Source organism: Oreochromis aureus, linkage group 22 (genome assembly GCF_013358895.1).
Source record: "Oreochromis aureus strain Israel breed Guangdong linkage group 22, ZZ_aureus, whole genome shotgun sequence".
In the NCBI taxonomy this organism is placed as follows: domain Eukaryota; kingdom Metazoa; phylum Chordata; class Actinopteri; order Cichliformes; family Cichlidae; genus Oreochromis; species Oreochromis aureus.
In genome coordinates, this window is record NC_052962.1 from 5,751,790 (window position 1) to 6,328,505 (window position 576,716).

General features: G+C 39.9%; 4 protein-coding genes, 1 long non-coding RNA gene and 4 other non-coding genes across 14 annotated transcripts; 5 read left to right on the forward strand and 4 right to left on the reverse strand.

Moving 5' to 3' along the window:
- The first annotated feature begins 119,042 nt into the window (after window positions 1-119,042).
- ctps1a (CTP synthase 1a) lies at window positions 119,043-129,031 on the forward strand. 3 transcript variants are annotated; one of them, XM_031740902.2, is made up of 18 exons: window positions 119,043-119,219; window positions 121,364-121,546; window positions 121,625-121,795; window positions 121,887-121,987; window positions 123,550-123,666; window positions 123,825-123,908; window positions 124,890-124,970; window positions 125,054-125,205; window positions 125,305-125,437; window positions 125,782-125,870; window positions 125,974-126,068; window positions 126,181-126,243; window positions 127,268-127,311; window positions 127,397-127,493; window positions 127,573-127,628; window positions 127,857-127,953; window positions 128,054-128,198; window positions 128,277-129,031. In XM_031740902.2, exons 2-18 carry the CDS (start codon window positions 121,378-121,380, stop codon window positions 128,359-128,361), a joined length of 1,779 nt encoding a protein of 592 aa, XP_031596762.1. In that variant the 5' UTR covers window positions 119,043-119,219; window positions 121,364-121,377; the 3' UTR covers window positions 128,362-129,031. The 3 variants fall into 3 exon arrangements, with proteins under 3 accessions (XP_031596762.1, XP_039461804.1, XP_039461803.1); XM_039605870.1 differs by lacking the exon at window positions 119,043-119,219 and adding an exon at window positions 119,287-119,305 and having other exon boundaries at window positions 128,277-128,361; XM_039605869.1 differs by lacking the exon at window positions 119,043-119,219 and adding an exon at window positions 121,132-121,278 and having other exon boundaries at window positions 128,277-128,361.
- Window positions 129,032-129,069: 38 nt separating this feature from the next.
- On the reverse strand, window positions 129,070-131,250 carry LOC116321132. Its single transcript, XR_004199511.2, has 6 exons — window positions 131,113-131,250; window positions 130,325-130,375; window positions 130,019-130,077; window positions 129,800-129,846; window positions 129,463-129,533; window positions 129,070-129,293 (listed from the first exon to the last, which is right to left on the reverse strand). It is a non-coding gene; the product is annotated as an uncharacterized LOC116321132 (long non-coding RNA).
- On the reverse strand, window positions 129,356-129,425 carry LOC116321139. The gene has a single exon (XR_004199515.1). It is a non-coding gene; the product is annotated as a small nucleolar RNA SNORD99 (small nucleolar RNA).
- LOC116321137 lies at window positions 129,603-129,733 on the reverse strand. Its single transcript, XR_004199513.1, has one exon. It is a non-coding gene; the product is annotated as a small nucleolar RNA SNORA44 (small nucleolar RNA).
- LOC116321136 lies at window positions 130,150-130,287 on the reverse strand. Its single transcript, XR_004199512.1, has one exon. It is a non-coding gene; the product is annotated as a small nucleolar RNA SNORA16B/SNORA16A family (small nucleolar RNA).
- Window positions 131,251-131,390: 140 nt separating the features above from the next.
- rab42a (RAB42, member RAS oncogene family a) lies at window positions 131,391-137,462 on the forward strand. The gene is made up of 2 exons (XM_031740906.2): window positions 131,391-132,110; window positions 133,897-137,462. Exons 1-2 carry the CDS (start codon window positions 131,752-131,754, stop codon window positions 134,336-134,338), a joined length of 801 nt encoding a protein of 266 aa, XP_031596766.2. The 5' UTR covers window positions 131,391-131,751; the 3' UTR covers window positions 134,339-137,462.
- Window positions 137,463-140,093: 2,631 nt separating this feature from the next.
- LOC116321138 lies at window positions 140,094-140,227 on the forward strand. Its single transcript, XR_004199514.1, has one exon. It is a non-coding gene; the product is annotated as a U11 spliceosomal RNA (small nuclear RNA).
- A 285-nt stretch (window positions 140,228-140,512) lies between these two features.
- Window positions 140,513-155,926, forward strand: gmeb1 (glucocorticoid modulatory element binding protein 1). 2 transcript variants are annotated; one of them, XM_031740904.2, is made up of 10 exons: window positions 140,513-140,624; window positions 142,874-143,073; window positions 143,213-143,265; window positions 143,381-143,496; window positions 144,235-144,338; window positions 147,162-147,310; window positions 148,405-148,530; window positions 148,636-148,773; window positions 149,036-149,158; window positions 153,640-155,926. In XM_031740904.2, exons 2-10 carry the CDS (start codon window positions 142,934-142,936, stop codon window positions 154,494-154,496), a joined length of 1,806 nt encoding a protein of 601 aa, XP_031596764.1. In that variant the 5' UTR covers window positions 140,513-140,624; window positions 142,874-142,933; the 3' UTR covers window positions 154,497-155,926. The 2 variants fall into 2 exon arrangements, with proteins under 2 accessions (XP_031596764.1, XP_031596763.1); XM_031740903.2 differs by having other exon boundaries at window positions 140,517-140,624; window positions 149,021-149,158.
- Window positions 155,927-196,888: 40,962 nt separating this feature from the next.
- On the forward strand, window positions 196,889-457,969 carry LOC116321133 (receptor-type tyrosine-protein phosphatase U-like). Of its 3 annotated transcripts, none has more exons than XM_039605707.1 (30): window positions 196,889-197,207; window positions 275,044-275,172; window positions 330,338-330,609; window positions 343,115-343,196; window positions 348,646-348,761; window positions 354,011-354,182; window positions 357,718-358,011; window positions 370,816-371,136; window positions 375,447-375,556; window positions 379,689-379,890; window positions 384,044-384,146; window positions 387,564-387,843; window positions 392,405-392,441; window positions 400,802-400,940; window positions 403,129-403,158; window positions 403,615-403,775; window positions 404,110-404,297; window positions 408,759-408,831; window positions 410,812-410,888; window positions 416,531-416,567; window positions 436,060-436,157; window positions 438,494-438,610; window positions 438,771-438,925; window positions 441,934-442,069; window positions 444,102-444,251; window positions 445,448-445,762; window positions 448,750-448,875; window positions 454,382-454,539; window positions 455,750-455,891; window positions 456,893-457,969. In XM_039605707.1, the coding sequence occupies exons 1-30, from the start codon at window positions 197,138-197,140 to the stop codon at window positions 456,953-456,955; spliced, it is 4,353 nt and encodes a 1,450-aa protein (XP_039461641.1). In that variant the 5' UTR covers window positions 196,889-197,137; the 3' UTR covers window positions 456,956-457,969. The 3 variants fall into 3 exon arrangements, with proteins under 3 accessions (XP_039461641.1, XP_039461642.1, XP_039461643.1); XM_039605708.1 differs by having other exon boundaries at window positions 403,618-403,775; XM_039605709.1 differs by having other exon boundaries at window positions 196,890-197,207; window positions 455,756-455,891; window positions 456,893-457,968.
- Window positions 457,970-576,716: the final 118,747 nt, after the last annotated feature.

Genomic DNA, 576,716 nt, shown 5'->3' on the forward strand with positions numbered 1-576,716 from the left:
GGACGTAGCTTTTTGTGGGAGAAACGTTTCATCACTCATCCAAGTGACTTCTTCAGTCTCAGCTGACTGCAGGTTTCCCCAAATCTTATAAACAGTACATTTGCATAATGACTGAAACCAGCCCACTGAAGGAACAATGGGCTGTGAGGTCAGTTCCTTAATCATAATTATGCAAATTACCATGCCCATTGATCAACAATCGCTGACCAAAACCACTGATCAAAGACCACTGATCAATGGCCATGAGTACCATTCACAGAGAGTTGGGGAATGGCTGCAATCACAGCATTGTAAGATGGCGAAAGATGTACCCTTAGGCCCCCTCCTCGATTCAGAGATGGTCTTTCCCTTTTCACGTAAATGGCCTCCTTGACTCCATGCTCAAACCAGCGTTCCTCCCTGTCCAGGATGTGCACATCCTCATCCTTGAAAGAGTGTCCACTGGCCTGTAGGTGTAAATAGACTGCAGAGTCCTGGCCTGACAAGGTAGCTCTTCTGTGCTGTGCCATCCTTTTCACCAGAGGTTGTTTGGTTTCTCCGATGTATAAATCCTGGCAATCCTCCTGGCACTTAACAGTGTACACTATGTTACTCTGTTTGTGTCGGGGGATCCTTGGGGTGGACCAGTTTTTGGCGCAGTGTATTTTGGGGTTTAAAAGCCAAAGAGACCCGGTGTTTAGAAAAAATGCATCTCAACTGTTCCGATACTCCTGACACATAAAATCAGAAGATGATTCCAGCATTTGATGTTCCTATTGACCTTATCTAAAAGTGGATTGAAGTTTAAGTGAAGTCTGAATATTTGAAGGAGACATTTATACCTAGGTACTTGATATTGCCAGTTGGGAAAGAAAGGTGTGGATTGCGGGCTGATTCCATAGTTTCTCCATTATCAAAACATTTGATTCTTTACCAGTTTATTAGTAAAGTCTAGTCTGATATTTGTGAGAAAGTTTTTTATGAGATTAAATACTTCCTGTGCTGAGTTCTTGTAGATACAGTAATATATCATCAGTGTATAAATTAATTTTGTGTTCTTATACAGAGGACCAAATGTTGTCAACATGTTTGATGTTGAAATTCCAATGTATTTCAGTGGCTAGTTGTTTGTGAAAAAGTACGGTGGGCACCGTTGTCTTGCCCCTTTTTCAAGGGTAAAACATTGTGGGATCATCCCATAATGCCCTTTGGTGAGTTATATTTTGATATAACTTTTTGATTTTGATCTCTGTCACAATTCTGAAAAATAGAAATGTTTAAGAAATTTGGGTCCAATGGCACGGCACCATAGTTGTAGTTGTAATTTAATAATTTGGAGTTCTTTCCATGTTTGTTCATTTGGGTTTGTTTCATGTCTATTAGTTTTAACTTTTATCTTAATATTGCTCCAAGTTGTGTTCCTGCTTTTTTTTTTTTTTTTTTTAAGTATGATATAACTTCTGCTTTCCCCTGTTCCCTACAAATCTTTTAAATACCTTCATTAAAATGGAGGTATTAAACACTCATGTAGAGGGCATTATAGTTGTTTTTTTTTAAAAATAGACTCCTAAGAAAAAAATCTATTTGAGAAAATGACTGACATACTGGAGAGAAAAACCTATGATCCCTGTTTATTACATTTATGATTCTTGAGATATCATCAAACTGAAATCCTTCACATATTGCTTTATTGTTGGCAAATGCATTACATTTGCTGATTTAGTGGAGCAAGCTATTAAAAGGTTAATACAGTATTCAAATCTCCTCAAATAATGATTGTTGAATTGGCAGTAAGGTCAGATATTTGAGCAAAAACTGTATGAAAGAATCTGGGTGATTATTATTAAGAGAATATTGACCGAGAAATGTAAAATGTTACTGCAAAAGCATTTTGGCGTATCAACTTTCTGGATCTATTATTGCAGTCTTCAGTAAAAATCATGGCCTCTTATATACCAAGATAGAAACTCCTCTTTTTCTTTAAGACCAGGGTAACATTAGAAACTATGAGATGATTTACTTTAGATTTTTGTAGATGAGTTTCTTTTAGCAGGAGAATATCTGCCTTTAATTTTGTTATGTACTCCACAATTTTTATTCTTTTTGCTTGTGACTGAATACCACATGGATTCTATGAAACCAAACTTAAAGACAACATAAGAAATTTTGTTGTGTGAATATACAGCATGAGATCTGGATGTGTGTCTGTTTAACCTATAGTTTATGAATACCTATGAAAGTGTTACTTGCATGTGGGGAGCTGCTATGCATCTATAGTGGCTGTCATGCGGGTGTACTGTGGTGAGACATTGCGTTATAAATATAGGGGTGCTGATGAGGCATATGAGCAACAAAACAATTAACCATAACAAAGAGATACAAGAAGACAAAGCAGATGGAGACGAAATAGTGTTTGTGTGAGTGTGAAGGAGTGAAAAAGAGAGATAAGAAATAAAGAAAAGAAAAGAATAAGTTTGAGTTTCATGAACCTATTTTCTTTTACCCAGTGAGATTTTTTAAATTTAATTTGTCTATTTATTTATCCTTTCAGAGGAGCCATGAGGTAGTGGTGAGAACCCCTATGTAGAGTCATGTAAGCTCGACATAGCTGTCCATCAGTGCAGAGCTTATCCACGATGAGGAAGGAATGTTTATCCTTATGTCTGAGGGGATTGCATGAATTTTTTAATCAGTGTTTTCAGTTTCTTTTTATTCTCAGTTTTTGAATTTCTAACCGCATCACTTTTGTTGACACTGAAGACCTATTTTCTGGTATATGAATTCTAAGCTTGAGTTTAAGTTTAAGTGTTTTATCTTCTGATAGACCATGCCCAGAAGATCCAGCTTCTTGAGGATTTGAGTCCCTGGTGTCAGTTGACAAATATTCTTCCTCTTCTTGTTGCTCTGCGGTTGTCTGGTTGTTCCTTCCATGATGCACTAATAAAAATATTGTCAATAAAGTCTTCAAGTTCTCTAGATTACACTGTGACCCTTAAACGCCAGTTTATCTTTTGCTGTTTGTTTAAATTTAAATAAACATTGAACCAAAAAAAGTAACTAGTTTAGTTTAGAATCTAATCTACCAACCAGGGCTGCAATTTTATATCTCAAATATACACAGGAAGAATGGGGATGACAGATTTCCTTTTTTCAAATAGTTTCTTTTTTCATATAGTTTGTCATCTAACATCATAGCTGATCTAGTACAAGCTGGAGAGATTAAGTCTCTCACCTGGACTGGGAATCTCTAGGTGTTCCCACAGATCAGCCAGAAGAGGTGGCTGGGGAGAGGGAGGTCTCTGTTTAGGCTGCCCTCACAACCTGCATGGTAGAAAATGGCAGGGATAGATGGATGAATCCAAACTGTTACTGGGTGAAAGGCCGTGTAGGTCTGGATTGGTTGCCAGTCTATTGCAGGGACAACACAAATAGACAGACAACCATTTACAGTCACAATCCCACCTATGGTCAATTTAGAATGACCAATTAACCTAACATGCATGTATTTGAATTGTGGGAGGAAGCCTGAGTAATTGGTAAAAATCCACACAGGAAAGGTGAGAATATGCAAGTTCCACATAGAGGTTTTTTTTTTAGCTGCCTCTGGGTTCTAACTAAAAACCCTCTTTGCTGTAAGGTGACAGTAACCACTGCATCACCCTGCAGCCCAGCTTACTGTATATGATTAAATATTATTCCACGTTATAGAGTAACGTGAAATAGTATAGCATAAAAACCTAATGTTGTATACTGTACAAAAGTGAAAAATACAGTACATTTGTTCTTTTTTGTTCATTTTTGTGTTCTTTTTTTGCCACCCAACATCATTTCCATGGTGTAGTATCTAGTATACAGTTATATTATACATTTACACAATGATTAAGCATAGTTATACATTACAGTATTTGAAACTCTCGATGTATACAAATAATTATATACATTATATTAAGATACATATTATATAGCAAATAGGGATGTTCGCAACTAGTTGATTAGACAAGTAATTGCCACTGTTGTCACTAATTGTTATCAGATGTACTAGTCGCTTAATTGTTTTACATTTCAATTGATGCTCAATGCCATTACATTGTTCTGTCCTAAATGTTATGCAGCCATCTGCCACTAGATGAAGCTTCATTGTTGAGAAGTTCTTTTAAAGAATGAGTTTACTGATACAAGCGATGGAAATGAGCTTTCTCCAAAAGGTCGATGGGCTCTCCCTTAGTGATATGGTGAGGCCTGGGCTTCCCTGCCCCTGCGACCCAACTTCAGATAAGCAGAAGATGGATGGATGCTTCTTGGTTCTGTTATTTTAGATTTAAAATTCATGATGTTGGTTACCATTAATTTTCAAACATTGTGCATGCACCACACTTTTCAGTTACACACCATTCATTTTTCAGATGGCAATTTGTCTGATTTTAATCATAGATTTTAATAACATCTTTTTTAGTAATATAAATTTATATCACATTCTTCTTCGTTGTGTGTTTGAAGTAATATTGTATATTACATAAGTGGCATGATTCATGTGTTCATGTGATTTTGTGTTCGTGTGGATTCAATGTGTTTATATGGTTTTAAATGCCTTTGTTTGTTCATTAAATGGTTTTTAAATTTAACTTGATTTCTAAGTGTTTCTTAGTGTTAGACTAGTTGCTTAGTCTAATTTGCTTTCCTCGTTTAGTTCACTAAAAATTAGTCACCAGGAACATCCCAAATTGTAGAGAAATACAAGGCATAACTACATTTTATTATGTGCACTGTATGTATACTATATATACAATAATAGAGTATTGTGCAATGAATACATAGTACAGCATAGTTATATGTTACATTTTTTTTACTATAGTGCTCGAATGCCTGCAGAATTGGTCAGTGTGTGGTTTAAAGTGAGTAGGTGGTTGCTCTTTGCATTCCACTCAGCCACTGTTGACCTGAAGTCTTTGCCCCGTCTCTGTGACTGATCAGCAATTTATCAGCTCTAGATCTTGTGACTGGAGGCTGCTGTCACTGCCTTCTTCACTCTGAGTTGCTTAGAGACTGTTGCTCCCCAATACACTTCAGGTACAAGGACAAACGGGATGATGCACTAATCCACTGTGGAATACTGTGGCACAGAACAGTGATTTTTTTTCCTTTTCCTTTTTTGTGGAATGCCTGGATAATGTGACAGAGGAAATGGGTAGTGTGGTGAGCAACAAATAGGACTGCTTATATCAATATGGCAACATATGATATGGAAATAATTAAGAGTCACAGTTGTGTAGACTATTAATCAGTCTGTATGGTATCAGTGTTGTTTTTTCTAATGCAAGGGGATTAAGGAAAGCTTGATAGTCTTTATTTAATAATTTTTTACGAGTTTTAGTCAATTATGATCATGAGCATTACATTAAATGTTGTAGAATTTTTAGCCCAACTTAATGTATGTAAGTGTATATTTTTTAACCGTTGTATGTCATGCTTTGTGGGCTTTGTTGATTTTTTTGGAGAGTTATTATTTTATTATATTTATTATTTGCAGTCCTGTATCAAACTATTCTTGTATTTTAGTTTTTTAAAATTACACTGTAAAATCTAATTAGTTCCCAGAACTCAAAAAAATTATGGAAACTCGTTGCCTCAAAAAAATTGAGTAAAGCTTAGCTAAAAATGACTAAGTTAGGTCAACTTATTTACTTTGAGTACTCTGTACAAGCTCATTTGTTCACAGAACTCAAAAAAATTGGATCAAGTTTACGTAAGATGACCAAGTTAGTGCAACTTACTCATTTTGAGTACACTGTACAGCCTTGTTAGTTCCCAGAACTCAAAAAAATTATGGAAACTCGTTGCCTCAAAAAAACTAAGTAAAGCTTACTTAAGATGACTGTTAGGACAACTTATTCATTGCAAGTCTGCAGTATTAACAATAACTTGATATTTCTGACTGTACAATACTAATTGTTTACCTACTGACAAACATGTTAAGTTCAACTAAATGAAAAAACAATTTGTGGTAACATGAATATGATTAAAAATAATTAACAACACTTTTTGTAATGATGTTAAATGAGCCCAACTTTTATTTTCAAACACAACAAAGTATAACAGCCAACATACTGGACACTGTTCTGCTGAACAACAAACAATTATATTGCCATCACTGTTATAACCTTACAATGAAACAAAGTCTCAGATTTAATTATTCTGAAAATAAGTTTAGGTCTACCACAAGTTTGTTTTGCACTTACATTACTTATATAATCAAAATAAAATATTTATTGTTCTGTCACAAGTGCAGTCTCTAATTTAAACAACACATTTGTTTTCCATTCCAACACATGAGCTGGAATGTTGTATTATTTTAAGGATGCTTGTTTCCAGTCCAGGCATTACTGCCTGAATGACTGTCATGGATCGAGGTGATCCAAATGTAGGTGCAGAAGAAAGTCTTTAACTTCCCTTAAGTACAGTGGCAGTGGATGTGGGTTGGCGATGCAATGAGCTTGAACCTGCAGGCGACCATCTTCACTGACCACACCATCTGTGATGGAGGACTCATCTCTCCTGGTGTCCTGCAAGCAAACAATCATATTTTTGGAACATGAACTTAATTGCTTTCTTAAAACATTTTTTCTGCATTTGGTATAAAACAGACTCCAATTTAGACGATCTCAGCTCCCTCCCCACCGGAGAGGTGACATTCAATGTCCCAATTGTCAGTCTGCATAGCCCTGACCACCACCCAACACACAATAATGTCATGAAAGCATCATTTTAAAAGGGCTATGCAAACATGGCCAATAACTTTCATTCTAATGATGTGCAAAATGATTTTGGGCACAAAACAGATTTTGCTGTTAGAAAACTTGCAGACTTCACTATATACAGTGTAGACCCTCTAAACTAAGTTTGGGGATGTGATCTTTCAAGAAATGCAGACCAAACTGTTGTTGTTTGTTTACTTACACAGCATGTCTTGTAGAGTTAACTGTGGTCACCAGCAACAGCATAGTGCAGTCACATCTCAAGTCTAATAACAGAAGACAGGAAAAGATCAGTAAAGAAACAACTTCCCAAAGCAAAGCACAAATAAAACAATAAGTAAAACAGGCTGATCTAAAGTATGATTAAAGTTCAGCCTGATTAATATAAATGTCACTGACAGTTGCTAATATATTGGAAAACCAAAACACTTACTGATGTCTTTCTGTCCAACAGCAGGAGTGCTGGTCCCGAGCCTCAAACACAGTAAGAAGCAAGCAGAGGAGAAAAAACAGAATTTTTTCAGAAACTGATTTGATCCTTAATGGCTGTGCAATCATTGTAACATAGAGTTTGCTTATGTTGTTAAATAAAGGCTAGATTTGACATTAATAGATGCCACAGATGTTCAAAAGCTGCCACAAAGCATGAAAAAAAAATAGACGTCTCCGAAAACGTCGGAACATTTTTGCAAATATGTGATGTCTTGATAAATCGAGCAGATATTTGAAATTTACACAGCTACATTCTCGCCTGAAAATATCTTAAAAGTTTATTTTGTGACCCAGAAAAAGTAATAAGTTTTTCAGCTGCGCTCCTCCGCCATTGCCGCTTACACAAATGCGCACAGGCTCCGACAACCCGCGGCGACAAATGCGATCCTCCTTTTCCCCAGACTACCCTTTCTGGGTCACAAAATAACCTTTTAAGATATTTTCAGGCGACAATGTAGCTATGTAATGCTCAAATATCTACTTAATTTATCAAAATATCACATATTTGCAAAAAGTGCTTCACGTTTTCGGAGAGCTCTGTTATCCACCCCCACACTCCACACCTACCCCACCCCTAAAGGCTGCACCTCCCAAGAATTTTGTCTGGGCTCTTATCTCACTTATTTATTTCAAACAATCAACAGAAAATTTCACCACATAGTTTTATGTAAGGTTTTTAAGGCTGTGGTGTTAATTTTAAGTAACATGAGCCCAGCGGCAGCAGCAACACTAGGCTAACACTAACTAGCTAGCAAGATTTTAAACCTGGTGCTAAACTAAGAGAAGCCACAAAATCAGTTTGAATAAGAGTAAACATTTACTCACCAAGTCAGTGTATCAGGTAAAGATCCACAGCAATGACAACAATAATATCTTGAGCTGAGCTTCTCCAGGTTTGCTCAACATATTCCATAAAAAATGCACGTGAACATGCGGACTGATCCGAGAGGGAGGAGGACGGTAGTGACGTGGCATTTTCAAAACACATCTTTCATCCTTCCGCACTGAGAAGCAAAACTTCCAGCTTACTTAGTTTTTCTAAGTTAAGACAACTCAAATAAATGGAGTTTATCAGCGTTTTTGCATAAAAAGTACTGGTAACTTATTTAAATTGAGTTCTAATAACAAATTGATAAAAATTGAGTTCAGCCTATTTAATATTTTTAATTAAACACAATATTACATTTTACAGTGTACTTGGGTAATTTAGGAGTCTAAGCGTAAACACTAAGAGTTTAATTCTCTTAGTGTTTACTGACTTTTGTTATAGATATTTGATTCCTTGTGCTTTAGTTATTGTAGTCTTCCCTTCTTGTTTAGTCTTTGTCTTTGTAATGTGATTTCCCATTTAGTTACCTTCTATTTTATTTTGTTATTCCTTGTTAATCCTTGTTAGTTCTCTGTCTGTAGTGCCTTGTCATTAATTTGATCTCCTTTGGTATTACCCTAATTAAGTTTAGCTGTACCCTGATAAACTTGTGTTTCCACTCTCCCTGATTATCTCCTGTGTTTATTTTGGACTTAGTTATTATTGCCTAATTGGATTTTGCTTTAAAGAGTTTGTTTTTTGTTTTTCAAGTTAAACTCAGTAGTCTGTATTTCGGTCGCTTTCATGCAAAATTTTAATGGCATATGTACTTTTGATCATGTATGGATTAGAGAAAATTCAAAACAAAAGTTGTGCACCCAATTGTCTAATTTGCAGTGCAAACATTCCACCCTGGAAAAGGAACAGTCCAAAGAAGTTATTAAAAATTCATGCATGTGCTGAATGTATGAGTGTACTTCTGATCACAACTATAGCACAAGCCTATCAATTTAGAATTATTCTGATTCCCCAATCTGCACATAGTGATGAGAACAAATTGGCCAGTCCACACATTTCATGAATCTGATCCTTATTTTGAATAAGCCTTTATTTTATACATAAGGTAAGGTCATTTCTACACACATATGGCACATCTTCCACACCAGCTTCCATTTTTAGTTTAGGGAGAATATAATTTTACTGCCAAATTGATGCTGCAGTTTTGATTTATTGGAGGGTTTACCCATCTTTTATCAAGTGAATAGTTAAATTCAACAAATCAATATCTACCTAAATATCAACCACTGGCTCTGGGAACAAGCCACTAAACAGCCCTCTGAGTTTTTTTCTGGCTCTACAAACCTGACAGGGACAGATATGCTTGTTTCTATCTCCCTTTGATTTCTCTGTTCATTTCTCTTCCCATTTGTCTGCCTTGTCAATTTCAGCCTCCCCAGGCAGTATGAGAGCATGTAGGCAGGCTCATTGTTTCACTGAACCAACTATTTCCTCCTCATTTCTAGCCTCTGAATACATGAACCAAGCGCCATTTGACACACACACATATGTGTGTACACACACACACACACACACACACACACACACACACACACACACACACACACACACACACAGGCAAAAAAAGCAACAGGAAATCCAGAGAGAGCAAACTGATAGAGATGGGAAGGGGAGAGGTAAGACAGCTATGACTTGAGGCCATGTTTCCAATCTAATTCTCTGTTTGTCTTCCAGGATCTCTGCTCTTAAAGGGCTTGACATCAAATTCAATAACAAGATCTCAGCCTGGCATACCATGCAGCTCACTGGCTTTCAGTCACTGTTCTTTTACTCTCTTTGCTTCATCCCACCTGTCTGCACAAGCTGCTACAGCTCAATACTCCATGGTTTTTTAAGGTTACAGTGATGAAGGTCCAGCTGTGATCTAAGTATATTTCAACAAAAAGTTAACCATTAAAATTGTCTTGTTATAACAGCATGTGTTACTGAATTTTTGACACTTTGCTTCAACAGAAATTTGATACTTGACTTTTTTTCTCAAGAGAACGTCTATTAATTATGGGTGGTTTCGTCTACACTTATGAAGAAACTTCTTTTTCCACATTTGCTGATATGAACAACCCTCCTATGCAATGTCCTTCCCCATGGTTTCATTTCAAAATATTAAAGAGCTGGGGTGATGGGGTTTTGGGGGTGCAGGAGAGGTAAAGGAGAAAAGGAAACTGTGAACGATATAGGCGGTATAAGCAATGGTAGACTACTGTTTGACTTATTAGAAGAGAACCATGGTCTACATACTCTGTAAATAGTGACAGTGAACACCTGGCTGCATATATTTATGTATACCCTGGGATATAAGTGTACCAGCAAGGCTACAGTTGAATCACAAAGATTTAATTTTGAAGCTCAAAGAAGAAAGAATTGGGTGAAAGCTGCACAAATACTAGAGAGTGACAGATATGTAAATTATAGGCTAATCTGTTTGAAAAGGCTACTGAGTAAAATGTAATTTTAAATTTAATGGGCATTTTGTGATATCTGGCAAGAAGTTCAGTGGAGGGAAAAAGTAAAAGTTGACACAAATATACATACTGGCTGGTATAAAATCTAGATGCTTCGTTTTCTGTGTGTTTTTTTTCTCGGGGTGTATGGAAAGATTGCTTTAATAGCACTTTGTTAACTACACCTTAAGTGAAGAGATGGGGTGTGGCTACACATAAATTCAGTGTGTTAGATGCATCTGAATTTGTTGATTTTCTTAAATATAAAAAGGTTGCGTTGAAAGGCATTTTGTCTACAAAAGAAAAACCTGTTTTATGTTGAAAGTGTGGAGGTTTACACAAAATTTAACAATTAAGTACATTATGAATAAATGTATAGCTATGCATTTTAAACTTATAACTCATACGGTAGAAAAAATTATTTACAGCTTTATTCTCTGAGCCTTTGGTACTTCTCAAGCTTCTCGTGTTCCTTCTTCCTGATGTTGCTGTCATTTGGTATCGCTACATCTATCACTACAGCCGTCTTCTTTTTCTTGTCTACCACCACTATGTCTGGTTGGTTAGCCACCACCATTTTCTCCGTCTGTATCTGGAAGTATCAAGGAATGAAATAAGTGGCTAGCTGATCCCTGCTATTGCCTATTCTGAAGAAGGTATGGCTATCCACACAGTTTGTTCCAGTTCGGGCTGAATCCAAAAAGCGCTCCCCCAACTCTTATTGGACCCTTTGAAATCGAGGCCCTGGTAAATCCAGTCTTGGTTCACCTCAAGCTCCCTCACATTGTGGGTATTCATAACGTGTTTCATGTGTCTCGGATCAAGCCTTTCCACTCCAGTCCTTTGTGCCCAGGTCATGGACGGCCAGCTGGCCTTCTCCATCTCGCGGATTATGGGCTTAATAAAATGTTCTCCCTGTTTCCTTAGTGGTTCCTGTTTTCACCATTGTTCTATAAACCTGACATTGACTTAAAATGATTTTAGCCAAATTATACTTGACTTTGACAATAACAACTCAGAAGTAGTAACACTTCTTTTTAGATAACAGCTTCATCTTTAATGGATACAAAATAGTGTGTTCTTCAAAATAAAAGCTCATGACTATAGAAACCACAGGGCATTGTAAAGGTGATGGCGTTTCTGTATATAATGAACTATGCCTTTGCCACTATAGTAGTTCCTGTTATGACTATTTTTGTACAAAGAGGATATGTTTAAATGTTCTGCCCTTTAAAATAGCAATGTCTTTATGTTGGTTCACCTTTAAAATTATTTTGGTAATTATACTCTTAAAAACAATCTAATTAATTATGTTTTTAACCCTTGTTTTTAAAGACCATTCAGCACCCTTTTAGCTGCCTCTTTTGTGCCATTTTTTAAAATTAATTAATTATTTTTTTATAATACCTACCTCTGGGGGAGTATACCTACATTGTACTCCCCAGATTTCTCGTAACCCTCAGAAAGCAATTCTTAGCTTCTGATAGTTCTTCACTTATCCTGTGAGCTCCTGTTGGCATCTCACTGATAGAACTTTTCTTCCAAAAATTATTAGTTATATTGGTTTGGGTTTTTTTTTTTTTTTTTTTTTTTTTGCTTCCTATAAACCAGTGGTTCCCAAACTTTTTTGCCAGGCCCCCTTTGTTTTACAAGAAAAATGTTCGCGCGCCCCCGCACAAACGCATCCTCCAAACACACACACCCATATTTTGGGGGTGTGAGGCGTCACTCCATTGCGGTTTATTTCACACCTCAAACATTTAGTAAACAATTAAGCAAATACAAGTAAACGGCAATAAATTACAGGTAGTAATAAAATATACTAATAACTCTTTTACGCTACGTCCACACCTATACGGGTATTTTTGAAAACGCAGCTATGCGTTTGGGCCTTTCGTCAACACGTAAACGGTGTTGCGATCAACAAAAAAAGAGATTATTTAAAACTCCTTTTTTAAATTTATGTGTGTACGAGGATTACAGAGTTCGTCACGCAACGACAAAAGTATGTGCCTCTTTTCACGTCACGCTGTGCGCCACGTTATTGTTTACATGAGATGAATTGCAGAATGGCAGATAGAGACAAAATACTGTTACTGTTAATCTGCAGTTTTTACAGGCTTACATATACACACGCAGTTACTGTCCCTGCATTTAGAAAGGCAGAGGCGTCACGGTGTAATTATTTTACGTGTAGTTCTTTTTTTCCTGTGTAATAATATTCAACATTGCTATCAATACATTTTTCAAAAAATGCCTCTCTGTGCAAAATGGGTTCAAAAACAAAAACAGCTGTGGGATACTGTTTGTCCGTGATTTGAACCGGGGGAACAAATCGTGGCAGGATCAGGCTGAAATTATTTGTATCCCGCTGTAACTTAACTGCATAATGAGTTAACATGTCCAAAATTTCAGGAGTAGTTATTACAAGAAGTGTTTGTCAACTAAAAATCAACATTGTTGGATACTGTTTGTCCGTGATTTGGAGAGCCCAGCGCTGCTCCCGACGCAGGGAAAACTATTTGCAGGGGAGACCTACCTTGGCACTTGTGCAGGTGAAGCCAAAGGGAAGACATGCTTCACCATATTTTCTAGTCTTGGAAGGAAGTTGGTTTGGAAACATATTTGGCGATGCTTCATCTCCTGCTTTGCGTTTGTGTGGGAGCCCCGTCAAAAACCTGTCCATTATGCTAGCAGTGTCCAAGCATTCTTTTTTTTTTTTTTCTTTTCATACCGCGCCCCCCCTGCAATGGCTCTGCGCCCCCCCTAGGGGGCGGGCCCCACACTTTGGGAATCTCTGCTATAAACTAACCTCTTAAAACTTAGCCTGCCTGCTTCTTAATATTCCCTAAGCTTCTGCAGTAACATGACACACCATTTATTCTAGAAATGTGAAGTTATCATGTCATACCCTACAAAGTCACAGCACTCAAATCAAGTCATTGCCATTTGAACAAGTTTATTGACTAAACCATAATGGAAGGGTTTGTTTTCTTGCCAGCCAATTGAATCTGGCTGGAAACAGACAGAAAGGATAGAGCAGATGCTGCTGAATAAAAGCCCTGTCAAGAACAGAAGTCTCAGACAGTCTCTCCTTTCTTATGGAGTCTCTGTGTTTCTTTGAGAGCCCTTCAGCCACACACAGTCTCTTCCACATCATCTGTCGGTAGCAGGCGCCAGGTCAGGCAGCAGGTGGTCTTTAGTGATCAACCTCAACTCTTCTGACTGCAAGAGTTGGCTTGACCCAAATTTTAAAAATCTGTGTATTGCAGTTAGCCTTTACCTGTACTGCCACTCTAACAATAGTTAATCTAATTTGACAGCAGAAAGTAAATTGTCTTCAGTTAAACCAGCAAAAATGTTTTTAGTCATTAGAAACTATAGCTGAGAGTTTGCACTGTTTCATCACTCACAAAATGTTCTGGGTTTTTTTTGTTTTTTTTTGGTCCTATTGTGTAATTGGGCATTCAACGCAATTTCAACTGCAGATCGATTTCCTTTAAATTATCTTTTCTGAACAAGAAGAAAAAACATCTATAGCTTGAGATTCACACAGAACCTATGGGAGAAGCCCGAAATTTAAAATGACAAGATCTGCTACATCCAAGAAACAGCATTTATGGTCATAACCTTAAAGCTATTGCCTAACAGTCCAATCTCGGAGAATGAAACACTGATTCAGCAGGAAGAACTGTAATCTATTATTCTCTGTAGACCCCATTGTTTATTCACCTTGGCACACTGTACTACTATTAACCTCTAAACTCTGTCCAGCCATTGCCATTCATTTTCTGGCCTGTGTTGTTGATGAAGCCTTTGTCAGACACCATATTTATCGATCGATCCATCCATCCATCATCTTCCACATATCCAAGGCCAGGTCGTGGGGGCAGCAGCCTAAGCAGAGAAGCCCAGACCTCCCTCTCCCCAGCCACCTCCTCCAGCTTATCTGGGGGAGCACCAAGTCATTCCCAGGCCAGCCAAGAGATATAATCTCTCCAGTGTGTCCTGGGTCTGCCCCAGGGCCTCCTTCTAGTGGGACATGCCCAGAACACTTCATCCAGGAGGTGCCCAGCAGGCATCCTTGTCAGATGCCCGAACCACCTCAACTGGCTCCTTTCGATGTGGAGGAGCAGCGGCTCTACTCTGAGCCCCTCTCGGATGACTGAACTTCTCACCCTATCTCTAAGGGAGAGGCCAGCCACCCTTCAGAGGAAGCCCATTTCCGCCGCTTGTATCCGCGATCTTGTTCTTGCGGTCACAACCCACAGCTCGTGACCATAGGTGAGGATAGGGACGTAGATCGGCCGGTAAATTGAGAGCTTCGCTTTTACACCCAGCTCTCTCTTCACCACAAGAGATTGGTGCTGGGGCTGCAGCACCAATCTGTCTGTCAATCTTGTGCTCCCTTCTCCATTCACTCGGAGTGACAGCACATTTATTACCTTTATTTAATTGAACTTGTTCTTATTGGGATTTAAAAAGTTGTTCTTAATATGTCTGCTATCAAACAGCAAAGTTTGAGGTTTGCTCAATACTCAAGTAAGAATCAAGTAAGAATAGCTTAAAAGTGAGCCAATATCCACAAACTCCAATCTCCCTAACTCTCTGCAAGCTAAAATAAATCTTCCTCTATTTCCTCTGGCTGGTCACCTTAGGTGCTGCCACAGCAGATCAAGTCCTTCAATCTCACCCTATCCCTAGCATCTTCTGTCAAACCAACCATCTACTTTCCTACTTCCAACTACTACTTCTTACTTCCTCCTGTCTTTATCAATGCCACTGTCTCCAAACCATAGATCATCGCAGCTCTCAAGACCAACTTGTAAACCTTCCTTTTACTCTTGCTGCTATCCTTCTGTCACAAATAACCCCTGACACTTTCAATTCAATTCATTTCAATTCAATTTTATTTATATAGCGCCAAATCACAACAAAAGTCGCCTCAAGGCGCTTTATATTGTACAGTAGATCGCACAATAATAAATACAGAAAAAAACCCAACAATCATATGACCCCCTATGAGCAAGCACTTTGGCGACAGTGGGAAGGAAAAACTCCCTTTTAACAGGAAGAAACCTCCGGCAGAACCAGGCTCAGGGAGGGGCGGGGCCATCTGCTGCGACTGGTTGGGGTGAGAGAAGGAAAACAGGATGAAAGACATGCTGTGGAAGAGAGACAGAGATTAATAACAGATATGATTCGATGCAGAGAGGTCTATTAACACATAGTGAGTGAGAAAGGTGACTGGAAAGGAAAAACTCAATGCATCATGGGAATCCCTGGCAGCCTACGTCTATTGCAGCATAACCCTTAGTTATGCTGCAATAGACGTAGGCTGCCGGGGATTCTCTCATCCACCTGCTGGCCTCCACCACTTGTTAATTTTACTGAATCTGAGGAAGCGCCGCCATAGCCACCACCACACAACTGAGTTATTTTTACACACCGACCAGCATCTGGACAAACCACCACCTTTCATTGTTTATACCGTTACAAAGGGGAAAAAAAGTCACTGGGCCACCGAGCAAATGCCCGATGGCCAGTCCAGCATTGGTCGTGCCATCAGTTAACCCTTCGGCACGCGAGCCGAGGGTTGCCGACCCCTGGTCTAGATTATTATGAAATGTTTAAAAAGGATGTGCAGTGTAAATGCAAAATGATACCTGTTCAGATTAAATGAAAATGTATGCTTCAGCCATGGAAGGGATGGAGCGATCTGTGGTTCTGAAAGCATACAGAAAAAAAAGAATAATGTTACTTCTCTATAAAACACATAACATAGAAAAACCAAGAAATACGTAACATGACATACACATCCTTATAAAAAGCTAGTACTATAATTTGATTTAGGTTTACCAAACAGTCTACAGACCAGCCATTAGTGACTAAGTTTGGCATAGGGTAAATTTTTTGCTGTTAAAATTAAAATTTCTTCAGAAAATGCACATTTTTCTGAGCCGCGCCTGAAAGTCAATTGAAGGAATTAGTCTTATGTCATTGATCTTATATGCTGGCGTTTTATTTCTGTCTCTAAATCATGCACATTAATAATTATCTTTTGCGCTCGGTGTACACACACATAACACACAGATATTTATATGAAGAGAGACAGAGACAAACGTGCGCGCACAAACACAAGCTTGTGTCTAGAAACCGCGAGCTCACCAGAAAAATTCAAACGAAGCGGAGCACGGAGTTATACTATGAATGTTATGAACTATGAACTTATGCTAGCTAGCTGTATCCACCACCGATGCATCGTGGTAACGCTAGCTAGTTAGTATACTGGTAAAAAACGGCTTTTTGCCTAACTTGCATTCCCGACTGTGATGGTCGGTTGCTGGTAACCAGTTCTAACGTCGCGCCGGATAGCTAGCTAGCTTGTAGCTAGCAGCTACAATCATGCAAAAATTGGGGGTGGCTGTCGACCCAGCTTAAATGGGGTTATTTTCTGCAATTTTGGCAATACAAATTATAAAAGCTTTTGTAACACACTTGGCTTTACTTACGTTTATTTTCAGATGAAATTAATCAAAGATGTGACACGATGTTTCCAGCAGCCATGCAGAATAAGAATGGGTCCCGGTCTATTTCTGGTGGGTGTGTTCAAGTGCAAATCACTTTGACTCAAATTAAAGATATTATCTGTTCAACATGAAAAGAAATATATGTTTTGAGAGAAATCAAAAACTTTGCGTTGTGTCCTTTGTACAGATATTTAGTTTCATCCAAATCAAAAGTGGTATTTTAAAATGCAAAAAGAAAGGGTTTCACAATCAAATCAATGATTTTATTCTGTTTTGAATGGCACTTATTAGATTGAATGAATGACTGCATGTTAGACTTTTTTCAGTGTAATAGACGTTCCAGCCATGTATTCCAGCCCTAAACCTAACCTTATCCCTAACCCAACCCTATTCCTAACCTTAACCATCACAGAAATGACGTGAAATAGTGTTTTTGAAAGCAATTTTATATAATGAACGAAAATGTGTAGATTGAGTCCAAACGGTTCTCATGTTTTGTCATTTTTCCGATCTCGTCATTTAGGAACGTGTTGGGTACCCGAAAGCGTAAAATGTTGACGATTTGTCACCTAGCGTAAAATATTACGCTTAAGGAGTGAGAACGTGTTGCAATAGCACGTGCATTCAGTCTATGAATCATTAACCATATTCTTGTTGGGTGGAGAGGGAGGATGGATGGCAGTAAGAAAGATGGAACACAGAACAAAGTCTGCTTTATTTTATTGCATCTTGAAGACACTAATCAAATAATCTGTTTTGTTGCAGCACCACAAGAATATCGAAGGGCATGAGTATATATATCTTTTTTTAACACCCTTTTACACCCTCCAGAAAAAGAAAATACGAGATGTCTTTAGTGACTAGCTGGATATAATTTAATATGCCAGGAGGAGAAGCTGTTGCATAAGACAGAGGGTTGGTGTGTAAACATGTAGTTTGGAAATGTTTAATTTAACACAAATCCTTAGAAAGAGAAAGAGAACACTTAAAATGTGGCATGCAAGTATTGGTGCATGGGATACAGCCATCACATGGACCAATGGAAATGGAAATGGAAACCTTAAATTCATGAACCCTTAATAAACATGTCAAGCTCTGGGATATAGTAAGTAAAGAGTCTGTTATTACGGTCAGGATATTCTGTAGTAATGGCTTATAGGATGCTCCCAGACAGCAGTAGTGATTGCACTGGGAACACGATGCTAGACATGCAGCAGACGACATTCTGGAGGAAGAAGGATAAATCTATCATCATAGCAGACTTAGAAATGTTCTTCAGTGGATTGAGGTGTTGATTTGGCTTCTAAATTTCACAAATCTCAAGCCAGTCAAACATCTGTGGGATAATAATGTTGTGCCTAAGATCATTGACAAGTTCCTCCCGAGTAGTTCTGCTTCCACACTATTCTCATTATGATTGAAACTCCACGAGGTCAGATCTTGCGTGGACCTCCAGACCACGGGAGATTGCCAGATATTTTATGGTTCTTCCATTTGCAAATATTCGCACCAACTCTTGTCACCTTCAAATCCAGCTGCTTGCAGATGGTCTTGTAGCCCATTCCAGCCTTGTGTAGGTCCACAATGTCATCCCGGTTATCCTTGGAAAGCTCACTGGTCTTGGCCACGGTGCAGAGTGTGGAATCTGAATATTTTGATTGCTTCTATAGACAGCTCTCTTTTATGCAGGTAAAAAGTTGAGAAGGCTCCCAATATCTGCTGGTTACATGTATAAAAGACACACGGAGCCAGAAATCTTGCTGATTGATAGGGGATCAAATACATATTTTCTTCATGAAAATGCAAATTAATTTCTAACTTTTTTGAAATGTATTTTTCTGAAATTTTTGGTTATTTTTCTGTCTCTCACTGTTCAAATAAACCTACCACTGAAATTATAGACGGAACATTTTTCTGTTAGTGGGCAAACTTACAAAATTCACAGGGGTTGAAATACATTTTTCCCTGACTGTACAACTGTGTAGAATTATTTAAGTGTTGTGTAGTATTTATATGGTGACATTAAATAATTACATATGCAGCAGTAAAGATGTTATTGAGTTCATGATGGGGCTTTGTAATTAAACGAGTTATCTGTGTTAAAATACTTATCTGACAGCATCAATAAAAATGTCAAAGCAATTATATTCCAGGCGGAAATTGATTGTTGATGATTGAAATCCATTGTAATTTAAACAATTTAAACAAAGTTTTAAGTATTGTAGTCCCATAGCCTTGAAGCCAGAGTTTTAAGCAGATCACAGACTACATTTATTTGATTTAGCCTGTATTGGGCAGGCTAAACGACTGTGTGAAAAGATTTTGTTTATTCTTCAAATATGCTTTGCTTGTAATTGTGTAAACTCTGAATGACGATTCACCCTGATAAACATGAAGCCTTGTCTATTCTTTATCAAATGCCTGTGAAGACAAGTTCCTGTGTAAAGAAGAACGGAAAGCTCCTCTTAAGCAGACGTTTAGTATAGTATGGACAGAATGTTTTAGCAAGATATGCATTTGTCTGTTAAGCAATCTATATTCTGAGAATAAGCGGAGACTGCCTCCGCCCTGTTGTGTAACCTACATGCCTATATAACCTGCAATAAAGAAGTGTACTGTGTGACTGTCTCTCGACACGTTCACCCATGTACATGTAATTTTTTATATTGTCTCACTGTGTCTCTGTTTTACTTTGGCAGCTTTCTATTTGGGAAATTTTCCCTTAACATTTCTTGGTCCTTCGAAGCCGGATGGGACGGCCTATTTAAAGCAGCTCCCATAAGAAGCGCCTCACCAGGTCCCGTCGGTGCGAGAAGCCCACGTTGAAGTCTGCCGGCAGCTCACACACTAGGTGTGTGATAAAATCCAAGAGCGTGAATTCGGGTCTTGGTCAACGTTTTAGAAAGCGGTCCGCACCGTCGGGGGCTGATCAGGTGCATCTGAAGAAACCAGCGCCAAGGTAGGACAGACTACTTTGAGATAATAAAGGTTTGCGCAAAAAAAAACGAAAACGAAACTTAAGACTCGTCCAAGACAGACTGGAAGCATTAAGCTCGTCCTGAGGACTGGTAGTCAGCTCGCCCGCAGAGGGTTGGAAGCAGTAAAATAAAGATTGAGCTCGTCATAAGTGATTGGTAGCTCCCCGAAAGGGTAAAATAGGCCTAGCTCGCCCACAGTGGCTGGAAGCAGTACGCTCGCCTTAAGAGGCTGGTAGCGTGAACGCGCGTTGAAACTGTCTGTCTTTTATTGTCTATTTTTTTGGTGGAATAAGTTGATTTTTACAGCACAATAAGGAGGCTGAACTATTCCACTAATTTGTTTACTGTTGGTCGCTGAAGTACTGGTGAACTGAGAGGAAGGTCGTGTTTTATCACATAAAGGTGACACCGCTTTCAAGAATAGCTTGAAAGTAGAAGGGCGTGTCAGCCACCTCTCTCTGTTCTCGTGCCAGTGAAAGCGCCGCAGGTGTGTGTGTGTGTATTACTAAGCGCTAAATACATAAAGAAATAAATAAAATAAGTAGAAATAAACATATAAAACAAATAAGAAAATGGGAAATAAAGCAACAAAACTCACTGCTGACGAGCAGTGGCTAGAAAAGAAATGTCCAGGCGCCCGGACAAATTAGTGCATATAGATGGAGAAATCCAAAGAAAACTAAATGTCCCGTGGGAGGGAAAATGCATTAACTAAATTATAAGAAACCCTCCAAGCAGAAATAAATACTGAAAAGGAAGCTAAAAAGAAATCAAAGCATACACAAGAGTTGTAATATTTTAAAGCATGGAAAGAGGAATGAAGTGGAATAAACAAAAGGTTAAATTAAGGTTAACTTAAATTAAAGCAATGAAACAAAATTGGGAAGACAACCAGGCTGAATGAATAGAATGCGTGAAACCAGATAATTCACACAAAATATATCAAATAAAAAAGAGAGATGCATAAGACATATTAAGGCTGTGTCATTGTTCAGCCAAGGAAAATGTCTCCAGCTTGGGAAGGTGTGAAGCTGCAGGTTCACACAGACCCGTGATGGATACATAATAAAATATAAACTAATATACTATTGTATATTAGTAGTAAAGTAGTGTATTGTGATATACTATTGCTGTTATAAAAAAGGAAAAACAATACAATGATAACATTAATAATGACATACTATTAATAGGAAAAGGCACCTCAGTCAGTTATGATGCGAGGTGGAAGATTGTTAAAAGTAGTCTGATTCAAGCTTAAGGTTTGCTCAAACTCAGTACAATGATATAGGAGATGAAGAAAATAAGGAAATAACTACACTAATCAGGTGCATAGAGACACTTGACCTGCTTGTAAACCTGTCATCTTAAATGAGACTTTGTTAAGATGAAGAGCAACCTATACTAACAACTAATAAGCCAAACCCTGTATACAACAGCTAAAGCTACAGGTTTGAGAAGCTGAATAAAATGAATTAAATATGTGGACACTACCAAGCTGATGAGCAAGTTACACATAATGATTAGGCATATGATTTACTAATGCAGATGTAATAACTTTATTCTAAAATTCAAGGAGAACAAACAAGAACAACATCTTCAGTTATGTCTTGTTGTTGTTCTCTGTGCAGTGTGCTGAGTTTTGTTTTTTGTTTCTTTTGTTTTTTTGAAATGTTGCTTGAGTGATGAGTACTGTAACTTCTGAAGTAGCTCTCACCATGTGTCCTTGATGATGATAAGTCCAGAGCCAGCTGAGAGCTGGGTTATCTGTTTTGTTTTATGTGATAAGGCTGAGAAATTAAAACTTAGTTTCTTGTTTTGAAAAAAAAAAAGGAAAAAAAAAAAAAAGAGAGAGGCCCCTACTCTCTGAATACAATATTCTCTTCATAACTCGGCAGTATGAAATGTCATGAAACAGTGTAACTCACTCACAGTAAATCAGCAGTATAGGATAATACAAACCTATCTAATAAATCTAATGATTTTCACATTCTTTTAACTAAGAAGTGTGATGCAAACTAAAACTACATACTGATTACACAAGAAGTATGATGTGGCCTACAGCAGTATCATGATTCACTCATTTTGATTACAGGTATAATGTAATATATGACAGCATAATAATCTCACAACTGCTACAAGCACATTTGCCTTTCTTAACACACGCGAGTGAAAGGCAACTGTTGAGAAAATGCCCTTTGGGTGAGACAGGCCCAGAGGCCCTGCATGCAAGCGTACTAACACACATACATGCAATGAAGAGCAGCTTACACTAGAGCACACACTATATGTGCGCCTCTATATTGGTGTTAAAACAGGAAAAACTTAATAGTTTTGTTATCAACTGCTGAATTTACCCACTACTGACGTTTAACTCTCCAGCTTGCAGGACAATAGGTGAAACGTTTGTGAAAACAGAGAAGGAAAAATAAAGACACAGAGAGAGTCTGGTATGACCAAGCAGTGACCAGACAATAAATTTAGTTGGTAATACAATAAATTGTGAGATGCTTTCTCCTTGATTGATGCAACACAAGTAATTTACTGTATGGAGGAAATTCTCTTTTGTGATAATCTTTTGAACGTGCATTTCTGTTGACCTGTCAATTTAGCGCATTATAAGCTGATGTGCAAATTAGTTGATTGATATTAGATTTGAAAAAATAACTGTATTATAAAATAAGTGAATAAGATGTAACAACGGTTGAAATTAGTTTTTTGTTTCTAGTGTGTGGAGAAGGTTTTATCATGGCACACATCTGTTGACATGGGAGGAAACTCCTCATGTGATGCGACATTTAGCAGTTTGCAAGTGTGCAGCACATCAGAAGAATGACTATGAAATTACAAAGGGAAACAATTTTACTGACAAAGGATGAACAAAAAGCAGCTCCCACAGCTGAGCAAAAGAAATGGCTGAAATGCGGAGCGCAACTAAGAGATGACTTGATGATTTGTGAAGGAAAACCAATACTTCCAAAATCTTTACACAAAACAGCAGCCTTAGTGACACATGGAGTTACTCTCCATGTGTCAACAGGAGGGATAGGAGATATAATCTCCAAAACACTTTTACACTCTAAATTTTGAAACTTCAGCAAAAGAAATTTGTCGGAACATGCATGATTTGCCAAAAACATAATGCACACCACCTCATCCTTTTCATACAATCCACATGGATTTTATTGAACTAAATGAATGCCAAGGCTCACAATACGCTCTAGTGATCTCAAAATGGCCAGAAATCTATCCAGTAAAAAAAGCAGATGCCAGTAGCAAAATGTTTGTGCAACCATTTTATTTCAATATATGGCATCCCCACTCTGATAAGATCAGACAATGGGACACATTTTGTTAATGAAGTAATCAGTAAGGTCTCTGAAGCACTAGGAAATAGAACAGAGACTGAGAAAATGCATGGAAGAAACAGGGAGACCATGGCCTGAGTGTATAGGCCTGGTAAAAATGTGGATGAGACTGACACAAAGTTCTCAGAAACTCACAACTTGAAATTACTTGAAAATAAAGAGATTGTTCTAAACAACTCTCCAGTATCTTGCAGGTTGAAACCAGATGATTGGATCCTGATCAAAGTACCCCAGAGAAAGAATTCGAGCTCGCCCCGCTGGGAAGGTCCCTACCAAGTGCTTATCACCACACCAACTGCCTGTAAGATAGCAGAAAGACCACCTTGGATTCACCAAAGCCACTGCAAAAAAGTGAGTGACAGCCCAGACTCATAGACTCCGGCACCCCTACCCTCAGGTGATCTGACTGGTGAAGGGAGGGCTGATTGGGTATATCCCGCCCTCTGCTTCTTGCCAGTACTCTACTCACCTGAGGACCTAGGTGTGTTTGGTTGTCATGAAGACACTCGCCGTCCTAGCAGCTGTCCTCCTGCTCCTAGCAGGACTCCTCGCGCTTTTCGAGGACAATAAAGAAGACAAACAGCACCACCTACGGACGAGGTGGACGCATGACAATTCACACCTCCGTGACATGACACAAGACCACATTCACCCATGGATGAATAACGCATGGTACCGCTACGTACATGACAGAACTAAGGGAGAGCCTAATAACACTGCATGTTACGTCTGCTCCCACATGCCATGCACCTCGACATTTCCACCTTTTATGGAAACTACATGAATAAAACACAAGCCAAGTGTGCTGCCAGCTTTTCGGGCGTTGGCTATCAACATAAGAAAATCATCATTAATGAGACAAGCTCTATCATCTATTCGCTTAACCTTTTTAGTATCTTCCAGGGACCACCCCAATACGAGGTAATCACTGTCGAAAACGCTTGACTTGACAACGGAACGTGTGACCGGCTCTTCTGGATCAACTTCAACGTGACGAATCATTCACTTCCCAGTGTTCTTGGACCAAACCCCAGGGAAGAACCACTCCATGTGCTACCGACAAGACAACGGTAACAGACCCCTAGGCAACACCACCAACTGTAACCAAACCGCAGCCAACGGAGAGGGCGCACCTGTAAACACGTCCGCGCCCAGCAACAGCACCTATCGGGTGCAAGGAATGGCCTGGCTGTGTGGACAACGTGCCTACTTCATACTGCCACCCGGATGGACGGGCACCTGTGCCCCAATCTTCATTTCAGACCACACCTTCAGGATGTCAGCTGTAAATAGCTCTCAGACTACAAGACGACGACAAGACGTCTCCGCAGTGCAACCACATGACCCCATCTATGGCAGTGATGTGCCAGAGGAATTTAAGCTTTGGACCACCGGACAAAAGGTCCTCCACTCACTGTTTCCATGGGTGGGCACCGGAAAGAACATGTTAAGAATTGAAACTTTGGACTACCGCTTTGGACTGTTCCTGAATGCCTCGTGCAAAATCAACAATCAACAAAATGAAGAGATTGATGCCCTGCGCATAACTGTGATGCAACACCGAGTCGCACTGGACATGATTCTGGCTGAAAAAGGAGGACTCTGTATACTCTTTAACAACACATGCTGTACGTACATTCCAGATAATGTTCACTCTTCCAACATGACCAACGCCTTACGCACGCTGAAACAACTCAGGGACGCTCAGCAACAGGACTATGTCACGAACACTGAAGATTGGCTTACCTGGCTGTTGAGTGGTTCCTGGAAATCTCTTTTAATAAAAGGACTGGTTTTTGTAGGAGTTCTTCTACTCCTACTCTGTTGTTTTACTTCTTGTATCTTGCCATGTGTACAATCAATGATTAATAAAGTTGTTGCAGTTCATGTGCAGGCATACCCGACACTGCCCATGGACGAAGATGATGATGATCCCCCTGACACTGAAATGCTGTGATACACCAATGTATGACGTGCTGATTAAAAATGCGCTGCGAGAAATCATGCACAGATAATAAACCAATGGTGTTTTAACTAGTGTGAAAGTTAAACAACAGGAGGGAAATGTGAAAAGATTTTGTTTATTCTTCAAATATGCTTTGCTTGTAATTGTGTAAACTCTGAATGACGATTCACTCTGATAAACATGAAGCCTTGTCTATTCTTTATCAAATGCCTGTGAAGACAAGTTCCTGTGTAAAGAAGAACGGAAAGCTCCTCTTAAGCAGACGTTTAGTATAGTATGGACAGAATGTTTTAGCAAGATATGCATTTGTCTGTTAAGCAATCTATATTCTGAGAATAAGCGGAGACTGCCTCCGCCCTGTTGTGTAACCTACATGCCTATATAACCTGCAATAAAGAAGTGTACTGTGTGACTGTCTCTCGACACGTTCACCCATGTACATGTAATTTTTTATATTGTCTCACTGTGTCTCTGTTTTACTTTGGCAGCTTTCTATTTGGGAAATTTTCCCTTAACAGACTGTTAAGCTCTATGGTTAAATGTAAAAAACTATCATTTTTTCCAGGCAGTCATGCAGCTACCACATACTGAAAACTGTGGAAACTGCAAAAAAAATTTTTTTTTACAAAGCCACTAAAAATATGTTAATAACAAATGTAAAACACTCTTGGTGGGCTGGTTTTGTTTGTCTGTGTGTCATTGTGCATGAGACATGGCATTCAAACTGTGTGTGTGTGTGTGTGTGTGTGTGTGTGTGTGTGTGTGTGTGTGTGTGTGTGTTACAACAAACAGCACTGTGTGGACGTAATGGCAGGGGGCAAGGATCGAGCATAGCTGCAAGCTGTCGCACTCTTGACTTAAAGAGACAGTGTGCTAATTCCGCAATAACACATAGACAGCCAGTCGAAGACCTGCTACTATATCTGGGCAGCAAGTCTGAAGGAAATAAAGCATCATTGTTATATGCAAGCATACACGCAAATCACAGATTTAAGTCTTTTCTTTTGAGGAATAGGACGACAAAAGAGAATGGAACAATGAGAGGAGGTGATGGCTACCTTGGAGAAAACAAATGAATGAAAGGAGTAGAGAAGGAGAAAAAGAACAGAGGTAGTGTTAATGTGATGGACAGGTGAAGGCAGGCAGGGAACTGGAGCACTGGATGAGCAAACGCTGTAAACATATGGCATTTTTCCACTGGCTTTTATGTTAGTGTTGTTGTGTAGGGAATATTAAAGGAATACAAAATTTGGATATGCATAAGGCTACTTGCATGAAAGTAGCAGATGGCCGTTCAATAACCTTGTCTTTTTTTCTAATCTCTTATTATTTTTTTTTAAGTTAACATCATTCAAATAAAGCCAGAGACAGAATCTGTGCCACAACAGCCGTATTTCTTGGCTTTATCACAACACAAGGTCATTAATGTGTCCTTCACTTTTAAGTCCCAGCGTCCCCACTGAGATAGACTAAACATTCACGTCACACCAACATCTTTTAACCACCTGACGCACACAGCTGTGTGTGTCCAGATATTGCTCCCCACCCACACGCCATAGAAGAGCAGAGAGTATCTGTGGATGCCTGATACCTCACTGTGCTCGGTCAGAGACCCCGTGGCAGGAAAGTGGCTGATTGCATGTGTAAGGATGGGGGGTGGGATTAGAGCTATTTAAAACTGTACGTGCCTGTCTCTCTAGTCTTCAGCACTGCCTGAACCCGCACCACTACCACCTTCTGATTTTCCTTTTTTCCACAGAAAGCATCCCATTCCCTACTGTGGCTCGGTAAAGCAGATGAACAGGCCTCTGTTCTTGGGCTCAAACATATTATGTAACATCACCATTGGTGGAGAAGGAGCTCTATCTGGGCTTGAGGCTACTGTACTCACCTTGATCTGTATTCATGACTTGGTGAGTTTGTGTAAAGTTGAGAGAAAATGTATTGCTTCTAATAATCTGGTTTTCCAGACCTTAAAAGTCAAATAATAAACAATGAAATATATCAATGTAATGCTACTTGTTTGTGCGAGTGGCATGACAGGAGACAGTCAAGATGAATAGTGTTTCAATAGAAGAACAACTTAACAACAACTTTAGCAACTTTAACAACCACAACACTCCACATACCTGTACAGAATGTGAAGTTGTTGGTGATCAGTATGTATTTTTGTGATGGACTGCCAGCCTGTACAGCATGTACTTGGGAACTGGAATAGCCTTCAGCCCTGAAAATGTATTATAGTGCTAAATAGTATATGATATAAAATAATGTAAAAATATAAAAATAATATATAAACAATAATATAATATTTATTATAGTATTTCAGGGCTCCTTTCTTACATTATACCAAGTTTCAGTTTGTTTTTAATGCTGTGTATCAGCATGACATTTTTACCCTCAAAAATTATATAAATTGCATGACAATTTTTTAATAACTAAATTGCAAAAATAAGGCTTATGTAGCAAATCTGATACAAATTAAAACTCATATACGCAGATTAAAATTTGATATATTTTTATGTATTTTGTCTAATGGTTCAACAAACACTCCATTATCAAAAAATGTAAGATTTCTGGCAGTTATTTAATGGCTCCAGTTTTAAAGGGTTAATGTTGATTGTGGAATATTTAGGAGGGAAGTGATTTCCCACATGACTTGTTGCAATGGTGCTTGATTTTAAAAACCTGTTGCAATGGGCTTGAAAAGCCTGAACTTAAACATAGCTGTGGCCCAATATCTTTTTAACACAATACCTTCTTCATATAGTGTGTTTTTTGATTTTCAAAAAAATATATGTGGGAGGGGGTCACCTCACAAAGTGAACAAATACACTGGGGAGGCCACAATACAAAGAAAATCCAAAAATGTAATAAACCCCCAAAATCTAAACTTAAAAACTTTGGAATAAACAGTACAAAACACAAATTACAAACTTAAAATGTGACCAGTTCCAGGGATCATGACAAAATCTACCCCCTCTACCAGAATGTTCCTTCCAGCATCTTCATTGAAGATGAAACCAGAATAACAACTTAATAAACACCATGGAAAACCATATAAAAAAATGTGTATGTTCTATTGCAAAATAATATAAAAAGTCTTTTTATCACTTACACATTTTATTATTAGATTATTTTGGTCTGATCTAACATCCCATGTATAGGATTGATGTCGCCTTGATGTGCCATTGATCACTCAAGGGACCTGGTCTATAGTTGTCAATATATGAAGTCTGAGAGAGGTTATGCAGAAGCAAAAATATTCTTAAAATATACACAATGATCAGACATAACATTATGGCCACTGGCAGATGTAGTGAATAAAATTTGCTGTTGCTTCATCATGGTACCTGTTAGTGAGAGGGATATATTCAGGAGCAAGTGAAAATTTTGTCCTGAAATTTTATGTGTCAGAAGTAAGAAAAATGAGGAAGGATTTGAGTGAATTTGATAAGGGCCAAATATGCAGCTTATGTGGGATGTATCTGATTTGTAGTGCTCAGTATCTAATAAAAGTGATCCAAGGAAAAAACAGTGGCAAATGAGTGGGCCACCAAGGCTCACTGATGCATAGGGAGCAAAGGCTGGCCTGTGTGGACTGAGCCAACAGACGAGCTACTGTAGCTCAAATTGCTCTTGGTCCTGATAGAAAGATGCCAGAATACACTGTGCATCACAGTTTGTTCCATATGGGGCTGCATAGCAGTCAGGGTGCCTCTGTGGGATATGCTATCCTGTCCACCTCACAACTTGCAGGACCTAAAGCAGGGGTGGGGGCCTCAAGGGCTGGTGTCCTGCAGGTTTTAGTTGCGTCCTTCATCCAGTACAGCTGATTCGAATGGCTAAATTACCTCCTCAACATGTTTTGAAGTTCTCCAGAGGGCTGGTAATGAACTAAGCATTTGATTCAGGTCTGTAGACCCAGGGTGAGATCTAAAACCTGCAGGACACCGGCCCTTGTGGCCGGGAGCTCTCCACTGCTGACCTAAAGGATTTGTTGCTAATGTGCTGGTGCCAAATATTACAATACATTGTCTGTGGTCTGCTGTATAGAGTCAGGGCTGTTATGGCACCAACACTATATTAGATAGGTGATGATAATGTTACGTGTGATCGGTGTAAACGTCTTGAGACACCACTCAATTTTTGCTTCGAAAATGGAAAATGAGAAATAGCTGGTGATTTATTGGAAAACATACAAAATTCCTATAAGATGATATTTGGTATGATCACCTTTATTCTTTAACACAGTGTAAAGTCTCTTAGGCAATTCTCTCTCCTGATCTTCCTCCCACGACTATGATTTGAAACGAAAATTTCAAATTTGGATCCATCAGTCATTAAGAGCTGTCGCTGCTCATTTTCAGTCCAGTTCTGTGTAATTTGGCATATCGTAGCATTTCTTCTTGTATTGCTTCCTAAGCAGGGCTTCTTGAGATCCATCCTTAAACTGTCCTTAAACAGTCTTTGCTGGATTTTTTCTTTTTCTTATATAAAGAATCAAATAAATGAGTTACCACAATGATCATATGAACACGCCAACACTGAAACCCTATAATTCCCTCTGCAGCTCGCCTGGGATTACAGATCTCATACCAGGCAGTAGAACTATCAGTGCTGATGAAGATTCTCCAATATCAAGAGAAAGATAACCACTGCTGATGAAAAACTACTAGCTGATTTGTAAAACATGTCCTTATAAGATTTACACAACAAAAAGTAATCGATTCTGTCTTCACATTAATCACAGTGAGCAAGAAAAGTCAGAGTAATCAGATGGCCATTACAATTAAAACAAATCAAAAACAACTGTAAATAGCTGCCACTCAACATAGTGCCAAGGAACATATAAAGGATGGACCTGATGAACTTGTAGGAGAGATAATGCTTCATTTAGTGATCTGAAATGTGTGTTTTACTTTCTGAGTGTGAGACAAACTACATAACCACATTAAATGTCCTGAAAGCACCACTCATTACCATTTATCCTGTAGTTGAAAGTTTTCCTTATGGAGAGAGGAAATGTGGCTTGTTCTTAAATATTACCATCTTTTAAACTTTATAATGTCTGATGCTGGGAAGACTTAGAGGCAGTGGACCATGTCCTGCTGGGCTGCCACTAGACTGCAGCTGTGGCTCTAGTGACAAGAAAAAAAAGTTTTTTAATTAAACTCAGAGTCATTTAAACATAGGTTTGAGAGAAAAATTCTCAACTGAAGACAAATAGTCCCTGTGGTTGTTTTTCTTTCTTTTGCTCTGACTGCTGGACTATCAGTGTTAAATTCAAACACATTAAAATATACTGGTGAGAACACACTTACATATATGGATGAGCTGCAGTATAATTAGAGAAACTTTTAAACTTACAACAACTAAAATGCAATTATTGAGTATTTTTAGTATTTACATTTACAAGTATTCCAACAATCAATCAGCTTCAAGTTCCTGGGAGTCCACATCTCCGAGGATCTCATCTGGACGACCAACTGCTCCAAGCTGGTCAAGAAGGCTCACCAGCGCCTCTTCTTCTTGAGGACTCTGAGGAAGAACCACCTGTCCTCAGACATCCTGGTGAACTTCTATCGCTGCACCATCGAGAGCATCCTGACCAACTGTATAACAGTCTGGTATGGGAACTGCTCTGCCTCGGACCGGAAGGCGTTGCAGAGGGTCGTGAAAACTGCCCAGCGCATCACCGGAGCACCACTTCCTGCCATAAAGGACATCTACAGGAAGCGGTGTCTGAAAAGGGCTGGGAAAATCATCAAAGACCCCAGTCACCCATCACATGGACTCTTCACCCTCCTGCCCTCTGGGAGGCGCTACAGGAGCCTCCGGACTAAGACCACCAGGTACCGGAACAGCTTCTTCCCCACAGCTGTCAGACTCCTGAACTCTGCCTCCTGACATCTGACCCACGTTAAACTCATGGACTGAACATACACACACCCACAACCACCTACACACACACAATGGACAACTGTACCCTCAAACACACAATAATAACATGGACTGAACCACCACTCACAACCACTAGCACTTTATATAGCCTCTGTAGAAATTATCCACATATCTCACTTATCTTAACTGCACTACTGTATAGTTCTGTGTAAATAATCATTCTGTACATACAATAATTTTTAATCCTACAACTGTTTATAACTTGCATAGTTCACATTTCTGTATAACTGTATATCTCATATTTCTGTATAGTTTTTTTATTTCATATTCTGTATAGTTTTTTTCAGATTTATATCCTGTTCATAGCCTGTACATAGCTTGTACTCACTACAGCCTGTACATACTTATAGTTATAGCATATTTATAACATACTTCATACCGTGTACATTATAACATACCCATTCCTGTAATATACTTACATATCTATATTACTGCTAATATATATTGTAATATATCTATATCATGGCTAAAGCACTTCTGGATGGATGCAAACTGCATTTCGTTGCCCTGTACCTGTGACATGTGCAATGACAATAAAGTTGAATTCTATTCTATTCTAAACCTTGCCAGACTGCGAAGTGAAATATCAGCTAGCAATGACTGGTCATTGTATCCCTGTCCTTTTTATTTGTTACATTTCTAGTTCTTATTCTGTTCTCTTTCCTTAGACTGTGACCTACTCCCTTTAGCTCTCTGGATTTGTTCGTGTATTTGACCTACTTTTACACTGTTTTTTTGTTTTTTTTTACCAGGGCCTTTTTTGATGAGAAGATCACTAATCCAATGTCACATCTGCAGCTTTTAAAATGAGTGTCATCATTCTTTGCTTATATGCAGATCAATTTAGATGGATGCAACAGCAGGAACTACTTCAAAGGTTTTTGTTTTTTTGTTTCGTTATTGCTTTGTTTTTACCTGAGACAGGAGGCCAGAGTACCCAAAGAGAATCCACACAGACATATGGAGAACATGCAAACTCCACACTGTTAACATGAAAGTGGAAATCCAAAAAAAGAAAGAAAACAGAAAGTAAATATTAATGAAATCTCTAGGCCAGTAACAGTTTGATAGTTAGATTTACTAGTGTGCTTGTGATCATTGATCAACAGGATGATCATTAATCAAGCTAAGGTTTGACCCAGTTTCAGTCAAGCTTTAGCTGTCAGACAGATGGCCTCACAATTTACAATACTTTAGTATACAGAGGAATTCACGGCTGACTCAGTGACTGCAAGGTACCAAGGTCTTCTCCACCTTAACAGCTTGTATGAGGTATTTGTAAGTTGTGTTTGTTTTTTTGGTTTGGTGAAATGTAGCACTCTGCAACTGTGCAAATCTAAGCCATAGTACCATGTTCTTGTTAGAGAGAAAAACCTTCTCTTGGCAACCCTTCTGAACAAACCATCTTTTGTGTCCTTTTTAAACTGTACAGTGTTCACAATGTGCAATAATAATAAAGCCCCACTTGTAACTGTAATTTGGCCTCCAAAACCCCAAAGCTCACATTAAAAATCTAAACATTATCCTGTGGACTCTTCACTGATAAATATAGTAGAAATAGCAAGATACTTCGTTTATTGTAGTAAAGCATACACACACAGTGGTCCCGCATAGGATCTGCATTAGCGTATTTCATTTGCAATCTTTCAGAAGCATTTAGAGCACAGGTCAAGCTGGTCATCTTCTCTCCAGTTTGCAAATATTTCCCCCTTGAGTTTTCTGTGTATGTTATTTTATGCCTCAGCAACTAAATGGCCTCACAGTTGATCTGCTGCAGGTTAAAAAAAAAACTCTCAATAAGTGTTTTTAACAGAGGAAAGGGGCTACCAGAGAAGAAGAAGAAGTAGTAGTGTGTGAAGCCCCTGCAGCCTCTATGCCCCGGCCCACCACTCACACTATGATTCCTCCTCCTATGCAGCTCAGCAGTAATGACCTCCCCCACCTTCAGCCTGTCCATGGGCTGAGGCAATCTGTCGCTTGTTTGTGCTGGTGACATCTGCTCCCACAGGGACCCAGGAATATGCTTCTGTTCTCTTGTGAAGCTCGTGAATGTGAACTGTGTGGGTTTTTTTTTATTATATGCGGGGGTGTGATGGGTGAGACTGTGAGAAGAGCACTTACACATATATTGCTGTTGTTGAGTGGAAATTATAGTTGGACCAGCTTTACTGATTTATTGCTTTACTGAATACTGATACTTTCACACTCATTTGAACAGATAAATATCTGTTAGCAAATTATGATGCCATGCATAATTTGATTTCTTGACATGTGGAAAATTACAATTGCAGTTGCACTGCCCAAAAGTGGCAAGTTAATTTTTGTTGTTACTGTATAATGATAGTAAAGACATCCTTAAACTGTAAGAGATTGTCTGATGTGCATCTTGTTGACTGCATTAGTTTAAAGATTAATGTGTTGATACACAATATATTCTTTAAACTACAAACCAAGTTTTACATACCATTTCAGTAGGAACGTTTGCATACATTCTTATGAGTTGAATAGGCTACAATAGCAGAAGTCAAGTCAGGCAAGTCCAGATATGAGCCAGTGGGCACAGGCTTAATACAAATGAAAAATAGACACCTGTAAAACATAGGCTGGTCAGATAATTCTCTATTATTGCTGAGGTGGCAGATTAGTTGTTAATGGATTCTTGTGTTTATTGACTTATGGTTCCTGCTTTGGTTGTATTTTATTTGTGTGTGTTGTGTTTCTTTGCTTTTCTTCCCCTTCTTTTTATCTCTGTCTTATTTAAGCCTTTGTCCTCTTGTTCTTGCTGCCCCGTTTTCGTGTTTAGTGTGGTCTCCATGTCTCAGTTTTATTTGTCTTTCAGTCCCTTTTTTGAAGGCAGCTTCTCTTGTGTCTTACGCAGTGATGGGCAAGTTACTTTGAAAAAGTAATTAATTATAGTTACTAGTTACTTCTTCAAAAAAGTAACAGAGTTAGTAACTGAGTTACAAGATTCTTAAAGTAATTAATTACTTGAAAAGTAACTATTGCGTTACTTTAAAAAAAAAATGTTTAACCCTCTGGGGTCCAGGTTTTAATTGGCCATTTTTAACTACTTTTGATTTTACCTCTACATTTCACCTTTAAAAACTATTTACTTTGTCTTGTTTGGTATAATCCTTTTCAGCACAACCTCACGTGTCTGAATTTACAGTTATGTTTTCATTTTGACATACTGTATTAACACAATTGATCTAAAATCAGACAAAAAACATAAAATCCGAGTAGAAAAAGTTATATTTTTTACTGTAACAACCACAAACATGTTTAATTCAAATCATATTTCATACCTTTAAATGCAAATATAAGTTGTCAATTTTAAAATCATATGCACTGTCACGGACCCAGCTCTGGAGGACTCGGGGTCCGTGAGAAGTGTGGACTGTTATCGTTGTTATTGTTATTGTTATTAGTTGGTGTGTGCATGTGTCTGTAGCTGTTTTCTGTGGCCAAGTTACAGGCACCTTCAGACCTGGTGGGTGTGGCCCTGCTAGTGGACTGGCCACACCCGAAGCTCCTGCCACACACCTGCTGCTGATCAGGGCTCGTCGGGGGAGCTACTTAGGAGTCTTGGAGCTCCCACCGACGCGGGATCATTTCGTGAGACTTCCCGTCAGTTCTCCAGCTGGTCTGTTTGTGAGTATGAGCTTACCAGTGTAATTGAGGGTACTAACGACTGCCTCTGTTTTCCCAGGAGGATTGCTGGAACTAGAGGGCAGCAGGCATAGAGTACACGGGCACGAAGGAGCGGACACACGGAGCACTAACACTGGGAGAAGACATGGAGTGGAAGTCGGGGGCACACGGGGATGTATTGTTGTGTATTAGTTGTGTCACTGTAAATAAACTCACTGCTTATACACGGAGCACAGTGCCTGGGTCCTCCTTCCCTACACCCCCCACGGTTTGCCCTGCCAAACCGTGACATGCACAAGTTATGCAAACAACAAAGTTATTTGCAGCCATTTACCTTTTACCCCCTTTTTAAAATAACCATTTCAAACTATTTACATAACAATCAGGTGTTCTGCATTAAATAAGATGCCACACAAATTATTTGTGCCACTACAAAAAATAATTTCTGTCCACTATAAAGGAGAACATCACAGCCTGATACCTGCAGGCCTGACAGCAGGAGGTGTATCACTCCAGTTTTCTACCTGGAGAGTGGAGACAGCAGTCAGTTCATTGTTCTGACACACAACACAAAACTATCCACAACACTACTCACTAACTACACAAGACAACACATTAACTACACACTCCAAACATGCTAAATGTCACAAATTTCTCACATCTCAAAACTCGCTCTCTCTCTTTTATTGCTCTCTCTCTCTCTCTCTCTCCCGCCGTCACTCCTAAAACTTCCCCCTCAACCAAATGTCATGTTGCCATATCATTTTTGATTGGTCGACATGGTGCATTTTTCCACCAACACGAACGTTTTTTTTATTTTTTTGGTCATAAGCTTGCGCTTGCTAGCGCTGTCCGTAGACAGTAAAGATGAAACTATTGAGCAAAAAACACCACGTATATATTGTTTATCATGACTCTGGTTTTACGTGGCCTATCAACACAATTTAAAAACTGGTATATATCACCTTGTTGATTTGTCATCTTGAAGTGGTCATGTGATTGGCTTACCACGACTACTTTATTCTTCCTCAGTCAAACAGCAGCACTCATGCGATTGTTTTGCCCCCTAGCTCCAGGGGTTGTGCCAAAAAGTGATCGTCTGCCAGAAAGTGATTGCTGCCCGCGGGAGCGCGCGCAGCTGCTTAAAGCTGTAGCACCCAGATTACTTACAGCTACTTCCGTGCAACTGATATAAGATGCGGTAAACTGAAGACAGCTTCAACCGTCTGTTTGTTGAAAAATAGTAACGCGACCGCACTGCATTTTCTTGTTAGTAACGGTAACTGCGTTGTAACGATAGAAATAGTAATTAGTTAGGTTACTCGTTACTGAAAAAAGTTACACCGTTACTTGTAACGCTGTTATTCCCATCACTGGTCTTATGTGATTTTCTTTACCTGTCGTTCACCTTTCATGGATTTTCTTTTGCATGATTTTCAATGCTGCAGCAAGGGTACTGACAGGGACTAGAAAGAGCATATTTCTCCTGTTTTGGCTTCCCTTCATTGGCTCCCTGTTAAATCCAGAATTGAATTCAAAATCCTGCTCCTCACATACAAGGTCTTAAATAATCAGGCCCCATCTTATCTTAATGACCTTATAGTACCATATCACCCTATTAGAGCACTTCGCTCTCGCTCTGCAGGCCTCCTTGCTGTCCTTAGAGTATTTAAAAGTAGAATGGGAGGGAGAGCCTTCAGTTTTCAGGCCCCTCTTCTGTGGAGCCAGCTTCCAGTTTGGATTCGGGAGACAGACACTATCTCTACTTTTAAAATTAGGCTTAAAACTTTCCCTTTTGCTAAAGCATATAGTTAGGGCTGGAACAGGTGACCCTGAATCCTCCCTTAGTTATGCTGCAATAGACGTAGGCTGCCGGGGATTCCCATGATGCATTGAGTTTTTCCTTTCCAGTCACCTTTCTCACTCACTATGTGTTAATAGACCTCTCTGCATCGAATCATATCTGTTATTAATCTCTGTCTCTCTTCCACAGCATGTCTTTCATCCTGTTTTCCTTCTTTCACCCCAACCGGTCGCAGCAGATGGCCCCGCTCCTCCCTGAGCCTGGTTCTGCCGGAGGTTTCTTCCTGTTAAAAGGGAGTTTTTCCTTCCCACTGTCGCCAAAGTGCTTGCTCATAGGGGTCATATGATTGTTGGGTTTTCTCTGTATTTATTATTGTGCGATCTACTGTACAATATAAAGCACCTTGAGGCGACTTTTGTTGTGATTTGGCGCTATATAAATAAAATTGAATTGAATTGAATTGAATTTTCCAGCCATGTCACATGTGGCCTGTTATTTGATTAGCTCACCTTTGTCCTTTTTCTTTATTCACTTATTTCACTTTTTCTGATTTCCATATTTGGTAAATGTTCAGTCACCTACTGTTTATTTACATTTTTTTTTAATTTGTTATACAAATGGATCCTCTCATAATACTTTATGACAGACAAAGGAAACAGGCTTCTTTTACAAAATTCATAGTTAACAAGCACTGAATTTTGATCACTTTGGTTACACTTTGGTTTAAATTTCTGTCTTCTGTTCATTTTCTTTTTGGACAAAAGCAGTAGCTACATAGGAATGACTTGTAACTGTGACTGGGTTTATTGAACACTCTATTTAGAGCTTCAGGCTTTACTACTAAAATTACGCTTTTAATCCCTACATACGGAGGAGACGCTGCAGCATTACATTTACACTATAATCAATGGTATCAGTGTTGATGCCAAGTGTGAGAGCAGCATATGTAGCGCATATGTAACTTTATTAACTGGGCTGGTTCTTATATAGTGATTTTCTGCTGTACTTGAGCACTCAAAGCGCTTTATACAAAATACCTCATCCACCCATTCATTCAAGCACTTTTTTCTACACCTAAGTGCTTTCTGTCTAACATTCCAACACATTCACACACATTTATACTCCAATAAAAGCATCGGAGAGCAACTTGGGGTTCAGTATCTTCCCCAAGAATATTTGGCATGCTGACTGGAGCAGCCAGGGATCAAACTACCAAACTACATCTTTATTTCATCTCTTTAGTCTCTATTCTTAAAATTGTGATAATAGTGACTGAGCTCATAAATTCATCAGGAGATTCTACTGAGTTCATAGAGAATGAAGACTACTTTTCCATAGGTTTCTAAATAACCAAAGGTCTTTTTGTATCCACAGAAAACACAATCAAGTATCACGGGTGTCTGTCCGTGCATTACAGTAGCCCTAAACTGGTTCTGACTGATATTTTTATGACCACAATAAAAACCTCCTAATTTATCACTAAAAACAATATCAACTAAAGCAAACACAGTGAGGAGGGGGAAGACACTGAGTTACAATGTTACAACATTTGTCAGGGTGGGAAGGATAAATGTGTGAGTATGTATTGAAGTGTTTTGTATTCTTTGCAGAAATAAACAGCAGCGTTCTGGACCTGAGAGCAACTCTTTCTTAGTCAGCATTCCAACAACTCAACTGCTCCCTGCACAGCACATTCAAGCCGTTGGCTTATTGTGAATCAGAACCAATCATGTCTGATCACTGACGCAAATGGGAACCGAGAGAGAGAGGGGAAATTGGGAGGAAAAGAGCATTTTAAAGGATCATTTAAGATTGTGACATTAAGCAATGATGCACTGTTAAGTCAAAGGTGGGTAAACCATTATCTCCAGTCAGTATTTATCTTGAATCCTAGACATTTATCAACCCAGGCTTTTCTCAGCAGGTGCATCATTACACCCAAAAGTGGGTCACAAATTGGAAAACAATCAAAAACAAAGTCCCACAGTTCTGCAGAGTGCAGCCAGGTGCAGATGCAAATTATTGCTTCGACATGCTGGGCCAGTCATTCTCCAGAAAGAAATAATACTATTTTTTTGTAATACTTTTATTTTTGAATGGCCTTGTTTATAACATACTACATTAAAAAAAAACAAAAAAAACTCTTACCCTGTAATGGTAATCTCATCCAAATGTAGCAGTCACGCTGGCAGCTCTCAGCATTATTTGCAAAACCTAAGGTCACCATCTCAACAAGTGCAAAATGATAATGGTTGAGCAATTTTTCTTTGTCAGTTACTATCTTCTAGCTCCTTAGACTACGATGACCTGGATGACTGAGAACCTTCACAGACATCTTCTAGCATGTTAGCTTGCTAACATTTGTTAATTAGCACAGAACTCAAATACAGCTGAGGGTGATTGGAACATCACTGGATCTGCAGGTATTTAGTCAGGAACGTTAGGTGTGTCCAGGAGGCATTTAACCAGATACCTAAAAGACCTCAGCTGGCTCACAGAAGAAAGAGTCTCTACTTCAAGATCATTCCAGATGTCTGAGCTTCACACCATGTGTCTCTTGGGCTGAGCCCATCAACCCTACACAGGAAACTCATTTTGACTGCTTGCATTCAAAGGTTACTCTTTCATATGTTACTCTTGACCATAGATGAGCGTTGGGATGTTGAAGGACTAGTGGTCCATGGTGGGAGTTACCTCAAGTATTCAGGCTTTGTCGTCTTCACATAGGATGCTTTGGTCAGGTTTAGGGATTCCAAAGTGCTCCTTCCCCAAAAAGTATCCCGACTCTAAATCAGTATTTCTCCTCCCAAACTGAACACAAGCTGAGCAATACCCTGCTTTTCCTTTTTGAGTTGCTGGATGCCTTGCCAGAATGTCTTTGATGCCTTCCCAAACCACAGCCCTTTTGGTCCTTTTTCATCCAAGCCTACCAAGCCTGGAAAGTATCCTTCTTCAGTTTGAGAGCCTCCTTCAGTGATGATGACTGGAGGGTCATGATCATTTACCACGGTTTTACCAGGCCTTTTTGCATTGTAATCTGTGTTTGGTGTTCGTTGTTTTGTTTATTGATATTTGTTTTAGTCAGCATTTTAGTGACTTCAGTTATTGATATAACCCAATCCTAGTTTTAGTGCTTGTTTTGTTCCCTTAGTGTTTCCTGTCAGTTCCCCTAGCTTAAGTTCATTTATATGTCTACATTTAGATATGGTCTCACTACCTATGTCATTATGATAGTTTCTCTGTAGTTTTATTTTTCTTCTTGTCTCACTGTATCATACAGCAGGCAGGACTGGGTCCAGATACAGGACTTGGGGGACAGAACGTGAACTCAAAACTCAGCTTTTATTTCTGGTAACTCACAGTAGAAAACAAAATATAATGCAGAGGAGGGCAGAAGCCAATTGGAAACACAGGAAACAGAGCAAAGGAGCACACAGCATTGTGGTAGGATGCAGCAAAGGACAACTGGAGAAAAATACGGATAATAGAAGATAATAATGGAAGAGTAAACAGGTGAGAGATAAAGTGGGAACAAAGTAAGACAGGAAGTAGCTAAACAGAAGACAGACTCACACATGCAAACTTGACACAGAAAGACAGAAACACAAGCAGGGAGATAGGAATAGGTCAAGATCAAGGTGACAACCCCATGTGAGACTGTCCAAATGTTTTATTAAAGCAACAGGAAGCTATTTTGAGGCATTCAAATTAAACCATGTAATTCTTTTTTCCCCTTTTTTGTTCATAATATATTTACATATGTTTTATTTATTTTATTTTTTTATGTGTTCTGTATTGTTCTATTGTAAAAAAAAAAACAAAAAAAACAAAGAGAGAAAAAGAAAAGACTAGGCTTTTTATTTAAAAAAACCCCAAGCTTAAATATTACATTTCACAACTCACTTATGAAACTCTCCTCAGGCGGAGCCATGTGAGTGTGTTTTTCTTTGTTGCGCTCATGCTGTGTATTTGTTTTCCCCTATTCTGATGACACAAGATTTACAGGAATTTGTATTGGAAGTAGAAAAGGAACACAACAGCGTAATGAGTGTTTTAAATGCAAACCCAAAGCTTTATCAGGAGGCTCTGTGTGTTCCAAGTTAGTGAAACATTTTGTTCTACAGAGTCATGTTGGGAGAAACAACTTGTCATTGTTTGGTACACAAAGTAGATTTGGAACCAATAGATCTGTCTGCCCATATCAAGCTAATGCTGGCCTTTTAATAATTCACATGTGGCATGCCAGAAGCAGTCTTGACCAGTTTTTGTTTGTGCTTTAGTTACTGAGCCTTTGATAAGTCCTCATTGTCCTTATTTGAACTTAAAATGATTGTGTTAAACAAGCAGAGTCAGACATGCCCCAAGGAAAGCCAGTGATGAGTCAGTTCAGCTCCCCACTTAGTTTACTGTAAACTATTATCTCATTCATATTCAGTTACAGAGATGTCAGGGCTTTTGCTTGTAACTACTGGCCAATCAGAAGCTAGTTCCATTGATAAGATGTACTATAAGGCATCAGACAACTCTGTTTATCAACAACACAAAGCAAAGGTGAAAACCAGTGCAAAGAGACTTTAATGTGGTGATTCTGCTTGAAATGGTAGAAACGGAGGGTGCGGTCTGACTGCTCATCGGTTTGTTACCTGTTGAAGTTCAGCAGCGGCTGGCTCCACCACAAATGAGGGCTCTTTATTACGATGCTTGGCTGGTGTCAGCATTTATTCGGGTTTAACATAACTCTGGGTTCTTGGCTTGCTTAGCGTTAGCATGCTGTCTGTGCTTGCGAAGAGCTGAGTTGTGTTAACAGTATGATGCAGTTGTTTCTGTCCCCAAGCAGTCTTGACTTTATCATCATGCTCTTGTCCTTTTGTGCAATAGCGTCCATATCCACGCTGCAGACTGTGCCAGTATTTTCCTCCTCCAACATATATGCCATATATGCCAAATATTTGGTTCTCTTCATCTGGACGTAGCGTTTTCAATGGGAGAAACGTTTCATCACTCATCAAGTGATGAAACGATATCAAGTGACTCCTTCAGTCTCAGCTAAAAGCAGATTTCCCCAACCTTATAAACAGTACATTTGCATAAAAACTTAAACTAGCACCAAAACAGATAATGATGGTAGAGGAAACAGGTGAAAGATATAGTGGGAACAAATCAGGGATAACAAGACAAGAGAAGTTATACTAAACACAAAGCACAAATGACCACCAAAGTAACACAGGAAGTAACTAAACAGGAAACAGGACAGGAAATAAATAAATTCCTGGGATGCGAACTTGACGCAGAAAGACAACCAAGGAGACAGGACTATAGGGAAACAGAGTTGGATCATAAAAGGGAACTAACAAACCTAAACTCATCAATAACCTAGCAAAAAAAACTACAGGCCACATGAAACGCCATTAAGATTAATGTGTAAAATCTATGCAAATATTTTGTGCATTAAAAATGTTTTTCAGACTCAATAGCTGTGTCCAAATTCAGGGACTGCATCCTTCGGAGGACCCAGCCTTTGCGGTCTCCACATGGGCTGGGTCCTCCAAAGACCAAGAACGCCAGAAGTGCAAGGCTGTGAAATGAGACGGTCTAGCCTTCAGATTTGCGTCACCAGCTGTCTCAGTGGAGTTTAATAAACTCAGCCGTCTGCTCCATGCTATCTAAAATATAAAGGACACTGGAGTAAATTCTCTACCATCTTACACTTCTGTTTAATCAGTTTTCTGTTTGACGTTTATTCAGCTGTAATCTCAGCCAAACCGATTTACTCAGGAACAAATAAAACACTGAGAAAAGCCAAACAATAACATTTTTAAGTTATCTAAGAGACTTATTTATCGTGTTTAACCTGAGTAGCGAAGGACTGTGGGGGGTTTGAAAACAACGTGCTGGGAGTTTGCTGTTCTCGCCGGCTCTAGTGAGCCTTGATCTCCCAGTCAGCTATTGAGCTGGTGGGAGATGTGTCCAAAAACGTAAAAGCACTTTTGCAAACGTGGTGATGTCTTGATAAATCGAGCATATATTTCAAGTTTACACAGCTACAATCTCGCTTGAAAATATCTCACAAGTTTATTTTGTGACCCACAAAGAGTAATATTAAAACTAGGTAGCTGCTGCCATAGTTGGAAACTGGAATTGGCTGGGCCGCGTTATGAATTCTGGGATAGGTTGGGCCACAAAGGATACACCCGATCCATCCATCAACTCTGGGGAAAAGGAAGACGCATTTATCGGCCGCATTTGGAGGAGTCTTTGAATTTGGACAGGCTTCGCTGTGACATAATCAGCCTACAAATGCGGCCTCAGGAGGATGCGGCCCCTGAATTTGGACACAGCTAATGACTAAAAATGGGCTGTGAGGTCAGTTTAACCAGCTTAACCAGAACAAAAGATATTTGTGACATCAGCAAATAATATAAATATTATAAGTAATATGAAATTGATGCCTGTTTCTTAATTAGCTCGTCAGCCAATTCAGTTCACCCCTCTGATATGATACCTTTCCAAATTGTTAAATAATGATTTATGATCAACAATGTCAAAAGTTTTTTGGATGTATAAATAGCTTTGCTTCATACCTTTTTTGCCTCAACAGTGTTAGATTTCTGCAATTAATTCCAGTAATGCTGAAGGTTAACCATGTTTTCTAAATCCTTCCTGGCTGACAGTGAGCAGTTTGTTTTTCTTAATTAAGTCATCTTATATGACTGTTTTCCAGTATCTTGGAGTATTGAGAGCGTGACCGTGGTTCAGGGGGGTTGGGAAGCTCATCTTGCAACCGGAAGGTTGCTGGTTCGATCCTCAGCTCTGTCTGTCTTGGTTGTTGTGTCCTTGGGCAAGACACTTCACCTACTGGTGATGGCCAGAGGGGCCGATAGCATAATATGGCAGCCTCGCTTCTGTCAGTCTGCCCCAGGGTAGCTGTGGCTATAACTGTAGCTTCCCTCCACCAGTGTGTGAATGAATAGTGGAATTGTAAAGTGCTTTGAGGGTCTTGAAAAGCGCTATATAAATGCAATCCATTATTATTTATATAAAAGTGTTACTTTTGCTATTTCAACTTTTGTTTGGAAATGTTCCCGGGTATAACGATTTGGTATTTGAGCTACTGGCCTTTTCTGTCATTTCAAACCAGTGTGGTCAGTCTTCTCTAACTTCTGGAATTAACAAAGCATTTTCACCTAGCGAACTGCCACTCACTAGATATTTTCACTTTTCTGAACCATTCTCTCCCAAGATATGGTTGTGTGGGAAAATCCCAGTAGATCAGCAATTACTCATATACTCATCAGCAGTTTCTGAAATACTCAAGCCTGTCTGGCATTGATCTTCCCCATTTTGATGCATGGTTTGATATTTCCATTAATGAGCTGCTAAACAAATGTACCTAATAATAAGTGGCTGGTGCGTGTGTGTGTGTGTGTGTGTGTGTGTGTGTGTGTGTGTGTGTGTGTGTGTGTTTCACTGGCTAAAAAACAGGTGGATGCAACTGTTTTTGTGAATCTGCACTATATAAATGAAACTGAATTAAAGAAATTGCTTTAAAATGTGAAAATAGTTTGAAAATATAGATTTCAGGGGGTTTTTTTCGTATAAGTGTAAATATTTTCGATTATTTTCAGTCCTTAAATACAAAAGTGATCAACAATAGCTTGAATTATATCAGCAGACATAAGAAATCATTTTTCTATGAGAATTATACAATCAATTAAAGTTTTCTATGACGGAAATCTTCTCTTCCTTCGGTTTATGTATGCATTCAGTTCTGCTGGGGAAATTAAACATTCTGGGTTCATTTACAACAACTATTAGCCACAGCATCATCATCATTATTATTCCCCCAATGAGACAGCCAGAAGTAGAACAGATGAGTCAACAGGACACTCACACATCTGGTGATAGGGTTATGTCACCACACTGCATCATTTGCTCTTTAGTACAATCTAAAGGGGCTTGCTGATTTCAGAAATAATACCCATTTTGCTGTACCAGCTGTTAACATGATGTGTCCAGATGTTTTTTGCTATACCCGTGAATGCTTTTCTACATCAAAACAGCAGCAAAAACAAAACAAATTTGCTCATTTTGTTATGAAATTGGGCAACCAAGATAACCCATAAGTTTCCTTGAATTTATCTAAAGCATGGACTAAGGGAAAGAGAAAGAGCTTGGGCTGGGTATTTCAGTGGCATTGAGGGAGCCACAGAATAACATTGATGACACTTCATGTCACTATTTAGGCAATATTTCTGGATACAGTTCCAGAACTAAATTATCTATTAATTACCCTAACCTGACATTAGTAATGATACCTGCATCACAACATGCATCAGATGAAATACTACCTCCACCTTTTCCCGGCTTAGCTGATGATAGCGAACAGTCTGATGATGTTATCTCCAGATGCACAATGTTTTAGTGATCAGGACTTTGAAGAGCCATCTTCAAGTAGTTGTCTGTCCCCCAATAATTCACTCAGTCAGAGTTAAAAGACTTAGTAATAGATTTGGGTCTGCCAAACGAAGCAGCTGAGTTGCGCCAGTCTAGGCTCAGTAAGAAAACCCTCCTGCCTTCAGGCCATACTACGCTCATTCCAACCCGGTGACAAAGTTGTATTGGTGCCTAACCCTGGTCCAGCCCTCTCAGCAAAGTTTACAGGCCAATATGTTGTGAAAAGCAAAGTAATTGACACAGATTACATTATTAAAATGCCTGACCGAAGGCACCAGAAATGTCTGTGACATGTGAATATGCTAAAGCAGTTTAATTGCAGCAAAGATGCTAAAAAGAACTCAACTAAAGAAAAGTCTCCTGAACCTACCACTGACGTTTCCCAGTTTGTTATCTAGCCTTAGGTGTTCTGTTATCATTTCCCCCTCTGTGTCCTGTCCTCTTGTGCGTAGTTTCCTGTGTTAGTATCTCTTTGTGAAGTCAGTCTTGTGTCCATGGTCATTTGTCTGTTCCCCCGGTTATGTCTCTGTGTAGTCTATCATGTCTGGTAAATTCTGACCCTCATTCTGTGTCGTTCAAGTCTTGTCTCTGTCCCCATGTTTATTTCCATATTCCCCAGTTGTGTCTATGTGTTTTTCTCGCTCCCTGTATTTAGTCGGTAAGTATCTCAGTGTGGGTTTCTTGTGTTTCCTGTTTTATTCTGATAGTCTCTTGTCTTGTGTGCATCTTGTTCAGTTTTGCTTCCCGGTCTCGTTAGTTAGATTATGGTCAGCTATGTTCCCACCTGTGGTCTATTCCGTCATTTGCCCTTCTGTGTATTTATTGTCTGCATTTCCTTGTGTTCCTTGTCGCAATCTTCCTCATCCTCAGGCTGTGTGTCCTGTCTGTAATTTGTTTCAGTTTAAATTTCTTGTGTCTTTCTCAGTTCATGTACTTTGTAATTCCAGCATTAAAGCTGAGTTTTGAGTTCAGTCCTGCTTGAGAGGCTTGCATTCTGGTTACAATCCTGCCTTGCATCTTACAGCGGTACATGACAGTCACAGTACCTGACTCTTTTCCTTTACCCTGTATAGAAGACAGCATTAACAGCATTGGAGCCGCTAAATATATAGCAAAATTAGATCTACTGAAAGGCTACTGGCAGGTTCCTCTCACTTCAGGAGCCTCTGAGATTTCAGCTTTTGTCACCCCAGTTCACTTTTTTGCAGTATACTGTGATGGCTTTCAGAATGTGCAATGCACTAGGTATTTTCCAGTGGCTGATAAACTGATGATGTTGTAGTATATTCATCATGCTGGTCTGACCACGTGAATACACTCTACCTTACTTCTTGTTAAATTTAGAGTCAAAGAGGCTTGGGCTAAACAAGTAAACACAGTTTTTAAAGGCTGTTGTGACATACCTGGGTATACCCTGGGCCGGCCACCAGACATGACCTCCGGCAGTTTTTAGGATGTGAAAAATTCACATTTTGTGACAAAGCTTTGCATGATTAAATATTTTTTTTATTATTTTTTGCAACTCAGCATCTTTGAATCAGGTAATGTCAACTATTTTCTGGAAAACACCAGTGGGGCAGGGTGTGGTTGGTGGCTCGGCTGCAGGGAGGAGTGGAGCAGTGGGTTCAGGGTGTGGTGTCAGGAAATGCTGGGTTTCGCAGCCGGTGAACATCATCTAATCTGATCATCGAACCCCTATTTCAGTAGTGGCCAGGCCGGAGAGGAGGACAGAGTGGCTGCAGCAGAGAACGGGAGCAGTAAGCACTGCAAAGTGTCAATGAGAAGAGTGAAACGAAAAACTGACAACACAGTCATTGTGAATAAAATAAAGAGCCAAAAGTGAGCATTCTGAGCTGTGTCAGGTCCTTCAAGGTTACAAGCAGAAATTGTGTGTTTGAAGTGCAATCTTCCAGCAGTCTGAAAGAGTTCCTTTACTCATTAGATGTACCCCTCTATTAAGATAAGTTGTATGACAAAACCCATGCTTAGTCCTGATTAGACCATGAAGAGCACTTACTGATTTTCTCCTATGACTTTGCAATCAGTATACAATCAGGATGAAGCATCCCAACCTCACTGAGAGGTCTCAAATTAGTAAGTGGCAACTAAAATCCTCACATTGCTTTATGACTTCTGACAAGTGTTACTTTTATCTGCTGCCATAACCATGGTTCCAATAACCACTTGCATGGTTTATGGAACACCTGCAGTCACAATTAAAAAAAACAATGTTCTCTATTTGTAAGGAAAACAGTTTGAATCTGTATGTTGAATTGTCTAAAAAACATGCTTAGGGAAAGGCTGTAATCATTATATATACCATATTCAAATATCCTTGCATCCCAAATAGACTCCTCTCATCTGGACATGCCTCTGATGATGTGTCTGGAATATGCTAGGCCCATTCTTTCAGTTTTGAGGTTACAGCTTCTAATGCTCCTTTCACCAGTGGGACCACTTTGGACTTTACTTTCCACATCTGTTTCATCTTAAGTCTCTGTTACTTCCTTTGTCTTGTGCTCCTTCTTATTTATGTTGCTGTCCGCTGGGATTACCACATCTATCACAACTGCAATTTTCTGCCCCTTATCAAACATGACTATGTCTGGTTGGTAGGCAAGTAACCCTGTTGTTCACCTTTAGTGGTGTCTCCTTTTGGGACTTGGGGACTTCAAGTGTATATGGTGGACAGATGGTCCTGTACTTAATCCTAGCCACTTGGTTGTGCCTCTCACTGTATACAGTCCCAGCTTGCATCTGACATCATTGTACTCTGTGTTGGACAGTCTCTGGGTCACCTTTGCACAGTCTCTAACTTGGGTCCTGTTGGTAGACTCCTCTATGTTTGGACTTAGAGCCTGGTCTTGTGCTACCATGACCAGAGCCTCTCTGCTGTTCTTTAGGCCTGCCTTTTCTAGATACGGGGAGGATTTCATGATGCCACTTCCTCTATCTTTCTTTATCTTGTCCATCCCATACAGGGGGGTGGTCATCCATGACAGTTCCTCTTCCTAGGCGCCTTAAGGTTGTTGCAGGAACTCAGCGTAATTGGCAATCCACAAATATAATCAAACAGTATATGAGCGACTTTGGTCTTTGCGATGCATGGCGCTCCCTTCACCCCACCAGTAAGGAATATACTTTTTTCTCACATGTCCATCACTCCTACTCTCGTCTGGATTATTTTTTGGTCAGCAGCTCACTGCTGAGCGACATTTCAGACACTGAGATTCACCCTATAGCTGTCAGCGATCCTCCTCCTGTATCTTTAACACTAATGCACAAGAATAATACTCCGCCAAGTAAAAACTGGAGATTTAATACATCACTACTTAAAGATGAAGACTTTATTAAATATTTTAAAAAAGAGTGGACTTCATATTTAGACTATAATGACATTCCCGGAACATCAGCTATGGGAAGCAGGGAAAGCTGTGATGAGAGGTCAAAGGAGTTTGCAAAGAAAAGCGTCTGGACTTCTTTGAGTTGCTAGAAGACGTTTCACCTCTCATCCGAGAAGCTTCTTCAGTTCTAAGGTCAAATGGCCGAGAGTCCCAGATTTAAACCCAGTGGGAGTATCCCCCCAAAGAGGGACAAAGGACCCCCTGGTGATCCTCTAATCACATGAGCCAAGGTGTGAAAGCGGGTGTGGGACCTAATCAGCCAGGGTTTCAGGTGAGCTCATTGTGAAACCTGGCCCCACCTTGTCATGTGAATTCCTGAGGTTAGATGGCCCAGGATGTGAGTGGACGTTAAGGCGTCTGGGGAGGGAACTCAAAACTGGATTATAGATGGCAGACAGTTGGTGTCGTAAACCACCGCCTCTGTTCAAAGATGGTCGCTCACAGTGGACATAGATGGCCTCTTTCACTCCTCTTTCAAACCATCTGTCCTCTCTGTCCAGAATGTGAACATTGGCATCCTCGAAAGAGTGACCTTTGTCCTTAATGTAACCCATGTGAAATACACGGCTGCAAAATCCCTTTTTGTTATCTAAGGCCTGTTATTGTCACAAGGGGGTGCTGTGATGCAGTCTTGTGTTCTGACGACCTTGCGTCTAGTGCGCAGGAAGCATTGCTTGTCTCTTCCTGTGAGATCTTCCCTCTGATGGCGGTCAAGTGCGTGCCGGAGCGCATGGAAAATAATATCTTGGTATGCAATGCTGCAACTCGGTTAATGAGACCAGATTGTTTTATGTATAAATGCTAATAAGCTACTGTTTTATTAGGCCCCGAACTCTGACCACAAAGGGAATAACGTCTGTCAAGTTATTTGTGTTGGAAAATCCCGGTGAGTCACGTGCTTTTCTTAGCTACCTGTTAAGTTAGATAATGTATTTCACTAGCCGATTCAGCTCAGAAACCTTTTAACAAAAACCAATCGGGAGCTATGAGAATCTGGTATAGAGCTGGGCGATATGACCCAAAATTCATATCTCGATATTTTTTAGCTGGATGGCGATATAAGATATATATCTCGATATTTTTTTAAAGCCATAAAGTAAGAACAAAAACAGAGTTCTTAGTCAAAGCTGTGTCTCAGATGTCACACGGGCACTTTTGTTAACATACAGCATAGATGTACATGAAAAAAACTACTCAAAAATAAATTATGAGCATTTATTAAATAATGATGCTCTATAAATAAAAGAAAACTATGTCGTTTTGTGCATAACAAAGAGCTCACAATTGTGCAGTCAAAATGTAAACTAAAAGACGCTGAGCATAATAACACAGACAGATTTCACAGCTGCTCTGTTCCCAACTTCTACTGCGTGACTGACAGCTTTGAGTTTGAAATCCGCTTCGTAACCATGTCTCTGAACAGGTGCCATTTATGGTCCTTATACACACACAATACGGTAATATTACGTTGAAGCACAGTACATATTACTCCGCGAGGCTCCTCGGTAGCCGTAATGCTCCGACAACCCATCAAGCGGTGCAGCTCCGTAGCTTACCAAAGTCAAACTAAAACATTTTTTGACAGATTGCTGAGCGCTGTGTATCACATAAAATCGGTTCACGGTCATCAAGCACAACCAGAATTCATACAAAAGGCGCGCAGTCAACTTTTGAGAAAATGAAAGGATTTCAGGCCGTGCATGGCGTTAGCGTGGCTAGCTCGTTAGCGTGGTTAGCTCGTTAACACGTTGACGCCGTCCAGCCCCACGCACGGGGCGATGCGCAGTAACTCATTAACGGAGATTTGGCGTCTCCATCTTGTCGCTGCCTGCAGGTGAAGCGATGGGGGAGGAGGGGGAGTTGTGTTCAGTGAAGGAGAGGCGAGGTCGAGTAACGTTGCGTAAAGACAAAAGTGGACGAAAGAGAGGCAAACTTGCGGCTTCGCAGCTATAATTATAACGTAACATAGACTATATCGATATAAAGGATATTGTCACATCTTATATCTCGTATAAAAATATATCAATATTTTTTTAAAAATCAATATATTGCCCAGCTCTAATCTGGTGTGTTGTTTTGCTTCTCTTGTTGTTCTTTACAGTGTGTTTATAAGTGTTGAATGCTTTGAGCTAACGATGTTTTACTGGCGATGCTAGCTGCTAATAGCTGTTAGCCGCCCCACCGCCCGAAGCCATATTCCGATCGGGGAGGTATTCAGATAGAAGCACTAGCTCTGTATATATTAGAATGGTTATGTCTTAATAGATATAAGCATATTACAAGTTTAATAGTATTTGCATTTTGAATTAAGTCACATTTGCTTGTAAGCCTTAAGGATCAATGTCACTTTCATTGCTATGTCTGTCTATGTTACTGTTTAAGCTGCTGATGTTCTTTATTGTGATATAATTTTGATAAAATAGTTGATACTGGTACAAACAAGTTACTGTAACTTGGTAAAGCTAAAGGGATTGCCATTTGTTATTAATACATTTGGAAAAGAAGTTAATGAGCTCATGTTAAGAACACAAGATGGGAAAGAAATTCATTGTTCTGCACTGTTTGTGTAGATTGGTTTTTTTGACTACCAGAAAGGATTCTGGAGAACCACTGACGGCGAGAACAGCCCAAATGAGATCCTGGATGATCGTGAAATGGTGTGGCCAGCCATGCGATCGGATTGTGGGATTTGCCTGAGAAACTCATTCAAGCAACCCTGGATTTCAGATAAGCCCTATGCACTACTTTTCCTACCCGGATAATAGGGTCTGCACACTGACAATTCCCCTACAGTGCACCTGTTGGGTTTCAACGACTTTAAAGGACAATTCAGACTGGACAATTCAAACTTCTCAAGAGGAACACTTTAATCTGTTTCATTCATTCAAAAGAGCTCTGATACAATTCAGTATAAGTCTTCCATTTAAGTGTCTTTATTTTATTTTATTTTGTTCTGTTTTACATCTATTCACCTTTAAAATGCACTATTAGTGTGCAATTTGGTTTATTGTGTTGTACATGTTTATGAATGGTACTGAGGCAATAAAGGTCCCAGTTATTCACTTCCAAGCCAACTCTTTTTGTGAGTCTCCAAAACAAAACCTCCTTCTGAACCTAGTAATATGTCTAGGGTCTCTATTTGAAGTGAAAGTGTACTGGTCCTGAGTAGAGGCGCTACATTAAGATGCAGATGGACTGCTGAGTCTTGTCCCGTGGAGGTGGCTCTTCTATGTTGTGCCATGCGCTTGTGAAGTGGCTGTTTGGTCTCTCCAATGTAGAGGTCTGGGCATTCCTCGCTGCACTGTACAGCATACACCACGTTCACAGACTTAACAACGTGGTGTATGCTGTACAGTGCTGACACAATCACTGTCAGATCCCAGCACACCTGTTCACCCCGCCCCTGAGCTCACTGCGTCACCCCTCCTCTGCAGCTGGCCAGAGACCACACCCACGCCACACACGTATGTCCAAATTCCTTTGGAAAAATAAGCCCCCACGTATAAGCTTAAAAACACTACAAAAGACCAAGGATAAAGGAGGATTAGAACTACCTAACTTTCAGCACTACTTCTTAGCCAACAGGCTTCAGTTTATCTCAGGATGGCTAAAATATACCCTCTTAGATGAACCTTGGCTAGATGTAGAACAAGCACTTTGCAATAATCTAGAGATTTCAGATCTACCATTTATCAGCTCAAACATCCAACGAAATGAATGCTTCAAAAGCATCAGCATCAGCTCTTCTCTGACAGCATGGTGGGAGTTTCTAAAATTGACGGAGTCAATCCCATGCACATGTACACCTATCTGGAACAACCCTGACATATTACAAAACAATAATATGATAAACTTTTCAGATTGGAGTGGTAAAGGAATCAAATATTTAGAACATATACTAGAAGGAACAGAATTTATTTCATTTGACAGACTAGTTACACAATATGGGATCAACAAGAAAAGATTTTTAGAATATCAACAAATTAAATCCATAGTAAAAAAGAAATTTAAACCGGGTCAAGTTGAACTACAAACACCACCAAGTGTGGTTCAATTTCTTACTCTTAAAACCCCCAAATTGCTATCCAAAATATACAGAATGCTTTCTAAAACAGATGAATCAATATCACTTCGTATTGCAAAATGGGAAACGGATTTATCAGTTAACTTAGACCAAAACTTCTGGTCTCAGATTTGCTTAAAAACCTTTCATCTAATTAGAAATCCCAGTCTTCAATTAATTCAATACAAAATACTACATAGAGTGCACTATACAGGTCATCGGATGTTCAAGATGGGCTTTACGTCTACCAACAACTGCTCACACTGCCAAACCAATTCACCGGACAATTATATCCACGCTCTTTGGTTCTGTCCACCAGTTCAGAAGTTTTGGCGCGAGATATGTGAGGACTTATTAAAGTGTCTGAAATGTAACATTCCAACTTCCCCTTTAGTGTGTTTGTTGGGCAGCTTAGATAATGTCACTTCAGAAAAGAATATAGCCCATATGGTTTTCACTGCCCTATGCATAGCCAAGAAAATAGTCCTCATGAACTGGAAAAATAAAAATAATCTTAATTCTAACCAATATAGAAATTATCTATTAGATTACATTAGTCTTGATACAGCCTCTGCCACCACATCAGATCAATTGCTCTGGGCTCCTTTGATCAGCTCCATCACCTAGTCGGGGTGGGGGGTCATAGTTTGGTCCCACCTTCGCTGTTGTGATTGGTGTGGGGGTAGGGACAGGCTTAGGGCGTCGGGGGGTTCCCCAGGAGCATCTTCCTTGGGGGCTCAACCCGGGGTAGCAGTCAAGGCCTATTAAGGGCTCTGTTGGCTCTTAGGTGACGGTTTCTTTGTGGCTGCGTGCAGCGGGGCTAGGGGAGGGTCTGTGCTGACGGACGTGGGTTACTGACCTGGTAGCCTGGCTGCCCCTGGGTGGGTCCGGGACAGGCGTGAGGTTCTGGGGGCGCTCCGTCTCTGGGCTAGGGCCCTGGCCGGGCCTCGGGGGCTTGGGTCCTGGTTGGTGTGTTGCCGGGGTTGTGGGCGGGTGGGTGTATGGGGGCCCAGCCCTGGCGCAGGGTGCCGCCAGTGCATCGAGCCACCTGGGGGGCTCTTCAACTGGTGGGGGAGGTTGTTACATCTTGCAGGAGCTCTCCTCTCTTCAGGAACTCACTCTGCAGGAGGGGGAGATACAGGAGAGATGGAGGAAGATCTCAGCCTGGGCGTCTATTGTCTTGTGTAATCTGGAAGATGAGTGGATGACGGGGTGGGTGCAGTTTTCTCCTTGGTGGGGTCGGGTGGGCTGTCCCGGCCTCTGTGGGGCCGGGCGGCGCTGCTGCACTGGGCCCAGGTCCGGATGGGCCTGGGCCCCCTTTCCCTGGCGGGTTGCAGAGTATGGGGGTGCCTACTGGGGTCAGCGGGGGAGCTGGCCCCAGGGAGGGGTCACGTACCCCTCCCTTCCTTCCCTCCCCATCTCCAGCTGCCTCCCTCTTTCCGCTCCACCACAATCACCCACACATGCAGGGCCTTGGGGTAAAGGTGTGTAACCAGGGTGCAGAGGAGGCATCCCCCCCCTCTGTCCCCTTATGGCTGCCTGTGGCTCAATTTTTATCTCACAACTTAGACATTCACATTACTCACACTCTCATAACACATACATATAGGATCTTGGGGGTGGGCACGCTACACGGACTCCAAAAGACCATCAGGGTGTACACCTGACCCCTGGGGTCGTTGCCCACCTCTCAATTTTAAATACACGTAGACATTGAGGGCTAGCAGGAGGGGCTATGCGCTTACCTGCTGCTCTCTGGCAGGTAGCTCCATGCCCTCCTGGGTTTTAAATGCACCTTAGAACACACATGCATCAACACTACATATGAGCGGGTGGAGGGAGGTTTGGAGTCTTCACACACACCCGTTCTCTGCGGCCTGCTGGAGTGGGGGGGCTAGGAGGAGGAGTTGACCGTCCGACTGGGGTCTGGAAAGTGGGGCCTCCCTGCTGCTGCGGAGTCGGGGCGCTCTGCTTCTCCCCACTGCAGGGAAAAGGGTAACACCACCTGGGTCTGGGTGCAGTTTCCCTCTCCAGGGGCAAGGGTACCTAGACCCGGTTCTTAGAGTACGCTTGGGGAGTGTGATTGTGTGTACAGTGTCTCTCTATGTCTGTCTCCACGTTGGTTGAGTGTTGAGTAATTGCATATGAGAGCATGAGGGAGGGAATGGATGTTTGTATCTGTGTGTGCCTGTATGCCTGTGTCTATATGTCAGGTTGGGTATCAGACGCCACCTCTCTGGGGACATCTCAGGCCCTCCAAGGTATGGAGGCCTATCTCCCCCGACCACTTCCCCTGCCAGTGGCAGACGCCCTCAGACATCAGTGCGTTGGTGGTTCTTTGTGTCCGGGGATGGGCGTCCGGGTACACACCGGCTCACTCCTTGGTGGCTGCTTATCGGGGCCTGGAGCCTGGGGCTCGCTCGGGCCACTTCGGGGGTGGGGTGCCCTCGGCCTCTCGGCCTGGGGCTCGGTCACTCTGGCATAGCTGGCTGCCGGCGGAGCTCACGGGCACGTCACTGCAACCCCCCCTGGCTTCTGCTCCGCGGCTGCTGAGTGACCCCTCATCTGGGACTCTCCTCAGCTCTTTCTGGGATAGTGGCGTGGCTGCCCCTCTGTTGGTCTTCCTTGGTCTCTTGTATTCGGGGGCCTCTGGATGTCTGGAGTTTTGATCTCCTCCATACCTGCTTCATGCCCTGGAGGACGGGGCTGTGGCTCCCCACACCCTCCTCTACCAGATCATTACATGAAGGAACCTTTTAAAAACAAGCGCGTCCATGCTCACAGGTGTACAGACGGGTGCTCACACACACAAACTACACCCTTTTTGGCTCCTACCTCAAAGCACACTGTGCGCTGTCGATCTTACGTGCTGCACAATAATGTTTAATATTTAGTATTTACTGTTATTGTTATAGCGGTCATAAACATGTTATAGCGACATAAAAACATCTCTTAATACAAATAAGAAATAACATAAACATCTCTCTTGCTTGTCTAGCATTTCTCATACTTCAGTATTACAGAGAACACCATACCAGATTACAAAGGGGCAGATCCCGATACCAGAAACAGAGCTTAGAGTAATAACATAACAGGATGGCGTAAACACAGAATCATAATCAATTTAGGCCAATTCCTTCATTTGTGAGTCAACAACACCCTCTAGTGGACACAATTGCTCACTCAAAGGCCGCCATGTTTATGCAGGCTTTATAAACAAGAACGGATTCGTATGCTAACTTAGTAACTCCAACAGGTAAAATCTTTGGGAACATTAACTCTCCACAATAACTGAAACAACTTAGAACCGAGGAATATCCTGTGGAGCCAGGCTACTACTTACTTATTCCCACAGCATAGCTGCTAACTCAAGGCAATAGTAACAGATGTCTACATTGGTACATTAACAGTAACAGAAATAAAATACGTTCCCAACGTGACTTACTGGTTCTATGAACGCACACTTGCCCGCCTTAGTCCGATTCAACTCAAGTCCACAACTTGCCTGCAGCAGCGTTACTCTCCGACTACACTTTTAATTGCCACAGCAAGGAGAGAACGGGTGAGCACTGTGATTGGCTGTTGGCCTCTGGGGGAACCATGCTCCTCCCATGTCGGTAACGCATGCCCTGGCCGGAGGACTTTTTAACAGCCGCCCCCAGATTTCCTGTGGAAATCTGTTGAGCTCCGGTGGCCATCGGGCAGTAATCGTCCATTAGTCTGGTAACGCAGGAAGACAAACAAGCCGTGTGAGAGGGCGGGTGTATGCACGCCCTCTCACTTCCACCTTCACAGTTCTGACCCATCCATCTGGTCCTGGGCAGGTCTCTGTGATCCGTCCTGTAGGCCACAGTGAGTTGGGAAGCTGGGGATCTGCAATCATAACGGCTTCACCCACAAGAATGTCCGGACTCTCGAATTGCCACTTCTGTCTGGTCTGCAGGCTTGGAAGATAATATTTAATGAAATGCTTCCAGAAGTGTTCGGCTAAGACTTGGCTGTGGCGCCATCTCCGTTTACTCAATATCTGCGATTCAGGGTAGACAACCTGAGGGAGAGATGCATCTGGCCGCCCCATCAACAGGGTATTTGGAGTAACAGGAGCTACATCAGCTACATCTGAGGAAACATAGCCCAGGGGCTTTGAATTCAGAATACCCTCAACTTCGGCGAGGAGGGTCTGCAGAACCTCCTCAGTTACAGTCTGTGCCCCTAAGGTTGTTTGTAGAGCCTGCTTCAAGGAGCGGATCTCTCTCTCCCAGCAACCACCAAAGTGGGGGGAATATGGTGGGTTGAAATGGAATCTCACCTGCTGAGCAGCTAGGTGTGTCTGCAGTTCAGGCTGTAAAGCATCGAAAACCTGCTTCAGCTCCGTCTCCCCACCTCTGAAGTTTGTTCCTTGGTCAGAAAGCAGTTCAAACGGCTTCCCCTTGCGTGCTACGAATCGCCGGAATGCCATTAGGAATGAATCTGTGCCAATGGTGGGCAGGAGGTCAAGGTGGACAGCTCTAGTGGTGAGGCATTTGAAAATGATGCCCCATCGTTTCTCATGTCTTCGGCCCACTTGAATAGTATATGGACCAAAACAGTCCACACCTGTTGAATAGAAGGGGGGGCTGATGAAGCTGAAGCCTCGAAGGAGGCAAGTCCGCCATCTTAGGTGCCTCCGGCTTGCCTCTCCATTTCCTGCAATCAAGACAGCCTCGCTGGTGCCGCTTTACTGCTTCTCTCCCTCGTAGTATCCTCCTAGCTTCTGCAAAAACTCTCTCTGCTCCAGGATGGCATAAGGCTTCATCCATGTCTTTGATAATTAACTGGGTGATCCTATGTTTAGGATCAAGCATGACAGGGTGGATGGTGAATTGGTCCTGGTAAGGACTGTGGTGAAGACGTCCCCCTACGCAAATGAGGCCTTTATTGGTATCCAACTCGGGGGCCAGAGCGAGCAGACGGCTGGATCTTGGGAGTTGCTTGCCCTCTTGTAAGTGGACCAACTCAGACAGGAAAAACTCTTGCTGAACTTGTTGCAGCAGCATGGTTTCTGCTCTTTGGTAGTCCTCCGCAGTCAGAGGGACATCTGCTGGCCCACGCAGAACTTGCGCTGTAGCCTTAAGGAGGTCCTTGAATGTCTGAAATTGATCGGCTTCGGGTAAAGGTGGGCTGCATGGTGTGATGACGTGTAGACAGGTGAATGGCTTCCGTAGTTCCTCATCATTCACAGGTAGGAGGCGTGGTTTCACGGGCCACCGATCTGGAGGCTCCTGGAGGAATGGAGGACCTCGGTACCATCGGCTCCACTCACTTAAGTCTGACAGATGCCTCCCCCGTGTAATGTCATCAGCTGGGTTGCTGGCTGTGTCAACATATCTCCAGGCTGCCCGGTCTGTCAGCTCCTGTATCTCTGCCACCGTGTCCCGACAAAAACTTTGAATCGACACGTGTCTGACTGTAGCCATGTTAGTACTGTGGTAGAGTCGGTCCATAAAGTGACATGGCGAAGCGAGACTGTTAGTTCAGTAGTGAGCACCTGTGCCAGCTGTGCCCCTGTTAATGCTGCACATAATTCCAAGCGGGGTATGGTCTGTTGCTTCCGGGGTGCTACTCTGGAACGTGCTGTCAGGAAGGCAACGTGAAGGATGTCACGTTGGCAGGTGCTCGAATCAATGCTGGAGCTGGTGTAGCAACGAGCTAGAGAAATGGTTTGCAGCTGGGGCAGTTCCTGCTCCCATTCATTCCAGGCCTGGAGAAGGTCCTTAGGAAGGTTGGGGTCATCCCAGTCAGTCCGTGAAGCCCACATCTGCTGAACGATAATCTTAGCTCTTGTGGTGTATGGCACAATGTAGCCCAGTGGGTCGTACTGACTCACTAGCACCTTGTAGACTGTGCGCAGGGTCACTTGAGGATGGTCAACAGTGCGGAGCTTGTAGTACAGCCTGTCTGATGAGCAGTGCCAATTGAGCCCCAGTGCAGCTTCTTTATGATCAGGTTTGCCATGTTTGATCCAGAGCTCAGCGCTGTCTGATCGAAGCTCTGGCGGGAGGTGGCTGATGATTGAGGGCTGGTTACTGGCCCATTGTCTTAACTCAAAACCTCCATCAGTCAGAAGCTTCTGTAGTTTGTCCACAAGTACTTTAGCTTCTACCTCTGTCACCGAGCTCCGGAGGCAGTTGTCAACATAGAATGACTGCATCACAGTCTCACGGACGTCTTCCCCGGGGTTGCTGTGATCCTCTCCTCTCGGAAACGCTGCTCTCTTCGAGCTGAACCGTGCTATGTCGACTTGCACCTGCAGCTCATATTCAAGCCAGTGTGAGAAGTCAGTCAGTGTAGGAATGGGAATGTTTTGAGGATGAATATATCAACGGAAGCTGTACCTCAAATCATGCGGCAGTTTTTCAAGCAACCTTGACACGTGGGATCCACATTCCAGCTCCACAGTTCCTTTCCTTCCTAATTGTGCAAGCATGCTGACCAGGGAGCGTACCTTTAGTGCAAACATCCTGAAGGTCTTGGTATCCCCTGACATAACAGGTGGCCCGTCCATTAACTCTGCAATCCGCTGGAGTGTCAGTTGATGCGGCTGTCCATACTCCTGGTTGAGGGCATCCATTGTGTTGGTGTAGGGGTGCCTAGAATGGCTATAGGAGTCAGCAATAAGCAGGGCCTCCTCCAGCTTAAGATGGTCTACCAGTATCTGGAACTTGAACCGTTCTGTTGCGTCTGCTGGGAGGATATTTTCCAATGTGATCCTCAGCCTTGCAAACTCTCGTGGGTTTGGGTGTACAAAATCTGGGATCGTAGGTGCTGGCCCCCTATAGTAGCGCTCCTGACCCCCCACCGGGCTCGGCTGTCGGGATCTAGAGTACGAATAGTACTCCGAGTGCGCAGATCTTGGAGGGGGCTGGTAATGGGACCCATAATCACAATGGGGGCCATCCCAACCTTCAGCTGGTGGCTCTGGGAAACGGTAATAATCCCTGTCCAAACTGCGAGGGTGACACAATGATGCTGCATGCTGTTTTCTCTCTGACAAGGTGAAACCCTCAGGTGAGTAATCACAACTTCTACGTCGAGAGTGCTGGGTGTCCGATACCGATGCTGCCATCCTCTCTGAGGGACGGGTAAGGTGTCTGGGGCGAACAGCATACCTTTCGGGAGAATGCCGACGTGTTGCTGTATGTTCTAAAGGGTGCTGACAACCTGAATCTGGCTGTCTAACAGGTTCCCGCAGAGCCCCCTCATATGGCATTGTCATATCAAGTCCTGGGAGAATGTGTCCCTTAACTCCTCGGATTGAAGCTGCATGCAGTTTCTTGCCACCATCAGACTCCGCTCCACTGTGATGGCCCGGACTGCCGGGCCGATCCAGCTTATCAGACTGGTCCTTCTGCTCTAACTGTTGAGGAGGTCGTGTGTCATATGCACTCTGCAATTGAGTAATAACACTGCTGAGATGGCTGAGTTGCTCACGTAACTGCTCTGTCTCATTTGTAGCCTGGGGGTGAAGCTGGCCCATTCTCTGGTCACTTTTTTTAGCCAGCTCTGCATCCTGCAGTCGCAACTGGTCCAATGCCTCCAGCAAGGCTTCCTGCTCGCTTCTCAATCTTTTATTCTCCTGCTGCAACATTTCGGTGTCCTCTTCCCATCGATCTCTGATGTCCCATCCAGACTGGAAACTATCCTGAGTGACAGGAGATTCAGATCAAGGAGATCCATGAGCCCCGCCGGGCTCCTCCTCGTCTCTCAGACGTGGCGGGGGAGTGTGAGCTGATCTGGGAAGTGATGATCTACTCTGGGGGAGATAGTCACTTAAGTCATATCCTCGAAGATGGGCAGGAAGAGCCTGGTGTCTCCTGGTGCGCTGTTCTTCCATGCTTTCATTACAGGGATCAAATCCAGCTCGAAGGACCACTTGTTATAGCGGACGCCCTGGACCACTATCTCTGAAACGTGATTCGATACTGTTCCCTGGTAATAACGTCCGGTCAGAGACGGGGAATGATGTCAGAGTGGAAGAACTTTATTTGCCACGAGCCCATATCGAACACACACTCTCGCTGGCAAGTAAGGATGTGGTTCTGTAATTAATACAAATAAGAAATAACATAAACATCTCTCTTGCTTGTCTAGCATTTCTCATACTTCAGTATTACAGAGAACACCATACCAGATTACAAAGGGGCAGATCCCGATACCAGAAACAGAGCTTAGAGTAATAACATAACAGGATGGCGTAAACACAGAATCATAATCAATTTAGGCCAATTCCTTCATTTGTGAGTCAACAACATCCTCTAGTGGACACAATTGCTCACTCAAAGGCCGCCATGTTTATGCAGGCTTTATAAACAAGAACGGATTCGTATGCTAACTTAGTAACTCCAACAGGTAAAATCTTTGGGAACATTAACTCTCCACAATAACTGAAACAACTTAGAACCGAGGAATATCCTGTGGAGCCAGGCTACTACTTACTTATTCCCACAGCATAGCTGCTAACTCAAGGCAATAGTAACAGATGTCTACATTGGTACATTAACAGTAACAGAAATAAAATACGTTCCCAACGTGACTTACTGGTTCTATGAACGCACACTTGCCCGCCTTAGTCCGATTCAACTCAAGTCCACAACTTGCCTGCAGCAGCGTTACTCTCCGACTACACTTTTAATTGCCACAGCAAGGAGAGAACGGGTGAGCACTGTGATTGGCTGTTGGCCTCTGGGGGAACCATGCTCCTCCCATGTAGGTAACGCATGCCCTGACTTTTTAACAGTTATATTCCCATATATCATCGTGATGTTGTTTATTCTATTGCTCTCGTTTTCTTCTGCTTGTTTTCTTTTTTCTTTCTCAACAGGTGATCCAGGTGATTGATATATGTATTTTTTGTCTGCCCTATTTTGTTGGTTTTTGTTTTTTGCCCTTTATCCCCGTCCCTCTTCTCCGCTGTTTTTTCCCCCTCTTTCTTTCTCCCTTTTCTTTTCCTCATTCAATTCTTTCCCGTATCTAGCAAGTGAAAATAAAAAAAAAATAAAATAAAATAAACAATAAAAGGTGAATCAAATAGACCATTACGGCAAGGCTGGGATGGTCCATTTGGTAAAGTAAATCCGTTGGGCATCTTTCTTCGCCTTTAGACAATAATTCTGATGGCAAAAGAACCAAACGGGACAGGCAAAAAAAAAGAAAAAAAAAAGGTTGTTGTAATTTGGCGCTATATAAACTTATACTTATTGACTTGAAAATTCCTATTCATTATGACCATTTGTCTTCAGCATAGGCTTGGAAAATGTTGTCTGAGAGTGGCATTTATCTCTTCCTATGACCAGTTTACTCTTCTGAGTATCTGATGACTGCTAGGGTGTATGTATTGATGGTTGGAGCTTACCCTTACCACTCAGCACCTGTCTTACCTTCTGGAGGTATTTGACTGTGGCTGACCTTCATGCATCTTTATCAGGGTTCCGATTACCCTTTGTATATTTTTGCACAGTTTCATTTAATACACAGAAACACAATCTTTTCCGAGAAGCACATACATTTACAGTTTAAAAATGGCAATAACCCCTTAAATTATAACTTCTCTCAAAAAAAAGAAAAGAAATCATGTGTCCTGATACATCTTTTTTTTTCTCTGAACAAAATTTGTACGGTTTAGAATGTTTGAACATTGAATGTTCATTGAATGTTCAAATTTCAGTATTTCAAGCTGGAAGAACAGTAAGATTGTATGATTCTTATAACCTGCATTGAGTGATGTGAACTGCTTTCTTATTTAGAATAAAAAATGAATTGTCAAGAGATTTATTCTAAAGACACTTCTTCAGCTAAGAGTCTAAGGGTAGAAACACACAGACGCTGCAGCATTTACTTGTATACAAGGGCGATCACAGAACGCTCACACCAGAGTGGGGGCCCTGTGATGCGCGCCCTGTTACCGCTCTGGTCTTTATTTATATACAAAGCAATACAACAGTGAATACGTCTATTCATAGGCAGAGGAAAGAAGTTGCGCGGGGAGTGAAGATAAGAGTGGTTTAGGTGTATGCATGTGTGTTGTGGGATACAGAAAGACGCGGCCTCTCTTCTTGTTAGGGAGCGTCAGATAAGAGTGTCCAGCTCTCCTCTCCCTGCTTGTTCAGCTATTATCGCTGTGAGAAAGAATTTATAAAACAGTCTTGTAGTGGACAACAGTCTTTGTCATCAAAAGGTCAACATACAGTATTCTATCATATGCAAACTTACATCACTAAAAGCTTATACTGACTACTAAGTACAATTTTCCATTGACATTCCCTCCTGTTGTCAGTATAACTTTCAAGTGAGATATCAGTATGTAACATCTTGTTGTACAGTTTCTATCACACCATCATTAATCACACAAAGTTTTCATGTTTCAACAGGTCGGGGTCATCATCATCATCATTTGTCATGGCTATGTATGCAGCAACAGTGGAAACAATTATATGGTTAATCATGAGTTTTAGACATGGCAGTATACATGTTACAAAGACACAAAATAAAAGTAAGAATAAAAAAAGGAATAAATAGAATAAATAAGAATAAGAATACAAAGGAATTGCAAGTATTTCAAGTATTGAAGTCTATTGCACCGTTGGTTTTTAACAAAAAGTATTGCACAGTGAAAAGGCAGTAGTAGTGTTTTTAGCAGTCACTTGTATTATTTACATAGTCCTGATTTTGGGCCTGCTGGATCTGTCTCAAGGCGTTCAGGGCATCAGTCATGTTTGATGAGTGTACATTGTCTGATGTGTGTGTGTGTCATTTCTCACTCAATCAACAAGTGCACGTCTGTTCAGGTGTGTGTTTCTCTTCATTCTGAGTCAATGTGTGTAGATGTGAATGTTTGTGTATGTTGGCGTGTTTATCACTTTCCTGTTCTGGTGTTTTGGGTAAACCACGGCCTGAAGCGTGCCCTGGGGTCCTGCCCTCCTCCTTTTCAGTCCGGTTGCGACCATTGCTGCTGCTGCTCATAGTTCAGTCTGTCCTGGTCCTGGCCCCAATTGGGGCAGTCCTTTCTCCAGTGTCCATGCTCACCGCAGGTGAAACCTGCATCTTCTTCTGTGTTTTGTCCATTCTGAGGTGCCTTTTGACCTCAGTTGCTCCTCCTGTCTCTGGCACGCCCTTTCTTCTGCTGCCCGATCATCCGTGTTGGTCCGTCACTGTCCTGTACAGTGTTAATGCAGAGTTATCAAGGTCAGCATTCTTTTGCTCAGCCTTACTTTTCATTCGGGCTTAATGGGCGTCTCGTCACAGCTCTGTCAGCTGAAGCTGTCTGGAAATCTCCCCCGTGTAGTGAAACGGGCCTTGGATTTAACGCTCTCCATCTCTGCTGCATGAGATCGCTTTCCTGTAGCACTGTTGACATTTTTAGATTGTTGTTATGGGTCCAGCTGCTGCAGCATTTGGTCAGGGTCAAGGTCAGAGATGGTAGAGGGGAGAGCAGGAGTCCAGGTCAGCTTCGGCTTTCAGGACCGGCAAAGCAGCCTGTAATTAAACATAAAGAGAAAAAACAAAAACAAAACAAAAACAGACGAACAGGAAAATGATGTTGTATTGGCTGTGTTATTCAGAGAGGGGAGAAACACCGGGCCAGGCCCTGTGTCAGCCTTCTCTCCCCCTTTTTTGTTTTTCCTCACAATATAATTAACTCATAACCCACCAAGTTGACAGGAAAACACAGGTAGATATTAAAATTCGTAAGATCACGTTTAAAAGCACAAAAAAGGAATTTTCCTTCCTTCAGTAATCACTTGTGTGATTCAATCAGCAGAAAACATCTCACAATTTGACTCTTAACCACTAAATTTGTTGTTTCATCGCTGGTTGGTCATACCAGTCTCATTCTTTTTGAAGTTGTTGTCCTGCAATCCAGAGAGTTTATTTGTTAGTAGTGGATAAACTTCAGCATTTGATAACAAAACTATTAAGTTTTCCCTGTTTTAACACTAATGAGAGATATAGGCGCATGTATAGTGTGTGCTGTAGTGTAAGCTGTTCTTCATTGCATGTATGTGTGTTAGTAGCTTGCATGCAAGGCCTCTGGGCCTGTCTCACCCAAAAGAGCATTTTCTCAACAGTTGCCTTTCTCTCGCGTGTGTTCAGAAAGGCAAATGTGCTTGTAGTAGTTGTGAGATTATTATGCTGTCATATATTACATTATACCTGTAATCAAAATGAGTGAATCATGATACTGCTGTAGGCCACATCATACTTCTTGTGTAATCAGTATGTAGTTTTAGTTTGCATCACACTTCTGAGTTAAAAGAATGTGAAAATCATTAGATTTACTAGATAGGTTTGTATTATCCTATGCTGCTGATTTATTGTGAGTGAGTTACACTGTTTCATGACATTTCATACTCCCGAGTTATGAAAAGAATATTGTATTCAGAGAGTAGGGGCTCTCTCTTTTTTTTCTTTGTGATAGTAAAAGAACAGAGCACATGCCACGGGGCGTCACCCCACCTTTGGTGGAAGCAGAAAAACAGGGAGCCAAGGTCATAACTCAGGCTCACTAAGAGTTAGAAAGAATATGAATGCTTAGTTTGTGGCTGTGGCGCATTTTGTATGGCTTCTTTTCTTTGTTTAGTAGCTTTCTGCCTTCACCTGAGAGGATGTGCCCTAAGCATGTGACTTCAGGTCTCCATAATTGGAGTTTATTTAAAGATAAATAAGATGATTTCATATATTGCTCGCAGATCATGCACTAAACGGTATATTGCAGTATTAGCCTGCTTCAACACTTAAGCAAAACATCACTCTTTGTTTTATTATTATTATTATTATTATTATTATTATTATTATTATTATAAATTCTCCTTTCTCAAAAACAGAAAATGAAATTGTAGTTGTTCTTGGTTGAGAAACACAAAACCTCCCTTTCCCCCCTTTTTTTTTCTAAACAAGAAACTAAGTTTTAACTTTTCTGGCTTGTCACCTAAAACAAAACAGACAACCCAGCTCTCAGCTGGCTCTGGACTTGTCATCATCAAGGACACATGGTGAGAGCCACTTCAGAAGTTACAGCACTCATCACTCAAGCAACAGTTCAAAAAACAAAAGAAACAAAAAACAAAACTCAGCACACTACACAGAGAACAACAACAAGACACAACTGAAGATGGTGTTCTTGTTTGTTCTCCTTGAATTTTAGAATAAAGTTATTACATCTGCATTAGTAAATCATATGCCTAATCATTATGTGCCACTATGATCCACAAGTATGATCACAGATTTATTCATTTTTCAACCCAACAAAACAAAAAACAAAACAAAACAAAAACAAGTTACTGATGGCTTGATCGCTTTACACACATAAGTCAGGGTGCAAAAAGGCTGCTGCCAAAAACAAATCAGAAGCATGAGGGAAAAAAACTGAGCCCACAGACAGCTGCATGTTTGAGCTTTAATAGCTGTTTCCCTCCCTCTGATGTGTTCTTATGCAGCTCCTGCTCTAAAAAATGTGTAACCTGCTCATCAGCTTAGCAGTGACCATATATTTAATTCAGCTTCTCAATTGTGTAGCTTTTGCTGTTGTATAGAGGGTTTAGCTTGTTAGTTGTTAGTATAGGTGTGCTCTATATTTCAGCAATGTCTCATCTAGGATGACAGGTTTTCAAGCAGGTCAAGTGTCTCTATGCACCTGATTAGTTTAGATATTTTCTTTATTTTCTTCATCTCATATGTCATTATACTGAATTTGAGCAAACCTTAAGCTTGATGCAGACTACTTTTAACAATTATACACCTCACATCATAACTGACTGAGGTGCCTCTTCATATTAATATTATGTTAATGTTATTATCTTTTTATATAACAGCAATAGTATATTACAATATTTTATTTATATTTTATTTTGCATCCATCGAGGGATGGGGGTGATCTGCAGTTTCACCCTTTCCCAAGCTGGAGACATTTTCCTTTTCACACACTTTCCTTGGCTGAACAATGACAAAACCTTAATATACCTTATGCATCTCTCTATTTCATTTAATATGTGTTTGTGTGAGTTATGTATTTTCTTTCGTTCTATTCAGTCTGGGCACGGTCTTCATCCCAACTATGTTTCATTGTTCATACCAGTTTACAGGTTGTTATCCTTGCTTTTATCAATTTGAATACATTACAGTTGTTTTATTTAACTTTATTCCTCTTGCATTTATATGTATTCAGTTGGGTCTGTTTCCAGCCCTTTTTAAACTTATACTTGGATCTCTAATTTTTACTTGGTGAGGGATTATTATGTTCTTCCTAATCTGAACTGTTTCTTTGTTTCTTACAGTCACGTACAAAATGTCCCTCTTTTCCACACCTCCAGCATGCAGTATTAAAGTCACTGTTTGGTGTGTGTCTCTGTGTCTTACAGTCACGTACAAAATGTCCCTCTTTTCCACACCTCCAGCATGTAGTACTAAAACCACTGCTTGGTGTGTGTCTAGGCCTGCCTCCACCCCCTGCTCCTGCCCTATGCATTCCTCTCCCTTTCTTTTGGATTATTCCTGCTCCGGCTTGTTGTTTTTCTAAACATTCCTCATCAGGTGTTAATTTTGCTTGTTTATTCTCCATGTTCAAAGATTTTGCTGGGCCGTCACTGGCACGCTTGACTTCAGAGTGGTTTCTGATACGGCCTTCGACTTCACTTCTAACAGTGAAGCGGTATCAGTTTTATGAGACGAAGCTCAACCGTTCTCTTTTGTCACCAGTACGTGAGCCTCAAGCAAAGAAAAACAAAATAAAACAAAATAAAATAAAATAAAATGGAAGTAGTTCAGCAGCGTATTGTGCTGTAAAATCAACTTACTTCCAAACACATACACACATACACACAGACATTTGCGCGCTAATTTGTCACGAAGTAATTACGGCTACCTCTAAAACCTAGGTCTAATTCAGTTCCTTACGGCGAATCCTAACCTATTTGTATGCGTTTCTATTTTGTTTGTTATTCGGTTCATTACGGCGATTCCTAACCTATTTCATTTGTCGGTTCATTACGGCGATTCCTAACCTATTTTATTTGTCGGTTCATTACGGCGATTCCTAACCTATTTTATTTGTCGGTTCATTACGGCGATTCCTAACCAAAATAGTGTTTCTCACCCTCAGACGTCTCACTGGTGATTCGGATCGCCAGACTGAATCCCACCGCCGTGGACCAGACTAAAAACACCGCCCTGGACCCGAATTCACACGTCCCAGGGCTTTCGGCCTCGTCTAAGAGGGCTGTGCACAGACTTCGGTGCTGGCTTCCCACGGCGTCAGGAATCAGTACTGGATCCTGGAACAGAGTCACAGATAACAGTTCTGATGTTTCTATCCGGCTCGAAGGACCAAAATAAATGTCAAGAGATTTATTCTAAAGACACTTCTTCAGCTAAGAGTCTAAGGGTAGAAACACACAGACGCTGCAGCATTTACTTGTATACAAGGGCGATCACAGAACGCTCACACCAGAGTGGGGGCCCTGTGATGCGCGCCCTGTTACCGCTCTGGTCTTTATTTATATACAAAGCAATACAACAGTGAATACGTCTATTCATAGGCAGAGGAAAGTTAGTGCGCAGGGAGTGAAGATAAGAGTGGTTTAGGTGTATGCATGTGTGTTGTGGGATACAGAAAGACGCGGCCTCTCTTCTTGTTAGGGAGCGTCAGATAAGAGTGTCCAGCTCTCCTCTTCCTGCTTGTTCAGCTATTATCGCTGTGAGAAAGAATTTATAAAACAGTCTTGTAGTGGACAACAGTCTTTGTCATCAAAAGGTCAACATACAGTATTCTATCATATGCAAACTTACATCACTAAAAGCTTATACTGACTACTAAGTACAATTTTCCATTGACATGAATGTATTAGTATTGTACTTTTAAAATCATTGTCTGAGACCTCTGCACAATAGCTTATGGTGAAACCTGCAAAAAAAAGAGAATGTAGAGTGCTGAATGGTTTAATGCCTGCTATTCCTTGTTTAGTAGTGCTTCTTGATACTTTTGAATGAAAGCCGTTCCAATCAGCACCATTTATTTTAATCTTTATATTTGGATTTATTTTATTTGTATCAGTTTTATTCAAAAGCCAAAACTTACATTTAATTTTAGAATAGTGCAAAAACAATTTAAATATTCTTCCATCTTTTTTCCCCTACTATAAATATTCACAATATTCACTAGGGAAACATCAGGGAATAACATGATCACAGATGTTCAAGAGCCTTGTTTTGGCTCTGATTTAATTCTTTCAGGCAGACCATTTTTCTATAGTACTAATCATTCATCTTGTTAATTGATGTTGTTAATTGATTTAACATTAAAAAATGAAAGTGAAAATACTGAATGAAAAAGCAAGTTAAAACTACCTTAAAAATATGGGATTCAGTTCTTAATTCCAAAGATCCAGGTGTTGAATATAATATATATATATATATATATATATATATATATATATATATATATATATATATATATATATATATATATAATATATTTAACTGAATAAACCCCACAATACCTGAAATTATTTTAAAATGTGATGAGGGAAATCATCAAAGATTACATCAAATATTTTGTTAATTCCTCTGATACTTTGTATAAAGTAATGTTTGCTGGTGATACCAATCTTTTTCTTTTCACATAAAAATCTAGATCTCCAGCATATCAATAAGGAATTGATAAAGGTGGATATCTGGCTTAAACGTAATGAATAATCATTAAATGTCAGAATTTCATCTCTGCTTTTTGCAGATGATGTGGTTCTGTTGGCTTCATCAGCTGGTGGTCTCCAGCTTGCACTAGAGCAGTTCTCAACTGAGTGTGAAGAGGTGAGAATGAGAATCAGCACCTCAAAGTCTGAGGCCATGGTCCTCAGCCAGAAAATGGTGGAGTGCCCTGACCCAGAGTGGAGGAATTTAAGTATCTTGGGGTCTTGTTCGTGAGAGAAGAGGGAGGGGACCGGGGGATCGACAGATGGAGTGGTCTTTCAGGTGCAATAATGCAGACACTGTACCGGTCCATTTTGGTGAAGATAAAGCAAAGCATGTAAGCAAAGCTCTTAATTTACTGGTCAATCTACATCCCTACCCTCACCTATAGTGACAGTCTTTGGTTCGTGACCGAAAGAACGAGATTGTGGATACAAGTGTTGGAAGTGACGGTAGCTGCTGGTTGAGGAGTTGGGTCATCCGGGAGTGGCTCAGAGTAGAGCCGCTACTCCACATCAAAAGGAGCCAGTTGAGGTGGTTCGGGCATCTGACAAGGATACGTCCTGGCTGAGGTGTTCCATGCATGTCCTACCAGGACAAGGCCCCGAGGCAGGACATGCTGGAGGACGTGGCTGGGAGGAGAGAGGTCTGGGCTTCTCTGCTTAGGCTGCTTCCCCCACGACCTAGCCCCAGACAAGCGGAGCAAAATGGATGGATGTTAGAAAAACAGATTTAATTATATTTCCCTCCAACAGAAACTAGAAAAACGATGCACATGTAAGTATCCACATAACTGTTTAGGTTATTGAGTAAAATTTGCAAAAAAAATTTCTGGGGTTCACATGAATGAATTTCTGAATTTTGAGAGGCATATTGAAACTAAAGCAGCAATTATCTAAATATATTGGTTTATTTTTTAAATACAGACATTTTCTTCCATGAGAAGCAATACCAACCTTATACTGGTCGCGCTTTGAACTTTATTTAAATTATTGTAATGTTAAATTGTGTAATACTTTTCCTGCTTACCGTCAGAGATTACAGACTTTACAAATGGAAGATTTATGAGCCATATCATGGTTCAGGGTAGATGCTCCATCTGATCCTCTTTTTCATGTTTACAAATGTGTGAAGTTAACTGAATGTAACATTTTTCATAACGTCTGTGTGCCTGGAGCTTCCATCAGAATGTGAATATGTGAACGTTAGAATAAAAATGCTCATATGAATTTGTGTGTGAATGGGTGAATGAGGCTTGTATTAAAAAGTGCTTTGAGTGCTCAAATTGAGTAGAAATGTGCTACATAAGTACTAATCCAGTTACCATTTAGACCTGAATCTAATATTAGAAGCCAGAATCAGGTGGGAAACAGACAGTCAAGAGTCAATGCTGGAAATAGGAAATAGGAAAAAAGGAAATAGGAAAAAAGAAAATAGAAATAGGAAAAATGACAACGGAAATAGGAAAAAAGAAATAGGAAAAAAACAGAATTCCAAAAGCGGAAATAGGAAAAAAGAAAACAGAAATAGGAAAAAACAGAATTCCAAAAGCACAAAGGAAGTGTTTCTGGGGAGAGAATAACCCGACGGACCAGTTGCAGGAACCCAAAACATCGTAGTTGTGTTTTAGCATGATTCATATAACACTGATGACGGATTTTTAGGCTAATAGTTAGGCTAACACACTTACCTCTCATCTTTTCTTTCCTCACAAAACCAATAGATCCTCCACTTCTTTTAAGTGTCTCCCAGCGCAATTCTTGGCCGTTTCTCAATTCTCAAGTATGCGAGTACGTACTCGCGTTCTCGGTGAGTACGTACTCGCCGAGAACGCACGGGAGATACGCACCGCGCCCGAACGTGAGCACGGACTCGCGATTTGTACAATTGGAACACCTGCGTACGTGATGATGTCACAGGTCTGGAGTTTTTACTGCCGTCCCCTCCTAATTTAACTGTGAGTAACATGTTATGAAGCTTAACTTTAATCACAGCCAAACCGGTTTACTCAGGAACAAATAAAACACTGAAATAAACCAAACATTAACATTTAGAAGTGATCTAAGTGACTTATATATCATTTTTAACCTCAGTAGTGAAACCTCTATTAATAAAAATAGTGTACATGTCCTACTTAATACCTTAATAAAAACAAGCAGGTGAGATGTTAGAACACTTTTATTTCTATTTTAGTGGACACTCAATACTATAGACAGCTGCTGGGGTTTCTTTAACCTGAGTAGTGAGAAGACCGCGAGCGGGGGGGCTGTTGAGTTTTGGACGAAATGCATTCTGGGATATTTAGCTGTACCAAGTCCACACCGATGCATGCTCGATAAAACGGGCGGAGCGAGAACACATCCGGGACTTTTTCGCGTTCTCGGCTTGATGCGTACTTCGAATTGGAACAGTACTTGGTCTCCGACTGATGACGTATCAAGAGTACACGAGAACGCAAGTACGCACAAGTACGCATATTGGTCGTGTCCAAATTCATGGGCTGCATGCTCCTGAGGACGCATTTGTAGACCGATTACATCACAGCGACGCGCCGAAGGCTGTCCAAATTCGTAGACTCTAGCTGTGTCCCAAAACGTCGGCTGCATCCTTCGGAGGACCCGGCCTTCGCGGTCTACGTGGGCCGGGTCCTTCGAAGACCGAGAAGGCCGGAAGTGCGAGGCTGTGAAATGGGACGGTCTAGCCTTCAGATTTGCGTCACCGCTGTGTCGGTGGAGTTTAATAAACTCGGCCGTCTGCTCCTTGCTATCTAAAATATAACAGGACACTGGCGTAAATTCTCGACCGTCTCACACTTCGGTTTAATCAGTTTTCTGTTTGACGTTTATTCAGCTGTGTGAAAATCCCGGAGGAACCCACCCGATGGATTAATAAAGTTTTATATAATCTAATAATCTAATAACTTTGATCTCAGCCAACCCGATTTACTCACAAATAGAACACCGAAATAAGGCAAACAATTACATTTTTAAGTTATCCGAGTGACTTATATATCATGTTTAACCTGAATAGCGAAAGAGCGGGGGTCTGAAAACGATGAAGCCGGGAGTCCGCTGCTCTCGCCGGCTCGAGCGACCATTGAATGCCCCGGTTTGCTATCGAGCGGGTGGGTAACAGACGTCTCCGAAAACGTCAGCGCACTTTTGCAAATATGCGATGTTTTGATAAACCAAGCAGATATTTGAAATTTACACCGCCACTTTCTCGCCTGAAAATATGTTAAAAGTTTATTTTGTGACCCAGAAAGATTAATAAGACTAATTTTAAAACTTAGTAGCGGCCGCCATTGTTGGCAGCTGAAATTTGGCTGGACCGCGCTATGAATTCTGGGATATGGTGGGCCACGAAGGACACACCCAACCCATCCTTCAAATTCGGGGAAATGAAGGACGCATTTGTCGGCTGCATTTGAAGGAGTCGACGAATTGGGACAGCCTTCGTCGCTGGGCTGTGACGTAATCGGCCTTCAAATGCGGCCTCCGGAGGATGCAGCCGACGTTTTGGGACACAGCTAACGTCGCTACCCGATCCGTACCGGAAACCCGATCGGTACCCTGCATGCGCGAATGTTACGTCACTTCCTCTCTTTGCCAACATTGCAACATTCAATATATTTGAATGATACGGTTAGCGCCCAGTTAGCTCCTAGCATTTCTCAACAGCTGTGCCTCCTTTTCGACTACCGGGACATTTAAACAGTGGATAATCCATTTACAAACAAATTCATGCTTTTCTCCTTATCCCCCGATTGAACAACAGCGCCGTAAAATAAGAAGAATGGTGCCACGGGGCGACCGTGGCTCAGGGGGTTGGGAAGGGCACCTGTAACCGGAAGGTCGCCGGTTCGATTCCCGGCCTCTCTGTCCTGGTCGTTGTATCCTTGGGCAAGACACTTTACCCTACCGCCTACTGGTGTTGGCCAGAGGGGCCGATGGCGCGATATGGCAGCCTCGCTTCTGTCAGTCTGCCCCAGGGCAGCTGTGGCTACAACCGTAGCTTGCCTCCACCAGTGTGTGAATGTGAGCGTGAATGAATAATGTCATTGTAAAGCGCTTTGGGTGCCTTGAAAAGCGCTATATAAATCCAATGCATTATTATTAAATTACAGAGTTAATAATACAGACTTTGTAATGTGTCACGTGAAGATTCATCAGCCAGATGAAGTGTTTACTGACAATTGACAGTGATGGCAGACATCATCATCACTATTCCAATCAATCCTCTCCACACAGACAAGCATAAACACACTCGACTATCACTAAATCAAATTTAACACACGTTGGTAATGACGCTAATTCAGTTTACAATACGGTTCGTTCACTCGGTCAGCAGGGGGCGGTATCCTCGAACACTGGGGAGTAAACTGCCATTAAACGAACAGAAGAAGAAGAAAACCCCTGCACATGCGCGGTACGGATCGGGTAGACCCGATTTGTACGGTCCGACTTTGCACATGCGCAGTAAGTATCGGGGAGTCCCGATCCGTCACTATCTTTTTATTTTTTTGTTTTTGTCTACATTATATTAAATGTTTCATTATCGGAAACATTTTAAGAGACACTTATTAATCTTAACATCTTAACAGATACTCTGACCGTAACTATCATAAAATGCTTCGACCGGAAGTAGACACCTTTCGCGCATGCGGGGTACCGATCGGGTTTCCGGTACGGATCGGGTAGTGACAGACTCCTCCGAATGCAGCCGACAAATGCGTCCTCCTTTTCCCCGAATTTGAAGGATGGGTCGGGTGTGTCCTTCGTGGCCCACCATATCCCAGAATTCAGAGCGCCCAGCCAAACTCCAGTTTCCGCAATGGCGGCCGCTACTAAGTTTTAAAGTTACTCTTATTACTCTTTCTCGGTCACAAAATAAACTTTTAACATATTTTCAGGCGAGAATGTGGGTGTGTAAACTTCAAATATCTGCTCGGTTTATCAAGATATTGCATATTTGCAAAAGTGGTTCGACGTTTTCGGAGACGTCTGTTACCCACCAGCTCGATAGCTAAGCCCGAGCTCGAGGGTCACTGAAGCCGCCGAGAACGGCACAACTCCCGCACATCATTTTCAGATCACCGCGGACTTTCGCTACTCAGGTTAAACGTAATATATAAGTCACTTAGACAACCCCAAAATGCTATTGTTTGGCTTTTTTCGTGTTTTATTTGTTTGTGAGTAAATCGGTTTGGCTGAGATTAAAGTTATTAGATTAGATTAGATAAAATAAAACTTTATTAATCCCCCGGGTGGTTTTCACACAGCTGAATAAACGTCAAACAGAAAACTGATTAAACAGAAGTGTGAGATGGTCGAGAATTTACGCCAGTGTCCTGTTATATTTTAGATAGCAAGGAGCAGACGGACGAGTTTATTAAACTCCACCGAGACAGCGGTGACGTTAATCTGAAGGCTAGACCGTCCAATTCCACGGCTGTTTACTTCCGGCCTACCCGACCTTCTGAGGACCCGGCCCACATAGACCGCGAAGGCCGGGTCCTCAGTGTCGCTACCCAATCCGTACCGGAAACCCGATCGGTACCCCGCATGCGCAAATCTTACGTCACTTCCTCTCTTTGCCAACATTGCGACATTCAATATATTTGAATGATACAGTTAGCGCCCAGTTAACTCCTAGCATTTCTCAACAGCTCTGCCTCCTTTCGACTGCCCGGGACATTTAAACAATGGATAATCCATATACAAACAAATTCATGCTTTTCTCCTCAACAGAGAGCATCCCCCGATTGAACAAAAGCTCCGTAAAACAATAAGAATGGCGCCTAATTACAGACTTAATAATATTGACTTAGCAATGTGTCACGTGAAGGTTCATCAGCCAGATTAAGTGTTTACTGACAATTGACAGTGATAGCGGACATCATCATCACTATTCCAACAATCCTCTCCACACAGACAAGCATAAACACACTTGACTATCGCTAAATCAAATTTAACACGCATTTGAAATGACGCTAATTCAGTTTATAACAGGGTTAATTCGCTCGGTCAGCAGGTGGCGGTATCCTCGTACACTGGGGAGTAAACTGCCATTAAACGAACAGAAGAAGAAGAAAACATCTGCACATGCGCGGTACGGATCGGGTAGACCCGATTTGTACGGTCCGACTTTACACATGCGCAGTAAGGATCGGGGAGTCCTGATCCGTAACTATCTTTTTATTTTTCGTTTTTGTCTACATTGTACTGAAATGCTTCATTATTGCAAACATTTTAAGATATACTTATTATTCTTAACATCTTAACAGATACTCTGACCCGTAACTATCGTAAAACGCTTCGACCGGAAGTAGAAGCCTTTCGCGCATGCGGGGTACCGATCGGGTTTCCGGTACGGATCGGGTAGTGACACTCAGGAGGATGCAGCCCATGAAATTGGACACGACCATTGAGAAACGCCCCTTAGCATATTTTGGTTCCTGCAACTGGTCCGTCGGGTTATTGTCTCCCCAGAAACACTTCCCTTGTGCTTTTGGAAATCTGTTTTTTCCTATTTCTGTTTTCGTTTTTCCTATTTCTGTTTTGTTTTTTCCTATTTCCGTTGTCGTTTTTCCTATTTCCATTGTGTTTTGTGTGCTTTTGCAGCGTTTTTCTTATTGCTGGTGTTTTCTTAAGTTGCAGTCCGTTTGGCCTCTCAGGGCCACCGTAAGAAACCCCCGGATCCCCCCACTGACATGACCGCTGCAGCACCAGGCAAACCTCCCCCCCCCCGACTCCTGCTAAACAGGTGAAAATAGACTTAAGAGCGACTTAGTGCTGATGAATCTTTGATTTTATTTATTTATTGCTGTGTTTTACTTGCATCTATTCAAAAGAGAGAGTGTAAACACAAAAAAATATTTTATTTAAAATATTTTATCACCGTAGTTTCTCTATGAATTTCACATTCCTGTGGCAGAAGACAAAACAAAGAAGCTTTCTTCCCACACAGAGTGTACAGCGGACGCTAATGTTTTTGTCACTTTTTACGGAATCAAACTCAAAGTAATGTCAGTACTTCCATGCTTTAAACGCTGCATGGTCGTACTCTCTCCCGCACTCCATATTACCCATTGTTGATCTACACACGTCTGGTGCTGCCACAGATGTCACACACTTATACGTCATTGTCATGAGACACTCTCACAAACAAAATCACGGTTTAGTAACGCAGTAGCGCAGCGTGCTTACGGGAAAGTAACAGTAATCTAATTACTTTTTTTGCAATAGTAATACCTTACTTTACTCGTTACTTGAAAAAAGTAATCGGATTAAGAAGTTTGCTTTAGCAAGCAGTTGAAGAGGTTTGATGATGATGATTAATCTCTGTTGTTCTAATTTGGCACTTTATAAATAAAATTGAATTGAATTGAATGTGGAATAGGAAATTTGAGGAACAGCTCATTTAACATACAGTCTTTTCGAGCCACTGTGCTTCATGAACATACACTAAATTACAGCATGAGTAATAAAAACTCCAGTATGCAGTATACAATCCTACAGCTACTTTGACTGACAAGTGATCTTTAAGGATTAAAAAAAATCTGGGATTACCACTTTAAACAGTTTAACAGTAAAAGGTTCAGATACGCAGTAGGTTTGAGGGAGAGGGGCCTCTTCAGATTCAGGCCACACGTCCATCAGCTAAGTTGTGATGACTCATGCTGTTACACCATGCCTACGCATCTTTGCCTCTGTTGCACACCAGCTTTATCTGTTTCTGCCTTTCCCTCCCCATCCTTCTCTGCTATTGTCTCTCTCACGCACACCCACATTGACAGTCAAACACAAACACATACACACACATTTATGGACTAACCTTCCACCCCCTTTATACTGTGAGGCAAAAAGCTAGAACACAGTATTCTTCACTGCCACCAATCCATGCCCTCATTTTAAACATATCTCCTGCCTAATTCACCCAGTTACATAACAGACAATTACACAACCAATTCAGCACTTCTCAAAGACTAGCCTCACAAGGGCACTCCAAGCACAGCAGTAAGCAGAGTGCTGGTGATATGGGGAAGAGGAGAAAATGTGTAAGTAATTTTAATAAAGAGATGGAACACAGTTAAGACCTATCAAGCACTAATGATAGTAAATGAAAAATGGGGGAGGGAATGAACCAGTGTGAAATTGTCAATTAGGATTTTCTTCCTGTTGTGACTAGAGGGAATTTGATAAGCCAGAGGCAATAGCAAACTTCTTGTATATATGAAGATCATGGAGGCCCTTTTCTCATTCTGTATATGAGCTGAAACTCTACAAGCTGAAGATTAGACAATCTTTTTCAGCGAATACAATAAAGTTATCACGGTAGAGGAAATGTCAATGTATAGGTAATTATCACCCAGGTGATGTCATCCACCTGTGCAGATTAAATGATAATATACTTATTTTTTTATTAATCTTTTGCGTCTTTATTAGGGCTGTCGGTCAATTAAAATATTTAGTCGCGATTAATCACATACTTTTCAATAGTTAACTCAAGATTAATCGCAATCAAGATTAATCGCAAATTGCATGTTTCTTATACCCTTAACTGTATGGGAGTGAACAAATATACTTGCTTTATGCAAATATGTTTATTTTTATTGCAACAATTCAAAACAATGAAAAGTCCAAAATACTCTTCAGAAAAACCTCAAAGGTACTGAATGCTCAAAAATATGCTGAAAGGAAACTTGAGCATATACTCCCACAAAATGTAACTGTTTAATTTACCATTAGACAGTTAAGGGTCACAAAACATATTCCCATCTAAGTGGGATCAAAACAGGGAGACACAATACACATACAGTGTCTTTGACTAAAACAGTTTGGCTATACTTCTTGTTGCTCTCCAGTTGTATTTAGCAGAGGCTGAGCAACGCAAGCTTCTTCATTTTTCTGTTTTCCTAACAAAACATGAACATGGAAACACCACAAAGGAGATAGAAAAAAAGAACTAAAAACATACAGTTTTTAGTTCTATAAGTAAATAAGTAATGTCCCTATTACTTTTGTTTCTTTGCACTAAACCGGTTGCTCAAACAGACAAGCATTTTGACATTTTCAGATGACAGGGCAGCCCGCTTCTTCTGAACAACATGCCCAGAAAGTGAAAATAACCTCTCACATGGTATGGATGTGGCAGGTGTTGCCAAGTACTTGCGTGCAAGGTAGGCCATCTCACTGTGTGCCCCTTCATTTCTGGGGACAGTCCTCTATGTCAATAGTTGGCTCCGCCCTGTATCGCTCCACACATTTCTCAATACAGTCCTCCTCTTCATCAGATGAAGACTCTGAGGCAAGCATGAGAGCTGATCTTTTCTTAGATGGCTCATATGTTGCTGGTTGTTCAGGCTGTGCAGGCCTCTGCCTCTCCCTCTCCCTCAGCAAAGCACTGATCAAGCGCCACACCTCAGCCCTGTCAGGCCTTCTCAGACACTTAAGATCCTTAAACCTAGGATCCAGTGCTGTTGCAACCCTGAGCCATATGATGTTAGTTTTTTCCTTGCGCTTCTCCATTTCTGCTTTGAAGGTCTCCTTGAACTTAACCATGTAAGCTGGGTCATCCTCAGAGACCTCCATCACTCACGACTGGTGACACAAAGCTGGCAGCACCACTGAGCAGGAAACAAACTTCTCCCCTCCCAAAAGTTCAGTTATATACCTGCAGTTATAGAGAAATACATTTCATTAAGAATTTGTTACATTCACTCACATTAGGTTAAAATACTTTATACAGACACAAACACACACACTTTCCTATGTCAAAAGTGGTAAGAGTAAGTATTAATAAATTACCTGCAGTGTTCCAGCACAGTATACAGCTTCTTCAGTTTCTCCAGTTCAGCTGTTGTTGGCATTGTGACATTGGTTGGATGTAGTGCCAGTGCATCTCTCAGTGGTTCTTGATTTCTTAGAACACGCTGGATCATCTCCAGGGTACTGCTCCATCTTGTTGATACGTCCTGTGTAAGTTCAATTCAATTCAATTCAATTCAGTTCAGTTCAATTCAATTTTATTTATATAGCGCCAAATCACAACAGCAGTCGCCTCAAGGCGCTTTATATTGCACAGTAGATCGTACAATAATGGATTCAGAGAAAAACCCAACAATCATATGACCCCCTATGAGCAAGCACTTTGGCGACAGTGGGAAGGAAAAACTCCCTTTTAACAGGAAGAAACCTCCGGCAGAACCAGGCTCAGGGAGGGGCGGCCATCTGCTGCGACCGGTTGGGGTGAGAGAAGGAAAACAGGATAAAGACATGCTGTGGAAGAGAGACAGAGATTAATAACAGGTATGATTCAATGCAGAGAGGTCTATTAACACATAGAGAGTGAAAAAGGTGACTGAAAGGAAAAACTCTATGCATCATGGGAATCCCCCCGGCAGCCTACGTCTATTGCAGCATAACTAAGGCCCTAACTATATGCTTTACCAAAAAGGAAAGTTTTAAGACTAATCTTAAGTTAGGATTAGTGTCTGTCTCCTGAATCCAAACTGGAAGCTGGTTCCACAGAAGAGGGGCCTGAAAACTGAAGGCTCTGCCTCCAGTTTTACTTTTAAATACTCTAGGAACAACAAGTAAGCCTGCAGTGCGAGAGCGAAGTGCTCTAATAGGGTGATATGGTACTACAAGGTCATTAAGATAAGATGGGGCCTGATTATTTAAGACCTTGTATGTGAGGAGCAGGATTTTGAATTCAATTCTGGATTTAACAGGAAGCCAAAGAAGGGAAGCCAATACTGGAGAAATATGCTCTCTCTTTCTAGTCCCTGTCAGGACTCTTGCTGCAGCATTTTGGATTAACTGAGGTTTCAGGGAGGTTTCAGGACAGCCTGATAATAAAGAATTACAGTCGTCCAGCCTGGAAGTAATAAATGCATGAACTAGTTTTTCAGCATAACTCTAAGACAGGATATTTCTAATTTTAGAGATGTTGCGCAAATGGAAGAAAGCAGTCTTACATATTTGTTTAATATGTGCATTGAAGGACATGTCCTGGTCAAAAATGACTCCAAGGTTCCTCACAGTGTTACTTGAGGCCAGTGACTCTTTCTTATGAAAATGTGCAATTTGCTGTTGTTCGAGTTCCAGTGCGTTTGGTGGGCTATGCTTGAAATGGCCTATGACCTTAATGCATTTTGCCAATGCGCTGTTAAATGGACTGTTCTGTAGAGAAACTGTGATGGCTCGATGGAGGCTGTGTGCGACGCAAGGCATGTGCTCAAACGGCAGCTGCCTGGCCACTGCAACCATGTTGTGTGCACTGTCAGTAGTCAGCGTGCTGACTTTATGTTCAATTCCCCACTGTCTAGCTACCTGCATAAAGTGCTTGGCGCATGTGTCAGCGAAGTGCTGCTCCTCCGTCTTCATAACAGTCAAAGCATGCGACTTAAATTCCCACTGAAAATAATGCGCTGTTACCCCAAGGTAGCTGTGATTACTTAGAGAAGTCCAATAGTCTCCGGTGAGTGCAACCGTGTTGATCTGCCCCAAAGCGTCCTCGACTTTGGCTTTCTCATCTTCATACAAGTTGTGTATCTTTGTTACAGTGGTGGCTCTCGAAGGCAATTCATACTTGCAGTCGTTGGATGCTATGCGAATTATTTCAAGTAGCTCCTCATCCTCCACAATGTTAATCGGCCTGCAAGTTGTAGCCACCCATTTTGCTATGGCTGTTGAAAGTTTGTTGGTTGTAGAATTGTCCAGACGTCTCCTTGAAAGCTATCCAACGTGGTCTGCCTTTGGCATGACGGAGGAGGGCTCTTTGCGTTACCCGTGTGCTTGGCTAGCAAGTGGTATTTGGGACTGGACGTACTACGGTGATAACTCAGTTCACATTGACAGTAAATACAAATTACTTTAGTCTTGTCAAGAGAACCATCTGGCATTGCTTTAAAATGGAACTTGCCGCTCAAAAGACCGTTTTCTTTATCCATTTCTACTCACATCTACAACTGCTGCGTTGCTTCCTGATTTCTGAAAAAACGGGGTGGGCCAAAGGTCACAGCCCAGGAGTGTGTGAGTGCGTTACTTCCGCGTCAAAAAAATTAAAGGTGTTAAAAAAAAAATTGCATTAACGCATTGTCATCGCGTTAACTTTGACAGCCCTAGTCTTTATACATATAAATTGACTCTAAAAAGAGTTTACATGTGATTATATTTTATAAAATGTAGCAGTTTTAGGTTACTCCATGTACATAAGAACCTAACCCTGAGAGTGAAAAGCTCTTTTGTGCTTTATTGAAATAAAGTATAGGTCAAAACATAAAAGCTTTGTTCTTATTGCAGGGGAATTTGCCTTACCACCCTTGACCACAGTTTCTGCACTCGTGTGGTTGCTGTACAGGTCTTTTGTGATGAAGAGAAAACCAACTGATGGTGAAGCTGACTAATTTATATTCCTAGCCGTACATATGATCAAGAGATGTGTAGTGACCAGAATAATAAGATCACAAATTGCTTCTTGTATCTTGTAAAGAGGTCCTGGCTCACCTTAGTGATAGAGTGAGGAACTCAGTCATTCCGGAGGGACGATAAGAATGAAAATGAAAATAAGCTAGTTAAGGTGGTTCAGGCATCTGACCAAGATGCCTCTTGAATGCCTTGAATGTCTTAAGGTAAGGAGTTGGTACGGACCCTTGACACAGGAGCGTTTATGTGTCTTAGCTGACTTGGGAATGCTTCAGTATTCCCCCAGAGGAGAGTTGGCTCTCTCTGCTTAGGGTGTAGGAAGCAGGCAATGGTGAAGGAGGCTGATTCCTACCTGAGGGTTGGTAGGAGGCCAGTAACAAAGGACATTGACCCCTTCTGGGGGCCAGAGAGGTGGCAGCTAATAGAAGATTGGATCCTTCCAGAGGCTTACCTTAAGGCCAGTAGTGGATGCTTACAAGGTGGCCAGTGGCAAAGGAGGCCGAGTTTCTCCGAAGACTTGGTTGGCAGCCAGCATTGACAGAGGAGATGGGATCCCTCAAGAGGCTTCGCTAGAGGCCAGCAACAACAAAACTTTTCAAAAGGGTAGAAGTGTAGCACTGGAGAGGAATCTTAGGATTAGCATCTTGCCCAAAGGATACTTTGGCATGCAGACTGAAATAGCCAGGGATCGAACCACCAAACCTTCCAATTAGTGGATGACCTGCTCTACCCCTGAGGTACAGCCGGAAATGGTCACTGTGATGTTCAAGCAGGATAGAGTAGCGATGTTGGAAGTGGAGGCCATCTGACTCAGAAGACAAGGGACTGTCAGAAGGTCTTGTATACGGACCCTCTGTATATATTTTTTAACGTGTGGAATGATCAGTTTGCTTGATAAAAAAAGATTATTTCTCCCACTCGTTACAACCTTCAAGTTCATTCAACCAATTGCCCTTGACAGTGGCACAACTTACATTTTCAAATAATATTAAATCATAATTTTGATATTTTGATTTACCATTTAGGCAGTGGTTATCTGTAAAAAGATTTTTATTAAATGCATTGCTGTTTGTGATTCATATTGCTTGCCAGAAGCTCGTCCTTGGACGGCCTGCTGGACGGGAGAGCACGCCTGTGTAACATGTCTTGATAAAAGAGGAACGGAATGTTCCAGTAAGATAGCCACATACTGTTGTATAGTCATTTTTCTGAGAAGAGCGAAAATACGCCGCCCTGTTGTATGGGCACCAGTGACTATAAATGCACGAATAAAGAAGTACACTGTGTGACTCTCTCTCGAGACGTTCACCCATGTACATGTGATTGATTATATTGTCTCACTGTGTCTCTGTTTTACTTTGGCAGCCTTCTATTTGGGAAATTTCCCCCAACATTTCTTGGTCCTTCGAGCCGGATGAGACAGCCTATTTAAAGCAGCTCTCACAGAAGGCGCCTCACCAGGTCCCGTCGGTGCGAGAAGCCTACGTTGAAGTCTGCCGGCAGCTCACGCACTAGGTGCGTGATAAAACCCAAGAGCGTGAATTCGGGTCTTGGTCAACGTTTTACAAGCGGTCCGCACCGTCGGGGGCTGATCAGGTGCATCTGAAGAAACCAGCGCCAAGGTAAGACAGACTACTTTGAGATAATAAAGGTTTGAAAATAGACTCGTCCAAGAGAGACTGGAAGCATTAAGCTCGTCTTGAGGACTGGTAGTCAGCTCGCCCTAAGAGGGTTGGAAGCAGTAAAATAAATATTGAGCTCGTCTAAGAATGATTGGTAGCTCCCCGAAAGGGTAAAAAATAGGCCTATAAGCTCGCCTAAGAGAGGCTGGAAGCACTCACGCCGCTTTAAGGAAGCTGGTAGCGTGAACGCAGCGTTGAAACTGTCTGTCTCTTTTATTGTCTATTTTGTGGTGGAATAAGTTGATTTCTACAGCACAATAAGGAGGCTGAACTATTCCACTGATTTGTTTACTGTTGGTCGCTGAAGTACTGGTGAACTGAGAGGAAGGTCGTGTTTTATCACATAAAGTCGACACCGCTTTTGAGAATAGCTTGAAAGTAGAAGGGCGTGTCAGCTACCTCTCTCTGTTCTCGTGCCAGTGAAGGCGCCGCAGGTGTGTGTGTATTACTAAGCGCTAAAAGAAGCATAAACTAATAATGGGTAATAAAACAACAAAACTCACTGCTGACGAGCAGTGGTTAGAAAAGAAATGTCCAGGTGCCGGACAAATTAGTGCATGTAGATGGAGAAATCCTAAGAAAACAAAATGCCCGACATGGGAGGGAAAGTGTAGCCCCTCCGCTTTAACAAAACTAAAAGAAACCTTACAGGCAGAAATAAATACTGAAAAAGATCCAAAAAAGAAAATAAAACGGCTCTCAAGAGCTACAATATTTTAAAGCATGGAAAGAGGAGAAAGGCAATAAAAGAAGGAGAAATGTAGGTTTTAAGGAAGAAAGAAGGGACAGGAATGATAGAGATAACCATTGTTATAACTGCGGAAAAGAAGGGCATTTTGCAAGAGAATGCAGGAATAGAAGTGAAGACCAGAGTAAGTGACTAGAACGGGAAGGGGAGGGAGAAACTGAAATCTTCAATATAGAACAGTTACTCCTAGGATCTGAGCATAAGCCCACAGTAACCATCCATGTCAACGGTCAACCAATGACCATGCTTTGTGATACTGGAGCATGCAAAACAGTATTAAACCAAAAGCCCAAAAGCTTAAAGTACTCAAGTGATACCTTGATAGTTAAATCTGCATCAGGGCACACCAGTGTGAAATCATTAACAGAAGGTTTAACAATGAAACATAGTTAGGATGAAGACCATGCCCAGAATGAATAGAATGAAAGAAAATACATAACTCACACAAACACATATTAAATGAAATAGAGAGATGTATAAGGTATATTAAGGTTTTGTCATTGTTCAGCCAAGGAAAGTGTGTGAGAAGGAAAATGTCTCCAGCTTGGGAGGGGGTGAAACTGCAGATCACCCCCATCCCTCGATGGATGCAAAATAAAATATAAATAAAATATTGTAATATACTATTGCTGTTATATAAAAAGATAATAACATTAATAATGACATACTATTAATATGAAGAGGCACCTCAGTCAGTTATGATGCGAGGTGGAAGATTGTTAAAAGTAGTCTGATTCAAGCTTAAGGTTTGCTCAAACTCAGTACAATGATATAGGAGATGAAGAAAATAAGGAAATAACTACACTAATCAGGTGCATAGAGACACTTGACCTGCTTGTAAACCTGTCATTTTAGATGAGACTTTGTTAAGATGAAGAGCAAACCTATACTAACAACTAATGAGCCAAACCCTGTATACAACAGCTAAAGCTACAAGATTGAGAAGCTGAATTAAATATGTGGACACTACCAAGCTAATGAGGAGCGGTGCGCATGGAGATGCTGGTTTTGCTCACTACAATTGTATAAATAGAGTTTGAATTCATTGCTGTGGATGTACAGTGAGTGACCTCTATATATCTTGAAAAGCATGTCTGAAATACTCGTATGAAGCATATTTTGAGTGATTTTAACTGTGTGAATGCTGTGAGTAGTAGGTTTTGAGTGATTGGGTGTGATTTGTACAAAAATAATAAAACATAAGTAATAATAACACTACAAAGGTTCATAGTAGAGTGTGTGAACAAGTGGAAGTTTGAGAGAAAAGGCAGTGTGTGTGATGATTCCTGATGTCTGAAAGAGCTCAATTTAAAAGTGTGTGTGAAATAAAGGTGTATCGTTTTTAGATCAAGGGATTTAGATTGTTTTTAGTAGAATTAAAGAGGGTTTTTAGACTATAAATACAATGAAAGACAGAGTCTGCAGAAACAGGAAATGTGTGCCTGTCGGCGACAGGAAACTGTGTGTGTGTGAGGAGATAGGTTGAATTTAGAACTCTGTGATAAGATGCATGAATTAAACCGTATTGTAATAAATACTTGCAATGAAGAAAGCAGCTTACACTCAATTAATATGAATGCAAAGCCTTGATGATGCCATAGGCAATTTGTTTTATTTTTGTTTGTTTGCTTAGTAAGTTTGGAAAATAAATTTGTGATCATACTTGTGGATCACAGTGGCACATAATGATTAGGCATACGAATTACTAATGGAGATGTAATAACTTTATTCTAAAATTCAAGGAGAACAAACAAGAACAACATCTTCAGTTGTGTCTTGTTGTTGTTCTCTGTGTAGTGTGCTGAGTTTTGTTTTTTGTTCCTTTTTTTTAAAAAATGTTGCTTGAGTGATGAGCACTGTAACTTCTGAAGTAGCTCTCACCATGCGTCCTTGATGATGATAAGTCCAGAGCCAGCCGAGAGCTGGGTTGTCTGTTTTGTTTTATGTGACAAGGCTGAAAAATTAAAACTTAGTTTCTTGTTTTGAAAAATAAAGAAAAACAAAAGAGAGGTTTTGTGTTTCTCAGCCAAGAACAACTACAATTTCATTTTCTGTTTTGAGACAGGATAATAACAATAATAATAATAATAATAATAATAATAATAATAATAATAAAACAAAGAGTGATGTTTTGCTTAAGTGTTGAAGCAGGCTAATACTGCAACATACCGTCTAGTGCAGGGGTCTGCAACCTTTTACACCCAAAGAGCCACTTGGACCCGGTTTCCACGCAAAAGAAAACACTGGGAGCCGCAAATACTTTTTGACATCTAAAATGAAGATAACACTGTATATATATTGTTTTTTGTACCTTTGTGTGAACAACTAAGGTGTGCTGCTTATGAAATCCATGAAGTGCTACAGAGAAAATTACATTTTATTTATGTAATCAACACATTTTGAACTCTTAAAGAAATATAACAAAAGCAAAGACACCCAGCTGAACTAAAATGATCCATGTAGCAAACAAAAACTGTTGTGAGCCGCCTCCCTTATATCTCCTTTGGGCTTTTGGAGCCTTGACCTGACTTTTAAAAAATAATTGGTAAAAAAAAAAGCTCTATGCTGCTGAAAAATTGAAAATAGATATTTGCAAAATTCTGCCTAAATATGTATTTTACCTGGTTAATGCGCGCGGCGGGCGTGGTCTGCAGCGCCGCTGCAGGAAGGCGGACGCACCTGAGCGGCACCCGCAATCACGCCCGCGCCGCCTTAAAGTCTGCGCTATCTGTGCTGTTGTGTTGGTGGTGTGTGTCGGGCTGTATGCGTACAGCAACCGCGTGTGAAAAGCGTTCATGCAAACATCATCGGGTCTGCCGTGGTATGTTTACAATGGGACTTCTGCTCCTGAACCTCTGCGCACAGCGTCTGCTAATCGGTGCTGTGCGAAGTCAGTTTACGCAGGACTGTAAGCTGTCATCTGTCGTCTGTGAGGCGTGAGCAGTGTTTGTCTTTAACATAGTTCACCCTACTCTCTGAATACAATATTCTCTTCATAACTCGGCAGTATGAAATGTCATGAAACAGTGTAACTCACTCACAGTAAATCAGCAGTATAGGATAATACAAACCTATCTAATAAATCTAATGATTTTCAAATTCTTTTAACTAAGAAGTGTGATGCAAACTAAAACTACATACTGATTACACAAGAAGTATGATGTGGCCTACAGCAGTATCATGATTCACTCATTTTGATTACAGGTATAATGTAATATATGACAGCATAATAATCTCACAACTGCTACAAGCACATTTGCCTTTCTTAACACACGCGAGTGAAAGGCAACTGTTAAGAAAATGCCCTTTTGGGTGAGACAGGCCCAGAGGCCCTGCATGCAAGCGTACTAACACACATACATGCAATAAAGAGCAGCTTACACTAGAGCACACACTATATGTGCGCCTCTATATCTCACATTGGTGTTAAAACAGGAAAAACTTAATAGTTTTGTTATCAACTGCTGAATTTACCCACTACTGACATTTAACTCTCCAGCTTGCAGGACAATAGGTGAAACGTTTGTGAAAACAGAGAAGGAAAAATAAAGACACAGAGAGAGTCTGGTATGACCAAGAAGTGATCAGACAATAAATTTAGTTGGTAATACAATAAATTGTGAGATGCTTTCTCCTTGATTGATGCAACACAAGTAATTTACTGTATGGAGGAAATTCTCTTTTGTGATAATCTTTTGAACGTGCATTTCTGTTGACCTATCAACTTAGCGCATTATGAGCTGATATGCAAATTAGTTGATTGATACTAGATTTGAAAAATGACTGGATTATAAAATAAGTATATAAGTATAAGTATAAAATAATAATAATAAAACGTAACAGAGGGTTGAAATTAGTTTCTTGTTTCTAGTGTGTGGAGGAAGATTTTATCATGGCACACATCTGTTTACATGGGAGAAAACTCATCATGTGATACGACATTTAGCAATATGCTTCTGATGTTCAGCACATCAGAAGGATGACTATGAAATTACAAAGGATGAACAAAAAGCAGCTCCCACAGCTGAGCAAAAGAAATGGCTGAAATGCGGAGCGCAACTAAGAGATGACTCGATGATTTGTGAAGGAAAACCAATACTTCCAAAATCTCTACACAAAACAGCAGCCTTAGTGACACATGGAGTTACTCTCCATGCGTCAACAGGAGGGATAGGAGATATAATCTCCAAAACACTTTTACACTCTAAATTTCGAAACTTCAGCAAAAGAATTTGTAAGAACATGCATGATTTGCCAAAAACACAATGTACAAGGGAATCTTAGACCAAAGAGAGGTCATTTTCCCACACCACCTCATCCTTTTCATACAATCCACATGGGTTTTATTGAGCTAAATGAATGCCAAGGCTCAGAATACGCTCTAGTGATCATAGACGTGATCTCAAAATGGCCAGAAATCTATCCAGTAAAAAAAGCAGATGCCAGTAGCAAAATGTTTGTGCAACCATTTCATTTCAATATATGGCATCCCCACTCTGATAAGATCAGACAATGGGACACATTTTGTTAATGAAGTAATCAGTAAGGTCTCTGAAGCACTAGGAAATAAAACAGAGACTGAGAAAATGCATGGAAGAAACAGGGAGACCGTGGCCAGAGTGTATAGGCCTGGTAAAAATGTGCATGAGACTGACACAAAGTTCTCAGAAACTCACAACTTGAAATTACTTGAAAATAAAGAGATTGTTCTAAACAACTCTCCAGTATCTTGCAGGTTGAAACCAGGTGATTGGGTCCTGATTCGAGTTCTCCATAGAAAGAATTGGAGCTCGCCCCGCTGGGAAGGCCCATACCAAGTGCTTATCACCACACCAACTGCCTGTAAGATAGCAGAGAGACCATCTTGGATTCACCAAAGCCACTGCAAAAAAGTGAGTGACAGCCCAGACTCATAGACTCCGGCACCCCTACCCTCAGGTGATCTGACTGGTGAAGGGAGGGCTGATTGGGTATATCCCGCCCTCTGCTTCTTGCCAGTAGTCTACTCACCTGAGGACCTAGGTGTGTTTGGTTGTCATGAAGACACTCGCCGTCCTAGCAGCTGTCCTCCTGCTCCTAGCAGGACTCCTCGTGCTTTTCGAGGACAATAAAGAAGACAAACAGCACCACCTACAGACGAGATGGACACACGACAACTCACACCTCCGTGACATGACGCAAGACCATATCCATCCATGGATGAACAATGCCTGGTACCGCTACGTAGACGACAGAACTAAGGGAGAGCCTAATAACACTGCATGTTACGTCTGCTCCCACATGCCATGCACCTCGACATTTCCACCTTTTATGGAAACTACATGAATAAAACGCAAGCCAAGTGCGCTGCCAGCTTCGCGGGCATTGGCTATCATCATTAATGAGACAAGCTCTATCATCTATTCGCTTAACCTTTTTAGTATCTTCCAGGGACCACCCCGATACGAGGTAACCACCATCGAAAACGCTGGACTTGACAACGGAACGTGTGACCGGCTCTTCTGGATCAACTTCAACGTGACGAATCGGAACACGTCCATTCACTTCCCAGTGTTCTTGGACCAAACCCCAGGGAAGAACCACTCCATGTGCTACCGACAAGACAACGGTAACAGACCCCTAGGCAACACCACCAACTGTAACCAAACCGCTGCCAACGGAGAGGGCGCAGCTGTAAACACGTCCGCGCCCAGCAACGGCACCTATTGGGTGCAAGGAATGGCCTGGCTGTGTGGACAACGTGCCTACTTCATACTGCCACCCGGATGGACGGGCACCTGTGCCCCAATCTTCATTTCAGACCACACCTTCAGGATGTCAGCTGTAAATAGCTCTCAGACTACAAGACGACGACGAGACGTCTCCGCAGTGCAACCACATGACCCCATCTATGGCAGTGATGTGCCAGAGGAATTTAAGCTTTGGACCACCGGACAAAAGGTCCTCCACTCACTGTTTCCATGGGTGGGCACTGGAAAGAACATGTTAAGAATTGAAACTTTGGATTACCGCTTTGGACTGTTCCTGAATGCCTCGTGCAAAATCAACAATCAACAAAATGAAGAGATTGATGCCCTGCGCATAACTGTGATGCAACACCGAGTCGCACTGGACATGATTCTGGCTGAAAAAGGAGGACTCTGTATACTCTTTAACAATACCTGCTGTACGTACATTCCAGATAATGTTCACTCTTCCAACATGACCGACGCCTTACGCACGCTGAAACAACTCAGGGACGCTCAGCAACAGGACTATGTCACGAACACTGAAGATTGGCTTACCTGGCTGTTGAGTGGTTCCTGGAAATCTCTTTTAATAAAAGGACTGGTTTTTGTAGGAGTTCTTCTACTCCTACTCTGTTGTTTTACTTCTTGTATTTTGCCATGTGTACAATCAATGATTAATAAAGTTGTTGCAGTTCATGTGCAGGCATACCTGACACTGCCCATGGACGAAGATGATGATAATCCACCTGACACTGAAATGCTGTGATACACCAATGTATGACGTGCTGATTAAAAATGCGCTGCAAGAAATCATGCACAGATGATAAACCAATGGTGTTTTAACTAGTGTGAAAGTTAAACAACAGGAGGGAAATGTGAAAAGATTTTGTTTATTCTTCAAATATGCTTTGCTTGTAATTGTGTAAACTCTGAATGACGATTCACCCTGATAAACATGAAGCCTTGTCTATGCTTTATCAAATGCCTGTGAAGACAAGTTCCTGTGTAAAGAAGAACGGAAAGCTCCTCTTAAGCAGACGTTTAGTATAGTATGGACAGAATGTTTTAGCAAGATATGCATTTGTCTGTTAAGCAATCTATATTCTGAGAATAAGCGGAGACTGCCTCCGCTCTGTTGTGATAACCGCATGCCTATATAACCTGCAATAAAGAAGAGTACTGTGTGACTGTCTCTCGACACGTTCACCCATGTACATGTAATTGATTACATTGTCTCACTGTGTTTCTGTTTACCTTGGCAGACTTCTGTTTGGGATTTTCCCTTAACATAGGGAAATCGTGATATCGACTGAAAACATTCTTAAAAACTAACTGGAGACTTTAAATGAGCTAATTAAACATCATACTGGCTCTTTAATCGATGGAGTCATTTCTGAAGCCCCCATAAAAAAGAATAGAAAAGAAGATCAGGATGTTTCACCTCTTATTGCAAGAGGCTCCTTTGGAACTGAAGAAGCCTACCATTGATGATTTAAATCTACACAGACCATTCAGTTAAATATTAGGCAGAAACACTGTAACAAGCAACAGGCTGCAATGAAATTTAATCATGAGACAATTAAATTAAAAGTGTTTGTTCCTGTCAAGCACAAATTATTATTCTTACACTGTAAAATGTGTAAATTATAATAATTTACACTGTAAATTATGTTGTTTCAATATAAAAATATGATGTAAAGTAATATTCTTCATCTTGTCTTCTCATATTAACTTTACCCTCACCCACCACCGGCCGCGGCAGATGGCCGTCCCTTCCTGAGCCCGGTTCTGCCGGAGGTTTCTTCCTGTTAAAGGTAGTTTTTCCTCCCCACTGTCGCCCAGTGCTTGCTCATAAGGGATTAATAATTTATGAGGGTTTTCTTGCTGCTACTGTAGGGTCTTTATCTTACAGTATAAAGCAACTTGAGGAGATTGTTTGATGCTATATTAAAATTCTTAAATTCTGTCACAGCGGGACAGAACGGACTCACGCGCAGGCCCTAAGTCTCGAAAACACAAGAGTCTTTATCACAGTACACCAGGTGATCTATTTACAAAGGTGAGGGGAAGGCCAGACTCCGGGGGTCCACACACGAAAGGGAAAGACGCTGAAAGTCCACGCACACACTCCGTCCACTCCACACGCTCCCGGACGGGAGGCGGGGGCCTGGAAGGAGGGCACAAAGGGCTGGAGAGCACGGGCTTAATCTGGGAGACATTGTGGACACGCATGTTTCGAGGAAGTTTCAACTGAACAGACACAGGGTTCACAAGGGCACCGATTTCGAATGGCCCAATAAAAGCTGGTGTGAGCTTCTTTGACTCAGCCCGGATGGGCACATAGCGTGTGGACAGCCATACCTTTTGTCCGACCGTATAGTTAGGAGCTGGTGTCCGATGGCGGTCTGCGAGCTGTTTGTTACGTTCCTTCGTCCGGAGAAGGGCAGCTCGGGTGGCTCTCCACACCCGGCGACATCTGCGTGGGTGGTGTTGGACGGACGGCACCGAGAGGTCACCCTCAACGGCTGGAAAGAGCGGAGGCTGGAAACCTAATGACGCCTCAAAAGGTGAAACTCCAGTGGCTGAGGAAGTCAGGCAATTGTGGGCGTACTCAATCCATGGTAGATGCTCACTCCAGGTCGTTTGATTTGTGGACACCACACACCGCAGAGCAGCCTCCAGCTCTTGGTTTGCCCGCTCAACTTGCCCGTTAGTCTGCGGGTGGAAACCAGAGGACAGACTAACCTTTGCGCCAAGGGCGGAGCAAAACTCCCTCCAGACCCGTGAAGTGAACTGGGGCCACGGTCTGACACAATGTCCTCTGGAATCCCATGGAGGCGGAATACATGCGTGGTGAGGAGGTGAGCAGTTTCCAGGGCCGTAGGCAGCTTGGGCAAGGCAACGAAATGGGCAGCTTTAGAAAACCTGTCAACAATGGTTAGAATGACTGTGTTACCTCTTGAAGCCGGTAATCCGGTGACAAAGTCCAAGGCTATGTGGGACCACGGCCGTCCCGGAGTGGGTAGCGGTTGTAGCAATCCAGAGGGGGTCCGGTTAGACAACTTGTTACAGGCGCAGGTCGTGCAGGCGGTGACGTATTCCCGTGCATCCCGAGCCAAGGTGGGCCACCAGAAGTAACGCTGGAGGAATTGTATGGTTCGGTGTACCCCTGGGTGACAGGTGAGCCGGGTGGCGTGTGCCCATTGCAGTACCTGAGAACGAACAGAGGAGGGCACAAACAACTGACCTGGGGGCCCGGTCCCGGGATCTGGTTCTGTTTTCTGGGCTTCCTTAATCTGAGATTCGATTTCCCAGGTCACCGTGCCGATGGAGCAGGAGGCTGGAAGAATCGGGCCTGGCTCAGGTTCTGCTTCGGAGGAGTCATACAGACGGGAGAGTGCGTCTGGCTTTACATTGCGGCTCCCGGGCCTGTAAGTAATCGAAAAGTTGAATCTCGTGAAAAAGAGGGCCAAGAGGATGGCCGGATTATGCCTGCTGCCAGTGAGTCCGTGATGTACTTTTCCATGGCTTCTCTCTCGGGCTGGGAGAGACTATAAAGGCGACTGGTGGGAAGTGTGGCGCCCGGGAGAAGATCTGTGGCGCAGTCATACGGCCGATGAGGTGGTAACGATTGTGCGCGATCTTTACGAAAAACCTCAGCTAAGTCGTGATACACGGGTGGAACGGAGGTGAGATCCGGAGGATCAGACAGGTTATGTGGAGGAGACGCGGAGGGCGGGGTGGCAGCCCGGAGGCAATTCATGTGACAATCCACTCCCCAGCCCACCACGCGCTCTGATTTCCAGTCGATATGAGGGTTATGCTGTCGCAACCAGGGATGACCTAATACAAGCGGTGTTTGAGGGGCTTTAAACACAAATAGGCTTAGAATCTCGGTGTGGTTGCCGGAGAGCGTGAGTGACACGGGCTCTGAAACAAGCAACAGGCTGCAATGAAATTTAATCATGAGACAATTAAATTAAAAGTGTTTGTTCCTGTCAAGCACAAATTATTATTCTTACACTGTAAAATGTGTAAATTATAATAATTTACACTGTAAATTATGTTGTTTCAATATAAAAATATGATGTAAAGTAATATTCTTCATCTTGTCTTCTCATATTATCTTTACCCTCACCCACCACCGCGCATGGCAGAGACGCGTCCCTTCCTGAGCCCGGTTCTGCCGGAGGTTTCTTCCTGTTAAAGGTAGTTTTTCCTCCCCACTGTCGCCCAGTGCTTGCTCATAAGGGATTAATAATTTATGAGGGTTTTCTTGCTGCTACTGTAGGGTCTTTATCTTACAGTATAAAGCAACTTGAGGAGATTGTTTGATGCTATATTAAAATTCTTAAATTCTGTCACAGCGGGACAGAACGGACTCACGCGCAGGCCCTAAGTCTCGAAAACACAAGAGTCTTTATCACAGTACACCAGGTGATCTATTTACAAAGGTGAGGGGAAGGCCAGACTCCGGGGGTCCACACACGAAAGGGAAAGACGCTGAAAGTCCACGCACACACTCCGTCCACTCCACACGCTCCTCTTCACACTCCACAGAAAGCACGATGGCTTACTGTGAAAAGATTTTGTTTATTATTCAAATATGCTTTGCTTGTAACTGCGTAAACTCTGAATGACGATTCACCCTGATAAAACATGAAACCTTGCCTATGCTTTATCAAATGCCTGTGAAGACAAGTTCCTGTGCAAAGAGCAACGGAAAATACCACTTAAGCAGACGTTTAGTATAGTACGGACAGAATGTTTAGTAAGATATGCATTTGTCAGTTAAGCAATATATTCTGAGAACAGGCGGAGACTGCCTCCGTCTGCTGTGTAACCTACATGCCTATATAACCTGCAATAAAGAAGAGTACTGGGTGACTCTCTGACTCTTTAGAGAGTTCACCCATGTACATATGATTTTTTATATTGTCTCACTGTGTCTCTGCACTCAAGTCTGTTATACTTGAGACAAAGACGTGATGCAGAGCGTACATTTTTTGGGGGCATATATATAAAGCATACATCAAATAGAAGACTCCGTAATTTAATTGCACATATACTGTTAAAAGATATGCCAAAGGAAGACAAGTCCTGAGAATCATCAATTCTCATCTGCAGCTCACCTTTAAATACACTCATATTAAGGTGCAGCTCAAACCAGGAGTGTAAACCAGGTGGACACACTGAAGATCCCACCACCAAGGCACCCAGCCACCTCCACTTTTGGCCTTTAGCTGCTGAATAAAGTAAACGTATGTTATTAATAGATCCAAACCATGTAAACAATCAAATGCAGCCTCTGTAGTTACACTATAAAAAACACATTGGTGATCTGCAGCTAATTTTGGAGTCTATCCAAGCTGCCATAAGATGAAAGGTCACCAGTCTGGTCAGCAATCTGACACAGGATTAACAAGAGAAACACAGACAAGCATTCACACTTATGGTCAATTTAGAGTCACTAATTAACCTGACTCCACTAACTGCACTACTTTGGATTGTGGGAGGAAGCTGAAGTACCTGGAGAGAATACACGCAAACACAGGAAGAAAATGTAGAACTGTTCCTTTTAAAAACTGTTCCTGTTCCTCCATCCCAGATGGTGGAGTTGCACTCAGGACCTTCTTGCTGTGATGTAACAGTGCTAACCACTATATCACTGTGCTGCCCTATATTGGACTTGTATGTCTAACCATGAAAAATCATGTTCAGAGTACCCAGCCTTCTTGAAGTCACTCAGTGTGGTTCTTAAGGGTGCTCCATTTAGTGACTTCATCCTCCTACTGGAACACTTCAGTGCTCGTGCAGGCAACAACAGGAAGACCTGGAGAGACATGATTGGGAACAACGGCCTGCCTGATCTGAAGCAAAGTGGTGTTCTGTTATTGGACTTCTGTGCAAAACAGCTTGTCAATAGCAGTGAGATCTTTATCTCTCACCATGGCAGAGCTTCAACAGCATTCCAAGGGAGGCTTGGGACATTGAGCCCAAATGGACTATGTTTTCACATCTCCATCGCTAAAGCTGCTGCAAGAAGCTGCGGCTGCAAGGTGGTTGGTGCCTGTTATGGTGTTAATCCTTGAACCAGAAGGTGGAGACTGGAGTTGAAGGCGATATCAAGCTGAAGAAGGTATCCTTTCCAGCTTCTTTGGCCTGTTGTACTTTGAAAGCAGGTGATGTGTACCACGAGGCCAAGCACTATGCAGCCCTGGTGGTAGTTAAAGCAAAAACTCAGGTCTGGGAGCAGATAGGTGACATAGTTATTCAGTGTAAGGAATACTTCAAGAACCTCTGTTGGATGCCAGGGCGATCTGGCTGTCCTAGTTGACACGCCTCTACACTGTGATGTGGAGATTTGGGGCAGTGGCTCTGGACTAGCAGACTGTGGTGGTGGTCTCTGTCTTTAAGAAGAGGGGCTGGAGGTTTATTCCAACTACAGGGCGATCGCACTTCACAGGCCAGGTAGGCAGGTGGAAGAAGGCTTCCACTTCAGGGAAAATGTGGAGTGCCTACTCCGGGTCAGGCACGAGTTGACGAAGTTTATATATCTTGAAGTCTGTACATGAGTGAGGAGAGAAGGAAGGAGCTGCATCAGTCCATTGTGGTAAAAGGAGAGCTGAGCATTAAAGCAAAGCTTTCAATTTACTGGTTGATCTATGTTCCTACCCTGACCTATGGTCACAAGATCTGGAATAACCTTGTGTTTTTAACTGATGTGAAGTTACAGTCGGTTGTATAATGGTAAGATTTGATATGTTATAATCAGTATCATTATTCTATTCATCTTGCTGTGGATAAACAAGTACAATATTTCAATTAATATTAGCATTTTGCTATTTTTATATCATTTCCACATTGTTTCAATATTAACCAAGGGTTAACAAATAATTAAGACTCAATGTCAGGGTTTATCACTGATTCATTGATGTTCTACAAACAGTTGAAAGTATAAGTAAAATCCTGTTGATCATCACTTGCACTTGGTGTAAAAGAGACTAAAATGAGTGTCATAATTCAATGTTTTAACATTCATTAATCCACTGTCTTCTGCTTATCACAGGTCAAGAGGCAGGATACATACAGGACACCAATATCTTAAAGGCTAACACATGGAGTCAGATAATCTCTAATTCAGCTATCCATTCACATTGACAGCTAGATTTTATTTCAGTTTTGAGCATAAACGCTGTTTATTTTGCAATATGTATGAATCTCACAAAAGAACAACAACACTAATAACATATGATCTTAGAGAATATAATTGTAGATTAAACATAATATATAGTATTTTAAATGAGCTCAACCTTAAACACCTACAGCAGTAATATTAATCCTTTTAACAATGGCAGAGAACATTTTTTTCATAATAATTACTTTTCATTTTATTGATTTATGTAAAATTAGTGGGGTCTTTTCAAAATGACTTACTGGCACTTTTGCTAAAGCATTATTTTAAAAAATCCTCTACTACTCATCATAGTCAGGAAGGAGTAGGGATGGGTACCGGTGTCCGGTGCCATGATGGCACCGGTTCTGACATAAACGGTAGTAACCAGACCGAAAAGCAGCGCACATTTCGGTGCTTTAGTTCGGTGCTTTTTTTTTCCTGAGCCAATTCTAGCCAATCATTTTACGTTTCCGAGGATAGTAGGCGGGGCCAGGTACGTACGTTCTTTTAGAACAGAGCTACAGATTAAAAATGCCCAAGGCGAAGCGGTCAAAAGTCTGGCTGTACTTCACAGCAAAAGATGCAAACTCAGCAGCCTGCAACAAGTGCTTTAAGCTGATACTGTGATACTGTCAAAGGAGGTAACACCTCAAATCTGATGAAACACCTGGCGGACGCATAGCGTTTTTTAAAGCCGAGAAATGCGCCGTGTTTGATAGCTTGCTGCGAGACCTCACACCGCACATCTACTGCGGGTGTGGTGCCTGTTATCGGACCCGGAGTTAGCAACATCCCCAAAACCCGAAGAGGAGAGTCCTGGCCCCTAGCCCTGTCAGCGTAGCAGAAATGATGACGGATGATGATGGCAGCAGCAGTCGTTCTCCTCTGCGTGAGTAGCTTCATGTTGTTCGTGTGTAATTAACGTTGAGTACGCTAACCACATTATTACATTAATGCATGTAAGGTGAACTAGCAAACACCGTCGTAGTTACATGCGGCTGTCTTCTTGTTTGATGGCAGATACTCCCTTCACCCTGGCCAAAAAGGCTAAAATGACCAAAGAAAAAGTGGAAAACAGTTAAACATGAAAGGTTTTTGGACAAAGTTTGTGTTTTTTCCATTGATTAAGCACTGCTTCCAGCCAAGAGTGATACCATATATGCCCTATAGCTGCAGAAAAGGCTAACATTGTTATCTTTTACAAAAAACAGCTGAACATGAGAGGTTTTGGACCAATTTTGTGTTCTCCATTCTTTAAGCACCGGTTTGAGCACCGTTTAAGCACCGGCACCGTTTCAAAAGTACTGGTTTGGCACCGGTATCGGATAAAACCTAAACGATACCCATCCCTAGGAAGGAGTTTAGAAAGGTGTAGAAGATATATATAAAAGACTAACACACAAGCAGCACAAAATGGTATGTTTTAATCTGGTCCAAACTGTCTTGAACACATCTAAGATTATTTTTAGGATGGCTTTAGATTGGAACAGGTAGTTTTGCATTTATCAGCCCTGATTCCTGTTATTACACTGGAACCACAACTTGTGTTTCCAGATAATCATCACATTACTTGAAGTTTGCTGTAATAGGTTATTAGCATCGAGCATGACTTTGATGTAGTTTTCACTTGTATATTTCTAAAGTAATATGGTCTCAAATTATATATATTTTAATCAATTTCTTAGCCACCCCCAAAACCCCATAACTCAGAGTATGAGTGTAAAATTTTGCATGACTTTGCATGACTTCATTAACTATGCTAAACTCTGTTCATTCTTAGCAGACAGTAAACACATCATCAGTAAGTCAAAGACAATACAGTATATTAGCAAGACACATATCCATATTAAATGTTGCTGCATTGGCGGCTTATTTTTAAGCATAGTGAGAAGTTCAGCAACATTATCCATTTCTTTTCAGGCCCAATTATACCTGCAGCATTGGTCACTTGTGATGTCAGCAGGAACCTGCTGCACTTTTCTCCTGAATGATAGGAGTTGGCACCCAGACAAAACCTCCACATCAGCCGTGGTGCAGGAGGAAAAGAAGAAGTCCAGAAGCAAAGAATTTTATTCAACAAAGTCTTTGTAAACTGTTGTAACGTCTCTCTGTCTGTATGATCTGTGAATTTCTGAGCTTCTGTATTGATACACAGCGATCAGACATTTATAACCACTTAGAGGTGATGTGAATGATTATGTCTTCATCATGGCACCTGTTAGTGGGTGCAGTATATTAGAGAGCAAGTAAACATTTTTTTCTCAAAGTTGATGTGTTAGAAGCAGGAAAAATGGGTGCGTGTGCATCACTTACCTGGAGAACACACTGTTAAAAAAAAACATCCTAAAAAAACAGTAATATTCCGGCAGCTGGGGCGCCAAAATAATACCGTAAAATAACAGAAAATAACTTTCCCATAAAAATACGGTTATTTTCAGTAATGAAAATACAGTTTGTTGCCCTAATGGATTTTGCCTTTTACAAATGCTTTTAAACATTAACATTTTAATGCAATTTAGCAATATGAATAATAACACTTAAATTTACAGAAATATACAGTTAGTTATTTACACCAACTGTTGTTTGATGTAAAAAAGTTGTTTATCCAATTATATTTGATGTAATACTACAGTATACAGCAATAAATAATTTGATTTCTCTTTCAAAACGTGTCAATAACTTGCCAAAAACTAGATATTGGATTTAAAATTACAATTTACTGTTGATTCTAGAAAATATCACATATAAATTTAGTTTCTAAGTGTAATCTAACATAGATTTCGTGAATATGTACTGGACTTCCAATTTGAATTAAGTGTGCTCCCTGTAAGATTGTTGGTTTTATCTGTAACAAAACATCCAAAGAACCCCTATTAAACAAAACCCCTGATTATAATTACATCAAGATTATGTTAATTCTTGATCATATGTTGTGTATGAACAGTTTTTACATGTTTATTTTACTTATAAGACATAAGACATGGTTTCAATCATTAACATGGATTTTATTGACAAAAAGATAACCCTTCCTGGAACAATCCAAGAACAACTAACACTTATGCATGAACAAAGGCACATAGAAAAAAAAAATCCAATTCAAACGCACATTTGAGCACAAAAGAAGGGGACACTGCCACCTCAAATGTTCATCTGCCTCACCACATCTGGAACAACGAAAAGGGGAATATTTGAGGCACATAACCTGCAGGTTTAGAAGTAGCTCTAGCTTTCTGAAAGTCTCACATTTAGGGCTGCTGCTGGCCATTTGCGTTCCCTTGGAGAAATTTGCAATGTAATTATATGCAAAGAACAACTAGAGTAAAACAAAAGCCTCATTGTTATGCTGATTATACTTAACTGACAAGTTAAGTCAGTCTATTACAATGAACTGAGATGAAGATAATACTTAAGACAATGCTACACCTATCGCAGGACAGAGTGACAGAGAAGCCTGTCAGCAGACAGTAACATACTAACTGGCTAGCACTAATGCTAGCTAAATGTGAATAGGATTTGCAGCCTATATTTCACTTTTCCCATATCAAGTGGGCCACCAGTGCTACTGAACAGCAGATTATGTTATCCTCTGGATAAAAATAAGAACTTTTTATGCTCTCCACTCGTAGTCTGCAATTTTGGTGATCAATGTCAGAACCTTTGGATTGACTGCAAGGTTTTTCTTAGATGTGTTCCGCTCCACTTTGGGTTTATCTTAAGGCATCTGTCGAATGAAAAACAACAACTTCATTAAGAAACTGAGGACTGGACTGTATGTTTTTTTTACATTTGCAATGAATCTAAGTGTAGATTGAGCTTGCTTTTGAGTGCATGTTTGGACATACAGGTCATTGTGGAACAGAGAGGTGATGCAAAGATGTTTGGTTAACCTGTGAGTCTTGCAAATACTGTTTCAGGGTAGTGAAACATCTGTGAACACCTACTTCTCAAAGGTCTCTTTCTATAACTTGACATGAGCATGAATCAAGGATATTTCAGAGACAGCCATCTGAAACTCAAATATTAATTATTTGTTGATTTATCAATCTACAAATCATCTCAACACTCAAGCATTGCTCAGTCTTATGCGTTTTAGCTGCAAATGAAAGGAGATCTGATGATTTGATTTGGATTGCATTACTTTAGATTTCACTGTCTCATCATTCTTATGTTTCAATGCATAAAATTGACTGGTGCCACCTTACTGTTGCAAGAATTCCAAAGTTGCTGCTTGGGTTACTGGATAAGAAATGTTCATGCAGTAGTAAGAGCCAAACATCAGGATAAGTGCGTTGTTGAAGATAGTGATATGGCCATTCACAATGGCCTGATCCACAGATAACATGAAGTGCTCGGCTGTCAAAGTAGAGTTTCCTGTTGTGTACATGAACAAGAGACAAGGGGACAAAAAAACAAGTCCACACATGACTCAAACAACTAACTGCAATGTTACTAACTTTTGCTGTGGGCCCTTTCCTTTTCTGTTTAAAAAAAATTTAAAAATATGAAAATGATTTTGTTTAAAATTAAATGTCATCTGTAGCTTTATGCCCTTTGGAAATTATTTCATCTTCCACTTGCTTAACTGTTCATATGAACTAAAATCTTGACCATGGGTGCCCAAACATTTACATTAAAGCACCACAACTGCGATAGCCGTAATCTTTTGACATCCTCAAATGCAGCACAATACTCACCTTTACAGCTTACTGAATAAATTTAAGAACTCACGCCACTAATCTGCAGAGGAAGAAAAAAAACCTTATAAATCATGAAACCTGCCAAAATCCAAATACATGTCTGCAATGTACGTTTATATGTAGTCAAATAATTCGCCTCAGCTGCTTTAGTCTACTTCCACTCCACAAAATAAAATACTTTGCTTAGCCTTTACATGTCCGTTACATTTTACAGGGCAAAGCTAGCACAGTGGGCTCCTTCCATTTCCCTCACTTCATCACGCAGCACATCTTGGTGCACACGAACACAGATCGCCTATTAGCAGGGGCGGATCTAGAGAAATTTTCTTAGGGTGGCATGAGGGTGGCAAAGAAATCAAATGGGGTGGCAAAATCAAAGCCTTTTTTTTTTCAAACACATATGCAGGTGGTTACATATAGTTATAATGATTCAAATGCAGTAAGTATACACGTTTTTCATATGAATATAGTCTATAACTTAATTATCGTCTGTAGCCCACATAATTACACACTTTAGCTACATAAAACATGTGAGTTTTGATTTTGTGTACTGTATAGCCTGTATAATAAATAAATATGTAGCCCAATAAGTATAAAATCCAGAAAGCTACACAACATGGGGCGGTACATTTACAAACACAAGTCTAATTTAAGTTTCACACTGTTTTTTGTTAGAAAACAATTACGTTGTTACAGCTTAAATTACACAAAATGTCAGAAATCTGCACTGTCATGAACAAAAATTTAAACCTAATTTTTCATGATTTGTTGGATTAACCCACTGAGGTCCAAAATACAACCGGCCATTTTTGACTCCTTTTGAGTTTACGTTTGTATTTCACCCTCAAATTGTTTCATTTTATTTTTTTCCACCTTGCCTTGTTTGGTGTCATTCTTTTCAGCTCAACTGAATTTAGTTGTTTTTTTCACTGACGTACTGCATTAGTATTACTGATCTGAAGTCACACAAAGAACTTAAAATCCTAGTAGTATTTTTTTACTGTAAAAAAAAACCACAGACATGTTGAGTAAATTTTTATAACTTGAAATGCAAATATAAAATGTACATTTTGTAAACATATACAACTATTTATCTAAAAATGCAGCCAATACACCTGCCATTTTTTTTTCATTTTGTACAACCATTTAAAAATATTACTAAAACTAAAATGAGAGAACAATCAGGTGTTGCAATAAGATGCCCCACAAATGATGTGTGCCAGTAAAAAAAAAAAGTTTGTCCACCAAAAGACAGAGGAGAACAGCACAGGGATAAACCTGCAGGCCTGACAACAGGAGGTGTATCACTCCGCTGGTTTTCTACTTAGTGACAGTGTTTACGTTGCAAATGTGCTTTTGTGACATTCATTAGTGCCCTCACTGACACACAAAACAAAACGACTACACAACAGAACAACTACACAAGACAACACAACACACTAAGTATACACTCCACACTAAACGTCACAAATCTCCCACATCTAAAAACTCTCTCTCTCTCCCTCTGTCACTCACTCGCTCGCTCTGTCTTGCTGCCGTTACCGTCGCTCCCAAAACTTTCCCTCTTCCTAAACAACCAAATCCCACGTGTTGACTTTTTTTTTTTTAAATTGGTCGACATGGTACATTTTTCCACCAATAGGAAAGAGGTGGCTTTCTTTCCTTTCTTTACTGTTTTCGCGCTTTCCTTAGAAAACGCTTAAAACACACACACACAAAAACATGACGACAGTATTTAGAAAAAAGCATGGCTTATATATATTATCATAACTCTGGATTTACTGGCCTGTAATTAAAATCTAAAAACTTTTAAGTCCGAACTTTCAATGTGGGCTCAAATAGAGACTCAGCGTGGCTGTAGCTTGTTGTTATGTCAGCTTACGTCAGTCATGTGGTTTGGAGGTGCAGCGTGTCCGTGGACCACAGAGGGTTAGTAACACTCACCTTCCTTCCATTTCCAGAGTGTAACATCCAACCACCTGTGTAAAATCCGAAATTCCCATGGTGTTGTTCAAAATGTGCTCTGGCACAATCATAGGCATTGCTTGTTACTGAAAACAAGAAAAAAGCCCTATGGGCTGAACCATTTGTTAATGGTGGAGGGGGGGAACACTATGCAGCATTTATATTCAGTGTTCACTGTAGCTGGTCTCAAAGTGTTAATGCTATCTTATTTTAATAAACAACACTGTCATATGCAAAACTAGGGTGGCAAGGGATCATTTTAGGGTGGCACTTGCCACCCCATGCCACCCTTCTAGATCCGCCCCTGCCTATTAGCTCTTAAGTTGCATACTTAATTTCACATTAAGACAAATGCATCAGTGGCCGCTGTCGTCGCGGGCCCCCTAACGGGTATTAGCGGTGTAGAAACTATCCGCGTTGCAACTGCTGTGTTTACACGGTCACAGAAAGCTGGCAGCTAACAAATTAGCAAACAACAACTCTGCTAGCCAGCGAGCTAGCGGCTGGTCTAACTACACCTTATACTGACAGAGGACGTGCTTTGCCTGCATAGCTAGGGATTCCATGCCTTTTACCTTCTCAGTAAACTACAAGCCATAGTGGTCAAGCAATGCCAAGTTAATTCTACTAAGCTGAGTTTGATATACTTGCCTTGCACTAGTGTATGGATGATCTTTCACCAACCTCTCTCTTCCACCGCGCTTTCCACAGCCACACGCGACCTTGTGGTTGTTAGTTCAAATTCCTCATGTCGTTATGTGTCCCAACATCCAATGGCATGTCACATTGTTTTCATGACCGCGCCCTCACCCAAGGTGCAGAGGCCTATTTCTGTTCAGGAATGTTGTGAATACTTTGAGATTTATATTAATTGCAATTCCTACCTTTACATTTATTTTTTTAAATATATAATTAGCACAGCGTGGCCGACATTTGACATTTTCAGCAAAATTAATTAATTAATTAATTATTAATTGTTCTCATTAATTTTTAGATCATTTTATATATTTTTCCATAGTTTTACATTTGAATTTAACAGTTCAATCTTTCAAATAACGGACAAATATTTGTGAAAGTATGATACATTTGTGAATGTATTTTCTAAATATCTATCATTTAAATATGCATATGTACAGAAAAATATATTTAAAAAACAAGAATTTTTATTCTTTTTATTCTTTATTTGATTTTATGTTATTTTACATTTGACATGTAAAATCACATTCTATTTATGTAAATTTAATGATATTGTAGAAAAACATGTAAAATACACAGTAAAATACTTTGATATTACAATTTTTTTTACAGTGCACCTGACACCTGGATCACTTTATAGACTCCGGGCTTACTCATGTGCAAGTTTATGCTCTGAAGTGTAAATATTTTCTCAACATCCAGAGTCCCAAGTGAAGTTTGACTTTGCCAAGAAGAAAGTGTTTCCTTTAAAACAATACAGTTTATTCTGAACCAGTAAAAAAACTCAACACCTTCTCCAACTTGCCTTTTTATTACATGGAAGACCTGTGTGTGCTGCTACATACATGAAAGCTCTGTTTTTCCGTAAATGACTTGGGTTGCGTTAATAAACAGTGGTTTATGGAATATGGCTTCATAATTTCTGGCTGTTGCTTTTTAATGGTCAATAATGCTGACACTGAACACTACACTGAGTATCTTCCCGTTGCTTTCTCAGCACGCTATGATGCTATCAAGTGGGAACATAGCTCAACAGCTCAAATGGTAATGATTGTATTCTCATTGGCATGCCATGGTCATCCTCATTCCTGTCCTCATAACTATAATACTTGAGGACAAAATTCCTAAACTTTCCTTTTGTCGGTTATGTATAAGCCATGTGTACGAGTGTGTACATGCTCAATTCATGCACTGGCCACTAAAAAAGTCATAAGGGTAGTTCATAGAATAAAGACTCTGCTGGTTTTCTGGCCAAGCACTGTGTAGAAAGATATAAATGGCACGATTTATACCACAAAACTTTATTGTAATTGATGAACAGGACTGATCCAATTTTGTGAGACAAATGAATAAGTCCGCATTCATAAGTAAATAACTGTTCTTGTCAGGTGTTGTCAGGGCTGGACTAGGACAAACAATCCACCAAACAGACAAGCAAACAGGTTTTAATCAGGTTGGTAGTTGCTGTTGGGTTAATCCTTAGTTGCACTGTAGCATGTGACAAATATTAAAAGCTAAACTTTTGCTATTAGCACTGGCTCATAGTCAAAGCAGCGATTCATTTAACCTGAATCCTTGAATTTCTGCCTTCCTGATTACTTCCCCCTATCTATTTTCTTACCAAGTGAATTTCCCCTTCCTAGTTTCTTCCTCTCTTCTCCGGAGCTGGTGCCAGCAGCAACAGCCTCCTGTGACTGGGAGGCCCAAAATGAAGTTGATTAATAGACACTAACCCTTCTCTAAGCCAAGTTCAAAAAAGTAATAACACAATCAAGAACAGCATGTATGATATTTTAATTCTTCTCCCAGTTTCTTTGATGTCCTAAAATATAAGAAAAGATAACAAGAGAAGTGCTCACTCTTCCCTTCCCTCGATCTAAGTTGATGGCAGCAGGAGAGGTTTTGATTTATAATTCCTAGGATTGGTACTCTAGGAACAACCCCAGCTGTTTCATTGACACAGCTGAGGCCAGGAGAGAGATGAGTAATGTAATTAACAAGTGAATGAACGGAGGAAGATGGAGAAAGATCAGTCTGAATGAGAGGGGGGTATCGCTGCCCACTGATGTTCCCACACGACAGAACTATATCTCAGTGTGTACTAATGTCCCACTCTGATGTCATCCTCTCAGCATAATTAAATGAGATAAATGTGAAAGAGGAGCAATAAGCCTTAAAGGGCAACAACTACATTAGTGTGGTGCTGCTCTGCCTGGGCTTGTGTTTCGTGGTACAAATATATTCTGTTACATCTCTGCTAGAGCAGCTCCACAGATTATGCGCATACTAAAGACAGGGATGGAGGAAGAAGAACGTCTATATCTCCTTTTACCATGACTCTGGGTCACCATTTCATTCACAGTACTTTTATAAATTAAAGCTGACACAAACATGAAGGTGCTAGCTATAAACATTTGAGATGGACACTGCAAGCCCACGTGTAGCTACACCAGAAAATATCATAAATTAATCTAGTGGAATGACTGAATTTTATTCTCATACTCAGTATAGAATTATTGTGTCTTTAAAGCTCGACGTGTCTAGGTTTAATTTTCACACTAGTTTAGATATAACAGTGGATTGTCTTCCAATTTGAAATAACCAGAATGAATAAACTCTGAGAACTTTAACAGCTGATAAATGTAATCACAACTGTTTCTTTACATAGCAATGAAACACTGATTTGCGAATTTATATATATATATGTATATATACATATATATACATATATATATATATATATATATATATATGTATTTATTTTATTTTTTTTTTCAATTCAGTTTAGTTTCATTTCCAGAGTGGGTTTCATCAGAGTGTTTAGCTCTTCTCTTTCAGTCTACGTATGACAGCTACTGAACAAACAAAAACGTACTGAGCATGTGAGAAAGACTGAGCCTTTAAGCCTCAGCTCAAGGTAAATGAACCCTTGACTTACAGACAAATCTCCCCACACAAGTACAAATCACTGCATGAATCTGGTGAGAGAGAAATGCAGGAAAAGTCACATGTTTAAAAAACAACAACAACAAAAACAGCCAAATGAAAATCTGGGTGACTTGTAACTGATGAAATGGGTGTGTCAACTTAAGGAAAACAGTGGTTGTTGAGCTTCTTGCCTTTGAAATTTTTACCTTAAAGACTTGGACCAGGTCTACAACCACTTGCACTAAGTTGCCTTCGAAGTAACTTTGGTATGCCAGGATGGTGATGAATTGGCAATAAAACGGACTCGGTCACTTCTATCAGTTTGTGATTGAACAGGAGCAAGTATCAATTCCATGCAGTTGTGATAATAATCACCATATTACAGGTATCTCACAAAAATGAATACACCCCTAACGTTTTTGTATCATGTTGGAATACTGCCTTGCAGCCCAGTTTCCAAAGGGAGGGGATCATGCTCTGCTACAGTATGTCACAGTGCATGTTGCCATTCATGGTTCCCTCCATGAACTGTAGTTCCCCAGTTGGTCCCCATGACACTCCCACCACCATGCTTGATTGTAGGCAAGACACATCTGTCTTTGTACTCCTCACCTGGTTGCCAACACACAGGCTTGACACCATCTGAACCAAATAAGTTTATCTTGGTCTCATCAGACCACAGGATGTGGTTCCAGTAATCCATGTCCTTAGTCTGCTTGTGTTAAGCAAACTGTTTGCAGACTTTCTTGTGCACCATCTTTAGAAGAGCCTTTCTTCTGGAATGAAAGCGATAAAGACCAAGTTCATGCAATGTGTGGTCTGAGCACTGACAGGCTGACCCCTCAACCCTTCAACTTCTGCAGCAATGCTGGCACTCACATGTCTTTTTTTCAGAAAACAACCTCTGGACATGACACTGAGCACTTGCACTCAACGTCTTTGGTCCACCATGGCGAGGTTTGTTCTGAGTGGAACCTGTCCTGTTAAACTGCTGCTGTCTTGGCCATGCTGCAGCTCAGTTTCAGGGTGTTGGAAATCTTCTTATAGCCTAGGCCATCTTTATGTTAGACCAACAATTCTTTTTTCAGATTTCTTTGCCACGAGGTGCCGTGTTGAACTTTTAGCGACCATTATGAGAGTGTGAGAGCAATAACACTAAATTTAACACACCTGCTCCCCATTGACACCTGAGACCATGTAAAACAAATGGGTCACATGACAACGGGGAGGAAAAATGGCTAATTGGGCACAATTTGGACATTTTCCCTTAGGGGTGTACTCACTTTTGTTGCCAACGGTTCAGACATTAATGGCTGTCTATTGAATTATTTTGGGGGGACATCAAATTTACACCGTTATAGCTTATAGCCACGGATTACTTTACATTGTACCAGAGTGTCATAGCTTCAGTGTTGTCCCTTGAAAATATATAACAAAATATTTACAAAAATGTGAGGGGTGTACTAATTTTTGTGAGATACTGTATCAGATTGATTGTACATATATAAATTAGAAATCAGTTATGTGCAAACCCTAATAATCGAAGAGAAAAGTGTAGGACCAACAAGGAAAATTATTGATAGTATGTTAAAATCTACACAATGAGTATTAAAAAATATGCAGACAAAATGTTGTACATCAAAGTCTTTGTTAAATTGACTTACAGTAACTGGGTAATAGCTAAATATCATGAATTAACTGGTCTGAAATTACAAGCTGTAAATGCAACCAAGACAGAACAACCACAGAAAACTGCTTAACCACTGCAAATAGCAGAATAGAAAGGTTGGTCTCCATAGATAATTCAGAGACACTCTACAATATAACAAAGTACAACACACAAAAACATGTGATCAGTATTTTAAATTGGCTGTAAATATCTGATTAAATGTTATTGATTTTAGTATGAAAAAAATGTTATGTTATTTGTGCCTCAGTGGACAATGCCTGGGAAACAAGTCAGCAATCAATATACAGTTTAAAATTCAGTGTATTCTAATTGGCAACATGTCTTTGCAACCAATTCAAAACAGTACAATGCAACATCGATCTCTGCAGTGTACACAAACTGGCTTGAAAACAGCTTCCACAGCAAGTCTCTGCTGCACATAAAGCAGTAAATTATTTCGATAATTAATGTTTACTCAATGTGATGCTGATAAATCGCATTAAATAAGTAAAGACTGCAAATTTACTAACAATCTTGTTAACCTTAATAAATCACTTTTTAAGTATACACTCACTTCATGGGCACACGTTGCTAGTGCTGCATTGGCCCCTATTTTGCCTTGAGAACTCACTTAATTCCTCATGGCATAGTTTTGACAAGGTGCTGGAAAGATTCCTCAGAGACGCAGGTCCATATTGATATCATAGCAAATTGCTGTAGTTATGTTGGCTGCAAATGATGTGACTCTACTGTTCCACCATAAACTCAAAGGTGTTCTGATGGATTGAGAACTGGTGATTTCAGAGGCCATTTAAATGCAATGAAGTTATTTTTGTTATGTTCAAGAAGCCAGTTTAAGATGACTGGAACTTTGTGACAAGGTACATTATTACCCTGGAAGCACCCATCAGAAGATGTGTACGCTGTAATCACAAAGGGATGGACATGGTCAGCAACAATACTGAGGTAGGTTGTGGTATTTAAAAGATGCTTAAAGCCTCGATTATACTAAAGCTTTGATTATACTCCACTGCAGACATAGAAAGCTGGACTTACCTGATGACCAAATAATCATTCCTGTTAGACTGCCATCTGGAATGAATGCTTAGTTAGTACACTGCAATGTAAATTCTTGGTGGACAAGTCTGGTCTGTGCAGTCAAAAAATAAATGGCCAGGTACATGGACATCCGCACAGATCGTCACACTCACTGTCTGACGACAAAATTTAAGCCACTCGAACATGAGCATATCCAAGCAGAGTTATGGATGCTGAAAGTATAGTTGAGTCTTAAGAGGTTCAAAATGTCCCAAGAAAATATTTCCCACGCCATTACACCATCACTACCAGCTTGAACCATTGATACAAGGCGGGATCAATCCATGTTTTCATGTTACCAAATTCTAACCCAACCATCCGAATGTTGCAGCAGAAATTTATCAGGACTGGCAACATTTTACAATTTCCTGTTATCTAATTTGATGAGGATGTGTGAATTATGGCCAATGTTTCCTGTTGTAGATGACTGTTGCTGTAGCCCATATGGTTTAATGTTCAATGTGTTTTGCATCATTAAATACTTTTCTACATACTTTGTAACAAGTAGTTATTGGAGTTATTGTTGTCATTCTATCAGGTTGAAGTAGTTTGACCATTCTCCTCTGACTGCTGACATCAACAATGTATTTTTTCCCAATTAACTGCTGTTCACTGGATATTTTCACTTTTTTGAACCACTCTCTGTAAACCCTAAAGATGGTTGTGCAGGAAAAACCCAATAGATCAGCAGTTTCTCAAATATTCAATCCAGTCCATCTGACATCAAAAAACAAGTCACTTAAATAACCATTTTCCATCATTCTGAGGCTTGGTTTGAACTTCAGCAGCTCATCTTGACCATGTCTATATGTCTAAATGCTTGGAGTTGCTGCCATGTGACTGGCTGATCAGATATTTGCATTAACACGCAAATGATCTGGTGTACCCAATAAAGTGACCTGTAATTGGATATATTTGAGGTAATAATCTATTACACACAAGTGTTTTTTATCTGTTATATCAGATTTTTTCCCCATTGTTAAACTAGTCTTAGAATGTTTTTTTAATTAGCATTTTAACTAATGATTCTTCTTTACTGAAGCAAAACTGGTTGGAAGGCTCTTAAGATGCTCATGAGTTTCTTAAGCAAAGCAGAGCAGCAGGAAGATATGAAGTAGGAGAAATATTCTTGTGTGCCGAAAAGCAGTAAGTTAATAAAACATGACAGATTTTGAAAGGATAACGATTACAGCTGACCTTATTTGAGACACCCGGTAATATTGCTATATGGAAGAAATGAAAGTGGACATGGAAAAATTCAGCAGTGCAGCAAAAATGAAGGTGTGTCAACCTTCTATGAAACAAAGTAGTAGAGATCTTTATTTTTTTTTCACCACAGACCCTAGTTTTACAGCAGATTCAGTATGACTGAATACTTTTGGTGAAGAAATTTTGTCTAATATTCCCACACTCAAACTTACTCAAACACACAGCTGAAGTAATACCCCTCTGAGGTATAAATACACAGTTCTAGGAATCACAACTTTAAAATTAAAGGTCATACATAGCCACATAGTTTTGATTAGACATCTGTTTAGGTTACACATGAAAGTTAAGCAAAGAAAACACACGGTAATTAGTGATCTTCAGTGTGATATACATTTTCACTTTGCACAGAGCAAGGTTGCTTGCCCCTTCTTCTACTCTTTATGTTATGTAATTACTGCTTGCATAACATAAAAATATATATCGCTCCAAGAACGGATGGAAGTCACAAAAATAGCAAACTAAACCTTGATATCCACCATCACAGAATAAGTGTGACTATATACATGGAGCACTAAAGAGAGTACAGAGTTGGAGTTTGCGTTGAGGCTAGCCTAGAGAAATGTGAACAGCTAGTCTGACTATGTTGGACTACAAAATACAACTGAAAACACATTTTAAATGCGATGCTTTTAGCTATGTTTTAAAACCCTCTGGACATTTGAAATGCAGAATTGCTAAATAAGCTAACTGGTTGGTTGAAGACATGTTAATAAAATAAATAAGAGATTGATGAGATATTAAATCAATAATTCCAATAAATAATAAATTTAAACAATAAAAACAATAAATTTACAATGTTTTCACTTTGGGCAAATCAGAGTAGCTGTTAGACATTAAGAATGTGATACAAGAAGACACAGGTCAGCTCTCTTTCAGTAGAAACATGACCTCCTGGTCTTGGAGAAAAAAATCTAAATGGTTTTAAAATCTATGTATCTGTTCTTCTCTATTATGGTACTGGTTGTATTTACTTTATTTCAACCACATTTAATTGTACCTGAGAGCAATAACATGACAATGAAGCTAATTCTGGTTAAGCTAACCTGGGCTAACCTGGGCAATATATTGACTGAAGTTCAGTGATACGTGTGGGGGGAACTAAATATTACAGCACTGTGCAAAACTCTTTGGCTCTCATTTTGAGGTCTGGAGTCTTGAGGAGGCCAGTACATGACTGATAGTCTCCCATTGTGTGTTATGCTAGCTAGGTGTGGTTTTACTACATTTTTTTTCTCTTTATTGGACAAATATATCATGTATAGCAAATATGGCAATCTTAACAAAGATTTTTTTTTCCCAACTTGAAATAGTACCAGAACAGGCTGGATTTCAACATATAGAAGATAGATAATGAACAGGAAGTACAAACAACAAAACAAAAACAAAAAAACGACAAAAAATAAATAAATAAATATAAGTAAAACAAAGAAACCCAAAACAAAAGCAAAAAAACCCCAAACAAACAAAAAACCAAAAGATAATTAAGAGACAAAAAAAGTTATACCTTAGGGTTTTTTTTTTTAACAGATTTAGTTCATTAATCATATGATACAGATCCACAGCCTGTTTTTTGTCCATAAAGTTTATAGATGAGAAGCAGAGGCATAGTTCTTTGTGAAGAGTGAAAAAGGACGGCTTTGTTTTCAGAAAACGACATTTGTGAATGAAGAATTTGCCCATAATAATTATTACATTTAAAACATTTTCAAGCTTCTTTTCTTTTCTTAGAGAAGAAAATCTCTAAGAAGAAAATATTTTCTAATTTTCTAAAAATGAAGAAAGTATCATTTTTAGAAAATCTGAAAAGTTTGGAATCTTTGGGAAAAGCCAGTAGTGCACATCGTTCCAGAGGGCTTTACAGAATATACAATCATAAAATAAATGTTCTGTCGATTCAATATGCCCATCACAAAAAGAGCAAGAATTATTATCAATAGCAAAGCGACGTCTGAGAAATTCTTTGGAAGGGTAAACACCAGAGAGGATTTTGTACTGGACCTCCTTAGGAATGGGAAGTTTTAGGCAATTTTTTCTGATCTCTTTCTTTTGATCACCGGAGAACAGATGTGAGATGGAGTTTGGATTGGATCTATATGGGAAAAAAGCAGTAGTAAATAATTCCCTAATTTGGGAGGTTTTTTAGACTGTTAGCTGTAATGTAGTGCCCATTTACTAAGAGTTCAGGGAGGTCAGGGGATCTATAGTCAGGGTTTTGAAAAAGATTATATGCTGTACATAAAATGTTTTGAGGGATAGCCTTAGTTTATATTAGATTATAATAGATTATAATTGGCAGTGAAATCATCAAATAAAATTTTACCTCTATCATTTAACAAATGCATCACTGACCAGATGCCCTTTTCGTACCAGTTTTGCATAAAGATTGATTTGTTTCTAACTTTTATGTAACGACAGTTCCATAGGGGAGTATTGTGTGGGCTATAATTATGTTTGTATATTAATTTCCAGTATAATAAAACTTGCTGGTGAAAGGAAGAGAGCTTCATGGGGAGTTTTTTATGTCAAAATCACATCTAAGAAAAAGATTAATTCCGCCAAGAACTGAGAATATTTTGCTTGGAATGTGAAACCAAAGGCTATTTTGATTTCTTAAAAATGAGCTAAGCCAATTTATTTTTAGGGTGTCATTTAAGCTGTCAAATTCAATAGCTTGCAAACCTCCATCTTCAAATTGTTTGACTAAATTACCTTGCCTAATATAGTGGGTTTTACGCTTCCATATAAAATTAAAGTTTAGCTGGTTAATAGATTTGATTGCTGATTTAGGTACTCCTACCGTATATGCAGGGTATACTAGCCTGGAAATACTTTCCATTTTGGTGAGAAATATTCTACCCAGAATCGGTAAGTCTCTCTGTGCCCAATTATTTAAATGAGCTCTACAGTTTTGGATTTTCTCCCAAATATTAAGGTTATCTAAATCAGTCTTATTTTTGGTCATATACTTGACATTGGATAATTGACATTGGTAATTGACACAAATAATTGACATTGGATTTTACAGGAATATTAAAGGTGTTAGAAACAGTACAATCTTTTAAGGGTAAGATCTCACATTGGTTTAAATTCAGATTTAACCCCGAAGCTTTTGAGAAATTTTCAATAATCTTTAGAATTTGGGGGATTTCATTCAGGTCATTTAGGAAAATGGTTGTGTCATCGGCTAATTGGCTGATAGAGAGCTCTTTACCCACAACAGATAACTTACCAAAGTCAGCATTTTTAATCAATATGGAAAGCATTTCTGTTGCTGCGATAAACAGCAATGGCGAGATTGGACATTGTTTTATTCCTTTGCAGATCCCAAATCTTTGTGAGGTGCCATGTGGAAGACACACTGAACTGTTTGTATCTCTATACAGTAATTTGATTACATTAATGAAGTTTTTTCCAAAACCGAACAGATCTAGGGCTTGGAACATAAATTCATCCTCTATCATGTCGAAAGCTTTGTAAAAATCTAAAAATAGTACAAAACCTTTGTTTTCAATTAGGTAGTTGTAGTCAATCAAGTCCAAAATAAGGCGGATATTATTATGGATTGAGCGGCCTTTTATAAAACCAGACTGAGTGTCAGAAATAATCTGAGTTATGCCTGATTTTAACCTGTTTGCAAAAATATGTGTTAGAAGTTTATAATCATTATTTAAGAGTGCTATTGGTCTTAAATTATCAAGAAGAGTCGGATCTTTCCCAGTTTTTGGTATGAGTGTAATTACCATGTTTCATAGTGTGTGTGAGAGAACCATTTTCTAATATTTCTATGAGCATTCCAAACACAAGGGTTCTAATATGAACCCCCCAAAATTTGTAAAAGTTACTTGTCAGACCATCACAACCTGGGGATTTATCTTTGGGTAGAGCACCTAATGCTTTATCTAACTCTTCAATGGTAATTTTGGCCTCACAAGTCTTCTTAAAATGTCCATCAATTTTAGGAATCAGGTGTTTAATAGATTGAAAAAATGCCTCAGCCAATGGTCTAGAGTATGAAGAGTACAGATTACTGTAAAAGGTAAAGATTTCTTTAGATATTAATTGAGGGTCAGTGCATAGCCGATTATCAATTTGTAGACTATTTATGGCATTTCTCTCTTGTCTTATCTTTTCTAATCTACAGAAATATGCTGTACTTTTTTCACCATCCTCAGATTCAGGTGCGCGACAGCTTTCAGTCAGTTGTGATTAGTGCACGACAGCTTAAAAGAGGTTGCCTGTCCGGACAGCCATCTTGCCGGCCCCTCCGGATCCCCCCCTTTTATTACATTTCCAGTGAGTTTTGGATCATTTTCATGCTGACAACATAAGTTGTTGCCCCATCACATTCTTTCCAGATGGTTTTGCGTGGTGAATCAAACTCTGATGGTACTTCTCTGTGCTCATAATTCCATCAGTTTTGGAAAGATGTTTGGAAAGGCACAACTGACTGAAATACACCTCCAAACCATGCTAAGACATGCCAGGTTTTCGGCTAATAGTGTCACGGCCGGCGGGCCAAGCCGTTTGTAAATTATTAAAGCACCCAAATGCAAGCACTGCTTCTGATGAGACTGAGCTTTATTGAAGAGGATGACAAACAACGAAAAAAGGCGAGGGTGGCGAGAACAGAACTGACAAACCTAAACTGGGAAAACTAACAAAACTAACCTGAAACCAGAACAGAGATGCGGGGAGACGCCACAGACCAGAGAACAAAACACCATATAACGCAGACAAACTGTTACGTTCCCCCCGAAGGTCTAGGCATGCGAGTGAGGGGGACCAGTAACAAATGAGTCCGGAAACAGAATGAAAAGGAAAACAGACAGAGTTGTTCTGTATTAATATAGTTTTATTACAAATGATATAGGTTTATTACAAACGACATTAACTTAAAGAGCCGGCAACACCGTTTTACCTTTAATGCCAAAGAAACAAAGGAAACACTCGCAGCAACAAAAGACAAGAAAACTACTAAACAATAAAGGGAGGCACTTCCCACACTTCCTACTTTACTCCTCACCACGGGGAGACAGTCTCAGGGCCCACAAGCCCATCTACTCACTAGTCAGAAGGAGGCTGTCTGTCCAAGACCTAGCACAAAACCATGAGGGAAAAACCACCCTGCTCACAGCTCATCCCCAGCTTAAATAGCCTCAGAAGTGATTGCTGACAGGAGTCAGGTGGCAAACGAGGCTAATCAAGAGCAGCTGTGTCCTGGGGAGAGAGGAGAGTGAGAGAGACAGAGGGGGTAGGAGTGGCAAGAGAGGAGGAGGCGGGGAGAACGGGCAAACACCCCACCCACAGCTGGGAGTAATTAGACATGACGGGACAGGGGAAACAAAAACTGAACACACTGACATCAGACACGGATCTTCAAAGTAAAACAGGAAACACACACACGCAAAGACACAGACTCAGAGACGCGGGCTTAACACAGAGACCTGACTACACTAGAAGGGATATACAGGCAGGGATGACACAAAACAGAGCGAGCACAGAATAAACACTGGGAAACCAAAACACAAACAGTCATAATTCATAATAACATCAAAAGTAAAAGTTCAAAACCAAAAACACTGGGTCACCGACCCAGAACTGTGACAAATAGCTCTTTGACAGTAACCTTGTTGGTACAAAAATATTATTTTATGCCTGTAAAAGAGTATAATGCTTGGCATTTTTGTGATTTGAAATAAAAATTTAAAGGCATATTGAGAAAATAGTAAAGGCTCAAAAAAGAGGGAAAAAATTAAAATATTTAATCTTTAAAAATTACAAGATTAAAGATTAAAAGACCTTTAGAAAGCCCAGAGAACTATTGCTATTGCCAAACATAAAGACATGAGAGGTGGATTTAGACTTTTGGACAGTACTGTAGTACAGTGTTTTTAGCTAATATTTGTGATGAAAACATTGGTCATTTCTTTTCCCGCATAATGAAAAGGTTCTTTAAAGACGTACAACAGAACACCATGCAGCTGCATCAACACATTAGTAGACCACAAGGTGCAGCTAGCAGCCGACACGTAAACCCTGTTATATGTTTCCATAAAACATCACCCCCCAAAAAATACAGTCATATCAGACTGACCTGCCTCCCCGCCTGCTGCTTCTGTTACATCTCTAATAGGAGGAAATGGCTTGTGGTGAGGAGAGGATCCAGCCCTTCTGTGGGAGTTTAATTCAATCACAGCGCTGGTCAAAAATGAATTAAAACTCTCATTAAGCCCCCCTCCTGTGTTCCAGAGACTAAGCTGGCTGCTAAGGCTCACAAGTATGATTTGGGCGTTACACAGAAGCATCAGTCAGCTCTGGAGCTATCTGTCTGTGAGTCAGCCATCAGTCACTAAATCCATCATTTTTGTTATTTTAATTTGCAGCACTCACCCACACAGTGCACCCAATGAACCTAGTTGTGGATGATCCAAACAAGCTATGGACATCTGTTGTTCAACCTGAGTGAGTCACAGTGTGGCAAAATTGAGACTTCATATCTCACTGAGCACAATGAAGATTATACACCACGATTCACACCACAAGATCGTTGACCTTTCCGCAACACACTGTAACTAACCACTTTGCACTCTGGTCATTTACTGTATAAAGTCTCGTTGTGCTCGTGTGCTGTAACCTCAACTCTGCCTCGAGCCATTTATGTGTTTCTGCTCCAGGACCAATTGAGCTTTGCCTTGTTGCTTCTGTGAAACATCCATTATCACTGGATTCACACTGATACACTGTTACATCTATTGTCAGGACACTATAGCTTATTCTATTATTGAACAATGATTGTGCTGTACTTATTCTGGTGCAGTGTGCACTTAAAAAAATTAATGCGGTGTGAACAAATTTGTTTTCACATAAATTGTGCAAGACATTGAGATTCTCAGCCACTTAAAATATGCACAATGCAAGGGGGCTCCAAGCAAGATGATATAAGGCAGATAGATGCCTGGTGTGTGTGAGGGGGGTGGGGGGTGCCATCTTTTCCCTCTCCGCCCCTTAACCATGAAACATGGGCTCCCCCTGCTGATCCAAAAATACAAACGGTGTTGCCTTCAAGGGCCAATGATTTAAAACAACAACAGAAAGAACAAAAAGGTCTTTGTAAATCTGAGGAATTGGACTTAATAAACATAAATACATTTTTTTAAACGCACAAAAAACGACAAAAAAGTGGTTCTAGAGACAAAGTGATTAAAAATTATTCTGACTGGCCTCTCAGAAATAAAGTCTCCATTTTATTAATTAATTTGCATCAGGTAGGTTTTTTTTGCTTATTTTTCTTTTTTATTTAAGTATCAGCATTTTTCTATGATAATACGTGTTTGTCTTTTGTCAGCTACTCAGATTCCTCTGTGCTAAACTGCATACAGGGATGCATACAGGCTTTTACTTGATCAACCTCGCGGAAACCAAACATTCCCCCGAAGGCCGCAGTAGTTTCCGAGGCGTACCTGAAGGTAACATATCATTGTCGTAAGTGTGTTGAATGACGTAGAACAGCCCTCAGTCGTGCTTCATACACGTGTGGGGCTAGTTTGTGGATAGATGGGATTTTAGGGAATCACAGTACCAAAAAGAGTCAATATTTGGATCGAAATTTCGAAAGGTCCTGCTAACTGTTTGCGTCGTTGACGTTCCTTTTAAAGAGGAGTCTTTGGTTGCGGAACATTTCGGTGAGTTGAAATCTGATAGAGATACAGAGGTTGTTGTTGGCTAGGTAGAAAATTATGTCAAGGTAAACGAATACGTCTCGCTTCCGGTAAGAATAAAACAAAATAAAATTCTACTCGGAATATCTTCTTAATATTATTGTAGAAATGATTTGTTATATTACGGCTCACATACTCTCGCTCACATTTAGACTTGGATGGCAACGTTTAGAAATTTGAGTGTATAAACTGTTATGTGCGCGTTTTTAAATACCCAACTTCGCTTTTATTTTGAAAGCCGTGTTGGGGATCGTAACAATTTGGCAGGCTTGATAGAAATGGAACATTAGCCACCCTTTGTAGTTAAAGAAACTAATGAAATTGGTACCTTGTTTAGCAAATCTTAAGCATCCCCTTTGTGTGTTGTAGATACTAATGACCGCCTTGGTCTGGTGTAGCTGAAAATAACTCCCGTAACGATGTTGACCATTAGCTAAAAGCTAGCTGTGCCGGCTGGTTTTGTTCACTTTGCAACTGTGGCGCGCGGTGTACTCGTGCTTCCCGAGAGCCATGCTTCATGTATAAAAACCCCCCCAAGTTTTTCAGGGTCGTAATACGACACAGTATGTTTTTAGACGTACTTTGAAACACATTTAGTTGTCGACCTTCGAGCCTATGTAACGTTACTTTTATTTTTATTTAAGTTCTATTTACCTGAAAACAACAAAATTAATGTGGGGGTCCATTGTTTTTGTACAAGGAGGAGGACATACGTGGTCTGGTCTGTTAACTTTACTGAGTCTTTCTTTGCTGAATACTGATCTGTTCATATTTAGCTTTCCTGTTAAACATCTGAACATCATATGTATATTGCAATGTAACCCAGCTCAATAGGCAGCATGATAATGTACTTAATCATCATAAGGAGGGGGGGGCAAAACTTTCTAACGCGAGGTTCACCAAATTCCAAAGCTTTTAACTACTTCATTCTTTAGCAAGTTGGTCTTTTCTTCATTCCAGTATTATTTTAATACACAATCAAGTTGAGTCTGCTATGAAAATGAAGAAAATGTTTTAAAAAAAGTTCTTATTTTTAGTAATGTATCTTGTTTTGACCAGCCACATGTCCCACGTGGTTAAAGTTGACCTAAAAAGACAAAAGCTTTTTTTCCACTCAATTATTAGAACACAGACACACAACTGGTCTTTTACATCAAAAACATTAAAATGGTGCCATTAGACTATTCACTGTCATATATCCCACTGTATTAAGACTCAAGTTGAGGCCATTAACTTGCAATATGGAAGTAACATCAGTTATTTCCATCCATTTTGCTCTGCATGTGGTATGTAATGTAACAAGTGCTCCAGCGACTCCCAGTGGAGTCATTTGTTTACAATGGGGTTACAATTATAATACTCCAGCTACTAGCATCCCAGACTTTGCTGCCTGGTTGCACTCTGTGTGTGATTGATGATTTTGCTATACCAATAATTTTTCAATACAACATTGTTATATAGCATAAACATTTGTACTGGTGTCATCGCCGACAATATGATACAACACAGCCCTAGGATGACGGTAGCAATTTGCTTCACTTTATTTGATGTGCTGAAGTTATTCTACAAAGAAGCCACACAGACATGCGCGCACACAAGTGAAGACACTCAGTGATTATTTTTTGTTGTTTTTGGTCATAGACTGAACAAAGTGGAGTTTGGCCTGGTCACATGATAACTGTTTGAGGGAAACAAGATTGTAGTCACTCATGCTCAAAAGTAATGGCTAACCACAACTAGAGGTTGAAGCCAATATATGCTAATACACTACATTGTTATAATCATATCTTATCTTTGTTTTTGTCCGGCAATTCTGGTATTTCATCTTATCGCATGATATTATAATAGCCTATCTAGGAACCTTTACTTTGATAAGGTCTTAAGAGGAAAAATGGTCAGTGAATGCATCAGTAAGACCAAAGTGCCTGGAGAAAATTGAACAGCAACAACAACTGAACAAAGATGTTATCACAAACAAAGAATTATTAATTCACATGTAATGTGGGCCAATAAGTTACTGCGGGTAAGCTTCTGAAAATGACTATTTTAAATGTCTAACTAGTTATTAGTGGTTTACTGTTGCTTTCTAATCACTCATTTACCTCCAGGTACCAGAGCAACAATGATGAAGTACATCCTAGTAACTGGAGGAGTCATCTCAGGTATCGGCAAGGGCATCATTGCAAGCAGTGTGGGCACGATCCTCAAGTCATGTGGCCTGCATGTGACTGCAATCAAGATTGACCCTTACATCAACATAGATGCGGGCACTTTTTCGCCCTACGAGCACGGTACGTCAGTGGAGATATTCAGTATAAATGAACATGTGCAGGCATGTCATCTAATTGTTTACCCCTCATTCTGTCCAGGTGAAGTATTTGTGCTGGATGATGGGGGTGAGGTTGATTTGGATCTGGGGAACTATGAACGCTTCCTCGACATCCGGCTGACAAGAGACAACAACCTAACCACGGGCAAGATCTACCAGTCAGTCATCAACAAGGAGAGGAGGGGAGACTACTTGGGCAAGACTGTGCAGGGTATGCAACGGTCGGGTCATTTAGAGAAGGATGGTAATGTCAAAGATGAGTCATTAACCGAACACGCATTTTATGCTTTGCTCTTTTCCAGTGGTGCCACACATCACAGATGCAATCCAGGAATGGGTTATGAAACAGGCACAAGTGCCAGTTGATGATGACGATATAGAACCTCAAGTGTGTGTGATTGAGGTAGGCTGGCTGCTTGAATGAAGTAAGATTACATGAAAAAAGCATTTTTTTTTATGCTGATTTGATTTCTCAATCCTAAAAACTGGTTTCTTTTCAATAACATGTATTATTACATTTGCATAATTACACATTAGATTGGCGTGGTGGGTAATGCTAGCTAGCCAGGTAAGATAACCCATGAAATATGCACAATCTGATATCTCCATGTTACAAGAAGTTACCTGACATTGCTATTATAAAAATCACAATCAGACCAACATGAGTAACCTAAATTTGGCTAGCAGCAAATCTGACGTCTTAATATATTTGTTATATTGCATAAATTTGTTCTAGAAGAGTTTTATATAAACAAAGGCTTTTTTCCCCCACCACATTCCAAAGGTATGACCTCACTGCAACATGATTGGTCAGTTGCAGTGTTGTTCCTGGACCAACATCATTGTCATAATGCAGGAACAACACCTAAATGAGGGTATCAGATACACCCTGAAATACACTGGCTGTATTTCTGCAACATCATGTCTCCAGCACAGTTGCGTTCTTTCCTCGGTCTGGCTTTAAAATGACTCCCAAGAATCTTTCAGAAGAAGCTCTGTCTTACTCTGCATGTGGTCTTTTATTTTAAAAATGACTGGATTTTCTGTACTGTTGTGCCTGACTTCCTGCCCTATTTACTTGCTCCGTGCAGCTTGAGGTGGCATCTGTTTAAAAAGACAAAACAAGAAAACCTATTTTAAATTATGCTGAGTGGAAAGCCTCTTCTGGGACGCCGCTGTAGATCTGGTGGAGTCACAACCGCTGTTTTGAGTGTGTGCGCAATCATTTCTGGACCACTTCTGAGTAGAAAACCACCACAACAACATCCAGTGTATTTTAGGGTTAACAGTTGGGAAGACCTCGTCTGCTACAGAACGTCCAAGAAGAGAAAATGGTAGCCGTGATGCATCAATCAGACTTTATGGTGCTTCATGTTTGTTTACATAACTGTTTGGCTACACAGAGGGATGGATTGTGGGAATAGGACTTGCTCGGATGGTTGGGGGTTTTTCCACAAAGTTTTTCAAATAGTTACGCAATCTCCCTCCGTATATCTCTGAGCTTCTGTGCTGGAATGCCATTAAAATAGCAGTAAAAACCGACATGATAATACATCCGTGTCTTCAGCCCAGCTACGACAGCTCCAGCCAAATGTGCCAGGTTTCAAAAATCAAGAGGTGCATGACATGTGCGTCAGGGGGCACTCTGTGAGCATAAAAAAACACCCTTACTATTCAGTATTGAAAGCCAATTATAGTCAACACCATCGGTCTGCAGGAGGGAAAACTCATAGTTGAACCTGTGGTAGGATAATCTGCTCTGTTATAGTGACTCACTTGGTACATTTTCAGCAGTGTGGTATGCCATAAAGCGTAATATCAATAGGCTGTTAAGGGCTGGAAAACTGTCATAGATTACCAAAGATTCCCTGTATTTTGATCAAATGTCATTAGGATCTACCTTTAATATTGTGTAAAACCCCCCCTGCCTTGATGGTCACTGCCAGTGTTTGTGTGTGTTTGTAGCTGGGAGGGACTGTCGGAGACATAGAGAGCATGCCATTCATCGAGGCCTTCAGGCAGTTCCAGTTTAAAGTGAAGAGGGAGAATTTCTGTAACATTCATGTCAGTTTGATACCACAGGTAAGACAGCCATAATTAAAAAGTTGTGCCCAGATTTTTGTTCTGCTTTAATGAGGTGTTGCTTAGATACCTCTAGGAAATGAAACTAGCTTCTAGAAGGTGATTGTTGTAGACTGTCTCATTATGTACCGGTTTGTTGTTTGCATGGTTGTGTCCAGCCCAGCGCAACAGGAGAGCAAAAGACCAAACCGACACAGAACAGTGTGAGAGAGCTGAGAGGCCTGGGCTTGTCTCCTGATCTGGTGAGTGAGTTGCTATTACATAAACATGTTTGATGCCTCATTTGCATTTAAATTACATTTCTGAATTAAAATGTATTTTTGAGTGGCACATTTTACATGTTGAAACCCAGATGTTTTATGTGCAAAACATTCTTTGATTCTTAATCCATAATTTCACTGTAGGCAACCAGGGATTGCAGTGCCATGAAAGTACTTGCCCTCTTTCCTGATTAAATATTTGTTTTGTTTTGTTTTTTGCATATTTGACACACTTAAACGTTTAAGATCATGGATATATCCTATAACCCCATTAATCATTTTCTGTATGCATATATGTTGTCACACGAGGTGCCTGAACTGTAAATGCTGCTCCATTCTGCTTCTTCAAATGAAAAATGGATTAACCATTTGTTACCGCTGTATGGAAAAATTGTGCAAACTCTTTGTACAGTCACCATCAACCAACCACGGACCCTTAACTGTGATTAGTAATTAGTGTGCTAACATTCTGATAATATTGCAAGCAGTTTTGTATTCATACATGATGTAATTGTACTAAAGCATGACCCCTTTAAATTTTAAAGCAAGACTTTATTAGATCACTGGTATAGTGGGGTGATGCGTTCATGCTGATGCTCTGCATTGTTGATATGATGGTTTTAACCTTCTGGGAAGCTTTTCTAAAACTGAATGGACATGATCCTGCTGAAAAATTAAATCAAGGAAAAATTAAAGCCTCCTCATCACAGTACAAAAAAAAGAGAAATTTAGTCAGAATGGAGTTGGAGGCCTTTGCCAGTTTGCACATAATCAGGACTGTAAGATGAAGAAAGGTGCTCACACAGATTTCTATAAAGTTAAAAAGACAAGTCATGCAAGAGGACACACATTTTCTTACTTGAACCCAGCCTCATGTGTGCGACATGTGGCAAAGTTCAACTTTGGACAAACTTGGAATCTGATCTTTAAAGGTTTTTCTGTTTGTTTGTTTTTCACTGGCAGATCATGTGCCGCTGTACAACTGCTCTGGAGAACTCTGTCAAGGAAAAGATCTCAATGTTCTGCCACGTGGAGCCTCAGCAGGTAGGTGAAGCACCTGACAGGCTTGATGAAGCCATAACGCTCTCTCCGTACACATCTAAAATGGATGACCTGTCTTCTTCCAGGTCATCTGTGTGCACGATGTGTCATCTATCTACAGAGTGCCATTACTGCTGGAAGATCAGGGTGTGGTGAGCTACTTGAGCAGGAGATTGAATATGCCAATAGAGACCAGACCAAGGAAGATGCTGACTAAATGGAAGGAGATGTCTGACAGGTGAGTGAGCACCTTTGTGGGTTGAACGTTTCCCATGAGAAGTCATTGTCCTCCAGAGAAGACAGAGTAATAAATGGATGCCCATATTTTTCCTCACAGGTCGGACAGACTGCTAGAACACTGCTCTATCGCACTGGTGGGGAAGTACACAAAGTTCTCAGACTCCTATGCTTCTGTTATAAAGGCTCTCGAACACTCTGCACTTGCCATCAGCCACAAGTTGGAGGTTAAGGTATGTACACAGTCATAGTCTTAGCTCAAATGATCTAGACATGGTTCAAAGTGAAGCCAGCTCCTCCTAGATTTGGTGCTTCCTTATTGTATTACATGGATTAAATATGACAGTCTTTACAGTACCCTGAAGTTTAAAGGTATTACTGCTCTAGGGTAGGGGAAAGTGTTGATAGTTATATTTTTAGTTATGATTAGTGGTTAAATAGTTGATTTTAGTTTGGGGTTTTTTTTGTTTTTTGTTTTTGTCTGTTTGTTTGTTTTGGGAGGGGGACTTTTGTTTTAAACAACTTGACTTGTGCCTCTAGACCAACCATGTAAACTGTGTACATCTCTTCATCTCAGTATATAGACTCTGCTAATTTGGAGCCAAGCACTCTGCAGGAGGACCCAGTGAAATACCATGAGGCATGGCAAAAACTCTGCAGCTCTGAGTGAGTGCCCTGTAGGAGCACAGTGTCTTGTCTCACTAGATAATCCAGCCTGAATATTAAAATGGAACTTTTATCAACATGACAATGTTTCCACTGTCCTCAGTGGCATCCTGGTTCCTGGAGGTTTTGGTGTGAGGGGAACTGAAGGAAAGATTCATGCCATCAACTGGGCCAGGAAACAGAAAAAACCCTTCCTCGGTACAAGAGTTTCTGTGGATCACATTACATGTTTTATTATCTTACTCCATATTTAATGTCAGTAAGTAGCAGCATCAGAAACACTACTTGACTGGTGTTCATATTTCTGCAGGTGTGTGTCTTGGAATGCAGCTGGCTGTATGTGAGTTTGCCAGGAACGTGCTCGGGTGGACAGGTAATGTTTTTGATATTATTTTTACAGTAAAGAAGAAACAAAGCAGGAAGACATTGCATTGTACTAAATGTTATTCACATTACCTTAAAATTTTGATGTTGAGTGATGTAGGTAATTAATAAATGATTGAAATTTCATAGATGAAAAGTGTATATTGTTCCATGTATACAATAATTTGGGATGGATAGGTAATGAACATAGGATCTATATCTATGTCAAGTTTAATCATTGAGAATGTTTGTGGGTACATAAAGGTAGATCCAAAGAGGACCATCATAATCTGATTGTGTGTCCTTGTGTGTAGAGGAATAAAAAAAAGAACCACATTGCCTACTTCGTATTTCAGTCAAAAGTCCAGATTTTCCCACAATATCCTCGATCTCAATTGTTAAGGTTCGACTGGAGAGGAGCAAATTTTTTTCTTATGGCGTACTATTTTTGTGGGAAATTGCAGCGTCAGTTGTGACTGAAAATGTATTTGGGGGGGGACAAGTACTTGTTTCTTTAGCAACTTAACTAGCAAAGGTTCAGATGTCTGTTCCTGCTGTGCATCAGTCAAGTTCTTGTACTTTTCTGCGTGTTTAGTTTTGTAAAGGCGGTTCCTATAATACTTAAACGTAGCCTTCTGATCTTCAAAAACTTAGAAATTTTTAAAAGTTTTTTTTTTTTTTTTTGAACTTCAATAAATTAATACTGGCTTTATTTTTCTTTTTTGGGTCAGCCGATGTCTTTCAGAGCTAGCAAACTCAGGCCAAAAACACTGGTTCCAGCCAGTGTCTGCCCTCTTGTCAACTTGGCAGCTGCCGTAATGCTAACATTGAACCCTGAAACTACAGAAGATAGTCCGTCAAAATAACGTGTTTGTTACAGCACAGTTATTTGAGAGAGGTGTGGGAATGGGAGCTTTCTTCAAAGAATAGTCAGTTTTCAGCTTGAAATGCTTCTCCTACTTACAAAAGGTGGGCACTGGTGGCTGACTGTTGATTGAAATAACTAATGGCATGTTGTTCTGTTTCATTCTTAGATGCCAACTCAACTGAATTCGATCCAGAAACGAAGCATCCTGTGGTAAGTTTTATGCATTGCACAAACAACCTGACTCCTGCATGCACTGTAACTGTATATTAAAATCCTTTCATTTTAATCTTTGCAGGTGATTGATATGCCAGAACACAACCCCGGACAGATGGGTGGCACCATGCGGCTTGGGAAGAGACGGACCATTTTCAAAACCACCAACAGCACACTGCGTAAGAAAAGCTTTTAGTTTAACCTAGACCAGCCGGTGAAGCACTGTTGCTCTGTGCTTATAGCTCTTCTGTGTTCCAGGAAAGCTCTATGGAGATGCAGAATATGTGGATGAAAGGCACAGACATCGATTTGAGGTAATGCTGAACTCATAGTTCATCATCATTAAAAAAAGAAAAAAAGCTGCAGACAGCTTTTTTAAAGTTATTTTTGTCTTTATTAAAAAGTGCAGTGAAGAAACAGGAAAGCAGGAGAGAGAGTGAGTGGGGGACAGACGTATAAGCATCCGGGGTCGAACCCAAGGAGCTGCAAATGGTCAACTGCTCAACTTGTGATCCAAATGTATACCTTGTTTTTGTGAACAGGTCAACCCTGAGCTTAAGAGCCACTTTGATGAGAAGGGTTTCCGCTTCGTAGGTCAGGATGTGGAAGGAGAGAGGATGGAGGTCATTGAGCTTGACGGTACAGAAAAGCAAACAGAATTATTTTCAGTTTTAATATATCAACCTTTTCTGTCAAACCTTCAACAGACTCTGTTTAAAATAGTTTTCTCCACTTCCAGATCACCCATATTTTGTTGGTGTGCAGTATCATCCCGAGTTCACTTCACGCCCCATCAAGCCGTCACCCCCCTACCTTGGTTTGTTGCTCGCTGCTGCTGGGAAGCTGCAGAGTTACTTACAGAAAGGCTGTCGTCTATCTCCACGGTAAATAGATTGCATGTCTCAGTTTACTCATGTTCTAAAGGTATGCATACTAATTGAGACTGCTTCTGTGCCACACAGGGACACATACAGCGATCGGAGCGGCAGCAGCACACCAGACTCTGAGATATCAGAACTGAAACTTCCTTCACTCTCCAATGAATGACCCATCTGTGGAAGATATTTTAACACATTTCTTAATTAAGTGTCCTACCATCAGTTGTCTCAAGTGTTGGAAAAAAAACTGTACTGTTCACACAGATAGGGCTGGGATTTCCTACAGTACAGAAGTGACTACAGGCAGCTGCAGATTAAGTTATGGGACTTTCAGCTCTAGAGTAAACTATGCTCATGAAACTTAAACACCAGTTTTTAAATAAAATTTAAACTGTTAATATTCCTTTTTTCCTCTTCCTATAAATGTTACAGAACACACTGAAAACAAATTGGAGTGGTTAACTTCAGTTGTCACTCATTTCTACAACAGCACTTTAGAAACAGGTTAAGCATGGGAGTTATGGGTTTCCAGATTACCCATCTTGTAAGTTTAATTCATCATATTTGAAGTTTAACTTAACCTCTTGATATATATTGCAACAGGTAGGCAATACAATTGTGACTAGATATTCAAGTCTTGAGCTCTAGGTCATCTACTGCAGGCATACAACATGGTGTGTGATTAGTTTTCCACTCCCCTACCTTCCTCTGACTTCCACAGGGTTTATTTCACCCATGTCATACTGTTGTAAAGAAACTGTCACTTTTGTTTCTGATGCCAATCTACCACTACAGTACTGTTGTGGCCTTAATGTAAATAAATGTGCTACAAACTTCAATGTCTCCATTCTTTAGATCATGTTACAGACAAGTTTCCAGAGGTAGTCAAGTCAGTTTTATTACAATCTGCAATTGTCACACATACAAGGTTAATTTTCTTAGGTTCAGCCTTCTTAAAAGAGCCAGGTCAACAGGTGCATGCATTTCACAGCTGCAAGAAAGCTCCGTTCCAAGTTTCTCTTCAGTAGTGTTTGTACCTGGCCGGAAAGTCGGCACCAATTCTCATGGAATTGTCACGTCACTCCCAACGTAGCACCATACCTGAAAAATAAACACCTCGGTTTAACCAAATTCAGAAGCTTTTTGTAAACATATTCGTTATGCACTGATCTCAGTCCCATATCCGCAAGCTTCATCCAGAAGTCAACAATGTATTAAGGTCATCATAGATCTTTAATAGCCATTGTGACCAATTTCAGCATCAATATACCTGTAAATTACAGATGTGAATGCACTTCGTTACACCTCTGCAACACCAGGAGGTCACAAGCGGATAGATGCCTAAAATAAATAAGGAAGAAAAGTGAGATCACAAGTTGCATGTTAGCTTTGTCTATTTTTCAAGCAGATGTCTGTAGGACAGCTGAGTGGCTGCTGATGGCACAGAGTGGCCACAGCAGTCAAAGACCACCCTGTTTTCTTGCATGCACTTGGAGAGCCAGGAGCTACAAACAAGCACCGACCCTTAGGATAGCATGCCGGAACAGGGACACAAGTGGTCTTTTTGAAAAAAAGAAAAAAAAAAAAATTAAAAGTCAATTCCTTACCTGAATGAGCAGCAGTTTTCATTCACAAATGACAGGTCTCCATTCACCTAACAAGAAAATTTGGTTAGTCGTTTTGCCCCAACAAACATTGATTAAAGTCAGTCAATACTATCAATTTGTAATAAATGTGGCTCAGGTAGAATAAGTCTCAATCAAGACTAGATCAGTGAGGGCAAGTTTGTCATCACAGCCAGGATTGTCTGAAATATTTTGAGTTACCTGCATGTTTTCTTCTCATTTGATGGTTTTGGCCTTGCACCTTTGGTGTCACCCAGTACCTGTTGGAAGACAAGGCAAATCACTTACATTTCTTTGAAAGTGTGCATTTAATCCTGGGATAAGTCACTGATCAATGTCCTTCCCCTAAATGTTGCTGTAACAGTTATTTTCAAAACTGAACAGCGACCGTCGGTGAAAGTCTTCATGTCGGCTTCCTTTTGACCGTTCACTGCTACATGGGAGCATGAACGGCTTCGATAGGAGCCTTTTCACGATGGGACAACTAATTTTAGTTTAAAGACTCACCTGCATTCTGCATGGTGGGAAGCAAGGTTGAACTGCCATTTCAAATAGACCCTAGAGTCAAAATAAAGAAGATTAAAGATTAGTTATGTTGAAAAAATGTTGCCTGTGCCACCATCTTTAATAACAAACTGCATCTAGTCTAATTTTGATTCTAAAGGTAGTTGTTACAATGACATCAATGCTATTAACGTCAGAGGCCTTAAAGGCCTTAATGTTTATTAAAATGAGCTAGCATTCACATGTTGAGCCAAGCTACAATTATTAAACAAATCCCTAAAACAATATACTGCATAATGACATATATAATACATATTTAAGTATGTAACAACTGCATGTGTTTAAAGAAATGGCTTTGATTTTACCACCTAATCTGATTTCCATGCCACTCTAAGAAAATTTCTCCAGATCCGCCCCTGGCCACGTGGTACAAACCCATTAGCATCCAAGCTAAGCTATCACCAAGCTAAGCTATAGCTAACCCTTAGCATGGTCACTAAAGCTTAGGTATATCTACTGTCGAGTTGCCAGGTCTATGACAAGTCAGCAAGAAGTGTTGATTATAAAAACAGCACTATACTACATATCCCAAAGTGTTAACTAGTCAAGCATTATGGCTGTAGACACAAGCTAACGTAAAGTCGTTCACTCACTTACGCTAAAAGCGGTACATTAATGTTATAACTAAATGAGTTCAGTGTCGAGATGGGCTGATTTAAAAGTTACGCACAATTAATGTAAATACCTGGAGACATGACCTTACTAATCGACAACACCAGCATAAAACTTACCATAGATCTTTCTTGGGGACTTGCACTCGCACGGAAGACTACACGAGGAAGAGAGCAAGCAGCAGGGCCCGCTGTTCTTATATACTCACGCTGATGTCCAGCGGCTGTGCGCTGATTGGCGCGCATTACTCACGCGGACTGGTTGAATAGTGGGATATGTAGTATCACACTCCTTTTCTTTCTTTCTTTCTTTCTTTTTTTTGTAAGCAACGCCTGCTGTATTTTTTGAAGTTTACTGACACTCAGGCAACAGAGTTTTACACTTAACTAGCCACGCGTTTTTCACAGAGTACGGCGGCACAGATAAGAATAAACTGTGTGCAATTAGAGAAATATGCTGTTAATTCCAGACCATCGTCGGAATTGAATATAGGCTACTTCAGAACCACGGACAGCAACACACTGTGTGTTTTAGGTTTTGTGATCTCAATAGTGCACGATATATTAAATAAATGGGGGTGATTAAGGAAACTAGGTGCAAAACATACCCAAGACAGACCTCATATACATATATTGTTCTGTTTTTGCTGCTTTTAACCCCCCCTGTAAGATTCTTTTACAACACACACAGGCCAGATGAGGTTGTAACGGGTTTATTGGAGTGATATTCGACTAGTAGAGCATAGGTAAATCTATCACATGATTGCTGCGGCCGCTCTGTGCTCCGTGTCTCTTCCTGAACAGAAGGCAGTAGCAGCAGCTGGGGCTCCATGTAAACACGCCGCGCGCAGGGCTTTGTTTCACACACACTCACTCCGCAGGTATCTTCCCTCTAGTCATGCCATGGATATTTTGTGGCAATACCAGTTCCGAATCATTCTACTCGGGGATTCCACAGTGGGCAAGTCCTCGCTGTTGAAGCGTTTCACGGATGGAATTTACAGCGATGTGGCGGACCCGACGGTCGGGGTTGATTTTTATGCCCGCTCGCTTGACATCGAACCCGGGGTGAAAATAAAGCTCCAGCTCTGGGACACGGCTGGCCAGGAACGATTCAGGTATAGTGAGGTGAAATGTATCTTAAATAGAATATATCTGAGCTGAATATGTATACAGCCATCGTCCTTCAAAGAGATTTTTAAATAAATAATTGTGAGGCCTCGGTTTAATGTCGTCTTTGGCTACTATTCTCAGACCCTTTAAATTGAATATGGGCCATTTTCCGGTCTCGTTAGCATGTAATGAAATGAGTTTAGACAGCGGAGAAAGGAGGCCAATAGAAGATATTACGATGTCCTGACCTGTATAACAACAGGACACGGCGACTTACATCATGCTTTCATGGATGATGGGCAGCCTCCTCATATTTAGGCCCCAGTATGATTCCCTCATATACAATTTCCAGGCCATCGCGGGGATGTCCCGAAGTCCCGATCCAAATCTAGTTGTTGTTTTCATTCATCTATCCTGTTGCTTGCTCTGCTTTTCATGCCCACTGTCATGGATCATTTCCTTTAAAGAACTCCTGTGTCTGGAGAAGCTCTTAGATCTGCTTTCCCTTTTGAAGCCTCTGAGGGTGTTTTCCTCCAGGCTTCACTTCACTTGTCTTTCACTTCTGCCTATCTGGCTGTAGAATCTGTGGTTTTTAAAGCATCAAATGCAGAGATCAGAGTCTGTATGTGCATATATTTTCATAAATAGGATAGTATCATGCACCTGCTGTTATGACCCAAAGGATCCTTTGTGTTTTTGTTTTTTATTTTACTTGTTTAGTTTCCATTTAATTAGGCACTTTAATGTATGAAACTTAAAAAAAACATTCACATTGCAAGTTTTGACTTCATAAAATTACAGAAATTGTTTTAAGAGGCCAAGAGAGACAAACCTTCCATAGCAATATGACTTGGGTATATTTATTAGACCTCTACGTTTCACGGACTTGACCACAAAAAAGTCCCAAATGTTGGGTGAGGTCCAAATTTATTGTCAAATTATGTATTATGCCATTCAGTGCCATTCACATTATTTATTAAGTATGTTTCAGTTTTAACATATTTAACTCCCCTCATATTGTGCCCACTGTCTCAATAAGTAGTTTCATCTGAATGGCAAGGCCAGTTAAAGCACACATTTAACTCCAGGAGTCTTACTAATGTAAAACACTAGTAACACAGCTTTGAAAGGAAATTCTTGTGTCATTTAAGTGGTTAGCTTGCAAATAAGTTGAAATACTTAAAAGACAGCATGCAAACACATTCCTTGACTGACTTGGAAAACAGTGTGTGAGAACTGATTTGGGATTGTATCGAATGGGACTTGATCTTATCTTAGTTTCCGCTGTCCTGACATTTGAGCTCCACTTTGGCCAGAATATTTAAGTTTGTTTTCTATAAACTGAGTAACTGGTACTATGACTCCTTTTCTATTGTAACTGAGCACTCAAAGTGCTTTTTTCTACATGTCTGATTCACCTACACACACTGAAAAACGCATCAGGCAAGTTGGGTACAGTATCTTGCTCATCGATACTTTGACATGGAGACTGGAAGACCTGCTCTACCTCCTGAGCCACAGCCACCCCTTTTCTTCAAAGACTTGATTTGACTCAGGATTTGACTTGACTTGCTTTGGCGATTCTTAAGAGAGGACTTGGACTTACCTCAAGTGATATGAATTTTCCACCACAAAAATTAAACTCATATTATGATGTTACACACAGCAGTATAAGGGTAGTAAACTGGTAGGAACCATCAGAGTTCATAGAGCTGTCCAAGACATTTAGAAGTTATAAGTCTAGAGATGTTTGTCTTATTTTCTAACACCAGTAATGTGTCTTTCCACCAGGTCTATCACAACATCATATTACCGCAACTCTGTAGGTGGCCTGCTTGTCTTTGATCTCACCAATCGTAAAACCTTCGACCATGTGAGGGAATGGCACAAGGAGGTGAGTGAGCACATCCTGCCTCACCACATGGTCTACATCCTCATCGGCCATAAGAGTGACCTCAACAAGGACCGGAAGGTGAGCAGGGATGAGGCAGAGCAGCTGGCCGCTGAGCTGGGCATTCGCTATGTGGAGACATCGGCCAAATGCAACAGCAATGTGGACCGGGCCTTTGAGCTGCTGACCAGGGACATCTACGAGCTGATGAAGATGGGGGAGATCGTCACCCGTGATGGGTGGGATGGCGTGAAGAGTGGCCTCACTGCCAAGGTTCTCTACTCTGCAGAGGATGAAGAGGAGCTGGCCCCTCCATCAGCTGAAAAAAGCTGCCACTGCTGACTGAGAAGTCTTTGTGTTCCAACACTATCCTGTCACACCAAGAGCTCACTTTGTCTCACAGCCGATCATCAAAACCAAATCACTGAGGCTTAGCACCCTGTGATATCACCATCCATCACTTCCTCACCTTGTGCTTTGTGCCCTCTCTGTGTTGATTTTTCGGACCACTGGGATTATTTTCAATCAGGATGCTAGAGTAAATACCGATGTGTACCTGTTGGGAAAGTATTGTATTGTTAATTTGATATGATGTAGCATGAGTCGAGCTGTTTTGAGCCTCATCTTGCTCAAGAAAAAAAAACAAAACAGAAAGCATGCCAATGTGATCAGGTCTTGTTGCTTAAAGTGTAGCCAGTACTCCTTTTTTATAACAATGGAGCTAAATGACTACTGAGCATAAGAAAGTACATGTGGACTATTATGGTCTGGTATCATCCACATTTCATATGGTATTATTATGGGTTTCTACTTGTCAAAAGTTTGTGCAATGCTTTGCCTGCAGTCTTAAGTGGCTGTAACATTGTAAATAATAGTTAAATCTATAAAGATGAGAGCTAAAGGTGACTGAAAGCTATTTAATTCATAGTGTGAACAGACACAGTGCACTCTGCAATAAGTGTCACTATATTAAATCAATGTGCTCCTCCTGCTACTGTAAGCTGTGTGTGCACTTATGCCAAATTGACCTTTGACCATTCTGTGAATAGATTAATAATGTTTTTTTTGTAAAAAGGTAGAGATTATTTGTAGTAAAAGTGTATACATAAACATAGATTATTGTAATTAGACTAAGTGTAATATACGACATCCACAATAGCAGTAAGTGGCAATGCGAGAAAAGGGAGTTTAAGGTCTAAATATGCCCCATTGATATAGACATAGACGATATACACAGCAAAAGCTAATGAGCTTTGATATGTTTATTGCAGGCCTCTTAACTGGCTTTAATTCAGCTTATCTAGGCCATCAGCTCAGCAAATGTCATATCATGAAACCATGACATACTGTCATTTTGCGTCTTTTTTTTTTTCATTTTCTTTTTGCTGTACAAATGAACCTGATAAAATTCTTTGTAGGGCCTTAAAAGTGCGTAGAGAATTAGAGAAAAGCTCTAGCCTAGCTTAGCATAAAGAATTGAGAGTAATAACATGTTTAAGCAAATTAATTTTATGTTTAAATTCATGGTTGCCAAAGTGTGGCCTGTGGGACAGTGGTGGCCGCTGGTAACGTTCTGTGGCTGGGTCAAAACAGAATGAAACAAAGCGACCATTTGTTGTTGATTTTTGTTCTGGACAGCTATATAAAACAAAGTTACAGTTGTTGTCAAGACATGTAACAGCCACAATTTCAATTACCAACTTATAACTCCTCCCTCTGAACACCAACTTAAAGGGTTTGTGTGCATTTTTCCTGTACCTGTATCACTTGTCTGCTGGTTCCCTAAATTGGCACTTTCTTGTTTAAACCATGTCTGAAAAGCCACTAAAACCTGTAGTTACCAAGTTTATCTATTACTCTTCAACAGCTGGAGGCACTCAACCAGTTAAGTTGTTAATACACAACTGTTTTCCAAACACTTTCCGAATATAAGTGTTTTGTTTTTATTGTTTTTATGATGTTTTTAGACCTGTTATGTAAATGTGACAAAGGAATTTTTCATTATCAATTTTCAAAAGATAATTTTAGGCACATAAATATAATTCTAAACAACAGTTCAGAGCTGCACTACACCTACACCCAAAGTCATTGAAATTCCTTGTTAGCTAACAAATGTCATCAAATTTTTGTTGTGACTTTAGTTTCTCTTTGCTGGCTGGAAACACTCAACAACTCCCTCCAGAATCACTGCTGAATTATTAATAAGAAAAATGAGTTAGATTTTTTTAAAGCACAAATTTAACAAGGAAGATAAGCTGTGCACTTTAGAGGTGCTAGTATTGCTAGCTATTGCAATAGCTGTCACTCCTGCTTCCAGTCTTCATGCTGAGTTTGCCTAGTTTGCCTCTTTGGTCTCCACATATCAGAATCCATCTTTTCAGGAAAATCCTAAAAGAAAGTTAAATGTATTTTTTTTAAAGGGCTACAGTAGTAGGCTATTTTATTTTAGACCTGTTATGTGAGTATAACAAAGGAAATCCCTTTTATCAATGTTCAAAAGCAGAATTTTTACCAAACTAAATATAATTAAAAAGTGCAACGCTATGCCCTGCAGTTAATCTTTTGCAGTTAAGCTCACATTCTTTGTTAACTAACTAATGTATTGTAGATTTTATTCAGCTGTATTGGAGAGTGAGTGGGTGTCTGCACACATGACTTCCAAAACCTGCAGTGAATACCTTTAACAAAGAGGATCACAAATTCCTTTAAGGCTCTAGAGGCTAATAATTTGCTGCTTGCAAGCCTGGACCTTGTTGCCAGTTACAGTTTGCTTTCCCTGGGACTTCTACAACACACACTACACTGTAAACGGCAAGAAAATATGCATTCTAATGTTTTTACTTAGCATTCATGTGACCAGTCTGACACTTCTTTTTCATTTGTCTGAACCAGTTAATAAAGTGTACATCACGTGGTTGCAGCTTAGTATTTGACAAGGAATGTATTCTAAAGCATTTTTACTCCCTTTTCATTTTTTATTTATTGTTTTGCACTAATTCAAACTGCATTTTTTTTTCCTGGTGAAAGTCTGCGTTTGTTTGACAATCAAATGTTATCATTTTGAGTTCTTGGTATAAGTGAGGAATACAGTGTTGGGGTGGCAAGCCTTAAAATCGTGCTGAATGAAAACCAACCAGTCTGTACAACTACCTGTCTCACTTTTGCCTCTAATCTAAACAGGGTTACATTGCATTGTATAATACTGTGTGTTAGCACTGTGGTGTAAGCATTACTGACAACTGCAGGCTCATGTAGGCGGGAGGAAAACACTGGAAAGACAGGAAGAAGTATTATTTTGAAAGATTGACTCTATGGGACAAAAAGACCAATTGAAAACTATATACCCAACAGCACAAAAAATATGAAACATTTCCATCTTATTTGTAATCTTATAAGCTATACCAATACATCTGCAGTGACTGTAAGTTGTAATATTACTACAATGAAGGTGAATAACTAACTTTCAGTCCAACTCTAGCTTCTCTCTGTGTTCTTTGAAGACAATTTGTGGAAACATTCTTATTTGTTTTCTTTCCAATCTCTTTTTTCCAGTGAGATGACAAGACTGATACAACACTATCTTCTAGTGTTCTAAGCTATGCTAACGGCAGTTAGCATAATGGCTGTCTGCATCTGACTTATTTCAACAAATGAACTGCAAAAACACCAAGCAGCGAACACTTCTGAGCAAACAGTGCTCATAGTTTGAAGGCTTTTAGGTGAATCGTGTAACAGACACGCACTTAGTTTACAAAATCTTAATTTTTGTCACTAACTTTTTCCAAACCCCCCAAAAATGATTTAAATATTGGACTTTTGGTGCCAACCTAACGTGTTGCAGGGGATACACATAGAGACAAATAATTTTTACTTATTCTATCTTCAAATAGATATATTTCATTCTGCCATTTTAGTTGAAAGTATGATTTAGATGTAGCTTTGCTAAAAAAAAAAAAAAAAAAACTTCCTATCATTCTTTAAGCATCACTAGTTTATTGGTTTAGTATCACATTTTACTATATTACACTTGGATTCAGCTTCAGCATTATTTGTATGGTATAATAAACTAATAAACCAAAGCTATTCTAGCATCTTTTTTAATGCAAAAAGGAAAACGGCAGCTCCATTCAGTTTATCAAAGCCTGTGTTACTAGTTTGTCTTGCTTTACAAACTGTGTAATACCCTTGGCTGTGCTGTTTAACTCTTGATTACTTTTCACAAGTTATGTTTATGTTTTAAACATATCACCAAAATTCTATTTAATTTTTCTAGATAGGAACATAAATAGTAAAAGATCAGATTGATTTTTTTTTCAATCCTGGCCCAACAATTTGACTTCATAAAGTTCACCAATATGTAAATGTTTCACTTTGTATATGTAGGTGGAGTTCTCATTTTTTGCTCAATTAAGCCAAAACCTAGCATTTTTATATTTTAGTTTGTGAGCAGTTATATGGAATAAAATATACAGAGTAACTTTTTGAGCTAACAGCATGGCGGTTCTATCTCTGTACTGACCACAGAGGATGTGTATATCTGTGCTTTAGACTTTAACACCTGTAGAAAGAAAAGGAGAAAGAAAATAAATGTTTTTTTTCCTCCAGTACACATTTTTCTTCTAACTGAACTTAGAATCAGTAACCAACTATTTATGTGGAACATATTAAACAAACATCTATTGCCAGGAGGAGCCAGAGGTAACTAACAGCGTGAAATGCTCCAAATATTCTATTTGACCAATCAGAAATGTCCTGCTCTAAAAGCCCCACCCCCTAGTAGCCCACTGAAACTTTGAAAAGTACCACCAAAGCTTTTTACATACCTCTGTAAATGGACTTTTTGGTGGGTAAAACAATTCTTCCCTTTTCCTTACTTTGACAACATAGTGAGTCCATCCAAAGGTCATAGTCACTGTTGTTCCTATTGTGGAAAAGCAGCTATTGATACCAATCACCTCTTGTCAGTCTTAGAAAGAAAACAGATAAGAACGTTTAAAAAAAAAAAGAAAAGAAACAAGAAACAAATCACCCATGTAATTAATAGTGTCATATCCAGTGAACTGATCAAAATAATCACAGCTAGGGTTTCTCTACCATGTAACATCAACAGTACAGCTTCTGATCCCCCGATGTTCATGTTCCACAGTATTACTGAATAAATGTTATTTATTTTTATGTTGTGTATAAGGGATATTGGTTATTAAATGAATAAATAGATGTCCGTTGAATAATGTTTGGACTGGATGGTCTTCTTAACAAAGATTTGGCGCCCTCTTCTGACAGATTTAAGAACCATCATCATTGTCTGGATTGGTTATTTTGCTCATTTATGGTAGTTAGGGTAGAAATTTGGACAAATGTTGTTAGTGAGGTCGATCCAAACCAAGTATTAGAATATTACTGATCCCTCAGCAGATGTATTTTCTTCAGCTATGAGAACATCATAAAAGATCATTGCAATACTTAAATGTGTATAATCGTATAAGCTACTATTCAGATAACTTAATGTCCTCAATGTTGTGCCTGGGAATCTAGGCAACAGAGAACACGAACACCGCACACACACACACACACCACATAATTAGGATCTTTCTATTCCCGTGTAATTCACTTTTAATTCAGTGTAAACGGTATATAATAAAATTATATATAAAAAAGTGTTATTTTTCAATTAAATTCGATAATGTATGTAAGGCTCAGGGAGAGGTGGAAAAACTGTCGAGATTTTGTAATCGATTTTGAAAGAATCTCACATATTACGATTGTAATCATGCGATCGACTTTCCCACATTGCCTGTATGCAACATTAATTCCAGTGCATGTAGCGCCCAATGGCAGCATTCAATGTTAAATTGCCCCGCCCTCTTTACCCATCATGCTTTTCGGTGTCCAAAACTAAATAGCTAAATACGGTCAAGTTTTGATTCCCGTCGGCTATATAAATATATAAATGAAAGATAAAGGGCTGATTTTCCGTGTTTTTCTATACAAAGTATTGTGAAATCTTTCTGCGCCGACTTGAGGTTTATACATTATGAACCCTGAATGAGGAACAGGTTACCTGTGGTCAAGTCGCAGGATGCCCGACGTGGTTGTTAAAAAGGGCTTCTGCTATGTTTGGCACAGTAGAGGTGGGGTGTCTATCTCTCTTGCGGAATCGCCATCAAGAGATTTCGGAAGCATAATTTTTACCTTCTGGGGCTGCCGATGATCACATATCTTGGCGCCCCTATGTTTTCTATTGTTAACGAAAAATTCAATGTTTACCTTCCGTTGCTAGCTGCACATGACATTACTCCCGTGTTGCAGAAATAAGCACTTGACTTCTAAAGTTTAATGCAAATGTTAAGTATGATCTATGTAGAGAACACTATTATAAATGAACATACAAGTCTTTGAGCTATGACCAGATAAAACCTATCAAGGTATTACCCACTTATTCTCGCCTGCATATATAGATTCGCTAATAATGAGTCACAGTGGTGGTAAAAACCCGCGGTTTACACAGGGTTTACAAGAGAGTGAAAACAGGGCGAGCGCTGTTCAGCAGGAAGTCGAACTATATCTACTGTGTGCGCATGCTCCACAGCTCTCCTCTATCTAGGGATGCGTTTGTCTTCTTAAAACGGTAAGAACGAGCTATTTTTTTACTGTGTGTTTTTAAATATATATGACTGTAAAGTAGCGATCGCTCTCACCACACAAGCTGTAGTTTTAGCGGGGTGGTTTGGGTACATTGCGGAGGGGGTTCAGTGAGCCAGGCTCGTACTGAATGGAGGGGCAACGCCGTCGCCGTGCCGTTGTTTGCTGTACGTGCCGCCGCACAGGGAGACGTCATTTTGAGGGGGAGCGGAGAGTTAAAATGCAGAGTTACGAAGGGACGTACGGTTCATAGACAAGCGGCACGTAACCGTCACACTGTAAATGCAAAGCTTTACCCGTCTCGGACAGTGGAGTTGACGCTATTGTTTGGATTCCCACACATCAAGTTACGCCCTTGTGTTAGCAGTAATGGCTACCGCCGAGCCCTAGTCTGAGGAGCTCCGACAGTGAAAAGTAGTCAGCTGGCTACGGCGGTAGCGATAACCAAGCCAACTTAATAAAAGTAATTTATTTGCAGCAAAAGGGTGTAGTTTTAACTGAGCTGTGAATGGTTTAGTAACCACTTGTTGGTTAGTAGCCCCCAAAACACGTAAAACTGTGGTTTCTAATGCCCACTGCGCGTGGGAAAAACCCACACTTGCTGTATTCTACTAAGAAAATGTGTCAGTTTAAAAAAGTAGCTTGCTTTTCTGGCTATCGTGGTTTCACATTTCGACAAAACACAGCTTCTGAAAATTTCATAGCCTATTACAATATCGCGTGTAAACCTTACGTGCACACTAGCAAACCGTTACGTAAAAATGTATTATATTAATCCAGTTAATATTAGTCTCAAACAAGTGGACCAGTCAGGCCATTTACAAAACTCTGCATGCTTTGGTTTGAATTAGCTAAGTTCACCTTACTTGGAAACAGAAGGTCAACATTTCAATCCACGTTAAAGTAACATGAGTTTAACTAATGTCAATAGCAGCGTTTCCCAAAGTGTGGGCCATGAAGCGAGGAGCTTTATTTCAGCGAGTGGTCTCTAAGAAGTCACTAATTATAAAGTAAAAGGAAACTAGTAGTTTTGTGTAAATTAGTTTTTAAATTGCACCAAATATTTACATTTAAACAAAGAATTAGTAATAGTAATAATAACAGGATTTGAAAATTTCACATTCTTCATCTTATGAGTTATTATTGGGGCACAATTGTTAGGTTTTGAAGCAGGCTACAACTGTCTGAATAATATATACAGGGTGAAATAATTAGTGTTAGGTTGTTTTTGTTGTTGTTTTTAAATCAGCTTGTATATAGCTGCATAAATATTTGAAACTTACCAGGATTTCTTTTATCTAAGCCACTATAATACACAAACACAGATGAAAGTGATGACTCACAAAAGTTTATTAGGATCTGGCCTTGTACAGTAGTCAGTAAAGAAGTCGATTGTACTAACTAAGAAAAATTCTTTTAGTAGGGTCAAACTTCATCAGGCACTTCCTCTTCTCCAAGCACAGTGGTAACATTTTATGGAAAGAACAATGAAGGCCCCACAGTTCCTGTCAAAATAAATAAAGGTAGACCAAATGAACATTTCTCTCGAGGTCCAACTTCTGCTGTTTTAGCCAATACAGCTGATTAAATCTGAGCAAATACAGCTGATGCCGATAAATGTCACATAACTAGTCTTTATTTGTAGGCATGTGCGCACTTACGTTCTCACCTTAGCATTAATGCCTCAATGAATTGAAGACAAAGGAGGAGCCTGAATATTTAGTGAGCCTCTGCACTAATTACAGTGCAGAGGCTCACTAAATATTCAGGCTCCTCCTTTGTCCTTTGAGGATTAAGTTCCCTAACTCATCAGTCATCTTGGCGTTCCTGGAGATGCTTCAAGATGGGTCATCAAAGCTTTCTGACTTTAGTTCAAAAAGGCTTTAAAAATATTTTCTCCCCCTGAGGTTATTCTGCTCCCACCCTCTTTGAGCTTGTTTGGAATTCTGCTATAAATTACATCTTAGTATTTTTGGAGTGTCATGTCTCTTTCTTATAATGTTATACAAGTCAGTTAGCCGACCCGATGTTAGCTAGCAGAAGTTAACTAACAATACCTATGGTGGGCTTTTAAAGATGAGTTAAGGGCTTGGATATTCAGCTTTTTGTGGGTAGGTAGGTGAAGCATCTTTTTCTTAATTTCAGTTTTGAACTGAAATGCAAAAAATCAGAAAAATGTACAGCCTTTTATTACCATCATCTGCTTTTCTTTTTAATATATTTATGGCTTTTCAGATGAACAAACCCCTAGGTAGCTGTTGCACAGAAGTGGTCCCCTCCCTCTAGTCTACTCCAATGAGTGTGATGGCGACCACTGATGAGGTCACTGTATCTATGGGGGAAGTGGTGATGGTAAAGGATGACAGTGGTGAAGGTGACCCCGATGACCCCAGTAAGACTCAGGTCATCCTCCAGCTCCAGCCAATCACCGCTGGGTATGTACTGAGATACTACAATTCACTTCAAAATTGTATAACACCACAATCAGAGATACTGGGATTCCAGATGGTCAGTCATTTTCCATGTTTACTCTGTGGTACCAAGAAAAAATGTACCAACTATCTATCTTTTCAGAGACGAATCTGCAGAAACAGATGCGGCTGTCATGGCTGTTGAATCTCATCCAGGTAAGAGGTTGTCACAATGATTCAGACAACTTGAGGGATGTAATGATCCATGAGTTTTGCAGATTCCATTACATAAAGCTTGTTGGTAAATGTTGCATACATTTATTCCCTGTAGAGCAAACTGAGGGAGACGACGTTGAAATTGGCTGTCCTATAACGTGTGGTGACTGTAAAGCTGTGTTGCTAGTGAAAAAGTTTGTGTGCCCAGGAATCAATGTGAAATGTGTGAAGGTTAGTATCCTTTTTTTCTTTTGGCTCACATGGAGTACAATGACAAATCATTAAAACATCGCCAAATATAGCAACGTGACAACTAGGTCATTCAATAGTCTCTGAGCAGGAAATAAACATGTAGAGCTGACAAGTGTCCCACTATATCTACAGAGTCATCCAGTTCATTTCTTCTCACTGCAAGTAGCAGGTTTCAAATAACCATGCTCCATGCTCTAAATGTGAGCGAAGAAACTGCAGTGATAATGAAACAATGAGCAAGGCCAGAGGCTGGGGTTTGGGTGCCAATCTCACTGAGATCCCAGGCCTGGGAGAGCTCTCTGGTATATTTGAGAGAGGATGACAAACAGAAAAAAGGAAGCAAATGTGGGCCATGTTGCATTAATGTGATACATTGTTTAAGTAGGAAGTGTAGCACTGAAAAAACAGAATTCAGTACACCACAGTAATGTATTATTTAAAGTTGAGAAAACTTAAGCATATCTTATATTTTTTCCTCCTGATATAAAACAGTGAAAACATTATTTCGCTACTCCAGCTGCCACAATTGCTCATACTTTGCAGTGTCATAAGTCTACCATCATTCTAGAACCACAGCATATCTATTACATTTTCATATTAAAGGCCAAAATCAAAGAGAAGACGTCTGATATTGTAATGTGTTGCTTTTAGTTATTTCTGTTGTTTCATCATTGCACTTATTGAACATATTTACTAAAATGGCAATCTCTCCACTAGTATGAAGACCAGTTGATCAGTCCCAAGCAGTTTGTGCACATTTCTGGAAAAGCTACTCTGAAAGACTGGAAGAGAGCCATCAGGATGGGGGGAGTCATGCTGAGGTGAGGGGATTTATTTTTGAGACAGAACACTGACATACTATGGCCTTTAGATGAGCAAGTGCTGGTTGGTTGCACTGCACCACATGGTAATGAGTTGAGCTGTGACTCATCCATCTAGAATAAATATTCAAATGTTCTTCTGTGGCTTTGTGACAGGAAACTAACAAGCCACTATTGCCTCATTTCTGAGTGTGAGTGAGATGATAACGTTAACCCACGGGCCTTCCTGTCTCTTTGACTGTTCGAAATAGATTTTTCTATATCACGTTTAAGCTGCGCTAATCAGTGTTACAATGAAATAATTGTGTAAGATGTTGCCTGTAGTGGAAAACCTGACTGTGATTCTGCAGTTCCCCTCTACAGATTTGCCTCAATGATCTACGGCATTGTGTCTTGTAGATAAATTAATGGATAATTATTTAGTTTTAGGGTTACACTACTACCCTATAGTTTGGATGAGTAAAGTAGACTTATTTTATTAATTTAAAAACCCCTCTGTGTGTGCTGTGACTTAGCCGTATATTGCTTCAGTGATCACATAGCTTTTGGAAGACTGCACTGCAAGTAATACAGCTTACTTTATTATACAGTCTTTTCAGTTTCTTGGATTTCTTTGAGATCATTTGACAACAATAGTTGACTATGCTTTACATCTTGTGTAGAGATCAACTCAGTTTCACAGATATTGGATAGTTTTCATGCCTTTGAAATTTGTGTCTGGACTTAAAATAAAAATTAGGCTTTTGGTTTCTAGCAGTGAAATGATAAGCAAATAATTTTTTCTTTCACATAAAGTTTTCCATTTCAAATTGATGAATTGTGTCACAGTTATTATCAATCTCTGTTGCAGTCTAAAGGTTATTAGTCTGTCACCAACAAAGTGCAGGGTTAATATCTTCTTTACTGTGTAGAACATTTGTATTTGCCCCTCTGATTAAAAGCACAGGAGAAGCAGAGGATTTTGACTATGAAAGAAACTGTACAGCTTTACATAGATGCAACAGTGTCTCCTTCTGACCAGTGACTCTTATATGGTTACTGACAACGGCACAGCATCTCCTGTCATGTGGAGCCATGCGCTGCAGGCAGCCAGAGCCAGAAGGTAGTAGCACAGGGTGATCCTGAGTCTCAAAAGCAAGAAAGCAGTGAGCAAACAAATTCTTTTTTTTCTAGCTTCAAAGTGTTTGAGAAGTAATATAGCTTCTATAATATAGTTAATAATAAATTGTTTACTAAAAATAATCCCAAAATAGACATTTGTAAAGAAATTACTCTTACTTAAAGCCCTGTACACATCTCAGGGGACCTGTTGTTTTCTGATCCAAATGAACTATTCGTCTCAACCTTGTTTCCAGAAATAGCAGATGTAGATGTTCGAAGCTAAAGCTCTACATGATCTGCTGTATGTGAGAAGGCTAACTCTGAAGAACGTCTTGAACATTTAGGAGTGAAGATATTTTTCCTCGTGTACGGGAGGAGAGCAGAAACAGATAAATGTTTCTACCTACATCACAACAACAGCTTAGGCTAAAGTAACACATGCCAGACGCTGAAGTGTATATGTACTTTATAAGGATTTTACATTTGACCTTTCACCTCTGCTTCAAGAGCAAAATATTAATCTGAAGGTCAAAGTGATAGTTACACTACATAGAGCTATTTAAAATCATTCTTACTGCCATTGTGTGTACTGACAAGATATATGTATATAGGAAATATAGATATATGATATATAAATCCCACATTATTTTATTATGAACATTACAGTAACAGGTTATATAACCATTGAAACATAGAAGACGTGTATAATATTCCTTATTGAGTATTGTTTTTTGGGAAAACCAAAATAAACTTGTGATCAAAAGCTTTTTTTATTTGGGTTTGGGTTTTTTTATTTACTAAACAATGAAATTAATGCTACACATTCAAAATAATGCTAAACAAGATTTCATTAGTAAATACTGGCCAGAGAGTGAGCTGCCTTGGTAGAGGGTTGTGCTCTCAGAGCACTTGGTGTTTTACAACTGTTTTGGCTGTAGATCAGTGGTATAATGCAGTCTAGCAAATTGGCAATAAGCAACACTAAAACACAGCATTAAATTAACATGTGGAATAGCCCTACAACAGTGTTAAAATAAGAAAGTGGAAATAAATGCAGGAATATGCGCATACTTAAACCAAGACCAACATTTTTCATGTTCTTATCTCATGTCAAGGACATGAGACAAAATAGTTGAGACAGATTTTATGAAGTGTCTTAAAGCAGTGGACATAGAACTGTTGTAGTTCAACCTGGAAATACTTTTGAGAGATACACAAAGACAGAGAGACTGTCCCACTAAAAATAGCAGCAGCTTTCAAACATGGACCTTCTAAAGCTTCGTATAAGCTTCACAGTAACTCTAGAGTACAGATTTGCACAGACCTCCAACTGTGGATTTTGTCCTGCCAGTATGGAAAGGACTGCTGCAAGCAAAACTTGATTTAAATGCATACAGATATTGCATGTATTGCAGATGCACCGCTTGAGTCTGTTGCACATTTTATGTAAACGTCTAATATTCTCTCCAGGATATCTGTGTGGGCAACTCTCAGACACCACTTAGTTGTTGCACTTTACACAGTTGCTCCTGTTGTTAATAGTTCCAAACAGAATAAGTGTACTGAAATATAGGCACTGAACTGTCAATCAGAAAATGCTGGTCTGTAATGGATCTTCACTTCTAAAAGATGCAAATGTTTTTGACAACACTGGCCACACATTTCTGGTCAAACAAACGTTTTTTCCCCTTTTTTATATATTTCCTAATTTCTACTCTCCAGAAAAATGATGGATTCCGGTCAGCTGGACTTCTACCAGCATAGTACTCTGTGCACTAACACATGTCGCAGCACCAAGTTTGACCTTTTAATAAACAACACACGCTTCCCTCCAGATGGCACTGGACTTACCACACCTACATCCTCTCAAGGTAAAAATCAGAATATAGAGTATTATTGTGCCTTACAATATAAAGCGCCTTGAGGCAACTGTTGTTGTGATTTCGTGCTGTATAAATAAAATTGAATTGAACTGAATAGAAGGTGCAATGAATCCAGATTTGCTCATTTAAACAGCAGTGATGTTATAATCCATAAGTGAGTATTTTGTTATTTTTGTTGTGTTTTTCAATCAAAAGATAGGGTTAACATAACCCTGACTGTTTCTACTAGGCACAGTTATGAATTTACTTCTAAACCCTTATTTAAAAGTCTTTTACGCGGTCAGTGTTTTTACAGAAAAGAAACATATGAGCCTGCTGAAAGAATGTGGAGGTTTGTTCGTGTCATGGAAAACACAGCAGATGGGTGATGCTGGTGGTGGAGCTCTCCACAATACAAGCGTTCCTCTAGTCTGAAAATAAATGTGTGCAAACTGCAAAATGTGTTTAGGTGCACTTGTGCGCATGGAAACTATTATATGAGCCAACCCAAGCAGCTTCTGTTTTTCTAAACAAAAGTTTGATAACACAACAACAGTGACAGCAACGGGGCTCATTGCTGTTACCTTCATGGCTACAGAGCCAACAGGAGTATTATCAAACCACCTGTTCAACAAGCTTAGCGGCGAAGAAAAGCAATCTTTTCACCTGCTCTCATCCAACACTTATATGTTTTATAGTGACAGCGTAGCTGAATGAAGTAATAATCTAAAACAAAAACTGTCTGTGTGCAGACAAATTGCTTGTTGATCTTTAAAGTTTTTGTAATTTCCTGCAAACTACTGTTGGGTGTGAACTCTGTGATCAGTTTTTAATACACTGCATATCATTTAATGCTTAAGTGATAATTATTTAGCCCAGATAGAGAAATTATACGATATAGAAAAATGCTAATTAAGTGTGAGATATGATGAAAGCTGCCCAGCAGGATATAAGGTAAAATTGACAACAACAACAAAAAGATCACTAAAGATAAAGAAGTGTGGTGGGGGAAAGTGACACTGAAGTTTGGCTCCCTCTTAAATCCAGAATTGCATTTAAAATCTTTCTCCTCAGTCATGTCTGTTGTCTTGTACAAATTACAGCTCAGGTGGTCCTGGGTAATGGTGGGGCAGCCGCAGAAGACCGAGCAAAGGTCCTGAGTGGGAAGTCGGACTGGAGTTCAAGTTCATTGGAGTCTGCAGACAAAAAGGGATCAGCTGAGATCTCAGGTAACACTGAGCACACATCCAAACACAGATCATTAAGAGTATAAAAGAGTATAAAAACAGCACACTAGTGAGTAAGATTGCTCTTTGTTGTCTGTTTGTCTCCAGAGGACACACTGAACTTTTGGAAGGGCATTGCAGATGTGGGTTTGTTGGGTGAAGTGGTGACCAACATCAACACGGAGCTTGTGGAGCTGTTAAACAGCGTGCAGCAGCGCATGGATCCGGCCAGCCTACAGGACACAGGTACAGAACGAGGCCAACATGCACTGGGAAACTGCACCTGACCTATGTGAATAAGAAATGCATTGAAAGAAAGAGTAAATTGAGCTGCTGTTGGAAACCGAAAATGACTGTCCAACAGCAGAAAGCTTTTTAGAATAGTTTATGTTAGAGTAATGCCAAACTGATTTACTGTGCAAACAGCTGAATCTGTTCCTCCTTTCTGACTGACCAAGTAATTTTTTTTGATTGATTGCCACACTGATCCCAGATTCCTGTCTGGTAGAGGTGGCCGTGCTCAGTAACCTCGCCCAGGTCTTCGATCTGCTTGACGTGGTCAAGAAGATTGTGGAGAGAAGGAAGCAGCAGACGGATCCTGGTCAGGAGCAGGTGCTCAGCATGCTTAACAGTGAGTACAGAACACAAACAAGGCTCTACTTTAGGAGCTGCCACACAGAGCCGCTAAATTCAGAAGATTTTTATTTAAAAACAATATTTCTTAAAAAGAATCATGGCTTTACGTAATAAAGTAAAGGTAAATTGAATTAAACTGCAATAATCAGGTGAGACTCAGTTACCAAGCACTTTTGCAAGAGTGGGGAGGAAGAGTTCTCTTTTAATAGGAAAGGAGGGGCAACCTTCTGCTGATGGGGTTTGAGGAGATGAACAAGGCAAAAAATAAATAAATAAATAAAAAGAGCACAGAGAGAGACCCTGAATAGGTTATAGAAGACATGCTTAGTGGATTCTAGGAAATCCCCTAGCAGCCTGAGCCCAAAGTAACATAACTAAGTGATGGTTAAGTGACAGTTGAGATTTGAGGGTAAATTCAAAACTATCAAAAGATTTGAATTGAATTTATCTCCTGAATCCAAACTGGGAGCTGGTTTCACAGGGAGGGGCTTAACAGCTGAAGGCTCTGCCTTTCTTTATACTTTTGGAAATTAGGAAGTGTAAGTGTGGTACTGGGATAAATTGGTACTGTGAGGTCTTCTGGATATTTAGGGACAATCTTTTTGGACTTTGCATGTGCCAATGAGAATGATCTTGAATTAATTTCTGGTAGGAAGACATGTGGTCATATGGTACACTGGCGCTGGTGTCCTGAGTGAATTGCAGCCTTTTCAGGGACCTTTTAGAACACCCTGATAATCAGTAGTTACAGTAGTCCAACTTCTATGTAACAACTGTATGAAGTAGCATCACTCTGAGTCAGGATGTTGTCATATTGCAGAGATAAGTGAAGGTAATCCTAGATGTCTGTTTAATGTGCGAGTTAAAGAAAAACCCAGTCAAAGATGACTCCAAGGCACCTGATAGTGCTATTGAAGGTCAAGATAATGCCACTCATACAGGGAGTGCAGAATTATTAGGCAAATGAGTATTTTGTCCACATCATCCTCTTCATGCATGTTGTCTTACTCCAAGCTGTATAGGCTCGAAAGCCTACTACCAATTAAGCATATTAGGTGATGTGCATCTCTGTAATGAGAAGGAGTGTGGTCTAATGACATCAACACCCTATATCAGGTGTGCATAATTATTAGGCAACTTCCTTTCTTTTGGCAAAATGGGTCAAAAGAAGGACTTGACAGGCTCAGAAAAGTCAAAAATAGTGAGATATCTTGCAGAGGGATGCAGCAATCTTAAAATTGCAAAGCTTCTGAAGCGTGATCATCGAACAATCAAGCGTTTCATTCAAAATAGTCAACAGGGTCGCAAGAAGCGTGTGGAAAAACCAAGGCACAAAATAACTGCCCATGAACTGAGAGAAGTCAAGCGTGCAGCTGCCAAGATGCCACTTGCCACCAGTTTGGCCATATTTCAGAGCTGCAACATCACTGGAGTGCCCAAAAGCACAAGGTGTGCAATACTCAGAGACATGGCCAAGGTAAGAAAGGCTGAAAGACGACCACCACTGAACAAGACACACAAGCTGAAACGTCAAGACTGGGCCAAGAAATATCTCAAGACTGATTTTTCTAAGGTTTTATGGACTGATGAAATGAGAGTGAGTCTTGATGGGCCAGATGGATGGGCCCGTGGCTGGATTGGTAAAGGGCAGAGAGCTCCAGTCCGACTCAGACGCCAGCAAGGTGGAGTACTGGTTTGGGCTGGTATCATCAAAGATGAGCTTGTGGGGCCTTTTCGGGTTGAGGATGGAGTCAAGCTCAACTCCCAGTCCTACTGCCAGTTTCTGGAAGACACCTTCTTCAAGCAGTGGTACAGGAAGAAGTCTGCGTCCTTGGTAAATGGTAAATGGCCTGTATTTGTATAGCGCTTTTACTAGCCCCACCTAAGGACCCCAAAGCGCTACATACCCAGTCATCCACCCATTCACACACTGGTGGAGGCAAGCTACAGTTGTAGCCACAGCTGCCCTGGGGCAGGCTGACAGAAGTGAGGCTGCCATATCGCGCCATTGGCCCTTCTGGCCAACACCAGTAGGCGGTAGGTGAAGTGTCTTGCCCAAGGACACAACGACCAAGACTGTCCGAGCTGGGGCTCGAACCGGCAACCTTCCGATTGCAAGGCGGACTCCAAACTCTTGAGCCACGATCGCCCCACCTTCAAGAAAAACATGATTTTCATGCAGGACAATGCTCCATCACACGCGTCCAAGTACTCCACAGCGTGGCTGGCAAGAAAGGGTATAAAAGAAGAAAAACTAATGACATGGCCTCCTTGTTCACCTGATCTGAACCCCATTGAGAACCTGTGGTCCATCATCAAATGTGAGATTTACAAGGAGGAAAACAGTACACCTCTCTGAACAGTGTCTGGGAGGCTGTGGTTGCTGCTGCATAATGTTGATGGTGAACAGATCAAAACACTGACAGAATCCATGGATGGCAGGCTTTTGAGTGTCCTTGCAAAGAAAGGTGGCTATATTGGTCGCTGATTTGTTTTTGTTTTGTTTTTGAATGTCAGAAATGTATATTTGTGAATGTGGAGATGTTATATTGGTTTCACTGGTAAAATAAATAATTGAAATGGGTATATATTTGTTTTTGTTAAGTTGCCTAATAATTATGCACAGTAATAGTCACCTGCACACACAGATATCCCCTAAAATAGCTCAAACTAAAACAAACTAAAAACTACTTCCAAAAACATTCAGCTTTGATATTAATGAGTTTTTTGGGTTCATTGAGAACATGGTTGTTGTTCAATAATAAAATTATTCCTCAAAAATACAACTTGCCTAATAATTCTGCACTCCCTGTAGTAAATAGTTGTTAGGCATCATGTTTCATGTTTCAAATTTAGCAGCTCAGGTTTGAGTCTGACCTGCAGCCCCTTGCTGCATGTCTTCGCGTGCTCACTCTCTCCATTTTTTCTGTCTACTCCTCAAAAAGGCAAAAAGCCCAAAGTCAATGGCTTTATTGTTACACATATGCGGGAAAAAAGTTATTTTTGTTTGTTATTAGTGAGAGACATGAGGTTTAAAAGAAAAAGGCTAAAATTGAGAAGCAAAATTTGGTTTCAGTCCATCTTGAGTTCCACTCTTTGATTAAGCAAAATTCTTTAGACAGTTGTTCTAATTTGCAATCAGTTCCTGATTGTGAGGCTGTTGCTCCCAAATGCACTACGCCATTACCCAGCAATAATTAAAAGGTCATGTGCTGCAGATCATTATCATCACTACATCATTTTAAAAAATAAAATGCAGCCACATTCACACTATAACTGTTCTCTTTATACATTTTTCTGATAAAATGAGCAGTGACACAGGTCAGTGGCAGCAGCTGTGCTGTGAGTCTGACTATATTGATAATGAAGAAGAGTGATGACTCCCACTGCTCCCATCCGAGGTAATAACAGTCAAGATCATTTTCCCAGATGGTGTACAGTCTTGCTTCCTCCATGACTGGATATCATTTTTGGGTTCTTATTTTTTATTTATTTACCTCTGTGTCCAACCTCCCTCCAAGTCATTTCTTATTTGTCATTTATGGACTAAGTTTAGGGAGAAATTAGGGGTATTTGTTTTAGTATGTTTTTTTACAAACAAGGTAGGATCATCGCTGTATAGAAATTAAATTAGATTTATCATTTGCCTGAACCAAGACAGCGATGGTCTCGGTTGGCCCTCCTTGAACCCAGAGGGAAGCAAATGGAAGCTTTGCTTTTATGCTGAACACTGATGGAGAGTTAACTGGCTACATAGCAAATAAGGAAAAAATAATTAAGTGAATGCAGAAAGACGCAGACGCAGTTTGCATAAAGGATCCAGAGAACACATAAGAAGTTTGGATATCTGGTTAACATGAGTCACTTTAGAATCACCAGTTAACCCAACCCCATGTGTTCTCTTTGGACTGCTTGAGGAAGCCAAAGTCCCAGGAGAGAGCCCAGCAGACACGGAGGGAACATGCACACAGAAACTCTGCGACTAGCTGGTGAATTAGAACCCAGTACCTTCATGCTGTGAGGCAACAGTGTTAACCACTACACCACTGTTCAGTTCACGTTCACACTAAATACTTTCTGTTCCCAGTCAAAGTTAACAAATAACAGCTCTGGTGGGTAACATCATGAATCAATTCAGAATCCTAACAGATAGTTCATGACTTTTGACTCCTAACAGAGTCAAAATTCCTGTGTGAATATATTTTTTTATCTCACTCACATCTGTCATGTTACTCAAAACTGTTTTTGAATACTTAAAATGAAGAATGACGTTTTTATTGAGTTAGGGTTTATGTTGTGAAATTAGATTTGACATTTGCTGGATTATACATGCCTAGCGTGTCTGATGAATATTGATATTAGAGATCAATATAAGAACGTGCACGTTGTAATCTTGTAAAAATCTGCCTGGCTGAAAATAAATGTGTTCTTGTGGTTGACTCAGCCCTCACTGTCAGTCCTGTCATGTCTCTGCAGACCTGGAGGTGCAGCTGGAAGAACAGAAGAAGCAGCAGCAAGTACGAGCTCTTCTCACCTGCCCCCAGCCTGCCAAAAACAAAACTCCCACTAAACGCCCGACCAAGCGGCCTCGACTCCAGAGACCTGCCTCCACCACCACCCTCCTGACCACCCCTATAAACCAGCAAGCCACTCTGCAGCCTCAGCAGTTCACTGTTCTTTCACCCATCTCGCTGTCCTCAGTGGGGCAGCCATTCACCGTGGCAGGCCTGCCTATTGCCTCGCTGTCCCAGTCCTCCAACACAGTCACATTACTCCCTGCCGGCTCGCAGGTCTTCACTCGCTACATGGTGGCTGGAGATGGCAAGACAGAAACCATCACCCTGCATCCGTCCTCAGGTTTGACACTGGTTGGCACGACTGCTTTGCAGGACTCCAGCCAACTGGGCACAGTAATGAGCCCCATGGAACTGGTGCAGCTAAGCCAGCAGGCCAGCGGTGCAGAGGTGGTGCCCATAGAAGGCCAAGTGGTAGACGGCACCATGCTAGTGCAACAGGAGGTGATGCAGGGGGAGGTGGAGGGCAGCCAGGAACACACGGTCATTGAGATCAATCCAACTCCTGTGGAGCAGGCAGTGGGAGTGATGGAGCTCCAGCTGACCGGGGAGTCAGGCAGAGAAGGGGCCACCATGGTGGTCCAGAGTGGAGTGGAGATGACCATGTCAGCGGAGACAGAGGAGGAGACTCAGCACCAGCTGCAGGAGGCACACACTGAAAGGGTTCAGGAGGTGCAACTGGATGCTAGCGGGCAGCTGTCGCACGTACAGATAGTGGTGATAGGAGAAAACACTCAGGAAGAAAACAAGGTCAAATAAGACACAACCATCTTTATCCAGCACAGCAGGTATGAACTCATGGACTGAGTCATCACGGACTCGACAAACTGTAAATACACAGGATTTCCAAATCCACGAATTGCCTTGGCCTAAGACCAAGCTCTAGGGTAGCCATTTTTCCTTTTTGTGTCTTTGTACATGCGCCGCTCAGCTTGTTCATTTTTATTGAAGCAAAGAGGGATCTGCAATATATGAAATGCTTCTGTTTGTTTTCCAGTTGAAGGTTCGAACATATAATGACTTGGCTCTAAAATTTGTAGTTTTGGCCATTATTTCTGTTCTTTTTTTATTTCAACCCTGTACTCACCAAAGTAACTGCTACTGAAATCTGGGAACACTGGGACTGTGACTTCAAAGAAACTCGTACGCTTTAAAATCCACATATTTTTGATGTGATAATTATGAAGTTAAAGATAAATGTATTTAAAGGCTTAACACACAGTAAAACATGACGCCTGCATGTGTTAGACGATGTTGAAGTGAAGCAAATGCTGTGCCAAATTCCCGCTTTTACTTTGATTACAGTGTCTACATAGAGTTTGGGACAGCACATACTTTGATGTGAACTGGGCTGATGGTGTGGAACAGCTCATAAACAAAATATGTGCACCGTTTTAAGATCAAACTGTTTCACACAATTTCTTTATGTCTCTTTTTTCCCGATTAACCAGGCAGACACAGTCAAATATCCATCAAACATTGTTTTTCCTCAGTGAAAAAAAAAGTTAAATATTTCATATCCTGCCAGATAAGAGAATACTTGGATGTTTTACTTGAAAATGACCTGAATTATAAATATATTTATTCCATTTTCTGCTGATGGACTGGTGGTCCCTGGGGGTCTAATAATAAGGAAAATAATGGCCAAAAGTATAAAAATGGGATCATGTCTTTATGAACTGTAATTTTACTTTAAGCCTCTATGAACAACCTGAGGTCAGGAGAAAGCACTGTAACAGTAAAGTCAGCATGCAGGGCTTTAGAAAAGGTGCTGATGATCAGTCAGACTGGGCAGCGGCAGGCTGCAAGTCCCTTCTGTTCATCAGACTCGTTACCAGTAACAGTGTTGGTGTTACCTGAGGCTAGGAGGAATTGCACTCTGTTTTGCGTGGTAGTTTTGCAAACTGTTTTTGTTTTTGCACTGTGTAACGTCCTCGTGGGACTATAGGAGGATGTTGGCAGTGATGCCTGCTCTCGCTCTCAACACTTCAGTGGAAACAGACTGAACTCCTTACCGGAGCGGTATCATTTATCCACATACTGTATTCTCACCAGTTTCATACTGCCTGATAAATCTTCTCCACTCTTCATTTATTGTGAACACCTGTTGCTTTTTCTCCGTATCTTGAATAGTGTGAGCTACTGGACTGATTGTTCAACTGAGGATATAAAGAACATAATATACTCAATGTCAGACTTGCCTGTATTTTACACTTGTCAAGTAGTATTTTATTTATTAGCTTTCAAAACTGAAGTTTAAGGAGCAGATATGGGTTCATTTGAGCTCTTGGTTAAAGCTCACATCAACAAAGACCTGTTCATGACTTGTGGTTTTTCCAGTAATTTAATTTAAAAAGGTGAGAGTGTTTGCATACTGACTTTGTAATGTGTTTTAATATCAGATTAAAACAAGCCAAAAAAAAGATAAGTAGTATTTATTTTTTAATTTCACCACCAGAGAGCGCTGTTTGATCATCCCACTACGGGCTTTAGACGGTCTGCATTAGTAGATGGTGGAAATGGTCTGCTGCTGTAATCTCCGACTGCTCCATGTGTCAGACTTATTGTGGAGCATGACTTAATCTGGGCTGCTGTGGACTGATGTGCAGGCCTTTCTGGAGGATGAGTCGTGCTGACAGGGCACAGGGCTTCACTGGTTATTACATTTCGCTGCTCTTGTAGCCCTTAACGCTCTCCGACAGGCTACATAAGGGGAAGGCGTGAGGGTTTTGGTTGAGTGGAAAGACAGACAAATACACAACCACAAGGCTGAGAAAGACATAGACGAACTTATTATATGTGGAGTACAAAAAGGGAAAAGGCATCAGGCATCAGTGGTTTAATTGTCGAGCAGCTGGGGGGCCCAGTTAATGCTAAAAGGCTGAGAAACTGAAACAGAATAAACACTGTGTGGTGTGGAAAAGGAATAATCATGAAGTGTTCAACAGACTGTGTCGCATGTTTTGCACAAGACAAAGAAATCAGGCTGAGCGCAGGCATCAGTTGCATGTCTGAAATGTCTTAAAGTCTCTGGAGGCGATAAAAGGTTGTTAAAAGAGAGGTTACCACGGCTGACATGTTGTCGGTATCACCTCGGCCTTAACAGCTTTAGGTGAGAATAAATCCTTGAACTTAACATCTGGTAGTCAGTGTGCCATACAGGCAAGGTGGCTTCAAGCTATATCTATAACACCAGGGGAGGAAAAAAACTGCCAGAATTAACATATCGGACTTGGAATTTTTAAAAAATGTATTTATATGTGTTCTTAGTCATGAACAGGAATTTGTAACAAATATGTAACTGATGTATTTCTAGCAACATATTTCACACCATCAGCACATATTTTGACCAGAAAAGGGGAAAGATGTCTCTCTACACTTGAAATAAAAATACATTAATTGGTAAAGTATTGAAAAAGTGACTGAACTAAAGTGTGACATGTATGATTCAAAGCTGGGTCTCTGGGTTGAGTGGCAAATTGAATATCTCCACCACTAAACCATCCTTCAGACCTCCAAATGTCAGCTTTCTTGCCCTGTAAAAGAAAAATCTGAAGTACATGGACAAAAATCAGTACGCATGAGACCAGAGAGATGAAAAATCATGTTCCAGGATATGAATCAGTAGATCAGAGGTCATTACTGCCTTGTATGAAAATGAAAATGAGAATCAGTTATTCTGGAAAAGTACACTAAAGCCATAATAGCCCCTCAAAATCTGTAAGATTCTCACCAGAAAGCCTGTTTAAAAAAAGCATTTTAAATGATTTTTTAGGAGAGTCCACAGAGTCAACAAAGTGCTAGTACTGTTTTGTAAGAAGCTAAAGCCTGTCCATTTAGTGTTCCGTATGTTAATACAACAATTTTAAAACTAAAATCTATTGGGAAAAATTGTAAAAAGTATAGAATAGAAGTGATTTGAGCTCACTTGCTAGAATGTTTTAATTGTCTGGCTGCAGCGTTTTCTATAGCTTAGAGGCATGAAAGAGATGATTTGTCCAACACAGTAAATACAGCACTGCAATAATCTAGACAAAATGACAAATGCATGAGTAATTTTTTTCCAGTTCAGTTGAGGAGACAATATGTCACAATTTAGAAATGTTCCTTTAATAAAAGTAACACAAGTGAGACCCAGAGAAATATCAAATATTACACCAAGTAACAATAGGTATTGCTAGAGAGCCAGTTGCTAACTTGGGTGAAAATAGTGGGTTAGGGCAGATAACCTATCCACCTGAGGCTTAAAAGACATATACAGCTGAATGTCATAGAAATGATAAAAAAAAAAATGCCATTCAAAGAATGAATGATGCCAACTAAAGGAAGCATATAGAAAGAAAATAATAATGAACCCAAGACTGAACCTTGTGGAAGCCCACAGGTTAAAGGGGTAACTTGCTTGTTCTAACAGATAAAATCCTACCAGATAAGTAAGAAGAAAGCCAATCTAATGTAGAGCCAGCGATACCAGCTAAAACCTTAAGACTGTTAAGCACAATGTTATGTTCAATGGTATCAAAGGCTCCACTGAGATCAAGTATTTACCTTTTTATTTACAGGTGTGAAACAAGTTTAATAGGCTGTAATTGTATCTAAACTTCTCTGTCTTCTAGATCTTTCTCCATTTCTGAGTGGACAGGACAGAAGGATAGCAGATTCTTTTCCAACGAGAGTTATTTTGTTCCACAAGCAAAACTTGACAAACTAGAAATTTAAAGCTTATAGGAAGTGTTTCCATTTCTCTTTCCACTGAATCTTTTCATAGTGTTGAAGTTATCTGGTCATTTTTGAAAAGCATCTATCCATCCATCCATTTTCTTCTGCTTATCTGGGGCCGGGTCACGGGGGCAGCCACCCAAGCAGAGAAGCTCAGACCTCCCTCTCCCCAGCCACCTCCTCCAGCTTATCCGGGGGAACACCAAGGCATTCCCAGGCCAGCTGAGAGAGATAATCTCTCCAGCGTGTCCTGGGTCTGCCCCAGGCCTCCTCCCGGTGGCACATGCCCAGAAAACCTCGCCCAGGAGGCGCCCAGGGGGCATCCTTGTCAGATGCCCGAACCACCTCAACTGGCTCCTTTCGATGTGGAGGAGCAGTGGCTCTACTCTGAGCCCCTCCCGAATGGCCGAATTTCTCACCCTATCTCTAAGGGAGAGGCCAGCCACCCTTTAGAAGAAGCCCATTTCCACCACTTGTATTTGCAATCTCGTTCTTTTGGTCACTACCCACAGCTCGTGACCATAGGTGAGGGTAGGTACGTAGATCGACCGGTAAATTGAGAGCTTCTCTTTTACACACAGCTCTCTCTTCACCACAACAGACCGGTACAGCGTCAGCATCACTGCAGCCGCTGCACCAATCCGTCTGTCGATCTCCCGCTCCCTTCTCCCGTCACTCATGAACAAGACCCCGAGATACTTAAACTCCTCCACTTGGGGCAGGGTCTCGTCCGAGACCCGGAGTGGGCACTCCACCCTTTTCCGGCTGAGGACCATGGCCTCACATTTGGAGGTGCTGATTCTCATTCCCACCGCTTCACACTTGGCTGCTAACCGTTCCAAGGAAAACTGGAGGCCATCACCTGATGAAGCCAACAGGACCACATCATCTGCAAAAAGCAGAGATGAGATCCTGAGACCACCGAAGTGAAAGCCTTCTGCCACTAGGCTACGCCTAGAAATTCTGTCCATAAAAATTATCAACAGAATTGGTGACAAAGGGAAGCCCTGGCAGAGCCCATCACCCACCAGGAACAAGTCCAACTTATTGCTGGATATGCGGACCATTCGGACTCAATGTCCCCAGTCTCCCTTTTGAAAAGCAAATTTCTGTTATTCCAAGGTTATGTGGGATTACTGGACAGCAAGTACAGGCTAAACTGTGTTGCTAGCAGTACTGTAGTAAAGTTCACAGCAATGGGGTCTGCTGTACTGGTGTAGGACAAGCTGCAGTGATAATGGTCTCTAGTCTCACTTGCTATATTTATCATTGTACTAGCTTACTAGCTACAGCAGGTTAACATACAGTAGAATGTAGTTGGCTAAACCCACAAAGAGAAGTCAACCTCAGAGCCAGCAACAGCAAATCTCAACAAAATATCTAACAGACAATCATTTGTCATTATTTTCAAAAGTATATTGTGACTTATTTCTATATTAGTAATTTTCCCACACTGCATTGCTAGACAGGATCTTAGAACCACCAAATTAGTAATTACCACTTTAACTATTGCTTACAAGTGACAAACATTTGTAGTCAATCCAGATCTGAACCAGAAATATTTGTTCATTACCTTAATGAGATATGTTATATCTTGATTAAAACAAAACACATCACATTGGAAAAAGAACAAATGGGAGGCACTTGCTTGAATAATCCAAATGCAAATATTGTTTTGCATTCAGGCACTAATTTCATGTCTGAAACCAATTTTCAGCATTTACAGAGGTATTCTGAGCCTTGTACTATCCCTGAGTGTCAAGATCCTCTGTTGGGTTGCTGTGATTTATATTTTATTGAATGCTATTTTATTTATCATACTTTATTGATTATTGTTTATTTAGACAAAGAAGAAATAAGAAGACATCACCTAGATCTGTGCGAACTTTCTGTGGGTATTTTTGCAGTTTCCTAATGTTTTAAAGAAAAACATTTAAATGATTAATTGAAAACTAATCTTCAAACTGAGAATTTAACAAAAATAATTAGTTGCAGCTCTCATTTAAAGCCTACAAAATGAGCATTGTGGCTTGCTGCCTCGGCCTTCTTAAGCAGCACTTTAAAGCTTAACTAAGCAGGATTTAAACCTCCCTTATCAGCCTCAAGTGGCAATTATGCAGAGGAAGTGATGGCTGTTGCTGCTGCCAAAAGACTTGACAGAGCATCTTCACCCCTACTTTTGGTGCTTGTAGTATACAATTTAATAATGTCACATTAGCTCTATGTTTTCTGAGTGACATATTAAAAAAAAAAAAATCCTCATGAGGATCGGCCTTTCGGGACAGCCAGGTACAGCTCTAGAGATAAGGTGAGGCGAGTGTCACAAGAATCTCAAGAGTTAAAAATTCATATCTGAACCCAGCTTTAGATGATGAAATGCTCTGTATTCTAAAATGAATCCTGATCAAGCATGCTGTACCCAAAATCTCCTTGCTATTGTCTTGGTTGATGCAAATTGCTGCAGTGTCTTGTAAATGCATTGCTTACACCAACCTGTTTTTGCAAACGCTCATCATTTACTTTTCAAGCTGTCATGAAACCTGAAAAATACGGTGCAAACCAGAAATGGACATTGACATGAACATTCACCATCAATGTAACAGTTGCACCTTACTGATGTGGCTACAACCAACTCTTTTCAAAAGGTGCAACTTTTATTTGAAGGTAAACAGTCTCCATTTCCGGTTTGTGTCACACTTTTTGTAGTACTATTGAGCAAGTCGTCTGGTTTCTCTGGTTTTCTCTGGTTTCTGTAGTTTTCTCTGGTCCCCTCCCCAATCAGACCAGGAGTGACATGTTTAGCCGCATGTTCTCCTTAAATTGCTGGCTGTCTGAGTGGTGTCCCAGAAACGATGTGGGCTTCATAGATAATTGGCAAACCTTCTGGAGGAAACCTGGTCTTGTTAGGAGAGACGGCATCCATCCCACTTTGGATGGAGCAGCTCTCATTTCTAGAAATATGGACCAATTTATTAAACCCCCCAAAATATGACTATCCAGAGTTGGGACCAGGAAGCAGAGTTGCAGTCTTACACGCCTCTCTGCAGCTTCTCTCCTCCTGCTACCCCCAAAACCCATCTCCATTGAGACTGTGTCAGCTCCCAAAAGACAAAAAACAAACTAAAACCAGCAATAAACAACTTAAACATAAAAATCACAAAGAAAGAACAATACAGTATCCACATCTGAACCAAAGAGTAAAACAGTGAAATGTGGATTATTAAATATTAGGTCTCTCTCCTCCAAGTCTCTGTTAGTACATGACTTAATAATTGATCAACAAATCGATTTACTCTGCCTTACAGAAACCTGGTTGCAGCAGGATGAGTATGTTAGTTTAAATGAATCAACACCCCGAGTCATTCTAACTACCAGAAACCAAGCACAGGCCGAGGGGCGGTGTGGCAGCAATTTTTCACACCAGTCTATTAATTAATGAAAGACCAAGACAGACTTTTAATTCATTTGAAAGCCTGATGCTTAGCCTCGTCCACCCCAGCTGTAAAACTCAGAAACCAGTCTTACTTGTTATTATCTATCGTCCACCTGGGCCTTACACAGAGTTTCTCTCTGATTTCTCAGACTTTTATCTGATTTAGTGCTCAGCTCAGATAAAATAATTATTGTGGGTGATTTTAACATCCATGTAGATGCTAAAAATGACAGCCTCAACATCGCATTTAATCTGTTATTAGACTCAGTTGGCTTCTCTCAAAATGTAAAAGAACCCACCCACCACTTTAATCACACTCTAGATCTTGTTTTAACATATGGCATAGAAACTGAACATTTAACAGTGTTTCCTGAAAACCCTCTGCTGTCTGATCATTTCCTGATAACATTTACATTTACAATAATTGATTACACAGCAGCGGAGAGTAGACTTTATCAAAGTAGATGTCTTTCTGAAAGTGCTGTAACTAAGTTTAAGAATATAATCCACCCACTGTTATCATCTTCAATGCCCTGTACCAACACAGAGCAGAGCAGCTATCTGAACGCTACTCCAACAGAGGCCGATTATCTTGTTAATAATTTTACCTCCTCACTACGTGCGACTCTGGATACTGTAGCTCCTGTGAAAACTAAGGCCTCAAATCCAAGTACCTGACTCCGTGGTATAATTCTCAAACACGTAGCCTAAAGCAGATAACTCGTAAGCTGGAGAGGAAATGGCGTGTTACAAATTTAGAGGATCATCATTTAGCCTGGAGAAATAGTTTGCTACTTTATAAGAAAGCCCTCCCATAAAGCCAGAACATCTTACTATTCGTCACTGATTGAAGAAAATAAGAACAACCCCAGGTTTCTCTTCAGCACTGTAGCCAGGCTGACAAAAGTCAGAGCTCTACTGAGCCAACAATCCCTTTAACGTTAACTAGTAATGACTTCATGAACTTCTTCACAAATAAAATTTTTATCATTAGAGAAAAAATTACCAATAATCATCCCACAGATGTAATATTATCTACAGCTACTTTTAGTACCATCGATGTTAAGTTAAACTCTTTTTCTCCAATTGATCTTTCTGAGTTAACTTCAGTAATTACTTCCTCCAAACCATCAACGTGTCTTTTAGACCCCATTCCTACAAAACTGCTCAAAGAAGTCCTGCCATTAATTAATTCTTCGATCTTAAATATGATCAACCTATCTCTAATAATCGGCTATGTACCACAGGCCTTCAAGGTGGCTGTAGTTAAACCTTTACTTTAAAAAGCTATCTCTAGACCCAGCTGTCTTAGCTAATTATAGGCCAATCTCCAACCTTCCTTTCATATCAAAAATCCTTGAAAGAGTAGTTGTCAAACAGCTAACAGATCATCTGCAGAGGAATGGCTTATTTGAAGAGTTTCAGTCAGGTTTCAGAGCTCATCACAGCACAGAAACCGCTTTAGTGAAGGTTACAAATGATCTTCTTATGGCCTCTGACAGTGGACTCATCTCTGTGCTTGTCCTGCTAGACCTCAGTGCTGCGTTCGATACTGTTGACCATAATATCCTATTAGAGCGATTAGAACATGCTGTAGGTATTACAGGTACTGCACTGCAGTGGTTTGTATCATATCTATCTAATAGACTCTAATTTGTTCAAGTAAATGGAGAGTCCTCTTCAGACACTAAGGTCAATTATGGTGTTCCACAGGGTTCAGTGCTAGGACCAATTCTGTTTACATTATACATGCTTCCCTTAGGCAGCATCATTAGAAGACATAGCATAAATTTTCACTGCTATGCAGATGACACGCAGCTCTATCTATCCATGAAGCCTGGTAACACACACCAATTAGTTAAACTGCAGGAATGTCTTAAAGACATAAAGACCTGGATGGCCGCTAACTTTCTGCTTCTTAATTCAGATAAAACTGAGGTCATTGTACTCGGCCCTGAAAATCTTAGAAATATGGTATCTAAGCAGATTCTTACTCTGGATGGCATTACCTTGGCCTCCAGTAATGCTGTGAGGAACCTTGAGTCATTTTTGACCAGGACATGTCCTTCAACGCACATATTAAACAAATATGTAAGACTGCTTTCTTCCATTTTGCGCAACATCTCTAAAATTAGAAATATCCTGTCTCAGAGTGACGCTGAAAAACTAGTTCATGCATTTATTACTTCCAGGCTGGACTACTGTAATTCTTTATTATCAGGATGTCCTAAAACTCACTGAAAAGCCTTCAGCTGATCCAAAATGCTGCAGCAAGGGTACTGACAGGGACTAGAAAGAGAGCAGCATATTTCTCCTGTTTTGGCTTCCCTTCATTGGCTTCCTGTTAAATCCAGAATTGAATTCAAAATCCTGCTCCTCACATACAAGGTCTTAAATAATCAGGCCCCATCTTATCTTAATGACCTTGTAGTGCCATATCACCCCATTAGAGCACTTCGCTCTCGCTCTGCAGGCTTACTTGTTGTTCCTAGAGTATTTAAAAGTAGAATGGGAGGCAGAGCCTTCAGTTTTCAGGCCCCTCTTCTGTGGAACCAACTTCCAGTTTGGATTGGGAGACAGACACTATCTCTACTTTCAAGATTAGGCTTAAAACTTTCCTTTTGCTAAAGCATATAGTTAGGGCTGGACGAGGTGACCCTGAATCCTCCCTTAGTTATGCTGCAATAGACGTGAGGCTGCCGGGATTCCCATGATGCATTGAGTTTTTCCCTTCCAGTCACCTTTCTCACTCACTATGTGTTAATAGACCTCTCTGCATCGAATCATATCTGTTATTAATCTCTGTCTCTCTTCCACAGCATGTCTTTATCCTGTTTTTCTTCTTTCACCCCAACCGGTCGCAGCAGATGGCCGCCTCCCTGAGCCTGGTTCTGCCGGAGGTTTCTTCCTGTTAAAGGGAGTTTTCCTTCCCACTGTCGCCAAAGTGCTTGCTCATAGGGGGTCATATGATTGTTGGGTTTTTCTCTGTATTTATTATTGTGCTATCTACTGTACAATATAAAGCGCCTTGAGGCGACTTTTGTTGTGATTTGGCGCTATATAAATAAAATTGAATTGAATTGAATTGAATTGAATTGAATATTTGCAAACAGATCTGTGTCTTCCAAGCCAGCCTAGTGATTCTGGCAACCTGCTACCGACCAAAGCAGCAAAAATCAAAGAGCATCAAAGTGTATGTCTTTGTAACCAATTTCATGGTAGCAACTACCAGCAAGCTCCAGCAACCAATTGCTAACTTGTCGCAGAATGCAATAAAAGATGATGTGTCTTTTATTGCTAAAGTCCACTGCTCTGCTAAAATTAGCCCATAGGCAACACAGCAGACTCCCTCTATCCATTTCCATTTGCTTATCCAATTCAGGGCAGTGGAGCCTATCCCAGCTGTCATAGGGCAAGAGACAGGCTGGACAGTCTGGTGTGAATCAGATTGGAGATGTAAATGTGAGTGAATGGTTGTCTGTGTGTATGTGCTGGCCCAGTGACCAGATTGGTAACCTGTCCAGGGTTTGAGTCTTGAATCTCCAGTCTAGTCCAGCAAATACAGCCAGACAACCATTCACACTCATGATCAAGTTATAATCACCAATTAACCTAACCCATGCACGTTTTTGAACTGTGGGAAGAAACCAGAGTACCCAGAGAGAACCCACATGTAGACACAGGAGGAACCCAGACTAGATTCAAACCTAAAGCCTTCTTGTTTTGAGGCATGAGTGCCAACATTCATTAGAAACATTCCTGATGAATACTAATTAATATGCCTGACTGAATAAGCCCTATGCAATGATATCTAACGTATCATCAGTTAAACATGAAATTAAATAATGTTTGAAACTTTATTGGCTACTTTGCAGTAAGTGCTGTGGCAACTAACATAGATAAAATTAGCATCACAAGAATGTAACCTGCCTTAGGAGAAAACAAAAGTAGCTTAAAGGTACAGTCAGTCAGTTTTTGTTGTACTCACAAATATACATTGATTAGTGTGTAATTATGTCGTCCAAGAAACTGATGCATTCTCATAAACTTAGATTAAATTTTTTAGAAATACATAGGAGTGGGTGCGGGTTTGTGAAACCTGCCATCATAAATATATTGTGGCCAAGATGGACATCATCGCTCCGCCGAATTGCGTTTTATGTATATGACCAGTGACCAGTCTAGCTAGTGTTTACATGCCATAGAGGCAAATTTAATCGAGTGTTCTAAAAATCTGATAAACAGTTTGATTAGTCTCACATCTTATGAAAGTTTATTTACTAAGCGTCCAAGTCCTCCACTTCAAAGAAAATTTCACTAACAGTGACTAACAGCAGCAAAAATAGCAGCACTTACTGAAGGTTTAAGGCATCCACAACCACCTAACCCCCCCCCAAAAAAATATCCAAGTCCTGACTTTGGTCTTAAGCAGGTTTTTTACAGCTGGGATTTAAGTTTCAGCTGCGTTTCAGCTGTAGCTGCTCTGCCATGAATAAAATTGAAAAGTGTGAGAGGTTTTTTTTGTTGTTTTTTTTAAAATTGAGTAGGTTCTTTGCTCCCATTGTCACTCGACTGTCTTTGGCTACAGTGTTAACATCATCAGCGTTGGATAACTGAAGATACTGAAATAGACATTTTTAGTGTATTACTTTGGAAGGTAAGTTGAAAATACTGTAATACCATGTATTCACAATATTGTAAAACATTGTTCATTCTTTTCATCTGATAAGACTTCAGACTCAGAATTCTCTTTATGTGTTACTGGAACATAAGAAACCTCGTCTGAATCTTTTTTTGGAGTCGGGGGGAACTAATAAAACTGTGGCAGCCTGTTCTGCCACATCGTTTCACTCTGGTTGGCACACGCCTTGAGCACAGGGTGTGACTTCTCTTCTCTCGACGAGCAGACGGGTGAGACGGGAGGGCCCCGGTGAGCGATGATGGGTGCCCGGCTGATGGACAGAGGTGTTAACCCCGTGGTCAGGCAGGGAGAGATAGTGGCGTTCTTGTTTACACAAACTGAGGCCGGATTGTCACTTTGTCTGTCAGTGAAAGAGCCTATCTGCCTCTTCTTATCTCGCTGTGAGACAGCCAGCAACTCAGCTGCAGAGACCTGATGTAGCTTCATCACCATAAATTATTTCCCTTAGCCATACCATTGCTGTTTTTCCTGTTATTTTTCTGTCCAGTCCGCTCAGCTTCCTTCAACTCATGGGTTGTTTTCACATGTGGTTCACTACCACATGTTTTAGCCGACCATGACCCTTTGTTCCCGTGCGCCCATAAAAACTGCAATGTGAGATTACAAAAATAATCAACAGCAACGACATGAACGACAAAACTTGTGGGATCGCAGATATTTGTCTGATTCAAAAATTTTATGGAGAATTTATTTCAATGTTGAACAGCGCTAAACATCAGCAAAAGTGAAAGGACATTGACTGTATGATTTTCTTGTCCAATTAACACATACAGCTATTTGTCAGATTCAACATGGCCACTCAGGGAGCGGGATATCAGCTGCAAGAAGTACGCTGGGCAGGTTAAAACGAATGACAAATAAAGCTCTACAGGAAAGAAGCACACAAGAGTAATGAAGCGCACACTGCATGAGAAGAAATCAAAAAGCCTGAGGACATGAAGAGGCTGTGCGGATGTGCCGTTTTAGTGATGGACAGCTACTCTGGATATAAATTTCAAGGACTGAGGGGGCGAGAGCAGCAGAGAGAGGAGAGAAGAGTAGTCCCAGGAGGTGAACATTTTCATAAATTGATGACTGCTATTGTAGGAAGCAAAACGTAGAGGAGGAAAGTGATGAGTAGAGAAAGATGAGGATTTTGCAAAATTTCAGAGGATTTTCTCTCTTATTTTTCCATTAAAAGAAACACAAGAAAAAATGTTGTCAACCACAGAGTGGGACTTCCCATTTGAAATTGAAAAGCTGTGTGTGTGTTTGTGTGCACATAGTGTCAAAAAATAAGACAGCAACACAATGCAGAAAGCAGAGAACAAGAAGAGTGTGCATGAGAGCTTTTTGTTTGTTTGTTCAGTTTTGTTTGCATTTCACAGGTGCTGGTTAGTCACTATGAAACTACTCAAACAAACATCGGAGCACGCTTGTATATCACTAACAGCATACACCTGTTATTTCGCTGTCACTTAAAAAGAATTAAAAAAATACAGAAGCAAAGACTGAGTTAGATACATACCGTCGTATGTCTCGCCAAATGACTAAAACTCAGTAAAAAAAAAAAAAAATCAATTTTATGTCTTTTTCAAACTATGAAGAGAAGCTGTATTGATTCTTGTTAGGAAAGCGGGACACGAAGAGCAAATCGTTCAGCATGCTGCATTCTGACAGATTCAGCAAAGCAGACAAATGTAATGTGCCAAACTCCAGGTGTTCAAACTCTAGAGACACCAACGCTTGCACCTCTGAGATTGTACATGTGGCTTGGATCTAATGCAAACAACAGCATGGTAAAACAAATTTGTTAAAAATGCTAACATGTGATTTCTGGAGCCACATTAATGTTCAGTTGTGTAGATCTTTGAGAGGGAAAATGTGGGAATTTAACCAATGCAGAGGTTATGGAGACATGTGCAGGCCTCAAAGGAGGGTAATAGAATTTTCTCTCAGTTTCATCTCAATGCAAAGAAATTCTTTGTTTATTATAACTCCCATCATATCCATGGATACGACGCTAAGCACAGACATATACAGTAGATAAAACCAAATACTGGTTTTTGACTCATTTTTGAACCCTCAATCCGTATTTTGCCAGAGCTAATAATTTTTTTAACCCAGAAGTTACAATATTTGGATGATAGGATAGAGTGACAGGCTAAAGCTAGCAAGCAAACTGGCTATTGGAGCAAAAGAGGCCAAAAAAGGAATTGCAGTTTTTGGCACTACAATTGTGTCATTTTACTGCCCCAGAGGTTCCTGCTTGGGGCTAAGCTAAAGGAGAGAGGAAAGAGAACAAAGCAGACAGACGGGACAAAAAGCGAACTGTGGAAGAGAGAGCCAGAGATGAGTCAAGAGGAAATCCTCAATGCATCATTTAGAAGTCACTAAGCCTATTTCGGTATGACTAGGGGATCATTCAGGGTCACCTGATCCGGGTCTACTATGGGTCAACTATGAGCTTTATCAGAAAGTAGAGAAAGTATCTATCTTCCAAATCCAAACTTGGAACTGGTTCCATAGTAGTGGGGCCTGATAGCTAAAGGCTATTCCTCCTATTTTACTTACAGAAACTCAAAGAACCAGAGTCTACAAGCTTTTAAGGAATATCTCAATTCTAAACTGAAACAATACAGTACAGGCAGTAGAGGCACGCAGTTTCAGATGTGAGGGTAAATGAGAAACAGTTACTAAAGAACAGTCTGTCACTGTTTCTACAAAAACTGAAATAGAAAGAAACAAATGTTTACATTAGCTATCATAGCAGCTAGTCAGCTATTAAGAAGATAAAGCGTTTGTATGTCTAAGAAAGAAATGATGTGAGACGGTCACTTATGTATCAGTTTCTGACAAAACTGTTCTAATGAAATTCAGTATTGTCTAAGGCTTGTAAAAGGGACAGACATAGTTGTTTACTGCGTAATCAAAAAACAGTATTATGCTGTTTTGTGCATGAACTTATCTCCTTTCTTATAGCCGCTTAAAAAATTGTTAGAAAACATGTTATGTGAAAGACCGGTTGTTTGAAGTTTGTTAATTTGTCCACAGTGGCGGTCCTAGCCTGTTTGGTGCCCTGGGCGAACACTCCCTCTGGCTACATAATTTATTTCTACTGGACATGGATTTAGAGTCTGAGTCAGCAAAAAAGATGTATGCCTTTACTACTTGTACTCATTTACTAATAGAGTTTTCATTATGCCCTCCTACTAATATTTGGTGTTTCACAAACGACGCTGTAACAGGAATGGAACAAAAGGAAAGTTGATTTTGAGAAGGGAAACTGAGATTGTGAAGAACAATGGTCACACGGGTTGGATGCTTCTCTACCGCTCATCCATGTTTCCAAAAACTTCCACAGTGACTTTGAGCATGTCAGGTCTAAACCAGGTGCATCCATCAAAACCAACGTCAATGTCAGTCATTTGTCAGATACGTGAAATATAAAATGATGTGCTGTTTCAAGTGGAAAAGATATGATTTACTGCCTGACACCCTGATGTGCTGCCTGATGTTTGAGCACAATGAATGTAGTTGGGCCTGAAATAGAAAATCCCATCCACTTTCATTTAGTGAAACTTTGGTGTATGGTGATCAGTGGGAAATGCTGTCCTCACACAGAACATGACAGTATAAAACTTGAATGGAATTCCAGCTGTGGCTGACAATACACACTACGAACCAGCTTCCTACTGCTAAAGTAAAGAAGTCTACCTTCCCAAACAATTAAAGTCAAAACAGTGCCACTAGCTTAGAGGTAGGTATAATGTTAAAAGTCTGCCCCCACCCCCCACAGATATAAACCTGTGCTGGTGGTAGTTTAAAATCTTCAAAGTGCAAGTGGATACCATAATTTCAGTATGGCATTTCAAAGCATGAATTGATCTAGCCTCAACTCAAGATTGAACTTTGACATATAAAATATAAAAAACTGTTAATGTCTGGCTGACTTTAGAACAAGGATGTGACCTGTTGTTCAAGAACTATTGATTGTTGAGAATGTAGGGAAGTTACAGGGAGTTAACAATATGCTTGTATAGGAGAAGAAAAACGCTATAGTGGAGCTTACCAGGTACAGTATTGTCTGTATCAGCTTCTTTTCACAACTAGTAGAAGTAGAATTCACATTGCCAATTTCTCCCTAAAGGTGCTTTCAGTTACTATTACATTTGCCACCTGGTCAGTCAGTGTTCTCAATTTAAAATGGGTCTATAAAAATCCAGTCATGTGATCACGTTTTAAATGTGACATTTAGAATATTTTTGCTCAGAATGATACAAAATGCTATGTGGGAGTAAACAGCACAATAGACTGCAGACTACGCAAAATGTGATGGTGGTAAAAAGCTTGATTGGCCTCTAGTAGTCACTATAAATGCTGTAATTTGGCTCTTTTACAAACTAATTTACAAATACGTATAAAGTTGCTTTCGATGTTCCCAAGGCCCTCAGAATGTAGCAACTCTGCTTTTTAACTCTGCAGCCTGAGTCTTGCTACATAACTGAATACAGTAGGCCTAATATAGGAATTAGCTAATGGTTTAGCTAATTCAAATATTATGTAATTATATGGCCAGATCATATAGATCCGAGTTTGTAAAGATGTGAAAAGTTTTGATCTGAAATATTGCGTGAGCAGAAAGTAACCTATCAAATAAGTAGGCATTACAGTTTGAGATGAATATAAATTATAGAAGTACAAGCTTAAACCTTACATTAGTTTGATAAAAAAAAAAAAAACAAGATAGGGATAATCAAAGTTATGAGAAATTAAATGGAAGGCATTCTAAATAAAAAATAGAATGTGTTAGAATAGTGTGTCATATTAGAAAGGAGTAAAGCATCATAGGTCTGAAACCAAACATAGGATTCAAATGCAAACCTCACTCAGTTAAGTGCTTTTATTTACAGTGCAAAACACTTCAAACAGAAGATCAACACTAGTGAAGGTCCTGGGATTTCTGCATGATAGGGTCATCCACAAATCCACACAGATCCAAAGGTTCACTCCCAAGAACACAAAACAACTCAGTGTTCTTTGGTCAGGGTCTCTTCAGCAGAATCTGCTCACAAGGAAACAACATGTAAGGCAAGAAGCACATACACAGAGATAAAAGAGCCACGCTTCACTGTTTTTAACCACAATGATCCAGGGAAGAATGAAGCTCTGCCTGTAGTTACCACAAACAAGAATATCAGGAACAGGTGTGTGATTACACAAAGTGCGTGGAAGCAGAAGATGGGAACCAGTGGAAGGCCCTGCTTCTGAACCAAAACCAACACACACACACAAACACACACACACATGGTAGAGGAGAGAGAGAGAGTGCTAAGAGGAGTGAAACAAACAGAAAATGGTGAGCCAGCATGCCGAGGACAGAGGGATGATGACAGGCTGCCTGAATGACTGGAGAACCAATTAGTTAGAAGAGAGGTTTTTGAGGGGAAACTAAAATGAGTGTTTTTGCACATTGTCTTCCAGAAAGTTTTTTTTGGTCCATGGCTATGTCAAAATAAACCTCTCTCCTCTTGACCACTGCCCTGTCTCTCTACAGCCTAGATGTGAACAGTCCAACACTCCAAAACACACACAGATACTGTTTTTACCTGTGAGCCAATGTGCATCATATTTTAGCTGAGATGGCATTTACCCAGGTCCAGAGGGTACTTGTGTTCTTGTTGCATGCTTCATGCCATCTCCATCGCAAAACACAAATGGGAGTTCTTCCCTGCTGCACACCTGGGGCCCGTTCTTCGTACCTCGCTAAGTAAGTTAGCCGGATTTGAATGTTGACGATTTCGCGTGATCTTGGATCGTTCGGTTCTCCGAAGCTCATCTGGGACTTGCTGTCATAGCAACAGATCCGTAAGCGTAAACCTGCTCGGGAGCAGGTTTACTTTATGTAAACAGGATTAGATCGCGGCCACTCAGGTATGTCCGCTGCAGTTATATGAAAGCAAGAGCGATATTTCGCCACTGTTTTACCATAAATAAATATTATCAATGTAACTAAAGATAATGCAGCATTTGATTCTTTTATTGATTCCATACAGATACATACAGGTCATTTCCGAAAAAAGGGAAATGTACTATTAATCATTCTATTACATGTAGTAGATCATGTCAGATGTAATTCATATTTTAGAGTAGTAATAGTAAATTACTACGTGCAATCAAGATGAGAGACCACGACTATAAAAGCGAAGGTGGATTTGGGAAGTCTGTCGCAGCCATGTCCTGTCCGTTTGTACGCGAGCAAGGAAGGTGCAAGATTGATAAGGAGAGTTTACAGAATTTAGCGTATATTGCGGGATAGACAGGATCCTTTAGCTCAGCGCGACGGTGTGCTCATAGAGATATCGATTCTCCCGTGAGGGTATTATTTACTTTCTTCCTCTCTCTCTCTCTCTCTCTCTCTCTCTCTCTCTCTCTCTCTCTCTATATATATATATATATATATATATACTTACTGTACTGTATATACTTACTCCCGACTTACTGTGCATGCTTCAGTCACCCCTTGCATGGGAACAGGTAAAAGTGATGGAGTGTTATGTCAAACTACACACAAAAAACCCCACAATGTCAATAAATGTCACAGTACAAAAAAGGGGTGTGATGAGGGGTGCAGGACCACCACCTGTCTTTATTTGCTCTGCCCTTTTCTTGGTTGCTGTTATAAACAAACAAACAGATTATTCCAGGGTCTCTTGTCATAGACTAAAAGCAATATAAGTGATAAATATTACCATTCTGTGGAATATTCTTATATTTCACTTTTACTTTTTCCCATGTTCTAGTGGGTCCTGTTGTGGCTCTAATGTGAAAGAGGATATGATGTAATATAATATAATGTGGTATAATATAATATCACATGATATAATGTAATATCATGGATCACTTACGAGTTTGATTTGTCAGCAACTTTCTGCCAGCCCTCTCTCCTTGCTTTTGCAGCCTTTGCAGTGTTCCCCTGCGTTTTAATTAAACTCTGAAACTCCTGATATCCCTCAATCAAGAGTTCTTGGTCTGCTGCCGTGAGATACTGCGCGCGCTCCTTCGACATCTTCGCCGACCAATCACAGGGTTGCCGATCAATGTTTCTACTATCGATGCGTAGCCCCTTTTAAGCCACCCAGTGATCTCAGATTACTTCATCCAGCTATACTAATCGTCAACAACAGGTGTGTTCGGAGAACCGGATTAGCGAGCTCAAAGTTAGCGCGATGATTTGATCTTGGATGTGTCATTTGATCTTGGATGTAGTAAGCGAGGTACGAAGAACGGGCCCCTGGACACAACACTGGCCAACAAATACTTTCTGTCTTCGTCGACACTGCCTAACTTGCCCACTAGATGCCCAGTTAGACTCACCTTTTCCCAGCTGAGTGTTATAGTTTTAATATTCCTGGAATAATGAAGGATAGGCTTACAAATACAAATACCCGAAACTCTGAAAGAAATTTTCTGCATCAACTTCAGTTCTAAGCTGAATTAAGCTCAAAATGGCACTCTTCAGTGTGAGAGTGATCTTTAATAAGACTTTTATACTAAATAACTTATTGTGGATAAAATGTTTTGTTCTCAACCAAATCTTAAAATGGACCAGTGGTTGAGGTGGCTGTTTATACATATGCCTCAAATGCCACCTAGTATTTGATGTATTATAGCTCTTACTTTTAATCTTCACAGTGTCCATCCAGTCCTTCTTTTGTTATTGTTTATTGCCCACAAACTTCCTGGCAGTTTAATACCAGCATTTTTATCTACTCTTCTTTAAAATTACGACAGAATTATACTTTGTGATTTTAGCATTCAAACTGTGATTTACCCTTTAAAAACACTGTCAAAGTCAGCCCAAAATGTCTCAAAATTCCATGCAATATATGACAGGAAATATCATATGTATCTGATTTTTATCAGATCATTTTATCATTTCAATAACCTGGCCAATTATTTCAACAAAGTCTGCTTTTCTGCACTGAATATTATTGCTCTGCCAACAGAAGGGAGCTGCAGATAACTCATGATATTATCCACCCATGCTATTTTAAAAGTCAATACATTACATCCCCATAAAATAGTTTTTGTTTGAATACAGCAATATGATAATTAATGCCAGATCACAGTATTTTTCTCCCATCTTATTTTATCTCAAAAGCATAACCTTACATTTTTATTTATGAATTATTTCTATCATCGATGCCTCAGTTAAAACTCTAAGTGTGACACATTTCAGTGTTTCTCATTCATTACTGGGTAGTGTGAAACAGTTTCACCTGGTTACATTGGTTACTTAGAAACTGTTTGACATAAGTCAGTTTCCTTTAGCCTCTTGATGTACTACCTATAGATTTTTAGTTATGAATTGGGCTCAGCCAACTTCATATCTTTAACGGTTATATGTTACGTCAGTGTGTTCTTGATTATTTCAGAAATTCCTATATGAGTCCACCTCCAAAAAACCTTCAGACTCTCCTGACAGACTTTTCAACATTGCTTTGTGATGATCACATTGTTACATATATGTATATTTATATATTGTAATTTCTAAATTTCCTTTTATATGAAACATTTTAGAACTTTTTTTCTGGCAAGATAACTACTGTGTGCGCTTGAAAGGATCAACATTTTTGAGAAATTCTAATCAGGGTTCTATAAGTTCTACAGCTCTGAGACTTGCAGAAAGTCACCAATGACCTTCTAATGGCTGTTGAAGATGGCACGTGCTCAGTCTTGGTGCTGTTTGGACCTTAGCGCTGCCTTTGGTTTAGTCAAGCAGAAGATATTCCAGATATTTCCACCAAGATTTTCAGGTGGAAATATCTGGTATAGCTTTATCATGGTTTCAGTAATATTTGGCAAATTTGATCTGACCCTGGTACGCTGAGTTCTTTATCAATTCAAGACTCTCCACTGTGGAAAGATGGTCTCTTACTCAGAGAACCAAGGTTACAAAGTAACCACATGTTTGTCCCTCTTTCATGACCAAATAGATTAGGTGATCAGCTAGTTGATAGTAATGTAAGGACCATATCACTAAAGTACCACAACTATATTTTTTATCATTAAAGATAGATCTATCTTAACATTTAAAGACACAGACTTTTTCACATGCTTTTGTTTCTTCACCATAGATTATTATAACAGGCTTTTTATTTGCTTAGGCAAAAAAACTGATTACACAGAACTCATCTGTGAGCTCGTTAGTTCAAATGGCCTGGTTTAGAACTAAAAGGGACAGAGCATTTGTTCTCAGGACCCCAAGGCTCTGGATTGACCTGACAGAGGAGTCGTTGACTTCCTGTACATCACGCCATAAATCATGCTTTTAAGAGAAAGCGTTCTCTAATTGTATTTGAGATATTAATTTGATTTGAAATGTATTTTATTTCTTATATTTGCTTGTTATATGTTTTATTTTGTTGTGCTTATAGAGCACGTTGTAACACAGATTTTGAAAAATGCTGTGTGAATAAAAAGTTATCATCACAGTGCTGTGTACAGTCATTTTGGGGCAGCACAGTGATGCAGCAGTAAGCACTGTCACCTCACAGCAAGAAGGTTGTCTCTCTCCATGTGTTAGCTGTATTTCTTATCCTGTGACAGCTGGGATAGGCTCCAGCAACCCCCTACAATCCTGAATTGAGTAAGTGGAAAGAAGATGGATGGATGGATACACTCATTTTAGCTGGCATTACATGAAAGGATATAATTACAGCAGGTGCTGTAATTTAAGTTGATTTGAGATTTGTAGATTGCAGCTGTATAAGTTGCAAATGTGAAACTCTGAACCTGCTTAAACAAGATTTTTTACATACAGCATCTGTTACAAAGTGAATGTACACCACAAGATAAAAGAGAACATTTTTTATCAGTAAGGCACTTGATGCTCTTGAACTGAGATGTGTTTCCCACAGACTAAAAGTTAGCTCTTTGATTCAGAAAATGAATCCAAGCTGTTAGATGAAGAAATCGTACAGGGTATTAATTTGGTTGCCGCCTACCTTTTCAGGACTGCTTTCACTGTGTCATCGTGTGTACATTAGAAATATCTGCCAGTACCTTGAAACATTAACTCTGGGATTACACCAGACACAGAGCAGGAGATCTTTTGTATTGAAAATATCGGTGAATCGGTGTGTAACTTTGCCAAAACAATGTCGGACTCTGTAGTTTTCTCTGGTCCCCTCCCCAGTCAGACCAGGAGTGACATGTTTAGCTGCATGTTCTCCTTAAATTGCTGGCTGTCTGAGTGGTGTCCCAGAAACGATGTGGGCTTCATAGATAATTGGCAAATCTTCTGGAGGAAACCTGGTCTTGTTAGGAGAGACGGCATCCATCCCACTTTGGATGGAGCAGCTCTCATTTCTAGAAATATGGACCAATTTATTAAACCCCCCAACATATGACTATCCAGAGTTGGGACCAGGAAGCAGAGTTGCAGTCTTACACGCCTCTCTGCAGCTTCTCTCCTCCTGCTACCCCCAAAAACCCATCTCCATAGAGACTGTGTCAGCTCCCAAAAGACAAAAACAAACTAAAAACCAGCAATAAACAACTTAAACATAAAAATCACAAAGAAAGAACAATACAGTATCCACATCTGAACCAAAGAGTAAAACAGTGAAATGTGGATTATTAAATATTAGGTCTCTCTCCTCCAAGTCTCTGTTAGTACATGACTTAATAATTGATCAACAAATCGATTTACTCTGCCTTACAGAAACCTGGTTGCAGCAGGATGATTATGTTAGTTTAAATGAATCAACACCCCCGAGTCATTCTAACTACCAGAAATCCCGAAGCACAGGCCGAGGGGGCGGTGTGGCAGCAATTTTTCACACCAGCCTATTAATTAATGAAAGACCAAGACAGACTTTTAATTCATTTGAAAGCCTGATGCTTAGCTTTGTCTACCCCAGGTGTAAAACTCAGAAACCAGTCTTATTCGTTATTATCTATCGTCCACCTGGGCCTTACACAGAGTTTCTCTCTGATTTCTCAGACTTTTTATCTGATTTAGTGCTCAGCTCAGATAAAATAATTATTGTGGGTGATTTTAACATCCATGTAGATGCTAAAAATGACAGCCTCAACATGGCATTTAATCTGTTATTAGACTCAATTGGCTACTCTCAAAATGTAAAAGAACCCACCCACCACTTTAACCACACTCTAGATCTTGTTTTAACATATGGCATAGAAACTGAACATTTAACAGTGTTTCCTGAAAACCCTCTGCTGTCTGATCATTTCCTGATAACATTTACATTTACAATAATTGATTACACAGCAGTGGAGAGTAGACTTTATCACAGTAGATGTCTTTCCGAAAGTGCTGTAACTAAGTTTAAGAATATAATCCACCCACTGTTATCATCTTCAATGGCCTGTACCAACATAGAGCAGAGCAGCTATCTGAACGCTACTCCAACAGAGGTCGATTATCTTGTTAATAATTTTACCTCCTCACTACGTACGACTCTGGATACTGTAGCTCCTGTGAAAACTAAGGCCTCAAATCCGAAGTACCTGACTCCATGGTATAATTCTCAAACACGTAGCCTAAAACAGATAACTCGTAAGCTGGAGAGGAAATGGCGTGTCACAAATTTAGAGGATCATCATCTAGCCTGGAGAAATAGTTTGCAACCATCCCTTTAACATTAACTAGTAATGACTTCATGAACTTCTTCACAAATAAAATTCTTATCATTAGAGAAAAAATTACCAATAATCATCCCACAGATGTAACATCGTCTACAGCTACTCTTAGTACCATCGATGTTAAGTTAGACTCTTTTTCTCCAATTGATCTTTCTGAGTTAACTTCAGTAATTACTTCCTCCAAACCATCAACGTGTCTTTTAGACCCCATTCCTACAAAACTGCTCAAAGAAGTCCTGCCATTAATTAATGCTTCAATCTTAAATATGATCAACCTATCTCTAATAATCGGCTATGTACCACAGGCCTTCAAGGTGGCTGTAGTTAAACCTTTACTCAAAAAGCCATCTCTAGACCCAGCTGTCTTAGCTAATTATAGGCCAATCTCCAACCTTCCTTTCATATCAAAAATCCTTGAAAGAGTAGTTGTCAAACAGCTAACAGATCATCTGCAGAGGAATAGCTTCTTTGAAGAGTTTCAGTCAGATTTCAGAGCTCATCACAGCACAGAAACAGCTTTAGTGAAGGTTACAAATGATCTTCTTATGGCCTCTGACAGTGGACTCATCTCTGTGCTTGTCCTGCTAGACCTCAGCGCTGCGTTCGATACTGTTGACCATAATATCCTATTAGAGCGATTAGAACATGCTGTAGGTATTACAGGTACTGCACTGCAGTGGTTTGTATCATATCTATCTAATAGACTCTAATTTGTTCAAGTAAATGGAGAGTCCTCTTCAGACACTAAGGTCAATTATGGTGTTCCACAGGGTTCAGTGCTAGGACCAATTCTGTTTACATTATACATGCTTCCCTTAGGCAGTTTCATTAGAAGACATAGCATAAATTTTCACTGCTATGCAGATGACACGCAGCTCTATCTATCCATGAAGCCAGGTAACACACACCAATTAGTTAAACTGCAGGAATGTCTTAAAGACATAAAGACCTGGATGGCCGCTAACTTTCTGCTTCTTAATTCAGATAAAACTGAGGTTATTGTACTCGGCCCTGAAAATCTTAGAAATATGGTATCTAACCAGATTCTTACTCTGGATGGCATTACCTTGGCCTCCAGTAACACTGTGAGGAACCTTGGAGTCATTTTTGACCAGGACATGTCAACGCACATATTAAACAAATATGTAAGACTGCTTTCTTCCATTTGCGCAACATCTCTAAAGTTAGAAATATCTTGTCTCTTAGTGACGCTGAAAAACTAGTTCATGCATTTATTACTTCCAGGCTGGACTACTGTAATTCATTATTATCAGGATGTCCTAAAAACTCGCTGAAAAGTCTTCAGCTAATCCAAAATGCTGCAGCAAGAGTACTGACAGGGACTAGAAAGAGAGAGGATATTTCTCCTGTTTTGGCTTCCCTTCATTGGCTTCCTGTTAAATCCAGAATTGAATTCAAAATCCTGCTCCTCACATACAAGGTCTTAAATAATCAGGCCCCATCTTATCTTAATAACCTTGTAGTACCATATCACCCTATTAGAGCACTTCGCTTTCGCACTGCAGGCTTACTTGTTGTTCCTAGAGTATTTAAAAGTAGAATGGGAGGGAGAGCCTTCAGTTTTCAGGCCCCTCTTCTGTGGAACCAGCTTCCAGTTTGGATTCAGGAGACAGACACTATCTCTACTCTTAAGATTAGGCTTAAAACTTTCCTTTTTGCTAAAGCATATAGTTAGGGCTGGACCAGGTGACCCTGAATCCTCCCTTAGTTATGCTGCAATAGACATAGGCTGCCGGGGATTCCCACGATGCATTGAGTTTTTCCTTTCCAGTCACCTTTCTCACTCAGTATGTGTTAATAGACCTCTCTGCATTGAATCATATGTTTTACTAATCTCTGTCTCTCTTCCACAGCATGTCTTTCATCCTGTCTTCCATCTCTCACCCCAACCAGTCACAGCAGATGGCCCCGCCCCTCCCTGAGCCTGATTCTGCTGGAGGTTTCTTCCTGTTAAAAGGGAGTTTTTCCTTCCCACTGTCGCCAAAGTGCTTGCTCTCTGTACCTATGAAGCGCCTTGAGGCAACTTTTGTTGTGATTTGGCGCTATATAAATAAAATTGAATTGAATTGAAAATCGACCTGATTCTCAATAGTGCCCCTTTTCGTTTGCTCTATAAAATCTGGTGTGGCTTCCACAAAAATTTAACCCTGAGACATTTTAACAACATGAAATGCACAGACAATTCTGTGATGTATCTGTAAAAACCATGTGATGCATGCAGTTTTATGCCAGCTCCAGTTCTGCACTGGCATCTGAGGACAGCACAGCTATGTTTGGTGTATTCCTAAGAGAAGCATATTTAAGTCACATTATATGATTTGTGGGTATTGAAGTCCGTGACTGACACATGGACCACAAGCTGCAGCTTTAATAGTACTGCAGACTTAAAGGGTCTGCAGTAATTGTGATCTTGTTTTATATTTACCCGGAAAGTGTCAAACACTTAATCTTAACATGAAAAATTGACAGAGATTTAAGGTAGAGGTGAAATTAAACAAATCACTTCAACTCCACAATATAATCCACACCTGTGTATTATGAATGATTAATCGTGTACTATGTGAGAAAGACATACACTTGGTGTTCCCTCCACACACATACATACACGTACACTGCCACAAGGAAATGATATTTTTAGTCATGCTATTCGATCAGCTTGGCTGGCCAGTATAATGAGGCGAGGGAGATGGAGACTGATTCCTTTCATAGGTCAGCAGACTGACAAAACCCAGTGTCCCGGTCTGGAACTGGGGAACTGTCTGCTTGCTGTGGCTTGTGTGGGCTGCCTCTGCCTGTCTGGAAGTGATCTGTATTCACCTCGACATTGCTGTGGCCGCTTCTGTTTAATATGGGCCTGCTGTAGTCTCCCCACCATCACCTGGCATTGTAGAGTTCATTCTCAGCGTGTGTTTTTATCAGCACCCCTAGGGGCACACGTAATTGCTCAGTGCTGATGAGAACAGCCCCCGCTCAGAGAACCATCTCATACCACAATTATGCCCATGGAAGTACAGCTAAAAAAAACAAAAAACAGTGAATATAAAGAAACTACCAGTGCGACATGGTGGGAGAAAGACTATTGCCTTACCTCCTCCTGCTGAGCTGAGCCATGGCTGAAAGACGACAAAGTCAGCCATCTCCTTGGGGATAAAGAGTTTTTAAGCTGTTAATCCTCTGTCTGTGGATGACTGAGGTGAATATCTGACATTTGAAGCCTTTTATGTTAAAGTTACCAAAGCTTACAGTTGTATGTGCATGTGTTCTGTGGCAGTGTAGCATTACCAAGACAATAAAGGTAGCAAACTTTCAAAGTGGAACTTCCTGTGTCCCGTGTGTTTGTGTGAGAGCTTTACACACATAAGGAGAAATGTCAGTGGCGCTCTCGCCAGGACGGTGACAGCTTGCCGCTCCTCCGCTTATGAAAATAAATGCTGACGAGTGTTGAACTGGCTGAGGCACTGGGGTGTCGGGCAGGGAAGAGAGATAGCTCTCTGGGCTGACAGGCCGATGCGTCTGGTTTGCATTGAGATGCATGACACAGCCCTTTGTCTCAGCCCTCCTATTCAGCTTCAGTGTCCCCCCCCAAAGTTGCTCCCTCCTGGGGGGAGGTGACTGGTTCTTGGATCAGAGCTGAGGCCAGGGCAGCCGAGGCTCAGAGCCAAGGCAACATGTCCCCAGTATTCCACTTTGACAACTGCTGATTTTCGCCCTCACAGTGGCTTTGCCTCCCTGTGAAGCTCCAGTCCATCTTTGTTTTGGTCAGTAATAGCACTTTCATCTGACATCTGTCGCTTTTGCTTTAAGGCTGTCTTTGCATGAGAGTGATGTTTCTTTCTATGTGACCTCAGCATTTGAATATTGTGGAATATTTTAAGTGGCACACTGTCTGCTAGCTTCCTTAACATTTCCTTGAAATTTTGTTGACCTATGGTAGTATTTATGTAAAACATAAAGTTATGCTACTAATTCATAATCAAATTCTGCTGTTAACCAGTGATACAGTAAATATCACATTTAAAAACAAGAATACATGCAGGACTGTTTAGCCTTTGTATCAGCAGAAACTGAACTATTTTAACAAAATGCATTCTCTTATGAAGTCAGATACAGAGAAGCACTATACTTTACTTTTGATTTGTATTTTGCTTGTATTTATTTATGGTTTATCAAGTTTGTTTCATCGAAAGTACGCTGACTTAGTTATTTGCAGTTTATGTTAGTACATACACATGGGTGAATGAATATGTAGGTCAGTGGATTGCTTTAACAGTATCATTATGATTATTATGATTATTGATGATTATTTTTATTACTACTTGCCAATTAATTTCCGATCAAAAGACACAGTTTCATAGTTTGCTTTTTTTTAGACTTCTTTAAAGTAGATGTTTTATCACGATTGTGTTTATGTGGTTAATCATTCAAAGAGAGATCAAATTGACTTAGGTAGAGAAAATAGTGGGTTTAAAGTTACTGGTCACTACAAGATCCTTTTCTTTGACACCACTGCACTTCTGCCAGGACTCATGCTATCTTTGGATTGCTACCTGGTGCATTCCAGTATCTGTAATGAGTGCTGAATGTCAAAAAACTCCCAAACAAAATTTCCAGTATCTAAAATTGTGACGTAGGCATAACAAAAATGTATGTTTTATCATGTCTCATTATGAATCCTGGTTGGAAAATTTGCATTCTTCTTTGCAGTCTCTCCTGCTCATTGCTAATGCAGTTAAATTGGACTGCTGAAGGGTATTATGCTGATTTTACTGCATATTGTGCTTAAATGTATCCTGACAATTGTTGCCAATTCCTCACTGCAATATGGTAAAACTTTTATCATACTTTAGTGCATGTATGATTGTATCTTTTTCCAATACCCCTGGTTTAACCTTTGCTTTTCTGTTACTGGTTTTGTTGGTTTAGCATCTAGAAATATTTGTTCGGGGTTTAAATGTCATAATTACTAGAAGAAGAAGACTGAAAATCAGGAAAATAGAGCCTGGGATTTAGGTAAGTATAAGCTGTAAGGTTTTTCAGCAAAGACACTGAGCACTGGGGCACCAGAGGACTGGTTGGTGCAGTTTCACTTATGTACTTGGCCACATATAAGGCACCTAATTACCACCACGAGGGTGACAACAACCTGCCAAAGAATGGGGCTTTTAAATCCTGAGAGGTGTTGAGCTAATGGAAAACAGGTGAGCTGGCTGGACCAGGAGGCAAGAGCGACGCCACCTGTGGGCGGGCCAGAGAGCCAGAGTCCTGCCTAGACTCCATCTGACAGCAAAGGTAAATTAGAGAGACAGGGGAAGAAGACAAAGGAGACAATCACATTAAATGGTTTGTGCCAAACTACATGCTTTCAAGATATTAACCACATGCATCCCACAACAGTGAAAACATCAAACATCAATTTTTAATTGTGGTCTTGTGAAATATTTCAGATGTTGGACTCTGCCAGCTGTGCTCATTGAAAAATGGCCTCACATATGTTTGGACGTGGCAGTGAGTGTTTCTTTACAAATTTATGATTTTGTTTTTATCATTAAAATCTAACACTTTATTCATAGATTTGCTAAAGAAACTAGTTAACCCATCCTCCCTACTGTGGGAGTGTACAAATGCAGCCAACAGAAAACCATGTGGGAACAGGGAAAAGCTTCTTAGTGTGATGCAACAGTGCACCACATTTTTCACCACTGATTCAGCAACATTTAGAAACCAGGATAGCGCACCCATGAGCTAACTGCAGAGATTAGGATAACAATTGTGCATGCAGTAAATATTTTATTCACTGGTTTTGTTTATTCTTTCAAAATGTGTCACTCAAATCACCCCTATACAGCCTGATATGTGCAACGTCTGCTGCCTGCTTTACTTAAGCACCAATAAGCATCAGTACTCTTCTCACAGTCACGGCCTTTAAAGCGTCATACCCACCCACGTTTGTTTCCCTAGCACACCAGTTCCATTTTTTTTCTTGACACAGAATAAATTCCCCCTCAAATCTCTGTCAGGTTAATTGGAAAATTGATGTGTGGGAATAAAAACGTTGTCCACCAAATGCTGCATAATTACAGTGTTGGATCAATACAACAGAGTAATGAGAGGGGTTTTTTTTATTTCTCACTAACTGAACTACACTACAAAAGGTTGGAATTGTGCCACACTCAAAAAAACCTCTACTACTTACTTTTTAAATGTACTCTTGACTTGGCCGTGATCTGAACTGAAGGCTGAGGGAAAGGTCAGCTCAGAGATGTCAGTTGTGTTTGGAACTTTAAGAGCTTTGCTGGAGAAAAATCAAACTTTACATTTTCGGTGTAAAAGATCAAACTACAGCATGTATTCTGAGGGCTACAGTAGACTATGTTGAGTATGATAACACAGCTTTAGTGCAACAGCTTTTGAAAATACTCACTCTGCTACTATAAAAACATAAAAAACCAAAAATTATCTATATAACATATTTCAGATTCTAACCAATGGATGTGACTTTGACTTGTATAGAGTTTATGTAGGCCCGTTTACATCCGGACTCATGTGGTCATTTGCTATGACTTATATACACAATGAGGCTTGACAGTTCACCAGACTGTTTATCCATAGTGACTTTGTACTGTTTAAAGAGTTTTGAGTCACCACATCCATTTGTAATATGTAATTTGTGTATTTGTACTACCTGTATTCAAACATATAGTGAGTGCAATCACTGTCATACAGATTGACTAATGTTTGTAGGTAATTAGCATCTAATTTATAAATGCGGAGAGATTGCCAATACGTTGCAATCGATGCCACTATGCGCAGATGATCCCAACTCATCGGCAGGGCCTCTGTTTGCCATCACTAATTGTGTAAGTAGTAACTGTAAGTAGTTGCAGACCTTGTCCTGCAAAGCAACCATTTCAGAGGCAATGAGACTGAGACTGCTACTTTTTTGCACATAGCTGCAATAATTTTGGTCTTGCCAAAATCTGCAACCATTGTTTTTCCGTAGTGTGACTGTTGCAAAGCTAGCAAGGCAAAAGAGTATGATAGCAAAGCGCAGAATTTTTTTCTTAAATCAATACTAACTTGGATTTATTCATCTGAATTATTTTATCAGCAAACAAGCCTTTGACAACAAAAGAAAACCAAAGAACAAGCTGACTACCTTTAAAATGTAGCAGGTAAATCACTTTAAGCATGTTATGTTTTACTGTATCATTAGGATGATAATAGCATATAGTATATAGATACATGTATCTATGACATGTATGAGACATTTTGCAATTGGGTTCCATGGAAAATTCAACACATAAGAAACACTTTCACTGTTGTCTTTTTCAGGCACTGCAGGCTGATGCTGATGTAGCTGAAGGCCATGCTGCACAACATGACAAAGAAATAAGCTGTTTATATGCAGGAAATCATGTGGGTCTTTTGACTGGTCGCTGTTGTGCAGCTGGAGAAATGGAGGAACCAGGTGACGCAGTGGCCATGAAAATGGAAAAAAGATTATACTGTTTAATATCAAGCGCTAAACTCTATCACCCCTTATTATTTATTTTTGGGTAAGTGCTACATGCAAAATAAATAAGTGGACCACTGTATTTTAAGGTTTTTTTGTTTTGTTTTGTTTTTTTACTGCAGGGAATATTAGGATTTTAAAGGAATGTAAATTTGGCCTTGGAAACTGCTGCTTTTATTACAAAAGATAAATTGTGTCTGTCTGACACTAACTTGATGAAATTGTCAGAATGCTTGATGAAAATGAATTCACTAGGACCAGTTTGTGGTTATTGACCTGCCTGAAGTGGGAAATTGTGAAACAGCTTTTGAAACTGTTTTGGCATTTTTATGTTTTGTTTTGTTTTTAATTCTTATTTTTATGTTTTACTTCTTTACCGTTGCCTTTTGATAGGCTCAACAAGTATTGTCATTGTGTTTATAGGTTTGTCTGCTGCCTTCATGTGGCCAAAGCTAATACTGCAAAACTAAGACTACACCTTTGAGGTTTCCTTTTCTTTTCCTTAAGAAAAAAAGATTTTGGAAACTGTTTTCAAAACTCAGTTTTTAAACCACCTCAGTTTTTACAGCATGGAACTCTCTTCCCAACCTCTCTTTCTTTCTCTCCCCTGTCGGTTCTGACTGAAAAATAAAAAATAAAATTGGGGAAAATAATAATTGGGGAAACTAAATTGCCCATAAGTGTGAATGTGAGTGTGAATGGTTGTCTGTGTCTGTGTTAGCCCTGCGATACACTGGTGACCTGTCCAGCTATACTCTGCCTCTCGCCCTAAGACAGTGCCCCCCCACACACACACACACACTCCCCACTCCCCCCCACTCCCCCACACTCCCCACTCTCCTCTGCAGCCACTCACGCTTCCACACACTCGTTTGCGGGGTTTTCAGGTTTGCAGGGACAGATCAAGGAAAGATGCAAATTGCTCAACGATCCAGCGATGAGTAGCGTAGGACCGCTGTCTTAAGTAGGACTCAGGAGCACTGGGGATCATGGGCAGGTGTAGTGACTGAACACAGGGGCTTGGGCCATGTAATGAGCACCGCCCCGGCAGAGGAGAGAGAAAGAGGGAGCAGAAAACAAAACATGTCGCCTAGCGTGGGGTCAGCCGGCGAGGCACAGGGACCATGACACTCTTTCTCTTTCTCTCTCTCTCTTTTTTTTATTGAGCACATTAACCAATGCGTAGAGAGTATTGCATACATGTTTTGTAACAGCTGCAGGTGTTGCTTACATTCCATTAGCAGAACAGCGGTTAAAATGTCACACCACTATAGACACTGTGATGTGACTGCAGTTAACGCTCCAAACTTTACTTCCCTGCATACGACCCCAGGTATTTGCATTGGTATTTCCCGCCCACCCACATTACTCGCTAAAAACAGGTGCATGCACAACTGTGCTGAATACCCAGTGCTTACATAACTGAGCCTATAATTTGTCACCATGCACTATAATAAGTGTAAAAAAAATAAGTGGTCAAACTTTTTAAATGCATGAAACTAAGTACTGTTTTTGTGGTGTGCTCTGTACCAATTCAGAATTGTCAAGCAGGCCCCTCTAAATAAAAAATCTGTTGGATGTGGAGGAAAGCACAATCTGGTGTGAATATTTGACCACATGGCTGATTAAAAACAGGCCACCCTAACATTAAAAACAGGCTGTTTATACTAAAATGTTAGATGCGATTTATTCAAGGCTATTCATCAGTAACAAGGGGAAACACAGGCTATCTGCTCTGCTGCCCAGATAAATTATGAAACAGCCGAGACCTTATGTTGACCAGTGACTTATATCTACTGAGCTACTTGTATACAGAACATATTGTGAATAATAAGACCTCAACTAAAGGTCTGACTCAGGAAGCGTGTGATAAAAAGTGCTACCGCAGCAGCTTGGCATCCGCTTGCTCAAAAGCTTCCTCTGCAACCCTTCGTTTACCTTTCCACTCATATTAAATCACTTCAAATGTAACACAAACACCACAACAACAGCAGCAGTGCATTCCTGGTAGGCTGTCCTTAGCTTTGTGCACCCAAACTAGAACACCATACACCAGGAGTGCACTGGTCTCAATGTATGATAGGATTAAATCTGTGTAATATAGTCCAGTGTTTAAGTAAAATTGTAGGAAAATTGGCCAAGAATTCAGTATATACAGATGATCCTTGGTGTTTGTTTTGATTACTTATTATTTAGAACTAATTGATATAAAACAGGATTTTAAAAGAATATTTTGTTCTGGCATATGTAAGTGTTCTCCTGGCAGAATTTTCTATATCAACTTAAAAAAAATATTGCCATGATAACCAAAGTAGTAAATTCACATGCACACATGTTGCTTTGTGGTATTAAAGTCACCTTCCTTTTATCTCACAAATTCTTAGAGTAGTCACAAAACAACTGCATGATCATCTGCAGAGAAATGGCTTATCTGAAGAGTTTCTGACAGGTTTCAGAGCTCGTCACAGAACAAAACCAGCACTAATGAAGGTTAGAAATGATCTTCTTATGGCCCCTGACAGTAGACTTATCTCTGTGCTTGTCCGTCTTAATCTCAGTGCAGCCTTCAGTACTGTTGACCACCTGTGATCAGTGCATGTTGTAGGTGTTAGGTCTAATTGTTGAATGTTGCCATTGTGTTTCTTAAATTTGTACAGTCTTAGTTCAAGCAGTATTACCAAAGCCATTCCTTTGATCCTGAGCACCTCTAACCACCTTGTGTTGAGGGAGGTTTTATTGTAGATACATCCTATCTGAAAGATCTGTTTCTTGTGTTGTAAGCTTCCTGCTTTTACGACCCTTTGGTCAGCAGGAGGTCTCACACACACACACACACACACACACACACACACACACACACACACACACACACACACACACACACACACACACACACACACACACACACACACACACACACACACACACATTCCTACTTACATACAAAGGTTCACACACATATACATACAATGCCTTAGAACCATGTGGGCGTTGCTTTGCTGTGTTTTGTGTGAACTGTCTCTCAATAAAAGGCAGCGAGAGGAGGCCGGATTTGGGGTCATTTCCATGCTGGACATAGATGAGGCCTCCCTTGCGCAAGTAATCGATCGATCGCTGACTGTCTTGTTTTCTTTCATGATGAATAAGTCTCTAGAATTAGCGGGGTTTGTGGGAACAGACCCAACAGTAGGTATTAAAGGTACTGCGCTGCAGTGGTTTGGATCATATCTATCTGGTAGACTCCAATTTGTTCATGTAAATGGAGAGTTCCACATATGGAGTTCCACAGGGTTCCATGCCAGGACCAATTCTTTTTACATTATACATGCTTGCCTTAGTATCATTAGAAGGCATGGCATACATTTTCACTTCTTTACAGATGACACCCAACTTTATCTATCCATGAAGCCAGTTATCTTAGTTATGCTGCAATAGGCCTAGGCTTCTGGGGGCTTCTCATGACGGACTGAGTGTTTCTTCCTTATTCACCATTTTTCACTCACTATTTGTTCATTCACCACTCTGCATTTAATCATTGGTTATTATTAATTTCTGGCTCTCTTCCACAGCAGGTCTTTGTCCTGTCACCCCCCCTCCTCCACAAGCCTGGTCCTGCCAGAGGTTTCCGTCCTGTTTAAAGAGAGTATTTCTTTCCCACTATTGCCACAGCGCTTGCTCATATTGGATCATCTGATTGTTAGGGTTTTCTCTGTATTACTGGTGGGTCTTTACCTAACAATATAAAGCACCTTGAGGTAACTGATGCTGTGATTTGGTGCAAGAGAAATAAAATTGTATTATTAAATACTTTATTTATTAAATAATGAAATTGTAAAATGTAATTGAATTGAAATTAAAGTTTCCCTTCACCAACTAACCCATTAAAGCTTGCACCTGTAAGAGTGTATATATACCTAAAAAGAAACTCCTGAAATGTGTAGCCTGAACATGTCAGGTAGAAACAGTGTTCCTAGCTGTCCCTAATGGCTCTCCATAAAAAATTAAAATGAATATCTTACGTGGACCAACCCATAGTTACATTGCATTAAGTGACCTCTACTGGTCTTAGGAGACATCATCAGTTATTTCACAAATTGCCTCAAAAATATGTTTGCCTTCAAGAAGGTCAGGGTCAGTGGATAGGTCAATAAAATGTTGATGTAGAGGAAGAAAAATGTTCATGTTGATCATTAGTTTTATGTCTTAATTATGACTTATGATTATTAGTCCACCACCTCTGAAAATGTTCTTCTGTATTGAAAGCATCCCTCTGAGGTTTTCAAATGATCTAATGATGATTTAATGCCTTCTGATTCTGGTGTTCAGTCAGGTCTGCTTTTGGCACAGATGATCATCACAGTAAAATATTTAAATGTTATATAACAGATGCTTTCCATCTCTACTGAAGACATTCTCACTGTTTTGGTTCTCGAACCAAACCTTTATCCCTTTTATATTTGCCATGACAGCCAGCTATATTTTTCCTAATGAGGCCTATAGGCTAAGCTTGACTGCCTTAGTGCTATTAGAAGAATTTCTCATTGCTCATTGCGGGTAAAACAGTGGTTTTGATTGAAAAAAAAAACAGAAAATGTCACCCCTTTGATCAGGAATATCTTTTGGCAATGTCTTCTTCTGCTTATATCAGCACGGTTCCTTTTTTATCCATCCTGATCTGCTGTTACTCAGCTGTGTTCCTCGGCTGATAACCATTTAACGTCCTCACTCAGGACACAGAACTTAAACTGTGTGTCTGTCCCACACTCCTGCCTGAAGACCTTTGGAGACTGAGGACTTGAAGCCACCTTTACTTTTGAAATGCTCCACCTACACCTGTGAGATGAGTCTATGACAAACCTATTCCAATGACATGCAGCCCACAAGTAACTTCCATGAGTCCCTGCACATGGTCATGCCAAACAGAGTAAAATAAAGTTAAACAGATTTCACAAGCCTTCAGATTCCAACAGAATTTTCTACAGTATAGTGTAAACAGTGAACGGAACACTCCTGGTAGCTCAGCAATATTTAAGCCACAGTGTAGCATGTTGTTGTAAACAAAAAGTGACACAAGTAGTCTATGATGCAACAATATTACCTTATAAACCATAAAGTGTAAAACTGAAAGTGAAAACCGTCAGTTTGACACTGCCCAGACTCACTATGGCAAAGCTTTGCACTAACCGACCTGCTGACTTGTTTTGGACCAATGCCAACATACACCAGTTCTCAAACATCAAGAAAGTAGCTAAAGCAAGCACAGGCCCACCGCTGGAACGAGACAATTTAACTACACCGCAAAAGCACTGAACACCAAGTAGGCAAAGTTCGGTGGGCTACTCATGCATGAGGGAAGCCTGCCCAGAGCCAAGTGCCGTTCCACCCACTTGACCTCCGTCAGACTCTCAGCCAGGTTCCCCATAGCACTCCTTTTATTGTGGTTACATAAATATGCATAGGTTCATTAACATATGACGTATACATACACACAAAGAGTACCTTGCCTGTGCTTTTGTAACTCTGTGTGTGTGTGTGTGTGTGTGTGTGTGTGTGTGTGTGTGTGTGTGTGTGTGTGTGTGTGTGTGTGAGAATGTGAACCTGTGAAGACTCCTCAAAGCTGGTGCCAGGAGTCTAGCGGTCCATCTAAACAAAAGGCTCTTATACTTAACCAGATACAGAGTGGGTGTCCTCCCATACCATAAATCAGTAAGAGCAAGATATAACCTCTCTCCTGACCTTAAGTTGTGTGTGCATGCCAGGTAGATATTTCGTAGATATTTCTAAGCATAAATGACAATCACAAATCCAACAGTTCTCTTTTGATTTACGCTTTAGTTGACTTGAAAACTGCAAAAATAATATCAAAAGCACAAAATATTCCCCTTCCAAACTCTATTCAGAGGTTTAGTAAAAAACAGTAATAAACTAAACCAAAGTGTAGGTAAGGACTGGAAACATATTATGTACTTATATGTAAAACCTTAGAATTAAGAGAAGGTGTAGTCAAGCACCAACTCAAGGTGTTCATGCATATTCAAAGATGTCTTGATGCATTCTCAATCATCCAGGAAAGTAAATCTCCAAAAGTTGAATCTGTTCATCTGGACGTAGCGTTTTGTGGGAGAAACGTTTCGTCAGTGATTGCAGCCATTCCCCAACTCTCTGTGAATGGTACTCATGGCCATTGATCAGTGTTCTTTGATCGGTGGGTTTTGGTCAGTGATTGTTGATCAATGGTCATGGGAATTTGCATAATTATGATTAAGGAACTGACCTCACAGCCCATTGTTCCTTCAGTGGGCTGGTTTCAGTCATTATGCAAATGTACAGTTTATAAGGTTTGGGGAAACCTGCAGTCAGCTGAGACTGAAGAAGTCACTTGGATGAGTGACGAAACGTTTCTCCCACAAAACGCTACGTCCAGATGAACAGATTCAACTTTTGGAGATATTCAAAGATGGTTTTACCCACTCTTTGAAAATCAAATATTATGCACAAAAATGCTGCAGAGTCACAGAAACTGTTTTCAAAAATCGGCCCTTAGAATCCATCTACTTTACTGAGTTAAATAGTTTGTCTAAAAACAATACCCAAGTCCAGCGAGTACTGTAGGAAGACAAACAATTAGCCAGTCAACACCATGTTTGGGACCAACAGTGTCATCAAGTTGTTTACAAGCTTTAGTCACTGGTTAGGGGAAATCACATACTCTTCCCCACAGAAATTAAGGCAGAGACAATGTCTGGGAATGACTGGGAATACTCTGTAACAAGTAGACAATTCTCTCTGATAGAAGAAAAGTTCAAATTAAAATCAATTCATGTTTAATCCCGACATGAGACTGCAACAGGCCGGAAGAAAGAAACTGATGTAAATCCTAAAAATAGGTACTTTGGGCCATGTAAGAAGAATAACTCTGTGCTTCTCTGCAGATGTAACAGATTGCTATTTCTGCTGGTGGGTGTTTGCCTAATCATGATCACCAGCTGGGGCTCTGAGCTTACCGCCTTTATAGTTTCCAAGCTACAATACAGGTGACACAGCTGACATGAAATATAGCAGAATTACTGTGAGCAAATTAACTGGTTATATAACATGTAATATAAGCACTTTATTGGCGAGCTGTTAACATGAACATGGAGGAAGTTATTAGACTTGAAGGGCATGTGGACCACTATATCACTCACACCAATATATCAATCTCTCCCAATAGTATAAAAAATTGCATTGAATTATTACAGCCTAGCAAATGAAGCAGCTCCCCCGTCCTCCCTTCTCCTACTCTCGTCTTAAAATAAATATCTCCCAGACACAAGTTAAAAGCCTTGAGGCCACAAAATCAATTTTTCATAGGCAGGGGGTAATAAAGAGTCTTGATCCTGCTTTTCCTGTCTTTGGAGCAGCCAGTAGTCCAGCAGTGAGCAGCAACATGGCTCGCTACCATCTGAAGCTACAGCCAAGTGGATATGGGCCAGTGCACAAATCTAACAGGTATAGGGAAGAGTTGGCTGCACTTTGCCCTGCAGTTGGTTGATAATTTTTCAAAATAAAAGGCTGAGTGACCATCACAGAGTGTACATGGCTATTTATCCACCGACTCCCAAACTATGGCCCTGTCACTTTGGAATGGTCCTGCAGAGAATCAAAGACCAGAGGATAAAAGTACCTTTCACAGTCTGGGTCATTGCATTACTACTCAGCCTTTCTAGCTGCAAGGGCTTAGGACTAATTTACCTGAGCTCAAATCAATAACAGGACCAACAGTCCATTCCACTTTCAGACCAAAAGATGTGAAGACAAGCAGGTACTATCTTGTATGCTGTATATATTGGGATCATTTTCTTGATGTTGCTACAAGGGTGGTACAACACCAGGTAATGCGAGTGTTTTTTCTAACTCATTTGTGTGGTTCTACTTAACACTGTTGGTAAATCTCCATGCTGGCTTTATTGGCAATCCACAATGCTCCCGTGAGCAGGTTTTCAGAGTTTGTCTCAGAGACTTATGGACTGTGATGTGCTGAATTAAAATAGCAAGTTGTGGTTTCCAAGCTATTATATTATTCACATTTTACACCTATGTATACACTTTAGATTTTTTAATCATAGTTTGTGTTCTATTTTTTAAACAATTTATAAAGCAGAAAAGTTCTATATAGAAAAACTTAATATTAAACATTATTTTGGAAATCATAGTGGGATTATGCACAATAACATAACTGTAGTGAACTGATTTTGAGAGCAGCCTTCAGAGCCATGTGTCTGTTTTTAGCTTTGTGGCCTCTAAATGCTAGCTTCAGCTTGTAGACCTCTAGGGCTGCAAGAAAGTTCTACAAACGCTTCCAGTACACCTGTTGGTCTTTCCTCCTGAACTACAGTGAAAAAAGGGAGAAGTTTTCATGTACAGTACTTGGTAACTAAATGACAGGATTATGGTCTGACACACTTCAGGAACTGAATCCTCCGTGTACATCAAAAAAGAAAAGGAAAAAAAACCCCAAACAACCTATAGGCTAAAACAGCATGTCAGCTATCACCATTGGGTCTTAAGGCAGCATTTTTTTTCCCCAGGTGCATCTAAAGCTCCATCTCACAGAGTGACCCTGCCTCAAAATCTGATTTTAATCTGGGTATTATTTCAGCTGATATTACGTCTACTTCAGTAGTTTTCACCTGTTTTGTTCTGTTGGTTTACAGAGCATAAACGCCTGTCTGATTTTTTCCCCACCCAATGGAAAGGATCACAGGCAGTTCAGCAGTTAGATAAATTACTTATCTTGACGTGAATTCCTGTTTTAAATCTGATTGTACAAATCGTATATCAAGCTTTTGCATGTTGCTTGCTGAAAGCTATATGCACTAAATATTGGAATGAGTGTCCCCCCTCTGCCACTGGATACTTGTAAAAACATGAATTCTTGAACTTGGAAAACTAAAATCAATAAAAATACAGAGAAAATCTCATCAGTTTTAGCCTTTGTTAGTTTTGTTAAATTTATATCACAACTTGCATGATGGACATGTTCGCTGAGACTTTTGATGTCTATAAAGTTTTGAGTCACTGCTTTCAATAAAGTTCTTCAGTGCATTTTCATTGCCATACCTCTACTTCTTCTTCTTTTTCTGACAGGCCCCTTTAAGTAGCTGATCATCCATCTACCTAGCATCCTCCTCTGTCACATCAAGCCCCCACACGTCCTCATTCACTACATCCATTCACCTTCTAAGTGGTCTTCCTCTTTTCCTCCCTCCTGGCAGCTTCATAGTCACCATTTTTTCACCTCTGCACACAAATCATCTCAACTTTTCCTGAAAACTGCTCAACCTGAGCTGCCCACCTGATATACTTGTTTCTAATCCTGGTCATTCCGAGTGAAAATCATACCTTCTTTAAATCTGTACCTCCAGCTCTTCCTATCTTGAAAGTCATAATGTAGATGAATGACAGTTTCAAGAAAAAAGGTGTCAGAACATTTTCAGTACACATCTTTCTACAAGACTCTAAAATGCTGCTGAAGGCGATAATCATTTGCTCTCCAAAAGACAATCCCTCATTTAGTGTTTTGCTGATGGCAGTGGTTTAAATCTCACTTGTCAACACTGTCAAGATCTGATTACTGTGAGAGCACTATCATCCTCCAATGGTTCATTCCAAACTGGGTAGAAATGTTGCTTTATAGGACAAACCTCATAACTCCTGGCCTAATTTCCAGTGACCCTTGCCATCAAATGGCACAAGTGGACCAAAACCATACCACAAAAATGCTTCTCAAAAACAGAGGAACAATTTGGTGAAACTCTTAGAGTTAAGAGTTGTTGTTTCTGACTTAAACTGACTTAAATCTGAAAAGTGAGATTGGATCAAATCATCAAGACCAAAAACACAAGAAACAGAATGCATTCATAAAGAATGATCATTTATTTGTATGTAATATTTCAAAAAATATTTCAAACAAGAAGCCGGTGATATCTGCTAAGCACACATTAATTAAAACAAACCCAAGAGGCAAAGTCAGAGATCACCTGCAGAATGGCACTGCTGGAGCTGGAAAATGAGAATCAGCAGCTGACTTTGCCACCGGCTTTTCATCTGTGGCTTGAACCCAAGCTGTCCAGGTACAACACACTCTCACTTCATCACATCGCCACCCTGCTGCCACAAAGCAGCATGCTAGATATTGACAGAGAGAGCAGCTACTTCCACATCATATTAATACACAATATATACAACCGCAGAGAGCGGACAGAGCTCGGGCAGCCTTTGGCAAGGTGTTAGTGCTTAAATATCTCACCACAAGTGAGTCAGAATTTAATCTGTTGCTTTTTAGCATAATAATGGAGAGCAAGGGCCAAGGTGGAATAAAGCTGCTTGGAAGCCAAAAATGCACTTAAAGGGAAGACCGAGGAAAAATATCCCCCTGAAATGTATGTTTAATATTGTGCTGATACAGCTCGCCCCCGCAAACTTTGGAGGCTATGCTTTAAAAAAAAGAAAAGAAAGTCATATTCAAAACTGCAGTAGGAGCTGGAATTATGAGAATTATTATTTAATATTTTGTATAATATAAAACTGTTTTTATATTTTTAAACTTGGACACCTGGACCTGGACCTGGACCAACCCTGACTCATACTGAGCTATCCCTTGACCAGCTGTTCTCTCCTGTTTGACTAAATGGCCATTATAGCTTCAGATTTCATTTCACTTTTTAATCTCAAATAACAGTTTTCACTTACCTGAATATGTTTCTTACTCAGAATTCAGATTTAATCGAAAATTGAAGTTTATTTTCATTTACACTAGCTCATGACTTTGACTTTTAAATCTGGTATTTCTAATATTTATCTTATAATTTCATCAGCTGGAATTCCTAAAAGTGAATTCTGCCTTTTATAATAAATATATATGTAAACATTATGACTTTATTTTGTTTGTTTTCTTCATGGCTTATCTCCTCATTTTTGCATCCTTTTATTGGGTTAAACGTGTTTCTTGAAGAAACTGGCTCCGCGCAATTAAAACCAAGCGCTTGGCTTCGTGTGGCTCTCCGACCGTGAGCTCCCCTTCCTCGCCACATGGAGGCGCCGCAGACCCGCATTCCTGCGTCCCGCTTGCTCACAGTGCACACAGAAAAAAAAGAAAAAGTAGCGGAGCCGTTACAGGAAAGGGGGGCTCTTTTGAACGCTTTAGCTTGAAATCAGATGCTCCCTGTGCGGGATGTGGAGGGATCAGTGCAGGCGGCGATGAATGGAGCTGAGCGCGCAACTTCTCTCCAGTCCTGCCGCTGTTGTTGCTCCTGCTGCTGGAGTTTCCTCTAGGATTTGCTTCTTGTGACGAGCTGGACTTTACTTCTTCTGCCAACATGTATTCAGCAGCATTGCTACTGATGCTGGCCATCAGGATCTACGCAGATAGCATGGAGGGACCAACAGGTAAAAGAAGAGAAAAGAGAAATACTTAGTTTGGGTATGGAGAGGCATAGTCCAAAAGCAAGAGTTACAGTCTTAAAGTTGACTGTGAGGGGTTAAAACCGCCATGTCCCTGCAATTTACAGATTTATGCTGAAGTCAAATTGTCTTCTGCTCCGATTGTGGTTCCCTAACTTGAAAAAAAGTTGCCTCTGAGTGCGCGTTCAACTGTTTAAATGCGCTCCTGGCTCGCTTTCGGTGCTGTGAACTTTCTCCTTTGTGCAAACAGTGGCACGTTAATATTTCACTGGACATTAAACGTGACATTGCCTGCATCATTTTATGACAGTGCTCAGTGGTGTGTGTAGCCTATGTGTGTTTGTGTGTGTGTGTGTGTGTGGGGGGGGGTGTTTCAGAGGATGTTCCCGGTTTTCAATATCAGATATAAAAAGTCAAAAAGCTCGAAAACGAAAGAGGATTCAGCATTGTCTGCCTGCGTTCACTCCTCTCAGCATCTTTTTTTCTAAACCAATATGTCATCTCACAGAAAGTAAATCTCCTCTCAGTAATAAGTCATCCCTCATTGGATCTTCTATTGCAGATGTATAACTTGCTTGTGTGTTAATAGCTCTGATGGAACATCTTGCATGATTATGTTGCGGATGCATCGGATGATTTGTTCACTTTGTAACACAGTCAGCCCTCAGAGCTGTTTTGGAGTGTGTTGCCTGCTGCTACAAAGCAGCAACCATGGAGATGAATTAGTAATGTCAGTGTTTGTGCTCGGAATAACCGCACTGACAGCTGGTCCAGATATTCTCTGTGTGGATCAGTCAAACTCTTGATAGACAGTTTTGAAGTGTTCTCAGAGAGGAAAACTGATTTTGAAGCTATATTACCTGAAAACCACAGAGCCTGTCTGAGCTGGGAGTTCAAATCCTTTTCATTTTGCCTGTGGCTAGTTTAACATTTAAATGGCTGAAGTAGTGTGTGAAGACTCCGAAAGGCCGTGGGACGTTATCTTCTAAAGAATTTTGTGGAATACGATTAGAAAGAGGAAAAAAAAAAAACAGCCCCCAGTCACACCCTTATCAAGTTTGTCTCATGAGAAAGTGCAAGTTGACTTTTCTCAAATGCTTTTCAGCTTGTGTGAATGTTGGCAGTGCGATATAAATACTTTGGTACGTAGGTATCAGTTACACGATCACCAGAGCCAGTTGCTGAACAGCCGTGCACCGAGCCACTCCCTGCTCTCTAGGATCAAGTGGATTCTGTGGGAAAGATTTATTGTAACAAGCCACCTGTCTTCTGATCTCGCATGAAATAACAGACAAAATGTTTCAACACCACTGAATCACATTCTTTTTTATTTATATCACCAAGAATAGACGAACTGAAGGCTGTTGTCACACAGTAGGAGTGAAAAAGTATGTAAAGTCACATTTAAATCATATTCTGCTAAGTGCATTTTCACCTGCTGCGCCTCTTTTAAGTATATCCGTCAAAGAACATTGTCATTGCAAAACTGCAATGCAGTATAGATGAATTTGTGAATTTTTATGGTGTGACTTCGTCATAAAATTGCAAAAAATGTCCAACGTGATTTTCTAAAGCTCAAGACATTTTCTTCAAATGTCAGTTCAGTTCCAAACCCCAAAGATAATTGGACCCATATATCGAACAATATCAGTTATTTGCCGATCTATCGGCTTTAATAACAGTTGATAAATGAAAAATGTAAAAAGTGATACGTTATGAGTAGTGGTTTGTCCACCAGAGGGCACTGTGCCGATTCTCTGTCGACAACGTTCGTATTTTGAATGCTATCACCAAATGTCAATAAATCTTTAAAAAAAAATCCAACATTTTGTATATCTATATATGGATATATATCAGAAAGAGTACCTACTTCTTGCTGCTGTGCAGATTGTTTGCAAATCCTTGATGTCCCTGTTTCAGTCATTCTCATGCACTCTTCTTCTGATTGGGTGCTGGAATTTTAAATCTTATCATTATTTGCCAACATCTTTTTCCATGTATTTATAACCTCGTTAAAGCATTTTTACATCATCGTAGTCAAAGCATTTTGCACTTCTGCATCATAACTTGAGATACTGCTCATGTTGTTTCACGCTGTGGTTTCACTGTTAAAGACAACTCAGCACCCATGATAGTCACCGATTAGTTATCTTTGGATCAGATAATCAAATGATTGTTGCAAATTTTGCTGGTTTTTTCTATTGATACAAAAATCACGGTAGCAGTAACCATAGCATGTTGAATAGCATCAGAAATAAAGACCTCTACATGTTGTTTAAAGTTGTCAGCAATATTATTAGAAAACACTGCATACATTTTCATTGCAGTGCAGATGAGACACAACTTTATGTATCCATGAAGCCAGATAACTGCACCAATTAGTTAAACTGCAGAAAAGTAATAAAGACATAAAGACCTGGATGACCTCTACTTTTCCAATTCTAGATTCACACTAAACTAAGGTTACTCTACTGCTGGCCTCCAGTAACACTGTGAAGAATTCAGAAGTCATTTTTGTCCAGGATATGTCCTTCAGTGTGCTCATTAAACAAATATGTTGGACTGTTTTCATTCATTCGTGCAATAACTCAAAAATTAGCAACATCCCATGTCAGAGTGATGCTGAAAAGTTAGACTGGGACTGGCTTGAGAGACCATTTTTTTTTCCATATTAGCTTCTTCTCCTCATTGGCTTTAAAATCTTTATCCTTAAGTAGAAAATCTTGAATAATCAGGCTCTGTCATAACTTAACGACTTCATAGTATCTAATCATCCTGAAAGAGGGCTTCAGTCAGACTGCAGGCTTATTTTTGGTTCCTAGAATTTTCAAAAGTAGAACAGGTGTCAGGGCCCTCTACTCTGGAAACAGCTCCAAGTTTGTATTCAGGAGACAGACTCTGTCTCTGCTTTCAAGATGGGGCTTAAAACTTTCCTTTTGATAAAGCGTATAGTTAGGGCTGGATCAGGTGACCCTGACCTTAGTTATGCTGCAATAGGCTTAGGGTGTAGGGGGACTTGCCATGATACACTGAGCATTCATTTTTTCCCTGATCTCTTTTTACTCTCTGTGTGTTTATACACCACTACTGCATTTAATCATTAGGAATTCTTAAATGCAGACTCTCTCTTCCACAGTTTGCCTTTTGTCCCGTCTTTCTTTGCTCTCTTCTCTTTCCCTTCATTCCCAACTAGTCGTGGCAGATTTCTTCCTGTTAAAAGGGAGTTGTTCCTCCAACTGTCACCGAGTGATTGCTCATAGTGGGTCATGTTATTGTTGAATTTTCTTTCTAATATTGTAAAGTATATTGAGGTAGAAAGCTGAATTGAACTGAATGAAATGCAAGCAGAAGTGAAGTGAACTTGGTAACATGCCTTTTCATTTTGAAATGTATTTTGGAGTATTTTATGCTTAAGACTTGAGGGGAGTGAAAGACTGTGAATTAATTCCCCAGCTGGATTCAAGTTAAGAGCCGTTATAGTTTGGGGTCAGCAACTTAATCTCTCAGTGACAACAGTGACCTAAAGATTAGGTGTCTACGCGACAGGCTGCCTATGTGTTGCTAAGACACTAATGCTTTAACGTTTGGAAATAGGACTGTAATACATCATCACGGTTACCACTTGTGGGTACACATTGAGATTTACATATAAATCAGATCGTTTCTATTTATGCCCCCTTGATATTCACAACTAGGCTTTGCAATCTACAGTAGATTCACATGAGGAAAAATGATTCGAGAAAATCCTTTAAGGTGGAAGGAAAATGATTCGAGTTGTGTTTTACAGAGTTCGTTTGTTATTCATCTGACCAAGCTGTCACTGCAGACTTTTGGCAATTGTAGTTATGTGATGCTAAGAACACTTTTGGTTGGTACTTAAGGTTCCCCACACAGCTCTTGGAATAAATCATCAAAGACCGAGCCTGGCAGTTTGTTGTCGGATTTGCAGGTACTGAAGTTTTAACATATCCCTTTTGCTGCCTTTTGAGGCTGCCAAGAAGTTGTGTCATGCAGCTTTAATGTTGATCGGAGCAAAAACACAAGAAGGTGCAGTGGCAGCCCCACTTTATAATTCTGCCGAGTGTGGCTGTGTTTGCGCCTCAGCTCCAAAGTCTGGCCTAGAAAACATGTGATCGCTGAGGTGACACCTGGCGTGTTGTTTAAAGGTGCCCGGCCCCCTGTTAGCGGGGGCTCTGAGGAGTAAAAGCAAGAATGTAATTTAATCTTGAAACGAAACCACGTGAGTGAGCTCCGACACTAAGCAGCGTTGACATGCGGCTCCAAGGATTCTGATATTGGAGGAAGTAAGCTGGAAAAGATCGCAACGGAAATGAGCGCTGACACAAGAAGGTGCGCTTTCATGGTCTGTTGGAAGGATGTAAAGAGGGGAGTTCTTGGTGTGTAGTGGCATGGATCCAGCTCAGTGCTAAAATAGTCCAACACACACAGCTCTCTTGGGGCAAACCTGTAAATGGAGAAAATGGCGTGTGTGTTCACACAAAAAGCAATAATGAGATGTATTTTTTTTCTGGGGGAAATAACAAAAGATTTTTTAATATAAAAATTGTGAATTGCATAATAGCTGCATGTTTTTAAAGAAAATGAGTACAGCATAATTGCAGCTCGCAATAATGAGATGACAAAAGAGCAAGTGCTGTTTCAAACTGAAGAAGAAAAACCCAATGAATGTAGGGTATAGATTTAGTATAACCCATCCGCATATTCTACTAGACATTTAGAAGCCCTGAAAGAGCAAAAATTTCAGTTATGGCCATTAGATAGTTTGGCTTTAATTATGTGTTTGGCTGAATAAAATGGATACAATGGCAAAAGAGATCAATTTTGAAATGATAAAGCACAGCCGATGTTTCACTCTTAACCTTTCTGATGAGCACTATAGCATTAAGTGGGATAAATATTACAGAACACACAAGGGCTTCTTTTCCATTCAAATGGATAGGTCAAGCATCAAATGCGTAGACATATTCAGACAGTCAGTAGCAGGCTGACAGACAAATGAGTGCTAGCTAAGGAGCCCTGAATGAGGTGGAAGTCAGTGCAATCCTCCACTTTGATGGCTTTTGAGAAATTTTAATTGCCTTGGCTGTTAGTTGTCACTCATTCTGTTCATCTCTCAGACTTTCATTGGCAGCGTGGCGAAAGCAAACTTGTAAAGGTGTTTCACCAAATTAAAATTTTACTTTTAATCATTACAGTGTGAAGACTTCATGGGCTTTTTGGAAGTTCTCAGACCTGCGAATGGCAGACAGAGTTCGCAAACTTCAGTGGTTTTTATACATATATAACTGCAGCATGATTACTTCAGTTTATCTCAAAATGATTTCCTTTTATCATGAAGGGGGAAGTCAGGCCTGCCGCTGTGGTACTGAAGGCAATTTTCTCTATGGAATTGGAATTGATGAAATGCAGTTTCGCCGTCAACAGACTTCATTGTGCCCGTCTCGGTTGAACTCCGGGTTCTTGTGCTCCATCTATCTCTCAGTATGATGTATCTTCAGTAGTCATCAGTTGTATACAGTATTTTAGTCTTTTGCCACTTTGCTTTCTGTTTTAACACCAGACTACTCTTGGTGAATGTTTGAGCTGTAAGACATGAACTAAGTTGGATAAAGTGTTCACATCACCCTCCAAGTTGAAACTCCATTAAAATTGCTATTAGTTGGCAGAATTGCTGCAGACTCACTATGCAGATGAATCTAAATCCAATGTTGATTCCTATGCAATGAATTTAGCATTATTAAAACAAATTTCATATTTCTCAGCCCAGTTGTTTAGCAATTTTTTAAATAATGAGTTTTTTCTACTGTCCTAAATTTTGTATTTTTAAAAGTTTTTTTTTTTTTATAAATGTTTTCACTCTCTAGCAGAAATGCATGAAAAATGGATGTACTTTTCAAGTTTGGAAAAATTATTCTGGAATTATTCTGGAATTAAACTTTCCTGCTGTACTTTTGGTTTAAATTGCTGCTTTCTGGTCACGCAAAGTTCCTTTTGGAAATGATGGTCATCATTAGACTCAGAGAAAAGGATTATCCAGGGTTAGTGCACTGTTTTTGTAGCTATCAATCACAAGTCAAGCTTGACAATCAGTGTGGAGTGTCCATACTGTGTGGTAGTCAGTCACCTGAGCTCATCATGTCCACTTTTAGGACACCCAGATTGCAGTGGTGAAAATGCTAGTTTAAGCTTTCATAATAGAACTTCACAATTATGTGACATCATGCTGGCAATAGTTGCCTTTTTATACTGTCTGTGGTTTGAACACAGAACACCATCTTTTTTATTTTAATTAGTTTTGGTGCTTAAACCAAACCAAAGAGTTAAAAACAAAACACAATGACTGAATACAAAGTGTAAAAAATAATGTGTAATCACAGGGTCATGTAACACTTTTCATAAACATGATTGACGTAAGTATGTAACTGCCCACAGTTCAAGATGACTTATTTTACAAAGAAATAATTATTTATAAAACAAAAGAGAAATTAAAAAAGACGAAAGTAAAGCCAACTAAAATATAAATGTTAGAGAATCAAGGTTAAATCAATGATGTCAACAGTGGAAAAAGTTTGTAACTCATGTTAATGAGTGCAAACTCATGGTAAATAAATACGCAATACAAACAGTTATCTGGCAGCAGCATGTTTGAATTTTTGTGGATGTTGTTTGGGTCAGGTTTCATTTACCTTCATGTTAGGTTAGCACAGCTGTGACTCCATGAAGCAGTGAGTTGACAGATAGATGATCTCCACTTACACATACCTTACTTTACAGTGATCATCGCACACATACCTTATTTTACATTACATATAAATAGCCTCAAAATTAGATTAAAATATTTCAAGAAATTTGAAATAATTGTATTTATGACAATATGACAATATTGAAAAATATGGGGATGACATTTTATCAATGATTGCACCTTGCAGGCAGCAGTATGTATTTATTAGTGCAAGCAAAATGAAGTGTCTTTTCATTTCTTCTTTTCCAATGAACTACTGTCAGTGATGACAGACTACCTAATTCAAAGTGTGAATCTATTGCATCAAAGTGCCAGCAGCAGCAGCATTATAGTGCAATAGTAGTGACTCCGCAATATATCCAGTGACACCCCATAAATCAAATGTAAGCACCAAGGTATCCTAGAAATCTTAAGTAAAAGTAAAATAGAATTCCCTAAAAGTTTAAAAATAACAACAACAACAACAACAACAACAACAATGATAATAATAATAATAATGATAATAATAATAATGATAGTAGTCTGGGCTTGTCTTGTTGTTGTGTGCGCTAAGTCCTAGTGTAAGTCCTATATCTGTGTTGTGGACATGTGATGTGGCTGAGCTGTAATTTACATTTAATTTACTAAAACAGAAATCTGTGAATCTTGATTGTGATCTGTTGATCTCTGTCACCAATAATGTGGATCTTTACAGTTTTCTCATGCAAGTCAAAGGTAATCTAAAGCCATCTAATTTGTGAGATCAGTAATTGTGCATACATCTAACGACCAGCATTTGGATTTCACTTAATGGAATGCTAAAAACGTTAACCCTATAAAACCCAACCCTTAAAAAAAATAGCCAGAAAATTCTGATTTTTTTGGAACTGAGATGTTTATTAACCCTTATAACAAAATCCACACTTTTTTGCTATATCATGTTGTGTATGATATATTTTTTATTATATATTTATTAAATATTTTTTGTATCACATTTGATACATTTGGAACTTTTTGTTAACAACAGTGTCAATTTTAGACAAAAAAAGAGTTTTGTCCATGACATTTTGCCATTATGGCAAATATTGATCATGTTGATGAGATAAAGGTCTCAGAAACTCATGTATCAAATATGATACAAAGGGCATTACAGGGTTAAGTAGGCTTGAGTTTTTACTGAAGATACACACTTGAAATTCTTAATGTAAATCTCCAAAAAATGAGCAGAAAAATGCTAGAATTATGTTTGCCTTTATTTATTACAGAGTACCAGTGCGGTCTCATACCAAAAATGAACCCTAGCATTTTTAAAAAATGTAATCAAGCAGGGTTGTTTTATGTCAATGTAATGGGCAATTGCTTTTGCTAGTAACTAATCTGTACAGTAACCTGGTAGATTTTCAAACACACTTTTAAGTACATTTCACAACACAGGGTATCGTTTTTGTTAAATATGGTTCATTGGTGGTTGTGGTATGTAGACCATGGAAATATTATTGGCTTTTGCAGAAACCTCAAGACAACAACCTACAATAAGCTGGCTCATGCCGGTAACTCCAGCACATTATTATTGAAGCTGATAGTGCTACCAACCGCCCTTGGACTGGACCTGTGAGGCTTCATTGCGGAGAGATACGAGGCCAACTTCGATTCTCCAGGTGTTACAATTGTGTTGAGTTTTTTCCCCATCTACAACAAATCATTATTGAGCAGATGGAGGAATGCCAGCAGGCACCATGCTGTCTGTCAAGTTGATCTCTAAACATGTTTAGACGCTAAAGTTAATTTGCTTACTTTTCTACATCAGTAATGAATGCCTGCATTGGTGTTCACTTTAGATGACTTCAAAGGAAGCTGCTGGGTTTCTGATTGCTGTTGCTCAGTCTTTCCTCAGTGACTCATTTTACTGCATACACAGTTCTGCCTTTTATTTCGACATCTATATAATGATGCGCTAGATGAAATGTTTCATGAAATCAGTAAAACGTTGAGGATAAGAAATCCGCATAGCATGAAAACCTCAGCTGTGGGTGGAATTTGGATATTAGAGGCTGTTGTGTGTCGCAGGTATCTAAAGTGATGTTAATTGTACAATTATGGAGTCTCAGGTGACTGAACTGTTGCCTGGGGCAACAAAAGCAAAGAAGCATAAAGCATCCTGACTTTCTTACCTTCAGATGATAGTCGTCAGTTTGTTTCTTTGCCAAATTTTTGAAAAGTTCCAAACACTGAGGATAATTTCTCTGCACTCCTCCAACCCCTTTTTTCTCCTGAGAGGCTGAGAGCTCGTCGTTTGCCACAGATCATGTCTCAAATTGTCCACTGAGCATTGAGAGTGTGGCACTGATGGTTTGAAAGCAGTTGCAGAGGCAGCTTACCAGATCACGGTGCAGGAATTGAACTGACAACAATATCTTTCTCTGAAAACTTGACTACATTTTATGTCAGCAAAAGTGTCTCGTAATTCCTCAAACAGCCTTCAGAAAGGAAATATCATCACGCCAGGCAGCAACACTTACCTCGTCAAAACTGACGGAGTGAGCCTCGAACACTTGAAACCTTTTAAACACTGTTAGGTATCCCTTGATAGTGAGTCTTTTTTATATTATTGCTTTTTTGATACGAATTGGGATTGGGCCATGCAAGTTAACTATAATCAAAAAGTCTGCATAGACACTGCTCGAAATTGAATGATTATATATACTGAACTGTGGTCCCACAGTTTATTCTTTGTGAAGTTCATGCTCATCACTGGGCTGGCTGTGGCTCAGGAGGAACTGTGGGTAATAGCATTGTCTGCATTGTTTTGATCACCAGCTACTCTTGTTTGTATGTTAAAAATGTCCTTGGGCAAATATTTCCAGGATGGTTAAAAAATGCAGAGAAAAAGGTATAAAATGTGGGCTGTACCATAACAAGTGTTTAAAGTGTTCAGTGAAGAGTAGCGAAGTGCATAAGTGGTGTATAAGCACCAGAAGATTTACCAATGAATGACAACTTGGTTTGAACCTCAGCAGTGAAAGGACCAAAGCAGTTGTGAGGAAAATTATAGAGATAAGTGAAAAAGAGAAAAGGTTTGATATCAGGTAATCTGATGAATTTATTAGTGGTGTAAGTAACTGACATTTAAAAATATATGTTTTGTTATATGAATCTGCAGTACCTGCTTTTATTTGTTAAGTTGAAATATGTCAAATAAAGGTGGGTTGCCATTTTAAGGTTATTATTTTGACATCTTTCCAGTACTAGAGCACTTTTTTGGTTATGTAAAAGAAGATACTGTAACTCACTGTAGTAAGAAATTGTAATGTTTAATAATTTATTTTATTCTGAAAATGAAGTTTAGCACTGAAGAAAAGTTCAGTTTTGTTTTTATACGCTGTCAGAAAAGAAAATTGGAATTAGAAAACATCTGTATCGTCAGGTCACACTTAATAATTGTAAATTGGAATCACCCAAGAGTCGTGCAATTGGTGGATCTCTAAAAAAAAAATCTAAATTATAAAAGCTACAGATGATAATTGACTCAATAAAAACACAAAGTGAGAAGTAACCATAACCGTATATTTTCAGGGAAAAAATATTTTAAATAGCTCTACAATTATTTTTTTTATTGGTCAGTTATAATATTTCTGGTCTGTTGAGTGTCAATACTTGAGAAGAAGATTCTTAAAAGTCAAAAGTTTATATATTATGATATTATAGAAGGTGAGCGTAGGTTTTAAAGCATCTCAATCTACTCAGCAGACCTGGATGAAAATTATAAACCGGAGTATAATTGGTTTTTTTTTTTTCATTTCAGCTGAATGGGTTGTTTTTTTTAAACTTTGATATTCGTCCCAGAATTCCAAGCAATACTTAGCCCTACAAAGAGGAAGTAGATAAAACAGTTTGAGGGAACGTGGGTATAGTAGAAAAGTAAATTAGAGCACTTCATCAAAATTTAAACCCTAGAATGCTCTCACCATCACAGATTGATGGTGATAACATTGTGGAGTATTTGAGGGAGGATTTTTTTTCCTTTCAAGGCTAATTTACCCCCTGGTTCTGGAAGCATTTGCTCTCAGCACACAGACGTGGCCAACTTGTTAGGAATGGCAGTTGAGACTGATGGTGCAGAATCCCGTCGGTTGTCGCTACGACTGGGCACATGTATTAGGGATGAGGTGCACACAGAGAAGAGATATGCAGGAGAATGACTGTTCTGCAGTGATGGCTGCCTGTCCATTTAGTCCAGTCCTGCTCTCCGTCAGATTTGGCTGCTGCTGCCATTACCTCCCAGATTTGTCAGCGCTGCTGACAGCCAGCCATGAATAATCTTTATGAATATTCCTCTGTCGCTTGTTCTGCCTAGCTGACAGTGTGTTTACTCTCTGTGGCTGAACCAATTGTCCAAGCTATTCCCCGGCCATGAAACCTCTGGTTGGAACTGTCAAGTCTGATGACAGGTCGATGCCAGCGGTGGCGCTGGCAGCAGAGTGGAAACTGTCGCTCAGTTATCGCTGCAGCGCGAGATGACCGGACAGCAGATTCAGCAGACGGGGTCAGAATTCGGCTGCAGAATGATTTTGTATTGGTGCTGTCAGCAAATGTCACTTTAGATTGAAATGACATCTGAGGGCAAACTGCAGGAATGGCATTCCTCATGCTTCCTTTCCTTTCTGAAGCTTCTGGAGAAAAATAACCGCATGATGCCAAAAGCTATTTCTTTTCAGCTCGGCTACCTTCTCCTCCAGCTCCTTATCTCCCAGAGTTTTCCCTCTCGGGCTCACATGTTTAGTCCTCCGTGTCGTTAATGTAGTAAACCACAGTGCTGATAAACTCAAGTTAGATTAACTGCCAAACCACAAACTCACTTCTTCTTATATCTTTCCCTCACTTTTTGTAAGATAGCAAAAAAAGAAAAAAAGAAAATCACTGATATGGAGCAAGGTCCCAAGGTAGCTGTAGATATTACACTTTAAAAAGTAGGCATTTAAAGTTATCAAACTGGTGGGCCTCCCAGTGTCCCTGTGGCACATGAGAGATATTAAAAGTTGAAAGGAAACGTGTAAGGAAAAAAAAAAGTCAAATTATTAAATAAATAATATGACATGCCCCTCACTGAAGCGAACAAGGGCATTGTGGCAATGCCTGCTCACCCCTGTCAGGGTTCCTGTGCACAGCATGGGAGGTTATGCAGTATGAGCAGCAACACCTGTGCACCTGCTATCACTGCGGGACATCTTGGTCACCAGCTTCTTATTCCGTCCTCTCTCAGTAAAGCTTTAGCGTTGCCACTTTGTGTCTCAGTGTTGCTGTTTTCCATACATCTTTCCTCCTGTTGCACATGAAGCGTGAGACCCTCAAAGTGCAGGTCAAGGTAATACTTTACCCTTCAACTCCAGGTACGCCTCACATGCTTCATAAAACCAAACTTTTCTGCACAGCTGCTATATGGATGCTAGTTTGTATGTCATCTTATGAGACCAGAGTCTCAAAGTGTCTAAATCCCTACGTGGGAAGCATTCATGGCTGCAATATGAATTTCAAGCCACCTGCTCCGTGTGCGGTCAAGTAATATATGACTTGCAGTGTGCGTGGCAGAGAAAACAGTGAGTTTATCATGTTTTTGAAATGAAATTGTGGATCATGAACTGGCCAAGACGCTTGATGCATATTACTGAGGTCAGTTTCAGATTGGATTAGGTTATTGCACCAGAAATCAAAAGTAGTAGTTCAGTCTGAAAGCATGCATATATTATATTTTAACACTTTGGTTGCTGTTTTAGAGAGTTCATATCAGGCATTTCATTGTGAAGCAGCTACCACTGTGATTTGCTGGAACCGCGTAGGAACTGAGTTTTCAGCGTGATGTGTGACAAAGCTGAATTTTCCTGGATAAACAAGTTTCAAAGAGAAAGGAATAAACACTTCCAGTGTAGGCGTCCCCACTGATAATCAGCCCTGTGAACCTGGCAGTATTAATGCATCTTGGCCTTCTCGTCTCCCAACCCATCTGTCCTACTCCTAACTCCATGATAAACAACTTGGCATGCATATTTCTTTAAAAAGTCTGGCTCTTTTGTTTCTATTGTCCCTTTGACACTTTGGGACACCTTGGCAATGATTCAGGCAACAGCCGTAGTTTGGCAGTTATAAGAAGTAATAACACCTGGGCCAGCATCTGCTGCTTGTGCCTTTCAAATGGCGTATGCATCAGTAGCGAATACAGTGGGCTGCAGCCCCCCGTGGCCTCTGAACTCAGAGCGATAAACATAAAGGATTACATTCATGCTCTGCATGGAAATGAGCAAGCTAAAGCATCTTTACATTCACAGAAGAACATGTTAGTAAAGCCAAGGATGATTGGAGGCATATACCTCTAAAATCCTCATTCTGTTTTATGAGGATGTTTCGCTGCCAGCACACAGAGTGCAGTGTTGTGGGTTTTATAAGCTTGCCATTCCAGGAGGCCCTGAATCATCGATTCAGTAAGCAAGGCCGTCAAGTGTTGGTACTGCATCTCAGGTGGAGTTGGTGGAAAATGAGCCAGACAGTGAAGTGAAGGAAGTGGGAGAAGAGAGGAGCATGTGGAGTACAGGAAGGGGGTATTGATTACACTGGTAGAAGCTGTATGGGGGAAAACAGCACGGAAATCAGCTGGTGGTTGGATTTCTGTCTGTGTCAAAACTTTGTGTATTAGCTTTCATCTTCCTACCACCTGATCTAACAGAGCAGCGCCTAGAGGAGGCATCTCAGCAACTAAACATGTGTGTCCCCTTACCCTCCTCTGGCCTACACCCCTAATCTGAGCATCAGTAGACTCTGAGCAGATGGCTCCGTAGCTGGGGTCACCAAGCCCATACACAATAATAATGGGGCATTTGAGGATGATAGCGCTGGCCCAGACACTAGAGGGATGATTCAGGGATGACCCGAGTAGACATTAAAAACAGATCTACTTTGTTTGCCCTTGCATAAGGCAGCAGTTGACATATGTTGTTTGTGAGTTGGTTTAAACACAGCCTCCTGTATGCTGACCTAGAAAAGTGATGAGAGTAGCAGAAAGCTTGCCTTCAAAAAGCTTCACTGGGTGATTTTTTTCTGTTTCATGTGGAGGTTCTGTGCTAGTGTTAATATATTATGAAACTAAAGAAGAATCTCTGCCAAGGGTGGAGCACTGGCTCTGTGTAGGAAATAGATTACTCGTAAAGCTTAACTGATATGGGTTGTTTGAAGATGACTCCCTCATTTAGGACAGATTGTTACTGGTCCATTCAGCTACAATTCCAAATCCTAAGTTCAGCCTTGAGTAATTCCCTTTAAGGTAAATAAATTTTTTCTTAATTTAGAGACCAAAGAAAAGGTTAACCACAGTTAATTCTTTAAGGTGGGATGCTAATATGTTGCTAAAACTGATGATTTATGTCAAAAGTATTCACATACTATTAGGGTCCTTTTTCCAAAATGAAACTCACTGATATAGAAACTGGCCATGTTTTTTCTTAAAAGTTGTACAGTAAGTTACCCTAAGTTACGTTCTGTGTAGTTCAAGATAGTAATGTTTTTGCAGTCACAGAGCTAGTAAATAAAGCTTGGTGCTTTACTGTTGATCAAATGGGTTAAGTATCTAGCTGTGTTATACATGGAATGCAAAAGCTTTGCTTTAACCGTGAAGCAGGAGATTAGTAGATTGTTCAGATACAGCTACCAGAAAAAATTATCTTTTCAATTAAAAAAAATGTTTTTACAATTCTTTACATACCGTATACTGTGGTGTCTATAATTTTAACTTGTTACTGAAGTGCAGGGAAGAGCTACAGAGACCCCAGTGTGGTTAGCTGAGTGGAGGAACACTTATGTAGAACAATGTGTGACATGTTCATTGTTCATTGTCATTCCTAAGAGATGATTTGGACATAATTTGCTCCTGCTTGAGTCTGTACCACGCCCACTGGGTTCTACAGCAAGCCCCAGACATCTCTAATTATATGCACACAAAAGTAGGCTATGCATTGTTTTCATATTTTCACCCCCCCTCCCCAAACTCTGTCACCCACTTTCAGCGAGGACACTAGACTCGTTGTTAATTAAGGCTGCCAATCATAGTGACAGAAGGTGAGAACTGTAGAGGAAGAGGAAATGGAGAGTCCCTCACTTTTCCTGAGATTGTTTTATACCGCTGACTACTTTTAGAGGTCGTGGTCAAGGATGGTAACAGTTGACTTAAAAAGTGATTGGGTATGAAGGCATGAGTGTGTTTTGGGAGGGTGGAGCAATTAAAAGAGGGTGCAGATCAGGACTCCTGTCAGAAGTGACGTCTCATTTTTAGCCCGTTTAAAGAGAAAGGCATACATTTTGGCTGATGAGCTCTGTTTACTTTGACACAGGTACAAGCCTCCTTTTGCCTCTATGTCCTTGCCTGGCAGCTGTCTTTGACCCACATGTGTTGTCTGTGTTTAATTAAAAATCAGCCGGAGAGGGATTACAGTACAAGGCAGGGTGAATCTGTGAAGGCGAAGAAATGAGAGCCTTAAGTCGATTCACTAATAGAAGGTTTAGTATGGCTGGTTGGCTGGGCACAGAATTGATGGTGTTGGGTTTGGTTTGGGTTAGTATTGCAGACATCCTTTCCTGTGTGACTGAAGCCTAACAAGTTTGTGCTTTACGTGGGTAGACCAGCATGCAAGTAAATCCTTACTGAAGTCCCTGGTCTAATTATGTTGATTTGTTTGTATTCAACTAGGTTAGAGGCATGCTTGAATAGCTCACCTACTGGACTGCTTAATGTAGCACAGATGTGAGAATGGCCTGCAACAATACTTCCCTCTCAGGAACAAATGGGGATAGACATGCTTAAAATGTGTCCTTTTGACATGTCACACAATAAAAAATTTTTTCTCACTTTTCACTTTTTAGGCATTGGCCTAAATGCAAAATCTATTACTACTCCTGCTACATACGTGCACTGTGACTATTACTACTATTGACAAGCAGAAGGAATAAGTGCTTTTAGTAATAGTTATTGTAATGCTGCTGCTGCTGCTAATGGCTTAATTGCACTTATTTGCTTTATTACTGCTGACACAAAGCATTAACACTATTGCTACTGCTCCAACAAATATATGTTACCTAATGCTACTACTGCTCAGCATTAAAGCTACTTTCAATGCTGCTAAATAGTCTAGGAACTCAGCTTTAACTAATGTTTCAGCTATTGCTTACAACTAATCTGTCAAGGGATGTAATGGATCAGTGTAAAAAGAGGAAGAAATTCCCATCACAGCTTTGCTGAACCAAAGCAGGCATCAACTAAACGTGCACAATCCAGCATTTCAGTTTATACAACATTTAGTTTTTAGTTTTATATGAAAGCCATAAACAGCAGCCAATTGTCTTAGTTTTGCTTTCTTGTTTTTGTGAGATTGGGCAGTGCTCTGTCTTTGTTGACGTGCAGTCTAAAAGGGACTGTGCTGTCTCCATTCCTGCTCACCTGGTACACCTGAGAATTTCAGTATAGCCCATGATCCTGACACCTACATAAACAATTCTGCTGTGTTTGGGTAGAAGGAGGGGAAAAGAGCACTAAAGTGTGATTTTGTTGAGTGGTCTGGGGAAAATATTCTGTTTCTGAATGTAAGTAAGACTAAACGGATGGTCATGGACTTCAGAATAACATGGCCCGTGTCTATCTTGGAATAGTACAGATAGCCGGGTCCCCACATTGACAGGAGGCTGAACAGGAAGACCAACACACAGGCTGTATCTAAGAAAGGGATAAGCAGGCTTTGTTTTCTTTGTGTGCAAAAATCTTGGAGATTTTCTACAGTCTGTTGGGGCAAATGCAGTGTGCTTTGCAGTGGTCTGCTCGGTGTGCAGCATTGGGGTCAGCTCCTCAACTTGTAATGGACAGTCAGGTGAGCCCCTTCTCTAACAGACTGATTCTGCTCTGTTCCCTTAAAGACAAATCCAGAAAATCTTCCCTACCACTTCCACTACCTCTTTATGACACTTTTATCATTATTTCGGCTTCAGAAATTATTTCATTGGCAAGCAATTTCTTCCGCACTGAAACTGAAAGTAATTCAAAAGAAGAATCAAAAAATAGTGTTTACAATTTCTTATTTATGAAAAAGTAAAAAAAAAGGTTCAGGTTGGTATAACTATGCTTAGGCTGCAGCTGATAATGCTGCTGACAGTGCTACTCATGTTTACTATCAGTAATCAGTCAATGACAGGGGGACTTTTGTGTTATTAAGTCTTCAGTTAATTTAAAACACTGTTTCATTTTTTTGCCATAAACAGAGTAAGATGGAAAATTTTGGGTGCCTGTGATTGAAATTCCTGTTAGTGAAGTGATCAGAATAAAAGAAGGGAAAGAAAAGCTCTGACACCAGGTTTCATTGTGGCAAATAAGGACCAGAGCCTCCATTTTAATCCAGTGGACCGAGGAATATGAGCATGTCTCACTGCTGAACATGATATTTAATGTAGAAAAAAAGGAGCGGGGGAAGATGAGTCATTTTAATTAGCTGGGCCACCCTGCCATCATCACAGGCTGAACACATTTTGATAGAAAATATATAATTGTTTTTAATAATGTCTATGTGCGCAGGAACAAACAGGGAACTGATCGAGGAATTCCAAAATGCTAGAAATGACCAGGAAGTGGATTAACAGGTAAACTGGGAGCAGGATATGGTTTTCATATCTAAGTATTCGGCTGTAACCTGAAAGGAACAAAAATGTAGGCAACACGAGCTGAAGATGAAATTGTAGAGACATTAGACACAGTTTACCGATGGACCCGTGATATCAGTCACCCAGACAGCAATAAACCCGGGGCAGATCTGCCCTCAAGAGAGTTTTTTATTAAATAAAATGTGTTTTTGCTACAGTTTATGATCATTTCATTGCTTGAATAATTATTCACTTAAAATGTAATCTAATGATGTGGAATGTAACAATCTTATTTTTTATAGAGCTTATTACTCCCATTACTGAATAAAAATCCTTAATGACATTTACAGAAAAACTCTGCTTTAATATTTCACTTTAACCATTTTAATCTGATTAATCTCAGCCTTTACTGATACATGATTGCTCTCTTACAGCCATAGCAGGGATGTTTTACTCGGCTTCACTCAAACATCTGCAAAATGTCAGCTGTGACAGACATTCTTTCATCTTTGTGATTGATTACAGAACGACAACTGACTGGTCACTGTTTTCTGTGTCTAAAGCTCCACACAGATCATTTTTATTTAAATAGTAATTAAAATAATTTTTGTCTTTATTTAAACTGTGATATCTAGTAAATGTTTGCAGTGTAGCTTTCAGCTGACAGGCTGACAGATGCATCACTGTCCACAGAATCACAGAGTTAGAAAGATGATGGAGAATATAGGTTTTATTCTGAGCTCATTTTAAGTCTGTTACATAATCTCCATCTTTCCCATGTAAAGTACACAAAATAGGAAACCAATATTTAACTGGCATTTCAGTGTTTGTAAAAATGTAACTGAATGAATGAGGAAACTAGTGGCAGGAGAGGAGGAGTCATAGAGAAACTGTTGCCAGTCTAGTTCACTGAGTCGGTTACCCTGGTTACTGCTGAGAAAAGAAGTTAACTCTCTTTTGGGAACAGAAAATCCAGGGTTAACAAACTCAGAGATGTTAGCTAAACCTGGCAACCTACCGAGGTCCTTCCGGAATAGGTCCTTTGTAGACAACCTATTCAACATCAACACTCATGGTTCAACATGGTTGAAGGGTGTTTCTTCCATCTCTGCTTTACTTGCTTATTTTTATTTTCATTTGTTGGATGATAAATGAAAATTATTTGCCGATACTGATGTATCTAATGTTGGCTGATAATATTGGTCGGGCTCTAGCTGCTACAAGCAATACGGGAATCATTTCACTGATTGAGCCAAGAATTAGCTTAATTACAGCATCTGTAAAAATGCTGTAAAGAGGATGACTTCACCTCAAAATCCACAGGAGGTGTAGGCTTTCGTAGTCCCAGAATATACATATCTTTGAAAATATGAAACCTCAAACGAAAGAGTGCCTAAAATATTGCAGAACTAAAGGAACGGGCAAAAAACCTTTAAGGACTGAAACGTACCAAAGGGTGTTACTGCCTAACCTGACATTGCAGTGAGCCTAATGTTAAATCTGTAAGAAATGGAACAATTGCAAAGAAGCGTGGTCCTTTCTGAAAATCAGGCCATATTTGTAGTAGCAGAAATTTTGAACAAAAAACCCCAAACTTTTGCATGCCACTATACCTTTCTAACCATAGTTTGAGGCCACAACTTTATATAAAAGTGTGTGCTGCTGTGTTAACACCCCTGTGGCTTCCCTCAGCTTTGACCCAAGCTATAAAGTCCTGTCAACTCGGTGGAGTTGACAGGGGTACTGAACACCTGAGTCAGGCCTGACCTCTAAGTTTTGCTGGCACAACACAAGACTGCTGGGCTCAGGGGGATTTTGGCGATTGGGTTTGCTTAGGGCACCGCGGCTGTACACCCTGCCCAAAACCTCGTATCTCCTGCTGAAAAGAAAAGGGAATCTGCGAACGTGTGGGTGTATGTGCGTGTGTGAGTCCTGACCTAGCCAGGGGCGTGAATAAAATTGTCCAGTAATTGCCTGATTCTGTCACCGAGATCATTACCACAGGTGTTTGAGCCCTTGCAGGTGGAGGCGGGGATGTAAGCCTGCAGAGCTTTGACAGAAAAAAAAACAACCTTTTTCTCCAGATTTTTTTTAAAAGACTTGGCATAAGGTTGTAGTGATTGGGTAGGTAGAGGCCCTTTCACTGTCACTGACTTTGACAGTTGGTCTTAATGATGTTGACATTTCAAATATGCTTGGGAGAAAATGTTGTTCAGAGCAATCGCCCTCTCCTTTCATGTAATGAAAAACAAAATCACTGGCATGTGAAATTTGCGTGGTAAAGGAGGAAGGGAGGGGAAGACAGGGGAAGTGGGTGTAGCAGGAACTGGGAAGAGGGCACAAGTTTTTTTCTAGTTGATTAGGCAGCTGAAATCATCCTTTGTGAAAGCATGGTAGGGAAGTGAGGGAGGGAAGCTAAACCTCCCAAAGGAAGGCCTTTTGGGTTCATTGCTGTCGGATTGATGCGGGTAGATGTTTTGTTCTGGGCTCGGTTTCAGGGGTGTGGACCCATTCAGAGGCGAGACTGGAGGCTCCTGGATTTATTCCGGTCCAGTGGGCAGCTGCAGCAGCGCTGGCGGGCTCTGCCGGAGGATTTAAACCACTATTGCGATGGCATAGCAGCATGCAACTCACAGAGAAAATGAGAGCAGGGAAGCAAAACCATACACTCATTATCAGAGTCTACAGGAAACTGCAACATTGGGGATGCATGAAGAGAAAAGGCTCCGGAATAAAAACTGAAAGAACAAGGAGTCGAAATGATAGAAAAAGACTGAGAGCAGAATGTCAGGAAAGAGTAAAACAGGTTAAGAAAGGAGGAATGTGAGAGGGCTACTTAGTGTCAGTGGAAAGGATAGAGAGCCTGTTGTCCACTGTTTGAACACAGCAGAGCCCCTGTTTGCAGCTGCATGGGCCCTGTGGTGGAGCTCCATTTCTAGGACGCTGTGTATCCAAACAAACAAGCTCACACACACAAGCACACACACACACACACACACACACACACACACACACACACACAGAAAGGGGTTTCTCATTAATGTGCACAATGGCACAAGGCTCATTTTGGAGACCATTACGTCCTGCTAAGAACTGCTCGTTTGTCAAGATAGTGCAGGGATTACGCCTTATTCGTCTTCTCTGTTGCGCTACACTTGATGCAAAGTCAGTCCACTGATAGTTTAAAACTGGGACTGGGACAATTTCCCTTGTGGAAAATAGTCACACTGAGTGCATTTACATAGACACACAGAACATAGAACTTGGTATATTTGTTCTCCTGGCCTTCTTTCAAAAGTGCGAAAAACCCAAGGGAGAATCTTCATTTTTGTAAAGCAGGTGTAAGAGACAGGGAGCAGTTCATGTGGTGTAACAGACTCTATCTGTAGCTAAAAATGCAGTTAACAACACTCCTACTTGGGGATGAGCTCAGCAGCTTTCTGGGGCATCTTCACTAAAGTATTGTCCTTCAAATAGCAGTGTGTCAAAAGTCAGTTTTAACTAGTTTTAACTGTGGAAATGATGCAACTGTTGGTCTGTTTCATGGGGCTGTCTGCCTGCCTGTTCCAGGGTTGGAGATGATGAATGTACAAACTCGAGGAGTGTGTCCTCAAGTGGAGAATTTACCAGGACTGTACATCCTGACCTTGGGTCGAACGTGAAGAAGCTACCTAACTCCAGACTGATTGATGGTCTGTGGATGTGATCTCTTGCTTCCACTCTCACTAGATGCAATGAAGGGTGACATGAAGCAACTATTAGGGTGATGAATTGGCTCGCTTATACATACCTGTTATTAAAAGTGTATTAGACAGCTAGTGTCAAATGTCTTTTAGGTCAGCATCCTTTCAAAGTCCCTTTTTAACCTAATTTATTTCATAACAAGGTGTATCTTAAATTCTGCTGTTGTTTGTTTTGAAGAGAAAAGCCATACTTAAAGAATTTTACAGTACTAACAAAATAGTTGTACTGTAGTTTCACTGTAGTTTGTTTAAATCTCATTTTTTGTGAGATACTTTATTATATTTCCATCTTAGTAGCTTGACTTGAACCTTCTCATGAAAGAAATAAGTGTGGTCAGGTAGCTGTGGTGAGCTCATTGAGCTTAGTTAGCCAATTAAACCACAGTCTAGTCACAGCTATAGATTGGTCTTTTTATCTAACTCTTAAACTCCCCTTAGACTTACTACCCAGTAGTGTTTTTAATTTGTTTAGCCATTGTAATTAACAGATTGCACTTATAACAACAGATATAATCAGATCTAGTAGCAGCTGCTCTAGTCAGTGGTTAATAGATGGTGACATTGTGAAATGATGAACAGCAGTGAATAGATGCAGAGTTGTTTCAGGGTTTGAATACTCTGATAATTTAGCGGAAGTGGAAACCCATGCCATACCAGTGATGTAGCTACCATTCCATACCACTCAATGACTGCTTCCATTGTGTCTTTGATGCCAGTCAGTGTGCACATGGAATAAATGTGAACTGTCACAACTGACAGCCTCGTGCATTATATATGAGCAGGAGGCTGAAAATATATCAGACAGGTTTATGTTGCATACGTGTCAGATTGGATTTACCGTAAATATAGACAAAAAGGTTGCTGGCAGTTCCATGGCAACGTCTGCTACACAAATGCTTCTAAATCAGAGCGCTGATGTCTCAGGTTCCCATTTTTTTGAATCAACCAAACCTTCTATAGTTTTGTTCATTTTCACAGGTTTTGCTGTTTCATTTGGCCAGCACAGGACTTTTTTTTCAGTAGATTTTCCATCATACCTGCTGCTGTGTCACTAACCAGACTCTGCTGATCACAGTGCAATAGGCTTGATTGCTGAAGCCAGTTACCACAAGCAGCGCTGATTGCAAAGACCCTCGGCCATGAAGAAGAGTTATTACTGAAAACTTGTAAAACTGCATTTGTTGGAGAACACCAGACTATATAATGCTTGGCTGTGATGTTTCATGTCCTGTGATGCTGATTGCCAAGTTTCTAGATTCGTGTTGAAATGGATCATAATGCTGATAACGCTTTGATGGAATATAGACTTTGCTTTATTGAGTGGCAAGTACAAAATAAGAAAATTGATGGTGTTTTGTTCCTAACAGCAGATTTTATTCCCCTAAAAACCATCAAATTTGCACTAGCAATCATTGATGCCTCATTAACAAACCAATGATCAAGGCTTCTGTCAGAAGAGGTTACAGGAAAAGTTAGCATATCATCTGTCTTACAAATAAATTACCCACTTTCCTGATGACTCATATACAATAGACTATGATTACAATCATTCTCCAGGGTTCAGAGGAATGTGTTATATGGCTAAGTGGGTTGGCTTTGCTGAGAAATGTCCTAAGACTCTTCATCAGTGAATATTGCCTGTTGCTCTAGGGGCACTATGCATTATTCGGTTTATTCGGTTTATTCTAGCCAGTACTTTAAAGTAAAGACAGGTTTATGTGGGGGGGTTACTGCCCCACCCCAACCGTTTCCATTCCCTCTGATCTTCAAGTAAATTCAGCTGAATATCTTTAGAGCAGCTCCTCCTCTGAGGAACGCGCTCCTCCACAGGGAGACTGGTGTATTTGTAGAAGCAATCTGTCTACTTGAAGAATGTGTCTCCAGAGTGTCTTAACTCTCATTTCTTCTTACTGCCAACGTGAAAGAAGACACACAGCACTGTCTGCCCATTATCCTCAGGGTTTAGACTCTCCTGTCTTTTTAGATGAGACTTAGGATGTGAGCGTACACGTCTGTATCTTTTTGTCTGTAAGCAGCGCATGTTCCTGGCACTGAGATGGCATTCACACTCCTTGGATATCTCAAAAAATCCCATTTCAAAACATTAATAAATAAAATAAAAGAAGATTCATCCCTTTGGTGGAAATACCATGATATTGGATGATATAAGTTAGAACCTGATGGGTACACTGACCTGCCCACTAGGTCAGCTTCATCACAGATATATTGGTATATAACAAGGAATTAAAATATGTTGGTTTATTCTGTAATTTTTTTTTTAATCTGTGAAAATCTTGTTAACTACTAATTAACAAGCAATATGAAACAAATTTTGAAACATGAAGAATGTGGAAAGAATGAAACTAATGCTGTAAAATATTACTTCCTGTTTATTATAAATGTAAATGGGCCATTTAAAAAATAATCAAGCATCTATTTTCCATCTATAGATGAAAAGCCATTCATCGGGGAGCTGTCACAGCTGTCGTAGGTTGAGAGGCGGGTAACACTCTGAAGAGGTCAAGACAGAGACAGATTACAGTTCATCCTCACAATCACGGCCATTGTAGAATCACCAGTTAACGTAATACACGGCTTCGAGCTGTGGGATGACGCTGGAGTAACTGAAGAGAAGACACGTGCACTCAAGGAAAACATGTGGACAGATGAAGTTCAAACCAGAGAGCAAGGAATGTTTGGAAATAATACAAACAAAAATAATCAAACAATCAAATAGTAAATGAAACAGGTTGCTTCAGGAGATACATTTACTTAAAAATTTAAGTGATCTATAGTTTCATGAAAAAGGAAAGAAATTCAAACTGACAACTGTTTTTCTGCCTGTGAATAAACGTCGTTGAGCATGAGATACATGAGATTAAAAAGGATGACTCTCCAGTGGATATACCACTGACACTGAGTGACATATCCGTCATACAGTGCAAGCTGCTGCTATGATACATCATATTTCATTTTATAAACTGTTTAATACTTGTCAGGTAGGGATCATAGTGTAACATTTAGCTACATTTTAAATGTGCTGTTTACAAAATATATATCCTTGACGTGTCTTAACCTCATTGTAAAGGTCTGCAAAATGTTATTGAATGTGATACGCAAAAAAACCCACCAAAAACATACATGCTGTCAGGGCTAGCGAAGCAGACTCAGGCGCACACCACAAGTTCCTTCAAACCAAAAGTGAATTTATTTACAGTGTCCTCCACAGTGAAATATATATACACAACGTTGTCTGGGGAAAAGGGGTCGGGGTTCCAGGGTCCGAGAGTGAAAGGGGCAGGAGTCCAGGGAGGGAAGATTTCCACACAGCTCTCGCGAACACAAACAACTCCTCTTCTTCCCACTACCACTCTTGCTCACGCTTAGTCACAGTGCACAGGGAACGGGTCCGGAGGAAGTCTATACACAGACAGAGAAACAGTTAGTCTCCAGGTGCAGGCGTACTCACGAACACAAATTGCAGAGAGCAGGACGACTGACGCTGATGGCTCAACGATCCAGCGACGAGTAGAGCAGATCCACCATCTTAAGTAGGACTCGTAATTAGCGGCTGGTGTGCTGATTATCCCCAGGTGCGTGGGCCAGGGGCGGGAGCCCATACTGAGCTCCGCCCCGGCAGGAGAAAGAGAGAGTGGGAGAGGACGAGAGAGAAAGAGAGAGCAGAGGCGAGAGAGGAGAATAAACAAAACAAAACATAGCGCCTGACATGATGTCAGCTGGCGAGGTGCAGGGACCATGACACATGCACTGAATCCAACCCCAGGAGCCTGGAAGTCCCAGGTTTGATTTGTGTCACATGGTCTGCACAGGTATCGATTGCTTTGTTGGAAATTTGTACCACAGAAGGAAAATCCTAACCATGTCTGGTCCTACATTTCCACTTGTAAATGGTCTCAGTGTCAAAATCTAACCTTCTTTTAGGTCATTTATTGTAAAGTTTGTATTACTATATTGTGTTTCTGTGTTTCAAGTGATTCAAAGGTAAACTTCATGTTGTCATATTGTGTCGAACAAATATTTTCTCTGTTGCCAATTTAGAATTCCGTGTGCTAGTTGGGTTCAAGTGTTTAGGGAAATGATAAAAGTAATAAAAATGGTAAAATTCAGGGGCCCAGCAATAGTAGTTGAGTTTAGTAGCAGTAGTATTTTATTCTGAACTGAGCTTTGATTTACTCCTTTTTGGCAAACAAAGAAAAACCTTAACGGATACATCCACGGATAATTGCATTAGTTTCTGCTCAACATTTAATTATAATAACAATGTTATAGGAAAATATAAATGAAATAACGTAAAAGGCTTACATAGTCTCTAGCCTCATAGTTCACAAGTGAGAAAGGGGGCATGCTTATATCCAAATTAGCTACAGTAAGGTGTATAAGATAACACATACAAGCCAAAAAAACCCTCAACATTTTTCAGCTCTATTGTACATAGTTGAATTTGTATATATTTGTAAAAGCTAGATGAAGACACAAGTGCTCTGGTTTAGGGTCTCCGGGTTACCTGACCTGCCTGGTTACACACTGCAAGAGGAAACTGCAACACCCACAATGGCTTGAGAGCTTCAGTTCAACTGACTGAAAATAATACTGTTAACAACTGAAGTGGCACAGTAAAGTATTAAAGTACAAAATGTCTGCACAAAGTTTTAAGTAAGTTTTCTTGATTCCTGTTTATTTTACTCAAACAGGATTACGGTGCCACAAACTCTCTTAATAACAGTGACTTATTTTGAACATGTAAGCAGTATTCATAAACTCATTTAGGCGCGATGAAAAAATATATAACATGAAGTATACTACAATATTCCTGCACATTTGTTGATGTAGTTTCCATACCTGAAAAGGAGTGGGAAGAAGCACTTATTTTTTCTCACCCTTTCTCCATAAGTCATAAACTCCATATCTTTACATCCACTCATCAAAGACAAGTACCTCCAATTGTAGAATGTGGGTTGCAGAATCTTAATATACATAAAATAACAAATAAAGAGAGAAATTCATCAAAATTTAATATCTTCCTTTCTTCTTTATCCATCTTTTTGAATTGCTTTACGTTTGTACTTCAGCCCCACTCTTAAACTATTCCACAATTTCACTCACACCACACACTAAACCTGTTCTTCTGAATATGCACATTATTAACAGTTTTGAAGTTGCAAAAATCCATTAAATTATAATTTCCCCTCTTACAAAAAACATGCTTTGAATATGTCCCATAGTTTATTCGTGCTGTTTGGAAATTCCCTGGATGTCTAAATTTCTATATTTCAAGATTTAGGCATAGTCAGTATGTACTGTATGATCCCTGTAACCCTCACTGTAAATTAACCAATCTGATTTTTTGTTAAGAATTAACAATGTAGCACTGACAATGTCCAGGATACTTTTCTGCTGTAGCATGATAGCAGAAATTTCTTCTGCTGGGAATTCCAGTGACTTTTCAATGCCTTCAACTTCCTCAGCCATTGGAATCCTCTTTGGCTCCATGCATGTCATTTGTTTTCACTGGTAAGCAAATTGAGTCAGCTGTTAACTGGTCAGCTGTCTTTTCTGCCAACTGTTAACTGCTTTTTGGCTAGTGGGCAGGGAGCTCCACTACTGTTTTTAGTCCAGTGTCCGATGTCAGTCGTAATCCAGGCGGGATCATATCAAAGGTTTTCAGCAATTAATCCAATGCCTTTTTTTTTAATAATTTCAGAAAAAGCAGGAAAAAAAAAACAAAGTAGCCAAGCTTAACTCTTCACTGCTCCTCCAGCATTGATTGTGTTATGTGTGAGATTCAGCCATGAAGGTTAAATTCCTTGTTCTTAAGCTCAGAATTGTATCACAGTATTTATCCCAGTATTTTCAATATATACTCTTAAATGAGATGATTTCTTTTTATTAAATCTCAGCCAAAACTAGTTAGGGAGCATATTGTTACATTGTTACTGGACTAATAGTGCGTAGAGACATACTTTCGATCAGTATGACCTCAGGCTTGACTTGGCTTGACTCCTCAGAGCAGCTATAAAACCTAATGTATAAGCGCTTTATAAGTTTTGAAAAGTGCAATATATTCTTTTTCACACATACAAATCCGGCAACTATGAAGTGCTAGTGCCCTTTCTGTATGAAAAACACATGAACTCAATGCTGGCTGTGCTGTATCCCACACACAGCCCTCTGCTGCCAGTTTCCTCAAGGTTCAGCTGCTCATTAGAAGTGTGTTACTGCTAATTGTTCAGGGGCCTGGATGACCATGTACCCCTGAAACCATATCCGTGTTTTGTTTTTTGTTTTTTTGGAAATCTGGCTGAAGCTGCAACATGATTCAAATCTCATGAAGTCTCAGAACTATGAGCCACAGAAGCAGACAAACAGGAATAGCTAAAGGCATCTCTTTCTTCCTCCCTTACATGCACAATCGCTGTGCTTCTACAAAGACTCTGCTTTTTTCTTTCCTCTCTATGCTTTCTAATGCACACATTGACAAATACGTGGGATTTTTTTCCTGCTCAGCTTTGCTTCTTACCCACTCACCAGCCCACACCTCTTACCTGTTTTGGCCATCAGTCAGCCTTCCCGCCGTGCTGCCGATGTGACAGAGGAGCCGTCACAGCATCTCAGTCAGAGGCTCTGATGCTGAATCAGAGTGACAGAGCGACAGGGAGAAATGCGCCAAACAAACAGCAAGTAAGATTGCCCTGTCCTTTCACTTGCAGCGCTGTCATACCAGAGTGCTGACAGAGTGGGAAAAAGTACAAATACCCTTAAACATACAGACACCCAAGCAATATGTACCCTCCCACACACACGTATACATATAAGAGCAGCAAACACACAAACGTTTGCATTATAAATGGATCATTTCAAAACGCTTTCTCACTGATGCATATTGAGTGACTTTCAATAGCTTTTTTCTGCAAAGCCTAACACAAGGATTCATGAATGCCAAAACTGTATCCCCCTCACTCAGTATGTGACTTTGCCGTCGTAGCCCCCCTCTGAGCCGAGCTGAGTTATTTACACAGCTTCGGGTAAGGATTATGTCCACGGGCCCTGATTGATTCCCATGCATGACTGGCATTAATGCGTCTGGGTAGCTAAACAGGATGGGCGATGCACAGAGACACGGCTGGCTCTTACCTCAATCAGGGCCTGGATGATCCGGGATTACGGAGATCGCATCCATTCATTCCCTATGGACTGCGGTTTGGTGTGTCTCCAAGTTGCCCGCCTAGTGCTACATGCTAATCACTGCTGAGACACAGCATCTGCAAAAGACTGTGTCTAGAGATTGTAGTAAAGCTTACAAATGTACAGTATTCTCACAGCGCTGTGTAAAAGCCTTGAGCCACCCCTCATTTCTTTATATTTTGCAAGGAAAATATTTTGTAGCGATTAATTAAAACATGCCCTAAAAATATATGAGGCTAAATTCTAACATCCTTGAAGGTCAATATTTGGTAAGATCACCATTGTTCTTCAACACAGTCTTAACCTCTTAGGCAAGCTGTCTGTTAATTTCTTGAAGCAGTCTCCGGGCTTCTTGGAGAATATTCCAAAGGTTGTCATTGGAATTTTCTTCCCTTTTTTTCCATTTTCTTTCAATAATCCCACACTGCTACAAAAATGTCCAATAACGGTCTGGGCTCTGGGGATGCCAATCCATGACTGATTGTGTTCCATTGTTACACAATCAAGTGTGTGTAGCATCATTGTCATACTTAAAAATGAAGCCATGCCAATTAGATGCTTTCTAGATGGAACAGCAGGGACGATCAGAGGTTGATACTCTTTCCTACATTTAAAATTCCATCAATTTTGATAAGATCCCCAACACTGCTGGCTGAAATGCAGCCTCCACTGTTCATACTGACAGTGATTTTAAGATGAAAATTTACATTAGGATTCATCACCCCATGAAAGCCGTTGCTGCAGATGTACCTCAGCCTTTTCTTCCAGTTTCCCTGCCTTAAGAACTGATTTTTGACAGCCACCCTTCCACTGAAACCATTTTTGATGAGGCTTCAGTGAACAGTAGATGGATCAACCAAAGGGCCAAATACATCTCTCAGGTCTTTTGTTGGATTTTTTCCTATTTCTTCAGAAAGTTATTTTCAGATACTTTTCATCTGCTGTAGGTAGTTTTTTCTCTCAGCCTTCCATTTTTCTTTTGTCCTCCACTTCTCCAGTTACCTCAACTTCTTTTTTAAGGACACGCTGGACAGATGTGCCAAGATTTCCTCTAATAGCTCTTTGGGAATCACATTGTTGGTGCAAAAATACTATTTTATGCCTGTCAGACTCTGTTATCTTTGGTATTTTTCACAGATTCAGCTAAAGAAATGGAAACAAATTGTGTGATTTTTGTGACAGGCTGCTTGTGCCTAAAGATACAATGTAAAAATGAGTCTTTGCTAAGTTGTCTATTATGTGTAAACACAAACTGGTTCATACCTGAAGTTGGCTGCCTTTTTTTTGCTTAAATGATTCATAGGTCAGTGTTAAGTGGCTTCACAAAAAAATTCCTCTGAAAATCATCAGGTACAAGAATTAGACTGGAAGTGAGGGAAAATGAAGCCAGTATCTAAAGAAATACACCTGGAGACATATTGCTGAAGAACACTTTAAAAAAGTCTGGCTCTTTGGAAGCAAAAATACAAGCCTATGAGGGGTGGCTCAAAACTTTTGCACACTATTGTGTATCGGCAATAAAAGTTTAAAAAAGGATTCAATTCGGTGCTTTTACATTCCCTCCTGATTTTACCACAGAATGAATCTAAAAGCTTTGGTCATGTTTTCTAAATGGTAGATTAAATGACAGATCTGCCCACTTACATTCAAACGTACCCTTTAATAAGCATATACTGCAGGATATGTGAGAACATTTTATCCTGTGTCCTCTTTGCCAGCTTTGACACTGGTTCATTTTTCTATCATTTAGGGCCCAAAATAATCAAACCATGGAGTGCCATTATTGTATTTAATGTGGAAAATCAGTCCCTTTTCTCTCTGAAATAGTCATTGTCTCTTGGCTGAGTTCAGTGGAACAGTGACAAAAGAGATTAAGAGGCCCTAATTCTCCCTACTAGAGAATCTAGCCTGAGGGCTGCAGAAGGCTTTATAGCCCCTATCACCAAACTGGGCTCTTCTTAGCTTTATGTGTCCCTGGTCTTACTTTTGTTCAGCAATGACAGACGCACCTGACAGTGTTCACCTGTGGCAAATAAGTGGCATTACCTCCTGGATTCTTAAGACCTTTTGACCTTCAGTTGGACCCAGTGGGTTCTCGCTCATGAACAACACTTTTTTAAATTTATATATATGTATAAGTGTGTGGTGTAACTGGACCACATTCTTCTCGGCCCATTGTGGGGTGACCTTTAACCTGCACACCCAAGCAGATCGGGCAGCCAAAAGTTCAGCTAATAAACTCTGACGACACACTCCCAACCCGTCTTTGAAGAATTGTGCTTGTGTAAGTGAAAGTGTGCCTAATGCTAATGTCTTGCTCTCCAGAAAGTGACTCCCATGTTCATTGAGTTAGAAATGAATTATTCTCCACTTAGCCTGGACAGAAAAGATGCTGCCCGTCTTCAAATGGGATGCATGGCTTGTGTCAACAGCGTTGGGGAGTGTCATAAATCACCTCTCAGATTTAGCTGCAAGTATGAATCATGCATGTGGGGGCTCACATAATGCACAGCTCCTTGGATCTTGCTGCTCTTTGGGGCTTTTGGCCAGATGGAGCAGTTAACAGGTAGTTAATTTAGTCTGTGGCTACAGACCCTTGCTTGAGGTGAAGCAGCTGCTGGACATCCTGCAGCTAAAGTCATCTCCTTTTATTTCCTCCTCATCCTTGAACCTATGGATTTCAACACTGTGACCAATCTTTTCAGAGCCGTGGTTGGTCAAGATGTACTTATGTGTTCCACCTCTCTGAGAATGAATGATTCATTTTGTTGTGTCAGTGCTCTCTGCCTGAATAAAGCATTAGCTGGCAGGTTAGCCTAATTCAGTGCTCCCTACTGGAACTTCACTCTGTGATAGCCTAAGGGTGCAAACATAAGTGGATTAGAAAACTCACACATACAGAATCGACTGTCTGTTTTACAAAAACTGCACGTCCCTGCTTCTCTTTCCTTTCCTTAACGCACACCAAACATGAGCTGTGAGTACATGCATAAGCATGAAGGGACCCACATGCTGGAACATTATTCTGCAGTATTGCATCGATGATGGCTTTGCCCAGCTCGGCCTCTTGTTTAAATGTTGCTGTGATGGTAACGCGAGGTGAAGTGTGGCTTGCCCTCTGCAGGGTGGCGCAGCACCAACTGTGCAAACATGGACAGTGGGCGCAACCTCGAGCAAGGCACCAGGAGAGAACACAATCCAGAGACAGGATGAGCGTTGTGTGTTGCCTCCATTTTTTAAATATATAATTATTATTTTTTTCTTTGCCATAGTTATGCTGCCTGCCTTGTGGCCTTTTGTACAGGCTGACCATTAGTGGGATGTGATGCTGTCCAAAGCATTCCTCAAGTCACAAACATGACTAAATTCTACTTTGTGTTGTATTTCCATTTGAAGAAAGGACTTTGTATTGATATGTCGCTACATTGCTGAAATGTGTGAGTGAAATGTCCTCTGTTTGTCCTTGGCTGAGTTTCCACTGAGCTCCCAAGGGTCTATGTGATGTGTGAATTAGTTAAGAGCTGTAGTATACCTTCCATACACAAGGAAAGGAATATTCATTACTTAATAATTGCCAATGTGTACCATAAAACATGCAAAATATTTTAAAAGGTAGGCTGTCTTATTTTTGTTAAAGCATGGGCTGAGCTGAAGATATTTAGACGGCATTAGAAAATGTAAGAACAACATGGGCTTCCTTTAATTCAGTGACCTCGTGTCTTGAGCTTGTTTATTTGTGTTTTTCCGGCTGTTTATAAGGCCACTTTAACAATGGCGGGGTGGTAGTATCGCACTGCATCTCGTGCTAATGTCTCTCAGAGGGTGGACGTGCCTGCTTTGAGGCTCAGGGAGATGAAGAGAAGAAAAAATGTTGGGTTATTAAATTATTTCAAACATTATTTCAGCTCTCCTTTTCATCCTTGGCAGAGAAGAGACAGTAAAGCAGCAGAGTAATAGACTTTTAAACTAATTCTGTGAATGGCTGATGTAATGCCTGTATTTCAGAAGGCTAAATCAATACTTTGCTCCACCTTCAGGCTCAGCACTGCAGCCTGCTATAGGATATCCATAAATTGAGTGGATGATGGCAACCACAGCAAAGCCACCTACACCCATTAAACTCCATCATGAGGTGGGACAGGTATAGGTCACATTGTCCAAGGACTGACAGAGATTAATTGAGGTCGTGTGACTTTGTGCACTCGCGGAGCCTCGATGGGGGGCCTCTGCCTCCACCCTCAAATAACCTGGCAATGCCCAGCCACCTTCCCAATAGTAACAGGTTAATATTTTATGAACCGCAGGGATTTAAGAGAAACTGCTGCGGTTCTGCTGTATGGTCTGAAATGTGGTATAGGGCAAGGATTGGTGTTTACCTTCACTCAAGTTGATTTGAAGATTTGACAGTCTTTTCCGCAGACGGGGGCAGCCTTTATTGCACGGGCACTGTCATGTTTTTTTCCTGGGCGCTTTTCATTTTTGTTTTTAAAACAAAGGCCAAAACTGCGTTAGGACATCTAGACGACACTTTGCAGGGAAGTGTTGAATTTAAGAATGGAACAGATGGCTATGCTGGAAGGAGAAGTAACGACACATTGCATTGAAGACTCTAGCTGTCATTTGTTTTTCAAATCTTCAGCTGCTTTCGACTGTCCCCATCTGCTAATGTTAACCTCTCTGGCTGGTACAAATGCATGATTTAAACCACTTTTCATATATTGGGACTGTTTTGTTGTTTGTGGGCACAAAGCATGCAGGACACTCATGACTGGACCAGTGATTTTCAGTCACTAGCTCATTTCTGAATACCTTCTTTCCCTTGTGCACACACTGTGTGGTTTTAGTCTTGAAGATTCACAGTACTCCTCTTACAGCAATAATGCTCAAGATTTTTTCTTCTTCTTCTTTTTTTTCGATTTACATTATTTTTGACTGCAGTTCCCTGAGATCAGTGTTCAGTTGTGTAATCGTTTATTTACTCTTCCTTTGATTTTCTCTTGTAGGTGGTTTTATATTTAGTACAACTTAGGTTTTGACTTGTGCCTTATGCATTGCCAAAGCAAAAATGAAGAAAGAGAATCAGTCTGAATTTTGCCAATGTGATGCAGAAATGCAAAAGAAAAAACTATCTTTATTAGTGGTAAAGATTTCTTCAAATGTCTTACTTAATACCACCACACAATTTCAGGTTGCAAACATGGGACTACTAAAATTAAGTTAATGATTATTTGCATTCTGTATTTACTTCCAAGAAAATTCCTTCAAGAAAATTCCTTCCATGTTCTCACATCCTTCCTAACACATCCTTCTCAGACCTCTCAAACTTGTGGGCAGGTTTAGTCACACTAAAGTAAAAATAGGCCAGCAACCTCCTGGTGATTAGGAAAACTTGATTGTAGTGATTTTTTTTATCAGGTAGTTGTGGAGACCAACTAGTTGCCCTGTGGTTTAGCATGCAAAACCCTCAATTTCACGAGGAGCAATAACTGTCTCAAAGCAATCACCTGCAATTGTTCCATGTGCAATCACCAATTTCACAGATAAATCACTGATAATCAGAGATTTTTCAGTTAAGCACTCTGATTTATAAAAATTGCTTCAACCCATTGCAGACTAACTCCAAACACTCTTGGAGAAAGTTAGCAAATAATTGCCTTTTATTGTAGCACACTGACAGCAGGTTGATTTTAGCATTTTACCATTTTTACGTCTCGATGGACCAAAGTTGCTTTGAAGTTGGCAGCTGACCCGGTCGTTGTCTTACGAGCAGCTATTTCAAAGACAATGACATTCTAAGTCTCCAGCCACTCTTCCCTAGTGTGACTGTGGCATAAGGCAGAACAGGCTCTGCACTGGCACCACCACCAACATCTGTGGAAAAAAAGGTACTAGAGATCTTGCCACAGCCTGTGTCATTTCCCTTTTCATGTAATGCCAGGCTGAATTAAGGCTATGTGGGGGCCAGAGCCTCTGTTGTCGGGGTCCTAGATGTTTTCTTGATCTTATTACATGTCTGATGAAAAACTAAACCTTCTGCACTTCTGTAGCTTTAATTACTAGTTAAATATGTTTAGCAAGTTGGACAGAAATGCATAAATGTTTGGTATGCCACACAAACAATGCTCCAAAGTGTAACAATAATACTGTCCACTGCAGTAATGTCACTTAACTTGGTCATGTGTTCAGGATTTAAAGCACAACACATTTGTATTGTAGACCCTGCAGATCTGGATGTTAGCCTTTACTATTGCCTTGTCCTGGGACTTGATGATTTGATGACCTTGATGCTTGGGAATTGCTTATTTGTATTCTACGCTCTGTGGTTTTGCACAATAGCTCACATTATCATTCCCGATTAACATCTACAGCTAAACTGAACAAACATGCACACATGTAGCTGCAGCTGTAGCAAAAGCCAAGTCAGCATACTGCATGTGATAGTAATCAGTAATCATGTAACAGTAAAGGTGATTAAATAGGCGTAGTACATGTTTCAAGTGGAACACATGCTATATATTAGGCACAAAGCAGCAAATGCAAGAATTTACTGCATAGTGGGAAAGCTCATAATGTTTTTGTAATGTAGTCGTATTTGTGTTCCCAAAACAAAACAAAACAAAACAAAACAAAAAACCCTTTACATTATGTCCTGTAAGGTCATCTCTGATCCCATCTCCATCTGAGCCTTAATTAATGCTTGAATATTAAAGTGACAGTCTCAACTTTGTGTATAGGATTGCGCTTTTGTTTTGTCTAAACTTGATGAGCAACTGAGAAGACATATGATGATGACTTGCAAACTGCAAGAGAGCAATGCTGTAAATCATGCCCTGCTTTACTGTCTGTTTTACTGTAAATATGCCCGTAACTTACAAAATGAACATAATGCTATAATCAGTGAGAAGTGAAACTACTACTGAGACAATAAACTCATCAGAAAAGTGATTACTGAGGAACAGGGTCATTTTTTTGTCACCGGAGTGCTGCCTCTTTAGAAAAATGGCTACATCTGTCTATTATATGGATGATATGTATTCAAATCACAACCCAGATTTTGATATATTTTGCATGAAACTTAATAAAATTAGGAGAGCCACGTGAGTATCTGCTGGAGTGCACAAAGAAAACTATGTCACGTTTTCCAATTATCCCCAAACTGTTATGTGCATTGTGCTGTGAAAATGAGATGTGAGTAAATGTAAGTTTTAAATCTGGTAACATCCTAGATGTCATTAGCAGGTAGTGATAAATTAGGCATGAGTTGGCTAACTCACTGGGTACCGCATATCATGTCCAAGAGCTGGGATTGGCACAACAATGACTTCCTCCTATCTCTGGATAAGAACACGAGCAGAATTATAAATGGAGCAGAATCCTCCTTAAATCTCTGTGCCCAGGGTATTTACGGAGATCTATTTATTTTAAACATGAACTAAAATATACCACTTCCTTTGGAACAGAGAATTTTCCCAGGAAAAAGCAGCCAGAAGCCAAGTTTTTCTTTTTGTTTTTTACAGAGCAGCATTGTTACCTTAATGAACCCGCTGTGAGCAATCTAAACCCGTCTTGATGTGGCTCACGCAGGTTTTTATTGAGCTCCATTAATGTTTGGACAGAGGCTGCTCTTTTAGTTTGTTTTTTTTCCCTCCGTGCTTTCTGGAAATGGCATGACACAGTAACTACAGCTATGGATTGTTTGCTTCATTTGGAAGCCTTTTCAAAGTATCATCAGATCAATAGTTGCACAGTTTGAACATCCTCTTGCCATCTGAGGCTGCCAGACACAGTTGTATAATTTTGTCTGTTACCGCGACACAGTTATGCACACATAAAATACTGTGGATTACTGCTTGTATTTATGTGTCAGTGCGCATATTAGCTGCCGAGTATTTTCAGTCTCTCCATGAAGGTGTATGAACACTCTTGCCTAGGTGATGATGTGCACATATGTGCCAATAAACAGCGCGTGCTCTCACATTTTTGCTGTGCAGAAGTGTTGCTGTGTGATTCCATCTGTCTCTGCGTTTGAATAAATGCATGCTTTTTCAAATTGCTCTCCATAAACGTCAAAGCAGAGTACATCAAAAGCCCCATTGCCTCCCCTCGCGGCCCTACCTGCTGAAATTGCGTACCCTCCAAATCTCAGCGCCCGCTGCTCCATTCAGGCTAAATTGCCTTTTGTACACAAAGATGCGGCGCGCCATTGCATGAAAAACATCTCAGGTTTCATCACCCTTTCCGACATCTCTGGTGCTCATCCTCACTCCTATCTTTTCCTGTTTTTTTTTTTTTTTTTAATCTTCCCTTGTTCTGCTGAGATGCAGGGTGACGAAATCCGGAAGAAGAAAGTGGGTGGCTGGGTGTTGTCTAGATGTGCTGTTTTACAGTTGGGATGGGAGATGGCGGGGTTTGGATAATTCCTCCACTGTGGGGGGTACAAGGGAAAGGAAGCCTCTGCTAGGCCTACAGGGATTTGTGGGGGGTAAATGGAGATAATTAGAGACTTTTGGAGGCGCAGAGGGGGTGCTGAATCATCAGAGGCTGCTCCTCCCCTTCATCCTTCCATTCCCTCACACATGTGATGAAATGTGGTGTTCGCCACCGAGAATTGTAACTTAAATGATAGCAATGCAAATGCAAATAAGCCTGTGAAGCAAACACCTGCATCCTTGTGGGGCTGCTTTTTCCACTTATCGTATGACTAATTACCACTCGTGACTTAGACGAATGCTGCAGTGACGATAAGGAGTAAGTAAGGACGCGTCTCCTCCAGCAGGGGCAGTGCGAACTCCTGCGAGAGCAAAAAAACAGGGAAGAACAGAAAACCTCAGAAGAACGAATGATGCTGTGTTTAGAGGACGCAGGAAATGGCAGCTTCTAAAACATAAGCATAGTGTTTTGTTGAGGCAAATTACTAATACTCTTTAATTTTCTGCTCGATGTCACCAACAGGAAGTGTGTTGAGCTAGTTTCTAATTAAAAGAATTGCCAGCTTAGCAATGAGTGCAGTTTGTCTTTCCAATCCAATGCATAAATATAACTTACCCCAAAAGTAGGCCTGCAGCTGATGTGTATCAATTTATCTGCTGAAGAAAAGCAAACTATTACAGTCGTCCAGATCCCAAAGTGATGCCTCCAGATTTCCTGCTTTTTCCCCAACCAACAGTCCAATATCCTGACAAATAATTCAATTTTCAGTCAGGCAGGAAACAGAAAAGCTTCATGTTCTTCAGTATTTATGTTCATTTTTTTTTACCAGGATAATAATTTATAATATTCAGAGTTAATAAATTGTAAATTGAGAAATAATTAGTTAGTATTTAGTTAGTGAATTGAAATTTTACTGATGTTTACAAGTCATTAGAATTTATTTATATTTTTAAGTTCTGTAATAGATTACTAGTTTGTGATGGTGTTATGGGAAACACATCATTACTTAATGTCTGATTACATGTTTGACACATGATAACAATTGTTACTCTGATTTTTACTAATTGATGAGAACATTCTCATTCCGATGGGCTCAAATAACATTGTTCATTTCCAAAAGTTGAATCTGTTCATCTGGACGTAGCGTTTTGTGGGAGAAACGTTTCGTCACTCATCCAAGTGACTTCTTCAGTCTCAGCTGACTGCAGGTTTCCCCAAACCTTATAAACAGTACATTTGCATAATGACTGAAACCAGCCCACTGAAGGAACAATGGGCTGTGAGGTCAGTTCCTTAATCATAATTATGCAAATTCCCATGACCATTGATCAACAATCACTGACTAAAACCCACTGATCAAAGAACACTGATCAATGGCCATGAGTACCATTCACAGAGAGTTGGGGAATGGCTGCAATCACAGCATTGTAAGATGGCGAAAGATGTACCCTTAGGCCCCCTCCTCGATTCAGAGATGGTCTTTCCCTTTTCACGTAAATGGCCTCCTTGACTCCGCGCTTTGTTGAACATTGTTCATTAAAAGCAAATTAAGTTAAACTAAACATTTGTTAGTGATTCTACCACACCACCTCCCTTATGTGAATCTAATGAGAATTTATTATCCAGATTAATCCAAATGTGTTAAAAATATATCAAAAATATCAGTTTTCATGAGTTGCAGCTCACACAAATATGGTAGAAATATAATAGGTTGCTATATTAGTCAAACTCAGACATAATGTAATATAATATACAATATAAACAGATTGTTTCACCGATCTGATCAGTTGCTGCTTCTTCACTCCTCATGGTGGCTCTTGTTGAATGAAGGTGAAAGAGAAGACACTTACAAAGGGTAAAAGGCACTAAACATATTATTTAAATCACATTAAGCACTGTTAATACAGCAGCACATCAACACCTCAGTTTATGTTCCTGCAGTTTTCATGCTGGTATGTTTTGACTTTGCATGCATATTGTGATATATTGTGCAGAACTGTCTTGCAGTGAATCACAGTTTTTTTTTATTGTCATACCATTGTTCTATATGTTATATATAAAATTTCTGGAGTGAGAAATCTTGAGCATATTTGGTGGAAAATTACCCCAACACCTAATCAGTACTGATTTGTATCTCTGTATTTTTAAACCAGGATGTTTCACCCATTCCCTGTTATTAAACTGAACTGACTAATTATTGTAGTTTCACCTATTTGACAATCTGTAATTTTTTAATAGCCTTCAAATAAGCTTTGAATCTCAGCATCTGCAGAGCTATAAAAACTGCTGGGAACAAAGGATAAAAGAGAAAAATGAGAGAAATGTGACCACCAGGTGTTTTTTTTTTTTTTTTTTGCTGAGAGTTTTACTTTATAGCATCTAAAAAACCACCAGGTGTTTTCACTTTTCCTGCTGAACGAGGTGTTTAAATGTGCATAAGCACCGTGGTGCATTATATTGCCACCTACTCTGCTCACAGAGTGTTGTGTTTTATGTGACAGAGCTGCTCTAAAAGCTGAACTAGAACTTGCATGTGCCACTTCAGAAGTGAAATGTTAAAAAACTGGGCAAGCGAGCTCTAGAGAACCCTTCACTCGGTGGCTTTGGAGCACTACAAACACACTTAAACACTTTTGTGGTGTTGTTTTTAACAATCAGGCCTTTCCAACAGAGATTCCCACATGAATGCAGCTTAGCTATGTTTCTTTCTTCACTTCCCCTCTTCTCCCCCTGTCTCATTTCTCACTTCAGACATTCTCGCCTCTTAAGCTCACTCGAGCCTTCCTGTCGCAGCTCTCTTGAGCACCTATCTAGCCTGTCATACATTTGCACTCCCCTCTCCCTGTGTGTGAGTGTGTATGCATGTATGATGGTGTGAGAGTGTTTTTATCATCTGCACAAATAATAAATCCAGTCGTCCTTCAAGGTGTTTTAAATCATACGTCATCATATATTGACAGACCTGCATCTTGTTTATTTCCTACATGAGCGAATCTGTCTTGGGTTTGGCTCACAGAAACAGTTTCTTCTTCTTATGTACAAATTCTCCTGTACATGATATCAGCGTGCTCTCAAGTGATTGACTGAAGTAGCATTTTGACCGATCAGACTACATATGTTGGAGTAAGTTGAAGTCTGACTGTGGTCTGAACACCTTTCTGTACGGTTCAGATTGATCGTACAGACTTTATGCCACTATATTGCCAAATATTTCTGCAGATAAGTGGGATGATTTGCCTTGTTATACAGCAAAAAATTTACAGGACTGGCCCAAAGAATAGGATGATGATTTCAGGGAAATGACAAAACCTCCATATTCCCTGGATCTCGTGTTTTGCATCAGGAGAAGCCCAATCCACACAACACATGTCCAATGTGAATGTTGTGATGGATGAGAAATTTTTTACTGCAAAAGCTATGGCTGATTAACCAATAGAAATATAATAAGTATATAATAATTACATATATCTGACTACATTTACTATATAATCATGGATTATAGCCTTTCCTTAGTAACACTTTAATATTCAGGTGTCTATCTGTTTAGTAAGTGACTGCATGTATGCAACATGCATACTGGAAGACAAAATGTCATTTGGGCATAAAAAGGAGATCTTCTCATGGAGGAAGAACACTGTGCGCACTGTACATGTATATGGCATTACCTCTGCACTACAGCCACTACAGTATTTTTAATAATCTGTATCAATTTATTCCACACTTTTTCATAAATATATACTTTGTTTATTTTATTTTCAAAGTAATACTTATGTGCATTTTTCTTTCTTTTACATGCGATATTTAGGGGAGCTCAGAGCCTAAGAATGTCATTGCTGGGAGTGATGTGCCATTGTTACCTGTATATGACAGTTTTAAAAACTTGAAAGTGATATACAATAGCACAGCTGGCTCGATCAGAAAAATACATATAACAGGAATATAGGATCATTTAAATACACTATCCACTCTGAAAACCATACAGAAATACATTCCTTTCTATGCCAGCAGTGTCACCAGAAGTGATACTTACTGTACCTTTCAATACTACAATTCTGAATTCATGACAGTGCAGGTTTTACCCAGAGGACCTCTGTACGTCCAGACAGATGCTGAGTCATTGCAGTCTCTGCAGATGTATGCTACAGCAATGAGGTCTCACTGTTGAGTGAGTCTTGTAAGTGACCTTACCTAAAGATCTATTCATGGACTCTGGTGATATATACAATTTTATTATGTCTTATAGCCCAAACAGTCAGTTAAAATAATGGGCAGATTTAAGGGCCTAATGCTTAATGGAATGGGGACGACATGTCCATTTACCTCAACCATAATTATTCAGGTAAGAAGCAAGTAGCTGATAAAATATAGCATCCTTTTAGTGATTCCTGCACTGATAGCAATTATGTAATTTGAACAATTTTCTTGACCTGTGTTTCACCTTTCAGACTACAGGGTGGTTACTTTGCTGTTTGTTTTTATCTGCACAGTTTCAAACAGCTGGACGTCGTATTAGAAGTTAAAAATTAAAAGAAACGCTGAATGTACAATTATAGTCAATTTTCGTGTGGAAAAACAGTTAAATTGAACTTTAAAAAATACAATCGTAAAGGATAAAGCTTTCCTTGTGCTTTTAATGAGCGACAACAATTAAGCAGAGTATCTTAGAATATCTTCGTTAAAGAAAAACTAATAGGATTTTAATTATTGTTAGTATTTTAATTACAGTGCTTCGATTGTAGCATTTGCACTGTTTATAACACTGTTTGCATATGAAACACCATCTGATAGTTTCAGTTTTTCTCGGCACAGCTCCTGATGTGATGCCATACACTTCATCATAACGTAACACAGCCAGACTGTTGGCTCCAGGATGATTAAATCTTCCCTGTTTACCCCATGCTCAACCATACATCAATTCCCCATCATTCTTTTCTGTTTTTTGTTTCATTCCTTTGGTATTTTGTTACTGCAACAATTCAGTTTCCTCAGGGCAATAATGAATGTTTCATTTGATCTCATCCTCCTTTCTTTATTTTCCCCCAAAGTGTCTGCTGCATTCTTTTACTCTCCAAAGAGCTGCGCCGCATTATAGTGCTGCTGCTACAGAGTCAGCACCTGCTGTGTTCTTAGATCATTGCACGGGTTGCTGCCTGGCAGAGCAAGGCTTTGGCCTGGTAGACCCTAATGATTGTCTGGGGAAAATACTTCTAGTCCTGTGCAGTTGTATAGAGCAAACTAAAACACGTAGCATTGCATCATATAAGACTAAAGCAATGATTGGAAAAACATTGTGACAAAATGTTTAAATAGGAGACCTTAATAAGACAGAGACTACATATACATATATACACACACACACATATATATATACATATATATATATATATATATGTATGTATATGTAGTCTCTGTCTTATTATATATATATATATATGTGTGTGTGTATATTTATACATATATATATATATATATATATATATATATATATATATATATATATATATATATATATATATATATATATATATATGTATGTATATGTAGTCTCTGTCTTATTATATATGTATATATATATATGTGTGTGTGTATATATATATATATATATATATATATATATATATATATATATATATATATATATATATATATATATATATATATATATATATATATATATATGTATGTATATGTAGTCTCTGTCTTATTATATATATATATATATATGTGTGTGTGTATATTTATACATATATATATATATATATATATATATATATATATATATATATATACATATACATCCTCTCTTGAGGACATATCCTGAGCATAATCATGTATAATATCCACAAAACTTAAAAAGAGGTTATACACACACAATACGGTAATATTATGTCGAAGCACAGTACGTATCACTCAGCGAGGCTCCTGCCTTACTTTTTCTCCTATTGTAAATCAAGTTATTAAACAAAATACTATAGATATAAGGAAGAGCGAATGAAATCACTGTATAAACTGGTAAAAGATTAATTTCTTACTTATATACCATATTGTTAAATAAACTGTGTGCAACAGAAGAACTCCAGTACTCTGTTGACTAAATAATGAGGCCGTAATGCTCCGACAATCCATCAAGCGGTGCGGATTCGTAGCTTAGCAAAGTCGTACTAACACATTTGACAGATTTTCGAGCGCTGTGTACCACATAAAATTGTCTCGAGGTCAGTAAACACAACCAGAATTCATACACACAGGATCATAAGGGACACTGTCGATTTTTAGAAAAATCAAAGGATTGATTTTAAGTGTGCCGTATTTTCCAAAAAACACGGTAATAATGACGGCCCGCTAGCATGCTCTACCAAAAATAGTGCTTTGTTGTGTATCTGACGGACGAAAGCTAAACCAGTTCCACACCACTGAAGTTGCAGCATTTTTACAAACCAATTCTGGTTCATCTGTTTCATTCAACGATCCGCTTTCGCCCTTCGCATTCTCCATCGCCAGCACGCTTTTTCCGCCATGTGCGTATGAGAACAAAGGCACTGCGCATGCGCGTTTTACCCATATTCTATCGCGATATTTCATTTTCTTATCGTTGCCCAACATTATACCGGTATTACCGTGAACGGTATAATATGGCCCAGCCCTAATACATGTGTATATATATGTATATATATATATCTATCTATATATATGTATTTAAACAGGAGAGCTTAAGGTGAACATGAAACATCACCTGTATTAAGCCTAATTTACACTATGGAGCCTGGGTTCTCTGGATTTATTTTTTTCCATAACATCTATTTTAATATGATATAATACAGAATATGACATGACCAGATTGGTTGGTTGATGCTAACCGTCCTACACTGGTTTATGGTATTAAAAGAAGTCCATTATTTCATTTATCAAAATATGTAATGAGCAGAAAATTTTAGAAAGATTTGGAAATAAAAAAAAAACCCTCTTCACTCTACTAAACTCTGTGCTGTAATGAAAACACCGAGTTTATGTTATCCCCAAGACTAAATCTTTGATCTTTCTCTATTAAGAAGTGTTGAAATTAAGAGACTAATCTACTTCGATACCAGTATGTCGGTCGGCGTGAATTATCCACAGGGGACGACAGGTTCTATATCAATTACATGACTGGTAGAAAAGTAAATGGCAATTCCCCCTACACTTCCCAGTCAAAACATTTCATTTTGTCTTTGGAGAGCAGAGAGCTTCGCTCTGTAAATCTCATCACAGGACATTTTATCCTGAAATGAGAAATGCCTTTAAAAGAGCCTGCTCATGCAAAATGGCTGTGATCAGACAGGAGTGCATTATGATTTTAAAATCACAAGTATTTTGTCTTTAATGGGATCAAGTGACAGACATATGTACTGAGACCATCACCAATATGATATGGAGAAATTGAGTTAAATGAATTATTCCAAAGTATTGCTCTTTTGCTCTTGAGCTAGACGAAAGTTTCTGTACTTTTTGGAATACCACTGCATGTTTACCAGCTGAAATGCATTTATTTCTGTTTATATTTGCAGCAAGTATCCTACTTCAATTCTTTCTGTCTCTCCTGTACTCATTAAATTTGCCATTTAATGTCATTTAATAGCAGCCCAGAGAGGGGAAAAAAAGCAGTTAATGATTGTTTTCACAATTTACAGAAGACAGATTTTGCTGATATGAGGAAAAAATATAAAGAACAGCCTGGAGGCTCATGTTTATCTCACTCCATCCATTATGTTACTGCATCATTTTCCACAAAAATGGAAGTTCAAAGTATTTTCACTTGCACAGAGTCAGATGTGAGAGGTGCAAAGAAAGCCTGATAAAGTAAACACTTCCTTGTTCTCTTTTCATGCCTATTTGTACAGAAACTCGCTTTTACAAAACGGCTCTTTTTTCCATCCCATTTGCTTTTGAATGAAGCCAAGAACACGGTCAATGGCTTCAGTAGAACCACTGCTGGGAGGGTTGGTGGGCTGATTAGCCTTTGTGCTAATGCGCTTTTTCATTACTCTCCAAGATTATCAAAAGCAGCTCTTCTCCAAGCACACGTGTTTCTTGTCCCATGTGTCACCCGTTCATTTGCAAATACAATAAAGGCCTCTCTTCACACTGGACACACTCACTTATGCCATATTTGACTGCCATGACTTTATGCCTCACTCACTGAGAGATTAGCAAGACACCAAGGCAGAACAAGAGCTTTTGTGGATAATGAAGATGAAATTCGTGGAAGAAAGAAGGAAACAAGGGAATCTGCTGTTGAAGGAAAGGCTAAACATCACCAATGGTGATTATGGGGGTTGGAGTAGTGGAAAGACTTGGGAGTTATTTTTCGTAGAACCCAGGATCAAACCAATGTTGAAAGCTTCCCAGTTCCTTTTCACCCTAGCTTACTCCTTCAGTGGTTCAGCGTGTCTGGCTGCTTGTCCTCTCCCCATGATATGCTCTTGAAGCCACACTCTACTACACAGAGAGCTGATGGTCATTATTGCCCATGAGTGCTCCGCAGGGTTTCGTGAGTCCTTTCTAACCATCTCCATGCATCGGTGTTTCAGTAATGCTTGGTTCTCATAGCTTCTCTGACTCTGAAGTTCCCTGGAGCTTCTCTGATGATGCACAGCTCTTTCTGAAAAAACAAAACAAAACAAAAACCCATACACATGGATGTGTTTTCATAGTAAGGACAATAACATGTAATGGCTTGAGTTATTGATGTTAACTGATGCTGTTAATGCAAGCGGATAATAGTGTTATCATTTTTCTCAGCTATATTATTTTTGATGGGCAGTACTGTAATCTGATTACTTTTTTCAAGTAATGAGTAATGTAAGGGATTACTATTGCAAAAATGGTAATTAGATTACCGTTACTTTCACGTAGGAACGCTGCGTTACTGCATTACTAAAACCGTGATTTTTTGCGAGAATGTCTCATGACAGTGACGTAAGCGAGTGCAACGTTCGTGACAACAACTGTCTGCAGATCAACAATGGATAATATATCGAGTGCGGGAGAGAGTATGAGCATGCAGCGTTTAAAGCGTGGAAGTACTGACCTTACTTTGAGTTTGATTCCATGAAAAGTGACAAAAACATTAGTGTCCACTGTTCACTGCGTGGGAAGAAAACTTCTTTTTAAACCCCTAAACTTCCAAGCAAGCACCGAGTGCGCTACGACTTAATGTGAAATTCACAGAGAAACTCGCGGATTCTTCCACTGACCGCTGCGGCACACCTGCACCAGGGTAAACCTCCGCCTACCCCAGTCCTGCTTTATAGGTGAAAATAGAGCAACAGGACCGCTAGTCTTTGATTTTATTTATTTTCTGCTGTGTTTTACTTGCATCTATTTGAAAGAGTGAGTGTAAACACAAAAACATATTTTATTTTATGTGCTGGAATGTGCAGAAAATAGGTTTAAATGTTAAACAAATTTCTTCCAGTCAGAGAATGTTGCATATAATTTAATTTTTGCTTGATGTTTTGCTTGAAAGTTAAAAGCCACAGTGGCACGGTGGTTCGCACTGTTGCCGCACAGCAAGAAGGTCCTGAGTTCAATTCCACCATCAGGCCGGGGTCTTTCTGTGTGGAGTTTGCATGTTCTCCCCGTGTTTGCGTGGGTTCCCTCCGGGTACTCCGGCTTCCTCCCACCGTCCAAAGACATGCAACTTGTGGGGATAGGTTAATTGGATAATCCAAATTGCCACTAGGTGTGAATGTGCGAGTGAGTGTGAATGGTTGTCTGTCCCTGTGTGTTGGCCCTGCGACAGACTGGCGACCTGTCCAGGGTGTACCCCGCCTCTTGCCCTATGACAGCTGGGATAGGCTCCAGCACCCCCCGCGTTTTAAAAAGAGACTTTTCCATTTGATTACATTTTGTATGGTGGTTTATGCAGAAAAAGTAGAATTGGGCTGAAAGATCTATCGCTTTATTACCTATTCAGGTTGTAAATCGTGTTTTTAAAAAGTAACTAAGTAACTAAGTAATTAATTACTTTTGAAAATAAGTAAGTCAGTAAAGTAACGGGATTACTTTTTTGGGGAAGTAATCAGTAATTAGCTACTTTTTTCAAGTAACTTGCCAACACTGTCTACTATACAAAGCTATAGTAGGATAGGAAAATTTGGTTAATGAGTTTCATGAATCAGATTATGTTTTGGACATACCCTGAATTTAGCTTAGTGCGCAATCAAACTTGTTGTCAATTAGGTTCACTGATAAAGGCAACAGATTTTGTTTGACCTTTTTTCATATATGATTAGATTTTTATAATCACAGATACTAACGCTAAACATGGACAAACTTTCAAACGATAATTTAACTTAACAAAAGTCAAACATCAAATTTGAAAACTCAAAAACATTTCTCCCAAAACAAAAAAAAATTAAGTATGGCTACATTTGAAAGCTGAAGTACATTTCTTTAGTTCAACAGTATTTTCTTGGCCTCCATCAATAGCATACTGCACTGTCAATATTCAAGAAATATTAAAATAAATCATTTTAAAAAGAATATCAAATGTCTGGTGTGATTTGTACTTTTGAATATCTCAATAGCAGATTTGATTAATTACACTGTAAACTTTTAAACTCTAAATTTCTTAAATGTACATATAACACTCATGGACTCACGCTTTGTCACCGTCTGCGTTCTTTATTTATACAAGATTGTTCTGTGTGTGTGTGTGTGTGTGTGTGTGTGTATTACAAAGATAACAACGTCACTTAGAGCGGCGGGTTTTTCCCTTTCTACATCTGTATGTTCTTTTAAAAGAGCTGAGGTTTCACTTCTCTACATCTAAATGTTCTCTGAAGACAGGAAGCGGTTAGTAGCTGCACACAAGTTACTAGGTGAAAAGTCACTTAGACATGTGCTTAATAATGAATTAAGGAATACATTTCATGGAGCTGATCACATATATGTTCAATAATCTTTTAACAATTATCTTCAACAGAAAGGTGGTTTATACTAGTTGTGGTTTTGGAAATCGTCACATAATACTTTTATGTCTTTAACCGTCACCCAACAATTTTTGATGTGTAGGAATTATGTTTGTTATGTCTGAAAGCTTGCATTATTTTAGTTACAACTCTGTATTTTTGTAGCTCTTCTGAGTGCAAACTACATATGGGTAGGTATACAGGGAGTGCAGAATTATTAGGCAAATCAGTATTTTGTCCACATCATCCTCTTCATGCATGTTGTCTTACTCCAAGCTGTATAGGATCGAAAGCCTACTACCAATTAAGCATATTAGGTGATGTGCATCTCTGTAATGAGAAGGGGTGTGGTCTAATGACATCAACACCCTATATCAGGTGTGCATAATTATTAGGCAACTTCCTTTCCTTTGGCAAAATGGGTCAAAAGAAGGACTTGACAGGCTCAGAAAAGTCAAAAATAGTGAGATATCTTGCAGAGGATGCAGCAGTCTTAAAATTGCAAAGCTTCTGAAGCGTGATCATCGAACAATCAAGCGTTTCATTCAAAATAGTCAACAGGGTCGCAAGAAGCGTGTGGAAAAACCAAGGCGCAAAATAACTGCCCATGAACTGAGAAAAGTCAAGCGTGCAGCTGCCAAGATGCCACTTGCCACCAGTTTGGCCATATTTCAGAGCTGCAACATCACTGGAGTGCCCAAAAGCACAAGGTGTGCAATACTCAGAGACATGGCCAAGGTAAGAAAGGCTGAAAGGCGACCACCACTGAACAAGACACACAAGCTGAAACGTCAAGACTGGGCCAAGAAATATCTCAAGACTGATTTTTCTAAGGTTTTATGGACTGATGAAATGAGAGTGAGTCTTGATGGGCCAGATGGATGGGCCCGTGGCTGGATTGGTAAAGGGCAGAGAGCTCCAGTCCGACTCAGGCGCCAGCAAGGTGGAGGTGGAGTACTGGTTTGGGCTGGTATCATCAAAGATGAGCTTGTGGGGCCTTTTCGGGTTGAGGATGGAGTCAAGCTCAACTCCCAGTCCTACTGCCAGTTTCTGGAAGACACCTTCTTCAAGCAGTGGTACAGGAAGAAGTCTGCATCCTTCAAGAAAAACATGATTTTCATGCAGGACAATGCTCCATCACACGCGTCCAAGTACTCCACAGCGTGGCTGGCAAGAAAGGGTATAAAAGAAGAAAAACTAATGACATGGCCTCCTTGTTCACCTGATCTGAACCCCATTGAGAACCTGTGGTCCATCATCAAATGTGAGATTTACAAGGAGGAAAACAGTACACCTCTCTGAACAGTGTCTGGGAGGCTGTGGTTGCTGCTGCACGCAATGTTGATGGTGAACAGATGAAAACACTGACAGAATCCATGGATGGCAGGCTTTTGAGTGTCCTTGCAAAGAAAGGTGGCTATATTGGTCGCTGATTTGTTTTTGTTTTGTTTTGAATGTCAGAAATGTATATTTGTGAATGTGGAGATGTTATATTGGTTTCACTGGTAAAAATAAATAATTGAAATGGGTATATATTTGTTTTTTGTTAAGTTGCCTAATAATTATGCACAGTAATAGTCACCTGCACACACAGATATCCCCCTAAAATAGCTCAAACTAAAAACAAACTAAAAACTACTTCCAAAAACATTCAGCTTTGATATTAATGAGTTTTTTGGGTTCATTGAGAACATGGTTGTTGTTCAATAATAAAATTATTCCTCAAAAATACAACTTGCCTAATAATTCTGCACTCCCTGTAGGTAGGTATAAACTGATAATATGTGTTCTAGACAATAACTGGTTCTGAGGCCACTGAACCCAAGTGACCAATAGAGAGATGGTTATGTGCAGAGGAGGGATAGTGGATATAGTGGACAAAGGATGCTTAAGATTGAGCTGAACGGCAGGAGAAAAGAAGGAGGAAAGCAATAATTTTAAACCAAGTGGGCTAATTCTAGAATTGAAAATCTCAGTGTGACATTCATGTTGAATCACTTTCCATTTCCAAGTTTTACATTTGAGCCAAAACCTTTGCTGTCTTATCTGTATTGGGAGCCTTGTATTTAAAAAAAGTAATCAGTTGAATAAGACAGCTGTCAAATTCGGTGTAGAATGTGCTCGGCATACTCTGTTGGAGGTTGAAACTCTGAGTACTCCTACATTTGGGAGGGACAAATAAAGAGTTCAATACAGCAAAACTGCTCATGGTCAGTTCTCATTTAATTGAAGTATGATGAAGTGATAATTATGGCTCTTCTTCATACACTGACATTTGCTCCTCCATGTAAGTGTACAGGATGCGCCAAGTTTTGACCTGCCAGCATCTTTATTATGGTGACAACAAAATGAGCTTGCACATTTGTTTCGGGTAATATTAGATGTTGTATTCTGACTTTCAAAAGGCCGGTGGTCTTCACATGGTCTTCACTTTTACCAGCTCATGTCACTTACCCAACAATTACTCCTGTCCTTTTTCATCAGTTCTGAAATCTTCATTAACTTCATCCCTTTTAAATGAGAAAGACTTTGTCATATTGTCTCTATAAAAAAAAGGAAAAAAATCTAATACCTCAGAATAACACACTGTCTGTAGTTTAAGAACATAGCAGTCTGTCTCAGGTACCGCGGTGAACGCCGCTTATTAGCAGCTTATAAACTGTTAGCTAACAGTACCACTGATGGAGAATTGCTTTGCTGACATTTCACTAAAATGACTTGAAAAATGGGAAATCTAAAGAAAATTAGAATACTTACTGTGATATAGGCAATGCTGGTAACGGTCTACAGTGATGAATGAAGAACCACCTTACACCCGGTGTTTCTGGCTTTTCAATGACTCTTCAAACCCGCTCACATTTTAAAACCAAACAACTGCAGAGAAGTGGGCAGACGCCCATATTTGTCAGGAAATGACCTCAATAATGAAGTCTTTATTAGAAGAAAAAAAACAAATAAAATCTAGATAAAAAGGTCAGTTGACTGTCATTAAAACTTACAGCTGATACTGATTTTTTAAATGAACAATAATATTTTTTATTTTCAGGAATCAAAACCTTCTAAAGATGTCTGCCACATAATTTAAATAAATGAGTAAAATTAAATGAGTAAAATCAATTTAATTAGCACGTACTTAATATCCAAAATAGTTGAAGTTGATCGAAAATAAAAAGTTGAACTTACTCAAATGGAAGAAAATGTCTGATAAAAAACAGTTCTGTTATCTCAAATAGATAAGTACTTTGAGCGTTTGTGTTTACAGTGCAGTAATCTCGATGAGCCAGAAGCTCAGGCTATAGACTCCTCTAAAAGATCAGTTCCCAAATTTTTTTTGTAGTCTTTATGATGATGACCTCAAACACGCAGCTCTGGCTGTGAACACAGCAGCCCCATGTTGTAAGGTGCAGCAAAAGAAAACAAAGTTGGCTTAAAGAGGCATGGCCTTATTGGGGGAAGAGCTAAAACAGCGTGTTACACACAGTGGACAAAGGCTCAGAATAAGATAAATATGGATTATTTTTTAACTGGAATTTGACATTGAGTATAATGGACCCTTTAGGCCGTCATTGGACTAATTGCTTTTTCAGTTAAGAGAACGCTGCTTTGTGTCACAAAGCCAGATGAAAAAGGCAACGAGGGGAGTGGACTAATTTAAAAATTTGGACCCAGGCAAACAAACCATGCATCAACTGAGACTTGGCAGAACATGGTTTGGGAGACAAAACTGATTTCAGCTTGTGTCACAGGGATTGAAACAATCAGGGAAAGCAGTGATATCTATAAAACTGACATGTAATATGTTTTACATGCCGCACCTCATTCAGTCAACTAGATAAAATGAGTTGCTACCTGCAACAGAGGCCAAAGCAATGGTCAGTGAACCCAAATCCCCAAAACATTTTTCTACATTTTTACCCCTGGTCCCACACAATTACTCAGACAATGGCATTATCAGCAAATGTATCTATCCATCTTCACACCGCAGTTGTAATTACCACTATAAAGCTAATGTTTTCTCAGTCATTAGCTTGATACAATGTTAATACTCTGTATGGAGTGTGAGTTATTTCGAATGAGGGGCCACTCTCTGTATTGTGCCTGCTGACATAGCTGGCCTGATCAGTGGAAGACATATGGATTTTTCAGTCCATGACATTTTTCTTATACTGCCTGCTGAGGGAGTTTGCTGGCAGCACGCCCACTACCTCACCTTGAAAGGACACAGTGTCTTCAAATGCGCACCAGTATCAGCTGATGTATCATGATCCAATTTTTTATCAGTTGTGACAAACTTGAAATTATAACTCTATAAAATCATTACAGTTTGATGACAGTAAACAGCCACTGGCAGCAAGCGACGTCCTCTGGAAGCCTGAACCACGCAATAACCTCACTTTCAAACAAATTATTGCAGTCTCTTGACCCCAAGACTAAAGGTTATGTGGTGTGAACATGCTGTGATTGAAGATTAGCTTAAGCTTACACGGTTTTTCCTTCTATTTTAAACTGTTTTCTCACTTTGTTATGTGAAAGTATCTTGTGTTGAAAAGGTCAGATGCCAAATTGTACATCTTAAAGAGCAAAACGAAATGTCTTCTTGGCCACCCTGCCTGGATGCAATGTAAAATACTGACAGCTGTTTGAGAGCAATGTTAAATGAATAATGGATCTGGGCTGTCAGGGGGTCTCAGTGGTCCAGACCGGGTGATGGACAGAGAGCTTTAAAATATTATCTGAACAGCAACTTAATGTCATAATGGCCATTAACACATCACAAGATTGCATTCCTTGCTTAATGTTCCAAAGACGTTAGGCATAGGCTTATGCGCATGGTTGCCAATGTGTACTATATGCCCAATCCACATAAAGGTACACACACACACACACACACACACACACACACACACACACACACACACACACACACACACACACGGGTTCTAGTTAACCTCCACCAAGTCCCAGTTGCTCTCTATAACTCAGCCCAGATGGCCATGTGGGCTATGGGCACTGGTTTCTATAATGTCCACTATTAATATGCAACACTAATTCCCATCCCTTGTAATACTTTACCCTTGCTCTACACTCATTTAACTCTTCCCCAGTGACCTGACAGGCCTATATATCAGATCTGCACTTTTGCATGAGTTAAGCACCTAATTATCAGCTTATACTGCCCCCTGATGGAGGCTATTATCCGCCATAGGGGAGGGTGGTGCAGCGCGCCAGAAAAGGGGCAGTGCTGACATTGTCGTTTTGCTGTTGTGGTTTCTGAGGGCCCTTGTGAAGGTGTCAAGGCCAGCCCACTGAACACAAGAGAGCAAGTCGAGCTGGCCCCTGGCTGTGGTAATTACAGGCCCTGCTACAGAAGCTATATCTGAGACATAGTTTTCTTGTATTTTGTTCCATTTGTGTGTGTCTGTAGCCTGGCTGCAATCAGTGTAGTGCTAAAAAGGGGTTATGATGCTGCCGGGAAGGGAACATGAGAGTTAAAAATATTGAGTAATTTAGCGCAAATGTTTGTAATATTTGGATGTTTCAGGCTTTAGGTAACATGCGAGCTAATTTTGAACATTTACACCAGAATATGGGGAGGCTGTGGTTTTGATCCATGGCTCCTTAAGCACTATATGAATGGGTCAATATGGTAAAAAGTACTTTAGTTAAAGTAGAAAGATGCAATAATAGTATCAACAATGAAACCACTGTGCAGCACTACCTCGTACTGGCAACCATGCCACACCCAGAAGATGCTCAGCTTGAACTGATCAGAGAATTTTGGAAACTGGTTCAGTGCCTTGGTGTTCTTTGAGCTTTGCATTATAAAGAGATGACCAATATTTTAGATATTGTTACCAATCAGTGTATTTCTTTTGTGGCTCTTGAGCAATGAGATGCTTAAAATGACTGCTTCCCGAGGTCATTAAACTACACACTGCTACACACTTTCTCAAGATACCAGAGGGTTCAGAATGCCTTTTTATTTATTTATTTTATTTCAAAATGTCATCCTAAAAATGTTAGCATCTCAAGTTTTGTACAATGTGAAGGATTTATTGTGACCGTGTGGAGTTGTATGGGTAATGGATGTTTTTTTTTCTTGACCAAGCATCAATTGAAAAAAAATATTTCCAAGGTAAACGCAAACCAGCAGACTGCAGTCTGTTTTCTACTGATTTGATGGTCCATTTAAAGTGAAATTAACTACCTCTTCTTTGTTGGTGTGTTATAGATTTACCATTGTGTTGAACTATCATCATCAGTCCTAGATGAGGCTCTTTATAGAATATCTTTGTGTAGAATAGTTTAATGTGAACTGTTGTGTTTTTCGAAAGGTGCAATAAAGCTAACTTGTATTAGCTAGTGTGCTTTGTGTAATCGTTTTACAGTTTTTACATAGTGTTGGATAAAAATGCTCAAACAGAAGCTTTTAGACTGAGCTGCACACGCGCCGTATAAAAGCATCCAGTTCTGATGAAATTCTGTGTTATCGGGCAGTTATTAGTTTACTTGCTACAATCGTGTTAGAGCGGATTTCATATTTTCCAGTTTTAGAAATTACATTAGGCCTTTGAACCATCATTCCAGGTACAGGACCATGATTTGATCCTTCTCACGTCAGTCCTGTCTGGACTGTCATTGTGGGAAAGTTTGAAACTTGAAAAAATATCTGGGGACTGTAATTTTACACACCTTCTCCTTTCTTTATTGAACTCGTGGCCAATACATAATGGCTGCTTTGCACAATACCACAGATATTCTGCCCATCCTGACCTTCCCTGCTCAATATAATCTTGTAGTCTCAACCTTCGAACCTCTCCTGTTTTCCCCATGTCTTTAGAGCGGTTATGTGATGCTACCTTTGTGCGAGCCACCTCTTTGTGTTGAAGAGAACATTTTCACGTCGGTGAAATCTGTATTTTTCCTCCAGTGTCAAACCCAAATAATGCAACTTCTGAAAGAAGAAGAAGCTCTGCTTGCAACTGAAAAGAAATCCAATAAATAACACCGTTGCTCAGCTCAGTTTGACGGCCATATTGGTCTGATTTGACCTAGGGCTGGGCGATATGACCCAAAATTCATATCTCGATATTTTTTAGCTGGATGGCGACATAAGATATATATCTCGATATTTTTTTTAAATCCATAAAGTAAGAACAAAAAGAGAGTTCTTAGTCAAAGCTATGTCCCAGATGTCACACAGGCACTTTTATTAACATACAACATAGATGTACATGAAAAAATTACTCAAAAATAAATTATGAGCATTTATTAAATAATAATGCTACATAAATAGAAGAAAACTGTTTTTGTGCATAACAAAGAGCTCACAATTGTGCAGTCAAAATGTAAACTAAAAGACGCTGAGCATAATAACATAGACAGATTTCGCAGCTGCTCTATTCTCAACTTCTACTGCGTGACTGACAGCCTGGAGTTTGAAATCCGCTTCGTAACCATGTCTCTGAACAGGTGCCATTTATGGTCCTTATACACACACAATACGGTAATATTACGTTGAAGCACAGTACGTATTACTCTGCGAGGCTCCTCGGTAGCCGTAATGCTCCGACAATCCATCATGCGGTGCTAAAACATTTTTGACGTATTGCTGAGCGCCGTGTATCACATAAAATCGGTTCGCGGTCATCAGGCACAACCATAATTCTTACATAAGGCGCACTGTCAACTTTTGAGAAAATGAAAGGATTTTAGGCCGTGCAGCCCCTCTGGGCTTCATGGCGTTAGCATGGTTAGCTTGTTAGCGTGGTTAGCTCGTTAACACGTTGACGCCGTCCAGCCCCACGCACGGGGTGATGCACGGTAACTTGTTAACGGAGATTTGCCGTGTCCATCTTGTCGCTGCCTGCAGGTGAAGCAATGGGGGAGGAGGGGGAGTTGTGTTCAGTGAAGGAGAGGCGAGGCCGAGTAACGTTGCGTAGAGACAAAAGTGGACGAAAGAGAGGCAAACTTGTGGCTCCACAAGTATAATTATAACGTAACATATACTATATCGATATAAAGGATATTGTCACATCTTATATCTCGTATAAAAATATATCGATATTTTTAAAACTCTCGATATATCGCCCAGCCCTAATTTGACCTAAAGCTTATGATGAGTATATGAAAAATATTGCTGTGTGAGGCATTTAATTGACTTGTGCTGCTGGTGATTTTGTAATGATTCCATAGTTACTTGTCAACACAGCTGTCTATGTTAAAATACTCCAAGTGAAAGGTTTTCAGAGCAAAAGACATGAAACTAGTGTTTAATGATATTTAATTTATATATAGCTTAGATATACTGGCTGGGACAAGTTGTGAGTATTCTGCATCCCTTTGCTTCATGGTTAGGTTTGTCAGTGGCAAAAATGCTCAGCAGAAGACTTCAAAGATTACATTTTCTAGCCAGTGATTGATATCATGGTGAGTATGTCCATATGCAGTCTGTGGCTGAGTAACAGGCTCTTGTTGAATAATGTGCAGCATCTGGATGCTTTTTCATGAGAAGGAACAGTTTCTACTTCTACCTTATGCACAGAATTCAAAGTTACTCTAACAAACTGCAGGCACTTTTTTGCTTTTGGTGGATGCAACTAGCTGACAGAGCTGATAAAATACTTCTAAAAACTGAAGAGCAGCTATTTGTACATTTTGGACATTTGGGTTGGATTTTGCTATCATAATAAAGGACAGCATTCTCATGGCTAAGCCTCTTATTACAAGTGCTCATTTAAATGTATGTGTGCTAAAGGAAGCGCTCCTTATAATGTCATGTAAAGCTTCTTGTTACTCCATAACATTTTCTGAGTTAGAGTTCTTACATCTGCAGCTGAATGGCATAACCTTTTGCCGCTACAAGAAAGATGCTTGATACATCCTCGGTAAAGTGTGAAAAAAAAAAAAAAAGTAGAACGTGAGCGCAAAGACAAAACTGCTTAGAAAAGTGACTAAATGATGCTACCGGAAGGAAAGGATCAAGTGTTCCACAGGGCATCAGAATCAAAGCCCTCTTTTCTCTCCTCTGCATAGTGAGAGGGGAGGTGTGAGCTGTAATTAAGTCGAAGCAAAAGACAGTGCGACTATCTCTGAGGAGCACTGATCTCTTTCATAAAGAGGCTCTCATCGCTGTGGTTACAGTGCCCTATTATGCCAGTTTAGCATATTGTTTGTGTGTGCAAATGAGTGTATGTGTGGATTTTTTTCAAGTGCTATTGTTACAACAGCTTTTTTGGGGGGCTTGTATATTTTCCTTAACTATTTGACAGTTGGTTTTTTAGGACAGCAGCATTTCCGCATATTTGTGATCATTTAAACCTGACAATGGTGCCAGGTGTTTTTTCATCTGTAATCAAGGCTGAATTATTTGGCGTAGATGCAACAGAGTCCTGGAAGTGCCCTACACAAATCCTCCTATTCATGATTCCTTCTGGCATTAGTAACACATACATATTGCACAAAAGGGATAGGCCTGGTAATTGTTTGAAATTATTTCCAATACAATGGACTTTAACTTGTTAGAAATATGTATTTGATTGGCCAGTAAAAACACAATGCGAAACACAGATGTATAAGTAATGGGTGCATTTCCATCCAGCTTGTAGCTGGTTCGTGTTAGCATTTAAGTTAGCATTATGTAACCCTGGCAATAAAAAGGCAACTTGGTGTTGAGTTTCATCATGACAAACCAAATCTCCTTCCAGTTCTCTCCAAAAGTCAAATGGCTTGCTGATGTTGTAGTTGTTATAACTTTGGGCATGTTCAGCTTTGTCGAGAAAGGTTTCACTTGTGTAGCTGTGTGTAGTGTTCTAAATGATTTCTTTGGCCTAATATTAGCCAACTTTACCACAGCTCCAAAAACAGATGATCGGCTAGCTTCCCCATTTAGCTACATTGTCACTAGAATGGGAAGAGTTTTTAGATTTTATGTAGAGTTGTGTGTTGTCTCCCATATGGAAAAGAAATAGTAAAAACTTATAAAAGACTTGCATAAGATGTGGCCTACTTCATATAGTGAATCATATAAGGCTTATATGATTTACTCATGAAAGTGGCCACTTTCATATATTGTTTTGGTAAGTATCCAAAACATACAAGTTTCATTTATATAATTTTTCAAGGGATCTTATATCTGTTTTCCCTCTTGTATGCTTTTCATACAAGTTTCACACAAGACAGATACAAACTTTATAAGATTTATATATATCTTTTCCATATGGGCTGTGTTGTGCTGGGAGGCTGTTTGAAACAAATATAATATTTTTGTAGTTTTTCCTCTGTACACCACCACAATGGATTGTAAATCAAGCAATCAATTTGAGATTCAAGTACAGGCTTTCAGCTTTGTTTCAAAGAACTTTAAGGCAATTTTGCATGAACTGTTTAAAAATTACAGCCATTTTTATACATGTCAGTGATTAGTGGGCTTCTCTGATTAATGTGAAGTGGTGTTGTGCTCTTTTGACGCTACAAGGGTAGCGGAGAATTGAGGATCAGGAGGGAGCATATCCTATCACACCCTCTGAATGTCCATGGAAATTATAAACAGGACAAAAAAACAGACGCAGCTTACAGGTCAGAAAAATTGAGCCAGTGCAGATGTGCCTTAAACCTGATTTCTAATTGAAGGCCACCAGGCAATAGCGGTGGTTGCAAAAAGACTTTCGGTGTTATCGAAGTCCATTTAAAAAGACATTTCTGACTTGATCTCTTTAAACCCTTCCCAGCTGAATTTATGAGCTCTGTCACTCTTGTGTCACATTGAATAAAAAAAATCTGCTTTTTTTGTCACAAAGTACTTACACACAATAATGTCATAATATTTATTGTTGTACAATCACATTTGAGGACTTTTTGCTAACACTTTTACTAGTGTGGGCCGCACAGTAAATATTGCTTATACTCAAGAAAAGGGTTTGCATTCTTAATATTTCCTCCTCCACTGATCACCTTAATGAACTGTAAAAGTGATCTGTGAAAATGCTGGTGCAGTAGTTTTTTTAAGGTTTTCAAATTTAAGGAGCGTCAACACTCTTTGGACCTGATATGCGAAATTACTTGTGGGAGCACACTGTTTGTATAAATGGAAAAAGGTGTGCTTAGGTGTATTGTCTAGCCATGTGCCTATTGGGACAGAGATGGCAGAGAGCCTGTGCAGTGCGGGCCCTGTCTTAGTAATTGGGGTCAGGGCCCTGCAGCTGCTTGTAGAGCCCATGGGACGATCTGCAGCAGTGGCATTGGGGCCTGTGGATCTCTGAAGAGAGAGAGGAGGAGGAGGGAGGAGTTGTCATCTAAATCCCTGCATAAATAGTGAAAAAAAAAAAAATCCCGCTATTGTGGCCAACCACCCGCTGTGATTAGCAGGCCTGGGCGCATAACATATTCTGCAGCCAGTATTAAAAAAAGCAACCTGCCAAAAAATAATCTTCCAAATCAGTGCTGGTGCAGTAGAAATCTTTGTTCATTTGTTGTTTCACATGACTGAGTTCAGCCTCCTCAGAACCGGCGCGAGTGTTTATTTTTATCATTTGATTGTATGGAAATCGACATCGGAGCCGTCGGGCGGTTGGCTGTTGTAACATCCTGCACCATGCATCTTGTGTAAATAAATCTATGCATGTGATTACACAAGTGCAAACAACATTCAGTGGATAGATGTAGGCTATGTTTGAAGCCACTGCGGTTCAAGTCTTAAGGATTAGATGTGTTTGATTCTCAAGTGGAGCCACGCCACATTATTACATTCTTACCATTGATTAAAATGCACCTTCTAATTGGCGTGGAAGAATCCAAGCACAAAGCAGGAACACATCACTAATACACAGATATGTAAAGCGTTCAACTAGGGCTGGGCGATATGACCCAAAATTCATATCTCGATATTTTTTAGCTGGATGGCGATATAAGATATATATCTTGATATTTTTTTTTAAAGCCATAAAGTAAGAACAAACAGAGAGTTCTTAGTCAAAGCTGTGTCCCAGATGTCATACAGGCACTTTTATTAACATACAGCGTAGATGTACATGAAAAAATTACTCAAATTATGATCATTTATTAAATAATAATGCTACATAAATAAAATAAAACAATGTTGTTTTGTGCATAACAAAGAGCTCACAATTGTGCAGTCAAAATGTAAACTAAAAGATGCTGAGCATAATAACATAGACAGATTTCGCAGCTGCTCTATTCTCAACTTCTACTGCGTGACTGACAGCCTGGAGTTTGAAATCCGCTTCGTAACCATGTCTCTTAACAGGTGCCATTTATGGTCCTTATACACACACAATACGGTAATATTACGTTGAAGCACAGTACGTATTACTCCGCGAGGCTCCTCGGTAGCCGTAATGCTCCGACAATCCATCAAGCGGTGCAGCTCCGTAGCTTACCAAAGTTGTACTAAAACATTTTTTGACGTATTGCTGAGCGCCGTGTATCACATAAAATCGGTTCGCGGTCATCAAGCACAACCAGAATTCATACATAAGGCGCACTGTCAACTTTTGAGAAAATGAAAGGATTTTAGGCCGTGCAGCCCCTCTGGGCTGCATAGCGTTAGCGTGGTTAGCGTGGTTAGCTCGTTAGCGCGATTAGCTCATTGACACGTTGACGGCATCCAGCCCCACGCACGGGGCGATGCCCAGTAACTCGTTAACGGAGATTTGCTGTGTCCATCTTGTCGCTGCCTGCAGGTGAAGCGATGGGGGAGGAGGTGGAGTTGTGTTCAGTGAAGGAGAGGCGAGGCCGAGTAACGTTGCATAGAGACAAAAGTGGACGAAAGAGAGGCAAACTTGCGGCTCCACAAGTATAATTATAACGTAACATATACTATATCGATATAAAGGATATTGTCACATCTTATATCTCGTATAAAAATATATCGATATTTTTTAAAAACTCGATATATCGCCCAGCCCTACGTTCAACAAATGCATTTAGGTCACTCTTTAAATTAATATTCTTGTTGCGGGGCACGAAAAAGATTTGACATTATCACTTAAAGCAGCTTTTCACTCGAAGGGGAAACAGTGTCTCCTCCAGCGCTCCAGATTAAATTTTCATATGTAACAGTAGATGAGAGTATGTGTCATTTTCCTCCCTTTCTCCATCAGTTTAAACGAGCCAGCGCTATAATGCAGGTGCTGAAGTATAAGCCCTCCGTCTTCTTAATTAGCGCGATTTGAGCCTCATCGGACAAGGTCTGTTTTTATTCATCAACCTCTATTCATGCAACCCTCTCCTCATGTCATGTCTAACAATGGCATTAACAGGCTAAGCAGTTCCGATAGGTTTTAGGGCGCAGCTTCAGATTGCAGGAGATGGAGTTCTGTAACTGATGTCTCTGTGGAGGGTGTGGAGGAGAAGGACAGATTAAATGAGAAATGAAAGGAGAGTGCCCGGCCTAATGAAAAGTATCTGCTTTGTCCACAGTCTGTGCTTTGTGACTCTCTTCTTCTACCTAAATAAACTGTTGGCAGAGAATTTATACAGCTTCTCCATGCTGACAAAGGATGAAGTATATCTCCCAGCCACAACCTTTTCTCCCTCTCTCTCAGTCGGTATCTATCTATTTTTCTAGTCGGTTGTTGGTGCATCATGGGGCCATTTCTTTAATCTCACAGTGCACGGGCCGTTTCGTCTGTGCTGCAGTGTCAGTTCAGGTTAGAGTGATTCTTCAGGAACAAAACGGTGGAAACATTATTCTTCTTTTTCTGCCCAGGAATTTAGCCAAATTTAAAGCACATTAGGTAATCAATGTCCTTTATCAACCTTTAACAGGAGCTGCAGTTCTTTTGTGCAAATCATTGAGCTGTGTGTATCAACAGCTCCTTCAGTCCTTGCAGCCAGACTATTCTTACTTTGTGCTATGGGGTTTCAAAGAAATACCCATTACCTTCTCAAAGATATTGGAAGATCTAAGAAAGTGCTGGCCCTGGACAGCCTTGGCTTCTCTGTGTTGCAGTTAGTGACCGGACCCATCATGGACCAGCAATGAAACAATTTCACACAACAGCATATGCCCTGCAGTGCCAATCTTGCCATCCGCTCCCAACCCAAGCGGGAAAAGTGTAGCACTCAGTTAGAGGGAAATTAGATTTTTGCCATTCATTGCTTTGCTCATCGTGACTTCAGTCCAGTGCAGTGAGTCACAATATGTTAGGTTGGAGGAAGAAGTTTAGCAAAATATGGATGATGAAGTACTTAAGAAATGTGGACGCGGGATCGAAGAGACATAGGTGGTCCTCATTTAATGGAGACTTCTGGCCTGGTTTGTCTCAGGCTGGGCAGCCATATCACCATTACCAGATAATTTGCTCTAAATTTTTAGTGTCTTGTAAAGGTCACAAGAGCGCAGTGGTTTAGCTCATCAGTCATAACGTGATTGGATGCCTCTAGTCAATGCCTCCATCATAATAAATGATGATAAATGCACCTGTAGCTTCCTCAAGTATATTTTGATTGATCTCTTTTCTCATATGCAGCTTTATACAGCTTTGTGCTCTAAAGAAGTCACCCACTTGATTCTGCCACATGTATGCTTTTATTTAATATACATTGACACACCCCTTAATGACTTATTTGCATGTCAATACAGCTACACAAGTCTTTAGATCAGTTAGGGGGTGGAAAGGCAAAGAAAAAGGATTTCACTGTGTTGTATTTGTGTAATGTGCCTTTTAATTCTTTATTAGATTACTTGGAAACCATAATTGTGAGTAATAAGTCAGTCATCATCAACTTCGTCATCATAATATTCATGATAATGGGCCCTGTACACTGCTCAAAGAATTAAGGGAATACTTTTTTGATGGTTTTTTTTTACCCTGCATTTGGTCAGGGTCAGTGTCACTACAGCCTACAAAGACTGCACAAATTGTCCTACTCCTCCAGGATGGCTCATCAATATGTGCCATTGCCAGAAGCAGGACTGGTATCTGCTCCTTTGTGCAAGGAGGAACATGCTGAGCACTGCCAGAGCCCTACAAATGTACCTCCAGCAGGCACTAGTGTGAATGCTTGACTCCAATGAGCCCTGTGCTCAGTGCCTGGGACCAGTGCAACATATTTACCACAGAATTACCAGGTCCACCACTGGTGCCCTGTGCTTTTCACATATGTGAGTATGTTCACCCTGAGCACATGCGACAGACACGAAAGTGTCTGGAGAAGTTGTGGAGAATGTTAAGCTGCCTTTAACATTTTTCAGCATGACCGGTTTGGCTGTAGGTCAGTGGTGGTATTCATGGAGGGACACACAGATATTTATCGGATGACTGTCATTGGGTATTAGAGTAAAATCCTTGGACCCCTTGTCAGACCCTACACTGGTACAGTGGGTTCTCGGCTCCTGCTCGTGCTCAGGTATACATGCAGTTCCTGAAGGATGAAGGAATTGATAACATTGACTGGCCCCCATGCTGTTTAGGTCTCTGTGATGCTGCCAGGTTGCAGCTCAGACTGGCCAGGACCTCAGTGATGCCATGGTCCAGATCATCACCCATGATGTCACTGCTTTCTTAAGGTTTTGAAAAAGGAGTGATGAGCTTAAACTCAATCTGTTTGAGAAACTAACATAGATAACAAGTAATAAATGCATTATTATCCTTTTTGACTTTAACAGGGACCTTGATTGCAAAATGAATAAAATGTTGCATTCAGTAACACTTACAACAAGTGATTGAGACATTAAACACATCAGGAAAGTGTCTGCTGAGATCATAAATCAGTGGAGCCAGAGGGTTTGTTTTCTTATAGAAAATCTCACTTGTTGCAACCAGAATAGGCACTGCTGGCTGTAGGTGCTTTAATACACTAATGCATTGGCTTGACTTTTGTGGCCTGAAGGCTGCATCCATCATAATAAGTTAATGCTTATCCATATAATCTCTGTTCCATATTTATTATACGTAGGTACCACAGTCAGGAAGTGTGGAAAAGTAGCTATGTGATTACATTTTTTTCACTCCATATTCTTTCATCAAACTCAGTTCTCATTTGTCCTCGGTATTAGTTTCCTGAGGACAAATGTGCTACATCAATGGGCTTGCAAGATTGATCCATTATTTTTGTCAGTAGGAGGAACAGATGTCTTTGAAAAATGTACGGTGTTTTTAGAACTTTGGACTTGTCCAATTAAATGGAGACTGATGGGTCTAACCACAGACATTATAATATGTATGTAGAAGGACTTTATGCCAGTGGTCATACAGTATTTGTATTTTGTTCAGACAAATTGCCAAAAAAGTAAAGTGTAAATTTTCCAATCAATAGTTTAACAGCTCAACAATCAACATGAAATAAAATCTTAAAAACAAAACGCTAACTCATCTGAATCCTAGCACTTGGCGCCCTGAATGCATTCAACATTCAACACAACACACAGCAATCAACTCACAAACCTGTAAATGACACCAACCCATTGTCACTGAATTAAAGATTTTCTTAATATCAGGGCTGTAATGTGCAACTTTTCATCTAGACACAGGAGAATAAGGTGGGACCGATAGGTGGATTTCATATAATTTATGCTTGAGAAAACATGCTGGGACAAGTTGATCTGAAGATATACAAGACACCAAATGCATACTTCTGCGTGGTCATATAACTGTCGTAATTAATATTCAATGGTTCAAACTAGAGCAGGGCGATATGGCCAAAAATATTTATCACGATATATATTTGAAAATTTGCGATAACGATATAACTGACGATATAATTTCTGCGAGACAAAATACAACTCCACAACTTTACTAGCGCAAAAAAACCCCATCCATTTATTTTCACTTAAACAAGCAGCTGTTTTTTATGTGCATTAAAGCTATATAAAAATTTAACAGTGCAAATGCAAATTCCTTGCTGAAAGTTTAACCAAAAGGCATTTCCAGTAGAAATGGGCTGACATATCCTGAGCATAACCATGTATAATATCCACTGAAGTTAAAAAGAGGTGCTTTGCAACATTAAACTGCAGTGTGCCAAATAAAAAAGTCAAATATGTATTTTTCCGACCATAAGGTGCACGGGATTATAAGGCACATTAAGCGAAACAAAGCAGTCAGATAAATCAAACTTTATTCAACTCATTCTTCTTGCTTCCTCCACTTCTGTACCATTGATTCATTAATGCTGTATTCTATCACAGCTAGCCATGTTGTTGCAATATATTAATGACTAACCTCATATTGTGGATGGATTTTCTCAGTTGTTCTCCTGACTGAAGTTTGGTCCGTTTACAGCATCCTGCCATGCGATTGCATTTGTCTCTAACCATCAGGAACCTTCACGTTTCCACTTTTATCGAGTGGAAAAGTGTTAACGTTCATCCTCCAGCTTCACTGTTTATGTTATGCTAACATAGCTGTGTTGCTAGCGATCACGTAGCACATCATTATATACCAGCTAGCCCAACTTCGGTAACCCTACAAACGTCACTGCTGTTTATTTTCCTTCATTTATGTTGGAAGTGATAGCAGAGCTGTACGTTTGAATTTTTTCAGAAATCTCTCAGTCAGAACATGCTATATCATGCTTAGGTAACTAGCGAAACTAGTGAGCTAACTTCCGCTAACTTCTAACTCTGTTAAATGTAATAAATTCGGTTTTCATGGATGCCTGGATGTTAAACTTCATAGTTACACCTGGTAAAGCAGCAATGCTGATCGTTTTATTAAAGATGAAAGAATTTAGACAGTTTTTAACTCTTAGTGATGCTGCAGTGTTCGTTTGACTTTGGGACCTGAAGAGGACGGAGTTTAGGACCCAGGTTACTCCCAGATTTACGAGCACCTTAGTCCGACAAATATGGCAATAACGACAGCCCGCTTGCATGTTCTACAAAAAAGTGCTTTGTTGTGTATCTGACGGACAAACACCAAACCAGTTCCACATCACTGAAGTGGCACCATTTTTACAAACCAGTTCTGGTTCATCCGTTTCACTCAACAATCCACTTTCCCCCTTCTCATTCTCCGTTGCCGCCGTGCCTTTTCGGCCATGTATGTATGAAAACAAAGGCACTGCGCTTGCGCGTTTAACCCATATTCTATCGCGATATTTCATTTTCTTATCATTGCCTAACATTGTACCGGTATTACCGTGAACGGTATAATATGGCCCAGCCCTAGTTCAAACACAAGTTTGTCAGGTTTATAGTTTTTTTTAATATTGCTCTACTTGTGGCTTTCTGAGATGCAATGTCTTCAAGCTCCGCTGTCAGACTTTTGAACTTCGACACTCAGAAGTATTTGTCTGCTATGTCAGACAGTTCACTTTCAAGGTCTCCTTTAAATACAGGCATACAGTGACATCTTTAACAGGGATGGGTCATCATCCAGAGGCATGTCAGAGAAACACATGCAGTTTAAATTCCAATGGCGGCACTTTGAAAATAATTAAAACTTTGATTGTGTTCTCTTTGAGCTCTTTCGGGGAGGGGAAGTGCAAGAGCTTGCCTCTCTGTACATCTTTTGTGAACACTGTCAACTTGTGCTCAAACACTAAAACATTTTCCAGCATCTGCAGAGCTATTTTTCCTTTTCTCCTGAGACTTTTGTTCTGTATGTTCAGTGTGTTTAGATAACTCCTCATGTCCACTGTGAAGCGTGTTGTTTTTAGACAAGTGGGATCCTTCAGTTGTTGGTTGTTGATGCAGGTAGGTCAGTGCTTTGCTATGCATAAAAGTTTTGAGATGTCTAGACAGCTACTGGACTTGATGTGCAGCAGCAGATCTGAATACACATTGTTGGCTCATCTAGCAATGGGCACAACTGATTGTGGTGTAAACCATTATTTTATTCACACTCTGGATGATGAGGCTCATCACCTCCACACTCTGGACGGGATGTTTGCACACACAGGGCTTCTTGGTGTAAGATGCAATGAAACGTGGGCAGTTTTTGAGCCAGTGACTTCTGCAATAAAGTCACAAAACCCTTCTGTGTTCCTTTATAGTGGGTGCCCCATCTGCAGCTATTGACACCATGTGGCTGGTGTTTATTCCTTTGGCTTTTAAACAGCCTCACAAATGTCCTCTCCCCATACATCCGCTGCACATCATAGTTCACATCTTTGCACAGCAGTGCTGTCTGTTCAGTATCATTCAGGTCCATTGACTCATCACAGGTAATTGAGTATGCTGGAGATGCATTGATTTGCTGACTGGTGATTTCTGTTTCCAGTTTTATAGGCCTGTCATCGATGTTGTTTGTGGAGAGAGGCATATCTTTAATTTTTTTTATTATTTCAGTTTTATTTTTCAAGTCCGATAGTTTAACAAATGACTCTTTCATGTATTCACCATTGTGGATGGCTTTCTACATCTAAGCTGCTACAAAACTAGCAACAGTAGAGATTGGAGATTTGATCCAGTTCTTAAAACTGCTTTTTCTCTGCTCTGCTTTCCGCAGTAGCTCCAAATTGCTGTCTTTCATCACCAGACAAATGCTTTTCAGCAAATGCAGTGTGCTTGTTCTGGAAATTTCTCACCACCACTCCAGCTAGCAGCATTGTTTTCCACTGCCATCTTTTTTTTTCTTGGATTTGAAATCCATAGCTGGACAGCTATTTAGCCTATGTTTACGGCTATAATACACAATTTAGTTGACCATTATGTTACACATTTTTACAACTGCAGAAAAAAAAATAATTTCTAAAAAATCCTGTCCGTATTGATATTCTTATAATTTTATTTGTCAAAGTCACAGGAAGTCATGAGAGATAAGCCAAAGAGCTGCGTATTCACGACCCCTGGTTTGAGACATAAGACATTTTTTAAGTGTTTAAGTGTTTTCAAAAAGGTTGAATGTGAACGTGGGCGGGCGTGTGCTCAGGCTGTTGTGCACTGAAGCTATTGTCGTCATTTAAGTATAAAAAACCTTGGTTAAAGTGAATTTATATGCTGCCCATGCTAGATTTTTATTTATTTAAGCTGGTAAATCTTCCTGGTAAAGTGTACTGAGTGTACAAACATCCCAGAAACTGCTGAATTTACAAATACAGATTTGATCATTACTGTTCTGGACATAAAATGAAACCATTTTGTTCTGTGAGCCATTTGTCATAATTAGATTATTCACTCTTGAATTCTGGCGAAAAACAGGTCGCAGTGACCTTAATCTTTGACCATCCTTGAGCGCAAGAGGACAATTGCGCCAAATGTAATTATATCCGTTCCAAGCATTGCCTGATAAATCATATTTACAAAAAGTAGGATGGAAAGGGCTGACACACAGGTACAAAAACACTCAAAGGCAACAAAGCAAAGAGGAAAAAAAGAAGAAAAAGCACAAAAAATATCTTTATTGTTAATGTGTTTTATTCCCCCTAGCTTTTTAGTGTTTTAAAACTGGCACAAAGGTTGTTCTTTTTCCCAGGTAATATTGAATGTCATGGGCTGACTGTGTAAACAGCCAACACACTTCGATTTTAAAACAATGATTTCTTTCTGGATTATGTCTCTCACACACTTCATTTCCCCTTTACTACAGTAACACCAGTTTATTGGAGAATACAATGTGTATATGTGAAATATTCTAGTTAAAGGTATCATGCAGTGTTTCTGGTTACCAGTTTTATTATCAGATGTTTTGTTTTGTTTGGCTCATGCACAAGAATGGACATTACAGCATGCAGGTAGCATTAATAAAAATCTGGCATTGCTAGTGTGTAAAAAGACATCACGTTATAGAAAAGTAAAAAAAAAAAAAGCAGCTCCAACAATTCATGATATTTAACATTTAATAAGAAAAACAAAGTTCTATGAAAAGGGATAACAGATTTACACGTATCGGGTGCCATGTTCTTTGGCATTGTTGTCAGAAACCTATGTCGATCAAACAGTTGACAAAGGTGATTATGTGTCTGTCATACTGTGTGCTTTAGTTTTCTTTGGCCCTGTCTTGCACTGCCTCCAATCTTCCTCGTTGAGGCCTGTGAGCATGCAGTGGCATTGCTTGTAAGAGTCTCCTGCTGGATGAGTACTGATGAGCTGTATTGGCCCTGTCCCCCCATAACTAAACTTGTCAGGTCTGATGCATTGCCTGCAAATGCTTAAATGGAAATAGCAGAGCAGTGGCATAGCTTTATCTGATAGATTTGAATGATCAGAATGATAGTTTTGGTCAGGCTGAACTAGTCCAGATGACAAGAATAGCGGTTCCATGTTAGAAGGAGAAAAAAAAAATCGATGCAGGAGTTTTATTTCAGAACTTAAACTCAAGTAGAGGGCTTTTTTTCAGTTTCAGTTTCTTGAAACTGAAAAAAAGAGCAGCAATTCAGTTAATCTGGAAAGACGGAGGCAACAGTGTTGTTTTAATGGAGGTTTCAGTTCTATTTAAAGTTAATGTTCTTCAAATGAGCAGTGAAGGGCAATCTCACAGTTTGGCAGCCATCCATACTAGCTGGGATTTATGTTGGTGAGAAAAAGTCGCCACTCTGCCCTGTGCTGTGTAATCACTGTTATCCATGTAAGAGTAATTGCAAATGAATGTCCTTGTTAAATCTGTATATAGATGATTTAAGTCTGAGAACTGCACAGCTTGGAACAGTGTGATCAATCGAAAACCTTCCACATTTCAGATTTCTTTGATTACCTCTTGGCGTTTTACACCGTACGGCATCTGAGATGGAGAAAAGTCTTGTTTTCCATGAAGCCTCTTGTTCTACATGCTGTGCACCACATCTGATTTGTTCTCATTATCCTCACCCCTCTTTGGCTTTGCTCTTTCCCTCTCCTCTTCAGTATGAGGGCTCTTCATCCAGCTCACGTTTTCTGTCTCGCCCCTCTAATTTATTTCTCCCTCTCCAGGATAAATACTGTGTAAGAGGCTTGTGTTTTCCTCCTGCTCCATCACAACGTATTTATGATGGGCCTGCTGTGTTGGCTATTAGTCAGGGTCGTGTGTTCACTGTAGAAGTGTGCTAAGTTGGACAGTCATACCCGGGGTCCTTAACAGCCACTCCGGTTTGCACCTTCCCCCATTAATCTCTCTCCACTGCCTCTCCTAGCTGTCTCACTGCAACTCAGAGCTCAACTCAGAGTTATGCGCCTCCTGTTACTTCCTGAGATTAACCCTACACATGCACTGCTAATTCAGTTAACACTTTCTGTGCATGCTAAAAGCATAGTAAATCCAAAACACATTATTCGTCTTTTAGGGTAGCCATTGCCCCAAAAGAGTGTCCTATTTGCTACCTTCTTGTACTGATTAAAAAGTTTCTCATTCACCTCCATTGAGATGCTGGCAGAACCTTCAAGTACTGAAAGAAAAGATGCAAATAAAACAGAAAAAGAAGGTGTGATTTTGACCCCCTTATCTGCAACAATGGCCAGAATGACAAAGTCATTCAGTTATCAGTCATGCTGATAATTTTACCCTAATTTTTTCTAATTAAGAACTAGATTTGACAAACCAAAATTTTACATCAAGTTTTATGGGTGCATCAGTTTTCAAATGATTTAGATTATTTCTTGCAAAGGAAAAATATCTGTCACTCCTACCTTACACCTCCCCACTGTCTCACGGTCCTCATTCCAACCTGTGTCTTGCTGCTGGGGTTTTTCCCATGATGCATTGAGTGTTTCTTCTTCAGTCATATTTCTCACTCACTATGTGTTAATAGACCTCTCTGCATTGAATCATACTTGTTATTAATCTCTGGCTCTCTTCATTTCTTTTGTCCTGTCTTCCTTCTCTCACCCCAACCGGTCAAGGCACATGGCCGCCCCTCCCTGAGCCTGGTTCTGCTGGAGGTTTCTTCCTGTTAAAAGGGAGTTTTTCCTTCCCACTGTTGCCAAAGTGCTTGCTCATAGGGGGTCATATGATTGTTGTGTTTTTCTCTGTATGTGTTATTGTAGGCTCTACCTTACAATATAAAGGCGACTGTTGTTGTGATTTGGTGCTGTATAAATAAAATTGAATTGAATTGAATAGAAGTCCTGCCCCAGCCTCACATACGGCATGAGAAAGTCATGGCACCCATTCACGTACCTTCTCCAGAGCCACAAAGACACAGTGAACCTCCTTCTGACCTTCTCTATACTTCCCCAACCCTCTCAAATCAATCTGTAGTACTCCCTTGGCATGAAGCCACATGCTGCTCATTGATCGTCATCTTTTTTCTCAGCCTAGCTTCAACAACCCTTTCGCATATCTTCATGGTATGGCTCATCAGCTTTATCCCCCTGTAGTTACTACAGCTCTGCACATTGCCCTTTCTCTTTAAAACTGGTGCCAATACACTTCTTCTGCATTCCTCTCCAAGACTGTGTTAAACAGTCTGGTCAGAAACTTCACTGCTCACTCTCCTGTACGTCTCTATACCTTCAGAGATTTGTCATCTGAGTCGACTGTCATTCCACCCGAACTTGCTACACATCCTGTCCAGCTCTCTACCTAGCAAATCAAAACAAGACCTATTTTTCTGTCCTTAGTGCCCAGTGCAAAAGTGACAAAAAACCTCAAGGTATGCAGTATGACAGACATACAACCATCTTTGTCAGCTGTTTAATCAACATGATGACAATACCAAAAAACACGGCACCCAGTATCTACAAGTCTATTTTCAGGACAGAAAAAAGTCTGAATTTCATTCTTTCATTTACCATAAGCCTTTCCTTTTGTCACTTCTTTGCCTCCACGATGCTGCCTATCTTCATTCTTCACTGACACCACTTTGCAGTCTCCTATCTAAGACGAGTTAAGGTTTCGCCACTATTATATGCCACTATATGTTCTTCTCTTCTTAAAGTATGTGTTCATTATATCAACTTCCATTGCTTTTTTTGCAAATTTCACTATCATCTGTCCATATGTATTTCTCTTCTTAAAACCTCCTTAAAACCATGCCTTCTTTTCACCTGTGTTCCCTTCACCTACATGCCCATTAAAGTCTGCTCGAATCACCAATCACATTCCCCCTGGGGACACCCAGAGGTTCCCCTACTTCAGCTTACTCCAGAACTCCCTTTTTCTTCTGATTGCCAACCTGTGGTATGACACATTGGACATCACCCCTTCAATTTTCACCTTCAAAGTCATGATGTTGACACTCCTCACCTCCACAACACAATTTACATATTCTTCCTTCAGGTTACAAGTTTCTTTCTCACCATCATATCAGCCAGCTCTCTGCCTTTACTGGCCATAGTCCCAACATCCATACAGTTAATGCAGGTTATTACCTGTATTGTACAACCTCAATTCTAATAATGTTGGGACAGCATGTAAAATATAAATAAAAACTGAATAAATGATTTGCAAATCCTTTTCAACCTATGTTCCACTCAATACACTACAAAGACAAGATGTTCAAACTGATAAATGTTATTGTTGTTTTGCAAATCTTCACTCATTTTGAATTTGATGCCTGTAGCACATTCCAAAAAAGCTGGGACAGGGGCATATTTATCACTATGTTATATCACTTTTCCTTCTAACAACACTCAATAAGCGTTTGGGAACTAAGGACACTAATTGTTGAAGCTGTGTAGGTGGAATTCTTTCCCATTCTTGCTTGATCTACAACTTCAGTTGCTCAACAGTCCAGGGTCTCCATTGTCGTATTTTGCACTTCATAATGCGCCACACATTTTCAATGGGAGATAGGTCTGGACTCCAGGCAGGCCATTTTAGTACCCACAATCTTTTACTATGAAGCCACGCTGTCGTAACACATGCAGAATATGGCTTCGCATTGTACTGCTGAGGGGACAAGCAGGGACGTCCCTGAAAAAGACGTTGCTTGGATGGCAGCACATGTTGCTCCAAAACCTGTATGTACCTTTCAGTATGCATGCATCTTCACAGATGTGCAAGTTACCCATGCCATGGGCACTAACACACCCCCATACCATCATAGATGCTGGCTTTTAAACTTCGCAGTAATAACAATCTGCATGGTTCTTTTCCTCTTTGGTCTGGAGGACACGAAGTCCATGATTTCCAAAAACAATTTGAAATGTGGACTCGTGAGACCACAGCACACTTTTCCACTTTGAGTCAGTCCATCTCAGATGAGCTCCGGCCCCATCCTTGCTTGTGAACGACTGGACCATTTGGGGATGTATCTTTTATACCCAATCCTGACAAACTGTTTCCAATTAAACAGTTCACCAGTGGAATGTTGAAACCAGGTGTTTTTTGAACATTCCTCAACTTTCTCAGTCTTGTGCTGCCCTGTCCCAGCTTTTTTGGAACGTGTTGCAGGCATCAAATTCAAAATGAGAGAGATCTTTTCTTTATAGTGTATTTAATTGAATATAGGTTAAAAAGGATTTGCAAATCATTGTATTCTGTTTTTATTTACGTTTTAAACAACGTCCCAACTTCATTAGAATTGGGGTTGTAGAAGAACAACATGATGCAAAAGTAAAATATGAATTTTCGATAACGTGTCAGTAAAAAAGGTATAGAAAGAGAACCTAACTCTGAAACAGATTGAAGATGTCATCACATACTTTTTACAAATGACTTCACAATTGACAAAAAAAATGAAACACACTTTAATAAATCATTTAAAAATAGAATAGTGACAATCCATCACATCTGGCCCCTTTTCACTGACTAGCCAAGGGAATCAAATTTACACAGATCACACACGAGACAAGAGACTAGCAAAATAAAACAGGAAACTAAACATGGGAGTATCTAACGCAGAAAGGCAGACTTCACAGAGAACACACAAGGACAAGAAACCGAAGCTCAGGTAATAAACTTTAAACAATAACTATAATTACAAATTACGATAGCAAACAGTCAAAAATGAGAATACAATCATGGAAAACATATCAGGAAATGAAGCTAGAATAAATGACAAAAACAAAGAATAAACTAAGCAGATCATAAGCGATTTTAGTTTATTTTACCACCTCTTTGGTGGTTCTGGCATAAATAAATAAACACCCCAAAATTCACTGTTTTATGAATAAAATCTTTATTTTTTAAATTTATTCTAGTATTAAAACCCAGTGAACTGAATACTAATCATCTTGTTACAATTCATTGTTTTACTACTAACATTTGGGACCTGGTATTCATTGTTGCTGAGCAGCCTCCTCCCTCAGGACAATGCATCTCAACAAAATGCCTCAGGAACAACTTATCTCACTTCTGCTGCCAGGTTAAGAGCACAAGCCCTTTAGATCGGGGGAGTTTGGAGGCCAGGTTAACAGGATCCACTGTAACAAGTCAAATCCGGGGAGGCCCCACTCGCAACGCAAAGGATCTGCTGCCAATTAAACTGGTGCTAGACCGGTGTCCACAGGTCAGAGCTTTTTTGGGCAGCACAAGGTGAACCTTTACTGGCTGCTTGTTGTGAATATTCAACGTGATGGCATTGTGATTACTATGTCCTGTTTCTGAAGCAATGCTAAATCATATGAAACCAAAGGTGAATTACATATTTTATTTTACTGACATTCTGTACATATTAGTTTGCTTTACACACATGTAATGGCTTACTGTATTGCATTCAGCCAATGTAAAATAATGACAATGTTTGAAAATCCTTACATTAAATATGTTTTAAATTTTTAAAACAGGTGATACTTTATACTCCTGCTATTGTAAGCAAATCTGATGGTAAGACGAAAAAAAAACCTTACGGATTTCTTGTGCATTCTTCTGTCCCATAAAGCTACAAAAGCAGCAGCGTATTAATCCACTACTGAAAACAGTCCCTAGACAAAGTGTACCATTGCCAATATTTGGTAAAAACTACAACACACGACTGCTTTTCTAAACCGCCACCTAAACAGAAAGAAGCCTGAACACGATATTTATTAACATATTTAAAAACACATAAGGATTACTTTTATTGAAATTCAGGCAAAATCACACAATACAACACTAGGAGGATTTCTCTGGGCATCAGTCTCATACAAAATTAGTAAGAAAAAACATTTCATGGCTTGCCAATGTGGGATCTGATGAAACACTGTAATCTATTTCAGCCTGGAGCAAAGGAGCGACTTCAAAATGAACCTCCAGCTTTGGATAATGGATGACTTGATAATTTAAATGTCTGCTTTAATAGGGTTATAACAGTCCATAGTTACAAGTTGGGTGTCCCTGAATACTTTTTCTAAGGCAACCTAGACATATAACATATTCACTGTTTTGTATCTTTGAACAAGCTCAGGTCGTGTTTACCTCTCCTACCTTTTAAAAAGGGAACTGCCTTATTCTTGCATATTTTATTCATTTTTTCTTTTTATTGTTTTCCCCTTGAGGAGCTTGTCAGATGTGGCAATTCTTCACAAAGTTACCTCAGGGCCCACATCTCTGGGTGTTATTGGTGCTCCGCAAGGTCCTACATTGCTCTGGGACTGTGCCTAAAAGAGCTGGGCTCACCTCTGATAAGCAATTAGCATTCTAAAAGCTGCTTTTTCTCTCACATTCAAGTTATTATTTGTAAAAAGCAGCAATCATGCACTCACGTTGGCCATATTCACCGTTGCTGTGATGAACACAAATAATTCCCATTGATGTAACAGCTTCAGCCTGTGAGACATTGACAGATTCATTATAATTTTATTCATTTTTAAGTAAACATCAAAACAGCCAACGCACCCAGCTAATGCGTGTGTCTGACGTGTGCGGTCCACACACAGACACATCACTATGAATTCAACAGAATGCATGTGGCTTTTCTAATTACATGGGCTCGCCCTCCTGCTGCCAGAGAAGCTCATTTGGGCATTGAGGGGAACGCGTGTGCTAAAAAGTAAAGGAGACTTGGAAGGATGAGCCTTAATGAGGGGAGTCAGTGAAACGTGTCTGATGGTGACGTTTCTTCCTGGAGCTGGAGGGCTCTCAATGAAAAGCAGGCCTCCACCGCAGACCCCGCTCCACCGCCCAGCCCTCTCATCCTCAGATAACCGGGCACGACGCAGCACAACAAGCAGCCCGTACTCAGGAGGCAATTAAGGCTCTGATATGCTTACACACCCGGAAACACTCGCTTGGCTGCAGGCAGAGGGGAAGAAGGCCGGGGCAGTGGGGAAGTTCACTGGTGGTGTGGTGGTGCTATTTGTTTGTCAGCAGGAACAGAGAAAGCAGCGGTCCAAAATTAGCAGCCTTGCTAGTTTAATGCAACATCCAACACTTCCTCTGACTTCAAAACATATACATTACTACAGAAAACAGATGGAGCTTCTACGCACAAGACAAAAGCAGTATTGAGGGAGCAAGTCAAACGGGATGCTATTAAGCTGAAGCTGGCACAGAGTCAGAGTAGCTCTTTAACACCAGCAGCACGGCTGCCAAGCCTTAATACGATCTGTTAGTGAAGAGGGTCCTGGGACTGCAGTGAGCTCAGGGTGTTTGTAGTTAGACAGAAGAGCGTTAGGCCCGTCTTTAAGCCAGGGCCAGACTGAGAAATGGCTATTTCAGAGGATTGGTGACAGGCTGGTGCTGCACCGTATGTCTTATAAATGAGCATCTCTCCTGCATCCCACACCATTATTTCTAAGCTACCCTCTGGCAGCAGGTCTCATGCTACTACTCTCTGGGCAGGTGGAGCTGCACAAATCACACTTTGTTTTTAACCTGAGGAGACTCATTTGAGTCTGTAGAAGCACTGGTTAGATTCATTCCTGCTTTTTCCATTTGTGCTGAATTTGACTGCTCGGGCTGCAGAAACAAGGACCTTGTTGACAAAGTCACTTTAGGAAAGCTGTGGATTATTCCAAGTTAGGTTTTTTGTTATTGCTCCATTTATATGCCCTATTGATTACGATGCCATAATAAATAACGTGGAATTGAAAATTTCAAAATATAATGACATTGCCTGGGCAACTGGGCACAAGCAAACGGCTCTAGGTAGGTCATGAAAAATCAAATTTAGCCCAATTAGCGTTCGCTTTTTTGAAGGCAAAAGCAAAGGTCATTGCTAGTACCAGTTACTTGTAGCACAAGGAAAATGGAAGCGTGCACATCTAAAATCTTTTTTTATCCTAACGCTGTTTTATTCTGCTTTCTTGTTTATGTGAATCTTCATACCTGTGCAGCACTCGAGAATTCTTGTTTCTTCATCATTCCCCTACCCCCAAGGAGCCACAGTTAATGATGAAGATCTGAGCAATTACTCAAACATTGTTTCCATATTGGAGAGAACCAATGGCTACATAATGAAACGAAATGAAACCCATGCTTTTCTGCAAGTGATTCATCCACGAGTCGACCCACAGAAACAATTCTGATAATTAAGTCATTACATTGGCAGCAAACATTTTCCGGCTTCTCTGGTGTGAGTTTTCTGCCATTTTGAAACTATCTCGCTATTTAGACTGCTTTTTGGATACCACAAGCAATCTCACAGTCTCTGGGAAATTGTGATTCCGTTTACTGAATAAAGAATTGATAGAATAATCTAGACAGAAATGAAAAAGATAATTGTTAGTTGTGACTCTTTATGGAAGCATATGGCTAACACGCATGTATGATCGCAAATTGGTCCTCCCAAGTCCAGAGTATCCATTTTTACATTTTCTCATGTGCACCTGTGTTTTCTGACCAGTTAAACTAGAACATGTCATTTTTTTGACCCCTCGTTTAACAGCCCGGCTGGTGCCTCTAAAAGCCTGTGGTTTGTGTGATAATGGCACAATAGTAAATGTGACCATTAGATGGCAGCTAGGGTTAGGTCACCTTCACAGGCTGAGAGCTGGACTGTTGTCCTCCATCAGCTGAAGAATCCCCTCGGCTGCTGTGGCACTGTTGCCCATTATTTGTGGGTTTGGGTGACCTGTGGCTACTGTGTCATTTTCACACCACAGGGCTAATTGCACCAAATGGTGATAGATTTTGAGGGAAAAGATGAGATAGGCATTTCATGCTGACCGCCTGGTGCCAAGCATTAGCTGCAATTTAGTATACTGCTGCAGAGCTTCTACAGGAGCTGATGCATTTAGACATTTACAATGGGCCTGTGGTGATGTAACTAATAATGGAGACTGTAATGCATTCCTTCACCAGTTTTCTTCTGGTAGCAAGTTGCAAAGGCACATTGCTGATGGCTACAAGTTCCATACTTTTTATTTCCTGTGAAACAGTTTGCTTTTTTTCTGCCCCTTGCTGTAGCTGGCTGCACCTTTGATGAGGACTCGGACCCTGGACTGTGTGAATATCGACAGGGCCAAGAAGATGACTTTGACTGGCAGCTGATCAGGACCTACAACTGGCCACACCCAACTCCGGATCTTTTGCGAGGTAGGCTTCTGCAGGTGTCAGAGTTAAAGTCATTGACAGCGACCCAGTTTCCACAAATCTGTTCACTCATTCAGACGGTGATATAAAATCATGAACATACTCGTCTTCCCTCACACAGTTCCTACTTTGTTCATAACTAGGCCAACAAACACTCTAAAAACAAAAGAAACATCTTTTTATGGAGTACTTCTCCCAACATGACCAGGCACAGAAGGGAAAGAAACCTTTCGTGTACCTTTGGACAATGTAAAAATTCAGGACTAGCAATCGCTGGTGTGTACAGGTAGATTGTTGCAGCCTTCTTACTGACACATGGTGTGTGTTTTAAGAGAATTGTAAAACTGTGAATCTAACATTTACCGCAGTACAGTGGCATAAATCCAGCTTTAGACTGACCCCCAAAACTGCATTGACGGGCAGGAATGTAGTTGTGTTAGTGTCTCTGTGTCACTGATCACAATTTTATTGCACACCTGCCGCAGTGGAGCAGCTCACTCCAGACCAGTTATAGAGTGTGCTCACACTGGGTAGCTCTCATGTGTGAAAAGCAGCAGCTGGAAAAGAACATCTGCTCTACACCGAGTACTTTGAGGTCTTCTAAAAAAGTATTGTATTATTTCTGCTGCAAATATACAGCATACCAATTTTTAAGTGAGCAGTGGGCAGAGGAAAGCAGCAGGATGTTTTTGTATACACAGGTTTGTGGTTGGTAGAATTCATTTAGACATCATTGGCTTGGCTTTTTACTACTTAAGGGAAGTGTATTTGTCTGTAGATACTCTCTAAAGCAATAAGCAATTCAAAGTGGTTCAGCAGAGACAGAAAATTCTGAAAAATGTGTAAAAGAAAAAAAAAGAAAAAGTGTAACTGACTATAATTAATGGACTAACAATAATATAACAGATAAGAACACAAGTTTACAGTTCAACCCAGTATATAACAGCTGAGTGAGATAGGACACAGTAGGCAGATCTGTCCAAGACCATTGGAGATGCTTCTTAATGCACTTCAGAAGCCCTAAACAGCTTCATAAACCAACAGAAGTATTCTTAAAATTAACAAGCCTAACCCGCTGGAGGTTCCTTTCAGTCATTTCAATGGCAGATGTCTCCGAAGCCTGGAAGTGCTGACAGTCCATTGCTGGCTTTACTTACTGCCTTACAACCACAGCGAGCCATGCAGCTTAATAATGCTTTAAACATTTTTTTTTGTTTTTTGCTTCAGTTTTGCTTTCCAGTTAAACCCTACCTTACTGTAACTTGTTGGTGCAGAAGACCTGCTGACCACAGTGTTTCGTTGAGCGAGGTGGCTTTTTGACACTTAAATTAGTAATAGCTCAGTGTTACAGTTATGAAAAAAGGGCTGCTTGGCTGCTTTTTCACTCATTTTCAGTTAATCTTAAATTCTTGTAACTGACAATTTTTTGAAGAAAAACTACAAAGCAGCCACAGGTGGTAAGACACAGATGAGACTAGGAATAACAAAAGCCAGACTAGAAATAACTTCGATGCAGTAGAGTGAAAAGCTAAACTACACAGAACTCACACTTAAGTCATCTATTAAGTACTGCAATAAGAGTCCACAACAAACTTAAACTGCTGACTCAGAGACCAACTATTCCTCCAGACCACTTAAAAAAAGAAAAATCAGAAAAAAATTTGGGTTCTTTGGAGGAAAGGGTATATAAGGGTTGTAATGCAGTGTGGTGTCACATAATAGATCTAATGTGATTGGGTAAAATGGTTAAACAATGTGTTTTAGCCACATTCTACATAGTATGTTATCAAAAATAAAGTCTCATACATTTTTTAGATTAAATCTTTTTTCTGTTAGAAGCTTTTTCATTTGGGTGTTCTGAATATGTGAAAAATCTATGACAAACCCAAACTCTGCCCCTAAACCCGACCCCAGAGGGGCACCTCTGATGTTAAGAGGTAAAATTATTGCTTATCAGTAGGAATGATAATCTGCAGTTCCTTGCGACACTCTGTTAAATATCCCAAAGGCTGCTGAGGTAATTAATGAATATTTGGACCAAGTGGGTGAAAAGCTGCGGGTGATTCCTGCAGGTTTCCACTGCCAGTCTCTTATTCACCATTAGCTTAGTCGCTGAAAGATTTCTGGCTTCAGCATGGACGGGTTATCCTCTGGCCTCTCATTAGTCTTATTTTTGGCACACCTCTTCGCCATAAGCCTTGAGAAAAATGTTTTTTTGTGCTGTACACAACCACAAAATATGTGAAACCATCAAAGTAAAGTGAATCATGGTTGGAAGAATACAGTATATACTAATGAAAAAGGAAATGTTATGAAGGAAATGGCTATAAGTACAGTACTCACATTTAAAACTCCAATCTCATGGAAAGGCATCAATCAACCTACTTAGATTTGCAGTCTGGTTCTTGATACTTGAGTTATTTATTTTGCAAAACCCAATGTGAGCCCCACAAGTGGTGGAGGCATTTACCATCTAGCCCAGATACCAAGTCATAAACAGTGCTGTTGTTGTGCAAAAACACACAATGCAGAATAACCCACCATTCAGCTATAAAGCTGGCTTGCCACTGCTTTTATGTGCTGTGTTATTTTCCAGATGGTTTATTATACTCCGTGGATGTTCACACTAAAATAATGACATATTTAATGAAAACAAATTTCCCGTGATTTAATTTGAGGCATTCTGTCAACTGCTGGAGGGGAACTTCAGGTCCAAAACTCAAATCTTAATCCATTTCAGAGCAATCCTGACAGGATAACTCAATGGTTTCTCAACTGGGGAGGGTGTGAAGAAAAGGGAGCTACATTGATGTTGCTGCTAGTGTTATGACAGTTATTTTCAAATGTTTTGCCCAAAACAACCACAAGATTTTGTGGTTGTTGTAGTAGTCCTATAAACATAAAAAAATTGTGCTGTGTATTTGTCTACAATATTTATTACTTCAAAGTTATGTTATGTGGCAAATATTGCCAAATATTTTGTACTTCCAGACTTTTCAAGTTGTCAGTTTGTGAAACATTTGGTATAAAACAGGTTGCAAAGCTGAAATCTCCAGCTGCCAGATATTTGGCAGTCAGTTAGGAAGGTGTAACCCAACTTACAATTTATTATCAAGAATGACCAAATTCCCACTAGCCAGTATCAGATAATCTAGGATCGGCAGGAGCCCAAGGTATAAACATTAATAAGGAGGGACCACACCAGAGTAGACTGTTCACAAATTTGTTATATTTGACACACAGCAGCTGCAAACAAATGTAATGAAAGCAATAAAATAAAATACTAAATATTTCCCCCCAAAATAACAAACTAAATAAAAGTGCGCGCATACAGCTTTCTCTGAGTCAAATGTACGAGTGAATAATGTCTGGTAACTGATGGATCGTTGGGGCCCGTTCAGTTTGTTTAACGTTTGTCCTACCACACTCCGATGAAGAAGAAAGTTGGTAGTCCTGCAGGTACCTGAAGCTTCAATGGGAACGAAGCTTTGGCTTCAATAAAACCTCAGCAAATCCTATTCACTTTTGGGTTGGCTCGCCATCCAGTTAACTGGAACTGTGGAATCGCTGCTCCTCGATGGAGGCTTGCTTCAGACTGGGTTCGTCTGTCGAGTCATCCTTTTACCAGATAACGAAAAAAACCTGACCTATTGTTACGCCCCACTTAAAAACGAAGTGTTGTATGGTGTGGGGGGTAACACAAAGTGAAAAAGAAAAACTACTGAAAAATAGGTGTCATTAAACATGATTAATTGCAAACAGGTCACAGGTCCATATAGTCACATACACCGTTGTGAAACAGCCACTTAGAACATTCAGAATGAGCAAAAAGTAGCAGTGTAACTTTTATCTTAATCCACTAGCTCTGTTGTACAACGAAATAAATCACTGCAGCATTATATCATCTTATGTGAGCTATAACTTTATCAACCTGAAGGGTTGAAAAAGTTCACAAAAAAACAGCTTCTAGAGTTAACACTGTAGCTGCATTCGGCAACACATAGTAGCTCAGACTTGCACATTATAAACAACTCAAAGAACGCAATTGAAAATACAACAATCGGCTTACAATTGAATTGTTACACACCTGACAAACTTAGTAGAAGTAACATTCAATACATAAAAAAATTGATTAGGAACATTTATTTTGTTTTAGTTTCTTTCCATTTTTTTCTTAAATGTAAAACGATCGCAGTCGCTAGCCATTTGTGTCTCTCTCTCTCTCTCTCTCTCTCACACACACACACACACACACACACACACACACACACACAATTCTGCTAGCGTGAGCTCTAGCTTTTAGCTTAGCGGCTAGCGGAGTTTCCGTCCTGTTACGTCTGACATTTTCTCCTTAACAAGTTAGGTTTTTCCCACTTTTCTTACTCACCGATGAACAGGGTGAAATTCTGAACGACCAAAAAACTGCAGCAGACTCGCTGGCAACTCCTAGCAATTCGGCTTCGGTAACATTAGTTTGTCGGGCACATGGCATTGTGTGAACAGGAACGAAATGGCAACTATGAAAAGTCATGTGATCAAGGTCAACAGCAAGGGTCGCTGGGAGCTCATTGCTGATTGGCCAAGTTACACAACAACAAATAATCTTATTTGTCCACATCTTCCTTTAAACAAAAAAAAAAAAAAAAAAAAAAAAAAAAAAAAAAAGAATGACTAAACTGTTTACATCATACACCCAAAAATTACTTTCCACTGCTCTTTTTTTCTAGCAACGCTACAAAAGCATTTGATTTTACTGTATGCCATTCAAATGTGCTGTGAGGAATTGGGACCCAATGAATTCTTGTATTCTCGCTTCTTTCACACCTTTATTGAAAGCTATTCAGTTTTGAATGAAATACCCAAAATGCCCCTTGGTGTGAAGAATAAAGGTTCTTAGATATGCTGCAGAACATTGAAAGAGCATTTCTGACTGTGGCTCTAAATTCAAACTGATTTTCACAGGGTTTTTGACATTTAGATTGAATGCAGAAAAAGTATATAGCTTTTTAAAGCTGCAGTAATGAATATTTTTATTAAACAATAGGACAAATGGCAGTTTGTAATGTGAGCAAGGTTGCGCTCACACAGAAAATTATCGCCCCCTTCTTTACTTGGTTTAGGTGAAATAATTTCAACTTATTAAGCTTACTGTTTTGGTAAATGTACAGTTTGGTTCAGTCTCGTAGGTCTTATTCACCCTGTTTTCAGTAGCAGGCAGGTCTTTCCAAACAAAAACACTAGAAGGAGTTAGAATTTCTTCATGTATGTACCAGGCCTAATTTATAAGCCTTGCACATATTGACATGCATATACACACACACCTAAAATGCACTAAAAAGGTAAGTAAAATATTTACTTACTTTTAATCCATCCATCCATTCATCCATTCATTCATTTCCGCTTATCCTTTTCAGGGTCGCGGGGGGCACTGGAGCCTATCCCAGCCGTCTTAGGGCAAGAGGCAGGGTACTGCCGCAGGGCTACTTACATTTAATATTAAAGGTAATTTTTTTAAGGTGATTTAATAGAAAAAAAGGACACTCATAATGTACTCATAAACATACATAGCATAGTGTGTAATTACGTCTTCCAACAAATTAATGCTTTCTCGTGAACTTAGAATTAATTCATGAAAAATATATAGGAGTGGGCACCAGTTTATTGAACCCCCTGTTGCCCTGCCAAATTTTATTGCAGTGACTAGGAAGAATGTCTCACCTCCAACTAATCATGTTTCACGTATGTGGCTGGTCTTTAGCAACAAACGTCTTCAGACTGCTGGCTAGAGATGACTAAACAAGAACTGCTGCTGCTTTAAAGTTATGTCGGGTGATGTTAGGCTTGAGTCCTGAACCTAACATTAAAATCACGCTTTCCCTGTGATAAAGATTCCAACAATTTTGATCCACTTCAATGATGGATCAGTCACTCTGGCTAACAGCAGCTAACAAAAAAGAAAATGGCAACCCTGAACCTTACTAATGAAAGGTTCAGGATATCCTCAACGACTCACTTTACTGAGGTAAACAGTGGACTGACAGTCTACCTAGAGAGTGACAAACTGCAGGGCAAATCCAGTCCAGAATAACTTTGCTGTCTGAGTACAACTACTAAAGATGAATTTGAGTTTTTGAAGTGACTCAAGGGAAAAACAAAAAAACCCAAAAACCCACAAGATATTGAATTGAGACATATGTGTTTGTTGTTCCTGATTCGTTGCTTGTGTTGATATTATTTAAATGTTTTAAAATATAGAGGATATAAAAAAATATTTTCAGATCAAACAAATTAAAAACAGTTGAATGTTTTTGCTCTTTCTTGCCTGACTAAAACTTCAGCTGACTGGAATCTGCATTGATATTTTAAACACTGAATATTTAGTAACAAAATTTTGGAATAATCTTTTCTTAGAATACCTTAGAACAGTGGTTCCCAAACTTTTTTTGCCAGGCCCCCCTTTGTTTTACAAGAAAAATGTTCGCCCCCCCCCCCGCACAAACGCATCCTCCAAACACACACACCCATATTTTGGGTGTGTGAGGCGTCACTCCATTGCGGTTTATTTCACACCTCAAACATTTAGTAAACAATTAAGCAAATACAAGTAAACGGCAATAAATTACAGGCAGTAATAAAATATACTAATAACTCTTTTACGCTACGTCCACACCTATACGGGTATTTTTGAAAACGCAGCTATGCGTTTGGGCCTTTCGTCAACACGTAAACGGTGTTGCGATCAACAAAAAAAGAGATTATTTAAAACTCCTTTTTTAAATTTATGTGTGGACGAGGATTACAGAGTTCGTCACGCAACGACAAAAGTATGTGCCTCTTTTCACGTCACGCTGTGCGCCACGTTATTGTTTACATGAGATGAATTGCAGAATGGCAGATAGAGACAAAATACTGTTACTGTTAATCTGCAGTTTTTACAGGCTTACATATACACACGCAGTTACTGTCCCTGCATTTAGAAAGGCAGAGGCGTCATGGTGTAATTATTTTACGTGTAGTTGTTTTTTTTCCTGTGTAATAATATTCAACATTGCTATCAATACATTTTTCAAAAAATGCCTCTCTGTGCAAAATGGGTTCAAAAACAAAAACAGCTGTGGGATACTGTTTGTCCGTGATTTGAACCGGGGGAACAAATCGTGGCAGGATCAGGCTGAAATTATTTGTATCCCGCTGTAACTTAACTGCATAATGAGTTAACATGTCCAAAATTTCAGGAGTAGTTATTACAAGAAGTGTTTGTCAACTAAAAATCAACATTGTTGAATACTGTTTGTCCGTGATTTGGAGAGCCCAGCGCTGCTCCCGACGCAGGGAAAACTATTTGCAGGGGAGACCTACCTTGGCACTTGTGCAGGTGAAGCCAAAGGGAAGACATGCTTCACCATATTTTCTAGTCTTGGAAGGAAGTTGGTTTGGAAACATATTTGGCGATGCTTCATCTCCTGCTTTGCGTTTGTGTGGGAGCCCCGTCAAAAACCTGTCCATTATGCTAGCAGTGTCCAAGCGTTCTTTTTTTTTTTTTTCTTTTCATACCGCGCCCCCCCTGCAATGGCTCTGCGCACCCCCTAGGGGGCGGGCCCCACACTTTGGGAATCTCTGCCTTAGAAGATTGGGCACGACCAAAATTTTCCAGATAATCAACCAAGGTGTACATTAAAATTTATATTAGATATTACGATACTTTTTTAACGGATTTGTGAAGCCCTTATGGGCTGCCTTTGTATCCAGAACAGACAATTTACTAAGTGTTTTTGGACTCTTGAATGGACCACATAAATCAACTTCTTAAATTGATTTTCAGAGCAATTTCCTCCCACACCATTTTATGCTTTTTGTTTTCCCTTTTTTTTGATAATATTTTGCTATCTATAGACAAATTTTGCGAGACAACAACAGTCCAGACAATACTTACTACAAGCAGGTGGAAGCCAGCAAATAGTTTCCATGGAAACTGTAGAATATTACCATTAATGCTGCTCTATATACAATACTATAAAAAGTATTTGTCCAGTTTTTATATTTTTTTCATATTTGTCACACTTAAATGTTTCAGGTCATCAAACAAATTTTAACATTAGTCAAAGACAGCATTTATTAAGGGTAAACAGCTATCCAAAAAATTCAAAATTTCACTGGCACCAAGAGAAAAAGTAACCGTCCCCTTGATAAATCATGAAATTATTGTGGTTAACCACACGTTTTGGAAAGCTGAGTACAGATTCACTAGCCATACTGAGGCCTGATTACTGCCTCAGACCTGTTGAATCAAGAAATAACTTGAATAGAACCTAAGGACAAAGTGAAGTGAGCTAAAATATCTTAAAAAGTAAAACATGCCACAATCTAGAGAGACTCCAGAACAGATGAAAATCAAAGTCATTCACTTCTAAAAGGTTACAAAGCCATTTCTAAGGCTTTGGAACTCTAGCAAACCACAGTGAGAGTCATTATCCACCGAACAATTTATGTACCTTCCCAGGAGTGGCCGTACTACCAAAATTACACCAAGAGCACATCAATGACTCATCCAGGAGTTCACAAAAATCCCAGAGAAACGTCTAAAGAACTGCAGGCTTGACTTGCCAGTGTTCATGATTTAACAATTAGAAAGGGCCTGGGCAAAAATGGCATCCATGGGAGAGTTCTAAGGTGAAATCTACCAATGACCCAAAAGAACAAAAGGCTCGCCTCACATTTGCCAACAAAGAACTTGTTGGGGTTTTATTTATTATTAGTTTTTGGGCATTTTTGGCTTCATTACATTGTGGAGCGGTGAACATATGCAGGATGTAGAGGGCTGCAGGTCACTGAGCTAAAGTATCACCTAGAGTTTGTTGATCTCCAAGACTTTAAATGAAATAGTTTGCTGACAGGTGGATAAGGAAAAGAGAGCAAAGATACACCAAAATATCCTTTAACCGAAATTTATTGGAACTTTTTCTAATTGTGGTTGGTTTTTCCCCAGTGCTCTCTTCATTCTATAGCTGGTGGAGCTCAGTTAACGTCATCCATACACAGCTACAGGGAACCAAATGAAACTAAGGAATGTGTTACATAAAGCTAACAGTTATTTTTCCGGAAGCCACCGGTGTTTAACAACAGTCACCAACCAGTCTCTAGGCCTGTGCTACAGGGCCCTAAGGAAAAAAACTTACAGTGTTTTGGGAAACAACAATTTAAAAAAAAATTATTATGCCTCCTAAATATTTATATATAATTCTTTTATTGCTATTTTCTTGAATAGTTATTTTTGTTATTACCGCTATTTTTGTGCATTTAAAAAACAAAGACACTAAAAATAGCCACCAAATCATTCATTCTATCTTTCTACAGTGACAAATAAATAATCTTAATCTTACTCTGAGATTTTTCCCCCTTAAAATAAAAAGGAAATACATAGAGATACCCTTTTGTCTCATTTTTATTTATATTGCACCAAATCACAGCAGTCACCTCAACTATTTTATGTTTAGTTAAAAGACTAATGAAAAAAATACTTAAAGCAAGATCACCCTAGGAAAAATAAAGAAGAAGCTGAGTTATTGCGCAGTGATCACCTTGCAGAAAAACTAATCATTCTCGCCAGTATTGAGACAGGTCTGAAGAAATGCTTGGACTGACAGACAAGGCCAGTTGATTGCTCGCTAGGTTTCCTCAGTGATTTATGCAAAGCAATCTTATTACCCCGCTGCAATCATCAACCTACTGACAGTTTGTTTCCCCACATTTAGTCTCTTGTTGCTTCTATTGCTCAAGTTTGTCACATGTCAGCCCAGGTGGCCGGGGCTCTTATCTCTCTTCACATATATGTTCATTTAAGGTGGACTTATTTTTTGGAACTCGTAGTACAAGCACACATCTAAGAGGAAAACTTGTGGTGCCTGTTATAGGCTGCTGACTTAAAGTGGTTGGTTGTTGGCGATTTGTGAAAAGAGCTGGCAGACGTCCGGGATTTCATAATTCATTTGCTGTTGTCAAGTGCTTGTTCCGCTGTTCCGGGCATACCTCCCCTGGGCCAGAATGGGTATGTTAACGAACTCCCTGGGATTGGAGGAGTGTAGCATGGGTCATTGCTGATTACACTTCCTGGTGTTCCTCAGGGGGCAGCAGTGTCACAAAACTCGCTTTTCATCTTCCTTTGACCCATTAGAGAAGGTTGATTTCAGACGGGATGAGGACATGCTCGAATGAGTTGAATGTTCCTCTTCGATCCTGCTAGATAAGAGATGAAGAGTTGATATAAAGCTGTGTGAGATCCTGTCATTAGAGGAACCTGTTGTGAGCCCACTTCTGGAGGTCATGCATAAAAAATGCACTGCGTTAAGGACTGTTGCCTTACAATGTAGAATATCAGTAACCAAGCAAATACTGTTATATTTCAGAGTGTAGCAGACAAAGCCAACAGCCTACAACTCTACAGCAACCCTATGATGCTGTCACGTCAATATAGTTCAAAATATCTGAGGAATGGTATTGAAACAGTTAAGGCAAAAGGGCATCCAACACAAACCTAGCGAGTATGCCCAAAAAAGTGGCTGTTGAGTTCATATATTTAATATAAACTCTTTTTCTTGCGTTCCAGCCTTGCCTCGGTTCAGTCACTTGTGTGTTATGTGGTAGAAAGTGGTACAGTGAGTTAATGTATTCCTGGAAGAAAAGTTCAGTGTGAATTATATTTCAAAGGAACACTTCATTTTTAAATGCTGCATACTAATCAAAAATAGCCTTTCCAGCACAAGCCCTTGTAATCACAACCAGAGTAAGTGGTGCAGTGTAAGTACATTTACTCACAACCTCTGTACACTATACTGTACTGTTCCAGGTCTCACTTGTCATACTGGTACTTGGTCATAGCAGAAGAAAGCAAAGTTAAATATCATACTTTTGTAAGTTCTGTTCTTAACTTTACTGTCAATTCAGGATTTAACATATAATCTTGTTAAAGCTCCTGCGGCAGGTTGGTGACCTGTCTGGGCTGTACCCTGCCCCTCGTCCTATGACAGCTGGGATTGGATAAACTTAATTGAATGAGCAGAAGAAAACGGACAGCTAAAAATTGTCTTTACTTTACTTACTACATGATTTCTTTGGAAATTAATGAATTACAGCATAATGCATCTAATAATGGTTCTTTTGATACTTAAAGGCAACCTAATATGCTAATTTCCACTAGAATAGCTTTGCATGATATACTGTTATCCACATTTATGTTATTAATCTATATATATTACTAGCCCATTCTGCAGGCCCTGTGTTCATCCTCTTAGCTCTTCCAGGCATCCCTCCCTGAAAGCCCACATTCTTCTGACTGGTTGCCCCTTTCCTGTTTACCACCGACACAAACTGGTGCTGGTCAGAATCACCTCTTTCTCTTGCAGTTACTTCACTGCACCCCTTTCTACTTTGATAAATCATGCATTAGTTAAACAAACAAAAAAAACTGCTAAGTTGGTTTTATGAAGCCTCATTGGGCTACAATTAAATTTAATCACTCTTACACACATAGAAACAGATTGTAAGAGTGTGTAAACTTCTGAAGAAACAGCCTAGCTACATTATATATGTAGATTATCTTGAGTAAAACTGTACTCACAAGCCATTTGGTGTGATTTTCAACACTAAACAAACATTTCAGTGGTGCTTGTGGTTCTGACTCCTTAACAATGCCTTTTATAGATGCAGCAGTACCTTTTTAGCGTACCTTGTTGGCCAAAAATTGAACTCCCACACTTGTCTTGTGTTTTCTTGTTTAGGAAAACCACATAAATGTAACTTTCCTTTACAATCATCCCCCGTAATGTGCACAGCAAACAGAGAAGAGCAATGGAAATACTGTTTGAGTGTTCAAAACAGTCTGAGCCCTGAGCTTTAGGATCACTCTGCATGCTCATTATTTGAAACTGGCCTTGTTGAATATGAACATACACCAGTCCAAGTACATGTATGACAGAAAGTGAGGGAGCATTTACTTTAACATTTTAATAGCAATAACCGCTTTTATTTGACACACCTTATTAATGCAAAACCTTTTATTAATGTAATTATACCACTGCAACATCGGCATCACCAGCACTAGGAGCCATTAAAACCACCAATCAAAACACCATTCCAAAGAGAAACATTTCTAAGGAAAGTTTCCCATACAATATCTCATAAAAATTCAATCATTTAATTAAGCTCAATGAAAATAAAAGTTAGAATACATATAAATTGGGAGCTACATTCCTGCATTAGCCTTCATCAGCCTTTTTTTTTTTTTTAAACAAAGCATCATTATGTAACACAGGAAGTGGAAATGATTTGCTGTCAAGCTGGCTGTCAGGCAGTCTGTTAAAGTAAAAATATGTTTGTCTTGGTTGTGTTGTGAGTTTTGCCTGTTGTTTTGATGCATCAGTAGAAAACCATCTGCCTGTCAAACCCTCCGGTCCATTCTGAAGCCCAGGGTAATTATGCACAGTTATAGTATTTGTCAAGACACCTTGTGTGATAACCCTGCAGATAGACATTTTACCTTGAATTTTTCCAAGGGCTTTAAATTCTCTCAGAGATGTTAAAGAGACTGCAATTGAGACAACAACTTAGTTTATTGGGCACCAGCAGCTCAATAGTATTGATTTGTGCCCACCAGCCAGTAGAATACCAATGACATGAAACATTGCAGCTAAAAAGGAACACGTTACGCCCTTTAGCTTTGCAGTTTTTTTCAGGATGTTGTTTCTTCTGAACCTTCCAGCATCAATATAATGCAGCAGGTGAGATGCCAAGACTCAGTGTTGGAGCTATGTAGAAAAGGGGACATGATTGGTGTGTATGAGAGTGTTTCTGCTGTTGTTTATATAATAAGGTGACATCTGCAGTTTAAATTTAGTTTAACTCCTATAGAAGATGCTTAAATGTTCTTTATGTTGTCAAAATAAGTTTGAGTTGCTGCGTGCCTCCTTTGAGACGTGGTAACCCCCCCAAAATCTTTTCTAGATCAGAGGTTTGCAAGAGATGTGAGAGTTAAAAATGCTGTATGAGGTGTAAATGCCAGTTGTTCTACAGGTAACTGGAAGATATTTCTTGGTCAAGAGTAAAGTGGACTCCTTTTTGAGCCATAAACCAGGGTAATCCACACATGTGGATGTGAGACCTTTGTTACCTACCTTTTCCTTTTTCATTGTTCTAATGTCCTTTGTGATAAATATTCATAAATCTTACTAGAAATCAAAAAAGACACTTCCTTTATTTCAGGTTGGCAGTAGAGAAATTGTCCATCTATAGTAACTGGTACAACTATGGGTGCTGACCCCATTAGTGATTACTTGATTTTTGTGCTTCATCTGTATCGTGCAGCATCTTGAGTCTGTTTTCAAAATGACAAGGTTTTGTCAGGTAATTTAATTACAGTTTAATGAACCACACCAAGTTGGCAGCTAGTCTGTTTTTCATAACAGTACACTTAATAACCTCATCTCATTGGGACAATCTTCTTGTGCTTGAAGAAGTGCAGCCACACCTGTAAATCAAAGTCAGACACGCCCCACTGTGCCACATAATTTCTGTAACAGAGACCAGTCTGAAAAATGAGGGTAATCACCTAGACTTCAAGAACACATTAATTGAGTGTTGGCAGTTTGACAGATACTGTCGTTCAGTAGTTAGAGCTTTCAAAATAAATATGAAAGAGGACATGTTTATATATTTTTTATTTGCATCAACTTTGAAATGTTTCTGGAAACACATAAGTGTTGAGCAGAGTAAACCTTGTCACGGTTAATGGGGGCCGTAAAAGCACAGGCGTCTATTCTGAGAATGCATCTGATTTTAGATTCCTTAAAACCCCAGCCTTTTTAGGCAGATGTAAAACAGTCGCTCAGTTAAAAGGAACCTCGGCGCAGGTTATATCATGTTTGAGAATATGAATGCCTTTGCAAAACATAGTCCATCATGAAGACAACTTGGAAAAAATCAAGTAAAACTATGCAGACTTATGTGGCTCTTCTGATTTGAAACCCTCCTCTTAGGGCTTTTCCTCCCTCTGCCCTCTTCCCTATCTCCGCTCTGCCGGGTTTTCTTCTGGCTCTGCTTGCTTTGATGATCCAGTGTGCAAAGTAGTAACACTAACTAGGGGAGGCAGAATGACTCTTTGCATTTAAATGGAGCATTAACAGAAAGCAGTTTCTCTTGATCCTGCTACTTATTTGAATTTATCTGCATTTGTCAGAGTCTGACAAATGATGCCGTTGAGGTACAGTAATGGTTCTACCAATCAGATATAAGTTAATCAGACATTAGCAACTGAAAAACTGTTATTACTGGCTTCTGTTGCCACACTGTAAAATCTAATTAGTTCCCAGAACTAAGTAGAGCTTAATAAAGATGGCTAAGTTAGGACAGCTTATTCATTTTGAGTATGAATTCTTTCTGAAGTGGAACTGAATCAAATTAATTATCTTTGTTATCTTATTAATATGGAAAGCTACACTGTTGGTTAAGATAATCTGCAAGATTCTTGGTTTCTGGAGTTTCTTTGGGACTTGGCCATAATTGGTCATTGATATTTGTGTCATAACGTCCGTGAAGTTTTTGTACTAGTGATAGTCAAAACCCATTTCATGCTTCTTTGGAAGATAATTTCATCAAAGAATATTTTAAGCTCTGCTTCTAAAAACATGTGGTGGTTACATCAGATTTAGCCTCTTATGAATTAGTGTCACGCTCTGCTGCATATTCTGAGGAACACATTTCTGATTATTCAGCATAGAACTCTTGACCTTTTTAGCCTCCTTTGAATAGTTACACTTTGCACTTGTTGCTCGCTCTGAGGTTCTAAATCCGCTTCTTTTTATCAAACTCAACCTTGCGTGTCTCTATCATTGATGAGAGCGACTGAGACCCCTAAATATGACAAACAAACCATAGACAGAGTTGAGAAATGAAAGTAGGAGGAAAAAGGGTGATGGGTGGTGGGGTTGATAGACTGAGTCAAGAAACAGGGTAAGATTTTTCCATGTGGAACTTTTTACCGGATGACTCGGTCTTATCCTCTTGTGGTACATCAAATGATAAAGGCTCAGGACAAACAGTGAAATTGCACTTTGCGATAGAAGAACACTGAAGATAACAAAGCCATCTAAAAGCCTTGTCGTCTGTCCCTAAGCCACCGGTCCTGTGCACTACATCATGTCATCAAGTGGTAAAGGAATTTTTAGACTTGTGAATCAGTGGCATGATTCAAGAAATTATGTTGACGGCGCTTGTTGATTGTCTTATTATGTGCCTAGACAGAGATGTGATTAGGCTGCTTCCATCTGATTTAACATTGTTTATTTAAAGCTGACCACCATAATCGGCTGATTCTGACCCAGGTTTTTCCAGTGGCACATGCCGTAACACAACTATCCTTTGAAGTGATTAATATGTGTGACAAAAATGTAAGGATAATTTGCAGTTGAATCATTCTTTCCAAAAGTGCCCCTCTTTGGTAAATTCATATACCAAATGAGCATACTATAAGGTTCATTCTACTAAATTCCACAGAGTCACACTGCAGCTGTATATGTTAGATAGTTTGGTCTTGACAATGACAGCTACTGACTGTGTGCTGAGCAAATTATTTCTTTTTTTTGTCCTCCCTCCATAGAACACCATGCCGTGTTCAATCTCAGGCATGGGTTAGCATTTTAAATTAAGGTGTCTATTTTGTCCTCACATCAACAGGAGATTACTTTATCTCAGCAGCAGGTACGATAATAACTCTGTTGCTCTGTAATTATCATGACTGTAGTGATAGGCCTGTAAATAGACGCCAGTGTGAAACTGGTCATGACATTAGAACATCCCTTTTTGCTCCAATGGCTTGGCCATTATTTTCTTAGTGTGAAGACAATTTGTAGTGGGATGTCAGCTCTCACTCATTTGTCTCTGTGTTCAGATGGACCCCAGAGTCATGTTTATATCCTCTGTGTTGTTGGCATGCACTAAGGTGTTGGATTAGAGCAGGTATGTTATTTCAGAAAGCTGTTGTAGTTCAACTTTGTGACATACATAGCCATTGTACAGGAAATGGCTTTTAGGAATAAATATATACATTGATAGAATTAATTTAACCAAAAACAGATTTTCTCATTTGATTTTCCAGAAAATCATGTGACTCACTTGCAATATTAAGATCCATCTATCCAGTCATTTCTTTTTCATCCATCTGATCCATCGGTTGCAAGGGCTTAGAGCCTATCCCAGCTGTCACAGGACAGATATTAAGACAGTGATTCGTATTCTAATAAACAGTAACACTATATGCAGTTTGGAGCTCTCAAGCTTCAGGTGTGTGACACATGCATTTACCTTCGTTAGTTTAATATTGTCTTTACACCAAACACAACACAAAATTTTGTCTTGCATACAGTAGCTTTAGACACCCATGAATACTTGCTAATTACTGCCACTTTGACAAGGAGGAGGACTACAGCTGCTGGATTTACATTACAAATATTCTTAGTACTTCCACCACCATCCTGTCTTTAAGTGATGACGTGATAAACCCTGCTTCCGGGTCCAAACTACACTGCGTTTAATAAGGCTGTTGTGTTTTTAACATGTTTTAATGCATTGTATCTTGTTCTATTTAATCTGAACAAGCCCCTAAAAAAGGCAGTGATCACTGTCGATCTCTCTCGGTTTTTATTACCACTATTCATTTTAAAGCTCAGTTTTAAAACCTTACAATGTAACTACAGCTCAGCCCATGCAGCAATAAACGGATAACTAACCTCGTATTGTGGATGGATTATCTCCCCTTACTGAAGTTTGGTCCGTTTAAAGCATCCTGCCATGCAATTGCATTTGTCCCTAACCATCGGGAACCCTTACGTTAACTTTTATTGAGTGGAAAAACGTTAGCGTTCATCCTCCAGGTTCACTATGCTAATGTGTTTAGATTATGCTAACCATAGCTGTGTAGCTAGCCACCACGTAGCACATCATTATATACCAGCTAGTCCAACTTCAATAATCCTACAATCAGTGTTGGTCAAGTTACTTGAAAAAAGTAATCAGTTACTAATTACTGATTACTTCCCCCAAAAAGTAATCCCGTTACTTTACTAATTACTTATTTTCAAAAGTAATTAATTACTTAGTTACTTTTTAAAAACACGATTTACAACCTGAATAGATAAAGCAATAGATCTTTCAGCCCAATTCTACTTTTTCTGCATAATCCATCATACAAAATGTAATCAAATGGAAACATCTCTTTTTAAAACTTTAAACTTTAAATCTTTTAACTTTATGCATCAAGCAAAAACTTAATTATATGCAACATTCTCTGACTGGAAGAAATTTGTTTAACATTTAAACCTATTTTCTGCACATTCCAGCATATAAAATAAAATATTTTTTGTGTTTACACTCACTCTTTCAAATAGATGCAAGTAAAACACAGCAGAAAATAAATAAAATCAAAGACTAGCGGTCCTGTTGCTCTATTTTCACCTGTAAAGCAGGACTGGGGTAGGCGGAGGTTTACCCTGGTGCAGGTGTGCCGCAGCGGTCAGTTGAAGAATCCGCGAGTTTCTCTGTGAATTTCACATTACGTCGCGCACTCGGTGCTTGCTTGGAAGTTTAGGGGGGGGTTTCGCTGTAAAAAGAAGTTTTCTTCCCACGCACAGGACACTAATGTTTTTGTCACTTTTTATGGAATCAAACTCAAAACAAGGTCAGTACTTCCACGCTTTAAACGCTGCACGCTCATACTCTCTCCCGCACTGTCCATTGTTGATCTGCATATAGCTGTTGTCACGAACGTCGCACTCGCTTACGTCACTGCCATGAGACATTCTCGCAAAAAATCACGGTTTTAGTAACGCAGTAACGCAGCGTTCCTACGTGAAAGTAACGGTAATCTAATTACCGTTTTTGCAATAGTAATCCCTTACATTACTCGTTACTTGAAAAAAGTAATCAGATTACAGTAACGCGTAACGCGTTACTGCCCATCTCTGCCTACAATTGTCATTACTGTTTAGTTTTCCTGTCTTATGTCAGAAGTGATAGCAGAGATGTGTGTTTTAATTTTTTTCAGAAATTCCTCAGTCAGAACATGGTATATTATGTTTAGGTGGAAACTAGCAAGCTAACTCCCTGCTAACTTCTAACTGCCTGCATGTTAAACTTAATTGTTACATCTGGTCAAGCAGCCACACTGATCATTTTATTAAAGATGAAATTTAGACAGCTTGTAACTCTCAGTGATGCCGCAGTGTTTCTTTGACTTTGGGACTTGAAGCGGAGTTTGGACACAGAAACGGCTAATGACGCCAGACTTAAAGAGCAGATAGGGTTCCGTAAAGTGTACCCAAAATGATATTAGTGTACTCCACATAACAGTGGCAGCTTCATTAATTATTCATTATCTATCATTTATTTCATACACATAAACAAGTTTTGCCAGGACAATAAAGTACAAACATACTTCTATCAACCTTAAACAGAGGAGCTGTCATGCACATTCATGTCATGTCACATTAAATGTTTTGTCACACGATAGCCATCCTCGAGTTGTTTTATTTTGGTTTGCTAGCCTACTACCCTGATGAAATATGGCATAATTTCATACTTCTTAAACATAAACAAGCAAAAGTTTTAATTTAATATTTTTCCTGAAATTGTTGTCTTTTTTATGTTTTGCCAATGATTAGGTCTGTTAAACATAACAAGTTTACATTGCAGCACAGTAAGCAAGCTAATATGGAGAGAGTTAGCAATTGTATAACTTAAGAAGTACAAAAAGAATTTTTTAGGCATGCTGTTGATGACTAAGTAAAATAGTCTCTTGACACTTAGATAATGCCTATAATCACAGAAAGTTTTCCATGACCAAAAGACCTCCAAAATTGCAATCAGTGTCCTTGTGTCCTTAGCAAAATAATTTTTTGTTTTATTATTCTTTTGCTTCACTTTTCATGCCTTCAAATATGGCTCTTGAGTCCTATATGCTAACAAGGAGGTCATTGGCTGTGCCCTGTCTGAGCTCTCTGCAGTTTATGAAAGGCATTTAAAGTGGATTTGCATTATTTATTAGCCTGTGCCTATGCCCTTCAATGTTTGCTTAAGCTTTTAATACCTGGTATTAACAGCACGTTGCAGTGCAAGCGACTCTTCCTACAAACAGGTCCCACTTCTTCAAATCAGCCTCTTTTCTCTATTACTACCACTGGTTATTATAAGGCTGCTCATACTCCCTGCTGTCGTCTTTCTCTGACTGCTTTATCTCTGTTCTTGCACTCCCGTTCACACACTGCCACATACACCCACAGATGCATGTAAGCTACCACTGAGTGTTTGTAGTTGCTGTCATTATTTAACTAATGTAAACAGCCAAGAGAGTCACACATGAAAGATCCTGAAAACAGCAGCTGAAGAAAATTTGAAGGTAGATATGTATGTCAATCCAAATATACAAACTACGTAGGCTTGTTGTTGAACTAAATTCATAACATGAACAGGAATCCAGGTGGAGGTTGATGCTCAGCAGATACTTTTCCACATCCTGCATCATTCTAGGTTTATTTATGGCAACAATGTTCTGAAGCTAAGAGTACAGTATACATACAAATGGATCGCTATGTGGCATAAATCAGGAGCTTTGAGTACTCAGGCTTTTGCACAGCGTTGTGTCTTATGGTTCATATTCTTTCTCAGGTTAAGCTGCTAATTTGCAAACATTTTTATATCCTGACCACCCGTATCCCTGTATACCTGAACTAATACATTAATTCATATTTCACCTTTGATATAGTATTTACACAGGCTATTAAAAAAAAGACATTATAGCGTGTTGTGTTCACTGGGATTAGGGTAGTTCTGAAAGAAAGAATGGGCCATTTGCATAATTTGACTTTAACTGTTTGACATTTTGCCATTCATGATTACATTTTACTTTTATTCTCTGTGGAAAATCATAGAAATGAAACAATGTATTACACATTTTCATTTTGTACAGTTATAATTATAGTAATTATCCCATTTAAATTGCAAGACTTGTTGTTGTACCATATATTAATATTTGTGTGTATGTAGTTTAACAGTTTTTTTCTTACAATGCAATGAGAATGGCTCTATTATTATTATTTTTCATAATTTTGAAATGATGCTGCTACAGGTCATAAGTATTGATAATTCTGATATATTTATTTATGTAAGACAGTTCACAAAGCAAGTGCAACTTAATCTGCTTTACAGTAAAAGAGAAAATATCAAGAAAACAGTACTAACATTAGAAAAAAAAGAAAGATAAAACACTAATATATTCATTTTAATAATTTCTTCCCTTATCCCAGCTTTTATCATCTCTTTTGGGCCTTTTGGTGTTGCTGAATTGTCCAAGTCATGACGTTTTTATGAGAATCTACCCGATTATTAATTTGGCAATTTGTGAAGTTTTTTTTCTCTCTTTCTGGTTGCTTTATTTTGTTTATTTTGTTTTTTTTTCCAGATTACTGATGGCCTCCTCCTCATATTGAGAGTTTTTATAAAAAGTCTGGAAATCTGAACTTCTGTCAGATATTTGATTAAAAAGCCACCGTTGTGGTGGACACAGGCAAAATCACGAAACGTATTATTATCCAAACATTTCTGGACTTAACTGCGTCTTATTTGCAAAGCTCTGATTTTTCAACATTTCCTTTTTTCCTCCCACCCCCCTTTTAGCCCTCCCTTTCCTCTCATCCTTCAGGTGCTGGCAGGCTATCTTTAGGAAATATTTCCATATCCCCTCACTGCTAACGTCTTGCCATCAGTGTAATTGATGTATTATATATTATACGTTCCACAGTTAGCATGAGTCATTTACATATAATGGGTTGATAACTGATGTAATAATGAAAGCCCAGAGCCGTGTGCAGGAAAGATGAGGCTCCCAGGACTAATGACCATTTAAATAATGCACAATAAGTGATATTTTCCAGCCAGATCAAAACCTCAGGAGCTCTGTAGCTTGCAAAAAGAAAACACACAGGAAATGCACAGCTCCACTGAACTCCAGAACAAAGTCAAAATCTTTCAGAGAACTTTGCCAACTCTGTAACTCCTGTAACTAGCGCCTGCTGAGACCACAGGGTCTGGCCTATGGTCCAAAGGACCTGACACATTTAAAACTAGCAAAACTTTTGAGGAACTTTTTTTGAGTAAATTTTTAAGTCTCTAATGGAAGTTAACTGCATCGTAAACTCAATCAACCAACATTTTACTTGTAGAAAGTACAAGTAAAATTTGTAATTGGATGACTGATGTAACCCCTCGAATGTGATTATGGTATTTGTGGCCCACATCAGCTGTCACATGTATTTTGTACTCTGCCAGTTTATATTTTAGGCTACAACAACAATGAGCTCTAAAATGATTATGTTTTTTCCCATAGCAGGTTTTCGAATTCAATAAGGTTGCCAGCTTCTTCCAAAGCTGCAACATCTCATGCTCAGTCGCCCACTGTTCATCTCACACTGTGTGTTTTTCTCTAACAGAAATTAAATCAGACAAAACAAATACTTTTGCCAAAGCACTATGGCATTTAATGTACTGTAAAGTCATGTTTTAGCACCAATAGCATGATTTTAATTGCATTGCACTTGGGCTCGGACTACATGTCTGCAGGGTGGGAGTGTGTGTGATTTAATGTTGACACTGTCTGGTAATTAAACAGATAACCTTCTTTATTTTGAGTTTTGTTAACTCTGATTCAGTCAGCTCAGCTATTCCCACGGCTACCGCTAGCCTATCAGCTATTACGCAGCATGGCTTTATTCACCTAAGCCTCTAATTTCCTCTGACACTCACTTAGGGTATTCTGTGTTCCTACCATGTCACTGACTAAGATTCCATGAGTGCGATCTCATTTAGATGATTTGTGTGACACTGTGGGAGCGTCTCCCCCCTCTTTGCATTCTCCTGATCCTCAAACTCTGATATTCATATCTGCCTGTGCTGCCTCCACAGAAATTCAGACCTATCCAATAAATGGGTGTTTTGTGTGTTTCCATCTCTTCTGGCTTGGTTCACAGTGGGGCCTGTTCCACAAAAGACAGTTTGAGTCATACAGTCTTTGTGGGAATGCACTGTGTATGAGAGGACCAGCTCATTTCAGGTGTGGCAATCATAGCAGATCAGCGTGAGCACTTTACACATTAGCTTTTGTTCAGATTCAAAATAGGTATCTAGCAGAATAATGCAAGGAGCCACACTGGTCAGAACGGTGAACTTCTGACCCCCACTAACTTTGGCATTCCGTTTCTAAAAAGTTTTGAAAAAGTCATTTCATTTATATGGAATGTGAATGTGTTTCCTATTTTCTGTATGTGATTCTTTCACTCAGGAGTTGTCACTAAGAACGGATTGTTATGAGAGCAGATGCTGCTGCAAAAGTGTGATCCATCCCCGTTTTTTGGGGGCCTTTCAGGGACCAGTAACAGTGTCAATATTGCTAACTACAAGATCTGGAAATCTGTACAGCCCAGTATTGGTATTAAGAAAATTCCACATATACCAGACAAGCAATGATTTGTCATTCGTTAGTTGCATTAGAGCAACATGGAGTTAGTATCTTACCAAAGGATACTTGGCATGCAAACTGGAGCAGACTGAGATCGAACCACCAACCTTCCAGTTAGTAAGTGACCTGCTCTACCACCTGACCTACAATGCTTGGATGTTGAATGGATGTTCTACCAGCTACTGCCAGCTACTATCAATTCAGGTACTTTAACACAACCATTATACCGCAGTGCAAAAAAAAAGGTACTGGGTATGTGAATTAGATCAAATGGATACAGTTTGGTGATGTTATTATCTATTATATTGTACAATGTACTGTTCTACAAGGTATAATGCACTTTGAGTACTCAAATATAGTATAAAGGTGCTATATAACTATGAGTTCATTTACTGTTTAGCATTTTGACACATTAGATCAGCTTAAAGCTACAAAGGTACACTCGATTTTTTTGTGTTCATTTCAGTGTGGATTTCATGACATCAGTCAATGCCGAGCTTGTCTAAATGGCATTACACTGTACTGTGGCAAGCTAAAATTTTTATTCTTTTATACCAAAACCTTCTGGAGTGCCACCTTCCCAACAGATGTTACATCTACTGTAGAGCCATTACACCATGCCACCAAAATGCTGGAATGATTTATGGAGCTAAATAATTAACTCATCAGGGGTTTAATTACTCTGGAGTTGTTCACATTGTTGAACTAAAAATATTCTCTTTTCTCTTTTGTGTGTTTTACTTTGAAACAGCAATGAGATAAAAGTTTGTAATTGATTTGTACACTTTAATCTAGTAAAAAAGAATTAAAAAAATATTGTGGTATTTACAGGGCTGCATGTTTTCTTCAGTGTTGGTCTCTTAGTTGAAGCTCAAAATTTTTGGTTTGGCTGCCATGGCACGAGAAATGTTATCCTGTTAAGACAAGTATATTCAGCAAATGTTTGCATTTCATTTCAGAAATAATAACTCAGAAAGATATAACCTTGTTGATTGACAAACAACAAAATCATTGTAGTGGTAAAGGTCAGATTCTTAATGCCTGTAACATTTGTTCCCTGCAGTCCTGCTTCCTCAATGCAAATTGTGTGTGATTAATCTCACACACATCTGGTTAGTATTTCCCACTACTCCATGTCCTTTAAGCTCATGTGTTGCATATTGGTTACCCTGTGGTTGCCTGACTCTCTTATTTCTTGTCTCTGTCTGATGCTCTCAGCTCTCTTTTGCCGCAGGTTGTTGTTGCCTTTGCTGTGACTGTCTTTTCCCTCCAAGCCCAAAGTGCTAGATAGAATATAGCTTGACACAGAGTGATGATACAGGGGGGTTATCGGACACAGGCAGAACAGGCAGCCCATGCGCATCAGTTCCCCACAATCGGCTTCCCCACAAGGGTAATTGGCTTCTTCTTTTGCTCAACGTTGTTGTCATCTTCTTGCCTTCTGCTGACTGATGAGCACTCCCTCTCAAGCAAACGTACATTAAATCAGCTCAAATAAAAAACTACCCACAGCTGGACACAGTTAGGTTGACAAAGTTATCTCCTAATTCAAATCAAACTAATGGCTCAGTCACATGAGTAAAAATAGGACATCAACCTCCTTGCATCCACAAAAACTAAATTAAAAATAAAAAGATGAATGATGGCTGCCTGGTGATTGTATAGATTTTTTTCACATTCTACAAATGAAACTGAATGGTTGCCCAGAGCTTGAGGGTGTTGCACATTCATGACCACTTTTGATCACGCAGATTACAGGATAGGAGGCATTGTCGAAGGTTTGCAAATAATTGCTGTTTAATTTATAAATGCAGCAAGATTGCCAATATTTTCTTCTTTTTTTTCCAGTTTTATTTATACAGCGCCAAATCACAACAATAGTCGCCTCAAGGCGCTTTATATTGTAAGGTAGACGCTACAATAATACATACAGAGAAAAACCCAACAATCATATGACCTCCTATGTGCAAGCACTTTTGGTGACAGTGGGAAGGAAAAACTCCCTTTTAACAAGAAAAAACCTTCAGCAGAACCAGGCTCAGGGAGGGGCGGGGCCATCTGCTGCGACGGGTTGGGTCCTCTGGTAACCTGTAAAAACAGTGTTCACAATGTGTTCGTATCCTCAACCAAGCTGTCTGGTGACTAAACCAAACAAAAAAGAGAGAAAGAAAACATTGAGTGAAAAAAAGACTTCAAACCCAGTTTAATCAGCAAGGGTATATGTACCAACATCATACCACCGTGTAGATCCTGTAGCCCTTGAAACTGTAGAACATTCCAATATGTCATGCCAGAAACACTCAGATGGACAGTAGCATTTGAAGAACTTTTGCTTGTAATCATTTTAAAGTTAAGGTTAACACTGTGTTGCTACAGTGGTAATTAAGTGGATTCTTTGGAGAATTTTTTTATGCTTCTTTGCTGTTTTTCTATAGAAATAAAGAAAAATTTGATTTATTATTATGGTCATTGATATTTAAAATTATTTAAGGTTTTGTGCTTGGAGTGGTGAGAGTAGATACATTTAAAATAAGGAAAGCAAAGGTACAGTAGTTTAACAACAACTGAAGATATGCAGGCAGCTACTGGAACTAATGTTTGAATTGTACTTGGCAGCCCTAATTCAGACTCAGGGATTCGCTATGGCAGACTGCTTGCTTTAACTGGGGGCTCCAGCTCTCACGGAGAAGCATGGAAGACTTTGATTTGACTGCCCACACTAGTGCAATTTTTTGGCAAGACCTGGGGGTTTAGCTGTATTATAGTTGTTGGTGTGCAGTTTTTGCTGCGAGCTAGAGTGAAACAAGGAATAGAAGGTTGTGACCTTGAAAATTGCCTTCGGCTTAGATAAGCACCGAGTTTTGTTTTCTGCACTCTCTGTGCTCTGTGAGGAGAACAAAGGCCTCAAAGAGTTGTTGCTGCAAAAAGAAAAACCCCAAAATCTCAAACAGAAAAAAAACAAGTACACCACTTCATTAAACTGTAGAGATGGTCAAGAAAAATCTCTAAAATTCCTCACGAAACCAATTAGGCCTGCGTTATCACTTTTTAACAATAGCTTAGATGAATCCAAGCTTGGTAATTTATTCTGTACAGTTTTAATTGGATGTGGAACAATCCCTTCTGATTAGACTGTGTTGGAGTTGGTGGAGGTCTTTTCATCTGCTCTCCAATATTCTCCAGAGCTGGATTTGAAACTCTCCAGCCGTCAGAAAAAGGTGAATAGTTCCACAGCGAGGGCATAGGGAGATAAGAAGGGTTTATTCCCCAAACAGGTGGATAATTAATTGGACAAGAAAGGGTTGTGTAATCCAGTTTTCCGCAATCCAAAACAACCCTATTCCTGGGGCCAAAAAGTTCTAGTAGAGAGTAGAGAATAGTCCACAACTCCAAAATAGATCACCTTGACCCATTCGCTTTTCCTCCTTTGCTTTCTTGCTCTTGGTCTATCTCCTTTTCCTTTCTGTGGTTCACACTGACATACTGTAAAGATAGAGGAAATGAGAGCGATAAAGTAATTAAAATTCAAGAAAGTTTCTCTTGGCGCTGCACATTGAATTAGTTTTTTGAGTAATTTCTGCCTGCGAGTGGTCTTTGAATGCCACATTAGCCGTATCTGTAAAGGAATTATAATGAATTAGTATTTAATTTGTGCAGGTTCTCATTTTCCTTGCCACCTCCCATTTAATTGGGGTAAGGGCCAGAAAGATCAGGAAACTACTAAATACTTAGTGTAAGGTAAGGAAGCTCCGTTGTAGCAAAAACCATCCAGAAGTGATGAAATACGCCTTGTTTAAAGGCTGTAAAATGTTTCCTTTTTTCCCTCCAAATTCTCCATCTGCTGCTTCAGATTTACTTCAGATTGACTGCTTCAAACTCACTTCACCTGCAACTCTCTTCCAGAATGTTGGGTTTTTTTCCACAATCAGATATTGTTTCTCATTTAGCCAACTGTATAGAGAAGAGACGGTGACTTTAAATTATTAAAACTAACATTACACTGCTCCTTATTGCGACCATTGCAAGATGAGCTCACACACTGTTAAACCATATATAAATACTTTATTTTAAGATTATCAGTCACCTTGAAAGCATTTTTATAGTTTTACGTGAGCCTGTATTAGACTGGCTTCTTTTAACAATGTTCTAATATGGTCACGTGAAACCATTCAAGCATTTGTGAAATTAAACTATAAATTACTGAGCAATTACCTCTCTCATATAATTTGAATAGTTTGCTGTCAATTAAATATCCTGTACCATTATCATTGTTTGACTGAAGCATATAAAAAAAGTCATAATGGATTTGCCATCAATTTGTTGAAATTATAGCTTGTAGATTTTTATGTTGGATACAAATTTGGAAATGAATATAACTACTTTTTTGTAATATTTACATATAAATGTAAAAGATGTATGTAGAAGTTGTAAAATGCCCACTTAATCCATAGAAGCCTACATTAATTCACCCTTTCTCAAAATCTTTAGTGTCTCAATAACTGGGATCATCCTTTTTTTGTTTTCCCATCTTAGCTCAGCCAGGCCAGCCCCTTCTTCATCTCAGCATTTGCCAATGTTCAGAGTGCAAAACATGGTGAGGATTACTAGTCTGTAATTCTGCATGGGTGTGTATGACAGTCCTTCAGTAGACACTGTAATGAATAAAACGAAACTGACGATGCATGTGACCAGCAAGTGCATTAAGAGATTTTATCATGAAGACAAATCAAATGGGATGTCGCTTGACTGAACCAAACCATTGTAAATGTCAAACTGAAACAATGAAATCAATCAACATGTAAAAATCCTCCAGTTGAAGATTGATGTATTTTTCCGATGATGCATGTTTCCTAGATTGCCATATGATTGTCTTGCCAACAAGAAAACTGTTCTTAAACACAAAATAATAATTGAAATACATGTCAGAGGTATAAAAGCTAGACAAAGAGTCAAGTCAAACACACCCTTGCAACACACAAAAAAGTAATGTTATAGTGACTGGGGCTATACCCCTATTTAGCCCTTACCGCACCAAATTGGCATGCCAGTTATTGAACGGTAAATCACTTTGGGAAGGGGAATGTCAGTCTTTTGGGAACATCCTCTGGAAAATATAAAGGTTACACAGAAATATAATCAGAAGTTGCCAACTCAGCATACATGCTCCTTGATCCTAGTGCATTTTAAGTTCCTATTTTGAAATAAATTTGCACTTATTCAAATTACCTTAAAATTTGGGGCCTTAGGGCCTGCTGAGTCTGATTTCCTGGGTTATTATAGGTTTAGTATGTTTGTAAATGTAATCTTTGTCATGGCTGGAAAGAAGTGCAAAAATACAAATAAATCACAAATATGTGCTGTTTTTACCTCTCACTAGCTTCTTAGATGGTTAAACTTTTACCAATTTTCAGCCCAAGTTCACCTTCAAATAACAAGTATGCAAGAGTTTTTAGATACACTCGCTACTGTGCCTGTGTCTGACAGTAGCTCTGTAACTGCGTTAAATCCTCCTGTTCTCCTCCCACTCATTCTGTTATTGAGGAGTTGTGCTTGTTTTTAGACCTCGTCGTGTATCAACTAAACTTGAGTGGGATGTCATGAGAAAGCGTTCTCTTGCCAACCGGATCTCATTATTTTCAAGGTGCCCTGGTTCCACAGTAGCAGGAAGAGCAGCATTTTCTGCTTAGCTGGGGACAAAGAAAAATGCCACAGTAAGAATATTCTCAGAAACCACCTAAAGTGCATTCTATTTATTTTTTTATTGCAGATTTAAATGTTTAGTGTAATGTTTAGGTAAAATATATGACTTTATTTTAACTAATTTTTGATGCAGACTGAGAAAACTGTCTCCATTTTTCACATTTACCCATACCTACCAAGCTATATTTTCTAACCATTCTAAAATATATGTATATAGAATAGAATAGAATAGAATAGAATAGCCTTTATTGTCATTGTACAGGGTACAACGAAATTGGAGTGCCACTCCCTTGGTGCAAAATGCAATAATAAATATAAATGTAAAATATAAAAGGTACAATAAAACAAACGTAAGTACTCAACAAAAGTAAGTATGATATTTACAGGATAGCAGCATTAATATAATGACAGTATGACAGTATGAATAGCAGCATAATATAATGACAGTGACAGTATGGTATGGCTAAGCAGGTTCAATTGTTTTTGTGCTTATTTACAACGGTGATAGCTCTGGGAAAGAAGCTATCCCTGAATCTGTTTGTCCTGGTTTTATGTGACCTGTATCGTCGGCCTGACGGTAATAGTTCAAACAGTTGATTGCTAAGTAAATTAAAAAAAAAGACAAATTGAAACTCAAGCTAGCCTCTAAAACCCCAAAAATATAGTTAAGTCAGGGGGAACCTAACAGACAAAGGTTAAAAGAAGAGAAAAGGAGAAAAGGGGGGACAAAGCAAGATGAGATCATGCGACAGTTTATTATGCAGATGAGGAAAGCCAGTGACTCCTAAACTGTCTGAGCGTTTCCTAATTCATCACTGTCACTTTTAGGGGTTTTGTGTGTGTGTGTGTGTGTGTGTGTGTGTGTGTGTGTGTGTGTGTGTGTGTGTGTGTTAGTTACAGTGTAACACAGCATCTGTGTGGCGACCACTAGCTCTGATTGATCACCCTTCTGCAGACTACAGGAGCACATTCCTGGTGCCTTCTGCTGCACCCGTAGATGCCTCAGAGTTTTGATTAAGGCAGAGACGACACCAGAAATGAGTGTCACTAGAGGCTACACCCTCTCAAAAATTGTTCTCTCTCTTTCATTGTCTCACTCCACATGTCCTTCCGCTCCTTAGATTAATCTATCCGCCCTCCTGTTCACCCATTTGGTTTCTTTCTTTTCCACTCCCCACCTCTCAAGCAAGCCATATTGGCATATCATCTTATTCAGCTTTCTGTCTTTTACTCACCTCCTGCTTTCTTCATTTTGTCAGGTTTTAATGTACTTATTTTTTATTTTGTCCTGTTTATTCTTTCACTTTGTTCATGTATGTTTATAAAGTTAAAACCTTCAAAATTTGTATTGATTTTTGCCCGACTCATTCCTGAGTTTGCTGCAAATGTTTTGTATATTATACAGTCGAAGAAAGTTAAATGTATTCCAGAGACCAGAGCAGGTGACACTAAGGCAAATTTAAAACTGCATGCTAAGGATAAGCATTGATTCTGCAAGATTGATTTGGTAATATTGTAACCCACATCGACAGTAATGACACCCAGTTGCTCCGGTGGTCACTTTTCTGGTCCCTTCGCCGGGGTCTGAGTAGTGATGACATGTATGGCCACATATTGTCCTTAAACCGCTGACGGTCTAGGTCGTGTCTAGAAGATGATGTGGGCTTTATAGAAAATTGGGGAACTTTCTGGGGAAAACCTGGTCTTGTTAAGACTGATGGCATCCATCCCAATTTAGCTGGTGTAGCTCTCATTTCTAGAACTCAGAGCTTCTAGAAATTTTGATGAAATTATTAAAACCCCCAAAACACAACTACACAGAGTTGAGACTAGGAAGCAGCATTACATTCTTACACACCTCTTTGCAACTTCCCTTACACTGTCATTCCCCCAAGACCTCACCTTCATAGACACAATGTCTGCTCCCAGACAACCAAAAGACAAAAAATGTTTAAGTGTAAGAATTGACAAAGAAAGCACAATATATTACCTTCAATGGTACCAAAGAGTAAATCAATTAGATGTGGACTATTAAACATGATGTCTCTTCCTCTTAGTAAATGTTTTAATAATTGATCAGCAGATTGGTTTATTCTGCCTCAGAGAAAAATTATTATAGGGGGCTAAATCTTAGCTTAAAGGAATCAACACCCATGAATAATACTAACTGTCAAAATCCTGGAAGCACAGGCTGAGGAAGAGGAATTGCAGCCATCTTTCATTCAGTCAGCTAAAAAACTAGACAGAGTTTTAATTAATTTGAAAGACTCACCCTTAGCAACATTAGATTGATTTTTTCGAGTCAATTGGCTTCTCTTAAAATGTACGTGGTCTTCATTTTAATCACACTCTCGATATTGTCTTGACATATGGCATACAAACTGAACTGAACAGTATGTCCTTAAAACCCTGTTTTGTCTTACCGTCATTTGATAATATTCAGTTTGACAATAATGGACTGCATAGCCCTACAAAAAAATTTCATTACAGTAGATGTCTTTCTGAAAGTGCTGTAACAAAGTTTAAAGAAGTGATTCCTCAGATGTTATCTTATTCAATACCATGTGCCAATATGATGCAGAGCGGCTATCTAAACTGTATTCTCACAGATGTTGCTGGATATTCTGGCTGTACCGAAAAAGGAAGCAACAAACCTAATGTGCTTGACTGCATGGTATTATTCACAATGTATGGATTAAAGCAGACAATTTATAAGTCATCTAAGGAGTTTGGAAAGAAAAGCGTCTGGACTTCTTTAAGTTTCCTTCAAGACGTTTCACCTCTCATCCGAGAAGCTTCTTCAGTTCTAAGTGCAGTTGGTGGAGCGTCCCAGATTTTAAGCCCTGTGGGAGTGTCCCCAAGAGGGTCATGGACCCCCTGTTGATCCTCTACCTAATCACACGAGCCAAGGTGTGAAAACGGGTGTGGGTCACAATCAGCCAAGGTTTCAGGTGAACCCACTGTGAAACCTAGCCCCACCCTATCATGAGATTTACTGAGGTCAAATGGAAGAGTCCGAGAAGAACTGAAGAAGCTTCTCGGATGAGAGGTGAAACGTCTTCAAGAAAACTTAAAGAAGTCCAGACACTTTTCTTTCCAAGCTCCTTTGTAAGTCATGTTTCGTTAATTTAGAAGACTCTTGTCTGATCTGGAAAAATAGTTTTTTGTTCCACAAAAAAGCTCTCATCACTGATAGATGAAAACAGTAACAACCCCAGGTTTCTTTTCTGCACTGAGCATTTGATCTCAGCATTCTCGCTCGTTCCATATTTATACACCACTACAGCATTTAATAATGAGTGATTATTAAATTCTGGCACTCTCTCCCATTGTTTGCTCCTCGGGGTGAGAGAGAAGAGAGCAGAGAGAAACTGGACAAAAGGCAAAGGGTCATGATGAATGGTTGCCCTTCCCTGAGCCTGGTTCTCTCAGAGGTTTCATCCTGGTAAAAGGTAGCTTTTCCCTTCCCACTGTTGCCACTCATGGGGGAGTCTGATTATTGGGGTTCCTTCCTAATATTGTAGGGTCTTTACCCTTCAATATAAAGCACTGTGAGGTGCCTGTTTTTGTGAATTGGTGCTACATAAATCAAATTACTTGAACTGAATTGAATGGAATTATTCCATTCTGGAAACAAAGGTATATGATAATTTGCCATTCTCAAACAACTATGATCATTTATATATTCATACCTTCTAGTACCATTAGTAAAAGTTTCAAATGACATTGAAAAGCTTTATAAGACAACTCATTGCACAACCAATCCATCTTAACCAACAAGGGTAAGGTCAAAATGTAAAAGCTACTGAATTAGGACATAGCATAAGTCATTCAGTATGCTCTATGCTTCTCTGAGCACAGATTGCTGGTAAATAGATTGAAGGAACTATTTATCTTTCTTTAAAATACCCTTCATGGTGGTCTGAACAAGAGGGGCAAGCCTAGATTTTGGCCATAAAGATTACCATATTATCCCTGGTATAAATAGGGTCTCCAGCAATGTGATAGAACAGATAATGGTGCTTTCTGGTCAATAACATGCAGTCTTAGAGCGTCTGGTGACAAATGTCACAAGGCACCATTTGTGCACCTCTTGATTTTTGTAACCTGAGATGTTTTGCAACTTTTATTGCTATTTTTCTATCAGCACAGAAGCTTAGAGATTTACAGATTATACAGAGGAAGATGTTGCAACAGTTATACAGGATAACAGGATAACTTAAGCAAACCAGTGTAGACATAAAATTTAAATATGCAGTAGATAATAGTGATACTCGTTTGTATACAATTGGACAAACAATTTAGAGCTCACACAAAATTTAGGGTGCACCTCCACAGAGGGGGTGTGGTATCAAAGAAGATATGTTAGGTAAACACTGAACAATAGTTATAAAACAGCATATCAAGTTTGTTGAATGGTAATCTGACCAGGGTCTTTAAACTATTTTAGCATTACCTACTGATAATGATATTGCTCCTCATGGTTTAGTTTAGGTTGTCATTTATGTCATCCGTAACAAAGTATTTGAGAGTCAATGAGTGACACAAGACTCCAAGATGATTGACTGATAGACTGACTGTCACCGGGGAGTGGCGGGGACACATTTCTTTGTGACAGCTGACAAAATAATTCCAGTGAACGGGTCACCAGCATCATCGTGTTTCTGGTCATAGGCTTTAAGGTTAAATCTATACTGAATCCCCAAAAGCTACACATTTCATTTCACATGGAGAGCTGGGCTGACTACAAACATAGCATAATTTCCAGCATTCAGTGCAGATCTACTCTTTCAATGCTAAACTATCTGCTAAATGTTGATGTGTGCCTTTCGATCTCTTTCTTCTCCTTCTTCTTTTTTCCTTTTCTGTTCTCCTTCATTTTTGTCTCTGTGGGCTACTGACTCTGGAAGCAGCAGCTGACGGGTGTGAATTTGTCTTCCATTAGAATGCAACATTCCCCAGGAGTGCCACTGGCTTGAATCATACAGCTGCTATTACATTCCACAGACATTACATTATTTATCTTCCCAGCTGACACCTATCACCCATAGTGACTGCTCCGCAGTCCTGCTGACATCCCTGCTGTCACCCAACTGCTGCAACCCATTCTACCCACATTAACATGTCTAGATCCCCCTGGGGACCCAAACATGCACTTTTGCCTAACGGTTTCACCCAGTGTGAAGAGCCTCAAAAGTTCCGCAGCCATGGCCTCCCAACGCTTTGGGGGTGGGATTTGTGTAAATCTTTGGAAGGATTAGAAAAGACCGTTAGAAAATGTGGCTGGGGTAGGAGAAATAACGATCTCTGCAACTCAGTCAGTCAGCTAAACAAAACACTGAAAGTCAGAGCTGCTTTTTTATGAACAGTTTGGGGTAGAATGGAAAATACCAACAGTTCTAGTACATTATCTCCAGTTCTACTGTAGCCCTTCAGTTCTACATAACACAGTCTGTCCTTGATCAAACACACACACACACACACACACACACACACACACACACACACACACACACACACACACACACACACACACAGGTCAAGGGGCAGTGGTGTATTGTTTCCTATCTCTTGTGGCTTTCCTCCACCATCTATCTGGGTGTCTTCCAAACCATCTCTCCTGTCATGGATTAATTGGATTTTTGACCCAGTTCCAGTTTGCTTTCCTCCTTCTCGTCGTATTCCACTTGGGGACTGTCATGAGATTGTGTATAATATATATTTATATATATATATATGTGTGTGTGTGTGTGTGTGTGCAAGGGAGAGAGAGAGAGACAGAGAGAGAGTGTCGTCAAATGTGGGTAGAGGATTTAATGTGTCAGTAGCTACCTCATTTCCAATCTGTTAGGAACCTTTGTCTCCTTGCCACCCCCCTTTCGTCACTCTTCCCATAGGAGAGCAACAGGCGGCAAACAAAGCCGGAGTCCCTGCTGAACTCTAATACACAAACACACACACACACACACACACACGGACACACACAGACACAATGCAGTTGCCACCACAGCTGTTGTTCTGTGGCATTTTGGGACCACACTGGAGGGCTGTTGGTGTTAAGTTCATCTGTAGTGTGCAACAGACGAAGAGACAAGGAATTACCCAGACTGTAAGGCTGAAAACACATCTCCCCTCTGTCACCAAAGTCTGGTTCCCCGTAATAAAAGTGATAAGAGAACCGTCTTGGCAATGCTTTTTGTATAGCTGATCATGCTAAAATATTCTCTGTTCATCCTCAGCCATTCCCTTTGGAGCCCATTGACTTGCACCCAACACCCTGTGATCTCAGGGCAAAATGATGAATTTAAAGGTATTTATATGTCAATAGATTGCAGATTGCAGTCAACTGAATTCTGTTTTTCTAGAGTGCATTCCGAATTAAGTCAGAATTTCTGAATTGCCAGTTGGAATTTCCAACTCGGATTTCCACCAGGCCAGAGTTAATGATCCAAGATGGTGTCAGTGAACTGACCACTGATGGGGCTTTACCCAACATGCTGCAGTGATGTTCTTGAGCACAAAAAAAAAAAAAGAAAAAATTGTGCTAGTGATGCATTAATGACTCTACTTTCATAGAGTCAGCTGATGATAGGTGAACCTTCCTTTGAAGAGTTCCTAACATTATTGAAGATTTAGTGAATTAACTCTCATTCAATGTGAAAATGTAATCAAACTATTTATCAAAGTGTTGGCTCGCACATCCAATCTGCTGACAGTAAGTGTGACAATATCGGGACAAACAGGGATGTTTGGGCACTTCTTCATGCTTTAGGGGCGATCGTGACTTCAGGTCAGGAGATGGGGGTTAAGGAAGAAAAGGATGGGGATGAGAATGAGGGATGAGAAAGCAGCAGTGAAGGAGAAAGATTAAGAGGAGAAAGAGAAAGACATAATGAGAAACAGATGATGAAAATATACAAGTACAAATGTTAAATGTTAAAGAGCTACTTGTGAACTTTGAATTAAAACCAAATTGTCAGACGTACTATAATTGTGTCCAGTCTCTAGACACAATTAGGTGGAATGCCGATGTCTATCTTGGCCACTGTCTTTATGGTGGTGAAACAGTGGTTTCCATAAACCAGCACTCCCTCCTATGTATTTTTAATGGATTAATTACGTTTATGGGCTTGTTGGGAGAAGTAAAAACACACTAATCAATGTATATTTATGAGTACCACATTTTTTTCTGTTAAATAACCCCCCAAAATTACTTGCGAGACTTTTAATGTAACTTTGTGTGGATATTTTCATCCTGTGAACTTTCATCAGAGGATTTCATTTCTGTGTTTGCTTCTAATTACAGACCTGAGGCTATTGCTGATGCAGGGTCAGGTTGTGCATCCCCTTTTATGGACGTCAATGGCCACGATTTGTAGTCTGTTGGACGGCTCTGCTCCGACAGTTAGTGGATTTGAGGATTAAGAGTTCCCCTCATAAATGTCAAATGATAAATTTAAGAACAGTATGCGTTTTCCCTCCAACTTCAGCTGAGGTGCTTATTATGCTGATTTATTACTATTGATTTAAATTTCCATCCCCTTTTTTGCTGGAAGCTGTACCATTAAAACTGCAGCTTCGCAGGATATGAATTAAGATCCTGGGGATTACAAATGCCTTTCAATTGTGTCTGGCAGAGCAGTGACTTTTGAATGAACAACAGTGAGTGGTGTGCTCATCTGTGAGAACAAATGAACTGAAAGTGCTGACTGCTTTTTGTTTGGCTCATTTGAATCCCACAGCGGGTCTATTGGCTGGTTTTGTGTCTTCTTGCAGCCAATTGGGTTGAAGTGTGGGAGATTTTGAATAACTCACAGGCACACCATTGTGTGGGGTATGCTAAGCCGTTAGTCCGTTGCTTCAGTCCCAAAAGGGATTTGAAAGGGTTCCTGACAGTTAACGGTCTGCCTTTCACTGACACATTTAAAATTTAAAACACCCCACTTTTGGTTTTGTTTTTTTCCAAGTCAACAGGCTTCCATTTCTTTTGGCTCGAGATTAGGGACACATGCACTCATTGTTGTTTTTAGAGCCTCAAGTAAATGTTGGATGCCAGCATTAGTGTGCCCCCTACTGCCAGAGTGTAATGTTTTCTTTTATGTTGTAATGCAGTAAATGGCGGTTTATTGAATTTTTGCGTATGTTCAGTGTGAATAGTGGTTTAATAGTAATTATAGTGCTGTATATTGCACAGCCTTTAAATAGCACTCACTGTACACACCATGCATCTAAATGTTAGCCCTTCAAGATCTAGAATAAAAGAAATAATTATAATAATAAAAATCACTGCAAACTTCTTATCTCAAAGTGTAGAATATTTTAGATACTTTTAGATATTTGCTCGATTCTGTGTTAAAATAATGTCATCATTATTATTTGGTTATAAATTATAGTTTGTCATTCATATAACATTTCATTTCATACAGCTTTTTTATTTCATTCTTTGATTCTATGTATCAATGAATGAAGAAAATTCTTGTTGAAATATTTCATACATTTGGGATTTTTGTGAAGTCAAAGAGTTTTTGTGTGTGACACTCACAGCTGTCAACAGTTTCAGTCAAAAAACATTTGTATCTGTGCTTGACTTCAAAACCTTGTGTTGTGCAAAACTGCTTCTTTCAATTTCCTTGGCTTTGCTGCTGCTGTCCCACATTCAGTATTTCAGCACTTTCCTGCCCACGCTAACCCTGGCTGACAGTATGTTGCTGGGGTCAGGGCTTTGTGGCTGGGCTATGGAAGGGGACAGGTGCAGAGAAAGACGTGATTGGTCCTTGCAGCTTGAAGGTGATTTGGACCAGATGGTAGCCTCTCTCCTCCAGATGCACTTTACCTTGCCATATCTACTGCTGGCACACTGTAGGACTGTAACTGATAGGGTCTTATCACAGCAGCTCTGAGTGTGGAGGTGGGTAGCAGGGGTAGGTGGGCAGTGGGACTTGCAGTGGGCTTTGATCCAACCTGGCAGATAACCCCTCCATCTCCTCCTCTTCTACACAGATGCTGCAGCTCTGCAGTACACCAACTGATGAAAATCAGATTTCAGGCTTAAAGTTCCCTCCCACTTCTCACCGTCCCTATCAGTGAAGGGCAAATACAGCCAAGGAAAAGGCTTATCTTGAGAGGATAGGTTCGGGGAACAGAAAGCCTTGTTTGTCTTTGCCAAGCATCAAGAAATGCTGAGAACTTCAGACAGATCCGGCACAGAACCCAGTTTTATCGATTGGCTTCTTCCTTCCCTTTATCTCAGGTTACTCTACCTGAGAACTCACTCTCATGTTGCATTGTGTAATGTACCTTGCACTTAGAGGATGTTGTAAGTCTTCTCTTTCCTTCCTTGATGTTTGAGAGATTTCAGCTTCTGGCCTGAGATGGAGCCTCTCATGTCGTAGCCTCTTAGACCTGTGTCTATTTTCTGTACCTCTACAAACCCTATTATACTCATCAAGAAAGTGATAATATGGCTGTCTGAAGCATATGCTTTCTTTCTAAAGGGTACACTTTTCTCACCCTGAAGGGCCACAGCCTTAGTCGTATCCATTAGTTTTATAAAGAAAGTAATTATGTAGCATGTCAAGGCAGACATATAAAAGACATGCATAGACTCAGACAGTGTGTTTTCCCCATTTTCCCCTTTAAGCCTTTTCTCTTATTTATTTTCATTTTCAGTGGCAGACAGTTAGTATTTTAACTACAACGTTAAAGTGTGTCTATCAGGGTTGGTGAATTCTAGGTTAAACACAATCCATATATCACATGGTTCATAAAAAGTTGTGTTAACTCATTTCAGGAAGTGGTGTTTAATGATATAATATAACAGATGGCTATAACATTGACATGTAATACATGTTTCATAGTTTGAATACAACATACTGACATTTTTTTGACATCCAAAAGGATGAATGGACATCCAACATCCGGTGTAAAAATCAAAACAGAATCAAATACAAGCATCTGTCTGCATTTTTTATAAAGACTAGTAAAGTACAAACAACAACATTTATAATGTATTATTATTATTACACATGTATCATTTGATGCCTAGCACCCACATTAATTTTATTGCACTATTGTTAGTCATAGGTGCTACTTAAATGATAACTTAAAGCCTGTCTTATGCGGGCATCAATCAATTGCTAGTAGTTAAACAGGTAACTTTAGCATGTGCAGGGTTTACATTTATGATAACTGTTTAATACTTAAGTGCTGTTGGGACAGGAGCTTTAGTGTCCTGACAATATCTTGCATAGTGTTGTCAGTGTCAACTACCGGTTATGTCAAAGCAGTGCTTGGTGAAGCTGTGTCAATGGGCGACGTAAAGCGAACTATTTGTATTGTATATAATCCAAAAGTAATTGCTGATATTGTTAATATTTGAATATCAGTTTCTTTTTTTTTTTTTACAACTCTGCAAGGGAGCAGCCTTCATATACTTGTTATTTCTTTTAAATCCAAAATAAAAGTGGTGAGTACATTTTTTGATACAAAAAGAACAATTAAACACTTATTGCTACATTTGTTAATACTTTCAATATGAGTCATATTGAGGATCAAACACAGATATGAGAAAGTAAAGGATGATTTCAAAGTGAGCTTTCATTTGCTGATACAAAAAATGCTGTACAAAACAAAGTCCAAAGTCAAAGGAAACTGAAATTTAAAATCCAAAAATCCAAAAGGAAAGGATTGGACACACATAAAAGTACAGAGATATCATGAGGACAAGAAAACGACTGTAACTATACTGAGACCTGAATGGGAATGACGAACAGATGAGAAATGAAAGGCAGGTGAAAGTAATCAGGAAACCAGGGAAGGACAGACAAGAAGCAAAACTAGCACAAAACATGGAAAATAACCAATAGAGACTAACATTTATATAGCGCTTTTCAAGGCATCCAAAGCGCTTTACAATGCCTTAACAAGAAGTACCAGACAAGGAAACACAAAAGAACCAAGGGACAAAGGTGTGAAGACAAGATATCAAAAAACTGAACTATTCACTAGAAAGCATAACTAAAAACAGCATATATTAACATATATTATAAGTTCCTACAACTACACATAAAAGGAGGATATGTACTGAATGTGCTGGATTTTTCCACATGAAACTGTACCCATATCGCTCCCAATGTAAAGCAATATTGTTCCTGTGTATCACTTCAACAGTTTAGCTGTTTAGGAAGTATTGTTTTAAAGCTAGAAAGGACGGCTCTTTGCACAGAAAGCACCACATATTGCATAGACCGTAACATGATTGAGTGCAGCCTTGCTTTGCAAGATGTGCACTGATGTGTCTGTGCCTGTTTTTAGGTAAGTATACAGAAAACAGCTCCCCTGTGTCGAAGTGGGTATACATCGTATATCTGTGTATACGCACCACTACACTGCTGCTCTCGAGTATTTCACAGGAAAAAAGGAGAAAGAAAAGAGGAACATTTTGTATTAGAATCATTGTGATCTCTTATAATCCCCCAAATAAATGTATATATATTTTGTATGTTCATTGAAACCACAGTTCTTTTAGTCTCGCCATAAGATTTGTCCTATGTCACCTTTGCCTTTTGTGCTATCATATACATTTGCGATAGAGGTTGGGGATGGTGATGACTGTGAGAGAAAAGACATGATTCCACATATTACATTGGCTGCAGCTTTGTCAAACTCCATGTATGGTGATGAATGTTCTCAGCAAGTATACATCATTCTTCGCCCCATGGGAGAGCTCCCTGCTGCTGAATCTGTTAGTCCACCATTTCCCTGCTCTGAGCCCTGATCCTGTAGAACAAGTGAGAGACTGAGCCTGGGAAATGACACGCTCTGCTTAGTAAATGGCCAGAGAAACCTAGAAGAAATAGGGCAGAGAGAGTGAGGAATACTGGCATGGAGAGCAGAGCAGAACAGCAGCAGCTCCCCCAAAGGCCTTCAGTATGCCGAGATGAAACAAACAGTAGATCACAGGAGTTAGATGAAGACGCAGAGGGCGGGTGGGATATATCAAGATGCAGCAGAGGGGTGGAGAGCTGGTAGTTGTATATGAGAAAGGATAGTCAGCCCACACGTTGTTGCTGGGCGGCTGCTAATGCACTATTGATTTCTGCCACTGAGAAGATTCCCCTGCATCGCAAGTCCACTTCCATTAACTCATGTCATTGTCAGATGTCCTGAACTCTGGCTGACTTAGGACCGATGTTTAGGGTTGAGTTTAGGATCAGGATTTATTCTTGGAGGAAACAATAAATCCACGCTCCCAGTGACTGCAAGAAGTCCATCTCTTATAACTAAGCACCTCTTCTAGGGAGAATACACTGACATGTGGGTGACCCATGAGCTTTTATGTTTGAAAAGTTGGGACAAGCTTAATTTTTTTTTGAGTGGTCATTGGCGTCAGGCTTCCTTGATCTGCTGCTGAAACAGTGCTGCGATTACGTTTTCTGAATACTAGTTGAGCCATGCAAGGATGAAATAAACAAAATCTTGATTGCAGCTTTTCATATTTAAATTTTGAGAACACGTTTTCTTTTGAGGCTGCAGATATAATTGCCTCAAAAACAGTGCCTGCAAAATGATGAATGATTTGTTCTTTCTTTACTTGATGCCACTGTTGAATTCCATGCTAAATTTCCTCCAACAGAGGTTATTCAGTGTCATTTTTTAGATTCCATATCACTACCCTCATCCCACGCTGTTGGAACATCTTTATAAGCTATTCTACACTCATACTTTGTATTGGCATTAATAAAGACTGCTCATATAGAACTGGGGCCATAGGTCATGCATGTATTAAAAAGAACTGGGTACTAGAACAGCAGAATTCCTACATTTAATGAATTACATGTTGCATGGGCTGCTGAACAAAATACATTGGTGTTGGATAGTTAGAAAACCTTCAGAAGACCTTGTTTGCTGATAGAAATGTCCTCCTAAGAAATACTCTGGGATGAAAATGGTTCTTGAGCTGCTGTGGAGTTTTAATTGTAGCAAAAACTGAGTGGCGTCACGATATCAATCATCCATGATATACTGGTTTTATTAAGGCTGTTTGCACAAAGAAAATGTCAGGGGAATCCTGCAGATGCATTCTCACTACTGGCAAAACTCTGTCTTGTTTAGGCAAATTCAGCTCAGTGCAGTTTTCTTTACAGAGTGCCAAATCACAGCTCGGAGCCTTTATATCGTAAGGTATAGACCTACAATAGTAATACAAATGTGCCTAAAGAGAAGATGACCATTCACGTGCTGTGAATTCACCACCAGCAAATCACAAAAGCTATGTATGAAAACGCAGGCAGGTTCAAGACCTTTTAATGTTTGACATGCATTGGCAAATGTATACTTTTCAGGTAACGTAATAGCTCTATTGCATGTTTGAAAATGGGTTTGTAATGCCTCCTGATGATGTCAAATTGGGGAAGTTCTAAATAGCTGGTTTGAGTGGAATTCATATTCAGTTGAAGAAAATTGTTTAGTTTTTTTTTTTTACTGTTTACGGTTTAACCCAGAGTTTTCACCTCTCACATAATTGAATCTTGTTTAACTGCAGTTTATTGCAGTCTTTGTTTTCATAGCTCAAGCAGTCTGTTCTGCTGTGTTGTACTAGCCAGATTATTTACTGCCATCACAAAATATGTGCAATACTTTTTGAAAAATGTCCAACATCACAATCAAAAAACGTGTCCAGACAGTCACATAGAAGTAACAATTCAGGGTTCGGAACTTAGTCAGTACTCTGTGATGGACATATACAACAGACACTAAGACAATAAGTTGGCTATGCATTTCTCTGTTGTCTCATTGGACTTATTTCTAAGTGATGTTGAGTTTGAGCTGGGTATAAAATCATGACAAGTATACCAAGAATGTCAGAAAAGTTTACATCACCAGTGTTTTCTTTATTTTTCAAATCCAAGTTTGGACAGCTTGGGTAAATCTTATTTACCCTTCTATTGTTACAGTGCAACCTTAATACAGACACTTGATAAATATATTGTTGTACTTATATCTTATGCATTCAACTTGTCCCAGGTCACGGGTTCCTTTCACAAATGGCTTTGTAAAAAGCGCTGGCGGCAACAAAAACATTACAATCCAGAAACACTCTTTGCTGGTATGATCAACTGTTCATTGCACTTCCTACGTTAGAATAAAAATCATCACGTTGTTAGTGTTAACTATCGCATTACCTGCGAAAACTGGAAGTGATGTCATTTTTTGTGGGAAATGTAGTTTTGTTTTCCCTACAGGGCCTTTCAAAGGTTCGCTGATGTTGTATTGATGTATAGCAACTTGAAATGCTCAAAAAAATGTAAAAATGTAAACATAAGCTCTGGCAGACTTGGTGGGCTTAAAAGGGTTATTGAAGAAAGTGTGCATCCCTGCCTCAATTTCATGAAAAGTCTCTCTACCACAAAGATCCTAAATAGTACATCGCTACATGTTTTAATAATTATTTTGATACTAAAATGACACTAGTATGAAATGGGTGTCTCATAGTGGAGTACCTATAGAGACTATCAGAGAATCTGGAGCTTTCCTAAGCATTACGAGGCTTTGTGGGTGGTTTTTGTTTTGTCTATTTGTTTGTCTGCTTAGCTTTCTGACTCCCAATTTCACTGTTCTGCTTCACTCTTTCCACTCTCATAGCGCCATTTTCTGCCACAGCAGGCATCTGTTTTCTAACAAAAAAATCTCTTATATCTCTCTATGCACTACCTGCTGAGCAGCAAAATGCCAGATAGACACACTTAGCGATTAGTCAGTAAACATTCAGCAGCTAAAAAGGCCAGATATTGTTTTCGAGGCACTAAAAAAAAAGTAAAATTAGCTGACTTAATTATTTGTTAATCAACTGCATTGGAGAAGCAACCAAACACTAATGAATTTGACTTGTGCATCTTTTTAATCTGCTAGTAGATCAGGTGATGCAGCTACATGTGATGTGATGCAGCATTTGCATAGTCTAATGAAAGCACGCATTGTTGGCACATTTCACTCAGTATGTGGTGCTAATCAGTGCATCTTGGAAGTGTCAGCGTAGAAACACGGTAATGACTGTGTTGTTGTCAGCGGTCTCCAGGTTGTCTGCCTGGCTCTCGACTCTCACCTGTAGAATTCATTAGCTGGAGCCGTCAGCTGCACTCAGAGTTGTATTATTTGCAGGGCGTTTAGGCTCTGCCAGTGTCGCATTCATGACCAGCTGCTGTTGGTTTGCAGATTTCCCATTTGTACGCAGCAAGCACTGTGTCACTTTGTAAGTGGTAAAATCTGCATTGTCTTTTGGCTCCAGTAAACAAGCCCCAGCTCCTCTGTCCCCGCCAGCCGAGCAGTTCACACACCACGTCCAGAAATACAAAGAGCAGCAAACAGCAAGACCAATCTGCGCCCTCCTAATCATCTACGCTGGCCGCACTTCACTCCTCTTGGGTGTGCAATATCATCTGAGGTCACAGTAGCTCCAAGTTGCAATATCAGAAAAAAGAATAAAAGGCAGAAAGCAAATGGAGATCTGAAATACCAAATTCAGAGTCCAAATTGAAAATCTTGATTGACCTTCTGCAGGTGTCCTGGAGGAGGGAGGGTCAATGAAGATCCTCCTCGGGCTTGCTCTCATCAATCACACAGTCAAAATGACAAGAAAGCAGGCTATAAACTGGTATTCACAGCGAGTCTACGTGGAGGCACAAGGAGGCAGAAAATGTTAGATAAGAATTTGATTAAAATGCATCACGTTTTGCTTGGCCTTTTTCAAGAAATGATGGTGTTGTCATTGTGTGGAATAGGCCTGCCTGAGTTGTACAAAGAGTTATTGATGGCAGCAGAGGGATGCTAACCAAAAATGACAGAGACAAACATAAAGATAAAAGCACCCCGCTATCGCTCCTTCTTTTCTTGCTCGTCCTTTCCACTTTCAGCTCCTCTTGTGTTTTTCTTGGTGTAAGTGTGATAAAAGCGGCCAGACCTATGACTCAGGTTTCCACCCCACATTCTGATATGAATTCAGGGAACCGAGGCCGTCCCCTAATCTCTTAATGCATGTTTCCTTGCCCTTGGCAGGGTCAGGGGAGAAATAGATGGAGCCTTATCAGCTTCTATGGATTTATGGAGAATTTCTCTGCATTGGGTGTTTTTTTTTTTTTGTTTTTTTTTTTTACAGCAGCTTGTCTGTGCTTATACACTGTGTCTCTATGGATGTCTGTATCCTCAAGGATGTTGAGTAAGGTTATCTGATATTGTAATATCTTCATGAGTTTTATCAAATTTCTAATTACTGCATCAATCATGTTGACCTACTCCATCAACCTAAATTGAAAAGAGGTGTGATGAATGCTTTTGAGAAATTTGTGCTAGTGTGCTAACCTTCAGGAGCTTGCTTCTTTTACTGCTGATATTTTATTAGGTCTTTAAATACGTTACTTATTAGATTGCTATTTATAAATTGAAGCTGCACTGTCATACTCAAGTTAACCTTTGACCTTCTGGACAGTGAACTGTGCTTGTCCTGCATGACCTCAGTGCAGCGTTTAATGCTATTTTATTACACTGATTAGAGCATGCTGTAGGTATTAAAGTTACTGCGCTGCAGTGGTTTGAATCACATCTATCTAAAAGACTCCAATTTGGTCATGTAAATGGAGAGTCCTCCTCACACACTAAGGTTAATTATGGACTTCCACAGGGTTCCATGCTAGGACTACTTCTGTTTACAATATACATGCTTCCCTTAGGCAGTATCATCAGAAGGCATAGCATAGATTTTAACTACTATGCAAATGACAAATGCAAATGAATTCTATTCTATTGAAGCCATCTAACGACTTAAAGACCTGGATGGCCTCAAATTTTCTGCTTCTAAATTCAGATTTACGCTGAGTGTTTCTTCTTCAGTCCCCTGTTTTTCCCTCACTATGTGTTTATACACCGTTCTGCTTTTGATTATTAGTTACTATTACTCTCTGGCTCTCTTCCACGGCATATCTTTGTCCTGTTTTCCTCCCCTCACTCCAACCGGTCGTGGTTGATGGCCGCCCCTCCCTGAGCGTGGTTCTGCTGGAGGTTTCTTCCTGTTAAAAGGGAGTTTTTCCTTCGCACTGTCACCAAAGTGCTTGCTAATGGGTGGTCATATGATTGTTGGGGTTTTCTCTGTTTTCTATATATTATTGTAGGGTCTTTACCTTACACTAAAAAGTGCCTTAAGGCCACTTAGGTTTTGATTTTATTGCTATATAAATAAACTGAATTGAACTGAACTGAACTGAATTTAAAATCTCTTTGGAACTCATATTGAGAGAACACTGAAGAGCTATGAAATGCAAATTCAATGCAGCAGATATACTATATTTCCATAAGTAATTGTTTGTCTGCTTTCAGACACCTATGAACTTGAGTGACATCAGATCCAAGGTGTTTCATATTTTTAATATATGTAAGTTCAGTCTTTGGAGCTACAACAGCTTACACTTCTCTGGGAAGGCTCACGACCGGACTTGTTGCGCTGGTAGCATCCAATCACAGTATCATAATTGAATTCACCAGCTCCTGAGTGACTTTTTCTTTCACAAATGTTTGTAGAAGTAGTCTGCATGCCTAGGTGCTTAAACCTGTGTGCGTGGAGGTGATTGAAACACCCATTTAGATGGGTGAGTGAATAATTTTGCAATATAGTGTATTTTATCTGCTTAATTTGTCATGAAACAACAAGGCAACAGGTCTTACCTAACCGTGAAAATATTTCTCAGATAACTGTCCAAATATAGTCTCTGAAAGTGTTGAATTGTGTATAAATATGGTCATAATTCTCTAACAATGGATGCAATACCGTTGTCAACCCACTTAAATTAAAGTCTTCACTTAAATCATACCTTTATTGTCTGATTTAAAATACACTGTGGTGGAGCACAAAGGCAAAATTAAAAAAATATATTTCTTTGTCCAAAAACTAAGACCTAACCTAGTTTATTCAGGTTGAAGGACTTATTGTGTCCTTCACTCTTTTAACCACCAGATGGCTTCAGTACAATCAAATGGTGGCTGGAGCTTCAGTAACAAAGGAGACAAGTTGCTTAAAGATATTTCCGTAAAATGAGAGACAGAGCGTTACTTGTAGCTGCTTCCTGTGTAATTTTCCAGTGCCCACACTTCCCAGTGCAATCCCGTCATAAGGACAGTTGGAGACTTGCCCTCCAACAATGACAGGCTCCAGCTCTCATAGCTGAAGAAAAAGCAATTTAGCCAAAGAACCCCGCCTGGAGAACTCGCACATCAAAGCAGCAGCAGCGGCGGGGGCTTAGCCAGAGCCTGCCCGGCCTTCGCCTGCAAGCAGGTGAAGCAGAGAAAAATTTCAGTGTCGTCCAAGAATACCGCAAGTTCTCAAACGAGAGCAGCTGCTTGTTATCACAGGATATTTCTGGCAGTTTGACGTCTTATCCGTGCTCTGGGGGCAGAGAAGATGGAGCCAAGGGAGGGAATGTACATCGGTCGACAATGCTTTGTGACATGCATGTTAAATCTCAAAGATATCCAGGTTGTCCGTGCATCTGTCTCACCCTTTGACCTGTTTCATTTTTATATTTCTCGAAAGAAAGCAGCTGATAAATGGAATTAAAAGCCCCTGATTGAGCAGGCTGAGCACACTCAAGGCTACGCATTACATCAGACTCCTGGTAAAATGATTTTGAATTCCAAATGATGCCACTGTATCATGGGTGAGACATGGAAAATTACTTGATAATACAAACTACACTTAGTGTAATTGAGTTCATTTCACATTTGCCTTTGCCTAAATAAATAACTGCACTCAGTCGAAGATTTCTTCATTCAGAGGACATTAAAGTGCAAAAAGATTGTCTCTACTTTATCAGCACACTGCATTCTAAAGTCTGAAATAATACCTACTGCATTCTGGAAAGTGTCTCCTTTTTTAATGAAATGGAGTCTATTCATGACGTGCTAATGATGTGATTTTGTTTTTTTTTACCGTAAAACAGATGGTGAATGTTATGTGAATATAAGAGGGAGCTGAGTGTAAAAGCGAAGCTCTCAATTTACCGGTCGATCTACGTCCCGACCCTCACCTATGGCCACGAGCTGTGGGTAGTGACCGAAAGAACGAGATCGCGGGTACAAGCGGCAGAAATGAGCTTCCTCCGAAGGGTGGCTGGCCTCTCCCTTAGAGATAGGGTGAGAAGTTCGGCCATCCGGGAGGGGCTCAGAGTAGAGCCGCTGCTCCTCCACATCGAAAGGAGCCAGTTGAGGTGGTTCGGGCATCTGACAAGGATGCCCCTGGGCGCCTCCTGGGTGAGGTGTTCGGGCATGTCCCACCGGGAGGAGGCCCGGGCAGACCCAGGACGCGCTGGAGAGATTATATCTCTCGGCTGGCCTGGGAACGCCTTTGGTGTTCCCCGGATGAGCTGGAGGAGGTGGCTGGGGAGAGGGAGGTCTGGGCTTCTCTGCTTAGGCTGCTGCCCCCGCGACCCGACTTCGGATAAAGCGGATGAGGATGGATGGATGGATGGATGAACCAACTTGTCACTTGTTCTTGTTTAAGACCGCATGTATTTGGGGAAATTAAAATATAGATCTGGCATAAAATATAAAAGAATAAGAATGTAAGCTGGCAAAAGAAAGTAGAAGAACTGCTGGGAAAGTTAAAAGAAGAAGCCACTTTTCTCAAGGGAAGGTCAGTGTGATTAGGCCCCAGGTCTGCTTCTGATGCTGTAAACTATGTGTGTTTCAGCGAGGAGTGTGTGTGCTGATATGTGTCCTACACGTCAGCGTGCAAATATTACAGCCATCTCTTTGGTTTAAGCATTCCCTCGGTTGCCATTATGGCCTAATAACTATGTCAGTATGATTAATGGCAGGAGGCAGGCCTCTGATTGCACTCTCCCTAAACTACAGTACTTAAGCAACTACACTACCCATGTGCTTGTCTTCCCTGGCCATGTCAAGTAGCATCACCCGCCACAAGGTGCCATATGTGAAGGTTATTCGTTCAATTAGCATGCTTTCACCCTCCTGTGGGCGACATCAAAGAGTCCATCTGATGTTGATGATGACTGAAAGATTAGAAATTAAAAAGGAAACTATTTGATCTTTAAAGCCACTTTTAGCACTCCAAGGTAACAATTCTTACTTTCTGCATAGTCTGTATGTGTCTTTTTTGTCTTTATCTTCCTATCTTTTCAACATTTCTTTAATAAAACATCATTTTGAAAGTCGATATAGTCATTAATAGTTTAAAAAACTTATAAATTAGGGCTAATTTATCTATATATATAAAAAAGATTCAAAAGTTAGTATGTCTGTGAAGGTTCTCAGTCATCCAGGTCATCGTAGTCTAAGGAGCTTGGGAAGAAAAGCGTCTGGACTTCTTTGAGTTGCTTGAAGACGTTTCACCTCTCATCCGAGAAGCTTCTTCAGTTCTAAGGGTCAATGGTGGAGAGTCCCAGATTTAAACCCAGTGGGAGTTTCCCCCCAAAGAGGGACAAAGGACCACCTGATGATCCTCTACCTAATCATATGAGCCAATTTGTGAAAGTGGGTGTGGGTCCCAATGAGCCAGGGTTTCGGGTGAGCTCATTGTGAAACCTGGCTCCACCCTATCATGTGATTTCCTGAGGTCAGATGGCCCAGGATGTGAGTGGGCGTTAAGGCGTCTGGGAAGGGATCTCAAAACTGGATTATAGATGGCAGACAGTTGGTGTCGTAAACCCCCGCCTCTGTTCAAAGATGGTCGCTCACAGTGGACATAAATGGCTTCTTTCACTCCTCTTTCAAACCAGCTGTCCTCTCTGTCCAAAATGTGAACATTGGCATCCTCGAAAGAGTGACCTTTGTCCTTTAGATGCAGATGAACTGCTGAGTCTTGTCCTGTGGAGGTGGCTCTTCTATGTTGTGCCATGCGCTTGTGAAGTTGCTGTTTGTTCTCTCCAATGTAGAGGTCTGGGCATTCCTCGCTGCACTGTACAGCATACACCACATTGTTAAGTTTGTGTTTAGGGGTTTTGTCTTTCGGGTGAACCAGTTTCTGTCTGAGTGTGTTGCTGGGTCTGAAGTACACTGGGATGTCGTGTTTGGAGAAAACTCTAATGAGTTTCTCTGATACACCGGCTACATAGGTGATGACAATGTTGTTGCGTCTGTCTTTCTTATCCTCCCTCACTGGTGTCTGATCTTCTTTTCTGTGCCTCTTTGCTGACTTTATGAACGCCCAATTAGAATAACCACATGTTTTAAATGCTTCCTTTACATGTGTGTGTTCCTTCTTTTTCCCTTCAGACTTAGAGGGAACATGTTCTGGCCGGTGGTGTAGGGTCCTAATTACTCCAAGTTTGTGTTCCAGAGGGTGATGGGAGTCAAAGAGGAGGTACTGGTCCGTGTGTGTGGGCTTCCGGTAAACTTCAATGTTGAGGTTGCCGTTCTCTTCAATGTGCACAGCGCAGTCCAGGAAAGGCAAGTAGTTATCCTTTGTGTCTTCCCTGGTGAACTTGATGTTTTTATCCACAGCGTTAATGTGCGCAGTGAAGGATTCCACTTCTTGTGTTTTGATTTTGACCCAGGTGTCGTCTACATATCTGTACCAGTGGCTGGGTGTTCTCCCTTTAAAAGAGCCAAGAGCCTTTCTTTCCACTTCCTCCATGTAAAGGTTGGCTACAATAGGTGACACGGGGGAGCCCATGGCACAGCCATGTTTTTGTCTGTAGAAACCCTCGTTGTATTTGAAATACGTAGTGGTGAGGCAGAGGTCTAACAGTGTGCAGATCTGATCGGGTGTGAAGTTGGTCCTGTCTTATAAGGAGCTGTCTTCTTGTAGTCGTTTTCTGACAGTCTCCACTGCTTCCGTGGTGGGTATGCAAGTGAGGAGAGGGACTACATCAAAGGACACCATGGTTTCATCTGGGTCCAGGGTAAGTTTCTGGACCTTGTCGGTGAAGTCGGTGGAGTTCTTGATGTGGTGTGGGGTGTTCCCCACGAGAGGTGCAAGGATGGTAGCAAGGTGTTTCGAGATGTTGTAGGTGGCTGAGTTTATGCTACTGACAATGGGTCTGAGTGGGACACCTTCCTTGTGGATCTTAGGAAGTCCGTAAATGCAGAGTATGGCATCCCCTGGGTAAAGGCGGTGATATGTAAGGCGGTCAATGATTTTGTCCCTTTCAAGGTCTTGAAGGCAAGCTATAACTTTCTTTTTGTAGCTGCTTGTGGGGTCTCGCTTTAAGGCTTCGTAGGCATTGTTGTCACAGAGGAGAGTAGTGATCTTTGTGTGGTAATCCGTTGTGTTTAGGACCATGGTGCACCTTCCCTTATCAGCTGGTAATATAGTGATGTTGTGGTCTTTGCTCAGGGCAGCGACGGCCTTCTTTTCTTGTAATGTGAGGGAGAACACCCAGCCACTGGTACAGATATGTAGACGACACCTGGGTCAAAATCAAAACACAAGAAGTGGAATCCTTCTCTGCGCACATTAACGCTGTGGATAAAAACATCAAGTTCACCAGGGAAGACACAAAGGACAACTGCTTGCCTTTCCTGGACTGCGCTGTGCACATTGAAGAGAACGGCAACCTCAACATTGAAGTTTACCGGAAGCCCACACACACGGACCAGTACCTCCTCTTTGACTCCCATCACCCTCTGGAACACAAACTTGGAGTAATTAGGACCCTACACCACCGGCCAGAACATGTTCCCTCTAAGCCTGAAGGGAAAAAGAAGGAACACACACATGTAAAGAAGCACTTCAAACATGTGGCTATCCTAATTGGGCGTTTATAAAGTCAGCAGAGATGCACAGAAAAGAAGATCAGACACCAGCGAGGGAGGATAAGAAAGACAGACGCAACAACATTGTCATCCCCTATGTAGCCGGTGTATCAGAGAAACTCAGGAGAGTTTTCTCCAAACACAACATCCCAGTGTACTTCAGACCCAGCAACACACTCAGACAGAAACTGGTTCACCCGAAAGAAAAAACTCCTAAACACAAACTTAACAATGTGGTGTATGCTGTACAGTGCAGCGAGGAATGCCCAGAGGGTCCTTTGTCCCTCTTTGGGGGGGAAACTCCCACTGGGTTTAAATCTGGGACTCTCCACCATTGACCCTTAGAACTGAAGAAGCTTCTCGAATGAGAGGTGAAACGTCTTCAAGCAACTCAAAGAAGTCCAGACGCTTTTCTTCCCAAGCTCCTTAGAATTCAAAAGTTAGGACTATCTAATCTTGATTTAGTGGTGTTCGGCTACTTTTCTTTGAAGATCACTTCAAGTTCCTCATCTAAGCCAGCATGTTTAAGAATGTCCACACAAGGGCTTTTTTTGAAGAATGTCTGATTTGAATCCTTTCATCAGAAACATCAGAACCTGCTGATAGTTTGTGGAATCTGCTCTTTTCTATCATTTTTTCCCCACTGATTGCCACACCTCATCTCCTAAGCTGTACATTTCCATTTAGATTATTTGATCCCCTGCTGAATTTATGAGTCTGCTCATTTTCAAAAAAACAAACATAAAGATATAATTTTATGTTAGTTTCATTTTAATGGAAATAGAAAAAATATCAACCAAAGATCTGGAAAAGGAAAAAAACAAGTTAGATAAAAGTTAGAAAATGATTGGCACGCCAGTGAGCGGAATAAGTATTTTATGTGTGTAAAGTACACCTGTCCACAGAATCAATGTCTTCCAGCATCTCCACCGCCATTGGCAAGACCAAAGAGCTGTCAAATGATGTCAGGGACAGGATGATAGATAGATGTAAAGCTGAAAAGGGTTACAAAGCCATTCTTGATCTGGAGCATGAGAAAGGTGGTGGATCAGCCTGAAACTACATGAGAAAAGCTTGTTAATGATCTGAAGGAAGTTGGGGGGACAGTCAGTAAGAACACCATTGGTAACATGCTATGCCATAATGGTTTTAAATCTTGCAAGGTCCCTCTGCTTAAGAAGGCACATGTAGAGGCCCATCTTAAGTTTTTCCCTCTAAATGATTCTGAGGAGGATTGGTAGAAAGTTCTGTGGTCAGATTAAAAATTAAGCTCTCTGGCATCAACTTGGCCTGCCATGTTTGGTAAAAGAGAAATGCTGAGTATGACCCAATGAACATCGTCCCCACAATCAAGTATGAAGGTGGAAACATGCTTTGGGTTTGCGTTTCTGGTAAAGGTACAGATTAACCGCCACAAAAAATAGAGACTGCTCATTTCTTTGTAAGCTGCTGAACTTGGAAATTCAGCTGAGGATCAAATAATTATATCCCCCACTGTACTGTACATGGCTAACAGCTGACATTCTTTTCTTCAGATGCTAGGTTTTGTCACAATACGGCTGTGTGCAGGCAAGAGTAGGACCCAAACACAAACTCACAGAGACAAAAAGTAAACTCAAAAAACACAGCTTTATTGCTGGCGTGGAAGGGAAACAAAGAATAAAACTAAACTGGGAAAACTAATACTAAATCATACATGGAAACACAGGGAGAATCACACAGCTAAGTTGGAGGACGCAACACTGACAAAGAGAAACATGGGGCTTAAATACACTGTGGGATAACGAGGGGGAATGAGCCACAGGAGGAGAGCACAGCTGGGAGTAATTAGGCAGGATGAGACAAGGGAAGCAAAACTAGAAACATTAACATAGGACACAGACTGTGAAAGTAAAACAGGAAACACACTGACTGAACTCAAGAAATGTAGACTTAACAGACTGGGGAGACAGAACATAGGGACCTGAAACATGGGACAGAAAGGCACAGTAGACACAACATGAACATAACAACGCCATAGGGGAAGTGTAAAACAAAATACAGGAACACAGGACCTCTTTCAAAATAAAATGGGAAATATAATGAAGCGCAAACATGACAACATAAGAAACACAGACATGAAACACATGAAGGACAAGGGAGACTTAACAGGGGTTGGATACACAAGGGGAATCTAATAAACAAATGAACTTAGATAATCTAATGAACTTAAAAATAGACCATAAACATAAAAATAAACTCAAACTTAAAACGCTGGGTCAAAAGACCCAGGATCATGACAGGTTTCTCTGTATCTCCATCAATTTTCCACCAGTGAAAGAGCTTGGTATTGTTTTTCATGGTGATAATATAATAATGAGTCATTAATGAAATAAGAGTCTTACTGAGATATTCTAAAGTGCACTGACCTTGGGACCTATAATTTCAACTGATTTAAAAATATGATATTACCATATCAAAACAAACTAATTTATCTAACATTAGTTATTAAGTATCTGTTTATGTGTTTATGCTCAGCCTGACACTGCTTGGAGCTTCTAGCATTCCAAAGTGTACTGGCAAATGGGAAGTTGCAGAATGACCTTTACTATGTAACGTCAACACTCATATCATGGGTAAATTGTGTTTCTGGTGTTACTTATTGGATGTTAGAAATGCAGATACTGATACATATATCAGCCCAATAATAAACTGGCAAGGTTCTAGAAGTAATACAAAAAAACGTTAAGCTTAAAACAATTCTGATAAAAGAAGAGCTTTAGAAATTGACATCTAAAAGTAACATTGCAAACTGCCTATAACTGGGTTTTTTTTTCTGTAATTTGAACATTCATTGAGCCCAAATGCCACTGCCTGTTCATCTTATAATCAGGTCTTACAGGATGAACAGCTTTTTATAGGGTCTCAAACTACCGCTGCAGCTCAAACATGAAATAGGTTTAACGCATACCAAGAGTGACCAAATATTTCAATATTTCAATTCCATGGTTACCTGTTTACAGAACTTGTTTGTAAAACCACTCTTGCCACATAAGCTAGACCTTCCTGTATCTATATACTCCACTTCCACACTTATCCCTAAATGTCCTTTTAATTACTTTCTTTCAATTGAAATTTCAAACTCAAAGCTATTTGTCCTCCATATAATATTTCATCATCATTCATTCTAAAGTGAGCTTTTGACTATTTTTGTTTTGGTATATAGTGCTGGACTTGTTAAAAAATGTTGGCCGTAGAAGTATCATTATTAAGATGTCATGTTGAAATGTTGCTGTTTTTTAATGTTAAATAGGCATCTGCTTGTGGCAGAATACACGGGTAAAAAAAAATAAATAAAGATTGTATTTTCCATTCCATTTTCTCCCACTTTAAACTGACTTTATACTGTTTTGAAGGCCACAGTCAAAGGCAAGCCTCCCCCTTTATTTTCCCCACTGTATAATGTGATGCTCTTCTCATGGCCAGGGAATCTCTGGTGTGCTGCCGGGATGAGAGAGCCAGCAGTGACTCTGTGAACCTCAGTCCAAAATGAAAGTCCAATCTGACATCCAGTCTGTCCTTTTGAACACACCAGATCTGAGGCAGTGCTGCAAAACTGATGGCCCTGTGAAAGCAGGTAGCAGAGACAGACCAAATACAGACAAATAGCCAGAGAGGATTTCACAGATATTCCGAGTAACAACCTTGAACCTGTCAACTTTGGCTCTCAGGCTCTTTTTTGGCAGTTTAAAAATAATAAGAAGGCAGACATTTTTCAGCGGCTCAAAACTAACATATCTATGGTTGACATATCTATCCACGGCTGAGGTGTTACAGGTGAAGCCCAAAGACTTGGATCTTGTTATTTTTTTATATTTCAGGTCAGTTAGCTCTATATGGCAGGTGAAAACATGAAATGACTGCTGTTTGTAAAGTGGGTGTAGGTGTAGCTGCCGCTTGTTTAGAAGATGAATCTGCTTGGCAAGGTTGTTTAGTTTTATTAGCGCTAAACTTTCAAACTTCTCTTTCTCTGTCCAAGTGCTCTCTGTAAGCTGCCTGTGAGACTCTGCCGATAGTAAATGAACACTATGAGCGCAGTCTTTTGTGATAGTGAGAACTAAAGTTAAAAGAAAATAGGCTATTCTCTAATCAGTGTTAATTTTCTTTTTTTCATACCAGGGTCCTTCATGATGGTGAATTCCTCGCAGCATTATGGTGGCCAAAGGGCTCAGCTCCTTCTGCTCCCACTCAGTGAAAACGACACTCATTGCATCCAGTTCAGCTACTTCCTATACAGCCGTGATGGCCACAGCCCCGGGGACCTGCAAGTCTATGTCCGGGTAAACTCGGGTCCCAAAGGCAGTGCAGTTTGGAATATCTCAGGCTCCCAGGGTCGCCAGTGGCACCAGGTGGAGCTTGCTGTGAGCACTTTCTGGCCCAGTGAATACCAGGTAAGAGCCTTTAGACAAACACATGAAGTTTCAGTACTTGTGTTGTTAAATACAACAATGAGCCAAACAGTACTGTCAGCTGTCAGCTAAGGTGAGTTATGTTTGGATATCTTGTAAATTTATAGAAGATGGTAGCCAACTGGAAATTTCTAGTATTTAATGTGTAGGATGAGGGAAAATAGGCAGGTGTAAAAAATAGTGGTGATCCTACCTACTAATTTCTTAATTAGTGAAATGGGAGAAGAAAAAAAAAAGAGATTCGGTGACTACTTTAAATTGCGAAAGCATTCAGAAAGCTTGGCCACAGTTTTTTTTGCTGTGGTTAAACATGTTTATATGTTGTTGCTGATGTCCGTCTGGGTATCGCCTGGATGGTTTGTTGCTGCTTTCCCTTCTGTTCTATCTAAAAAGCCGGTGTGCTCTGGCTTTCTTATGTTTTCCAAGTATGTGCATGGAAGGGCAGTGAAGTCCCAGAACAAAGTACTTTTCTAGTTAAAAAAACTTATGAACCGAGCTGGTTTGAGGTGCAGTCTTCTGTTCTGTCTTGCTTGTTTACAACTTCCCATCAAAGAGAGAGGAGAGCTGTTGCTTTTTTTCTTTTTCTTTTTCATTTTCTAGTATTTCTGGTAGTGTTTAATTGTCAGGTTGACTAAACATGAACAACCCCACCTGTGAACGTCAGCTTTGATAACAAAGGCCATTTTTCATGGTCAGAAAACTGAATATGAGCAAAACTGCAGGGCTTGTGGTATGATGTGGTGAGTGCCGACCACTAGTGGTGATGATTACAGTTATTACGATGACACTTATGATGATGATGATGATGAGATATTGTTTTACATTTTTTGTTTCATCAGAGCCAAGCTGGGCCAGAGAAGACTGGGCACAAGAAACAAAGCTATTTAAGCACAACTAAATAATAAATATGTAACGTACAGTACATACCATACATTTAACATACCATTACAGCAATAAAATAATACAATATAAAATCATATTAATTTACATTTTATTTGGGATTTATTTTATGAACTACAGCTACATAAGACTCCTTCAGTCTATCATATTCATCGTATCCTGTTGAACAGCTACACTTTGTATTCCCTGTTCTAGATGGAACAAGGAAATTCATACGTCCGCATATGTCATATGCAACCACAGTCAGCCATATGCAACCATGGAAGGCTGATTAATGCAGTTTGTCAAGGGGCTGCTCAGCAACAGTCTTGGTGAGATGTTTAATGGTAGAACAGTTCTGACATTAATACCTCAGTCGCAAAAGAGTAAAAATAGAACACTTTTTCGTGACTAGAAAATATCAGTGGTTGCCCAGTCATTGCAATAGTCACAATCACCAACTTCAATAACACGCAATACTGAAATCCCACTCCCACTCATGCTATTTAGCCAGCTGTGCCATATAACCTCAGTATTTAATATGAAGTAAGTATGTCAATTATAATAGAAAACATCAAATAAATATTCTACTATAGCAGATTCCTACATGACAAACTTAGAAAACAGTCTGCTTTCGTGCCAGACTGTGCATCACCCACGTCTGCAGATCTTTGTAGAAGGGGAGAGGAGTCCCTCTTCATTTGCTGCGATCAGCAGCATACAGTTGAGTTTGAAAGTTGATATGTGAAAATGACCCAGGTCTGTTACATGTTCTACTGCAGGTTCTAACTTGTAGGCAAATTTCATCCAGTTCATTTCTACTTCACTTCTATATGAACTTTTTGGCTTAATGAAAAGTTGGAATGGAATAAATTGTGCTCATGCAGAAAACAGAATAAAACCCTAATCTATAGTTTTTACCAATTCATTCCAAACATGGTAGATATTATGTTTAAAATCACCATTTGGATGAATTTCAGCACACCCTGTATCTTTATCTTCTCAGTGGCTCCATTGCTTCCCCTTGTACTTTTAAAGTCCCCCATTCTGTTAAACCAACAGTCCTTTCACATTTGATTTTTGGGAAGTACACAAAACTGCAGGGAGCTGAATCTACCAAGCGGTCCAAGTGGTGTAAAAAAAGATTATGTTTGTGTGTCCAGATATCTCTTGTGTTTCAATGCATTTAGAGTCAGCACAAGATGGCACTAGCACACACTTCAAATTGTTTTCGCCAAATGACACAGGAAAAACCTTAATTTTGAAAGTTACAACCAGGGTCGAAAAATGTACACGCCACAACTGATACATGTTGGGAAAAAAACACAAAGGCAAACATGGCCTTTGCCTGACTCCTCCATTGATGTTGTGCCTTCCCTAAAACTGCTGAAGATTGCTTAGCAGTGGACAGAGCCCCAGCTCTCATTAGCAGTGGCTATCTTCCATACTAAATTTGAGTTGGTTTAAAAGAGAAGTTCATGTTTTCTTTCTGATTTGAGGTTAAATGACAGTGAACAGTGTAAGTGGTCAGAATGGGACTTCCATCTAAAATTAGCTTCTCCATCAACTCATCGTCAGTAGCTACAATGAAAAAGTTTAGCTTGTTTTACAGATGTGAATTCCTTTATTTGTGATTCTACTTACTTACCTGCAACAATCAGAATTCATTCATCTCTTGAATTAAATACGATGACGGCGTCTCTTTTCCCAGTATGCCAGGCTGCTCTCAATCACAAATCTCTTATCACAAAGCAGAAGCAGGTGAACATAATACCTTACAAAATAAATTAATTTAAACATAAAGTCATATTTGCAGGAGCGATAATTCATTTGATCTTAGTAATATATAACCATGATTTGCATTCCTGCAGTATTCTGCTTGGAAAAAGAACAAAAAATTAGCAAGTTGGAGCCTAACAATGGATATGTCCGCTCTTAACATCCACATTTTTACAGGAGTCAAAAACTGTTAGTGTAAAAAAACTGCCAAGAGCCCCGACTGTTTTTTGATGCATTTTAATACATGGAAGGGGAGCAACATTTGAGCTTGAAGCTGGTTCAATCTAGCAATGTTGTGCTTCTAGGTAATCCATGTAAATAAATGTAAATTTGACATAAACACAGGAGCCCCTCACAGAGCTGTGACTCACTTTTTGTTAAAGCGTTGCAGATCTGATTTTACCATGAAGCTTAGTTTGCTCTTCAAGGCTGCTGCAGTTTTCTTCTGTGGTATCCTGTTACTCTGACTTTATGGATGTACAAAATAGAACCCCTGTATTCCTGTGAGTGACACTGATGTTACACTGTATGTTAAATTATAACTAACAAAAAAAGTGATTATAATAAAGAATCTGTTAGTTATTTTAGACATTTAGCAAATATCACACGTACTAATATAATTAAAACAGTTTCAGGGATAGATACATGCAGTTTGTTTTTCATGCCCCATTTTGCATTTATTTTTTTTAGTGGCAGTTGCATCAATATTTTTTAACACTGATGTCATATAAACGCTGTAATTTCCAGTGCAGATTAGTTTTAGAATATTTATTTAGTCATAAGGTTTCCTTTCATTCCTTGAGATGTCAGTGGAAACAAGGTGAGGTTTTTTTCAGCCTTTGACATTATCAGCTAGTCTTCAGCTTTAGTCTTTTAAGCTAATTTCTCATCCATCCATCCATCCATTGTGGAGGTGTTGGAGCCTGTCTTAGCTGTCATAGGGCAAGGGGTACACCCTGGACTCCCTGGTCGATCACAGGGCTAACACAGAGAAACTGACAACCATTCACGCTCACATTCACACCTGTGGTATAGCTATTAAAACATGGCTGCTGTTAGCTGTAACAGCATTATTATCATACTCCCAATTACTCAAACCATATGCAACAAATAGCAAATTGCCTCTGTCATATATCACAGTGGCTCAATAGGTGTATAATTACAGTGGGTGTGTTTTTGGGTTGTATCTTTATTTATAGGTCAATTTACCTGTGTGCTGCAGTGTAATCAATAGCTCTATTTGATGCCTGTATTGTCAGTGCTGCATTATTAGCACTGTTGTGTAGCTTGTAAGATTCTGATGACTGGATCCAGTCCTGCCTCACCTCATTAGGGCTGATAATTTATCCCCTAATGCTCTCTTTCTTCCCACTAAGCCTGTCGCCTCCAACACCATTCACCTCGCCCCACCCCCAAATTGCCGTTAATGAGAAGGCAATAGCTGGTGTAAGGGATTGTGGGAGCGTGGGTGCAGCGAATAGTCAATTGACCTCAATTCCATGCGACCCTCAGCGCGGGGGAGCAGTCCGGGTGTTTGCTTCCATAACCTTGATGCACTCTGAGCCCCATCTCAATAAATCAAGAGCCAGTTAATGAGATTAGAGGGTTGCACAGATCAATGAGGACAGCCTGAGCTTTACCATCCTCAGCTCTCCTGTCCTGAGCGACTCTCACAACAGCCAAAATGATTTAAAGTAATGATTTTCTTCCTTTCTCTATGGATGTTAGAAGTTTGCATGCCACGGACTGTAGCAAAGGGGAAGGTGGAGGCAGGAGGGGGGAGCTAACGAGAACAATCAGACAAGTGAGACCAGATGGGGAGTTTGCTTAGCACTGCAGTGTTTACCATTCATGCAGGCATGCATAAGCAATGTAATCTACTACCTCGGTGATGTATGTCCAAGATGTGTGAGTGATGAGAAGGCACTGCTCTCTAAAGTCCTCCCACCAGGCATGTAGACACAGGACAGATTGCTTTATTTGTCCTATAACCTGGATGATTGGCACCAGGTAATGAAGCAGGTAAATGTGTGCAGATGAGTGAAGAGGCTTAAACAAAGGACCCAAGTGTGTCTATCTGTTGCGTGAAGGGCTGAGCCTAGAGAGAGGCTCTGTGCCTCTTTTTAGTATTCTCCAGAGGCCCCACAGGGGTCCACACATCCAACCGCTCGGTGCTATTGATAAAGATCACTGTCCAGCACTGCCAGCCAACAGATTAGCCGCAGCAGGCCACAGAGCAGCAGCTCCAGACAGGGGTAGGACCACCATATCAGAGGACTCGGGGGAGAAAGTGCGTCCCTAAGCAGCTGCTGGTGGTACTGGTGGTAGAGATTAAATAGATTAAATTCAAAATATACCCAATAAACATTGGGTGTCAATACCTCCTGAGGGAAGACAGGCTGCTTCAGAGATATGTTGGATCGTGATCTGAGGTGCTCTTGGCCTTCAGCATTTAGGCTTTTACTGATATAAGATTTTAAATTTCATTGCCAGTAGTTCTGGATTCTACATGTCAATTGTTAATATAATGTTAACATATTTTGTCCTTGAAAATAGGATATTTTCTGATGTATCCAACTTTTTGGCAGGAAGTCCTCTTAGAAGATGATACGCATCTATTTAGAGACAGTACAACTTATCCAAACTATTAGCTGTCCAACTGTGTGGGCTAAAGTAACTGTAGTAGAGAAAATCTAGGAAACCATATGATAATCTTTTGTGCTCCATACCAACAGTTTCTTATATAAAAATCAAGGTTAAAGTTAGCATGGCTTTATTTTATTATCTTGGATCGGGACACAGCCACATTAAAAAAGACTGTATCAAAAATGACAATAAAAAAGACATATAAACTTAAAGTTCCAGTTTTAATTCAAACTGTGAAAGTATGTTTAATCAAACGTTGTAATTAAGGAGTCTAGGAGACAAGTACTTAGAGTCCTGGAGAGCCTAAAGATATTCTTCTGCATCATGAGCACACATACATTTTGGAAGTACTTTGTTTTCTGATATTAAGAAGTGATTCTTCAACCACTCATCCAGAAGCAGAAAACAGACTAGTCCAGTAATGCATGAAACAATAATAATTGCTGTGTGTGCTTTTATGTCTTTTTTATATCTATTTTTATTTCTATTGTATCCTTTCATTTGCAATAGAATGAATCACCACCTTATCTTGTGGAGGGATTGGTGTACCCTAGTGATCCTAGAAGCAGTGTTGTCGTTGGCCCTGGTAGAGTCTCCCAAGGTAAATATGTTCTAGGTGAAGGGCCAGGCTAAATGTGCTTTACAAACATTTTATGGACAAAAAAACCCTATAAGGGCTATTGCTACCTTGCAGTAAGGTTACTGCAACTCTGGCAGTAGCCAAAGCAAGGAGGGGTGATGGGACTCTGCTGACCTCTGCTGAACATAGGGACAAATCACTCGGGGTGAGGTCACTGAGGTAAATAATCAGTTCCTTAGTGGCAGATCTTCTTGGGTGGGTGAGATTCTCTCTGAGTTTATCAGGGCTCTAGTTATTGTGATGTTGTTGTGGCTGACACAACTCTACAACACTGTGTGTTAGTCGGTGACAGGGCCTCTGGATTAGCAGACTGTGGTAGTACTTCCCTTTTTCATGAAAGGGGGGCTGGCGAGTGTGTTCAAACTTCAGGGGGCTCATGTTTCTCAGCTTTACTGGGTAAGTCCATGCCAGGAGGAGGTGAGTGTGTCTGTTAGTTGAAACCTCAGATTCTGAAGGAATAATGTAGTTTTTGTCCTGGTCATGGAACACTGGAGTAGCTCTTTATTCCCTCAAGGATATTTGAAGGTGTATCAGGGTTTGCCCAACCAGTCTACATGTGTTGAGCGAGTTGAAGAAGTTATTGAGCCTCATCCCTCATGGTGTCCTATGGAAGCTCCTTCTGGAGTATCCGGCTTGTTGCTGTGAGGTATCTGGTCCCTGTACAACCGTTGCCAGAGCTTGGTCGTCATTGCTGAGAATAAATCTGACTTTTGCCCTTTGTCACTAATTCTGTGTATATTTTGTTTAATTCAGACTTTGTATATAGGTTTTTTTTTAACACTCAGGTGTCCTAAACATGCGTCCTTATCAGTCCATTAATAACCATTAATAACAGGTCTTCCTCTTGCAGCTTAAAAGATGAAGACTATAGCCGTGTTTCAGAAGAGTTCATTGCACCTGTAATGGAAGATAAACCTGCACTGCTGAGTCTCTGATTAAATCATTGTGTGTCATTTGACTGAGTTCATGACCCTCTGCCTGACTCTGCTTGACTCTGGTGAAGAGACTTGCTGTTTGAGAGCGGACTTTGAGGGACAGAAGAGAAATGAGTTCAGACAGGGTCACTCATTCTCTGTCATCCTGGTTTCTGGAAGAAAGAAAATGTGCTCTTTGAAAAAATAAACAGTTTTTTCTCTGTAAGCCTCTTTAAAAAAACAAACAAACAACTTTTTTCACCCTTTATTTTTTTTAGTCTTTGTCCTCTTGATCACATTGTCTTAATCCCGAATGTATCTCATTATTACACCCTTACCATACCCCTATTAATTTCCTTCTCTCTTTCTTTACTTACTTCTCTTACTTAGTAGCTGCAAAAGGTCATCCCCTCAATTGTTGTTGTTTTGTTTTACACACTTTTAAAATAAAATTTGTAAAAGTTGGACTCCTGGAATCGTGTTTATATTAAAAATGTCTTGATATTCTAAAGCCAGTTTATAGAAGAGCTTACGTAAATTGGATTTTTAAAAAAAAGAAAAGAAAACAGACCAGACAAGAATTGTCTTTCCAACATTTCTTTATTTCTGCAATAGTCATTCAATGTATTTGCATTAAGCTATTACCTCTCATAGTTGTTTTTATTGGTAGTGGCAAGGTCTGCCATCACATTGCTTACCTAAGCATGAGGGATTCACTCCAAATCTAGCCCAGCACAATTTTATCTCACTGATAACAGCTCCACATTCCCCAGTGTATCAAAGCTGTATTCATTTAATGCTGACTGAAACAGAGCACCATATTGCTTCTTTTTCATATTATAAGCATCCTCCTGAAACTTGTATTATTGCAAAGGATTGATACAACTGCAACTGCAGTTAGCATTAACAGCAACAGACATTGTTGACTTGACTGTATTAATTCATATCTGACATATAAGAGGTTAAGTAAGAATTTTAAGAACTTCTCTTCTAGTTATCTGTAGAATTACATTCCATTTAATTACAAAATTATTCAGCTCACACAAGTTTTATTCATATAGTGCCATTTTACAACAGTTCACTCTGAAGGTGCATGTTAATGATGTTAAAATGACCAATTTTTATGCATTTATGCACCTACAATGCCTTATGAAAGGATCCTATTGTTTTAATAATCATATCTTATTTATGCGCTCAAACGTTGAGCTATACATGATATATGAATACACAGTCTTGTCGCCTAGTAACCACCTAGGAAAGGGCTCAAATATTTTTTTTACAGTTTTTGCAGCCCCTTTTTTGGTATTTTTGGACCTACAATACTTTTTAAAAGCACTGTAATTTTCATTTCATTTCTCAGCCAACAAGAAAAACAGACCGAACTATATTTTAGCATGAGTATGTACTGGTAGTGAATAATGACCCAGAATATGCCACAAAAGCAGTTCTAGGACTTCTAGATGGATAGAGCCTAAGTAGATGTGCATTCCATTTAGTCAAGACAAAACTGAAGGTAGAATGATCTACAAACAATCAGCCACAAGAAGCAACTGTCTGGGTCTCAAAAAGTATCTCAGGGTGAGACAGAGCAGTTGGTGATTCCCATTGTGACAATAATCTTACTGTCCAAATTATTATGCACCAAACTGTGTGGAACATTTTCTGTTTTTATCTGTTTGTTCTGAAAACTTGAATGATTAGATTTTTGAAGACTAAATATTTGGAAAATGTAGCACACGCGCAGTTCAATTTTAACCTTACTTTAACATTAAACTAAGTTTTCCCTTTAAAGTTTCATGATTTATATCGTGGGTTCTTTCTTTGTGTCGAGGCAAGTCCCTTCAATGTGACTGCATAAACACATTTAAGTACACACACAGAAGGAAAGAAAGCCTTCAGCATATGCTGTCTGGTCCTTTTTATCACACTGCAGTGGAGCCACTGTACTCATCCTCAGCCTGTTAAAGGAAAGTGGCAGGGCCACTTGCTTCTCATATATTTATGTTTTAATGCGACAAAGCCAATATAGATCAATAGTGTTAGTTTAATTTTACTTGAAGAAGTCAATCAACAGGACATCCTTCTCATTATTATTCAACACAGTCATCAAAAATTCTAATAACTGGTAAAATTAAATGAATTCCTCATAAAGAATGTTAGTGTCTGTGTCAAATGATAGCTTCTTTATTAGCGTGCACACAAAAATGTTTCCTGCAATTCTGCAATAAAAACTAAAAGCTAAAAATATTAATTACTGTGCAAATCTTGTTTTTATTGCAATCTAGTTTACAGCTTCCAGTCTTCATTTTATGTATTCATGGCGAAGGCCTCCTGGGACGCTGTATGGATTTTGTTAGTCTACTATCAATGTGTTATTTGTTAGTCTACTATCAATTCGCTAGCATTGAATTTTATGAGCCAAACACGATGCCACAGGAGGTGCATATTAAAATTCTTGCATGCTTTTTTACCTCAAATGTAACTGCCCTTGTGCAGCCTTCTTCTTAACTGTCTCCACTGGCTTGTTACAGAACTTGCTTTCTGATTTGGATGTGCTTCTCATGTCATTTCCTTTGGTTGCTGACAATGACACAGGATTCCTTCCTGAGAGATGGCACCTTGCTGCTTGCAGTGAACCAAACCTTTATTCACACATCACAGGTAGTGCCTTTGCAGTGTTAGTTTTTGGTTGGTTTTTTTTTTTGGTGTTGCCATTGCCCATTTTTGTCATAACAAAAAGCAGACAGAAACGAAGCTGAGAGAAGGCTGGAGAATGACCGTGAATTTGAGATTTTTAGTTGGACAAATCCATCTTTTATACTGCTTGTAGAAATAGATTTTGCTTTGTGCATACTTATATGAGTATTGAAAAAGGCTGAAAATTTGCTATCAGGTATTCACAATGCTATCTGCCATAATAAACAGAATCTGTTTGACTTAAGCTTCAACCCTTCTCTTTTTATCCACCCTTTTCCATTGAGATTTCCTCCAGTGTTTTCTCTCTATGCATTGTTTCTTTCTTTTAATACAGCTTATACACATACAGTAGCTTATACATAATTTTTGCAATGGTATATAAAACCCAATGCAATGCATCACAGGTCTAAATTGACCAAAATAAATAATATATCTTCAGCAACTCATATATCCATATACAAGAAAGAGAGGCAAATATTAATACATAATACAAAATGCTACAAGCAAGTTTCACCACTTTGAATGCATCTCCACAAGATGGATAGATAGATGTTTCTCTGTCAGTCCTTATCATCGGTGCCTGTATTTGCACTACATGCTGTGCTTTTATATCTGTGTTATCAACTGACAAAGATATAGTTTTTACAAATTTTCTTGATTATTTTCACCTGTGTCCAATTTGAAGTGGGTTGAGCTATGCTGGTTTCTCCAACTCAGACCATTCTCTGCTGTTTCCTGCACAGCGCAATTTTTCTCATTTGCAATGCCCTGTTATTATTTGTAAATACTGCAAAGGAATTCTACTATAACGTTTATATAATGGCTTGTGTGTGAATATGCATAGCTACTGTATGCCAACATTATTCCTCAGCGTCTGACACAGTCGTAGCGAAACAGACTCGTCTATAAGTGAGGGCAGATGTGGAGGGGCTTAATGATGGCTCAAAGCATGTAGCTGAGTGAATCGATGGTGGTGGGTGTGTTGACGCGTGATGAATTGAAGAGTTAATCGGTCAGACGTCTCTAATGGCCTGACATAGGAATGAAAAATAAAAATAAATTAGTGGAAAGAAAGCCTTAGTCTGTATCCATCTGCCACAGCCTTTTGTGCTATTGATTTGCCTCAGGCACTTAAAGCCTGATGTATTGTCAACATTGCATTCTATTGCCTGTCTAAGTACACGGTCACAGTCTGACTTCCACCGGACTTTAGCATAGACAACTAGCAGTATTAAGTGTGGGTGAAATGTCTGATGCAGAGCACAGCTACATCTTTCGTCTTACCAGGTGTTAATGCACTCAATCCCCAAGTTCAGAGTTTGTCATACTGTAGTACGAAGTGAAGAGTTGCTTGCGGCGGGAATGATTTGTGATCTGTTGACTGTAATTACTACTCGGAAACCTAGAATGACTTTGTTGCATGCTGAGAGGCCTACACGTTCACTCCGAGTTGCTGCGTGTGGCTGGCTCATTTAGATGACTGACTGAATATTTAGGCTGTGTTTAAGGACTCCTGCAGATGCCGTATGGATTTAATAAACGGGCCAACAGGGAAAGGAAAGAGAGCTTTATTCATATAAGGATTCATAGGGGTTTTGTCTACATTTATAACATATCAGATTATACATCATCTGAACCTTGAACGTTTGGGCTTAGTAGGTCACAAATTGCTGTGTCGTCTTAACAGTAATCAAGTAAATGTGCCTGCTCACCAGTATGAGACAACAGAGGTGACATGGTGATGCATTTTGCTGAACAAGTGTTTTGACCTCTGTCATTTAGATTTTAAGGCAGCAAGATTGCGTTAACTTTGCATTTATAGTAGAATGTTTGTAGGTACATGTACTTGAGCAGTTCCTAGTTCTGGCATTACTATTATTCAGAATGACAGCTATTAGTGGCTAATTCCCCACCTCCACCTGTTCTGTAGTGCTGGCTACCTTTTATTTGTGACAGAGAAATCCTAACTCACGGATCCACTTGTTGTTTTTCAGGATTTTCAACGTCATTTACCTTTTACCTTTTTTAAAAAAAAAAACAATCTGGAGGCACGTGCTTTGGCAGTTTCCAACAACAGGAGCTTGTTCCAAAGCTCTGTCCAAGACAGCAGATTAATAAAATGGGCCCCGGAGATGCAGCATTTGTGTTTATTGTAAATCATTAAATTCCCATGACTTCACCACCACCGGGTGCCAGAGCCACTCTGCTGGACAAGCTACTATATGATGACACCATGCAACATGTTATATAAAGATAGTAGCATACATTATAAATGACAACATCTATGTTTATATTTAAAAAATCAAGTGGCTGCCAGTGGCCGTCCTCTGCATTGTACATTAGGCATACATACGTTTAATTCAATTTAATTCAATTTTATTTATACAGCGCCAAATCACAACAACAGTCGCCTCAAGGTGCTTCATATTGTAAGGCAGACCTTACATAATACATTTAGGCATAGATATTGTATCTCTGCAAAAAGCTGTTTTGTAGCTGCCTTACATTCAGAAGTGTTTAGGTCTGAAATGGGTATCTTTGCCGCTTGTTTGACCTTTTAATACAAAAAGAGGCTCTAGAGGGCTCTGGTGTCTTTATTCTGAAGGGCTTACACTAAAGCCTGACATTTCCCTGTTGGTGTTTTAAAGAGATGAAAAGGTTCTCCTAATAACTAATGCTAATTTAGTTGCGATTAAATTGCTGCTTTTGAAAAATACCACATAACGGAAATGAAACATTCGTGATTATGGTGTAATGCCAGGGTAAAACTTTACAATTAAGATTCCCCTTTAAATTTATAGAAAATAAAACAAAACATGTGAATTTTCTGTTCTTGCCAGGTGTTTGAATCATAATTTCACCCTTTGTCAATCTATTTGCCATTCAGCATGCAGCGGGGTGTAGTCATTTAATTTACCCTTTGTCTTCACAGGTCATCTTTGAAGCGACTGTTTCTGAGGAGCGGCAGGGCTATATTGCCTTGGACGACATAGTGCTGCTCAATTACCCCTGTTGTAAGTACCCACTTCTGTACAACTCATAACAATGGTGGTCCAGGCCACAGAACTCAACAGCATCTGAAAAGTGATTGAAGACTATGAAGCCATTCTGGTGACAGGGGGGCAACCGAGGCACTCATACCTGGCACATGTCCAAGTGTCAGAGCCACAATAACACAGCGGGAGGTGTCCTGGGAGAACAGCTGACCTTTTCTACTGATCGCTATGCTCCCAGCCGTGTGCTTTTAGAGCTAATGTGATGTTACAGGCAGGAAAAGGACAGCTAGTGTTTGTACTTTGATCCTCTCTGGGAGATTTTTTTTTCTTTGGCATCACTGGGATATCGGGAGGCTGGCGGTTTACGGGTGTTATTGAAAATTCTGTTATGTTCTGTTAAATTACTATTACACTCCCTGACTGTGTTTTAGTGTGTACAGTAGTTGATGTTGGATCCATCATATGAGACCTTTTTCTTCATAGCTGTGCCATTATCAAGATGATTAGCTCTATTGGGCATCATAGACAAAAGCTTAATGTGAACTGATTGGTCTGCCTGGAAGCAGAGGTCATTGCAAAAGCTTCAGTAATGCATGCTGACTTCCAGAACAGATAACGTGGAGCCAAAACAGCAAGTACTGAGAATCAACTGATAATGGGCTCGGTGTTAGCGTTTTATTAAATAATAGGTTTAGTCATTTAAATGCTGTAATTTTGACCAGTTATTATTGCCCAGTTGTCATATGATCCAGAGTGTTAGATTACATAATTACTCTGTAATAAGCCATTTCTGCACTGGGTGTTGGTATACCGTTAAACTAAATCAAGCATATATAAATATTATATGACTAGTTGTTGGCAGTTTAAGGCACTTATTCTTCAACTTATTCAGTTACAGTAGCTTTTCAGTGAAAGCATAATCGTTTTGTATTTCGCTAATATCTCCTGTACTGCCATCAAACTCAATTTTTTTGATGAGACTGTAGTTGGCTACTTGTCTACCAGTAACCCTGTTCAGACAAGCAAAAAGACAAAGCCCTTAATTATATTACCAGATGCGCTGTAATGTGTTGTATTCTAGATTGTTTCACTGCCCCCTTGTGGTCAAAAATCTATTCATGCAGCTTTAAATAGAATAGTAAAGTCATGCTTGAATGACCCAGAAACACTGACATTCATACTGTTCAGAAACCAAGTACTTCTGTATTCCAATCTTTATAACTAACATCCAGTCTGGCTTTCAGTAAGAAGGGAGCGAAAATGGAAATATTGTTTTTAGCTGCTTAAATGTGGGAAAATGCTAATGAATGATAATGTGGAGTATTTATGAGCTCATGAAATTCAGATCTCATTTTCTAGGGCTACTGGCACTGCTAAAAATCAGGGAGGCCACATTATATAATTCATTGAATCCACACTGGGAAACAGACAGGGGAGCTAAAACCCTTTCTTAAACCAGCATGCAGATTCTTTTTTTTTTTCCAATCGAAGCTCAGCTCAGACTTTAGCACTTGCCCTCTGTGACCCTGTCCTCAGAGGAGTAGGATACTTGTCCATGGTGGTTAGTGATGGAGTGGTGGTAGGTGCCTTTGCCAAGGCCCCTCAATATGTGAGAAAGGCTGAGTTTAGCCTTCGTGCAGATGGTGGCGTTTGGATCCTCAACATGCCTCTAAGCTCACATTAGGGGACAATGTCCCTGCAAGGCGCTGCAACATATTATATGTGCAGCATAAACACATGAATCAGGAAGCACATGATTCATGTGTTTCATCTGTGCTCAACCAAGCATTTCCACACACAAACAAAAATTTAGAACAGAAAAACGCATACATAAGCACAGAGTTTTGCACGTGGTGTATAGCTGCAACAGCAAATGCACACACACACATACACACTCATACAAAGATGTAAGTAAACATTAGTAAGGCAGTGCAAATTTCCCTGCAGGCAACAAGAATAATAGTATGCCCCTTTAGGAAAGCTTCAGCTCAAAAGCAACCGCTACTCAGTTTACATTCCCACTCATTTGACATTTGTCTTGTTTTCCCCTGGAGTCCGTGCCTTTATTCTAAACACGCGTTTCAGTCAAACCAATCGCTCCTGCATCATGGAGGCAGAGGCAGCATCACTAATTTAAAAAGCCAGCATTTCAGACAGACAGAATACATTTGAGACTCAATTTACCTTGGCTCTTTTTATGTTTAACGCTATTAATTAAGGCTCACCAAGTCACATATCCAACCTACTAGGCTTTTAGATTTAAATTAAATTTTCTCTGTCACTATTAATGCAACTGCCTCATCCTCAAATGACTCCTTCTATAATTGGCCCTGAGACTGTTAGTCTTTTAGAGAAGACTTTAAAGTTGGCTTGTTTTCTCCATACAAAATACGCAGTGTGGCACTACAACGAAAGTCCATTGGGTATGCATTCTGTTAATTTTTCATTCTTTTAATGCCACATTAGCCATCTTCCAAATTTATCACTTATAAATGTCAAATGAGCTAGGTGTGGTTTGAGATATGCACCTGAAATCAGTTACTGTTACTATGCTGATTGACTGGACAGAGCATCAAAAGGCCCAGAGAAGGAAAGAGAAACATGAGCAAAAAGGCAAGATTTTTGATGCAGTTTCTATCATCCCATTCTCTGCAGATGTTGCTGTTAGTTACCGTGGAAACCAAGCATGAAAGTGTCTGAATTAAATTTTGCCCATCACATTGGTTAGCCAGTACACAGTACATATCCTGCTAACATCACAGAAGGAATTGCTCAGTATGCTCTGTGTCTTATATAATGTAGGTTATTATTTTCTCATTATATTCAGAATGTTGCTCATTAGTGTTGTTTTAAGGCGCAGCTATGTTACCCATTCTCATTGTTTAAAGAGTGTTTGGAAGCGTGAAAACCTAAATGAATGCTTGCTCAGGCCAAAATTAGTCTAGAAATGTTTCCAGCACTCTATTCTAACAGCCTGCAGAAACAAGCAAAGAGAAATTAGATTGGCTGTTGGGTGGGTCTGTGATATATTGCGTATTTTTAATAGTATTTTTAAGATACTACATTGTATTTCATGTAATGGTAACACACCAATATATGCAAATGTTGAAATATGCCACTGTCCGGCATCATTGCGGCTAAGATCAACTCATGTATGGCTTAGTACATGAGTGGGGTGCAGAAAGAAAGCAGGAATACCAGAGGAGCGAAACACCAGCGAGTAGACAGAGCAGTCGCCCCAGACTGCAAGAACAGACTGACTAGCCTGTGCACCGCCTGGATTGGCTACAAGAAGGCCTATGACTCGATGCCCCACACGTGGATCCTCTAATGCCTAGAACTGTACGAGATCAACAGGACCCTTAGAACCTTCATCTGGAACTTGAAGGCGATATGGCTATAACACTAGAGGCCAACTTCAAGCCAATAGCACAAGTCACTATCAAGTGCTGGATTTACCAAGGAGATGTTCTGTCCCCACTGCTGTTCTGCCTAGGCCTGAATCTCCTCAGGGAGATCACTGACAGACTGGCTACGGATGCCGACTACAGGATGGACCAATCATCAACCACCTCCTCTGTATAGATGACATCAAGCTGTATGCCAAGAGTGAATGGGACATTGATGCACTGATCCACACCACCAGGGTATACAGCAAGGACATAGGAATGTGATTTGGACTGAAGAAGTGTGGTCGGCTGGTAACAAAGAGAGGGAAAGTAGTCAGAACTGAGGGGATCGAACCAGAAGGCAACATTACAGACATTGAGGACCGCTACAAGTAGCTGGGGAATCCCATAGGCAAATGGGAACCATGAAGAGACCGGGAACCATTGGAACCACGAACAGTTTTTGTAGTTATATTAAATTCAGTTAACAAGAGGCTCTTTTAATCCATTAATGATCATTTAAACACTTTTACTTCATAATTACGCTCAGCTTTGGTCCAAAATTATCAACATACTACATCAAATGAGGTCCATCATAATACTGATGGACCTCACTATTCACCTTTATGAAGTCAAATTGGTCTAAAAAAAATCACTTGTGTAACACACAGCATTTCAAACTTGAGCCTTCAGAATGATCCAGGAGTAGCAGACGTCTTGTGTTAAATAGTGTTAGTTAAGTTAGGTTTATCTAATACACTATAACTCAAGTGGACCTGTTGCATTAATGTAATGTGTAGAGCATATTAGAAAGTCAGCAAAAGAAAATGTTACATCAGTGCCTGTTTCCTTTCTCTACCACTACTAAGCTACTACAGAAAGAGTTTAAAGTCAGTTTTAAAAATTAGCAAATATATTTCCTGAAATAAAAAACATCAAATGTTTAAACTGACACATTTTTAATAAAATGCCTATTTTGATTGTGCATCAATATTTTTTCTTTTCTTTATTTATTCATCAGAATTTGAACTTGCATTTATCAACAAAGTGTCAACAGATGAAAATATTGATAAAAACAATTCAGTTATGATTTTTGTATTAATTTTTATGAGGAAGATTGCGGGAAACCTCTGTTACAGAAACACTGTATGCATTTTCTTTCATTAATATAAAAGGTAGCTTAAAGAAAGGACCTGAAAATGTGGTTCAAAGTAGAAGAAGGCAGTATAAATATATTAACAATATGCAGATGCAGTGTTCCATACATTACAGTGAACAAACATACTTGTGTTTTTGTATACTGGCAGAGAGTACTGTGACTAACAGCACAATGCAGACGCTTTTCAAACTGCCTCTTATGAATTCCTGTAACCATGCAAATAGCAGCAGGTAGGAGAGAAGCCTTGTTTTTGAAATTTGGCTTTTCTGTTTTGCATTTTACTTTATTCCACTGAATATTATTAAAGTTATTACTACCATTATTCTTAATTTGGCATTAAAAAGAGCAGTTGAAGTTCAGAAAGTAGCAAAAATATTTGATCTTGCAGAAATACAGCTTTCAAAAAATGGTTTGCCTTCAGTCTTAGCTGCATACTGTATGCTCTCAAATGCTGACATGGTGACAATGGCAGTCCATAAAACTAAAGCCCATCATTTTATCTTTTTCTAAAACCCAATGGTACAAAAAACATTTTTCAGAATTTTCCAGGTACATGTGGATAGTTTTCACCTATTTCTTGTTTTTGCCACATAACTGCCGTGACACAGCTATGATGTCCATTTCAACCTGATCAACTGAGCTTAAGATTTTGTTTTTGTGGTTAAATATTTTTGAAAAGTGCTTTGGAAAATGGTCATGCGACTCATTTATAGTTGTTTAGAAAAGTGAACATAAGCAAGCAGTGATGTTTGTGAGCCTCTATCTATATTTAGGTGTATATTTAATGTACAGGCTCTAAATAAATTACACTTCGCTTCTGTGTGTTCAATATATTTAGACAGCAAAGCCCAGCTCCAGATGTGGCACTTTCATCACTGTGTATCTCTGTATGTGTGTTTTGTGCATCCTCCTGCCACAGACAAGGTGCCTCATTTCTCTCGGCTGGGTGACGTGGAGGTGAATGCCGGGCAGAATGCCTCGTTCCAGTGTGTCGCCACGGGAAAAGTTTCTGAGGCTGAGCCCTTCCTACTGGAGGTGAGACCGAGGGATTGTGCACATTAGCGTGTTTGTGTTTTCTTTGTATTAATTATCTTCGCTCACACAGTCAAGGCCACAGCTAAGCTTCTACATAACAGAGCAGGGATCCAAGACTATAGAAGAAAGAACAGAAAAGATAGAGACAGAATGCATTATTAGTTAAAAACAGATGGAGGGGCTAGCAAAATGTCCTTGTTAATCTAAGACGTCATTCTATGCTCTGCTAGTTAAGAGGAACTGAGATACCAGGAACATCAGTTTCCTTGTAAACTTTCTTTTTCTTAGAATTTGTGGAAGAACAGCAATCAGAGACAAAGGGTCCGACTGATAACCAACATTTAAATCTACACTTATTATTGAATAAATGTTTTTCTTTAACAAAAACTAGAGAGTAACTAGATTTAAGATATATGATATAAATAGGGTTGTCTTTTTAAATGATTTGTGATGATGTATGAAAATTTCACAAATGTTGTTGGTAAATTTAATGTAAACCTATGTGTTACCGAAAAGTCTTGAGACTCGATGTCCTAGCTGCAAGCAGGGACAAAACAGTGGCATTTGTGATTATCCTTCATTATTCCAGCTGTGCATTGGCATTTATATTAGTTCAGTCCACCAGAGCACAAAACCTTGAAAGAAGTGAATGAGATTTTTTCCGATTGGGTTGATGTGGAGTTTTGAAACGCACCATTAAACATTTGCCCACAGTGAATTTAAGGATACTGAGGACTGCAGTGCCAAGTTTAGACTGCATCATTGTTCCTTTTCAATCTGGTGATTGTTTGAGATTTAGAGATTTGTTTGTGATTTGGCTTTCAAACACAGCAGAATACAAATTAGAGCCTAAAAAAATGTCCATTAATTCTCCCAAATGCAGCAATTTTTCTCCTTCCAGATCTTCTTCTTGTGCATCTCCTGGTTTCTTAATGCTGCTGCTGCTTTTAGATTGCTCCATGAAAGTCATGCTCTGACCTTGCACTGTGCACGGTGCAGTGGACTTCAAACTTGCTTGAAGCACAGAAATCAGCGTCTCTTTCAAACCGCTCCAATTGCCAGATTGTCAATCTGAATTTCATTGTGTGATCGTGTGCCAGCATACAACACACTGAAAACACACCAGCACAAACTGTGGGACTTCCAATGAGAAATCTAATAATAGAACCTGCAAACAAACAGTTGTAAGGATGCACAAGGAGATGACTTTAAAGGAGAAATTAGTCTAGGTCAGGGATAGTTTTTGACTTTTAAGGGAAAATTCTTTTTATTTACATCTCTTACATTTCAGGTGGACAGGGGCTTTGTATCATAAGATCGTCAGATTGTGTATTCAGTCAGCACTTATTGTGTTCTAATGGCGGGGCCATTTTCAGATTGACACAGCACAGCTTAACAAACGCAGCAACATTTTCACCCTTAGCTGAAGAACATCAAAAATCATTTATGATCAGAAGTAATAGCAACCCTGGATTACCACTGCTCAATTAAAGTCTGGATATGGTAGAGGGGTGTTGAACTTGAATGAACTAAGTGTCCACAAGGTTTTAAACATTTAAAACCTGTTGTGTTGCATAACAGCAGGTGACTAAGATGAACTGTGTCCAACTTTCTCTAATGACATGAAAATGTAACTTATAAAGTTGGTTCTCACCAGGTACTCTGGCCTCCTCCCACAGTCCTAAGACATCCAGTTAGTGGGGATAGGTTAATTGGAAACTCTGAATTGTCCAATGGTGTGAATGGTTGTCTGTGTCTATGTGTTCTGCCCTGAAATGCCCTGTGACAGACTGGGAACCTGTCCATGGTGTACCCTGCCTCTCGCCCTAAGATAGCTGGGATAGGCTCCAGCCTCCCTGCGACCCTGAAAAAGGATAAGCCAATGGATGGAAGTTAAATAAACTTAAACCTCTTAGCATGCATACCATTTTGACTATCATTGAGCCCCAAAGTACAGATATACAATCTTGTGTTTTTAGTACTGATACAGCTCAATACTGCTCAAGTAGATCGGAGAGATCATCCTCATCGGGCTTGCCTTTAGTGCTGCAATATTTGAATCCCATGTTTGCAAATTATTTAATGGTGCTTAAAATAAATTTGGAGTGTTTACTGATAATGAATAAATAATAGACTTTTGGCCCCTTTACATGCTATTAGTTTAGCATTTTTTTAATATAAGATATTGATATCTGTATTAATATTTGATGACTGTGGCCACAGATGTTACTTACATTGCACATTTTGGATAGATAGTTCTGAACCACCAGTCTTTCACTGATTAGTGTTGTGATTTTTACCAGAAGAAAGAACAATGACTTGATTGTGAGCGAGCAACACACTGTATTTAGCCGTTTTAATGTCTAATATGAAACAATGGTAATGGATGGGTGGTTATGAAACTGGAATTGGGTATTTTGTAGGGTACAGTACAAGTATGTATTTCTTTTCTGAAGATACTGCAGAAAAGAAATGCTGTATTTATTTATTTATTTCCTTTTTTAACCATATCACATCTGTTCACACAGCCAGTTTTCTTCATCATATCTGTTTACTTCAAACTACAGAAGGGTCTCAAGAGTCTTAACCATCAAACACCACATGCTTGGAAGTCTGTTAAAATCATCACCCTTCAGAGGCTTGATTATTAAGTTTAGTGAACTCCCAACAGTATATTCAGTATATGAATTCAGCTCATCACTTCAGAAGACTTCAAACCAGAACCGCTTTAAATTTTAGATTGATTTTTCAAACTTGATTGATCTGCCACAACATTAAAAATACCCCTGCAAAATATGTGGTTAGTCATTTGCATCCTACCAAAACTTCTCTGGCCTGGCGTTGCACGGACTCTGCAAGACTTCTGAAGGTGCCCTTAGTATCTGGCATCAAGATGTTAGCAGCAGATTTTATAAGAGATGGTGAAGCAAGCGGCCTAGCACCCTGTTGCTAGTTTTTGATTTGTCCACGTTTCACTGTCAGCATGTACTTACCACTGCTGACTGGACGCACCTCACAGGAGCAGACGTGCTCTGACCGAGGCGTCTAACCATAAGCACGTGGCTCTTGTCAAACTTTACACAGAATCCTCCCGTGTCCAAAACTCATTGGTGTTTGAAGTTCTCTTATGCAGTATCCCGTGCTTTGGAGCTCTAAGAAAAAAAAATTCTAACAAATTTTTTGGTTTAAAATTTCAAGTCCTCTAACTTCATGGAAGGTCAATACGGTTGTCTCTTAATAGTCAATCACAGAATTACCTGGTGGCAAAGACGTGAAGCCACCTCTTCTGACCTCGCAATTAACTGTGCAGTAGTCATTAAAGAAAATGGGAGCCATTATCTTTTATGTCAGCATAATATCAGCAATAGTACTGCGATTTAGCATTCTTACATAATTCAGAAAGTTTGTGATTCAGAGTTTTTGCCTTTTAATGGTTGTGTTGTGTGCAGAGCCGTTTGAGAGTTTGGATGATTATTAAGTTTGTGCCTCTGCTTTTCTAGCTTTTTGATTGGGATGGCATTTAGTTTACAAAAGCCCCTAAAGTCATTTCTCTCATGCAACTGAAAATAGTTTTCATAGTTTGAATATGAGCTAATATTAGTCTTCATAAATCCATCCTTGAATGCCTCCACTCCTTCTTTTGGCCTTGAAGCCTGCACATCTAAGTGCTTTTGAAATGATAGCAGCAGGGAGAAGACACTTTGCAAATGAGATCTCTGTATACTTGGTGATCCATCCCCTGTGTTTCCACTCAATTTTATTTCACCCCCACCCTCTCTCCTCTGTATCGAAGCCTTTGAAGATCATCGGTGTGTGAAAGACCCATTTTTTTAAATCATTTTCAGACTTTGCAAATTTGTTGACTGAGCTATACACACATGTGAAAATGCAAAGAAACAATAGAAGGCTTGTCTTCTGTAATTTGACAAAGTGCTGTAACTTCTCAGCCCATGTCAGCACGTGTTACACTCCTCCCTGCTCCTCTCATTTAGGGGAAAAAAACCAAAAACTGGTAACAGCAGAGAATGGAGATATATCATAAGCCATTACCACCTTCTGTTCCTCCATTTGTTGTTTAGGGCCTGTTTGATCGTCAGCACAGAGACTGCTAATTGCTGCTTTCTCTTTGATCTCCCTGCCAATGCAAAGGTCCTCTCTGGACCAATCTGGAGCTGCTCTCCTCCACTCTTTCTTCTGTTTAGCTAGTCCAAACAAATTGTTAGCATAATGTTTCTTAATCCATTTACATCATATTTCCTCTGCTGTCCTTGAGCCCAAAAATCGCAGACGGCTCTCTCAGATGCTATTTATTTAATATCAACATGTGCTGAGTCCAAACCTGAATTAGTCATTATACAAACTCTTAATTGCATTATGATGCAGGGCTTGCTGCCAGAGAGGAAGAATGGCAGCACACTTGGCAAACAGAAGCATTTTTGCTTTAAAAGCCTGCAGGTGGGATTTAAAGTTTACGTAAAAAGCAAACAAAGAAACAACAACAACAAAATAAACTGTATGTATGCTCTACATTAAAAAGTCATGTTAAACTGATGAAAAAAAGTGGGTTTTTTTAAACCAAAAAAGTAGGAAACAAATTTAAACAGAGATTACATAAAAGAAGATTGCAGATTTTATTGATACCAAGGCTAAAGTTAAATTGAAGTATAATCTGTAGCCGTAGGCAATACTCTGGCACTATATATCTAATTTCATATTTTCTAACAGCAGTGTATTTTTTCCCCCATCCTCCTAAACCAATTCAAACATGCGGATGTCAAACCCACTTACTGGTGAAAACCGTAAGCAGGCGACAGCTTACATAATAATCTACTTATACTGTGCGAGAGGCTGCATATATTGTATCTCGCACCTGGAACAGCTCATTCCGAGTGCTGGCCTCTGATTTCCTGTTCCACCGCTTAAGCCAATTGCCAGTGTGCCTGGAGCACTGACACATTAGCATGGTAGGAGATGTCAGCTCGAGCCCCGGTGCTGGAAACAACAGCAACCCGGGAGGCCTGTGTTACTGGTCTTGAAAGTGAACAAACTATTGTGACCAGTGACATTTATCGCATTTATTATCTTGCCCTCCCATGTGGTTAATTCCAGCCCTGTTTTGTCTTCCTGTCTGCTTCTCAGACGCTTACCTATTTTTAATGACTTGGACAGATGCAGGTAAACACATACGGTTGGGTTGGTGCACTCAATGCTCTCTCTCTCTCCCTCTGTGGACCTTTTCTGGCTGTCAGCGGAGAAACGGCGTGCTGCTGGACACGTCCATGCTGTCTCGGTTGAGTCACAAGCGGCTGATGGCGACTTTCCAGGTGGAGGCACAGCGTGGAGAGCAGGACCTCTACCGCTGCATCACCCTGTCCCCCAGAGGTGCCGCCGTCTCCAACTTTGGAGAACTCATCGTCAGAGGTAAAATGTAAACATTTTCATGCACAATAATACAGGGAAAACCACAACAATCAGATGACCCCCTATGAACAAGCACTTGACGACAATAGGAAGTGAAAACTTCCTTTAAACAGGAACAAACCTCTGGCAGAATCAGAATTCAAACACGTTTGATATCCTGTGGCTATGGTCATCTTTTATGTACAGTATATGAGATTTGCTCAAAATAAGTTTTTAATTAGCTTTTTAGTTTTACTTTTGCCTTCATCTTTGCTGTTAGGAAGAGGGCCGTATGTCTTCCTTGTGTATCTGGTAAGAGCAATTTATGTGCTGGATGTCTCGCCATAAGCTCTGCAGCAATAACACATGCTAAATGGAAAGACATCCACAACCTAACATGGATAACCTAACACACTTGGATTAGGTCAGTGAGAACTGTAGGGTATTTACCTTGTAATATAAAGTGGCTTAAGACGACTGTATTTTTTTATTGTATGGCGCTATGTATATAAAATTGAAATAAAAGAAAGTTGTCTGCAACAGAGAGCCATACAGACAGCAAAAATTCCCATTCGCCTCTCTTTTTTGTTCACAATCAGCCAGAAAAATGTTGAAAATAAGCTACAGGTAGATTATACTCTTTTCTCCAGCAAATCCTTATTTGTGCAATCCAAACAGCCGCAATAGCCACAATAATGGGAAATATCCGAGGATGAAATACAATTCTTTAAGTGGAAAACAGCAAAATCTTTGTGATTTTTAAGAGAAATAAACAATGAGTTTGGTTCGGTTGGGGGTCCTCGGCTGTTCTGCAGAGGTTGTGTTACTTTCACTGTGCATTATGTGTTTAGCTGTTTCATATATTTCTGATATCATAGTTTTGTCTCTTTGCAAAAACAGCTGTTCTGCTAGGACTGAGTGTGTTACTTATTTCTTTCATTTATTCAACACATTTGCCTGTCCAGATGGGCATAAATCATTAGATTTGTTCTCTGTGCTCTTAAGAAAGCTAGGAGGAAACTAAAAGGAAACTTTGGTATTTTTCTTCCACCTTGTGGGGTCTAAATTATTAACGGGGAAGGAAATCTTTGTCAGTCCAATACTGTGTGAGGACACTATTACCGGCAGCTGCAAAACAACTCGAGTGTAATCCAGCTAGGCAATTGAATATGTCAAAGTAAAAGTGTTTTGTGCGTATTTCTACCGAGAAGCTGTAGATTGTTGTATAACTGAATGTAAAGAAGCTGCCTGGCACAGATCTCAAGGATACCTGCTGGCTGACCCAATCGCTGACATGTTCTTTTGCTTATGTTGCTTTGTTGACCGTGGGTAGCCCTCTGTTCAGCTTGTCTTTTTATTGGAGAAGTAGCAGCACACCAGATGAAATAGTTTGTGTTTGCAAGTCCCCCCCTGCATGAATAAGATGACAACATGCAGCGTTACCATATTTAGAGCAACGGCCGTGAGTCTGGGGGGCCTTGGTCTTTTCTTCTGGTTGATTTTGTGCTGGTGAAACACCATCTCCAGGAGGGCAATTTTTATTCAAGCCATAGATTCTTGGAGTTGCACAGCAGGGATTTCTCTCATCAGTTGACAGATGGAAATTTTTCATACCTGGTATCTACAGGTCCCACTCTTTGCAGAGAGAATTTTCTTTCTCGCTGAGCAGCAGAGAAATGAATGCGGAAGCACTTCCAGCTTCCTGAGAAATGGTCTTTCTTTCTATTCCTTCACCCACTGAGTCCCAGCTTCTCTTTCATTTAGCTCCTTATCTGTGCACTCAAATAAATAGCAGTGATCATCAAGCTGAAAAGACTGACAGCATCCTTGTTATGGTCCACAGGGTCATCTGCCATTACATGTAACTACTGATTTGTTGAAAGTCCGTCTGTAGACAAACTGAACTGCGGAGATGGGTGTGATATTATAAATATGTCATTTATTATGTCAATTGTATGATTTCAGCTACCAAGTACCCCAAATGGAGAGATGTGCCAGGTGCTTAATATCAGTTTTTTGTCCTAAGTCACAGAACTATTGAGCCTGTCAGTGGAAAAATCTCTCTTACTCTGGAAATAGTGCAGTATTGAATCTGAATGCTGTAACTGGCACCCACAAAGTGTGGCATTGCCATATAGCAGCTGTGGAGCATTTTTGTCCCTATTAATAAGCTAGACCAAAGTCATACCTTAAAAAAAGCTGTGATTTTGGATTGCCTTGGATTCTGATTACCTAGATGAGAAGAGGTGTGCCCCACCCAGCACTATACATCCACGGATATTGTTGATGTGGGTAAATCCGTCTGACCAGTCAGAGCTCAGTTGTAGCCTTTGAAGATGTCAGATCTAAATCTGGTTCAGAAGTGAAAGGTTAAAACTCATCTTTAGAGGATTTGGGGAAAATACCCTAAAATGGTTTGATCTAATTTTATCTGTTTACTGACACTGAATTTTGTTGTTAAATGGTTGTGATCAGACTGTCACGCAGTGTCCACTCTGACCCACAGACTGGTCTTTCTGGGTGGCAGTTATTTAAAGTGGTAAGCAATGCTGCCATCCAAGAAACAAGAAGAGCCTAGCTTCAGGTCTGCTGGTCTCTGTAGAGTTTGCAGAGGTTTTGTGCTTTTGTTTCCTTTTTGACAAAATTGAAACGCATGTATTTATCGTTTTCTAGCCTTCTTACCTTTTACAATTTTCAGTGTTCAACATCTGAGATGGTCACCTTTTCAACAAGCTTTTTCACTGTTGGGTGAATTCAGCTGCACAGATCTACATGTGATGGAGTAAAATAACAACAAGTCTTTCCAAAATAACACTTATTTTACACTTTCATTGTCACTGACATTTGCTAATGAGTGAGCAGAACAGAAACATCATTGACACTGTCACCCAAAATAAAATAGGTGTGTTTTGAAAGGTGCGGCATTGTTTGTTGAAACACCGTCTCTTTCTTTACGTTCCAATATGTCATGTCATAAAACATCTTCAGGCAGGTGTTATAACCTTGCGATATATCAGTCAGAATCACTGCACACCCAGTTCCTCACCCACACCATCGTGTGATGAATTAATTTGATGTTCGCCTGGTTGATGAGGGTCATATTATCCATCAAGGCTGTAGGTTTTTATGCACATAGAGTACTGAATTAGTTATGCAATTATTCATGCAAATAAGCTCTTATTCAGCATCATTAGAGTGAAAATTAAGATTTTTCAGCATTCAAGAGCCTCTCACACTCTTGCTCTATCTATCTTTCTCCTAGTACTGATGTGATTAAAAGATTTTTATGACTAAATGCTCCAGTAGAGCAGAAATAATGTTATTGAAACTGTAAAACAAAAAGAGAAAATCCATGTCAGAGATCCTTCACTTCTCCTTTCCTATTTTTCGACTTTTCCTTCCTGATGAAAAAATAAAACCTGTTTTCCATCAGACGCACTCGCATTTTTTAATTGAGTTTTTCCTGTTTTGCTTCCAAAACCTGATTCTAATATGAATTTAAAATAATAAGTACTTTAAAAATGTAGAGGAAATTATTTTGGTTTCTGCCTTTCAGTGCCACCAACACCCATTGCACCCCCCCAGCTTTTGCGGGCAGGTCCCACCTATCTGATCATCCAGCTCAACACTAACTCCATCGTGGGGGATGGACCGGTCATTCGGCGGGAAATCCAGTACCGGGCTAGCCAGTCCACTTGGACAGAGACTCATGGTGTGGGTTCGCTTACATACAAGGTTTGGCACCTGGAGCCAGACACAGAGTATCACATCAGTGTCCTGCTAACCCGGCCTGGGGAAGGAGGCACCGGAGCACCCGGGCCCCCACTGATCAGCAGGACAAAGTGTGCAGGTGAGTCACTTTAAAAGTCACAGTGTCCTCAAAAAAGAGTACACAACATCAGAGCTAACTTGGCTTCAATTACAGACAGAAAGAAAGCTGCTCTGGCATCAAGAGAATATCTCATTAGTTAGAATAAACCTCAGTGGGTAGGACAATATATATTAAGACCCTTACATTTTAGAACGTGTGGTTGATGGAAATAATGGACATTAAATTTAGAATTAATTTTGATCATGGGAAATGCTCAAAATATGACCTTGAATCAAAAGACTCTGTGCTTCTTTTTGTCTGTCAGGTAAAACCTAGCACTTATTGGTGCAGCATTACTTCCTCTTACATAATTTCCATTTATTGAATATCTAAGGTCACAGTGCAACGAGGAAATGCTAAAAGCTTATGTGGCATGAGTTGAGATTTGCTAGAATATAAAGGAACATAGGTGTTAGGGTTGCAAAGGGGCGGAAAATTTCCGGTAAATTTCCGAAAAATTTCCGGTAAATTTCCATGGTAAGTTAAGCTTGGGAATTTTGGAAATATTCCATATTGGAAACTTTCCATGGAAATAATGGGAATTATGGAAATTAATGGGAATTTAGGAGAACTAACTGGGAATATATTATTTCCAAGCATAAATATAAACAGAAATCATAAGAAAACCTCCATGCAAAATGTTTTCAACAGATATTTCAACAGATTTATTTGTAAGTACAGTAGAATAGAACACGTTTCAATAACTTGTTTCATGGATGAATAAAAACAGAAATGTTGAGTTCAATATTACCATCCCCTAACCCCGCTCATTCAAAAATGCCCCCTGTCCAAAAATCTCCAAAACGTCCCATTCAAAAGGTTAAATGAAAAATGCCACTTATCCTCCAAAACGTCCCATTAAACATGCAAATCTTCCTTCAAGCAATCCTCTTTTCTCATTTTTGCTCAGTCAATAGACTCTTCCTGGACCTCATCATCATCCAACAACATGTCCACTTCCTCAGCATCCAACTCTGAGTCTTCCTCTTCAGTGTCACTTTCCAGCCTTGTTGAGGATGGCTCTGTGTCAGGCTCAAAGAGCCGTAGGTTTGCCCGAATGCCGACCAGCTTTTCCCCTCTCACATTTGTGAGCCTGTTGCGAACCTTTGTGTGGGTGTTCCCAAACAGTGACCAGTTGCGCTCGGAGGCGGCTGATGATGGTGGGATTTGGAGGAGGATGGAGGCTACAGGTGCAAGGGCCTCAGATTCACATAGTCCCTTCCACCAGGTGGCTGCAGATATGTGCTGGCATGACTGCCATATTCCATCCCCTTTCCAAAGGCCTTGCTTTGTTCGATACTTTGCCAAACTGCCTAGAACTTTGCCTTCATCGAGACCCAGGTGGTCAGACATGGCTGTAATGACCGCATAGGCACCATTGATCTCTTCCCCAGAAAGTATGCCCTTGTCATATTTGGGGTCCAGCATGTATGCTGCTGCATGCACTGGCTTCATGCAGAACTCCCTCCGCTGTTCCAATGACTTGACCACAGCCGTTTCCTCTGCTTTCAGTAGTAGGGAAGTGGGCAGAATTGTCTGGATTTCTTCTTTGAGTTCTGCAAAAAGGCACTGGACATCTGACAAGATGGCACCATCCCCTCTATCTTCGCTATTGCTGCTGCAATAGGTTTGAGGATTTTCTGACTGCTAGATACTCTTTCCCAGAACACATCATCCAAGATGACCTTCTTGATGTCACTGTCGATGCCTACAGACTGGGATATGGCCATCTCTTGCAGAGACTCCTTTCCTCCAGAAGGCTGTCAAACATGATAACAACACCACCACCCCATCGCGTTATGCTGGGAAGCTTCAGTGTAGTACTCTTGTTCTTTTCCTTTTGCTTTGACAGAAATGTAGCGGAAGTTACTTGTTTGCCTTTAACATATTTCAGAACTTGCTTCGCTCTCTTATTCAGAGTGTCCATTGTTTTAGTGCCATTATGTCTTTTAGGAGAAGATTTAGTGTATGGGCAGCACAGCCAATAGTAGTTATATGAGGGTAGGTCTCCTCCACATGTGCCCAGGCAACCTTCATGTTGGCTGCGTTGTCAGTGACCAGTGCAAAAACCTTATCTGGTCCAAGGTCATTGATGATCACTTTTAGCTCATCTGCAATGTATTGGCCTGTGTGTCTGTTTTCCTTTGTGTCTACACTCTTGTAGAACACAGGCTGAGGAGTGGTGATTATGTAGTTAATAATTCCTTGTCCCCTGATATTGGACCATCCATCAGAGATGACTGAAATACAGTCAGCTTGGTCAATGGTCTGTTTCACCTTTGCTTGAACTCGACTGAACTCTTCATCCAGTAGATGAGTAGACAATGCATGTCTGGTTGGGGGAATGTAAGCTGGTCGGAGAACATTCAAAAATCTCTTCCAGTACACATTGGATGTCAGCATCAGGGGTGAGCCAGTTGCATAGATTGCACGAGCGAAACACTCATCTGCGTTTTTCTGGCTAGTGTCATCCATAAAATCAAAGAATCCTCTAATGCCAGAGGGACCAGGAGCTGATGAGTGGGTATCTGACTCTGATACAGCTGAAACAGATTCATTTTCCCCTTGAGTGGAACTCCTGGCTGGCTGCTGCATGTGTTGGGCCTTGAGGAATTTTTTTGCACTTTGCAATGTGCTGCTGCATTTTTGTGGCATTCTTCACGTACGTCTTATCACAATACTTACACATATATACAGATTTCCCTTGTACATTAGCTGGTGTAAAATGTCTCCACACATCAGATAGCGCACGTGGCATTTTTCTGTAAAATAAAACAAGAGCTTGTAAAAATGCTAATGCAATTCAAGAGATCGTAATAATACAATTGCAATATGATAATAAACAGATATAAATAGTAAGGCTAGCTAAACAACTGGAATGATCTTCAAAACAAAACAGCCAAATGAGGAAGCTAGCATCTTCTTTATGTTATACCAGCTATGGCTTACTTAGCATCTAACAGATGCTAGCATTTTATTTAGCATCTTATCAGATTGCTATCTACCAGATTAATACATTTTATGTGATATTCACAATTTAATCATTTAATGAATAGGGGAGACCGGGGATAGTTGTAACGTGGGTCAGTTGTAACACTTCCAATTTCTCCAATCAGGGCTAAGTTTCAAATGATGTGATTCATCCTGTACATGCCCAATTCAGTTCCGCTATCACATGTGAAAAATCAACACATTTTGTCAAACACAGACAATTTAACATGAAAAAAAGTAATTTGTATGCCAAAAAGTAAGTTTTTCTACTTTATTTCAATTTCTAATAGCATTATCTGCTATTATTATTTGTATGTCTATGGGGATATATTCTGTGTAGGTCTTTAGTGCAAATGTTTTAGCCGTTGGCTGTAATGTTAGCTAGTTCATGGCTATAGGAGTCTGGGTCAGTTGTAACAGCAACAGTCTGGGTTAGTTGTAACAATAATGCAGATGTTACAACTTACCACACTATTACTTTAACTTATATTAAACAAGTTGGGCCAATGACATCAGCAGAGAGAGGTTCACTGGTCGCCTTTGTATATGCGGTTAATGCCGTTGGCAACACCATTCCTCCACTGTTTGTGTTCCCACACATACATTATGCAGACCACTGTGTCAGAGATGGACCAGTAGGAAGTATTGGTAGTGGAAATAAATCAGGATGGGTGCAAGAAACTGATATTTCCTCATCTTTCTGAAGCACTTTGCAAACCACACCAAGGTAAGCCATGATAAAAAAGTAATGGAATTGCAATGCTGGTGCACAACTACATTTTTTCAGCTTCATTGTTATGTTCAAAATTGGTGCAAGAGTTGTAGGTTATAATGCCCACTGAGCCAATGAGGCCAAACTCAAGGAAGACCAACCAAAATTAATGAAATATTCAGTTGAAGAAAATTCCATAATTTGTCTTTTTGGGGGGTTGGAATATGTTCAAAAGCTAGATTTCTGCATTCTGTCACACACACACAGCTACATTAATGGCTCTAAGTGCATTCATGTGTTGAATAAACAAAGATTACATGTTAATGTTTTGTTAGTACCCTTATTTCATTGTGTTACATTTCACCCCAGGATATGTTACAACTAACCCAGACTATGGGGTTAGTTGTAACATTTCACTCTTTGTGTTTGAGACCATACCATGCAATGGGTAATTGTGCTGCAGAGAAAATAGCTGCACTATTTAATAGCAGAGACATGTAAATACTTTGCACTACATTTTGAATCCACTAACTTAAAAGAGCTCCAATTTACAGACAGAAATGTCAAAAATGTTACAACTATCCCCGGTCTCCCCTATATTTTCCCATAATATCATCAAAACTTACCTCACTTGTTAAGTCCACAGGCTGAAATGTGTGCCTTCAATACTCTTTGTCCTTCAGGCTCAAAAGTGTGGTCCATGTGTACATGTGATGGAGGCATGCACAGTGCCAGTAGGTGGTCTCAATAGCCATGCAGGAAGCATGTGCTCTGTACATGTGATTAAGGAATGGCATGGATATTCAAGTGTATTTGAATTGCATTTGTTTGTTTTTGTCAATATTATGCTAAAATGTACTTTGCTCAACTATATTTAAGTTCCCTAAGAAGAGCCAACCTTCAATTTTGAAAATTCCCAGTTTATTCCCATAAATTCCCGTTAATTCCCGTTTATTCCCATGGAAGGTTTCCATCTTTGAAAATTCCGGGAATTTTGCAACCCTAATAGGTGTACAGACACCCACTCAATTCTGCACTTTTTTGGCAAGCATTTTTGGGATGTTAGCGTCATCGTGGCATTTTTCTGGTGGAAGATAAATTTTTACTTACATGGAAACTACATGGAAACAATGCACAGCCACACTAACCTAGTCATGAAAAAGAAAAATTACCCAATGTAAAGATGTGTTAAGGGGCAAACTATTCATATAGACCAAAACTTTTTCTCAAGCCCTAAATATGTTTTTAATGCCATTTTAATATAAGACTCTATGGCAGGGATGGGCAACTCCAGGCCTCGAGGGCCAGTGTCCCGCAGGTTTTAGAGCTCACCCTGGGACAACACACCTGAATCAAATGATTAGTTCGTTACCAGGCATCTGGAGAACTTCAAGACATGTTGAGTAGGTCATTTAGCCATTTTAATCAGCTGTGATTATCTAAAACCTGTGGGACACCGGCCCTCAAGGCCTGGAGTTGCCCACCCCTGCTCTATGGGGATTGACCTGTTCGAGCCCCCCTCCAGTGGCCGTTGGAGGAACTGCCGATTCTGCACTTCTGTTGACTTAACTTTTGAACCCTAGATGTCGCTGGTTGGGCCCGACAAAGAAGATCAATATTTTTATCTATTATACCTACTGTATATTGGTATATAATTCATTACAAGTCAATTCATTCAATTCCCGGAGTACATGTCCCGATATCTTTGGTTTTTCCCTGTGTCTTCACCTGGGCCCACTGTGAGTTTGACTTGTGCTTTTTAACGAAATGCCTCCATTATAGATGGCCATCAAGTGTGTTGTGACATTTATGTTACACTCAGAATAAATTAGATCTAATCACTGTCTTGTTTTTTTTTCAGTATTTTCCTTTTTTTTATCATAGTACCTGCAGAAATAACCCACATCATCTTGAACTTTGTGTTTAGCTATGATTAGCTAATGTTAGCGCACTGAAATGCTGATCATGGTAACTATTACACATGCTCAGGGTTAGCTTGTTAGCATTGTGACTATGTGTCATATCTAATAAAATGCTAGAGGCTGAGGAACTGTAACTACACATCTGACGGCTGATGAGTTGCTATGACACATACAGAAACAAAAGACTTTCTTGTGCTGATGCGCATCTAGATTCACAAGCTTCTGTGGTGATATGACATATCACTTAACTTGTACTTTGCCTGCAGCCACAAAAGAACTAAAGGTGTTTCTGTTGTTATTTCACCATAGAAGGTGTCAGATGCTTTCTACTTAACTGTGGCTCATAATGAAAACACAAATTTAAATGAGGATCTAGCCATGCTTTCATCAGTACTCATTTACATGCACGATTAGAGTTCAGTGAGAAGGGGATGATGTGTACAGAAATCAGGCTGAAGCACCGTACTCTTTAGTTTAGGACTGGTCTTAGCCCAGCCTTCAACTACAGTGTAGCTGAAGTGGTTGTGTAGTATAAAGGTTCTCCATTTTTTTCATGTTACGCCATGCAAAGCAGAGGGCAGAGACTTTTCTCTCCCTCTCATCTGTGTTTTAGCTGCAGTGCTGCTCATCTTGGTGAAAAAGACACCCCGCTGCTCTGTCAAGTAGGTGGCATGACGTCCCTGTCACCTGCCACACTCTTTGATCCGCTCTTGTCACTGTCTTTCACTCGCCCACCTCCTGTCGGCTCCCATTGCTCACATCTGAAGCTTTATCCCCAGGGAGAAAGCGGCAGACAGCAGAGGCCCCGTGACACCAAACTCTGGATGAATTTTTCTTCTTAATGTGTCTCCGGGAGTCATTTCTTTTTAGCAGATAACATTTCATTTTAGACACTTGTCAATTGTCACATTCCATCCTTGCTGGTGCTGGGTATTAAAATCCCATGGTGCTATTGTTCAGAATTGCTGACCACACAGACCTCCAGTTCAAATGCTAAGCGAATGATGTGCCCATCTGCTTTAGCTTCAGGTCTAAATGTGTCCTGTATGGCTGCAGAAGGGAGATCTTGGCATGAACGCAGATGTGCCATGTACTCCAGTATTAATATCTTCTTTCCTTTTCTTGTATAAGGCAGCATATGTTCAAGTTTTATCTTTGGGAGAAAGAGATTAACCTATTGATAATTGATGGAGTACATTGCTTCTAGCTGATACATCTCAAATGCCTAAAATAAAGTGTTTGTCAGATTACCCAAAGCTTTCTAGTCCAACTTGGAATTCTGGGGTCTTTATCTACAAAAGAAAATCCTCCCTCCACTTCCTCTGCCACAGTGAATGTCTAGCAGTGCAGACACCTGGTTATACCCGTGTATGCAAAAAGAGATGCAACACGTCCCTACAAGGAATTTTCTGAAATAGTGTGCTATTTATGCAATTCATCAAAAGCATATAAAATGTACACAGAACAATCAGAGTCAGCATCAGAGTGTGTGGGCTTCTGGAAAAGGGTTTACTTTATGTTATCAATAATCTTTACCCCTTCTTACACAAATGTATGTTATTTGGAGTCTAGTGTTATCATAACTAATAAATATGATGGCCAAAGCTATTATCATACAACTGTTCAAATAAGTGTGTAGCAAATGGGTTCCAATGGTAAATTTTATTCACATCTTTTAAATTTTTAGCTGTTTGATGGCTTTTCAAATACAGTGGCTTGCAAAAGTATTCGGCCCCCTTGAACTTTTCCACATTTTGTCACATTACAGCCACAAACATAAATTCCATGTGAAAGACCAATACAAAGTGGTGTACACGTGAGAAGTGGAACGAAAATCACACATGATTCCAAACATTTTTTACAAATAAATAACTGCAAAGTGGGGTGTGCGTAATTATTCAGCCCCCTGAGTCAATACTTTGTAGAACCACCTTTTGCTGCAATTACAGCTGCCAGTCTTTTAGGGTATGTCTCTACCAGCTTTGCACATCTAGAGACTGAAATCCTTGCCCATTCTTCTTTGCAAAACAGCTCCAGCTCAGTCAGATTAGATGGACAGCGTTTGTGAACAGCAGTTTTCAGATCTTGCCACAGATTCTCGATTGGATTTAGATCTGGACTCTGACTGGGCCATTCTAACACATGGATATGTTTTGTTTGAAACCATTCCATTGTTGCCCTGGCTTTATGTTTAGGGTCGTTGTCCTGCTGGAAGGTGAACCTCCGCCCCAGTCTCAAGTCTTTGCAGACTCCAAGAGGTTTTCTTCCAAGATTGCCCTGTATTTGGCTCCATCCATCTTCCCATCAACTCTGACCAGCTTCCCTGTCCCTGCTGAAGAGAAGCACCCCAGAGCATGATGCTGCCACCACCATATTTGACAGTGGGGATGGTGTGTTCAGAGTGATGTGCAGTGTTAGTTTTCCGACACACATAGCGTTTTGCATTTTGGCCAAAAGGTTCCATTTTGGTCTCATCTGACCAGAGCACCTTCTTCCACATGTTTGCTGTGTCCCCCCCATGGCTTGTGGCAAACTGCAAACGGGACTTCTTATGGTTTTCTGTTAACAATGGCTTTCTTCTTGCCACTCTTCCATAAAGGCCAACTTTGTGCAGTGCACGACTAATAGTTGTCCTATGGACAGATTCCCCACCTGAGCTGTAGATCTCTGCAGCTCATCCAGAGTCACCATGGGCCTCTTGGCTGCATTTCTGATCAGCGCTCTCCTTGTTCGGCCTGTGAGTTTAGGTGGACGGCCTTGTCTTGGTAGGTTTACAGTTGTGCCATACTCCTTCCATTTTTGAATGATCGCTTAAACAGTGCTCCGTGGGATGTTCAAGGCTTGGGAAATCTTTTTGTAGCCTAAGCCTGCTTTAAATTTCTCAGTAACTTTATCCCTGACCTGTCTGCTGTGTTCTTTGGACTTCATGGTGTTGTTGCTCCCAATATTCTCTTAGACAACCTCTGAGGCCGTCACAGAGCAGCTGTATTTGTACTGACATTAGATTACACACAGGTGCACTCTATTTAGTCATTAGCACTCATCAGGCAATGTCTATGGGCAACTGACTGCACTCAGACCAAAGGGGGCTGAATGATTACGCACACCCCACTTTTCAGTTATTTATTTGTAAAAAATGTTTGGAATCATGTATGATTTTCGTTCCACTTCTCACGTGTACACCACTTTGTATTGGTCTTTCACGTGGAATTCCAATAAAATTGATTCATGTTTGTGGCTGTAATGTGACAAAATGTGGAAAAGTTCAAGGGGGCCGAATACTTTTGCAAGCCACTGTAAGTCATTTTAGCAGTAATGGTAGTATTTTTATGACCTACACTCCATTACCCACATTTTTTATACATTGTTTTGCAAAACATCAACAAGCTGTCATGAAGCTATAGAACATCAATGCACTTTAAATATGTTAGATTTCTAGATGCCAACGTCTATAGAAACCATTCAAAGATGTCAGCAGTCTAAAGCTCATGTGGTTTCACTGTTAAGTACGAGGGTGTTAACTGACAGTCCATCATAATTTTAACATAGCTGCCGGCAAGAGGGACAGACCTCAGTGGCAGCTCACAGAGGCAGCTGTTAAAGATGAGGACAATGGCATGAAATGTGCAGATCCACTGGGACTCTCCCCCATTCATCATTTCCTCTTCCAGTGCTCATCTCTTGTCCAGCCCCTCAATCCCTCCATCACTCCTTCTGCCTCTGGCTAATCCCTCTGATTAGGCTAATCAAGCAGAATGTCGATTTGGGGCAGGATTGGCTGAGGACAGGCGGGTGGAGAGGACAGGACAATGACTGCTGTGGTGCTGCTCTAATGATGAGTAATGGTGTCTGGAGCAGAAGGTGAACATTCAGTCAGTGAGCTGCTGGTGGCAGACGTGGTTTAACAGGATTGGGCTGCTACACGGGGCTGGTATTGTTAAAAAAAATCTATCAATCCAGTAATACTTAGCCACCCTTGATATGACGGGCCTGATAGATATTTTTGGAATTAAATTTCTTTGTTATGATTGATTGTTGCTATTCTATGGGGAAGTTTTAGCCTATATCAGCTGTCAGAGAACAAAGCAATCTAACTCGGTACATTTTGCCCTTTTGGGAAGAACATCTTTTAAATCGCAAGGTCTCTCAGGACTTTTCCTTCTCTGTCTTGTTTCTGTCCCCTCAAAGCTGATGTCTCCTCCGTGACATTGGTTATTCTTTTACGTCTCAGCTTCTGATCTATGTTTAGTGAAGCAGCAGCAGCAGGGCTATAGCTGTTACTTCCCCTGTCTGCAGCTCTGTACTGCCTTGCCACTATGTGCTGAGGGCATTGCCCTCATCTTGGTTTATCTAACGTCTCAGCAGTACACTTGGAGATTCGGGCCAACCTTGGAGACAGAAATAACCTCTTTGTGCTTGAAACTGGACGTTCTGCGTCACAGGGACGAGAAGAACTGCAATCACAGTGTTCACACATGACAGCAGTAATTAGGCTTTATCGTTCTTATGTGATTCTCTGCAAGGGCTGAACCTCATTTGTGTTACAAGCGATGAGGAGTTGTTTTGCAATCTTCTTCTTAAGGCAGTTCCATTTTCCTTCCATTGTTTCACTTTTCTCTAACCTTATAGTGTAAGTTTGAAAAGTCAGCAGCAAATGTTGCTGTCTCCATTTAACAAACACTGTTCTTCTTATGTGAATTCTTCTTGGAGTGATTCTAAATGATCCAAATGATCATTTTGCGTGGCTGCTTCTAGGCTCAGGCCATCTTTCACCTTTCTTCCCTATGGTGTGCGTCAGGGTTCTGTTTTGGGGCTTTTATTGTTTCTTTTATATTTTTTCCCTCGTCAGAACTTTTAAAGACATTTTTATCACTGCATTGCAGATGAAATTCAATTGTATATCTCTTTTAAGCCCCAAGATTCTTTTAAGCTACACATACTACATACATGCTTAGACTCTGGTAAAAGTTGGATGACTGACAATTTTCTCCATCTTAATGAAGAGAAAGCAGAAGTCCTTGTTTTTGCCCCTGACTGAGTTGTACCTTAGAAAATTCTAGGTCCCATTTCCACATTTGCTAAATCGTCTTCTGTCAGGAACCTTGAGGTGACTTCTGATGCTCACTTCTCACTTTAAATACTCATGTTTAATCTTTGGTTTGCTCTTTCTTTTATCACTTAAAAATATTCTCAAGTTGAGTGCCATCGTGTCACACTCTAAATCGAAATTATTATTCATGCATTTATTTCATCACGTCTGGATTATTATAATTCATTGTTCACCTGTCCTTATAAAACATCCCTGTAGCGTCTCCAGGTTGTTCAGAATGCTGCTGTGAGGCTTCTGAATAAGTCTCCTAAGTTTATTCATTTCACACTGTTGCTTATTCAGTTACACTGGCTCCCCATCAACTTTAGAGTTCACCTTAAGTCTGGTTCTGACTTTTTCCCACTGTGTGGAAAAGCACCAGCGTACATCAGAGAACTTTACATCCATATGTCCCCATCACATCCCTGAGGCTATGTGAGTCTTGTGGATACAAGGCTGAAAATTAAAGGAGATGTATTTAATCTTTGGTAACCAGCTTTCAACCAATTCCACCTCCCCAGCAAATGTGTCAGTGGGGACTGCAAAGTTATTTTAACTATATAATTCTAACTATAAACACTGATAGGTCACTTTTAACATGAAACGGCACTGAATGGAAAGAAGAATGGTTTGCCTCTATATTCCTTGAACATGTGGGAATATCCTCCTTTTTCTATGTTAAAAAATACTAGTTTTGACTGACTTATACCTGTGAACTTCCTTGGGTCAAAAGTTATGACTGAAGGAGAAGATTGGTGTGCAAATTGATGGGCAAATCACCTTCAGCAGAGCAGTTTAATACACTGGATACAACCAGCATATTGATGCTCTGCTCCATCTTTCTTGACTTTACCCTCTTACACTTAGAGGGTAACACTACACTTCATATCAGACAACAAGTCTTTGACTCACCAAAAAAACATTAAGACATTTAAATCTAAGAACTTGTGAGGTTTATTTAGCCAGTATTCGTGATTATATAGTCCATGTCCCAAAAGGAATATCACATTTATATATATATATATATATATATATATATATATATATATATATATATATATATATATATATATATATATATATAAGTTTACACTAGAGAGTGACTGAATACAATCATAAGACTAAAAAAAAAGACACAATGGGCCTAATTTATTTAGATAATTATTCATGTGTTCACAATGCTTTTTAATTTAATTGTCTGCTATATAGTCAGACTTCTATTCAAGGCCACTCTGCCAATGAGGGAGTTGTTGGGGTTTAATTAGGTCATCAAGCTCAGAAGAAAGGGCGAGATAGTAATCATAAAATACTAAATTTGAACAACTTGCCCTGAGAGACAGTATCAGTCAAAAAAAGTGTATTTTTAGCTTTAGTACATTAGGAGTCAATAAAGAAAGAAAGTACTACACAGACAGAGCAGGTGGACATGTATTTCTGCTCAGTGGAAGGAAAGTTCAGCTGTGTCACACACATTACATCATTCCTCGTTTGGTGAATGATTTAAGCAAAATTTCACAAATTCTTTTTATTCATGATTATAAATAAAATGTTATTATTTTTTTCATCAGTTTTATTTGCAAAATGATTGTGAGGAGTGATGAGCTCTCAGATGGAACACCAAACCTACTCTATTGTCCTTCTGTAACACATCGATTTTTTGAGTTTTTGACAGCATGCCATGGTTCTCAGTACCAAATGAAAAATATATAGCGGGCTATAATTCTTATGTTAAAGGAGTGTATTGTAAGTAAACTGGGAGGAACAGGTGGAGCTAATGAACACAACTGAAAGCAACAGGGCTGGGGCAGGCAATTATAAAAAAAGGAAAAGGATGGGAAGTAAAGCAACTAACAGAAAAGAAGATGATTTATACACAATGAAACACGTTGTTTACCAAGGGGAAGCTATGAGCATAGCACACTGATCAGTTAGAGTAGAAATGTGAAATATAAGATCTAGCCCAGCTGGTTCTATCACTTAAAAAATGCTTCATTGTGCTTTTGGGTTTTAAACTGGTAAATGTGACCACAGTGTTGCCTTTTTAACTTTCTTCTCCTTACCACTTTCAGAGCCCATGCGTGCCTTGCGTGGTCTGACAGCCACAGAGATCCAGCCCCGGCAGCTGACCCTCCAGTGGGAGCCACTGGGATACAACCTCACCCGCTGTCACACCTACACCTTGTCACTGTGCTACCGCTACTCAATGCCAACAGGGGGCAGTGGAGGAAACAACGCGACCGTCAGGGAATGCCTGTCTGTGGATCGCAACACTTCTCACTTTACCCTGAGAGACCTGCCACCCTTTCGTGCGGTACACGTTCGGCTGGCGCTCGCCAACCCAGAGGGCAAGAAGGAGAGCAGAGAGGTCACCTTTCAGACTGAGGAAGACAGTGAGTGGGCAGCTTCATTTTTGCCCTGTGGATGCTCGTACTCACATATGCAGGGCTTTGCTGAAATGGCTTGCATTTGTTAACTGCATCATCATTATGGGAGACAGCGATGCTTTTTTATGCATGCACTGGAGCTCTTTATTGTCATAGTTACTTAGCTCTGGCTTCAGAACTTCTTGAATGTGCAGTTGCTCCTTCATGCTCAGATAATTATTGTGCACTTCTTAGACAAATGTATGCCTTTAGTCATTCAGTAACAACAAACAACAGAAAAACACACACAAATACTGACTCACAGAATAGGCTGGATCAGCATAACTAAATGGAGGATCAGCCTTTTAAATGGAGACCAGTGGAACATTAATCAGCTTGAGCCATGGCCGGTAGCAAAATGGTAAAATGATTTTGCTTATCTTTGTATTAATATTTTCCTGTGTACATCAGCAGATTAAGTATATTCTAATGCAAATTGCTGGTAGAAGTACAGAAGGTCAAATGTGTATTGTTATTGAGTGAAAGCAAGATTTTCAGTGTAATAGAAAGCCACTCAGGGATAGCTTTGACCCAGTGGAGAGAGTAAGAGGGGATGATGAGCAACTAGCAGGATTTTCTTAATGCATCTTAAAAATGCATTTAAGCAGCCTCTAAAATGTACTATTGATTTCCATTACTTTATTATATCAGCACCTAAAAACACAAAGAGTTTGAGGAGATATGAAGCAAACAGACAGCGCTCCTAATTACCGACTCCTACACGTTGCTGTCTCGAAGGCAAGAGGAAATGCATTTACATAAATGAAGAAAAAACGTACAGACAGGAGCATGGTGTTGTGATTTTGTTTGTGGGATTTGACTGGTTTCGAAGTGACAAGTTAAAACACGCGTGTCAGAAAAAACAAGCTGTGATTGTTTTGGAGGGTTTTTTTTCTTCCTACTTTACTTGATATTTTGAATGCCAGCACCAATGGAAAGTTTTGCTTTTAAGCCACTGAATGGCAGACTGACAGTGTGACAGTCCCCAATCCCCCTGTCACAAGGCGAGCTGCCATCACCCTCCACAACTACAGTAATTGAGCCACAGCTGGTGACAGTTCCTCCTGCCTGTTTCCTGTTGGGCTCGACAATCAAACGCTGGCGTAGCGCTTTTCTCGCACTGCGTCTCTGCCGCTCGGAGGAAGGAGATTTTCCTGTCAGAGATACAGCAGGAATTTCATGTATGGTGCTTCGCCTTCCTCAGCTTCAGCTTTTTCTCTCAGGGAAACAGACAGCTCGAAGAAGTTTGATATTGCCGCAGAATCGCTTTCGGTAATTCAGTCATAGCTGATGCACAAACGGAAGAAAGCATCTCTGAGAACCTTTTATCAAATCGCATTAAATCGCATTTACCTTTGTAGCACTTTTTCGGATCAACACAAATACAGATAAGCAAGGGATAACAGGATAAAAAGGCCTGAGATTAAATGATAAAATAAAATAACTATCTAATGCTCAAATGTCAAGACCATGAAGGGCAAAGAAAGGTCAATGAAAGAATATACATCTCTCTTTTTTTCTCTGAAGTGCCAGAAGAGGCCGAACATGTTATTGTGAGAGGGCTTTTAGAGGCACAGCTGCTAAACCACAGTATTCCTTACCCCCTAACCTCGATCGTGAAACAGTTAAAGCAGTTGTTCTGAGGATCTAAGAGTCCCAGCGGTGCAGTTGGAGCATAGAAGCTCTGATATGTTCCCAGGTGCCAACCCAGGCATGGCTTTATAGACAAATAACAAAGACATTCAAATCCATCCTGTATTTGTCTGGAAGCCATTGCAGGGAAGTTTGCACAGGTATAACAATTTTTCTCTTTCTCGTACTAGTTAGGAGTAGTGCCGCATCATTTTAAATACAGAATAATCTGTAGTTCATGTTAAAATCCTTAGAAGTTCCACACCCGTGAAGTCTAAGTCATGAAGTCCGGTGATGATCCCAACGCTAACCTTGAACCCTATGCACCCTTCTACCTTCCTGATTTTGCTAGAGCTCATTTAAAGTACATTTGAACATCTGAACTTGAGTCTTCCTCAAGTTCAGACATTCACACTGATGTCAACCAGAATGGGTCTTTTGGCTTAAAGCGTGGAAGCACCCTCAACTTCACCCCACAATAACGAAGTAGCACCTGGAGATTTGACACTGTGTAGACCAACGCATAGGACAGAAATCTCATACCTTCTAAAGCAACAATAAAATGATTTTACTTTATAAAGGTGTGGGTGTCACCTGGGGCCAGACAACAGATTGTCTTAGCACCATAATCAGCTTCTCTCTCTGCCTACGTTATTATTTTTTTTAACATAAAATAAACTCAGTCATTATTCTGACAGTTTTGCAGGAGTACACAATTAAATTGGTGGAGTGCTTGTTCTGTGATACTTGCCATAACTTTGGACAATGAGCAATTGTTTTGGTCTCTCAGGGGCACACCTGAGAGGTCTAAACAATCAATGACTATATTGAGCCTTCAATATAAAATGGATTAGATAATTGTTTATTTTGTGATAGCTTATTTTCCTCTGTTGACTTTGCTTGTGCATTTTTGGAGGGGAAAATGTATTTTCATCATAACTGATAGAAACAGAACTTATACTTTATTGTTATTGAAAGTAATCTGAGGTTTTTCATTGAAAAATAACTGTGTGAAGTTTTGAGTTCTGTAAAATGATCGTAATGGTGTTCAAGTTGTTGTCAAGTGGGTCTTTCATATGTCATTACCAAAAACACAAGATTTTTAAACAATAGTAAAAATGTACTTAGCTTATATTTATACTTATTAAAAGACTTAATAGGTTCTTTACTGTTAATCTATCACATCACTCCAGGGTGAGGCATGTAATACTGTGCTCAGTCACTGGGTAACAACAATGGTACTCATGGCAGCCGTACGAGAGGAAAGTGCTTCTCTCTGAAGAGAACACTGCTGACCATCTGCACTTCACTAAACCTCTGATGGAGAATTCAGATAATTGTTGGAGTAATGTTTTTGTTTTTTGGTTTTTTAATGAGACCAAACACACATTTTTGGATAAAGCATTAGAACTTGATACCATCTGTGAAACATGACGGTGATAGTTTCATACTTTGGTCAAGTTTTACTGCATCTGAAATGAGATGGCCTGCTGCCATAGATGGACCAATGAATTTTAAAATTATACGAGCAAGTCCTCAAGCCTTCTGACAGCTGACTGAATCTGAAGAGAGAATAAGGCATGCACCAAGAAAATAACCCTTAGCGTAAAAGTCATTCTACAAAATAACTTTAAAAAGAAACAAGAAGCACTCTGAGAGAGCAGACCCCCGCCAAGACAGCTCACTCTGGGCAGCATTTACTTTAAAGGGAACAGTATTTTGTGCACATTCATTCTGTTTTTTGTTCCTTTTTAAATGTACTTTAAAAAGTTTTAGTGCAGTAAAAATAAAGCATTTGGGGTCAATTTGAAAGAAAGGTAGATGGGAAATTTAAACGTCAGCTCAGAGGTCAAATATGATATGGTCTTTGGATTCAAACTATAATGTGATCTTTTCAATCCCCATATAACAGTATCATTTCCTAAATGTTGCCAATACAAACAAGGGCATAGCTTTAGCATTTAGCAAAAGCTAACCTCACAGAGGAAATAGGTGCAGAGAGGTTATTTTTTTAACTGTCTATTATCACCTATTTCAACGTCACTGACCGCAGAACCAAAAAGCACAGTGCTGGATTTTTTTTTTTTCACTTCTAGACATGACTTTACTCTTTCAGCACCCTTTTAGTGGCTGTCAACGCCAAAGGGTTTCTTTGGACATTCATTTATTCTCAGAACCTAAACTGGCCAGCTCAACACCTGCCTAAAAAAATATCTATATAACACAAAAAATAAATAAAAAAGATACATATAGATGTAGATGCATCTCATTAAACCACAACATGCAGAGGGATACTCAGGCAGTTGGATTACTTTACTGTTTCTCTGTCGGTACGGTGCTAAAGAAGAAAAATCTGCTGTCATCCTCTGAGACACGGTGCTCTGTTATCAGACAGTATTAGCCAGAATCTCAATTCATCCCGAGGGCTGGGAGCAAGCTGCTTCAGAGTTTTCTTTTCATCACCCCCTTCTGCTCTGTCTCTGTGTTCCCTTCTCTGTCCTCCTCCTCCATCCCTCCTTGGCCCTGTGCCTTTTCACTCTGTCAAAGGTGTTTTTACCCCCCGGCATGCCTGCCCAAGAGTCTATTAACTCGAGACCCGAGTGGACTGTTTGTTTCAGAGAAGGTTGTTTTCTCTCCTGCCGTAGTTCCTGGCGGCATCGCTCCAGAGTCCCTGACCTTCACCCCGCTCGACGACATGATATTCCTCAAGTGGGAGGAACCCGTAGAGCCAAACGGTCTCATCACACAGTATGAGGTAAGCTACCTCGTTACTAACGCAAAAAATCCACAGTCCACAACAATGACAACAACTGAATTCACATAACACGCACTTATCCTCACTGAGGGTAAGATGTTATTTTTGCCTTGTATATATCTAGTTTTATTCATCCTCCTTCAGCAAAATGACTCAGATCAATGAGAAGTCTCTTCTGTGGGCTTTAAGGACTCCACTGCTCCCCCTCTTTGATTTCCTCCAGGCCTGTTTTTGTGTGTCTTGCCTAAACCCCAATAGCACACATGAGGCTGAGCTTCTGGAGTAGGTAGGACTCACTTTTCACAGTTCATAGGATTTACTGTACGTGTTCATATGGTAATGAAGCTGCAGCCCAGACTTCAGGCTGTAATTACATGGGGGACAACCATTCTAATTACTTATTTGCCTAAGAGATGCCTCCACAAGGGGGCAACTTTAAATGTTTCTAATTAATTATTGATGGCCCCATATCAACTACAGACCTTTGTAGCACAGGCTTTGGAGCTTTTTTTGCGTAAGTACATGTGAAGACCCACTGTGGCTTAACACATGGTCACTGGGCAGGGAGAGAAAATGAGTTTCTTTTCACAAGCAGAGGCCTGAAAAGTGAGGAGCCACGCATAGAATCGAGTGCTGCGATAACCTTGGTGTGCATACAGATCATACGCCTTCGCCCCAAACCTCCAAACTGCTAGTGCAGTGAATTTACACTTCTGGATTTTTGAGACTGAAACCAAAATGTGAAGACAATGTGTTTGTTTGCTACCGGGTGACACAGCTACTTAGAAGTTGCTTATTTTGTAATAAGAAAGATCCTAATGAGAACCACAAATGCCTGCCTTTACTGTTGCTTCTTGTTGCCAATAATGTTCTGAATTTCACATCGTATTCAGTGAATCCACAGAAGCCCAGCCCTCTAAAAATCCATAAAAAGTCATCGGTTATATTCAGTGACTTTGTATGGAACTGCCTCAAGCCTGTAATTTGCTTTTGCATCAATGCAAGTTGGACTTTTTTTTTTCTTTTATCAATAAAAAGATTTTTTGTTTTGTCTTTAATTTTAACTTTGCCTTCTCTCATTCTTTCTTTATGCACACAGATGTTAACTGTTTTTGAGGTTACTTGAGAGGCATTTAGTTCAATTCAGTTTTATTTATACAGCGCCAAATCACAACAACAGTCACCTCAAGGCGCTTTATATTGTAAGGTAGACCCTACAATAACACCCAACAATCATATGACCCCCTATCACCAAGCACTTTGGCAACAGTGGGAAGGAAAAACTCCCAGGAAGAAACCTCTGGCAGAACTAGGCTCAGGGAGGGGCGGCCATCTGCTGCGACCGGTTATGGAGAGAGAAGGAAGACAGGATAAAAGACAGGCTGTGGAAGAGAGCCAGAGATTAATAACAAGTATGATTCAATGCAGAGAGGTCTACAGTAGTTGATTTATTTCTCCCAAGAGAAAATATGTATCTTTTTTCTAGCTCCGACTGCTTATATATCCACAAAGTCTTGGTTGCACTAAAATTCCTATAACCATGTAAACATGGCTTCAACAAAAACATGTAATTAAGAAAAACATGTTTCGTTCAATAAGATGTTTCCTATTATGAGGGCACTATTGTTAATTTTCTAATTTTAACCTCAATTCAGAACCACAGATACTATTTGTACAGACAGCATTAAAAGAGACTATAATACTCATTGAAGTTTTTTTTTTACATATTTATGATAATAACCACCCATTTGTTAGAACAATCTTTTTATTTAGTAAAACAGGTTTCATGTAATACAGGCATCACAAAAAAGAGCTGGGCTCATCAGCTAAAATCTGTTTAAGAGGGTGAAAACAATAGAGCCTGAGTGAGGCTACTGAAATAACACAGTGTGTTTTCTCACCTTCAACTGTCCTATTGTTCCCTAATATTACATTATTTAGGTGCAATCACAATAAAAAAATAAATAATAACAATAATAGACCTGATATTTGGTTAAATGCATAAATGAATGGATGGAGTGGGTGATAGAAAATGGTCCCAGCATGAACTGCTTAAAGGCCGAAACACACCTCGGGAAACAAACATGGTTAAATAACCTAAACTCCTTTGGACACCAATGAGGCCTGAGAGACAAACCAGCCAAATCTGAGCTTTGGGTTGCACTGCCAACTGCCCTGAGGTAAAGTGTTAACATTTCAGTGTCAAGATACTGTCGGGTAGAAGGAAGAGGCTCTTTTACAGCCAGCCTGCCTGATTTCCTCAGTTTTATGTCTCTCGATTTACAGACTTGCACACATTCATCAAACAGCAACAAGGAAACAACCTCATACTGCTTTTAATTCATACTTTTCATCTTTAGTATGTGTTATTTTTCTCTGGTTTTTACTTTATCACCTAATCCTGAATGCTGTGTAAAATCAGCCTGTGAGTGCTATAGAACGTAGATATGACACTAAGTCTACCTGATTATCTGTGGCTAACTGTAGCACAAGATTTATTAGACCTCCACTGTGAGTCGACATCTTTTTGCAGTAGCCTTAAGATTAATTGAGAGGCATTTCTGTGAGAAGGTTTTCAAATAAAATGCCATCTAAATTTAATCTTTTACCCGGTGTGAGTAACAAGCTATGGATTCTGTAAAGCATATCACACAAGCTGTATGAGCTTATACAGTCTGGTCTGACCTACGAATGCTATCAGTGCTATACCGTGTTTCCCTTATGTGAACACGTGCTTAACAGCAGCTAAAAATCCATGTTATGTAAAAATGTTATGTAATTGTCATAACTGCAAAGCTGTTATGTGTCACATTGATTTTTAATTTTGCATCCAGCAGTGTGTGGGTCTAGAAATCTTTCCTGTGTTCCAGACATTAGATATTCATGCTCCCTAGAGGCTTAAAACTAACGTTAACCAGCTAACTTATAACGTTTCTTATTTCCTCTCTGGCACATCAGAGTTTTCAAATATCATGGGAATTACAGTACTTAATAGTTAATTCTTCTGCCACCTCACATTTCCTTGCATGTATCTAAGAAAAAGGGGCAATAGGTGGAGCAGTTATCGAAACATGTGCAAACATACACGGTGTACAATTCTGCTGAGCTTGAAAATCTGTGTTTTGTATAATCACGCACAGCCTGACAGCGAACAGATACATGCATCGGGTCCTGTGTCGGGTCTTTGCTGTTTTGTTCCTTCTTCTTAAGGTCATGGCTTTCATGTTTGCCTGCTGTACGTACAGCCCCTTCTTCTTTTGTCCTCCACTTGTTCAGTTTCCTCAGCACACTAGAGTTTGGCTAACAGCTCTTTGGGAATCATCTTATTGGGACAAAAATACTATTGTATGCCTGTCACACTGTGTTATCTTTGGCATTTTTCATAGATGTCTCTAAAGAAATTGGAACAAATTATGTGTTTTTGTGGTAAATGATTTGTAACAAAATGTGTCTAAATTTAAAACTGGTTCTTTTCTACGTTGTCTGTATTGACTATACCGGTTCATCCCTTGAATTAGGTGCATTTTTAAAGCTTGAATGATTTGTAGGTCGATATTAAGAGGCTGAACAAATAAAAAGAAAAAAGGAACATTCCTCTGAAGTCTTTCCTCTGAGAAAGACTTTCTAAAGGCCTGGAGAAAAGTTTCTCAAGACCACTTGAAAAAAATGAAAAAGTCTCATATAACAAAATGAGGGGTGCCTCAAGACTTTTGCACAGTAGTGTATCTTAACAAGTTTCATAGTTTGTGATTCACAGATGATGGAAACCACAAAATGATAAGATGTAGTGGGTTTTGCGATCAACTAAGCTTTATTTGTCATCACTTCTATTTTTAGGTGAAATTACTTGATACCATTTTCCCCCAGGCTTACATGCTCCCTCTTAACTGCTATGAGTTGTCATAGTGGTATATTAATATGCTTACATTATTATCCCTTCTCTTAATCACTTATCCAGTTCAGGGTCACAAGGGGGCTAAAGCATGACAAGATCATCATATCATGTTAAAAAGATCAAAAAGAGACTGAACCTTTCTGGTAGAAAAGCAAGAACAGACGTGCACAGGTCTGGATTACATTAGATAAGGTTTGGACCGTTTTAATCCAGTATCATCATTTTCTCTATTTTCAGATCAGTTACCAGAGTATTGAGTCATCAGATCCAGGTATTAATGTGCCAGGTCCTCGCCGTACAGTGTCCAAGCTGAGAAATGAGACCTACCACATGTTCTCAGGCCTCCATCCTGGAACCACTTACCTGGTGTCTGTCCGGGCCAGAACTGCCAAGGGCTTTGGCCAGACTGCACTCACTGAGATCACCACCAACATTTCTGGTTAGTCTTTGCACTGACTGCTGTCTGTGTGTGTACATGTTGATGTCTGTGTGTGTACATGTGCGTAAGAGATTTTCTCTTGACTGGTATTTAATGATGAATTCAGATTTTCAATGGCTGTGACAGGACAAGTCTAAAGAAAAAAAAACATGTTTTTTTTTACGATAGGAGACTATGTCATGATATGCAATTCCCTCCCTTTGAAGAGCTTTGGTTAAATTACACATTTACTTTTAAACTGTACAAATTATTTTCATTCTTGTACACCTTTCAGATGCACACTGGCTTAGTTTGATAGAATAACAGCAGAGCAAATTATAGCCAAATACAAATGTTCAGCTTGAATGGTTTGGGTGAAAACAGCTTTGTTCACATCATCGCGGCCTGCGTTTTCCATTCAAAGGACACGCAGCCGTTCAGAAATTAGAGAAGCGGTGTTTGTTAGGGAAGAGGTTACTGCTATGGATCTCAAGATTCTGTTCTGTCTGTGGGGACTGTGAAACACTCTCCCCCTGATTGGGTGTCTGCAGGCCATTTTCACTAATGGTGTTTACTTTGATGAAACATCACTTGCTATTGTTGTGTCTCCCTCATACAGCACGTGGGGGGTAAATGGAGTGTGTGGATGATTTGGATTCATTCAGGAATCCACACACAAAAGCAGTTAAAGAAAATAAAGCTTCCTAAAAAGGTCTGCAGTTATTGCTTGTTCCTTCTTTCTCGAGATGAACCTGTATAAAATCTCTTGATGCTGAAGATCGCAGGCTTTAATAATGTTTCAGGCTTCTTCTTGTTAAAATGATCTGATTATGTTAATCCGAACAGCAAAACAAAAAGTCATTTTCTTCTGTCAAATTACATATTGAGCTCCTAAAAACAATTAACTGTGTGCCAAATCTAGAACTAAACAAGACTGTTTAGCTAATGATGTTGACTTTTTGTGTGACAGCGGTGTATTTCAAGGTCTAGGTAGCAAGTCAGATAATTAGGTAGTATTTCTGAAACAGCTCGAGGGCTGCAGCGGTCAGCGATGGGACCTCACGACAGATCATGGTCCAACAACAGGATGGTTAGAAATGTTCCAGAACAAACTGATCTATGCAGGATCTTTGTCCAGAGATGGAACACCCTCGCAGGTTCTGTCAGCACACAAAGTCTGAACTGGTCATATTGTTTAGGTTATTAGAAAGTGCTTTAACTTCTATTTTTTTGTCACCCTTATTTGTGCCACATTTTTCCATCTCTGCCAAGGAGAATATGTTTTTGGCAGTTTTTGCACGTGTGTCATTCAAAGTTTTTGAAAGAATTCTGATAAAACTTTGTAGGGGTGTAGAGTGGGGTCATGTTAACAATTCATTAAAATTTGACTTGCATGCACCGAGGTCTTCAAGGTCAACTTAATGATTTATTGGTCGAAAACTCATAAAAACCTCATAACTTAGTAACTATGATTCTTACAAGTGTGGTGTATAGTCAAAAAAAAATACTGTATACAGATTTAAACCTCATTTAACCTCTGACCTTTCCTTCAAGATCAAATAAGGTCAACATTTTATTAAATGTCTTTTATCTTTAAAACTGCTTAAAATTGTCAACATTTAGGAAATGATAACAGTATAGGAGGATTCTAAATATCACATTATAGTTTGTCACATTTGACCTCTGATGTCAATTTAATATTTCACATCTGCCTTCCTTTCAAGTTGACCCCAAAATACGTTATATCTTAAAGAAAGTATTGTCAAACAGAGAATGATGTGCCTCATTAGCTGCCCGCTATGTAAAAGACAGCGAGCTGCCTTGGCAGAGGTTTGCACTCTGAGTGCTTCTTAAATTTGTTTCTGCACTTTTTATTAGATTTTTGTTTCATAACTTATTTCAAACAAATAAATGTAAGTTACAAAAGATTAATTTCATTGACTGTGTCTTAAATTTGACCAAAAACAGAGCAAAGCACAAGAGTTTGGATTGTTCAGCGAAGGAGAATAGCAACGAATTTTATGAAAGAGTCTTTGCAAAAAGTGGAGACTGTGACATTTGCTGTTGTACTGAATTTACCTGCACGCTATAGTTCATTGCAGTCTTTTTCCAGTTTGTTGGATTTACATTATATGCATACTAAATCCTACCCAAATGTGTCCTGCTTGATAAATAGTAAACCGACACAAGAAAATGATAAATGATAGCGAGATGTGCCATTATATTTACTGCACCTCTCTTAGTTTGCATCCAAATATGAAATATAAATGTAACATTTCACTTTTACATGACTTTGTTGCAAGCTGACCCAAAAATATGTCATATCTTTTAAAAAACAGTACTGTCAAGCGAAAGCGAATGAATCCATATACACTCAAAATTATGTTAAAATAGCTTTCAGCAGTGCAAATAACAAAGCCTGCTTTTTGTACTTTTTACTCCACTACAAACTCCTTAAAGTATTTTCTAAAAAAGAACAAAGAAAATAAAATGAAAATATACAAAATACAACACTATTCCTTTAAAGTCACTACTGCCCAGAGAGTGAGTTGCCTTGTGGAGGGTTGCACTCTCTGAGTGCTTCTTGTTAACTTCAGAATTTGGGAAAGTCAAACATGTTTATGGTTGTTCTGAACAGCCGCGCTCTAATGCAGAGTCGAAAACCTGCTTTTGAGGGGATACATTACTGTTTAATTATGGGGATAAAGGCGCACATTTTCAGGAAGACTGAATGACGTTAGGATTGTCTAGTGTAGTATAGGTGTCCCGTATTTGTGAAAAAGTCTCTCTAGAGCCAACCTTGAGCTATTGCAGTGCACTTTCAAATTTTGAATGTAACTTCTTTATATTCATACATTAAATACATTAAATATTATACATTAAAGTAATAGAATCAGTGCATTCAAGTAAAATAGAAAAAAATGCTCATTGTTAAAGTTTTATTAATTAGTTTCTTTTATGGCAGTTTAATGGCTTACAGCAGTTTCTCTTTTTAAAGTTGTTTCTTTTCCTTTTCATTTCTCCTCTGATTCAAGTGTGCTTGTTTCATGTCTACTTATTATTACTGTCTCCTAAAGCAGACAATGACGTAACTTTATCCCTAGGCATGCAGAATATATTGAACATTTTGATTTTAGTCTGGTGTTTTCTGATGCCAAACAAGGAGATTGGTGGATTGTAAACGTTATTGTCTTAATAAAAATACCTTTTGGTTCTGCTGGATCTTGGAGCTTTTTATATTCCAGGAGAATTCTTTTCCCCACACTGTATGTAATACAGCATCCATCTCTATTATCTGTACCTGTTCCATTCGGTTTAGAAAGTGGCTTATGTGGGCCTGCAGATGTCAGAGTATACAATTAAATCTATAGTATCACATGCTCCCACCTGGCTGCGCTGTCAGGAGCTCTGGGCAGCCAGCTCCTGTTCCAGTTTAGTACCACACATGCAAGTGTAATGCTGTACTCGTTAGCTTTTTCATTATTCATTGGCTTTAACCACCTAACACACACTGGCTCAAACACTCCTGAGCATGTCTGCATATAATGCAGACCTCAGATGTTTGTGTGCAAGCATGAGTGTGTGTTTTTTCGGATGACAGGTTACACAAGCAGGTTTTTACGACGGGCATTAATGCCTTGCCTCAGCAGAAACATTTTCCACTTCCATTACGGAACCTTTTTGTTTCGGCTTATCTGTTGTACCAGGATAGCCATTTGCTTCACTACGTACTCCAATTAATTCACTCCCTGTAGTAAACAGAGATGGGAACACTCAACCCCTTTGTCCCCAGAGCTTTGCTGAGGTTGTGCAGCATTGAGATCTGTCCTAATTATATTATAAGAGCCTCTTGTTTTCTCCGTAGTTGGCTGCTGTTACTAGTCATCATCAGTCAATGGCACTGTGTGGGAGGCCTGCACACACTAGTACGCTGGGGACAAGTGCGGGTAATGAACAAAGATGGTACACTCTTATCTTTTAATGTAGGGGAGAAAACATTACTAAAATATCCAGCAGTGGAGCCACGTGTCTGTTGAAGCTCCCAAATCTAAACAAAGTATATTTCAACTTTGCTGGCAAAAAGAGTGCGGAAAGTCATCCTGTTCTTTTTCTACATATGTTAGGCCTTTTTTGACACTCAGATTTTTTTTCCCACTTTTCTTTCTGCCCTCAGCTCCGGTGTTTGACTATGAAGATATCCCTTCTCCACTGAGTGAGTCGGAGAGCACCATCACCGTGCTGCTGCGCCCAGCCCTGGGGAGAGGGGCTCCTGTCAGGTACAATGCAGGCTTCACTCCTACACCGACATTCATTCGGTGCTGTTCCAGGCTCTGATATTTATAGCTGCAGTCAAAGCGAGCTCTGTGAAGCACTAGAAAATTGTTCTTTAGTCTTGAAGCATAGCAGACACCAAGTCCCAGAAAGTGGGTTTTCACAGAAACATGATGATTTTGCAAAGTTCACAAAGCGTTCAAAATTAAATGCAAGCTATTAATATTAGGTTCCTCAGTAATGTTTGGCCATTGTTCAAGGACACTGGAATGTTATGATGTGTTGGCACAATAGCAACAGGATAAAAGGAATAAAAAAATGGGCCGTTATTCGTTATTCCGTCCTGAAGCCTAACTCACCATTTCACACAGCTTTAGAATGACGCTCCATGTCAACCTATCGTATGCTGACTGTTAGACATTGTGTCACCATAATGGGCCCCCGCCCCCGCTCCAATTTCAGTAAAACCTCAGGTTTTGAGAAAAAATTGAAGCACCAGGCTTTCAACTAGAAAAGAGCATCCAATCCTTCATGGAGTGCATTTCTCTGGGAGAGATATAACAGTGCAATAGAAAAATATTCATCACATGGTGAGTTTCTGTTAAAGCCAAAAGAGACAATTTCGTGACAATATTGCTGTTTTATTGCGGTCTTGAGTCGTAAAAAACATTTTTTTTTTTTTATAAATGAAATTATCAATCAAACAAATACATTTTGGTAAATGGTGGCTGCTGATATACAGTTTGGGACATATTGGAGACTCATTTTTATAGCATGCACAGTACTGTGCAAAAAGTCTCTTAGTTCCTTAAATTTTGATTTAAGGAGCTAATTGAAAGTACACATACAAATAGATTATATAAGGGGAAAAAAACTTTTTGATATCCATCCTTGCACTGAGATTATTTCGGATGAGGCTTAGGAACAGTAGATGAATCAACTGAAGGGACAGGATCTGCAGATTATCAGGTCCTATATCATTTTTGCAGAATTTTTCCCCAGTGTGTTAGGGGCTTTCAGATGCTGTTCATCTGCTATAGTGAACCTATTTGGGTTTCTTTAGGCCTGTCACTTCTTGTCCTCCACTTGTTTCCACAGATTTTTTTAAGTATATGCTGCTAACCACAACACCTTTTTCTGCTAATTGATCTTTTGGAATCCAGTTGTTGGTGCAAAAATGCTGTTGGCTTGGAAATGGCAGCAAATTATATGCTGGTGCGAGAGGCTGCAAGTTACAAAACGCCTAATGAACAATTTAAAATTGGTTGTTTTCTAAGTTGTTATGTGTACAGACAACATTTGTTCACGCCTTGAGTTAGAGTGCAAAAAAACAAAGATCTCTGAAAAGTGTCAGGTGCAAGGACAGGACTAAAAGTGAATGAAAAAAGCATCAGTGAAAGAATTTGAAAGACTTACTAGAGAACTACTTATCAAGACCACTTAAAAAAACCAAAGAAAAGAAAGTGGGGCTTCTTTGAAGCAAAATATAAAGAAATGGGTTGTGGCTCAAGAGTATTGCCCAGTACTGTGTTGAGTTCAGTCAGTTGGATTCTATGCATTTTCATATCAAAATCCAATTTTTTCCCCAGTAGTTTGTATTGTGTATGCTAGTTCAATTTCATTCATTTTCCTGTCTGGTGTATTTCCAAATTTTATACATTTGTAACATATTTCCAATTATTTATTGTTTAAAAAAATGTCAAATATGTTCATTTTGTTATGATTCATACATAGCTAAGGCAACAGCAGCTAAAGTAATCTTTTTACTCTAAATAAACACTATACACAAGAATAACATCTTGTGTTTGGAGCCTTACAAAGCTGTATATAATACCTACTTATCATGCAAACCTTTTAAAGCTTAGCACGAGTTCTCTGGATGACTAATCTAGCATGATTACATATGGCAAGGATAGCTCAGTAGGCAGAGTGGTGGCCCCCTGACTGGAAGGTCGGGGCAAGGTAGCATCCCTACACACTGCTCCCCAGGCACCCAATGGCTACCCACTGCTTCACTGAGTGAATGGGTTAAATGTAGAGAGGAATTTCCCCAAGGGGATCAAAAAAGTATAGATCACATCATCATTAATTACTGCTTGTTTGTCTTTACTTTCAGCTGATTTGGAGAGAGTTAACTGGCAGAACTTGGATGCAGTTGCTGAGCATGGTTATGTGAAACTCTGAAAATCATAAAAAACATTGATGAAAATTGTTAAAACATAACATGACATGATAAAAAGTGGTGTTATTCAGTAAATATCCAATAAAAATCAATTACTGTCAATCAATTAGAGGACAAAAATTTTTTGGTGAATCCAAAACCTAAAGTCACAGGATGACTCACAGAGGAACACAGAGCAGAACACAGCATGATACGCAGAGCTAATGCAGATAGACCAGTCACAAGCAAGGGAAAACACACACTATATAAGCACAGAGGGAAACCAGTAAACTGCACACAGGAGGGAGACACGGCTGGACCTAATTAACAAGACAAGGACACAAAGCTGAATGCACTGACATAAGACACGGACCTTCACAATAAAACAGGAAACTCAACAAGTCAGAGACATGGGCTTCACACAGAGACCTGACAGAACTGGAACAGAGGGAACAGAACCTAAGAACTAGGTTTTGACCTAAGAACCTAAGAACACAGAAAATGCCAAAGAACTAAGGAGCTAGGAATACTTGAGACAGAAACCAAAACCAAGAGATTAGCAAAGACACATCATGAAATCAAGGATTAATAATACAAAACAAAAAACACTGGCAATTACAATAAAATATAGCTGAAATTCAATAATAGTGAGTGGAGTTTTTCTTGTATTTTGATGTAATTCATGAATTTGGGCTTCAGTTGGGTGCAGTCTTCAGTGTTTAATTTAAAAAAGTAAATCATGAACACACATATTCAAATATGTGTGTGTATAAAGTTCAACACTGATGAGTTAAAAGCAACAAGTAATTGGAGATAAATTACAAAAAGTAAAAAATGCTAATGAAATAATTAACAAAGAAACCAGAAGCAATAAACAAGAAAACTGAAAAACAATGGCCACACAATGCAGGATTTCAAAACACAACATAACATGAAGTAATATCAGGTAAAAGCTAAACTATAAAAACTTGTTTTAAGAAGGAATTTAAAGGTCACTGGCTCTGTGGACCTGAATCTCCTCAGCCAGATCATTCCAAAGTTAATCCATTATATGTATCGCAAACTCTGGAGTAATATTACTTTTACAACTGGAAATATGATGATGATGCTACAATTTAAGGGAAATGGCAACGAACACAGTGTGATCTGAGCGGTATGGTCCTGGCATTATGACTATTGACAGCGATATTATATACTATTAGAACTGATCTTTTAAATGATAGGTTTTTGGGGCACTAAGGTCCACATTGTCCTGTCTCAGTGCCTACCAGGTAGTGGTGGTGGAAGAGGATGGGTCCCGTCATGTGAAGAGGAGGGAGCTGGGCACCGTGGACTGTTTCCCTACTCCAAATTCCCACAATGAGGCTCAGGCCAAAGGGGCTCCACATTACTATACAGCTGAGCTGGCTCCCAGCAGTCTGCCAGAGGCCACGCCTTTCACAGTGGGTGATAATCACACCTACAATGGCTACTGGAACAGTCCTTTAGACCCAACCAAGAACTACCTCATCTACTTCCAGGCCACCAGCAACTTCAGAGGGGTAAGAACCATTACAATGTTTTTTTTCTCTGCTACTTGGACACTATTTTGCAAAACATATTCACTCGCCTATCCAAATCATTGAATTCAGGTGTTTGAATCACTTCCATGGCCACATGCAGACTCAATCTACCAATATTTGTGAAAGAATGGGTTGCTTTCAGGAGCTCAGTGAATTCCAGCATGGTACAGTGGTAGCCACCTGTGCAATAAGTTGTGAAATTTCCTCGCTACCAAATATTCCATAGTCAACTGGTATTGGTAACATAACAGAGTGCAAGTGATTAGGAACAACATCAACTCAGAACAGGGTCAGAGGATGCTGAGGCACATATGGTTGCCAACGTTCTGCAGAGTCGGTCGCTTTAGACTTCCAAACCTCACGTAGCCTTCAGATTAGCATAAGAACAGTGCGTAGAGAGCTGCATCCAAGCCTTACATCACCTAGTGTAATGTAAATCACTGGTGTAAAGCACACCAAAACTGGACTCGTGAGCAGTGGAGACGTTCTCTTCTATGCATCTCTATCTGGCAATCTGATGGATGAGTCTGGGTTTGGCTGTTGTCAGGAGAACAATACTTGTCTCACAGCATTGTGCCAAGTCTAAGGTTTTCTGGAAAGGGGGCTTATGGTGTGCGGTTGCTTTTTGGGGAGTTGGCCTCTGCCTTAATTAAAATTAAAAGAACTCTTGATAATTCTGCATACCAAGATATTTTAGACAATTTTAAGCTCCTGACTTAGTGGGAGAAGTTTGGGAATGGCCGCTTCCTCCTGCAACATGACTGTGGACCAGTCCACAAAGCAAGGTCCATAAAGACATGGATGAGCGACTCCAGTGTGGAAGAACTTGACTGGCCTGCACAGAGTCCTGACCTCAACCTGACAGAACACATTTGGGATGAATTAGAGCAGAGACTGCAAGCCAGGCCTTCTTGTTCAATATCATAAATGTTTCTCTGGAAGATTGGTCAAAAATTTCAATAATCATACTCTTAAACCTTGTGGAAAGCCTTTCCAGAAGAGTTGAAGCTGATATAGCTGCAAAAGGTGGGCCATGATCACATTAAATCCTATGGTTTAAGAATTGAATGCACTCAAGTTTATATGCGTGTGCAGGCAGACGAACAAATACTTTTGGAAATATAGTGCATGAAGCAATGATTGGACTAAAACTGAAAGAAAAGCAGCAGTGTTGAAATGAAAAATTTGGAAGATATTCAGAAAGACTAGAAAACTATTGCTCAAAACCACTTTAAAAATGTAAATAAAGTTTGGAAGCAGGGGTGACTCAAGAATTTGGCACATTACTGTATGATCTGCTTTTTAGAAAGCCTCAACTAGCCCCTATTTTTAGACTTGTTAATCTTACATTATTTCTCATTGAAAATGGAAAGGCAAACCTTTTTCTCCCTAAAACACTTAAAGACATTACATGAGCAAAGTGGCTGAATTTTTTACAAGATAATTACTTGTGGAATAGAGTTTGTACCTTTTCTTTTCATTAGTAATCTTTCAGTTGCCAGATTGCCTCATATTTAAGCTCTTTAAAAGTCAATTTTCTGTGGGGAAAAAAATCAAACACTCTCCCCCAGACTTAAAGTGATCGGAAAAGAAACTCCTGAAGCTATTGAAAAAATGACTGAAGCATGAACAAGGAAAGTGCTGGACAGCAGCCACAGAAACACTGAAAGCAAATGCCCTTTAAATCATTAGGCACATATAGCTGTTATGCATGCCTGCCTGTCTCCACCATCTCAGTCCTCACAGGATGCAACCAGTGTTTGTCTCGTGCTGCTGGGTGGACCTCAAGAACTTAAAAGAATAAATGAATACAGTCAGTGTCTGGTCCTGGTGAAAAACAAGATGTTGCATGTCCGATTGAAATCTCTGATGTCAGCAGTTAGCTTCTCTCATTGTGACCTGGCATTTAAGATGATTCTGTCTCTTAAACCAATCGAAAACTTCTTTTGCCACAGCAGCTTTTAGAAATCTGGCATCTTGGCACTTTTCTTTTTTGTCCTGCAAAATATCTCAAGTCTGTTTTCTAAATTGTAGTTGTGTTTCATGAGCGATGGGCAGCTCTGAGAGAAAGGGGGAAAAAACCTAATTATTTTGACAATTACTCTGCATAAATTAGATGTACGGGGCATACTGTGGACCATGAGCTGCCATTGAATTGAAACCGTAATTGCTTTGGCAGATATGCTGTCAGTGAGGCTTGAAAGATGCATGACTGGTGTTGCTAGTTTATTGCGAAACACATAAGCAGGAAACAAACACACACTTTTCCAAAGGAGCCACTTTAGAAAAATCTTGATTACTGCCAAAATATCTGGGACTTGAAACATGAAAACATCAGCATGCTGAGATCTCAGAATAGAATAGAATAGAGTAGAATAGAATAGCCGTTTATGGTCATGTACAACAAAATCTCCCCCTGTTCAATGTGTTTACACATCATCTGGGGTTACGTGTCACTTATACTGATATTTATATGGACCGATGTAGCCTTCTGGCTAAATCTGGCATATTTACAAGGATATATGTTAATTAATATGTCCCTTTTAAATAAATACATTCAGAAAATTTACAAAAATAGCTAGTGTTGCTAAGCTAAAGGATTTATTCCTTTTTACATTTTTATTAGCAAATATTATTGCACAAAAGAAAAGTTGGGAGCCTTTCTTTTCTAGACAGTGCTGACTTCAGTTTTTTGGTTAAATGTCAACTATAGGTGTCTCCAGTTTATGCATTAACTTTCACTCTATATTTATCTTGCCTGCTAACCAGTCTTTTCTAAACGTCTGGCACTGTCAAGGAATCTCCGTGACGCCACTCTTTGACTGCCATCGGTTTGTTATTGCAGTTTTAGTACTATTAATTATACTGTTAAAACTGAAACAATCCATTATTTTATTGTTGATTTTAACACATTATTAAGCACTACTAATAAGTCATATGAGAGTTATTATCCACAGTAAACAACCTGTGGGAGCTTGTAACTAATATAACTTTCTTTCAACCGTTAAAGCCTTTAGCACCTTTATGCTTATTTTGGGGGGTTTTAGGGTCAACATTCAAAAATTAAAATTAATGCATTAATAAATAAATGAAGCAGTGTGCCAAGATAGAATGTTATTGAAAACAAAAATGGGCGACCATGGTCCAGGGGGGTTGGGAAGCTCATCTTGTAACTGGAAGGTTGCCGGTTCGATCCCCTGCTCTGTCTGTCTTGGTCTTTGTGTCCTTGGGCAAGACACTTCACCTACCGCCTACTGGTGATGGCCAGAGGGGCCGATGGCGCGATAGGACAGCCTCGTTTCTGTCAGTCTGCCCCAAGGCAGCTGTGGCTGCAACTGTAGCTTGCCTCCACCAGTGTGTGAATGAATAGTGGAATTGTAAAGCGCTTTGAGTGTCTAGAAGAGTGCTATATAAATGCAATCCAATCTATTAAAAGTAGCAACTATCCTTTGAACACAGGGAAGCATATAATGGCTAAAGAAACAAATCGAGAACTAAATGGAGAGTAGATATTAAGATATATCAGGCTAAAGCTGGATGGATTTATTTGCTTTTAATCTTAGAGTGGGTTAAGATTGGACTTAACCTATGCACATTAAGATATGCAGGAGACCAACACCAGCATCAGTGTTTATACAGATGCTGTGTAGCATCTGTATAAATGCATATACAAAATCTGCATTGCTCTCTCATTACACCACAAGACCACCAGCTGACACTGGGTTTAGTATGCTGCAGAGTTTTATTTGTGCACTTCTATATGTTAATGATATGTTATTAATATGATGTGTACTTCAATGGCTAACTTGGCAGAATACTTGCTACTATCTTGCAAGCCAGATATATATTTTTTTGTCCACTGAGTATGAAGACTTGAAAGAACAAGTTTTAAAAAGTGTTAGGGTCAGGGTCATCGCACATGATGACTTAGAGCTCATACCAATCAATTACTTTGCTTGCATGTTGTTTGCATTTCTGTTTCAGAAGACCTACATCCCATCTTGACAGAGGATAGGCTAACTCATGACATACTACCTTTCGCTGCTTTAATAACCCCTGGGAGGAAGTAAATATAACTTATCTGTCACTATAAAAGATGGAAGAAGATGAGAATCCACTTGAAACAAATTTCCAATTATAAAAGGCAATTTGGCAAACGTTTTAGGTGAAAGGGTCAGAATCCAATCTTAGAGCACAGATTAGCATAATTGCCCATAAAGGCTAATTTAGCTTCCTTAAATCTTAATTTGGAAACTTGCCCCTCTGTCTCTGGGACAGAGATGGCTGTTTTGGGAAGGAGTGGCTTCACATTGTGAAGGGGAGCAGAGGTTGCTCACATCACAGGGAGCTGTCATGCACTTGGAAATTTCAATTATTTTCTCAACACAGCAGAGGTTTGGGCTGCATGTGTTTTACATTTTACACAAGGTGGTTGTTTTTAACAGAATGACTCATAATTAAGAAGCAATGTGATGTGTGTGAGTGTGTGTCTTTATATTAGCAAGCCAAGTGATTTACTCAGCTTTTTCTTTATCCACAGGAGACCAGAATAAACTGCATTCGGATTGCTCGCAAAGGTAAAACTTACATTTTCACATCAAATAAGCCATATTATCACGCATTAGTTATCACTTCAGGATTCCTTAAATAAAGAAATAACTATTTACAGCCAGAAATGCTGTTTGATGTATTCCATGACATACATGATCCCAGTGGTTGACCTCTAATGACTTTGGTGAGCCTCTGGCTCTTTCTATGACAGACATCTATGGTTCCTAGAAATAGATAATAAGTGCATGTAGCCACTTTAAGGCCACCCATATGTTACACAGCAGTGGCTATATACTCACTTGCCATTTCACCAGCACATCATATTTATCAGCTGCACATCAATGATTTTAATCTCCTGTTCTGCCACATCCCAAAGGTGCTCTATTCAATTGAGATCTGGTGTTTGTGGAGGCCACTAGAGTACAGATAAGCACAACTAATTGTCATGTCACCCCAACCGGTCGCGGCAGATGGCCGCCCCTCCCTGAGAATGGTTCTGCCGGAGGTTTCTTCCTGTTAAAAGGGAGTTTTTCCTTCCCACTGTTACCAAAGTGCTTGCTTATAGAGGGTCATATGATTGTTGAGTTTTTCTCTGTCTGTATTATTGTAGAGTCTACCTTAGAATATAAAGCGCTTTGAGGTGACTGTTGTTGTGATTTGGCGCTATATAAATAAAATTATATTGAATGTTCAAGAAACCAGTATGAGATGATTAAAGCTTTGTGACATACCATGTCATGCTGTTGGAAGCAGCCATTAGAAGATGGGTACACTGTGGTGATAAAGTGATGGATATCACTTTCAGTTCAATTTCAGGTTATTTACAAATCAATTAAAATGTAATTTCAAGCTGTCCAATAATTCCAAAAATCAGATAAAACACTTAAAAATACAAATTTAGCATTTTAAACATCATTATAATACTGTAAGTTCTCAAAAATGTCCTAAAATTAGTTTAAAGATTTTACAGTATAATAATACTAATCAAGACATTGACACATGGAAATCGTATTGTAAATAAATTAGAAAGTATACTTTAAATGTGACACTATAGTAGATTTTGAAAATGCCAGCCATGCAGAGTTCTGTTCAGCTGTTCTTGAAGACAGAGAATTTTTTTTTAATGTGCTCATTCTAGACGTGGAGCTCTACAGGTCACAATAAAACTTGTACATATCTGTTTGTTTCTTTCCCTCAAGACATGTTTTCCCTCTTATTTATGTGTGAAATGAATTAACGAATACATTAGGATAAGATCTCAAAATTTGTCATTGGGTACTAAGTTATACATTACACAGGAATTGTCACTGACCACCCCCTAAAATTTGCTCCCCCCCCCTCACTGAATCAATCAATCAATTATTGATTTCAAAATCTTTTTTGGTTTTCATATGTTCCTGTTTTCAGTGATATCAATTTTAATATCAGGAAATTAACTAGTCATATCATTCTTTTCTTTCTCTCTTTGTGCTATATTTTTCAAGTAATCTATATTTAACAGCAAAATAGCAAAACAGTAAGATAAAATGGGAAATTGTGTTTTTGGTCTGCCACCCCAATATTTTTAGTGGCCCCCATATGAAACAGTTCTCAAGGCACCCGTGCATACATCAAGAGTCATCAGATTAGGCAACGTTTTTGCAATCTTTTCTTGCCCAAAGTTCGTGAGCCAAATTGCAGCAACACCCAGTGCAGTCTGCTGCTGTACTGATCAGCTTCAGGGTTTGGCGTGCAGTGCAATCAGAGTTGCTTTGGTCATAATGAGTGGTTAGTTGAGTTACTGTTGCTTTCCTATCTGCGCAAAGCTGTATGGCCATTTTCCTTGTCTCCTCCTAAAGAATTGCTGCTCACTGGATACTTTCTCTTAAAATGGATGTGTGGCAAAAATTCCAGTAGATCAGTAATATCTAGTGGGATTGCTGATCTACTGGTCTAATTGACAGAGTAGTCCACAACATTCAGGCCACTCTGTCTGGTACCAGCACCCATGCTGCATACATTCAAATTCACTTAAATCGGCTTTCTTCCCCACCATGATCTTGACCATGTATACATGCCTGAACATATTGATTTTCTGTTTTATAATTGGCTGATATTTGTGTCAACGAGCAGTTGTAGCTATTTCTATTGAGGAATTCAGCAAATCATCTGAAAACCTTTTTTTCTACTTCAGTGTGTCAGCTTTTGTACAAGTTTATATCAAGTTAAAGCCAAACCATGTAAAGGAAATTCTAAATTTACAGTTGTCAACTTATTAATAATTGCAGATACATTTTTTATGTATTTATGTTATACTTTATTTGCTCACACATGCACAGTTATTTGTGGAATCCATCATTATGACTATAAGCAGTTAAAGTTAAAGCGGAAAATTATATAAGAAGCAGTTTATATAAAACATTAGCAGCACCACTGAGGGGACTCAGAAGATGCCAGTCATCTTTTTCTTGTCACCATAATGTTGAATAAGTCAAATTAAATCTCTAGGTAAACGTAACCACTTCCACTACATCCTTTGTGCTTCAGTGGTGCAGGGTGCATGTCAGGGACTTTGTCAGTAGTTCTGGATCAGGCTTAGGATATTTGACACGGCCTTAGTGCTGCTTTGGGTGTTGCAGGGAGGAAGCTCTCTTGCCAATCTGCCCGCAGCCCCGAGACAGTGGAGGAAAGGTGAAAGCAAACATGCATCACTGTTCTCACTCAGTACCTCTTGAATCACTGACACTGACATTTTGGCAACCCCCCTCTCCTTGGGCTTTGATGGCTTTGAAATCCACAGTGCAACAAGATTCCCTCCCCCCACCCGCCCCTTGTGCCTGAGAGAGGAAGCGACCAGGAGTGTTTGCTTGACAGACAGACACTGATAGAAGCCTTTCAGTTCAAACAATCAGGGGATGGGAGAGATACAGCAGGTGAAATTAACTTTTTCCAGCCTTCTTCCCTGCTGAATTATGCTTCAAGTTAGTAATGCTCTAGAGAAAGGTGGCAGTTAAATTGCATTCTCTTCCCTGTGAACTCTTTCATATGAGAAGTGACATCAAAACATCAAAGAATTCTGCCATACTATTGTCTGCCAGCTTGCCACTTAAGCAGAAGAGGTGGGTTGGAGGCATATTTTGTACTGTATTTGTGCATATATGACTGTGGTAGAGAACTTTCTGATATTACTAAACTTCTCTCGGAGGTGGGACAGAGGTCCCCATAAGACCATTTCTGCAGGTTCTTATGTCCTCCCACATGCCAGCTGTGTGTTTGGCCAAGACACCAATTATAGGGTGTTTTTTTTGTCTATGACCTCCTGGTGTTTTGGTGTTTTTCTTTTTTTTTTTTTGTCCCCAGAAATATACCATTGGCCAGCTGTACAGAACAATAACATTTTAGAATAGAATAGAATAGAATGCCTTTATTGTCACTATACAGTTGTACAATGAGATACAGAGCATCTCCTACTCAGTGTGAACATGCTGGGGGGTACAGTTCTGCAGCGCTATATACATATGGACAGTATTAACATATGGAAGAAGATGTGTATATATATATAAAATGTACAATTTACAAGCCGTAAGTAATATGTAATAAATAGTGTTATGTATATACAGTTATTGCACATAGAATTGGTATAAATAGTGGTGATTGAACAACTTGATTTTTTTCATTAAAAATCAAGTTGTCTCAAGAAGACACCTTATTCTGTGACAAGAGGAGGTGTTTATTCACGTCAGCTCAGCCACAAGAAAGGCATGAATCTCACATTTAGCTTTTGGGATTTCTGCTTAAAATCGGTTTGACAGCTGAATGGAATCACATCATACCATAAATTCTTAAATAGCTTTTTTTTTTAAAATTTACCGCAGGTATCGAGAGACGCAGATCTTTCTTTAAAAACAGCTTCTTTTTTTTTTAATCTGGCAGCTTCAAGTAATATGTGATCCGGAAAGTGTGTATTTTGTCACATGAGGGTCTCTGATCTGCTCCCTTTTTAAGCTGCTGCTGATGTTGTTTTGCTGTTAATGCAGAGTCAACACTTCCTACATCTCCTGATGAAATCTGCTTTAGCATTCAGTCTAACAACATAATTATGCCGTGCTTGTCATTCTTCTGCTCTGACTTCTTATTGGCTAACTTATTCCAATTTGTTCTATGCTGAATTTTCTTCCAGTCTGTGTTGACCTACTATTACGGCAATGCAGTGTGTTGACACTATGCACAAGTGCTTTTCGTTACCTCTCTGAGTTTATCTCCTGGAGAGAAAAGTTCTTACTAACTGGTTGCGGTTCATTTTGCAATTATGTTTTTTTCAACTAATCAGAAGGTTGGTACTGTTGTACTGTTGTGATGTTTTCTAGTTACCGCCACCAAGGGTCATGTTTTAGGTAGTGTCAGACAGTGTCATTCTGTCTGTCTTCACAAAGTTTTAGTTGAATTCTGATAAAGAAAATTTGTAGAGGCTGTAGAGTGGAGTCATGTTAACAATCCATTTAAATTTGCCTTACATTCTTACAAGTGTGGTGGTTATTGTCAACATATAGAAAGTGCAGTATAAAGATTTTAAACATCATGTCACATCTGACCTTTGACCTCTCCTTTAAGGTCAACAGATTGATCTTAAGATATGCTATATAAAGCTATTTTTCCTTACTGCCATTGTTTATATTGGCAACATATGGAGAATGGTATATGGCGAGTTTAAATATCAAGTTACTTTGGACCTCTGACATCCTCTTTAGGGTCAAATGAGGTCAAAATTTCATAAACTGTCTCTTATCTTTAACACAACGCTTAAAGTTCTACTGCCTGTCTTTGTATTGGCAGCATTTAGGACATGATAATGGTATATGAGGATTCTAAATATCACATTATAGTTTGTCACATTTGAACTCTAAACTCAATTTCCTATTTCACATCTGCCTTCCTTTTAAATTGATCCCAGAATACATTATATCTTAAAGAAAGTATCTTTGCCAGGATTTATACATCGGGGAAACCAAACAACTTCTAGCGAAGCGGATGGCACAACACAGAAGAGCAACCTCATCAGGCCAGGACTCTGCAGTTTATTTACACCTACAGGCCAGTGGACACTCTTTCAACGATGAGGATGTACACATCCTGGACAGGGAAGAACGCTGGTTTGAGCGCTTGAGTCAAGGAGGCCATTTACGTGAAAAAGGAAAGACCATCTCTGAATCGAGGAGGGGCCTAAGGGTACATCTTTCGCCATCTTACAATGCTGTGATTGCAGCCATTCCCCAACTCTCTGTGAATGGTACTCATGGCCATTGATCAGTGTTCTTTGATCAGTGGGTTTTGGTCAGTGATTGTTGATCAATGGTCATGGGAATTTGCATAATTATGATTAAGGAACTGACCTCACAGCCCATTGTTCCTTCAGTGGGCTGGTTTCAGTCATTATGCAAATGTACTGCTTATAAGGTTTGGGGAAACCTGCAGTCAGCTGAGACTGAAGAAGTCACTTGGATGAGTGACGAAACGTTTCTCCCACAAAACGCTACGTCCAGATGAACAGATTCAACTTTTGGAGACTTAAAGAAAGTATTGTCAAACAAAGAGAATGATGTGCCTCGTTAGCTGCCCACTATGTAAAAGACAGCGAGCTGCCTTGGCAGAGGTTTGCACTCTGAGTGCTTCTTCTTAAATTTGTTTCTGCACTTTTTGTTACATTTGTGTTTCATAACCTGTTTCAGACAAATAAATGTAAGTTACAAAAGAAGAATTTCCTTGACTGTGTCTTAACATTGACTGAAAACAGAGCAAAGCACAAGAGTTTGGATTGTTCAGCGAAGGAGAATAGCAACGAATTTTATGAAAGAGTCTTTGCAAAAAGTGGAGACTGTGACATTTGCTGTTGTACTGAATTTACCTGCACGCTATAGTTCATTGCAGTCTTTTCCAGTTTGTTGGATTTACATTATGTGTATACTAAATCCTACCAAATCCTACCCAAATGTGTCCTGCCTGATTAATAGTAAACCCACACAAGGAAATGAGAAATGATAGCGAGACGTGCCATTATATTTACTGCACCCATGGTTTTCTGTTGATGACCACTGCCATGAATTCAACCATGCTAGCCATTTTCTAAATATGCCTCTAAAGACAGAATGACTCAACCAGTGTGATTTGCGTGATTATGGCAAGTCTGTCAGGCTGCTGTATTCTCTGCCAGGAGCTATAGTCACCACCAATCCACAGCTTATCAAGCCAAACTCAGCATCCTGCCTCAGTGCAAACACCCCCACCGCACTCCACACACGCATACACGCACGTCTTTTCGGTAGAAGGGACTAACTTCCATTTGAAACATCTTTGCTTTGTTGAGCCTTTATCCTGCTCTGCCAAGCACGTTGAGACAGGCCCAGGACCCCGTGATGATTACATTTCTCTGTATTTTCTCTCATTCCCAACTCTATTTGTTTTCTCATCAGCAAGAGGTGGCTTGTTAATAAAGAGCCTGCTGTCACGAGTGCAATAATACTTTTTGGATTCATTGATAGTTAATAACAATATTTCACCTTTTGATAAAACACCACAGGGAGCCCTGCTGATTCACAGAGAGAGAAGAATTCCACTCTGTTGTCTAGCTCAGATGGCAGCACAGACAGACATGCGAATGTGACATATGGGTTGGAAGGAAATAGCAGCCTGATTGAGAGCTTGCATCAGCTCAGTAAGATAACCGACCCCGCATCCTTTCTCCTTTCGCAAGCCAAGCATATTTAGCTTCTCTTTGTAGAGAAGCTGAATATTCACAACACTAATGTCAGCGCATGAGAACGCTGTTCAAACCTTTCCTGATATCTTCTAGTTAGGGCTTTATTTTTGGGCAGCCTCTCTGGATTAAGTACAACAAATCATTTGAATGGTGAGACACCGGCCTGCTTGTTTACAACCATGCACGTTAGCCCGAAACAGTCTTGCATAAGTTTGAACTTCCCTCAATACTCAGCTTTGCTTATATCAGCCTGGTGAATAGGTTTTTTTAATCTTTCTAGCATGGCCATAATGTATGAATACATAGCTGAACATATTATATGAATTAGTTCATATTGGGCCATCTTTGAAGAATTTAATGCAGATTCTTTAAAGCTGTTCTCAGCAGGCCGCTCAACCCAAATTAATCTGAAATGCATACAATTAGGATAGGATGCCATATCAGGTAAATCTTGATATGTATTTCCTTCTAGCAATCCTCCATAATTAGATGATTTTTTTTTTATGTGAAACACTACCCCAGTCATTAATCTAGATTCAATAAAGAGTGACATCTTTGTTTACTCAAATGTACTCTTCCACCTATATAAGACGTACTGTTGAATTTTAAATCAAAAAATGGCACAAAAAATGTGTCAACTCAAGTTAATTGCAGGGGAGAGAATATTGTCTGTATGTGATGTTTTTCTGAAGCTGTCGAGTGAGAAAGACCCTAAGGAATCCATCTTTCTGGTTACCTGTCATTTGAATTTTCTGAGTGTCATATTTGATAGCATGACATTTTCAAGAACAGCTCCATCACCCTAACTAATACACAGAAAAGAGAGCTTTTATAAAGATATGGAGCAAAAAGATTAACAGAAACATTAAGTGCACGATCGCTTCTTATGTCAGCACACCAGGACGCAGATGAGTCATATTTATCAGGAGGTGCAGCGCATGCACTCAAAAAATATTACCTGTTTTGTCACAATGTCAACATACAAATAAATGGACCTCTGCAGTATGTCCTCGTTTTCCACCTCTGACCCATTAATTTAATCTTGTAAAATGTTATCTTGTAAAAATCCAAGAAAAAAATGTAAAAGTTAAAAATACAATATTTCCATCTCATGAACAGAAATCTGCTACTCTGCAACTTTAGCTATACAACGTCATATACCACACACCTTCATTTCCCATCCCTCCCTCACTCTGTGCTGTTACAACCCCTCCACCACCCCAACATCTACCTGTAGGCTCTGGGAGATACTTTACTTATCACTTCCAGATTTGCAGCATATTTGAACTCAGAGCCAGAACAGTCCACTCCATCCTTCTGCTGTTATAAATCAGTCATTTCAAACCTGAGTTGTCTGAGTAAATTATGTTTTCTTGGTCATCGCGGTGAGTCAACATTTACGTTCTGTTTGTGATAATAATCCTGTGGTGTGCCAAAAATCAATACAGGATTCCAGCAGATTGAGAATGACTGCCAATTGTGTTTACAGTTTTGTTTGTTTATGGTAATGATTCCAAAATCGATCATTTATTGACACTGAATCACTAACTGTTGCGCCTAGAGTTTGCATTTAGAAATGAATAACCATTGACAGTGGAGGCTGCCTTTGTAACTTTCTCGCTTCCTCACCTGTCCATCATGACTAATTTGCAGCTGCTTGTAAAGATTCGAAGAGGGCTCTGGAGGTATCCCAGCATGCCGAGGACATGGGCCTAATCCTGGGAGCCTGCGCTGGCGGCCTCGTGGTTCTCATTCTACTGCTGGGGGCCATCGTCATTATCGTCAAGAAGGGGTGAGTGGCTGCGAAAATGTTTGTCTGCTGGCCAGCCGACATGAGAAGGGTTAGAGCTTTTCACGGTTAAACATTTATGGTTTGAAGTCTTATTGTTCCTGCATAGGCCATCCAGAGGAGTAAATTTATCTCTATCCCACTCGGCAGCTAGGGTCTATTGAGGAAAGCATTTGGCAGTGAGAGTGAATTACAACCAGAGTTAGTGGAATGGTAGAGCATTAATCCTAAACTCTCCCACTGCTGCCTCAGCCGAGCTTTTGTGTTTCTCATCTCATCTTTTAATTTCAAGGTCTGCGTGTTGGCTGAACACATTCAAATGCAGCCTGTTCGCACTGGAATCGCTGGCTGCTTTCCACCTGCAAATTACCTCTGTCGTCGATCGCACCTGCAGTGTATTCTTCCTTTGCTCGCTGGGCAATGGTGGAACACTCATCTGAGTGTGAAATATTTCATCAAGGGGCATGTTATTCCATTGCCCACTCAATTACATGAGGCAAGCAGCTGTGAGGTGCCAGTGGATGGGCTAGTAATTGGTTAGGAAGGTTGTTTTTTTGCTTTTTTTGTTGAGGCAGTGGGTAGGGGTGGGCTCCTCAGCCCTGAGGAATTTTTTCGCTGTGAATAGAGGGAGAATGAATGGGGATGTCTGGAGGAAGGCGGTGACTGATAAGATTCACTGGGCCAATCTAGCTACCACAATAGAAACTAGACAGCCGCATGGGTGCAATGGGAGCAGACCTGTTTATATTTAGGCACATGATATTATCTCTCTGGATGTACAAAGAGAGACTGTATACATTAATGTTTTCAGCTATCATTTGGAATATCAGAGATCCCTGCATAGTGGCATATTCAGGAGGGTGCTGGTTAAATGCAGGCAGGAATCAGAAACAAAGGATGTGCTTGCTCCATGCCAAATTTCAGCTTTAAACCAACTTTAAACTTTGTGATATTTATGGAAATACTTACGAAGTGAAAGTGGAGGAGTCAACAGCTTATTATGTTTCATCAGGCTCACTCAAAGCTAATGAACGTAAGAGCAAAATAAACAAGTGTAAAAAAATGAATCCATCATTTAAGGATGAAATCAACTTGAATATTAAGCTAAAATATATGAAAAATAGAAAAACGTACATCTTGAGAGATTTAGATGCCACAGATTTAGATGTTTTTCACAGTGCAACTTAACTGTTAGGTAAATTTCACATGAACTAAAACAAATCAATCAAATCAACAATCTAACACACGGGACAGGGGGAAGCAAAACTGATCTTGGTGGACACCAGACAGGAGAGTATCAAAGTAAAACAGGAAGTACGGGGAACACACACTGAGACGCAGACTGACGGAACCCAGGGAACAGAGGGAGGAAAGACAGAGTGAGGGAAAAAAGGGACAAATGACGAGAAAGGGCGAGAGAAAGCAGACACACCCACACAGACATGACTAGATGATCATGAAGACCTAACTGGGGGAATGCTGAGGGAAGAACACGGAGACATGAGAGGAACCAAATAACAACCAAGACAACCTGAACTAGAAACACTGAATAAAGTCAAGGGTGTAAGCAAACTAAACTAGGAAATATAAAATACACAGAGAACATAACGAATAAATAAGACTCCAAAAACACAAAGTAAACACAAAGCACTGGGTCAACAACCCAGGAACCCTAACACAGTCTGCTTATAAACACAACACAGACCCGCAAAGGGAATCCTGTGATTAACAAAGCAGTGATGGAATACAGATTTTTTTTAAAGCTAGCTTTGTTGATTTTTAAAATGTCATTAATGTGATTAATCTTTCCTTTCGGAAAAAAACCCTCTTAGTTCCCTTAAATGTTCCCAAACACTAGAAGCAAACCTTACGTTTGCCTTCAATGTATTTAATAAGATTAATGCAAATGAAAGATGCACACACACCTCTATACTATAAGTTTTATTTATGATGTTCATGTTCTTAGACCTCCATTAGTTGACATTTTTAAAAATCTTTTGTTGGTCCCAATTTGAGTTGTGTTATGAGGTGAGCCTGTCTTCTGCCTCACGATGGCCAGCAAGGAACATTCCAACACACTGAGCATCTTCATTTATCTTTCTGATGTCCACCTTGATAAACCATAGTCACCTCTCTTTTTTTTCTCCTCACTCTCTGTCTCTCTCCTTTCCTCCTCCTTCATGCTAATCAGAAGGGACTTCTATTCTTACCCTTACTACCCGTAAGTTACTCCTTTCTCCATCTTCCACCCTGATGCCATCTTCCCCTTGCTTGCCCTTTTGTAGACCCAGGATTACTAGAGTGGAAATAAGCATTGCTATCTCCACCACATTCTCAAATCGACCCCCCACACCACCACCAAACACACACACACACAAACACATACACAAACAAGCACACGTATATACACACACACCACTTCAGCAGAACCTTACTGCCACCCATGACACACTCTTGCTATCACCAGATCTCACTTTTCCCCTCGTCCAGTTTCAATCTTGTGGCCCTTATATTTCCCTTTCACTCCAATTTCTCATCTCCTCACCCACCCTCCTTTCCTTTATTCCTTATCTCTTTGCCTGTCTTTCTCTCACTTCTCACCTTCTCTGCCATCCTCTGTCTGTATTTGCTCCCTGCCTTTCTCTATCCTCCCACCTCTCTGCCTGCCTCTCTACAGTAGGAAGAAGGTGGCCATAAACAAGGCAGCCATGTCCTACAGGCAGGAGAAGAGTCGGAAGCTGAGCTCTCTGGATTGCAGCATGACAGAACAGAGCACTCTCCAGCAAGACGAGAGGATGGCCCACTCCTTCATGGATGCCCATGGCTGCAATGCTCGAAGTAAGGCAGCAAGGAACACATGAGTACTTTTGAGAAAGTGTCTAGAGAGAATGCAGCTTCCTGCTTTCTGACCTTCAGCCATGTTTGCAAACATGTATCCAATCTGTCCCGTCAAAACGTAAGATGCTTTGGACAGAGAAATCTCCTGAAAGGCTCTTGTCTGTTTGAATATTCTGCAGCACCAGTCAGCACTCACATCTCTGCAGAAATGCTGACTTTTTCCTTTAAGCTGCCCCCTAGACTTTTTTTACATTAATAAAAAAGAACAGAGCATGTGCCACAGAATCCTCAGTGTCAGCTGGATGCCTTGAACTGTATGTGTTTGTGTCCCTAGATGAGCAGCGTAGCTCCGTCAATGAGTCTAGCAGTTTACTGGGAGGCTCACCCCAACGTCACTGTCGGAGGAAAAGCTCGCCATATCACACGGGTCAGCTCCATCCTGCTGTAAGGGTGGCTGACCTCCTCCAGCACATCAACCAGATGAAGACAGCTGAGGGATATGGTTTCAAACAAGAGTATGAGGTAAGGCATGTATGAAAAACACACAGTTTCATTTGTGCTGTTTTTTTTTCCATTAAGTTTAGCTAAGAATTTAGTTTTTTGTTATGTTGCAATTTTAAGTGTCTATCTGTAAATGTATGTAGCTATTTAAATTGTTAATCCACTTTGTTAGCTTAATGGTATCCACATAGTCTAATCCCTGTTTTGAGTATGTACACCCACACTAACAAATATGACTACACAATATAAGCCATGAGTATGTCAGTTTTGCAGTATTTAACAGTCAAAGACATATAGTGTGCAACACTGTATACTTCTCTCTCTAAGCATACAGTTTTATGCAAAGGTTTGAAACCACCCCTCATTTATTTATATTTTCCTTCCAAAAAGCCAGACCTTCTCATTAAATTTTCAAGTGGTCTTGAGCAGTGGTTCTCCCGGGTTTCTCAAGGTCTTTCAAAGTTTTTCTTTGGACTTTGGCTTTTTTTTACTTATATTCAGTCCAGTTAGATTGGCACATTACACAAGAACTTGACTGAAAATCAGTGGCAACAATTCGATGATGAATCCAAAAGTGAAATTTTGGAATAAAATTGTTGTCAGTATATATAGAAATGTCAGGAAAAAGGTGCAACAGTGAGTATCAACAACCGTCTGTAAAACATGGTGGCGACGCTGTCATGTTTTTTGGCTGCATTTGAGCCGAGGTGTTGGGGACCTTGTCAGAATCATTGGAATTAAAATTGCCAAAAAATACTGTCAGATTTTGATCTACCATGGTATACCATCTGGAAAGCATTTGATTAGCTTCGTCTTTCAGTATGATATTCATCCCAATGGAGTAAAAGTCACTGGATAAAAAAACAAACATTGGAACTCTATCATTTATGGATTGGCCTTCTAGAGCCCATATCTCTGCACTATTGAAGCTTATCTTGACAAAGAACGACACAAAAGGAAGTAAACAATCAAAGAAGAGGATTGCCCTTCAAAAAGTAACGTAAGAATGAGGGGTAGCACAAGACTTTTTTACAGTATTGTAGCTAGAGGGGAAGTCCTACCACAAAATTTGTAAATTAAATGTTAATGCAAAATTCTGTGACTATTAGCCAACTAGCCTAAAGTTAGAGATTTTTTTTTTTTTTGGCAATGACACTGCCTGTGTTTGTCGTAGTCTGATATTCATGTCTGTTTTGCGGTCATCTTTACCTAGAAGACTTTAGTATTATGTTTGGTCAAGGACTTGACAAGTTCACAAAATGGGCCTACTGGCAAGACATGTAAAATGTTGTAGTTCACTTTTGAAGTAAGTAAAATGTTGATCATTTCTGAGAGGTATTTTAAGAGTTTATCTTATATTCTAGAAAATTATCTAACAAATTCAATGGTTTATTCAGACGTTAGAAATTACTTATATAGTTTTAATTATTTATTCTACTAGCTAGAAATTTCTACTGCTAGCTAGCCCAATCATTAGTTTGCTCTTGCATCTAATTATTACTTAATTTATCTATTAAATCAGTTCCAAACTACTCAGTTCTTTATTCAAGTTTTTGTTTTTTGTTTGTTTTAATTAGTTGAGCTATTTTTGCCAGATGCTCTCTAGCTACCGTTTGCTGTAACCTGTCGCTAGTCCTGGTGCTAGCTGCCTAGCCATACATACCTTTGGTCTTGGCTGTTTTGATTTGACAAAGTTACAGTCTTTCAAAGTGTTGAATCCTATTATGCTTCCGTATTTGTTTTATTGGTTTGCTGTCAACTTCTAGTATACAAAGCCAGTTCCATGACAAATTGATTTTGTTAGCTTGAAGTTGAAGAACCTGCACAGAGCAAAAGTCACTGGTCAACACACCTCTTTAAAGAACATTACACCTAAGGGCCTCATACCTGTGAAATTTCATTTACTTCTTTGTAGCTGAGAAAAATAAGTGAATCATTTGTCAGATAGCATCATGTCAAAATTCCCGATATGTTACAGTGTACAGAGCCCCATCTGTATAATATTCCAGACCAGTGCTGTCTGTTTTGAAGCATTTTAAATGGGGTCTTGAATATTCATGAGCATGAGCAGTAAAATATTTTTTACTTCATTTGCATTACAGAGTTAATGCATATATACTGAACATTCTTCTTATAAGAGCACTAATTACTATTTCCAAAGTTACGCCACTCAGAGTTCTGGTTAATATAATATAAAATTCTCAACATCATCCAGTTGTGATAGGGAATTTTTTTTCTCTGCACCTACAGCTGCAGGAAGCCAGATGCACTTTTTCGATTCATTAAGCTATCACCTGAGGGGCCAACAAATCCCCCCCACTCCTCCAAAATCAATATATGGGTCGCTTTTTCACTCCTCAGTCTGGCTCCTCATCGCCTGGAGAAATAAACAAGATGAAGGGGATCAGCCTGCACTCTGCTGTCAGACTTCATAACCCTTATTTCCCACAGGGTCACACTGCTGCTGCCATTGATCAGACATGTTGCAAGGCATTGTGGGGGGGGGGGTTATGAATGAGTCAGGCCCTGGGGGTAGGTAGGGTACAGTATGTGTTGTGAAAGTCAACATCTGGAGCAAGAGTCAGTGAATACACTGGAGGATAGAACCTGTGCCCCTTCACCAGGATGTGGCTACTTAAAAGTGATGTTGTGTCATTTTGTTATCTCTTGGAAGACTAGTGAACCTTAAGAGAACTGTATATATTAAATGAAGGCCTGCAAACCTCAGCGACCTCCGCTCACAATGTGAGAGACTGATAAAGTCATACAAAAACAGTTACTTCAAGTTGTTGATGCTAAAGGTGGCACTACAAGCTATTGCATCTTTGGGTGAACTTAGTTGTTTAGACTGAGAGTCCTGTAAAAACTTTCACGGCTGTAGTTCCATTTCAAGGAAATTCAAAGTGTCAGAATTACAGGTAAATAAATAAATAGAATAACTCCATAGATGACACAATCGTACTTAGTTGTTCAATCTTAAGCAATAAGTATGGATTAATCTCGTGTACTTGTGTGTCATATATACGCTCTGTGCTAAAGGCTGTTTGCAGAGCCCTGGGTTTGAGTTCATCATTTACATCAAGTCATCCACCCACTCTCTCCCTTCACTTTCCTGTCATCATATATACCCAAATAAATGTACATTAAATATTGCCAAAAGTTTTGACAGGAACTTCTAACTACTGGAGATAAAGTAAACTCATATGAGAATCAGAAGATGAAAGAAATACTGCAGCAGGATGTCTCGCTCATCTTTCACTACTGGAGGTTTATTGGTTTTTAACGTGGAAACTCAAAATGTTTCCAATTTGAAGGAATTTTTCAGTTTATTTCCAGAACCCATATAGTCAAGGGCAACTACTTTCAAGTAAGAATGGCTCCCATTTCCCACATATTTGCCATACAGTGTCATGAGATTATGGGATAGTAACAGGAGGTTTAATCCCAAGTCTGTCCTTAGATGTCTTTTTCAGGAAGTTTTCAAAATATATATTTTAGTGAAAATTACATGGAAGATTGGAGTCATTTGCACTTGTTGCGCTGGCAGAGTCAGTGAAAGCTGATATAATGGCATTCAAACACTCCTATTATTTCCGTGCATTATCCTTTTTTTTCCTTTAGTCCTGAATACTTAATGTCCCAAACAAATACTTTCAGAAATGAATAAATCTCCACGAAGGTCGACTCAACAGAATGTTGTTTCCAAAATCTACAAGGAGTTTTAGACAAATTCAGGATTGTTAAAGCAGGATTAAACCAGTCATTACCAGCGCTGATGTCAGTGGCTGATATAATCCTCTGATTATCTTTCCTTCTAATGCTCGCTTTGGATCTCAGGTGGTACCAATTCAACACCCGTTGCCCGGGAGAGATCGGTCTGCTGTAGACGAGAGGCAGCGTGCCTCAGTATGAGAGCCTGGATGTGCCCACCGATACAGCAGAGAGATCAGGCTGGTTTTTAAAATGCAAAACAATATGACACCACTCACGTCAGGCCCATGCTTTATTTATTTATTTATTTATTTTTCATCTTGCTCGCTTATAGTATTGATTCAGATTCAATGACTCATCTCACTGCACCAACAGATTTAGTCGATGGGTGTCATAAACAGCTGTCACAAGTTTGGCAGTTTAACACCGAGGTATTATATAGCAACTGCTTCTGCAAGCAGCGAGTCCCACACTGTGTTCAGAATGAGAATGACTGAGGGCCACCTTCTCCTTTCCAAGGCCGCAGCCATCTCTCAGCGCCGTCTGCATGTCGTCTCTCAGCCTCAGTCGCTCCCCGCTATGTTGTGGCAGATGTCTCTTGATGACTTGGCAAGATGCTATAACACTGAAGTTACTAAGACGACCTTAGGGTAACACTTTGGAGTGCATTAGCAAAGTTGTTCCCATTCTGAGTGTCAAGAAGCACAAAAGACGCATCGTCCCTGCCTGTTGTTTCTGTTTCTGAAAACTTTGTTTCTCTTTAATCTGCAGAGTTTTTTCGACGGCTGGGATGTCACAAAAAAGAAGGACAAGACCAAAGGGAGGCACGATAGCCTGCTAAGCCGTGAGTATTTGTGTACTGAGCCATGTGTTGAGTTATTTGTGCCGTGGCTTAGGTGTGTTCCACTTTTTTTCCTTACTGTAGGTTACAGCATACCTTACCATTTCTTTTTATATGCACACTGTAAAGTAGATCACCATTTTACAATTCCACTGCCTGTATCCTGTGAGTCAGCCAGAGGTGCCCAGTAATAGCTTTTACTCCCAATGGAATGGCTGTTGATTCTTGTTAAATATGTGATTAAGGTATGATTAATTAAAATTGATTGTTTAACCGTGTGTTTAATGATGTTTTTGAAATGTTTGCCTCTATAGGAGGAATACTAAATGCCTTACTTATTGTATTTTTCAGAGCCCTTATACAAAAGTGTCAGAAATTACTTTTATGTCATAAAGCTTCTTAATGGAGGAAACTGCAATCTGCAGGAGTCACGACTGCTTTTGCTTTTCCTCCTATTCCTTCTCTGTTATTTTTCCATCGTTTTCAGAATCTGCCTGATCCAGGTAAAGCATTGCTTTAGTGGTAGAGTTTAGTTCTATTAAACCAATAGTTTAGGTAAAGGAGGCATACTGGATATTGCTCATTCCTCCTTTTGAAAGAAAGAGTACACAGCGACTGGCTGTGAGCACAGCAGCAGCAGCATCTCTATCTCACTATGGCAGATGAGTCAAAATATATTACCAGGCAATGCAAATGTAATCATGGGGAATGGGAAAGTAGTCCAGAAAAATATATGCAGAGCATTTGATCATCAATCGGTCCTAAAACAGTAATTGCCACTGTTGTTGGTGAAGCAGTTATTAATCTTTAACTGTTTAATATTTGTCCAAATGTCTGTGCCCTACATGGCCAGAGTCCTGCGTATATATAGCAGAGCTATTGAGAGCTTATAATTGTAGGTGGCCTCTCCAGCTTCTCTTCGACTCAGGCTCAGTTGGCTGTTGACTGCTGACGCCCTATATCTATAGTTTGGCTTCTCTTAAACTTTCACGCATTATTTGTTGGTCTTTTTTTCTTCTAATATGTGTGTAGAGGTGTGTGTGCAGGAATGAATTAGGCCATGTGTTTGGATGTATGAATATGCTCGCTTGACTGTAACTGTGTGTTTTAAAAATGCTATAGAAATAAAGTTATTAATAGCTTTATTATTAGCTAACCAATACCCAACACCAGTGGCTTGTTTGACCCAGCAAAGGTAGATCTGAACCCTGACAGTTTATTAATTGTATAAATCATTGTTCAAACTAAAAAGGATGAATGTACTATGAATAACAAGCACTGGGAATGCTCAAATTTAGAACATGATGATGTCAGCTTGCTATGGTGTGACTGTGACATCATAGGGGATCATACTGAAAAAAAGTTTGTTCTACAGCTCTCTCCGTGCCCTTTGATATGGCATATTACCGGATATAGTTTCTTGACATTTTTTTGAAGGTCAGCTTTGACCTTGAGTGCTAACAATGAAGGCTAAGGTCAAATGCTTACCCAGCCTACAAACTCATGCCTCCCAAGGCCTGGTATACTGCTGTGAAGTTTGAAGGTGATCCATAAAAAAATGTGGGTAATATAAAGTTTTTACTGATTTTCACATTTGGTGTGATCTCGACCACACCAAATGATCACACAAACTTTGGAAATGACAAAAAATGGACAGACTGAGATAATAATCAAACACTAAAATATTATATATATATATATATATATATATATATATATATATATATATATATATATATATATATATATATATATATATATATATATATATATATATATATATATATATATATATATATATATATATATATATATATATATATATATATATATATATATATATATATATATATATATATATATATATATATATATATATATATATATATATATATATATATATATATATATATATATATATATATATATATACTGGATGCAAATACCTCTACATACTGATGAGTGATGTTTTATGCATTATAGATGACCGTCATCGAGTCAAGCTCCACTCCCTTCTTGCCGATCCCAGTTCCGATTATGTCAATGCCAACTACATAGACGTAAGTTACCTTTACTTTTATTTTTCCTTCTGCGTCACCTCATACTCCCACATCTCTGGCCTTGCTGATCCTACAGCTCTGCCTTAAGAGCTCATATTAGTTGTCTTTTATTGTTTTTGTTAACCTGGCGCTTGACCAGCAGTCAACTCCCCATGCTGTCAGCTAAATCCGAACTATCATTTAATGACTACACCCACAGCGTACCATAATATCTATCTATGTTAGTACATGTAGGCTTTGAAATGAGATTTTATCTCTATATCTCTAAAATTCCAGCAAGAGCCTATAAGCTCTGAGCAGCAGGCCTCGCCCAAGTGCTTTTGTAAGGCAATATTGAGCATTGAAATTGGACCCAATATAACTCAGGTGATCCTTTCATATACTTTCAGATATTGTGATCTCACCTACAGTTCAGCTCGAGTGAGTGTCTCAGGGAGCCTCTCCAGTCCCAGCAGCAGTTTGCTCTCCCTTGAGATGCAATCTCTGCAGCTTTGCATTAGATGGAGCGACAGTGTCTGAAGGACTTTTCCTTCAGCGCAGGTCAGGCTGTGAGCTCTGCTGCTCACTCATAAATAGAAGGGTCACTTCAAGGGGACTCTGAAAAAGCTCTCCACAGTCTTCCCTTTATGTAGTCTGCTGAAGTATTAATCTCAGGTTTAATATGAGTCCGTATAATAGGCTGATTGCTCTGTTGCACCCTTTGTTTCAGCAATTGTTTTGTGAACAAAAGAAAACGTAAGAGGCAGATTTGTGGTTGTGGTCGCCTGACTCAGCATACGCGAGTCCCATCGGTTAGAACTGTGTGTGGCCACTTCATCCCCTTTAGTGCTCCATGATGGCTCCATTAGAACGAGTGCTCCAAGGACCTTTGTGCCATTAACTGTGCAGGCTACAGCACCACTTGCATGTCATGCCAAGACCCTTGGCTCAAAATACTGCAGGGAAATGATTCCAAATGATTCATGGAGGAGGCCAAGGCTGGAATAATGGAACATTGCTTTTTTTAAAGGTTAAACTGAAAAGTTTAGTAGTCTTCTCATTCATTCACGTGCACATTTGCATGTCTTTCATTTTGCAGGGGTAGCAAAAAACGACATTATTATGTAAAATCTTTAGATGAACCTTGTTTTTGCCATCTAGGCTGACAGATGTAACTCCAAAAGATGCAATTAAATTTCAGGGGACTTTGATATTCTGTTAGGCACTCGGGAAGTGATGCCCGTTACAGTTGGTTGCTTTCGATTAAATGGAAGTTTGAGAATGACTGAGCAAACCAATCAAAAAGCTCGAGATAAAATTCTGGTTTAGCAAAAAGCTCAATATACCATATTTATCATTGTCTCGCTTATCATTGTGCGTCACCTGGGGAAGGCAATCTGACCAAGATTATTTTGCATGGTACTCAAAGCACCATTAAAGAACAATTCCGGTTTCATCAGCTTAGTTTATTCAACTTTCAGCCGCATCATTTAGAATGTAATTTAGTTTTTGGCTTTCTCAATTTGCAATAACGCTGCAAATAGTAACACAGTACATGCAGTGTTTAGCAAATGTATTAAAACCACCATCCAATGTACGGTTTATGGAACAGCTGCCCAAAATTAATATTATTGGTAATTACTATTATTTAATATTTCTGCAATGGTTACCAGTATGCACAAGCCATTTAATCAAACTGATATTTTTAATCTGTAAAGATTATTTTGGCCGAATGCTTAGTTTTATTATAAACTGTGACTTTCAGACTAGTTTTGTTGCTGTATCAAACTTTTTTTGCATTTCTCTGTGTTCCCAGATCTCAGCTTAGTTCACCATAAAATTAACACAGAAACTGTATCTTCTGTCTAAAAAAGAAAACTGGTATCTTTGTGACGTTAGACGGTCAAAAAGTCAACACAATTTTTTTTTAATTTAAGGCAAAACTGTGGTTATGGCGTATATACCACTCCACCCTCTTCATTTTTTTTCTCACACAAATTTTAACTAAGAATTTATCCAGACTGGACATAACTTCTATGGAATCTCTGAAACAACTGCAATTTTATGAACAGTTCATAGCATGTATTGAGTAACATTTTGTAGTTCCTGAGGCACCATGTCCCCTCCTTCTCTACAGAACTTATTAAAGTGTCATTGATGTTATTAAGAGCATGGATAACGCTGGGTTTTTACTGCTCTCAGATGATGACCTGCTGCTGCACTCTTTTATCTTTTTTGCCCGTTTTCAACAATCTAAGTAAAGACGTATGATTGAACTACCCATTCTCTTCCTGCAAGACAAATGATTAAAAGACTGCGGTTGCTATATTACAAGAGTTGGCCTTTATTGCAAAAACATGGAAATTAAAGATTTCTGGACATTATTCTCTCCACAGGTTTCCAGTGCAAACTGCTTTCTAACCATTTCATAACCCCTTTCTTCTGGTCTTTAATCACATTAACTAGCTCTTATTTCCTCCCCTACTTTCCTTCTGTATCTCTCTCTGTTCCCCACCCTCCCTTGTTTTCAACCTTTTGGCATCTCTTAGATTCGGATAAACAGGGAAGTAAGTATCTTGCTTCTCTTCTGCTTTCCATCTTCTTCTTTTCATGCTGCCCCCTCTGGCTCTCCCTGCCAGCCCTCCACGGCTTTTCTTCTTCTTTTCTGGCAGATCCTCCTTCACTTTTCCTCTCTGAGCTGCTGAGCCTTTCCACTTTTAGCCCTCACTGTTCCTCTGAGTTTTAACTTTTTTCTCCCAAACTGACCGTAGCAGTCTCATCCATAGTCAAATGCTCACCTGAAGTTTTTGCTTAATATCAGTCTGTTTTTTTGTATAAAATGGCTGATAGAATACTACAGAGGAGAAAAGACGAGGTCAAAGCTCATGTTTATACACACACAGTATGACAGGAGGCATTGTAAATATATATAGTGACAGTGAACAGTGAAGAAAACCCTGCTTTTCCAGTAGTATGAGAGCCCATATTTATCAGGCATCTCAGAGTAAGATAGTAGGTGCAAGATCACACTAGAAAACAAAAAAACCCCAATTATCTTCACAAAATAGATGTCATCGTCGGCTTGACTAAAAGCTAACCTGGTACTAAGCCACGAAAGCACACCAAAATAGCAAGCTTTCTAACTGCCTGTCATAGATATGCACATGTTGATGAAACAGCTGAGCTTGATGCATCTCTGCTGTCGCAGCCTCGCGGGCTGTCTGGCTCTGGGCTCTGACCCGTTTCTATATAAAATCTCAGACTTTTGTTAATTTACAATATCTGACTGCTGCGACCTTGTTTCATATCACAGCAAGTCATCTTTGGGTTAATTAATCACACACCGACTTATGTCAGGAGAAGAAAAAAGATGAATATTGTAATTAAAGATGTGAAAATGTTATTTGACAGTTGCGTGTGTTGTGTCAAGTAGTCTTAAATCATCCATATTAGCTAAATGTCAAATCTATTTCATAGCAATAAGCAAACTGTTAACTTCCTGAAAGTATAGCTACAAAAGCATCTGAAGCTGCACAACTTCTTCAGAAATCAAAACACTAAATAACACGTCTGTCAAATCAAATGCTGACAGAACAATGAGTTTGCTTAAGTGGTGGCGAGAACTTATCCGAATTACATTTTGCTGGCAGTTTTTACCTGAAAATGCCAGAGAACTGCCTTTTTAAAGTATTTATTTAGAGAATTTATTTACTCTGCAGTGGAGAAGATACTTCAGTGGAGTCAGGACAGATAGAATAGATGGACAACATTATAGTTTGATCCAATTTTAGAATCCTCACCCCGAAATTCAGTCATGTATCATCAATGTTATGATAGTCTGCAGTTAATAAGGGCAGTTCTGTCCAAATTTTCAACCATGTGTGAAAGCTCTGCATGAATTGATGGGCAGATGCAGTTTTGCTGTTCAAAGTACTACTGAGAGCAGGACACACATGCAACAGTAGGAGATGACTTCTAACTGCCAACAAAGTGATTCACATCTTGCTGCTGCCCACATGATTCGAGTAAAGAGAAATACATTTTCTAGGAAAGGCTTTCTATTTACCAATACCAGCATGAGGAAAATGATGTTAACGGGAGTGTACATATTAGGAGCTGTTTCTTTTTTTTTAAGATAATAATAAGATTGGTACAAACATCTTGTAGCAGCTTTTGAGTGGGATGTACTGTAATTGCTCCATTTACACAAAGAACTCCACAGGATGTTTCTTTGTGGTTTTCTTTCAAACAGGAATAATTTGTGTCCCCTAGAATCTAAAATACAATAGCAAAGTATTGAATATAATATGAGTAAGATTTGCTAAAATATATACTTAGCCTTTTTTCATGCTCATCGTACACCCGCTGTTATTTTGTTTCTCATGCAACTGCTTTACAAATGCAGGCCGTGGGTCTCGGCTGAATTGCTTATTCTCACAGTTTTAAAAGGAGGACACAAAACTCTCTCTGACAGCCTCGACTGCTATCAGCGAGGATGATTAAAGTTCCTACAGGATTCTGATATGCAATTCTGAGATGCATGATGGATATGAGTTCATTTCACGAAGGCCTGGTTTTCCTTGTCACAGGTTGTAGTTGGAACGAGCCAAATTTGTCAAAGCAAAACAAACTGAGAATCGTTTTTTCCGTCTTATTGTGATGGAATTGATAAGCATTCCACGTCTGCATGTCTTTACTTTTTCTTTTCAATCCATTGTGAATTCACATCGCTTCGTGTTTTTCTGCTTGCCTGCTGTTGGAAACTGTGGTTGCCAAGGTGACAGACAGGAAACCGGTCAGCTCAGGGGAAACTCGGCAACGGAGGCTCATGGGAATGGGTTCGCTGCAGTCTTTCGTAGCGATGACCATCCATCTCAGCATTGCTCTCCGGCATGACAGTTATGGAATGTAATTTGTGTTCCTGCTTGCTCAGTAGTGCATACATGTATATGAGCTCGAGGGGCTGCAGGGACTGCGCTCTGTGTGTGTCTGTACAGTATTTTTACAAATGTTTACTGAATACAGCGGCTGCAATCACTTTACCTGTGATTCATGAGAGAGCGCACTAATCTTAATTCTGGGGATCTATCATGCTCGACTACTTTGCATTCAGCACACAGGTCTTTGCCTGGTGGAGGGCCAGAATGCCACTAATAGCCTTCCAGGCCGTGCACACTGTATCATAACTGCACTAATGCCAAGCAGAGCAGAAAGGAGACAGCCAGATCAGTCAGTGTCACTCAGGTAGAATTACTCCCAGAGCTGAAGATCGCTCACTTGTCAATCTACCTTTGATCAGCAGCCCAGGCTGCATGCAAAGCAGCACACACTAGGCTCCCTTTGAAATGCAGCTCCCTTGCTCTGGAATGAATGACCTGGCTCGGAGACAGGCAGAGAGAAACTTGAATTAATGCCATTTCTTCCTGCATTATAATTCAAGTGAGATTCTTCACCCAGAGCTAGGGCCCCAAAACAGTCCAAAGAATTTTTGGCTGGTCAAACACACACACATAGTTCTCAGAAAGATCTTCAGTCAAAGGTGGAGCAGACCGCCTCTCGCCAAGGCCCGAGCTGGTCCCAGAGTTCACGTTATCATGTATCCCTGTAATTATTAACCCTCTGTCTGATTTCTTTTTTTCTTATCTCCACTCTCTGTCCCACAGGGCTACCAGCGATCAAACCACTTCATTGCCACTCAAGGTGAGTGTACGGCACGAAACCCAGCAGCAGTGTGTCACCGCTGGTATTTCTGATTGTTTGCAGCGCACTTTGCACAGCAGCAGCCCAGCTGACAATATTAAAATGAGTTAGCTGAATTAATAATGTGTAAACAACAAGGAGCCCGTGTTGCATCACGTTCACATCTGGATTTCCACCACAAACAAGCCTTTTCCTCCATCTGTGAGAAACGACAGCCGACTGTACCCGTCAGTCAGCCGACACTGTAAACTGCTGAGTGTCGCTGTGTCTGAAGTTCTGCTTCCGTCTCTCTCCTCCCTGCCATCTGCATGTGTGGCACAACATCTCTCTGATGTAGTTTTGATACACTATATAGGCTGCATTTCCCAAGCGGCACACTCACGCACACCCTCACCCAGAGCGAGACAGAATGAAAGAGAGACATGCACTGAGAGAGAGAGAGAGCAAGACATTTTCTCTGTTCTCTGCCGACTCTGATCCTGTTTATTCACTGAATGTGTTTTTCACTCTGTAATCCCCCTCTGATTTCTTCCCATCTTTCACTTTGCTCTCAGTTCTGCCGCTTCTCAAAAGTAACCTCTGAAAATTTCTCTCCTTCTCTTTCTTTAACGTTTTGCTCTTCGTGCATACACGGGTGCAGGCAGGAGGTGGAAGGAGTGCCAGTGTGACTTTCAAGTAGAAGTAAAAATTTACTTTGGGTTAAGATGTGGTTGAAAAATCAGTCCACAAAATGAGAATGAGAATGAATTGAAGAATGAGACAGAGGAGTTCCTTTATTTTGGAAATGAATGCTCCATGCTCATTTCCTGTGTGTCAATTCGCCCGCTCACCCTCCGTTCATGTCTGCTCTACTATTAAAAGCTAAATGCCCCAAAATAAATCTTTTAAAACAACTATGAGCTTATTAAAACAGCTGGGCAGACCAATAAGCACCTTTACTTTAACACTTTCACTTTCACAATATGCAGAGTTTTCCACTGTAATTCCCCTCACAGGGGCATCATGTCACAAGAAAATCCCAGAAATTGCCAAATATAATCATAACAAAAATTTCTGGCACAACTTCACCTACTTCCAAGGTGCATGGAGAGGATGAAAGAATTCACAAAGCAGGAACTCCAGCAACACTTGAGGGAAGATGAACAACTTTAATAATTGACCGATGACCCTGATGAAGGCCACAAGCCGAAACGCGTCGTTCAATTATTAAAGTTGTTCATCTTCCCTCAAGTGTTGCTGGAGTTCCTGCTTTGCAAATATAATCATAGCCAGTTCAGTGGGCTTTCCTTTTTTAAACCAAGTCAAATGTACAGCATCTCCAAAGTCGCACATTTACCACTCCCTGTGCTGTGTATGGGACAGTTCACATTTCACTGGATGTTGGCCAGAAAATGAGATTGGTCATGACTGCTGAAAAATGTGGTGCTACACATTGTATCATTCTTAGAAAGAACTTTTTGTTCCAATGTAGAATTTTTGAAGACACTATAGAATAATAGTAATAATCCTGATAATTGTATCCACCCTAAAATTGGGCAATCCTATAGTGTTATAAGTGTCTATAAGGCAGTAAATACACGACTGTCTTTACGTAGCATTTTGGGAGCGATTTTGGACTCAGAAATATGTTCTGCTTTGAGTTTTCTGTTCAGTAGAAGGATGGCTCTGTCAGGACTGTTATAATCCTGACATGTTAACAAAAGGACATTTTCCACCAACTCCTGTTGAGCCAGAGAATAGAGAGTAGTGATGTAATGAGGCAACTGTTGTTGTGATTTGGAGCTGTATAAATAAAACTGAATTGAAATTTAATTAAATGTACTTTGGTACAGAATATTATCAAAACTCTGTCCCGCATAGATAAGGTTGTGTAGCCCTCTGTCTCATATACAGATCAGGATCCTCACTCTTACCTGTAACTGTTTCTGTGTCTTCACCTTGACTTGACTTACACTGCAGCTCTGAAAGTAGTGAGCCACAACAGATAACACTAGTTTGTCGGAGCATCTTTGCAACACTGGTTTAACACATAAGTGTTCTATAGTGCGGAAAAAAGCAGTAAAAAGAATAATCTTGCCATTTTTTCAAAAATATTATTTAGCTCAATTGAATCCATTAAACTATGATCAGCTCTTATTTGTTTCCCTGCTCTAACATACATTAATTTGACTTTCCAGTCTCGCACAAATATGATACACATTTAAAATTCTTTTTTTTCTGTTGTCATTGATGGAGAAATAAAAAAAATAGCTCCAAGCTCTGTAGTTGATGCTCAAATTAAATTAATTAATTTAAAATGGAAAATAACTGATTATACTCTGATATTCAGCCTTAGGTCTGACGAGCTTAGACTTTATCTTTACCTCAGACTTTATCAGCACTTTACATTGTAAGTTGTTAAATGCAACTTACAGCACAAAGCAAGCCATATTTTTGGTGAGAAAATTACTTTTAGAATATATTAAATATAAGTTTAATGAAAACTAGCAGCTATAATCGCCTGTATCACTATTAACTTAATGGAACTAAGTTTAATCATGCATAACTTCAAGCCATAATTCAATCTAAATGGTTGTTATATAAAAATACAATTTCTTATTGTTTTTCTCTTCTCCTATAGAGTTGTGATGAAGGCATAAAGAAAGAAATTAGCGATAGACATCAAAACTTTTTTTTTTTTTTAGCAGGTCTTAAAGTTTTATTTCCTGGACACTTTCAGCGTCACTAAGTGGGGACTCAGTTCTGAAATACATTTGTTCTTTAATGATCAGAAGGTTGCTGCTTTATTTGCTGTTTGCTGAAAGTCTAATTAGATTTCCTTTGTCGATTGTAGTCTAATATATTCATGACTTTGGGTTCCTCAGTTACCATATGTTTCATTTTTTTTTTTTTTGTTTGTTTGTTTGTTTTCTTTTCCGCCTGTCCCGTTTGGCTCTTTTGCCATCAGAATTATTGTCTAAAGGTGAAGAAAGATGCCCAACGGATTTACTTTACCAAATGGACCATCCCAGCCTTGCCGTAATGGTCTATTTGATTCACCTTTTATTGTTTATTTTATTTTCACTTGCTGAATATGGGACAGACTTGACTGGGGGAAAGAAAGGGGAGAAAGAAAGAGGGAAAGAAAAACAGCTGAGAAGAGGGATGGGAATAAAGGGCAAAAAACAAAAACCAACAGAATAAGCAGACAAAAAATACATATATCGATCACCTGGATCACCTGTTGAGAAAGAAAAAAGAAAACAAGCAGAAGAAAACAAGAGTAATAGAATAAACAACATCACAATGATATATGGGAATATGACAGTAAATACTAAATATTAAACATTATTGTGCAGCATGTAAGATCGACAGCGCACAGTGTGCTTTGAGGTAGGAGCCAAAAAGGGTGTAGTTTGTGTGTGATCACCCGTGTGTACACCTGTGAGCATGGACGCGCTTGTTTTTAAAAGCTTCCTTCATGTAATGATCTGCTAGAGGGTGTGGGGGGGCCACTGCCCCGTCCTCCAGGGCATGAAGCAGGTATGGAGGAGATCAAAACTCCAGACATCCAGAGGCCCCAGAACACAAGAGACCAAGGAAGACCAACAGAGGGGCAGCCACGCCACTATCCCAGAAAGAGCTGAGGAGAGTCCCAGATGAGGGGTCACTCAGCAGCCGCAGAGCAGAAGCCAGGGGGGGTGTTGCAGTGATGTGCCCGTGAGCTCCGCCGGCAGCCAGCTGTGCCTGAGTGACCAAGCCCCAGGCCGAGAGGCCGAGGGCACCCCACCCCCGAAGTGGCCCGAGTGAGCCCCAGGCTCCAGGCCCCGGCATGCAGCCACCAAGGAGTGAGCTGGTGTGTACCTGGACGCCCATCCCCGGACACAAAGAACCACCAACGCACTGATGTCTGAGGGCGTCCGCCACCGGCAGGGGAAGTGGTGGGGGGAGATAGGCCTCCAAACCTTGGAGGGCCTGAGATGTCCCCAGAGAGGTGGCGTCTGATACCCAACCTGACATATAGACACAGGCATACAGGCACACACAGATACAAACATCCATTCCCACCCTCATGCTCTCATAAGCAATTACTCCACACTCAACCAACGTTGAGACAGACATAACGAGACACTGTACACACAATCACACTCCCCAAGCGTACTCTAAGAACCGGGTCTAGGTACCCTTGCCCCTGGAGGGGGAAACTGCACCCAGACCCAGGTGGTGTTACCCTTTTCCCTGCGGTGGGGAGAAGCAGACCGCCCCAACTCCGCAGCAGCAGGGAGGCCCCACATTCCAGACCCCAGTCGGACGGCCAACTCCTCCTCCTAGCCCCCCTGCTCCAGCAGGCCGCAGAGAACGGGGGTGTGAGAAGACTCCAAACCTCCCTCCACCCGCTCACATGTAGTGTTGATGTATGTGTGTTCTAAGGTGCATTTAAAACCCAGGAGGGCATGGAGCTACCTGCCAGAGAGCAGCAGGTAAGCGCATAGCCCCTCCTGCTAGCCCTCAATGTCTACGTGTATTTAAAATTGAGAGGTGGGCAACGACGCCAGGGGTGAGGTGTACACCCTGATGGTAATTTGGAGTCTGTGTTGCGTGCCCACCCCCAAGATCCTATATGTATGTGTAATGAGTGTGAGTAATGTGAATGTCTAAGTTGTGAGATAAAATTGAGGCAGAGGCAGCCAGAAGGGGACAGAGGGGGGGGGGATGCCTCCTCTGCACCCTAGTGACACACCCTTACCCCAAGGCCCTGCATGTGTGGGTGATTGTGGTGGAGCGGGAAAGGGAGGTAGCTGGAGATGGGGAGGGAAGGAAGGGAGGGGCAAGTGACCCCTCCCTGGGGCCAGCTCCCCCGCTGACCCCAGTAGGCACCCCCATACTCTGCAACCCGCCAGAGAAAGGGGGCCCAGGCCCATCCGGACCGGGGCCCAGTGCAGCAGCGCCGCCCGGCCCCACAGAGCCCGGGACAGCCCACCCGACCCCACCACAGAGAAAACTGCACCCACCCCATCATCCACTCATCTTCCAGACTACACAAGGCAATAGACGCCCAGGCTGAGATCTTCCTCCACCTCTCCTGTATCTCCCCCTCGTGCAGAGTGAGTTCCTGAAGAGAGGAAAGCTCCTGCAAGATGTGACAACCTCCCCCACCAGCTGAAGAGCCCCCCAGGTGGCTCGATGCACTGGCGGCACCCCCATACACCCACCCGCCCACAACCCCGGCAACACACCAACCAGGACCCAAGCCCCCGAGGCCCGGCCATGGCCCCAGCCTAGAGACGGAGCGCCCCCAGAACCTCACGCCCGTCCCGGACCCAACCAGGGGCAGTCAGGCTACCAGGCCAGTAACCCATGTCCGTCAGCACAGACCCTCCCCTAGCCCCGCTGCACGCAGCCACGAGGAAACCGTCACCTAAGAGCCAACAGAGCCCTTAATTGGCCATGACCGCTACCCCGGGTTGAGCCCCCCAAGGAAGATGCTCCCAGGGAACCCCCCGACGCCCTAAGCCTGTCCCTACCCCCACCCCCACACCAATCACAACAGTGAAGGTGGGACCAAACTATGACCCCCTCACCCCCACTAGGTGATGGAGCTGATCAAAGGTGCCCAGAGCAATTGATCTGATGTGGTGGCAGAGGCTGTATCAAGACTAATGTAATCTAATAGATAATTTCTATATTGGTTAGAATTAAGATTATTTTTATTTTTCCAGTTCACGAGGACTGTTTTCTTGGCTATGCATAGGGCAGTGAAAACCATATGGGCTATATTCTTTTCTGAAGTGACATTATCTAAGCTGCCCAACAAACACACTAAAGGGGAAGTTGGAATGTTACATTTCAGACACTTTGATAAGTCTTCACATATCTCACGCCAAAACTTCTGAACTGGTGGACAGAACCAAAGAGCGTGGATATACAGTGGCTTGCAAAAGTATTCGGCCCCATTGAACTTTTCCACATTTTGTCACATTACAGCCACAAACATAAATTCCATGTGAAAGACCAATACAAAGTGGTGTACACGTGAGAAGTGGAACGAAAATCATACATGATTCCAAACATTTTTTACAAATAAATAACTGAAAAGTGGGGTGTGCGTAATTATTCACCCCCTGTGTCAATACTTTGTAGAACCAGCTTTTGCTGCAATTACAGCTGCCAGTCTTTTAGGGTATGTCTCTACCAGCTTTGCACATCTAGAGACTGAAATCCTTGCCCATTCTTCTTTGCAAAACAGCTCCAGCTCAGTCAGCTCAGCTCAGATGGACAGCGTTTGTGAACAGCAGTTTTCAGATCTTGCCACAGATTCTCGATTGGATTCAGATCTGGACTTTGACTGGGCCATTCTAACACATGGATATGTTTTGTTTGAAACCATTCCATTGTTGCCCTGGCTTTATGTTTAGGGTCGTTGTCCTGCTGGAAGGTGAACCTCCGCCCCAGTCTCAAGTCTTTTGCAGACTCCAAGAGGTTTTCTTCCAAGATTGCCCTGTATTTGGCTCCATCCATCTTCCCATCAACTCTGACCAGCTTCCCTGTCCCTGCTGAAGAGAAGCACCCCCAGAGCATGATGCTGCCACCACCATATTTGACAGTGGGGATGGTGTGTTCAGAGTGATGTGCAGTGTTAGTTTTCCGACACACATAGCGTTTTGCATTTTGGCCAAAAGGTTCCATTTTGGTCTCATCTGACCAGAGCACCTTCTTCCACATGTTTGCTGTGTCCCCCCCATGGCTTGTGGCAAACTGCAAACGGGACTTCTTATGGTTTTCTGTTAACAATGGCTTTCTTCTTGCCACTCTTCCATAAAGGCCAACTTTGTGCAGTGCACGACTAATAGTTGTCCTATGGACAGATTCCCCCACCTGAGCTGTAGATCTCTGCAGCTCATCCAGAGTCACCATGGGCCTCTTGGCTGCATTTCTGATCAGCGCTCTCCTTGTTTGGCCTGTGAGTTTAGGTGGACGGCCTTGTCTTGGTAGGTTTACAGTTGTGCCATACTCCTTCCATTTCTGAATGATCGCTTAAACAGTGCTCCGTGGGATGTGCAAGGCTTGGGAAATCTTTTTGTAGCCTAAGCCTGCTTTAAATTTCTCAGTAACTTTATCCCTGACCTGTCTGCTGTGTTCTTTGGACTTCATGGTGTTGTTGCTCCCAATATTCTCTTAGACAACCTCTGAGGCTGTCACAGAGCAGCTGTATTTGTACTGACATTAGATTACACACAGGTGCACTCTATTTAGTCATTAGCACTCATCAGGCAATGTCTATGGGCAACTGACTGCACTCAGACCAAAGGGGGCTGAATAATTACGCACACCCCACTTTTCAGTTATTTATTTGTAAAAAATGTTTGGAATCATGTATGATTTTCGTTCCACTTCTCACGTGTACACCACTTTGTATTGGTCTTTCACGTGGAATTCCAATAAAATTGATTCATGTTTGTGGCTGTAATGTGACAAAATGTGGAAAAGTTCATACTTTTGCAAGCCACTGTAATTGTCCGGTGAATTGGTTTGGCAGTGTGAGCAGTTGTTGGTAGACGTAAAGCCCATCTTGAACATCCGATGACCTGTATAGTGCACTCTATGTGGTATTTTTTATTGAATTAATTGAAGACTGGGATTTCTAATTAGATGAAAGGTTTTTAAGCAAATCTGAGACAAGAAGTTTTGGTCTAAGTTAACTGATAAATCTGCTTTCCATTTTGCAATAGGAAGTGATATTGATTCATCTGCTTTAGAAAGCATTCTGTAAATTTTGGAAAGTAATTTGGGGGTTTTAAGAGTAAGAAATTGAACCACACTTGGTGGTGTTTGTAGTTCAACTTGACCCGGTTTAAATTTCTTTTTTACTATGGATTTAATTTGTTGATATTCTAAAAATCTTTTCTTCTTGATCCCATATTGTGTACCTAGTGTTACGACCCGGCTCGTAATGACTGTAACCAGCGCAGGATGTCACGCGACTTCCCACGCCCAAACAGACACAGCCACAGCGTTAGATTTTTAACAATAATTTATTTACACTAATGGCACAATGGGGGAGTATATACTTCGGGGTGAGCCAAGGCCAAAACAATAAACAAAACTCAACCTATGCTTCGGTTCCCCTCTAACCTGTCCACGGAAAAGAAAACAAAGAAATAACACAGACTGACCTCCCTGGTCTAAAAACACAGGAGAAAAGAAGGCATCTCAAAATAATCGGCAGCTCACCCCTACTTACTCCGCACTTCACACACATGCCCGACTTTGTGCTAAAAGACTCTAGCTGCGGCCGCGCCGTCTGGACCAGAGGCAGGTGCATGGGAAGTCTGCCACACATCCCAACCAGTGCAGCTCTTCAGTCGCCCTTTTGTAGCTCACGGCCACCGCAGGAACCAGTCACATCAGGCCGGTCATTAGGTCCACCAATCACAGCCGAGCCCCTGCACAGGTGAATTTACATACATACGTCACACAACAGATAAACCAACAGCACACGTAACACCCCCCACCATAAGAATTAAATAATTCCTTGCTTATTTAATTCCCATCCGCTTACACTGCTCTAGATAAGGCATCAGCGAAGACATTATCAAGGCCCTTTTTATGACTGATCTGCAGGTTGAAGTCTTGCAACAGAAGGGACCAGCGCATGAGTCGCTGATTGGAATTTTGCATCCGCGAAAGAAACACAAGTGGGTTGTGATCTGTGAAAACCTGAATGAGCACGGAGCTAGACCCCAGGTAGACCTCAAAGTGTTGCAGGGCTAGCAACAATGCAAGCGCTTCCTTCTCGATGGTGCTGTAGTTTATTTGGTGTTGATTGAATTTCTTCGAAAAATAGCAGATCGGACGGTCCACTCTGTGTTGATCTGCCTGCAGCAGAACCGCACCCGCTGCGGTTGCGCTGGCATCCACCTCCAACTTAAACGGAGAGTCAAAGTTAGGGGCTGCTAAAACTGGAGCACTGCACAGTAAAGCTTTCACAGACTCAAAAGCAGTTTGGCACGCCGCAGTCCAAGTGAAGGATTTGGTTGGGCTGACTAGGTCAGTCAGGGGGGCGACCACGGAGGCAAAGTTTTTACAGAATCCGCGGTAGTAACCACACATCCCCAGGAAGCGGCGTAACGCCCTCCTTGTTTGTGGGACCGGATACTCGATAATAGCTTCCACCTTTGCGGTTACGGGGCACACTCGCCCGTGACCCACCTGCTTTCTGAGGTAGGTGATGGTGGCTTTTCCAAACTCACATTTAGTCAGGTTCACAGTGAGCGATGCTTCCTCGAAACGCCTGAAGACAGTGGAGAGAGTTTGGAGATGACTGCTCCAGGAAGCAGAATAAATGACCACATCATCTAAGTAGGCGTCACAGTTTGGGACCCCGCCAAAACCTTAGCCATCAGGCGCTGAAAAGTCGCCCGGCGCATTACGCAAGCCAAAAGGCATCACGGTATACTGAAGGAAGTGATCGGGGTAACGAATGCAGAGATCTCAGACGCTCTTGCAGTTAAAGGACCTGCCAATATCCCTTCAATAAATCCAATTTGGTCACATAAGTAGCGGACCCCACCCGATCAACACAATCATCCATCCTAGGTAATGGGAAAGAGTCGGCTTTAGTGGCTGCATTCACCTTTCGATAATCTGTGCAGAATCGAGGAGTATTGTCTGATTTGGGCACTAACACGCATGGTGAGCTCCACGCACTAGCACTAGGAACGGCCAAGCCATGCTCTAGGAGATAATTAACTTCTCTCTGCATTATCTCCCTTTTTAGTGGGTTCACCCGGTACGCATGTTGTTTAATTGGCTTATGCCCCTCCACATCAATGTCATGACATAAGACAGTCGTTTGGCGCGGGTGATCAGAGAAAAGCGACAAGTTGTCCTTTATCAGAGTAATGATGTCAGTTTGAGCAGCTTCAGGTAATTCAGCAACAAATGATTCAAGATCATTTAAAATCACTGAGTTCTTCAGCCCACTACCTAAGACATCTTCCTTCCCAGATAACCCGTCATCCGACGGTTTGTAAGCGGAGAGGGTAGCAACAGCGCACACCGAGTGCGCTGTTGTATTTTGCTTGCGAGGATGGAACAGTTTCAAGGTGTTCATGTGGCAAACCCTGGTTTTTCGCCGCCGATTCGGAGTGCGTATCACATAATGGCTGTTGTCGAGTTTACGTTCAACACTGTAAGGACCAGCGAACTGCGTGAGATAAACTGGACCCCACTACAGGCAACAACAACAGCACCTTCTCCCTGGTTGAAAACTTCTGTCTACAGCTTTCTTGTCGAAACGAGCTTTCATTTTGGTTTGCACTTGCTTTAGGTTTTCCCGGCTATTTTCCACGCCAGGCGAAGCCTGTCTCAAGCTGGCTTACGAGTCATGTACACTACACGGCTCCTCCGGAGCCTCCGACAACCATTTTCCCTCAAAAGTCGGAGAGGGCCTCGGACCACATGTCCGAAAACCAACTCAGCTGGGCTAAAACCCAGCGACTCCTGTCTAGCCTCTCTAATGGCAAATAACAGTAGGGCAACCCCTCATCCCATTCTTTACCAGACTCCAAACAAAACTTACGTAACATAACTTTAAGGGTTTGGTGGAACCTTTCCAAAGCACCTTGACTTTCGGGGTGATATGGACTGGACGTAACGTGCTTAGCATGTAGTTCATCAACAACCTGCGCAAAAACTCTGGACATGAAGTTGGTGCCTTGGTCCGTTTGAATGATTTTCGGCAACCCAAACACAGAAAAGAATCTGATCAAAGCTTTAATGACCGCTTTGGCTTTCACAGTACGCAGCGGAATGGCTTCCGGAAATCTCGTTGCTGAGCACATTATAGTAAGAATGTACTGATTACCGGCTTTTGTTCTCGGCAAAGGTCCCACACAATCCAGTATTACCTTTTCAAAAGGTTCACTCATCACTGGGATAGGTGATAATGGCGCAGGTGGAATGGGTTTGTTAGGTTTGCCCACCAACTGGCAGGTGGCACAAGACCGACAGTAAGCAGCCACATGTTTCTTTAAGCCAGGCCAAAAGAAATTACGCAGCACTCGGTAATAAGTTTTATTTACTCCGAGATGCCCAGCCATGCCGGCATCATGTGCTAAACTTAGCACCTGATCACGATGTTGAGATGGTACCACCACCTGTGTAACACTTGATGTGCCACTCTGATCAGAGGACCACCGCCTCATTAACACGCCATCCTGCAGAAAAAAACGGGGAAGGATGCTTTCCCCAGCCGTGGCAACGGCTGCAAAACAGGGACTCAAAGACCTGTCATTTTCCTGAGCGCTTATCAAAGCTTCTTTATTCACATCCCCGCTCAACGCCGGTGTTAAATTTAGCACACTGCATTTATCCCCCACACTGTCTTTCACCCCAACACAAGGTTTTTGCTCCCCAGCCACAAACGTATCTGCGATACTAATGACATCCGCAAATTTGCGCGCTTGCACCCGTAACAACAGCAAAACGGGAAAAACTGTCGCTTTTACTTGGTAACATCTGAGGCAGCCACAGGGGTATCCGTCACCTCAGGCGGTGGAAACACTTTTCCCCCGGCCAGATCGTTGCCCAAAATAAATGACACACCTTTAAACAGTAACTGTCGTCTTATGGCAACCTTCACAGGCCCGGTTGTGATGGGTGAGTGTAAATATACTCGGTGGAGGGGCGGCCGAAGAACATTCATCTCAATCCCCCACACTAACACATCCATGTGGCAGGCAGTTTTATCCGACAGTGGCAACACATCGTCTAACATAAAAGATTGATGCGCCCCGGTGTCTCGGAGAATAGTAATGGGAACCCTGTCCTCTTTTCCTGCCACCGAAACGAAGCCTTGGGAAAGAAAAGGTTTAAAACGTGACTCTTCCTCCACTTCTGGGTCACACCGCTGCATCTGTTCAGGACAGGTAGGTGGGGAGACTACTTTAATGAACCCCACGGGTCCCTTAGACCCTCTGCGCTGCTCTTCCGCAGCGCAGGACAACTGGCGATCAGGTGACCAGACTCACGGCAATAAAAACATTCCCGCCTGTCAGTTTCCTCCTGCCTCGCCCTTTGGGTCTGTTTAGGGAAGTTCTGTCTCTTTTCCTGTACCCCCCCACTTCGTGCCGCCCGGTGAAAAAACGACTTTATGTGTGAGGATGAACTCATCCGCTAAAACCGCTGCTTTTGCTAGGGACGTCACCTTCTGCTCATTTAAATACACTACCAACTGACCCGGGAGACTTACACTGGAGTAGCAGCGCCCAAAACTCCTTAGGCCAACTCAATGCAGCTGCTATACGCTCAAAAGCGCTAAAATAGGAATCAACCTCAGCCTCCCGAAACGGAGGCACTAGTCTAACGTGTTTGGTGATGTCAAAACTTGGTGGAGAAACTGTGGATGTGTCAGGGTGACCTGAGACGGGTGTGGAGGCAGCGGCCACAGGTGTTAAGACAACGGCGGGCTTGCGCTCCAGCTCCAAAGCTCTAACACGGAGGTGCATAGCCTGCACTTCAAGCTCCTTAGCACGCACCTCCGCCTCCCTAATACGGAGGGTCAAACGGAGGTCCGCCGCAGCAGACCCTGCGACCCAGATCCTCCCATACACACACACACACACACACACACACACCCACACACAAAAGAAAAGCCGGCCGAACAAACCGCAGACCACAAAACGGGACAAAACAGACGAGCCCCCAAAATTGTTACGACCCGGCACGTAATGACCGTAACCAGCGCAGGATGTCACGCGACTTCCCACGCCCAAACAGACACAGCCACAGCGTTAGATTTTTAACAATAATTTATTTACACTAATGGCACAATGGGGGAGTATATACTTCGGGGTGAGCCAAGGCCAAAACAATAAACAAAACTCAACCTATGCTTCGGTTCCCCTCTAACCTGTCCACGGAAAAGAAAACAAAGAAATAACACAGACTGACCTCCCTGGTCTAAAAACACAGGAGAAAAGAAGGCATCTCAAAATAATCGGCAGCTCACCCCTACTTACTCCGCACCTCACACACCTGCCCGACTTTGTGCTAAAAGACTCTAGCTGCGGCCGCGCCGTCTGGACCAGAGGCAGGTGCATGGGAAGTCTGCCACACATCCCAACCAGTGCAGCTCTTCAGTCGCCCTTTTGTAGCTCACGGCCACCGCAGGAACCAGTCACATCAGGCCGGTCATTAGGTCCACCAATCACAGCCGAGCCCCTGCACAGGTGAATTTACATACATACGTCACACAACAGATAAACCAACAGCACACGTAACACTAGTCTGTCAAATGGAATAAATTCTGTTCCTTCTAGTATATGTTCTAAATATTTGATTCCTTTACCATTCCAATCTGAAAAGTTTATCATATTATTGTTTTGTAATATGTCAGGGTTGTTCCAGATAGGTGTGCGTTTGCATGGGATTAATGAAGACTCTGTCAACTTCAGAAACTCCCACCATGCTGTCAGAGAAGAGCTAATGTTGACGCTTTTGAAGCATTCATGTCGTTGGATGTTTGAGCTGATAAATGGTAGATCTGAAATCTCTAGATTATTGCAAAGTGCTTGTTCTACATCTAGCCAAGGTTCATCTAAGAGGGTATGTTTTAGCCATCCTGAGATAAACTGAAGCCTGTTGGCTAAGAAGTAGTACTGAAAGTTAGGTAGTTCTAATCCTCCTTTATCCTTGGTCTTTTGTTGTGTTTTTAAGCTTATACGTGGGGGCTTATTTTTCCAAAGGAATTTGGACATATATGAATCTAGAGATCTGAACCAATCTTGTGGCGGTTTAGTTGGGATCATTGAGAATAAATAATTTATTTTTGGTAATACCATCATTTTTATAGCAGCAACCCTTCCCATGAGTGATATGGATAGACATTTCCACTTAGCCAGATCACCTTCTACTTTCTTTAAAAGTGGGATATGGTTTAATTTAGTTAGATCTGCAAGCTTGGGAGAAACATTAATACCTAAATATTTTATATTTCCCGATTGCAGTGGAGTAGAAGAGGAATTATGGAAGGAGCAATTAATCGGAAGGACTGTAGATTTTGACCAGTTAATTGAGTAATCTGATATTCTTGCAATGTTGCACGTTCTTGCATTTTATGCCCTTAATTACTGAATTCTGTCTAATTGCTGCTGCTAGTGGTTCAATAAAAATTGCAAACAGTGAAGGGGAGAGTGGGCATCCCTGCCTGGTGCCCCTCAGGAGACAGAAGCTGGAGGATGTCTGGTCATTTGTTCTGACACAAGCTGTTGGGGAATTATATAATATTTTTAACCAGTTGATGAAAGAAGATCCAAAACCAAATTTGTGTAAAGTTGCAAATAGAAATTTCCAGTTAACTCTGTCAAACGCCTTTTCTGCATCTAAAGAAAATATTGTAGTTTCAAGGTTTTTACTGTATGAGTAGTCTATCAAATTAAGTAATCTACGTGTATTTGTTGATGAGTGCCTACCTTTTATGAAACCAGTTTGGTCAGGATGAATTAAGAGGGGGGTTATTTTCTCTAGTCTCTTCGAGAGAGCTTTGCAGATTATTTTAAGGTCTACATTTATAAGGGATATTGGACGATAGCTTGAGGGATATTTAGGGTCTTTACCTGGTTTTAGCAGGAGATTAATGTTTGCAGAATTCATATTTGATGGAAGTCTGCCATTTTCTTTGATTTCCAACAACGTTCTGTAAAAAACTGGTGCTAGAATCGTCCAGAATTCTTTGTAGAATTCTGCAGGAAAGCCATCTGGACCTGGAGCCTTATTATTGGGCATACTTATCAGGGCTTCCTGCAGTTCACCTGATGTCAGTGGCGAATCCAGTGCAATTGCTTGAGAGTCTAATAATTTTGGGAGAGTTATGTTGTCTAAAAACTGATCAATTTCCTTTTTAGATGGGTTTATTTGTGGTGAATACAACGTTTTATAGAAATATTTTACCTCTCATCACAGCTTTCCCTGCTTCCCATAGAACAGAAGCTGATGTTCCGGGAGTGTCATTATAGTCTAAATATGAAGTCCACTCTTTTTTAAAATATTTAATAAAGTCTTCATCTTTAAGCAGTGATGTATTAAATCTCCAGTTTTTACTTGGCGTAGTATTATTCTTGTGCATTAGTGCTAAAGATACAGGAGCATGATCGCTGACAGCTATAGGGTGAATCTCAGTGTCTGAAATGTCCCTCAGCAGTGAGCTGCTGACCAAAAAATAATCCAGACGAGAGTAGGAGCGATGAACATGTGAGAAAAAAGTATATTCCTTACTGGTGGGGTGAAGGGAGCGCCATGCATCGCAAAGACCAAAGTCGCTCATATACTGTTTGATTATATTTATGGACTGCCAATTACGCTGAGTTCCTGCTGTATTGTATGTTTCATTTTTTGGAGATCTGAATCTATCTGAATTTCAGGAGCGGGACCAAGCCTCCAAACACGCCCCTTACGGTTCTTATCTATATATGACCCCCCTAATTCTACAAGCTGTTTGCTCTTGTTTTGGGGCCCTACCCTTCCTCCCCTTTATCAATTCATTCACTTCTCATTAGTACATGGGGAACTGCCACCAGTCCCCTCCGAGGCCTTCCCCAAACCGCAGCTCAATTCATGTTTAAGCCATTTGCCTTTTTCTACAAAAAAAATGCCATCAACCTAAATCAACCTTCGGCCCAGGTAGTGAATTGTTTCCTTGAAACAAAATCAATTCATAAAAATGTAAAATGTAAAAGTAGCTGAAATTATAAATAACACTATGGAAATAAGTTATAGTTGAGGAGGTATTACTTTAGTTGTGAGACTCATGTACTGTAGAGTGCACATACAGTGACTCATTATTAAAGCTGCAATTTGCCCCTCATACTCTGCACACTCCTAGCATAATGCTGTGCATACGTGTGCCATAAACCCTGGGTGGTCAGCTGTGGCTATGTGTTGGGTTTGATTTGTTGTATCTTAGATGAGTCGTAAGACAGCTGAGCTCTTGCAGCAGGTGCTTTGGGCTAGCTCTCTATTATGTCCAGGGGAGCGGGTGGAGATGGGTGATAGGAGAGGCAGACAGGGAGGAGAAATGCTAAGTGTACTCCACAAACTCCGGTCCTCAGTGGCAGCAAGTTGTGCTGTGCATACAGATTCACCCAGCTGCTGGGATCAAACATGATCCATCTCTCGCCTGACTGCCCCCTCCCTCTGGTGATGTATTAGTGCGCTTCTCCTACTGCTGAAAAATTATCATCTCGCATATCTAATACACATAAAATAAGACTGCAGCGATCGCTAACAGGGGGGCGAGCCATGAATAACCTGTAAGGAGGAGGAAAAACAGTGGTTAAAGTAGCTGCCCACGTGCGCACATTAAAACGTACTCAGGCTGGAGCTGACTCACCTTGGGTTGACTGGAATCAATACAGACCAGTACACGGCTGTTACGAAAGCCAGAGCTCTTGTCATGCTCTGATTTTAACAGGCAAGTAACGTTGTTCCTCCTCCTGTTGTCTTTGCACGTTTGCCCTGGGGCATGTAGTCAAAGGCATGCTTTTTGATTCCACAACTGTGCAAATAAAAGCTGTGAAAACAAGCACTGCTTTATATCTCTTTCTATTTATTTATCTGTTGAAACACAAAGCCTCAGAAACCCTGTATTGGCTTTCTCATTTAATTTTTACACAAATTAGAGTTATTTAAAAAAAAAAAAAACACCTGAAGCTCTCTGCCCTCTTTCTCTCCTTTAGTCATTAGCATGAAGGACTTTTGAATAGGGATGGGTACCGGTATCCAGTTCTGACATAAACGGTAGTAACCAGACCGAAAAGCAGCGCACATTTCGGTGCTTTATTTCGGTGCTTTTTTTTTTTCATGAGATGTCATACACTTTGGATTCTAGCCAATCATTTTACCTTTCCAAGGATAGTAGGCGGGCCCAGGTACGTACGTTCTTTTAGAGCAGAGCTACAGATTAAAAATGCCCAAGGCGAAGCGGTCAAAAGTCTTGCTGTACTTGCAAACTCAGCAGCCTGCAACAAGTGCTTTAAGCCCCACACCCCCGGTACCGCGAGCAAAAAGGAGGAGATCACGTTTAATCATTTATAACATGGGGTGAGAAATATAAGTCCAGACATGTGTGGTATCCACAGAAACCTCTGAATCTCAGCTAAAATGTCATATAAACCATTTCTACAACCAGCAAATTCGACGAAAACAAGCCATGATTAAACGAGCAGTTATTTAAAAGCGCACAAGTCGGCTATACAAACAAGGCGAACCAGAAATTCTCCAGACTTCATGTAACCGGCTAAAGAAAGGCTGGTTATCTTCCAGAGCTATCACCAATTCCAAACACCAAGTTTCACCACACTCTGACCAAAATTCACTGAATGAGCCGCAAAAGAAGACCACAAAAAAACACAGCGGCGCAAATGCGCTAAGACAGAAATTGGCTTACCCTCCAGATTTCCTCCGTTATTTTCTCCGGTAGCCGGTAGCCACGTGATTATCAGCAGTTACCACGCCTACCTAGCCGCATCAGAGTCGTTTTCCGTCAACAACCTCCATTTTAGACCCACCTATAGACACGTGACTGGACAGACGTCACATGCAGTAAATTTGGGCCCACGTGGGTTTTGGCCTTGGAACGTCTGATTGGTTGAAGTAACGTGAACGTGGCATCGTTACTGTGACTCTATTGGCTCAAACAATTAAAAAGAGGTGTCAATCACGTAAATTGACCAAAAGAAGCCAAAGTTACAGCCCCTCAGAATTTAAAGGGCCAGAGGCCAATTAAGCGCTCCATGGCAGAAAAGGCCCATTACCATGTAAATGTATATGGTTAATTCTTCAAAAATGTATTTTTAAAAAAAAGCATTTTTAGGCATGTTAATAAAATTAATTAATTTCTGCTCTTAAATACCTAAAAAATTCAACTGGCATGGTGTCCAATTGTGTGCCAGAATTGGACATTTTTGTACAACGTCCGGATATTCATGTATTGACAGTGCTGTAATTTTTCACTGTTTCACTTTAAAAACATAAATCTTTGCACAGATGATGTTTATATGTTGGTACGGTTCTTATCATTTTGCAGAAAAAAAGAGACCGCTAAAAATAAAAACATAAGAGGTTTTTGGACAAAGTTTGTGTTCTCCATTCTTTAAGCACCGGTTCGAGCACCGTTTAGGCACCGGCACCGTTTCAAAAGTACCGATTTGGCACCGGTATTGGATAAAACCTAAACAATACCCATCCCTACTTTTGAAGTGCCTTTTTGGTAGCCAGTGTGTACAAGCATTCATTGTTTCAGCTCTTTCAGATATATACTTTAATGGCCACTGGACTTCTTTAAGTTTGTGGAAAAAACTTCACTGTGTTCCTTGAACTCTACCTCAGCAGTTTTTCCACTATGTGGGGGCACATTGCTCTGCTGGGAGGGTTCTGCTGCCGACAAGTCATTGATCCTGGAGGTGGAGCTCGAGTGGGAGGGTTGTATGGAATTATGCTTGCAGGAATGCCAGGACCCAAGGTTTCCAACCAGAACATTGCATTCTAAGCAAGAAATTAAGTGATCAATGTTTTTTCACATCACACACTGTTGTTTCTCACACAGTTGACTTTAAACAGTCAGGCTGCTCTTTTTAATCTCAGTGTCAGGACATGAAACTACCTGACATATCAACGTTTGGAGATCACAGTCAAAGGGGAATATTTGAATTCGTTTGCAGGACTTTAAGCCTCCAAATCCTTTTAATAATCAATATGACCATTACAGAAAGTTAATTTCTGACCACCCACACGTATAGTGCATCTATATTTTCTATTTTCCAGTAGTAGCTTAGTAGTAGTGACTCTTCATTATTTAGTATAGAAAATGTCAAATATCATCAGCCTGATGATTTAAGTATCTGTGAGGTTCAGTTGTGATCTTGGGCCCAGATTTACACAGGAAAAATTACTATGTGAATGTTTTTGCATACAAAGACATTTAGAGCAGTTACATGAAAGAAGATGATATTTCTGTTAGACAAACTGTGTGGGCTGAAATGAATCGGCATCTCGTTCGCTGAAATACATGTAGTGTGTTTGGCAGAGGAGTCAGTATGAAGGAGGACCTTGTGATATTATTAACACAACAGTGTAATGAAATCAATGAAAGTGTCATCTTCTCCTGGAAGCTGTGATTTGTGTCAGCCACTGGTGCCTGGGAAAGGCAACACAGGAGCTTATTTGCACAATGGCGGAGGATTTGTGGGTGTATTGAAATGACATTTCTCCATAGTATTAGAACAGAGAGCGGGCAATAGTTCATGAATGACACATTGTTACTCTATTCCCTGGCATGGATTACACACTGCCTGTACATTGATGGTTATTGCTGCTATTTTCTCTGACTTATTGCTCATCTCTCTTCCTTCCATATCCTCCTCTCTCCTTCTGTAACTTTTTCTTCTTGATTTTTTTTTCCTCCCTGTTTCCACTCTTCCACCTGTTACTCAGTTGCGTATCTCCTCCTCCACAGGCCCCAAGCAAGAGATGATCTACGATTTCTGGCGGATGGTTTGGCAGGAGAACTGCTTCAGCATTGTCATGATCACCAAGCTGGTGGAGGTGGGCAGGGTAGGTTTCCCTCGCCTTTGTCCTGTGACCTCTTTAGCCGCCTGTGAAGATGAATGGAGAGATGGATTCTGAAGTTCCCTTTATCAAGGGCTATATATTAGAAGAGCTGCTCCGCTCTGTTTTTGTGGGAGGAAATGACAGCAGCTGTCTGATCATGAGTGATCACCTTTTACTTTGGTGGCTGTGGTCCAAGGTCAGGGCTTTGATGTTGATGAAGGCCTATGGTGAAATACTGGAATACAGTAGACTCTTGTACTGACTGTTCCTATCTGCTGAATACAGAAAGCTACAGTTTGTACTCAAAATGTATACAAAAGCAACTGTACAATTTCTAAAATATCATAACTAGGAAAGATACCTCAGTTAGGGAAACATTATTAGTAGTGAACAGAAAAGGGCATACTGTTGGGATACCACAAACTGTTATACTACAGTCACACCAGGAAAAACAGCCCACAACACAACCCAACTTACTGCAAACTGTTTGCAGTGATCTCTTTGCCTTTGAAACGGTTCCTCAGGCACATGATCTACATCTTCAGAGCAGCTTTGGTGCATGAGGACATGTCGGTTTGCAGTTGAATGAGAACAAATTGCTGATTACATGCAGTTTGGTTGGTTGTAATACAACAGTTAACTGTAATAATTTGGCATCTGTTGCAAACATGCTGCAATCTACACAGAAATTCACATTAACTGTACACATTCAGAACCTCATAGAGTTGAGAGAGAACTTCAGAAACTCTTCCACAAAAAATGACGCACTTTCTGCAGGTCAACTGCAAAATGGCATAGGTGCAGACAACTTTGCCTTTATATAGGAATGCGACCAGAATACAAACAGCTGGCAACCAGTTAAGCTGAGTCCCCAATTTTAAAGAGAGTTGCAGTCATCAACAGAGACTGGCTCAGAATGATTTGTCTGATTTTATAAATTAGATGGCAGTCCAAGTGGCACTGCAAGTAGTACTGTCACTCACCTTGCGATCGAAAGTGGTTACCCAGAAGTTGAGGGTGCCGCATGCTCAGGCTTTGGGCAACCGTTTGGTCACAGAAATTACTTGCAGTTGTTCGCTGAATGTGAAAAAATTCAATGCAATTTCTGGGCAGCAATTTGTCCCTAATTGCACGAAGGTTGCCATCCCATTTTTTCTCTCATGTGGCTGAGCTATTAGGTAGTTTTCTAAGTAGTTTTCTTGGGTTGCTCTATTGAAACCTAAGAAATATCTTAACTAGTAAAGTAATTGACTGTTTGCAGTGGTTAAATATTTTGTGGGTAACTGGCCTATCTTATATTAATATGTATTTCACCCTGAATATGATTGAGTCTGTAGCAAATCTTACTATGCTTAGTTAAAAAAAAAACATTTAGATTGACATTGCTTTAGTGTAATGTTTTACTTCAGTACATAGTAAACAAAAATCTTGTGTCAGCTCAGGTTACTGATCATATTTAAGTTTTCATTTTTTCTTAACTTTACAGTCTCTGGATCCTAAATTAGCTAGCAAGTTGTGTTAGTTAAATTAGCTGTGTTTAATATTGTGTACATTTCAACAGACTGTTGACATGACAGATTACTGGAAAGAATGCTTTGAATCATGAAAATAAATGAAAGGCCAGTACCTCACAATCTTCTCCACAGATTGCTTCTCACTAATTTTAAACTGCAATAAATTTCAAGCTTTTAGAAAAGAAGTTACAGTTTAGCAGTTGTTTCCCTTCCAGAAGCATAAATTAAACATAAAGCATACAAATGGAATAGCATCTCTTTTTGTGAAATTCAAATAACTTTCCAATCACACATTGAAGCAAGTGTCGGCCAGGGTCACATATTTACAGGGACAAAAAATATAAAAGCCTGAACTGTGAAATAATTAATCAAATTTAAATAAATTTTATTAAACCTTCTGTCAAATAAAAAAATTAAGAAATATAAATGTGATTTTTATTTTAATAACTTCTTCTGCGTCCAGCATTTTTGTACAATTCAAAATATATTGTGCTATTTATTTAGTATTTTTTAAGAAATAAAATCACATTGATGATGTAGAGGCCATCACCCCCATCGGTCACAGCAGATGGCCGCCCCTCTCTTTGCTGATTCTGCTGGAGGTTTCTTCCTGTTAGAAGGGAGGTTTTCCTTCCCACTTTCGCAAAGTGTTCATTCATAGAGGAGGTCATCTGATTATTAAGATTTTCACTGTAGCTTCCTTACCTTATGATATAAAGCACTTTGAGGTGATTATAACTGAACTGAACTGAATTAATACCTGGTTATATTAATTCAGCCATACATTAACTATATTTAACCTGGATCTGAACTTTCTTTGTTCAGATGAAGTGCTGTAAGTATTGGCCCGATGACACAGAGCTCTACGGTGACATCAAGATAACACTGCTGAAGACTGAAACACTTGCAGAGTACACTGTGCGCACCTTTGCCATGGAGAGGGTGAGTCATACTCTTGCATTATTTTTATATCAAACCTGTGAGTGTGGCCAGTGTGCGTCATTTGTACCCAGCAGCTCAGCTCTCATTTCTTTTTTATTTCAGCCATTTCACTTCTTATAATCATCAAATCACATTACACCTGACTCATTATTTGTTTTAGAGAGGTTACCCTGCCAAACACGAAGTGTGCCAGTTCCACTTCACCTCTTGGCCCGAGCACGGCGTGCCGTACCACGCTACGGGCCTGTTGGCTTTCCTGCGCCGGGTCAAGGCCTCGACTCCTCCTGATGCTGGACCTGTGGTGGTCCACTGCAGGTAACATCCCTTATGTCCTGATAACAAGCAAATTGCCTAACAGATATGGTGGCTGTAAATCTCCCTCCTGTAAATACGCCATGTTCAACATGTTCCAGTGCGCTTAGTTTGCACTGTTTATTTTAGCTTCAGTCTGTGTTTTTATGCATTTCTCAAAATAACTGTCAGCTTCTCTGTGTTTGTGTTGTGGAGAGCACAAAAGTGCTGATAAAATAAAATGCTTCACACATACCCAGAAAACATTCACAAAGACGCAGGTGGTAGGATTTTTCACAACGGACAAGGACAGCGTCTGGCTTTTCAGGGAAGAATTTTTTTTAAGCTTTGTGTCGACTAATAATTGTTATTAGACCTGCAGCAGAAGCTTTTGCTCACAGATTTCTTTTTGATCCATTTGGGCATTTTTTTTTTAACATAGAAAATATAGAAAGAAATATAGAACAAGTTGTCATGCTACAATCACGATTAACTTACTTCTACTGTAGAGAAATTGCTAATGTAACACTGCCAACAGTTTGTTAGGGCTGCTGTGAAAGCTGTGAATTGAACTCTGGTGCATCTTATAATAAGCCGTCTGTATAAGTGACATAGCTTCTGTTCGTGCAAATCATTTGGTAACTATGGTAACACCCTGTCAGCTTATTAAGTCCATTAGAGAACTTGACAACAGCAAACCTGTGCCAATACTTCACAGCAAAACCAAGTTCAGAAATGCCTTTATTTCATTCTGTCTCTACCTCTTTGTCATAACATGCGATGACGTGCAGGATAACTGTTCCTACAGCCTTCACTTTAAAGTGGAGCATGACTTGTTCTGTGCCAATGAAATTTATTTTATTTTAACACCTGGGATCCCTAAAGTGCTTAAGATGCCGGATGAAAGTAAAAAAAATGTCATATGAATTAATTAAATGCCAGTTTGAGTAACAAACAGCTTTACAACAAACAAGTCTGAATGCAAAAATCCAGTGTGTATACACAAGTATACTGAATGTAATCACTCACAACAGAAAAACATATGAGAAACACGAATGACATGAATTAATGTTTTGAAGCCTAATTTTTAGTGTTTTGGTCATTACATCTTACTTTAACCTCAAGTGACCATATTTGGGTGATAAGGTGGTTTTAAATATTATTAAAAATTCACTTCATAAAAATTCACACTATATTTTGCACCTTCAGGAACTCAGAGAAATGTCGATGCAATAGGGTCAGTCACAAAAGTCTCTGAGTTTCCACTGCACACAAACTTTTCATTGCACTCTTTTTGTAAATACAGACAGGACTTCATTTATACCAAAACCCAGTTTGCACTAGCCCCATGCAACAGCTTCCTGTTTTGCCACCCACTTGATGTGAAAGCAGCCACACCTTTAATCATGGACTGAGTTTAAAAAAATGGAGAAGACCAAAACCATGAGAATAAAATTCTCTTTGTTGCTAACCATTATTAATGGCCCCAAAGGTTGCTGCAGAATAAGCACAGATATTTTAAATGTCAACTGATAGTTGGGTAACCTGTGTCTCAGTTCATTAAAATACATTTTTACTTTTTAGTTATTGTTCACAATTACTTGTGTGAGCGGTATTGTAGTTAAACACTTTGTGATGTAATGCTTTAGAAAATAATAATCCAACAGGGCTAGAGAATGGATTTATTACAAGTTTATTATTATTTGTTCAGTCCTGAGGAAAACATACAGCCATACACACAGACAAGTAAGTCACTCCTGGAAAATTCCACTGTCAGGATTTACATTTTAATGAAACTTATGTCAATTTTTTTGTTAGTTTCTGGTTATTAAATAAACGGGTTCTTATATAGCTCTTTTCTACTCTACTTGAGGAGTCAAAGTGTTTCACACAACTTGCCTGATTCACTCATCCACACCCATTCATACAAGCACTTTAAGTGATTTTTATATATATATATACACACATATGGATGCATCGGAGAGCAAATTGGGATTAGTATCTTTCCCAAGGATATTTGGCATGCAGACTGGGAGGAGCAAGGTGTCAAACCACCAACATTCCTTTTAGTAGATGAACTACTCTACCTTGTGAGCTACAGCCACTCCAGAACATAAGTCATGATTTTTGCAATATTTTTTTGTATTACTGGACTGCAAGTCAGGTACTTTTCTGAGAGAACAAAGCAAGAACTGGGAATGCCATTTGTGTGTTTGTGTGTGTGTGTGTGAGAGAGAGAGAGAGAGAGAGAGAGAGAGAGAGTTTGTGATTAGGTCAATCATATGAAAAAACAGCTAGTTTTATTTTTGTGCTGTCTGCCTTTTATAACCTGATGGTACTGTGTATTATATGGCACCAAGTCAGTCCAAAAAACTCAGTTGTCAAAACAACAACACTCTATATTAGGTCAACCGTGAGAAATATAAGCACTGAGTCACTTTGGATTTGTAATAATCACCAACATGCTGAGATGTGTTCTAGGTGTTTGTTTTTATTTTAGCCCGGTCTGCCAGTGTACACCCTCTCTTGGATTTCAGGTTCTGATTCTGATTAAGCTGCGATGCTTTTCCGTTTTATCATAAGTGATGCTTTTTTAACAACACTGGCGCACTGCTGAGAGTGTTTTTCCTTTCAGTGGAAGAGCAATGGCTATATGAAGACAAATATTTCTTTGGGTATAAGATATCCCAATGCAGGCACAGTTTTAAAGTAACTAAGCCTTACCTAGAAAGAGCTGAAGCATTCACAGACATCTGAACATCTTTACAGCAGTGTTAAAGCAAAGCATAGGCCAGAACAGAGTGGCCTATGTTTAAATGTTTTAGCACTCTGCAGCTAACTGAAACTTCAAGCTATGATAGAAGATAGAAGGTTAGTGTATCCACTGTCTTTATTTGCAGGACAAAAGCTCCTTTTGTACACGAGTTAAAGAATCTCATTTATTAAAAAAAGGATCCCTATTGAGTTTTTTTTTTTTCTTTTCAGTGGTATATTCAGGCTTTTCAATCCATCTCCCCTCTCCTCTGTGACAGCATGGGAGCAGGCAGGACCGGCTGCTACATCGTTCTAGATGTCATGTTGGATATGGCTGAGTGTGAAGGAGTGGTGGACATCTACAACTGTGTTAAGACCCTCTGCTCACGTCGCATCAACATGATCCAGACTGAAGTGAGTGGGAGAGCGGAAATGTGGTTAGAGATGCCATGCTGATGGCTTTAACAGAAGCTCACAGGTTTAGCCTTAACAGCAGGAAGCTGCTGGTGGCCCACATTTTCCATCTATTGTATTTTTTCCTTCCACACATTTACATCAGGACTGTATTCTTTTCAATAAACGTAAGACTCTGAGACAGCATTCAGGTGAAGGTAGAGGTCTTCACACACAGTCTTTGATGTAACAGTTGAGATATAAATCCCAAAAGGTTAATTCTGTTCATCTGGACGTGGTGTTTTCAGTGGGATTTGCATGTTAATGATCAGACCTTACAGCCCATTGTTCCTTCAGTGGGCTGGTTTCAGTCATTGTGCAAATGTACTGTTTATAAGGCTGGGGAAACCTGCATTCAGCTGAGACTGAAGAAGTCACTTGGATGAGTGACGAAATGTTTCTCCCACTGAAAACGCTATGTCCAGACAAACAGAATCAACCTTTTGGGATTAAATTTTCTAATGTTTGGTGGTAGCATGTCATATATTAAGACTGCAAACTGAGTTGAAAAATCCAATTTTATTAGTTAGAAGTCATCTTAAAAGGTGATGATTATGAATACCGCTTATCAGTAGTAAATATTTACCACAAGTAGTTTATAAACATAAATCATTTTTGTTTCAACTGTAATATTAGTTACTGATAGAAGATTGTAAAGCTGCCTAACTTTACAAATTACAAATTGTTTTTTCATTTCATTTTCAATTTTTTCTTTTAGATTTAGCCGAGCTACAATAGTGCTGATTGAGGCCAAACTGACAAAAAAAAGTAGCATGGATAAAGGTGATGAGTCGTAGGTCTTAATCTTTGAATTCAGGTGTTTTCAGTCATTGCAACAGGTCAAATTAAGTGATTAACCATGCTGCCTGACTTTTATAAAAATATGGGGAAGAATTAGTTTTTTAAAAAAGAAAGAAAAAATGTAAATGTTTGTTAATATGAAGAAGTAAAGTAAGTAAAAAGCCACCTTCAAGGCATTGCTATATATATATTATAGCTCTGATTTATTTCTATAAAATACTGTCCATCCAACTTTTGAGACAACGGAGCCAAACGTAGGGAAATAGTGTATACACACATACATTTATTTAATTATGTAAATGTACAACTTATTGTCTTTAACTAATTATATTATCTGTAACTGTTTCATGCAAAAATGATTCTACACTGAATATATATTTAAAAATGTAATTATTTTGAATTAGCAAAGAAGCAGCTACATTAGTGTAGAAGACCAGTGTCAGACTTCTTTTATTAAAGACAAATATCATTAATTCATTTCCTAAAATCCTTGCTTTAATTGTATAAATAAACTCACAACTCACAGTTCTTCTGTTCAAAGCATACTTAGAGTGAACTCACAATCTTCAAATAAATAAGCTGGAGAAAGACATTAATTACCGCAATAAATAAAACTATTAAAAGTTGGAACGTCGTTCTCTTCTTAATAAGTCGGGAATAGGAGACGGCACAGTAAATACACAAACAATAGTATTTATTTCCCTTTAATTTCATCTCTTCTCCTCTTAGCTGCAGCTTGTCTACCAGTTAAATATGAGTACAATTATAGAGCATATTAAAAAAGATAAATAAATTGGAAGAGGGACAGTTTTATGTCTGTAATTCTGAATGTATCCTCAGCTCTTTGATCTGTTGTTTTGTTGAACATCAAAACAGATTTCCTAGTTTCCTCGTTAATTGCACAGCTCGTGACTTTTTTAAATGGTGTGTGTGGGCAGTGTTTAGCTCCTCTGATGGACTTTTTTACCCCATTTTATGGACACTTTTTTCTGCTTAGAAACAATGCCCGAGTGTCGGCATGGTAATGTGAAGAGTATTGAACAGCTCTGACTGTTAGTCAACAACATTAATTAAATTCAGCATTGTTTTTGATGAGTGGGCAATTAACAGTGAGGGCGCTCTTCGGTGAGACGGGGAGGTTTTATGTGACTTGGGAAAAGTGGAAATGCATTGCCCTCTGTGTGTGTTTAAGGAACAGTATGTTTTCATCCATGATGCCATCCTGGAGGCTTGTCTGTGTGGAGAGACTGCCATCCCTGTGACTGAGTTTGCGCTCACTTACAAAGAAATGCTAAAGGTCGACTCACAGAGCAACACTTCGCAGCTGAAGGAGGAGTTTCAGGTAATACTGAGGGACGATGACGGTTTAGGTTGGTGATTATTCTTGTCATTTTTCCTTTCAAAACTGAGGTAGAGTTAAAATGTCACATGTTATGCATGTTGTGAAATCAGCTGAATCACAGCAAAACAGCACTTTCTTACTTTTTTGTTGTCTACAGAGACACATATTTGTTGAATCTGTGTTCTGGATCCTTTTCTCACCTAAATCAGTTCAACAAATGAATATTCAAAAGGCAAAAAAAAACACCCATAAAGATTAAAACCCACTTAGAAGTTGGAAAAAAAGACACTTCTGAACTTGCCTGAGAATGTTCACACTTTAAATTACTTATTAAAAGTTAAAAGTATCACAGACTCCAATGGAAGGTGTCTGAACACTCACTACCACATTCCAAAACAGAAAACACTTGATTTTTGTATCAGTCGAACAAACAGCTCGTATGCATCCTTGGTCGTCCAAGTAAGGAAATCCCAGAAAGTCAGTTCTGTTCATCTGGACGTCATGTTGATGTGGGAAAAATCACTCAGTCATCACTAGAAGCTTTAAGTTGGAGATTGAAACCCACATTGTGTATTTGTTCTTTATGTAGTTGCTTTGCTTTATACATGTGTTATTGATCGGTGACCTTTATGTAGGGGTGGGATAATTAGAATCTCTCGCCTAGAACCCGGCTCCCTGCTCTCAGTGCTCATAACTGCAACTTGTTTCCTAAATGCAATATTATGGTTACAAGTTCTGTTCATTTTATCTAAACCAATGGGGCATCATTCACAATACTATCTGGCAGCTTAGATAATCGTTCCCTTTCAATTTCCAATTCCTCTATAATATGCTTTTCGTAGTGTATTAGATTGCAATAAATGTGTTTTTATCTATTAAACTCTGTGGGGGTTTAAACTGATAACAAATGTGTTTTAAAGTTTTCTAAGATAGGTATGCTTGTCAGGTATTGACAGTGAGGCTGCTTGAGCAGAGAACATTTTCATTGCCTCCGTCAATCCCTCTTTGATCCCATTTCTCATTCGCTGCGTTTGTCTCCTCTTATCACAATCTTTATTCTTAGTGTTTCACTTTATCTCCCAATCTAGAATGTGGAAACATTCTCAAACATGCGTGCCGGTCTTTCTAATTATCTTCTCTGCATTGTATTCTCCTTTACTTTCCCCGGTCCTCTTCCTTCTCTTCCTCCTCCCCAGACTCTGAACTCTGTGACTCCTCACCTGGATGTGGAGGAGTGCAGCATCTCCCTGATGCCCCGGAACCGTGAGAAGAACCGCAGCATGGATGTGCTGCCACCGGACCGCTCGCTGGCCTTTCTCGTCACCACAGAGGGAGAGAGCAGCAACTACATCAACGCAGCGCTCGCAGACAGCTTCCTCCGGCCTGCTGCCTTTGTGGTGACGCCACACCCACTGCCCGGCACAACCACCGACTTCTGGAGGCTCGTGTACGACTACGGCTGCACCTCTGTGGTGATGCTCAATCAGCTCAACCAGTCCAACTCAGCCTGGGTAAGAGACTGTGACTAAACCGTTCACACATATGGAAGGGGAAATAATTTTATTATTAATCTCATTAGTTTAGGTTCTAATATCTAACTCATCAGTTTTCAACTTATAATTCAGCCATAGGCGATTAAATCTCACTTTCTAAGAACATCTGCAACAGTTAATGTTAATCCTTTTTCTTTTTACCTGAATTCAAAAAACAGCTTTTATGTCCAAAAACAGAGACGTTTGGCTATATTTTGTATCTATATAATTTATCTTATGTTTTCTGTTATTCAGCACAGTCAGGTTTAACTGCTGCCACCAGTGCAGCTTTTCCCCTGTGAAATGTATTTATTATCTAAAGAAGATGCAGGGTCAGAAAAATGCCAGGACCAATTTTCTACCACTTCCAAGCACTGCAAGGCAAGCACTAAGTTGAAGAGCAGAGAAAAAGAACAGAAAAAAGCGATGTAAACTAAAGCGCTGTCAAGCTCCCTTTTAAGTCTGCTTGCAAGGAGCATTTCCTCCAACCTCAGAAATCAAGCAGCAGAGATGAGTATGAGGAGCACTTTTACTTTTATATATAAGAGAGATACATTTCTATTTCAGATACTCCAATTCGAGGACCTTGGTGACCTTGTTTTCCAAATGAAATTTTTAAAAGATGCATCAAAATATAAAACATTTACATCATTCAGGAAAAAATCAATGGATGATTATTTAATGTGAACTTAATTTGGGTTGTGAAAAGCATTTTTGCTTTGATAAATAATTCTAACAGACACTCTTGTCAAAATTCAAGCATATCAGCGTCCAGCCAGTGCATGCAAACTGTCATTCCCAATTTTAATGGATTGGGCTTTTTAGTGAGCCAAGGCTGCCGTAAAATTTTTTAAACTCTTTCATGTCACTGTAATGTCATCAATTGTATTTAAAGCTGATCACACCATGAATAAAGAGCTACGTGTAGAGCTAAAACATTCTCACAGCAACAACCCGAGGTGTCCTGAAGATTGCAGCAGCACATCCAGTTTCTTTCCGCTGGGAGCTTTTGAAGAGATCGTTTTACCCTACAAAGAAATTAGTGCTTGTGGGGTTTAGAAACTTTTAGGGTGGCCTTTGAAGTAGTATGCCAGAATTTTCTGCTCTGTGCTGTGCCTATATTAGGGAAAGCAAGTTCACCATATGACAACAAGGATAGGCTCCCCCCCGTGACCCTGAATTAGATAAGAAAGTGGATGAATTGATCAAAGTTCTTCAAAAGGTTTCCAGTCTTACGAGCAGGTTCCCCCAATGCAATATAAGACAAGCTGTTATTTAAGTCGTGTCTACTCGTGCACTAGTTGCTGGTCTGTCTGCGTATCTACTGTGTGTTTTCCCTGCTGTCAGCCATCATGTACCTTTGTCTGCCTACCTTCATGTTGAGGTTTGCTATTCTGTAGTTTAGTTTATCTCAGTATAGTTTAGTTTTGTTCCGTGTTGCGATTTCCACCTTGTGCTCTATTCTACAATAAACCACCTTTGCATCTCAGTGCCTGCACTTGGATCCTCATTTAATTCCTCACACGGCTCATCCCATTCGCCGTGACAAGTAGTATTCAGATAAATACAATAAACAGCAATGCTGCAATCAGCTCTATTAATTCCATTTGGAAATGACTTCACAAACTAAAACTCGATGATTGCTTATATCGATATACAAATATAATGATTTTTTTTTACTGTTTAAAAATGAGCACTGCTAAAACTGAAATCACAGAAATAGAGTATGTGTCATTTGCCATGCTGGCACTCCTTGTATTGTCAGCTAATAAATAAAAGGAAAATGTTTTCAGAAAACAGACTCCAGCACTACTTGTAATCACAAATGGGAAGCCTGTATTTAAAAATCTTAGTAAAACAAAGATTAGTGTTTACAAGGCTTTCTTTTTAATATAGCGCATGGACACTAGCAGCGTCAACATGTAATTCTTGTCCTCTTTTCCTTTAAAATAAGATATGAATGTGAGTCACACACAGTTTGGAGAGGTCATCTCACGCCTGGCCTATAACTTGTTCTCTACACAAAGCTTCAATCCTCTGTTCAGGCCATCCAATTCATTTACACAGGCCGTCACTGCATTAACACGTTCTTATCATTTGGGCCCATGTTTGCTCAAGCGTGGGTTTGTTCTGCTGTCTCGCTATCGCTCCTCTGTCACCGTGTCATGTCTTATTCCTCCTCACCATTTCCACTATGCCTGTCAGCTGCAACCTGTCCTTTTTTCTCTGTCACTCTCTTCTTCTTCTTCATCTTCCTCCTTGTCTCACTACCAGTGGATTAACAGTTTGACCCTCCAACACACACTCACTCAATTTGTCCTCTTAACTTGGAGCTGCCTGTCTCCTGTCTGGATGTATAAATATTTATCGCCCCTCCTGCCCAATGTCACCGGTTAATACCCTTCTGTCAGTGTGAAATGCCGTTATCACTTCCTACTCTAAGGATCTGCTCAACCCCAAAGTCACTGCAGAATACGTCTATATGTCAGCGCTTGCTCCCCTGTGCCCCCCCCCACACACACACACACACACACACACTCCCACTTGGCCAGGGGATGCGCTTTTGAAGTGGCAGTGATAGGAGACCTTGTCTTTTGTGAGCGTCCAACCTCTCAGCTAACTTCCTGTTTATCTCTCCTGGGCACAGCCAAGGTCTCTTACTCCATTAATTTATAATGTACTAATGGTAATGATTGGGACTCATGAATAATTCAAGCTAGGTGACCGCTGCTTATGTGAAGGATTGTTCCTGGTGATGAGTGGTTTGTTTTTTTGCTCATTTAATTCACAGTTGCCATTTGTAGATAATCATTGTCATTTAGGCTAATTGTCTCTCCTGTCAATACTCAGGTGTCTTGTTACTGGCTTCACCATCACTGGGTGCTGACATAATTATTTGCACTGCCTCAAGCAACTGTGGGGTAATGACCTGCTCCCTTCTCTTCTTCCCTCCTCTCTCATCTCAGCCTTGTCTGCAGTACTGGCCTGAACCTGGCCTGCAGCAGTTTGGACCCATGACCGTGGAGCTTCTGTCTAGGACAGCTGACGATGATGTTATAATCCGTCTCTTCCGGGTTCAGAATATAACTCGGGTAGGTGGAACCACCATAACAAAAGAAATCACAGTGATGTCCAGGCCTACTCAGTGATATTTGAATGAGTATGGTGAATCAGGAGACAGATTATACTAAGAAAACTAAGTCTTGCTAAGAAAAATCAATAACATGGAAACAGCAAACTGTGCTTGCAACAGTTTTGCAACTCAGCTTGGGAAAAAAAGAATCTTAACATTTTAGAGCAATTTCAGCTTCTTACCTGGGAAACTGCTATAAAGTCAGTATATTAATATTTAGTTTGAGTTGCACATTTCTGCTCTTCTAACAATTATAGGAGTTCTAGTATTGTTCCTGCTATACATGAGCAAACATGACACAGTAATGCACGACGATGGGAGCCACGTTCTATAAGTCGATGTTAGGACTTGCATTACATGCACTATTGGGAGGACCATGTTGAAGCTTTCAAGAATCTCTTACAACCACCTTTGTGTCGAGAGCCATTACTGATGACAAGAGTCCAGCATACCAGTGTATACTGGACTCTTTTGAAGCAATTTTATTGTTTTATATGCTTTAGTATTTGATCTTAAAAGTGGTCAGGTACATTGTAATTGTGCACGCTATATATTAAAATTGTGTGTAAGCTAATTTTATATCTGAGTTATGTTACCTCGGATACCACAGATACCTTGTATGAGAGGTGCAGATAAGAATATGATTCATTTTCAGTAATGCTGTTTCAGTGCTATCAGTGGAATGAATGTTGTTTTCCTGAACCAGCTAAAGAAGCTGATGAGCCTCAACTTTCACAAAAATGTTTTTTGAAAAACATGGCAGTTTGGAAATGGGCCTGTAAATCTGTAAGTCAGTGGGGTCTATGAAGGGGTTTTTTTTTAAGCAGAGGGGAGATACTGGCAGGGTTAAAGTAGTCTGGATTGCAGCCAGATAAAAGGGAATTGTTTATAATAGAGAGAAGTCAAGCGGAGATGACAGGTAAAACCTCTTTAATGAATTTAGGAGGGATAATGTCAGTTGGGCAGGAAGAAGTGTGCATGTGTGTGACTATATCAGTGAGATCTGTTGTGAAAATCAGATAAAACCTGAAAAACAGAAGTAGGTGAAACTGTTGGGCAGGTTGCAAGAACACAGAATTAAACTGCGACTTGCTACAGTTAATCTTGGGAACAAAAACGTTTAGAATTTTTTTTTCGTAGATAGAAAATATAGCAGAGATGTGTTATTGTGTTGAACAAGAACCTTGGATTGTGCATATTATTGTTAATGAATCTAGCAAAATGTTCTGGGAAGACAAGACTGACTGTAAAAGTGTCAGAAATTATACATTTGTGATCAGACACTGGTTCAGACATATTCAGGGAGTTCATTGATATGATGAGAGTAAAGACCAGATCCAGTGTACAGCCATCATTATGTGCTTATAAGTCATTTAACTGATGTGCTAAGTTAAATGACTTTGAAATATTGAGACAGTGCAGTTTGAGGGATCATCAATGTGTAAATTAATCACACCTAACAAAATGTTTTTCTCAAAATTAACAGCATAAGATGAAAGCAGATTAGAGAATTCATTCAGAAATATTACCAGATTTAAGAGATTGGTAGATAACAATACGGCAAAGTGGATATTCACACTGAATTTTGAAAAGCAGTGACTCGGAAAGTGTGAAATGAATCATGAGTAAAATTAAATACAGTTTAAATTATCCTTGTAAACGAATGCTTTTAGTTTACAAGAGCATTAGTTTGCCTGACAGTCTCAGAATCAAGAATTCAAGAATTTGTAGTTGGGTGACTAAAATTCCGTAAAACCAGCAGTGCCCTAGTTTAAACCAACTGAAACAGATACTGCAGGTCATAAACCCATTATAAACAAATGATTTATTAATTAAAATATCTATTGTTATAAAAACCAATAACTGCAGGAGAGACGAGCTTCAGTGGCTGACACTTACATAGTACAGTAAGATTATTAAACCTGGCTGTACAAATATGGTCAATGTGGGTTTTTATATCTGTACCTTATAATCACAGGAATTGGTGAAATTGAAGTGGCTGACCTTGAGACCTAAAAACTTGGTGTTGTAGTGGTAGAACAGCGCATGTGCAATTTATCTGGTGAAAATCTATCTAATATTAATGGTAAGAAAATAACTGTACCTGTCATGGAGCAGGGGTTAGCAGGATCTTTCCACCATCATGCTGTAGAAGTCACGAGTGAAGGCTTAGATCAATATTTGTGGTCAAAATACTTGAATCCCCGTCATTTGGGTGAAGATCATTTTGCTTTAAAAGGTTCACGTAGGTTGAGGAATGATGTGAAGTTGTCTACAAAGGGGATGTCTTTATTCCTGCAGAAGCCCTTAAGCCAGATGTGAAACTTACACAGAAAGCTGAACTTCACAACACTAATAGGGGGGTGTCAGCAAACAGATGATACGCTGCTTTCAAGTGGCCATAGTAGGCCCACGAGTCTTTTTTAAAGATCTCTGACTGATGATATTTTAAGTCATGAGTGTGGATATGGACAACTGTTGTGGAGGCTTTGTGGTAGGTTTTCCACAGCTGTAGAGCTTTTAGAGTGATGTCATTCACACAGTCTGGGCTAGCTAAGCTATGCACAGGGGGAACGCTGGGTTAACTTAGTGAGCTGGTAACCAGCTTTGTATGACCACTTATCCTAAACACCAATGTTATGTTAAGTGAATCCAGATAAAGAAACATACCCTGGACATGTTGAAATCACTAGTACAGGGTTCAGAGCATGTAGTCCACTAAGTTTAACTCTCTTTCAGAAACACAAAATTCAAATTCTCCTCATTTCGGGTCACCAAGCTTGAAGCTGTTAGTTTAACCTGCTTCATGGAATAGGGCCCTGAGTAAGGAATATACAACAGATGAGTTGACAAAGTGGAACACAGGACTAGAGTATATATACAATGGGAGTGACAAACAGAGTGAGAATGAGATGCAGGTGGAGGTAACAGAGAAACACAGGGAAAAGCTACAGATATATACCAGATATCGCAAAACAGCAACCGTCCTCCTAAAAGTCCACAATGAAAGTAAGGCTTGTAGGGAATCAGTCTAAATGCCAGTGGTTTTCTTCAGTCACTACATTATAGAATCAACACTTATAGATATATTAGGTTAGATTAGGTATATGTGTTGATCATTAGATCATTGCATGTTTAATTAAATCCCCATTAAAAAATGAATGAATGTTCCTCCATCCACTTTAAACAAAGAAAATAACAGAGTGGCAGGTGAGGTGCATTTTATTATCTAAGGGGTTGAAAAAGACTTCTTAGAATTTCCACTGAGGCAGCCCACCTTTATTGGAAGCCCTGTATTTCTACGTGCACACAACTGAGTGACATCAGCCAGGCCTTACATAAATCTCTAAAGGTTTTTGGGTTTGAGATTTCAACTGTGTTTCTGTTATTTTGTATGTCATGAATTACCATGAGGAGGCAGCAACAGAATGGAGAGACACTGCTGGTTTCTACAATTCCAAACTATTTAACTTCTCCCCAGTGTCCAAACTATTTTCTCTGACTTGACTTAATGAACAGGTTTAATTGCTTTCCCTCCGTTTTCTTTCCTGTAAAGAATACGAAACATTAAGATCCAAGTGTAAACCCTGCATGTCTCTCGGTTGCCTTGATATGTCAGTTTGACAGACTTAATTTCTAAAATTGCTGTTTAAACATCTAATTTTCTTATCAAATGACATGTTTTTACTTTAACATTGAATATGGACAAAAACACTTGATCAAGCCCTACCTCAGCAGACAACTTTTTTTCAGCTGTAGTTCCTGGCACCCAATCAATTCATTTATTTTCAAGAGGATAAATGAAGCCTGACATGCGTATAATAGTTCTGAACGGTGACCTAGGTCCCAGCTTGATTTTGTTCTTCTCAGCGGTTGGAGTAATTTGCAGGGTAATAACCCTACTTTCAAAAAGCAACTGTATGAACAACATGATAACATAGCCGCATGTAGTCCCGAGACCTATTTAATAAGCAGTTATTGTTTTATTTGAGCAATTATACAATACTAAAAGTGATTTTAACAATCAAATATTACTTTAAAAAAGTTGTTTTTTTCATTTTGACCATATCCAACATTTGAGTATGACTAAAATATTTGTGTTACCAGTAGTGAGTCTTTGTCTTTGCTCACGTCTGGGTCTTGTCTGAGTAGCTTAGCATGAGCTGTAGCGGCAGTTGCACCTCCTATCCTTTGACCTCAGTAGATCCTCAACAATATTCTGTAGGTGCTTTCAGAAGCAGATGTGCCTCTTGTCTTCACCTAACAGTAGTGTTAACCTCCCCTGTTACTTCAGTATCCCACTCTTCCCCTCAATTATCTTGACATCATGTCAGAAACTTTGCCCACATGTCCTCTTCACAGGATCTGGAGAAGACAGAAACACCAGAGCAAGACACCATTAAACTCTGTCCTAAGAAGGTATTCTATTGTCCAGTAGATAGCACAGGTCCTACGTGTTACCAAACGTTATCTTATCTGTGATGCGCTTCTACCTCACAACAGAGGCATTGTTACTTCTTGTATTCCTTAAAATTAAAGGTACCTTTTGGAGTCCTTCTTCACTAAAGACACTATAAAGCAATGTTTTAGTATACTCTACATTTTCTTTAATTTTTTAAAAATGATTGTGTACAATTTCAGTTAAACACACCTTGGACCCTGAAAGTTGAAACTGTATTTTCGGACAATTTTATAGCCTGGGCTTTGGTGAGGTCAAACTTTCAAGTAGCCATCAAATACGCTAATGAAATATGCTTTTAAAGCTGCACCAATCAATATTTTTATATTAATGGATCAAGCGACCGTGTGTGATTTTACTTACAGCCTCAGAGATAATTAAAACCAATCTCTAAAGGAGATTGTTCCATCTTTCTCTGTTTTTTAAGAGCCGAAACTGTTGTGTTTTCATTTCACTCTCTGCTCTGATGCACCTGGTTTACAGCTAATGACGTTAGTGAACTATTTAGCAGCTAAAATTCCTTTTACCAGGAATTGCTGAAGGTAAAACTACAGCTGAGAGGATAGCTATTAGATTTAAAGTCATCAAGTATCTGTAAACATGTAAACATGACTACGTGAAGATGGATAATGCTGCTCTCCATGTCCCAGAATGTTTTAAATCAGCAACAGTTAGCTAAAAGTATAAAAAACTTTTGCATATTTTATTTAGGTGCAAATGTAGAAAACTGTCACTTTAAATTCAAAAGATTTGGTTATTGCTGCTTGGTAGGAATGCTTTGAAGATATGAAATCTGATGGCTTCTAAACTATGTTTACATTTTTGTTGATAACTGAGTTTGATGTGTTTTTAACAACGTCCTAATAGAAAAGTACAGAAGCAGAACAGGTCTGAGTGCTGACAGAATCGCCTCTGGCTGATAAGCACATATGTTTCTGAATGGATTTGTGGTGTGTGAAGCATGCATGATGAAGCTTTTTCTTTTTTCTGCTTCTCTCCTGTGCAGCTTCAGGAAGGCCAGCTTGTTGTGCGTCATTTCCAGTTCCTGCGTTGGTCTCCGTACCGTGATGTGCCCGACTCCAAGAAAGCCTTCCTGAGCCTTTTGGCTCAGGTTCACAACTGGCAGAGGGAGTGTGGGGAAGGACGCACCGTCGTTCATTGCTTGTGAGTCTGCTTACATACACCTGCACCATCCATTCTGTTTCTTTAATTTAGCTGTCATTGCTACAATAACCACTTGGGGTTGTTTGCTTTGTACCAGCACTGGGTAGAAAGATAGTGAAGGTTGCATCACAGCACCACAGTTCCTGGTTAAAACGCCTGCTGTGTGAAGTTTGTATGTTCACCATGCAGGTGCTGTAGCTTCCTCCCACAATCCAAAGATACACATGTTAGGTTAACTAATTTTAAATTGGCCATGGATGTAGAGTACACAGTGTGCTTGAATATATGTACAATGACTAGAAAAGTGCTAAATAAAGGCACCATGTGAGTACCTGCTTCAGGACCTGGATCACTTGCAATCTGAAAGACTCATTGTCAGAAACGGGAAGTAATTCTTTTTTTCACATAGGGCCAGATAGATTTGAATTTTTTTTTGTCCTTTAATTAATGAAATAATTTAAAATTTATCTAATATTACATTTGTTTTATTAGAAAAAATGCAAAGAAATGAAATGAAATAAATTAGGGAGAGGGTGAATACTTTTTCACAGTGCTGTGCATGTAATTTGCATCATGCAAAAGGAATTTTTACTTCATTTATTTGTCTATGTACTTTTAAAATCTTTACTGAATTCAAGCATTAGCATTATGAGTACAGCAGGTCTAAGTTTTCATGTCTAAAAGGCTGAGGTTCTCAGTCTCTTTCAGGCTCTGTTGAAGGCTGAATTTCTGAATGTTTGACCTCAAGTAGTCCGTACTGCAAGTAATGACAGCTTACATTCACATTGTTCACCTTGCTACTTTTTCTTTAAATGCTTACAGAAAGTTCTTTTCTTAACAGTTAAATTTCAGTTTTGCTGAAGAAATATTATCCAATAAATATGGCATCAGCACCGGATAATTACTGTCCCCTATCCCTCATGTCAGGGCCTTTGTTCTCTGGAGATCAGGCTATGTGTAAGACATTTAATATCTGATTAAATCCCAGCTCCTGTATTTTAATGAGAACTTTACTCAGATATTCATCTTGCATGACTGCCGGCTGGCCTTTTTCTGGCAGCATGCTTGATCTGCGGTCAGTCAAACTGTGACATTTCACTCTGTAGCTCCCCCTCTGAGAGGCTGTGTGAGCTGCTCTACCACATCTTTATTAGGTCACTCATGTCTTTATGCTTCTATTTTCTGTGTGTGTCTTTGTTCATTCCTTCTGGAGTAGGAATGGCGGCGGCCGAAGCGGTACTTTCTGTGCTTGCACCATGATCCTGGAAATGATTCGACACCACAGCATGGTGGATGTGTTCTTTGCTGCCAAAACGCTGCGCAACTCTAAGCCAAACATGGTGGAGACAATGGTAAGCAACAAGGAGGAGACTTTGGGACTATTCTAGGAAGGTTTAGCTAATGACTCTGATTTTGTTAACCCTGACATGAGTTTCACTTAAACTCTCTCTGTTACCGGGGTAACAGACTCTATAAAGAAAACCTGCTGATAGGCATGGGTGGGGGGTTGGGGCTAAAAACATTTTCAACCAGTTAGGGAAGAAATAATGACATTTCGTATTCAAAAAGAAGGAAAAAAAATTAGGTTACTACATCACCATCAGTACATTAGATTTCTACTGAAGAATTATAAAGAAAAAACATAAATACGTTTAATTTAAAAACGTCTTTGTGGCAGGTCCACTCTGGTAACTAAAACCACAGATCTATAAATAAACTTTGTCTGATCTGTTTCTCCTGATTTTTATCTTCCGTTTCTGTTGCCTGCATTTTGTTCCTATTGGATTATAGATTTCAAATCAAAATTCAAGTTGGGTAAATGATAACTAAAAACAGTATAAAAAATGTATATTTTATATCAAAATTTTATTTTCTCTTTAATAATGACAGAGTGGGCCAAACTGATTAAAATCTCTCCTGTTTTTCATGACGAATATCACGCTCAGCACCGACATATAATATAATCCACTGGATTATATTGGCGAGTCTGATCTTTAGTTACATGTTACTGTGGTAAATCAGAGTGTCATTGATGATGAATTACGTTGTCTACTCATGCACGTGCTTATCTCAAGTTGAACATAGTCTGAGTTGATTGGAAATGCATACATTCCCAGATTGTTCCAGCTTGTTTGTTTGTAAAATAACTTTTCAAACAGTATGTTTGACTCAAACATACAGAGAAATATGATAAGATATAACACGTTATCGAGTTATCACATTCCTGTATGTTTGACATGGCCACTGTTTATCTCATTCAGTACAAGAAAATAGTCTGGATGTAACCACTTTAATTACATAAGAATATTTAATAATCATGATATGAAAAAACAAGCCTCTGTTTTGTTTCCAGGAACAGTACCGGTTCTGCTATGACCTGGCCCAGGAGTACCTGGACTGTCTGGAAGTCAGATAGCATCTATCCCTTTCATCTCGTCAATCCTCAAGTAGACGGTCCAGATCCTGGACCCTGCATCTTGGATCTTTGCTCCTGCCTCCTTAGTCCATGTAAGCAGCTCTGTTTTTCTCGTTTGCAACGCCTGGATGAAACATCGGCCATAAAGGCTGATAGAGAAAGTTCCCTGGAAAATTTGTAATATACTACTGACACTCTTTTTGGCTTTTTCTCTGCGCTCTGATCCAACCCGTACTCTTTTTTTTTTTGTTTTTTGTTTTTTGGCCACTCTACATCTGCCAAAATGTGGAACACTACAGGAGTGGAGTTTATTTTATAAAACCACTGTCAACGCAAGCCGGACTACCTGTTGTACAACTCACTGACTGGATACAAAGATCTCTGCTGTATCCTGCCTTACTATGAACGCTGAACACTGATAGGCCAGGCACTGGATGATATTTTGTGTTTGTTTGTAACATTGTAAATGGTGCAATCTGCTGTTGGTGAACATCCCATGTTGTACTATATTATATTTGAATTTATCGTGGGTGGGGCTGATGGTTAAAGGGTTAAGTGAGGCTGAGTTGGAAAGGGGTCGGTCACATCCAATGGACATATCTGTACAGTGAAGTTGTCTTGGACCTAATTTCTCCTTATTTATTTTTTGTGTATATAGATATTTCTTTCCCTTCCCTCGGGTGTTTTTAGATGTTCTTAACGTCTCTCAGTGTGCCAATCCATTCTCTCTGTGTCTGTAAAAGGGGTAGGGTTCAACATCTGCATGCCCAGTCTTAAGTGTTCCATTGCAGTGTGTGGCCCAAGTCTGCTTTAGGGTGGGTTCTGCAAAAACGAATCCCTCTGCTAGTCCTGAGAGCTCCATAAAAGTAACCATGTGTTGCTGTGAGAATACAGTGAAAATCTGTTGCTTTCTAAATTTGTATTTATTCAATGTGTTTTCTTTTCTAAATAGTGTATAAAACAGGAAAAGAAATAAAATATGCTGTTGCCGCATAGCCACACTTTTTGAAGAGGTTTTTATTACAACAACAACTCGGGTTGAATCTTGGCATCCTCTATGACCTACACTTCCAGAACGAAAAAACAGATTTACATGTTAGCATCACGGATATGTTACCGAATGTGTAAGCTACACCCATAAACTGGACACATCCATGCTCTGCAGATGCAAAGTGATAACATCGTGACTACAAAGAAACACAAAAAACTACAGAAGCCACAGACTATAAACAACCACAATAAGATGCAAACTGACAACAACATGACTATAAAGACGCATAAAACACCTGCAAACAGAATTAAAATGGGGGGTGTCCTTTGCATATGTGGCTGTGTACAGAACCCAGTGGCTGTTAATGTGTCCAGGACTGGAGGCTATTTTGGAATTTCTCATTAATATTGTATCACCATATTCCTTTATTTTTACATCTTGAATTAATAATAATGCAGATTTTTTTACTGCAAAGAAGAAAACTTGAGCTTTAACACATTTTTACACACCCGCCTTCCCATTTCATGCCCCAGTTCCCCTCCCCCACAGAGTCCTACATGCATGTGTGGCAGACACTGAACTCCAAAAAGGCATTTTTTAAACACTTTTGCATTTGCAGATTGTCGCCTCCCCCAACCACCAGCACCGGGAGAAAAATCCCTCACTAGCCCCGCCTCATACATCCAAGAGATATTGGTGCTAAAAAAAAAAAAAGCACCAGACAGTTCACTCTCTTGACCCATGTTTTAATTTACGCTTATCATTTAATTAGCAACTTTAATGGACTTTTTTTTTATCACTACCACCAAACAGACCCTCTAGTATTAAACCACCTCTTTAATTGGAGAGTCCTGATGATCCATTGATCGAGGGCCCAGCACACTTAATCTGCATGTGGCGCTCCACATGTGATGCCACATCTAGTGTTTTTTTCTTTTTTTTTCGCCTTTTTTTTAATGAGTGGATAATAAGCTCCACTGATTCACTGTTTGACCCTCTACTACCCTCCAAGCTCCATTTTTTTATCAATATACTGTACTCCCACTGCGCCTTGACAGAAGAGAAAGGACACTGACAGGATTTCTAACACAGCAGGTGCATGAACTCCAGAAACAGTCAAAGAATGTGAACACAGGTCAGAGGTCACACTGGGCTGTCTGGGTGGCCTGTCCTTTTTGTCTTCCTTGTTCAATTGCATTTGCTTCTTGTGTTTTCAAAGGAATCTATCTGCTTTTCCTGCATTTTAAAATAATGAAAAGCTGCATAATGCATGTTGGATGAAAAACACAGTTGCCATTGTGTGCAGCACACAAAAGGATGGGGATGACATGCTCCTCAAAGCATCTGTTTATGTCAGATTACAGTTCACAAACCTGGAAATGTGTGTGGGTTTTTTTTTCCTCATTTACCTCCACTGCTATTGCCTTTTTTTCTTTTTAAAGCTGATCTGATTCAGAGAACAGTGCGAGACTCATTGTTGCAGCAGTGTTTACTGTAATTACTATAGGAGCCATTGTTTCACACTGAAAGGCTGTGTTCAAGTGGTGGAACTCAGACTTTTCTAGATGACTGATTGAAATTAAAAAGGAGGCTCTGTAGCTATCTGGAACTGCTTTTCTTGAGGTTTTGAGTCATCTTGGGGCTTTTTTTTACATATATAGTTACAGGGAACTGTTCTCAGGCAGATTATCAGCTTGTTATGAGTGGACTAATCTTTAAACTTGAATTACCTGCAGTAATGACTAAAGCTAGCCACATTAATAACATAGTTTAGTATTTCTTCTTTTCTTTTGCTTTTTTCATCATCACACCCTCATAATAACAGCGATGACAACAGGCTCACACAAGCCTTCTGATTGTTCAGATTCTCATTCATAAGTTATTTATATCCACATTAAAGTGCAGACACATTGAGCCGTTGTTGCATGCTCTAAGCCAATAACAAATAATGCCGGGCTGGTTTCCATGACTGATCTGATGGCAGTGGCTTACATCTCATCTTTGGACGAGTTCATCAGGATTTGTAGGGCTGGCTTTTTTCCTTATCTCACGCTGTGTTAGGTCCATAGCTTTTACATTTCTGTAATCAAATGGTATTTTGTTTCCCAAGAGCCAAATGAGCCGGCAGGAGGGGCTGTTTGGAGGGTAGCACACCCTGGCATCACGACTCTGCAGAAGGCAAGCTGTGCAAACACAAACACAAAAGATCCATCTCATCCCCCCTGCTGGCTTCCTGTTAAGGTTAAAGCCATGCGATGTGAAGCCACATGAATGAATTAATATTGTTTTTAGTTTTTTGGCAGATTGATCACAGAGAGAGAGGGTGACTGGAGATTTTATGCATGTGCTCTGCTTTCTACTGGGAGATTGCATCTGAGTTTTCTTTATCTCCAAATCCATAAAATGGATTCATCTTATGCCGGACACAACATTACATTACAGTATATTAAATTAGATTAGACAAGGACATGGACCCAAAGTGCTGTCTATAAATTAGAAAAAAGGTCTGTGCAACAAACTTCAAGATGCTAGGTTTGCCAATGCTAAAACGCTGGTGTGTGTGTGTGTGTTTTAAAATATCTTATTCAGTGTGGTAATCATTGATTATGTCAGGTGAGGATAACAGAATGTCTATGAAGGTCGCACTTAATGGCAAATATGTCATTTAGTAAGAAGGCATTACATCAGTCAGGGTAGCCTGTGGCAGTGCAGGACAAAACTGATGAGACTGTTCCCCCATCCTCAGAGGGGGAGGGAAGATGTGAAGCGATGGCCGAGGGCGAGTCAATAATGAACCTGCTTTATCCCAGTGGCTCACAGTGCATAGGACGTGCATCTTCATCCTCAGCTCTCTGTGGAACAATAAGCTCCCAGAGAGGCTGGTGCTGTCAGAGGTCGTGTGACCTGGGCACACGAGACTCATATGAGTAATTCTGCACACACTGACCTGCACATAGACCTCAGTTCTGATAAAGCCACAACTGTCACAGTTCCATGCCCTGCACAGTAAAGCACTATGCAGGGAAATGTTTACATACCATTAAAGATAACCTTATTTTGTAACTCGACTTCAGAATTGTAAACACGAGTTCTTATGACATCAATTCTTCTTCTTCTTTGGGGTCATCACAGTGGATCATCTGTCTTTATCTCACCCTAACACTGACGTCCTCCTCTATTACACCAGCCCTCTGCATGGAATCTTTCATTACATCCATGAATCGTCTCTGTGGTTTTGCTCTTTTCCTCCTGCCTGGTAGCTCCACCTTCAACATAATGTCTTTACTATAACCACCATCCCTCCTCGGGACATGTCTAACCATCTTTATCTTTGTCCCCCAACCACTCAATCTGAGCTATCCCACTAACATGCTCATTTCTAATCATGTTCACTCTTCAACTCTGCTACCTCCACCTCCTGTCTTTTTGTTAACAGGTCTATGGTCAAGACTTGCATCTTGTAAACCTTGCCATTCTTGCTGTTATTCTTCTGTCGCAAATCCTCCCTGACTCCAACTACTACTACACAACTACCTCTCCTCATCCAGTACCATAGTCCCTTTCTTGGCACATGTCACAAAGACACATGCATCCCCTTCTGACCTTTTCTGTACTTTTCCATCAACACTTTTAAAGCAAACATTGCATCTGTAGCGCTCTGTGTTGGCATGAAGCCATACTGCTGCTCACTGATCGTCACCTCTCTTTTTAAACTAGCTTCAAGTACTGTCACATATCTTCGTGGCATGGCTCATAAACCTCATCCCTCTGTAGTTACTACAGTTCTGCACAGTACCCTTGTTCTTGACAATCATTACCAACACACTTCTCCATTCCTCAGGCATCCTCTCTGTTTAACAGTCTAGTCAAAAAGTCCTCTGCTCTCTCTTTCATAGATGTCTTCATACCTCAACAGGAGTCCCATCTGGGATTTATGGACATTCCACTCTTCTTAGCTGTTCCCACTTTCTCCTTTCTAGAGGTGGGAAATGCTAAAGCACAAATACTTTGCTACTTTACTTCAGTAACAAGTTCTTTTTTTGTTTTCTGAACACTTTTTACTTTTATGTTTTAACAGAAATGTCTGTACACTCTAAAAAATGTTTTGTTGGCTTAACGTAAAAAAATTAAGGTAACAATTTGCATGGATCTTTTTAAGTTACTTCAGCTTAGCCACTATAGCGTAAATGCCACAAGAGTTCTCTAGTTAGGCAAACTCTATTCCTTACGTACAAACAACATGATTTGCTTTGTCCTCTACAAGCTTAATTAAGTTGAATCAACTTATTTTTAATTGTTTAAAAATTACTCCATTTAGTTATTAAAACTTATTTTTTTACTTTTATTCTACTCGGAAATATCCATGCAAATTGTTACCTTAATTTTTTTTGAGTACTAATAACTTACAATAACTTATAACTTACAATTATACAATAAATTACACATTGAAATTCCAGTTTTATGATCAAACTGTTTATTAGAACACCAGTCCACCATTCCAGAGTCATTGACATTTCAATAGCAGACAAAATTGTTGCCTCCATAAAATAAATGACATAAAACACCCCTGTAAATCTGTCTCAAAAAGACTGAACATTTTGACAGTCATGCTCTGATTCAAGTTTGTTTGTGTTAAAGTGATAGTTTAGGTTTTTTAAGTATGAAGTACATTGTGAGTGTATTACACACAGTAGACAGCAGTCAGCACATTCCTGCCACCGACACGCACGATAGGCTCAGTTTGTTTGTGTGACTTTGGTAAATCTGAACTAACCCGAACTAACACCAAAGTCACCAAATAACACAATTACACTTACTGATCAAGGCAGCAGGAGACCAGCAACTCCTGTGTGCTGTCAGGTAAAATTGCTGTTTTTGTCCATGGACGCTGGTGGGCCAGAGCGATTGAAACAACAAGCAGTAGAACTTCTCTTTCCTCACAGAAAAGGCTGTCTGATAGCAAAATAAAGCAGTAAACATATTCTTGATATAATGTACATTTAAACTGACATCAGTTTTATTAGGATGGAGGCTCATCTTGCGTGCCGGTGGCCCTGTCTGCTTCTCCGTAGGTGGAGCTTACTGACTGCCATCTACTGTGTGTAATACACTCACTATACATATGTACCTCATACAGCCTCACTTCAAAAGACCTGAGCTATCCTTTTAAAGTGCATTATTTTGAACTAGGTGTACTTAATGCTCAACGCTAAACTTTACACCTACTGCCTACTGTACAGTATGTAACACAACACATTGCAAACAACAGTGGAACATTTCCGTTTAATTTGAGGATAGCCTCACTCTTCACATTTTTAGTACAACAGTTTACTTTTTAGTGACATTACCTTAGGACTGGCTTTCAGATCATCCAGCTCGAGGAATATCTTTTGAAACACTTCAAAAGTGTTTTTCAGTTCTTTTGGGTAGCTGAGGTTGAGTGCATATATCAGCCCCATTAGCAAGGCACAGGCTCTGGGTACATCCAGGTCTGCTAGGACTTCTGTTCCTTCAAGTATGATCCTTGCGCTGGCTGGATCAGACGTTGTGGCACCTCTGGTTACAATCTTCATCACTTCATTGGTAATATCCCCGCCACCATCCTGGTAGGTCAGAATCAATATAAATGTTTTAAGTAATCATACTTATACATGAGAGTAACACAAAATAGGGCTGCAACTAACAATTTTCTCGATTATCTGATTAGTTGTTTGGTCCAGAAAATGTCAGAAAATGGTGAAAAATGTCAGTGTTTCTCAGAGCCCAATATGATGACCTCAAATGTCAAACATATTCAGTTTGCTGTCATAGAGGAGTAAAGAAACCAGAAACCATTCACATTTATGAAGCTGAAACCAGAGAATTTGGACTTCTTTTTCTAAAATAATTACTCAAACCGATCAATCAATTATCAAAATAGTTGCCGATTAATTTAGAAATCAATTAATAATAGATTAGATCGTAGCTCTAATACAAAGTATAGTCATGTCTGATTTACCTGCTCTTTGAAGAGATCCTCCTCCTTTTCCCTGAGATACACCACTAAGCCACGGATAGCGACCTCTCGCCTTCTCTCCACAGAATCGTCCTGTGAATAAGAAAAGAATGTCGAACTGCTTTTCGAGGAGGATGGGTTTTGATAATTACATCCAAAAAAACCAAAAAGGATTGACTTTATATGGCCTGAACTGTACCAATTATAGATTTCCAGTGATAATCAAAATAATGAATTGATCATTTCAAAGAGCCATTTCTCGAAATGATCAATTCATGAACTTGAAAATCCAGGTAACAAATAGAAAAACTGCAAAATCTTGCAAATTACTCTGCCAATCATGATCCACATCACCTATAATTTGTTTTATTATTAAGTATTTATAGTTTTAATTGATATTTGTGCCTCAAGCTCTAAACAATAATTTGACATAGTTGAGTTGTAAACAGCTACCTTTTAAGACTCAATATCACCTATTGGAAAAAAAAAGTGGATTATCCTATTTGAAATAAACTACATTTCATTCATTCATACCTCTAGCAGCATGTTCTGGATGCGCCGAATGCGCATTTTGCAGCCCCTCCTCTTGAGGACAGCAAGGACATTATTTTCTGAGAGTACTGGTCCAGCTTTGCCATGAATGTTGTCTCCAGGTTAACAGTGGTGATCCTTCTGAATTCTTGGTTTATCTGTATAAAAAAAGGCACAAATAGGCACAACATGTTAATGTATACAATTTACTTTAAGATCTTTCCTGTGGCGTTTCTACAACATGGCGTCCGCTTCCTCGCCCGCGTTTTTTGACTGAACTTTGACACAGGCTGTTCTTCAGCTAGGGCTCAATTAACAAACTTCAATCTCACATAAAAATAACTCTAGGACTTAAACATCAAAATGCATCGATGTTAAACCGAATGTATACTCAGTAACCTACATTTGTTTAGTCATGAATGTAAAACGGCCCAGCCTTTTGCTGGTCAAACCATCAACGCTGCAACGATTTCAAAGTAGAAAGAAGAAAAATGTGTATTACCCTGTCTTTGCAGAGTTAAAACTACTGCTACAGAAGCTCAGTGTCAATTAACACCATTTGGCTGCCACCGTAAAACAAAACTTAACAAAGACTAATGTTACGGTCGAATTACTTCACAAGTTAGCCAGAAGTGTAACGTTACTAGCTTATCACCACCACTCACCGAGGAAGAGTTTAGTGTTGTGTAAAAAGCATTTCTTGCAGTGCGTGTTGATAGAGTTAAAGTTAGAGTTATTAGCTGCTGTGAATAAAACAAGGCAAAAAATTGTACTCACCACAAAGCTTTAACGTTTGATAACGTTCTGTACAAAATGGCGCTTCTCCGCTTTCTCTCTTTGCCTCCGTTTCTTTCGATCAGTGGTCTGAGAGCACAACATGTCCGGGCAAGTCAGCCTTGTACTCAGCTTTTAAAGGATGCTTACGAGATTATTAAGTTGTATTAACTGAATACACTTTCATGTTAAGTTAACACAGAAATGTCTGTTCAAAATCGATATATTACTGAGCTAAGACTGTTTTCTTTATTTTCATTTCGACCAACTCATTAAATTAAGTTATCAACTGATTACAATGTGTACATGCAACAAACTTAATTTTTTATGCAGAAAAAGCTATTGATTTTAAGCTTTACTTACTAACCCCATGAATCATTTTTTAGAGTGTACTTTCTGCTCCTTACATTTTCAAAACAAGCTGGTTAACTTCATGTCACTGACCCTTCAAACATCAACTGAATTTGAGCACAAGTGGAGGGAACAGTAACGCAGAAAGGACAATCTTATTGGTGTGTCCATCACCAAGACTTATTTGCATACTAAGAGAGGAAAAAAACAACAACATAACTTTACAAAATCTTTTATTGTACTATACTGAGGGGTTAAAGTGAGCCAGAACCATTTGGAACAGTGTTTTCTGTGCAGATGCCCATAAACTGTGGTCAGTGTACTTCAGCATAACACTTTAATGTGGAAGGCCATTTTAAATTAAACATTTCCATCAGCTCAACAAATATCATCAAACACACAACAGTTTGTCACACACTGTGTCTGCTAGCTACAGCTGCTGTATTTCCCAGGATTAGATCCTGGGTCCACCCAGTCTACATATCACAGTGACCCTGGGCAAGACACTGAAAACCAAATTGAAATGAAACCAGTAGAATGTGAATGCGTACATGACAGATTAAAAAGCACTTAAAGCACAAAGAATAAAGTGCTGTATGAATGTTGAACATAGCTTGTTGTAAAAAAAACATTTTCACTGCTCAGTAAGAATAGAACTGCATTATATAAATACAAGGCCATTTTTAAACTCTGGTTTAACATGACAGCATAACATGAACTGGTATAGAAAAACAGGGGTTTTGGTACACTTATATCAACCACTCTTTCATACCATCACAGTATAAAAGATGGACACAGCTTCCGGATCTGAAAAATAAAGCCGACATGGACATGCCTTCAGCCTACATTGTTTTTAATTGTCAGCAGCTGGATATTCATATGGCTTCAAAAATACTCCCATTTGTATAGAAGACCTCGTTAAATGCTATTCATAACTCAATCACTAGTTTAAGATCGAATTCAAAGGGATATTTTGGTCAATTTAAAAGTGAGAAAGAAGGATTATCAATGATTCATGATGACGTGCCTCTTGGCTTCATAACAGATGGTTACTAACTAATGGGTGGTTACATCCATCTTTTATACTGGCTACGCCTGGGACAACTTTCTGAATGTCTCAGAATGTGTGCAGAAACGCTCCTACCTTTAAATATGCGCAGATGCAAAATTACCATTGGGTTCACGAAAAGTGCGCACTAGCTGATTTTGTTATTACCATTGTTTAAATGTTAGTGAATCTGAGTAATTTTAAATTAACAAGGCTGTGCAGTCAGCATATTATCCCCTCTGTCTTTCTACAAGGACACATGTTATGTTATCACATATCTTGTGGTGAAGCAGAGAAAATACTGAATGCTGTAAGAGAGAAGCCTGCACCACCAAGGCAACAAAGCAGAGAAAGTCCGACTGAATACACTGAAACAATAGTGTTAAAAAAGCCATAATGGGTGCACATTTCCAAAGTGTTTCCATGGGAGTGTTGATAGTTGAATGAATAAATAAATAATTAAGATAAAAGTATTATTGTTATTTTGTGTTTAGATGTAATTCTGAGCACTTTGCATCTTTTGGTGTTTTGGAAAAAACTAAAAAAAAATGACCAAAACATATTAATATGAAAACATATTAACTTAAAAATAATAATAATAATCATCATCATCAGTATCAGTTCAAACAATATAGTACCTAAATTATAGTTATTTCAATGTGTGAGCAGAGTCTAGAAGAAGATCTTGAGACCCAATAAATTTACACAGTGTGAACACTCGTTTCCTGCTTTCGCTGTCTATAGAACCATTAGATACATGGTTTCCTGGTAGACATGTTTTGATGCTTACATCAACAAGATCAGTCATCACTTGTATGCAGGTGTTCAATGTAGTTTTTTAACTTTGCGTGCTTAATTAGTGCAAACAGCACATTCTTTTAGCAGTCAGCAGGTGAAAAAGTAAAGTGATAATTTCTTTTTATGATCTTGTGAAAGAACATAATACAACACACATCACATGGAAGGCATTAATCACATATAGAAAGAATTCAGACATATGAAGGGATGGACAAAGTTGGCAACAATACTTAGGTAGACTGTGGCATTTAAATGATGCTCAGGTGGTACTCCAAAGAAAACATTTCGCATACCATTATACCACCACTATCAAGCAGAACTGTTAATACAAGACAGAATGTATCCAAGTTTTCATGTTTTATTAGAGCCAAAATCTGACCCCACCATGCAGAAATTGCAACAGAAATTGAGTCTTGTCAGACCAGCAAATGTTTTTTCCAGTATTCTGTTGTTCAATTTTGGTGGTTCAATATGAAGAGTTGCCTCAGTTTCTTGTTCTTAGCTGACAGGATTCAGAGCTGGTGTGGTCATATGCTCCTCCTCTGTGCAGGCTGTGTATTCAAAGATGCTTTTCTGCATATTTCAGTTATAATGAGTGGTTATTTAGAGTAGTTGTTTCTTTCTTATCAGCTCAAAGCTCTCTGCCCATTCTCCTCTGACCCCTGGCATCAACAAGGTATTTTCAGCAGAGCACTGCCACTCCCTGGATGTTTTCTGTGTTCTGACCATTCTCTGTAAACCCTAGAGATGATGGTGGCCGAGTCTGAGTAAGAAACTGCCGGTCCACTGTTTTTTTTTCATACACAAACAATCAGGCCACTGTGAATTAGCTTTCTTTCTCAGACAAAAAGATCTTCCTCCAATATTTAACAATTTAATATGATAAATTGGATCAGATTGAAACATTTGTGCTGTCTGTCTGCACTCTACATGGACTTTCTGTATATACAAATATTGTAATATTGTAAAATATTATTACTTCTATAGTTAAATAAATATCTACTATATTACCATAAAGTATTTATTATTAGTGGGTTATGACAACTGGTGGAGGAAATTTTCAAACTATTCCTTCAGGAGAAGAAGCAATAAAACAGAAAGAAGACACCTCACTACTCATAAAACTGTATTACTGGAAAATTGTGCATAAAATATCAAAAGTAAAAATGACTATTCTGCAGAAAAATGTTCCCCATCAGCGTTAAACGGATTAATATTACTGCTGCATATGTTTAGCTGCATATGTTGAGCTTATTTAAAATACGTGATATTGTGTTTAATGTTCAGCATCATAATCTATAAGCCAAACATTTGTAGTGCCTGACCTGTGGGAAAAAAAACCTAAAAACAGTTGTTCATGGGCTAAGAAACACAAGATTCCATATTTGAAAGAAAAAGCATATTAAATTGTATTAATAACAAAAAACTCAACTGAAAGGCTTATGCGGTGTGTGACATCGTTAACTGTCAATAGGTGGACTGTTTTCAACTCATTACATTCAGTCAAACATCTAAAGCTCCGGCAGGGACTGCACCTTAATAACTGGGTGTTTTATTAGACCAGACATGGTCAGAATTACAGTCCCCTCAGCATTATTGTCCAAGGTTTGCTTGCTAATGCACTAAAGGGGTTGTTAACATCTTTTACATATTCCATCTTCTTTATATTACACATGTTGGCCAAGGTCATGAGCAAAAGGAAAGTAGCAAAAGGCTATGAAGATAAATCACTGAAGCTTGTTAATTGCTAATGATAACTGTGTTTCCACACAAAGTACAGATTGTAACTGTTCTGAGAGCAATGGAACAGAGCCAGCGGCAGCTTGAATTGAATTGAATTGAATTTTATTTTTGTAGCACAATGACCCTACAAATATACCAAGAAAGCAGAGAAAATGCCAGCAATCACATGCCCCCTTATGACCAAATGCTTTGGCGACAGTGGGCAGGAAAAGCTCCCTTTTAACAGGAAGAAACCTCCAGCAGAACCAGGCTCAGTGAGGGACCTCCACCTGACGTGAACAGTTGGGGGTGAGTGGATGGAGACAGGACAGAGACATGCTGTAAAAGAGAGCCAGAGATTAATAGTAATTAAATGGAGAGAGGTGACTGAAGAAGAAACACTAATGCATCATAGGAATACCCCATAAAGATACACCTATTGCAGCATAGGGACATAAGGACTCAGGGTCTTCTGATCCAACCTTAATAAATACTCTATCGAAAAGGAAAGTTTTAAGCCTAATCTTAATAGTAGAGTTGGTGTCTGTCTCACAGTTCCAAACTGGAAGTTGATTCCACAGAAGAGGGGCCTGAAAGCTGCAAGTTCTGCCTCCCATTCTACTTTTAAATACCCTAGAAACTACAAGCAAGCCCGCAGTCTGAGAGTGATATGGAGTGATACAGGTCTAAAAGGTCATAAAGATAAGATGGGGCCTGATTATTTAAGACCTTGTATGTGAGGAGCAGGATTTGAAATTTGATTATGGATTTAACAGAGAGCCAATGAAAAGAAATATTCCCTTTCTTTTTAGTCCCTGTCAGTACTTTTGTTGCAACATTTTGGATCAACTCAAGACTTTTCAGGGAGTTTTTAGGACATCCTGATAAAAATTAAGTACAGTAGTCCAGCCTAGAAGTAATAAATGCATGAACTAGTTTTTCAGCCTCACTCTAAATAGTAAGATATTCTAGTTTTAAGAAGGGCTTTTTTTTTATAGAGCAGCAAACTGGCTTTCTGGGAGAATAAAAAAGTGGATGAATTATATCCTTAAATGGTTACAGCACCTTCAGAAATAAATTTGGCCAGATTTCTAGAAATGAGAGCTGCTCCATCCAAAGTGGGATGGATGCCATCTCTCCTAACAAGACCAGGTTTCCTCCAGAAGCCTATGTTGCTTTCCTTGCACACTAGTCCCCTATTAGTTTACCATGAAAGTCCAGAGGTTTATCCATAACATGCATGCACAAACAATCAGAAAAAAGCTGCTAGCATCTCTGGTTGTCCAACTCATATCATTGTTAATGGGAGACGGACACACCTGTAAAACAAAGACAGCTAAAGTTTCCTGTCAAAACAAAACAAGCTGAGTTTTCAGCAACAATAGGCAAACAGGCACAAACAGGTTAGCAAACCAAGTAGTTTCATGGTCAGGTGAGGGCTGTTCCCTTGTTACTCCATTACAAATGGAGCAAATAAATGATCTGAAATTGATTCAAGTTGCTAAACCTGTATTTGGTAGCTGTTCCCTGAAATCTTACAGGAATTAATTAGGCTGAAAAACAGAACAAAAAACAAATAAACCTATCAGAGACAGCAAAAGCTTTTGTAGCAACTAAATCAACAACGACACACAAACAATCTTCAACTTAAGGTTGCTGCTGAAAACACCTAGCAAAGCGTCTCAAATAAAGAAACCATTTGATTTTGTTTTTTTGTTTTTTGTTTTTTTTAATGGAACACATCTGTTGTGATTACTGGAATTAGAGATGTGGCCACAAAACAAAAATCAAACACAAACCTTTCAAAGTATAAAAATGTCCCACACCAGTGGTTGACTGTGGGAGCATCAGGGGTCCAGTGAATTCGTTCTAGCTGAACACAATCACAGAATTTAGAAAAATGATTTTCTAAACAACTTTAAATACACAAAGTGGTTTAAAAGTAACAACTTGCAAGATATATTCAGGTGATGTGCATCTTTGCTTGGAGCTGGCCTGTGGTAAACAAGGATTGATTGGTGCAATGTATAAAATTACCAGTGTAAGGGCAGATCCTAGCTTATCTTAATGGATCAGTATGGTCTAAAATTAAGATGATTAAAATCTGATTCTTTCTCTGTTGTAATTTCATTCATGTTAGGCTGCTAGTGTTGAAACACTATTCTTTACCCCTGCTGAGCTTTATGCTGCAAGCATTTCACTGCATACAAGAGAGCTGTAATTGAAGTTTGATTATGGAAATTTTGGGGGGATGCATAGGTGAGTTTTGATCTTCAGGCTTGCAAATATATTCTCTAAACAGTGCTGCTACTTATCATTATCAAAGATCAGTGTATGGAACATTGACAGCAGCTTACCACATTCATCTGTCTCTAATCGTCCCTTTCACTGATTAAAATGCCAAATGCTACCAGTGGTGGCTCATATCAGCTGTTACTAATTAATGCTCATTCTGTGGGTAACTTGATAACAGGCTAGCATTAATCTTGTCTGTTGTCTTGTTAAAGTTCTCTCTGCATGCCGGTGTCTGCACGAGGAATGAGGGAGCGGCACTTTCTATCAATGCTGAAGTGTTTCAGGAGTTTCAACAACACCAGAGTAACTTACTTACTAACTTACTTATTTCAGGAGTCATTTTCTCTTGATTTAAGTTTAGTTATCATTTTTCCACTTATTTCAGTTGAACCTTAAAATCAGCAGTTTTATTACAAGTCAATATCAATTAAGTTGCTGGTGACAAATATTCTTATTTGATTAAGTTCCATTAATTTTACCAAATATAAATTAACTGGCAATGTAATGTATTCTGTATTTGTTGCACTACCTGGTTGTGCCAACAGGTGAAGTGTCCTGCAGTTTAATCAAATTGATATTTAGATGTGTATGTTGACCATCTCTACAGTACTTACAAAAAATTGTTCATTTTGAGAAGGAAGTTGAAATCTTGACATTAAACTTGAAATACTGCTTCAAGTCAAAATGTGGAGAAAGCTATCATTTTGAGTCAAACAACTGCCACAACTTGTGTAAATGACTTAGTGAAATTGTACTCCAGAATCTGTTTCATTAACAAGGAAATAATTTCTCTTTTAGCACAGATATACATGTATATAAGTATAATATTCTCAAAATAGTATTTCGAGTTTAATCTCAAAAGAACTTTTAAATTTGGTATTACTTTTGAGTGCTGTATTTGTGGCTCGTTGTGTAAGTATTTGGCTATACAAAGATAAGTTCAATTCACTTTTATTTATATTTATAATGCATATATTTATTTATTTATTTATTTATTTGAGGCTGTATAGGAAGAATGCTGACTGGCTGAAAAGTGAGCTTGAAAGCGTACAAAAACAAAAGGGATGACTGCAGTGCAGAGCACTCACTTCATTACACCGACATCCCTATATGAATATAATGGCTTCTTCTTTGGCCCTAAACTAAAGGACCAACAGCAGAACAAAAATAGCCATAGATCAGTTACTCCACACTTCTTTCAACACTGTGCCACATCAACACTACTTGTGTTGGTCAAATGCTGATTGGCACAGCCTCTTCAATGTGTCCAGCACAACTTTGGTTGTTTTTGGTCTTCTTCTTCCACCAAATCCTGGAAGTTGTGTATGTCTATACATTTTTGTGAGATGAATTGTTAAAAACTACTTTTAAATAACTTCAACTGTATCTTTTGATTTTTATTTATATAAGTAGCTAAAGTCTTTTGTGGTAAAATGGTTATATTAAGAAAACAATCCACTATTTTATTCATCTATCCAGTCCATTCATCATTAAACTTTTGGTTAGGAAATTCGTATAAGAAATTTGGTAGTTTTTTGAAGAATTGTTCTACCAGGTCTTGTCAATCGGGAAAAAAGAAAATGTGATAAATATCTAAAATAATTTTTTTTTTAAAGTAAGTTTTGCATTTGTATAAAATATAGCATTAGAATATGCCCTTTAATGCAATCAGTGCTTTCTTGCGTTTGCCCATTATCTCTAAAATTAGAAACATCCTGTCTCAGAGTGACGCTAAAAATCTTGTTCGTGCATTTATTACTTCTAGACTGGATTATTGTAATTCATCATTAGCAGGTGGTCCTGAAAGCTCCTTAAAAAGCCTTCAGTTGATCCTGAATACTGCAGTGACTACTGACAGAGACTGGAATGAGAGAGGCCATGTTTATCCCATATTGGCTTCTCTTCATTGGGTCTCTGTTGAATCCAGAGTCAAATTTAAACTAATTCCCCACATCTTTAGTAATGAAGCCCAATCTTAAAGACCGCATTGTACCATATCACCGTATTAGAGCACTTAGACTGCAGGCTTACTTCCTTACTTGCAAGACTCTGTTACTTTTTAAAGAGCTGGCGTAACCTCAGATTTATTTTTTTAACTGTTTTTACAAAGGGTTAAAAAGGGAATGTTCACAATTTAGACCTTAACTGCAGGTTATTTTATTAAACAGTAGAATCAAATAATAATAATAATTATAAAATTAATATAAAATATTCAAATCACCTGAACTATGCTTATCTCATTAACCTACTGTGAGAAAATCCAAATCCTCTTGATTCTATAATCTAACATGACACAAATAAGCAGAAAAAAGCAGAAAACTACAAAACCAATTTGCAGGTTCACAGTTTGAGCAGTAGTTGATTCTTCTGCTGCCTCTGCTGTGATTCTGACCTGCTCATCTTGCAGAAGGTGGGAAGGGAAGGGAAGAAGGGAAGAACCGCTTTTATACCTGGTCATCCTTTCTCCCTTATTTCTTACTGGACGTCACATCACCTGTTACCATTGGTGAGGCCAGATGTCATCTCATCTAATCATGTGTTAACATCTAATCACCTGATGTCTAGCCACATCTTATCATCTTCTCTCTATCTATCTGACGTTTCAACATACAATTTAAAAGTTTAAACATTAAACTTCAAAAGCACTTCATTACATGTTATTCTTAACAATAATCTCCTTTTAATCCAGTTGCATAAGAGTACTTTCTTTAAACTACTTCTCTTTAAAACTCTGGTTTTGCTGATCACACTCAGTACAATTTCTTTTATTAAATCATACATTTAAAAAGTCTGACATTCTCTTAGATTAGTGGCTCCTTGGTGTCACTCACTCACACCACAAAATTCAGACACTGAAAAACATTTTCATTACTCATCTAATTTCTCATTTAACGTATTATTCAGGCCTATATTTTGCTTTATGTCGCTGATTAAGAATAAAGATAATTTACTATTAGCAATAGCACATATAGATAAGCTCTGTTATAGCACTCTGTATTATTTTAAACATAAAAGGCTGGACATGAACACCTTTTACCCTGTCTCAGATGTCTGAGAAGTATGCTCGGCAGTCATCAGTCTCTCTCTCTCAATCCCACCTTACTCGATAAGGAGTATAGATTTTCTATAATTTACACATTATTAAAGCAGTAGGCAAACATTTCAGCTTATAAGTGTAAGGTGACCCCTTGAAAACGGCTCAGTTTTAGAAAACAGTAATTCTAGAGGGTATGTGACTTAAACTCCAACTCTGAACTCAGCTTGATGTCATCACCCTCTGAAGACCCTCCATTTTTTTGTGCAAACAGAGCGTGGCATATGACTAGAGTCAGAAAGCAAACCAGACACCATAGAAGATTTTGGCTAGTGTGCACAGCAAAAAAGATAATCTAGAGAAGAAGCAGTGACTTGGTTCCTCTAACTCTCTGCCCTGTTCTTTCACTTGCTTTTGCTCGGTGGCAGATGAAAGGCCTCTGTGCCTCTCCGGTGCTCTTTTGATTTCTCTGTGTCATTCAAATGGAGAGGGAAGAGAGCCTACAAAGAAGCCAGTTTGTCTGCACACGGTGAATACTAATGCTGCATCACTATTCATTAAACACACTGAACTCCAGTCTTACCTTGCTTCAGTATCTGTAGTGCTCCTGAATAGCTGAGGTAGAGAGTACACAGTATCAGTGTGTAGCCTATGTAACATTAATGCTGGACAGCCATTTTACTGAGTAATACTGGAGAAAGTCTTGCAGTCAATACCTCTATAGTAATGTGCTACATATCATTACACCTCTGAAATGATTATTGAACTATTGAGCTATTGCATCGATTTCACACACTGATGCGGTGTTGTGTTTAAACATGACAGCCCATGAAGTGTAGTTAATAAGTGCCTTCACACTATTGGCCCTGGTTTTCTCCTCTGACTCACTATTAGACAAAACCCAAGGACCCGTGGTCTACACAGATGGAACATAAATGATCTCTCCGAACAAGGACAAGAATTGGTGCACATGTATAGTTAACTTAGAGCATAAATGCTTAAACTATGATCAAAAGTATCAGTTATTTGCTGGAAAGATGTCTTTATTACTATCTTCATTGAACTTTTAATATGTGTGTCTGTGTGTGTGTGTTTGTGCGTGTGTACGATTTCAAGAAATTTCAGTGCCCGTGAGATGGACCTGAGGGAACGACAGTGAATAATGGCACACAGTAGTATGATCAGTGGTTTCTTTTACTTTTATGCCAGATGTATGAAAGCACTCTGCATCTTGGTGCTGTAGGCTTCACTTTGAAACTGTGGACGTGGGTTAGCACTGAGATAAAAGCAGAGAAGAAATAGCAAAGGCTGGGTTTTTACTATCGTTACTCTTGCTCAGTGCATCACACACTCCACTAGTCTGAGTGTAACATGGTCATTTCACCTGCTACACAGGTACCATCTGTTCAGGAAAACACAGAAAACACTTAAAAAGGAGATGTGTTGTTGCTACACCATATTGCCAAAAGCATTCACTTGTATGCCTTCACACACATATGAACTTAAGTGATATCCCATTCTTAATCCATAGTTTTTATCATGATCTCAGCCAACCATTTGCAGCTAGAAATGTTTCAACTCTTCAGGGAAGGCTTTCCACAAGGTTTACGAATGTGTTTATGGAAATTTTTGATCATTCTTCCAGAAGCACATTTGTGAGATTGACACTGATGTCGGATGAGAAGGCCTGGGTTGCAGTCTGTGCTCCAATTCATCCTAAAGCTCTTCTGTTGGGTTGAGATCAAGACAGTGCAGGCCAGTCAAGTTCTTTCACATCAAATTTGCTCATCCATGTCTTTATTATCCTTGCTTTGCACATATTCAAGTTAAAGCAGGTCGGGGTGTGGTGCGGGTGTGGTCTCTGGCCCACTGCAGGGGAGGGGTGGCACGGTGAGCTCCCGGGGCGGTGCGGAGGCGGGGCTGCACAGGTGTTTGGGACGAGTGACTGATTGTGACTCTTCTTATGTTTCAGTGACAGTCGAGGAAGACAGCGGAGTGACCACTGAGCGGGAGGGTCTGTGTCCTGTGCGTTTAAGCTGAAACCACAGCTATGATAAAATAAGTGTGTGTCACCATACCCACGGTGTGTGTGTGCGTGTGTTGGGTTTGCAAGTGTGAGAAATGCAAAATAACAAGAAATCAGCCACGGAACAAGCGCTCCCTTGTTGTAGTCATCAAGCATTCCCCAGTGACTCTGGCTTCATCTGTGGGACAGGGCAGTTACTGGTATTTTTAAAATATGTTCCTGGCATATTTATTTCTGTTAATTTTGTTGAATTAATTATTTGTTGTTAGGGTAGTGTTTTTTTTTAAATTAAACTATGCCATGCATTCTTCTTTATTTACATTTTTTACTGTCTTTATCTGATTAAAGCACAGCTTCATTTTTAATCCCCAACCTGCATTGGCTGATGTAATGAGCTCAGATGCTTTCTCCTCCCTGCAGAGGAAGAGATAGATAGAAAAGGCAGATAGAAACCAAGAAGGAGCAAGATGGAGATTAAGAGGCTTTATCTGGGGGTTTGTGAATCTTCACCTCAAACATTGTCTAAACTAGATCACCAGTGGTGTCCCAGTATCTCAGGTTCAGTGTTCCCAGCAACCTCCTCCGATCCTGCTGATATGAGGGGTTTAATTTGCTTAGCTGAGGTTTCAGCAGTACTTGAAAGTGTCTTCAAGGTGCTCTGGGAGGGAATCAGTCAGCTATCTTTTTACAGAGATCTGCAAGACTAACATTACACTCCGTAATTAAAGTAGATTTGGGAGGAAAATCAATGCCAGCATGTTCATTTCCAACTAATTGCCAGTAAATCTTCGTTTTCTTTTTAGAACTGAACCACTCATTGCCTAGCAACCTCACTGCCAAATCTACTCAAATAAAATGTGCATGTAAGCTGAGTAAAGACATCATGTATGTGTTTTCGTATAATGATAGCAAAGTACACAGATCATACAACTGCTGGGACATAAACCAGCACTAACGTCAGCATATTAGCATAAAATCTAGCTGTTTTTTCTATCTTTTTTTTTTTTTTTTTTGCTTCAAATCATTTGTAAACTTTATCATTATTTGTTACCCTCAGCTGTTGATTTATTTGATAAGGAAGTGGGCATTAAAGCTTGTCATTAAACTAACCTGGAGCATGAGTTTTCTCGCTCTACTCACTTTGAAAAATACAGGTTCACTAAAAATGTATGCATAGCATCAGAAAGTGCTTACCAACTCCCCGATCACTTCAGAACCCAACTCGTCAGACTATAAAGCACACTAATGTGCCAGGGCAGAGGGTCTTTGTCCTGCACTCCTAATCATGCACTACACTAGTTCATTAAAACTAAACTTAATGAGTCATACGCTATGGACTTGCCCTCGACAACACCAATTAGTTTCTGTTTTGGCTAGATACTGTCCTCCTGAAGGGTCTGGGGCTCTTAGCAAAGATGAGAGTTTTACTCACACAACTGAGCAGTAAACAGTAGGAACAGCTGTAACGCATATTTTGCTTGCTATGCAGCTGCTATTATATATGCTCTACAATAAAAAGGATCAGGTTCAAGGATCAGATATTTATACCCTCCTCAATCCCTAAATTGGCAAAATTACTTGGAAACTTTGTTTGTATAGTCATTATTTCTCATTCTGATCTAAAAAAATAAATGTAAGCAAATTAAAGCATTGTGATGATTAAAAGATTGATTTTAAAAGCAACTGATTATGTTAATATGCATTTAATTATGAAATATCTGGAAGACAGTGGATGTGCAGCATCATACTCATGCATGATCCATTGTTTTTGACATTAACTGGGATCTGAAGTATCATCCATGAAGGCTGGATGGAATAAAGAGGACCTAAATGGAGGAAGGAAATAGTTTAAACAAAAGCAAGGCTTTGTTTAGCTGATGCAAACAGTCTACAAAACAGAGTTCAGGGTCTAGATTGAAATGCTAAGTGATGTCCAAAGCAGGCATGAAGAGCAAGCATTTAACCACAAACAACGAAGCACCACAAGGAACATAAACAGGTGATTTGGCATACACAGGGGACTAATCACATAATGAGAGAACACTGTGGAGACCAGAATAAGGATGAAATCCAAATGTGTACTAAATTCATCATCAAAATCAGGACAGCCTTCCTTTCAGTAACTGTATTTTAATCACACATTACTTACCAACATGCAAGCTAACCATCCCCTTTTATAGATGAATAAATATAAACTTTAAAGTTAATGCTAACGTCAAAATACTTCATCCAATTTGAAATTTAATTTATTAAAATGAAATAACCTTTGTTTGAGCATCCCAACACCAATATTTGAGATTCAAAAAAGCAACAAGACATCTTGTAGGTCGATTTGGCACTTTAAGTAAAAGACTGCTTAATTTTTTCCAACCTTTTTGAAATTTTACTTGGTTGCAGCAAATGTATTCTGTGTTCATGCAACACTGTGCCACCTTGAGCTATAGTGGCAAATGTGTGTAGCATGGCATCACGCTCAGAAGCAGCTTCATTGTCTATGGAATACATAAACAGCTTCCAGAAATTATGCCAATACATATTAGGTTTTCTCAACATGAATACAGTATCCTCTTGGCTTCCCTCTGAATGTTGTTTCAGTGGCATGCCAATGGATAGATGGGGCTGGGAGGGTGGGTAGGTGTTTTTTTTTAGTTATATGCAGAATAATTGTTTCTTCCTAAATTATAAAAAGTTGTTTACCTCGACCAAGCCAGACCAAGGATGCCAAAGGTTCCAGCAAAATATATTTCCAATTATTATTCTGTTCATGTAAGAATCCACTTATGGATTACAGGGACTGTTGTTTTTATACATATTTTTAAATTAGTACCTGAATGTTGTGCTTGTTTTACCAAATGAGGATGCACAGAAATAACACAAATGTTTAAAAATACTTAAAAAAAAATCATAGGATACCTCCGCAAGGGCTGATAAAGGTTATTAAATGACACTCTGCATAAATGAATGGTCATCTCCTTGCCTGGCATTCACTTTTTCATGCAAGAACATTCTGAAATTGTCAAAACCCTTCTTGAAATATTTTCCCAAAGCGCCTGAGGGAAACTTCCAGTGAATGAAAAATATAGGTTAACCAACTGGAAAATTTAACTTGAAAGATTCATTTATACACAGTAGCTCATGAAGCAAACTTAGCTGCATGGAATAGATAAACCAATTTTTTTTCTTCTTCTTTTTTGATTGAGTTATCCTGCACCATTCTACACTAGATGAGACTATTCTAAAGCCAAAATAGTCATGAAAGCATTTCTTTTTTGTCTTATCTGTATTTTTTTTTTATTTGTGTCCTAGTCATGGATGGTTCTCTTTAATTTAGACAATGACTGAACACTTTTTTAAGTCCAGTATACGACCATTGTACTTTATGCTATAGTCACACTAGGGGAAAGTGTGGTTGAGACCACAGCACCAAAATCACTGTGACTATATGCAGTGAAGCTTTGATCTAGTGGCCTTGAAGATGCTGAAAAGGTCTGCAACCACTTGCAATCTGTTGTCATCTTCACAGGGACTTTAGTATGTTAAGACTGATAAAATGGCAAAGTCAATCTATTTGTCTGCTTCAGTTTGCAATTAAAAGGGGTCAGGTTGCCAATTGCATGCAGTCTGTTTGTGACAATATAGTAATTAACTGTAATAAATTTGTAACCATTTCAAATCTGTTCCTTTCTGCATGCAGAAAAATTCACATTATCTATTTGCATCAACAGTCTAGACAGAACCTCACAGTTTTGAACGGGAAATTCAGAAATTCCTCCTCAAATAACTGCCAAATGACATAGGTGCTCCACAACCTTGTTTCTTTGTAGAAACAGAGTATAACAAGAATACAACCATTTTTCAACAAACTGAGTTGAGCCCCATATTGCAAAGACATATGTCACAGATTTGTTGTGCTCATTAGTTGAGACTGATTCATATTGATTGCAGTGTGTTGGCAATTTGTCTGCATTTAGAAATGAGATTAAACTTTTGCCAGTCTGAGAATGACTAGAGTCAGTGATTGCTTGGAGACGGGTTGCCTCCGACCAGGTGATTTGTGCATCGCCTTGTGATCGAAGCTAGTCACCCAAGGATTGAGATTGTTGTATGGTCAAAATCTGGAAGGCCAGTTGGTCAACTACTCCAACTACTTGCAGGTGTGGTTGCTGTAAATATAATTCAGTGGTGTCACTGGAAAGCTAGTTTGTTAACTTTTCAGCAGTGTATTTCAGAATAGTCTGCAATTTACAGTAAAGACAACACTTGACACAACTGTCTGCTCGGCTGTGATGCTGCTCTGACTCCTGTCCTGAGAGTTTGGAAAAATGATTCATAGTGATTCTGCTGGACAGATCATGTGATCACCATTCCCTCTGTAGGGCTATCCCAAACATTCGATTCTACTGTGAAACCTATCAGACAACATATGCACCAATACTGATGTGTTTTGCAGCCGGTAAATCTTATCAGGCTGTACAGTAAGTTTTTAAAAGCTTATTAATGTGTTATTTGTAAAATTTTGATCAAATGATACTTTGCAGTACTTATGTTCTTAAGTTAATTGGCAGCTCTGCTGAGGTTTTGGGGCCATTCATTTCACACAAACAGCTGTTCTCAGAATCCTGAGTCAGCAGCAATTTCTGTAGGTGAACCAAATTGCTTGTATGTTATTTACCGACACTATATCCAAAATTTTTATGTGACAAACTACACAAACAGCTGTGTGTGGTGATCCTGCTTGAGTAAGTACCAACTAAGATGGAAAAAATAGAAAGAGAACATAAAAAAACATGTAGGGGGTTCATATACATTTGATAAAGAAATTAAAGCGTGAGACAAGTGAGTGATAGAAGACCCTTATAAAAATGTCTTTATGTTGATTAGTCTGTAGTTATTGGAAGCCCTCTGGACTGCCTCTGTCTGTCAGACTTGGGAGATCATTTTGGGCTCTGTGAATTACTCATGCAACTCCAAAAAGTGGGGAGCCTCTTTTTGCCTTGGGATGTTTTGCGAATATCGTCTCAGATCCTGAGGGCCTGAAAAGCTATGTGGAATTTCAAATGTAATTTAGTGTAAATGTGATGAAGAAGTTGCACTGTATGACATAACATAAGATATGACATAAGATTTGGACTTTTCTGAAGTTGTTGTAAGCTGTTAAATGTAAATGTTGTGTGAATAAAGTTACTTGTTACATTTCCTTTGGTCATATGGATATGATAGCATTACACAGTTGGTGTACTTAAAACCTAAGAAACCTTAAAGGGGTTGTAACACTTATCCTGGTTATGAAGTCCAGCACACGCAGACTGACACAACTGATGCGTTTAAGTGCCTTTATTTACAAAGTGGAACTTGTTTACACAGTTTCCCTGCGGGCTGCTGTGTGGCTCCAGCTGTCCTGCCCAGTGTCAGCTCTCGGACCACTCTCTTCCCTCAGGTTCTGGCGTGCTACTAAAATACAGGAGGCAGCATCGCTTTAAGCTGTGTCCGCCCACCTCCCCTGGCACCACCCCTGAACCCACTGCACCACCCCTTCCCTGCAGCTGAGCAGGACAATCTATAGGAGATTCTTTTATAAATATATTTTGTTTGTCTAAATAGTTTGTTATAGCTCCTTAAATACCCAAAAGGACTGCACATGGTCAATGATCAGTGCTGATAATCAAATGTGGTTACCAGCATTGCTGACTGCTGCTTTACCCTCTTAATTCTTATGGAAGCATTAAGGATATACTCTTTTCTCCCTCATAACTGTATATCAAGGCAACATAAAATACTGGAATCGTCTGAAGAGACAAAGTGCATCTAGTGTACTAATTTTCTCCCTAAGTTGGCAACTTCGGGAAAAAAGCTCTGCTTTAAGAGTAATTTTGTTTTCCAGGTAAAAACATTTGGTTTTAAAACTGTTTTTCGCTACTAATATATAGTATCACAATAAATCTTAAATGCACCTTGTTAATCAGCTGAGCTATCCAGACCTAATGTTAGCTTGTGCTGGCTCTGCACTCCCATTTCTAGCTTCGAAAAAAACAACAAAAAAAACCCAGTGGTGATTGCCAATGATGAGGCTTCAAAACTGAATTCCACAGACAAACAGCACCGTCATGTTGGTTACTACTATCATTTATATGATGTTTATGGTCAAAAGAAATGTCAACAATGCAATGGTTTCAATCTTCCAGGAGTACATTGAACAGTTTTAGACTCCTGGCTGGAGAAAACATGCCTGTACACTTTTTTTTTTTTTTTTTTTTTTTTTTTTTTTTTAGCTTTGACAGTAATCAGCTTATTAATCAAAGCTGAAAATAATGTTTTGCAGCCTGAGTTATGTAGTATAGTAATTGGAGATAGTACTGCTGAGCAAATTGTCAGATTCAGTGAAAACACTTTCTGCAGTTAGGGATCATTTTACTCTTAACTTCTTTTTGTTTAGCTCCTCAAACACATCCCATTTCCTAATGGGAGGCTGTAGATTCTGTGGCAAAGGTTAAAACCTTGTTACAAATAGACTAGAGATTATAGAAATGTTGCATTTACCATGGGTAGTCGTGGTAGTTTACCAAGCTTAGAGGAATTTACCCTCGGCTGCATTATTTCCATCGTAAATCTTGTGTTCATCACCTGTTTCTTCAGTGGATTTTAGGTTTTGAGTACAGCAGATCTCACATGATAACTCTTAATAATTATAAGGCTCAGAGTTGAGACAAACACCTAACTAGTTTAAAAAAAATCCTAATTGGGAACATTTAGCAGTTCTCCGATTCTATGATCTACCCATTTGACCTCAGCATGTGAGCCATATATTATTATTTATTTATCTATTTTTTAGTGAGGGTGTTTGAGGCACACAGTAAGGAAGTCCAGGAAAATACGTGTCCAGCCTTTTGGTGACTGTCAAATGAAAATCTCCCCCTACACAGCCTTTTGACATCTCTCAGTAGCACTATAGGCAGGTTTTTAGCCACATTCTGTCAGTGTTTGCCAATTGGTAGCCCTATAATGTTGGAATCAAGTGAGTTTTTCCCCCCACTTAAATATTAACAGTTTATCTCATTATTGCTGAGCTATGAAATTATACAGAGTGAGAGAGACACAAGCCACAAAGAGGATAAAAAAAGTATGTGTTTCTGTGGAAACCGGCAGTGAGGGAGAAATGTGCAAGATTGCCAGACTATTACAGATCAGTCTCTGATTTTTCATCTCTGGCCAGGTGGAATGAGCCGATGAACATCCAACCCAAACAAACTTACTTTAGAACTAGCCATCACTGTTGAGCGGTGAACTGTGCTGAACTTTTAACTTCAATATTTATCACATTGCTAAACCCATATCTCAGACATCCCACAGGTCTGGATTGCTTTATCAAAGCACTGGCTCTTGCTTGGAGTAGCCAGTAGTCATCTGGCATGACTGAGTTTAAGTTAGTACATGAAAGCTCGCCCCGAGGCACAATTCTGGACTCTTCTGTTGTACTGACTCTGCTGGGCACATGTTTGTCTGAGTTTGCAGTGATGCTAAGGAACCTCTGTGGAGACGCTGGGATGTAGTACTCTGACAGCAAGCCAGTGGTGCATTTGCCTTTTGAGTCCTTAGACTGAAGTTGAGGGCTACAGTCAATTTATCCAAGGGATGGCATAAATTGCTCCAAAACATTAGGATTCAGAGTGACCAAAAAAGTGAATTTAGACCATGATGAATCATTTTATGCCACCCACTCATCTGTCCCTTATCGTTTCATTCTGCTGACTGTGTAATGTTTTTCTGAAGAGTTAAAACAAAAAAATACTCCCCGGGGCCTTTCAGGATGGATTTCATGTCCTTCCATCAGAACTCTTTAACTAGTAGGCTCAATGTGAATGGACTTGATAATGTTATATTGAAACTAAATTAGACAAAATATGAAAGCAAACTCAGACTACGCTTTGAAAAAAAGTTGCTTCTGTGCATATCTACATGTTTTGCAAGTCAGGTAAGAATACAATATGCGGCACAATATCTCCTCTCTGAATATAATGGATAGTGCATGAGTGCAAGGACTGACAGATTTTATTTGATTTTTTTTAACAAATAAAAGCTATTCAAAGTTTAATATCTTTTCACTTCAAAATATACAGTCTGTGATGGTGTCTGACTTTTTAAAGTGCTTTGTACTCAGCATCTGTGTGGAAATATTTGGATTCTTTACTGTTGATGCCAATGAGCCATTTGCTTGCTATGTAAAGAGAAATGCCTGCTTCACAACTGAAAACTGTGAACTTACAACCATAATGAGAGAGTGTAGGGATCAGAAATCAGTGAAGCCACATAAAACTCCCAAACTACAAACTACAAACTATCCATATTATGCACCACAGTCATCTTTGGTTCTCTAAACAGAATCCTGTACAAAGGATGTCTATAGTAATATAGCAAGCATGGAAAAGATGGCAATGTTTATATGCAGGTGTGTGATTCTCTATGTTAAACTATAGATGGGTCACAAATTCAGGAAAACACTAACATAAAGCATCTTAGCAAAGTCTTGGATGATCAAGTGAGAATACATCTAGGCACTGATTCATTAATTCAGAGATTTGCTGCTTTAATGTTGGTTGTGGAGCGTGTCGCCATTGGTCTAAAATCTGTGGCTGTTCAGCTGAGTTTCTGTCTTGTGGTTGTGAAGGTCATAGTGTGGAATCAAAATTAATTTTTATACTCAAACTGTTAGATGGCCACTTGTGCCCTATGGATGGGCTATTGTCTTTCTGGAAAGTCCCCTGCTATCAGCATACAAATGTTTCATTTTGGAATAAAGGCGATCACTCTGGGCAACTTTGTATGGATTTACACTGACCTTCTGATTGCAAACCATATTCAGCTGTTCAACTGATGTAATTTTGATCATGCACTTTATTATTTGAACCTCCAGTGGTTTCAAAACAGCCTCTGTAATGGATGATGCTTTGCCTTTGACTGTGATAAAGTAAACTCCAGGAACATGCTTACTTTTGAAGGCCACTGAAAGAAATGCGAGAGATAGGTACTGAAATTGCTGGACTGAGGCTAGCCATGGATGATGTTATGAAATTGGATGTCTGTAAGTTACAGTAGCTCCTCTATCATGGATGTCATCAGTGTCAGATTATGAGGCATTTTGCTTAGTGCGTTTGTTCCATTGAGCTGATTTTATTATTTTATAGTTGTTGAGGTCAGGTCTTTAGTCAAGGGACCTGAGGGTAACAGTGGTCATCAAAATTATTATTGTTATTATTATTTTTATTTTTTTTTTTGCTGTCCCATTTGGATATTTAGCCATCAGAATTGTTGTCTGAAGGCCAAGAAAGATGCCATGCGGCTTTACTTTACCAATTGGATCATCATGGCCTTGCCATATTGGTCTATTTGATTGACCTTTATTATAATTATGTATTTATTTGATTTGATTTTTGGTTGTTACAGACAGGACAGACATGACTGGGGGATAGGACAGGGAGAAGGAACGAAAGAAAGAGAGGGAGAGAAAGAAAAATAGTGGGGAGAAGAGATGGTGAGAAAGGGTGGAAGAAAAAAAAAAGAAAAACAAACAAAACACCTGGATCACCTGTATGGAGATAAGAAAAACAGAAGAGAAAACAAACAAGAAAGAGCAACATAATAAATACAACACCATCACAATAAACTAGCTAACAGTAGATACTAAATATTACATGTTATTGTGCAGTACGCAAGATCGACAGCGCACAATGTGCTTTGAGGCAGCCAAGAAAGGTGTAGTTTGTGTCTGTGAACACCCGTGTGTACACCTGTGTGCACACCTTGTATTCAAAAGGTTTCTCCATGTAACGATCTGCTAGGGAGTGTGAGGAGCCATAGCCTTGTCCCCCAGGGGATGAAGCAGGTATGGAGGAAATCCAGGCATCAGACATCCAGAGGCCCCAGAATACGAGGACCCATGGAGGACCACCAGGGGGGCAACCGTGCCACCCTCCTGGGAATAGCTGAGGAGAGCCCCAAATGAGAGGTCACCCAGCAGCCATGGAGCAGAGGCCAGAGGGGGTTGTAGTGACGTGCCTGCGGGCCAGCTGTGCCAGAGGTGACCGGGCCTCAGGCCCAGAAGCCAGAGGCCTGAAGGCACCCCACCCCCCGGAAGGGGCCCAGCCGGGCCACAGGTATGGGCTCAAATTGTGGTCATAAATATTTTGTACTTGTAAATCAGTATTTGTATGTGTAAAAAGAATTTGTGTGTGCGTAAAAAAGATTTGTATGTGTAGCCAAAAAATATGTGAGAAACTCTGCACTCAAGTTTCAAGTTACAAGTATGAATTTTGACCCTATTTTTCTTCATTTCATCATCTTTCTTCGTTATGAATTAGCATACATGTTTTTATTGAACATTTGAAGAACCAGCAAAAAAACCCATAAACTGTTGTAGAGGACATAAAGTCAGAGATAGAAACGACAAGGAGCAGGTGCATCTAGTACAGGTAGAGCTGCTGCAAAAACCCACAGAGCTCAGCAACCAGCGCAACAAATTCTGGATCCTTGGCTTTTAGTTAGCAGTTAGCATTAGCAGTACATGCTGCATCCGATGTGAAAGGACCTTTATGCTGCGCACCACTGTGACTCACAGCAATGCTCCCGGGTCAGCCCTGACTTTGTGTTAAACTAATCCTAAAGTAATAATGGTATTTCTAACCACTGATATACCACAACTTTATCCTTTCAACAGCTACTGAAAGTTAGGGGACCTAGCATCTATCGGATATTTATATAGAGATCCTCCAGCTTCAAACTGTATCACCCTTCAAGGACCTGCAGTTCAAAAAAGCGCCCCTCTGACTGCCAAACCCATCTGTTCACTGATTGGATAGTTAAATTTGTGATTGACATGACATTGACCAATCGGATGAAAGGAAGAAAAATAGGGTCAAAATTCATACTTGTAACTTGAAACTTGAGTGCAGAGTCCACACACAAATCTTTTTTACGCACACACAAATTCTTTTTACACATACAAATCTTTTTTACACACACACAAATTCTTTTTACACATACAAATCTTTTTTACACACACACAAATTCTTTTTACACATACAAATCATGATTTACAAGTACAAAATATTTATGACCACAATTTGAGCCCATACACAGGCGCCAGGCCCCGCCAATCGGCCACCAGGAGTGAGTGGGTATATACATGAGCGCCCAGCCCCAGACACCCAGAACCACCAACACACCAACGTCTGAGGGCATCAGCCACTGGCAGGGAGTGTGGTGAGGGGAGATAGGTCTCCATACCTCGGAGAGCCTGAGATGTTCCCAGAGAGGTGGAGTCTAAGACCCAAGCTGACATATAGACACAGACGAACAGGCGCACGCAGACACAAACGTGCATTCCCAGGTCATATACACAAACAAATACTTGGCACTCACCTGACGTGGAGACAGACACAAATAGACACTGTACACACATTCACACTCCCCAAACATACTCTATATCCCAGGTCCGGGTACCCCTGCCCCCAGGTGGGCAAACCGTACCTGGACCCAGGAGACGTAACCCTTGTCTCTGGGGTGGAGGAAAGCAGACTGCCTCCTTATCTGCAGTAGCATCAAAATTAATTAAGAGACAATTTGGATAATAGTCAGATGAAAAAAAAAACTACTGATTGACTGCCAGATTGAGTTACAATAGTTTATCTTTGCCTTCTTGTGAACAAAATACAGATCCACTACATCAGATATGTACTGCTGTGCAGGGTCATGTCAGTTTGTGTTTCAGTTTCTGTGTGTGACACACTGCATTTCCCTATCATTTACTTCTTGTGCTTCTCGATCCATAAATAGAAGAAGATAGACACAATATTGGCTGTGGTTACCGAGGTGTTATGAAAGGATGCTGGAATGAAACTCGAAGCTTTCTGAAGTGTGACAATTGGCTTCTGACACTGCTCAGTGACAAGGAAGAGTGACTAGTTAGAGGTGGTGGTAGCCAACAAGTAAAAGTCAGATTTCTTGAAATGGAAAGTGGCCTGTTGTGTTCTTTTGGAAGTTGGATATGCGAAGGAAGAGAATGAGTTAGTTGAAAGGGGATCATTTAGCAGCACTGACCTCATGTAATAGAAGCTGCTCCAATTTAATACCTCATGACGGCGCAGTAGACAAATGGGACGGAAAGCTGTTGGATGCTAATCTTGTGAAAAACTGCTCATTGTAAAACAGAAGGGAACTTTGTGCTTAGGATCTAAGAGCAAATGTTAAAAGGAACAATTACATTTCTTTAATAAAACATCTCTGCAGTGGCCTATCAAGTCATGGTTGTCTCCCTTTTGTCCTGTCATAACTGTTATCCTCCTTCCACTTCAGATCATTAACCAGCGATTTGTTTTCTCAGCAGGATCGTCTGAACAATCTAATATAATATCTTATATCTCTCGGGCGGGATTGAAAAGATTAACAAACAGTGCAAGGAAGCAGACTGCCAGCACATCAAGCTCTTTCTTTCAAGTGACCCCCACCCCCGTGCCTTGACTGACATGCATTATCAGTCGAATAACCAAGCTTTCACTACACACCAGAGGGCATTTCACTAAGAAATGTAGCCCTAAGAAGTACACATGTTCCAACTGGCCTACCTATTACATTCAGATTGCAGAATGTGCTCTGTATTGTGAGAGGGGAGGCAATATTTAAAGTAATTTACATACAATTTCCTTCATGAGTCAAGAAGTGCCACCAGTACCCTTTGTTGTTGATCTCTGCTGCTGATGGGGTGAATTAAAGGTCCAGAAAACTACAGTAAAAATGAAATCATAAATAAAGAGATAACTACATAATTTGCAGGGCAGACAAGGACTTCTAGGCTGAGATGTCCCACAAATCCTTAGGGATTAACAAGAATGTCTTTCATGAAATTTGTTTTACTCATGCAACTTTTAGAAAGGTGAAATAGTTTTATATTCCTGGTCTATGGACAATGCTGTTGATTCACTGAGTTTAAACACATAATATTCTGCCGTTAGGCAGCGCTTCTGCCCACAGAGGAGATTATTCATGAGAATTTAAAATGGCAAAAACAGATGCATTTTAAATCTCAGAAATACCATTCCTATATTATGGCCATAAGAGGGCATATGAAAGCAGTGGCAGACATAACTACTTGTACATGTTTAATTAAACAACATTGTTAAGATTCTTTGAGTGCAAACTGCTTTATCTTCAACCTCTTAACATCATTCCTACATAATTGTTATTGGATTTTGCTATTATTATTATTATTATTATTATCATTATTATTATTATTATTATCATTATTATTATTATTATTGTTGGATTTTACTTATTTTTCCTAATTCATTGCAAACCCAGTGGCATACTAGTCTAAGAGATGGGGGAATTTTGCATTTGTATTTAATTATTTTTTTTATAGACATAGACTAATGTTACCTAATTTGAAATATTTCAACTCCCTCTCGGACCATGGCAACTAGTATAGGCTCCAGCCCCCTGTATGACTTTAAATTGGATAAGCAGAAGAAAACAGATGGATGAATAGGTGGGTGTTTTCTGTTATGTGTTGCGAACCATTAAAAGGTAATTCACTTACTGCCATCTTTTGGGTAATTCCACAGGGGTGGGTCTAATGGGCCGACTTACAAAATATAATTGCTCTTGCCTCTCTGTTCGCTAAGCTTCATATTATACATGAAAGACAAAGCCACCTGTCTTTACGCAAATTATTCATGAATTGATGTTGTTACTGAAACTAGAAAAAATGAAATATAATGTACTTGGGATGGGCATAAATTTAATAATATCTGTTAGCCATTAATTGAATGTCTATATAGGCATGCTGATTCGTGTTCATAAGCCTGAATGTGAAAATTGTTGAGGATTGCAGTGTTAAAATATACAAGTATGACTGTAGCTAATGCAGTGCATTTGGCTGTATATAAAATGTATATAAAAATGTAAAATTTCTGTATATAAAATTTCCAACAACTGTCACTCAAGTTGCTTCAAATTGTAGGCCAAATATCCTATAATATTCAAGATACAAAGAAAACAAAACAAATAAGCAAAATATAGAATAATAAGAACAAAAAACAGCAAGGTTAGATGACTCCCTATGAGCAGACACTTGGTGAAGGAGGAAAGGAAAAACTCCCTTTTAACAGGAGGAAACCTCTGGTAAAACGGGATTCAGTGAGAAAGAGTGTTTATATATATGTGGGTGCATGTATCTTACCAATGCATTCATTGGAGTGTAAAAAGTTAGATAGACAGCACTTAGGCATAAAAAAAAATGGTTGTATTGGGTGCTCGTTTAGAAAAAATGCAATGCAAGAATCAGTTGATTTACCGTTTAGCCCATGTGCTAATAAATGAAGAGCACCACAAGCAAGGCTATTATCCTCTTATGGATTCTAAATAGTGGAAGCAAAAAGCAATGTAAAGCAAAAATGAGAATAAGAAAATATACTTTATTTTTTCTTATTCTTATTTTATTTTTTATTTATTACAAAGTTGGGGGGAAACTGTGTTACAGCAGCTAAAAAAACTTAAATTTATGCAAAATAAAATAACTTGGGAAGATAGAACATTACACCAAAGGAAGAGCTCAAATAAAAACAATTACAACAAGCTTAACTCTAAAGAGAATGCTGGCATTCTGGTATGAGGGTGTAAAGATTTTTTTTAATTGTCTGTGCTTATAGAAGTGGAACTAAAAAATATGTTTGAGAAAGTGTTTGCCTGCAAGACCAGGAAGGGGTGCAGCAGGTAGTCAGGCTCCACTAATAATAGCCAGTCACCACAGCTACAGTCACTTGGATGACCTCTGCACAAGCTGATGGAGGATTCCAAACAGTGTGTTGATCCAAACTGGACTCAAACAGCAAGACAAGTTATATGGCCACATTCCAGCGGCTAGCACTTCAATCTTTAGGTCACAGAAACATCTTCTGTCGACATGTCCAGGATTACACTTCTTTTCACCCACAAATACGAAAATGCCTTCACATTTCTTCTTACATCTCAGATGAAGGTCTCTGCACACCCACAAGGTCAGAAAGCTAAGTACGGTCACACTGTGGTCTGAGAAGTGTGAATGTGGTAACGTCTTCTTGCAGAGTTTTATGAAGCACATCAAACTACAGTCACAGTGCTCCCTGTGTTTTAAGTTTATTATTGTTCAAACACCTGACTATTTCTTTTGTATTTCTTCTTAGATTTGTAACACCTGGCATTTCAAGGATTGTGAAACAAGAAGTAGCCCTTTCATGTTGGCATTAAAGACAATGAAAAAGAAAAATGAGCGTTGTGAACCAAAAGAACAGCAATTGCAACAGGCTGCCTTCACAAAATATTTGGTTTATATTTGGCATCATTTGTATGTTAAATAATCCTAGGGCTTTGGGCCATAATAATAGGTAGGTTAAGCCCATTCTGTTGTAATTTTCTTGAACGAGTGGCTTGTCCTCTTCTTAGAAAGTTAGAAATATGCATGAGATTATTGCAAAAATGGAAGAAAATGTATTTGTCTTTCAAAAAAACAAAAAAACAACAGCAGGTCAGGTAATCTGGTCAGGGTTGTAAACAAATGTTCACAAGTCTTTTTCACAAACGCAGACTACTGTTACCAAAGTAAAAAAAACAATCAATAATTTAAAGCTATTTCTTGTGTAGTAAATGGCCTGTATTTGTATAGTGCTTTACTTAGTCCCTAAGGACCCCAAGGTGCTTTACACTACATTCAGTCATTCACACACAATGGTGATGGCAAGCTACATTGTAGCCACAGCTGCCCTGGGGTGCACTGACAGAGGCAAGGCTGCCGGACACTAGCGCCACCGGGCCCCTCTGACCACCACCAGTAGGCAACGGGTGAAGTGTCTTGCCCAAGGACACAACGACCGAGACTGTCCGAGCTGGGGGTCGAACCGGCAACCTTCCGATTACAAGACAAACTGCCAACTCTGGAGCCACGATCGCCCCATGTACGTCTTTAATCAATTTCATTGTTTGCATGGTGAACTTAATGCATCGGACTCTGTCTGCAAGCATCTCAAGATCAGGAACGCTGTCACTCAAATCTGAAGTAATCTGTGTGAGATTGTGAGCTTGAGTCACTCCTGAGGTGCGTTTTCTTTCTCTTCTTAGTCTAATCGTTAAATAGACAGGAGAAAGCTATTGTTGAACACAAACTTTGTATTGCTGGAATGTCAGTGACATCCAGTTGACATTTAAGAAGTGCCTTGAACTGACGTCGAAGCAAGATCTGTGATGTTGGTTCAACTTTCATTTTGGAACTATTTTTTAGCCACAAGAAAAGAATACCAGCTGACAGTCATTCAGTGTTGAAACGTTTGCTGGATTAGGAGACACAGATGTTTGTGATGTTACACATGTTACAGCAGGTAACATATGTGCACATTTTACATGTGCTTATTACCCATTAAGCTTATCTCATTAGTGACGCTACACAAATTAGATTTGTGTTTTTGTGTGATATTACTTAAACACATTTCAAAACTAGCTCAAGCCAGTACCTCGGCAAAGAAACCTGAACTTTTTTCATTCATTTCACAATAATCTTAATATTCACATGACCAGAAATAATAATTGAGTCTTTATGCTTTCCATAATTCTCATGCAGCCACTTACATCCCTAAAATTGTAAATGGTTTGCAGTGATAGGTCTTTTTGACCTTTTTTTGTCCACCCTGAGGAAAATTCATCATATGCAACTAAGCCTGAACTTAGTGGACAGTCTTTCCCACTTAACTCAAACTGCATATCACTTGCAAAATATTCTTGTGCATGTGCACCCTTTAAACCTTAAAAACTGTTCCTGTATTTGCAGCAGCAAGTTTCCTATTGTTGTTGCATCCTCCAGATTCTAAGCAATCAGCAACCCATCTTGAGAAGCTGGTCAAAAATAGTAATCACGTCAGAGAAGTGAAATAATTTCAGTCATCAGGGAATGGCATTGAAAGTAGCTCTGTGGGAACATTTGACGGCTCCTACGATGAAGAAACACAAGTGAATGGCAAAAGGATCAAGCAACAACTCTGAACAGGCACGTTCAGCATTTTCTCTCTCTTGCTCTTTTTTTTTTTTTTAGATCTCTGCAGACTGTGGCTGAAAATGGGACATTATGCAGGCTTAAGTGGGATTGATCTGGCAAGAAAATTAATAGCACATTGCAGCACTTGAGTGGTAGGTATGTTATTGTCTGCCATCACAGCCTATTCAGAAAAGATGACAGACTATTTCACTGATAATTTAGGACTGTGTCAAAAGCCTTTGTACTCGGTGATTTCAGAGCAGAAACCCTAGCTATGCTGCATTTTTAGGAAGGCAAGGGGCATTTTTAAAAGTAGGTCTTAAAACTTGATGATACTACAGAGTGACCGCAAAGACACAAGGCAAAACCTTTGAGGCATAGAATAATGTAGTCAAAACCTTGAAATAATAGAGTTTATCAGAGAGCTGCAGAACCAGAGCATTTCATGCACTTGATGATGTGTGATGCTGCCTGTGAGGGCCTCTGAGATTTCTTTTGGCTCTGTTGAGCTGTGATGGGGAGTGTGATGTGGCACCGCGCTCTCTCTATTGACACCACATTTATCACACTTTGTCTCTGATAGCATTCATTTGCATGGGCCCATCTCCAGCCATGTTGCTGGAGGTTGGTGTGACATTATGTTCAGTTTTGTCCTAAAGCTGCAAATATACAAACATTTTTAAGGTGCCAAACAGGAAGGCTGAGCGCTATTATACACAGCTGAAAAAGCCTTTATTGCTTATTCGCATGATTTATTCTTGGCAAACGTTTACTATGCATTGTCACCACAGCTTCATATCATGGTTCACAGCACATGGCACGACAGCACTTCATGGCTTTGATTATGATGATAGATTTGCATAAAACAACCATTTAAAAAATTAAACATGCTAACAAAATATGAAAAAATAGCAAATACAAATAAAGGAAAAATGTAAAAAGTGAAAATCTAAGCATTGCAAAGGGAAACAGTTATTAATATTTATAAAGCTAAAAATGGAAAAATAGGGAAATGGGTGCAATGGTTAAGAAACATCTGCAAACACACACACAGAAATACAGTATAAGTATCAGAATTTCTACAATTTTTAAATAATAATTTAATTTTTTTTTAAAGGATTCTTCTGGAATAGACTTTTCAAAGGACATTCAAAGCTCTTTTTTGGATGAATTCTCTGGATTCTTTGTCAAGATGATCCCACACACCATATTGTAATGTTGAGATCCATGTCTGATAGTATTCCAATGTGTGTGTGTCTGTCAGGCTGTTAATAACAAAATATCTAAAGAAAAATTACTCTGAAAATGAGTGAGAAAGCAGTCCAAAGAGAACTACAAAAACATAGACTACTTTTAAAATTCCAACAAAGGCTGGCTCATTGGAATCTAAATATTAAAAGACCCCCAATCAAATTCATTCATAATTTGAAACAGTTACAGTACCTGTCATCCCAGTAAGAGTGTCTATTTCAGTCTTCACATTAAATGGTATTCACATTAAACTCAGTCGTGCTGAATTATAATCACTTATTAAAAGGAGATTCTGTCTTCTTGCCAAAGACTTCCTTGCTACCTTCTCAGAAAGACCCAACTGGTCAACCAAAAAAATACCTTTGAAAACAGTTTGGCTAAGCTTCTTGACACAATCTGTACTTTTAATTCACTGAGGTACTGGGACTTTAAATATCACAATTATTTTCATATCTATTTGAAATACTGCTTATCTACATGTCTATTTAAATCTCATATTAAGTAAAATGTGTAAAAGTACATGCTGAAACAATTTCTATTTGATCTTATAGAAATACAGTGGCTTGCAAAAGTATTCGGCCCCCTTGAACTTTTCCACATTTTGTCACATTACAGCCACAAACATGAATCAATTTGATTGGAATTCCACGTGAAAGACCAATACAAAGTGGTGTACACGTGAGAAGTGGAACGAAAATCATACGTGATTCCAAACATTTTTTACAAATAAATAACTGAAAAGTGGGGTGTGCGTAATTATTCAGCCCCCTGAGTCAATACTTTGTAGAACCACCTTTTGCTGCAATTCCAGCTGCCAGTCTTTTAGGGTATGTCTCTACCAGCTTTGCACATCTACAGACTGAAATCCTTGCCCATTCTTCTTTGCAAAACAGCTCCAGCTCAGTCAGATTAGATGGACAGCGTTTGTGAACAGCAGTTTTCAGATCTTGCCACAGATTCTCGATTGGATTTAGATCTGGACTTTGACTGGGCCATTCTAACACATGGATATGTTTTGTTTTAAACCATTCCATTGTTGCCCTGGCTTTATGTTTAGGGTCGTTGTCCTGCTGGAAGGTGAACCTCCGCCCCAGTCTCAAGTCTTTTGCAGACTCCAAGAGGTTTTCTTCAAGATTGCCCTGTATTTGGCTCCATCCATCTTCCCATCAACTCTGACCAGCTTCCCTGTCCCTGCTGAAGAGAAGCACCCCAGAGCATGATGCTGCCACCACCATATTTGACAGTGGGGATGGTGTGTTCAGAGTGATGTGCAGTGTTAGTTTTCTGCCACACATAGCGTTTTGCATTTTGGCCAGAAAGTTCCATTTGGTCTCATCTGACCAGAGCACCTTCTTCCACATGTTTGCTGTGTCCCCCACATGGCTTGTGGCAAACTGCAAACGGGACTTCTTATGGTTTTCTGTTAACAATGGCTTTCTTCTTGCCACTCTTCCATAAAGGCCAACTTTGTGCAGTGCACGACTAATAGTTGTCCTATGGACAGATTCCCCACCTGAGCTGTAGATCTCTGCAGCTCGTCCAGAGTCACCATGGGCCTCTTGGCTGCATTTCTGATCAGCGCTCTCCTTGTTCGGCCTGTGAGTTTAGGTGGACGGCCTTGTCTTGGTAGGTTTACAGTTGTGCCATACTCCTTCCATTTCTGAATGATTGCTTGAACAGTGCTCCGTGGGATGTTCAAGGCTTGGGAAATCTTTTGTAGCCTAAGCCTGCTTTAAATTTCTCAATAACTTTATCCCTGACCTGTCTGGTGTGTTCTTTGGACTTCATGGTGTTGTTGCTCCCAATATTCTCTTAGACAACCTCTGAGGCCGTCACAGAGCAGCTGTATTTGTACTGACATTAGATTACACACAGGTGCACTCTATTTAGTCATTAGCACTCATCAGGCAATGTCTATGGGCAACTGACTGCACTCAGACCAAAGGGGCTGAATAATTACGCACACCCACTTTTCAGTTATTTATTTGTAAAAATGTTTGGAATCATGTATGATTTTCGTTCCACTTCTCACGTGTACACCACTTTGTATTGGTCTTTCACCTGGAATTCCAATAACATTGATTCATGTTTGTGGCTGTAATGTGACAAAATGTGGGAAAGTTCAAGGGGGCCGAATACTTTTGCAAGCCACTGTAAATATGAATCATTTCTCTGTGCTTCCATTAATGTGAAACACTCAATTCCATTCATACATTTAATGGTTTTATATTCATAAAACGTCATAATCGAACTCTATGAAAGAAACTAATTCAAAGGACAAGTCTACCCTGCTCGGGTTACTGGGACCCCACACTGGAGCCAAACCCGGTGAGGGAAATCAAGGGAGAACATCTTGTGGATGGGGCTTAGCCAATAGAGCCCAGCCAGGCACAACCTGAAGAGACAATATGGGCCTGCCTTCCTGTATGCCCGCCGTCTGCAGGAGGCGCCATAATGTTTGGGTGCAATGGATGTCAGGTAGTGCTCAGGGATGGAAGCCCTTGCGGTTAGATCCCCAGCTATCGAGGCTGGCTATTGGGACCACCTCCCGAGTGGGAAGGAACTTAAGATAGTGCATGAGGTTGACAGATACTGGCTCGATATAGCCGGACTGACATTAACAGAATGAACGCCAGGCCTCTGGAACCAGTCTCCTAGAGAGGGACTGGACATTGACATGAAATTACTCTTGGTGAGAGGTGTTTTCATCCTGGCTGCGGAATTTAATTCAATTCAATTTTATTTATATAGCGACAAATCACAACAACAGTCGCCTCAAGGCGCTTTATATTGTACAGTAGATTCTACAGTAATAGATACAGAGAAAAACCCAACAATCATATGACCCCCTATGAGCAAGCACTTTAGCAACAGTGGGAAAGAAAAGCTCCCTTTTAACAGGAAGAAACCTCCAGCAGAACCTGTCTCAGGGAGAGGCGGGGCCATCTGCTGCGACCGGTTGGGGTGAGAGAAGGAAGACAGGATACGACATGCTGTGGAAGAGAGACAGAGATTAATAACAGATATGATTCAATGCAGAGAGGTCTATTAACACATAGTGAGTGAGAAAGGTGGCTGGAAAGGTAAAACTCAATGCATCATGGGAATCCCCCGGCAGCCTACGTCTATCGCAGCACAACTAAGGGAGGATTCAGGGTCACCTGGTCCAGCCCTAACTATATGCTTTAGCAAAAAGGAAAGTTTTAAGCCTAAACTTAAAAGTAGAGATAGTGTCTGTCTCCCGAATCCAAACTAGAAGCTGGTTCCACAGAAGAGGGGCCTGAAAACTGAAGGCTCTCCCTCCCATTCTACTTTTAAATACTCTAGGAACAACAAGTAAGCCTGCAGTGCGAGAGCGAAGTACTTTAATAGGGTGATATGGTACTACAAGGTCATTAAGATAAGATGGGGCCTGATTATTTAAGACATTGTATGTGAGGAGCAGGATTTTGAATTCAATTCTGCATTTAACAGGGAGCCAATGGAGGGAAGCCAATACAGGAGAAATATGCTCTCTCTTTCTTGTCCCTGTCAGTACTCTTGCTGCAGCATTTTGGATTAATTGAAGGCTTTTCAGGGAGTTTTTAGGACTTCCTGATAATAATGAATTACAGTAGTCCAGCCTGGAAGTAATAAATGCATTAACTAGTTTTTCAGCGTCACTCTGAGAGAGGATATTTCTAATTTTAGAGATGTTGCGCAAATGGAAGAAAGCAGTTTACAAATTTGTTTAATATGTGCGTTGACATGTCTTGGTCAAAAATGACTCCAAGGTTCATCACAGTGTTACTGGAGGCCAAGGTAATGCCATCCAGAGTAAGAATCTGGTTAGATACCATATTTCTAAGATTTTCAGGGCCGAGTACAATGACCTCAGTTTTATCTGAATTAAGAAGCAGAAAGTTAGCGGCCATCCAGGTCTTTATGTCTTTAAGACATTCCTGCAGTTTAACTAATTGGTGTGTGTTATCTGGCTTCATGGACAGATAGAGTTGGGTGTCATCTGCATAGAAGTGAAAATGTGTACTATGTCTTCTAATGATGCTGCCTAGGGGAAGCATGTATAATGTAAACAGAATTGGTCCTAGCACTGAACCCTGTGGAACACCATAGTTGACCTTAGTGTGTGAAGAGGACTCTCCATTTACATGCACAAATTGGAGTCTATTAGATAGATATGATACAAACCACTGCAGCGCAGTACCTCTAGTACCTACAGCGTGCTCTAATCGCGCTAATAGGATATTATGGTCAACAGTATCAAACGCTGCACTGAGGTCTAGCAGGACAAGCACAGAGATGAGTCCACTGTCAGAGGCCATAAGAAGATCATTTGTAACCTTCACTAAAGCTGTTTCTGTGCTGTGATGAGCTCTGAAACCTGACTGAAACTCTTCAAATAAGCCATTCCTCTGCAGATGATCTGTTAGCTGTTTGACAACTACTCTTTCAAGGATTTTTGATATGAAAGGTGTAGCGGTAGACTACTGTTCCCATAAGGCTGTGTGGGGGGGAACTTCCGGGTTACGAGCAAAGTTGGTAAACATCACCCGAACGCACTGTGTCCAGTGTCATCATTTATACGTGGTGTCAGAAGTGTGAACGGTGGTCTCCTCAGTATTTTTGAGTACAGTACGGTGCAGTTTACTGCGAGAGAAGTTTTTGCATCGGTAACCTGAACAAGACCGGCATGCAGGTGAAGCGCGGCCGAGGCTGTTACCGGCGCTAGCAACAAGGCGCGTGTGCGTGCTCGGTTGAGCACGAGCCTCACATGTCGGAGGGAGGAGACGGGGTCGGCACACCAGAAAGCTTGGATTCTGAATGCGAGGAAGCCAGGGATCCAAACGTCACGATGGCGACCACGGTACAAATAACAACCCCAGAAACTTTTGACTTCTCTCATCCTGCTGAATGGCCAAAGTGGATCAGAAGGTTCGAAAGATTTCGCATTGCAACCGCTCTTGATAACAAATCAGACGAGTATCAGGTTAACTCACTCCTGTACGCTATGGGAGATGCTGCTGCTGATGTTTTGGCAGTTTTACCACTGTGCGATGCAGATAAAAAGAAATATGCAACTGTCAAAGAGGCATTTGACAAACATTACGTAGGAAAACACAACGTAATTTTTGAAAGAGCACAGTTTAACTCCAGACGGCAACAGGATGGGGAAAGTACAGAGTCGTTCATCACTGCTGTGCACAAACTTGCAGAAAATTGTGCATTTGGAGCACTCAAAGACGAACTCATTAGGGACAGAATTGTGGTTGGCATTAAAGACAAAAGACTGTCTGAGCAGCTGCAAATGGACTCAGAGTTGACTCTTGCTAAAGCCATTGAGAAAGTTAGGCAGAGCGAAATGGTAAAGAAACAACAATCAATACTTCACAGCAGTGCGGCAGTGGAGAAAACACTGAACATGGACACAATACGGACAAATACAACACGTGGGAAAACGCAGACGTGGCAGAAGAAAGAACAAAAGCCAATCAAGCAAAGTGAAAAGGAATGTGGCCGCTGTGGTCGCAAGAAAAAACACTCATGGAAAGAATGTCCAGCCAAAGAGGTACAGTGTTGAAAATGACAGAAAAAAGGACACTTTGCTGTTGTCTGTCGCAGTAGTGAAGCTGCAGCGCTACGCGAAGTGACAGAAAAACAAAAAGATACAGACAGCGAGGATTGTGTGTTCTTGGGAGAAATAGAGACTGAGAGGTCACAGCCCTGGGTGCAAAAGGTCAAGTTAAATGGGGAAAATGTATATTTTAAACTCGACACAGGGGCGGATGTTACGTCTATTCCAGAGGGTTTGTACAGTCCAGACAGAGATGGTAAGCTGCAGAGACACAGAAAGAAGTTACTAGGGCCAGGCAGTAGCCCACTCAATGTTAAAGGCTGCTTCGAGGCACAGCTAGCAGTGAAAGGGCGCAGTGTTTTTCAAGACGTCTACCTTGTGTCAGGTCTAGTTCAGCCACTATTAAGCAGGCCAGCGTGTGAGGCTCTGGGTCTTGTGTACAGAGTAAGCACAATAACGGAATCGGTGACAGATTTCAGGGCAGCATACCCACATGTTTTTAAAGGTTTAGGCATGCTGAAGGAGCCTTACCACATTGAGCTAGAGCAAGGAGCTGTACCAATAGCCCTATCTGCCCCAAGGCGCATTCCTCTTCCCCTCAGAGATGCAGCGAGAAACGAGCTGCACAGAATGGAAGAAATGGGAGTTATCTCCAAAGTCACTGAGCCTACAGAGTGGTGTTCAGGCATGGTAGTGATCCCCAGACCAGCAGGAAAGCTCCCCAGAATATGTGTGGACCTCACACCCCTGAACACAGTAGTCAAAAGAGAAAGGCACATCCTCCCAGCAGTAGATCAAATACTAGCGATGATGAAAGATGCTAAAGTGTTCACAAAGCTCGATGCCCGGTCTGGATTCTGGCAAATTCCGCTCACGCCAGAGTCAAGGCCACTCACTACCTTCATCACGCCTTTTGGAAGGTTTCAGTTCAACCGCCTTCCTTTTGGCATTGCATCGGCGCCGGAACATTTTCAAAGGCGTATGTCACAGATGCTGGAAGATTTTGAAGGGGTGATTTGTCATGCCGATGATGTGCTTGTATATGGCAGAGACAGGCAGGAGCACGACCAGAGGTTGCACTGTGTGCTCCAAAAGTTTCAGAAGGAGGGTCTCACTCTGAATGAGAAGTGTGAGTTTGCTAAAAGTCAAATAATCTTTGTGGGACACAAAGTGTCAGCAAAAGGCATTGAGGCTGATCCCAACAAGGTAACAGCAATCCAGCAGCTGCCGCAGCCTCAGAGTGTGGAAGATGTGCGCCGTCTCATGGGCATGGCCAACTATCTTGCCAAGTTCATGCCACAACTAGCCACAATCACCACACCATTAAAAGAACTGCTAAAAGACAGAAACGAGTGGATGTGGGCGGAGCCACAGGAAACAGCGTTTCAGAGACTAAAAGGCATATTAAGCTCTCCAGAAGTGCTCGCTCAGTACTCTAACTCAGCAGATACACGAGTCGCTGCAGATGCATTGCCATACGGTATCGGGGCTGTTCTCACTCAGAAACAGTCTGACAACTCCTGGCGACCAGTCACATATATCTCAAGAGGTCTCACAGACACAGAGAAACGCTACGCACAGATAGAAAAGGAGGCGCTCGCTGTAACGTGGGCGTGTGAACGACTGTCATCTTACCTCATGGGCCTACAGTTCACTCTAATCACAGATCACAAAACCCCTGGTCCCTCTTCTGAGCACAAGAGGCCTGGATGACCTGCCTCCACGCATCCTGAGATTCTGCCTCAGGCTGCTGCGCTTTACTTTCACCATTGTCCATGTTTCAGGGAAGAACCTCGTCACCACTGATGCCCTCTCACGAGCAACGCTGGCGGGGCCTCCTTCTGCTGGGGATCTTCAGCTGGAAAAAGAGGTGGAGGTTTTCGTGGACTGTGTGGTTTCCCATCTCCCAGCCACAGATAAAAGGCTGGAGGAGATTAAGTTGGCGCAGGAAATGGATGACCTGTGTAGAAAGGTGGTGTATCAATGTGGGACAGGCTGGCCAGAAAAAGGTAAACTAGATCCCGAGTTAAAGGGGTACTGGCAATACAGAATGGACTTCAGTGTAGTTCATGGTCTTCTTACGAAAGGGGAGAGACTTGTGATACCACCTCAAATGAGAGCAGAGGTTTTGTCACGTTTGCATGAAGGCCACCAGGGCGTTTCAAAATGCAGGGCCAGAGCAAAAGAGTCGGTGTGGTGGCCGGGCATCTCAACTCAAATACGTCAGATGGTAGACAGGTGCGAAATATGTCAAAAACATAGGTTACAGTGCCGTGAACCAATGCTGGCAGCTCCTGTTCCCAACCGCCCATGGCAAAAAGTCGGCATGGATCTGTTCGAGTGGTCAAAGAAACACTTCCTGCTGATTATTGATTTTTTCTCAAGGTACATTGAGATAGCTGAACTGAGACACACAACTGCAGAGGTCACTATTAATGCTATAAAAGAGGCCTTTGCAAGACATGGAGTTGCCGAGACTGTGGTGTCGGATATCGGGCCGCAATTTTCATCAGAACAGTTCAAGCACTTTGCCAAAGAGTACCAGTTCACACATGAAACGAGCAGCCCTAGGTACCCCCAAGCCAATGGAGAGGCAGAACGCGCTGTTTGTACCATTAAAGACTTGTGGAAAAAGGACTGTGACTACAACAGAGCACTGCTAGCGTACAGGGCCACCCCACTGGAACATGGGCTCTCGCCGGCGCAGTTGCGCATGGGGAGACACCTGCGTACCTCGCTGCCACAAGCTGTGGCAAAGCTGGTGCCAAAGTGGCCTGACCTACAGGCTTTTCGCAAAAAAGATGAGGAGGGGAGGCGTGAGCAGGCAAAACACTACAACCGCAGACACAGAGTCAGACCACTTCCGGAACTATCATCAGGACAGAAAGTGTGGATTACCACTGAAGGAACTACTGGAGCAGTAGTTGGACCTGCCAATGCTCCCAGATCTTATGTGGTAGAGACAGACAGGGGTTTTGTGAGGAGAAATAGGAGCCACCTCTGACCAACAGGGACTATTACCAGATCTGGTCGAGTGGTGAGACCTCCTGAAAGACTGGATGTGTAATTCTCTGAAGTTATCCATTCGTGCCCTATTCAAAGAAGGGTTAGGCTGTTAGAGATGTTTACAATAATGTGTTTTGTTTAAATGTAAGTGAACAAATGAGAGACGTGTATAATTTTCACGTTTGATGATGCTCCGCATTTCTGTTCTTGTGAGCTGTTTGAGTCTTTATGAAATATGTCTTTAGCTAAAAGGAGGAGGTGTAGCGGTAGACTACTGTTCCCATAAGGCTGTGTGGGGGGGAACTTCCGGGTTACGAGTAAAGTTGGTAAACATCACCCGAACGCGCTGCGTCCAGTGTCATCATTTATATGAAAGGAAGGTTGGAGATTGGCCTATGATTCGCTAAGACTGCTGGGTCTAGAGATGGCTTTTTAAGTGAAGGTTTAACTACTGCCAGCTTGAAGGCCTGTGGTACATAGCCAATTATTAGAGATAGGTTGATCATATTTAAGATTGAAGCATTAATTAATGGCAGGACTTCTTTGAGCAGTCTTGTAGGAATGGGGTCTAAAAGACACGTTGATGGTTTGGAGGAATTAATTATTGAAGTTAACTCAGAAAGATCAATTGGAGAAAAAGAGTCTAACTTAACATCAATGGTACTAAGAGTATCTGTAGATAATATTACATCTGTGAGATGATTATTGGTAATTTTTTCTCTAATGATTAAAATTTTATTTGTGAAGAAGTTCATGAAGTCATTACTAGTTAACGTTAAAGGGATGGTTGGCTCAACAGTGCTCTGACTTTTTGTCAGACATGCTACAGTGCTGAAGAGAAACCTGGGGTTGTTCTTATTTTCTTCAATCAGTGATGAATAGTAAGATGTTTTGGCTTTGCGGAGGGCTTTCTTATAAAGCAACAAACTATTTCTCCAGGCTAAATGATGATTTTCTAAATTTGTGACACACCATTTCCTCTCCAGCTTACGAGTTATCTGCTTTAGGCTACGTGTTTGAGAATTATACCACGGAGTCAAGTACTTCTGATTTGAAGCCTTAGTTTCACAGGAGCTACAGTATCAAGAGTCATATGTAGTGAGGAGGTAAAATTATTAACTCTCTAGTTTTTGGTCCTTAACACAGCTGTTCCCAAACCAGGATGTGATGTCCTGTGTGAGGATGCTCTCCACAGCGAATGTATAGAGAATCCTGAGGATCTCTGGAGAGACTCTGAACTTCCTCAGTTGTTGTAGGTGGTACAGGCGCTGCCTAGCCTTTTTGTTCTGGGCCTGAATGTGGGCAGACCATGTCAGGTCTGAGAAGATGTGGACACCGAGATACTTGAAGGACTGCACCCTCTCCACTGGAGCTCCATTGATGATAATGGGCTTGTAGTCTCTGTGCTGACTCCTTCTGAAGTCCACCACCAGCTCTTTGGTCTTGCCAACGTTCAGCTGGAGATGGTTGCACTGGCACCATGGTAAATGGATTGATTCTTATATAGCGCTCTTCTACTCTCACGGAGTACTCAAAGCGCTCTATACAACATGCCTCATTCACCCAATCACACCCATTCTCACAAGCACTTTATCTACACTTAGTGCTTTCTAACGATATTCATACACATTCATACTCCGATGGATGCATCAGAGGGCAAGTTGGGGTTAGTATCTTGCCCAAGGATACTTGACATGCAGACTGGAGGAGGGATCGAACCACCGACCTTCCGATCAGTAGGTGACCTGCTCTACCTCCTCTACCGCTTCATCCAGCTACTTGCTGGTTCTTCATAGACTTCAGCTAGTTGATATGCAGTGAATATGAAAGTATAAATGCAATCCATTTAGCCTTTTTCAAACCTTCAGTGCTGTCTATCACGCCCTATCCCAAATGCTGAGGCTGGACTGAGATGTGGTGAAGACTGGAGCACAGCACATTCATGCTTTAACAAGAAGGATCCCAATATCAGTGTGGTAAAATGAGTTACTGGAGTCCTAAGAACACAATCATGGTATTTTTATTAAAAACCCATAAGTTAAGCAATACAGTTCAGCCAGAGGAGAGTTTCAAACATGAACAAAGCTGAACATTAGTTAGATATGCAATCAACTACAAGTGTGACCAATCACCAACCAGTCATTGCACAATAAGACTGAATGATTAGACACCACGTAAAATTGTCCCTATGAATTAATCATGCTAGCATAAATAAGTTGGTCAAAAACACATTAGCTTTGATTGAATATCCACTACTTATCAGTGTTTTCATCAAAACTGTGAATGTCCTATTAAGAACTGCTTACTTACTAACTTTTTAATCACATTCACCTTTACCCATGGTATAAAGCTTTTTGCTTTACTTTGCATGAAGTAAAGCAGTAAAGTACTTGATTTTAGTAACAAGTACCGTGAAAGAATAATTAATGACCAATATAAAAGTTTACTGGAACAAAATCAGTGTTTACTGTGTGGAATTGGAGTTTTAATAGAGCCCATTTGTGATGTGGTGGAACAGCAGCCTGGCACCATGGATGTGCAGTTGCTAAATCTGCAGCAATTACATAATTATGGACAAACATCTCTGATGAATGTTTCCAGCACCTTGGTGAATTTGTACCATCAAGAATTAATGTGGTTCAAAGGGAAAAAATAGATTTAACATGGTAGTAGCCAGGTTTTTTCATAAGCTTGTCCTTAAAATCACCTGTCTTAACAGATCCGTTTAAGTTGAGATTCTATGCCTTTTTTTGTTTCTTTGTTTGTTTTTTCTTTGTTGTTGTTGGTTTATTTTTTTTATTTATCATGCCTTTAGTTTTATTACTGATTTCTTCAGGAAATAACTTTTCACAATACTTGTAAAATATGAATTAACCAAATGTTTAAGAATTGGTTAATTCATGTTATACTCATTGCAAAATGGTTAACATATTCAACATCCTTTCCCACTTTTATCTGGATTTCACTCCCAGATAACAGTTTCACCAGAGAATCCCTTCCCTCTACCCTATCCCTCTCTTCAGCAAACTCCTCCAGCTCATCCAAGACAACACATTCCAGCCAGCCAAGAGATATAATCTCATCTTTGGCACCTCTTCCCAGTAGGACATTCCCAGATGTCTGAAGCACCTCATCGCTCTCCTTTCAGTGCGGACAAGTAACAATTCTATGCCAAGTCCTTCTTGAATAAAAGAAGCTCAATCTGCTGTTTGTTTCCATGATCTCATTTTTTCACTAACAAATGCTAATGGACATAAAGTGAGGGTAGGAACATAGATCCACTGATAAATCAACAGCTTCATTTTCACAGTCAGTCTTTCTTCACCACAACAGATGGATATAACATTTACATAAGCACACATGTGGCATCAATCCAACAATCTTTCACTCCATTTCCACCTCGCTTATGAACAAGACCCTGAGATACTAAAATTCCTGCACTTGGGGCCGCAACTTGTCCCTGCAACTGAACTGGGAAAATACAAGTATACCCACTCCTGCATGTCACCTCACACAGAAGGTAGCTCCAGATTTGAACAGAGCTTCATCCCTCTCCAGAAGATTGCCTATCCACTAAGATGAACACAACTCTATTTTCATAAGAAGAGATAACTTGGAAGAATTGAACACGAACATTTATTAAGACAGAGAAATTAATGTATTTGATTGGACTTCATGACAAAATCCCATTGGCCGTAGGATTTACAGCAGGATCTCCCATAGTCTAGATACTGGTGGCGGTGAAGATGAAGACTGAGGTTTAGATGGAGCTCTGACTGAGGTGTCTGTGTGGTGGAGATGGGGAGGAGGCGAGCTGCACGAATGAGAGTCTGAAAATGAGAGTGTCAGAGAGCATAGATTTAAACCACGCAAAGTGGAGGCTCATTGGTTCAAAGAAGGTGGGCAAGAAAATGACTGGACTAGAGTAAAAATGCAAGTATTGATGTTAACAGCATGGAGAAGTGGTAATGATACGAAGAACAGAAAAGCACCCTAGCACCTAGGAAAGCTGACAGATGATGACTATAGATCTTTTTTTATATTGTAAATAAAGAATAATATAATAATACAAAAGAAACAGAGACAACCCCAACAACCATATGACCCCATTTGAGCAAGTGCTTTGACAACAGTGGGAAGGAAAAACTTCATTTTAACTTGAAGAAACCTTTAGCAAAACCAGGCTCAGGGAGGGTTGGCCAGCTGTTGCAACTGGCTGAAGACACGCTAATAGGTTAATTATCAGAAGAAGCCTAGAACCAGAAAACTGTGAAGTTTTTCACACAGTCGAAATGCTTGAAGTTTTCTGCTGAAGAGATATATCTCTTCTATAGCACAAATGATCTTGTAACTCCTATAAAAAACAAAACAAAACATGTTTATAGGTACTGAAGGCATTCAGGACCTTCAGAACTACAATACAGTTTTACCAGTGTAACTCGACCTCTCTCTGAATATCACTGTCATAAAGAAGAAATTCATGCTGAATTGGCCAACATTGTCTTTCATTAACAAAAATGCTTGTAGAAGACAATGTTTCACTTGAAATACAGGGTGGGCCAGTTATATGGATACACCGTAATAACATGGGAATGGTTGGTGATATTAAAGTCCTGTTTGTGGCACATTAGTATATGTGAGGGGGCAAACTCCTCAAGTTGGGTGGTGACCATGGTGGCCATTTAGAAGTTGGCCATCTTGGATACAACTTTTGTTTTTTCAATAGGAAGAGGGCCATGTGACACATCAAACTTATTGGTAATGTCACAAGAAAAACAATGGTGTGCTTGGTTTCAACGTAACTTTATTCTTTCATGAGTTATTTACAAGTTTCTCTTTGTTCACAGCCATTGACATGTCGAAGAGGTTAACACGTGAGGAGCGGATCGAAATTGTGTTGATATCTGGTGAACGCAGTAACCGGGTCATTGCAGCAGATTTCAATGCAAGACACCCTACGAGACCACCCATCTAACAAGCTACAGTGAGCAAACTGCTTGCTAAGTTTCGTGAAACTGGTTCAGTGTTGGATTTGCCAAAATGTGGACCCAAGAAAACTGTCACTAATGAAGAAACATCAGTGGCTGTCCTAGCTTCATTCAGCAAGAGCCCACAGTGTAGCACTTGCCGCATGTCACTGGAGAGTGGCATTAGTCAAACATCCCTTCGGCGGATATTAGCTACTCACAAGTGGCACCCTTACAAACTCCAGCTACTGCAGCATCTCAACGAGGATGACCCAGATCAGCACACAGAATTTGCAGAATGGGCAAAACAAAATTTGGAACAGGACCCTCAGGACCCTCAGTTCACACAGAAGATTTTGTTCAGTGATGAGGCAAACTATTATGTGAATGGTGAAGTTAACAAACAAAACCACCGCTATTGGTCTGACACTAACCCACACTGGATGGATCCCTCCAAGACTGTTGGAACAACAAAAGTGATGGTTTGGTGTGGTATGTGGGGTACAACGATAGTGGGTCCATTCTTCATCAGTGGAAACCACAAGGCCACTGGATATTTGAAATTGCTACATTGTGTTTCCCTCTTTATGCACTGAAGCTGGCACGTTCCCTGAGTTTTTCCAGCAAGATGGTGCACCACCACATTATGGGTGCCAGGTCCGAGCATTCCTAGATGAACAGTTTCCTGGAAAGTGGATTGGTCATCGTGGGCCAGTTGAATGGCCCCAAGGTCTCCCGATCTGACCCCTTAGACTTTTATCTTTGGGGTCATCTGAAGGCAATTGTCTATGGTGTGAAGATACGAGATGTGCAGCACCTGAAACTACGGATACTGGATGCCTGTGCTGGCATTTCTCCTGTGGTGTTGCTATCAGTCTGTGAAGAGTGGGAGAAGAGGGTTGAATTGACAATCCAACACAATGGGCAGCACATTGAACAGATTTTATAAGTGGTCAGAAACTTGTAAATAACTCATGAAAGAATAAAGTTACGTTGAAACCAAGCACACCATTGTTTTTCTTGTGACATTACCAATAAGTTTGATGTGTCACATGGCCCTCTTCCTATTGAAAAAACAAAAGTTGTATCCAAGATGGCCGACTTCTAAATGGCCACCATGGTCACCACCACCATCTTGAGGAGTTTGCCCCCTCACATATACTAATGTGCCACAAACAGGACTTTAATATCACCAACCATTCCCATTTTATTATGGTGTATCCATATAAATATCCCACCCTGTAGAATCTTTGTTAAAATAAAGATTTTAATATGAAGGGTGGGACTTGGGAATCCCTTAGTCATTAGAAGAGCCAAAAACATGCATTGGTCCTTCTAGTAGTGGCAGTGAAGCTGAGCAAAGAAACCAAACTCATCAACTAGTTTGGATCCAGGTAAACAAACTACAAAGCTGTTTGTGCTTTTTGCTACAGGAAAGCTTTAATGAAGGTAGTTACCACGCTAAGGTATTTAGGGTGACATATGACCAAAAATTCTGCACCACCTCAGTAATCTCAATTATCCCACAATAGCTCTAGTCAAAGAACAATAATATCCTCATTTTGCTTACCTTGTTGATTAGAACTACTAAACCTGGACAGCCTTTATAATTATTTCAGTTACTGTACCATTTCTGTCAGCTGTCAAACATTAATGATCAACATCTTTATCAGAAGTCCAAATTCAAATCTCACCAGCAGTAGAATCAAATCCGGTCCATCAAGAACATAAAAACCAAGGGTGCAGTGGACACAAACTCAGCAAAATTGAACAGTGGACTAAAGAAGACGGTCTAATGAAAATAAATCTACTTTATATTATACACAAGAGCAATCCTGTTGCCATCTGGTTTGAAAGATGATGTGATGCAGTTACATTAACATGAAGCAGAACTTGAAAAACATTTTTTCAGTATCCTGTGGAATCCATGACACCAAGGACTAAAGCTGTTTTGAGAGCAAAAGAAATCCAACCTCTGCTATTAGTATGGTATTCCTAATAAAACTGCTATATGAATGTAAACAGTCTTTTCATCTCTGATGTTGAAAATACTCTTACACTTTGCTGATTACTGCTGCAAGATGGTAATCTTTGCCTTTGGAATTTATAGATGCCACCCACTGTGACCATACCGCTTGAAGCCACAACATTACATTCCTATCTTTTTTAATCACATCTGGAAGGTATGTGGGAAAATTATATTTACATGCAGCAATCAGTGCCACATAATTTGTTAGCCCAATGGACAGGATTATTTTGTGTGCTGTTTGCATGTGTACATGCACAATTCTCGGACTGATAAGGACAACATGCTCTGGACAAATGAGTAAAAGGTTGGGGACCAACAGTGCGCAGAAAATGAGATTTTAAATTGTCTGTATGCAAGGTCCATAGATTCATGTGGGACAAATGCTTCAAGTACCACTAATTGATTTCAAGTTGATTGGAACTGTCCCTGTCGTGATGAATGATGTTGGGTAATGAATTGATCACAATCAAACTGTATGCAGCCATGGGTGTAGGGAACAATTTAGGATTTTGGTGGTCCTACTGTAATCCCTTATCGCCTGTGCATCCATCTGATGAAGTGTAAGGTGATTGGTTGGCCTGTGGCCACTGTCTAATCAATCATGGCTGGGTCAAGTGTTTGAGGCTGCAGAGTGTAAGCCTGAAAGGGTCTCCAGGGGTGTTAATGTGAACCACGAAAGGCTCTGATGGAATCTGGGCACAGTGTGCACAGTGAGAGCCTCTACTGTCACTGCAGGTGTACCGTGAACTGTCTTTATTCGACCTCACAGCCTGAGCTAACAACCGTGTTTGTTTCTGAACTCTTACTATTATGTTTTTTTTCTCACAGATGCCCAAAAAATAAAAGAAAAAGAAAGAGATATATAGAGAAAAACCCATGTGCGGGGAGCCATTTGTGAAGCTTTGTACAGAAGAGGAATAAACAGCAGGTCATCTGAACTACTAGTGTGATGAGGAAAATAAGTTTTCTGCTTAGTTCAGCCATGACAAATTGAGACTCTCTGCTCTGTGACCTGAGTTTGACACATCAGCTCTCTTCATGTTTATATACCTATTCAGTAGTGGCCAGATGTGACCTGCTGTAACCTCTTAAACCTTAGCTTAAAAAAAAGCTCCAGTTTATGAAACACGTTTACATTTTTTCAGCAACCATGCTACGTTCCTTGATGTTTACTTATCCATAAGTTATTGCACTTATACCAAAGCAAACCATTGCTTCATACAGTGCTCATGATTATGTGATAAGCACTGAACCTTGTGTAGTCATTGTGTTTACATGCATGCGTATGTAAACACAATGACTGATGAGCATGCATCTGTTCTATGTGAGTGGTCTGGGTCCCATTTGTGGGAAATATTTTTGCTAATGACCATACAGCATATGGTGAAGATGCAGGAATGCTAATAACCAAAGATTATTTTTGCATTCCAGCATTATAAATAATCACAATTCACATTTGCATACTATGCATGCATACTATAGTAACCCATAAAAGCAGATGGTGTCACTATGGGTTCCCTATAGTTTGCAATTTACTTTTAACATTTTTAAAAAGTAGGGATAAAATACATCCATGGCCTTAATAAATTAGTTAATAAACAAAATCATTCAAATACTGCATTTTATATTTACTATGTTTTTTTTTAAATTTTTTGGTTTGTTTTTTGTCTAGCATTAAAATTAAAAACTTTTTGGTGATATGAAACATATCATTGTGACAAATATGCAAACAAATAAGAGATCAGAAAAGGGGGAGATACTTTTTCACAGGATTGTAAGTAACCATTTATTTCATCATTTAAACACAAAAAATCTGAAACAGAAAAAGTCATAATTAAAATACGCAGATCAATGTTCAGAGCCCTGGGAAAGGTTAGAAAAGGCCCAGACTACAAGCAGGCATAAAGTGCATTGTTGAATGTACAGTAAGCATGAGGGCAACAGAAAAAGGGACTCCAAAACCTCGTGTGGAGCCCCCATTTCTCACCTCACAGCTTTGTGTGGAAATACTGGTGATCAGGAGGGAGACACAGATGGATGAAACGTGGTGGGGCTTTTATGTGTTTTGTTTGTTTAATTTTTGTTAAACAGGATATATATTCAGCCCTAGACCTTGATAACTTGGTAAAGGACTTTCCATTAATCAAAGGAGCTTGTAAAAAAAAGCGTCTGGACTTCTTTAAGTTGCTTGAAGACGTTTCACCTCTCATCCGAGAAGCTTCTTCAGTTCTAAGGTCAAATGGCCGAGAGTCCCAGATTTAAACCCAGTGGGGGTATCTCCCCCAAAGAGGGACAAAAGGACTTTCCATTAAGTTACCACCACTCAAAGCAGCACACTTTTCCCCTCCTGAACAAACACACTATACTCTATCCTCATACTAAATACAGGATTTATGGTTAAAACCTTTACTATAAGCAACCTCAACCAACCAACACTTCATAATCTAAAGATTAAAAGTTTATTGATTTGTAATTGATTCAGTTGTGATAATCAGATTTTCATAAATATTATGAAATGTTTAGATATAACTTTGATACATTAACTTTGACAAAGTGATTTATTTAAGGTACTCCAGAGTTATCTTGATTAAATTATGTGCCAGTTTTTATGAGACTGATCTGTATTGCATGCGCACCAGGAGAGCACGAGAAACTGTGCGCAGCCAAGTTATTCTCTAAAAAGTTTGACATTTTGCTGACATCACTTCTAATAAAGTTAATATGCATACAATTAGAAATGTTCAACTTTGATGTCCCCTGGTGATAACATCAAGGAATACATATTTGATGCTTTCAGGTTCCATTTGCACTAAGGCATTTTGACATCAGCTACCAACACCCTGGGAGACTAAAACACAAACAAACTAGTTTGTCTGTGTCTGTCTTCTGTTACAGAGCTGGAGATCTGTGGGTGTGTTTAACTGAGCATATAATTTACATATAAGCTGATAGCCTTTGTTTTCTTTTTGAAATAATTAAATGACTGTAATTACAGACATGCGTCTCTCTATGAATATGATGAAACCATCACATATAATATTCTGGGTAACTGATGAAACTAAAGTTTGTCTATGTCCAACAGCCCACCTACACAAGCCTAGCAGGCTGTATGCTAAATCACTTCAGTGCCTTTTCTGTGTGTGTGTGTGTGTGTGTGTGTGTGTGTGTGTGTGTGTGTGTGTGGGCATGTGTCCACTGAGGTGGAATAACACTGTCATACTTTCTAATATCTCTCATATATGAATACTTTTTTTTCTGATTTTTAAATTGGTACATAAAAAAAGAGATGAAGTGACCTCAAACACAATAGAAAACATTAGCTAATGTCTTCTCTTTAAAATCTCTCTCAATGTCTATGTTTGTGTGTCATACACACATAGTGAAATAGGCTAAAAGGTCTCAAAAAACAACACATCATGCCACGATCCTAGATGAGAAACAAAATTACTGAGCTCTATCAGGGTTACAAAGCCATTTCCTGACTGATAGAGGCTACGGGACTCCTGCAAACCACAATGAGAGCCATTAAACACAATGGGGGAAACTTGGAACAGTAGTGAACCTTCCCAAGAGTGCCCAGACTACCAAAATTACTCCAAGAACACATCAAAGACTCATCCAAGACATCACAAAATAACTCTGAATAACCCTGAAAGAACTAAAGGCCTCACTTGTCTTAGTTAAGATTAGTGTTCATGATTCAACAATAAGAAAAACGACTGGGCAAAAAGTGCATCCGTGTGGATGGAAAACCACTGCTGACCAAAAAGAACACATTTGACAAAAAAGCATTGTGATGTTTGCCAAGATATTTGGGAAAATATTCTGCATACTGACGAGAAGAAGGTTGAACTGAGAAGGTTTTGGGTCCTGTTACATAAAAAAAAAACAACATTTCATAAAAAGAATATCATACCAACAGTGAAAAGTGGTGATAGTTTAATAGTTTGGGGGTGATTTCCTGCCAGTTATCGCAAACACGTGTATGCAGTTCATATTGCTCGGTACAATCAGTTATTAGTTTTACTTGGCAATTACTTTTTCACATAAGCTCAGGTAGGTTTGAGTAGCTTTTTTTTCCCTTAAAAAATTAAATTATAATTTGAAAAACAGCATTTTGTATTTACATAGGTCATCTTTTTCTGATCTTAAAATCTGCTTGACAATCTGAAACGTGTGACAAATATGCAAAAATCTGAGACCTTACAGCACTGTAGCTGTCCTCGTTTTGAAACAGTAATGTGTATTTTAGTACAGCACTCACTTTGAATGTTGTTGGTTATTATCAACACACACACAGCTGCAAGCCACAGTAAGTGCCTGTCTGCTTGTTTGGTGTGAAGGCATCCAGATTAGTGACTGTTTTCTTAAAGCTTGGGGTTAAGTTAGATCCAAGACCCATCAGAGCAGACAGAGCTCATTAAAAACTCACATACAACTTTTAAAATCTGCTTTCATGTTGCTGTCTGTTCTTTGACTTAGCTGTAGTGTTATACACTGAAACAGCACTGTAGTATTTTCGATGCCTCTCATCTTTTTTCCAGTTTTTTACATGAAGGCGCATCATTATAGAAATGTCTACCTCTGGGCTAAAGCAGGGCTTCCCGAAACTTTTCAGGTTTGTTTTTAGCTCACATGTTTATAGTTGTTAAATTGGATGCACTAATTACTAGCCTTCTGTTAGGAAAGTGTTGGATAATGCCAATGTATGCAAGCACAATTCCAAATGGTGTTTGTAAAGCACCATATCAAAATATTCTCCATCCTCCTCATGATGGATCATTTAAATTGAAACTGGAAATACGTTTTGATTAAATTAGAAAACATAACCTTGTCTCAATAGTGACTATGGAGGAATTGGAAACAATTTTTAATTTATAATATATATTTTTAATACTTGAATAAAAATCATTAGCAATCACATGCTTTAAGTCTAAAAATTGTGAGCATACATATTGAGAGCACATACAAGACACATACTCAAACAATCAGCACCTGGAGCTACAAACGCATTAATATAATGAATAAAAGGAAATCAATACTCTGAAAAACCATTAACTCCACTACAAAAAGCAACTGCTAAAATGTACAACAGATAAATAATAACGAAAAGCACAAAGATGAAAAAATTATAAACAACAAACATACAAGAAAAGAAATTAATCATATTTAATAATAAGTTTAACAAGGTGTGAATGTGAGTGTGAATGGTGGTCTGTCTCTCTGTGTTACTCCTACTTTAGATTGGTGACCTGTCTGGGGTGTTCCCTGCTTCTCACCCTATGTTAGCTGGGATAGGCTCCAGCACCCCTGCGACCCTGATAAGGGAAGAGAATGGATAGATAAATAGATAAGTCTGACAACTCACAAACTGTCATGGACCGGGTGAGTGCCAGTGTTTTTCCCCAATGTTATGCCTCCTCCCCGCAGAGCTGGATGCGTCTTTCTCGGGAGCCGCACCTGGTGACGATTTACGCTGCAGTATTTTTAGTCCAGCAGTGACAACAACTCTCAGCAAGGACGTCGTCTAACCAGCGTTAGCGTCGGCCAATTCATGTGTCTTGTTAGATCTTACGCTATTCCTTACCTTGTCTCCTCTTGTGCCTAATTCTGTCCACAGAACACTCATTCCACCCTTTGCAGTTTCTCTCCACCCGGTCGCTGGACTTCACTGCAGCCTTCATCACTTTCCTTCCGGTATGGCCTCATTCTCTCTTCTCGCCTGCCTACCTCCCTGCTTTCATAGTAAGACTCTCTCAGATTGTACAACTTCAACTCACCCAGATCTCCTCTGAACTTACCTCCTCCTCCCATGTGCCTCTACCTAAAGCCATAAAATCAGTTTCACTGGATAGTTCCCTGCAACCCATTGATACTCCACACTGATATACCTGTCCTCTATTGCAGTCTCTCTGACCACTGCTCACGGCCTGCTCAATTATCCCAGCCTGCATTCACTCTCTCCTTTGGACATCATTACTTCAAGGTGTTTCACTTTACCATTGTATATAGTCACTGTTTCACGTGTACAGGGATTTTATTCACCCACGTTTTCTATTGAAACTTATTTCATGTCATTCTAGTGTCTGTGTTGATGGGTCATTCAGTGGGTTGTTTAGTAGGTCGTAAAAGTGGGCCTTTGATTTGGTCATTCAATAGGCCTTCAGGGGGTCAAAGGCCAAAGATGGGGGTGGGGGTAGATTCCCATTCATTTCCTATGGCGGTCACAAAGTTGATTAAAACACTCACAATTCAACGACAGAGGTTCTCTTCACTTTTATATGTTCAAGCGCATAGTGTGGAGGATTTCATAAGGCCTCAAGGCAATCGGATGTAAAACACAATATTTATGAGTTTTTTAATTTGTAAATCAGATCTGACCAGAACACGACAGGAAAATTAAGTTTCTGTTTTAGACACAATATTAACCTAAAAACATGAGATAAATGATTAGACAGGGAGATGTGACTTAGAGCCAGAACCCAAAAATGGTAAATGGTCTATATTTGTATAGTGCTTTACTTAGTCCCAAAGAACCCCAAAGCGCTTTACACTACATTCAGTCATCCACCCATTCACACACTGGTGATGGCAAGCTACATTGTAGCCACAGCTGCCCTGGGGTGCACTGACAGAGGCCGGACACTGGCGCCACCGGGCCCCTCTGACCACCACCAGTAGGCAACGGGTGAAGTGTCTTGCCCAAGGACACAACAACCGAGACTGTCGGAGCTGGGGCTCGAACCGGCAACCGTCCGATTACAAGATGAACTGCCAACTCTTGAGCCACGATCGCCCCAATACCCAATGAGGTTCTTTCCACATCTCCTCACTTTACAGCGATTGAAGCCGGCGTCGTCAACATAAATGAAGACATGATGTGCCCCCTCAGCTTCAAGCTCCATTATTCTCTAAGTAAAGAAGGGCAAAATTACAATGAAAAGTGTCTCCAGTTGATTCTAATTGTAAGATATGACAAAGCATTACAGTATACTATAAGTTTTCACATATTGGCATCTGCCCTCCTTCACAACATGAGAGTTCCTTCCAGAAATGGAACTCTGCAAAGCTGCTTCATGGCCATATGGTTATTTTTTAGGACGTGGTCAATGGTGGTCAGGCTCACTGTTGATGTTCCTAAAAATTCCCAGATTTGACGCAGTCTTATGATATTGTTTCCAACAACCATGTTCACAGCAGCTGCCTCCTGCTCAGCACTGAAAATCTTCCCTCTACCCCAGATAATGGCAGCCTTTGGATTCTATAAAAAACACATGTAATGGGAAGGAGGAAATAATTACATAAAGTCCACCACTGAAGATATTTCTGTATATACTCCTGTGGAAAAAATTTGACAATGGATCCAACTGTGTTTCTGTCTAGAACAGGTTGTACTCTTTGTCCAGCCTCTCTAAGTAAAAGGCCATATTTGATAACGTGGTCAAAAACAGTTGCCGGAATTTCTTCTGAACCTTGAGTCTTTCCAACTACACCTCCAACTCGCACATGGATTCCTCTTCCTCCAACTCATCTTCCTCTCATCTGCCTTAGACTTCCTCCATTCGTGTTGGTAAAGAACAACACAGATGCGGCACCTTTTACGGCCCGCAGACTGATTGCCAACTGAAGATTATTGTGAAGGAGTGTCAAACAGGTGCTTCAGTGATTTCACAGTGACCTAAGTAGTTTCTAATAGTCAGGAAAAGATGATTTCAGTTTGATTACCATACACTGTAAAACCTAATAAGTTCACAGAACTCAAAAATTGTTGTGTAACAGATTACACAACAATTTTTTAGTGATGTTTTTAAAAGTTTTAAGTTTAACTAAAATAAAAATTACAGTTGCAGTTGCCTTAAATTACCTCAATGTTAACTTATAAATGTTGATATTCCTCAACTTATAATTAGGGAGTAATAAACTCAAAATGTTCAATATTTTTCAACTTAATTAAGGTGGAAAATACACTCAAAATATTTTACATATTGCAACTCATACGATGTGGGAAATAAACTCAAACTTTTTCATATTTTCTAACTTATAATATGGGAAATAACACTTAAAATCTAATAAATATTTTTAAAATACTGTGGGAAATACATTTACTTAATAATTCTAAACTGTTTGCCCAGGAAATTATAATCAGCTAAAAGTGTTAGAAAACATGAAAGTAACAACACTAACAATTTAACAACTTTTTTATTAAACACAATGTGCTTTTAAAAGGCACAGATAACGGAGCTCACTCATAAAAAGTGCTTCATAAATAAAACAAAAGAAAGACTCCAAGGGTCTCCATCTCAATTCTAAAATTAAATAACATTTTCAGTATTAACAGCAATTGCAGCTATTAGAACATTGAGGCATTTAACACTTACTGTACCTTGACAGCTGCAGCTCACTTATTTTAAAAATACATAAAAAAAATGTACTGGTTTCCACTGCTGTACTTCATAGGTAACAAACATCAAGGCAGTGCATTAAGGTATTAGGCAACAGAACGTTAAACATGAATAGTCCACGAAATGAGCAGTCATTCACTTCAAATTTAAAGTAGAAGAGCCAAATGATTAGGAAAAAAAAAAAAGCTTCCTCAATACTCAGCTCAACAAGTAGTCCATTCTGAGTGATTCACTCATTGAACAAATCATTCTTCAGCATCAGTAGACGCCCTGAGTCAGCCAGATTTGTGGGACCATTCACAAGTATTTCATCCTCAACAACAATGCAGATGCTTTCGGGACTGAAGAGGGCCGAATCAGTAGTGTCATCCGTGACAACTGTCAGCAGAGCCACAGGAGTGTCAGTGAGGTCTGGACCATCTGCTGACTGCAAAACACAAATAATACAAGAATGAGTTCAGCCCCTCAAGGACACAAATCATGCTATTGATTAGAGGTGTGAATCTTCATAAGTTGCACGTTTCTTTTAGGATTATAATGTCAACGATTTAATTTGATACATCATGATGCATTACAATAATCTTAATTTGGGTTTGGTTTCAAAACATATGTTTAAATAAATGTTTTCAATAATAAATATATGTCAAGATATTTGTTTTTGTTATTTACCAAACATTTCTCTGACCACAACGTGGCACCTCCAAAAAATAGAACACTTGAATTTTAGAAAGGGAGAGTTTTTATCTGTGGATTTGTTTTTGTTTAATAATCTTTCAACTGTTTTCATGTTTTCTGGTTTATGCGTAACAATCTTCTTGCAATCTTATTCAACAATAGTTGATATATGGGAGAAAACAAGTCAGATGAGGACAGTTTTGAACCTCCTTCCTGATATACACCCTGGTTCTCCTTGAGTTCTGAGTGATATATTCGACTGAACAGCTAGGCAAAGGGGTTGATGCTGAGGGCAGTACACTTACATCACAAGTCCTGAATAACGTGGAGGCATCTTCACGCAGGTACACAGGAAGTGCATGAAGGACGAGGACCCGTCTTGTATTTACATCACGCTGTTCCTAGATGAACATACAATATCTATTAGAATAGTATTTACACAAATGCAGAGTAAAACAAAGTGTTGGATAGCCATGTTCTGATTGTCATTGTTATAGATCGGGGTGTCCAAACTTTTTGTGTAACGGCTAAAGATGGTAAATTCAGTATTTTGGATAACCGTATTTTAGTAATACACATTTTAAATTAATAAGTTTCCATTGTAAATACATCAACAACTCACAAAGGAAAAACTTCCAAATGTAAACCAATTTTTACAAAAACAGTACTTGTTTGGACTTCTTTAAATTGAAGCTGATAAATCTTTTTAACACAACACTTTTGAAAGGATACATTTTGTCAAGATGTCCTTCTCCTAAAATGACAACCTTGTATCCATGGCATAATCACTTAATCGTGGGGCACAGTTGAAGCAATTGACACTATGGCTTCTTACAGCTGTGTACAAACCATTTGTTAATGTAATTCTGAATCATGTGAAATGAAAAATTTACCTGAATGTCATAAATTCTCATGAGCTTTGCTAGCTCCTCTGCAATCTTGCCAGTCTTGATGGCCTTGTCTCGGAACAAAGTGATGAGTCTAGGCGTGTGTCTGTCCAGCTCCTTGTAGAATTGAGTGCGCAGGTTAACATTCTTGATTCGGTGGAACTCTGCAACCACCTGTACATGAACAGAAATACACAGAAATGAACAAAGATGAATTAGGAGCAGAAATGTGAATGTATTTTAAAAGTTCTCAGGTTAGCAAAACCAGAGCAATTCTAGTCAGAACCAAGGCCAAAATAGAAAGTTATTCGTCATTCTTTGTAATGTTATCTAAAGGAAATTTAAATAAATAAACTTCTAGAGACTTTGTTTACTGTGAATGGGGAAAAAAAATACGTCACAGAGTGATGTGTTGTCATTTACATCTGTCATTTGCTTTTTGGTAAATTGTTTGAAAATCTAGACTTTTAAAAACTGGGAGAACAGTAAAGAGACAGACAGACATATATATATACACACACACACACACACACACATATACATACATATACACATACATCTATATATATATATACACATCTATATTATATATATATATACATCTATATTATATATATATACACATCTATATTATATATATATACACATCTATATTATATATATATACACATCTATATTATATATATATACACATCTATATTATATATATATACACATCTATATTATATATATATATACATCTATATTATATATATATATATATATATATATATATATATATATATATATATATATATATATATATATATATACACACACACACACACACACACACATATATATATATATATATATATATATATATTTTTTTTTTTTTTTTTACTGTGACTCCATAAGTAGGGCTGGCCATCTGTCCACGATGTCTCTCACTCGTGGAGCTCCAACAGCTCCAACAATTTCTTGGCGACATAGGGCATAGGTTGTGTCCATGAGGACATAGTGAAGGCTAAAGTCCCCATTCAGTCTTGGCTTGAACCTCTCTTGAATTATTTCTTTCAGCTCCTCCACTGACTTTGGTCGCTCAAGTAGAGTAAGTTTCAGGGCGGTGTCTCGTTCAACATACACATGCAGCACATGCTTCTGGGCAGCAGCCATCTTTTGGTTCCTGGAAAAAAAAAAAAAAAAAAAAACACATTAATTTTTATGGAGAGTAAAGGTGATACAAACAACGTATACAAGTCCATAGCCTCACTTGAACGATGGGAAGTATGGACAGACACCTGCAGGAGTGAGGCAGTTTATTCATGGACCCACTGCCCAGTCTTGACTTGTAGAGCTCGCTTAGTGGAATACCCTCTAATCTGTTAAAAGGATTTCGAGATTATCTCACAACCACATATTTGAGACTACGAAAAAATACAAACATGTGTCTAATCATGATAACACACTCATGTTGTTTAGCATTGTTCGTTTCATGCTAGCGCACACACACACACACACATAGCTCTACAGCGTAAACTACTGACTGTGTAACGCAGACACTTATTGAAATAAGTATGACTCACAACACGACGTGCATTACCGTGAATCACGACAACCGGTAGAAATGGACAGTAGAAAGTTTTAGTAGAAAGTTCAAACGCATGGAGCTAGAACTGCCACCGTCAACTTCCCGGCAAGAATACAATGCATTATGGGAAATGTTGTCCCCCACGGAAAACCGCCAAAACGTTACACCGTTGTAATTTGAAATAACATTACGTATTTGTCACATTCGAAAACTTCTAAAATTACAATTACTTGGATTCGAATTTATTTATAACGAACATTCACTGTGCACAAAGTACGAATATATTTCCAGTAAAAATAAAAAGACTGTTTATCGAAATTAAATTTAAACAAAACAAAAACACGTTAGACTTACCAAATTTAGGGCAGTTGATGAAAAAAATTAAGGTGGTGGTCGTTGTAGGTTGAAGTTGGGGACTCTTAATCCACACGGGCAGGCCAAATCTTCCCCGCATCAAGGTAAATTCAAGGTGGCTGACTCAGCTTTCCTGAGGGAGCGACAAGACTCCACCCACCAGAACGTCACTAATATATGCTTCTTAAACTTTTTGAGCGTTCCAAACAAATTAGCTAAAAAATATTGAGCCCTATTCAATTAAAGTTGCATAAAAGCCAACAGAGCTCAACACTTTATAGTTTGCTCAACTACAAAACGACATTTGAGTGTTATGAGCTTATTAGTTATGAGCTAGAACAACTGTTAGGGATTACAGTGTAGCTAAAAAACAGTGGGCTTTGGACTGCTTGAATGACATCCATGTTAGTGGTTTTGCAAAAGGGTGGGGAAAATGTGTCAATCCAAGGAGAAAGGGTTGACGCGTTTGCAAGAGGTGTCTTCTGCTCTGCAATCAGAAAAATCGCAAAGCGTGCGCTTCGTCAGGACAAGCCATGGTTGCATACTGCCACCTATTGGTACAAAGATGTTAGCTATGGTCTTCTGGTTTAGAAACCAGTTAATTTGGGGCATTTTTAAATGTCAATAACTTCTATATTTGTAGTAAAACAACAAAAGTATACATTAAGTATACATTAATTCACAAAAATATGAACACACATTTGTAGGTATCATCTATCTAAATATATTATTATTACTTTTGCTGAAGAGCAGTACCAAAATGAGTAGGATTTTTATGAAAATCCTGTGGAGGAAAAATTATCTTAGATTTAGGACGATGATAATGATGAATACGAACGAGTTTGCCCACCTTTTCACCTATCACATCATGACTGGTTGCATGCCTTGGAAACATTTTCCTGAGCTCACCTTCAGATCCTTCTCATTACCTGGTTTAATGCGAGTCATACAGGAGAAACTCTCTGCACATTCCCTGCCTCTGCTTATTTGAATTCAGAGCTGAATGCTGAAAATGTACTCCACCACTCAGTGCCTGAAATAATTACCCCTTGCCAGATCTCTTTTCTTTTGTGAATCATTTCATCATTTTCAGTTTCATACCTATTTCTTCTTACTCATATGCTCAGTTAAAAAGGCAATGATGCACATTTTCAGAGAACATAAAGGCCACATGGAAGTCCCATAAAACTGCTTTTTTTAATTTTTCTTTTTACTCTTTTTGTCTTTATACTGGTACTGAAGCCACACTTTTTGAACACTTTTCCAAGCATGAAAAAGTGTCATATTACTTGATAGCTTGAATAACTACCATCAACTTTTAATTAAAGAGATGAGGGAAACTATGATGTATATTTTAGACCTAATTAGCACACTAACTCAGGGGAGTGAAGTGATTAGATGAGTAAAGACTCCCTGTGGATGCCGCAGACAAGCACATATACACATGCCAACACACGTACACACACTTGTATTCTGAAGGCGTTTGCACTTGGACTCCCATCCTAGCAGCACTTTGAGCAATATTTCAATTTGGTGTGACATTTTCATTTTCCACCATGCAGTACTAGTTTTACAATCACGCCACAGTTTCCAGCTTTTTCCAGCTTTCTTTCTTTCATCAGCTGGAGTCAAGCAAAATTATCTATTGAAAGAAGAAGACAGAAAACATACACTGGATACAACAATCAATAACAATAACATCAGAGAGCTGTTATGTGTTTAGAACAGTAGCTTTCAGAGCCATTAGTGAAGTGACTGCACAGTGAACAAAAGAACAGGAAATGGAGGTTAGCCATTAGCAAAGCTTTAGAATGAAACATTAAAGACAACAGGAAATAAAAGTAGTTCTTCTTTTTTGTTGCTGATGTCCTGCATTCAGTAGTGAGATGATACAGGGGCATACCTTTTATGGAAATAGCCATATTGAAGTTAAATTGCTATAATCGTGTTTGAGATGACGGTTGTGCAACACATCATGAATAATGGAGCAACACTGCTGTCTGTATAATTAGCTGAACAAAGAAAAGTCAGAATTAAAGATCAATTAGTTCACTGGGTAGACACTCACATCAGGAAATCATCCAACAGGTGTTAATGTTCTCCTGCTTGCTACTAACCAAAAGGCAACAAGTGCTACTAGGAAAGACAAGTACATTAATGACATCTTTGTCATGTGATTGTTGCTGGGTAACCAAAAGGTTCTGCAGGTGTTCAGCCCACTGATCACACCAACATGGGGGCTTCACATCACACTATATTTACAACACAAATGCCACACAGCTCGTTTAATAATGGCCCATGAGACAGAGATGTCACTAGTAAAAATAAATACAACACTTGTATATTCCCTCTGCCTTACCGAGAGAGCTGAAAAGGATGGTCATCCCACAGAGAAATAACTTGTATATATTTATACTTGCTTGGGAGGTGACTACACAAAGAACCATAACTGGCAAGCATAAAGTTAGGACAATGATGCATTTTCCTGATATTTCTGGCCTTTGATAATGTGTTGATTGTCTTTTCTCTATGTTTATTGAAGTTTCATGGGGTTACAAGATCTGTATGACCATCTCCAAAGTGACAGATGAGCAGAGGGAGAGTAAGACGAATGACCCACATTGGGCAACATCCACAGAAGACCACACCAAGTACCACTAGGCTAACAACAAAACTGAGGCAACAATTCCAATGGATTTACCAAAATTACACAAAAGATGATTGAAAAAATACTGCCTGCTCTGATGAGTCTTAATTCCTGCTGTGACACTGAGATGACAGCATCAGGTTGCAGCAGATGGCTGCCCCTGAGCCTGTTTTCTTCCTGTAAAAAGGAAGTTTTTCCTTCCGGCACCTTTGGTGGAACAGGACATTCACATCACTGATGTGTAGGATCTGTGTAAACCACTAATAATGTAGTGATTTGAGATTCATCCTATCCATCTCCATCTTTGAGTCACCAGCTAGCAGTGATATGCAGCCTTATCCAACAAGAAAGTGGAACAGCACTGCACAACTTTATGCCCCGCGTCACCCTACAACCCCACACATTATTTTACATATTTTTTTTTCCTGTTTAGTGCTTAGTGAAAACTCATCAATATAACCTACTGTTTAAAATAGAGAAAATATATTGCTGTGAGCCATGAGAAGGCAATCTATAGCTTCTCTGTGATGTTGACAGTCAGATATTTGATAACTAAAATCAAGCACTTTATTTGCATACGTCTATTTTTTAATGTGAGTTTCTAGGAACAGTTAGTAAACACAAATATTGTCATTAAGTATAGTAAATGTTAGCCTCACAGATTTGTAACTTTGTTCAGGAAAATGCTGATATACGTTCATAGGATATACATCAGTGCTGTTATAATGACAAGGAAGATCTCCTGGTGAGACATCATGGTTTTTGACTTGACAGATAGACTTTTCAATCTTACATACTTTAAGGAGAAAAAGTTAAGTCTGCTCAAAGACTCCCTCTAAAGAGAAATGTTACTATTTCCATATTATTTGTCAGTTTTATTTCATATGCTGAAAGACATATATAGAATTTCCTCTTAGAAACTAATGGTACAGTTCAACATAACAAAACCAAGGAACCAGTTCAACTTGAATGCTATGGCTAACTTGTCAGAGATTTTGGGAACAAGGATTACTCAACATAAGCAACAAATAATGACATACCACTTAAATGCGTATTAATAAACCTTATTTAACCTTAAGGTGGGTTAAATAAACCCACCTTATGGGGTGGCTGTAGCTCAGGGGGTAGAGCAGGTCATCTATTGATTAGAAGGTTAGTGGTTTGATCTCAGGCTGCTCCATGTTGGATAAAGCAAGAGAGTAGAAAGACACTATATAAGAATCAGTCCATTCACCATTTACCATAAATGTAGGCGTAAAGATAATTTTTCTAAACCTCTAAATGAACAGTTTTGATGAACAGAGGGAGATCTTTTTTCTTTGTCAATTTGATCTATTACAACTGATAAATTAACCATAACCAATTAACCATCTTTCTGTTAGTTCCCCTTAACTATTTCTTCATTTGTGCAGCCCATAAAATCAATTAGTTTAGGCTGTTTTGATGATGGCCTTTCCTGCAAACAACTGCAAAACTGAAGTGGCTATATGTATTAACATTGGCATCAAGGTTTGGTAGCTTTCTGTGCACTCCTTTAAACTTGCCTTCTTATTTTTAGTATCCAGCTCTTCAGTATACATACATGTAGAAATGTTCAAACCCAAATGCAATACCATCGGTGAATTGCTAGTACTACTCAGCTCCATAAACCATCAATAGCCCGTTTTATACGGTCATTTCATGATAATGGTGTTCAGAGTACCCTTTCATTTGATGTCTTTGCTTTAGGGATATACTCACTGTGAAACTCATGGTTGATGCTTCAATTTAAAGTAAAATTTTGGGACATAACTGATTCCGGTACTGATTTTTACTTATTTATTTATTTATTTATTGTCCTATATTTCTTCCCCTTTTTGTCACAGAAAAAACATAAAATTTATTATTGAAGAAAAATAAATAAGCTGATTTAATGACAATGCTATATTTAATGGTCAGCTGTTCAATCATACAAATTTATGACATCCTATCAACATCCCATCCAAATGGTCATCACACATAAGACAGCAGCATAATTGAATTTATACTTAGTGGGAGATATGCTGGGAGCAATTAACCTATTTGACACACATCTGATAAATCTGTACCTGTTATATCTGTACTGTTTGTGTGAACTGAACCAAGCTGGTGAAATATTGTCCTTTGTGTGATTTTACATAGCATGCCAGTTTTATGAAATCAGAGACTTAAATCCATGTATCAGCTCTGTGTTTTACACAGACATCACTTCAGCTCTGCTGCTACCTCCACTAGAAAACAAAAATCCAATATTTCCACCTTGTCCTGCGTAGAAGGACACAGGAAAATAAATATTATTGTAGCCACTGCTTGCAGCAAAACAGCACTGCAGTAAGAATTCATGTCAGTCACTCAATATGAGCTCCAATATCAGCACATCTTTTAATTTTGGTGTGCAATTTACAGATCTCTGAATTAACAACCTGGCTTTTATTTCACAGGCATCATTTAATTTACCTGGGCTGTAAAGTTTTGCTGTATCTTTTATAACCACCTTTTACATAGCTAGTGGGCTCAAGTCTTTTGTGCTCGGTATAGCGGTATTGTGGGAACCTGATTAAACTGTTCATGCATTTCTTAAAGACTTTTACAGCCTTAAAGACCCAAAGTAATGAAATTCCAGTGTAATAATATCAAACATATGTTGCTTTCATACCTGCTGCATGCAGTGGATTTTTAGAGCTCTGTGTTTTTAGCAAATGTCTCATAAAGCACAAATGCAAGCGGTGCACTGATTGTGAACAAAAGCTCTAGGCATGTGAGACATTTTCAAACATTGTTTCTGGCGTTTGGACCTGTTTTATAAGTGGCAGTGGAGAAGTGAATCAGGAGTGCCTGCTTGCATCTGCTCAACTCCTGCAGTGCAGTGTGACTTTGCTGTGTGCAAAATAGAGCTTTAAATTCTTTCCCAGAGGACTGTTATGTTTGCTGGAGAGAGCCTAATGTCTTATGTGAGTAAAACTGTTCAACTCCACCAGACCTAGACTAGGCCAATCAATATGCTCAAATAACATCAATTTATGTAGCATGGACAACTGACAGCTGAGAACTTTATTTGGAATTCTTGTCAAAATCTTTAGGTTTACTGGGGCAAATCTGTTACAAACTAGTAATAAATATATTCTAAACGTGTTATTTTGACATAATAGTCTCATAAGCCTTCATTAGAAAACTTTCATATCTTTACAAAAGTCAAGCAAACAGCCAAAGCCCTACTGTTAAGTGAAAAACTTTCGGCACATTATGAAGAATGACATGAAGAGATTGGAGTGCTAGAGTTGGCCAAAAACTTTTGATGAGTCACTCTGATGAGTCACATTGCAAAATGGAAACATTAATGAAATCTAAAAGCTACAGCAAAATGTTCAAAACATTAAGTCAGGTCGTTATAGCACTCAATGGCTGTTAAGTGTTTGGAACTACACACTCCTTTTTACCATTTACCACAAATTTATGCTTTATCAAAAGTAATAACTTTCTCTTTTTGCTTATATTACCATGTGTAGAAGAGTCTGTCTCCTCTATTGAATGCAGCATTTTGTGTTATTTGGTATTGTTTTCTTATGTATATATTGTCTTTAATTCATGTGCTATTCTTAAGTTAAGGGTTTACTTGAGTTATTTTGTATTTTGGGATTATTTATGAGATAATGTTAAGTCTTAGTATTATTATTAATTGCCTTGGGTTGTAGTCTGGTTTAGGCCCTTTCATGTCTCCTTAGTTATGAGCCTCTTCATGTCCCCTGGTGTAAGTCTGTTCTGGTCTTCTGTGTCATGCCATGTATTTCCTGTCTGTGTGGTTTCATGTTGTCAAGCCTGTGTCATGTCTAGGTCTCTCCTTGTTTCCTGTTTTGTAGACGTCTTGTGTTCTATGTTCATTGTTTTAGTTTCACGTTCCCTGTGGTTTCATGACATTCATTTGTGTCAGCTGTGTCCCCGTGTGTTTCCACTTCCCCTAATACCTCCTGTGTGTATTTAGTCTATGTGTGGTCATTCAGTCTTTGTCAGGATGTCTGTTCTTCTCATCTAATCATGTACCTCGTCATAGTTCTCATAGTTTCATAGTTATCATCATAGCTTCATAGGTATCCAACACGTTCCTAAATGACGAGATCGGAAATATGAGGAAACATGAGAACCGTTTGGAATCAATCCACACATGTTTGTTCATTTTCCTCAAATCGCTTTGGAAAACACTATTTCACTTCATTAAAGTGCTGGTTAACGTTAGGAATAAGGTTCTGGTTAGGGCTGGAATACATGGCTGGAACGTCTTTCACCACAGGACCATAATTCTACTGTATTTCACCCATAACCCGGCGTGTACCTTAAGAACTCCGAAGGTCACCTTTCACGTTCCTCAGGAACGCCGCGGGATGTGACAAATCATCAGGATGTTAGGCCTCGGGAGTGAGAACGGTCTGAGGTATCATAGCGTTCATAGTTGTTTCCCAGTTTCAGTCTCGTCACAGCTTGTTTTTCCCATAGTTTTTCCCAGTTTATGTTTAGTTTTAGTTTTGCCACATGTTGATCTTGCCTTGTATTTATGTTTCTCTTGTATCAGCCCAAAAAGCTCCCCTTTTGTTCAAGGTCGAGTTCTGTTCTCCTGTGTCCACATTTGGGTCCTCCACTCACGCTCCATACGGCCCGTGCCGCAGACCGTGACATCACTAAAAACCGTTAGAGTTGTGATGCCTCACCTGTGTCTGTTTTATTTTGTTTTTCATTCTGATTACACAGCTAAGGCATTTTTAGTGGTCAGACTACAATAAAACAACATTTTGAGATTTAAAGGTAACAGTATGTTAAATTGTGTTGTACTTGGTGACATGCTAAGAGTAAGTAATGAGCTAACATAGCATTTTTTTTTACATTCAGTTTTACATGATGGAAAAAGTTTTCATATTTATATATAGTCATGCAAAAAATACACTATCTTTCATTTTTAAGGTTTTGCATATTAGGATGTAAAATATCCTTTGGCTTGTTACTGGGTTCTAAAATGACTTAAAACAATCTGCTTGACACAATTTTATACACTGTTTTATCCTCTATGTTTATGTGGCACTATGTTAAAGATAGAGACATGAAAATAGTAGCCCCCCATTTTATTTTATGCTCAGAGACACTTTCTTTTAGTTAAGGCCAGTGCAATGTCAGTTTTACTGTTGTACAAGTTCCACCAGCAGAGGGCGCTCAGTCCTGTACGCATCGGTAGCTGACGCTACACTAGAAGAAGTAGTGTCAGTGGTGAAGAGGCAGCGTATGGCCTGCGCACCGAAAGAACTGATTAATCAGACATTTTTCTGTTTTTACAGGTAAGCTGGGTGGTTGATAATATGAAACAGAGGTTATAAAAGTGACAGACAGCAGTGACGATTAATGATAAATGTCGTTTGTGCCGAATGTTAAGCTAAAGAGCTAATTTCCAAGTTGGTCCAGTTGTTAGCCTGTGCCGATCCAAGTGTTAGACCGTACCGAAAGTTTGTGAGTTCATTGCAGGTGTATTTTTGGGTTAAAGCCACAAGATATATGTTTTGCACAATAAGAGAAAATGTCAATTGATATATGTTTAGTTCATGAAAAGTGAATGCTGTAAAAATATGTTAAGAAAAACATTTATTTGAAAGAGATCTAGTTTAATAAATACAGTTAAGAAGACAGGTTCATAAATAGATTAAGACAGTAGTAAAAACAAGATAAAACTAATGAGAGTTCACTGTGTTATTCATGTGTGTAATAAGATGTATTTTTGTGATTTAACCAGTTTATAGATGTGGTGCATATGCATATAGAACTGTATAAGTTACTTGTTTGCTACACTAGAAGAAGTAGTGTCAGTGGTGAAGAGGCAGCGTCACGGCCTGCTTAATCGAAAAGAACTGCTTAATCAGACATTTTTCTGTTTTTACAGTTTTTCTGTAAAAATAAATATGTTGCACGGGAGATGAGTTGGCCCATCATTTCAGCGGTGTAACATATTTTGGCGAGCCAGCCAGGAGGTGGCGCTAGTGAGTCAACACAATCACCAACCACCTTCTTTCCCAAGAGACGAACCTTCAGTCAAAAGAAATGGAATCTCTGCAACCTCTGCGTGACGAAGTGAGTGCAGCCTTGTGGCAGTTGGAGAGAGAGCATCTTGTGGACGTCTGCAGGCGACTGAAATGTTCCGGCCTGGACAGCGCAGAGTCTCACAGCAAGACCAAGAGGGCACTCATCAGGTTGGCAGAGGGCATGTTTGATGATGTGGAGAAAAGTGAGGAAGAGGATCAAGTGAAACAGTTTTATAAAGACATTGCTGTATACATCCAGAGACTAAGCAAAGGAGAGTGTCAGTCAGAAAGGGAACTCTATGGCACAGAGTCTGGGCAAAAGAAAGATCTTGAGGACACCACATGTGCTACTCCAACACAGATTGCAGATTTTCCACCCAGAGCCCGACCAGAGGCGATGCGAACTCTTCAAGAGGTAACATTGAGGAGGGAGTTTAAAATCTGTGGGCAGATTGGAGAGCTTGGGCAGAAGGATAAGCTATCCTATCTCAGCCTGATTCGCCAGATTGAGAATGGGAGTGAAAAAGGGCACTCGGAGACTGAAATAGTGGAAGCAGTAATTAGGGCCATTAGTCCAGGAACGCCCCTAAGAGATATGTTGGAGATTAAACGTGGGTTAACACTTAGCAAACTGCTCACCATATTAAAGGGACACTATAGGGTAGACAGCCCCACTGAGCTTTACCATCAGCTCCTCAATATCTCCCAAGAGCCCAAAGAAACTCCCTTAAACTTTGTATTTCGTGCCATTGAACTTAAAGAGAAGTTGTTATGGAAAGCGGCAAATGAGGAGACAGATGAACTGTATAGCAGAGCCACCATCCAGCGCAAATTCCTCCGCTCCATTGAAACTGGGCTGCTCAGTGACTCTATCAAGTATCAGCTACTGTCCCCCCTAAACGACATAACCATAACAGATGAAGAACTGATTGAGAAAGTCAATGAAGTTTCAAAGCTAGAAAATGAAAGATTTGAGAAACGGAAAAGGTCCACTGCAGCCAAGATTCCCAAGGTCCAAGAGCTCCAAACAGAATGCCAAACAGCCCTAACATCTGCTCAGAGTCCCTCCAAACCTAGAGAATCCCCCGCTACAGTGGCCATGACAACAGTGAAAAATAAAGAGACTAAGTCAGACACGCAGCAGATTATAGAAGAACTACGTAAAGAGATGAAACAAATGTTTATGGCTGCTATGGAAACCAGTCACCGCACCATGGCACCAAAGCAACGAGAAAAAGGCTGTAAAAAGTGCAAAGAAGAGGGGAAAGGAGAGAACTGCCTGCACTGTTTCAAATGTGGGCGAGAGGGCCACTACTCCCGTGGATGCCGAGCACCGAGGCTGTCATCGGGAAACGGGGAGGGACTACTGAGATGGGACCAACAGTAGTCCAAAGCCCACGGTCCCATAACGAACAGCCAAGCCCACCAACATCCTCCAAAGAAACTGCAGCTAGTGTCCCATCAGCGGTAACTGAGGTTCACTATTTACCCCCTCAACGAAAGTCATGGTTAGTAAGCCTAGTGGGAAACAGATGTACTGTGAACTGTTTTATGGACAATCACCCAGCTAAGGTGTTGTGGGATTCAGGGGCACAGTCCAGCATAGTAAATGAAAACTGGCGGCAAAACCACCTCCCTCACACTGTCGTCAGACCCGTTTCAGAACTGTTAGACAATGAGACGCTCACAGTGTTTGCTGCAAATGACACACCCATTCCCTACATTGGCTGGATAGAAGTCAGCTTCAGACTAGGCAGTGATTTGTCTCCAACTAGTGAGCTGCAAGTTCCAATATTGGTATCCAGTGACCCGGCTGTGGCCAGTGATCCCATCATCGGCTACAATGTCATTGAAGCTATTGTGAACCAGGAAGAAGTAAAAACCAAAGGAGGAAGAAAACAGCTTGCACACTATGTGAGTAAAGCATTTGAAATAACTGTACGCACTGCACATAATGTTGTCAAGCTTGTGCAGAACAGCAGTGATGGCACAGAGACAGGTGTGGTAAGGACTGGTGTAAGAAGAGTGCCTTTGTCAGCGAACCAAGTCACCACAGTTTATGTACGGGCACACGTTAGTTTACATGCCCGGGGCCAAGACATGCTCTTTCTATCTGATGGGGCTGACCCACCACCAGAGGGCGTAATAGTCAATGATATACTGGTGAAAATCCCAGACAGAAAAGTACCATATGTGCCCATCCCTGTGACTAACACTACAGACCACACCATTTATCTGGACAGCCGTAAAGTGGTTGGATACCTTGAACCAGTAAAGACTGTATACGCTGCTGGCATACAGACTAAAGTAAACGAGCTGGCACAAGAGAACAAAAGTGGTACAGGGCTACAGTCACACAACCCGAGTAACACACAGACACGAGAGAACCAACAGAGACCAAAGTCATGGGACCCACCAGTGGATCTCCAGCATCTGGATGAAAATCAGCGAGCGGCTGCGAGGAAGATGTTGCGAGAGGAATGTGAGGCGTTTGCATATGACAGTGACGATGTTGGCTGCATACCATCCCTGAGGATGCATATAAGCCTCCATGACACAAATCCTGTGAAAAAGACTTACATGTCCATCCCAAAACCCCTGCACAACGAAGTGAAAGAGTATTTGCAAGACCTGCTTAACAAAGGCTGGATCACACCATCACGGTCCCCTACTCATCACCTGTGGTGTGCGTCCCGCAAGAAAGACGGCACCTCCGCCTTTGTTGTGACTTTAGGGAGCTCAACCGCAAGTCAGTCCCAGACCGCCATCCAATCCCAAGGATCCAAGACATGTTGGATGCTCTGGGGAGCTCCTGGTTTTCTGTGTTAGACCAGGGTAAGGCGTACCACCAGGGTTTCTTGGATGAAGAAAGCCGCCCCTTAACCGCCTTCATCACACCCTGGGGGCTCTATCAGTGGGTACGCATTCCCTTTGGCCTGAGCTCTGCACCCGCTGAGTTCCAGAGGAGCATGGAACACTGTATGGCAGGCCTCAGAGACACTATCTGCCTCCCATACCTGGACGACAACCTGGTGCACAGCAGCAGCTTTGATGAACACTTGGAACATATCCGCCTTGTCCTCCAGCGTTACAGAGAGCATGGTGTTAAGCTGACCCCAAAGAAATGTGAACTGTTCAGGCGAAGTGTCAAGTTTCTGGGAAAGCTGGTAACAGGTGAAGGCTACACAATGGACCCGGCAGAGTTGGCCCCGGTGATGGCGCTAAAGGAAAAGACACCTGCAACCGTCGGAGAGGTACGTCAAATGCTTGGTTTCCTCTCTTATTACAGGCCTTTCATCCCCAACTTCTCCCGTGTAGCCCATCCACTCTACAGCCTGCTCAGCCCTCCATCTTCTGAGAACTCTGCTCCAGTCTCAGCCAACAAGTTCAAAAAGGAGATGAAGAAAAGTAAAGGCCACTTACCATCACGGGCGCCCGTTCAGTGGACGACCTCCCACCAAGAGACATTGAACCAGCTTGTAGATGCACTTACAAGACCCCCCATTCTCGGGTACCCCGACTTCACAGAGCCTTTTGTGTTACATTGTGATGCATCACAGGTTGGGCTAGGTGCTGTTTTGTACCAGTGGCAGCAAGGCAAGATGAGAGTCATAGCATATGGCTCCCGCACTCTGAGTCCAGCAGAGAAAAAGTACCACCTGCACTCTGGCAAATTAGAGTTTTTGGCTATGAAGTGGGCGATTTGTGAACGTTTCCGGGATTATCTGTACCATGCCCCATCGTTTGTGGTGTACACTGATAATAACCCACTCACATATGTGCTCACTACTGCAAAGCTTAACGCCACAGGTCACAGATGGGTCGCGGAGCTGGCCAGCTACAACTTCACCATCCGCTACTGTCCAGGCAAGACCAACGCAGATGCTGATGGCCTGTCGCGAATGCCGCTGGACATTGACAGCTACATGAAGAGCTGTACAGCTGAAGTTGGACAGGAAGCCATAAGCGCATCAATGGAGTCTGTAACGGTGGAGGAGAGAGACCCTTGCCAAGGTGTTGGAGTTATCCAGGTGAGTGCTCTGAAATTAATCAAAGATTCTGACACTACGCGGTCTTTTACACCAGACCAGATACGCAGAGCCCAGGAAGCAGATGAAGTTCTGGCAAGAGTGCTCTGGTATAAGTCGCTGGGTAGAAGACCGAGTAGAACTGAGGTGAAGTCAGAGCATCCTGCAGTAGCTGCACTACTCAAGCAGTGGTTGAAGCTTGGCGTCGACCAGAATGGTGTCCCGCGCCGCCAAACATCACGCCGAGAGCAGCTACTGGTCCCTAAAGCCTATCGTCCCATGGTTTTTAAAGAACTCCACCAAGACATGGGCCATTTAGGGGTGGAAAGAACGCTCGACCTGATTCGAGACAGGTTCTACTGGCCGCAGATGGCGAAAGAGGTTGACCACTTTGTTACAGAAGAATGTGAGTGTCTCAAGAAGAAGAAACCGAGTAAGCAGGCCCGTGCACCTTTGTCCCCGATCCAGTCCACTTACCCATTCCAGCTGGTGTCCATAGACTTCCTTCACCTGGAAAAGTGTAAGCAGGGCTACGAGTATATACTTGTTGTCATGGATCACTTCACGAGGTTTGCCCAAGCCTATGCAACGAAGAACAAAGCAGCTAAAACAGTCGCTGACAAGCTCTTCAATGACTTTGCACTCAAGTTCGGCTTCCCGACCAGACTACACCACGACATGGGCAAGGAGTTTGAAAACAAACTCATGGCAAGACTGAAAGAACTCTCTGGTATCCAGGGCTCCCACACAACACCCTACCACCCACAGGGTAATGGACAGGTGGAGAGATTCAACCGCACCCTGCTGTCCATGTTGCGGACCCTGGAGGACAAGGAGAAGGATGATTGGAAAGAGTCGCTAGCTAAAGTCGTCCATGCGTACAGCTGTACGAAGAATGAGGCAACAGGCTACGCTCCATATTACCTCATCTTCGGACGTTCCCCACGCCTGCCCATCGACTTGCTTTTCGACCTGAAAAGGGATGAAGCTCATGTGGACTATGATGACTATGTTAGCTGCTGGAAAAAGAGAATGCAGGAGGCGTACACAGTGGCTTCTCAAACTGCTACCAAGGAAGCTGCTCGAAGCAAAGCGTACTACGACAAGAAAGTTAAAGGGAGAGATCTTCAGCCTGGGGATAGAGTGCTCCTCCGAAATCTCACTCCTCGAGGTGGTCCCGCAAAGATCCTGTCCTTTTGGGAGAACCAAGTCTACAAAGTGAGGGAGAGGAAAGCAGATGACAGTCCAGTGTATGTGATCAGCCCTGAAAATGGCCAAGGCAGAGATAAAGTGGTGCACAGAAATCTCCTACTGCCCTGTGACTTCCTGCCACTTGAGAAGCCATCAACACAGACTGTTCAGCCCCAAAAAGACTCTCCAACGGTGACAAGGAAGAAGTTCAGACCTCCGCGTAGACAGCAGCAGCCAGGGAATGGCGACACATCGGATGATGACGACAGTGGCACCTTCCAGTGGTACCTCAGGCCAGTTCCAGGGAGACGACAAAGGCAGACTCCGCTTAACCCTTTGGCAGAGTCCTTCCAGCCTCATCTGAGTCTCCACTGTCAAGAAGAGGATTTGCCGCTACAGAGCGAAGAGACTGTGCCTGGGCAGATCCAAGGCCCTGACCCTGACAATGACAGACCACTGAGTGGTGATGCTGTGACTGACATTCTAGCTGCAACTGGTTGTGAGACTGCCTCTGTGAGGCAGCGACCTCAAAGACAAAGACCGCAACCAACTGTACTGAGCTATGACACTTTAGGTCAGCCGACTTTGGTTCAGAGGAACTGTTCAGTGACTACGGCTCAGGTGATTGACTGTAATGGCTTCTGGAGGCCATGGGCTGTGGGAGTGTGTTAAAGCTATGGTTCAATAGATGATGCAGAGGGAAATGTCAGGAGACATTTAATTTTGTGGGGGAGAGTGTGGCACAATGTTAAAGATAGAGACATGAAAATAGTAGCCCCCCATTTTATTTTATGCTCAGAGACACTTTCTTTTAGTTAAGGCCAGTGCAATGTCAGTTTTACTGTTGTACAAGTTCCACCAGCAGAGGGCGCTCAGTCCTGTACGCATCGGTAGCTGACGCTACACTAGAAGAAGTAGTGTCAGTGGTGAAGAGGCAGCGCACGGCCTGCGCTAATCGAAAAGAACTGATTAATCAGACATTTTTCTGTTTTTACAGGTAAGCTGGGTGGTTGATAATATGAAACAGAGGTTATAAAAGTGACAGACAGCAGTGACGATTAATGATAAATGTCGTTTGTGCCGAATGTTAAGCTAAAGAGCTAATTTCCAAGTTGGTCCAGTTGTTAGCCTGTACCGATCCAAGTGTTAGACCGTACCGAAAGTTTGTGAGTTCATTGCAGGTGTATTTTTGGGTTAAAGCCACAAGATATATGTTTTGCACAATAAGAGAAAATGTCAATTGATATATGTTTAGTTCATGAAAAGTGAATGCTGTAAAAATATGTTAAGAAAAACATTTATTTGAAAGAGATCTAGTTTAATAAATACAGTTAAGAAGACAGGTTCATAAATAGATTAAGACAGTAGTAAAAACAAGATAAAACTAATGAGAGTTCACTGTGTTATTCATGTGTGTAATAAGATGTATTTTTGTGATTTAACCAGTTTATAGATGTGGTGCATATGCATATAGAACTGTATAAGTTACTTGTTTGCTACACTAGAAGAAGTAGTGTCAGTGGTGAAGAGGCAGCGTACGGCCTGCGCACCGAAAGAACTGCTTAATCAGACATTTTTCTGTTTTTACAGTTTTTCTGTAAAAATAAATATGTTGCACAGGAGATGAGTTGGCCCATCATTTCAGCGGTGTAACATTTAGTATTTTTTAGCCCACTGATTTGTGTTCAATTAATTATTTTTTGTAAATTAAAAACATATACCTCAAACATGCTCTATAAAACATGAACCTTGAACCTTTTTGTGTTGATTGCCATATCTGTTTTATGTATGCACTATATCTCTCATAAGCCATGACAGACTGCTCTCCCCTACAGACCCTGCATTTATAAGTTAAAAGCATTGGCAATACTGGCCCTGTTTTTACTTGGCAGCAAATACAGTAAATGCAGTATCGAACAGTACTAGCATCCAGGTTCTGCAGCTGCAAAACAAGCCTAAATCAGCACCCCTCCACCTCTGTGCTTGAAGGTTGGCATGACATGTTGGTGCTTCTATACTGTTTGTTGCCAAAAGTGGCGCTGTGCAACATGGCCAAGAATCTCCACTTTGCTCTCACCTGCTTAAGACACAATATTCTTGAAGTTGTGTTTGTGTTGTGAATTTTAAGATTTTGCATTATGCTAACTGTGGAGTCTGAAATGTAACTTATGGGCTTTATGCAGTTTTTCTAAGCATCACACAGTCAGATTTGGAATGAATTTACTGGAGCGTCCACTCCTGGGAAGACTGGAAACTCTCTTGAATGTTTTCTACTTTTGAATAATCTTCCTCAGTGTAGACTGATGGATTTGAAATTGTCTGGAAAAGGCTTTATAAATGAATGGGCAATAGCAATTTCTTCTCTAAGATCACTGCTGATGTCTTTTCTCCTTGGCATTAAGCTACTCATGCCTGAATGCTCCAGATCAGCAAACTGCAAAAACTTATTCTATTAAAGAGTTAAGAGTCTAATTGCTGATTAATCAGTTTTTAAGTGCATTTGATTTTCAGTATCTGGTGAAACCCTTTTAATTGCCATGGAAGAAGTAAGGATGTACATCTTCACACACACTGTATTTGCATTCTCAATAAATGACAACATTTTTTGTATTAGGTTGTTTTCATCAAATTTTAGAACTTGGTAATGACAAGATATTTTTTATATACATAAAATACATAAAATCTCTGTGAGTGTGCACTTCCTTTTTCACATGACTGTAGATTCTGAAGTTTATTTTACTTCTTCAAAAGGCTAACAATCATTTTTCCCCCCTGTTTTTTCTGCCTTATGAAGCCAACTATGTTGTCTACATTGTATTTTTTAAGGATGTTCTTTGTGCCTTTGTGTGCATTCATTACTCTAGTGCAGCTATATGTAAAGAGAAAAGACAGATTGGAATGTTTAGAGATTGCATGCTCTGGTTTTGGTTTTATAATGGAAAAAAAAAAAAAAAACATCTTCAAGAACTTCATTTCACCAGGTACAAAGAGACAGCAATACTTTAATCATTTTGCACTTACATCTCTCCCCCTTTTTATGTCATCTTCTCTCTGTGAATCTAAATAACCCTTTCAATTCACTATGAGACGTTTCTTCAGTAGTCCAGAGTCAGAACATTACTGAGTTTGTTCTATCTTTGTAAATCATCGTTTTTGGAAATGCAAACATGAGCATTTACAAACATGTAAAAGCTCATGTTTGGGCAAAAAATAAATAAATACAAATAAATCACAAGTGTAAGCTCTATTTCACAGTGTTAAGGTTTTTGGCAGTGTTGTAGCTGACTGCCACACAAACAAAGTTTCAAAGGCATTATAGAGTTTTTGACCCCTAATTATCTTCTGGCATACTGCTATTAAAAAGGATCTCAATAGCATTTGTATATTTTACACTGCAACTCCACATCTCTTTTGCACTGTTACGCAGTGAGTGATTCACTGAGTGTTATGGTCCCTGTGCCTACCCGGTCGGCGTGACAAGGCTACATGTGTTTTTGTTTTGTTCTCGTTCTCTCTCTCTCTCTCTCTCACTTGCCCTTGGCCCATGCACGTGCGACTAATCCTTGATCCTTCTTATCCTTGAGAGGATAAGGAGCTGGTCCAGTGTTCGCTCGCTCTGCGGTAGAGTATCACTTCCTGTTCCTGCTCAACACACAGTGGTGTTTTTGAGTAGCTTATCTGCTTAGCAATTTAATTAAAAACTTTTAGATACCTTCTTTTTTCATAGTATAATCCTTACGTGCTTCATTCGAAGCACACTTTCTGTGTACTAACTACCTAATTTATAGCCAAAGTACTCACTCATTGTGTCTTTACTGTTCCGCTAGCTTAGCTTAGCTTGTAGCCAACTCGCTAGCAACATGGCCTCTTCACCTGTCCCTCCTGCACTTTCCTGCTCATTGTGTCAGATGTTTTGTTACTCCTTGGCCTCCTTTAGCAGTAATGATACTTGTAACAAATGTAGGATATTTCCAGCTCTGGAGACCAGGATTACTGAATTGGAGACTCAGCTTTGCACTCTTGAGTCACCCGTAGCTAGCCATGCCCCTGTAGCTGGTGCAGCCGAAGATAGCATAGGCCCCGCTAGCTGTTCTCCGGCAGACCCCAAGCAGCTGGGGAAACAGGGTGGCTGGTGACAGTGAGGAGGAAGCATAGTCTTAAACAGAAGCCCCCCCCCGATGTGGGCTTCATAGATAATTGGCAAACCTTCTGGAGGAAACCTGGTCTTGTTAGGAGAGACGGCATCCATCCCACTTTGGATGGAGCAGCTCTCATTTCAAGAAATATGGACAAATTTATTAAGCCCCCAAAATATGACTATCCAGAGTTGGAACCAGGAAGCAGAGTTGCAGTCTTACATGCCTCTCTGCAGCTTCTCTCCTCCTGCTACCCCCCCCAAAACCCATTTCCATAGAGACTGTGTCAGCCCCCAAACAGACAAAAAACAAACTAAAAACCAGCAATAAACAACTTAAACATAAAAAATCACAAAGAAAGAACAATACAGTATCCACATCTGAACCAAAGAGTAAAACAGTGAAATGTGGATTATTAAATATTAGGTCTCTCTCCTCCAAGTCTCTGTTAGTACATGACTTAATAATTGATCAACAAATCGATTTACTCTGCCTTACAGAAACCTGGTTGCAGCAGGATGATTATGTTAATTATGTTTGTTTAAATGAATCAACACCCCCAAGTCATTCTAACTACCAGAAACCTCGAAGCACAGGCCGAGGGGGCGGTATGGCAGCAATTTTTCACACCAGCCTATTAATCAACCAAAAACCAAGACAGACTTGTAATTCATTTGAAAGCCTGATGCTTAGCCTTGTCCACCCTAGCTGTAAAACTCAGAAACCAGTCTTATTCGTTATCCTCTATCGTCCACCTGGGCCTTACACAGAGTTTCTCTCTGATTTCTCAGACTTTTTATCTGATTTAGTGCTCCGCTCAGATAAAATAATTATTGTGGGTGATTTTAACATTCATGTAGATGCTAAAAATAGCAGCCTCAACATGGCATTTGATCTGTTATTAGACTCAATTGGCTTCTCTCAAAATGTAAAAGAACCCACCCACCCACGCTGCAGTGAATGTCAGGACCGCCATCTACAATGCAGGTCTCACCACTGGCGATATGAGCGCGTACAAAGCGGCCTCATACGGCGTGCGGCGCGCGGTGAGAGATGCCAAACGCCGGTACCGGGAGCGCGTTGAGTCTCACTTCCACCAGGGCGACACACGGAGTATGTGGCACGGACTACGCACCATTACAGATTACAAAGCCAGGGACACTGCGCCGATCAACGCCGACTCTGCGTTCACCAACGAGCTGAACCAGTTCTACACCCATTTCGAGGTTAGCCAGGCGGCTAAAGCTAACTACCGCCTGACTACCGAGGACAGTGACGTCATCAGCGAGAGACCGGTGATCAGCATTGGGGAGCACGACGTCCGAGCGGCATTGAGGAGAGTGAACACAAGGAAAGAGGCGGGGCCAGACGGCATCACCGGCCGTCTGCTGCGCTGCTGTGCTGACCAGCTAGCAGGTGTGTCCACTTCCATCTTCAACGAGTCCCTGGCGAAGTCTGTGGTCCCCACATGCTTCAAAACATCCACCGTCATCCCTGTGCCCAAGAACAGCAAACCCTTATCCCTGAATGATTACCGGCCAGTTGCACTGACCTCGGTAGTAATGAAGGTGTTCGAGAGGCTGCTGAAGAACATCATCTCCTCTTCCATCCCAGACACAGATCCGTTCCAGTTCGCCTACCGACCCAACAGATCCACAGAGGACGCCATCGCCCATGTCCTGCACACCACCCTCAGCCACGTGGACAAGAAACAGGGTAACTATGTGAGAATGCTGTTCGTTGATTACAGTTCAGCGTTTAACACAATAGTGCCCAGCAGACTGTTCACAAAGCTCAGGGATCTGGGACTCAACAGCCATCTGTGTGCATGCCAGTGACTTCCTCACTGGCAGAACTCAGGTGGTGAGGGTGGGTAGATGCATCTCTAACAGCATCACCATCAACACAGGAGCACCACAGGGATGTGTCCTCTCGCCACTGCTCTACTCCCTCTACACTTCAGACTGTGTGGCCACCCACAGCTCCAACACCATTGTAAAGTTTGCTGACGACACAGTGGTGTTGGGTGCCATCTCCAACAACGATGAGGCGGCCTACATGGATGAAGTGAAGAATCTGGCATCTGGCATACTTTTCACATTGGGCCACAATCGACTAAAACCCTCGTTTTTAACCCTATTTAAACTCTACTGTGAAAACCATGGTTGGTTGGATTCCTCCTTCTCTAAACTTGGTCCTTATTGTGGGTGTTGACATCAAACAGTCCCGTGCAACAAAATTATTGTGAAACAATGGTTCCTCAAAAAGCCACAGGCCAGGTCTAGGGTCAGGATCACGGAAAATCTTCAACATTTTCCAAGCATCCAACACTGAAAGATAAAACGGTGTTAAACCTGTCAAATCGGTGTATTAAGCAAAATCAGATGCTTGTCCAGTCCAAGACGTCCAGCTTTCTGGAGAAGCAGTGGAGCTAAAGGCAGCCAACAGTAACTACATCCATAAAGCAGCTTCTGAGCGGTGTGTGTGAATGCAGAGGTCTTGGCCATGATATCTATAAGTCCTTGTCCCCCCTCTGACACAAGAAAAAAGAGTACAGATGCCTTTAGCCAGTGCTGACCAGACCAGAAAAAATTCACAATGAGACACTGAACATCTTTAACCAGCCCAGCAGATGGAACCAACACTACAAGCTTGTGGCACAGAGATGAGGCAACCAGATTATTGAAAATTAGAGCTCTACCCCTATAGGACAGCTTCGGGTAGCAACCATTTTCATTTAGACAACTTGGACTCAACTTTTTCCCCATATACCTTCCCAGTTCTTTTTCTGAAATTGGTCATTACCTTTAAATAATCCCAATGTCTTAATACCAATGTCCTCCAATGTCAAGTCTGTGTTTAAAGTCTCCTGATCCTCTGAAGTGAGTTGAGGAAGCCCTTGAAGAAGTTCTGCTACCACTGCTTCATCATGTGTAGCTTTTGAAAACAGATTTGTATAAAACTCCATTGCAAGCTATCTGATCTCTGGTGGATTTGTTGTAACTTGGTTGTTTGGTTGCTGTGTGGCAGGCAGGAGGAGGGACCCAAATGCAGGACTCTTAGACGGGAAGTTGAACATTCTTTATAAACACTACAGAGTAAGTCTGTGGTCATTTTTAATAGTTTTTGGAAATTCCGTACAATTCAAACTGGACCGTATAAAGCCAATTAATAAAATGACACTGAAAACACTTTTTACATCAGGAATCATGACAGTATATGAAGGTTTACATGAAAGTAAAATGTATCTGAGCCAAGCATGCTGAGCTCTTCACCTTCTTTTTGATTTACAGAGAACAGAGGATATAAAATGGTGGTTTTATGACTAGTTTTACTGCAAAAAGATTAAGCCAATATTTACAATAGCAATAATCATATTTTACTTCATATTCAGTTCTACAAATGTACAAGTCTGCTGAAGTGCTCATGAATTAAACTTACTTTTTTGAAACCAGACTTGTAATGTTCTGTGTAGGCTGAAAGCTAATACAGATGAACTTTGATATCCTCCACTAAGGATATAATGTGGGTTTCAGGCACATCTGTAATGGTCCTGGGTTGGTGACCCAGTGTTAACATTTGTATTATTATTGTTCTTTGTTTTCATCATGGTTTTGTATTTTTGGTTCTTAGGTTTTGGTTCCTGTGCTCCTCATGTCACTCTTGTCCCTATCCTCTGTGTCCCCTCTGTATAGTATCAAGTCCGTGCCCCAGTGCCGGTTGTATTTCCTGTTTTACTTTAAAGGTCCAGGTCTCATGTCAATGTAGTCTCGCCTGGTCTCGCCTATTTAATTAGTGTCAACTGTGTTTTCCTCCTGGCCCTTATTCCCTCATTTACCTCTTGTATTTATTGTCTATGTTTTTCACCGTTCAGTGTGGTGTCGTACCATCATACCTGCCTGTGTGTTTTGTTCATAGTGGTGTTCCTAGGTTGTCCAGTTCAGTTTTGTATTTACTCGTGTCAGCAATAAAGCTGAGGGTTTTTTTTAGTTTACTTTGGCTTCCTGCAATTGGGTCTATCATCCTGCCTGACTGGACACAGCCATGACAACATCATGTTGGCTTCTAGTTAGATTTCCACTTAATCATATACAGTGAGCTTTTTAGCTAACTGCTTCAGCTAGCTCCTTTCTATCACTTGATCTCCACTTTGACATTGGATGTAAGAGCTTTCTGAGTAACTTTGAATGAAACAGTCACAGCTGTTGCTACTTGAGGAGAACATTTTGTTTTTTTACCAAGCTCCAATACTTATGGCAACTACTGAAAAAATATAAACATGTAGCATGGCATGTGGTAAATTCATTCATCTATCTGAATCTGCCTTACTTTGGCAAAACCACCAGTACTGCCAGTCAGTAACATGCCACCTGATGCTACATACCGAGCAAGAGACAGCTTGAGTCTGCGAGCCTGAGCTCAGAGTTAATGAACCTTTGACTTACAGAAACTCTCCACACATTTGTGGATTTGCCAATGCAGAAATGTCCCAAAAGTCTTGTGTAAACAGACAGCCAAACAAAAAGCTGAGTAAGTTGTAACTGATGACTTGTCTGTATATTCAGGGCTTCAATCAAAACTGTAAGATTTTGCACTCATTCATTTCTATGCATGTTACAGATTTGTTTATACATTTACAAATCTGATTACACACACACTGTGAATGCACATTTGCAGATTCCTGTATATGTTCACAAATCTCCTTACAGATTAACACATTTATCTTTATATTTACAAATCTAATTATACACCCAGATTTAGATACAAAGGACAAATGGCTTTGCTACAATAACAGCCTCATACTCAGAAGGTGCATTTAAAGCAGACACTATTTTAATTGTTGATGCTGACATGTATGTAATTGTATACATTTTAACTTGATAACTTTATTTTGTAGTTAACGGTTGAAGCTGTACAGTATGTGTTTGCATGTGCATATGGAGCTGTGTGTATATGTGTAAATGCATATAAACATCTAATATGCATAACATAAAAGAAGCAACTGAAAAAAATAAACATAATAAAGAAAATAATAGTCATACCACTGGAAGAAAACTCCTGACAAAAAGAGAGGGTTGTTACTTGTCCTGCAGCACAAACAGAGCCCTAGCAGATGCAGGTCAATGGCAGAAAGAGATGCCACCACCATCCCCATCGGGCACAGTGGACTGAGGCCAGGGTACCAACGGCACACCATGTTTGCTATATTCTCATGTGATTTTTTCACTTGTTTTCTTCATTTATTTATGTATTTATTTTTTGCATTTATTCTCATTTTTTTATTTCCCAGCCTTTTGTTGGCTGTGTGTTTACATCAATTATGTCTCAATGTTATGCATTAAAACAGACATGTATTGCTTAAGTTTTGGTTCATAGCACAGGTTTAACCGGTTCAAGGTGAGGTTTCATAGAATAAGACTTTCTTTTACACCAGAATATTTTTCTCTGAAAAGCAGTACAAAGTAAACATAATTAGGCAGCAAATAAGGACGGTTTCTGTATCTGTTTTTTATGCTTTGCATAAGCACTAGTGAAATGTTTTTGTTAGTGTTGGTTCTCAGTCATCCAGGTCATGGTAGTTTTTGAGCCTGAAAATAAGGCAACTCAACTTCTTTAGGATTTTTAAAGAACTGGTAGAGAGTTCCAAGTAAAAAAAACCTTTGTTGGGACTGTCACCTTTGGAGGTGGTCTGATTCATTGGGTTGTTCAACCACTATTCTTCACATGAGCCAGGTCTGAAAATAAGTGTGAGCTTTAATTCATGTCCTGTTGAGGTGGTTCTCCTTTGCTGTGCATTGCATTTATGGAATAGCTTTTTATATAGGGGTACATGGAGTATGGTCCAAAAGAGTGATCTTATTCTCCTGGAAGAAGTCCCTTGTACGCCCCTGCACCTCCTGAAGCTCCATTGTTCCACTGAAGAAAAAAGCACCCCAGACCATTATGGCACCCTCTCCACTATGGCGCGTAGAAAACATCCCAGGTGGTATCTGCTTGTCATGCCAGCAACACTGGAAACCATCAGGACCATCAAGATTCAAATTTTTCTCATCAGAGAATAAAACCTTCTTCCACCTTTCATTGTCCCATGTTTGGTGCTCTCCTGCAAAGTCCAAAGTCCAGATGACGTCTGATGATTATAGGGCTGCAGTCAGCAACAGTAACTGCCTTAATTTGAGTCGGTGAACGTCCAGTGCCAATTGGATGCTCCGGCTCAGTGCTGGTGAAATTATTTTGCGGGCTCCACTTGACTTTTTTGTTCCATAACCCTCAGGATCATTTAAGAAATTCCAAATCACTGTTTTTCTGTGTCCCACCTTGGCGCTGCTTATGCAGTTCAACAATCCGACTACGTTCAAAAAGGGAACCTTTTTTTGCCTTTGCCATCAGAACGCCATGACAGTGTGTCTACCTGACAGAAAATTACAACGAATGCACATTTTTGCACAGATTCGGCCTTTTAAAGGCATGCGGTCCTAAACTTTTGATCAGCTGCAAAACAGCCTGTTTCAGTTTAAGTGTTGTTTTCAATAAATTTCATGCTCAAAAATGTTTTGTCTCACTCCCATTTCTTCTTGTTGCATGTTGAAGCTTTACTTGGAACCTTGTTAAGATCCAACCATGCAAAATATGATTGTTTGCCATTTTTCAAGTGGTCTTAAACTTTTGATCAGGACTGTATCAGTAGATGACCTGCTGTACCTGGTTAACTACATCCACCTGTCTGAGGATGTCCTACTACATGCACTAACCATTGTGAACCAGAGGTGTTGGCTTATGTCACCAGCTATCAGCCACATACAATGCAGTCTTGGATCCCTTCCCAAACATTTTAACCCTCACTCACACCTTGCATAATGTGACTGCAATCAGGGGGGGTCCTAGCCTGTTTGGTGCCCCAGGGGCATTTTGTACTACTATGTCCCACAATGTCTCATAAGTTTCATCTCTATGAGACATTGCGGGACATAGTAACCATGTAAAAACTGGTATTCAACAAATATCGGTTACAAATATTGCCCATTCAGGATTGTTTTAATGGGTCAGATGGAAGTCGGATGAAAATCTCCATGTGGAGTATCATTTCTTAGTGGCAGCCCAATCAGTGTTCACAACCTGTGGCCACAGTCTGGAAATGGTGTAAATACATAAAAACAGCAGCAGGCGATATGAACAGTGTTGGGAAGGTTACTTTTAAAATGTATTCCACTACAGAATACTGAATACATGCCCCAAAATGTATTCTGTAACGTATTCCGTTACGTTACTCAATGAGAGTAACGTATTCTGAATACTTTGGAATACTTAATATATTATCATGCTGTTTACAACTACATGAATGTCCTATTGCTGTGATTTATTACTGTTACTGAAGGTCCGCGGCTCCGAAACGTAGTAAAGGGACCTCTGGCTAATACGTCGGGTTCGTGTCGGGCTGGTAGCCGAAAACTAGCTTTACTTTGTTGTCTGGGTCAACTTTGCTTGCGGGAGACAGAGAGGCGTTGAAAGGCTGCTCCAACGGAACTTATTTTTCCGGAGGAAAACACGAACACAGTGTACAGTTGAGTCTTAATAGCTTACTTACAAATGGGCTCCTCAGGCACTCTTCTTGGCTGCAGTGGTTATTATTATATTTACATGCTTCCAGCTCCCGTTTTTGCTCCGTGACAGCTCGGACTTTTCCTTTCTCTCCTCCCTCGCTCACAGACACATAACGGGTATGGCAGTCCATTCTCGCTGCAGCACGGACTACACTGCCCATCAGGCTACATGCTTTAGAGCTATGCCTGTAGCATTCTGCCTTTTAGCTTAGCACAACAACAACAACAAAAAAGCGCTCTCTCACCCAGGAAACACGCAGAGAGAGAGCGCGTCACCCTGTAACCATGGCAACCGTAACGCTGCCGCCTGGAACAACAGAACGTAGCTGTCAAACAAACCCAAACAGTCTGACCCGCGACAATATGAAACAGGGAAGTACCGCCATGTATTCCATTTATTTCAACAAAGTAACTGTATTCTGAATACCACCTTTTTAAACGGTAACTGTAACGGAATACAGTTACTCATATTTTGTATTCTGAATACGTAACGGCGGTACATGTATTCCGTTACTCCCCAACACTGGATATGAAATGTTGTATATATTTATATACTAAAATCATGTTAGCCTACTGACCTATTTGCTTTTTTGAAATTTGATATGCATAACATCTTCACTACAAAATTCAATTCAATTTTATTTATATAGCGCCAAATCACAACAACAGTCACCTCAAGGCGCTTTATATTGTACAGTAGATCCTATAATAATAGATACAGAGAAAAACCCAACAACCATATGACCCCTATGAGCAAGCACTTTGGCGACAGTGGGAAGGAAAAACTCCCTTTAACAGGAAGAAACCTCCGGCAGAACCAGGCTCAGGGAGGGGCGGCCATCTGCTGCGACCGGTTGGGGTGAGAGAAGGAAAACAGGATAAAGACATGCTGTGGAAGAGAGCCAGAGATTAATAGCAGGTACGAGTCAATGCAGAGAGGTCTATTAACACATAGTGAGTGAGAAAGGTGACTGGAAAGGAAAAACTCAATGCATCATGGGAATCCCCCGGCAGCCTACGTCTATCGCAGCATAACTAAGGGAGGATTCAGGGTCACCTGGTCCAGCCCTAACTATATGCTTTAGCAAAAAGGAAAGTTTTAAGCCTAATCTTAAAAGTAGAGATACTGTCTGTCTCCCGAATCCAAACTGGAAGCTGGTTCCATAGAAGAGGGGCGTGAAAACTGAAGGCTCTCCCTCCCATTCTACTTTTAAATACTCTAGGAACAACAAGTAAGCCTGCAGTGCGAGAGCAAAGTGCTCTAATAGGGTGATATGGTACTACAAGGTCATTAAGATAAGATGGGGCCTGATTATTTAAGACCTTGTATGTGAGGAGCACATCAAAAGACTTATGAACTTGACATGATCAATAAGCCTGTGGTTAAATGAAACGAGACATTTCACAGGTTTAATTTGTGTGAATTTGATGTTGAAGTAATTTTTGATTGAATGCATAACTGTTTCCCACTCTGTCATAAATATTTTATTTTGTAAAGTCATAGCTGTTTTAACCATTAACAACAGATGAGAGGTGAAACATCTTCAAGAAGTTTCAACAAACAAGAAAGAAATCTAGTTGCTTTCTTTCCAAGGTCCTTGCACCACCATGACCTGGATTACTGAGAACCTACACAGACATTTGCCAAGGTTGAAAACTATGTTTTCTGTAGCAGGAGCTTCAAGAGACATTATCCTCTGTGAGAATAATTTTTTTCCTCCACACTGTAGAATTCATACGAGCAAAATGCTCACAGAAAGCTAAATTGCTTATGTAGCTTTATATGTTTAATATAAAGCAAAGGTATCGCATGTGCATGAGACTTAATTATCTACTGGTTAGTACAAAACGCACAGGAAGCACAGTGCTTGATTCATGGTAATAATATGATAAGGAGCAGGAAACTAAAACAGAGTGAGAAGGAAATACCCCCCAAAATATGTGGCAGGTCAAAATGAAGCGGCTTTACCAAGAGGTTTCCTCTGGCTGCTAACCTCCCTGGTAGTATAGCATATGAAAAAGAAGGTTTTTACAGCGTTCAGTGCAGTCCTACTAACAGCAAAGTGAACCCTTATTACTTCTGTAAGAAGAGGGAAAATAGAAACCAGATGTTACAATCTTCCCAAGGTGAAGATCACAACGAATTCACCTCAAGGTCAGACCATTCAGTGCCACGTGTGTCAAACTGAAGCTGTCAACGCTGCAAAGTGTTTTAAGGTTATGGTGAGGGTTAAGTGAAGGCCCAAAGATTTATGTCTGTGAGTAATTTTAAAAGACAAAGCTCATTAATTTCTCAAAATGCACTTTTTTAGCATGTGACTGAAACAAAACAACACTTGTGATTTGGTGAATGTTAAGAGTTTCAGTGCAACTGATAACAGTGCTCTGTTGTGGCTAACCACATTACGATAATACAAACACCTTCACACCTTTTCATGTTTTGAATGACTTTTATCTGTCCTACTGAGCCCCATCTTAACCTCTAGAACAGGGGTCGGCAACCCTAGGCACGCGTGCCAAGGGTTAACTGATGGCACGCACGACCATAGCTGGACTGGCCATCGGGCATACCGGGCATTTGCTCTGTGATTTTTTTTTATTATTATTATTTATTTTTTTTGGTGGTGGATTGGCCACACGCTGGTCGGTGTGTAAAAATAACTCAGTTGTTTGGTGTTGGCCATGGCGTAGCTTCCACAGATTCAGTAAAATTAACAAGTGGTGGAGACCAGCAGGTGGATGAGGGAAGGGGAGGCAGGAGGAGGAGAGACCCGAGGCAGCCGCCGGTCGGAGCGTCAGGTGAACTAAACTTCAGGTAAGAAGTTAATGATCTGCAGTCTATCTGGGTCAGATATAAACCAAGTTTAGGTGGAGTTTATTTTCCTTGTGCTGACTTTTTACAGTCAGTTACAATAACTCGTACTGCGTGCTAGCTAGCATGACGGAATCTATATACTGCTGGGCGGGTGCTATGATTTTATTGATAGTGAACTTTATTTTATTCATAAGGTTAGTTAGTAGAGTTGCCAACCGTCCCGTACAAACGGAATCGTCCCAATGATCAGCTGATCAGCTTTTCTCTCTTGTTTGTTTATCGCCCACTTTGCGCCAGAAAGAGGAAACTGCCGGATGTCACACTAAACAACAGCAGCACGTTTAAGCTTGATCAGCTGTTGTTAGAATTTATTTAATATTAATTTCTAGTATCAGCTGATGTTTGCTGGAGCCACAGCTGTAAAGCTGCTGGTCATGATGGTTTGTATATCTGGTGAGAGGGAAACATGAAGATGAAACCAGGAGATGTCCTTACTGAATCATCAGAGCTGAACAGGTGATGGAGAAACAGGTTTACCTTTTAGGTGACATGAATGGGTTGAAGGGAAGTTATGAACTGTTTCTGAGAGACAAATAACACCAGGATCCTTTTCTATGTAGCTGACAGCTGGTAACTGTGCAGGGGCGGATCTAGCAAAGTTTTGTCAGGGGGCCAGGTAGGGCATTAACAGGGAAAGGGGGGCACAAAGAAATACTTTCTTATTCTCATTTAAAATGTCTGGCTGTTATTAAATAATTATCTGAAGCTTACAACCAAAGTTTTTATCTGACGTAAAATGAATAGAAATCATACATTTACCAACAAGACTGTACATCACTGTCACAACAGCGTTTGTTTTCATTCAAAGGCTTTTATGGCTTTAATATCTGGGGGGCCGGTCTTTACTCAAAATGCATCCATAGACTCGAGACACAATGCATTTTTGGGACTTTCAGGTGTATGGACCAATGTTTTATTTTCTGATCAAACCAGAAAGCTTTAATGAGCAGCTGGATTTGTCTCGCATTAACTGGCTGAGTTTTTTATTTTTTTATTTTTTTTTTTTACCTATCCCGTTTGGTTCTTTTGCCATCAGAATTATTGTCTAAAGGCGAAGAAAGATGCCCAACGGATTTACTTTACCAAATGGACCATCCCAGCCTTGCCGTGATGGTCCATTTGATTCACCTTTTTATGTTTATTTTATTTTCACTTGCTGAATACGGGACAGACTTGACTGGGGGAAAGAAAGGGGAGAAAGAAAAAATGCAGGGAAGAGGGACGGGGAAAAGGGCAAAAAACCAAAAACCAACAGAATAAGCAGACAAAAAATACATATATCGATCACCTGGATCACCTGTTGAGAAAGAAAGAAGAAAGCAAGCAGAAGAAAACAAGAGTAATAAACAACATCACAATGATATATGGGAATATGACAGTAAATACTAAATGTTAGACATTATTGTGCAGTACGTAAGATCGACAGCGCACAGTATGCTTTGAGGTAAGAGCCAAAAAGGGTGTAGTTTGTTAACTACACTACACTTTTTTAACTGGCTGAGTTAATGCCAGTTGGACACTCGGAGACCTGTGTCTCTGAGTGGGAGACCAGAGATCACATTAACATGTGTGTCTCTGTATTAACAAACATACCATATTGGCCCAGTTTATTTTTCTTATCACTGTTGTGAGGAGACCATAAATAGCATTTGTATTTTCTGTTGTACAGTTCATTTACTGTTATGGAGTTCTTGTTATGAATAAAAAGTGTCTTTTTTTTGTTTCAAAATAGCTGATAACTATTTGCTGATAGCTGCCAACATTTGCAAACAAATATAATTCTATAAACTGGTTCTATATAATGTGTAACTGTTCATATAGAGCGTTATTAAATTTATTGCTAATGCAATCATATGGCACACTGACTTCTGAGGAAATTTTAAATGGCACTCGCCATCAGAAAGGTTGCCTACCCCTGCTCTAGAATATCACATGTAACCAAACAGAAGTGCATTGAGCCATAAAACCTTTTCACTTCATTAGCACCTTTTGGAACTTCTTTATTATCCCTTCTCGTGGTCCATTTACACAAGAACAGTTTTCATCTTTGAGAATAAAGAGTTAATGAAATCACTCATTGCTATACTATATTATAGAAGAGTAGGCTAAAAATCCTTCATTTTCTCTGCAATGGGGAAAATCCATTTTCTGTTACAAACGCCAAAAGTCTGTGATAACACCTGTAATGTGTAAGCTTTCACTGACCCCAAGTCCATCCAGTACTTGATCAAATAAACAACATAATTTCACACTGTATGAATTTCTCTGACTGCACTGTAACCTTTAATGATAATCCTATTCTCAACTCTTAATAACAGTCACATATCAGACAGTCTGTTGTTACTCCAATACTCACACTAAAAGTGTGTCACTGTGTTCACTGAAGCTCTATCACTCTTTGTAATCGTTTATTGTTGCTCTGTTTATCTGCCCATCACTTTCTAATTCAGTGTATTAACTTTATTGACGGTGTCCTACATGACAACTTTGAACACATGGAGGAGATGGGTGATGTTTGCAGACTGATGTTGTTTTACAGATCGGACAGCAGATACAGATCATTCTGTCATCTTAGATTCTTCATTGTTTTTGGGGTTTTTTTTGAAAAACTATTATAAGAAAAGTTGGATTTTATTTCAGGACAATTTTCAGGGTTGTGCATTTATGATTTTCTCAGGTCTGCCTGATGTCTGCATTTTTGTGCAAGAAACAAAAGAATGTTCCTGGAGAGAAAGAAACAAAAATTGCCTGGGAAAAAAGAGAGATTTGTGCAACAAAACACTGTCTGAGTGAAACAGAGCTCTCAAAATGTCAGAACAAAGTCATTTCCTTGACATTTATTCAAACAGCAAATCCACTTGCTTTCATGGGATTTCAGCAGGACAGCTTTGAGTGCCCTCACTTGGTTTTTGATACTGAATTCTAATATTTGTTTATACCACCTTTAACTACCACAGACTTTTCTGACATTGAGCTCTTAAATGATATACATTAAGTAAAAATCACACCATGTCAGCAATACAAAAGAAAAAAAAAAGAAAACTATAAACAAAGCAGAAAAAAATTCTCTGAGCTTTTTTCATGGCATGAAGTTATTTTCCACATGTACACCAAGCTTATACTCACACGCATACACACACAGCACAGACACATAGATCTCAAAAAATAAGCAGAGATAACAATGCAGCCCCACATTTCCTGAGAGCTGTAGAAAATATATCAATTTTCCACTTGGCTTTCCTTCTTTTGGCGAATTAATCTCACTCTGGGCATTAACACCATAGTACACATTAAATATAATCTACATAGGCCTTGTTTGATCATACTGTCTACCTGCAAAGCATGTTTGTGGATTTGCAGTGTGCCTGTATTAATGTTATTAATTGCAGCTTTTCAATAAAATCTGGCAGGGCTGTAGCAGCAGCTTGGAAAGACTGCATTTGATAGATGTCTCCCCTATTAATTTGCATGTTGGAATTTAGCGTGTCGGTGGCTCTGGCCCCGAGGATCCATGGGTCAAAAGTTGAACTTCATTTAAAGCCAGGAAACCCAATAGCTCTCACAAACAATCTGTGGACTTTTTATACATGCCCACATGTTAATTAAATTGGATGCTGGCACCAGTGCACCTCACCTCCTTTAAAACACCTCTTCAAAAGAGTGAATGTAAGTCTTATGGATGATGGCTGCAGAGATGGAGAATCAATGTCAGAGGTGGATCGGTCAGGCTCTAGCTGTAGCTCGGGATGAATCTAGTGGCTGTTATTGCTCAGTGATGTGCTTGTCATTCTTACGTTACAGAGACCTGCAGTACCAAGTGCATGCTTAATATTCATTCTTTCCTTTGTTGTACAGATTTTGTGTGTAGTAGGCATATCTGTATTTCATGGTTACACGCTCTGTGACCACAGCTCAGATATATGAGCTTCATAAATATTTATCATTCTCCTGAGCAAGGGACAAAAGGGGAATATTTACTTATATATTAAATCAGAAAATGTAAGAAAAGAAAAAAATCTTTGCTGTAACCCCTTGGCTGTAAATTCCATCATACAGATAAAGAACACAAAGGTGTATAACAATCTGTAGCTCTATAGGTGTCTTAAATACCAAGAGCATTTCCTTCCTGTCAACAAAAGACAAATAAATACCCAAATATTGTAACAACTATTACTTGCATATGAACTTGTATTTTATTGCTCTGTGTTACAGTGCTCAAAAATAACCTGCCAAAACATATTAACACCACAGCACCAAATATGTGTGGGCAGTGCTTTGCTTACTGTGTTTTCGCTGTTGGTCACGTTTTCTTATCTTGGTACAGTTAATCAATATTAATGTGAATGAATGACTGCACTGCTGTCATCTCTGACACTGATAATTTGATGCAGTATCAATAATGCATTTATTTCCGCCAACAAATCAAATTAGGTAAGAAACATTCTTCGCCTTTTTTCGCACCGAAAACCTTTTCTTGAAAGAAGATGCATTCACAGAAAATATCTGATAGTATAGTTTGTGTTGCTATGGGTTGTCACTGGGAGGCAGCATCTTCTGAGGTTCTGACATTGTACCCATATGTGGTACTTGTTTGTGACCTTGCAATTTGTGCCTTACAGGGAACATGTGTGTGAAGGTTCTCAGTCATCCAGGTCATCGTAGCCTAAGGAGCTTGGAAAGAAAAGCGTCTGGACTTCTTAAAGTTTCCTTGAAGATGTTTCACCTTTCATCCAAGAAGCTTCTTCAGTTCTAAGAGCAACTGGTGGAGAGTTCCAGATTTTAAGCCCTATGGGAGTGTCCCCAAGAGGTTCATGGACCCCCTATAGATCCTCTACCTAATCACATGAGCCAAGGTGTGAAAACGGGTGTGGGTCACAATTAGCCAAGGCTTTGGGTGAACCCATTGTGAAACCTAGCCCCACCCAAGCATGTGATTTACTGAGGTCAAATGGCCAGGTAGCCACCGCCTCTGTTTAAAGATGGTCGTTCACAGTGGACATAGATGCTTCTTTCACTCCTCTTTCAAACCATCAGTCTTCTCTGTCCAAAATGTGAACATTGGCATCCTTGAAAGAGTGACCTTTGTCCTTTAGATGAACAGCCGAGTCTTGTCCCGTCGAGGTGGCTCTTCTATGTTGTGCCATGCGTTTATGAAGTCGCTGTTTAGTCTCTCCAATGTAGAGGTCTGAGCATTCCTCGCTACACTACGTTGTTAAGTTTGTGTTTGCGAGTTTTGTCTTTGGGATTGACCAGCTTTTGTCAGAGAACAGTTTTGAACCTCTGATAATTATTCTGTATCTTTGTAATAATTTTGTAACACTTTCAAAAAAGAAGCGTTTTAAAATTTAAAAGAAAATTTTAAATTTTTTAAATAACTTTATCTTCATTATAAGAATTAGAATTGTCAGAATGTATTAATTGTCTTTCATTGAACTAAAAGAACTTGAAAATCTTAGAGGGAAATTAAAATTTCTTCTAGTTTCTGTTTGCATTGACCAAGAGACAGGCTCCTGATACTGGACCTCAAAATCCATAAGAAACAGTACAAATATGTAACTTTTACTTTTACTATATTCAGTACAATCTGTCCAGGAGTGCAGGAGTGGATGTCAAGGCAAATTAAACCCAAGGTCAGATTCTGCAATTCACAGAGAAACTGAAAAAAAAAAACAAGATCTACATCTCTGACTTTAAGATGCTAACTGAGGCTTGTAAATATTAAAGTTCACGACAGTACATTAGAAAAAGGATTGCAGTATTGCTGAACTCAGTGTCCTCAATGAATGCTGTAAAGAAGAGATTGCCAAAATTCCTCCACAATGATGTGAGAGATTGATAATGTCTGTTAGGGTTCAAATATTGAGAGAGGAAGCCATAAAAACCACAGATCCAGGCGTGTACAATTTAGACGGCATTTTAATGAATTACACATGTGTGAGTTCAACAACCCAATCAGTATTGAACTGCTTTACCATATTCAGACAACGGTTTTATAGGGTTAAGATAGTACAGCCCCCTTTTCTGTTGCTAGGCAGATTTAAACAAAGCATACGTCACTCCAAAACCACAATGACTCTTAACATAGTCTAAAACAAACATCTTCTTCAGGTCGACGCCAGGTGCTTCCTGTCTCCATCCTGCCCAGGCTTATCTTCTAGAACATCAGGTCCACGTTCTGCACAAAATGTCACTCATGCAGGCACAACTTTGCAGTCATAAACTCTTACCTACTAAATGAGTCTATCTGTGTGTGCGTACACGTGCGAGGGCGCGTGCATGCTGTGTACTATGTACGTGTCGTGACCTCTCACTATTTGTGTCTGTATGTGTATGTCACGTCTGTCTGTGCGTGCAGAGTTTGCATCTGCTCTCTGCACCTTAGTTGACCTCAACTTAGGCAACCAGGCTAAGACCATCCTGTGTGTAATGATCTTAACTTCTATGTAAAATGTATAAACCAACTGTTTCAATCTAATCCAATTACTTAAAGCTTAAATCAAAGATAAATGCATAATAAACACCCTACTCTTTGGCTTGCACTCACTCTGCTTTCGGTTTCACTTCTGCCAAAGCATGCCCTGCAGACGTGTTTCCTGTCAGCCTGCAACTCCGCCTGTCACCCACTGAAGACTATGTGTAAGAATATAAAAACATTCAAAAGCCTTTAAAATTATAAATTCAACTCCACAGTTTGAAGTGGTTTTTTTTCTGGACCTGTAATAAAGACTAATATAATACCAATATATTTGAACATCTGAATGCATCTAAATGCAACATCACTCTCAATGATGAAATGTTAATGATGATTATAGAAATAGCAACAAATAATAGCAGTAAAATATTCCTACTCTCAATATGTCCTATAGAAAATGTTTACTTCAAGTTAACATTGCTAACAGTGGTGGTAGGGTTGGGGCGTGTGGGGCACCCAAAGTCCAGATAATCAATATGCAGAGCTACACAGATCTGGCTCATCAAGTTCAGTAGCAGAGGGTTACTTTTGTTCAAATTAATATGAGAAACATGCACTCAATGCCAAGCTTAAAACTTCCCCAAAAGTACCAAAAATGTTGTTCTTATTATTTTTTAACATGATATCATTAATTTTATTAATGATATTTGGTAAATGAATGTATACAACATTGAAATACTGACTGCCCCCTCAGCCCTTTCATCATTTTGATCCCCATAATGCTAAGTTCAACAACTTGAAGGATTTTTATTAATTTTTTATGTTTTTGTTTTATTTTATTTTTATAACTGTATTTGTCTTTTTAATATATATATTAATCGAATTTACAGTGCAATCGGGAAAAAATATTAAAGTCTCATCAAAAAGTAACATTGGTGTGTACTGACAAAATATGAAGCCCAAAGTAAAATAAAGATGGCCTCCTTTGTCAGTAAAATGTTTAACAGAATTGAATAAAAACCGAATGTTTATTCAGACAAATGTCAAGCAGCTAGTGTTAATGCAAAGTAGAAACATTTAAAAAGCAAAGTAATGTAACATTAACATCAGCACAAAAACTTGGAGCTTCATGGCATTGGTTTCCATGACCAAGAAGCTCTTGTAGGTATAATGAATAGGTGGCTCAGTGTAGCCCAACCCAATCGTAGATAACAAAAGCCAGGATATTTTTGCCTCAGCTGGCCTGACAAAACCTAAATCACCAATTGGACATAATGGGCATCACATGGCTAAAGACAGAAATGAATATGTTTAAACTGAATGGAAACTGAATGGAACTTGGAATGTATCAAATGGTTCTATCAGATTGTATCAAATGGAGAAATGTATCAAATTCTTAGTCCATTCATCCATTTTTTTCCACTTAAAAAAGACTGGACCAACCGCCGGGTCGCAGGGGCAGCAGCCCAAGCAGAGAAGCCCAGACCTCCCTCTCCCCAGCCACCTCCTCCAGCTTGTCCGGGGAACACCAAGGCGTTCCCAGGCCAACCGAGAGATAGATTCTCTCCAGCGTGTTTCTTAGTAATAAATAATAGTTGAGTAATAGTGATCTAACCTGAAAGACCAGTGGTGCAAATCAGTCCCAGGGTAAGAAGGATATTCATACATTTTCAGCAAGATCACAACATGTAATATTCCAAAGCTTCTATTATGCCTGCAGAGTTTACTGCAGAGCTTTGTTCATTTCTATTATTAAAGTACAGTTCAGCAGCTTTGCATAAAAAAGTATTACCTCAGCAGAACATGTATACTGCTCTTAGAACATATCATCAGGAAAAGAAATGTATCCCTTGATTTTGAAGCCAAAACATAACCTACTTGTGAAAAGGTTAGGTATAAAGAATAGGTTAAAAGAAATCTGCCTTGACAGTGAAAACTTGAACATATCATACCAATATTCAATCATTTTTACTTTATTTTTTATCCACACAAAACCACTCTTTGTATTATGTAGCCTTTGTCCACTAATCATGTCTTCTTCCTTTTAATCCAAAAGAAGGCAAACAAACACCAATAAAAACATGTCTTTAACAAGACTATCTTTTATATTATCTTTTGATAAGACATAAATGTTAATACTTTCTCTTTTGCTCAAGGCCTTAACATTAGTGGCTTGCTTTAGTGAAAGATTCTAATTTCCTTGGCTGGAGCAGTATCTCACAAGTGCAGATTGGCTCAACATAACTTCTTTGTGCAACTGACAGCTGATAACAGATAATTAAAGTTGCCATTGTTTTTGGATTTGGTCAGATTTGGTCAGACTTTCAAAAAAAAATAAATACATGTCCATAAATTTCTTTGACTAACATTTGATGATTACGTTATTTGTTAAAATGCAAAACTAATTCATATGCAGAGATAAGATTTCTCCCTTTGTCTCTCAGTGCAACCGTTAATATGGAAGTGTGGTTGTGAAGTGACAAAACTTTGTTATTTTTACTTAGAGCGAGTGACAAAGAGATAAATGGATTTCTTATCAAATATAAACAGGTTAATGTCTGTGCCAAAGTCTGTTATGTATTTAGTAAGTTTTGCCTGCAGACAAACAAAAACAATAACAGTGGTTTAGAATTCACAGGGCTGTTATTGTTAAACTTGAATCTGAAAGCTTGAAGTAATGTACCATTTGTTCTCACATTTGTTCACGTTGAATATTTAATTTGGAAGCACTTTTGGGACAGAGGTTGGATGAAAAAGCATTGCAAAGCTGATATCACAGGTGGCAGTATATTTCAGAGTGCACACAGACGTCCTAATTTGCATTCAAATCACCACAGCAACTCATGAGAAATGTGTTTGCTTTGCAGCAGGTTTGTAATCCTTCTGTGCACCACAATTCCCCAACTTCCTTGTCAAAGCCAAGAAAGAACAGGGGGAAAAAGCAGATGCACTGGCTCTCTTCTAAAAGCAGTCACCAACCTCTGTTTCCCTCATTTGCCGCTCCTAACTGAGCATACACTAGATAATATACGTTCACTTATACACAATCGTTGACCTAGATCATTCACATAGTTCTTGTCCCCTTCATAGTTTGGTGCTGGCTTGGGGTTCTTTTCTGTTGCTCCTCTTCCCACCTACACACGTACAGCTTGGCCCAGCAGGGGAGACACACAACATGTCATGTCCATAAATTTCTTCGACTATCGTCACGATTTGCCTTTGTAGAGAAAAAGGAAAAAAAAATTGGCTTGACCAAATAACTGAAAAAAATTAGTATCCTCTCCCACTAATTAGTCTGCCTTTGAACCTCTGTCTTTGTCCAACTGTTTTTACCAAATTTAGTCATACTTTGAGTATCTAGTAATGCTATTTGGGCGTGCCAATGCCCCACAGTTTTCCAGGCCTTGGTAAACAATGTGTTTCTTGTTGTTTTGCAATATTTTTTTGTTTATCTTGACAACATTTTGATCTTTTCAAAAATTCTAGAAGAATAACATCATCCTGCCATGTAATTACATTTGTTCCTAACAATCGGGAACCCTGGCGTTAACTTCTATTGAGTGGAAAAAAGTTAGTGTTCATCCTCCAGCTGTTTATATTATGCTAACATAGCTGTGTTGCTAGCGATCACATCATTATATACCAGCTAGCCCAACTTCAGTAACCCTACAAACATCACTGTTGCTTAGTTTTCTGTCTTTATTTATGTCAGAAGTGATAGCAGAGCTGTACGTTTTAATTTTTTCAGAAATCCCTCATTAAGAATAAGGTATATTATGTTTAGGTGGAAACTAGCGAGCTAAATCCCTGCTAACTTCTAATTCCGTTAAATTTCATAAATTCTGTTTTCATGGATGCCTGGATGTTAAATCAGTGTGGCTGGATGAATGAATTTAGACAGTTTGTAACTCTCAGTGATTCCACAGTGTTCATTTGATTTTGGGACCTGAAGCAGAGTTTTGGCCTGGAAACAGCTAATGACGACATTGGTTGGAGAGGCCTGAACAACTGTTTACTGTTTCGGTAGATCACACGAGCTTGTGATGTTTTCTGTCTGATAGAAAAAAGTGAACTATCAGCAAGCTAGGTGGCATTTTTTGTGTGTGTGTGTAAGATTTAACTTTACCATTAGTTACCATCCTGATTCCAGTAATCTCGAACCTGTTGATATCTCCGGCCAGTATGCTCCCAGAGAAGACAACTGAAACCCAGAAACCCTTCCTGCATTGAAGATTGAGGAGCAACCCTCCTGAGGAGAGCCTGACCCTGGTGACGGCCCCACCAACTGGAGTGAGTAGAATGGTATCCTTTTTAAAGAGATTTTTCTAGTGGCTTTCTCTTTCAATATGTCAGAGAGTATGTAGCAGCTTGCTCAGTTTGTGCCAAAAACAAAAGCAGTTCAAGGTCTCACACTGGTCTGTGTCACACTTTAACTGTTCCTCGCAGGCTGTAGTCACACATAGCTATAGACTTTGTCACTGAGCTTCCCTTCATAAATGGGAAAAAAGTAATTCTCACTGTAATTGATTAAAAACTGCAAATTTTCTAGTTCAAGTTTAACCTAGTTTGGGGTTTTCACTCCCAAACCAGTGGTCAGACAGAGAAAATGAACCATGAATTACAAGCCTCTCTTTGTTATATCCTCAAACTTGGCCATTTAGAGTTCTCAGTTGCCTTGGGTATATTTGGCCCAAGGCTCACAACAAGACTTCCACTGCCACAGGATTGTCTTCCTTTGAGGCTTCTTTAGGCTATGAACCTCCACTGATTCCAGTCCTGTTCCTACAAAACATCACCTCAGGTGATGTTGACAAATTTGAAGACAGGCAAAGGCTCGCTCTGCACCATGGACCAGAACCACGTGCCCAGTCAAGGCCACCGGACCAAGCGTTATTAAATCCCAGTGATATCCCTAGTCACAAGTCCTTGCTGTTTTTTGAACCTTGTGTAAATAATAAATGTACTGAACTGCATTTAGTAAGTTGTTTGGTTGTGTATTCAAAATCCAAATCTTTTTACCTAAATTCAGGTCGTAACACTCCCTGTAAACTAGCCGTGCATTGGCCCCTTACTAGCTTTCCAAGATTGTGTAAATAAGTGGCGATGGTTTCCATTATGAGTCAGTTAACATGCCCCCATGCAGGTTGTGTCTGGAAATTCTCTCTTGATTGTTTGTTTCAACTCTCTTCAGGTTGTTTGTCATTTAAGAGGAGTAATTCATTGAAGTGCAACAAAGAAATAAGGAAAGAATGCAAGGTTACTGAGAATGCAAACCTTGGCAAACTATACTAGAAAAGGGATTAAATAAATCATTTAAAGCTAAATATGCATAATCTTGAGGTTGTAGTCTTAACTGAGATGTGAATTGTTTTTTAAAAAAATCGCAGTAAGATTGTACTAAAAGCTCAGTGTATATATTGTTCATATGCATTATTCATTAGGATAAATACAAGTATGCTAAATTGTGAAAACACGTTTTTAGTTGACTCTTCTTTATATACAGTATGAAGAAATTAAGCAGCACATACATGTTTGAACAACACAAACTATATATATATGTGTGTATAAATGTTGATGTGCTGCTGTCAAGTAAAGTAGCATTTAGTGAAGTACCTAGATACTTATGCTGTATCTGTAGGGTGTTGTTATCACTATGTCTTAAGTAATCTTTAGGGCTGCACTATTTTCCATATCCGCTATAATAAAAATACATAGGCTATACATTGATACAAAGTACTTACAGAATACTGACCTGATGTCAGTATTAAAATATAGAAAATATACCGAGGGTTTAAACTAAGATAACTGCCATTTAAGAAAAGAATTAGCTCTTAAATTGATGACAGCAACAGGTCTCAAAAAAGTTGGGACAAGGCCATGTTTATCGATTTTTTATAGCATCTGCTTTTGTCTATTATGTTGTATCTTTTTTTTCATGATGCACCAGACATTTTTAACTGGTGAAAAGGCTACCAGCCTCTGCTGTGTCCAGTCTAGAAGGACAGATCGCTGCATACTCCGTCCAAGATCACTTTAGGAGATGTCAGAGAATTTTGAGACAAAGAAGAATCTGTCGACCTCAGATAAGAAGAAATTGGTTACGATGTTCAGGAACAACATAGGTTCAGGTTCAGGTTAAAGGCATGTGTAATGTTCCTCAGAATTACCTGTGCAGCTTTGCATACTGTCTCCTGATTCACTTACTCCTAATTTCTAATGTGATAAAAATTGCTGACTCATACTACCAGAAAAAAGCTATCATAGTTCTAATCTAGGGGATCTCCAGGGGATAAAATATCAGATTCTGACTCCAGCTTGTCGGTCTGGGTGAACCACCCACCAACTTAAACAGGCTGTCCTCCACACAGTCCTTTTTCATAAATTGATTTACAAACCAGTTAAAAAGACAGTGTTACATCTATGTCAGTTTTTGAGAACAGGGTCCCTTAATGTAAATTAATTCAGTTCAATTCAATTCAATTCAGTTTTATTTATATAGCTCCAAAACACAACAACAGTCGCCTCAAGGAGCTTTATATTGTAAGGTAGACCCTACAATAATACATACAGAGAAAAACCCAACAATCATATGACCCCCTATGAGCAAGCAATTTGGCAACAGTGGGAAGGAAAATCTCCCTTTTAACAGGAAAAAACCTCTGGCAGAACCAGTCTCAGGGAGGGGTGGCCATCTTCTGTGACTGGTTGGAGTGGTCAGTCATCAGTGCCCCGTAAGTTCAGACTACGACGGGGACCACTGTTGCCTGAAAACTGAAGGCTCTCCCTCCCATTCTCTTTTTAAATACTCTAGGAACAACAAGTAAGCCTGCAGTGCGAGAGTGAAGTGCTCTAGTGGGGTGATATGGTACGATAAGGTCATTGAGATAAGAAAATACATATATATATATATATATGTGTGTGTGTGTGTGTGTGTGTGTGTGTGTGTGTGTGTGTGTCTGTGTGTGTGTGTGTGTCTGTGTGTGTGTGTGTGTCTGTGTGTGTGTGTGCTATATGTTGTTTCCTGGACAATCAAACCATCAACAAAAATAGGCTTGGAGTGGTTCTGAGAGAGAAAGACAGAAAGTCAAACAGACAGAGGGAGCATCTCAGCATTCAGTGCTTGCTGTCACCACCATTAGAGTGAGACCAAACTTGCCTTCCCTGCAGTGCGGCACTGAAGGTTGCAGTCACCGACATGCTCTCGAAAGTTGCTCCCACCCACACACCCGCAAAAAACTCCCACAGGCCATATCCTAATACTATGTTGTGCCTTTTATCTTCACCCCCCACCAACTATTTTCCCATTCCCATTCTGTTGACTGCGACCTCCTCCCTCTTCCGCCTGCTTTTTACTGTGAAACGGAGCCCTTCTCAATCATACAGCGCTGTTGGCCTGCTCTTTATTTCACTCGTTTTTTTTGTTCCCTCTCTTTCTCGCTGGCTGGAAGCTTATCTGAGAGGCTCAGCTGCTGGTCGACTGTCCACAGAGAACTCCGAACCACAACAGCAAGAACAACAAAATAAATAAATAAATAAAATACAGCAAATATAGCTACTCTTTGGCATGGCTTTATGGTAAATACTGAGACACTTCAATTATTTACCATAAGCTGAATTTGAAATGTGAGACATAAGAAGTCCCCACTTTTTCCTCACAATTTCAATCAAATTGAGTCAAGGAGAGAGTTGAATGCTATATTTTGTTTGTTTTTTTTTATGGTGGGGAATAAAAGATTGTATCTGTGCTGTTCAATAAAAACAAACACTTCATTTTTTTTTAGCCACTGACAATTTATTGTTATAGCACTTTATAACATTTTCAATTGTATTATAGTTAGAACTGATTCAATTCATATTTAAACATTTAAACCTAAAAACATATCACATTTGTGACAGGCATGGGTTATGAATAATGGAAAAACTGCAAAACAAAAAAAGAAAAAAGAAATAACCTGGATTTTTGACTGGATTCAAGTTTTGACTGGCTGTACATACAAAAAATATTTTTAAAAATCTAGATATTATTTTATTCAAAAAAGTTTGTGCATGCTCCAAGACCACTGAATGGTCTTATGGATCTTGCTTTGTGCACTGGTGTCATGTTTGACCTGTGATCAAAAAAGGAGGTTGTATCATTCCCTGCCCCACTCCTTGTACTATTCACTAAAGTCAGGTGATAATAATGGAATAAAATAAGAGCATGTAAGACTTTGCCTGAAGCTCAAAAAACATCTGTAAAACTGCTTTTGGGATATTTCTTCTATAACTCTGCCAAACGTTTTCTTATGACATTACACCATAGCAGTTAGCACTGTTGCCTTACAGTAAGAAGGTCCTGAGTTCAATTCCACCATCAGGCCGGGGTGTTTCTGTGTGGAGTTTGCATGTTCTCCCCATGTTTGCCTGGGTTATCTCAGGGTACTCTGGGTCCTTCCCACAGTCCAAAGACATGCAGTTATTGGGGATATATTAATTGGAAAATTGCCCATAGGTATGAGTCTGTGAGTGAACGTGAGTGTGAATGGTTGTCTGTGCTGTGCCTACTCATTAGCCCTGCGACAGACTGGTGACCTGTGCAAGGTGTGCCCTGCCTCTCGCCCTAAGACAGCTGGGATAGGCTCCAGACCCCCTGCAATCCTGAAAAAGGAGAAGCGGAAGCAAACGGATGGATAGGTTACACCATAGCCTCACTCCTACAGTCAGGAAGTCATGGTTCCATCTCTTGAATGTTTCTACTCCCTCACAGTTTGCTATAAAAAGAGTATATTAGACTACATCTACAAATTGTGAGCATAAATTCAGCATAAAGTTGTGAAATCTGTGATTTGTAAAATGGAATGAGGCAAAGCAGAAAACTGTTCTATGATCAGATGAATCACTGTTTAAAATTCCATGTTTAAGACAATGGCCTCCACGTCCAATGAAGAGAAGACGATTTGACTTGTTTTTCAGCACTGACAACTTCAAGAAAATATTGCATGAAAACTGTAATATATCCACTCACTTCTTACATATTTTCCACCCCTCCACACCCAGAGAAGTCTGGATGAGGAAATTGTTAAGACCACAACTAGATTACAGCTTATTTCAGTGACTGCAACATACAAAGAGTTTGCCACACCTGAGATTCAGTGTACCAAACTGGAACCTGTCCAAAAGAAAAAAAAAGTTTAAGGAGTCTGAGCTAATCATGCAATGAGCCTAGGTACCTCCTCCACATTCAAAAATGACAATAAAATTAAACTTAATTGAAGCCAAGAAGAAAAAGGCTACCAAGGTTTCAATTCCGAAAGAAAACCCCACAAAGAATCTTCATTCTTTCATTTAAGCTTTACACTCACAATTATACTCTGTCACATTTAGGTGAGATAGTGTAGTATTTTTTTTCAGCCATCAAACATCTTGATGATGAAGCATTTTTTTTAAATCACTAAGCAGTTAGTAGTTGCGTTTGTGACCTCACAAACACATTATTGTAACTCTTGTCATCCCTGTCAGTCAGAAAGCTGTTTTTTCTACAAATTGCATAAAATACTACAGTTAAAAAAGGCACAAAACACAAGAAGTCAATTGCAGAGTTTAGGACCCAAATGCAGACATGTGGAGACATGCTGTCTTAACCAAAAGTGAGCCTTTATTTTTACTGTTGAAAAGCTAAACCATCAAATTCAAACAGGAAATGAGAGTCGATGACCTAGAGTTGGCACTAAGTAAAAAAAAAAACATTCAGAGGCCTAGCCAGAATGCTGAGCAGGACATACACACCTCTTCAGTGTTCAACAACAAAGCAGTGAAGACCCTCTGGTGACTTGGGCTTAGGGGGCTTATTCATACGCTCCTTAGGTGACTATTGTAGCTTGGGCTCAGGATTTTAGGGGCATTCAAGGTTAGACAGCTTCACATACAGAGTCCTCAAGCTGAGGCTGCACAAGGCACACATCTTCTTGAGCTGGGGCTATGCAGATTGCTCAGAAGATTTAGGGTTCTACGGCTCAGGACACTTGACCTTGACTGGCTTGACAGGCAAAACAGCCTCTTGACGGGTCCTAGTCCTGTGTACAGGGCTAGCAGTTGTCTTTCCTTGGATCTTGCCCCAACTCACTGAGGTGGAAAAAAAGTCAGCTTGGGATCAGCTGATCTGGGTGAAGTAGTAGGCACAGGTTTGGGATCGGCTGACCCAGGTGGAGGAACAGAGGTGGATCTGGCAGCCCTTATACTTAGCGTGGGGTCAGGCATAGTCCCAGCATTGATTGTTTTCAGAGCAGGCTGGGGTCTTGTGTCAAACAATCCAGCCATGACCAATGGTGTGAGCTGGGCATTGGTTGCTCTCAGAGCAGAGTGGGTGACCAGGCATCAACTGACCCAGGTATAAGAGATGGCATGGGCCTGGCGTCAGTGACCCTTGGAGCAGAACAGGGCCTGGTGTTGACCAAACCACGTGCAAAGACTGGTGTGAGCCTAACACCCCAGTCCTCACCAAAGGGACTGGGGTGTTTTTGAAGTAAGGACAGAGAAAAAAATTATAAAAACTTTAAGTTAAAGCTGTGGAATGATTGATAAATGGAAATCTAAATAGACTTGAGTGTCTCAGACAATGCTATTCAAGCTGATGAGACAGGTATATTGATTTAATTTTATTGCAGACATATTCTTTTATACCTTGAAGAGTCTGACCTAGTTTATAACTTGTGTAAAAGGCTGAGGATAAACTCATAGTAGTCCATTTATTGATGTAGATGCAGACTAAAAAAATTAATAAATAAAAACACCAGCTTACTGCCTCTGTATTTTTTGACCCTGTAATTTCCTTCTCTGCGTCTCCTTTTCTGTTAGTCAATGTTATTGATGGTCCATTCGATGCCCACAAAGGCACCGGGGAGGCTTTTTCATTACCATGCATTCAATATGTCAGCTGGACAAAGACTTTTCTGAGAGATGATCCAGCCAGCACATCCACAGCTGTTTGGTATCTCTGAGGTGGTAGGTAGATCACCCTGCTTCAAATCAAAATCAAATCAAATCACTTTTATTGTCACGTCACATGTGCAGGTACACTGGTACAGTACATGTGAGTGAAATTCTTGTGTGCGAGCTTCACAAGCAACGGAGTTGTGCAAAAATACAATAACGTAAAACAAGCAAAATATAAGAATGGCTAAATCTGAGTGTAATAAGTATATGTACAATATAAGAGTGTATGCATTACTGGATGTGTATACTAAATATGTTTTTGTTTTTTTACGTGTGTGTGTGTGTGTGTGTGTGTGTGTGTATACATATTTTACAAATTAAATAGCTTAAACAATAAAATAAAATATATAAAATATACAGAGGTTGGTAGTTGAGACGTGCAAAACAAGTGGCATTTATATACAGTGTGGAGTGCATAATGTTGTTGAATGTGGGTGAGGTGTCTATGAAGTATTCAGCAGTCTGATGGCCTGATGGAAAAAGCTGTCTCTCAGTCTGCTGGTTCGGGACCGGATGCTGCAGAATCTCCTTCCTGATGGAAGTAGTCTGAAGAGTTTATGACTGGGGTGACTGGAGTCCTTGATGATCCTCCCCGCTTTCCTCAGGCACCGCTTCCTGTAGATGTCCTGGAGGGAGGGAAGGTCACCTCCAATTATTCTTTCAGCACACCGCACCACTCTCTGGAGAGCTTTGCGGTTGTAAGCGGTGCTGTTGCCGTACCAGGTGGTGATGCATCCAGTGAGGATGCTCTCAATGGCACAGCAATAGAAGGTCCTGAGGATGCGGATGCTTGTGCCATTTATTATAGTATATTTCACAGATATCATTATGAAAAATATGCAAGGTTTGCAGCAAATTGCAATTTAAGAATCATCTTTGGCATTTTTATTAGATTCAACTAAAGTAATGCTTTTGTGACAGGTTTCTTGTAAGAAAATTCTTAAAATTTAACATTGACTGTTTGATAAGGTGTTTCTTATTTGTAGATACAGTACTTGTACTGTAAAATAATTACAGTTGTAGTCAAAAGTTTACTCATTGTGTCATGAATGCCACAGTTTGAGTGATTTCTTTGAACGTTTTGATTGTCAGGGTGGAATCACTGAACAGCATACATCTTTAATGACTTACAAAAACATACAAAAAAACCAGAGGCTTTCAAACCAAAGGACACTCCCACGTGTCAAGCACGTTGGGGATGTTTTGCTGTCGGTGGAAATTACAAAATGCATAAACACACATCTTTTCAAACACTTTGTTTCTACTTTTAGCCATGAATAAATGAAATGATGGTATCCCTTCATATTTGTCTAATGTGATCACTGAAGGACATCATAACAAAAAACAACTCCAAGACCCTCCAGAGTGTTAATGGAAGCCAAGGCAATGGTATCTAAAATGAAAACCTGGTTAGAGATCTTGTTGCTAAAGTGTTTAGAACCAAGTGCAATAACCTCAGTTTTATCTGAATTTAATATTAGAAAATTAGAGGTAACCAAGGCCTTTTTTTAAAAAAATGCTTGTAGTTTGAGAAGTTGATTTATATAATCTGGCTTCATTAAAATATAAAGTTTGTTTTCATCTGCATAGCATCTGTATGTGTGTTTAATTGCCCAAATTGGAATCCAGTTATGATCACAGTTAGAATATACACTATATTGCCAAACTGGTAGGCAACATAAAATCACACAGTGGGGTCAGCAGATGCTGAGGTGCATAGTGTGCAGAGATTGCCAAATTTCTGCAAGATCTGCAGCTATAGACCTCCTAACTTCATGTGGCCTTCAGAATAGCGCAAGAACAGTACACAGCTTCACGGCAGGATGCCATTAGAGCAGTCGAGATAAGTTCTCTTGAGTGACGAAGCATGCTTCAATATCTGGCAATCGGCTGGACAAATCTGGGTTTGGCAGTTGCCAGGAGAAAGGTATTTCTCTGACAGCACTGTGCCAAGTGTAAAATTTGGTGGACGGGGGATTACTGGGCGGGGTTGTTTTTCAGGTGTTGGCCTCAGTTCCAGTGAAAGAAACTCTTAATGCTTCAGCATACCAAGACATTTTGGTCAATTTCAACTTTGTGGGAACAATTTGGGGATAGCCCCTTCCTGTTCTAACATGACTAACATGACACGAGTGCAGTTGTCAAATTTTTGGTGAGTTTGTACGCAATCTAGACTCAGTTTCCTGTTTTTAGCTGACAGGAGTGAGATCTACTGCTGCTGTATCAAGGTGCAATGTGTTGTCACATTTTTGTCCCCATTCCGATGCTTGGTTTAAACTTTAGCAGGCTGCCTTGACCATGTCAACATGTCTGAATGCTAAACAAATAAATGGTGATAGGCTGATTAGATATGTGCACTAAACACATAGCTGAACAAGAGAACCTAATAAAGTGGCTGCTGAATGTATGCAGTGTGCTTTTACTTGATTTTACAGTAACTGGTCATATGTTCTCAGGTTATATATATTTTCTTTGTTTTCTCATGTATATAGTTTCACATGTATCATCTTTTCACTTTTTCTTTTTGTGTATGAATAATTTCTCCTTTAGATTAGGTCAAAATTTTTGCATTACTCTTAACAAAGTCAGTAAGGTTTTAAGAAAAACCTAAGTCTTAAAATTGCAGCAAAAAGGTTTTATTTGGTGGTCAAAGAATTGAAGTGACTGATTTTGCATATTCATATTCATATGCGAAAGAAGTGTTGATTGCTTTAGTGTCTTTTGTACACATGAGTCTTTGTTATGAAAAAATGCTTTAATTGCTTTCAAAACTGAATTAAAGGTGGTGAAAATAACAGTCGTGACGAACAGCATCAGTGCAATTAAGAAAAACTGTATAGCATATGGATCACCTAAACAAGCTTATACCTGTGCTCAGTAAGGATAATGTGCTATTTTAGATGGGTGTGTGTGGATATACTCTTCTGATGCACTGTGCCTCTCTGTTATTAGTATGCTGTTTGACAGCCTCTACAACAGCATCCTCTTTCTTTTTCTCACATTTATCACTACTTAAGACATCTAGGTGCTAAATGAGATTGATATGCGCAGCCTGAATTAAATCTTTATGTAAAATGCACTGGGGCTCATTTTCAAATGTTGAATTTTTCTTGCTTTTATGTATTAATTTGGCCAGGGTCAGTGTCACTACTGGTAGCATGAGGTGTTGCCTGGACCCCACAGAGGCTGCATAGATAGTAACACTTCCAGTACGGCACATCAATATGTGCTTTTGCCAGGGAGACAGCACAGTCTCATCAAGCAGATGAAGGAGATTTCAGGAGACTTCAGGAGACTCTAAGAGAGCTGGACAGGGTCTTAGGAGGTTCTTAACCCATCAGCAGGACCAGTGTCTGCTTCTTTGTGCAAAAATAGGATGCACACTGCCAGAGCCCTACAAAATGTCCCACCAGCAGGCCACTGGTGTGAATGTCTGTGACCGAATAATCAGAAAGACACTTCATAAGCGTGGCCTGATAGCCCAACATTCTGTAGTGAGCCCTATATTCACTGCCCAGAACCGTGGGCGCAACAATGGTCAAGTCCGCCACTGGTACCCTGTGCTTTTCACAGATGAGAGTGGGTTCACCCTGAGCACATGTGAGCCTGTAATATTGTTCAGCATGACCTGTGTGGTGGTGGGTCAGTAGTGGTATTCGTGAAGGGACACACAGACCTTTAATGGTTAGGCAACAGCACTGTGAGTGCTATTAGGTATCAGGATGAAATCCTTGGACACATTGTCAGGAAATGATACAATGCACTGGCCCCATGCTCGCCTGACCTACATTCAATAAAACACCTTTGGGACATTATGTTTTGGTTCATTTAACATTTTCAGGTTGCACCTCAGACTGTCCAGGAGCTCAGTGAAAAATCAACTAGTCTGCAAGACAATTTTAATGTTCAGGGTATCTTTGAATTCAGCCCTCTGTAGGTTAAATTTTTATTTCTATCAAATGATGTGCTATCTCTAGGTTCTTAACACATTACCTTGTCCATATCATTACTAGCATGAGTTCTTGTTTCCAGATTGAGATCTAAAATGTTTTTAAAGTGTTCCTTTAATTTTTTTGTGCAATATATTATTATTATATGAGTTTTCAATTGATACTGACTTGGGTTTTAAAGGGGAATTAAATTGCTTGTCCTTACTTTTTGTCATATGTGGACTACAGAAGTATTCACTTGTCTGCCTTCACACAAGTAACTTTAGTGACATCCCATTCTTAATCCATTGGGATTAACATGATGTCAGCCACACTTTGCAGCTATGAGAGCCTCAACTCTTGTGGGAAGGCCTTCCACAAGAAAGCCTCTGTATCTGCGTTTCCTGTTTTACTTTGACAGTCTTGTGTCCCATGTTCAGTGTTTAAGATTTACTTCCCCCTGGGTCATTATGTCTATTAGTCCCAGTTGTGTTTCCTACCTGCGTCTACTTCCGTCATTACTCCTCTGTGTATTTAAACCCTGTGTTTTCATCTCTCTGTTGTCGCGTCGCCATATGTGCTGTGTGTGTTTCTCCGTGCTCTTCATTTCCTAGGTTACTTCAGAGTCTGTTCCTAGTTCCTTAGGTATCTAGTTTTTCTGTTCATAGTTTTCTTGTTTTGTTTCCTACATCCTGTATGTTAGTTTTCTACACCAAAATAAAGCTGCCCTGCAAAATATCTCCCTTTGTGTTTTGTGAATTCTGCGTTTTGGTCCAATCCTGACTGCCACACCACGCTACACCTGCTTTACCTTTAGGTTGTTTTGCTTCATTATGAGTTCACGTTTTCATATCTTTACAATTTACTTCAGTTCATAATGGTATTGGCTCATTTTCCTTTTGCCTTACATTAAGGCTTTTTGTGACTTTGAGGTTATATATATTTTGTGGTCATTTTGTGTATCACATTGATAGATTTGTGGCTTAAACCTACTCGCTGGAACGTTGAAGACAATTTAATTACACAGCAAAGCAAGACACGAGTAGGCAAAGTTCTTTATGTTTCTCGTGCACGGGAGAGAACCGGACAAGCGCCGTTCCTTCGCTTGACCCCAGTTGCTCTCGTCCGCTCCCCCGTAACACTGCTCTTTTATTGAAGTTATATGAATATGCATAGGTTCATTAACATACGACGTATACATACACACAAAGAGTACCTTGCCTGTGCGTTGTGTAAGTATGTGTGTGTGTGTGTGTGTGTGTGTGTGTGTGTGTGTGTGTGGGTGTGTGGGGTCAGAGTATGAACCTGTGAAGACTCCCCAAAGCTGGTGCCAGGAGTCTAGCGGTCCATCTGAACAAAAGGCTCTTATACTTAACCAGATACAGAGTAGGTGTTCTCCTATACCATAAATCAGTAAGAGCAGATATAACCTCTCCTGACCTTAAGTTGTGTGTGCATGCCAGAGTGCTCTGGAAGGCACACAGAATCTCCACAGGCTACTAAGGATCAAAACTCTACCAACATGACATTGATTATAAAACTCGAAGCATATATGAGTAGATATTTCTAAGCATAAATGACAATCAACTATACAAATCTAACACACATGTCATGTGTTGTTTTTTGCAGGTTGTTGTATATAAGCTAGATGTAGTTTTGTGTGAGTTTCCAAATGATATATTACAATATATTGGTCTCTGCTGTTGCATCCCCTACCCTTTTAGATATGTACATTTATTGCCATTAAATGAGACTGATATAAGAAGTCAAACAGTATCAATTATTTGTGCAAATTTTTCTCAATACTGGGCAATATCAAGGCATTCTCATACATACAACAATAGATATTTCCTCTCAACTTAAACATTAACCTCTCGTGCCATAAGCTTGCATTTATTTATGTGTTCTGTAAGATTCTTTTTGTACCTGTTTTTTTACCTAGACTAATCATAATAGTTTTTCTGGGACAGTAAATCTAAAGCAGAGTCAAACAAAACCATATTATTTATTTTCAATAGTCTTAACACTTCTTGCAATGTATTTTCTTTCAGTATTTCAGGATAGCTTGATTTACAGCTTTGAATTTAAAATATATTTGAAAAGATGTTGTTCATCTAGAAATCCAGTGAGATCAATCTAGGTGTAAAAAAAAATCAGGAGGACTAATTTTTTTTTTTACACCTAGATTGATCTCACTGGATTTCTAGATGAACTTTACTCTTTGTTTGTTTTTGTCAGGTCTTTTATTGTAGGGAGTAATGCATAATTTGAGTGCATTACTGTTGGTGAACCAACAACATTTGGCAAAAATAAAGCTTGTCCTGACTAGAGAACGCCCACCGCAGAATTTACAGATACACAATAAAAGTAGATTTACATTATCATCAATTTTTAATCTATTCAATTCAATTCAATTTTATTTATACAGCGCCAAATCACTACAACAGTTGCATCAAGGCACTTTATATTGTAAGGTAGATGCTAAAATAGTACATAGAGAGAAAAACCAGACAATCATATGACCCCCTATGAGCAAGCACTTTGTCGACAGTGGGAAGGAAAAACTCCCTTTTAACAGGAAGAAACCTCCGGCAGACCCAGGCTCAGGGAGGGGCGGCCATCTGCTGCGACCGGTTGGGGTGAAAGAAGGAAAACAGGATGAAAGACATGCTGTGGAAGAGAAACAGAGATTAATAACAGATATGATTCAATGCAGAGAGGTCTATTAACATATAGTGAGAAAGGTGACTGAAGAAGAAATACTCAGTGCATGATGGGAATCCCCCCAGCAACAGACACCTAACTAAGGGAGATTTCAGGGTCACCTGATCCAGCCCTAACTATATGCTTTATCAAAAAGTAACATTTTAAGCCTTTTTTTAAAAGTAGAGATAGTGAAGGTGTTCTTGTAAAAACAAGAACTACAAGAGATCACTTTATGAAATCCATTTCAGATGCTGACCTCCTTGGCATTCAGTAGGCAGCTCCAATTGAAGAAAAATGAAAATATTTAAGAACCAAAGCTTCCTTTTGCTGTTGGTAGAATGGACTATAATTGAATGGAGAAAATTACGTTCAACAGAAGATGCAGTTGTTTATTGTACATCCAATTTGATTAAAATAAAGGTCATTCGGGGATAATAGAGTCCTCCTTCTTGCTATCGAATAGTCTCAACTTTAACTTCAAAATCTTCCCTTTTAATAAAAGTTTCTTGGCAGCTAATCTAGAAAAACAACCCAAACTGCTAGATAGAAAGAACCAAATAAAGTATAAGGCATGCGTTTGTTGTATTTCCCTAAGACATGGACCACTAGATGAAAAGCAGGACGTATTGACTGTTGTGCCTGTAGCTGGATACAAAAGGCTTTTTGGAAGCTTAGTGATTTCTTTTGAAGAATTCTCAAATGCAAACACATTTGTGTTTGTGCTACATTTTATTTTCTGTATAGTGCAAGATGAACAACAAACAGCTACAGCCTGATATCATTTAATCCTTAGGATCACCAGATGATGTGCTGGTAAATGAGACTAATTCCGAGGCAAGCATTGAGAGGAAAGAGATGAGATACAAGGCCTAATACCAATCTAAAGGAATGTTACAAGCAGATGTTGCAACAAAGTTGGACTAGAATAAAAGTAAACTAAACGGGCATGTGTGGTGAGAGAGACACACTCTTGTGGTAATGAATAAAGCCCAAGCAATAAGTTTTAAATAGGAAGACTTAGTGCAGTCATGGGAATCGTTTTGTCTTGCTATTTACTTTTATGCTTTCAGAAGTGCCTCATCTAAGCTCCGCTCACATCCATCTCTTCCAATTAGTCTTAGTCCTGCTGAAATATGGCTTTCTGCAACCTTCTCTCAGTTATCGTGGTTGATGTTGGGATTTGGTTTAAGCAGGGAGATTTTAATGTGCTAGTTTGTCATCAAATTAGCAGGCTAAAATGCAGCCATCCATGTTAATTACTAGTCACTGCATGACTGGAATCTGGCAGCTGGTGTCCACTGCTTGAAAGAGAAAGCTTACATGATAGCTTTGTGAATGTTTTAAGCTCTAGTTCTCTGGCATTTTCATCTTACTTTAGCAGTTCAGATCAATGTTATACTTATTTTGTCTTTCAGCTCATAACCAACAATAAATCAAATGGATTTTGTCAACACACCAATGATGATGATGTGTTCACTTTGACAAAATCAATTGAAAAAATGAGACAGCAAGAAGCATTTCATATTAGAAAAAAGCCCCCCCAAAATTATAATATTATCCTGAATACTGTGGTATACCATCAAATGTATCAATAATGGTGGTATTCATCCCCTGTCCCTAACCTATTTGTAATAAAAATGTCAACTTTAAAAATAGTTCTCAAATACACAGTTTTTTTTAATAAAATATTTTCATTTTGTTAAAAATCTGATCATTGAAGTTGCACACAAATACTTCTCAAACAAAAAGATACAAGGAAAAAGGTTTGACTGAGACTCTTTTTCAGTGGGGTAATACATATTTAATCCTGAGATGCATATTTAGAATAGCAGGACAGTCTATATGGAATTTAATAAAAATCTTAAAAAG

Bases quoted from the DNA above. Each gene is read 5' to 3' on its own strand.
- rab42a (XM_031740906.2), top strand. From the start codon at position 131,752: ATGATTGCTGCGGCCGCTCTGTGCTCCGTGTCTCTTCCTGAACAGAAG. The intron at 132,111-133,896 runs GTATAGTGAGGT...TCTTTCCACCAG, and splicing joins GCTGGCCAGGAACGATTCAG to GTCTATCACAACATCATATT.
- LOC116321133 (XM_039605707.1), top strand. From the start codon at position 197,138: ATGTATTCAGCAGCATTGCTACTGATGCTGGCCATCAGGATCTACGCA. The intron at 416,568-436,059 runs GTGAGTGTACGG...CCTCCTCCACAG, and splicing joins CCACTTCATTGCCACTCAAG to GCCCCAAGCAAGAGATGATC. The intron at 445,763-448,749 runs GTAAGAGACTGT...CTCTCATCTCAG, and splicing joins ACCAGTCCAACTCAGCCTGG to CCTTGTCTGCAGTACTGGCC.
- gmeb1 (XM_031740903.2), top strand. From the start codon at position 142,934: ATGAGTGTGATGGCGACCACTGATGAGGTCACTGTATCTATGGGGGAA. The intron at 144,339-147,161 runs GTGAGGGGATTT...TCTACTCTCCAG, and splicing joins ATGGGGGGAGTCATGCTGAG to AAAAATGATGGATTCCGGTC. The intron at 147,311-148,404 runs GTAAAAATCAGA...TACAAATTACAG, and splicing joins CACACCTACATCCTCTCAAG to CTCAGGTGGTCCTGGGTAAT.
- ctps1a (XM_031740902.2), top strand. From the start codon at position 121,378: ATGATGAAGTACATCCTAGTAACTGGAGGAGTCATCTCAGGTATCGGC. The intron at 123,909-124,889 runs GTGAGTGAGTTG...TTTCACTGGCAG, and splicing joins TGGGCTTGTCTCCTGATCTG to ATCATGTGCCGCTGTACAAC. The intron at 127,954-128,053 runs GTACAGAAAAGC...CTCCACTTCCAG, and splicing joins GGAGGTCATTGAGCTTGACG to ATCACCCATATTTTGTTGGT.